Consider the following 576,716-nt stretch of genomic DNA (forward strand, 5'->3'; position numbering starts at 1 on the left):
AAGGGTTATAATTTCTGCTTTGAAACACGCTGGAGTTGACTGCAGGCCTGTTCGCAAAGAAACACTTTATCCCTGCCCTAGAGGACCTCCTTGCCGCCAGCCACAACATCCCTTTGGCGTCAACAGATCCGATGTTGAGGTCAAAGTAAGTGTGTAGTCCATGGGATAGGTGAGCAGTACATTGCACATCTACCAGGCCCCAGACGTTGAGGTGCTAGAGAAGCCTGCTACCTTCTGGCCACATTGCAGCACAACTGGAGCATTGTCAGAGATGCCTCAAGGTGAAATATATGTGGCTTCTACACTAGGGATCTTGGTAGCTGGAAGAAATAAATAATCAGTCCTGGATATGCCACCATGGGCTACAGAGAGGTGAGTATATTTGGCAGTTCCCAGGTGCCACACCCTCCAGGCATCAAAGAGGCCTAGAGATGCTGCCCATTCTACAAGGTGCGAAGGAAATTGTTGAGGTGTCACCCTCTCCTCTCTTGTGTCTGGACTGGGGTCCATTACGGCATTAAAATCACCACAGATAATAGTAGGACCTGGTGGTAGTTCCAGGATGATGTCCCAGGGTATGTCTCAGGGATGCCCAGACCAGATGTGTACACATTAGGGAGCATGTAGTGTTTACCCTCAAGGAGGCCCTTTATTCCGGACATGCATCTCCTCAGTGTCCACTGATAGGTGAGTGCCAGAAAAGGGGAAGGGTATAGTAACAACTAGAATCCACTGGTGTGACTGGCATGGTAAACTCTGTTGTACCCAAATTGGGCAAGAATCGCTTGCTCCGAGGAGACACATCTATTGAAGAAAAGGTAAAGTAAGGGAGTGGCGATTGACAAAATGAATCATCGCACTTCATTTATTATGGTCATATAGACCATTGATGTTCCAAGTCAGAATGTTAAACAGTGTCATTGGTCTATGGTGGCTATTCGAGGATAGTAATCAAAAGATCGTCTGGCAGAGTGAACTTCCTGGTCAGCAGTAGAGGGTAATGGAAAAGGCAGGCATGCGGCTCAATGGATATGATGGATCGGTGTACTGTGTGGGTGAAAGAAACAAACTATGCAATCAAACCCCTAGTAAACTCCTTAACCAGCCTGCACCCTATACTTCAACCTTGGAAATATCAGCCAAACTCCTTCATAGAACCAAACAACAAAAGACGTGGAGAGGTTGCATTCCCCCAATATGCATTATATAAGAGGAAAGAGAACAGTGCTGGTTTAGCATACATAGGTCAAAGGGCACTAGCAGAAAGGGTGCACTTCTAGTTACAGTATTAGCTTAAGGAAAGTCTCAGCTTAGGCCCAGGATCTGGACTCCATTATAGCCAGCGTCAGGAAGGGCAGAGATGTCTCGCTGGGGCTGGTTACCCCCCTGGCCACTTCATTATGGTGATCTATCTTTCCATAAAGAGAGCCCGGCTTGCCCATGACAGTCCCCTGCCATTCCCAGGAGAAACGTCATCCCCACCTGCCACTGCAGGCTACATCAACACCAGGCCTGCTAGTTTGTGAAACACCCAACCCCCAGAAGGGGACTGGATTGTGACACCTGAGTTCTTTGCATTCCACAGCCCACTCCCAGGCTGCATTTTTTGAGTCAAAGAAGAAGGAGTGGGATTTAAAGAGGACCTTTAGCTTGGATAGATGAGAATACAGGTAGCTTCAAATTATATGGCTCTATTCTATCTTGTTCCCCTAAGGGTAGCATATTTGTCCTTGTAGTTAAGGATATGGCCACATTGGGCCTGGGGGATGCCTCAGGCAGGGGCTGCTGCATCATGGCTCGGTAGGGGCGTTCTAGCACAAAGCACGCAGACAGGTGGTCAGACAGGAGCCAATATTTAATCCAATTTTCCACAAATTTTTCTAGCACTGACCCTTCCACCATTTCTGGAAAACCAATGAAGCAGAGATTATTTTTGCTAGCGTGGCCTTCTGTATCCTCTGTGCATTCCTCTAGGAGTTTGGTGGATGTAGACAGGTGGATGACAGTGGAGCTATCTCCTGAACAGTGTCCTTGAGCTCCAAGATACAACTCTCAGCCACTGAAACTCTGTCCACCACATTGTGCATGTCCTGGCACACTGAACAACATTAACCCCCACCTCACCGAACTTAGGGCCTGAATTTAGAGTTTGGCTGACTGGGTTACTCCATCACAAACATGATTGATATCTTGTCTGCCGTGTTACAATTCCCACAGGAAATAATGGAATTGTAATATGGTGGATGGCATATCAGTCACATTTGTGACAGGGTAACCCCATCCACCAAACTCTATATTAGGCCCTAGGTCTTGAGGGATACACAAAAGGGCCTGTGAAGCTTGTAGGACAGATTCTGTGCCAGTGGCATCTGGGGGTTCTGGAGCTGACAGGGGTCAGTGGCAGGCTTAGATGGTCTGCTGAAGACGTGGTGTATCTCTCCATTTTTGTTTGTGCTTGTGAGGATCAAGGACACTATTCATCCATGATGGGGTCTCATGCGCTTTCAAAGGCCTCCGAGTTGTGGCTGGATTGTAAGGGAGGTTGCAGCACACTTGCGCCACAAGTTCACGTGGGCAGCACGAGCAGTTGACCCACTCATATTGAAGAGGAGTTCCCCAGATTCACTCAGGAACATAGAGAAGCAGTAGGCATGGGGACCAGCCAAATTCATAGAGCAGCAGACCAAGCCTACTTTGTATATAGGCCCAAAAAGAGTCCAAAGGATGCCAGGGCCCCTCTGTACTCTCTAAACCAGGGAGGGACCCCAAAGATGCATTCCATAGCAGGCGCTGACTGGCCCCCATTCAGCCACAGTATTTCATACCACCCACTCATTCCACAGCAGCAGAGGATCCAGATAAAATGGTCTGCCACTGCCGCACAGAAGACCCAGCAGGCCCCACCCAGACAAGACTCCTTGTGTCCAGCAACGGGGAGCAGGGAAGGAAAACAAAAAGAAGGCAGGAGGGGGAAGGTCTGGCTCCCCAGTGCTGCAGGCTCAGCCAGTGTATGCTGCCGCCACCCTCTTGATGCCTGCAGTTGGGCTCATGGACCATGAGGTTCAGGGTAGTCCCACAACAGCAGCTGGCTGTGGAGGCACAAGAGACAGCCCAGTGGGGTTCCATGGGCCACACCTGGTCCAGTCTAGTAGAGGCTGCAGGCAAAATATGGCTCCCGGGTGCCAGAGACCTCCGAGTCAACCAGCAAGAGCTGCAGCTGCCATCTTGATCCTCATGGCTGGGCTCACAGGTCACAAAATTCGGGGAGTTCTGCAACAGAAGTTTGCATCAAGGTGCAAGTGGGAGCCCTGAAGATTCTGTGGGCACATCCGGACCAAGTATGTGAGGCCAGTAGCAGGATTTGCACCAATGCAGGAGTCTGAAGCCAGAGCTCTTCACAGAGCGTCTGCCATCGAAGTTCGTCAGGCCATGCCCCCAAAAGTTTTACCTTTTTTTGATAAAATATTTTTATTGTCTTTTCAAAGCAGAGCGCAAACATAAGGAACAAAACAGGCAGAGAAGAACAATCAGCTACAACCTCTTGACTTCCAATCAACATAAGATTAATCATTACAATCACAGGAGCCAAAAATAGTCCCAGCAAATACCTCATATCTTACAATGTCTCAGTGGGCAGCCGCGCACTGCATATACCAGTTCCTCCAATTTAGAACACCAGTCCATAGATCCATTGCCAAGCTTGTAAGTCCGGGGTGCCAGCCTAGCTCCAACTGTGGGTTATATCCCGCTTCACAAGCAACGTATTCAGTCAGACAAGATATGTTTCAGACCACCTCTTGTCCAAATCATCCAAAAATTCCTGGAGGGGAATCCGAGGTGAGCAGCTGACTGGTCTACCCAACACCTTGGATAGAACACCTGAGTCAGGACGAGTACTCATGCATGCTGGGCCTCAACCAGACTATGGGGGTCATTCCAACAGGCTGGCGGTGCTTCCCTGCCCATTCTGACCGCCGCGGTCAGAAAAGGGGGTCCGGCGGTTTCCCGCCGGATTTCCCCTGTCTGGGTTGAATCTCCGCCATGGAGATTCCGACCCCCTTCCCGCCACCCTGTTTCTGGCGGTTTTTACCGCCAGGAACAGGATGGCGGGAACGGGTGTCGTGGGGCCCCTGGGGGCTCCTGCACTGCCCATGCCACTGGCATGGGCAGTGCAGGGGCCCCCTAACAGGGCCCCAGCATGATTTTCACTGTCTGCATAGCAGACAGTGAAAATCACGACGGGTGCAACTGCACCCGTCGCACCCCTGCAACACCGCCAGCTCCATTCGGAGCCGGCTTCTATGTTGCAGGGCCTTTCCCGCTGGGCCGGTGGGCGCTCCTTTGGCAGGCGCCCGCCGGCCCAGCGGGAAAGCCAGAATGGCCTCCGCGGTCTTTTGACCGCAAAGCGGCCAAATGGCGGTGACCGCATGGCGGGCGGCTACCGCCGCCCGCCGCGGTCAGAATGACCGCCTATATTATGTGTCTGTTCTATCCACTCCACATCCATGGCATGTGGACGTTGGGAGCTTACCTGCATTCTATAGTCATAACGACATCAGGTATGTAGTGTGCAAAACATTCAATTGAATCATCCAGAGCCAGAAAAAAATGAGCAATTTAATTCTCTAAGGGTCATAAAGTCCACCCTCCATTTCCCATCTTCCAAGCCACTCACCCAGGATTCCCACCAAATGCGGAAGGCAACAAACAATTCCGGGGAGTTGATAACCAAGGAGCAGTAAATCTGGGGGACCCCGCCTTGCCGTAGAGGTAAAATTAGAACTTTAAGCTCCATGGGGCAAAATTCAGGGACCTTCCACAGAGAGGACTGTTGGAACGACAGAGCATGGCAGAGCTGTAGGAAGAGGAAAAAATTGGGAGTGGTGCAGTTGGAAGTCAGCTTGCAAGTTAGAGAAGGACCGTATATGTGAGCCATGATATATACGTCACCCAAATGGCAGATGCCAATCAGGTCCTATCTTCTGAACCTCCCAGGCCAGCCATGTGACAAAGCAATGTACCCCTCCAGAGGGTATTTTGGAGTGTAACCATGCCCCCCTCAGCCAGTCCACCATGTGACTGTTCGCCATACCCCAAAAACCACCCTGGTCAAGTCTGGCAGAGAGCAGGAGATTGGTGATCCATATAGACAATCCATGATCGCATCCCACAAGAGCGACAGTTCCATGCAATATTCCTGATCCTCCTGTCCACAGTGAAGGCAGTCGTTCAGGACTACCAGCTGTGAGACCAAGTAATGAAGCTGAAGGTCAGCTGCTGCCAGGCAAAGGCAAGGTAAACTGCACACATTTGACAAATGCCATGCGTGGAACCCAATGGGCCCACAGGAAGGAGTGCGTCAAGGCCTGAATGGAGCAAAACCAGGCTCTGGGGAAGTTATGGAGGACGTTTCGCAAAATGTACAGAAAACATGCAAGCAACATCTTTTTGAACAATGCAATCCTCCCCATGAAGTTAAGAGGCAATGATGCCACTGTTTGAGATCCTTGCACATATGATTCACCAAGGGTGTCAGGTTCAATGACCAGGCCAGATTGGGAAGCAGCTAAATGTAGACACTGAGATAGAGGAAGCTCAACTGAGGAAGAGTTATGAGGACCCGCCAGTCATGATCCTGCAAGGTGTCAGTCAGGGGGATCAACAGGGAGTTAGAATGGTAAATCAGTAAACCGGATGCTCGGCCATAGAGGTCGAGCATGTCCATCACTATAGGGCCTGATACCATAGAATCATTCAAGAAGATAAGCACATCGTCTGCATTCAGCGCAATACAGTCCTCTTTAGTACTGTCCCCCCACCAAAAGCCCAGTTGTCCTTTTTTAATGTTTGTGTATTGTTATTTTTAATGATTTTAAATTTTAATAATTTAATAATTGCATTGAATATCTTTTTTTCTGATCTTTAATACATGGTGTTTTCACATTATTTTAATTATTAGTTTATTTAATTGCATATGTTTAATCAACAAAAATATTTGTTGACATAATTGGGGCAGATTTACGACTGTGGTGGTGCAGGGCAGCACAGCATGTCATCTTGCTGCGCTGCCCTGTGTCACAGGTAAAGGGTAGGAATGTGATAAATTTGTCCAATACGGCACATTCCTGTTCTTTTTTCTAGCGCTTGAGCGGTTTTGGCAGCCTAGCGCCAACACAAACACCCTTGCACCGTGGTGCAAGGGTGCCTGCGTTGCATGCAGGATTGTTTTTTTGCAGGAAGAAACACCTTCCTGCACAAAAACAATCCTGAGAGGCTTTTTCCTCTTTCTATAGGTGCTGCAAAATGCGCACATATTGAAAAAGGAAAAAACGATGAGAAATAAAGATAATTCTCCTCCTTATGACACTCTTAGGGAGGTGTATCTTTTTGGTGCATTACTAGGTTTGGTAAATCTGGAAATGCATAAAAAACCATGAGAGTTGTGCTGGAACACTCACGCAATGTCCATGGAACGTGTCCCTTTGCGCAGAGTAATGCAATGCAGCGATTTCGCTGTCTTACATTACTTTTTAAAGTCTTCCCGATGCTCTTCTACACCATGCTCCACCTGGAACACCAACGCCGACGAAGATGATGACAGTGAGTACAAAACTGTACAGGGGCAACATTACGGAAGTGGACAGGCACCTCAGGGGGAAAGGGGTGGGTGGGCACCTCAGCTGAAGTCGGGAACTTGCCCACTGCTCCTGGGGGGTGCTCCATGACCATTTCCCAATGCTGGGGAGTGCAAGGTCACAGTTTCTGAGGTGGGAACTTGCCCACTCATTCTGGAGTGGGCTCCTTGTACAACAGTCCCTGGAGGGTGGCCTACATGACCTCTGCTGGAGGTGAGGACTGCTGTGTGTCAGCTGGCGGTGAGGGCTCCGTGACCACTGGTGATGAGGGCTGCTGTGTCTCAGCTGGGGAAGGTGCCTACTGGGCAGCCTCTGCTGAAAGTGAGGGCTGCATTGTTTCTGCTGGGGGAGGTGTCTCCTGGGCAACTTCTGCTGGAGGTGAGGGCTGCAATGTCTCAGCTGGGGGAGGTGTCTCCTGGGCAGCCTATGCTGGAGGTGAGGGATTCTGTGTCCCACCTGGAGGTGAGGGTTTCTTGCCTGCCAAGCAGTTCAAAGTGGACAAGGTGACAGGGTGGGAAACAAGGGGGACAATCAGGAGAGTCTCATTTCCTGGTAGTGGTCTTGGTCTTGGCAAGTGTCTCTGGCTTCCTTCTGGGTCGCAGGAACCGTTTGTGGGGTGGTTCACCTTCTGCAGGGGGAGAGGTGCTGGTGGCCTGTGGGTCCTGTGGCAAGGCCTCCTGCCCACTAGCTGCAGTGGAAGTGGAGAGCTGGTCAATAGACTAGCTAGTGGTAGGGGTCCGCTGGTGTGCTGTCCATTCCCTTATGATATTGGCCATGTCTACCAGCACCCCTTCTATAGAGATCATGGTGGTGTTGAGAGCCTGCAAGTCTTCCCTGATCGCCTGATGGTGTTCCTCCTGCAGCTGCTTGTTCTCCTGCATGTTGTTAAGGATCTGGCCCATTGTGTCTTGGGATTGTTGGTAGGCCCCCAGGACTATGGTGAGTGCCTCCTAGACAGTTGGTTCCCTGGGCCTGTCCTCCCCCTTGCGCATAGCAGTCCTCCCAGTGCCCCTATTGCCCTGTGTCTGTGTCCCCTGAATGGTGTGCCCACTGCCACTGATCCCAGGTCCCTGATTGTCTTGGGTATGAGGTGTGGACTGGGGTCCCTGTAAAGGTGGGCACACTGCTGATTGACGTGTCCTGGGAACAGAGGTGTGGGGATGCTGGGTGGGTGCTCTGGTGTTGGATACTGAAGGGGGAGGCTCTGTGGTTGACTGGGAGTGAGCTGGGGTGACCGACTGCCTAGTGGTCCCTAATGGGCAAGGTAGTTTATCCAGATCCTGAAGTCCAGAGTTACTTTCATCACCGGGGGCATCTTCTATCGGGGACTAGTTAGTCGTGGCGCCTCCTCTCCGCTGAGATTGGCTGGGGCACCTGTGGAGATGCAAGAGATGTATTATGCTTCATGTCTGTGACATATTGTACATCCCTAGCTTCCCCTCTATTGTTGCTGTTTTCTTGCCATATTTGTTTGTGTATGGTGATGTATTGTTGGATTGTAAGTTCTCCATGCTGTGCATGCTTTTGTGATGGGTGTCCATGCAGGGCTAGGAGGGCTGTCCATGCATTGGTATTGTATGCAGGGCTTGGCATTTGGGTTAGTCATATGTGTAGGTGCAGTGTGTGGGATGGAGGGGAGTGAGGGTGAAGGTGTGAGATGGCATGCAGGTATGGGGGTTGATAAGTAGTAAATGTTGACTCACCAGTGTCCAGTCCTCCAGCAACTCCAGTGAGTCCCTCAGGATGCAGTAATGCCACGACTTGATCCTCCCATGCTGCGGGCTGTGGGGAGGAGGTGGGGGTCCACCGCCAGTCCTCTGGCTGGAGAGCTGCTGCCTTGTTGCCACGGAATGTACCTTCCCCCGTAGGTCGTTCCATCTCCTCCTGATGTCGTCCCTTGTTCTTGGATGCTGTCCCACGGCGTTCACCCTGTCCACGATTCTCCGCCATAGCGCCATCTTCCTGGCGATAGATATTTGCTGTACCTGTGCTCCAAAAAGCTGTAGCTCTACCCTGACTATTTCTTCCACTATCACCCGCAACTCCTCCTCTGTGAAACGGGGGTGCCTTTGTGGGGACATGGGTCTTGTGTGGTGTGTGTAACTGTGTGTGGGTGTTGGGTACTGTGGTTGGGTGTATGAAGTGGGGTGCGTGAGGGATGTATGGGTGTATGTGGTGTGTGTGTCTAGTTGTCACAGTGGTCTTGGTGTCAGTCTGGTGGCAATAATTTGTATCCGTAAAGGGTTGTGGGTAATATGGGTGTGTGTTTTATAGTGCTGTGGGTGGGTGGATGTGGTGTGTGTATCAGTGTCAAGGGTGTGTATTTGGTATTGGCCAATGTTGTGTAGTTTAGTATTTGGGTGGCCATTCTGAGCACGCTGTTGTGTACTGCCAATGGTTTACTGTCATTGAATGTCTGCTGTAGTGATTTGTGGGTCATTATCAAATCATCAAATCATTAGCATTTATAAAGCGCGCTACTCACCCGTGCGGGTCTCAAGGCGCTAGGGACAAAGGGGGTGGTTATCGCTGCTCGAACAGCCAGGTCTTTAGGAGTCTCCGGAAAGCGGAGTGGTCCTGGGTGGTCCTGAGGCTGGTGGGGAGGGAGTTCCAGGTCTTGGCCGCCAGGAAGGAGAAAGATCTCCCACCCGCCGTGGATTACACATTATGTGGTAGGTGTTGTTCTGTTGGCATAACGGTATGGGTGTTGGTACTGCCACTTTAGCACTGACCTTTGGGCTGGCGGATTTGTGTATGTGGCAGTATTCTGTCGGATTGGTGTGTGTGTGTCATAATATGGAGAAAAGAGATCCGCCACTGCTGCGGTATGTTGGCGGCCTTCACCACGGTGGTAAGTGGAATATACCGCCAATGTCGTAATAAGGACCTCTATCTTTTTAAGGAAATATTATGTTCAATATTTCAAATTGTATATTCTACCTATGTAATTACCATATTTGGTCCATTATATTAAACAGTTTCTTTGGATATTCCATAATAAGTAAGTCTATATTTGTGTCCTGAACATTTTGTTGCCTATATTTAATATTGTTATATTTTTGTCTTCGATTTGATGTCACAGAAGCAGATTAACATCTCACTGCAATATAATAACAAGGTTGGAAAGGGAGCAATAACTATTGATGCTTCATTAACCCACCATCTTCAAGGTTACTATCAGTAGTGGGGCGCTGAAAGGGCGGGGCGGCACGCGGTGGAGGGAGGGAAGGGAATAATCATAAACATTTATTTAATTTTAAAAAAAACACGTACCTTTCCTCACCGCTTCTCTGACCCTCGTTGCTGCTGAAGGCACAGGCTCCCAGCCTGCCCTGCAGCCAATTGGCTGGGAGCACCCAGCCAGGGCGCTCACAGGCACTCTGTGAACCTGTGCAAGCTCTCTCAAGCCCGGCAACTGTGTTGCAGGCTTGAAAGAGCCTACTGCGCATGTGTGTTTGACCAGCCCGAGACGACTGGCCAAACACATGCGCAGTGAGGGGGAGTGCTCACTCCCCTTCACTGCTCTTCACTTCCATGGCCCAGCCCGCTTTACCAGAAAATAATCATAGACAAAGTTTATGATCGTTTTCTGGTAAAGGTTTTGCAGCTGCCGCTGCTGGCATGGGGGTGGCGCTCCTCCGCCCAAACAGAGGAGCCACCACTGGTTACTATATAATTCAAAGGGCAATTTTTTAAAGCAGCAGATTCAGGGGTATTAGAGAAGAAGGAGGAAAAAGGCAATAGTATTTCAAACGTTACATGGCTATGTACTGTTTGAACAGATATGTTTAAATTTTTTCCTAAACTGGGGAAGATCTTCATGGCATCTGGGATCTTTCCATAAAAGGTGTGCCAATGAGAGGGCTGTCCCAGAGAAAGTTTGGGATGAAGCCTGGTTAGAGTATAATCTCCTCATAGCAGACATATATTATCTATGTACCTGAAATGTATTAACCATCCTGGAAATGCTAACAGATATGAGAAATAAGCAGGTTTTAAGAAGAGCCTTCAGGATGATCGAGGCCACCTTAAATTGTATTCCTAATATGAATGGCAACGCTAAACTAGTACAACACACTATCGACATTGCAGGTTGAGAGCCTAAAAATCCCTTTTCAAATAACTCAATAAAATGAACTAAACAAGCATACAATATATTAGACAGCCTTCATAGCAAAAATCAGTTGTATCCACAATTTAACAGATCTCATAGGCAAGCACACAAACCAATGGAGCTCTTTCAGTAAGGGATGGTGCGATCAAACATTTTCTTTCCTGTCAAGAGTCTGACTGCAGAATGCATCATTGTTTTCAGAGGTGCCTGGGTGGTTCTTTGCAAACAATGAGGGTGACTTTACCATGGTAGACTAACTAGATTACTAAATGTTGCTCCACCATGCAAATGTGATTTGGTTTTAGACCCAATTTAAACCTTTTGAGAATCTGGATTGAGGGTTTTATAGCTTTTGAGCGAGTTTAGTATGTAGATTCGTGGATGAAGAGGATTCGTGGATGTAGATGAAGGGTGATCCAGAAGCCTAAGGAGAGGAGATTAGGATTTAACCATCGGATAAAATCGGATACCATTCTAAGGCACAGTTGGAATTGTGTTGCCAGTGATGTAATGTGATCTGCACCCAGTTTAATCGAATGGACCATACTGACTGCTCATAGTGGAGGCTGCAAAATGCAGACCATCATGCTTGACGTCTGATAAGAACTTGGCCTGCTTCTCCAAAATGAGCGACAGCTCAAAATATCTGAAGCATCCTGGACTAGAGCCCATAGCCCTCGAAACTAATGTTAGAGACAAACAGGGCTGAATAAGGAAGCGTTTCCATGTTCATCTAGAAATGTAGGGATGCCATGAACTGATTAAGTTTTGCCGCCACCTTTCTGTCCTCTAGAAATGTTGAAGTTGTATGCCCTACTATTACAGATGTGTAAACCTTACCAGCTCCGAAGCCCTCTAAAGGGGTCCTCCTGGAAAGATAGCTAAGGGTCTCGGTCTTGAGTATTTTACATTATTGCTAGAGTAAATTATCATAGAAAAAAAACAGCCTCAGTGCCAAGATAGGGCTAGTTAAACCTGCCATCGGAGGTCGAAGGTTGGACAGAAGCCCTGAACTCCAGGTTGTACCACTCTTGCCCAGTACCTGATCAAAACGCCTTGCCTGCTGCTCTTGCCACTGCCGCCTTGAAGCTTCTTTGTCCTCTCTTGTTCTTCTCTACCAATGTCCAATCGCCTAGCCGGAAGCAGCTGCTCCGTCTTACCCTGAATTAGTGACGTGTTCAAGAATGGACTACGTTCTTGTGTCACTGCCTGAAGATGAAGCGGCACAGATAGATAGATGTCTACTCCATTTCTCCTGTGGGAGGCTCACGCTTGCAGGTGCGCCCCCTATATGAGGAAGTCTAAATCCAGTTTAGCACACTCCTGACCTGCACACATCGTTTCATGTTGCAGAGGTTACGTAGTGTATCCATGGTATCTTAGACACGTTGTGAGGAGTTAAATATAACTTCCTCAGTTGACGAACCCACTCCTCGGCAGAATGGCTCAGTGAGTTACATCTTGTCTGTTGACTTTGTGGTAACCTGCCGGATTGAAAGATCGAATTCTGGTAAGACTGGCTCTGAATTCCACCGTACTGCGGTCAGTAAACAGAAAATCATTAAACTGGGTAATACTAATACGTGGTATTTACAGCGCATAGAAACTGCAAAGGTGCGGTATGAAGCGCTATATTATTAATCGTATTACTATTGTAGCTATAGGTCGAGGAAAAAGTAGGAAATGGGTAAAAAAAAAACCTACAGCAGCAAGCTGGGGTTACGTCAAAAGTCTACAAGAACCGCTTTTTCTGACAGCGGAAATCCAGTTTCAATTAAGGGTTTACTCTAAAAGGCTCCCTCGCTGTTTGTCGAAAGCTGCTGCATGAAATTTTATGGTAACCGGTTTATGAATAATATTAGACAGGCCTTTGCCAGGATTATTGCAGCCTCCCACAGGTTAGTTTATTTGTGGGGTGAACACTTTCCAAATCCTGTTAAGGTTTCTTGGACGCAGATTTGCAGACCGTGCCAATAAATTATGTAGAGACACTTGGGCATTTAGACTCCTATTTATATTCAATGTATTTCACGGGAGTAGCTCAGTTGCCCATGCTTTGACGGCAAGATGTCTGTTTCCTCTAGTCAACAGTTTAAAAGCCCCTGTGGGCAGTGGCGGATGGTGAAGTTTGAGAGTGGTGGGGCTGGGATTCCGCAGATTGGGGAAGGGGGGGCGAGTTCACGTTCGGTGGGCATGGAGTTATCTGGTAAGCCAGCCTCGATTCCCCATGTTTTTTTATGGGATAAAATGGTGTATTTCCAGCACATTCTTTTATGTTAATGAATTAAACATGTTTTTACTTCTACTCTCCCTGTGTTGCTTTGCTAGCTGTCCACATCAGTTATTTGCCATGAAAAAAATACTAAAACAATAGTGACCATTAACTACACCACATGCCCATCATAAATGAGTATTTACTTACCAAAAGCTCTCTCCTGTCCGCTTAAACACACGCACAGCAGCATAAACCAGGGTTCACATGTATCCGTCTTGCACTGGAAACGGGTAAACGCATTTACGTTTATCAATTTTACAGTCTATAGTGTGTAGACTTTGCTGTATCACCAGAAGGGTGCTCTCTAGGGTCCCAGTGTCATGAATCGGGTCATCTTTGTCTGCCTCAGCCTCAGGTGTACCTCTGGAGCATTTTTATTGGACTCGAAGGTGAGTCTGGCCTGTGACTTCTCAGCTTTACCCATGGGGTCATCGCTTAAGTTTGCCTGCTGTGATGTGCCAGGTACCTATGTGCTGTGATAGATCCCCCACGACAACCCACACAGAGGGGGAACAAGCTCCACAAGCCCTAGACAGCGTGACCAAGACAGTGCACCACCACGACCAACATCAAGGCTCCATTGAGTTCCATCCGGTGACACATGAGTGGGAGCAGCACTGTGTCTTCACTGCACAGAGATTGTGGATAGGGTCCCAAGCACTATCCAGCTTCTTCCTAATGGGCACTCGAGAGCAGCCTTAAGGACCAGCACTCGTTGAATTGCGCATTTCATCCACAGTCCAGGTGCCCAGCCGTAGCCTGTCCAATGACTGTCCAAGTCAGGCCTCCCAGCCAGGTCATCCAAAGCACAATGCTCTTGTTCATGGAGCTTGTTGGTAGCACTATGGCTTCAGACAAGGGGGAAGCCTCTTGCTGCTGCCAGACCAATGCGCAAGGGGCCCTCTCTCTCCGGGGAGACGCAAGGGAATGCGCCTGTTACCTCTCACACAGAGCTGCTCTGCGACCGCAAGGGGAATGCGCTAGCTGTTCCACGGCGCCACTTCTCCTCTTCGCAATCGCCGGTATCCTCCCCCTCTAGGACCGCACAAGTTCATCAGCAAAGCCTCTCCACCAGCGCGGGGTTCCCCGCTATGGCCTACCTGCAGGCTACTCGTTTCACAGCGGCCCTCGGGTCTTTTCAAACATGCTGCTGCAGTCACTGAGATGCCAGGTTTCCCCCTGCCATTTTGAATCTGAGAGCGCAGACCATCTGTTCCCCTCTCTCGAGCCTGTACGGGAGCTGCACCACCAGTAGCTGCCAATCATGCACTTAAAGCACACAGTTTGGTTTTTCCAGTGCTGAACACTCAAATTATCGAGTGAGAGCCGCAAGTGTGTAAAAACATCCATTACAGGAACAGGCAGCAGCTCTGATGGAGGCACGCGGGCTCAGGCTGCTCTGACATGGATCAGAAGCCCAGGGAGGAGGTCCTTTCCCACCTCGTCACAGGGTGAGTCCCACCCCACCCTGTGACGAGGTGGGAAGGTGGGGTGACGATACTCTCTCCACTACCTGACTGACGTGGAGGCTTAGCGCTTCAGGGCTTGGGTCTGAAGCGCCCAGGGCTGACTTTATTCCCACGTCCTCAGGGGGTGGAGTCTGGCCCTTGTGGAAGGTCTTTGCCGAGCTGATGACCTCACAGACCTCAGGGCTGAGAGATTGTGAGCCGGCAAAATACTCTCTAGACTCTGGGCCCGCCCACCAGGGGAGCGACTTGCAAATTTATAAAAAGCGGCAGTCTCGCAGAGAGAAGCCCCTCGTTTAAGTTTCTGTTTTTAAGGGTACATAACAGGTTAAAAAACGTAAATAAAGACAGATTTATTGCAATGTGCATTGCTTTCTTTTTCACCCTGGAAGTAAAGAGGGCGTAGCCTCTACGCCCTTACACAGAAACCGCCACTGCCTGTGGGGCTTCTCTACCTTTTACCGGGGCACAAGTCGGGGATACACGTGGGCACACAGTGTCCAACCTCTATTTTCACAGGGTGGACGCCGTCCACCCTGCAAGAAGTGGGCCCCACTTAAATATGCTGACCTTGTCCTGGTGTACTAATTTTCAGACACCAGAACTCATTCAGCAGCGCCTGCACGTTGTCTGCTTTGGTTTCGAGCAACAACATTCAGGCTGCAAAGGGGTCTTTCCAATTCAAGACTCCAGCTGGACCCTTAACAAAGGCCGAAGTTAGGGGCCATCAGGCCTCCTTGGGTTTCACTGTCCTGACTGGGAGGTATCTGAGCCTGGCACGTAGATGTAAATGGAAGGGAAACGAAGAGGCACAGCTTGGTGTTGTCACTTCAGAAATACTCGAGAGTCATGATTTTTAGGTTCTTCAATCCTGGTATATGAGATATGCCTGCACTGTAAGAATGTCAGATGAGTTGGTCTGTTCCAGGCTTTACACAATTAACAATTTAAATTCCACTTTTTTCAGTGCTACTCATCCCAGTGCGGGGTATAAACGAGCTTTACATCACACATACATAAAATACATTAACTACAAATGTGTAAATCAATGTAAAATGTGTTACATAAGGCAGTGAGGGTTACAAGGTGTAGGAGTCACGTGCCCTTCACAGCTCACAGTGCTATATTAGAAGAATTACAATTTATGACCTGCAAGCAACAAAAGGATCTCTCTGTTAGAAGCAGAAAGTCACTTACCTAGTTACATAAAATACAAATCTGTTAACTGCATGATGTGCTTTGCAGGAGACACATTAACTCTCTATGCTATGTTTATCCTCCAAAGTTATCTTACTATTATTATTGTTACTTGGGATTTACTGGGCACACAAAGATCTGTGCAGCAGGTGCCTTAGCTCCATGAGTTACTTTAAAATGTAGACTTTGCAATCAATTTTGCAGAATAGATTTAGTGCTATGTTTCTCCTTGTTGCAAACTTTTTTGTGGCAGGATTTTTAAAAGAAAAACATATAAATAATATAAATCCGCTCAAATGTACCCATGATAGACATGCAAAACGTGTGTGAAGGCTGAAGATGTGATGTCACTTCTTGTGATGTCAGTTCCTGTAAGGTCTTGGGTTGGGATGTTACTTGCTGTGAAGCTGTGTTGTCATGCTGTGATGTCATGCACCATGATGTAACTAATATACTGCCTAACATGCTTAGTCTCCCCACTTCTTCTTTTAGGACTTTTGCCCTGCCTTTCACCATTTAGGGAAGAAAGAATAGGTATAGTTGCTACTCAGTCATGGGCATCAACAGAATAGTCTTATGCAGCCCCTGGGGTTGGGTGGAGGGGGGTGAAATTAGCCTCCTTATGGCAAGTAATCAGCTAATATACTTGTACAGTGCTTTATCTAGTGTGAGCGGAATGTTCATGATCTCATAGTTGGAGGTTTATTGGTTTTAGTCAAATAGTATCTGATGCATGCTCATAGCACCTTTTATTGTTTCGAAATGTCCCACCCATGAGGTAAAGTGTTTCAAAGTCATATGTAGTCCTATTATTTTTAAATGAAATGGTATTTCTTTCCACAGTTTAAAACCATGCAAAATATAATTTACCTTCTTTCTTTACATAACTTTGTTGCACTAGACTAGGTTACTTTTGCAACGCTTGAACAGTTGAAAACATTTTCACATACCAATCAGTGAAATAAATGTTAAAACTCACCAATGAGTGTTCCCTCCGGGCTGCCTAGAAAGCATTTTTGCACAGGCCAGTCCGTGCAAATGTGAACCACACAGATGCAAATCCATGTAATAAGGGTCCAGCTGTGCACATGGTTAAAACCTGTCAGTATTGGGGCGGAGCCTGTAATTCATGTTACAAACTCTGTCCCAAAGAAATTAACTTGAAGGAGGAATTTGATAGTAAAACAGCTTTAGCTTACCTTCATGAGCACAAACATACTGTATTTTGAGATATCTCAGGAGGTTAAGGCACATAACGGAGAGCACAGTTTTGTAATGGAGTGAATATATAGTGAAAATAAGATAGTTCAGGTCAATAATGTACTTTCCGCGAAGATCCAAATCTGCAGGCCATGGGTTTGAATCGTCATGCTATAGGTTAGAGGGTTTTCATGAGGGTGCAGTGCACTGTGTGTGACCTGCAGGTCACAGGTTCATTTTCTGTATGATAGCTAAGAAGTTTAGCTTATTTATTACAGATATTCATTTAGCCAGCAGTTTGGCGCTCCCAACTGTGGTTAAAAAAAACACAACGATCACTTGATTAGAAAACTGCTAAAACCAACTCTATGCAACCTGCAAAGGCTTTGAATCCTTGCATGAGCCCTCAGCTCCATCATAGCCCAAGCCCCTGCATCCTTCTGAAGAGCATGATAGAGCACACACTGAATGTGAATGAGAGTTGCAGCACAACGTGGCTTTCTGTGTTCCAGTGTCCACTCACTGCACTGAGGTACAGTCATGAGGATTCACGGGAATCAGGTCAGAACCGGACCCTGGCATAAGAATAGTTACTCAGAAAGAATCCTGTCCAGAGCCTGCTTATGTCAGCATGGGTGGAGGCCAAACATGCTATGAAGCTAGACATGATCCTTAATTGTAGGACACAAAGACACAGTGTGGTCAAACGCCCAATCAATGGGAAGATAAAAACTAGAAGGGAAGGCTTGAAACCATGTCCATACAACCATTTATGAAGATAGTGAGATAGACTAGCAATTCTCAGGTTGAGAAACATTCAAAAACCCATTCCTGATCCAACTTCCAGAAAACATGTAATGAAGAACCTGCTAAAACAAAAGACAACATGAAAAGAGAACAAAAGAAGCAGCAGCAGACTAAAAAGAGTGATAATCTATACAAGGCCAGAGGCATTCAGTTTGGCAGATACACCAGCAGAATACATCACTACCCACTGCCCAGATATCCTCATGACAGGAAAGGCCCTTGTTCATGGCCCAAAGCTAACGTTTCCACTGAATACCATCAAACTAAAAAGAGTTCTAGTGAAATGGGCAATGTCTCTATTGTGGGCGGAAAGGTCATTTCGCCAAAGATTGTCCAATCAAAACAAAGAGCAAGCGAGGCCCAGTTCAGAAGGTTGCAGCCAATGCATCAGTCGAGTCGGAAAATCTAAACCACCCATGTTGCAGAGAAGGGTTGCTCTTGGGTGTCACCGTGGACCCTTCACAATCCAGACATCTCAAACTAGGAATAAGAGTTCAGGTTAAGAAAAATACCTATTTCAAGAAGGCGGTAGTCGATTCTGGGGCTACCGGGAACTTTGTTGATGCCCAATTGGTTCGTGCATGGGGGATCCCATCTATTGAAAAGAAGACCCCAGAAATCATCCAGGCAGTCGATGGAAAACTCTTGACTGGAGGTCCGGTAACTCTTCAGACTGTCCCCTTGTCGGTGATTTGTGAAAACAAACATCAAAGAAAGAAACATAAAGAGAAACTTATCCTTGATGTGATCCATCCTTCCCAGTATTGGATTATTCTTGGTTTGCCATGGTTAACTCATCACAATCCAGAGATTAATTGGGCAGAACGAAAGATCGTGTTCTCAACTGCACTATGTAAAGAATGATGTCTCCAAAGGACTCAAGAATCAGAAGTTCGCAACTCTTACATAGCTACTGCCGCAGAGAAAGAAGTTCAGTTGCCCAAACAGTATTCATCTTATGAAGATGTATTTGATGAGAAAGAAGCAGAAAACTTACCTCCTCATAGATCTTATGACTGTCAAATTGATTTAGTCCCAGGTGCGATACTTCCCAACTGTCATGTGTAAGCCCTGTCAGAACATGAAAATCAACATTTATGAAAATACTTGGATCAATTCTTAGAGAATGGTTTCATTCGCCCCTCTAAGTCTCCCGCAGATTCTCCTTTGTTTTTTGTTCCGAAGGTGAATGGAGAACTTCGAACTTGTATCGACTATAGGGGTTTGAACAAAATCACCATCAAGAACAAATATCCTTTGCCCCTAATTCCGGTCTTGCTGGAACAAGTAAAGAAAGCAAAAATCTACACGAAGCTGGACCTTTGAGGTGCTTACCATTTGGTCAGAATGAGAGAGAGTGATGAATGGAAAACAGCGTTCAAAACAAGATATGGCCTTTTTGAACTCCCCCGTCATGCCTTTTGGTCTGTGCAATGCTCCAGCAGCATTTCAATTGCTCTTAAATGACGTTCTTAGAGAGTACCTCGATATATTTGCCATAGTCTACATTGATGACATTTTGATCTACTCAGACAGTGAAAATGAACATGTTCAACATGTCAAGAAAATTCTGGCCCCCCTTCGTAAGCACCATTTATATTGCAAACTAACCAAGTGTGAGTTTCATGTTACCACAGTTGAGTTTTTACAGGTTATCCTTACCCCTCAAGGTATGGTGATGGCAGAAAGGAAGGTAAAAGCTGTATCTGATTGGCCCACCCCAAAGACTGTTCGTGATGTACAATGTTTCCTGGGGTTTGCAAATTTTTACCGGAGATTCATAAATCATTTCTCCCAGACAGTGGCTCCAATTACTAAGCTATTAAGAAAGAAAGAAAAATGTGTATGGTCCCCAGAAGCCGATCAAGCCTTTTCAACTTTGAAAGAAGCTTTCTCCACTGCCCCAGTCTTGACTCATCCAGATGCGGATCGACCTTTCATAGTGGAAGCTGATGCTTCAGATGGTGCGATAGGAGCAGTCGTGTCACAACAAAACAAAGACACTGGTCAGCTTCATCCTGTAGCTTACATGTCCCGGAAGTTGAACGAAGCTGAACAGAACTATGTCATTGCTGAAAAAGAGCTTCTGGCGATTTGTGACGCCTTTAAAGAATGGTGACATCATTTGTTGTGTGCAAAATATACTGTCACACTATACACTGATCATCGCAATCTTCAATTCATGAGTTCCGCCAGACTTTTGACTCCTCGGCAATCACGCTGGATGCTGTTTTTTGCCGAGTTTGATTTCGTGGTAACCTTCTGGCCTGGTAAAGAGTCTACCACGTTGCCTGCAGTTCAAACCTCCAGAGCTATCATTGCTCCTGACAAGGTCCTGCGTATCATAAAAAACGAAGATTTCTTTGAAGACATCCGCAATCCATTCACTGCAGAAAAATGGCAGACGTGGGCCCAAGCAGATCCCAAAAGATCAAGCAAGGACTACCCTTTCATGATGCTCATTTGTTCGTGCCCACTACCAAACTTTGTAAGATAGTGTTTCATTGGTTGCATGTTATACCTACGGCAGGTCACCCAGGTATTCCTAAAACTCTTGAATTAATCCAACGCTATTTCTGGTGACCTACCCTAACAAAAGATGTTAAAACAATGGTAAACAACTGTGAAGTCTGTGCTCGCACTAAAACAAGTCACTCAAAACCAAAAGGGTTGTTACACCCACTCCCAACCCAAAGTCGTCCGTGGGAGCACATTTCTTTAGACTTTAACACTGGTCTGGCAGTGGTTCAACAGCATTCAGTAATTCTGGTGGTAGTAGATAGTCTCACAAAATATGGACATTTCATTGCCTGTAAGAAATTGCCCACCTCTAGTGAACTGGCAACTATCTTACTGAATAGAGTGGTTCGTTATCATGGACTGCCAAAAGTGATCCTCTCCGATCGGGGTCGCAATTTGCCTCCAACTTCTGGAAGACATGGTGTAAAACACTCCAAGTGACATCTACACTATCTACTAGCCACCATCCTCAAACGGATGGTCAAACAGAGAGACTAAATCAGACTTTGAAGCAATACCTACGTGCTCACGCTGAAAAAGCACTTCATTCTTGGACATCAATGCTCTGGTTAGCTGAGTTAGCCTACAACAACTCCTTCCACTCTTCTACTGGCGTTACACCCTTCTTTGGTTTGTTTGGCTATCATCCTGACACCTTGCCCATCACAATTCCTCAAGAAAGTTCTCTTACTCCAGCTGTATCAGAAACCATTCGACATTTGCATCAAACCCAGAAATTGATTCAACAGCATTTAGAAAAAGCCAAACAAAAATACAAAAAGCATTACGACAAGAAACATTGTGAGGGACCGCAGTATCAACCAGGTGACAAAGTGTGGCTTTCCACAAAACATATAGACTTCAAGAAGAAGCACATGTTCAACCACAAATTCATAGGTCCTTACACTGTCCTTCAGCAAATCAATCCTGTGACCTATAAACTGCAATTGCCAAGATCATTATGTATTCATCCAGTGTTCCATACTTCCCTCTTAAAAAAGGCAGTCCAAAAGGTCCGCCCTCATCCAGCTCCTGTTCTAGTACAGGGGGTAGAAGAATACGAAGACAAGAAAGTGTTGGATTCTAAACTGAGAGGGCGTAACCTATGGTACTTAATCTCATGGAAAGGTTATGGTCCTGAAAGTAACTCATGGGTTTCCGCATCTGATGTTCATGCTCCAGTACTTGTGAGACGCTTTCATGGTCTCAATCCAGACAAACCGGGCCCTAGAGCGTGTCTGGGAGAGGGGAGTACTGTCAACACCAGGACAGTGCGCGCTCTACGGGCGACTAGAATGCAAAAACCCAACACTCTCAAGATAATGTAATGTATGCATTGTACTGATATCTTATTGTTTAACCTTTTGCATTGCAGAATTCAACCCTGAAGACTCATTCTTAAGGTGCTTATAAATACTGTGCATTTGCAATGTATTGCTGCAGGCTTTCAGAGTGAGTCAGGGTGTGGTCCCTTTCCAGGGCCTTCTAGAAGCTTTCCCTGTACATGCCTGGGTGTGGTTGTGGGCTGGGCCAAGACTCTATAAAAGGAAGCCAGCCCATCTCCACGTGCTCACTATTCAGAGGTCCCGGTGCAGAGCAGCAGCAACTTCCTGAGCTCCTGTTCCGGTGGCCTACTTTGATTTTCCAGGCCTCGCCCTTTCACTCGGCTGGGTGATTCTTGATCAGGGCGGTAAGACAGAGGTTGGGCTGGGCCCCCGACTCCGTATCAACGACGCTTGAATTCTTGGGCCTAATTCTTCTTGCTAACTAATTTGCTCTTGCTTGTGTGAATGTGTGTTTGGACTTTTCAAGACATTTGCATGCTGGCATCCGAATCGGCAAGACGCGCGATTCTTTCTTTGTGCTTAATTCATGATATTCATTGTGCACTACCATTTCTTGGCAGATACATGGTGGCCTTCGAATCGGCAAGACGTGCAATTCTTTCCTTGTGCTTAATTCATAATATTCATTGTGCGCTACCATTTCTTGGCAGTTACATGGTGGCCTTCGGATCGGCAAGACGTGCGATTCCTTTCCTAGTGATTTAACTCTTGATGTTCATTGTGCGCTACCATTTCCTTGGCAGTTTCATGGTGGCATTCGAATCTGCAAGATGCACAATTCTTTCCTTTTGCGTACTTCATGATATTCAATATGCGCTACCATTCTTTTGGCAGTTTTCATGGTGGCATTCGAATCGGCAAGACGCGCAATTCTTTCCTTGTGCGTACTTCATGATATTCAATGTGCGCTACCATTTCCTTGGCAGTTTCATGGTGGCATTCGAATCGGCAACACGCGCGATTCTTTCTTTGTGATTAATTAATGAGATTCATTGTACGCTACCATTCCTTGGCAGTTTTATGGTGGCGTTCGAGTCGGCAAGACGCGCGATTCGCTTCCTAATGATTTAACCTTTGATATTCATTGTGCGCTACCATTCCTTGGCAGTTACATGGTGGCATTCGAATCGGCAAGACGCGCAATTCCTTCCTTGTGTTTAATTAATGTTATTTACTGTGCGCTACCATTCTAAGGCATTTACTTGATAGTATTCGAGTTAACAAGTTGCGTGATTTATTCCTTGAAACTATGTTGTGTTATTCATGGTGCACAATCCTTCTATGGTGTTTAATACTCATATGAAAACCTGCAATGTGCGCAATTCACTTTCCAATGTTTTGAGAGAACACAAAAAAGACCAGAGTTCTAGATGTAATGCTGTGTGTTCCTGAGATGTATTCTTAAAATAAGATTTATATGATGGTTCAGAAATTACTCAGATTGTTTCCTGATTCTCATGCCAAAGAAAGTACTTGAATCTGAAAGTTTTATTTAACCCCTCTTGTTTTCTCCCACAGGTATTCAGTCATCTAAAAGCCTAGTCCTTATAAGATTTATTCTTAGGTTGTTCATGTATTCAGAATGACGATGCTTAGAGTCATAGCATAGTACTAATTTCATTAGAGAGTATTTTGATGTTTGTGTGTTTTAACCTTTTGCTTCCTACAGGTCTCCTTCCCAGCTGTTCCCTTCCTAATCCCCTTTTCCCCACTTGGACTCTCTTAGACTCTGTGAGAAATCTAATCAGAGTATTGGAGCTGTCTTGTGGTGGAAGTGTTGGGAACGTGCACAGACCCCGAGGATCTGGTGATTCTGACACAGTGTATAATTAATTTATGGTCAAATGTCCATCATGGAGTTACCCTGACAAAAGAGCAAAAGGAGAGGAATAAAATGTTGCTGAAGTCGCTATGTCTGTCTTGCCCATGGCTTTGCAGGAAAGAAATAAAAGTCAAAGAATCCATATTGTGTTTGACATGTACAATGAGGCATCTATTAAAAACAGCGAAAGGACAATCAGAGGGGAAGAACTCAGACACCAGTTACAGAGCATCTCACCTTCCCAGATTGTCAGGCAGTGGAGGAAATTCCTAAGCCATGTAAGGAATGAAACAACTCTCATTGCATTTCTTGTTAACGAATGGAGGAAACCAGACTATTTTGTTAAACTTGAGAATAAAACACTGTTCGCAAACTGTAAAGATAAATGCTACAAAATCACATCTGAACGGAGCCATGATGTGTCTGATCTCAACAATACACACAAAGAAGCAGATGGTCAGTTGTTGCTGCATGCTGCACATGCTGCTATTGAGGGTTTTGAGGCCGTAACGATAAGTTCAGATGGCACCAATGTGTTAATTATCTGTTTGGGAATCCATTACAGAATTGTGGATAAATTGTTTTTGAAATGTGGTACTAAAATACGCATGTGAGTCCTTGGCATTGGGAAAATAGCTTCAACTCTCGCTGAAAATGTTTGTTGAGCTATGATAGGTCTCCATATGTTTACCGGGCATGACATACTAAGCTCATTTCCAGGAAAAGGAAAAGGAAGTGCATTCAAAATCCTGTCTGCCAACAGACATACACAGGAAACATTTTCGCAGCTCAGAGACGAGTTGGATATCTCTGAAGAAGTAATGGACAAATTGGAGCAATTCTCTTACTTGCTGTTTGCACCAAAATCTTCGGTTCATCACGTGAATGGCTTGAGATATCACCTATTCTGTGCAAAGAAGGGTGAGATAAACAGTCATCAACTTCCACCTTGCAGGGACTGTCTGAAAACTATGCCAAACGTGCAAATTATCAAGTCGCAATAAGCAAGAGATGTCTTCTGCATGATCCACAGACACTTAGTCCAACTGGGAGAGGCTGGAAGTTGAAAAAGCATGAGGAAGCAGAACAACTGGTAGTGGACTGAATGGAGGGGCAGCCAGCACCTCAGGCTGTGTTAGATCGACTAGCTGGCAACTGCATTAGGAACTGCAAATTGACAACATGTGTCTGTTTAAATGGCCTCAAGTGCACTGACGTGTGCAGAATCCCCACCTGTGAAAATCAAACAGAACTAGAGAATGGTTACTCCTATTAAGGAGAAGAAGATAATGACAATGAATGTGATTGATAAAATTGCGTTTATATTCACTCATGACATACATTGCCTATGTAAGATGTGACAACTATTAATTGAAATTGTAAATGAAAATTATGCATATAATCTATATTAATAATATATGAGGAATACAGTGAAGTTTTATTGTTATTATATTAAGGGCTATATTGTTATCATTACAATTAATAATCATGATTATTTCTAAATTATATTGAATTTAACCGATCTGGTGGAATTAGATTTATTTTTCCACATATTATGCTGAATTTGTATGCTATTTATCAAAATTATGAAAATCATTATTTTTTCCAGCTATGGTTGCTAATCCAATAATATTAGACAAAAGACAAAGAGTGATCACTTGCTATCACACATTTTCCTTTTCCAGGCATCTGTACCTTGCAAAAAAATCATGTTTGAAGCCATCCCCCGGGTGGTACAAATGGCCTAAATTTGGGGTACTGGCTCATGGCCTAACTGTTTAGTTAGTTACAAATGTATCTCTAAAATAGAGAAAATGACCCAGTATTTGCATTAAATTAGGCAACTACTCTGAAGAAATATATTTGTTTTTCTCTACTAAGTTCTTCAAACGTACAACTGAATGCATATGAAAAGTTCAGAGGTCGACAGGCCAATGGGCACTGTGTAACTGTAATGTGAATCTCTTTAAAATAGTTTTGTTTTAAAATAACTGTAGGAGTAATCATAACAAATAAGCAGCTTTGGGGCATTGTCTCTAAAAAGCAGCATATTAGAATATCTCCAGCGTGGCCTCTTAAAATAGAACAAATCACATAAAAATGATGTTGTTGATAAAGAGCCTCTCTGCATGTCCAAGTAACACAACCTATATCCTCTTTTAGTAGATAAGCTAGAGAGTTACATGGTACAGTCCATTATACTATCGAAATTGCAGGTTGAGAGCAAAATAACCTATTTCCAGTAAAGTCAAAAAAATTAACAAGCACACAATCTGCAAGACACCATTGATGGTGAAAGTCAAATATGTCCACAGATGGACAGATCTTATAGGCAAGAAGCCATTTTCTCCAATATTGCCACCACAGATCCTCAAGACCATCATAAATCCATACCATATTTACATCTGATTCTTTTTCCAAATTGTATAAATGGCAAATGCTCACTGACTCACTAGGCTTAACCATGAATGGCTATATTCTTATAGCCCACTGCCGAGGACTATACCGGTTATAAAGCCTATAACCAGAGAGAGGGCCTTTAACAACATGTATGGCCTGAGGCAGAAGGACTATAAGGCTGTTAGAACAGTCTACTCAATGAGGGCAGAATATTCTAAATTAAAAAGGGAGAAACAGAAAGACAAACATTTGAAAGCTGGAGCTTAAGCCCTAAGCCTTTTTTCATTGTCTTCAATTGAGCTCCCAGCAGTCTAATGTCTGATTTCTAAAATAGCTTGTTGGCAGAATTGAAAATGCATAAACTAACATTTAAGGTTGGGACACATATGTGCATTCATGTGGGACTGTGCATTTAAATCAGAATATCTCACACATAGTTGACTACCAATCTTCCAAATATTCTGTTTCAATATAATTTCCAAAATGTTAATCGTTAGACACACTCTGAATCAATGTTAAGGTGTGCCATTGATGTAGTGTTGCTGCCGTGGTGCAGCACTTTTTGTGACACATAGGCAGCGCAGGCTGCCATGCAAAACTGCTTGGCATGGCTTTTCATGGCCCTGTAGATATGGAGTAAAGCAACGCAGTGCAAGTAGCTGCTTTGCCTTACTCTGCTTCAAAGAGGCACCACCTGGGTGTTGTGGTGGGTGTTCCCATGCAAGACCAATGGATTTTGATGCATTCCCAGATTTAAAAGGATTTGTAAACCTGGGAATGTGTCAAAAGCCTACGCCTCCCCAGGGGGAGGTGTAACGAGGAGAAAGAACTTTATTTCTTCTTGTTTTTTCCTCTTTCTGTGTGTGCTGCATTGTGCAGCACACATATAAGAAGGGAACCACCATGGTGCAAGGGTGCCTGCATTGCAGGAATGATTGTTTATGTGCAGGAAGGGACACCTTTCTGCACATTAACAATCATTAATGGCATTTTCCTCTTTCTATGTGTTCTGTAGAATGCAGCACACATAGAAAGAGGAAAAAACAGGGAGAAATTTTATTTCTCCACGTTGAGCCACTTTAACACCACCCCTGAGGTTGAGTAGGAATCTGATGCACTCCAAGACTAGTAAATCTGGGAATGCATCAGATTACTTTGGATTCCATGGGTATTGCCTGAGAACACCCACAGCAACACCAAGAGGATGCCCTATTCACGCAGTGGTATGCATAAAAGGGGTCATATTTACAAGACCATGAAAAGCCATGCAAGGTGGCTTTGCATTGCCTTGTAAATATGGGGTGGCACACTGCAAGACTGAGCATCAAAGAAACAATGCTCCGGTGGTGCAGTGTGCTGTTAGAGCCTCGTAAATGAGGCCCTCCATGTTTTTATGTTTTTGGCTGATACCCATAAAGTTGATGCTTTGCTACCCCAGTGCTGAACCTTTTTTTTAATACTATCAGTACTTCACACTTACACCTTCATACCTTTTTTCCATATAAAATATATTTGCCAAATTTGCATGCTTTTTTTCCAATACCCTAGGGATTCTAAAAGTACCCAGAGTTTACAGACTTCATAGCCAAAACATGGGTACATTTTGTTTTTTCGGGGAAAAAGTGCTGTGCCCGAAAGCATATGTTTATTTTTTTTAAATGGCATCAATGAAAGGTTTGCTGTGCTATTACCAAAATCCTCCCGACTTTCCGAAACAAGCAGAGCTGTATATAAAACATTTTCTGCATTTTTCTAAGAGTTAGTTCACTTTTCCTAATTTTTGTGGTTTTAACCACTGGCCCTCTATGGAAGAAATAGGTGTGAAACCCTTGAGTGATCCTTGAAAGCTAAATATGTCTGAAAGGTAGACACAATTCTGAATTTGTGTAGGTCCCTCAAGATTTTCTCACCAAAAAAATAATCTTTGGAATAAAAAAACTAATGAGAATAGCTAGAAAAATAGACATCGATGACAATGTTTTTCTCTTTGATTTAATGTCACAATAGCCAATTTACAAAACCAATATGCAGTTATGTCTGATAGGCCCTTCTGAGTGTGAGGATGCATAGGGTTTGTAGGTTCTCCACAAACATGCCATATACAGAGCCAACAACTGAGCTGCTGCTGATATTTTATTGTATAACCACCATACTGCAACTCCGATGGTAAAATATTATAAATAAAAAATGGATAGGAAGGAAGCCTATATAATTCTAAAATGTGCACAAGATACTAAGTTTAGGAACAGTGGTTATTTGTACAAGTCTGGATTTTGGGTTACCCATACTGTCTCGTGATTCAAAGGGCATTTTGCAAATTGTCGCTCTTGCACCCTGGCTTATATTTGGAAGCCAAAAACGCAGAGAGATAAAATTGGTCATACCATATATTTACTATCCTGCAATACCACACGTCTCAGGAAAAAATGATACCTCACTTGTGTGGTTGGACCTAGTGGCAGCAACACAATACAACCCAAAACATGATCTAGAGACATCACATTTCCCTCTGCAAAATTAAAGCTTTTCTACAATGTTGGTAGCTGTTGAATTTGAGCCCTAGCTCAACCGCCACCGAGGGAAACCTACAAAAATCAGACATTTTTGAGAACTAGACACCCAGGGGATCCCATTGCGACTTATATGGATCTCACAGTGTCCTCTTACCTACAATGCCCTACAATCCTCAAACAAAGCTAAAACACCAATTTTCCCCTTATTTCTGAAAGAGAAAGTTCTGGAAGGTGCAGGGTTCAAAACAAAATTCCTACTACCCACCATTCATAACATTTCTGAAACCTACACACCCAGTGAGTTCCAAGGTAGTGTGAGTTGCATGGCTCCCGCTATGTTTTCTTATCCAGAATGTCCCGTAAACTTCAAACTTTGGCTTAAATCATGCAATTTTCCTCACATTTCTGTGAAGGAATCCTCCACAATCTGTAAGGTTCTCCTAATAATTAGCACCAAGCAAGGCCAACATTTTCCTGATAAAATCACAACCCCACTTGTGTAGCTCAGTCTAATACCTGCAACAAATAAGGCTCCAAAACACAACATGGAAAAATCAACATTTCCTGTCAAAGAATGACCCTATCTGGTGATGATTTGGCTGTAGTATTTGGCCCGGGCCCGGCCACCACTCAGGGAAACCTACCAAACTTGGACATTTGTTAAAGCTAGATATGCATATACCCCCAGCCCCAAAAGAGGTTATTCTTTTTTCATTATTGACTTCCAAATGTAAGCCAGTATGCAAGAAAGATCCCATTTTGAAAATAGCCCTCTGACTCGCATGATAGTTTTGGTAACCCCAAATTCAAAGCTCTACAAATTGTCTAGGCCACATTTAAAAAAAATGCTTAGGTTTCCTTCATAGACATTTTTAATCATTATAGTTTACCTCATACATTGATGCATGGTCGTTACATAAGAAAAAATCTTTCTAAGCTGCAGTTCAGTTGTTTGCTCTAGGTATCATGGGACTCATTTGCTAGGCCCGTGGCACAGGTCAGCGCAGCAAGTGCCTTGCTGCACCACCCTGCGCTACCAGGAAAGGGCAGAAATGTGCTGTAGCTACAAGCAAATTTCTGTCCTCTCCCCCAGCTCTGAGGCACAAATTGCTGCCACGAGCCAATGCAGGCACTCTTGCATCATGGTGCAAGGGTGTCTGCATTGTGGGGATGATGGTTTTTGTGCAGGAAGGCACCTTCCTGCACAAAAAATCACAAGAGGTGTTTTACTCTTTCAATGTGTGCTGCATTCTGCATATTTCTCCCAGTTGAGTTACTCTAACGCCACCCCTGAGGTGAGGTAGGAATCTAACACATTCCTAGACTTGTAAATCTGGGAATGCGTCAGATTCCTTCATGTTACATGGGTGTTGCGTGGGAACACCCCAAGCAACACCCATGGAGCGCCCCTTTTACACAGTGTTAAGCATGAAAGGTGTCCATATTTACAAGGCCATGAAAAGCCACGCAAGGTGGCTTTGTGTGACCTTGTAAATATGAACTGGCACACTGTGCCACCGGAGCATCACAAAAATGACGCTCCAGTGATGCAGTGTGCTGCTAGGGCCTCGTAAATGAGGCCCCGTCTCTTTTAAGACAAGCATCAAACACTATATATTGCTGAGACCAGACGTATCTGATGGATGTAAACAAACATTGTTAGCTATTTCTATTTTTTCCTATTTTTTTTATTGTTTTTTATTTCAACTACCAACTTTTTTTGGAAAGCCATGAACTATTTACAAAACTTACCCTCTGCTGAACTTGGAATTTTAAATAGTTACCAAAATATGTAAATATGTACATTTCTAATTTCATCCAGGGCTACCCATTCTGTTTCCGCCAAAACTGAAAAAAAGATTGAAACCACAACAAATAGGAAAACATGACTACCACTAAGAAAAATATTGTAAAAATTGGCTTTTTTACAACTTTGTTTGTTCCTGAAAGCTAGGAAGTTTGTGATCTTAGCACTACAAACCTGTGATTGATGCCAATTTTAGAAAAAAAAATATACACTTTTTTGCACCGCTCTTTTTTCCCATTTTTTCTTAACCCAGAAATTAAGGTATATTTATATATATATTTTCTAGGACAATCTACAAACCCTTTGTCCATGTAAAATCCCCAGGATGTAAGGAATAAAGGAAACAAATTGGCATGGATACCTTTTGTGGGGAAAAAAAAACATATAAGTGTTCTCCATTCATCAAAAAAGAGCTTAGAAACTGGAATGCGTCAGTTAAGTTGTACTGAATTTACAAAAATAATAGTGCTACGTCAAACCCTGAACTAGTGGTAAGTGATCAAACACTCCACATCACCTACATATAAAAAATATATAGATTACATTCAGGTAAAGTTGCAGTATTTTTTCAAGACCTAACCAACATTTGCTGAAGTTTTTCAGTACTTTCGAGTCGTAGGGCTTGTATTCTACACACGCTGCAACTTGAAGTTCCAATTAGATATTTCTTTTTTCCATTATAAGCATCCATTAATGTATGTTTGATGTAGCACCGAAACATAAGATCTTGCCATTTTGTTGCCCTCTAAATAATAAGTACTTAAACTAGTCAACTCAATGACACTCATCTGATTAACCGCAGAGGGCCGAGGAGTTTTGGATGATCGTTTTAGAGGACACATGGCAGCACTTACACATATCTCCTTACGAGTATAAAGATCGATATTTCATTTATTTAACCCAATATGTTTAGTTGTCATATATCACTAATTGATACAGAGGCCTTATAGCACTAAAAACAAAATAAAACGATCCGCCACTTTGATTAATGTTCAATTGTTATACCTATTTATTACGGGTATGGTTGGTTTCAGTCATTCACTATATCTTCATTGCTTTGTGAAGGAGGGTGCATGTTCCGTCTTGTGTTGTGATATGAGTGCTGCGGGAGATTCCTACTGGTCTTTTGTAGATACACCGATTTTCCCTGTAACGGTAATCGAAGAAAGCAACACTCAGGGACTGAGGATCATTTTACAAACCAAAAAGCACAAACATAGAGTTATACTGTGGCAAATGGATCATTTAGTTTGGCCATACATTGAAGATTCAAATTCGTGTAGTTGCATTATAGTAACAGCCGTAATTTACATCGCCTTTATGGACAAATGCAATTGTGTTTGATATGCCTTACGATACCTAGCTGATTAATGTGTCACGCGCCCCCTCTATTGGTAACTAGAAGGAAGTAACACTGAAGAGAGAAACTGATGAAAACAGAGACCACAGGACAACTGGGAAGATGAAAGTATAAATCTGTTTTGGTGTAGTCACGTGCAGGTGCAAAAAATTCAAAATATGGAACCTGAACAACCGAAAAATAGTTTACAGCTAATAAAAACAAGGATTAATACCAGGGGCCCACCTAACATATATAGAATGGTGGGGAGCTATGTGTACAATTGTTGCCAGTCCTTAATGTACCTCTGCGACACTTCAGCACTACACACCTGGACAACTCCTTCCTCCCCAAACACGTTTAAATTTAAACAAATCCAGAACCACCAACACGCTGCATGTCAAAAGGGGGAAAATAATTGAGGGTACAAAGCACTGGTCACGAAATACTGGACGAAATTTGCATACTGTATTTTTGCGACCAGTGAGGTATTTTGGAAACCTATGCCCTAATAGGTCAGTTTCCAAATTTCCGATGCCTGGTATGCCACAAACCAACTCACCTCATGAGTATTAATGAGGTAGACTGCAATATGCAACCTGCTAGGAATCGCAAGCCACCACAGACACGGTGGCCTGCTGAGCTCACCGGAGCACCATGTCTGTGAATACTTGTAAATAAAGTAAACTTAAAAAAAAAAAAATTCAACCTGTTTTCCTTAAAATGTTGTATTCTTCTACACTGTATTCCGTTTTCCTTGAAGGAAAACAGTTTGCGTTTAAAAAAATGAAAAGTTAAAGTAACATTTTAGGCAGTGCAGTGCTGTCTACTTTTAAAAAAGTACTTTTTTCATTTTTCTCATAGGGTAATGGTTCCCTTGGCAGCGCCTTCTTGTTCGCGAATGAGTGATTGCTACATGTATGTAGTCCATAAAATACTAACGTTCTGCAACTGGATTTTGGTCTCAAAACAATAATAGACACCGTTCTGATTTTGGATTTGGAAGGAATGAGCTAAACATGCCCCGCCCATATACTGAATCAGTATTGGATCACGCACCCAAACTGTTTTTCGGTAATGTTTTACAGAATCACTGTTAGACCGGACATCCATAGGGTAGTCATCCCCCAGCTTTTTGGCTGCCTCCTTCGACTTTTCTGACACTGTTTTTGCTGGTTTTAGGACACTGCGCACTTTACCACTGCTATCCAGTGGTAAAGTGCATATGCTTTCCCTTAAACATGGTAACATTGGTTCACCCCCAATTGGCATATTTGATTTACTGATAAGTCCCTTGTAAAGTGCATTACATGGGACCAGGGCCTGTAAATTAAATGTTACTCATGAGCCTGCAGTACTGATTGTGCCACCCTCATAAGTAGCCCCTTAACCATGTCCCGGGCCTGCCATTGCAAGGCCTGTGTGTGCAGTTTCACTGCCATTTCGACTTGGCATTTAAAAGTACTTACAAAGACTAGAACTCCTCTTTTTCTACATATAACTCACCCCTAAGGTATGCCTTAGGTAACCCATGAGGCAGGGTGCTATGTAGGTAAAAGGCAGGACATGAACATATGTGTTTTATTTGTCCTGGTGGTGCAAAACTCCTAAATTCATTTTCCACTACTGTGAGGCCTGCTCCTTTCATAGATTAGCATTAGGACTGCCCTTACATACATTTTAAGTGGTAGATTCTGATCTGAAAGGGGCAACCAGGTCATAATTTAGTAGGGCCAGAATGGTAATAGAAAATCCTGCTTATTGGTGAAGTTCGGTTTTATATTACTAGTTTAGAAATGGCACTTTTAGAAAGTGAGCATTTCTCTGCATTTAAAACCATCTGTGCCTTACAGTCTGTCTCCAATCAACGTTTGGTCTGTGCTGGTTGACAGCTCCCTTGTGCATTTCACCCAGACAACCACAAACAGAGGACACTCAGTCACATCTACATTCATCTGCATACTGAATGGGTCTTCCTGGGGCTGGAAGGGAGGAGAGCCTGACACATTTCAAACGCCAGTGGCCTGCCCTCCCACAAAGGACTGATACCCCCCGCACCAGGACCCTGGCTGACAGGACTGGGCTGAAAGGGGACCTTGTGTACTTCAAAACCACTCTTTGAAGTCCCCCCCACTTCAAAGGCATTTTTGGGTATATAGACTGTGTCTCTGACCCCACCAAATCAGACACTTCTGGACCTGCACCTGAACTCTGTCAGAAGACCTGGCTGCCCAAAGGACTCTCTGGACTGCTTTGCTAAGAAGGACTGGTGCCCTGCTGTTGCCCTCCTGCCCTGCTGCCCTGCTGGCCTCTGACTGTGCTGGAAAGACTCTGCCTTTCCCGCAAAATTGCTCTTCAAGGGCTTGGATTGAGTTTGCCTCCTGTTCTGAAGTCCCAGGGACTGCAAAGACTCCAGCAACTCCTGAATGACTTCAGCGACACCAGCGACGCTGCAGCCCGCTCCCGCTCCGTGGTCCTCACTGCATACAAAGACCGTGGCCTGCAACGCAAGTCTGATGTTGCCGCGACTCCACTGACATCACTCAGGGTCATTGCAGCACTGCGCAATTGACACATCATGTCCTGACGGACCGAAACAGCGACCCCGCTGGGTCACAAGTGATCGACGCATTGCAGACACCGCTGCATCATCTCACCTTGCATCTGGACGGAACCGATGCCTCACCTCCACCTGCTTTACAGTGCGGATCCGACGCCTCTCTCCTTGGAAGCCGCAAGGGACTGACCAACTCCAGCGACGCCTCTTTCTGACTCCGTGCAATGTCCTTGTTCTTCGTTTCCAAAAGGTGCTGTACCTGCGGGTCCGTGTGACTCCGTGACTGGCACCGGTGTTGTCAGATTGTTGGGAACGACCCCGTCAAGACACAGTGATAGCCCCAGTTGGAACTATTGTATTTTCTTTAGTTTGATTTAATCTTTAGAAATTAATAACTTTGCTTGTCCTCAGTGGATTTTCATCATTTCAACAGTGTTTTATTCAGATAAATATTATCTATTTTTCTAAACCTGTGTGGTGTATTTTTGTGGTGTTTTCACTGTGTTACTGTATGATTTCATTGCACAAGTACTTTACTCATTGCCTTCAGAGTTAAGCTTGACTGTTCAGTGCCAAGCTACCTGAAGATGGGCACAGGATAATTTGGATTGTGTTGTGTCTTACCCTGACTAGGATTGTGGTCCCTACTTGGACAAGGGTGTATACCTCTGCCAACTACAGACCCCATTTCTAACAATCACAATTTGTGGTTTGTACATAGTAAAAGCCATTTTTGTGAATGCAAACAGCTTGATTCTGTGAATCAGCCTATTTGTTACCACAAATGACCCCATCTGTGTAATGTGCTCTCTAAACCCTCCGCACAGAGACCCTATCTTACCCCGAGAGAAAAACTTAACATTTGTCTTTCAAGACTCATCTGCACATTTATTCCTCAAACAAAGTTTAGTTTTAGTTAGCACAGATATTCGATAAAACCTATTACATAATTAAATCATTCACTCACATAACTTACAGGCTTTGAAAGTACCAGTCCCAGTAAAGATGTTTTTACTCATTCACTGCCTCCACAACAGTAACTGTCCCAGAGAACTGCTACATAAGGGCCTTCAGACAAACACAGGATTTGTAATCATACATACTGTAATGTGCTGCTATCAAGCTGGCAACCACATTGGGTCTGTAGGGATCATTAGGTTTCAAGTGCAGACAGCTTTTAGCTGTCTGCTGTTGAAAACCTATTGTGGACAATACTATACTTTACAGTGGATTAGATTGAGTCAGCACAGTGCGTACCATTGTGTGCGTCTCTTGTCAATCTCATTTGCTTGATTTTATTCAATGGCTTTACTCACTCTTGTGTTGACCCCTCCCCTGGAGCACAGCTTCTTTACCAGATTGAATGACCTCTATGGCTCCACACCAAGGAATTACTTTTTTTTGTTTTGTTTCCAACATCCCATTGGAGTGCAAGTGTTTTCTTTCTCTCTCCTCCTCACCAGGCCTAAGGGCCCTCTCATTAATAATGGAAAACAAAATATGCAGCTCAGGCATCACTATACCTGCATGTAAGAAATTGGGTTAGTGGTTGATTGGGGCTGAACCCTACTCAGGCACCAACCACAATCTTTGTGAGGTGAACAACAAAAGTCTCTAAATTACCCTGTGTTTAATCCTCCCGTAGTTTGGCACAAAATCACTCAGGATTAACTTAGACACACTGTTTTAGGTATGCATGTGTTAGAAATGGGGTCCCTAAGGGACCACCACTATAGTCAGGGTAAGTCAGATACACACTAAAAGATAACCCTCTGGTGGCTTGACACAGTAACACAATGAAAACTACAAAAAGGCTTCACACAGATTTAAGAAAATAGACAATAATTTTTAAATGAATCAAGACCAAAATGACAAAAATTCAGAAGTTTAAGTTGAAATATGAATTTTTAAAGAATAAAAAGAGTTCTGAAGCTTAGAAGTAAATAAAACTTCAGGGGTTAATTGAGGTCGCGCTGGACCAGAGCAAAGTTAACAGTTCAAGCCAACTGCAGTGGAGTGTGGGCCCGGTTACAGGAGCCACGTTGTCCCAGGGAACAGAGTACTTTGATCCTGGTCGCAAGCATGAGATGTGGGGATGATGCGTCAGTAGATGCATCGACCCGCAGTCGAGGAGATGTGTTGATTTTTCCCACACATTGATGGCGATGTGCTGTTTTTTGAAGATGAGAGTTGAAACCGTGATGCATTGATTCTGAAGCCAATGTGCCAGATTTCTCCACGCTGTTAAGGGGATGCGTTAATTGTCCTTCAGTGATAATGGCAATGTGGTGGTTTCAGTGATGCATCGATGCCAATGTACCAGGGGCTGCTTCCAGCAGGCAGGGGGATGTGTCGGTCGATGTAAATGTTCTGAAGGTGTTGCTCAGAATCCAAGTGTGATGTGCTGGGTTTACTCCCGCAACAGGATCGATGCGTCAGATTTTGCTTCCAGCAGGCAGGAGTTGCGTTGATTTCACTGGTGCAAGTATCTACGTCCACTTCCAGTAAGCCAGGCACAGGAGCAGGGGTAGAGACTTTGATATCCCTGAGTCTCTAGCAACAGCAGGCAAGCCAACAAGCACTAGGAGATCACTTTGTGGTGAAAGGCAGAAGCCAGCTCTCCCTCAGCAAGGTCAGGGAGCAGCAGGCAGCAGTGCAGCACAGCACAAAGCAGAACTTCCAAGTCAGCAGTCCAGCAGAGTGACAGTCCTTGATGCAGCACAGCAGTTCTTCTGTCTGATTTGGTGAGGTCAGAGACCCAGAACTTATACCCAAATGTGCTTTTGAAATGGGGCTGACTGCAAAGACGGGTCTTTGAAGTGCACAAGTATCCTTTCTTCCTCAGTCCTGACTCCAGACTGTCAGTAGGGGGTAATCAGCCTCGACACTGCTCATTCAGGTGTGCCACCACCTCCTGCCCTTCCTGCCCAGGAAGAGCCATTAGAATGCAGAAGAATGGAGATGAGCAGTCAGACACACATAACCTTCCTCTAATTGTGGCTGTTTAGTGGGAATGCACACGGGGTAGCTGCCACTCACCCCAGACATGCATTGGAGACATGCTGCAGGCACAGAGAGCTGTAAGAGCAGAGAAATGCCCACTTTCTAAAAGTGGCATTTCTAAAATAGTAATGTTAAATCCGACTTTACCAGTAAGGAGAATTTATCATTGCCATTCCGAAGATATAAAACATGACACAGCATCAGGAATTACAGCTTTAAAGTGTATTAAGGAATTTCCAATGTTAACCTATGAAAAGAGTAGGCCCCACAGTAGTGAAAAATGACTTTGGGAGTTTCTCACTGCCAGGACATGTAAAACATAAAAGTACATGTCTGACCTTTTAGTAACATAGCACCCTGCCCTATTGGCTACCTAGGGCCTGCCTTAGGGGTCGCTTGTATGTAATAAAAGTGGAGTTTGAGGTTTGACAAGGGGTTTTAAATGGCAAGTCAAAGTGGCAGTCAAACTGCACACACAGGCTCTGCAGTGACAGGCCTGAGACATGTTTAAAGGGCTAGTAGTAGCATTTAATTTACAAGCCCTGGGCACATATAGTGAACTTTATTTGGGACTTGTAAGTAAATTAAATATACCAATTGTGGATAAACCAATGTTACCACACTTTAAGGAGAGAGCACAAGCAAGTTAGCACTGATTAGCAGTGGTAAAGTGCACAGAGTCCAGAATACAACAAACAAGAGGTCAGAAAAGAAGAGGAGGAGGGGAAAAAGTTTGAGGGCGATCCTGGAGAAACCGCAAGGTCCAACAGAATGCAGCACAGAAACAGTAAGAAAGCAAAAACTCAACACATTAAACATCCCAAACTACTTCAGAAATATAGAGTAAAGCTTAAAAAATAACATGAGACCAAAATGACAAAAATCCAATCAGTAGAACTGGAGGTATGAAATTTTAAAGGTTTAAATAAAAAACAGTGCCAAAAAGCAGAAAGGGCTACCCGTGGGTACCTGGTCAAGCTAGACCAGGACAAAGTTAGGCTGAGTGCAATGGAATGTGGGCCAGAAACAGGGACCAGGTTAGTCCTGCTAAAAAATTACTTTCTCAAAAATTAGCACACAGAGTTCAAAACTTCAGGATTTCACAGGAGCTCAAATGATGCCACCGAAGGGTTCAGGACCTAGGAAGGCATCTCTTGGGGATCAGGTCCTTACTCCAGCAGAGGCCAGCACGGCTCAGATTCAGTTGTGGGTCCAGGCAGATCCAGTTGGGGCTAGTTGCAGTGGATCAGCTGGTCAATCGTAGGAAGGCCTATGGAGCTTGTTATGCCCCTGTAGCTCAGAACAGGAGGTCAGCCAACTGACCCTAGCAGTCACTCTGGTAGTCCTGGGTTCAAGGAGATGGTCTTTTCTCCTTCAAGGAGCAAGACAGGCATCAAGCAGCACGAAGGTCCTCTGAAGAACAAGACAGGCCTCAAGCAGCAGGGCAGTCTTCTGAGAAACAAGGCAGGCCTCAAGCAGCAGGACAGAGTACAAGGCAGTCCTTTTGAAGTCTTCCATGTGTCCAGGAGCATACTGATGAGTGGCTCTGAGGATCCACTATTTATACTTAGTGCCAGCTTTGAAGTGGAAGAAACGTCTGGACCCCCAGTCTACCTTCACCCCCACAGAGGGTTCTGAATTTTCCTTACTTCCTGCCCAGGTCTTAAGATGTCTGAGTGACAAAAGCCTGCTGTCAAGCCCTTTGTGAGTATGATGAGGTTCCTTTGAAATTGAGTAGGGCAGAGAACAGCAGTGCCCCTCCCATTCTGGCAGGATAGCCCTCATCAGTTATACCTTGGTCATGTTGTTCACTGTTTGGGCCAATAGGCATTCTTGATGGGCGAGCAATTAATAGGCCCAGGCAGCTGTAAACTCCTAGAAGGCATCAGAACATTTAGGGTTTGAAAATGCCAACTTTCTAAAAGTGCCATTTCCAAAATTGTAATCTAAAATACAACTTTACTATTAAAGATGATTTTAAAATACAATACGTTTGAGTCCAATAAGGACAATGCTCCCTGCTACCAATCAAAGGTTAAAACTTATTAACTGTAATAAGGTATTCTAAGGGAGAGGTAGGCTTCACAGTAGGGAAATAGAATTTAGGAGCTGCCCAACTTTTTAAGTACTATGCACCCTGGACTATGAGCTATTTAGTGCCTACGTTAGAGGTGGCTTATATGTATCAGGTCGAATTGGCAGTTTAACTGCACACAGGCAGCAATGGCAGACCTGAGGCATGTTTAAATGGCTATTTATGTGAGTGGCACAACAAGTGCTGCAGGCCCACTAGTAACATTTAATATACAGGCCCTGTTGACATGCTGTGCAACTTTACTACAGTCTTCTAGGTGAACTAAATGTTCCAATCAGGTGTGGGCCAACTGTTCCATCTTTTAAGGGTTGAGGACAAGCACTTTAGCACTAGTTAGCAACGGTAAAGTGCACAGAGTCCTAAAGCCAACAAAAATGAATTTCAGCAAAATAAGAGGAATGAAGGCAAAAACTTTGGGGGAAGACCAACCTAAGGCTCACAGGTCTAACACTGTACTTTTGAGACTTCAAATCCCGATTTGATTGAGTTTCAAGAAAAGATCTGTGGCAAAAACTCTGCTGTTGGAGAAATCCTTCAAATGTATTTAAGTGCATCCTACTATTTTGTACAAACACTTGGATGAGAATCAAAATTGGTGGTGGCAACTTTGTGTCACACAGAGGCCCATATTTATACTTTTTTTGTGCCACATTTGCGTCATTTTTTGACGCAAAAGTGGCGCAAACGAACAAAATAATTCAATTTTGTATGTTTGTGCCACTTTTGTGTCAAAAAGTGATGCAAATGTGGCGTAAAAAAGTATAAATATGGGCCAGAGTTTTCACCTCAAATGTCCTGAAGGAGGGCTGTGCAATGGCAACTCTGTTGTTGAGTTTGTGCATAAAAGACTTACTGGCCAAATTAGACGAAGTGAACACGCTTTCTCCAAAGGTAGGAGAGTGCCAAATATGTCTACTGTGTGCAGACGATGTCCTGCTAATTAGCAAAATGAAAACCATCCCACAGAAGCCACTCAAAATTTTGAATGACTACTCCAAAATTAACAAGTTAGAGATAAACCTAAATAAAATTAAAACTCTCATAATTGGTAAAAAAAGATCAAGAAAGTAAGAATCTGGAACTTAAATGGTCTCCAAGTCACAAAAGAAATGGGACACAAACATTTGAGCATTCTCATTGATAACCTAAGCACTTTTAAGCCCCACTAACCGCAAATTCATTCTAAAGCCAGAATTTTGGCACATTTCTTATTTTGTGCAAATCCATTTTGGGCCTGTTCTTCGTGCCCATGCTGAAAATAATCAGTGGCAAACTGTTACCCATGATTTCTTACTTCTGTGAACTCCTCTGTGATAGCGAAGTCAAACTTCTAGGCACAAATGTCCCTAACACATAACAAGAAATATGTAATCTTCCCAGAAATGCTTTGCAGGCACAAGTTCTGTTTTTTAAATATTTTTTAATGCGCAGAGATGATAAACAATATAAAGAGCACATAATACAAATAGCCTAAAAAATACCGAAACCCACATTGAGCTTTAAAATACTTCATCAGTGCAGCATATCTTGACAGTGAAGAGAAGCAACATAAAACAGAGCTTTTGACCCGATTCCAGGAAGCTCATAACATCAGACGTTTAGATCCTGTTTTCAAGCTCTGGATCCTAAGATCCCAGAAACAGTGGGTATGTGCAAAAATGCTTACAAGTGCTGGATAAAGCAATACTAAAGTGCTAGTGTGCTAGGAAAAGAAAAGTACTTCTCCTGTAGAACAAGTGTGAACAAGGAAAAAACAAGGATAGCATCATGTTGCACTGGGTAGTACCATTCCCCACCCTTCTAGTAAGCCAGACCATATATGCAATACCACCTGGACATTTTACAAAAAAATTGAATAGTGCTATGATGAATGAAATCTCTTTAAAGCCCGCTCATTTAGTATATGCCTCCTCATACCTTCTTGTTCTAGACATTTTTTCTAACCAGTCTCCATATGATGGAACCCATTCTCTACGCCCTGATTGGAGAATAAGCAAATGGGCCAGAGACAGTGCAATTGACATAAATATCTGTGGGGAATAGCCCACTTGATGGCCCTGTATCTGTCAAGCAAAACCAAATAGAACCAGCAATGGTTCCAACTTTATACCTGCTGCCAAAGTCCTGCCGAAGGCCAAAGAAAGAAATGCCAGAAGCGTGCCAGGTTTGGGCATGAGTGAAAAATATGAAGCCATGCACCAGCGCCCTCCTGCTTACAACGAAAACACCAAAACTCTAAAGAGAGAAATTTTCTATGGAGGGCCGCCAGGGTATAGTGTGCCATCCAGCAAGGTAAAATTACATTCTCTTAAAATTGTCTGCCCTTAAGGCTTTGTCGCCCAAGAAAGAGATCACTTGCCAATCATCCTCAGAAAACTGGCATTGCTGGGTCCATCAATCTTCTCTAAAACAGCAGTGAGGCATACCTGTGATCCTAGGTTACGTAACAGCTTATACCAGTTCCCTGTACCAGAAATGAGACCTAAAAAGCACCTGCATCACAGAATGTGTTCCAGGGTGTGGATCCAAAAGGTGGGATCGCAGAAAATCAACAATCTGCTGGTAGCTGAAACTGAATCGCTTACATGAATCGCCACATTGTGTGCAGATCTCCTGCCAAGTCATACATCTACCCTGCAGGAAAAACTGTCCTATTTCCTTAAACCTGACTGGTGCCAACATTTAATGAGTAATGAGGAGAGTTGTAAACCTGCATATCTAAACTCACAAAGGTTCAAGGGTGTAAAACCCGATAAGATTTTATTAGATCGATAAAATAATGACAACCAGGCATTCCAGCGCTTAATTAGCTTAATCTGTTTTATTTGGTAATTTTGACATCTTGATAAAAAAACAGAACCCGTGTACCGGCTTCACGCAACACAACGTCTAGAAGAAATGTATCAAACATTGCTCCCCCAGTCAATGTTCTGACCAGGATGTCTAAAAAAGGGCTGTCTCATAATGTGTCTGTTCATGAGGGAGAGCCAACCCACCCTGTGCAGTCACAAGCTGGAGCACTGAATACTTCCCCCTAGGTGTTTAATGGTTCCATACGAATTGTCTAAACATAGTTTCAAGGTGGCTAAAAAATCTCTTTCTTATTTTTTGGGAATATTTGAAAATAAAAGAGCCACCCTGCTTATCAACGTCAATGGGAGAAGTGTCTATTTATCCAAAAGACACTTTCTTTTATAAAACATCGGGAGAAACGTTAGTTGAAACAACTGAAAAAAGTTATTAGTCACATAGATCTCAAGATATCGAATTGGGGCTTGGGATAGCGCTTGTTGCTGTAATAGGGAGGAACACTACTAGCAGGGGTATGAAAACGAAGCAGTTCGGTTTTGTTTTAACAAATTTTTCAGCCCCCGATATCTTGAAACTGTGAGAATTCCTGCAACACTCTCTGTACATTCTCCATTTCAGGTTTCAAGTAAAGAATAACCTAATCGGCAAACATTTGGCAAACATTTTCAATTTGGACATACCTGGTATAGGGGCTTCAATAGCCAGATTAGCCCTGATACTAACTGCAAGGGGCTGTAAAAAAAGTAAACAAAATATTTGAAAGAGGGCTACTCCCTCCAGCTGAGAATTTACCATAACTTTGGTTTGGGCACCTTGATAAAGCTTACTGAGCATGTCAATAAATAATAGAGGAAAGCCAAATTTTTAAAGAGAAAAAAAGAGAGGATGCCAATTGACTAGATGAAAAGCTTTCTCAGCATTGACCATTATTGCTGTCACACTGTACTAGAAAGCCAGTGTTGGCAGCCTTCAGTTGACCGGCCACAAAACCTGCTTGATCTCTATGGGTTAGGGTTTGAGCAAGAGGAGTTGCACAGGTATCTCATATCTTTATAAATACCTTAAAATCTGTGTTGAGGAAGCTTATGGGACAGTATGACTTTACATCACAAGAATTTTTTCCTTTCTTTAAAAAGCTAACTATCATAGATTCCTTGAATGTATGGGATATCTCCCCCCTCTATCATGATTTAAAGAAGGCAGTCAAAAAAGGTCAAAGATCTTCGGCAAAAGTTTTATAAAATTCGGTAGGAAAGCCTTCACACATTCCCATTTGACATAGCAGATATAGCTTTCTGTACTTCCCTAAGGGAAATGGTGGTAATGAGTTTTTCAGCCTGAGAGGAGGTCATCTGTGGAAGGCAAATTGATTAAAAATAGTCTAATAGTTGCAGCTGCATAGTCTGATAGTTAGACTCATAGAGTGCCTTATAGTGCTGCAAAAATTGTTCAGAGACCTGAGTTTTACCAGTAACTATCTGACCCGTGATCAAGTTAGCTAGTTCTTACCTTACTTGACTTGACCAAGCCAGAAATCTACCTATTTGCTGACTCTCTTCACATAATCTTTGCTGGTATGGCCTTGAGCTCTCAATTTCCTCTGAAGTAAAAAAGTCCTGCAGCTTTTCCTTAGCCTTTGCAAGATTCTCACCTGTAGGGAGGTACCTACTAACTCCAGAATTGGCCTGTGAAGCCAAGTTGACAGCAGCTTGAAGCAAAGCAATTTGTTTTTTACAATTCTTACATTGCCAAGCCTGATGGGTGATAAAATGGCCCTTTGACGCAGCTTTAAAAGCCTCCCATACAGAGAAAATTGAGGCAGAAACACGATTTACCAAAAAGATGTCCCAAATAAGCTTCTGCATGTCGGCAAGCCACACCTCATTGGATAACAAAGACCGATCCAACTGCAACCTAGGCTTCTCTTTTCTTGCCGCCTCAATCTTAATCCTGATTAAAACCACTGAATGGTCAGAGAAAGAACAGGCCCAGATGTCAGAGTTATGCCTCTCAATACAGCAGGAGACCAAGAAAAAGTCAATTCAGAAAGCAGTGTGATACCGTTTTGAAAAACAAGTAAATAGCATAGTACTGGGATGATCGCACTTCCAAGGATCCACTAGGGCAAAATCTGCTTAAATATTTCTAGGAACATTTTTGTATTTGGCTTGTTTGAAGTATCCAACTCTAAGTCCTGAATAACGTTAAAGTTGCCCCCCAAAACCAGAGGCCAAGCAGCACACATAGTCACCTTGTAAATATGTAACAAAGCATCTGAGTCATCAGATACCATAGCATAATAATTAACCAGGTTCCATGAGCACCATTAACTTGAACCTTCAACAATAACCACCTGCCCTGGAGGTCTCGAATCACATCACAGACCTGTCAGTGATGCCCATTCCCCATAAGAATTGCCATCCCCTTAACACCAAACCTGTGGAAGAAAAACATGTTTTCCCAAATCTTTGCAGAATAAGAATTTTAGGGCTGTTAGTCTTCAGTCGAGGTTCCTGCAAAAATATGACATCTGGATGGAAAGCCCCTAACCAGCTTAATGCTTCCACATATTTCTATCTATTTGAAATACCATTTATATTACGAGAAACACATCTAATTTTCCATCCCCTTACAGATAACATCCTGCTTTTTAAGCGCGACCTTGCATTGATCTGTGTTCAATAGCAATAACACAGTCTTGTACTCATATCTGCTCTTTTTTATATTGCGTCCAATTAGGGAGACCCTCCCCATAAGTACATTTTCAAAAGCAACCCTGCACTGATCTGTTCTCAAGTAATGGGGACCTATACTCAAATAAGCTCTTTTTATATTGCATGTCCTCTGCCTCCCCAAAAATCCATCCATCCTCCCCAAAAGGGAGAGACACCCCAAATGTGAAACAACAAAAACACAAAAAAACAAAACCTCCCAGCAGGTGAAGAATCACCTGCATTAGCCCTCCTGCAATATAGCACCTTATGCTGGGTGCCATGAATTTGCACCCTATGGCGACCCTGATCCTCCCTCCCCTGTAACAAAACTAGAAATCCATTTTGCAGCATTTTTAAAAATCGAGTCAGCGAGCTGTAGTGAAAATAGGTTTGTTTGACCACTGACTTTGTGTTTTACCACTGTGCATATTAGTTGTTCAATGTTCACCAGTTGCAGATTACATTTTGTATTCAGTTTAGCTGCCTATTGGCTTTATCGTGGCGTTAGACATTCGAGTTGAGACATTGCAGATGAGCTGTGTTTTTCCACATGGTAAACTAAGCTTCTGTTTTTTGTATTTTCTCTTACCGAACACAATAGCATGATAAGGAAGCGAATATTTTGTGTTTTTCTTTAGTGCAGAAAAAAGTTTGGCCTTGAAAGGTGTGTCTCGGAACGATGGCCAGCTTTTGACACATTCCTATCAAGGTTTATCTAAACAAGCCAGAATTTCTGAATAATTCACATCTGAGAGTGAAGGGCCTTTCAGAAAGCTTTTTCCCATGATTATTTAACCTATAAAAGGTGTCCATGGGCAGCAGCGGGGGGAATTTCCGAGACTTCAGTCAGGATTGGACATCAAATGCCTGACACAGACACTTGTCCCGTGAGGGTGTAAAACTCTTTCTCGCAGTTGAACAGGGGTCATCAACTTGCTGGCATGAGAAAGGTGAAGAGTAGTGGCAGGCCCTACGGTGATGAATTTTGACTTTATTCTTTGCTTTGCAATTATGCTATAATATAATCACATAAATTTGCTGTGTACATTGCAGTTGAGAATCACTTTGATATATTTTCCTTTCATTGCTGTGACTATTTTTAAACGTGTGCCTCCAACCTACTAATCTCCTTTCTCAGGAACCTTGTGGTGAAGTAATAATAAATGTCTTCTTTAAACTAAGAAGTGCATTCCAGAGATTTTTGTCAGCTCGGTCATTAGTGAAAGTAAAACATTTTGACGTAGTTGTCAGTCTGAGGGTGAAATTGGAGATTGGAAGTGTACAATTTAAAAGTGTAAATTGTTTTTTTGCTTTTTTGTTTAGAGAAATAAAGGAAGCACCGCAAACTATGTTTGAAAATGCATGTGAAGTTAAACTGCCTTATGGTGCTGTGACAAACATGTTTTCTTGTTCATCGGGACTTTCTAAGTTTTGGGATGGGTGCTTGGATAAAACTAAAGTGTTTTCATATTTAGAAAAGGTGCTTTTTGAACGGAATGATGTCCCTTTTGTTCTTGACAGAAGGGTTTGGATACTTTTGTCTGCTTACAGAAAAATACATGAGAGATGTAAACAGTTAGAACATGAAAATAAGAATTTACGTGAGCAAATTAGTCAGAACAAATTATTGCAAGATAAAGCTGAAATTTACAAAGCTGTTACAGGAGAATCTGGCTTTTCACATTCCAGAAATGAGGAGGTTAAAAGAGGTGGGGGCCAGTGTGAGCCTCATGAGCAGAGCGTAGATCTCTGTGCGCAGAGCAGCCCACAGTTTTTGGCAGGAGTTGAAGTGCAATCTTTAAAAGATTACACTGAGCAAGAAGTTGACGATGATACCGGTATATTCAGACCACTTTTGCAGAGTACGATGTGTAAAATTAATTCAGACAAGACATAGGTACTGTGCAGTTTCTGAGAATTCAGTGGGATCCAGAACATAGACAGATGTTTTTACAGGTAAAAGAAAATATTTTGGAGTTTGCTACTATTTGCCCTAAGCAAGAGAGACAGAATTTCATGAAATTGTTTGATTTTTGGAAACAGTAAAGCCCTCATCTGAGCAAAATCTTAACGCTTTGGTACAAATTAACTAGGAAAAAACAGGAGTTTGAATGGAGTGAGGCGCAGCTGTGTGGTTTTGATTTGGCAAATTAAATAATTTAACAGACTTCAGATTTGTGCATAGTGCAAGAGGGAAACATTGATGTACATGTAAATGTTCAAGGACAATATGCAAACTGGAGTATGCGGCAGAAACAGGGGAGGACAAGGGCGCCCCTGGGGCTTTGGATTAGAAAACTATCTGACTTTGAGGAGCGCTAAACTCCTTTTGAAAAACAGCTTTTGACTTGTTATTGGGCTCTAGTGAATACTGAGCAAATCACACTAAATGATAATGTAATTCTGAAACCTGAACTACCAATCATGTAGTGGGTGATGAGTTCACCTAAATCTCACCGTATAGGACATGCATAAGAGGCTATTATCATATGCTGGATCTGGTACATATAAAACAGGGCTCGAGTAGGACCGGCAGGCACTCCAGGCCTACATGAACAAGTGTCACAAGTCCCTTCACAGGATGAGGAGAGGGTGCAGGGAGTACCACAAGTAAAAGAGTCACCAGTGAAATTGAGTGCACCATTTGAATTCTTGTCCCCTGAGGATAATAAGCGTGTTTGTTTTACTAATTATTCATTGAAATACTTGGGTACTAAAAGACAATGGAAAGCAGTGTAATACAATCCAGTTACTGAAAAGTCGTTGCCTACCACAGGAGAAGGAAAAAGTAGCCAATATTCAGAGTTGTACAATGTGTGTCAGACTTTAAAGCAAGAGCTGCCTGAGACGTGTCATTTTTACCCTGATTCTTGGTTCACTGCCAATGGATTAGCCTTTTGGCTTTCCACAAGGCTTGTACATAACTGGTTCATTCATTTAAAGGAGATGTGGAGCAAAGAGTTGTGGCAGGAAATTTGGGAAATGTTAGAACAGAGTAAAGTCATAGATGCTCATTGCCCTATTGACTCATTAGAATGCTGGTTCAATTCCCTTGCAGATGTTAAAGACAAAAGTTCAAAGACAGAAGTGTCAGCCCAGAATTCTGACTTGTGGGGATGGCCAAGTGGGCGCACCAGAAATGTGGACACCTGGGAGAAAAAGCCACTTACAGGTGGGCAGAGATTAGAGAGATGCACATTCCCCTAGATTTGATAAAAACTGTGATTTTGCAATGTCCTATTTGTCAGCACACACAACAGAGATCTGTCCCACAAACAGTCAAAGGTCAATTGGGGAGAGGAAAGTTACTAGGACAGATATGGCAAATTGATTACCTTGGGTCACTACCGATTAGTAGTGGGTGGCAATACACCTGTACCATAGTGGACACTTATTCTGGATTCTTGATTACTGTCCCTTGCAAACGTGCTACTCAGCACAATACTATCAGAACTCTGGACTTGTTAATGTTATACTATGGACTACCACTCCAGATCCAGAGCGACAATAGGTCACACTTCAAAGGTAAATTGGTACAGGACTACTGTTCTCAGTACAATATTGAGTGGATATATTATATTCCTTATTATCCACAGGCTGCAGGACTGATTGACAGAATGAATGGTTCACTAAAAGCTCAATTCCGAAAATTATCTGATGAAAATTTGAAAAACTGGAGAGTGTTTAAATGAAGCCCTCCAGATTCTGAACAATAGACTAATAACAAATGCTGAAACACCTTTGATGCAAATGTTAACTCCAGCTTTGTAAATACAACCACATGTGGCCAACAATACCATCACATACTGGGAGATAAAACCTGGAGCGTTAGCTCCTTACAGAGCCACACCTGAATCTGCAGGTCTTGACTTACATGCTTTACAAGCTTACAGACTAAAACCCCTAGACATAGCGTTGTGTGAAACAGGTGTTGAAATACAGATTTCCCCAGAGCATTTTGGATTGATTGCTTCCAGATCTGTGTTGGCCCTTAAAGGTATTTAGGTTTTAGGAGGAGTGATTGCTGCAGATTACCAAGGAGAAACCAAAGTTATTCTGATAAATAGTGGAGAATTTAATTTATTCATACAGATTGGAGACGGAATAGCCCAACTTGTCATAAGTGCAGTAAATGGAGGTTTGGAAAGGAAGGAGTCTGCCCCAGCCCTTCTGACAGAGCAACAAAAAGGAAGCTATGGTGCAGGAGATACAAATCACATGTTCTAAGGTGTGGGTTGAATCCCCAAATGGCCCTCCAGAACCTGCAGAAATTATAGCAAAGGGCCCCAACAATGCCCTGCTGATTGTAAAACAAGAAAAGGAAAAAGGAGAGCACATTTCAGATGACAAATGTTATTTGCAAGAAAAGTCATACTTGTTTCTTTTGCAGATCCTACTATGACTTGCCACTGACCATGAGTGTGCTGTGTGGTCTTCCTTCGGCCGTTTGCGTGTGGGGTCGGGGGAGGGATCACACCCCCAACCTGAACCTGATTGATAACCTTTGTGCAACACTCCTGCTGCTTTTAAAGTACAAAAACCTATGGATCCATTTCCCGCAACTTGAGTCTCCGGTTCAAGTTCTACATGGGATCAATACAGAGTACCATGGATGTTCCATCAACTTGTTTGATTACATTCTTCCACTGGAACTAACCCATGGCTTGTTCTCATTAAGCAACATTGCCAGTTAGCTGTCTGTTTTTCGTGTGGAAACCTGACTTTCACTTACATTCCAGCAAACCTTTCAGGTGGACCGTGTACCTTTTCATGATTAGAACTCATAATGTTTTCATCTAATTCCACACCTACTTGCTATTTTAGAGACATTATTCAATCAGTTATTATCCCAATTAGAATATATATACGCTTCAGTCTTTTCATTGTAGGTGTGTCTGATTTGAAAGGTTATGAGATCAATATGTTAATTCACTTCCATTGCTTTACAGTGATTGCTTTTATTATTACATTATGTTGCTGTATACAATGCAAACCTAATTTGCTAATACTGTTTTTGTTTTTTCTTTGAAATATGAGAAAAGTAAACAAAAGTAATTGGTCAGAGGGTGGAGATGTAGTGAAAATAAGTATGTTTGACCACTTACTTTGTGTTTCACCACTGTGCATATTAGTTGTTCAATGTTCACCAGGTGCAGATTACATTTTGTATTCAGTTTAGCTGCCTATTAGCTTTATCGTGGCGTTAGAAATTGCAGTTGAGACATTGCAGATGAGCTGTGTTTTTCCACATGGTAAACTAAGCTTGTGTTTTTCTTATTTTCTCTTACCGAACACACAGCATGATAAGGAAGCACATATTTTGTGTTTTTCTTTAGTGCAGAAAACATTTTGTCCTTGAAAGGCGTGTCTTGGAACAATGGCCAGCTTTCGACACATTCCTGTCAAGGTTTATCTAAACAAGCCGGAATGTTTTAATAATTCACATCTGAGAGGGAAAGGCATTCAGAAGGCTTTTTCCCATGATTATTTAACCTATAAAAAGTGTCCCTGGGCAGCAGCGAGGGGAATTTCCGATACTTCAGTCAGGATTGGACGTCAAATGCCTGACACAGACACTTGTCCCATGAGGGTGGAAAACTCTTTCTCGCAGTTGAACAGGGGTCATCAACTTGCTGGCATGAGAAAGATAAAGAGCAGTGGCAGGCCCTACGGTGATGAATTTTGACTTTATTCTTTGCTTTGCAATTATACTATAATATAATCACATATATTTGCTGTGTACATTGCAGTTGAGAATCACTTTGATATATTTTCCTTTCATTGCTGTGACTATTTTTAAACGTGTGCCTCCAACCTACTAATCTCCTTTCTCAGGAACCTCATGGTAGAGTAATAATAAATGTCTTCTTTAAACTAAAAAGTGCATTATAGAGATTTTTGTCAGCTCGGTCATTAGTGAAAGCAAAACACGAGCTCAATCAACGAATCCTCAATTTAACATGTTAACTTAGACACTTGGCTTTTTATAGAATTAGTGCAGAAACTCCTGAGTCTCCGCAACATTAGTGAATAAATGGAATTGTCCCTTGGACAAAACCTTCAATTTTGATTGCTGCATGATTGACGCTTGCAAACCCTGGGCCTTAAGTAGATGCATCAATTTCACAAACTCTTTCCTCCTGCGAGCAGCTGAAGCAGTCATATCAGAAAAAATGCAGGATTGGGGGATCTCAGGTGTAGACAATTGCTTGCACTTGATAGGCTCTGCCAGCACTCTTTCCTTGACCTGATAATCCATAAATTTGAATAAAACAATACTTGGAAACTTAGCACTAGGAGGGCGCTGTGCTGGTACACAATGGGCCCTAGTTATCGATAGATACCCTGATAAATCTGGAAGGGCCTGAGACCTGATGAAAGAATTGACCCACTCGCTGACCTTCACAGGCCTCTAGGACCCTCACAATCCATAAATTGGAGCACCAGGAGTGGTTTTCAAGCTCCTCACGGTTAGCCTAAATAAATAAGTTCCACTTCTTGAGCTGGGTGACATGCTTCTGAGTCAATGAGACTTGGACTTCCAGTTGCAACACTCTGGACTCTGCTTCCTTGAGCCTCTCCGGGAGCTGAGCCATTGCCTGTTCAATTTTGTCAAGCCTCGCATACAGAGCCGCTACCTCGACGGTCCCTGATCTTTTCAGGTATCACATAAAGCAAACTTTTAGTGTCCATTTGCATAGTTACTGCCTCGATGGAGGATGCTTGCTGCTGTGTTTCCTGCTGTTCCAATTGCTTAATAGGGGATGGACAAACTTGAGAGGTTGTAGCCTGGGGTCTTGAAGCTGCGTTTGTGATACAGAAGTGCTAAAGATAGAAACAAGTTCAGATGGGGCTGCCTGGAGAGTAGTAGGCTGTGATGATTCTGAGGCAGCAGGACCTGATTTACCTTTTATTAACAGAGAATAGTCTTTGCTTTTCCAGGCTTTGCCTCGAGAACCTGGCTAGCCCCATCAGATGATGCTGGTCCAGAGGTCGAGATAGAAGAAAGGCAGCAGGGTCTGTAGCAGCATTGAGAGAGTCAATTGAATCAAGCACTGTCTCTGCAACCGTGGAGACCTGGAATGGGCCCACTGGAGAACCCACCCCCAGCTGTGCAGCTCCAAACCCTAGCCCCACACACTGATGAGCCAACAACTGAAGGGTGTCCTCCGGACTTGAAGAATGAAAGGACACCCTGCTCTTCTTACAAGAGTGTGGACTATGATTTGCCCTTGCAACAAGCTGCCCTGCTTGTTTCTTTACCCTTTGTGTCAGTGCTGAGGAATCCAAGTTTCCTGCAGTGCTGGGCTTGAAATGTTTCTCCATTGTTTTCTTTTTTTTTTTTATGTTTCTTTTCTCCCAAGGCTTGCTTTCTTTTCTTTGTTTGTGCAGCAGAGAGGTTTGACGACATGGCACTGGACTAAATGACAACTAATACTGAATTGATGGAAGCAGTTAATGCTGCAAGCTGCTGGAGGCCCTCTAAGATGGCCAGACAAGATAAATATAGGGGTCAATGACTGAGGCAGCACCTTCCAGAACATTTGACCAAATTTATATCTATGCAGTCATCAGCAGTAGCTAGCCAGGGGAGGTCTGTTACTGCTTGCCAGAACTGCAACCTTACAGCACCTGCTGCTAGCCAGACAAACAATCCTAAAAAAAAGTGAACCAATGACCTCCCCTGAAAAGAAGGCTAGCTGAAGCAATCTCTGTAAAGGCAGAGACAAGCTCATGTATAATGTTTGAAAATGTTCTACCACATAGAAGGATATCCAGATAAAACAGCAGCAGCAAACAAAATCCACATCAAAACAAGATTTGCTCATGAAGAAAGCCTGTTGCTGCATGCACAGAATCTATGGTTGCTGTCTTTAATAGTAGAATAAGAGGAGACCACCTCCCAATGCTGCTTACTTGATTCAGCTGCCTACTTGCTAGAGTGATGCATCTGGTGCAGTCGCGGCCCACTATGAAGTTATAATGGCCGGCGTTTATTGTAACAGCACATACCTGTGGTTCATAAACATCACATATGTGGTCATACATATGTCACAGGTAAAACATCTCTTTTGTGCCTAACTTCTTGAGTCCAGTCCTTATAGTTAGTCTGCTTGTCAACCTTTAGTTTTCACACAGCCTCTTATTGTTATGAGCACTGAGGTCTCAGCGTGCGCCGGGGGCTAGGATTTCCTTGCAGCCAAGTCCTTGTGGGCAGCCTCTGACCTTGCCATGGCCACAAGTGCCATATCCATCCACTGCTGCCCCTTTCACAGGTTGTTGTTTGCATCTCCATGCCCCTGCAGTCAGGCATCCCAGGAGCTCTGCTGGAGTGACTCTTCCTCTTCGGCTACTGTGCTTAAAAGGGTGACTGAGTGTAGGAAGTTGGCTCTGTATGTACTATTTCAAAGTAAGAAATAGCATGCACAGAGTCCAAGGGTTCCCCTTAGAGGTAAGATAGTGGCAAAAAGAGATAATTCTAATGCTCTATTTTGTGGTAGTGTGGTCGAGCAGTAGGCTTATCAGAGGGCAGTGTTAAGCATTTGTTGTACAAACACAGGCAATAAATGAGGAACACACACACTCAAAGACAATTCCAGGCCAATAGGTTTTTCTATAGAAAAAATGCTTTTCTTAGTTTATTTTAAGAACCACAGGTTCAAGATTTACAAGTAATACTTCAAATGAAAGGTATTTCACTCAGGTATCTTAGGAGCTTTGAATCAACACAATATCATGTACAGTTTTAGCAAAAATAGCAATAAGCTATTTTAAAACTAGACACAGAGCAATTTTCAACAGTTCCTGGGGGACGTAAGTTTTGGTTAGTTTTGCAGGTAAGTAAAACACCTACATGGTTCAAAGTTGGGTCCAAGGTAGCCCACCGTTGGGGGTTCAGGACAACCCCAAAGTTACCACACCAGCAGCTCAGGGCCGGTCAGGTGCAGAGTGGTGCCCAAAACGCATAGGCTTCAATGGAGAAGGGGGTGCTCCGGTTCCAGTCTTCCAGCAGGTAAGTAACTGCGACTTCGGAGGGCAGACCAGGGGGGTTTTGTAGGGCACTGGGGGGGACACAAGTCAGCACAAAAAGTACACCCTCAGCGGCACAGGGGCGGTCGGGTGCAGAGTGCAAACAGGCGTCAGGTTTGCAATTGGTTTCAATGGGAGACCCAGGGGTCTCTTCAGCAAAGCAGGCAGGCAAGGGGGGGGCTCCTTGGGGTAGCCACCACCTGGGCAAGGGAGAGGGCCACCTGGGGGTCGCTTCTGCACTGGAGGTCGTATCCTTCCGGTCCTGGGGGCTGCGGGTGCAGTGTCTTTACCAGACATCGGGTTCTTTGAAGCAGGCAGTCGCTGTCAGGGGGTGCCTCTGGATTCCCTCTGCAGGCGTCGCTGTGGGGGCTCAGGGGAGTCAACTCTGGCTACTCTCAGGGTCGCAGTCACCAGGGAGTCCTCCCGGTAGTGTTGTTTCTCCGCAGGTCGAGCCGGGGGCGTCGGGTGCAGAGTGAAAAGTCTCACGCTTTCGGCGGGAAACGTGGAGTCTTTTAAAAGTTGTTTCTTTGTTGCAAGTTTCAGTCTTTGTGGAACAGGGCCGCTGTCCTCGGGAGTTCTTGGTCCTTTTAGATGCAGGTTAGTCCTCTGAGGCTTCAGAGGTCGCTGGACCCTGTGGGATGCGTCGCTGTTGCAGTTTTTCTCGAAGTGGGGAGACAGGCCGGTAGGGCTGGGGCCAAAGCAGTTGGTGTCTCCGTCTTCTCTGCAGGGCTTCTGGTCAGCAGTCCTTCTTCGTCTTCAGGTTGCAGGAATCTGTTTTCCTAGGCTCTGGGGGCCCCTAAATACTCAATTTAGGGGTGTGTTTAGGTCTGGGAGGTTAGTAGCCAATGGCTACTAGCCCTGAGGGTGGCTACACCCTCTTTGTGCCTCCTTCCTGAGGGGAGGAGGGCACATCCCTAATCCTACTGAGGGAATCCTCCATCTGCAAGATGGAGGATTTCTAAAAGTCAGAGTCACCTCAGCTCAGGACACCTTAGGGGTTGTCCTGACTGGCCAGTGACTCCTCCTTGTTTTTCTCATTATCTCCTCCGGCTTTGCTGCCAAAAGTGGGGCTGTGGCCGGAGGGGGCGGGCATCTCCACTAGCTGGGATGCCCTGTGGCGCTGTAACAAAGGGGGTGAGCCTTTGAGGCTCACCGCCAGGTGTTACAGTTCCTCCAGGCGGAGGTGAGAAGCACCTCCACCCAATACAGGCTTTGTTACTAGCCACAGAGTGACAAAGGCACTCTCCCCATGTGGCCAGCAACATGTCTGGTGTGTGGCAGGCTGGTAAAACTAGTCAGCCCACACTGGAAGTCGGGTATGTTTTCAGGGGGCATCTTTAAGATGTCCTCTGGGTGTATTTCACAATAAAATGTACACTGGCATCAGTGTGCATTTATTGTGCTGAGAAGTTTGATACCAAACTTCCCAGTTTTCAGTGTAGCCATTATGGTGCTGGGGAGTTCGTGTTTGACAGACTCCCAGACCATATACTCTTATGGCTACCATGCACTTACAATGTCTAAGGTTTTGCTTAGACACTGTAGGGGCATAGTGCTCATGCACCTATGCCCTCACCTATGGTATAGTGCACCCTGTCTTGGGGCTGTAAGGTCTGCTAGAGGGGTTTTTGACTCCAGTCCTAGGCAATTTGAAAGTAGAAGCAAGTTGTATAATTAGGATGTGATGGTAATGGTCAAAAGTTGCAATATAAAAGGTTCTTTTGTAGCCAAATATTTTGAAACATAACACTGCATTTAGAGTTTGGAAGGAAGTGAAATTCTTCCAGTTTTTAAATTGTTGACAAGATTAACAGTGTGGCAGAAGTATGCAGAACAGTCATTGAGTGCAAGAAACGCTAGCATGACTGCAAGCGCAGGACCAGGGAAAAGATAACCAGGAACAGGAACAGGAACAGGAAGGCAGCAATGCAGACTGGAGGTGGGAGTCCAGCACCGCGGGAGGCCCTGGACCACATGGAGGAGATGGTGGCAGCCGTCATCCCTGAGGAGATCGTCACATGGATTCAAGGACAGGACAGCGCAGACTACCACGAGACAATGCACATACAGGGTAAGTCGCATGGGGAATTAAAATGCGCTAATGTCAACTGTAAGCAGGGGGGGATACCGACGACAAAATGCATGGAAGTCATCATATACATGGAGTGGCATGGGTAAAGGGGTTTGGCATGGGGGCATGGCCTGCACAGAGAGAAACTGGGGCACACCAAAATACGACACCAACAACAGTCCCATGGGGGCATGCTGCCATGCCAACAATGGAGCAAAGGTAAAGCCACGCAAGGAGGGAAGGGCACAATGTCAAACAGACATCCCGGCACACGTCAGCCACTATACCCCCTACATTAACTAGGGCCCAATTAACAACCTCTAGTCATACCGGCAACTGGAATGTAACAGTGACACCAGTTGCCACTACCACCTACGCTCTGTGTGCAGCACAAGTAGCCAATGGCATTAATGTCCCCATGGATCATACACACCTAATTTAGAGGACTGAGGGTGACAACTCCAATAATCCCCTGAAACAAGACAAAGGCTCCAGTCCTGTCAAATGTCAATGCCCATAGTTGTCGCAAACATCAGCCAATGTCATCAACATTGGGAGCTACACAGCACTAAGGTCACACCCATGCTGCATATGTCAGGGTCCATCCTGTGCCTGGGTCACAATGTAACATCCCAAATGGCATGCTGCTCAGACAACAGCATTGAGGGGGAGGACACATGTAACAGGTCACTGAAATACACCTGCATAGTCAGAGGAGGAAATAGGACACTGCTGTGACTATCAGTGCAATCCAATGTACCACACATTCCCTAACATCAGCAGTACACATCACCAATGCCAACATCCATATCGTGCTATAACAATGCTATGCCTAGGATACGCTACATGTCAACTACATATAAGAGGATGTGAAAGATCAGAGACTGGGGCAGGTCCAGATTGTTAAGTGTGCTGCTAGTGCCATCAGAGCACCCACAGCCAGTGAAAGGTCTCACCATGAGAATGGATGTAGATGGAGGCCTGAGTAGGACAAGAAGGTGGCAATTCACTATTCATCCTAAAATTAGACTAGAGGAGATGATGCTGAGAAGTCCAATAACTTAATACTAAACATGTGACATGCAGGTGGGCTATAGGCCTGGGAGAATGCCCATCTGAAAGACTGGAGCAATGACCAGGAAACAAGATCACAATGTGAAATCATCACAAGGCAGGCATGTCACATCACTAATGCCACAACACACACACACACACTAATTGTACCCCATTTCATTTCAGAGGACAATGGATCTCCTGCGGATATGCCTGTCCCAGAATACCATGATGGCATGGATGACGAGCTGACAAACATTCCCCAGCAGACCATCCAAGATGTTCTTGGAACCCTCCAGACCCCACCTTCAGTCACAAGGAGGAGCACAGAACAAGCAACCACCACAGAGGATCCACCCACCACCCCAATTGTAAGACCTGCCAGCTCCAATACAGCTGAGGACTCAGACAACACAGGCACCAGCTTTGAGAGAACTGTAGTGGGAGTACAGCGGGAGCTGGCCAATGAGGTGCGGGTGGGGATGCAAACTATGGCAGCCAGCCTTGAGGGGGTGCGTTCGTGCATGATGTCATCTGCAGACCAGGCAGCAGCCATGCAAGCCCTAACATCCATCCTGCAAGGACTACAAGAAACTGTCAAGGAATTTACCACTGCAGTAAGGGAGTTGCCACAACACCTCGCACCCCAAACCTTCCACTGCATGCACGAATGCAATCATGACGCCCTCAGGGCCGACCTGGCTGCCTACCATCGTGATGTGGCTGCTATTCTTAAGAATCAGCAGATCCTCCTTGCAGCAGTACTGCCCTTAAGACCTTCACAGGTAGCAACGACCGGGATGTCTGACTCCACGTCTTCGAACACTGAGGTGTGTGTTGCCCCTTCACAACCACCACCACCAAGGACAAAGGAGGGAACACACACATCAGAAGAAGAAGACATGGAACAGATCACCTTCACACGGAAAAGTACCCGGAAGCACTAGTCCCTACCACTTGGCCAACTATTACCAAGGTCCAGCGCTTTGTAACATGCCAGTCTTACAACAACTGTACTCAATGACTGTTGTACTAACCACTGTATATCTTGTCAGCCTGCCCAGTGCTTGTCTCTCTCTTACTCATTGGCAAATCCTATCCCTCTGCACTGTCTGGCACATCACTCCAGCATGTCAAAAGCATTTCCCTTTACCCCTTGTGTAGGATCACAATGGAAGATGTCACCATAATGGACTCACAAACATGGACAATGTACATATAGCACTACAGCACTTTTCAATAAATAGCACTTACACAACAAATTTGTCTCTGTGTAATGTGACACATCAACTGTGCAGTAGATAACTGAAATGTGCCTCCTGTCAAATAACGTAGCTTGTCAATACAACTGTCCTGAAATTATGTAGTCAGATAAATCTGCATAGTGGCCAGGATTGTATCATACTCTGCCCTTCCTGAGGGTAATATCTGATGAAGTGAGAAACCATACACCATGATGCTGTGTTGGACAGTATAATGCTTCCTCAAGGGATATCTAAGTCATCAAATAGTGGCAGCAAAATGTTGTCACCATGCAATACTAACACATATAACACTGCCCACAAATCTAAGCAAACACTCCAAAAACTTCATGAATGAAGGTGTCTGAGTTTACATCCAAATAGGTAATCAGGCTGAACAGTGTCACAAATGATCTATGTGAGTCATGAACACGATACTACAAGAGTGCTTACGACAACTCATCTTATAAGGGTGTCCTTGAACATCACACTGCAGTCAGACCTAAAACTGTTCCCCCAATACCAAATCTGGAAGCACTGTTTGTGACTTAGAAAACATACTTATCAACAAAAACACGTTGGGATCCATATTAACTGTGATTGGTGGTTGCAATGAATGGTGGAATCTTTGCAAGGTAGCTCTGGGGTAGCTGCCAATCTTACAGCTCAGCTGGGATTTGTTTGTAGCATAGGACACAAATGTAATAGAACAAAATTCATGTACACTAATGCCAAGGCCATGATCAACAAGCATTTAACACATAGTGTAAAGGGTTCACTATATATTTATTAAATGGTAATCACAGAAGAGGAAACTGAGGGAAAAGTCTTACCTACCCTAATCTACCCTGACTACTCATTACCCACAACTGTCCCTAACTAACCTTACCTAAACTTACTTATCACATGTAACGAAACGTTCTAAACATCAGCCCCCCACCCCCTTATGAGACGAGACACATGGAGGACAGCAGATACTAACCTAAACACATACTATACTATCCTAAACAAATAGATATTTGTTTGTATTTTTTTGATATTTTCAAAGTTTTTTGTGGATTTATTTTTTAACACACAAGAACCCCAACATAGCCCAACACCTACCCACCCACACTCTTAATAAGTAAAAATAGAAAGATTCAGGACCCCCCACCCACTAACACTAACTAAACTAACAGCCTATACTAACTTAACACTAAGCCCCCTAGGCCCACTAAGTATGAGAACAAGGAAAGAGGAGGGAGGGAAGAGAATCATGTCCATATCCAAAAGTCTAGAGGTTGGCCCTCCGGAGGGTCCGCTTTATGGACCGCACACGCCTGTTCATTTGGTGAACATTCCGGCTCAGGTGACTAATTTTCCGTAGCACACGGTCCATTTTACGCTCCATTGCCTGGAAAGCTGCAGGGTCTACTGTAGCAGCTGGGGCAGTCTGGGTACCGGCGTAGGATGCTTGTGGGCGTGTAGAGCCAATGTGGGCTGCCCTGAAGGTGTTGCACTGCTGGGGCCTGGAGCAACTGCAGATGTTGGGACAACTGTCCCAGCTGTGGGTGGTGCCACCTGGGTGCTGGTGGTGGCTGTGGTGGGCAAAGTAGGGCCACCCTGTGGGAAAGCCCTCCATGCTCCGGAAGCCTGTTCATTCCGGGATCTTCGGGCCATCCTTCTGAACCCCGACTCTACCAGCATGATATGTTGGTACCTCATGGCCCGCCTCTGGAACTCACGGACATGGATGGGTGTCATGTTCGCAGCTGTGAAGACAAAGGCAAACAATTTACATTAGGGACTGCATTGTGTGAAATGGCACAAGAAGTAAATCAGGCAGTACATATACTGTACTTGTAACAGCTCATATCACCATACAGATCATTGAATGTCCCTAAGGAAGTACATGGCAGGCCAGCCTACAAAGGTCATATCACACATAGCACATCCAAAACCTACAAAATAGGTAACAACTGGCATTAACTTGCCATCTGAGTTCTGCCAGTTGTCAGCTAACAATCATGCTGCACATCCTCCGCCAATGTCTGGGCTACAGATGTCAGTGTACGGATGGAAATCTAAAGCCACATGGTCTGCAAGTTGTAATTGGACTTGCTAGTATAGTACTCATGTGCCATACCTGAGTGTGTATACTAGGTTCCGACCAAATATTCACTTATTCACATGTATGTGTAACATACTGGTAGCATCAGTCCTAGGTATCCTATTCACAAACCTATGCCTGTGTTTGAGGGGGGGGGTTGAGAAACAACAAATTCCAAACAACATGGACACCCAGGAGTGTATAGAATGCTCAACACGTGTTTGGCTCTACACACACACCACAGGTAAGGTCTATCAACAATTAGGAGTCAGCAAACCCTTGACCAATCCTAGCGCCACACATGTCAGGAAATGCAGACCTTGGTCCACATCATATACTTCCAGTAGGGCATGACTTACAACAGACACAGAGTTGCAAGAACTCCCATGATCATGATTTGCATGCACACCTAGGCCATTGCACTCAATTTCCACATACTTGTAGCACTACATGTGGAAGTACATGCTGCTAGGAATTTCAACCTACAGTTTAATAAGTACTTTGGTGAATAGGTAAGCAGAAGTCTTTTGGAAAGCGATTTGCAGTACCAATCTGGGAGAATATGGGTCTGACAGGCAGACTAAATCTGAGATGAGTTCCAGTGCGACTCTTGTTTATACAAGTGTTATCCACATGACTCACCCTAGTTCTCATTGCGGGGCCCACAGGAATGACCTACAATCGCTAGATAATACAATAGGATAAGCATTGGCCAACTCAAAATTTTTTAGAAACTGAAATCCCACTCATGGTACAAGACAAATGATTGGCCAGCGCATCACACCTTGCTTTGTGTTCAACACACAGGAGTCCATCACACATCACCAGCAAACACAACACATAACAGACATATCAACACTTACTGGAGTGGTCAGGTCCTCAAATGTAGCCACCTCTCCCACAGTGTAGGGTGCCAGTCCGCCTGTAAGGCATGGAAGGAAGAAATGTGCTCAGAATCTGTGCACTGACTAACAATTCCAAAGACAAAAACTAAGTGTAAGATTACATAAGTAAGTAAAGCCATTCAGACATGATGATACTGCATCCGATATAGTACGGCTAACATGTACATAGCATGGGTCTCCTGTGACACTTACACACATATCTGCACACATGCAGTGGCCCTAACTATCATGTGGTGGCAAACGTGCTCCTTCATTAGTGAGCAGAAATAATAATGGTGTGTAATCGTCTCATCATGTGCATCCAAGAGAGACATCCAAAGCCTGGTTACTTGAGGACTGCATTACCAGTCAAACAGCCTATGTGGCCATGACACATTTATGACACATAGGTACAATGTACAGAGGGCCAGGGACTTTTGTAAGCCCTCATGTTGTTACAGTTTTTTCATTTGATGTGGCCCAGCTATGGTGATTTGCACCTAACATAGAGATATGAACCCATGTGCATACCTTTGGACTGCAATCCCTAATTGGAATGTGGCACAACAAACTCCAAACACCAGTCTAAGATGTTAGCTGAGGGCACCTTACACCTTTTCCCAATGTTTTCAAATCCAGATCTGACATGTATCCAAAAAGATGAAGGACGACAATAATCCCTAACATCCATAGAACTTCCAAAAACGCTTTCCTTACACACTCACCAGACACACGAGACATATGTCTGGGCCACGTTGCTATCATCAATTGTCGTGAAGCCAGCACTAATTTTCTGCATCATGTAGTGTTTCTAAAGTCAGTCTAGCTATTGCGTCAACAAAGTTTGCCAATATTTTAGTACATCTATACTTCACTGGCAAATGTGACCTATATAGACATTATTGGCTCCTATTTTGTGTTACTGTCTGACACAAAGGTGGCACCAAATTACATTAAGCAAAAGTATCCTGTAAGTTTGCAGAGCACGTGCTTCCTGACAGCTAGCAACTGTGGTCCTTCACATAGTGCATCAGTGACCCTGTATGTTTCAGCATGCATTCCACACAGTCAGCAACTTAGCCAGCAGATATTGTACAAATCATCTGATGTTACTACAGAGCTTTTAAATGTGCACATTTACATGATTTGTACTCACCAATACGGCCACCAATCACTCGTCCCAGGTGGTCCAGCAGATCTTCCCCCCTTGTGATGAAGTCAGCCCAGCGGTGCTTCAGCTGGTGGTCATTCCTCTGGCTCCCATACACGCACTGCAAGTGATGCAGCACCTTTCCCCACCGGATTCTTCGCGCCTCAGTGTGATACTCTGTATCACCCTGCCCCCTGCCTCGATCATGAGTGGGAGGAAATGGCACACCAGCCATATAAACCCCCCCAGCTCCTCCTCACTCATCCTGCAAAGATGTGGCCTTCCCAACATCTCAGCACTGAAAAGGGGAATAGGGGATAAAGAAGAAGAAAGGAGAACAGGGGGAAAGTAGAAGTACAAAAAAAGAAGTAAACTTAACAATTAAAAGAGCCCAACTATCCCCCAACTAGCACTACCCACAACAGACTCCCACAAACAACAAATACACTACAATACCGGACAATTGTAAACAAAACACACTCAGACAGTATACAACAACAATATTTATTTCACAAAGTAACAAGTAAGATAGCACACTGGACACAAAAGCACAAAATCACTGGACAACACTCTGAACACAGCCACACAGTCTAGAAGATTCATAGACTGCAAAGTGAAAGTGAAAGTACACCCACTGTACATAATCTGTAAACAGGATATCCTATTACATCACTTCCTGCATAAAATGGCTGCCGTTTTTATCGTTATGCGTCATATTTTTTCACGCATACAGATTGTGCGTCATATTTTTCGACGCACAGGAGTGAAAATTAGGCCGCCTCCAAATAATAGTAAATATTCTTTACAATTATTTGGATGCGGCCTAATTTTCACTCCTGTGTGTCGAAAAATATGAAACACAATCTGTATTGGTGAAAAAAATATGACGCATAACGCTAAAAACGTCAAAATTTCAGTGCATGAACTGGTTTTGGGGATTTTTTCAATTTTAATGTTATGTTACATTTGGGACACAACTGAGATAGGCTGATTGCACCCACTTTGGTGTTGATGGTGTATGTTCACATGTGAGACATCATACTGCAGCAGACCATGACCCGCTACTTCCTTAACAGGATTTTGACGCTTGGCTGACGCACTAGATGGCCATATGTGTGGCCAACATATATATATTGCACAATTTGGGTATGTTTGGCATCAGGAGAGGATAGCAAGGTGACGTACATAAGTACAATACCTCAATGCCTATGGCTCAATGTGTGTGCAGTGGCTACTAATGTAGTTGTTGACCCAGTGTGTGTGCATCACAAGATGTATTATTGCAAATATGCTTGTATGAATGTGAAGTCAATGTGTCCAAACCTTAGATGCAAGTCATTGTGGAAATGAGAGAGGACATGTGTTAGTCATACATGTAGCAACACCTGTTGTGTGCACTTCCAAGATTTTGGATAACTTAGACACCACAAATGGAAAAGCATGCACCAGATAGATAGCAGATGCTTGTTCATGTCAATGGTCCACAATTTGGCCATCCCATGTCCTAGATTTTTGGTAACTGCTTCCTAGGCACTTGTTGGTGAAACCCACAGTGAGTCAGGCACATGCATAGACGAAGTGGGTACCATGTAATTGGCCCAGACAGCCAAAGGTGAACCACAAATGTATTATGACGCCACAGTTGAGGTCATATAACTGAGCCACAACTCTCCAGTGGCTGTGGTGGACCAGCAGACGAGGCAAAATGTGTACCACATATTTCCAGTGATCAATTGCACAGAAGTGTCTTGTTCATGTGTGTGGTCCAATGTTGATCCTGTATATTTTTAGGGGTGTATGTTGTCACAGTTACGTCTAGGTCTCATCATGAGTCAGTGGCAGCTATTCCTGTATCTACTGAGTATCCTTCGGAGATCAATGTGAGTAAAGTCAATGAGGACATGAGAACCTACATGAGGATGGTCCCACCCTGTCACTGAAGACGTGTAATGAGACTGTCAACAGGGCAACCTTGGTGTGCTGAGTGAGATAATGTCTCAGGTGTCATGTTCCGGCAGGTGTCATTACAAAATTTGTACACAGGTTGGCCTCTGAAATTCCCACTGCATCTGGGAACATCATAGCCTCTGTGCTGATTATTCTCACAGCTATTCACCACGCACCGCCCATTAATATGTTGTGAGCAATGTAATTCAGCGTGTGAACTCTCAGGGTCCTAACATCTGTGGACTTTTCATGGACATTATCAGAGGTTGCTGGTTCTGCTGGAGGCACCATACCCAATCCCTGCATATGGCCCTGGGACACTGTCACGCTTTGTCGTTCATGCATACATGAGACCCAGACAAGGGATGGGCCATGATTCTGGTATTCAAAGACAATTTAACAAATATGGTACAATTAAAAGGCAGATGATGCTGTACAATGTATTTGGGTATGCATTGATGAAGCACATGACAAAATACCCTCTGAGGAATGAGAGGTTTGGTAAAGCAAGTGTGGTACATATGTAGCCACAGGGAATCTTTAGGGTAACACACAGACAGGTGCCAGTCAGGCTGACAGGATGCAGGGTCAATCAGGATCCAGCAATTTCACAAGTTACATAATCAGTGGTCTGACTAAGACTGTTTGGAGGAGGAACAAGACAGTTGACATGTAAAACTGTGTATGTCCTGTGTTTTTGAAGGTGACACATGAACCCAAGGGCTGTGTTACACGGCTTCATTACTAGCAATGCATAACGGTGTATTTGACAAAATGGAAACTTCTATGCTGTTCCAGGCATCAGCAGGGGCAGTGCATGTTGAAATGGGTGGTGTGCATGGAGGTGATCACAGGTGTGGGCTGCATCAGTTTCTCACAAGTCCTGTAGGTGAGATTTGCATTCAAATGGCCAACAGTACCTTTCACACGGGAAGCAATCTACAGGTGATAACAGGGCTTAGAAACTACAAGCCAGTGTATTAATTGACTTGATGTCCATGCAGTCAGATTTACTATGATTATGGTATACCATAGGAAAGTGTGTAGCACACTGGATTAATATTATTTGTCAGTGTGTGTAGAGGAGGGAATATCGGGGTACACATATTACTCATCCAGGGACATCTTCAGACAGGTGGGTTGTGACCAGGTACATGGGTGTGTCAGGAGTTAGGAAATGGGCTGACATGTACATGGAATGTCATGTGCGCAATGCTTGTCATATGTGTGGCACTTGTGCTGTCTATGTTCTGCTTATATGGAACTCTAGTCACAGATAGTCCTTGCAAAGATTGGATGCAGTTGGACTTACTGCTGTTAAGGGTCTGGTCATACATTCCTGTTACTGATGCAATATCACATCAACTGCCTCATGTATGAGGCTTGTTTTCCCCTTATTGAGTGATAGTGTCTTAGTTGTGTGCCATATGCTGTGATGAACCATGTTTCCAACATGTATGTGTGAAATAGGTGTGGTCCTCTGCTATTGCCCTTCAAAGGTGAAATGTACAGGATATATGTCATTTACAGTGTGTGTGTATGTGACCGTTGTATGATACGCATCACAATTGCTCTGGGATTTTCTGTGTCATGATCGGTATATCAGCAATGCTCCATGAGGCAACACTCTATTCTGATAGTTAGAGATAAAGGTGAGCACAAATGATTAGCCAGACCATGTTATAGTGATTATTATCAGTGTTTATTTACATTAGTTAATAAAGTGGTGATGGTGATTATATTTAAAATAAATTGTTCACGATATGTTGGCACCTACGCAATCCAGCGGCCGTGTTTTGTTGTTCCCCCTCATGTTGCAGGCCACCATCCTCCTCTTCCTCCTCTTCAGGCATGTGTGGCTCTGGTTCCAGGAGGGGAATGTTCCTTCTTATGCAAATGTTGTGCAGGATGGCACATGTTAGAATGATCTTACAGACCATTTCAGTGGAATATAGGAGGCTACCACCAGTGATGTTGAGGCACCTGAATCTCGACTTGAGGATGCCGAAGGTCCTCTCGACTATGCTGCATGTTCTCCTATGTGCGTCATTGTAGGCACGCTCTGCTGCAGTACTTGGGTTGCCAATAGGTGTCATAATCCATGGCTGGATCCCATACCCCTGATCAGCTGAAAAAGAAAATGAATGGGATCATGTTGATGTAGCTTGCCCCATTAATATCACCTTGCATGGCAGTAGTTGTCTTGTGTTGTCTGTGACTCTTTTGTGTTATTGTGTTGCTTCATAGCCTTCTAGGATGTACTATCTGCATTGTGTTGTTTCCTTGGCTGAACAAGTGTTTGGCTGCTGACCGGTTGTCAGCAGTATGTTTTGGGATTTGCAGTACAGTGTGCCATCCCTAGCATTGTGACTTGTGATACAGGTGTCCCTGTGTCTTCAGTGGGGGTGAGATGATAGTTCCATACACATGTTAAATTTAACAGTGTTGTTAACACGTTCATATCAATGTACCCTGGATATCACATACCTTTAGACTTATGCAATGGATTAATGTAAACATAATTGAGACGCTTACAATTTGCAAGGTGACATTTAGGCAACACACTCCAAACGTTGTGATCATTGACGTCTTAACATTAGGCTGTACAGTAATTTCAGATGTGTGACAGGTTCAATGGTGACCTATGAAACATGGCTAGCGATGTCACAACCTCTTGTGTTGTGTGTCCTAGAGGGTTGCTGTGCAGTGTGTATATAAGTAGGTTTTTGTACTTACCAACAAGTAGGCCATTGCTATACCGTCCATCCTGGAAGTGTTGATTGATGGTGCTGTGACGGAAGATGAATGAGTCATGGACACTCCCAGGATATTTTGCAATGATGTTGGTGATCAGTCCTTGGTGATCGACAATGGCCTGCACATTGATGGAATGTGTGTGCTTCCTGATGCAGTAGAGGTGTTCAGTTGCAGCAGGTGGCACAAGACGTACATGTGTGCAGTCGATTGCACTAAGGACGTGTGGGAAGCCACTAATGAGGTAAAACCCCTGTTTTGTTTCCTGCTGCTTCTGCAGTATGTTAGGGAAGCAGATGTGGCGGGGTGTGAGTCCAATGACGGCATCCAGAACTTTGGGCAAAAAGGCAGTGAATGATGGCTGTGATATTCCAGCAACCAGTCAATTAATCAATCAATCATTATACTTGTAAAGCACAATACATACCCGCGAGGGTCTCAAGGCGCTGGGTGGGGGGTGGGGGGGTGCTGCTACTGCTCGAAGAGCCAGGTCTTGAGGTGTCTTCTGAAGGTGAGCAGGTCTTGGATCTTTCTTAGGTCTCAGTCGGGAGGGTGTTCCAGGTCTTGGCGGCGAGGTAGGAGAAGGATCTGCTGCCGGAGGATTTTCGTTGGATGCGGGGGACGGAGGCGAGGGCGAGGTTGGACGAGCGGAGCTGTTGGGTGGGGGTGTAGAAGCTGAGTCTGTCATTCAGGTAGGCTGGTCCGGTGTTGTGGAGTGCTTTGTGTGCGTGGGAGAGGAGCTTGAAGGTGATACTCTTGTCGACGGGGAGCCAGTGCAAGTCTCTCAGATGGGGGGTAATGTGGCTGCGGCGCGGTATGTTGAGGATAAGTCGGGCAGAGGCGTTTTGGATGCATTGGAGGCGTTGCAGGTGCTTGGACGGGATGCCTGCATAGAGTACGTTGCCGTAGTCGAGCCTGCTGCTGACGAGGGCCTGTGTTACTGTTTTTCTTGTTTCGGTTAGGATCCATTTGTAGATCCTGCAAAGCATGCAGAGGGTGTTGTAGCAGGAGGAGGAGATGGCATTGACCTGTTTTGACATGGAGAGGGATGAGTCGAGGATGAAGCCAAGGTTGCGTGCGTGGTCAGTTGGTGTCGGTGGGGTCCCCAGCGAGGTGGCCACCACGAGTCATCCCAGGCGGAGGGGGTGGGCCCAAGGATGAGGACCTCCGTCTTGTCCGAGTTCAGTTTCAGACGGCTGCTTCTCCTCCAGTCGGCGACAGCCTTCATGCCCTCGTGGAGGTTGGTTTTGGCGGTGTGTGGGTCCTTGGTGAGGGAGAGGATGAGTTGGGTGTCGTCGGTGTAGGAGATGATGTTGAGGTTGTGTTGGCGGGCCACTTGTGCGAGGGGGGCCATGTAGATATTGAACAGCGTCGGGCTGAGGGATGAACCCTGGGGTACGCTGCAGATGATGTTGGTGGCTTCGGATTGGAAGAGGGGGAGGCGGACTCTCTGGGTTCTGCCGGAGAGGAAGGATGTGGTCCAGTCGAGGGCTTTCTCTTGGATCCCTGCTTCGTAGAAGCGGATTTTCAGAGTGTGGTGGCAGACTGTGTCGAAGGCGGCTGACAGGTCTAGGAGGATGAGGGCTGATGTTTCTCCATTGTCGAGTTGGCTTCTGATGTCATCTGTGGCGGCGAGGAGGGCGACTCGGTGCTGTGGTTCCGTCTGAATCCGGACTGGGAGGGGTTGAGGATGTTGTTGTCTTCGAGGTAGCGGGTCAGTTGTGTGTTGATGATTTTCTCGATGACCTTCGCTGGGAATGGGAGCAGGGAGATGGGCCGGAACTTCTTGAGGTCCTTGGGGTCCGCCTTCGGTTTCTTGAGAAGGGCGTTGATTTTGGCGTGCTCCCAGCTTTCCGGGAATCTTGCTGTTTCGAAGCAGATGTTGATGACCTTCCTTAGGTGGGGTAGGATGGCTGTGTCTGCTTTGTTGTATATGTGGTGTGGGCATGGGTCTGACGGTGATCCTGAGTGGATGGAATTCATGGTCTTGCGTGTCTCATCGTCGTTGACGTTGGACCATGAGGTCAGGCGGTTGGTACGGGTGGAGTTCCTGGAGGAGGAGATTGGCGTGGTTGAGGTGGTTGAGGTGTTGAAGCTGTCGTGGATGTCAGCAATCTTTCGGTGGAAAGCGGTGGCTAGTGCGTTGCACAGTTCTTGGGAGGGTGGGATGTCGTTGACGGTGGCGCTGGGGTTGGAGAGTTCCTTCACGATGTTGAAGAGTTCTTTGCTGTCGTGAGCGTTGTTTTCCAGGCGGGTTTTGAAGGAGGATCTCTTGGCTAGCCTGAGGAGTTGGTGATGTCTGCGTGTGGCGTCCTTGGGTGCTGTGTGGCTGACGGGTGTGCGTTTGTGGAGCCATTTCTTCTTGAGGTTGCGGCAATTGCGCTTGGAGGTCGTTGGTGAACCAGGTGGCTTTCTTGCTGGTTTGGTTGTTGGTGGGCTGTTTTAGTGGTGCGAGGTGGTTGGCGCAGTCGTTGATCCATTGCCTGAGGTTGTGGGCGGCGATGTCAGGGTCGGTGGGGTCGGTGGGCGGTCTCTGGGCTAGGGCATAGGTCAGCTGATCTTCGGTGACTTTGCTCCAGCATCGACGGGGTGGTCGCTCGGTGTGGTGGTGTTTGTTTTGTTTCTTGAAGGTGAAGTGGATGCAGTGGTGGTCAGTCCAGTAGAGTTCGGTGGTGCGGTTGAAGGTGATGTGGTTGCTTGTGAAGAAGATGGGGTCTAGAGTGTGACCTGCGGCGTGGGTGGGTGCGTTGATAAGTTGTTTGAGACCGAGGTTGGCGAGGTTGGCGATCAGGGTGGTGGAGTTGACGTTATTGTTTTCGAGGTGGAAGTTTAGGTCCCCAAGGAGGATGTAATCCGTGGAGGCAAGTGCGTGGGTGCTGGCGAGGTCGGCGATGGCGTTGCCGAACAGTGCCCTGGGTCCGGGGGGTCTGTAGACAAGCGTTCCTCTGAGGGGAGTGTTGGGGTCAGTTGTTTGAAAAGAGCCACTTGCCAGCATGTGAAGTACGGCAAGCAGCTTGGTTTCTGTTGGGATGTTGCAGGGTGTCAGCCAGGTGGGTGCCAACTGTGGCTCAATGTTTCTCAGCAGCTGCTGAATGGCCTGCCAGTTCAACCTGTACCTCTGGATGATGTCATGTTCCCTGAGGCCATGAAGGGTTGTCCTGGTGCAGAATATTCTCTCCTGCCTTCTGCGCTGCCTTTGGGGTCCCTGCTGGTGTTGTGGGAGCTGCTGTTGTTGTTGCTGGGCTCTGCGTCTGCTTGCACGCTGGATGAGAAGCACCTCCATGTCTCCCTTTTGCTGCTCTGCTGCTCTACTGTTGCTTCTGTGTGTTCTGATTAAATACAGGTGTGTTTGCCCCATTTTAACACCTGCCCTGACCCAGGTGTTAATTTTTTACGCAAATCGGGCTGTGCGTCATTTTCCGGCTCCGCTTCCCGGCCGTGCGTCATTTTTGCCCGAAAGCATAAATACGACGCACAGCTGTTTAAGTCATTTTTTGGACAGGAACACCTACCTTGCATATGATTAACGCAAGGCAGGTTGCCACATCCAAAAAATGACGCACACATCGGAATTTTGACGTCCGCGGGCTCGGGCGTCAAAGTTTAAATATGGGCCAAGGTTTGCGCTGAATGTGCGTCAAAATTTCGGCGCAGACGGAGTATAAATATGCCCCTAAGTGGCACAAAAACAATCTAGAGATGCATTTTCCTCTTTCTATGTGTGCTAAAGAATGTTGCACACCTAGAAAGAAGAAACAAGGAGAAATAAAGATATTTCTTCTTGTTGCGCCTGTCTTGGGGAGGTGTACATTTTTGATGCATTCCCAGGTTTACAGATTCTTGTAAATCTGCCAATGCATCAAAAAGCTTTGGCGTTGCATGGGAACATGCACCGCAATGCCCATGAAATGCCTCCTTGACATAGTGTAAAATAATGCAGCAACTTGTGCTGCATTGCCTTACACTGTATCTACAAGGTCATGAAAAGCAATGCAAAGTGGCTTTGCGTGTCCTCATAGATATGGGTCTGCACTCTGCGCCACCAGTGCATCACAAAAAAGTCAGACACCAGCAGCACACAGGGCCTGTATATATGCCCCTAAATACAGAGTAAAATCTGCAGGTTGATTTTCCTCCACCCTAGTGATTGTATTGGGAAAATTCAGCTGGTGGATTCCGTGTTTTTTAAGTTTCTTCATGAAAATGGAGAATCTTCAGTTCTCTTTAAAGTCTAAGTGAAACTAATGGTTTCAACCAAAATGCTTTTCAAGCCAAATGTTTTCAACTATTTGCCCACTGCCAATGACTTACTGTGTTTATAAGGGTTGTGTTACCTCTTTAATGTTGAGTTGGGGGCTTGAATATCTTTGAGAAGATTCTTTTCATTCCTTTCCTAATGTTTGTAGGTGGTATTAAGGTATGGAAGTTTTAGGAAGAGCTAGTTTGAGTGACGATTGATGGCTGGGATGAACTTGTGGATAGACAATGCTGAGCAGTGCTACAAAAGAAGGGGATTCTGGGGGAGTGGCCAAGCAGACTAAGATGGTGGACGAATCTTAGGTGCACTCCGGGACCTCCTCCTACATCCTCTGTAATCCTGATGGCTGAGGGTCTCTTTCTACTTGCACCGGCAGCTGCTGCTCGGTTTTTGGGCCCCCTCACCTCCACCTATTTCTTTTATATCTTCACAGGGGGTGTTCTTAATTGCAGAGACAGAGATGCAATCCTCTGTGAAGCACCACAAGCAGGTGTTCAGACCCACGCCTCCAACCATATCATGATTCTCCTTGATTACACCAGGGCTATTCAACAGTGAATGTGATCCCATGATGAGGTCAAGCAGAGGCCTGGGAATGGGCAACGAAACTACCGATCCTTCTCATCAAGGAGCCCCCACAACAGAAGTGTGAAGACCACTGTAACTACCACCACAGCCCAGATTTCGTTGGAGGACAAGGTCCCACAGGGAGAGGCAGGATGCCCGCTGCCTGTCTAGCTCCCTGGGCATTGTCGGAATTCGCGTCTGCAGTAGAGACCAGCACTGGGTACCTTGTACTCCAGACTCGGACCACTAGACTGGATTCTCCTGCATGCCTGAAATCTGAACGTGCAGCACCCACTCGTGGACAACTGACTTTGACCCTGCCAGTGGCCTCATGCATGGTGCAATATATCTATAATTCTAGACCCTAAAGAGGCACACATCATCCTACATTGGAGGAGGACCCACATTAATGTTTTGCCTACGATTCTGTTATTGGTTTGTTTTCCCGGGGGTTTGAGGGGGACAGGTGCTTTAAGGGAAGAAGTATGGGCAGGGGGTGGGAGAGTGGGGTTGTTTTCATTTGGTTAATCTCTATCTCTGCTTTTGATCTTGATCATCTCGCTCAGAAGTACACCACACTAGGCACTGATTGTACTGGAAGTGGCAGCCTTTCCCCTTCCTCTTGGGGTCTGACTCAGCTCCTGGGACCCGCTGCCTCTGTTTTTGCTACGATTGTCCCTGATTCCATTGTCAACCTTTAAAGTCCTCCCCGGAACCAGCATTTTTGTACCAGCATCAAGCAGATGTACACGAACTGCAAGGTATATATTTATATCCTTAATGTTTTTTTCTTCGTCTTTCATTTTATTCTAAGGTTGCTAAAAGAGGTTCTTTTGAGAGTAATAAGCACTTGTCAGTAAGTGCTATGTAAACAGTTATCAGCATAATCACTCCTAAAGACAGATATGTCTGACATTCTTGCAGTGGATGCATTTTTTAGATAAAGATCTTGGAAAAGTAAAAAATTGCCTGCAAATCATAGTTTATCTTTTGAGCACTTGTGAACTTTGAGTATCATTGCTTTGTCTATGGTATTGGCATCAAGGTGTGGGGGTCCAGTTAACTCCCACGTAGGAGCAGACTAAAACAAAAAGAGGGCAGACAGCCTTTTAAATGAGGCATTTGTGTTGAACAAGCTAGAACTGAAAATAAAACATCGTCCTCGCTACCTGCAGGCTTCTGCCCTGAACACCAAGCAAGCTAAATGCAGGCATCACTGAATATGACGTGGTGCTGATGTGTACAGAATCTGATGGAATCCTCTCCTTTATTTTGATAACATTTTATTAGTTTTATTTTGCAAACACAACACATAAAAAAGACAGTTTCAGGTTTAGTACAAAAGTGATTATCATGTGAGTTAGGTGGCGTGCAAGTAGTGCAGCTGGGTTAGTCGCAGAAGAAGAGGAACTCCTGGGTGTTAATCACCAGTGCACGGTATATACATGAGATCACCACTTTGAAAGATGACCCTTAAGCACTTTAGCTTCAAGAGGTTTAAATTCGGATAGGGTGGTGGAATCCCACAGGTTGTAAGACAGGGCATGGCACGACTACAGGTATATGTGAAATTTGGAACGTGCTAAGGAGTAATGTTGTTGCAGGCGTTGAAAGGAGCAGAGATGCCTTCCTTGCCAGACATCTCCGAAGGTAGTAAGCCCAAATCTGTCCCATTCCTTAAAGCCCTCAAGCTGGGCCATGTGCACCAGCCAGCATCTTACCCACAGAGGAGTAAGTTGCGTAAGCATTTTGTCCCTGCCTTCAACTGTAAGGCCAAAGTTATGGAGTCAAAGTCATTTTTTGGACATGGAAACGTATTTTGCGTCAATGAAATGGAAAGTAGGCATTCCAGTGCAAAAAATGACTCTATGGCTTTAGCGCCATATTTTTCCTGTGCTAAAATCATGCACGAGGATGAGGGGTCAAATAATGGTGCAAAGCTTGCTTTGCACCATTATTTAACGCCTGGGTCAGGGCAGGCATTGGGGGACCTGTGGGCCTATTTCCATGGTGGAACACCATGGGATAAGCCAACAGGTGCCCTCCTCAGGCCCAAGGGACACCACCACCCACACCAGAGGGACAGCGGAGGATGGGGGGGCCCATCCCAAATAAGTATAGCTAAGTACAGGTAAGTATTCTTTTTTTTTTAAAGTGCCATTGAGGGCTTTGAAATGTGCCCCCTACATGGCACTGGGTGCAATGGCCATGCCCAGGGGACCCTGGTCCCCTGTGCTGGCCATTGGGGTGGTGGGCATGACTCCTGTCTTTTATAAGACAGGAGTCATGTGGTATTGGTGGTTTAGCGTCAGAAAATGACACTAGGCTGGTTAGAGTCTTTTTTTTTTTTTTTACTTTAACCTGCCTAACTAAATGTTTTGGTACAAAACCCCCTTCTTCCATGCCACCAGCCCAACCCCGCTAACGTCATTTTTTTTTTTTACACTAGCCTACCCTTTGCACCGGCTTGCACCATTCCATAGATATGGTGCCCGGCTGGTGCTCAGAAATGGTGCAAACCTGTGCTAAACTTTTTGGTGCAAAACTGTGGTAGTGCAGTTTTGCACCAAAAAGTGTAAATCAAGGCCTTCGTTTTGCACTGAATTTGTGTCAAAAAAATTACGAAAATTCGGCGCAAAACTAGTATAAATATGCCCCTAAGATTTTCTATGTTTATTGTGGCTTCAAACATGCTGCTGTGTGGTCTTTTCAAAACAGTTTGGAACAGATAAAAATGGAGGCACAGAGACAAGATAGGTGCCATTAGTGGGCCACAGAAACGAACAGACAGGTCTTTAGTCACAACTGAGTTTAGAGGGAAGGTTGGATAGAGTTCCTGTTCAGAGATCGTATGTGGGGCTGCTCTCATCAACGTGTCAAAGAGTTTTCATATGTTTCCACTCAAAGGAACCTGCCTCTGTGTTAGATGCACTTGATGTATTACTAGCGGATTGCCATTTTATGACTTAATTCAGTGTCATCCTAAGGAGTTCGGGGGACCCTGACAGGACATACTTTGCAGCTCCCTGGTCAGAACAACTTTGAATTTATAACCCATTATCAGATCATTTAAGTCTTGTGCCACCAAACAATATTGAATTATCCATTGAACTTTCGGAAATTGTGTCACTCCAAAACAGCTGATAGCTCTAGCTGCCCTTTGTAAAGAGGAACTGAGAGCCGTACGTGCTCTCTGTATCACGTTAACGTGCTCAACGTGTCCGGGAGGGGCACGGAGCACGAGGGTACAAATAAAGGACAGAACTGTGGTGACGCAGTTCCGAGTGTGGCTGCAACACGAAAGGGTCTGTGCGTGGTCTTTGCATGCAGCGCTGCGCCACGTGTCTACAATGGCGACGAGTGGGATCGAAGACATTGCGTTACATTTAACCGAATATCGTATGGTGATTGAGGTATAACACATACCTGAAACGTGGTGTGGTGTTGGCCCCGGAAAAAAACAAAACAAAGAAGACCACGTGGTGCGGTGTCGGCCGCTGGTGGTGCCCGGGCGCCTCGTGTGGAGTCCTACGTCGGCGAAGGTGGTGCGGTTTGGCTTCCCGATCGGGGAAGCCCAAGACGGTGAGCCCTGCCCCGCCCCGTCGGGCGTGTCCTCGCTGCCATCGGAGCAGCTGAAAATTGAAGCCCGGCCCCGGCCCCGCCTTTGTGTCGACTGCCACGTGGGGCAGTGATCGCTTAAAAAAGGAAAGAACGCTCTGCTCGCGGGAGCGAAGCAGCGCGTCTGTCACGTGGGGTCGGGAGGCCCTGAAAAACGCTCTGCTCGCTGGAGCGAGGCAGCGCGTCTGCCACGTGGGGCTGTAAGGCCTTGAAGAGCGCTCAGCTCGCTGGAGCGAGGCAGCGCGTCTGCCACGTGGGGCTGGAAGGCCGTAAAAAGCACTCCGCTTGCTGGAGGAGGCAGCGGATGTGCTGAAGAGAAAACTGTAAGCTGAGCGCCGCCCATAACAGCGTCTCAGCTATAACTGAGGTGAAACTGACACGCGAGCGGGAGCGTGTTGAATAAAAAAATAAATAAAAAAAAATAAAAATGAAGGTTTTTTTTTTTTTTTTTTGAACAACAAAGAAAAAAAAACAACAAACAAAACAACAAATTTAAACACAGTTAAGGAAAGAAAAGAAAAGAACATTATTGACTCAGGAAAGACACTATATTGAAGGGGTGTAAAAATGAGTGCACCACCGCCAGACAATGCAAACAATGCCAATCCCCTTCAACCACCTGGGAATCCCCGTCTGCCAGCTCCACTAAACAATAGCGTTCACTCCTCGATTACCTCTTTGCCACCGTTTAGCCAACTGATTGACCCGGCCACTGCTGCGCCAAGGTGGCGTCTATGGATTAATCGCCTAGAAAACTATTTTTGTGCAACCCGAGAAATGGATGGTGAAGTGCGCAGGTCGGTGATGCTGCTGATGGGGGGAGACGAGCTACAAGAGTTGTTTGATTCTTTGCCGGATACAGGTGACAGGTCGGACTTTGATGCAGCAGTGACTGCGTTGAATAGATATTTTGATCCTCAGCTTAACTCGGATTATGAAAGGTTCAAACTGAGACAGGCGCAACAGACTGAAGTAGAGTCTATGGATATGTTTTACGCCCGATTGAGGAAACTAGCGAGTTCGTGCACGGGACTGAACCAGCAAGAAGAAATCCGAGCGCAGATTATTCAAGGATGTCGGTCCAATGCCTTAAGAAAGCTTATCCTTCGGCAACAGGGCATGTCCCTTGACGATATTCTGATTTTAGCGAGGTCACATGAGTTATCGGCAGTGCGAGCTGATGCGATGGCGGCGGTGAGAGGACAGTCGTTGGCTGCTGTTTCTTCGACTCGTGCAGTTCAAGTCAAAGAGGAACAAGTAGAGGCTATCCAGACACGTCCGGCCACACCTCGCAAGATGAACCCCAGCAAACCCGGTGAGAGAGTCTGCGGGAGTTGTGGTTATGAACATCGACAGAATGCAGGGTGTCTGGCCAAAGGTCAGTCGTGCAATCGCTGTGGGAAAGCTAATCATTTTGCGAAGATGTGCAGATCCAGGAGGAACAAGCCAGGAGAACCGAAAGGAAGGGACACGAATGTCCGGGCTGTATCGAAAAGTGTGGAGGATGCAAGGGATCAAGCGATGGCGAGTGGTCCAGTTTGTGAAGAGGACGACGAAGAAGACATTTTTGTAATATCCTTTACGGGAGGAAAGCCGGGGAAAAGGAGACCCCCACCCATGAGTGAGGTACACGTCAATGGCACGCTGGTGTCTGTACTCATTGATACGGGAGCGTCTGTCAATGTCATGGATGAAACCCTCTTCAAAAAGCTGGTACCTGCCCCGCCACTTACCATGACAGCAACTAAAATATACAATTATGGGGGTAAAGATCCACTCCCCCTTAAAGGAACGGTAGAAGTGGCTGTGAGTAGTGGAAACAGATCGACAGAGGCAAAGTTTTATGTGGTAGCTGGAGATCGTGGCACGTTGCTAGGATGTCACACGGCCGAAGATTTGGAGTTGGTGTTCTTTGCGCGTCAAATATATGATAATCAAGTGGAACGCCTTCTCCAGGAGTTTCCGCAGCTGTTCGAAGGACTGGGTCGTTTGAAAGGAAGGTGCATCAAATTGCATATAGATCCCAATGTAGTCCCTGTGGCTTTGCGACATCGTCGAGTGCCGTTTCATCTTCGCCCGATTGTTGAGAAAGAGCTGCTGTCTTTGGAGGAACAAGGAGTCATTGAAAAAGTGGATGGGCTGACACCATGGGTGTCACCGTTAGTGATAGCGCCGAAACCCAAACAGCCGGGGGCGATCCGTCTGTGTGTAGACATGCGCTTGCCTAATAAGGCTATCAAGAGAGAGAGACATATAACCCCTACTATGGACGATATTATTGCCGATTTGAACGGAGCCCAATGGTTTTCCAAATTAGATCTTAATGCCGGTTACCATCAGCTAGAGCTAGAGCCGGAAAGTCGGAACATTACTACTTTCTCGACGCATGTAGGGCTGCGACGGTACAAACGATTAAGTTTTGGAGTGTCGTCAGCTGCCGAAGTGTTTCAGAATGCAATTCGAGAAACGCTGTCCGGATTACCAGGAGTAATTAACTTGAGTGATGACATTCTGATATACTCTAAAACTAGAGAAGAACACCATCGTCATCTGAGGGCGACCTTGAAAAGATTGGCTGGAGCAGGGCTAACACTTCATAAGAAGAAATGTGCTTTCTTTCAAAACTCGGTAGAGTTTTTTGGGTACGTGTTTTCTAAAGAAGGTTTGCAAGTGGATCCCAGGAAGGCTGAAGCTATCCGTCAAGCCCCTGTTCCGCTGAACCCAACAGAAGTTCGTAGCTTTCTGGGAATGGCTACTTATTGTGGAAGATTCATACCCCAACTTGCCACCATGTCTGAACCGCTTAGACAGCTCACGAAAGGGCAGCACCGGTGGGAATGGACTTCCAGTGCTCAGCAGGCCTTTATAGAGATAAAAAATGCCTTACTAGATAAAGCAACGATGGCATATTTTGACCCAAGTAGGAAAACGGAAGTGGTAGTTGACGCGAGCCCCGTTGGGCTTGGAGCCGTGCTCTTACAGGAACAGCGACATCAGGAGTGGATCCCTGTTGCATACGCCAGCCGGGCATTGTCGGCGGTGGAAACCCGATATGCTCAGATCGAGAGGGAGGCGCTAGCAATTCGATGGGCATGCCGCCATTTTCATCTGTATTTGTATGGACACGAGTTTACAGTAGTAACCGATCACAAGCCTCTGGTCCCGTTGTTTATGGGAAGTCCGCGTCTTGCACCTCCGAGAATAGAGCGGTGGACTGTTTTGCTTCAGCCGTATAGATTCACAGTGGTGTATCGGCCTGGTGCTAATAATCCGGCGGATTATCTGTCTCGACATCCGTCTCCTGATATTGTTGATGGTCACCAGAAAGAAGAAGAAGAGAATACGGAAGTTTTTGTGAGCATGGTGGTACAGTCGGCATGTCCAAATGCTCTCCTCGTGACTGACATTGTGAGTGCCACACGGGACGATATGCTGTTGAATAGCGTCAAAGAGGCCTTAGGTCGCAAACAATGGAAGTATTTTCTAGAGAAGACCCAGGTGTCATGCCCTGTGCAAAAGGTGGCCATGCAGAGCATCTGGAGGGTGCGAGATGAGCTGTCTACGGATGGTGATGGGTTAGTTCTAAGAGGACGGCGAATTGTGCTTCCACAGTGTCTCTGGTCAAGGGTCATCGATTTGGCTCATCAAGGACATCAAGGGGCTGCCAAAACAAAAGCGAGGTTACGAGCTAAGGTCTGGTTTCCAGGAATGGATACGCAGGTGGATGAGATGGTAGGGAAATGCCATTCGTGTGTCATCACGTCTATAGAACCTCCGACTTGCCCAGTAATAACTGAACCGGCCACTCTGAAACCGTGGGCTAAAGTAAGCAAGGACTTTGGGAGTTTCCCAGATGGAAGACTGACGGTAGTGTTAATCGACTCTTATACCAAATTCCCTGTGGTGGAGGTGGTGGCGTCGACGTCGTTTGAAAATATAAGACCCATTCTACAAAAGACTTTTGCTTTGTTTGGTCTGCCGGATGAAATCCGAACGGATAATGGTCCCCCTTTTCATGGACAAGAGTTTAAGTCATATCTCGATGGACTGGCGATTCGTCATCGTAAGATAATGCCTTATTGGCCTCAAGCCAATGGAGACGTAGAAAGGTTCATGCGAACTCTGAATAGGGCTCTTAGGATTGGAGTGGAGAAAAATGAGAACAGTGAACAATGTCTTTATCAATTTTTAAGTGCTTACCGTCAAACCCCTCATAGCACGACTGGTTGTGCTCCCTCATCGTTGATGTTCAAGGTGTCTCCGCGCGATTACATTCCCGCCTACCCTAAATGGAAACCTCCAGCATTGGATATAAAAGCTACTCAAAACAAGCGAAAAGCCACCAACCTAAGGGCGAGTAGCCAACGTCGATCAAAGTTTAGGGGTTTCCAAGAAGGAGATCGAGTGGTTGTGCGATGTCGCCGCGGAGGATGGAAGTTCCGAACGCCTTTTGAGCCTGAGGTGTGGGAGGTGATCGGCATAAAAGGATCCATGATAACAGCGGCGCGAGGGAGACAAAGAGTCACGAGAAATGTGTCACATTTTAAAAGGGCTGGTCTACGAGAGTTCACCAGCGAAAGTGAAGAGATGGAGGACACTTTTGAGGAGTCACCTACTCTGAGTGAAGAGAGGAAAAATGGCCTGGAGCCTGCTGGGATTGACCCGGTGGGACCTGGTTCGGTTCCGGAACATGGAAGTGTTAACACCAGAAAGGGAAGATATAACTTACGCCCTAATCCGGCGCCGAGTAGTCATCTAAAAGATTTCGTTTGGTGAACAGTTTGCTACAGCATAAATACCCTGCATGATGAACAGAATGGGGGTGGTTTAAAAAAAAAAAAATGTGTTAGTAGCGAGAACGAGTTAGTTTGAAAAGTGGCATTTAAAAGTGTGTAGCATTATTACGTTTATTGTTTATTTAAATTCCGGTGATTAAGCTTTCCCCATGTGGAGTAAAACATGGGGGAGATGTAAAGAGGAACTGAGAGCCGTACGGGCTCTCTGTATCACGTTAACGTGCTCAACGTGTCCGGGAGGGGCACGGAGCACGAGGGTACAAATAAAGGACGGAACTGTGGTGACGCAGTTCTGAGTGTGGCTGCAACACGAAAGGGTCTGTGCGTGGTCTTTGCATGCAGCGCTGCGCCACGTGTCTACACCCTTCACGAGACAGACATGAATAGAGAGGGTAGCACTACAGAGATGTAGAGATAGTTAAGGAGTGTTAAAGAGGCGGGTGAGGTAAGGCACGAGCGACAAAATCATAGAGACAGAAGACATGTTTTTAATTGCCACTAACTGCCTGAGAACACAAGGGTTAAGCATGCCAGGCCGAACAAACCGCCCATTTGGTCATACCTTGAAATATCTCTGACTTAGTTAATGGTCCTGTTGGGGGTTTAGTGGGGAAAAATTGAGGCGGGAGGAGGCACAGGTCAGTTTATAGAGGTAGTTTGAACCCTCACAAGCCAGTAGTTATCCTGTACTCCACTTGGGAGCCAGTAAATTAATTTTAGCAAAGGTTCACAGGTTTGCACTTCTGCGTATTATAACAATTTGTGTGTAACTGTGATAAGCTTATTGGAGTAATCCAAGTGCTCAATCATCAGAGATATGTGGAGCTCCACCCTGTGGTAAGTTTGTGACAAAGGGGAGTGACTTCTCAAAACATAAGCACTTGCAAGTGCATTCCCTTGAAAACTACATTTACTTGTGTGGAGAGAAAGCTAGATCATAATCAAAGGGTAGCCCAATGTTCCTACCTTTTTAAACAGCTCAGACCTTTACTTAGGGAATGCTGGCAGAAGATTTGTAGAATGTTTTTTCTGTGATCTCCAACACTAGTTTTAGTTCCTTTGAAACAGAGGAAACTTGAATTCAAAACGGAATGGTATGAAGGTTTTATTTCATGCTCAAGTGGTGCCCAAGTACACTTTGTAGCCAAAGGTGAATCTGTGTGTTGTCTGGGTATATCTGAAATGACAGCTAATTTTGTTCAGTTGCCTGTCTTTGAGTATGCAAGAATTTATGAAAAATGAAGGATGAAATAGTGGATCTATGGGGTCATACATAGGTGGTCTACTTCTTGGATGATTTGAAGGCACCTAAGCTAATTATCGACTGTATCATGAAGGTGCGCAGTCACTAAGAGCACAGATGTGTGATTTTTTTTTAATGTGACTGCACTTTCTAATGTGCATACATTAATCTCTTCTGAATTCCTTCAAGTTAGTGTCTGCACTGAAGGAAGCATAGGATGCACTGCAGACGCACTGTTTTAATGCCGTATTGTCAATAGTGCAAGCACTAACTCAGAAATTCTGAGTTAAATGTATGTGCCTTACAAGTTGTATTAATATGTAACAGATGCACAGCTTTGTCACGCCTGAGCACACACATTCATGATACAGCCCAGTTAACTAAGTTTCTTGTTAAATTTGTCGACTTCTAAAGGTTTAAGTGGGGTAAAAAAATTATCAAGTCTCTAAAAGGGAGGTGTCCTGCCTCCCCAACTCCCTAAACACACAATGCATCCATACACCTGTGTGTACTGCATTTTCTCTCTACCTTCTCCGCACACATTAGCGTAGAATTTCACTTGCAACTGGAGTATGTGACCATTCTCTGTACTCTGCAGAAGTGTCAAGGATTGACTAACTATGAATTCTGACCACCATTTCGACCCACAGACAAGCACTGTGAGAAGCCCACACTGCCTTCAGCCTCAACTCTAGAGCTCTCAAGCATGGTGTGTTATAACCCCTTGGGGGAAACGTATTCCAAAATATGCTGTATACAAGAACAATACGCTATATAAGGGATAAAGTACCCCCTGCCATACATTATAAGGATATGGCAAGTCAAGGTGGAGTTCGATGACCGTATAGAGTATGAGGCCAAAGACAAAGGGGGTGACCTCCACATACAGGCTGACACTAAGCATACAAATGACATTCTCAGAAACTCTCACCATAACACTCCAGCAGCTGAAGAGATTCAGAAGACGTACTGCCAGACTGTCTTGACAAGAAAGTATGGACCTGCTTGCCTTAAACCCAGGAAGATACAAGTGACTTCAAGGGTCAGTTAACTGACCTCCTGATTGAGCTACAAGGACACAACAAGCTTCCAGAGGTCTCCCCTGCTTTCCAGCTGATCAGACCCAAATGGATCTGACTTCATCCTCTCTGTTGGCCTCTGTGGGAGTGAGTCCTGACCCCCAAGTGTTATCTCCCAGGGCCTGGACCTTTGGCTGGAAACTGTGTCCACTCTTCCTCGTTCAACTTAAGGTTTCACTGAATCTGACACCAAGCAGCGCAGAATGACGCATGGCCTTGTAACACTGCAAAGCACAGATCCTGATTGTCTGCTTTAGTAAACCTGATGCGGGATGGCGAAGGGGCCTCGCATTGCAGCACCTCACAGCTGATGATCAACAGCTTCACTGGATCCGACGCAGCATGACGCAAGGAACTGAAGAACTGCATTGCAGCTCAGCACACAGGGACCCAATGTATCACAACACACCTCATATCGCAGCACCACAAGCCCCCACACCAAGGACAAATGGTGCAACTCCCAGCGGGCCAAACTTGGAACCTTATCTGACCGGTGCTTCATTGCTTCATGCCTGGACATTGAACTTTGTTCCAGTCTGGTGTGATCAGATACCTTAAGTTGGCACTATTTTTACCTTTAAAAATTAAGAAGTCATAACTCTGGTTCTACTGATTGGATTTTTGTAACTTTATTTATTTAAATATTATCTGTTTTTCTAAAATTGGTTTGGGATTATCCTTGTGTTAACGTTTTCACCTTCATACTGTATGAGTACTGCATAAACACTTTACACATTGCCTCTCATTTAAGCCTGACTGCTTTTACCCAAAAGCTACTAGAGGATTAAGCACAGGTTTATTTAGTGACTTTTGTGATTCACCCTGACAAGGATTGTGCTTATTACTCACCCCTCTCAAATAAAAACCCGATATCTTAATGATTTTACCATTCATGTGTATTAATAGGGTATCTAAAGAAATTCATATAAAAAGTAAATCATCCTTTCCATCTTGTTTCAATTACATTTTAGTATTCAAGGCTTTACATTTCTGCAGCAAATACATTTTGTGTGGTACATCGAATGGGGATGTTCACACTTTATTGTGAACATCCCCATTTAAATGGCTGACAGCAGTTAAACACTGCACCTCACGTGCAGCGATTTCCATAAAATGTAATTCCTTAGTGTCTGAAACCTTTTTGCTAAAATCTGACATCATGCAGCAAGTGATGAATTATATGGTGAGTCCTGCATATTTATAAAATGCAGGGGATGCACTATTGTGCTGTACCAGTAGCTCAGCGGATTCTGCGTATGGGTAATGTAAATCTGACCATCTTTTTTATAATGGATTACCTATACACTGCACGTATTGTTTTGATAGCGCTTCCATACCAGAAGTACCCCAAATCAAGAATTTAATCAATTGTATGCATTTGCAGTATGTCCAGCAGCTTTCCTGCTAAAACATGTAGGCCCATATTTATACTTTTTTAGTGCCGCATTTGCGCCGCTTTTTGACGCAAAAGTGGTGCAAACTTACAAAATACAATTGTATTTTGTACTTTTGCACCGCTTTTGCGTCAAAAACAGCGCAAATACGGCGCTAAAAAGTATAAATATGGGCCGTAGTTTCTAAAAAGACATAGGGGCATATTTACACTCTGTTTGCGCTGGATTTTGATGCAAACTCGGTGCAAACTTAACTCCATATTTATACTTTGGCGCTAGACCCATCCAGTGCCAAAGTTATGGAGTTTGAGTCATTTTTTGGACGTGAAAACCTACCTTGCACTAATGACATGCAAGGTAGGCGTTCCTGTGCAAAAAAATGACTCTAAGGCATGTGCGCCTTATTTATCCTCCTGCGTAATTTTTCCGCACAGGAGGAGGCGGGCCTTAGAAAAAAAACAGTCAGCAGGATTTGTACAATTTTTTTATGCCTGGGTCAGGGCAGGAGTTAAGGGACCTGTGGGCTAACTTAGGCCCCCCTACATGCCACTGTGCCCAATGGCCATGCCCAGGGGCCATTGGGCAGGGGGCATGACTCCTGTCTTTGCTAAGACAGGAGTCATTTCCATGGGGGTTGTGCATCAAAAAATGACGCTAGTCAGGTTAGTGTCATTTTTTTTAACTCTAACCTGACTTGCATCATTCTTTGACGCACAACCCCCAGTCTTCCCCACGCCTCTGCTGCCCGGTTAGAGTAATTTATTTTGACGCTAACCAGGCCGCAGCGCCGGCTACCGTCATTCCTTAAATATGACGCCCGGCTGGCATGTTGGAATAGCGGTAGCTAGCGTTAACCTTTTTGACGCAAACCTGCGCTGGCTCAGGTTTGCGTCAAAAAGTATAAATATAGGCCATATTTTGTTCTTAAGTTGCAAAATGTTACCCTTAACTCATTTCATATCTGCTTTGTACAACTGCACAAAACCTTTGCACATAGACGGTTGATTAACCAATGTAACAGGTATGGCAACTTAAAAAGGGTGAACTTTTAACCAGAGGACATCTGATCGAGGCCTGAGCAGCAAGCCTAAGTTACTGCAAAGGTAAAAAAAACTAATAATTTGATTCTCAAAACTAGATGTGCAAATTACCTCGTTTACAAATGCAAAAAAGGTTTTTTCGGGAACATTGGCTTTGCTCGGACCTATATGGAGCTACATAGGGGGTGCAGATGATCAGACGTAGAGTATTCACTCCTCAGAGGGTCTTACCATAGCAAGGGGCCGCACACACCCTAAAATGATATAATACAGTGGGGCAGGCCTCATAGGTTAAGTTCTTACACAGGCATGGGCTCAGAATGTAATATATATGAACCTTACTTATACTTGAAGAGGTGCAACGTTCAAATAGGAGTCTGGTAAGAAAAACACCTGGCTAGAAAAGAAGAGAAAAGGTTGAATTGGAGATGGAGGGGTCCATTACTTTACACAAATTTCTCGAGATTCACTTGCGGGTGGGTTATCCAACCTCTCCTATAGTGAGATCGTTGAAAACCATCCTAGGCTACTTTGCAATATAGATATGTATTAAAGTACCTAAAGGGACCTAACTTAAAAAGTGCACCTGGAGTACCCCAGTCGTGCTCCATTGATCCTAGAGCTGTGTCACAGAAGATTTAGAAAGAAAGAAAGGGCTGAAAAAAGAAAGATACATACATAAATGCAAGAAAGAAATGAGAGAAAAAGTAAATTAGAAAAATAAATAGATAAAGAAAAGAGGGAACAAAGAGATAAAGGAGAGAAATCAAAAGAGGGATTAAATAAATGGAGTAATGAGAGGAAGAAAGGAGAGGAAAAATGAAGGAAAGAACCAAAGAAAGAACTAAAGGAAGACTGAAAGACAGACAAAGGGAAGGAGATCATGAGGAAAAAAAGAATTAGAGAAAGAAAGATTTGTTTCAGAGGAGAGTTGGTTGCATGCACTTGTATTGTGAGCTTTCCAAGCTCCATGGAATAGAGTTTAGAAGGTAGACAGCGACATATTCTCAAATCAGTTGTCACGCAATTTTCATGTGGAATCTACACAGAGGCAAATTGCGTGCGACTAGCATCTTGACATCCACCTGTTGGGGATCCCTGTGCCGGGGGGCACATATAGGTGAGCTCAGGAGCCCCCTTTGAGCAAACTGTGGTACCTACAAACCCAGAAGGCTAATATATAACGGTGGATGGTGCACTACATGCGGAAATCCTGCTTCAGGTGAACACATGGTCTTCAAATCTGACTAGGGGTCAGGTGTGTACGGATGACTACACACTGGTTGACTGCCACACACATGACGGTGATACGGGGAAGAGATTTCAATTGTGTTTTAAGACAATGATAGATCCTACCTTACTCCATCTGATTTCCCAATGACCAAATTAGCTAAAGAATTTTGAACGGAGGTAAATTTGTTCGATGTTTTGGAGGTAATGATACACAAAAAATGACTACTCGTTCTATGGGAAACCATATAATTTAGACGGTATGGTGCTGAAATATCAAGTTTTAAAATTGTGCTGCGTAAACATCAATGACCAAATTATCGACAAGGTAAGTATAATATAAGTATGTTTAGGTTGACTATACTTAATACCACATCTATTTACCATGAATATAAATATTCCCATATTTAACAAAATAGACTTATGTGCACAATATTTTGGTTGTCATGTTTTTTGCTACGGTATTATTTCTGCAGGTGAAATTCTATGTACAACCGTTTTACATACAGGGTTATATATGTTTTTACTAGGAAGATTGTGAATATATTTACAGATGCTTAATACTTGTCCAAAAGTTGTGAGACCACAACCTATTGCTCGTAACAATGAAATGAGTACGACTTTATAGGTGATCCCATCCTGGGTCCTTCAGGCATCTGAATTGGCGAACCCAGGATTCGAGACATCTATAAGAGATGAAATACAACACTATTTTTCCTAAAAAGGGTAGCTCCAATGGAAAAATCCTTTTGAAATTAGAAGAATGTGAAGGTGTAAAACGGATCCATACTGTCATAACAGTACATGGGGTAATAAAAGCCAAAGAAGAAACACTAACATCTAGACTGAAAAGGGAACTCAGATTAATCGAACTACAGAGAAATGACGACTATTAAGGGTAGCTAGGTAACACCGTAAAAAGGAGGGATACAGTCACACACTGGAGAGCTTGGGGAACATGGGCTATAGAGAATATTTATTTAGAGCCCAAGATGGGGGTTTGCAAAAACTGATGCACGGGGTTCCAAGTCAGACATTTGTTGCCACACACTTGCAAGTAGAAATAAACAAAGACTTTGTGAAATATTTATCGTATTTACACATGGACTATACTGAAGTTTGACGGGCAATTCAGCCTGCTTATTGCGATCAGACCTAAGGGTTATTTTCATGGCCTTACAGCTATAGCTGACATTAGAAATGCAATAGCAAACCTGGCTAGCCTCCCAAATTCTATGACAAATGTAGATTTGCTTGCTTCTCATCTGGGTGAGTTTTTTGAGGAAGCTCAAATACAATTAGAGTTGCCAAGGTCAACTAAGGAGACAATCATAGTATCATTAGTGAAGCCACAATCGTGATTCCATTTATAAGAGGTCATGTAGACTAATATAGAATAAATACTATTGCTACTGTAATGTCACAGTAATCATCTATATGTGACAATCTTTACATTTTGTTATTTGAATCAATATTTGATTAATTCTAAAGTGGTGCACTGAAAGCCTAGGTTAATGTGCATTCACAGTAGATTACTAATTTTGAATGATGTGCTATAGCCCTAAAACTTCATCTATAACCAATTAATTCAATTCCAAGTGATTCTTCATGGTGTTAATTAACAGTTGCACTAAAACAATAATGATAGATTTCTGAAGAGAAATATTTAAAATATTTCTTGCAAAAGTTGAAAATGCAGTTCTGCATTCTACTTCCACAAATGAGTTATTTTATTTTAAAACTACTGTAACATGAGCACTGACAAAAATTATTAATGTTGAATTTATAATTCTGAATGTTGTATGTGCCTAAACGAACATGCCATTTGAATTCATTTTGCTCAGTCCGAGTGAGGCCTCCAAGGCCCTGTTCATAAAACATGCAGAACAATGTTTAATCATTCTTGTTAGCTTCAGGTTTCTTTCAGATTTCATTTCCGTGAAATGCTAGCTTGGAAATAGATGTCCTATTATTTTATCCATAGTGAGCTTGAGAAAATAACCTTGAGCTTAATACACTGAGGAACTGTACATTTGTTTCAACTCATACCACTGATATGGGTGCCTTTCTCAGCGGTAATGGGAATCTTTCCTGATTTTTCAATGTATTAAATCAACAAGCCTTACAATAATATAAAAGTGCACATCATAAAAGACTAAAAATTCATAGCCGCCCCATAGTCACAGTTTAAAACATAATAGCAGCAGTCTCTCTTTTCATAAAAAATCACATATCCCCAAACAATTAAATATAAATGATTGATTTAAGAACGACTACCCCCCCATCCACATCCTAGAAGAGGGGCATCTCTTTGTCAGTACGTATCCTCTACTCGTGGGAGGACCCGGAGGCAAAGTGCTTATGCTCACAGTGTTTTATATTGGCAGTAATAACTCACATAGCTACAGGGTCTTTTAAAGGGGAAGGAAGGGCCCTAGCGTTAGCAGGGGGCAGACCATTATTTCATTACACCGCTATCGCCTAGGGGCCTATTTGTAAAATTTTGAAAGTTTTAAAAAACAGCCACCCCTAGCTTGGCTGGCAATTCCCTTAGCCTGGGCCAAGTGGCCCATATATATGAGGTGACCATGTTATGTTCGCTCACAGTACCCGGCCTTGCACAAAGTGCAAGTGCAGTTTTCGTGGAATTTGCTCCACTAGCCTTAAAAAGAGGGAGAAGCCACCGTCGCCTTGCCTCATCAAATTTCTTACAGGCCAGGGTGAAATGAGTCACATTATCCACCTCCCCAGGGGTGCAGTCACAAAACTCCAAACCTTCCGTCAGCCTACGATTATGGACCAGGTAGCCTCTTAGGGACAACACTCCCAACCTGTATTTCATTTAGAGTCCACTTCAATTCTGGATACAGCATATCAAAGTACGCCTGGGAACCTGGGTCATAGACATTGTTAAAGTAGAAGTGCATGATTGAATCAGGCCTGAGTTCCTGGTGCACCCTCATCTTACCGAGTTCCCAGTATCGATCTTTTATCTGGCCCACCGTATCTTTGGTAACTCTACCCGGATCCACCCACAAGTCCTTCAACCGAAGGTTCTCTAGAGTCTTTTAAACATAAGCTCCCCAGGAACACACCCCAGAACCATCATACGAGATAACGTCCTCCAAAGTTTCTAAATACACCGCTGCCCTAGGGTTGCGCACTACTCTCACCCAGTATAATATTGGCCTTATAGCTGCGAGTTCTGAAATCAGTGTCCAATTTAGTTCTGCATAGAGAGCTTTCAGGGGGGTTCCTGGTCCCAACCCCAGTAAAATTCTCAGGAAGTTATTCTCGGCAACCTGCAGCACTCTAACATTCGTGAATCCCCAGAGTTCCGCTCCACAGAGTGCCGCAGCCACTGCTTTTCTACATATATCTCCAGGATGATACTAACACTACGGCCTCCAACCTTATGCTAGGGCCCGCATCAGGAAATGCCCCAAAATACGTGAACACGTCACATTTTTCCAATGAAAACGGATGTGTTTGTTGCAAAGTGCCTAGCTGTGGATTTTGGCCTCTAGCTCACCTGGCACCTAGGGAAGCCTACCACGCCTGTACATTTTTTTAAATTAGACATCTAGGGGAATCCAGGATGGAGTCATTTGTGGGGCTCTCACTGGGTTCTGTCACCCAGAAGCCTTTGCAAACCTCAACATTTGGCTAAAAAACACTTTTTCCCCACATTTCGGTGCTGCAAAGTTCTGAAATTTGAGGGGAGCCACAATAATCCTTCCACCCATCATTCCCCAAAGTCTCCCGATAAAAATGGTGCCTCACTTGTGTGGGTAGGCCTGGTGCCGGTGACAGGAAATGCCCAAAACCTACTGTGGTGATAATGATAACTGAGATGAGTGTACTAATTCGTCTTGGGATTTGGAACCTTTTAGGGAAACCTACCCCAGACATTTCTAAAACAAAATAGACACCCAGGGGAGTCCACTGAGTTGTGGCTTGTGTGAATTCCCCATAGTTTTTTTACCGAGAATACCCACAAAAGTGAAACCTTGAATAAAAACTGTATTTTTTCTTGCATTTAAGGGAAGTAAACTACAGGAATAATCATGGATCCACAAACATCTTACTACCTAGCATTCCCCATCTTGTCCCGACCGGTGTACCTGGGCCTACACAAGGGTCAATGGTAGCCCTGGCTACTGTTGACCCTGGTGTGATCCATTCCTGATGCAGGCACTAAGCACAGGGACACACGTGGGGTCGTGTTTTTATCAGGACAAATGGGGAAATACTGGGGGGTAGGAATTTTGTGGATCCCTGCACATTTCTGTAGTTTATGTGATGAAACTTTTCACACCATATTCTACATTCCTGCCTAATTTCATCTACATCTGTAAGCCACTCCATTCCACACCACTCCACTGTACTCTACTTCACTCTATGCTGTTCCCCTATATTCCAGTCCACTTTACTACACTCTATGTTATTCACTGTACCCCACTCCATGCTAATACACTGCATGCAACTCCACTCTATGCCACTCAGCTGTATGTTATTCCACTCCACCTCACTCCACTGTACACCAATGCAGTCTACGCCACCCCAGGGTACGCGGCTCCACTCTCCACCACTGCACTGAACACCCCGCCACTCTACGCTACTACAGTGTATTTCAGTCCACTCTATGACACCTTCCTGCACATAAACAATCATTCTCTGTAATGCAGGCACCCTTGCAATATGGGTGCAAGGGTGCCTCTGTTGACGCTAGGCAGCCAAATTTAGAGCCAGAGCTAGGGGAAACACAGGGATCCTCCATATTTTTGTAAATACAGCGCATCCCTGCATTTCTGAAGTGATGCAGTGCGGTGCTGCCAATGTTGGTGCCGCGCTGCGCCACTTTCTTGTAAATATGCCCCTCAGTTTTGTGGTCTGCGTGGTACATGTTCTGTGCAGCAGGCACATTATCCATCTGTGCTACTTTATGATGAGTAAAAACTGCCACTAGACAAGTTTGTTCTCTCACCAGGAGTAGCAATAATTACCAAACTTATCTTAGCATTTTTATTTATTGCCTGAAAACTGCTGGGCACACTAGGAAGTTCAGTGCTTTTGAACCCTGTAGGCGGGTGTCATGCACCTCGCCTACCGAGATTCAGCCTTGCGCCGGAGGAGTATTTCCTCACTCTCCATGACGCGTCTCCATGACGACGCGTGGGACCTGCACAGCCGAGGGCAACCGGACTTCCGGGTTGTCGGCTCGGAAACCGGGGAAGACGCGATAAAAACGGACGCCGCAGCAGAGAGGAGGGAGACGAGAGAAGAGGACGAGAGGACCGAAGAAGTGAAGAATGTGGAAACACCTGTAGCCGAACCAGGAAGGAAGGAGCAGCAGCCCCGCACTCACATCGGAGTGAGAGAAACCTCCAGAGAAGACGAAGAATCCTGCCACGACCCAGGAGGGTCATGGCTAAACAAGGTACGGGGTTTATTCAGGGAAACTTACACTAAAGGGGTAGGAGGGAGGAGAAAGGAGGGAAAAGGAACTGGGGAGGGTGGAAGGGGAACAGGGCAGTTTTGGTTGGGGAACTGGGGAAGTCACAGAGCACATCAACCGCCTGGCACTACCCTGTCACAGCCCCAATAATCGCCCAAGTTTTTGCGTTCTCTATATTTCTAATCCAAACCCCCTAATTACACCAACCCCTGTCGTTCTTTTCCTCACACCCCTCCCTTCTACTAATAAGATAATAAAGATAGTAACTTACCGTCCCACTTACCAAGACCTGTCCTATTGTTCTGTCGAGAGTCCACGTGCATCCAAGAAGAAGCCGTCAGCAGACCAACCCCTAAAAGAAGGACAGAAGGAAACATTGAGGACCTGCACAAACCATCGCACATATAAACCAGAGACTCCTCGTAGAAAAGACTAAGGAGAAGACCAGTTTCTAATAGTTTTTTTTAAAACATTTTTTTTTTCTTAATAATCAATAAAACCCTGGCTTCAGCCTTATAAACCCTTACAAAACTGGGTCTGAGCCTCTGTACTATCAAGCCCAATATCCACGCCCCACCACAGTGGTGTCAGAAGTGGGATTTTGGAGACCTGAGGAGGTTACATTTCCCCCCCTCCTCTCGGGGCTGTACAGAGGTGTTGCAAGCATGGAAGAGAAACCCACCCTCGAGGACATGATAAAGCAATTGGCAGAGGGTCAACGCCATCTCCAATTAGTCTGGGAGGCACAACAAAGGGAGGCCAAGGAAGACAGAGAGGCTCTTCAAGCCGCCTTGAAAAGTCAGGCCACTATAATGGCCAATAATCAGTTAGTTCATGAGACTCCTATGCAAAAACTGACCGATACGATTGCTGCCAGTAAGGTACGTCCTAATGTGCCAAGTTCGGTGTTACAGAAGTATCAGGAGGGGGAGGATCCCGACTTCTTTTTTACGAACTTTGAAAGGGTCGCCTCATCAGCTCAATGGCCTGAAAATCGATGGGGCCAATATATTGCTCCACTCTTAACCAGTACCCTCCAGTCCGCTTATCAGGCTGCCAATCCTGGAGGCACCACTCCCTACTCCGAAATTAAGAAGAGTATATTAGAACGAGTGGGACATGATACTGAGTATTATCGAGCAAAGTTCCGTAAAGTTAAATGGGGACCACATGAGGATCCGCGTACATTTTACTACCGCGTGAAAGATCTAGGACTGAAGTGGTTGGGACCTTTAGGGACCGAGCGTGAAGATGTCATCAAGGCCATTATTTTAGAACAATATCTAGACTCCCTGCCCATGAGCACCCGGAACTGGATCAGACAACACCCTAAGATCGACACCGAACTAGCAGTCGATTTGGCATGCGCCTATCACCGATCCGTGGATGTGAAAGGCCAAACTCCTCAACCCCTGAGCAAGCCACCTGCAACTCCTCCTCAATATACAACTAGACGAAACCCTGCGGAGCCAGGTTCCTCCTCTCGGGGTGCAGAGAGAAACCCCATGCAACAACCTCAATGTTTCAGTTGTGGGGAGTGGGGACATATAGCCAGAGTATGTCCCAAGAAACATGAGGGAGTAGAACCTATGGAGATAGGGGTTACTAGAGGGAGAGTCTTGTGCATAGGGGCAGGCGATACATCCTTTAAATATCCTCTACGAATTAATGGACAAATGGTCATGGCATTGATTGACTCCGGATGTAGTCAGTCAGTGATACGTCGTGATATAGTCAAGTCTGTAAAATCTAAGGCGGAACACTGGGTGACGATATGTTGCATCCATGGAGATCGAGCTCGGTATCCCCTTGAAGTGGTAGAAATAGAGTGGAACGCTAATCATGACTTTCTCGCCATGGGAATCATGGATAACTTGATCGAAGAATGTGTTCTTGGGACTGATTATCAACGGTTTAATGACATTCTAGACCAAACACGGAAACCCGACCCTATTGATGACTGGTGGGGAGCAGCACCATTTTGGGATACCCCTATTGCTAGTGTCCCCGAACGGAAAAAACTAACTAAGAGGGAGAAAAGTGTTGAAAAACAGAAACATGCTATTAATCAAAGACAGATGGAAGGGGAGAAAACAGTGGCCAATATAACCAGCGCCCCAATATCGTTTAGAGTAAGCCAACGCGAAGATCCCACCCTCGTCCACACGTGGAGAAATGCCAAAAGTGACTCTACCGGAGAGGTAGGCCCTCACTTTATAGTACATAAGGACTTATTATATAGAGTATCTAGGACCGTAAATGGGGAGAAACGACAACTAGTGGTCACTGAGCCCTACCGGACTCAGGTATTATTCCTAGCTCATAACCAGCCTGGAGGAGGCCATTGTGGCCGAGAAAAGACAGAGGAATACTTATTGAGATGTTTTTACTGGCCAGGAGTCTATGCCCAAATTCGAAGGTACTGTACACAATGCCCAAAATGCCAACTTGTAGACCCAGGAGTCACCAGAAGAGCTCCGTTATATCCACTACCAATTATAGATACCCCCTTCAAAAGAGTAGGCATGGACTTGGTCGGGCCTCTTTTACCTTCTACCAAGGGCCATACACATATCCTTGTGATAGTAGATTACGCCAGCAGATATCCGGAAGCCATTCCCCTTACCAGTACCACCACCAAAACAGTTGCACAAGCCATGATATCCTTTTTCTCGCGGGTTGGTTTTCCTGAAGAAATTCTTACCGATCAGGGGACACCATTCATTTCTGGGCTCATGAAACAGATTTGTAAAACCTTAGGAATTACCCAGATAAAGACATCGGTATATCATCCACAAACCGATGGTTTAGGGGAACGATATAACCGCACCATCAAGACCCTTTTGCGTAAACTAGTAAACGACTCGGGCAAAGATTGAGATCAGAAATTACCCCTAGTTCTGTATGCAATTAGAACGCATGAACAGTCTTCTACTGGGCATAGTCCGTTTGAAGTGGTATTCGGAAGACAACCTCGTAACTTGCTAGATATGGTGGCAGAGCTATGGGAGGAAGAGAATGATGAGGAGAGGCTCCTTCTAGACTATATTCATAACTTAAAGGCCCACCTCCAGACGGTCTGGGAGGACGTGAGACACCACTTAGAATTAGCTCAACAAAATCAAAAAGCTTCCTATGATCAGGGTACCAAACTGCGAGTTCTTCACCCCAATGATCAAGTACTGATCATGCGACCCACCTCTGAACATAAGCTGTTGGCAAAATGGCAGGGGCCATATCGTGTAATAAAAGCAGTTACCCCCGTTTCTTACCTGATTGAATTAAATAATAACCCTAAACGGACTCAGATCTACCATATCAATTTACTAAAGAAATGGGAGAACCCGGGGGACGAGCGTGATCGTCCTGCTATGGGATACATGGTAACCCCAACCAACTCACTAGGGTTGGAACTCTGTCCCACCCTACAGCCGGACAAACAAAAACGCCCTTATGTCAATGACTCCTTAGCTGATACAGAGAAAAGTCAACTATTTAAGTTGATTCAAAAACATTCCGATTTCTTTTCAGAACTACCTGGGCGCACGTCTTTAGTACAACATCATATTAGAACCCCTGAAGGACGAACCGTACGTCTACGTCCCTATCGAATTCCTGAAGCAAGAAAAATTCTGATAGAGGAAGAGATAACAAAGATGTTGTCCCTACAAGTCATTGAACCGTCCACAAGTCCGTGGTGTTCCCCTGTCGTTTTAGTCCCAAAACCAGATGGCTCGGTCCGGTTTTGTATAGATTTTAGGAAACTCAATGAGATATCCCTTTTTGATACTTATCCTATTCCCCGGGTAGATGAAGTACTAGAGAAGATTGGACATGCACGTTTCATGTCCACTATTGATCTAACGAAGGGATATTGACAGATTCCCTTAGCCCCATAAGACAAAGAAAAGACAGCGTTTACCACCCCATTGGGTTTATACCAATTTACCGTCCTTCCCTTTGGTCTTCACGGTGCTCCGGCTACATTCCAACGATTAATGGATCGACTTTTACGTCCCTTCCAAGAGTATACTGCTGCTTACCTTGATGACATTGTTATATTTAGTGCAACCTGGACAGAACATCTCCAACACTTAGACAAAGTGTTCGCTGCCTTAGCAAAAGCCGGACTCACCGCCAATCCCTCAAAGTGCACCCTAGGTCAAACCCAAATCGCATATCTAGGCTATGTCATTGGTATGGGAGTTCTACGTCCTCAGAAAGATAAAGTAGAGACCATTAGACAAATACCGCTCCCCAGAACAAAAAAAGAACTCCAATCCTTCCTGGGGTTGGTGGGGTATTATCGTAGGTTCATTCCGCAATATTCTACCATAACGGCCCCTCTCACAGACCTACCTAAGAAGCAATATCCTACCACCCTGCCTTCTTTTTCTCCCTCCCAGCTCAAGAGCTTCTCATTGCTTAAAAAGGCCCTCTCAACCGAACCCGTATTGCGATGTCCTGATTTTTCTAGACCTTTTCATCTTTTTACCGATGCTTCCAACGTCGGGTTTGGTGCCGTCCTAGCACAACCGGACGACCTGGGGTATGATCACCCCATTGTTTATGTCAGTCGCAAGCTACTGCTCCGAGAAACCCACTATCCCACTATCGAAAAGGAATGCCTTGCCATAAAGTGGGCAATTGAGTGTCTCCAGTATTATCTCTTGGGTCGCCCTTTCATACTATATACTGATCATGCCCCTCTAACTTGGTTGGCCTCCCATAAAGATACTAATTCCCGGGTGTTACACTGGTTCCTTGAACTCCAGCCCTTTACCTTTCAGGTTCGTCACATCCCTGGGTCCAGCCAGTGCCCCGCTGACTTTCTCTCCGTTGTCCGGATTCTACAGGCCTCTACCAGTCCCGTTCATGGGATGGGGTATGTAGGCGGGTGTCATGCACCTCGCCTACCGAGATTCAGCCTTGGCGCCGGAGGAGTATTTCCTCACTCTCCATGACGCGTCTCCATGACGATGCGTGGGACCCGCACAGCCGAGGGCAACCGGACCTCCGGGTTGTCGGCTCGGAAACCTGGGAAGACGCGATAAAAACGGACGCCGCAGCAGAGAGGAGGGAGACGAGAGAAGAGGACGAGAGGACCGAAGAAGTGAAGAACGTGGAAACACCTGTAGCCGAACCAGGAAGGAAGGAGCAGCAGCCCCGCACTCACATCGGAGTGAGAGAAACCTCCAGAGAAGACGAAGAATCCTGCCACGACCCAGGAGGGTCGTGGCTAAACAAGGTACGGGGTTTATTCAGGGAAACTTATACTAAAGGGGTAGGAGGGAGGAGAAAGGAGGGAAAAGGAACTGGGGAGGGTGGAAGGGGAACAGGGAAGTTTTGGTTGGGGAACTGGGGAAGTCACAGAGCACATCAACCGCCTGGCACTACCCTGTCACAGCCCCAATAATCGCCCAAGTTTTTGCGTTCTCTATATTTCTAATCCAAACCCCCTAATTACACCAACCCCTGTCGTTCTTTTCCTCACACCCCTCCCTTCTACTAATAAGATAATAAAGATAGTAACTTACCGTCCCACTTACCGAGACCTGTCCTATTGTTCTGTCGAGGATCCACGTGCATCCAAGAAGAAGCGGTCAGCAGACCAACCCCTAAAAGAAGGACAGAAGGAAACATTGAGGACCTGCACAAACCATCGCACATATAAACCAGAGACTCCTCGGAGAAAAGACTAAGGAGAAGACCAGTTTCTAATTGTTTTTTTTAAAAAACATTTTTCTTCTTAATAATCAATAAAACCCTGGCTTCGGCCTTATAAACCCTTACAAAACTGGGTCTGAGCCTCTGTACTATCAAGCCCAACATCCACACCCCACCACAAACCCATAAGTTATTTTTAAACACAGCGCACTGTACCAAAGTCAGTTCCAGGTCAGGCTGCACCAGTCGTACCTCCCTATAGCCGGCCCTGGTTGTAGGGGACCCTAAATCCAGATATCAAAATTAAGACCTGGGGGGTCACATTCCAGTAAAAAGGGAATGGTAACAGACTCTTCCCACTTTGTCTGAGTTCACGGGGTATGTTTATTGATACTTTGTAGGTTTGAGCCTGCGAGTGTTTGCGCTACCAAATGTGGCTCGCTTGCAAGACTCTGTTTTGTTCAGTAAGGAAGGGTTTGGAGCCCACCTATTGATTACCATTTCTTGGTTTGCATGGCACTCTTCTTTGCAGCCTCCTAATTCATCAAGGCACTCATGGCATCATTTCCGTTTCTCTGTGTGGAGCAGGGATCAAGCACTAATTAATTCAACTAAATTAGTGCCCGCCCGCTGCTCCCAATGTGATTGAGGTACTATTTGTTCCTAACTCCTACTGTCCCACAAACAGATGACTTGTGACTGCAAGAGAGGCACTTTTGTAGGAGTGGCGAGGGGGAAAGGGGAATTAATTAAAAAAGAAAAAGAAAAAAACCACTTACTTGCATACCCGCCACCACCACCACGCCGCTCCTCTTCTGCAGCTGCAGGCTCACAGCCTGCCCTGCAGTCAATCTGAACGCTGTTGACAGCAGCGTTCAGATTGGACGGACCGCCCACCCAGGGTGCTCCCAGGCAGACTGGGAGCCTATGCCTGCTCCCTCCAGCCCAGCATCACATTGCTGGGCTGGAGAGAGCAAAGTGCACATATGTGTTTGGCCGGCCCGAGATGGCCAGACAAACATACATGCGCACTGAGGGGGGAGTGCTGAGCACTCCCCCTTTGTCCCCATTATAGCCCGTGGCCCTGCCCCTACAGCTGTTGGCAGGAGAGCAATGCTCCTCCGTCATAGCAGAGGAGCCGTGCTTGTGTGACTGGCAAAAACGTGACCAACAGGACAAACAAAATTGCAAAGTTTTATTTTTTAAAGCTAACTTTCTTTTATTTTGCCAAGTCGTCTTTTCTCAGTTTCCACTTATGTTTTCTTTTGTTTTGCCCGTGGGTGGTGTTGTCAAAAGATGACAATTGTTCTAAGTATGAGAGACCTATTGCATTGCAAATGCTTGTTTTCAATGTAAGAGAACAACTCTAATAGTAATGGGCCTAAACCACTTTACAATTGTATAACGTCCCTGCCATTTGGCTAATAGTTCCTTATCAGCAGTAGGAAGAACCTTGCCACCAGGATGGAATTGTCTCATCTTAACGGCTATTAAAGACTTTTTCTCTAGCTTGCAATTTTTACTGGGTAATTCAATTCAGGAAACTACTTCAATCATAGAACGAGTCGTGGTTATACTGTTAGATTACGGACAGCTACTGCTCTGGCATAACATGAGGCACAGGTTTAAAGGATTAGAATATAAATATGCCCTCTAGAGGAGATGGTAAGCAGCGAATCCGGCTCTACATTGACTTTCTCATGGGATGTTCTGATGATTGGAAGAGGTTATAAAGGCACTTTTGGTGGATGGTGTGGGTTTTATGACTGACATTTGGGGCGCCTAATGCAAAGGTTTCTTATATCACGTTATAAGCTTGGGCAATAGAACTAATGGAAAAGGGTTTAGGTGTTCTCCCTTCCCAAATGGCTCCCACTAGCCTTGAGTGTGTGCCTAGTGTGGTACTCTATTTCTGAATGGGACAGGAATTAGTAAATGCTTGGTTGAGCCAAGGGGACCACCCAATATAATAATGCCTTTTCATTTGTAAACAGGGGCTAGTTTGTCAATAGCAATTAGGACATTTGGGAAGGCACGCTGCAAACTGGGGTCTTTGGCTTGGGCTTCAGGAAATCCCGGTGATGTTCTGAAGTTACTCCCTCAATGCTGTTGATACCTAGATTATCTAGGGATGAGCCCACATGGGCTTTCTCCTCCCTTCTTTCTGTGTTTTAACCTTTGTACCTTAGGTCGATTGATTGGCCATTCGTGGTTAGAATAAGAGGGTTCAATTCACTAGTCCTTCAGATTGTTCCCTTCATGCGACCCTCGTTTTGTTTATATGCAGTGACACAAATCCCTATTATCAGTCATTGACATAGGGTCTTTAGGGGGATAAGAGGACTCCTATGCTCGCTTCCTCTGCGTTCGACTCTGTAAGAAAGCAACGTTGGCCAAAGGGAAGAGCTCTTCATTACTTCTGTGCACACAGGTTGTTCACGCACATTTTCCTGTCTCACTAAAGTCGAATTCAATCATCTCTGGTAGGGATGGGACACTTTGAGGTGTTGTTTTACCCAACGCTGGGAATTATTAACGAGAGTATTCGAGTACTGTCTCAGTAAGAGTTAGATTCCTATTCCTTCGACAGACAGTGTTGAGGGCTGTAACTACTTGGTACTTGTCTTAAATACCTTAAAACAGTAGTTAGACTTTTCATTTGCGTCCATTAGTGTTAGGGAATTGCAGGGGGGAGGATTCTACTTCCGCTTGGTTGGATTTGTGTCTTGGAGGTTGCTTCAAGGTTACTCACTTATATGGGAGCGACGTCTTGTCCCCAATGGTCCAGAGAGCCGGAGCAAAGCAGCATTGTGTGCGACTCTTGAATTTGAATAAAAATCTGGGGCCAGATGTATCATGTAATGAAGTAATTGCTATTGGAATGTATGAAACTCCAGGAGTTTCATACTGCGATTCGCAAGGGTTCACAAATGGACCTACCTCATCAATATTCATGAGGTAGGTCGCAATTTGCAAGCCATTACGAATGGCTACAATCACTGGGATGATGGCCTGCTGGGCTCAGCAGACCACCATGTCTGTGATTGCTTTTCAATAAAGCAATCTTTTTTTTTTTTTAAATGCAGCCCATTTTCCTTAAAGGAAAACGGGATGCGTTTAAAAATGAAAAATGAAAAGTTTTCTTTTTTTCTTTTTTAAGAGTAGGCAGTAGTCCATGGGACCCCTGCCTGCTCTTAAAAAACGTTTTCGCATGCATTCCCAAAGGGGTTACCATCTACTTGAAGTAGGTGGTAACTTTGATTGTTTTGCGACCGCATTCACGGTCACAAAACAATCATACATACCTCTGCAATTCGATATTAGGAAGGGACGCCCTTGACACACCCCTTCCTAATATCGAATCGGTATGTAGTCGCAAATCCAATTTGTAATTCGGTAACAAGTTACCGAATCGCAAATTGGACTTCTTACATACCAAAACACATTTTTGCGATCTCCAACATCCCAAAAATGTTTGATACATCTGGCCCCTGGATCCTTCTACAGCATGAACTTTTGAAGCACCACAGAGGGAACCTTGGGGTGAATTCTGTTGGTAGTGAAAAAAATGGCATTCATTATTTATTGCAGGGTAAGGTTTACTGCGTTTAAAAGTAACCATAAAACCTATCTCCTCAGCAAATTAATATAAATGTACTGAGATGTCTGTATCCTACCAATAAAAGTCAAGGCATACTTAGGAAGTGTTAGCAGTGCAAAACGTAGCTGAGTCTTAGGAACTGAAAAATTCTACCTAAGTTTCCATCATCAGCTGGAGGACCCTCTAATGTGCATCATTGTACTGAAGAATGTATACATAATTCATATCAGTAATGAAGCCAGGAGGGTCTCAGATTCTCAATGGGGTCCTGGCACCCTTAGCTGTACATGGATGATAAGGTGTGTGGTGCAATTCGGTCTATCTGGGGGTTCTGTTCATGTTTGGGAGATGTGCTCCATATGTGGTGCGGTGAACTAGAGGCAGTGCATAATCATAATGCATTGTAGAATAAGAGACTAGAAGTGGCTGTTCATGCAGGTGCCTACCATATTTTGGGGGATTGGTCAGTGTTATGTGGTGATGCAGATGACAACGGCCACATTTTATAGCTACTTCCAAAACCTGAGGTGATTGTCACCTCCTCCAGTTCTTGCAGGGATCAAGTTACAGGTTTTAGCCATTTGTACAGAGAAACTGTTCTGCCAATTCCCGACTTTGAAAAAAGGATCACCACGACTTGGCCCAACCTAGAGTCCAGTGATCTTGTTTGATGGTAGGTCCAGGGTTTGTGCTGAAAGAAAGGCAGGTCTGATGCTGTGGGTTGCTCGCTCTGCGATGCACACAACTTCAAAGGTGATTCACCTGGTTACTATCAGCTGGTCTAGGAATCTGATGATGAGAAGCTGCCTGGAAGCTGAGTTGCAACTTTTGTGCAACTTGAGTAGAAGAAACAGAAGGGCTTTCGGGTATACTCCTTTGGCACAAGTGAACTTAGAAAGCACTGCGGCAATAGTGTTAAACATTTTGCCTAAAATCTAGCCAATAGAAAATATGTAACAGGCAGCAAAGGATGTACGATTCATTACAAGCCTGGTTTACTCACAATACAAGGGATAGATCTCGAGTTCACAGTCATTCCTATATTCCTTATTTCAGCTGAGTGAATTAGTGGTGGGCCAAGGTCTGGTGACCATTGTGTCATAGTGATGGTCCAAATGCTGCATGCCAATATCTAGTATTTTAGTCTGTTTAGCTTTAGACGATAGAGAGCATCCACTGGTCAATTGCTTTGAGGTATTTTCCAATGATATAAGTGTCAAGAATTGATGGATTTTCAAGCATTAGTGTAATTTGAAGTCCTAAGCATAGTTGAAGAAGCTCTGATTGCATAAGACTAGAGGGCAGATTTACTAACAACTTGCTGCACTGCGTCAAATGGAGAGGGTAGGAATGCACCACAATTACTAATGTATGGTGCATTCCTGCTCTCCCTCTGCACTGGTGTCCTTGTGGCTGCCATACTTCAATGCAGGTACCCTTGTGCCATGGTGCAAGGGTGCCTGCGCTACAGTCAAGATTTCTTTTGCGCAGGAAGGTGTCCCTCAGAGGCATTTTATTCTTTCTGTGTGTGCTGCAGAACGCACATGTAGAAGGAGGAAATAACAAGAAGGAATAAACAAATTTTGCCTTTCCTGGGAATGGGTACCATTTTGACAGACCCCTAGATTTACCAGTATTAGTAACTCTGGGAACACGCCAAAAGCCATGGGTGGTTCCGTGTAAACACCCGAGCTCCACCATGGATACCCTTCCCAGGACAGAGTAACGGATGGCAGTGAATTGCGTTATTCCAGATTTATTATGCCATGCAGAGCCATGCAAGGTGGCTCTGCGTTGCATAGTAAATGTCATTTAAGGGCTTGCGACGCCCTTGCGTAATGCAAGGGCAATGTAAGCCCTTGATAAATCATGCTCTAGATCTGGTGAAGGGCTAAAGTAAACGTTGAACAGGAGACCAGCGAGGGTCAAGCCTTGAGGGACAGAGGCCGTGTACAGGAATGGTGCAAAGGAGAAGCAAGTTTGTGATACGTCAATGAGGCAATCTAGTTCAGGGCTATTTCTTGAACTGTTGCATTGTTAAATCTCTGTATCAAGGTAAAGTATTTAAGGCCGTGGAATGATCTCGTAATAGGAGCACCAAAAATAAAGATAGTCAAATTTATTTTTGAGGTAAATCCCATGTGACGACCAGGGCTGCTTTCTCTTCATCACACAGTACTTCCAGGCCACCTTCTCATCATCTTCTGCATGAATGCATACAGCTTGATATGATTTCCTCCAACAGAACCATATATGAATGGCAGGATGGCATAAAGGCCTTCCTCTGCAGCAAAGTTTCTCAGTGGATGCATAAAAGCAACAGTTTTGCCCAGCAAATGTGAAGGACACTTTCCACAATCATAAACGCCTTTAGATTTTTTTGATACTTTAAGAGCCTTTTTGAACAACCATATCGTAAATATCAGTCAGTCAGTGATTGCGTTTCTCTCTGTGTGCCGGCATTGACCCAGATTCTCTCAGTATATTGCAATGTGTTGTTCCCCATTCCCAGGACAACCTGTATAGGTAGGAAAATGCCTCTCAGGATTGTTTTTGTGCAGGAAGGTAAGCCTTCCTGCACAAAAACAATCCTGCATGCAACTCAGGCACCCTTGCACCATGGGCCTGCATTGGTGCCAGGCAGCCCATTGTGGCGCCAGTGCAGGGGAAAGAACAGGAATGTCCCTATTGCCTTAAATACTGGCACATTCTTGCCCTTTCCCTGTGACGCAGCACAGTGATGCTGTGCCACAATTTCATAAATATGCCCCAAAATATCTAGAAAGTCCATGTTGACCAAGGGAGTGATTTTTTGGGGTGGTTTCTGCATTACAATTAAGAGACCCTCCTATCCAGCACATCAGCCACTGCAGCTGTGCTGCTCAACAATAAGCCCCATAGTTTGGGCGTCCATGCCTCTCCCATCCAGGAGACGGTTCGCTCTCCCAAGCACCGTTCTATGTCTTGATCCCAAATAAGGGAACCCAGGAGCACATCCACATCTCTTATGCCTCCCGTAGTTCAATAATCTAGGCAGTACCAGCATTTTGGCTATCACTCTCCTGCCCATCGGGGACAACAGCAATCCTATCAAAAAGGAAAGAGAGTGTCTTACACACATAAGCACTTTACCTATTTTTTCAGCAAATGGTCCAGCGTCGTCTTGATATATTTGTACCCCTAAATATTTAAGCGATTCCTGTTCCCACTTGAGAGCCATGCCCAACCTATTCTTGTCCTCCGAAGAGGAAGTGGGAGTTTGTCGGTGGGGAAACACACATGACTTCCCCAAGCTGATCTGTAAAGCTGAAATCAGGAAAAGTCCTGCAATGGATATGTCACTACAGGGACGTGTGTCAAGTAGTCTTTAGGAAATAAAAGTATGTCATCCTCATCTAATGAAATAATATGTCCCCTCTTGGTAGATAGATTCCTAGGTCTCTGGCCTTGGTGCACTAAAATGCCTCCAGATTCTCAATGGCCAGCGAGAATAGGACAGGGTACATCCAGCCTCGTACCCCTAAAAATGGGACAAGACTCTGAAACCACATGACTAGTTCACATGCACAATGAAAGACAACATATAAAGGACCTTGATCCACTTTAGTGCATATGAGCTGTACCCCATATGTTTCAGGACTGCAAAAAGGTAGACCTGCATTAGCACATGGCAGCAATTTGTGCGCCAGTGCAGGGGCAAAGGACAGAAATGTGCCTAATCTTGTAGATACGGCACATATCTGCCCGTTCCCAGTGGCGCAGGGCGACGCACAAAAGGCACTCGCTGCGCCATGGACCTTGTAAATATGGACCCCAGGGTCTTAACATTCGCCAGTTGAACTATGGCCTCTCTAATCTCTTCCGATGAAATAGGGTGATCCACGGGAGACACTTGATCATGTGCCAATCAATGCAAGGGTACAATATTCATATATGCAGATATCGTGGCCACAGCTTCCGCATGCGGCACCAAGTATAGAGAGCGGTAATTCTATTTGAAAGCCACCTTGATCTCTGACTGTGAGCACAGTGCCTCACTAGTACTTGAGCGTTTGGCACACAACGGCTTCTGCTCTGTTACGTCTAAGTAACCAAACCAATAGACATCCTGCCCAATCCTCGTCTTTGTGGTTTCTCTCCAAATGCTCTTTATAATATGTCGTACGTAACCTGTCTCACAGATCTGAATAAGTTTGTTTAGTTAGTATTAGGTCTTCCACTCGGGTGCACTCAGTCACCCCTGATTCGTTAATAAACACTGGTCTTTCAGCCTGCTCTTCCCCTTATTTATACTTATCTGTGCCCGTAGTTTCTTTTAAATGCAAGTCTCCTAATCACTGCCTTAAAGTAATCCTTTTCCAACACCTTGCACTCACTAGTCTCGAAATAGCAACCTGTATGTTAGGCCTCTGTCGCATGTAAGGCTGCATCATACAATACCTCTGGCTGCAAACACCTTTACAGCTTCCTTGGAGCATCCTGTGTGGATGGAGGGAGAATATAGATTCCAGCATGCGTAAAGGCAATACGTGATATTCACCCTTTTCGATTTTCAAAATGTCCATTCTGAGTGTCAACTGCTCTAATAGCAAATCCACACAATGTGCTTCTGCCCTGTGCGAGCTCAACAAAATGCATTCATGTTTTTCCAAATACTACAATGGTCACCAGGTCAGTTGTCAGTTGAGCTTGTTGAAAACCTAGTCAGGTTGTCAATACACTCAACCTCCTCAACTTAGGGCCATACATCTGACAATCGAACCTCTGAGAGTGTCTGTCTTCAATAGGGAAGCTGTGACTACTGTGCTTCACATAATTGTAAGGTGCTGACATAGTCCAGCGGGACCTTTTGCTGCAGGTAACCTCACACTAAAATTCAAACCCGCTGAATTTGGATTTTGAGGCATCCCATGGGGGGGAATCCAGATGAATTCTCACTACAGACCTGGATTGATTTATGGTGGCAGCATCTGTGAATCTGTACCCTGTGAGCACACTCTACAAAGAGGGCATACCAGGCAGACACCTCAGGTGAGTGTTACGCATTGCTTCGTGCTTTGTTGCTTTAAAGCGCCACTCACCATGTCCAGAGAGCAGACTTCAACTGCGTCGTGTGACTCTGGACACTTTGCCCTCAGATCACGAAAAAATACAAGAGATTGTGCAAAAATGGTTACATAGATTGGATAGTCTAGCTGCACGAATGAATGCGTACTTCTCATCCTATTTTTAAGGAGAAATAGAGAGATCTAATAATTATTTAGGTACAATGATTTTTAACCCAGTGCCTAGAAGATGAAAAAATTAACTGACACTAACAGCTAACCATGTATAAGGTGAGAATAGTGATTTGGGCACAAAGGCAGATACAGCAGCTTTGTCAAGTACACAGTATGATAACATTAATTTTCCACAAGCTAATGAGATGTCTCACAAGGGAGAACAAGAGAAGAATTGAGAATTGATTTACAATCAGTTAAAGGTGAGGTCACATGGTATAGAATGGGGTGTGGAAAGGGCTATAATCCAAGTGCCTCAGAAGATGGATATGTCCCACAGATGGATATACCTTTATATCTCTTGAGAGACTCCCACCATATAGCCCCAAAACCCACTTACATCCAGAGATTCATTCTAGTTCACAGACTATGGATGAAAAAGACCAAACATAAATAGGTTCAGAGGACATTAATGAGGCCCTACATGAGGTAGCAAAGGCACGCTCATCTAGTAATATGCTACACTTACAAAAGGCAAAAACAATAGCCTTTGCAAGCGACACAATGAATAATCCACTAAGAAGGCCTGAAATGCTCTTGGAAGACCCTTTAAGTGAACTCCATTTAACATCAAATCACAACTATGCTCCTAGATCTAAGGCTAAAAGGACTCATCTCCTGAGTGCCGGACACACTCACTCCCAGTACACGAACAAATTAGGCACATGCAAAGGCAAAATGGATAAGGACAAGGTTGACCAACTTCTGCCAAATCAAAAGAAAGACACATTTAATGGATTCACCATCATGCAACATGACATATGCAGCATATTAGATGAACAGAACTTAAACAGAGTTGAGGCAGGAGTATTATTAATGTAAGTCATAACCCCACACAAACAGAACATGCCAGGATTAACAACACTCCAAGTTACTGATACTAGATGTCCTGGTATGGCGAACAACTATAAACCGTCACATCCTATGTGGCATTCAAAAAGTGGTTTTGAAGTGCACAAGTTTCCCTTTCAGTACAGGTATGTCTGCCAGGGTCCCAGTTGGGTGTATGGCAGTCCATTGTGTGAGGGCAGGCCACTGGCCTTTGAAATGTAAGTGTGAGGTCCTCCACCCTTCCATCCCAGGAAGACCCATTCAGTATGCAGATGAGTGCAGGTGGGACTGAGTACCCTGTGTTTGTGGTGGTCTGGGTGAAATACACAAGGAAGCTGTTAACCAGCCCAGCCCAGACATTGAATGGAGACAGGGTGTAAGGCACAGATGGAAGTGCAAAGAAATGCTCACTTTCTAAAAGTGGCATTTCCAAAATAGAAATATAAAATCCAACCTCACCAATAAGCAGGAGTTTCTGTTACCATTCTGGCCATACTAACTATGACCTGGTTTCCCCTTTCTGATCAGAATCTACCACTCAAACAGTATATGAGGGTAGCCCTAATGCTAGCCTATGAAAGGAGCAGGCCTCACAGTAGTGGAAAACTAATTTAGGAGTTTTTCACTACCAGGACAAATAAAACACACATGTACATGTCCTGCTTTTTACCTACATATCACCCTCCACTATGGGTTACCTAGGGTCTACCTTAGGGGTGACTTATATGTAGAAAAAGGGGAGATTAAGATATGGCAAGTACTTTTAATTGCCAAGTGGAAGTGGCAGTGAAACTGCACACACAGACCTTGCAATGGCAGGCCTAAAGCATGGTTATGGGGCTACGTATGTGGGTGGCACAATCATCCTTTGGGTGGGAATCCAAGATACAGCTAAACAGACATTAAGGAGAGATGTATTTCCTGTAACAAGCGCACCTCTGAGAACTAGGAGATTGGAAATAGAGCAAATAAACTATTATTGGCAAGAGATTACACCAGAACACAAAGAAGCCCTTTAGTCAAGTTGATTGTTTTTGAGTTTGGACATTGCATCAGAGACTTTGAAAGTATTGTAAAAAGAGGAAGAGACTTGTTCAGCCTTATAGAAATGTATGCACAATGTGTCAATAAAAACTGACATTATGCAATGTATAACAGTTTATGCAAGTTCAATGTGTTAATGAAGCAACACTTTTGAAGCCAAGAATCCTAAAAAACAAGGACCCAGTATTTTGAAAAAATAGGAAGTCGTGAGGGGGTGTGGCTTTGGGCGTCAAGATGGCGGCCGCACTTTGAAAGTGCTCTGGACCCCTCCGTCAACCACCCAAAGCAATCGCCGATCTAGACGTGCATCCGTGCTACAACTTATCCATGTGTTCGCTCCGGCTGGTGCGGTAGCCGCGGCGCCCCAGTGGAGTCGTGGGGTTCGCCCGGCCGCGGCAGCTCACATGGCGGCGAGGGTTGGTTCAGGAAATGGAGGAGCGCGCCCTCGTTGGGTGCACTCATAAGATAAAGACACTGAGCAAGTGGCGTGTGCTCGGCTCGGCTGCCGTTGCACTTCCGTGGAGCCCCCTGGAGGGGGCCCCTGGCGGAGAAGGCCCCTGACGGATATCCGAGGGGCGGAGGCGGTGCCCAGCTGCCTCCGGGGTCTGCGGCGGAGCGCTCCCCTTGGCGGCTGCCCCGGGCCTCGGGGGCTCTCTCCGGCCGCCCTGGGCCCATTGGGGAACACCGTTCAACGGCCCCACGGGACGAGGTGCGCAGGCCTGGGCGGCGCGCTCCGCGGTGAGGGCTCCAGGCGGGTTGTGCTGGCCCGCCCGGAGAGGCGAACTGATTTGGAGAACTTGGCATGGTGTTGGAGGAGGGGGACGGCGGTCGGCCGCACCCAGTGATAGCGGCGGGGCACGTCTCGTTGCGAGGGCGCCCCCGGAAGAAACAACCCTCTTCTGGACGAGTGCCCAGGATCGGGCTGCTCAGGCTTGGAGACCCGGCGGACTGAGGCTTCCTCCACCGGAGCCGCCTCATGTGATGGATGCGAGATGCCAGACAGTGTCACGGAGACGATCGGCTGCCGAGGCGGTCCCCTTGTGACCGCCCGTGTGATTGCAGGACACAAGAAAATCTGAGGTGGGTGACAGCAAATTTGGCCTGCCCTTGTGCTGCAGAGTGAGTTGGGGCAACAGCCTGTGTCCATAAGAGTGATCGGAGGTTCGCTGATCCGGATCCCGGACCTTGGCTGGACTCAGAGACGGAAGGTCTGAACTCTCCCCCCAGGCCGGGTGATTAGCCTGGGAGTGCCTGGGTTTGCCTCTGGGGTCAGGCGTGGGGGCCTACGCATACCCCGACCTTGCCTTTGGAGGGGCAGGGGACTCTGCGGCTTGTTGGTCTTCTCTGGTGGCGGCGGAACTGTTGGCCTTATCGTCAGGGGAGTGGAGGGCCCCCGCCTGGCGCCCCTCCGTTCTGGCTGAATGAACATCTGCCCCCCTGGGCCCGATTGAGCCCCTGGTACCCAGTAGTGACAGAAACTAAAGACTTCAATTCCTTGGGCATCCTGAACGGTGTCGCCGACCCCTTGCGGGACCATGGGAAAAGACAAAGCATCAAAACACTCATCAGCTTCTCAGCCAAAGATCGACCAATTCACTGCGCCGGCGGCCTCTCAGGGTGGCAGGGATCCCCTATCGGGGGCCACGCCTCACCGGACAGAGTAAATGCCATTCTACAGGCAATTCAGACCTCGCAACTCGCTGTGGAGACTAAAATTGGTGAGGTGAAGGAAGACGTGGGCCTCATAAGACAGGATCTCAGAAACGCCGAGGGAAGCATTACCACCGTGAAGGCCCACGTTTCACAGACTGAAGACGACCTGGCTGACCTTAGATCCAAAGTAACCCAACTACTATCCAGCACTGGAGAGCTACACCGACGTGCCGAGGACGCCGAAAACCGCTCCCGGCGCAACAACCTCCGCTTCATTGGATTTCCAGAGGGTGCAGAGGAAAACAAAACACTCGATTTTCTGGAACAATGGATCAGGTCCTGGATGCCAGAGCACGCACTCTCGCCATAGTTCGCGATCGAGCGGGCTCATAGGGCCTTGGGCCCGCGGCCCCCTCCTAGTGGTCCCAGAAGACCCCTTATTGCACGTTTCCTCAATTTTAAAGACCGGGACAATATCCTGAGGGAAGCCAGACATGTTACTAACCTCTGCTGGAACAATGACAAGATCTTAATATTTCCTGACTACACCAGGGAGGTTCAGGCCCGACGTCGGTCATTTGAACAGGTCAAACAAAAGCTCCGGGCGATGCAACTCTCATATATGCTTCTTTTCCCGGCATGCCTAAAAGTCATCATGGCAGGCAAAACATTCTTCTTCGACATGCCGGAAGAGGCGTGGGACTGGCTGACGGACGAGGGCGTCGGGAGTCGGAGGGGTCCCCCGGGTGCGGGGGCCTCGTCCGGGGACGGTCCCGGACCCCGGCTGGCCCCCCGGAGGGCCGCATGGGCACCAGGTCCAGACGGGGAGGGAAGAGAGTGACCGATGACCCGCCAGGGCATGTTCCTGGTTTGGAAGCTGGCCCCCAATCGAGGGTGTCTGACGCGGAGACTCCGGGTCCCCGTTCCCCATTGCGGATGTCGGCTAGTGACAACCTGAGACAGTCTCCTATACTTGGATAGTACCCAATTGATGATCCATGGGGTTTCTGTGGATGGCGCTCGCTTTGCAGGATGCCGTCTGACCCGCGTTGAAATACTCACAGTTGTTAGCCACTGCTCCACCCGCTGGCCGGTTCGCCACACTTAACTTTCACTGTCTAATGGTCTAACAATCCGCCTGAATGGAGGGGTCCATCACTTCACTATAGTGACAGCCGATCTGGCTGCGTTACCTAGTTTGGGTAGTTGGGCGACAGATGCTTCCGGGGTTGAAGTATGGGGTAGGGGGAGTTGGGGGGTGTGAAGTTAATAGAGGGATTTAGAGAGGTTATCTTGTTAAGTTTCCTTTTCCTTATCACTGCTTTTGTTTTCATCACCATTCTTTGCCTGGGACAACTGATTTCGGACCCCTCAACGGGTTCCCAATATCATGACACGCTGAGACAATGGACAAGTGGCCTACACTAACTCAAGTACTGTTGTGGTACGTAAATGGTCTGCTAGATAAAATTAAGAGGTCCGCATTGTTTAGCACTCTCCGTAGATACGCCCCATCAGTGGTCCTATTGCAAGAAACTCACCTCCTTGGTACCCTCTGCCCTATGTTGGTGCGAGGGGGATATGACAAAGTTTACCACGCAGGTTTTGCACGCGGATCAAGGGGAGTGGCCATTCTTCTCCACCACTCACTGCCAATAGTTGTTGCCTCAGACGAGGTCCGATCCACAGGGGAGGTTTTTGACGGTGTCTGGGACGCTTCACGGATCACCGTGTAATTTTTTTTGCGCATATTCCCCCAACCGATTTCTTGCTAGTGCTCCGCCGTGCTCTGGTAGACCTCCCTCAAGGTGCCACTCTAGTGGGCGGAGACTTTAACTCAGTCTTAGACCCCTATTTAGACATCTCGGGGACAGTATCGGCCTCCCGAGCTGTAAGGGCAGCCAGCTTACATAGATGGGCGGATAGCCTCGGTATGTGTGAAGTGTGGAGAACCTGGCACCCAAGAACGAAGCAATACACGCACACCTCAGCGGCCCACCAATCACATGCTAGAATCTACCTTATATTTATGCCGGCCCAAGATGTACCTAACGTCACAGGCACAGAGATCTTGCCCCGGGGGGGTTCCGACCACTCACCAGTGCGAGTCAGACTGGGTGGCTTAGATCCGACCCGACGCCCGCTGTGGCACCTAAATGCTTGACACCTGCAAGAAGACGAATACACCCAAGATATCAGAGACCATCTTACCAAATATTTTGAACATAACTTGGGTTCGGTGCGATCCACAGGCACAATTTGGGCGGCTGGCAAGGCCACCCTTCGGGGTTACACCAAGCACCTTGTTCGTATCAGGGAACGCGCCCAGGACGATCAGCCCTAGAAGCCAAGGCACTACGACTTGAGCGCTAATGCTCAGGGGACATGTCTACCCCCATACTAAGACAACTCACTAGGACTAGAGAGGAGATTAAACACCTAACCCTTGAATCCGCAAAACACATCTGGAGAGCGAAGGCAGCCCGTATATACGGCTGGGGAGACAGGAACGGAAAGCTCCTGCACTGGCTGGCCACGCAACCCTTAGCCGACAGGGTCATTCCTGAAATCCTCGACGCATCGGGGACACTCATTAGATCCCCGTGTGATATCACACAGACCTTTGCATCCTATTATGCGTGGAACTTCAGACACTCGAGTTTTTGACGCCCTATACGGGGGCCGGATCCCCTGTGATACCCCAGATATCATAAGGGTAGTGCTGCTGGGCTGGCGCGCAGCCCAAAAAGTAACAGGCTGGTGGGGGCCCTCACCCGGCAGACTCCCCTGTGGCAGGGTACTCACCTACGAGAGGTCTCAACACTAGAGGGATTCCGAAAATGGGACAATATAGGGATATCTACCCTGGGGGACGTCTGGGGCGAGTCACAAATGTGGTCCTCTGCGGATTTCCAAGAAACTTACTCCTTACACAATACCCAATTCCACAAATACTTACAGCTCAGACACGCACTTCTGTACATGTCAAACCGGGAGATATCGTCACTGAAAGCAGTCCTATGGAGGCGAGGACCCTGATGGGTGATCTGGGCAAAAGAGGAATCTCCCAACTTTACTGCTCCTTACTCTCTAACACCCCCCCCCCCCCCACCCTTGGGGGTCTTCGCCGGAAGTGGGAGGGCTGGGTAGGCCCAATTGAAGAGGCAGATTGGATAGATGCATTGATGGCCCCTAAGACCCTATCAATGTCGTCCCGATTCCAAGTGCTTCAGACATTCTTCCTCCACACAGCCTACCTCTCGCCTGTAAGACTCTCTAGGGCTGGCCTGCGACAGACTTCCGCTTGTCCTCGATGTTCCAGCCCTGACGCTGACTTTTTCCACATGGTCTAGGCATGTCCCATTATATCGACGTACTGGAGGGCAACAGTGGGAGAAATCTTGCTGGTCCTACATTCAGAGGTGGAGGTTGCCCCCCTTCCCCTTCTCCTAGGGGCAATGGGGGAGATGGATATAAGGAGAGTGGACCGTACTTTTGTTGGAGTGGCATGTCTGGTGGCAAAGAGGGACATTATGACGGAATGGAAGGTGGGAGTGGCCCCCACATTATCTAAATGGAGGCAGGGTGTTGATTGGTGCGCACTATGTGAAAAACCCGTGTACGAGTCCAGGGGATGCCCAAACAAATATAACAAGATATGGGGGAAATGGGGATGCACGTAAAATGCCGGGCCGATGGTGGTGTGGGATCCTCTCCTGACAGGCTAACACGGTTGGGACAGCCTCCCGACGGGGGTCCCCCTGGCCCCCTCCACCTTGATTGACCAAAGCTCATAGGTCACGATAGAACTTCTTTTACCCAGCACCATGCAGTCGAACACTCCCATGCTTTTTATGTCCACATAAGATTTAATCCCAAAAGACTCAGGCCCTTGGTCACATTTCGGTTGTCCCAAAATCGTTCTATATTATTTCACTTTACCTTGTTTTATTTCACGTTATATCATTTAGTGTTAGGATATTTGTTTAAGTGACACTATCCTTTATTAAATGTACCATTTGTTATTCTTGTACTTGGAAATTCTCTGTTTCCCTCCCGTTTAAAAGCAATAAAAAATATCTTTATAAAAAAAAACAAATAGGAAGTTGTGATGCCCAACACCACATGCAGTCCAGGGTCCAGCAGTCCGATTCTACAGTCCATGAAGCAGAAGGTGGTATTTTCTATTTTTCACTTCCCAAAACCCCCTTCCACTTGAGGACTTGCGAGAGGGCAATATACTCTTCAACGCAGTTACGTTAGTCCTCAGCTGGATTCATCCCATCGGAACGCCTGGAATTCAGGTGAGTGGCTTGCACAGTATAATTGAACATGGGGGAGGAGGGTACTGTAGTTTATGGGCCACGACCCTTTAGGGGTCAAATGTAATTTTGCAGAAGATATTTCCACCAGCCTTATGTATATTTGAAAGTTACTACCTAGTATTAAATGTATTATGGGTAATAAATGTACTTATCCCTTTCTAAAGAAAAAGCACAGACTGGACAATCATGTATTGTGTATTATTTGTGTGCCATCAAATAGTGATTATAGCCCACACTAACTTTTTACTGCTCTGCTTCTGAGAAAATCAAAATCTGCAATGGGTGTTTGGTTCCCAGGGAACGGGTGAATGTGGACACATTACTTGTGCAAGCCACACAGCAAATAGCCCCTTTGCTAATGAAGACAAGTATGCTACTTTTAGTTTTGTTTCTCAAATGCTACTCCCTGTAGAACAATGCTACACAAGCTGTGAGCGGAGTGTTTCAATTGTGTATTGGATGCCAGTCAAGTTCCCCAGCATCATTGGAAACCAAAAAAATAATTATTAAGCCTTATCACACCCCACAGAAATTTCTAATATCAGGAAAGAAAGTTGCATCTAGGGAAGCACAACAATAGCCAAATGGGCAGCTGCTTAACAGAGCAGAGACACTGAGGGGCTTATTTACAAGCCCCTCTGCTCTGCCAGAACATCACTTTTAATGAAGGTCTGGCAGTGCACACTGCAGGGCCATAACTACAAGGTCATCTAAAGCCACCCTGCATCGCCTTTCATGGCCTTGTAGATATGGACTGAGGCACTGCAGCTCAAGTTGCTGCATTGCCTCACCATGTGTTAGGTAGGCGTGCCACGAGTATCACAGTGGGTGCTCCCATGTCACACCCATGAAGTTTGACACATTCCCAGATTTACAAGATTTCATAAACCTGGGAATGCGTTAAAAGCGTCTACCCAGGCGAGGTGTAAGGGAAGCGCGACAAGGGAAAATACCTTTCTTTCTCCTCATTTTTCCTTTTTCTATGTGTGCTGCATTCTGCAGCGTACATTGAAAGTGGAAAACGCCTCTCAGGATTGTTTTTGTGCAGTAAGATGCCCCTTCCTGCACAAAAACAATCATACCTGCAAGGCAGACACCCTTGCACCATGGTCCAAGGGTGCCTGCATTAGTGCATGGCAGCCCCTTTTGCGCCAACCCAGGGGAAAAGGACAGAAATGTGCTCTATTTCATAGATACAGTGCATTTCTTCCATTTTCTTTTGATGCAGGGCAGTGCAGCAAGAATCCTAGCGGTGCTGCCCTGCACCAAAACCTTGTGAATGAGGCCCTGAGTGTCTTTCAATCACTCCTTTGTATCCCGGCCTGACTAGTGTCTCTTTCCAGGGCACTAAGAAATGCATTGTGGGAGTCACTAACTTGTCTCATCCAGTTTTCAAAACGTCCGCAGGAAAAAAGCCCAGCCCATGTACACAACATATGTGAACACTCAGAGGACAACAAATATATTGGAGGTATAGGGATACATGTAATATACGCTTACATGGATGAGCAATAGCTTCTAGTCACTGGCAGTTTGAATAAAAAGCATGCAACCGATCTGCACAATATGCAGAATTGGCAGCACTCATTATGGCTTTAATGTATACTAAAGAGCAATTTCCAGAAACCACGACCACATAAACAGTGTAACGGACTCTGACTTTGTTTTTTGAAGCTGCACCATCTACTTCAATGACTGGGCCACACAAGGATTCCGTGGTTCAGACAGAGGACTAGACTAATCTGAAAATCTACGGATACAGCACCTGACAGTGCATCCCACTTTGACAGGACTAATGTGACAAAAATAAAAGCACATCACAAACAAGGAGAGTTAGCAGCAGAGAATACAAGGGTAGATGCCTTCACTGGAGAAGAAGCTAGGTGAGGCAGATTTACACCATTACACGAGCCCAATATAAATAGCATTCAACAAGAAAAGAAAAGTTCCAAATGTTAAGGGACCTGCAGAGCAAAGATACTGAAATTACAAATATTCTAGGGCAAGAACATACTGCACAGCACAATGAAGAAACAGATTCTCCTATGACTGGCGCCCAAGCACTCCATAGATTACTCAGGAAGAGTCAAAATGTGGTCACAAAAGCAGATCTATTCAGTAACGCATACCCTATAACACCCATTCAAATGTGGAAAATAATTTGACACATTTGTTATGGGAACTATAGTCACCGCAAGGGACAAAATGCTAAAGAACATGTTTCTTACCTTCTGTAACAACTTTTCTGGTAGAGACTTGGGGCCAGATGTATGACGCATTTTTCAAGTCGCAAACGGCGAATCAGGCCATTTGCGACTTAAAAAATGCAAGTTGGGATGTACAGACCCATTTTTGCGATTCGGTAATCTATTTACCGAATTGCAAAAAGGGTTTGCGAGTCGCAATTAGGAAGGGGTGTCCCCTTCCTAATTGCGAGTCGCAGTCCCATGTAGGATTGTTTTGTGACCGTGAATGCGGTCGCAAAACAATCGCAGTTCACACCAGTTTCAAAATGGTGCTAACCCATTCGCAAACGGGAATGGGTCCCCAGGGGACCCCTTCCCCTTTGTGAATGGTAGCGAAAATATTTTGTCAGAGCAGGCAGTAGACCCATGGACCACTGCCTGTTCTAAAAAAAACAATGAAAAGAAAACTTTTCATTTTTTTTTTTTAAATGCATCTCGTTTTTCTTTAAGGAAAATGGGCTGCATTAAAAAAAAAAACTGCTTTATTTAAAAGCAGTCACAGACATGGTGGTCTGCTGTCTCCAGCAGGCCACCATCCCTGTGAGTGTGGCCATTCCCAATGGGTTCGCAAATTGTGACCTACCTCATGAATATTCATTAGGTAGGTCATTTGCGATCCCATTGGGAATCACAAACAGTGTCATTGACACTGTTGTACATCAGGTTTTGCGACTCGCAAACTGCGAGTCACAAAACCTGAATTTCGTACATGTGGCCATTGGTTTAATTGCAGGTTCCTTATTTTAGCATATTCTACAGGCTACTGGATCCGGAAAATCCTATAGCAACACAAAAAGATGATGGATGGAATACTGAAAATTGTCAAACACTTAACTCAGTCACAGATCTGGGTAAAATCCATAGTTTTTTGCTCACCATGCCACCCCAGTTTGAACCTAGCCTATGTGAATCAGTCTTAACCCTGCTCCCCATGGGAACAGTCCGACCTGACCAAACAGGGGTCCTCCCTGGACAGAAAACATGCATCCTAGGACCGGTTTTGGGGTATCAACACTCATCAGCCAGGCCAGCTTAAATCCAGTGGTACAGTGAGCATGGGACCCACATCTGGGCATTACCCTTCCCACTTAGGGTGACTATAGCAACACAAAATGGGAAATCCTAAGCAGAACCTCTGAGCAGTGGTATATGGTGATAGCGGCTACATGTTGACATGGTCTGCACTGGATGTGACGTTTGTGGTGTCTACATAGGAACCACCCTGGCGTACTGACATCAATTTCTTTAGTGGCCTATTCCTCTCCCACAGAAGTGGAGGCAAATCAGAATGTTTATGATCAGTATGCTAATTTAGGAGGACCTTCCATAAAAGGAAGTACAGTTCACAGAGTGGGAAGGAAGGGAGGGTTAGCATGGAACCTGCAGTTAAAGTCTCTACCAGAAAAGGCACTACTGAAGGTAAGTAACTTGTTCTTCTGGAAGAGACTTCTAACCACAGACTCCCTAGCTTAGTGTAGATGCCAAAGCTATTACCTCCCCAGCAGAGGGGCTGTGAACGGACATAAACAAAAAGGTCCTGCAGGATGAGCGGGAAAAGTGCCCCTCTTGACGGACTGCACCATCCAGACACTAGTGTTTCATAAAGGTATGAAGCGGCATCCATGTGGAGTGCACCCTCAAACCTTCTGGAGGCTGCTTTGACGCTAATGCATAGCAGCTCTTAATGCAGAGTATGATCCATTGAGAGATGGTTCTCTGCACAGCTTTACCTTTTGTTGCTTCTGTAAATCCAATGAAAAGCTGAGTGTCCAGCCGGTGAACCTTGGTACGATCAATACAAAAACTAAGGGCACACTTTGGTTCCAAACAATGGAGTCTCTCCTGCACCTTAGAAGGGTGAGGTGGAGTTAAGAACACCGGAAGGGTGAATGCTTGACCAATGTGGAAGTGGTCACCACCTAGGAAGGTGGCACATGTTCTGAGATCCAGTTTGTCCTGAAAGAATGTAGGTGAATGGCGGTAAGCAGGAAAAGCCTAAAGCTCGCTCACCCTCTGGGCTGATGTTATGGCCACCCAGAAAGCCATTTTGACAGTCAGAACAGTAAGAGAGTAGTTATGCATGAGGTTAAACGGGGAGTCCATCAAAAAGGTGAGGACTGGATTCATGTCCCACTGGGGCATAATGAAGCAAATGATGTCTTGCAAACCTTTAAGAAACCTAGTCATAATGGGTGACTCAAACAGGGAAAACTGTCAATAAAACCTTTGACAGTGCTCAGAGCCAGCCCCTGCCGGGCCAAGGACAACAGGGACAGCAACAGCTCAGACAGATGGTAATGAAGCAGGTCAATGCCCTTGTCAGAACACCAAGCCACAAATTTGTCTCAATAGTAGGCGTATACAGACTTTGTTGAGGAATGCCTGGCTACCACAATAACATTCACAATCTTGGGATAAAGGTCAAAAGTGTTTAACTGCTGACGCTCAATATCCAGACATGAAGATGGGGCATGCACAGGTTGGGGTGGAGGACCCGACCTTGCTGCTGCAATAGAAAAACCTCCCAAATGAGCAGCTTGATCGGAGGATGGATGCTCAGACCCAGGAATTCTGGATACCAATGTCTCTGTGCCCAGTCTGAAGCCATTAGGATGACTTAGAACTAGTCGATCCTGCTCTTCTTGAAGAGCAGAGGCAGAGTGGTATCAGCGGGAAGGCATACAGGATTACCTATGTTCCACTCTAAGTGGAATGCATCTCCCAGCCAGAGGCCCTGTGGAACCTCGAACATGCAGAAGTGCTGCCACTTCATGCTCTTGGCAGTGGTGAATAGATCGACCCAAGGTTCTCCTCATTCTTGGAAGAGACAGGACCTCCCCTCTGGGTAGGGGTGCCTTTCATGGCAAGCAAGGCACAAAGGCTGAGTTTGTCTGCCCTGGCTTTTGGAGATCCTGCCAGGTGTTGTGCAACCAGAAAAATGTCCTGATGTTCCAGCCATTTCCAGAAGCGCAAGGCATCCTAGCACAGGGTCCACTACCCCATCACACCCTGCTTGTTGCAGTACCACATGGCAGTGGTGATGTCTGTGAACACCTAAACCAGCCCCCCTTTGATGAATGGTAGGAAGGCTTTCCATGCCTAGCGGATGGCCCACAACTCCAACATATTGATGTGGAGGTGGGTTTTCTCTAGAGACCAGAGTCCTGTGATCTTCACCGCATCCAGATTGCCACCTCACCCCAGAAGCAATGCATTGGTCAACACTGTCAATTCTGGGACTGGAAGGGAAAGGGTCTTTCACTGACCAGATCGTTGTTCAGTAGTCACCATTGCTGGTCTCTTGCAGCCTCCTCCGAAATCTGGACTCGGTCAAAGAGTTTCCCCTGATGTTGTGCCCACTGGGACTTCAGATCCCATTGCAGAGCCCGCATGTGCCATTTGGCATGGTTTACCAGCAGGGTGAAGCAGGCCATCTGACCTATCCTGGACTCTGCGTGGGAGGAAAGGTGCAAAACTGTACTGTACCCAGAACAGGTCCGATAAAAGGGAATGTTTGAGAAGGAGTTAGGTGTGACTTCAGAATGTTGACAGAGAGAGAGCTCCAATGAATGAAAAGGGTTTGCAGTGGTCTGGAATTAGGTGATGACTGCCTAGGATGATCCTGCCTTCAATAGCCAGTCATCGAGATATGGGAAGACTGGGATCCCCAATCTCCAGAGGTGAGAAGCAATGATCACCATCACTTTAGTAAGCACCTGAGGGGAGATGATGAGGCCAAATTTGAGCACGGCAAACTGAAAGTGCTCAGAGTCCACCGTAAACCACAGATAATGCTTATGGGCTAGTCGGATGGGAACAAGGAAATAAGCATCCTGCAGGTCCAACGATACCATCCAGTCTCTAGGGGAGACAGGATCTGGGCAAGGGTGAGCATCTTGAACCTGCCCTTCCCTAGAAAGACATTGAGAGGGCAAAGTTCCAGATTAGGACGGAGAACCCCATGCTTTTTAGCACCAGAAACTAGTGGAGATAACAACCACTGCCTACTTCTGGTGGTAGAGCTGGGATGATGAGTCAGTGAGGAATATGCAGTTAGATAGAGTCCCTAGCAGAAAAAGCATTAAAGAAGGTAAGTAACTTGTTCTTATGTTAGAGGCTTGTAACTATAGATTCCTCACCTTAGAATAGATACACAAGCAATACCTCTCTGGAGGTGGGTCTGTGTACAGGCCCAAACCAGGAAGTCCTGGAGGACTGAACAAGCCAAAAGCCAGTCTCAATGGACCTGACTGGCTAAGTAGTAGTGCTTTGTGAACACATGGAGCGATGCCCAAGTGGGAGCTTGGCAGATGTCTGGGGCCAGTACCCCACATGCTAATGTTGTAGTAGCACCCTTGGCTCTTGTGGAATGGGCCTGAAAGCCCTCAGGGGGCTGCTTTTCAGCTAGTGCGTAGCATATTTGGTGCAAAGTACAATCGAGAGATGGTAATTTCTGCACCACTGAGTCTTTTTCCACTCCAGCGAACCCAATGAAAAGCTGATCGTCTACCCAGTGGTATTTGGTGCGATCAATGTAAAAAGAGAGGGCTATGTTTGGTATGATCAATGTAAAAAGAGAGGGCAGTTTTGGATTTAAACAATAGCATCTCTCATCTTACTTGGAAAGATGAGATGGAGCAAAAACGTTTGCTAGCATGATGCTTTGGCCAAAGTGGAAAGTGAGTCACCAGTTTCATCAGAAAAGAGGCACAAGTCTGGAGGACCAGTTTATCCAGGTAAAAGCTGGTATATGGAGGTTCAACTGAAAGGGTCTGAAACTCACTGACTCTAGCTGGCCACCAGGAATACAGTCCTAAAGGGCAGTAGTCACGGCAGAAAACTATGAATGGGTTTGAATGGGAAACACATGAAAAACATCAGAACCAGATTTAGGTCCCTTTGGGGCTTAACAAAAGTGATATGAGGAAACAAGTGTTGGAAGCACTTAGAGAAACACATCACAAAAGGTGACTTGAACAGCCAGAATTTATCTGGTAAATGCAAGAAAGCCGCAATGATGGATAGGTAACCTTTCACTGTGCCCAAGGCACAACAACAGCACCTCCAACAAGGAGGCAGAAAAAGGATCAACATTACAGGAGGAGAACCAAGCCAAACATTTGTCTCAATGGCAGGTGTATAAAGTTTTTTTAGAGGGATGCCTGGCTGCTAGAACGAAATCACAAATCTCGGGAGGAAGGTCAAAAACATTACCAGTCACCATTCAATCTCCATGCATGATGGTTGAGCGTGCACAGGTTTGGGTGCAGCACCCTGCCCTGTTGAAACAGGAGAAACTCCAGAAGGAGCAGCCTGTTCAGAGGACAGATGCTCATGCTCAGGACTGTGGTATACCATGCTTACCTTGCCCAGTTTGGAGCCACCATGATGACTTGTGCCCAGTCATTCCTGATCTACCTGCGAACCTGGGGTAGGAGCAGTATCGACAGAAAGGTGTTCAAGTCTAAGCAGAACGTGTCTCCCAGTGAGGGCCACTTTGGAAACTCCAAAGTGCAGAAGAGCTGACATCCTTGGGTGTCGAATAGATCTAGCCAAGGTTCTCCCCATTCACGGAAGAGACCTTGCACCACCTCTGGATGTAGGTATCAGGTGTGAGCCACAAGGCATCAGCAGCAGTGTTTGCCTGCTCTGGCATTAAGTGATCCCACCAGGTACTGTACAACCAGGAAGGTATCCTGGCACTCCAGCAAAGTCAAGAGATCAGAGCCTATTGGCATAGGGTCCATGACCCCACTCCACCCTAATTCTTACAGTGCCCCACGGTGGTATGTTTTCAGCAAACACTTGAACCAGCATTCTCTTGATGGAAGGGAGGAAAGATATTAATTCCAAGCAGATAGGTCTCAGTTCCAAGACTAATGTGGAGCTGAGCTTCTGCTGAAAATCAAAGTCCTTTAATCGTCACCTCTCCCTGATGGCTGCCTCTACCCAGAAGTAATACATTGGTCAACAAAGTCCGCTTTGGGTGAAGCAAGGAGAGGGTTCTGCTGGTGACCCAATGGCAGTTCATCAACCACCACTGCAGATCTTTTGCAGTCTTCTACAAAATCTGGACTAGGTTTGATAGATTCTCCTGGTGCTTTGCCAACTGGGACTTCAGGTTCATTGCAGAGTCTGCGTATTCCATCAAGCGAACATCACCAGCAGGATGCAGGGAGTCATCAGACTCAGAAGCATCAAAATCAGTCTCACCAAAATCTAGGACTTAGGTTGTAAAATCGGAATCATAGTCCAAGTGTTCTGGTTCTCTACTCTGGAAGATAGAGGCGGAACTGCGCCATGTCCAGATTGGCTCTGATGTGATGTTATACTATATGTATTTGTAAGGTGCAGAATCACCTATGAGAGTTTCCTGATGATGACCAGGTGTGTGTGCCTAGCCCAACCTATGGTAGATTAGGTCATTGATAAGCCAGGTCTTCAGCTTCTTGTTGAATTCAAGAAGAAAGAAGGCTCTGATGTGGAGTGGGAGGTTGTTCTATGGATTAGGAACAATATAAGAGAACGCCTGTCCTCCTGATCTGGTTCTATATATGTAAGGGATGTGTGTGAGTTTCAGACCTGTGGAGCAGAGGTATCAAGATGGCTGGGGGAAGATATTACTGTTCAGGTAGGTGGATCCTAAGTTGTGCAGTGCCTTGAATTTGTGTTTGTGGAGTTTGAAATTAGCACATTTGTGTAACGAGAGCCAGTGAGGTGAGGTGTGGTATGATGTGAGTTGTGTGTGGGAGTTTAAGGATGAGTCTGGCTGCCCTTTCTGGATGTTTGTAGTCTTCTAGTGAGTTGCTTGGTGATCTTAGCATCAAGTGTGTTTCCATATTCCAACTTGCTGGTGAATAGGGTGTGACAGTTTTTTCAGTGCTGCTTGGGAGCCATTTGAAGATGTTTCTCTGCTGTTTCAGTTGTAGAAGAAGATTGCAATGATGGAGCTGACTTGTGTGTTCATGTCCAGTTTGCTGTTGATGATTATTCCAAGGTTCTTGGCATGGGTTCTGGGTATGGGTGTGGGTAAGAGTTCAGAAGGCCACCAACTGTAGCCCCATGGTGAGGTATTCTTGTTGAAGATCACAACTTCAGACTTGTTGGTGTTGAACTTGAGACAGCTGGCTTTCATCCAGTCAGCAACTTTGGTCATGCAAGCAGTGAATTTGTTTTCTTGTTTTGGGGGTGTTGTCTGGGAGGGAGAGTATGAGTTGTGTGTTGTCTGTGTAGGAGAGGATGTTGATGTTGTGGGCATGGATGATATTTGCCAGAAGGATCATGCATGTAGCTGCAGCTGGTGAAAGGGAGTAGCTGAGTCACGTGTGACTTCGGCATGTTGATAGTGAACTCCAGCAAATGCAGAAGGGCTGCCAAAATCTAGAGGTGGATGATGACTGCCTGGGGTGAGCCTCCTCTGCAGATGTACTGCAACCACTGCCATAATGTTTGTGAACACTCGAGGGGCAATGGTGAGTGTGAGGCTAAATGGGAGCACAGGGACCTCGAAATACTTGTGGCCATTGTGAACCAAAATTAACACCTTTAAACCTGCAGAATGGGAATGTGAAAATATGCTTTGTCAAGGTACAGCACTATCATCCAGTCTCCTGTGACCAGAGCAGCCAGAACCTAAGCCAGGGTGGGTAGCTTGAACTTCTCTTTCCTTAGAAACGCATTGAGTGGAGGAGGGGGTTCTAATATAGGGCAAAGGCCTCATTCCTCATTTCGGGCAACAAAAAGTAGTGGGAATAAAAACCACATGCTACTTCTGATCCTAGCACCCTCTCAATGGCTCCTTTGGCTAGAAGAGCCTGCATTTCCTGATCGAGCAAAGAGAGATGGTTTCTGTCAGTAGTTACTGGGATGGTGCTAAAGGTCGTGGGGTTTCCAGGAATGGAAAGGCTTAACTCTTCTGTACAATTTGGAGCACCCATTTGTCCCATTAGGGGTGGCAGATGTTACAGCTACAGCTTGCCATTGGGGTACCTGATATTGCGGATGCCCATAGAAGCCCTGATTGGGGCCAGGAAATGGGTGAAAGGACTGTTGCTGTGGCCCTAGGAAAGGCCCAAGGGTCTGGTGGTAACCTGGCTTTCTTTGAAGCACACAAGCGCCATGTGAGCTTTGTTGTTGAATGGGCAGGAGCCATCAAAAGGACAGGTCAATCAGAGATGATTGGACATCCCCTGAAAACCCAGAGGAGTGCCACCTTAGAGGCATGGCACTGCCTAGTGAGTCAGTAGTGTTCAGCCCCCCACAGAATGGTGAAGTTTGCTGTGTCCTAGCCATCAACCCGTGCCTGGTTCAGGATGGCTCATCCCTCTTTGGATAACCATGGTAGCAGCTGTACAACTCAATCCTACAAGGCATCAGAATATTGTCCCAAAAGGCACGTGTTTTTTGCCTACCACAATGCCAAGCTTGTGGAAACGAAGATCAGCTTCCAAAGATGAAGGAAACATGCTTAGGTTGACTTTGGCCATCGAGGCCTGTACCAGCAGACTCTCTAAGGAGGAATGCTGAGTGAGGATGGGTGGGTGTCCTGGGGTAGAATGATGTGAGCCGGCAACCATTCTGTAAAAAGCATTTGGCAGGGTTTGGGCGAGGCCTCCAGGAGAATTTCGGTAAGGGCCTCATTCAAGTGAAGGACTCTGCAGAGCTTGCCCCCAGGTGAAGTGCCTCCATCAAGACATTGGCCTTTGCTTCGACAAATGGCATCTGCAGGACAAGGACTGTCACTATTGCAAAAGATGCACCCTCCTCCATGGCCCCAAGGAGGAATCAAGCCAGAGTCTGGAGGGGTGTCCAGACCAATGACATCACCCAGCAACCTCATACCAGTTTTCCCCTGGTAGGAGTCCTTCTCAAAGGGGCCACACCTCTCTTCATTTCCCCTTCAGATAAAAATAGTCTGTGTAGGGGTGGCAAATCTGGGGGTGGACATGGGCCGGACATCGCCAGTGTCAACGCTGAACAGCATTTGACAGCCGTCATGGAGACGGAGATTGAGATTAGCTCTTCAATCAGAGCCAGTGTCAGAAGAATAAAGGATGGGAAGGGAGATGGCCCCTGTGAGGGTACCAGTCTTTATTACGGTGTGCATCTAGAGGGCCCAGCGGGTGCGGAGGGTAAATTTGCTGATGGTAATCCAGCATGGGCACCTCGTGTTGCCATGGGGACCGGAGGCACCCTAGAGGGGGCCATAGGCCAAAAGATGGACTGCATGGCATCGTAGAATTTGAGTTGGACTGGGGTCGCTCCAGCTCTGGAAAACTCAGAGAAGCGTGAAGTGGACCCAGCTGCAGGCTCTGTGGGTGGAGTGTGGGAGCTAAGTATAGAAGCATGGTGTTTGCTAGGGGAAACCGAAGCGCACTTCAACTTCTTCTTGGGTTCTGTAACTTACCTGACTTCTATGACGACAGTCCTCAGGAATGGCTCTGACAATGGGCCTGAGATCTACCTTGGGACCAAGATGGGCATGACGTTTTCTACCATGCTACCAGGAGCTTCAGCACCCTCTCACAAATCGCCTTCGGATTCATGGAGTTGTAGTTGGCGCAAGCCTTGGGGTCATTGCCCAACCCCAGGCAAATCAAGTGTGGGTCAGAGACAGACATATGTCTGCAACATTCCTCAAATAGTTTAAAACCCTCAAGTTTGTTGGGAGACATGTGCCTAGCATACTGGAGCAAGGCTCAAAAAGAACTTGACCAAGAGTAAAAAAAAAAAAGTGGACAAAAATGACCAAGGTAGCTCTCCAAATTCACGCTGTTGGTGAGGAAAGAAAGAAACTGAGGTCAGCACGCTGGGGTGAAACCTATATATGCATTGTGCATGTCACTTCTGGTGTGGATGACAAGGAAGCAAAGCTGCTCAACACCACCTACTGGCATGCAGAGATACCACTCAAGATTCTGTGGATCCTGTCTGATGCCTGTGGAGTATTCAAAGGTGAGGAATCTGTGATTAGAAGTCTCTATCAGGAGAACAAGTTACCTATATACAGTAATGCCTTTTCTGGTAGAGACAATTTTAAACTGCAGATTCCCTACCTTGGTAATGTCCCAAGGCACTAGACTGGATTGGAAAACTTTTGATAGCACTTCTGCCACATGTTAGTAGGTGGCATGGTGCGACACGCTGGATCTGCCCTACTCTGGATGTGACATCGGACCACAATATCTGCACCATCTCAGTGGGTTAATGTCAATTCTTTCAGATCTCTGTCCGCACCATCAGATAAGGAGCTCATAAAAATCAGAATGTGCCAGTGTGCAGCTATCTAGGTTGGAACTATCAGTTCATTTCATAGGACAGGAATGGGGAAGGGTCAGTGGAGAAAATGCTGTTCGAATTTTTACCAGAAAAGACATTACTATAGGTATGATTTTTCTTCTGATAGAGACTTCAAACCACAGATTTTTTACCTTGTGAATAGATATCAAAGGAGTACCTCCCCAGGGAGTGGGTCTGTGGAATATCTCAGACCAGGAAATCCTTCAGAACAGATCCAGAGTTCCTATCCCGCTGGACCTCGTTATTCAGGCAGGAGTGCTTCATGACCATGTGGAGGTATTCCCATGTAGCAGCCTGGCAAATATTCAGGACTGTCAAGCCTTCTGAGGGGCTGCATCCTGCCTAGCCCATAGCAGAATTTGATGCACAAAACAATCCATTGGGATATGATCCTCGTTTGTAAAGCTTTCACCTTTTTGCTCCAGAGAAGCCCATAAACAGTTGGTCAGCCAAACAATGAGCTCTGGTCTGATCGATGTAAAAATTAAGGACTCTTTTAGGGTCAAGACGGTGGAGCCACTCCTCCTCCTTAAAGAGGTGGTGGGAAAAATAGAAAGCCAGCAAGGTCATGGATTACCCTATGTCAGAGGGTGTGATAGCCTTTGGCAGGAGTGCCACTTTTGTCTGGAGAACCAACTTGTTAGGGAAGATGAGAAAATTGTGCATTGGTTCAAATGGAGTACACATCAGGTAGGTGAGAACCAAATTAAGGCCCCATGGCGGCATCAAAGTAGGTGTCTGCAGGAACATGTGGCTTATCCTTTTTAAGCATCACAACAGGTGATTTGAAAAGTGATAGCTGAATCTGGTTATCACAGAAAGGCAGAAAGATAATCTTTAACTGTAACCACAGCAAGGCCTTGCTTGGCCAGAGAAAGACCAAAAAAAGAATTTCGGACAATGTCGCAATTAAAGGTTGGATGACAAATGAGGAACACCAGAACACAAATTTCTCCAACTGACCTGCATATACAGTTTTGGTGAATAGATAGCTCGCTTCCAAAATAAGATTGAAAGACACCATTGGTTGCCATTTGCTCTCCACGCATGGAGGTGTTGGTTGTGCAGGTATGGTGCATGATCCGACCCTGCTGCTGCATCAGGAGAGCTTTCCAAGAGGGCAGCCAGATTGGAGGACTTGTGCTCTTGGTCAGAAGTTCCAGGTACCACACTCTCCACACATACTATAATGCCACTACGCTGACTTGGGCAAGGTCTTTCCCGGTCCTTTTCAGTTGTCTGGGCATGAGAGGCAGAGGCAGAAAGGCATACAGGAGTTCCAACCCCAAGCTAAAGAAAAAGGTGTCTCCCCACAAGGACTGCCTTTGGGAGCTCCAAAGCGCAGTCTACTAAGTCTAGGGCAGACAGAAAGTGAGCCAGGGCAAGAAGTTTAAGAAGAAGTTCAGAGGGCAAAGATCTAGGATGGGCCGAAGGCTTTCATCCTTCTTTGACATCACAAAATAATAGAAGTAACTACCAGTCACGATCTCTGATGCTGATATCCTCTGTATTGCTCCCTTGGCTAAAAGAGCCTGAACTTCTCCACGGAGTATGGACACGTGGTCCACCAGGAGGTGTTGTGGAGTGGGTGGGCATATCTGGGAGTTGCGACCATGTTCCACAATCTGAAGTACCTATTGGTCGGATGTAATGCTCCTCAACCCAGGGAGGTGGAAGATGACACGTCCCTTCACCAGGGGATTGGTGGTGCTGACAGTGAATTAAGTGGTTTTGCAGCAGCTGCGGGATAGGAATAGGTTGGAGTTTGGGCAGCACATTGCCCTTGAGGGTCTGAATGCTGTTGGCCTGATCCGCCTGCCTCTATCTTCAAAGGACTGAAAGACACTTTGTTAAAGTACATTCTGACATTGCCTCTGCTGACATCCCCTTCCGAAGCGCCGAAAGGGGGCAAATTGCTGGGAAAATGCCAAACCAACAGAGCAAGGCCTAGAGAGCATGTTGTGGTCGTGCCCTCTTTAAACCTCTCAAAGGTCAAGTTTGCCTTTGCCCCAAAGAGACAAGAGCTTTCAAAAGACATGTCCATGAAAGATTGCTGGACGTCATTGGAGAAGCCTGTAGAGTGAATCTAGATGGAGTATTTTACTGTGCCCTGGTCTCCTTGAATCAGATGTTGCACTGTTGGATGGATGTCCTCTGGAAAGCTGGTAAGATGCCTGACAGCCTGCACTACAACTCATGAGAGTACCTCCTCAGGAGGCAGTTGGTGGTGAGAGACCCGAGGACAAGGCATGTCTGGCAAAGGAGAACATACCTTGGCAAATGTCTCCATGTGTTGCAACTGTTTGATGCGATTGTCAGAAATGTGTTTGATTGGAGGAGACTAGATGGCACTTGCACCGCCAGCATCTCCAGAGTTGGGTGTTTTAAGAGGAAATCTGGATCCATGTGGCTAGTGTAAGCCAGCTAGTCACTTCCCTAATGACTGAGGGGGGGGGGGCTGGATCTTGGCTTTGCCCAGGTGCCCCAAGGGACATTCCTGATGGGCATTGATGGGTAGCAGAGGTTTTTCAGCAATTCGTGCTGGGTTCTAAACTTCAATCTGCATGGCTGTCTTGACCTCTGGGATATATAGGGTGAGGTCCAGTACTTCTGCTGCTCTCCTGATCATGGTGATGAAGAAGGTGGATTCGTCTTTTGTCATAGCAGGGTTGGGGGAGGAGTGCCCTATGTCTGGATAGGTGTCCAGACTTCTGGCATCCTATAATAAGGGGCATCATCATCACTATTACTGTAATACTGATAGCATGCTTCTAGGTCCGAATGGGACTGAGGGGTGGCGACTGTGACCTCAGGAGTGTCAGATGGGTCTCGTAGTCGAACAAAATGATAGGCTTTGTTTCTGGTACTGGTGATGCCAGTGCTGAAACTCAGACTGACAGTCTCAATTGTGCTGTCGTAGGAGTCTGAGGAGCTTAAATTGTGGAGGGAGCCAGCCTCAGATCAAGACTGAGTGGCATGGTTGATGTTTGGGAGCGATCTGCTGACTACTGACCAACTGGAGACCACCTCGGACCCTAGTGGTCCAAAAGCCCTCCAGAGGGATACAATTGGACCTTGTCCACAGCCACCCTAAGCTCATGGAGCTGTTGTGCCATCACTGATGCCCTGGGGGGCATCAGGAGCAGTTCCGGAGTCTAGGAATGACTCCGTGGCCTGGAGGTACCTGGGCCGTTGTGCGACTCCAAGCAGTGTGAGTGGCAGGGCGATGGAGACCCATGCTTGGAATTCTTTTGTTTCTTAGATTTTTTGGACTTACGTGAACTCTGCAATTTCGATGATGATTAGTTGCGGGACTGGCCTTGGAAGTGAGAGCATGTCATGCTCTTGACTTCATCCAGAACTGCATCTTCTTTGACTTCTTGCATAGTTCGACAAGTTTGACTTTGCTGTTGTGCAAGGCCTTGAGATTCATCTTCGTGCAGCAGTCACATGATGCAGTCATGTTGGGACCAAGGCGCCAGAGAAGGACCTCAGGGGTATCTGTCACTAACATCCAACTACGACAGTCCTGACATGACTTATACCTGTTGTTCTAGGGGGAGACATGTCTCTGCACACAAAATATAATTTGGGGAAACCCTGTCAGACTGATAGAATTTAAAGGAGCCCTGGATCCGCAGCAGTAGGTGCAAAAAGCAAGGAATAGATCTCAGCACAAGAAGGTGGCACAGATAAAGTAGTCCTGTCATCGAATCTGGGGCAGGGCAGATTCAACACAGAGTCATATGTCAGCTACTGATGCACGATGGAAATGCCATCAAAAATTTCAGATCCAGACTGGTGCTTGGGAAAATTCGCAAGGCGAGAAATCTGTGGTTAGAAGTCTCTATCAGAAAGCTGTGTTGTTTCGTGTATATCTAGCATACGCCATTGATATTTTCAAAGTTTATGCCAGCAGAACTCAGGGAATAGGACTGTTTACCATCTTTGTTTGGAGGAAAAAGGTTAATCTTTCAATCAGATATATTTGTGTAAGGGGATGAAAACTGTACTCACATTCGTTTTGTATGATGGGTAAGTGCAACAAATTTTAAGGATGCAATAGAAATGATAGAAGGCTCTACCTCTCCCATCAGTTACTGGTCCCATGCACACTCGCAGCAGTAAAGATTTTTTAGATGGCAGATGAGTTAGTACCCATGGCCACGGCAAAGTCTGGCAGATATGACCCATGATATGAAAAATATGTTGCTAATTATTGCAAGAAAGGATTTATACCAGTAACCTTCACAATCGCACAACTAACTGATATTAAACAAAATCTGTCTCTATTTGAAAAGAGCTATCTATACATTTGTTGTGTATTGCCTTGAACTAGTACCACTAGAGACTGAGGGCAAAGAAAAATGGCAATGCAAAGTAATGCTACTGTTACATCTGCAGGTGCCTTGCATGTTTGGCCAGTGATAAACATTATCAGTTTAATGGAGCAGGCATGCGCATATTTTGCTATTGGTAATCTATACGCACCTGTAGCATTCAGTTTTTCAATGTATAATATGCCTGATAAATATACATATGTACAAGCAATATGGAAAGAAGAGCTACATATATTGTTACATCAGACAACTGAACCTCAGAGTGAAACTGTGAGAGGGAAACAGGATGTGTATTGTGCTCAATACAGGTGGGGTAATTGACAATTCAATAGGTCTCGTAAAAGAAAACGAAACAATTTGGCACAAGCAGGAGGCGAAGCAGCAGACCGTCAGTTGTCTGCAAGCTACCGACTTTTGGATCAACAGCAAATAACTGTGAATGTTTTCCAGGAAACGTTAGACAACGCAAAAACAAATACAACAAAGCAAAGCCGGTATAGATCAAGCTCTCAGGCAGGGGAGAAGCAAAATGAAGAGAGACATGCATTACCTCGTGGCCCATCATCATATGGCAACTAAGGGTGAGTGCAAAGGTCAGGAGGATGGCTTTGGACAAGCTTGATGCCATTGTCAATGTCTCCCCCTTGCTGCAATGAATACATCACATGGACACACCGAAAAGGGCTGACTAAATACAGTTAGCTACTATTAATTCACCAGTGTATGCATCAGGAGACCGAATAATTGCAGCCACTATAACAGTCCCTGTATGAGAGGGTGAATCAGAGCAGGTCATGAGGGTCAGACAGTTCAACACATGGATGCCCAACTGCTCAACATTCCAGGGGATGGTCCCACAATGTAACGATTCAGACAGGCCACTCGAAGGAGACTCTCAATGAAATGCTGTAACCAAGTGAGGGCACATAGCTCTGTCCTGTACTTCACAAGGATATGACTGTATAGATGAACACATCCTCCAAGCATCCAAAATGCCAGAGCATTATCATAGTGAACATCACATTGTTCATACAAGGACATATAGCAGCAAAGGTCAGCTCAGATATAAAGGAAGGGAAAGAGAACATCACTTTATGCGAAGAGGGGACTGTGATAGTGATTAGAGAAGACAGTTTAATACAAGTCAATACAGATTAATACAGTATCGATGTTTTCAGAAGGGTACAAGAAATTCAAGAATTGTACACAGAGTGAAAACCAACAACTGTTACTGAAGGCATTCACAGAATATATGTTTGATCCAGTCAAAAAGGCTGTGGTACATTTATACAGTGAGACAAGTTACCAAAAATGTTATCATTTTGGGTCAAGCAAAATATATTTATGACAACACTGTAGGAAAGTACCCACTTTATCGCATGGTCACCCCCACTTTTTGCCTGCTGTCAATGTGTTTTAACTGTGCCCATTGGGATCCTGCTAACCAGGACCCCCATTACTGTGCTCTCTCCCTCTAAATTTGGTTGCTTATGACTTAGCACACTGGTGCCCCCATATAAGTCCATAGTATATGGTACTTAGGTACCAGGAGCATTGGGGCACCAGCTGTTCCCCATGGGCTGCAGCACTTATTGTGTCACCCATGGGAGTCAAAATAAAATGTGTCTGCAGGCTTGTCATTGCAGTCTGCGTGGAAAGGTGCATGTACCCTTCCACTACAGGTCACTGTCAGTCTCCACTATGGCAGGCCCTCCTAGCCCAGAGAGCAGGGTGCAAGTACCTGTGTGTGAGGTCAGAGCACCTACGAACTCCAGCTCCGTTTTCCTGGACTTTGTAAGTGCAGGAAAGCTAGTTTGCCTGTCTACTTGACACAGGTTACTACCTATGACCAGCTACATAATGGTATCTCCGAACCTGGGCATGTTTGGTATCAAACATGTCAGAATCATACAGTAATACTGTTGCCAATATTGGTTGTATGATTCCAGGCACTCTGGGGGCTCCTTAGAGGACCCCCAGCATTGCTCCTGCCACTCTTCTAGGGTTTTCCGGGGAGCCTGCGCTGCTGCCACCCTGCAGACAGGTTTCTGCCCCCCTGCTGTTTAGCTTGCTCAAGCAGGGGAAGGCAGAACAAAGGATTTCCTTTGGGAGAGGGAGGCAACACCCTCTCCTTTTGGAAATAGGTGTTACATGGCTTGGGAGGGGTAGCCTCTCCAAGCCCGTCTTGCATAAACTGGTTTGCACAGGGTCCAGGGACACCCCAGCACTTGCTCTGGCACACAATTGGACAATGGAGAGGAGAGTAACCACTCCTCTGTCCATCACCACCCCAAAGGGGGTGTCCAGAACTCCTCCAGGTGGCCACTTGATTCTGCCATCTTGAAACCAAGGTGGGCAGAGGCCCCTGGGAACATCTGAGTGGCCTGTTCAGGCAGGTGATGTCACAGCCCCCTCCTGATAGGTGGTCACCCTGCTAGGAGACCAATATCCCTTCCTGGGCTATTTAGGGTCTCCCTCCAGGGTGGGTCTTCAGCTTTGACGTGCAAGTTCCAGCAGGACTCCTCTGCATCATTTAATTCATCTTCTGGTCACTTGGAATGCAAGTGGACCATCCAGGAACCAACAATCTGCAACTCCAGCGATGACTTCTCTCTGCAACATTGTTCCTCCAGCTCCTTCCAGCCACTGCAACATTTCCCTTGCTGTGCATCCTCTGAGGGCAACAAGTCTTCAGCCTGCACAAGAAGCAAGAAGGAATTTCCCTTGGAGTGAAAAAGTCACTCCCCTGCATCCGCAGGCACCAACTGCAATGACGACCGGCTGCGTGGATCCTCTCTCCTATGGAACTGCGTGGATCCTGCATCACAGGTTGTGGTCAGGAGTGGTCCCATTGATCCTCACTACCAGCTGTCCAACTTGGGAGACCGTAAGCCCTTGCCTCTCCCTGCAGGACAGAACTCCTGTGCAGCTAACAAGGCTTGTTTGTCTCTCCTCCAAGGGATCTTCAGGCTCCCTGTAGCCCCGGCCAACAACGCTCTTCCCTGCAAAGCACAGTCTCCAGCCTGCTGCTCCAGCAACATGAGACTCCTCTCTAGATGTGCTAAGTGGGCCTCAACGTGAATCCCTTGCATCACTTCTGGAACTCCTCTTCTGCTCCTGTGCTGCACTGCTGACTTTCTTCATCCACCTTTGACCTGGTCCTGCATTCTCAGACGGTTGGGTAGTGGCTCCTGCCACAGCCGGACACTCCAACTCAAACTGGACTTGGTTCCCTTCTTTTGCAGATCCTCTTCCGTCAGGATCCACCTTTAGTTTCTTCCAGTCTGCCCTGAATCTTGCACAGTCCTGTTCCAAAGTTCTCCTGTGGTTTTGGGGAAAAACAGGTACTTACTTCTTCTCACCCTGGTCGCTGGGGGGCACCCTGAAACTTACCTTTTTTGGTTCCTAGTTCCTCCAGCTCCCCTCTACGGATTCCACTTCCTTTGGTGAGGGACTGACTTTCACATTCCACTTACTTAGTATATGGTTTGGTCTTCCCCTAAGACCTTAACTATTGTTCATTGTTTTACTGTTTGCTATTGCTTTCTATGCTTATCACGTACTTCTAATATGTATATAATAGTGTATCTACTCACCTGTTAGTGGAGTATTGCCCACACAATATGCTGGTATTTGTGTTACCATAATAAAGTACCTTTATTTTTGTAATACCGTGTAGTCCTTTCATGTGTGTAAGTGCTACGTGACTGTAGTTGTATTGTAATAAGCTTTGCATGACTCCTAGATAAGCCTTGGCGGCTTATCCACAGCTACCTCTAGAGATCCCTGGCTTCCTAGACACTGCCTATACCTCACTAGTAGGGGATACCTGGACCTGGTATAAGGTGATAACAACATAGGTGCTCACCACACACCAGGTCAGCTTCCTACAAATGTGAATCATGAGAAACTAGGTCTGATTGGCTTATAAAAGCCATAACATCCCCATACCTGTTAAGAACATTGAAAACTGTCAGTTTACGTTTTTTGTAGTAATATCTGTACTGTACTTTACTGTACTGTAGCACTGTGTCTTTTTATCTTTTTACCATGGGAATCATAATATGAAGCAGACACGAGAAATGTTAGAAAGAGCAGAATGTTGGGGTTGGGTGAGGAGCACCAGTCTACCCCCCTGGCAGGAGCCAAACATTTTATTAATTGTAGGTGGGTGCCCCAGTGCCCACCATTGAGAACCACAATGCAGAGCAGTTAGGGGCTGCGGGGGCATCCCCAAGGTCCTCACTGCTCCAGTCAGTGTCATACTGGCTGCTGGCAGGAGCAGGTATCATTCCTGAAATCAGCCAAGGGAGGTGGGACTGCGTGCTCCCACCCCACCACCCCCCACGCATAAATATAGCAGTGGGCCCTGGGAGTTGGAGCCCCCAGGACTGAAATTGGCTCAGGGTTGGGGGCTGCATGCCCGTCCCCTCGGGTTGGGTGCCATTGGGGGGGGGTTGCCCACAGGTGGCAAGAAACTCTAACTTATGCCAAAAGGTAAATATAACTTGCACCTTCGCCATCCACTGTTATTATAACACATCATTCATGACATCTTCTATGACATCATTGATAATATCACTGTAACATTTCCAATAAAATTATTGATGAGAAAACTGTGCATGAGTTATAGTTACCTTAGGGCACAAGTTATTGTTTCTTGAGGTAAGTATAACTGCTGAATTTCCATGGTTGTGTGTTTGTAAAATCTAAGCCTAACAATAATGTCCCTGTAACCTTTCTTCTTTTAGTCAATTTCTAAGGTTTTTTTCAATTCTATTTCCTAACTACAACATTCCTGAAACCCTTGGTTTTTGCAATTAATTTCTACGTTTTTTTTAATGGTACTTTCTACCTACAACTTCCCTGTAACCTTTGGTTTTTCAGTGAATATATATATCTATTACATACTGGTAGTCGCCAGAAGGTAGTTGTAATTAGGACCTAGTTTCCAGAGGAAAAACATTTTTGTTTTGCGAATAAATTTGGCGCAGTTTGAAGAATCTTTACAACATTTTCAAAACTAGTATGCCACTGACTTCAGCTGTTGTCTTGAAAGTTTCAGGGTGATTTGTCAAGCAGGGGTCAAGAAAAAAGGGGGGGGGAAGGGGTCCCAAAATTGGTTCTCCCCATGCATTTACCCATAGGCTCTTTAGACACAACTACAGCTCGAACTGCTGAACTCAATTACACTAAATTTGGTAGGAAGCTAGATCCTGGTGCACAGATCATGCTGTTTGTTATTTGGTGTAATCCCCTTTTCATAATGGCCCCAGGGGATGTGGTCACCGGGCCAAAATTGACCTAGGGAGGGGGACTGCGCGTCCCCTCTTCTTTTTATTCATTGGCCAGGCCCTGGGGGATGCGGTCCCAATGCCAAAATCAGCCCACAGAGGTTGGCCTCAAGGCCCCCCTTCCCTTCTAATAATTAGCCTGACATGGGGCATGGGGTCCTTGGGGCCTGAAATATGGCCAGGGCGGGAGGGCGGGAGGGCCCCCTCCCTCTTTCAATAATTAGCCAGGCCCTGGGGTATGGGTTCCCAAATTGGGCTCTGCAGCCAAACCCCACCATATATGGCCAAAGGCCAAGCGTGGCCCAGGGTTTGGTGTTTATTAAGGGTTGGCCACAGGACCAGGCCAACGGCCAACCTCCACTGTGCATGGCTAAAGGCCGTGCATGGTGCAGGCTTGGGTGCTTATAGAGTGTTGGCTGCATGGCATGCAGCCATTCGCTGCAGCCAAACCCCGCCTGGTGCCAACCTCCACCATGCACGGCTGAAGGCTGTACATAGCGGTGGTTGGATTAACGTAAAGTAATTAAATATTACTTATTATTAAAAAAAAACAACTAGAAATTCACTTGAAAACCAAAGGTTAAAGGGACTCTATAATTAGGTTCACATTTTATTCGCACACAACCATAGAAATTCTGCAGCTATAGTTATGCTTAATGCAAGTAATTATAACTCACAACCTTGCCATTCATTGCTAATTACCCCAGATATGATATCACTGATGACATCTCATATGACATCTTTGATAATATTACTATAACATTTGCAGTAAAAGTATTGCGGAGAAAACTGTGCATGGCAGGGGTGCGAGTTATAGTGGCTCTGCACTCCAGATGAAGAACATTGAGCTCCAGCTAGGAGTTCTTTAGTAAACATATGGTAAGCTCTCCTGGGATCATGGATCATCTTCCCAGGAGACTTACTATTTTTTAATGTTGCTGGAAGGTTGCTGCACTCCCTGAAGCCACACAATATTAAAATAAATGCTATGTGGTGCCCCTTCCCTTTCTACAGAAATCACCAAGTTCCAAAGAAAAATGTAAAAAGCGCTCACAGGACATTATGGAGGGTTCCTTCAAGAAGCAGTGAATAATAAATGAGTGACTTCTGACGCTCTTTTATTATTCATTTTTGTGTTTTATTTTGGATGTCTCAGTGCCCACCTGGCACACCCAGATACTTACATTTTGTTGAGGCCAGAGGTGGGAGCTCCCGGGCCCCTCCGCCCCCAACATCTCCACTGCCAGCACTCATCCTGGGCTCCAGCAGGAGCTGGCATTTTCATTTATTTTCATATTTTCCGGGGAGGTGGGTGAGCAGCCCCCTTTCCACAAATGTCTACAGGCCTCGCAGACCCCATCCCCAGGGCTTTATGTATTTTTAATGAGGGGGGGGCATATGGTCCTCCATTCCCTGAGCCTTTACAAGGGGGGGAGGGCGAGCACCACACCGCTTCCCAAGACTTTAAGGCCCCAGGAGCCCTATCCCCTGAGGCCTGATGTAGGTGCCTTGGTGGTCACATGGGGCACCCACAGTATACAATGTTGGGGGCTACGGGGTAAGCCCCAAGGCCCACCTGCTTGCTCCATCCCAGTGGCAGCAAGTTTTTTTCTCTGCTCCTGCTGGGAGGAAGCAATCTCTCTTTACCTGCCCGCCAGAGCACAGGCATAGGAAAAAAATGTGGGAGCAATTTTGCAGCTCCAGCTAGAAGATAAACAAGATTTCCCTGCCCACACTCTTGTGGAAGGAAATGGTGTTCCAGTCTGGGTTCTCTTGAACACAACAGAGAAGCTGACTCGTAGGAATGTGCTCCCTGGGGCCTTTCAAGCCTCCAGGAGTGGGCCTGGCATCCCCCTCCCCTACATGTAAAAATGACCGCCCGCGAGGCATGGGGTCCTCAGGGCCTGAATTAGGTTCTGGGAGGGGGATTGTGTGCCCTCATGCCTTTTATCAAATGTTATTAAAATTGGGTCATGGAGATGGGATCCCTGGGGCTTATAGAGGTTCGGGATGAGATGCTGCATGCCCCCTTCTCCTTTCAAATATGTATCAGCCCCAAAAGATGGTGCCCCTGGGGCCTGAAGAAGGCTCTGGAATGGGGTCTGCATGCCCCCCCCCCCCCCCCCTTTAGAAAATATTGCACCTTCCCCAATCACTGGCTACTTGAGGTTTTTATACTATTATTTTATTTTATTTTTTTAAAGAGGGGGAGCTCTATGGAAAATGACACATGCCCCCACCCTTCCTCCTTTCCCCTTTACAGATCACCCCGAAACTAGCCAGGTAGGAGCTGGGGTGGATGCAACTTTTTTTGTAAAGTTTGATTTGCCAAGTGGAACCAAAGTTATAAGGAAAGCCAAACATGTTTTTCCTGTGGAAACATGATCTTAACTATAACTACCCAGTGGTGACTGCCACTGGGATGGATCGATGTATATTTATCCCATGTGAACGGAAGTAGAATATAGACTCTTGCATGTGCAAGGGCAATATCTGATGTTCACCATTTTCTATTATTAATACAACTTTATGGTTTGTATGTCTATTTAGAGTGTGATATGCTGCAACCTGCAAATTCACACAATGTACCTCTGCTCAGTGCTAGCTCAACAAAATGCATTCTGGATTTTCCAAATACTACAACAGTCACCAGGTCAATTGTTAGCTGTGTCTGGTCAAAACCAAGACAGGTTGAATATACACTCATCCTCCTCAACTTGGGGGCATAAATCTGACAAGAGCATAGTCCCAGCTGGAGATATGCTCCTTACTGGTAACATCCCCTCTTATACACGAAAAGAGCATACAAAGAACAGATGTATAATACAATTCTGCCACTTTTGCAGATTTGTTGCATTTTCTAATAAGGGTTTCAGTGTCTCAACCATAAAAGCTTAGAAAGAGTTAGACTGATAAGGATTTTAGGGAGTGCTAGAGAGTTATCCTTAACATGCATATAAAGCTATTGTTTGTACACATCGGACAAGCTTTAACACTTGCATTCTGTAGCTGTAACACTCTCATTAAACCTGGTCTGGATACTTTGAACCTGTGAGGATGTTTGTCTTCATTCGGAAAGCTGCGTCTACTATGCTTCACATTATCGCAAGGCACTGTCAGACAGGCCAGTGAAACCTTCTTGCAGCAGTTACCATAATAATAATGCTGGATCTAGCTTTTGAACAATCACATACTGGAAATCCAGACGAGGTCATACAACAGACCAGGATTGATATCCTCCCGCACTGCAAGCACCATATTATAAATGTCCCTCCATAAGCCTTTGTATTCCCTATAATGTAACACCCATTGAGCAAGGAAGTTGAGGAACAGCATTTGTCTCACACTAGGAGCATACACACTGGTGAATGTAAAGGAGAACCAATTCAATGTTCATGACACAAGTGTATAAAGCCCATCTTGGTCTATACACACCTGCATCTTAACAAATGGTACACAGGGGTCCATCCATATCAAGGTACCTTTAGCAAATGAGGAGTAATCAGTACCCAGTATTTGACAACCCCAGCAATGTCACAGTATGTTTAAATCAGCATGCAAAAGAGAGTTTCTTGGAGAAATAAGATATGTAATTTCAGCGCTTTAGACCAGAAGTTATCCTATATCCTTTGGACAATACCACAATGCTTTCCCTGTTTCATACAGTTATACACTGAGCACTATTGCATTCATGCCACCCCCTCTGCACTCATTCAATTCCTTCTCCATATTCCAATTGTTAGAAATGGGGTCTCTAGTTGGCAGTCGGTTTGCACCCTGTCCAAGTAGGGACCCTCACTCTAGTCAGGATAAGGGAGATACCCGCTCAGGTCAAAGTAGGGACCCTCACTCTGGTCAGGATAAGGGAGATACCCGCTCAGATAACCCCTGCTCACCCCCTTGGTAGCTTGGCATGAGCAGTCAGGCTTATCTCAGAAGCACTGTGTAAAGCATTTGCACATAACACACAGTAATACAGTGAAAACACTACAGAAAGACACTACACCAGTTTTAGAAAAATAGCCAATATTTATCTGAGTAAAACAATACCAAAATGATAAAAATCCAACATACAGTGCTAAGGATATGAATTTTGTTAGATTTATCTTAAAAATGCAGTTCCTTGAAATCGAAAGCGTCACCTGGGGCTATCACGGCATTGTGATCAACAAAACAAACAGTTCAGGCCAGCCGCAGCGTTGTGGGCCAGCTACGGTGTCGGGAAGACCCGCAAAACAGTACTTTTGGAATTACAGGGCATCGTGATCCTCGCGGTGAGCTCCAGAGAGCGGCGTCAGGGTGTTGGTTCCGGAATCGGTGCAGGAGTCGTCGGGCCCTTGAAGTCACAAGCGTGCGGATCGAACTCTGGGCTGATGAAGTCAGGAGCGCTGGCCTGGATGGCGTTGGGGCTGCGGTGCGAAGCGGGACGATGTGAAGTGCGGTGCCCACAGGTCACGGTGCAGGAAGCGGCTCGGTGGCAGCGCCCAGCGGCGTCGGTGAGACCAGGGCTGCGGTGTGAAACAGGGTGGTGCTACATGCGGTGTCACAAGGTCACGGTGCAGACAGCAGCATTGTCATTGTGGAAGCGCTGTTGTCGGTAGGCCCAAGCCAGCGGAGCAGGACGGTACGGTGCGTCGTGACCCTCACAAGCAATGTCCACAGGCCACGGTGCAGGCAGGATGCCTGGTGACGACACTGGAGTCGATGATGCTGGTATCAGTGGACCGAGGTTGCGGTGTGAGATGGGACGGTGCATTGTGTACCTCAGAAGCAGTGTCCGCAGGCCACGATGCAGGCAGCGGCTCCGGTGTCAGCAGGAGCATCGTCGTCAGGAATTCCCAGGCACTGGTGTGAGCAGGTGCTGCCAGAGTGTGGGGCACACAGGTCGGGGTGCCAGCAGCAGCTCAGTGAAGTCGTCCGATGACAGCGTCGATGAGACCAGGGTCGCGGTGCAAAGCTGGGCAATGCGACTCTGAGTGGCGTTGGCAGGTCACGGTGCAGGCCAGCGGCGGCGTTGGTGGCGTCGCTGTGGTTTCTCCTCCCGAGCAGCACAAAACACACAGTTCCCAGTGCTGCAGGTCAAGGAAACTGAAGTCTTTGGTGTCCCTGAGACTTCTAAAATGAGGCAAGCTCTACTCAAAGCCCTTGGAGAACTTTCTCAAGCTGGACACACAGCAAAGTTCACCCTTTGCACTCTTTTCAGGCAGAAGCAGCAACTGCAGGTCAGTCCAGCAAAGCAGCATAGCAAAGGGACAGTACTCCTCCTCCAGTTCTTCTCTTTGGCAGAGGTTCCTGTTGATTCCAGGAAGATTCTAAAAGCCTGGGGTTTTGGGTCCTCTTCTTATACACCGTTTAACCTTTGAAGTTGCAAACTTCAAAGCAAAGTCTCAAGTGTTTGTGAGATCCTTCCTTGTTCAGGCCAGGCCCCAGCCACACACCAGGGGAGTGGAGACTCCATTGTGTGAGGGCAGGCACAGTCCTTTCAGGTGTGAACAACCACTCCTCCCTCCCCTCTAGCTCAGATGGCTCATCAGGATATGCAGGCTACACCACAGCCCCCTTTGTGCCACTGTCTAGAGAGAGGTGTGAAACATCCCAACTGTCCCAACTGTCAAACTGACCCAGACAGACAATCCACAAACAGGCAGAGTCACAGATTGGTTTAAGCAAGAAAATGTCTACTTTCTAAAAGTGGCATTTTCAAACAATTTAAAAAACAACTTCACCAAAAGATGTATTTTTAAATCGTGAGTTCAGGGACCCTAAACTCCACATTTTTATCTGCTCTGAAAGGGAATCAGCGCTTTAAGGATATTTAAAGGCAGCCCCCATGTTAACCTATGAGAGATATAGGCCTTGCACAGTGAAAACCGAATTTGGCAGTATTTCACTTACAACATATACAACACACTAGTGTATGTCCTACCTACATACACTGCACCCTGCCCATGGGGCTACCTAGGGCTCACCTTAGGGGTGCCTTGCATGTAGTAAAAGGGAAGGTCTAGGACTGGCAAGTGGGTACACTTGCCAAGTCGAATTGGCAGTTTAAAACTGCACACACAGACCCTGCAGAGGCAGGTCTACGCCATGTTTACAGGGCTACTAATGTGGGTGGCACAACCAGTGCTGCAGGCCCACTAGTTGCATTTGAGTTACCGGCCCTAGGCACCTCTGGTGCACTTTACTAGAGACTTATTAGTAAATCAAATATGCCAATCATGGATAAACCAATCCACAGTACACTTTATATGGGGAGCACATGCACTTTAGCACTGATTAGCAGTGGTAAAGTGTACAGACAATAAAGCATCAAAAACTGAGTCCAAAACCAGGAGGTCAGAAGGCAAAAAAGACAGGGGAGACATGCCAAAAAGCTGCCAGGTCTAACACAGTTCCCCCTCCAGCTGAGAGTAGGGGGAGCTACCCAGCCCCTGAAGAGCCCTCCTCACTAAGGCGGAAGAACTTGGACAGACCATCAGCATTGGCGTGCTCTGTGTCAGGGCGGTGTAACACCATAAAGTCCATCCCCTGTAGGTCAATGGACCACTTCAACAGTTTTGGGATCTCACCCCTCATCTGCATTAACCATCTGAGGGGCCTGTGGTCGGTCTCCACCCGGAAGTGAGACCCAAACAAATAGGGTCTTATCTTCTCCAGTGCCCAGACCACAGCAAAAGCTTCCCTTTCAATTGCACTCCACTTCTGTTCCCTGGGGAGTAGTCTCCTGCTAAGGAAGACTAGAGGCTGGTCTAGGCCCTCCTCGTTTAGCTATGAAAGTACTGCTCCCACACCATGCTCAGAAGCATCTTTCTGTACCAAAAACTCCTTGGAGAAGTCAGGGGCCAGCACGGGTGCCGTGTACATGGCCTCCTTCAGGGTGTCAAACACGATCTGGCACACCTCATTCCAGATCACCTGTCTGCTTCTTAGAAGTCAGCTCTGTCAAGGGGGCAACAATGGTGCCATATCCCTTGACAACCCTCCTATAGTACCCGGTGAGACCTAAGAAGGCTCTCACCTCTGTCTGAATCTTCGGGGTGCCCAAGCCCGCATGGCATCAATTTTGGGTTGTAGAGGTGCCACCCGGCCACTCCCTACCTGGTGTCCTAAGTACACCACCTACCACTGCCCTATCTGGCACTTACTGGCCTTGATAGTGAGGCCTGCGGCTTGCAGTGCCTTCAACACTTCCCACAGGTGGTGCAGCTGCTCCTCCCAACTGGAGCTGAAATCAGAAAGGTCGTCAAGGTAGGTGGCACTGACGTTTTCAAGCCCAGCCAGGACCTGATTACCAACCGCTGGAAGGTGGCAGGGGCGTGCTTCAACCCGAAGGGCACGACACGGCACTGGAGATGCCCCTCTGATGTTGCGAACGCTGACCTCTCCTTAGTCCCCTCGGTTAAGGCAATCTGCCAGTACCCAGACGTTAAATCAAACATGAAGAGGGAACTTGGCTGCCCTTAACCGATCTATGAGCTCATAAGCTCTGGGGATGGGTTAGGCGTCCGTTTTGGTGATGGCATTGAGCCCCCGCTAGCCCACAGAAAACTGAAGCTCTGGTGTGGCACCAGGCGCAGCAGGCTAGGGTACCAGAACCACTGGGCTGAACCAAGGCTGCTGGAGCGCTCAATCACCCCTAGCGCCAACATCTTGGAAAACTCCTCCTTGATGCTGGCCTTCACTCTGTCAGCCAACCTGTAAACTTTGTTTTTCACAGGCAGGCTGTCCACAATGTCCACATCATGCATGCATAGATAGGTGACACCTGGAGTGAGTGAGAACAGAGTGGAAAAGTACCCCAGTAACTGGTGACACTCTGCTGTTCAAGAGTCAGAGAAGGGGAGAGGACCACACCTTCTACTGACCCTTCCTGCTCCTTGGCAGACAGGAGGTCAGAGAGAGGTTCACTCTCCTCTTTTGTCCCATCATCTGTAGCCAGAAGCATAGTTAGCTCGGACCTCTAAAAGTGAGGTTTGAGGCAGTTCACATGTAGAACCCTCAAGGAGTTCCTAGGAGTCTGCAAGTCCACCAAGTAGATGACATCACTTTTGCGCTCCTTCACCTCAAATGGCCCTGATCACCTGTCCTGCAGAGCACAAGGCTCTACTGGGGGGCCATGGCCCACACTTTTTGGCCAAGTTGAAACTCAGCCAGAGTGGTATTCTGGACATACCAGCGTTTCATGTCCTCCGGGCTTGCCTCAAGGTTCTCTTGTGTGAGCTTCCTGAAGTGGGCGGTCTGGTTTCGGAAGGCCAGCATGTAATTAAATACATCCTGGGGTGTTTTCGTAGCAGCTTGCTCCCCGCCCTCTCTCACCAGACTAAGAGGTCTTCTGACCGGATGCCCATATAACAGTTCAAAGGGGCTAAAGCCAACCCCCTTCTGTGGTACTTCCCGGCAGGCAAAGAGAAGGCACGGTAAGAGGATGTCCCACATACGCCCAATGGAGTCTGACAAACCTCCAAATCATGCCTTTCAGGGTTCGTTTATATCTCTCAACCAACCTACTAATTTGGGGGTGGTGAATTTGTAGTTCACTCCACATTCCTTCCACATGGCTTTTATGTACATGGACATAAAGTTGGTAACCCGGTCAGATACCACCTCCTTGGGGAAAACCACTCGGATAAAGAGCCCCATCGGGGCCCTTGCCACAACAGGTGCTGTTACTGTCCTCAGCAGGATAGCTTCCCGGTACCGGGTGGCATGGTCCACCAAGACCAGAATTAACCTGTTGCCTAGGGATGTCTTGGGGTCCAGAAGCCCCACTATGTCAATGCCCACCTGCTCAAAAGGGGTGCTCACAAGAGGAAACGGCTGGAGGGGGGGCTTACATTTCCCTCCACTTTTGCCACTTGATTGGCAAGTCTGACAGGACCTGCAGAATGCATTAGAAGGTTTTCTCATCTGGGGCCAATGAAAGTGGGTGAGAAGCCTGTCAAAGGTCTTGCCTTGCCCCAAATGTCCTGCCAGAGGCACATCATGAGCCAAACCCAGTAGGAAGGCTCTGACACGCTGGAGTACCACCAGCACACAGCTGTCCCTGGTTCAGCAACCTTAGGCTTGCTATACAGGAGATCATTCTCCCAGTATATCAGGTGATCCTTGGGCTCAGCACCAGCTGTCTGGTCTTCGGTCTGCTGCCTAAGACCCATAAGAGTAGGGCACACCTTCTCCTTGGCACAGAACTCTTCCCTGGTAGGACCCACACTATTGCTGCCAACGGGTCAGGTAGGTCTCCCAGTTGAGCCACTTGTTCCACTGTAGGTGCCAGGGCTTCCCCCTCGAGGTCAGTCTCCTCCTGGACTGTAGGAGCATCTAGGGCGGGGGACCGAGTGGTCACGCATGCCCATTCTGGCAACCACAACATCCACAAGTGCGACCTGATCTCCACCTCCTTCCAGGCAGAAGTCTCCAGGTCGTTGCCCAGCAGACAGTCAACTGGCAAAGTGTGACTCACAGCTACCCTCAAGGAACCTGAGAGCCCCACCCCCCCAATTCAAAGGGAACCTACGCCACCTTAAATTGTCACTCTGAGTTTTCCACTGCAACTACTTGGTGGAATACACCAGGGACTATGTGCTCTTCAGACACCAGGTGACATCGGACCATGGTCACACTGGCTCCAATATCTCTGAGAGCTTCTACCCTCTGCCCATTGATGGCCACCCATTGCCTGTATTTCTTAGTGTTATCAGGCATTAGGATTCTCTGGACCATCTCACTGTCCCCTAGTGAGACAAGGGGCATCTCTGTGGGATCATCACACCCACCTGGGACCACCTCCTCCCCAAGGGCTACACTGGCCAACCCCTTGGTCTGGCCACCGATGGGTGGTGGTGTCCACTTGGGACATTTGGGATCTCCCTTCATGTGACCCTCCTGGTCACATGCAAAGCACTTACGGTGCCCTACCTCTGCAGGCTTTCCTGAAGAGGCCCATTGTTTCTTATCTCCTGGGGGTGGTATTTCTTACCCGAGTTACTAGATTGGGGCCCTTTGGAAGACTCCTTTTGTTTACCCTTGTCCCCCGCCCACTCTGTTGCTGGGAACCCTGCCCACCATTGGCAGAATCTCCCCGTATCGCTTTTTCTGGACTCTGGTACTCACCCAAGCTAGTAAAGTGTCCCTTCCCTCCTCTATGAACTGGTGCCACAATCCGCCCCCCCCAGTTCTTTTCAGGGACCCTATTCATATGGATGGATGCCTCATATCCCTGAAACCACCTCTGTCATCTCCCTTCTTGTACTCTCTCCCTACATTTTAGGAATGTGCACAATTCTGTCTGACTGCAATGATGAATTGCTGCCACCATCCTGGCTGAACCTGCTCATCACATCCAGCTCTTTCACTTTGGTCCAAAAGCATCTTTCCTTCCTCCATGGCTCGCTGCTCCCTCTGAGCCTCCATTTTTAATCTCTCCAACTCAATCTGGAACCTCCTGGCTTCTCTCCTGTCCTCCAGATCCTCTGGAGTCAGGCCTTTTGATCCACCACTGCTGTTTGGCATAGGGGGTACCTCCCCCCTGGCAGTTCCTGCACCCTCAGTACACCTTCCCTAGAATTTGTGTCAGCAGGCTCTCCATTTGGATCCTCAGACTGCCCTCTGGTGGCTACCCAGGCCATCAGTGCCTTTTGTAGCTCCTTCTTTTTGGTGAGGACTTTGACCTGAACTTTGAGGTTTTTACAAACTGCCTTCAGCTCTTTTACGGTATAGGTTTCCAACCTATCCGTCTCAAAAATCAAATTCTAGGATGCAATTGGAGATGCTCTGGATTGAGACATGATGTCGTTGGGGTTTATTTGAACTCAGGATAAAAAAAAAAGATCAAAGAGAAAAATTCAAAAACCAAAAAATCTGTATGTGGCACATAGTTGTCTGCGATATGGTAAAAGTGAACACCAATCCCTGTAAGTCAAGTGCAAGTCCTATCCTCACTGCTGACAACCAATGTTAGAAATGGGGTCTCTAGTTGGCAGTCGGTTTGCACCCTGTCCAAGTAGGGACCCTCACTCTAGTAAGGATAAGGGAGATACCCACTCAGAGAACTCCTGCTCACCCCCTAGGTAGCTTGGCACGAGCAGTCAGGCTTATTTCATAAGCAATGTGTAAGGAGTTTGCACATGTAGTGAAAACACTACAAAAGGACACCACACCAGTTTTAGAAAAATAGGCAATATTTATTGGTGTAAAACAAGACCAAAACAATTAAAAAAATCAAACATACAGTGCTAAGGATATGGATTTTGTAAGATTCATCTTAAAAATATATTTCCTTGAAGTCGATATCCCCAGGTGGAGCTATCACGGAGTCGTGATCAACAAAACCAACAGTTCAGGCCAGCCGTGACGTTCACAGGCCAGCAATGGTGTTGGGAAGGCCTGCAAAACAGTACCTTTCGAATGGCAGGGTGTCATGATCCTTGCAGTGAGCTCCGGAGGGTGGCATGGCTGGCGTTGCAGTGTCTGTTCCAGAGTCGGTGAAGAAGTCATCGGGCCCTTGAAGTCACACACGTGCGGATCGAACTCCGGGCTGATGAAGAAAGGAGCGCTGGCTTGGATGGCGTCGGGGCTGCGGTGCGAAGTGGGATGATGCGACTTGCAGTGCCCACAGATCATGGTGCAGGCAGCGGCTTGGTGTTGGCATCCAGGGCGTCGGTGAGACCAAGGCTGCGGTGTGAAGCAGGGCGGTGCGTCCAGGTGACAGTGCAGGCAGCAGTGTCATCATTGGAGAAGCTCTGTTGTTGGTAGGCCCAACCCGACGGGATGGTGCTTCGTGACCCTCGCGAGCGGTGTCCGCAGGCTGCGTGGTGACGACACTGGAGTCGATGATGCTGGTGTCGGTGAACCGGGGCTGCGGTGTGGGATGGGACAGCGCTTTGTGTACCTCATGAGTGTTGTCCACAGGCCACGGTGCACGCAGCGGCGCTGGTGTCCGCAAGAGTGTCATCGTCATCAGGGACGGGCAGGCTGCGGTGTGAGCAGGTAATGCCAGACTGCAGGGCCCACAGGTCACGGTGTGAGCAGCAGCTCAGTGAAGTCATCCGATGATGGTGTCGTTGAGACCAGGGTCACAGTGCGAAGTGGGGCAATGCGACTCCGTGCGGCGTTGGTGGGTCACATGGCAGGCCAGCGGCATCGTTGGCAGCGTCGCAGTGGTTTCTCCTCTTGAGCAGCACAAAACACACAATTACCAGTGCTGCAGGTTGTGAAAACTGAAGTCTTTGGTGCCCCTTACACTTCTAACAGGAAGAAAGCTCTACTCCAAGCCCTTGGAAAACTTTCTCAAGCAGGACAGACAGCAAGGTTCACCCTTTGCACTCTCTTTAGGCAGAAGCAGCAACTGCAGGCCAGTCCAGCAAAGCAACACAGCAAAGGAAGAGCACTTCTACTTCATCTCTTCTCCTTGGCAGAGGTTCCTCTTGATTCCAGAAAGATTCTAAAAGTCTGGGGTTTTGGGTGTTCTTCTTGTACACCTTTTTACCTTTGAAGTTGACAAACTTCAAAGCAAAGTCTCAAGTGTTTGTGAGATCCTTCCTTGTGCAGGCCAGGCCGCAGCCACACAGCAGAGGGTTAGAAACTGCACTGTGTGAGGGCAGGCACAGTCCTTTCAGGTGTGAACGACCACTACTCCCTCCCCTCTAGCTCAGATGGCTCATCAGAATATGGAGGTTACACCCCAGCTCCCTTTGTGTCACTGCCTAGAGAGAGGTGCAAAACAGCCCAACTGTCAAACTGACCCAGACAGACAATCCACAGGCAGTCACAGAATGGTTTAAGCAAGAAAATGCCTACTTTCTAAAAGTGGCATTTTCAAATAGATAATTTAAAAAACAACTTCACTAAAAGATGTATTTTTAAATCGTGAGTTCAGAGACCCTAAACTCCATATTTTTATCTGCTCTCAAAGGGAATATTTAAAGGCAGCCCAAATGTTAACTATGAGCGGAATAGGCCTTGCACAGTGAAAACCGAATTTGGCAGTATTTTACTGTTAGGACATATAAAACACTTTAGTATAAGTCCTACCGTAAACATACACTGCACCCTACCCATGGGGCTACCTAGGGCCCATCTTAGGGGTGCCTTACATGTAGTAAAAGGGAAGGTTTAGGTCCACACACACAGATACTGCAGAGGCAGGTCTACGCCATGTTTACAGGGCTACTAATATGGGTGGCACAACCAGTGCTGCAGGCCCACTAGTAGCATTTGAGTTACCGGCCCTGGGCACCTCTAGTGCACTTTTACTAGGGACTTAAGTAAATCAAAAATGCCAATCATGGATAAACCAAACCACAGTACACTTTATATGGGGAGCACTTGCACTTTAGCACTGATTAGCAGTGGTAAAGTGCGCAGAAACAATAAATCAGAAAAAACAGAGTCCAAAACCAGGAGGTCAGAAGACAAGAGAGACAGAGGACACGCCAAAAAGCTGCCAGGTCCGACACCAATGGAAAAGAAAAAGCACCCCCCAGGCAGCAAAACTTGTAGTCCTGTCTTACTACAAAGCAGGTAGTAAATAACCAGCTAAGGTCTCTCCATAGCTTGGATCCCAACATACTCATCATACCATTAACATTCAAACTAATAACTATCAACTGAATAAATATTCTGCCTCAGATGGAACAGCACAGCGTTGGCATGTTTGATTGAAGAGCTTGCACATACAAGAACCAACAATGTCCTGGGACCTTACTTGCATTTTACAGCCTTCACCACTGTAACATTCAGATCAGTCGCCTCTCTGGGTCAATCCCAGAACAAATCATATAAATAAACTGCTTTTGGGCTCACTCAAAAGATCTAGTGAGTCTTCTGCATTGGAGATAGATTCTGATATTTCAGTTCAGGGGCTAAATTCTAATCTGGAATCCAGAGATTGGCTATGCAATTCCACCTCCACCACCTTTTGTTCCTCATTTACCAGTTATTCAGATGGGCATAAGGCTTCTAGGTTCTTCATGATCATGTTCACACTCTATTGCCCTCCAACCTGTCTCACACAGCAGTCAAAGACTTAAACAGATGCACTTTGTTGAGACACCTATTGTTGATAAATGTTCTGACTGTGATGGCTGACAAAGTTGTTAGAAGAATCTTTTTGATGTTTGATAGGGAACAAGGGTTAGCGGGACAACTAGCCAGCCTGCTAGCTTTGACAAGATTGAGAAATTCAGGTAGTGATAGTTCATTGAAAGAGTAGAGAAGCTGTGTTAACCTTTGTATGGAGAGGTTTGTTGGAAATGGGGTAGTACTTTTTACAACTTGAGTATGAATACATCTACTTTAGTTGTGTAGTGAGTTGCAGGTTTGTGACAAGTTCTTGAGCAATGGGATGGGGTTTTCAGTGCATTTCTAAGTGTGAAATTCTGATTTTATAAAATTCTTTATCAGGGCATTTTTTTTATTGATTTTAATTTAATAGTAGTTTTTCTATTAATGACTTGTACAGCCTGTTATTTCTGTGTGGGCCTTTTTTTCTAGGAAGTGTGTTTTAAGCCAGGTCGATTGAAGCTTTGAGATTTGTTGTATCTTTTTTAGTTCTGCATTCATCCAAGGGGATTTTTTTCTATTATGTTTTGATGTCTTTGGTGGTAGTAATATACAATATAGGCTTTATTTAATCATCCATATAATTTTTTGCACCAAGTTTATTGGTTTCTAGTTCCTGAAAATTCCGAATTCCAAGGTTGATATGCAGTTGAGGGTATGCAGAGTTTAGCCACAGTGGATTGTGTCGTCTTGTGTTGGAAAGCAATCAGGCAGTGGTATGACCATGTCACTGGAGTAACCATTTGGAATGAGACTTTATAACATCTAAGGTGTGTCCTGCAATGTGTGTGGGTATGAGCTTTTGTAGTTTGAACGTGTCCCATCCAATCAGGATCATAATATGCAGTGAGCTTAAATAGGTTCTCCAAACCAAATTTTCAGGTCACCAAGAATGCATAGGTTTGAATATGTGGTAATTCGGTTTGAAACTGAGTCCAGAAAGGTGTCTGGGAACGGCCCACTGCTAGGTTGTGGTCTGCAAAGAAGAAGAAAGTTATAGGAAAAGAGTGGAGTAGGATTGCATCGGACTAAGAGGGCATCAGAACCTTGTAAGGAAACAGCCTTAGTTTTGGTGAGAGGGAATATGTTACTTACCCTCAAAGCATTTATTGGCAGTGTGTAGTGTCATAGATTCATAGGCTCACCTTACGCCTGCCATCTTGTGTTTGGCTTGGACATTTGCAACATGTTTATCTTAGAAGAAGACTTTCGAGTCACAAAATATGGTGACACCTCCTATAGTCTGTATATCGCAAGATCGTCTGCTCCTTTGCTAGATTGTTTTTTGGCTCATGAGGTGAGCTTAGGATAGGAGCAGTAGTGGGACTGTAAAGATGAACATGCAGGTAAGGTTTTGGCAAGAGTGTTTTAGTAGAGAGGTGTGTATGACAGTCATTAGCATACGGGGCGGAGGGTGGGTGCATATGAATCTAAAGCACTACACGCTACAAATAGATGTTTACAGGATACATAACATATTCCAGACACATATGCTTAGCATCAAATGTAAATTAGTGCCCTCCAAAAGCGGTGGCTAGCCAATGGTTGATGCAGATGTCTGAAAAAGTGTTTGTAATACAGCTTGACCCACTCTAACTTATTCGTTAGCTAAGACATTAACAGTAGTGTTTGGTGAATGTAAGGGCCAAATGTACAACGTGATTTTGCGGTTACAAATGGCGAAAATCGCCATTTGCGACCGGAAAATGGCCTTGTACAATGTACCATCCCTATTTTGCGAGTCGGTATGCAGATACTGACTCGCAAAATAGGGATTGTGACTCGCCATTAGGAAGGGGCGTCTCTTCCTAATTGCAACTTGCAGGGGGATGTATGATCATTTTGTGACCGTGAATGCGTTCACAAAACAATCACAGTCAACACGGACCACTGCCTACTCTGAAAAAATCATAAGAAAACTTTTCATTTTTTAAATGTATCCCATTTTCCTTTCAGAAGGGCCACCATCCTTTTGAGTGTGGCCATTACCAAATAGGTTGCAAATTGCGACCTGCTTCATGAATATTAATGAAGCAGGTCCCTTGCAACCAACTTGGGAATCACAAACAGTGTGGTTAACACTGTTGTAAATCTTGTTTTGCGACTTGCAATGTACGCTTTGCAAACAGATCGCAAATTGTGAGTCACATACAAAAGGTTGTACATTTCGCCCTAAGTTTCTTCTAGAATGAGCGATTGGAGTTCCCTTATTCATCTAAGAGATGGTATAGCCACCCAGAAAGTTACCTTCCATGTGGGGAATCGTAAGCCTAGTGAGAACTATATTAAGGTTCCAGAGTGGTGCTGGTGGGATGGAGAGGAATGCCCCTTTGTAATTGGTTCCATAAAGGCTTTAATTACAAGAACTTTAAACAAAGACGTGTTGTCTGTTTTGCATGTACGCAGTGAGTGCTGCTAAGGGCAGCCTAATTGAAGTATATGCAAGGGTTGCTTGTTGTAAATGGAGTAGGTAACAAACAAGGGCCCTTATTACGAGTCTGGCGGTCTTGATACCACCAGACTTGCAGTGGCGGTTTCCTCATTACGAGTCTGGCCGTCTTGATACCGCCAGACTCGCAGTGGCGGTCTCACCGCTGCAGAGCCACCAGTGAAGACCGCCGTATTACGAGTTGTGGGGTTTGGCTGAAGCCAAACCTCCACAACTCCACCTGGCCCGATGCTGCGGTTGCACTGCCGTGACCAGCGGCGACCTCCTCCAATCTGGTGGCAGGCCGTCTGGATTACGAGGTTGCACAGTGCCAGGCTTTCCGTGGTGGTCTCCCCGCCACGAAAAAAGCCTGGGAGTCACGAACCCAGTGACAGGAATCTACATTCCTGTCACCAGCACACACACATCCCCCCCACTCCTTCATTCATGCATGCATTCACATACACACCCATTCAACATACTCATACTTGCCCTCATACACACCCACTCACTTGCATTCATCCCTAGACAACCCCATACAAGCACACACACTCGCAGACATGCACGCATTCAGCACACTCTCCACCCTCCGCAAACACACACACACACGCACCCAAACACACCACAGACCCCCTGCCCTCCCCTTTCGGACACCTACTTACCTCTTCCGTCGAGGACGTCTGGGAGGGGATGGGTCCTGGCGTTCTTCCCTCTCTGCCACCACGTCAGCAGCACACCGCCGAGCCTTATTACGGCTTGTAATATGGAGGGCGGAGTCTTGCTGGCCTGGCGGTGCCGGCAAGGGAACAGCCTCTGCACCACCGACTGCCAGAACAAATGATGGCTGCTCTCCGCCTCAAAAATGCCGGTGAGCAGCCACCACTCGTAATATGGCGGTCGGTCAAATGGCGGGTTTGGCTTTGGCAGTCAATGGAATTGACCGCCAAAGTCACAATGAGGGCCAAGGTCTTGTGCTATGGGAGAAAGTGGCTGGATTTGTTTTGCCATGCAGTAGTGTACAAAACCTTTCTATTTGACTGCGTACTATGTTCGTGTGGTAGGCCTGCAAGCTTGTTTTACAATGGTCATACATTGTGAAAGATTAAGGTATTCAAATTCTAAGACTTCAGGAGCCGGATAGCTAGATTCAACTGCTTGGCTTTGGGGTGTCTGACACTTCTCAGCTCCTGAGCCAGAAGCCATGACTAAAGTGACAGCTTCTCATGTGGTACAACTGAGTTGCAGTAAGGTTGTGAACCATGCTTGTAGAGCCCATGTTTGGGCTATTGAGATTAGAGTGAAGGATGTTTCTGTAAAATTTTGAACCACATATGGAATGAGTGGGAGCGGAGGAAAAGTGTCTGACTAGTTGATCCAAAGGCATTGTCTTTGGATTGTGGGAGAAGAAACCTGGAGGCGAAGTTTGGCATTTTGCGTTCTGTTGCGTGGCAAAGGGGTCTATCTAGGGGGTTCTGTACTGCTGGACGTATGAGTGGACGAGTTGTGTCAGCTTCCCACTCGTGTACCTGCTGTTGCATTCTGCTGAGCATATCTGTGAAGTTCGTTTCCACCCCTGGTAAGTATTCTGCTAGGAGGTGGAGGCTGTGATGTATGGCTTAGTGCATATGTGCTCGACTATGCAGATAAGCTGAATGGAGTGTGTGCCCTCTTGTTTTTTAATGTAATGCAAGGTAGTCATGTTGTCGGTGCAGACTAGAAATACCTTGTGTTGACAATGTTGAAAAGCTTTGAGCGCTAATTGAATAGCAACACATTTAGGTGATTGATCTGAAGGTAATTCTGAGCTTTACACCACTGGCCATGCAGTGTGAGATCTTGCATGTGCCCCCCAACCGTATAGGGATGCAACTGTTGTAATGGTCACCTGTGGGACAGGGACTTTGAAGGGGAGACCCTGCAAGTTTGCTGTTATTCCACCACAGCAGAGATGGATTATGGAGATACAGGAAGCCATCATCCCTGAAAAGCTCATTACTGTCTCAGTTGTGACTTGACGATGTGGCTGAAAAGGAGGCAGTGCTAGCTGAAACTTTTGAACTCTTGCAAGACTGTGATAGGCTTCTGTTGTGATGGAGTCCAGGGCTGTGGCTAGGAATGGTTATACTTGCAAGGGTAAAGGTGGGATTTTGTTTTATTGAGTCTGAAACACAACTTGTGTAGAAGGCTGATTACCTTTTAAGTGTTCTGCAGACATTGCTGTTTGCTTGCACTCTTGATCAGACAATTGTCACTGTATGGGAACACGTGTGCCCTCCCTTCCTAGATGAGCTGCTATTATTGCGAGGCATTTTGTGAACACTCTTGGTGCAGGAGTTACTCTGAATGACAACACTTTCAACTGGTAATGTTGGCCACTTACTTGAAAACAGAGGTAGCATCGATGGGTTGATGCATTACAATACGGAAATAGGCGTCCTTGAGATTTATGGCTGTCATGAAGTATCCTTGCTGTAGCAATGGAATTACGTTTTGGAGCATTATCATGCAGTGCTCTGACAGGATGTAATTGTTGAGTAGCTTGAGGTCTAATATGGGCTTTGAAGTACAGTTTTTCTTTGGAATGAGAAAGTACACCCCGTGTCCTTGCTGTTGTGTTGGGACCACCTATGTGGCCTCTTTTTCAGGAAGGGCTTGAAACTCTTGTAGGATTGACAGATGTTCTGTTGACATCGTTTGTGTTCTAGGCAGGATTCTGGGAGGTGGAGATATGAGTTTGAGAAAATATCCATCTTTTATGACAGAAAGGATCCACTGATCTGATGTAATTTGTACCCATTCTGTGTGGTAGTCCTGTAGCCGTCCCCCTACTGGTGTTAGGTGCAGAGTGGGGAGGCGTAGAGATTCACTGGTGGAAATGGTCCCTTTGGAAGCGGACCCACGACCTCAACATCTATTATCTTTGTCTTGAGACTTATAGTATGTTCCTCTGGTGCACTGAGACTGATGGGAGCTCTGCGGTTTCTGAGCAGTGGCTATGTCTGTGGAGGTACTTGTCTTCAATGCTCCACTACACTGGTCTCTCTGAAAGGAACCACTTTAGTGGTAGGTCTGGAAGGCACCCATAGCCTTTGCAGTATCAGTGTATTTCTTGATTTTCTCTAAAGATTTATCTGCTTGTGGTCCAAAGAGATGTGCCCCATCGAATGGAACTTTAGTAGATGTTGCTGCACCTCAGGCTTAAAGCCAGAAACTCTAAGCCATATGTGGCATCGGATAATGATGCTGGTGTTAGCCTCCTTGTGTCTGCGGCATCTAAGGTACATTGGATGGCAGCATTAGATATTACCCTCCCTTTCTCTACCAGTTCTACCCCTTTCTGTTTGCATTGGTCAGGGAGTTGCTGAAGTAATTTCTGCATCGTGCCCTATTGTGCCTTGCTGTACCTAGATAGGAGTCCTACTGAATTTTCTATCCTGAGGTGGTTGGCTGCTTGTGCTGCAACCCCCTTTCCCATTGGATCATAGTTCTTACTCTGTCAGCGAGGGGGGGAGGGTATCACCAGTTTCCTGCAAATTGGCCAGTTTCCTGGCAGTATGTACTACCAGAGAATCAGGAGGAACATGCCCTTTGACATATGTTGGGTTGGATGGCGAGGGCTTATATTTCATGTCAACCCTTGGGGTTAGAATCCTTGATTTTATTGGTTGCTTAAAGATCTTAGCCGTGGACTTAACCATGCCCTTTAACATTAGCATGAATTTTACTGTACGCTGTGATCTAGATAGCGTTTCTACAAGGATATCATCCTCATCTTCTATTGTGTGCATATCTACCTTGTGGTAGTGTGCAGCCCTGCACAAACCTTCAAGGTAAGTTGTTGTGCCGTCTGGTGGGAAGGGTTCAGAGGGGTAAAGATCAGAGTCAGTATTATGTTGGGATTCTATATATCATAGTTATCCCATTCATCCTCAAAATTCTGAAGGTCACTTGAGGATCTTGAAAATACGGTGCTTCAAATGGGCCAGTATTATCCCCTGTGCTATGGCCCCCAAAAGACAGTGTGGGCGATCCCTACGGTGGAGCGTGAGGGGAGTGTTGTGGCGATGATGGATGAGTGGGGAGTGTAGCTGGTGTTGGCAGCAAAGGAATCACGGGTGGTGGAAGAGAGGATAGAGGTAACAGTGGAAAAGTAAGGGGAGGAGGTGGGAATTGAGGACACAGTATGGGGCTAGTACCCCTGTCTTTCTGTTTTTTCATGTGGTTTTCTGAGGCTCATGCCTCATGATCTTCTCAAATGTTTTCTTCCTCTTGGGGAGTGTGTCTGTGGGTGCTGGAGGTCCTCGAAATCTATGGCTGCCATGAAGGCTCCTTGTTATAGCAATGGTATTACTTTTGTAACTGCCCTTCAAGTGTCCACATTAATATATAGTCTTTTGTTTGGCATCATGTTTTTCCTACAGTTTGGTAAGTATATGCTCAACAGGTCTCTCCTTCAGCTCAATGGCAGTCTTGAGTTATTTTCAGCACTGAGGGTGGTTTTGGGGATAAAGGTTTGGGTGCCGAAGGTGTGCACTTTTTCCGTTCTGAATGTGTACATTTTGGCTCCAAGGGTCTTGTAGCCTGTTCTGGTGTAGAGGTTTGCTTTTAGGATGCCAGCACTGAGGCTGGCTTCAACTTTGAGATGACTGGTGCCTTTCGGTGCTTGTGAAGGGAGGAGGGACGGATGTCTGCTTCGCCTTAATCCTGGACACCTCCATGGCCCGAGTTAAGTGGGGTTCTGTGAGCAGTTGGTTCGGTCTTTTGTGTTGTGGCTTTCGTAGGTGTACTTACGTGCCCTTTCAAGGTTGAAAGATTGTAACCGGACTTGAACCCTTCTCTGATGCTGGCAAGTAGGATGGGGATGTCCATAGGAACGTCATGGACCTCTGCTTACCCCCCCGAAGTTCTCTTCGGTTTGGAGCACGAGTAGTTGGTCTCCGAAGAGGTCGGTGCATTTTTGGCTCTGTGTACATGCATGGTGGCATTGGCCCAGTGGTGCTCTTTCCGTTGGCGAAGTGTCTTTTTCTAACGTAATGCAGGCAAGCTTCACACGTCTCATTTTTCTGGCCTGGAATATTTAGCGTGGCACTTAGGCCAAAAGCTGAAGTGAGTCTTTTCCATCACTTTGTGTGCATAGAGTGGAAGAAAATGTGTTGGAAGGCAAAGTAGAACCTGATCCGAGCTCCAGTCCAGGCAGGCAGAACCAAAAAAGTGGACAAAACAAGTCGGTAGTTGTCTTTCGAGTGTTATCCATCGAAGGGGTACGAATCGGGCGTGGAGGGTCCGGAGCTTTTAGATAGTTGTCTGAACCCGATGGCGGAGAAAAACAATCTAACAAAGAAGCTGATGATCATGAGAAATACAGACTATAGGAGGAGTCACCATACCTTGTAACTCGAAAGACTTCTTAGAACAAAGTTGCAAACATCTGAGTTCAACACTAGGTGGCAGGAGTATGCTAAGCATATGCATCTAAGGGCAACACATGCTACAAATTTGTTTTTTTCCTTGCATATGGCTGCTAAGCTGCCTCCTTTTTGTTTATGTGATTTTGTGCAGCAATTTGATAGTTTGGTGGAACCTCTCATGAAATACTGGGGCCATGTCTTCCCTCAACTATGATTCAGTTATGATGAGTACACAAGATTCTGTCTCAATAAATTGTATAGTACTTTTCTTTTAATAAAGAACAAGCGTTTATTAATAAGCAGTGTAAAGAAGCTGTGTGGAGTGTGGGGGGGGGGGGTGATTTTGTGCTGCAGAAGAGTGAGTATTGTCTTTGGTGGTTGAAGGTGGTGTGCTGTTGATGACCGTGTTAGCAGTAACACGATGAAAACTGCATTGTTTTTGGGTGTCAATATCCTCATCCAAAAGGCTTACAGGGCATTTTGTAGGGTGTGAGTGGGGGGGAGACAGATTTAAACTGGCTGTGGTGTTGTTTTTGATTAGCAGGATTGTTGTGTAGTATACAAAGGAATATTAAGGACATGGTAATCCATACTCGACCACGACTGCCACCTAAAACAGATACCCAGACAACGTTGTGGGGCCTTCCCCCAGTTATAGGACATCACCCGTGTGGTAATTGCAGTGTCTGTACACTTACGAGACATCTCATGTCAATAAACCTAGATCCGATTGGTACATGGCATTTAAAGAAACATACCAACTGCAACACGAAGAACTGTGTCTACATGATTACTTGTCCATGTGATTTACGTTATATTGGCATGACATCTAGACCGGTCAAGAACCGGATTAATGAACACCGGAGTAACATCAGGTGTAATAGGATCACCACCAAGCTCAGTACACATTTTCTGACTGTTAAGCATTCTCCTGACGATCTGTGGTGGATGGTTCTTGAAGCACCGAAAATACGACCTAATGATACAGGACAACTCTTTAGGTTGGAACAGAGATGGGTGTTCAAATTAGGCACTAACATACGTGGCCTGAATGATGATATTCCTTGGACCTCCTTAGCATAAATATATTTACGTATGCTTATACTCTGGGTATGACCCATTGTTCAACATACGTGGCCTGAATGATGATATTCCTTGGACCTCCTTAGCATAAATATATTAACGTATGCTTATACTCTGGGTATGACCCAATGCTCAATCCTGACAACGGTGGTTGTATAATATCTTTGTAATATAGTAGTCCCACTAGGTATCAACATCCTAATTTGTCCCCCACAAATTATTTTTGGAATAACAGATCTGTGGAGACTTTGTAACACATTGATCTACTGCAAGTAATTTCTTTATAATTTTTCTTTATTTTTTCTTCTTTGGTTGCCCTTTCCTTCTGTTTGTGATGCTCTACAGAATATTTTGAATCATTTTGAACCATATACACACTATTGCACTTGAGGTTTACCTGTTTTCAAGTCTATTATTATATTACCCATTGACTTGTACTGGGTATTTACTCTTTAAAGATGGCCGACGATTTGTGGCCTTTGTTTATTTTGATAAAACCTCCGATTGCCTAAACACCGTTCTCTCTTTTGTTGACACACGTCACGTGCCGGGACCCGGATCGACTGCTGATTTCCGGGTCTCCGACACTTTTAAATGCTCCGGGTTCGTTTTGCCGCGTTTAAATGCGGTTTCACGTCCCCGGAGGGTAGGTCCAGAATCCGGACCGGCGGTGATTTATAGTAAGTGCCCCCCTGTTTTGGCATACATTTAATTTCTTGTTGTGGCACACTTTTAAATATACTAAGCACCGGGCGGCAATGTGATTATCTCTTTTTTGAACAGATGGACGCTCTGTGTCATGATCGAGCGCTCTATTAATACAGCAGCGACCATCCTTTACCTTTACTGTTTCTGCAAATTAGCATTCTTGTCAATACTGAACAGCACGTTTAGTATTGCGTCAGTAACCCTTTGAGGGTAATATTTCTCTTTTTCTTTTTGTCATCCGGTTTTCAATGACGCTATAACTAGATGTTGATTCTAAGACCGTGCATTTACCCATTTGTATGGCTATACTAACTATTCTAACGCTATAGTTAGCACAATTGACTATGTTTATTTAGCATTTATCTGCCCTGATACGCTTTTCTGACTGTTCTACCACTTTAATCATCTGCAGATCGGACAATGGGCCTTGCACTTCCTTTATACATATTGTCTGAGGAAATATATGTGCTAATATATTGATTATCAAATGAAGTTTTTGACTGATAAATTTTGCTGCAAAACGTTTTATTCGAAACCTACTAATGATCTATATTTACTATGTATAGCTGATAACCGAGTCCTTGGGACGTGCTTACCAAGGAGCCTAGTCCCGACTTGGGGGTGGTAAGCCCACACTTTTTGTCATCATATTTTACTTTTACTTTTCTTTTGTGATTTATTGCACAATGTTTGCATGATTACACCTATGACCACTTTTTGGGCAATGTTTTGGTGTTGTTTATCTTATTTTGTCTTCTAGGGCGACCTGACTGCGACTTAGCCTAGTATTCCTCAAATGTAAGTGACCGGCTAATGGAGTTTTGATTACAACACCATATTGGTTTAATTGGAGTAGAGCTTTATATATACAAAATTTTCTTTGGTCCTGATGAAGCGTCACTGGATCCGTGGGGACCACACGACGCGAAACATGTTGACCCTGTTTGAGGTAGATGCCTAGATGGTTATCCCTCCGAGTTTTTTGTTCATTAGAAGTAATTGAGCATTGCCACTCAAGATTTACTTCTCCCTGGTTTTTAATTTTGGCCTCATCTCTGACTATTGATTAAATTGATGATATATGTAGGGATGAGTAACCAATTTTACCCTTGTTTCTTCTTGTTCTCTCCTTCACGTACTGGTGCTTGAATGTAGGCATGCCCGTTTGATATGGTTAGGATTCACCAGTAACTAACATACGCACGGCTTAGTTCTCCTCTATACGGGGAGACCGTCAGGCATTGCACTGCCGGCTTGACGAGGAGCAATACCCAATGATGATACCAGCCATCCATTGAGATGCTTGAGGGCCCTTGCTCCTGATTTTTCAGATCCCCCTAGAGCTTCTTCTTTATGGAACAGTGTACTTTGGTTGTATTGTATACAAAGGAATGGCAGGTTATGAAGTGTGGTGAGGAGTGGCTTTCTTTTGCATATGTATATGGTGGAAAGGTGATGGTGAGAGGTGGTGGTGGAGCATGACGGTCTAGTTTTATGGCTTTAAATTCTGCAATGGATGAATAGAGAGGTGACCGAGTCATGCTACTGTGTATTTTTGGACTGAGTGGTTGGGGTCTGTTGCTTGGAAACTGTAAGATATAGATGGGTTTGAGTTTGCCTTACTTGTGTTGGCATTACATGTATAATGGAAGCGTGATGGTATTCTGGGAAGATGGGAATTTGGGAATGTCAGAGGTTTCACTGAGAAATGTTGTGTGGGTGCTTGGGCTTGTTTTGGTGTAGTATTACTGGCTGATATTGCAGTAGAGCCTTGAGATGTAGGATTTGAATTTGAATATTGGAGAGGAGGCGAAGGGTTGTTTTAGAGCAGTCTCAGGGATGTAGGAGAGGGGATAAAATGAGGGTAGGAGGGTTAGCTGCAGGGAGAATACAGTGAGAGGTAGGTTTATTGGTACAAAGGACTAATGAAAGAGTGTTGTCATGGACATTTGGTGGCAATAAGAGGAGGGTTGTATAGGGGAAGGATATGACAGAAGGTTGAGTAGAGGGTTGAGAGGGCCAGTATGGGTAATATTTGGAGTAGGCAAAGGGTAATAGAAGGATTTTGAGAGAAAAAGAAGATGGTGTGTGATTGAGAGTTGTATGGATAACTACAGTGTGGGGTTGTAGCATAATGGGGATATGTGTTTTGGATTTGGGTTAAGCACAGATTTGTGGTTTGTGTAGAGGTGAAGGGTCCCTTGTGTGGACGTAGGTGAAGAAGGGCATGTAGAAGTATTTTCTAGAGGTGGACAGTGCTTGGTGGGAGAGGGTTGGCTTGAGTAATCTTGTCTGTTGGTAGTAGTGTGTGTTTGTTGAGAGATTGTGTGCATGTTACTTGTAGTGGATGTTTTCTGGATAATATGCAGCGGTAGAAAAACAGGCAGCATTGCTGGTCCTAGAGCCTATCAGATCCCAACAGGAAAGTAGCCCTTATCCCCTCCACCTTTTGCCTTGACACCCGTGCTTTGACATTCTTGGAAGAAGGCACGTATAGGAACGTAGTGAGGCCACGCAAACCTTGCTAAAAGTCTTGGAAGCATCTGCAGGCCCAGCTTAGTTGTTGTCCATCAATCACATAATAAATGCACCATGGGCGAGCGGTGTTTCTAGACTTCTAATCCACAATTTGTGTCTGGGAAAGCAGGTAGGGAGAGGGGAATGAAGAGAGGATGGAGACAGGAAGACCAGGTCTTGTTACTGGCAGGCAGAATTGCACAAAACTCACAAACGTTCATAGTTAACAGAAGCAAAATATGTCGCAAAAACGTGATATCCCTTCTTTATCCTGTGGCTAAGACGACCTTTATCCTGTAACTAAGCGTACCTTAGGGGCCAATTGATTGTTATCAGAGTAGCATACAGATACTGGGCTGATACGTAGACTCAAAGTCTTTTTAGGGCCTGTGAGGGGAGACGCAAGGGGGGGGCGGAGAAAGGAGGGGCAAGGGGAATCAAATGGTTTAGAATCACACAGGGGTAAGTGAAGAAGAGAGTCAGCACAGAGTGGAAGACAAAAAATAAACAGAAGCTGCAAAGAGCGACAGCAAAGTAAACAAATGGTAGCTAAGTCAGTAAGTCATGGTTAGTTGGGGGGAGTGGGATCACAGAGGCGAGGGTAAGGAGAGGGGTTTGAGAGAGCGCATGGTATAAGGCACCCAAATATTGAGGCTTTAAAGAGGAAAAGCAGAGCAAAGAAAGCGGGAAATCAGAGCTAAGAAAGGAGGAGTACAGCCAGTAAGCGGTGGTGGGATGATGGGAAAGACTGCGGGATCACAAAGTGGTGAATGGAGAAGGAGAGGAGTGAGAGCACAGGCCACAAGGCAGATAAAAATTGAGGCTTTAAAGAGGGAAAGCAGAACAAAGAAAGGGGAGGCAGAGAATGGTAAAGAACAGTGACGGATAACCCAGGTAGGGTTAGTGGAGAGGAAGAGGAGCGAGAAAGCGCAGACTGGAAGACAGACATGCTGAAACGTTTTGCACAGCAAGAAAATGCCTCAAATTTCCGGTGTGGGGTATGGCTCTGAGCAAAACAACATGCAGCGCTTGATTCAGGGCTACAATTCATGCAATAAAAGACTTTTCTCTCACGAGTTGCAGTTAAGGGGAGTGCAAACAGTATATTGTGTAAAGGAGGGTTCCGAGTCCAACAGTGCTAAGATGCAGTGCCGAAACAAGATGAAAAAACTACCCCCCACGACATCACTCAATGTTTTATGATGTGATCTAGAATAATTAATTAAAAATGTCAAATTGCTTGACACAATAACCACTTCCCAATGAAAAACTTTCTACTTAATATCATGCGCAGAACTGCTTCATGGCAAATACAAAGTCTGTAGCAATTCGAACGAGACAACGGGGTGTTTGTAACGACAGCTCAATGCGTTTAATCTACAGAACTTCAGGTATTTGCAAATTCATGGCTAAAATGTCAAGGACACTCAGATGACAGCACAACATATGTGCAAGTATAAGCACATTTTACAAAGAAAACTGCAATTGTAAAGCCAATGTGAGGTAAATAAAAGAAACCCATATAGTGCACTGAAGAGGAAAGGAAGCTTTAACCGCATCCAGAGTCACAGAAATTAGAGAACAGATCATCACACTGAAAAACTACATACATGATGGAGGTGGTCAATAAACACATCGGTTTCTGCTGAAATATTCACACCAGCAACAGGTGTGTCCAAGTAAATGTGGAACATCTCAGAATAACACTAATTGCATAGGTACTGGTGGTTACACAATTCTGAGGCCCTTTGTAATGTAAACATAATAGAACACATTGTTTAACTGCATATGTACAATCAGCCCTGCATTTGTCTTCACATTAACAACCCTAACCTTTACAAAACTGTTCTGTGCAATATCTAAAATACAAATCAAATTTCTTTATTTAAAAATGATATTTTAGAGTATGACACAGCAAAGACTTTTCACATCTCTATAGGATGCAAATTGTTAATGTACATAGTTACAATTGCTTATGCCTCATGTTCGGAGTCATTTCAGAAGTGCACAAAGAATGCTAGGAAATGAATAACTTATGAAAGTGGAAAGAACAGGTAAGCAGAAGAAATTGCTGTATGAGCAAAGCTCTCCAGCTAATAATCTTACATATTTTACATGTGAAATTTAAATGGAAAGCGAAGGACAAGTTTATATGCTACCATATTTCCACTGTGTCAGCAAACAGCATTCATTACAATCTGTCTCCATTTTGGTTGCATGACAAACATGCACGGATCTATGTGAGGGTTAACTAAAATATTCTTAATACACTCCAGTTATTTTTGCTGCCAATTTAATTTTGCTAATAATATGTGTGCCTTTAACTTGATCCCAATATCAGTTTCAGCCAGCTAATGAAGCTATTTGTTAGGGTTGCAGGAATGACTCTCCTCCCACTCTTTAAACAGAAACAGGGTGGAGTTCAAATTACTTCCTTTACGCCCTAGCTTGCCAAGAACAAATTTTAAATATACTGAAATACTACTAGAAATAGTCTACGCAGGAGGTGAAGTGTGCAGTGTACACTATTTACAGGATTAGTGAAGGAAGAAAGTAGCATTATCCATAAACATCTTGCCAGTGACAATTTCCCCCTGGAGATCCTGTCCCTATATAAGCATATACAACAAGCCACAGAGCAAAATGATCACAGCAAAGCTTTAATAGTCTTTCTGGTATTATGGAAATACATCTGTATTGTTGCTTGCCATTTGTGGCAAAAAAAGATTTGACAAAATCATACGCAAAAAGTAAGCCTAATGTACTTTAAAATAATTATGTGTTTTTGACCTGCATACCGCAACTCATTTTTGCAATGTAAAAGTAGACCACACAATCCATGTCCCAGACTTTTGGTGACATATTTCACCCAAACACAACATCCAGATGTTCTGTTCTGTGACAAGCAAATATCACAATACTGACCAATTTGAATCAAATACATGAAAATAATCCATGAATGTAACTTAAGCTGAGCTATGCGTCCTTCAGAAGTTATAACCAGATTTGCACTTCAGTTGTATTACTTCAAATACTAATAAAAAAAATCAGTTATCTCATCTGTTGGGAATGATTACATGAGCAACATCATACAGTTCCTACTAAACAGCTTCAATTCAGATACACTGACACAAAAAAGATACACAACATGCATACACATCAAATTTACAAGAGACCCATTTTGTTCAAAGTATCAATGACATATATGAGACAGATGTCAAGAGGCCAATTACTGAACATTAATGACAATTTTTTCCTCAAAATAAAATTGAATGTTGGAAGTGATAAAAGATGTACAGATTTACCAATGTACTGTATGCAAAGGCCTGAGATTAACTCCTGAAGAATAGGTGCCAGTTAACAAAGTCTGAAAAATGTTACGGGTTACCCATACTTAATTGTCTGCAGGAAATGAATTGATAGGTACAATTCCAAGTCTTCAAACATCTGTCAGATACACAGTAATTTACCAAACATACGATACAAGAACAAGATGGCTCTCGCACATGAAAAGTTATTGTACTGAGCCAACCACTGGGGCTCATTGACTCCTTCTGCTCCCCCGAGCAAAGATTCTCACAAATCACACCCGCAGTTGAAAGCCTGTCTGAACTTCACAGTCTGATTCTGAAGGTGTTGAATGCTGCCCGGTGTTCCAGACTCTGTGCTCTCCTGCAATCCAATGAGTTGCCAGAATATGATGTCCATCATTGAAAAGGGAAAGATACTTTGTGTAATGAAAGCCACAAGCTTGGACATCCAGGGCACAACGAAATTGCTGCCCTATTTAGACATCACCCTATATAGCCTATAAAGGCACCGAACGTTTATTTTCCTACATCACTCTGCCCCTCAAGCATCCAGTGTGAGTCAAGAGGTACCCTGCCGTTTTTGTTGCTGACTTCGTATCACTTCCAACTGTTTTTTACATTGTTGATAGTATGTAGACAGGCTTTTGCTCTCATCCAAAAGCTTTTTATGCTCTTGCACTAGACGTGATGTGTTCTGTTGGTCTTTTTCATCCTGGTCCAGTTCTGCTATAAGTTCTTGCCTAAAAAATATAAAAAAAGCTTTACACAATATATAACCTGTAATGAACAACCATAAAACATCCTGATTTAACCCACGCCCGTATAATGTAGGTAGTAGATGCTAAATTATACTTTCTGACTGAATAAAGTATAGATATTTGTTGAAAAAGCAATACTGGCCACCGACAAATCTCAATTTTGTGCATTTCCTTGGTGCAAAACGGACAAAAATGATCTTTGTGGTGATTCTGGTAACCATACCCCTTGTTCTCCCTCCTGTAGTAGGTAGGAAATGTAAGCGTTCTTCTAGTAGGACCCCACATATGACCCGAGCCCTAATGTTGTACTGATAACCATCCTCACACAGCTTCTTAGATGTTTTCAGATAAGCAAAACTGAAACAACAAACTGGAATATACAGTACATGGATGAATGGGTAGATACTGTAAATAGGGATGAGCACAGCTAAGAATATCAAATTGTTCAGGAAAGTAATTTTTCTAAACTCTGCAATTCTGACCACATTCCTTTCAAACCAACTGGGAAACTTAATACCGCATATTCCAAAGAGACTTCAAGCTAATGACTCGTTCAAAACGTCTTGCAAGACAGCAACCTTTTCTGGATGAAGTTTTCAACCATTAATGCTTGCAAACAGTATTCCAAAGAGTCCAAATTACTGCCCTGTAAATGTCTGCAATGCATTTGTGACTCGGGAAAGCAGTCAATGTTGCCTTTGTTTTGGGGGAAAAATAAAGTTTCTGAAAACCCTCTGATTCTATCAATTAGTGGTATTTCGAGATATGAGGCACTATCTACCTGGCTATTGTGCCTATAGACACTTGATTGTGCAAAGGCCACCATACATTTTGATCAAATGATGAGAAACTTAGAAAGCAGTAGCTCTTTTTCAGGTACAAATTCAGACCTCTGTACACGTTCACACTGTGTAATGTTTGCCTTTTTGACTGTGGCTGGAACAAAGAAAGAGTTATTTCCAGACTTAAGTAAAATGCTACATCCTTTTAAAAGAAAGTGATCACCAGAAGGACAACTTTGTGCTTGTGAAAGATATTGCAAGTTTTCTTCCAGGAACAAGCAAATTATTTCTATTAATACATCTGGTGCCTTGTTGTCTCCAGCCTATATACAGCTATAATGCAAAGAAGTCCCGAAGGGCAACAGTGGTAGAACTAAATGTGTCGGTTTAACATTTCGGATAGGAGATATAGTAAACAAAGCTAGGGGTCCGGAGACTAGCGAAACACTAAATAAACATTCTATCCCTCCCCTCCACTAAAGTATATTCAGTTTCGTTTACACTAGAGACTAATGCCTTGACAAGGTCCTGACGGAAGGAATACTCTGTCACAAACGTGACAGATGTTCTGTTCGCTCTATCACAATCCCAATATGATATAATGGGATTGTAACACGGGGACGAGTTATCCGTCACATTTTTGACGGAGTAACCTCTTCAGCCAGAATCTAAATCAGCCCCTAAATTTGCAATGAGCTTTTCAGCTTGAAGGTGGTTAAAGATTCCATTTGCAGTTAAGATTTTTCTCAGATCTCTATTGAGCTGTAATCTACAACATAATAGTTTACTGATGCAGCCCATCTTTTGGTCCCTTGGCATAGCAATAGCTGTATACACAGCCAAGTCAGCAGCCTGCTATGCAGTGCCTTGTGGTTTTGGTTCATCCACATTACTGATCATGGAACTTTGCATCTCGATCAAATGTTTCCAGATGTATTTTCTGAACTGTGACATGAACGTCTTTTCTATGATGATGTTTCTAAGGCTTGCTGCCTGAAGGAGTCAAATACTCTAGCTTACAACTGTACGTTCTGATTTGGGCTTCTACCTGAAGGTTGGGCACGGAAGTGCTTACCCACACAGATAGTAATCTGAACTCTGTGGCATTGGAGGGTGTTTTTGTTTTGAACCTGTATGGGAAGTGTTCGCATATCATGCATGATGACCACCAAGGTGTAGTTATGTTACAGGAAGCAGTCGCTGGCAATGTAATGGGTGAGGGTATATGAGAGGGAGAGACATGCAAATTATAATATGGACTTACAAGCTTAGTCATATAGGATGCTATGTGACCATTCACAAAAAAGGGAGCGAAAACACAAAATGCCTAATAATCCACATATTAACACAGGTAAACGGATGCTAGATAGGCAAGAATGGGAACTGCTGACATTAGCAGAAGCTTGGCACCAAATATTTTGGCATTCATGTACTAAACACAGTTAACTGACTACCTCTGAATAAATACACCCCATGAAGAAGAAAGGATGTGAAAGAGCAATCAAGGGTGGTCAGCAAACCATGAAAAACCTTAAAATGCCCAATATAAGAAACTGGAGTATTATTTGGGATAGGTCTCTACGTGTCACAAGGAACAATCACAACCTTTGTCAGAGTGAACCCTCAAAGTCACTAAACTAACCTACGCTAAACCCTATCGTAGCAATCGCACAGACCAGAAAGCCTAAACTTAGGGCAATGTATAAAGTATTTACGCAGTACCAAAATAGTAATAAAAGGTGAAATGCAAAACAATAAAAATCGCAACCCAAATTAGAAAAATAGGAGTAAACAATTGACAAAATATAATAAGGGGGACTGGAAATATGCATTTTTTTATTTTTAAGTAGTAATAACACCAAGAAGCGATGGAGCGTGGGCTGGATACACAAGTCAATTTTATCCTGGTCATAGATTTTACCTTCTGACTTAGTCTTTTAAGTCACAAACCACCACAAGACTATACTTTTAAAGTCCCCATGAACGCCGGGGAGGCACTTAGGGACTCACAGGGTGTCAGGCAGAGACCAACACAGGTTCAGAGAAAATATGTGCAGTCCTTACAGGTTCTTCTCAACTCATAGACAGCAGGTATAGTCTGCTTCTCTTTTAGGAATATTCTGAATTAGGTGTTCTGGAGATGCCACATTTATGCCTGGCACAAGCTCTTGGATGGGAATGACTCCTAGGCATGCCCTAACCAATGGGGTAAAAGTTTAAGGGGCCAACGTAACTAACATTCAGCCTTATGAAGAAAGCGAAAGTCTTCTGCCACATTAAATTTGGGTTCTGAGGCTTGGGGATGTTTGTGTGGGGTGTACTACGAGAATCCTTATGTCCTGCTAAATTTAACACTAAAATCCATTTTGCAACAGTCCCTGTACCCACAATAAACCCAGAGATTGAAATGTAATAGAGTTTTTCAGCAACCAGACAGTGAACACACAAGAATTGTTTTAGCATCCTGTTTACCCTCCCTTTCAAGTGTGCCCCAATAGGTAAGCAAAGCAGATATGTCACGCAGGATTTAACATTCAAGTAGAAGTTGACACTGTAGTATAAAAGAATGATCATATACTACACTACATTTTCTGCCAGGTTCAGAGGAGTAATTACTGCTCATTCAGGTCGCCCTACTATTTGCACCAGAGAGGCACCTGGCATCGTTTTCACACCTATTCAAATGCTAAATATTGGCTGGCTGAAGTGGTAGAGCACAAGCAAAGTTAGCCTTCAGGAACTTCAGGCAGGGGAAGGTAACTTTCTAAAAGTTACTGTTCCTAATATTTATAAAAAATCCGACTTAACCTATGGTTTGATTTTTACAGCTAGGCTTGCCACAGTGAAAAAATGCTTTTTGGTGCTGCAGTTCTTTTTGAACACCATCCCTCAACCAGGGTATCACTACCATGCCCCCATCTGTATGTTTTTAAAATTATTTTCAGGAATTGAGGGCTGAGTCCCCTAGTCCTGTAACAGCAGCTGCAAAACTTCATTCACGTTGTGGCCATCAATCACAATGCACAAGTATTGCCGGGCTCCCACAGACTTGACCAATCAAAATGCTTTTTTTGATTTTTCCCCCACAACAGATAGCTATACATTTTGAAATTATTTTCATTTCAATGACTGAACAGAATTACACTGAATCACAAAACAGATGCTTTCTAGATAGATATCTGAAAATGTCACTTACCCAGTGTACATCTGTTCGTGGCATCAGTCGCTGAAGATTCACATGTTGTGCATAGCCCGCCATCTGGTGTTGGGTCGGAGTGTTACAAGTTGTTTTTCTTCGAAGAAGTCTTTCGAGTCACGGGACCGAGGGACTCCTCCTCTTTGTCTCCATTGCGCATGGGCGTCGACTCCATCTTCGATTGTTTTCCCCGCAGAGGGTGAGGTAGGAGTTGTTTGTTAGTAATAGTGCCCATGCAATGGAGTGAATAAGTATGTACCTATCTAAGATTTAATATATTTACAAATGTACAAAGTTGAAGCTAACTTCCAAACGGCTACAGGCTCCCGGGGAGGTGGGTGGGCACATGTGAATCTTCAGCGACTGATGCCACGAACAGATGTACACTGGGTAAGTGACATTTTCAGTTCGATGGCATCTGTCGCTGTAGATACACATGTTGTGCATAGACTAGTAAGCAGTTATCTCCCCAAAAGCGGTGGCTCAGCCTGTAGGAGTGGAAGTAGTCTGAAATAAGGTTCTTAGTACGGCTTGACCTACTGTGGCTTGTTGTGCTGATAGCACGTCTACACAGTAGTGCTTGGTAAATGTGTGAGGCGTAGACAATGTGGCTGCCTTACATATTTCGTGCATTGGAATATTCCCTAGGAAGGCCATGGTAGCGCCTTTCTTTCTGGTTGAGTGTGCCCTTGGTGTAATGGGCAGTTGTCTTTTTGCTTTAAGGTAGCAGATTTGGATGCAGTTAACTATCCATCTGGCTATACCCTGATTCGATATTGGGTTTCCTGCGTGAGGTTTTTGAAATGCAATAAACAGTTGTTTAGTTTTTCTGATGTTTTTAGTTCTGTCGATGTAGTACATTAGTGCTCTTTTGACGTCTAATGTATGTAGTGCCCTTTCAGCTATGGAATCTGGCTGTGGGAAGAACACTGGTAGCTCTACCGTTTGATTTAGGTGGAACGGTGAAATAACCTTTGGCAAAAATTTAGGATTGGTCCTTAGGACTACTTTATTTTTGTGTAGTTGGATAAAAGGTTCTTGTATTGTAAACGCCTGAATTTCACTTACTCTTCTTAGAGATGTGATAGCGATGAGAAATGCAACTTTCCATGTTAGGAATTGTATTTCGCAAGAGTTCATAGGTTCAAAGGGTGGACCCATGAGTCTTGTTAAGACGATGTTGAGGTTCCATGAAGGAACGGGTGGTGTCCTTGGTGGTATAATTCTTTTGAGGCCTTCCATAAACGCTTTAATGACAGGTATCCTAAATAGTGAAGTTGAATGGGTAATCTGCAGGTATGCAGATATTGCTGCTAGGTGTATTTTAATGGAAGAGAAGGCCAGGTTCGATTTTTGTAAGTGTAGTAAGTAACCCACTACATCTTTTGGAGATGCGTGTAATGGTTGAATTTGATTATGATGGCAGTAGCAAACAAACCTTTTCCATTAGCTTGCATAGCAGTGTCTAGTGGATGGTCTTCTGGCTTGCTTTATGACTTCCATACATTCTTGTGTGAGGTTTAAGTGTCTGAATTCTAGGATTTCAGGAGCCAGATTGCTAGATTCAGCGATGCTGGGTTTGGATGCCTGATCTGTTGTTTGTGTTGTGTTAACAGATCTGGCCTGTTGGGCAACTTGACGTGGGGTACTACTGATAGGTCTAGCAGTGTTGTGTACCATGGTTGCCTTGCCCACGTTGGTGCTATCAGTATGAGTTTGAGTTTGTTTTGACTCAATTTGTTTACTAGATATGGAAGGAAAGGGAGAGGGGGAAAAGCGTACGCAAATATCCCTGACCAGTTCATCCATAGGGCATTGCCTTGAGACTGCCTGTGTGGGTATCTGGACGCGAAGTTTTGGCATTTTGCGTTCTCTTTTGTTGCAAATAAGTCTATTTGAGGTGTTCCCCAACGTTTGAAGTAAGTGTTTAGAATTTGGGGGTGAATTTCCCACTCGTGGACCTGTTGGTGATCTCGAGAGAGATTGTCTGCAAGTTGATTCTGGATCCCTGGAATAAACTGTGCTATGAGGCGAATGTGGTTGTGAATTGCCCATCGCCATATTTTTTGTGCCAGCAGGCACAGCTGTGTCGAGTGTGTCCCCCCCTGTTTGTTTAGATAATACATTGTTGTCATGTTGTCCGTTTTGACAAGAATGTATTTGTGAGTTATGATTGGTTGAAATGCTTTTAATGCTTGGAAAACTGCTAGTAGTTCGAGGTGATTTATATGCAGCTTTCTTTGATGTACGTCCCATTGTCCTTGTATGCTGTGGTGATTGAGGTGTGCTCCCCACCCTGTCATGGAAGCATCTGTTGTTATCACGTATTGTGGCACTGGGTCTTGGAAAGGCCGCCCTTTGTTTAAATTTATGTTGTTCCACCATAGAAGCGAGAGGTATGTTAGGCGGTCTATCAACACCAGATCTAGAAGCTGACCCTGTGCTTGAGACCATTGTGATGCTAGGCACTGTTGTAAGGGCCGCATGTGCAACCTTGCGTGTGGGACAATGGCTATGCATGAGGACATCATGCCTAGTAGTTGTAATATCATCTTCGCCTGTATTTTTTGTGTTGGATACATGCGTTGTATAATCTTTTGGAAATTTTGAACCCTTTGTGGACTTGGAGTGGCTATTCCCTTTGTTGTATCTATTATGGCTCCTAGGTATTGTTGTACCTTGCACGGCAGAATGTGTGATTTCGCATAGTTGATGGTGAAACCGAGTTTGTAGATGGTTTGTATGACCTGATCTGTGTGGTGTGAGCACCTTGTCAGTGAGTCGGTCTTGATTAGCCAGTCGTCTAGATACGGGAATACGTGTATTTGCTGCCTTCTGATGTGTGCAGCCACTACTGCTAGGCACTTTGTGAAGACTCTTGGTGCAGTTGTTCAACCGAAGGGCAATACTTTGAATTGGTAATGTATTCCTTTGAATACGAACCTTAGGTATTTCCTGTGCGACGGATGTATTGGTATGTGGAAATACGCGTCTTTGAGATCTAAGGTTGCCATGTAATCTTGTTGCTTTAGCAATGGTAACACTTCCTGTAGCGTGACCATGTGAAAGTGTTCTGATTTGATGTATGTGTTTAGTGTTCTGAGGTCTAGGATTGGTCTCAGTGTTTTGTCCTTCTTTGGTATTAGAAAGTACAGTGAGTAAACCCCTGTATTTGTTTGTGTATCCGGTACCAGTTCTATTGCGTTCTTTTGCAGTAATGCTTGAACTTCTATTTCTAGGAGGTCCGAATGTTGTTTTGATATATTTTGTGCCTTTGGTGGTATGTTTGGAGGGATTTGTAGAAATTCTATGTAATAACCATGTTTGATAATTGCTAAGACCCAAGTGTCTGTTGTTATGTTTTCCCACTCTTGGTAATACTGACTTATTCTTCCCCCCACTGGTGTTGTGTGGAGGGGATGAGTGACGTGCGAGTCACTGTTTGTAGGTGTTTTGGGGCCTTGAAATTTTCCCCTGCTTCTAGGGAATTGTCCCCCTCTGTATTGGCCCCGAAAACCTCCCCTTTGGTACTGTCCCTGGTAGGTGGACGGTGTTGACTGTGAGGTACTGGGTTGTGTGGATTGACCCCGAAACCCCCCTCTAAAGGTTGTCTTGCGGAAGGTGTTGAAAGTGCCTCTGCTCTGCGGGGAGTAGAGTGTGCCCATGGCTTTTGCAGTGTCCGTGTCCTTTTTTAGCTTCTCAATTTCCGTGTCCACTTCAGGTCTGAACAATTGTTGCTCATTGAATGGCATATTGAGCACCGCCTGCTGTATCTCTGGTTTAAAACCAGATGTTCGTAGCCACGCGTGCCTTCGGATGGTTACTGCCGTGTTAACCGTTCTTGCTGCTGTGTCCGCTGCGTCCATAGAGGAGCGTATCTGGTTATTGGAGATGTTTTGGCCCTCCTCAACCACTTGTTTCGCCCTCTTTTGTAGTTCTGTGGGTAGATGCTCAATGAGGTGTTGCATCTCATCCCAGTGGGCTCTGTCATATCGCGCTAGGAGCGCTTGAGAGTTTGCGATGCGCCACTGGTTTGCAGCCTGTACTGCGACCCTTTTACCGGCTGCATCGAACTTTCGGCTCTCCTTATCTGGGGGTGGCGCATCGCCCGATGTGTGGGAGTTTGCTCTCTTGCGAGCCGCCCCTACCACAACCGAATCTGGTGGTAGTTGTGAGGTGATGAAAGCTGGGTCTGTGGGAGGTGCTTTATATTTTTTTTCCACCCTCGGTGTTATTGCCCTACTTTTGACAGGCTCTTTGAATATGTCCTTTGCGTGCCTTAGCATTCCTGGGAGCATAGGCAGGCTTTGGTAGGTGCTATGTGTGGAAGAGAGGGTGTTGAAGAGGAAGTCATCTTCGACAGGCTCCGAGTGTAGAGACACGTTGTGGAACTCTGCTGCTCTAGCCACCACTTGTGAATATGCTGTGCTGTCTTCTGGTGGTGAGGGCTTTGTAGGATACGCCTCAGGACTGTTGTCCGACACTGGGGCGTCGTATAAGTCCCAAGCATCTTGGTCCTGGTCACCTTGGCTTAAGGTGGTGTGAGCCGGTGAATGTGACGGAGTCTGTGCTGGTGAAATGGTAGCCACAGGTGGAGGAGAGGGTGGCGGAGTTACCTTCTTCACCAGTTTTGTTTGTGGTGTTTGTTCTTGTTGGAACTCCAGTCTCCTCTTCCTCCTAATAGGGGGAAGGGTGCTTATTTTCCCTGTTCCACTCTGTATAAAAATCCTTTTTTGAGTGTGGTCCACCTCGGTGGATTGTAATTCCTCTTCGAATCTATGCTTTCGCATCTGAGAGGACAGTGATTGTTCCTCTGAATAGGAACCGGTAGCTGGCTCGGTTGCGGGTCGTTTTGGCACCGAAACCATGTCCACGCTCTTTTTCGGCTCCGAGGCGACTTTCCTCTTTTTCGGAGCCGGCCCCTCTCGGCGTCGATCCTCCTCGGTGCCGCTGTCTCTGCGTCGAGCAGCTTCGGCTCCGCTATCTCGGCATCGATCTTTGCCGGCAGCACTATCTCGGTCCCGAGATGGCTGGGTGCCTGTGTCTCGACCCGAGTCGGACGATCTCGGCACTATTTCGGCCTTCTTCGGTGCCGATGGTCGGTCACCGAGTTTATGGGCTGAGCCATGGCCTGACGGCAGTGGCGTCCCCTGGGCCTTGTTAGTTTTCTTATGTGCTATCTTCGACGTCTTACTCACTGTTTCATGGTCGTCAAATTCGTCCGAGTCCGATTCATGGATCGAGAAGGCTTCTACTTCTTCTTGTTCCTCGAAACCTTGGTGTCCTGTCGGCGTGGACGCCATTTGCAGTCTTCTGGCTCGGCGGTCACGGAGCGTTTTTCGGGACCGGAACGCACGACAGGCCTCACAAGTTTCTTCCCTGTGCTCGGGCGACAGGCACAGGTTACAGACCGAATGTTGGTCTGTATATGGGTATTTGTTGTGGCATTTAGGACAGAAACGGAACGGGGTCCGTTCCATCAGTGTCGATGTCACACGCGGTCGGGCCGACCAGGCCCCGACGGGGGATCGAAAACTACCCCGAAGGGCAACGGAGATGTTATTGTATCGATGCGATGTCGATGCTATCTAACCCGATCCCGAACGCAACAATACAGACGTAATTTTCCGATTTTAAGCTAACTTTCCGTTCCGAAACCCGGAGCGAAAGGAACACGTCTGAACCCGATGGCGGAAAGAAAACAATCGAAGATGGAGTCGACGCCCATGCGCAATGGAGACAAAGAGGAGGAGTCCCTCGGTCCCGTGACTCGAAAGACTTCTTCGAAGAAAAACAACTTGTAACACTCTGACCCAACACCAGATGGCGGGCTATGCACAACATGTGTATCTACAGCGACAGATGCCATCGAACTATCTTTCTGCTAAATTTGGTGCAATTCTGTTCCTCTGTTTTGTTTCTGTATCACTGTCTAATTTTTAGGTTGAGCATGGCAGCGCGCAAGTGCTGCTTTTCCAAAGTGTTGGTATGTATCTGGGCTTTTAAACACGCCCACCTCACGCCCATCAGTACCACTCGTTTGTGGGTTTGCCCTTCAAAAATCCTATGATGACATTGGTAAATGGTTTAAGTCTGTTCCTCCTTGGGGAGGATTTGTTACCGCCTTGGCCATTGCCCCTGTTAGATGGATAATTGCACATTTGCTGATAATTTTGACTGCAAGCGAACTTCTCTTTCCTTTTGTGTCTCTCTTCACGCTGGTGCTAATGGCGGTCGTAGCGCTGTGAATCGGCTTGCTTATGTGAAGCTGTTTTACTTTTCATTTTCAATTTATGTGGCAAGAAAAGTCCGGTTAGGAGTTTACAATGCTAATAGCTGTAACTCGGGCAAATGCAAGACCCACTGCACGGCAAATGCTTGTTTCTATGGAAATTTCTTGGCGGGAAAAAAGTGTTTTGGGAGCTCCCTTTCTCCTCGGACCCTGATTGACAGAGTGGCCGAAAATGTTCCAGGAAGGAGTTGAGGTGGATTAACTTTTTTTTTTGGTTAAAGTGTCCACAATCAAACAGTGCCAACGTTATTAGCAATACAAAAACAAATGCTATTGCTATGAAAACTCTGACTCAAATATAGACCGTCTTTTAGGTTATTGGTACTAGGGAAGTAATATATAGAAATAGAAATAGGGAAAAGGATTACTCGTGAACAAGGGAGCGAGGACTCCCGAAACGCATTGGGTTTTTTCTGTTTGCAATAATAAAGAAACCAGTAAGTGGACATAGTGTGGCAGAGGCTTCTTTCAGTGAATTGGAAATTGTAAGTTTATTTTTAAGGGTTCAGTGACCCTCATCTTTGCTGCCTGTGCGAGTGCACCGATTCACGTGGCTTTAAGCTATTTGATATATATATATATATATATATATATATATATATATATATATATATATATATATATGGAAAATTTCACTTACCCAGTGTATATCGGTTTGTGGCATGTTCCGCTGCAGATTCACATGCTATGCTTAGGTCCTGACATCTAGTGTTGGGCTCGGAGTGTTACAAGTTGTTTTTCTTCGAAGAAGTCTTTTCGAGTCACGAGATCGAGGGACTCCTCCCCTTTTGGCTCCATTGCGCATGGGCGTCGACTCCATCTTAGATTGTTTTCCCCGCAGAGGGTGAGGTTGGAGTTGTGTATTATAGTAATAGTGCCCATGCAATGGAGTAAATATGTATGTACATAATATGGTTTAAAGTGATATATTTACAAATTTACAAATGTTCAAGATCAACTTCGAAACGGCTACAGGCTCCCGGGGAGGCGGGTAGGCGCATGTGAATCTGCAGCGCCTCATGCCACGAACAGATGTACACTGGGTAAGTGACATTTTCCGTTCGATGGCATGTGTAGCTGCAGATACACATGCTTTGCATAGACTATTAAGCAGTTATCTCCCCAAAAGCAGTGGCTCAGCCTGTAGGAGTTGAAGTTGTTTGAAATAAAGTTCGTAGTACTGCTTGTCCTACTGTGGCTTGTTGTGTTGTTAACACATCCACGCAGTAATGTTTGGTGAATGTATGAGGCTTAGACCATGTGGCTGCCTTACATATTTCAGTCATTGGAATGTTTCCTAGAAAGGCCATAGTAGCACCTTTCTTTCTAGTTGAATGTGCCTTTGGTGTTATAGGCAGTTCTCTTTTTGCTTTGAGATAACAGGTTTGAATACATTTAACTATCCATCTGGCAATGCCTTGTTTGGATAATGGATTCCCCGTATGAGGTTTTTGAAAAGCAACGAACAGTTGTTTTGTTTTTCGTATTTGTTTTGTTCTATCAATGTAGTAAATTAAAGCTCTTTTGATGTCTAATGTATGTAGTGCTCTTTCAGCTACAGAATCTGGTTCTGGAAAGAACACTGGTAGTTCTACTGTTTGATTTAAGTGAAACGGTGATATGACTTTTGGTAAGAACTTTGGGTTAGTTTGTAAAACTACTTTATGCTTGTGTATCTGAATAAAGGATTCTTGTATGGTAAATGCCTGTATTTCACTTACTCTTCTTAGAGATGTGATGGCAATGAGAAACGCTACTTTCCATGTTAAATATTGTATATCACATGAGTGCATGGGTTCAAAAGGTGGACCCATGAGTCGTGTTAAGACAATGTTAAGGTTCCACGAAGGAACTGGTGGCGTTCTTGGTGGAATAATTCTCTTTAGGCCCTCCATAAATGCGTTTATGACTGGGATCCTAAATAATGAAGTTGAGTGCGTAATTTGCAGATAAGCTGAAATTGCGGTAAAATGTATTTTAATGGATGAAAAAGCTAGCTTTGACTTTTGTAAATGCAGTAAGTAGCTTACGATGTCTTTAGCAGATGCGTGTAATGGTTGAATTTGATTATTATGGCAATAATAAACAAATCTTTTCCACTTATTTGCATAGCAATGTCTTGTGGTTGGTTTCCTTGCTTGTTTTATGACCTCCATACATTCCTGTGTAAAGTCTAGATGTCCGAATCCTAAGACTTCAGGAGCCAAATTGCTAGATTCAGTGATGCTGGATTTGGATGCCTGATCTGTTGTTTGTGTTGAGTTAACAGATCTGGTCTGTTTGGAAGCCTGATATGAGGCACTACTGAGAGGTCTAGTAGTGTTGTGTACCAAGGTTGTCTTGCCCAGGTTGGTGCTATTAGTATGAGTTTGAGTTTGTTTTGACTCAATTTGTTTACTAGATACGGAAGGAGTGGGAGAGGGGGAAAAGCGTATGCAAATATCGCTGACCAGCTCATCCATAACGCATTGCCCTGAGATTGATCTTGTGGGTACCTGGATGCGAAGTTTTGTCATTTTGCGTTTTCTTTTGTTGCAAATAGGTCTATTTGTGGTGTTCCCCCTTCTTTGGAAGTAAGTGTTTAGTATTTGGGGGTGAATCTCCCATTTGTGGATCTGTTGGTGATCCCGAGAGAGATTGTCTGCAAACTGATTCTGAATCCCTGGAATAAACTGTGCTATTAGGCGAATGTGGTTGTGAATCGCCCAATGCCATATTCTTTGTGCCAGGAGACACAACTGTGTCGAGTGTGTTCCTCCCTGTTTGTTCAGATAATACATCGTTGTCATGTTGTCTGTTTTGACAAGAATGTGTTTGTGGCTTATTATGGGTTGAAATGCCTTCAACGCTAGAAATACTGCCAGTAGTTCTAAGTGATTTATGTGAAACTGTCTTTGCTGAGTATCCCATTGTCCTTGGATGCTGTGTTGATTGAGGTGTGCTCCCCACCCTATCATGGAGACATCTGTGGTTATTATGTAATGAGGCACTGGGTCTTGGAAAGGCCGCCCTTGGTTTAAATTTATATTGTTCCACCATTGAAGCGAGGTGTATGTTTGGCGGTTTATCAACACTAGATCTATAAGTTGACCCTGGGCCTGTGACCATTGTGATGCTAGGCACTGTTGTAAGGGCCGCATGTGCAACCTTGCGTTTGGGACAATGGCTATGCATGAGGCCATCATGCCTAGTAGTTTCATCACCATCTTGACTTGTATCTTCTGTTTTGGATACATGGCCTGTATTACATTGTGAAATGACTGTACCCTTTGTGGACTTGGAGTGGCAATCCCTTTTGTTGTGCTGATTGTTGCTCCTAAGTATTGCTGTGTTTGACACGGCTGAAGGTGTCACTTTGTGTAGTTGAGTGAGAAACCTAGTTTGTGGAGGGTTTCTATGACATACTTTGTGTGTTGTGAACACCGTTCTTGCGTGTTGGTTTTGATTAACCAATCGTCTAGGTACGGGAACACATGTATTTGCTGCCTCCTGATATGTGCAGCCACTACTGCCAGGCATTTTGTAAAAACTCTTGGCGCAGTTGTTATCCCGAATGGCAACACTTTGAATTGGTAATGTACCCCTTGGAATACAAACCTTAAGTACTTTCTGTGTGAAGGATGTATTGGTATATAGAAGTATGCATCCTTTAAGTCTAGTGTTGTCATGTAGTCTTGTTGTTTGAGCAATGGGATTACATCTTGTAATGTCACCATGTGAAAGTGATCTGATTTTATGTAGGTATTTAATGTTCTGAGATCTAATATAGGTCTTAGAGTTTTGTCCTTTTTGGGTATGAGAAAGTACAGCGAGTAAACTCCTGTTCCTCTTTGATGAATTGGTACCAGTTCTATTGCATCTTTTTGTAACAACGCTTGGATTTCTAGTTCTAGAAGATCCATGTGTTGTTTTGACATATTGTGTGTTTTCAGTGGGATATTTGGAGGGAATTTGAGAAATTCTATGCAATAACCATGCTGGATAATTGCTAGGACCCAAGTGTCTGTTTTTATTTCCTCCCAATGTTTGTAGAACTTGGTTAGTCTCCCCCCCACAGGTGTTGTGTTGGGGATTTGTGACCTGGAAGTCACTGTTTGTTTTGAGGAGTTTTGGGACTTTGGAACTTCCCTCTACTCTTTTGGAATTGTCCCCCTCTATATTGTCCCCGAAAACTTCCCCGCTGATATTGGCTCTGATAAGTGGGCCTTGTTTGTGAGGTTGAGGGTTCTGTGCTTTGTCCTCGAAACCCCCCTCGAAACTGTGTTTTACGAAATGTGCCTCTGCTCTGTGGGGAGTAGAGTGCGCCCATGGCTTTGGCCGTATCAGTGTCTTTTTTAAGTTTTTCAATAGCAGTGTCGACCTCCGGCCCAAACAACTGCTGTCCGTTAAATGGCATATTCAGCACGGCTTGTTGTATTTCCGGCTTGAATCCTGATGTACGCAGCCATGCGTGTCTCCTTATGGTCACTGCTGTATTTACTGTCCTAGCAGCTGTATCCGCTGCATCCGTTGCAGAGCGTATTTGATTGTTGGAAATGCTCTGTCCTTCCTCCACCACCTGTTGTGCCCTTTTTTGGAACTCTTTGGGTAAGTGTTCAATGAAATGTTGCATTTCGTCCCAATGAGCCCTATCTATCATATCTCGCCAGCAATGCCTGTGAGTTGGCAATGCGCCATTGGTTGGCCGCTTGTGCTGCAACCATTTTCCCCGCAGCGTCGAACTTGCGACTCTCCTTGTCTGGAGGTGGTGCGTGAGTTCGCTCTCTTGCGAGCTGCTCCTACTACCACAGAGTCTGGTGTTAATTGCTGCGTTATGTATACAGGGTCTGTTGGCGGTGGCTTGTATTTCTTCTCCTCCCTTGGAGTTATAGCCCTGCCCTTCACAGGCTCCTGAAACACCTGTTTGGCGTGTTTTAGCATTCCAGGTAGCATAGGGAGACTTTGGTATTGGCTATGTGTGGAGGATAGTGTGTTGAATAAAAAGTCATCCTCAATAGGCTCTGCATGCAGGGTGACATTATGAAACGCCGCTGCTCTTGACACCACCTGTGTGTAGGCTGTACTGTCCTCAGGTGGCGACGGTCTCGAAGGATAACAGTCTGGGCTGTTATCTGATACTGTGGCATCATAAAGATCCCATGCGTCGGGATCATCCTTACTCATTCCAGTATGAGTTGGGGACTGCATCAGTGGTGGAGTAGCTACCGGTGATGTGAGCGTTGAGTGTGGTGGAGATGGTGGCGGTGTTACTTGTCTTGCCACCTTTGCCTGTGGCTGCTTGTCTTTTTCTTGAAAGGCAAGTCTTCTTTTCATCCTAATTGGGGGAAGAGTACTTATCTTCCCTGTGTCTTTTTGGATGTGGAGCCTTCTTTGAGTGTAGTCTGGCTCCATTGACTCTAGTTCTTGTCCGAACCTATGTCCTTGCATTTGTGAGGACAGTCCCTGTTTCTCTGTGTAGGAACCTGTTTTCGGTTCCGAGGCCGGATGTTCCGGAATGGAAACTTTTTTGGCTGTCTTTTTCGGCTCCGACGACACATTTTTTAATTTTTGGCGTTCCGGTCTCTCGGTGCCGAATCGTTTCGGTGCCGCCCTCTAGATGACGAACTTGCTCTGACCCGCTGTCTCAGGGTCGAGTCTGCTCTGTGCCGGTATCTCGACCGGAGTCGGATGTCTTCGACACATGCGTGCCCTTTTTCGGTGCCGATGATAGGTCACCTATTTTTTGGGTTAAGCCATGGCCTGCTGGCGGTGGCGTCCCCTGGGCTTTAGTGGTCTTTCCATGAGTTTTGTGTGTCGATGTCTTACTCACGGTTTTCGGCGTCTGTTCGGGATCGACCTCGTCAGAGTCCGAATCCTCAATGGAGAAGGTTTCTTCTTCCTCCTCCAAGTGTTTTTGTCCTGTCGGCGCCGACGCCATTTGTAGTCTTCTCGCTCTTCGGTCTCTTAATGTCTTCCTCGACCGAAACGCTCGACAGGCTTCACAAGTATCTTCTTTGTGTTCTGGAGACAAACACAAGTTACAGACCAGATGCTGATCTGTATAAGGATACTTGTTGTGACATTTGGGGCAGAAGCGGAATGGGGTCCGTTCCATTAGCCTTGAAGAGACACGTGGTCTGGCCGACCAGGCCCCGACGGGGGATCGAAAACCCCAAAGGGCCACCGGAGCTCTTCAAAATTCGGTGTCGATCTGTTATAACTAACCAGATACCGAATGCAAACAATACCGAAGATTTTTCCGAGATTCTAACTATCTTTCCGAACCGAAACGCGGAGCGAAAAGGAACACGTCCGAACCCGATGGCGGAAAAAAAACAATCTAAGATGGAGTCGACGCCCATGCGCAATGGAGCCGAAAGGGGAGGAGTCCCTCGATCTCGTGACTCGAAAAGACTTCTTCAAAGAAAAACAACTTGTAACACTCCGAGCCCAACACTAGATGGCGGGATGTGCAAAGCATGTGTATCTGCAGCTACACATGCCATCAAACATATATATATGGAAAATGTCACTTACCCAGTGTACATCTGTTTGTGGCATTAGTCGCTGCAGATTCACATGCTGTGCACATCCCGCCATCTGGTGTTGGGCTCGGAGTGTTACAAGTTGTTTTTCTTCGAGTCACGAGACCGAGGGACTCCTCCCATTTCGACTCCATTGCGCATGGGCGTCGACTCCATCTTAGATTGTTTTCCCCGCAGAGGGTGAGGTAGGAGTTGTGTATGCTAGTAATAGTGCCCATGCAATGGAGTGAATACGTATGTACATAATGAAGTTTAAAGTAATATATTTACAAATTTACAAATGTTCAAGATCAACTTCTAAACGGCTACAGGCTCCCGGGGAGGCGGGAGGGCGCATGTGAATCTGCAGCGACTAATGCCACGGACAGATGTACACTGGGTAAGTGACATTTTCCGTTCAATGGCATGTGTAGCTGCAGATACACATGCTATGCATAGACTAGTAAGCAGTTATCTCCCCAAAAGCAGTGGTTCAGCCTGTAGGAGTTGAAGTTGTTTGAAATAATGTTCGTAGTACAGCTTGACCTACTGTGGCTTGTTGTGCCGTTAACACATCTACACAGTAGTGTTTGGTAAATGTATGAGGCGTAGACCATGTTGCTGCCTTACATATTTCGTTCATTGGAATATTTCCTAGAAAGGCCATAGTAGCACCTTTTTTTTTTCTGGTTGAGTGTGCCTTTGGTGTAATAGGCAGCTCTCTCTTTGCTTTAAGATAGCAGGTTTGAATACACTTAACTATCCATCTAGCAATGCCTTGTTTAGAAATTGGATTCCCTGTATGAGGTTTTTGGAAAGCAATAAATAGTTGTTTTCTTTTTCGAATTAGTTTTGTTCTGTCAATGTAGTACATTAGTGCTCTTTTGATGTCTAATGTATGCAGTGCTCTTTCAGCTACAGAATCTGGCTGTGGGAAGAACACTGGTAATTCTACTGTTTGATTCAAGTGGAACGGTGAGATCACTTTTGGTAAAAATTTTGGATTTGTCCGTAGAACTACTTTATGCTTGTGTATTTGAATAAATGGTTCTTGTATGGTAAATGCTTGAATTTCACTCACTCTTCTTAGAGATGTGATGGCAATCAAAAATGAAACTTTCCATGTTAAATATTGCATTTCACAAGAGTGCATGGGCTCAAAAGGTGGACCCATGAGTCGCGTTAAGACAATGTGGAGGTTCCATGAAGGAACTGGTGGTGTTCGTGGTGGTATAATTCTCTTTAGGCCTTCCATAAATGCTTTTATGACTGGTATCCTAAATAATGAAGTTGAGTGCGTTATTTGCAGGTAGGCTGAAATTGCGGTAAGATGTATCTTTATTGAAGAGAAAGCTAGCTTTGACTTTTGCAATTGTAGTAAGTATCCTACTATATCTTTGGCAGATGCGTGTAAGGGTTGAATTTGATTATTATGGCAGTAATAAACAAATCTTTTCCACTTATTTGCATAGCAGTGTCTAGTGGTAGGTTTCCTAGCTTGTCTTATGACCTCCATACATTCTTGTGTGAGGTCTAAGTGTCCGAATTCTAGGATTTCAGGAGCCAAATTGCTAGATTCAGCGATGCTGGATTTGGATGTCTGATCTGTTGTTTGTGTTGTGTTAACAGATCTGGTCTGTTTGGTAGTTTGACATGAGGTACTACTGAGAGGTCTAGTAGTGTTGTGTACCAAGGTTGTCTTGCCCATGTCAGTGCTATTAGTATGAGTTTGAGTTTGTTTTGACTCAATTTGTTTACTAGATATGGAAGGAGTGGGAGAGGGGGAAAAGCGTAAGCAAATATCCCTGACCAGCTCATCCATAACGCATTGCCCTGAGACGGATCTTGTGGGTACCTGGATGCGAAGTTTTGGCATTTTGAGTTTTCCTTTGTTGCAAATAGATCTATTTGTGGTGTTCCCCACATTTGGAAGTAAGTGTTTAGTATTTGGGGGTGAATCTCCCATTCATGGATCTGTTGGTTATCCCGAGAGAGATTGTCTGCTAACTGGTTCTGAATTCCTGGAATAAATTGTGCTATTAGGCGAATGTGGTTGTGAATCGCCCAATGCCATATTTTCTGTGTTAGGAGACACGACTGTGTCAAGTGTGTGCCTCCCTGTTTGTTTAGGTAATACATTGTTGTCATGTTGTCTGTTTTGACAAGAATGTGTTTGTGGCTTATTATGGGTTGAAATGCTTTGAGCGCTAGAAATACCGCTAACAGTTCTAAGTGATTTATGTGAAACTGTTTTTGCTGTATGTCCCATTGTCCTTGGATGCCTTGTTGAGTGAGGTGTGCTCCCCACCCTATCATGGAAGCATCTGTTATTATGTATTGTGGCACTGGGTCTTGGAAAGGCCGCCCTTGGTTTAAATTTATACTGTTCCACCATTGAAGCGAGATGTATGTTTGGCGGTCTATCAACACCAGATCTACAAGCTGACCCTGTTCTTGTGACCATTGTGATGCTAGGCACTGTTGTAAGGGCCGCATGTGCAACCTTGCGTTTGGGACAATGGCTATGCATGAAGACATCATGCCTAGTAGTTTCATCACCAGTTTGACTTGTATCTTTTGTTTTGGATACATGGTCTGTATTACATTGTGAAATGTGTGAACTCTTTGTGGACTTGGAGTGGCAATCCCTTTTCCTGTGTTGATTGTTGCTCCTAAGTATTGCTGTGTTTGACACGGCAGAAGGTGTGACTTTGTGTAGTTGATTGAGAAACCTAGTTTGTGGAGGATTTCTATGACATATTTTGTGTGTTGTGAACACCGTCTTAGCGTGTTGGTTTTGATTAACCAATCGTCTAGGTACGGGAACACATGTATTTGCTGCCTTCTGATATGTGCAGCTACTACTGCTAGGCATTTTGTAAAAACTCTTGGTGCAGTTGTTATTCCGAATGGCAACAATATGAATTGGTAATGTATCCCTTGGAATACAAACCTTAGGTACTTTCTGTGTGAAGGATGTATTGGTATATGGAAATATGCATCCTTTAGGTCTAGTGTTGTCATGTAGTCTTGTTGTTTGAGCAGTGGGATTACATCTTGTAATGTAACCATGTGAAAGTGATCTGATTTGATGTAGGTATTTAATGTTCTGAGATCTAGTATAGGTCTCAGACTCTTGTCTTTTTTGGGTATCAGAAAGTACAGGGAGTAAACTCCTGTGTTTATTTGTTGTTTTGGTACTAACTCTATTGCTTCTTTCTGTAGCAATGCCTGAATTCTAGTCCTAGAAGATCTATATGTTGTTTAGACATATTGTGTGTTTTCGGTGGGATGTTTGGAGGGAATTTGAGAAATTCTATGCAATAACCATGCTGGATAATTGCTAAGACCCAAGTGTCTGTTGTTATTTCCTCCCAATGTTTGTAAAACTTGGTTAGTCTCCCCCCCACAGGTGTTATGTGTTGGGGATTTGTGACCTTGAAGTCACTGCTTGTTTGGTGGAGTTTTGGGACTTTGGAACTTTCCTCTATTCCTTTGAAATTGTCTCCCTCTATATTGTCCCCGAAAACCTCCCCGCTGATACTGGCTCTGGTAAGTGGGCTTTGTTTGTGAGGTTGTGGCTTCTGTGGTTTGCCCTCGAAACCCCCCACGAAATTGTGTCTTTCGAAATGTGCCTCTGCTCTGTGGGGAGTAGAGTGCGGCCATGTCTTTGGCCGTGTCAGTGACTTTCTTAAGTTTTTCGATCGCAGTGTCCACCTCCGGCCCAAACAACTGCTGTCCGTTGAATGGCATATTCAGCACAGCTTGCTGTATCTCTGGTTTAAATCCTGATGTACGCAGCCCCATGCATGTCTCCTTATTGTTACTGCTGTGTTGACAGTTCTAGCAGCTGTGTCTGCAGCATCCATTGCTGACCGTATCTGATTATTGGAGATACTCTGTCCTTCTTCTACTACTTGCTGCGCTCTTTTTTGGAACTCCTTGGGTAAATGTTCAATAAGGTGTTGTATCTCATCCCAATGGGCCCTATCATTTCTGGCTAGCAAAGCTTGCGAATTTGCAATACGCCACTGGTTTGCTGCCTGTGCCGCCACCCTTTTGCCTGCAGCATCGAATTTTCGACTTTCTTTATCTGGAGGTGGTGCATCTCCTGAAGTATGAGAGTTGGCTCTTTTGCGTGCTGCTCCCACTACAACAGAGTCTGGTGTTAGCTGTTGTGTAATGTACACTGGGTCTGTTGGTGGCGGTTTATATTTTTTATCTACTCTTGGAGTAATGGCTCTCCCTTTAACAGGCTCCTCAAACACTTGTTTGGAGTGTTTTAGCATTCCGGGTAGCATAGGAAGACTCTGATATTGGCTGTGTGTGGACGACAGTGTATTAAAAAGAAAGTCGTCTGCAATGGGCTCTGAATGAAGGCTGACATTATGAAATGCCGCTGCTCTTGACACCACCTGTGCGTAGCCTGTACTATCCTCTGGTGGCGATGGTTTAGCTGGATAGCATTCTGGACTATTATCTGACACTGGTGCATCATAAAGGTCCCATGCGTCAGGGTCATCTTGACTCATTCCTGTATGAGTTGGGGATTGCATCATTGGTGGAGTGGCTACCGGTGATAGTTGCGGAGAGTGATGTGGGGATGGTGGCGGTGTTACTTGTTTAGCCACCTTTGCGTGTGGCTGTTTGTCCTTGTCTTGGAAGGCAAGCTTGCGTTTCATTTTGACTGGAGGAAGAGTGCTGATCTTCCCTGTATCTTTTCGAATAAAGAGCCGTCTTTGTGTGTGATCTGGCTCTATTGTCTCTAATTCCTGTCCAAATCTATGTGTCTTCATTTGTGTGGACAGTCCTTGTTCCTCAGTGTAGGAACTTGTTTTCGGTTCCGAGGCCGGATATTTCGGTACCGAAACCTTTTCGGCTGCTTTTTTCGGCTCTGACGAAACCTTCTTTACTTTCGGCGTCGTGCTCTCTCGGTGCCAACCCGTTTCTGTGCCGCTGTCTCGGTGCCAAATCTTCTCTGAGCCACTATCTCGGGCCCGAGATTGCTGTGTGCCGGTATCTCGACCGGAGTCGGATGACTTCGACACCAGCTCGCCCTTTTTCGGTGCCGATGAACGGTCACCTATTTTTCGGGCTTAGCCATGGCCTGTTGGCGGTGGCGTCCCCTGGGCTTTAGCGCTTTTCTCGTGAGTTCTTGGTTTCGACGTCTTACTCACGGTTTTCGGCGTTTCCTCGGGCTCGATCTCCTCAGAGTCCGAATCCTGGGTGGAGAATGTTTCTTCCTCCTCCTCGAAACGCTGTTGTCCTGTCGGCGCCGACGCCATTTGCAGTCTTCTTGCTCTTCGGTCCCGGAGTGTCTTCCTGGACCGAAACGCTCGACAGGCCTCACAAGTATCCTCCTTGTGTTCTGGTGACAAACACAAGTTACAGACCAGATGTTGATCTGTATATGGATACTTGTTATGGCATTTTGGACAGAAGCGGAATGGGGTCCGTTCCATCAGCCTTAAAGAGACACGTGGCCGGGCCGACCAGGCCCCGACGGGGATGGAAAAAAACCCCGAAGGGCCACCGGAGCTCTTCTTAATTCGGTGTCGATCTGTTGTAACTAACCCGATACCAAACGCAAACAATACCGACGATTTTTCCGAAATTCTAACTAACTTTCCGACCCGAAACACGGAGCGAAAAGGAACACGTCCGAACCTGATGGCGGAAAAAAACAAATCTAAGATGGAGTCGACGCCCATGCGCAATGGAGTCGAAATGGGAGGAGTCCCTCGGTCTCGTGACTCGAAAAAAGACTTCTTCGAAGAAAAACAACTTGTAACACTCCGAGCCCAACACCAGATGGCGGGATGTGCACAGCATGTGTATCTGCAGCTACACATGCCATCGAACATATATATATATATGTACAAATGCTTGTTTTAACTTAAACGGCTACAGGCTCCCGGGGAGGCGGGAGGGCGCATGTGAATCTGCAGCAGAACATGCCACGAACAGATGTACACTGGTTAAGTGACATTTTCCGTTCAATGGCATGTGTAACTGCAGATACACATGCTATGCATAGACTACAAAGCAGTTTTCCTCCCATAAGCAGTGGTCAGCCTGTAGGAGTTGAAGTTGTTTGAAATAGTGTTCTTAGTACAGCCTGTCCTACTGTTGCTTGTTGTGTTGCTAACACATTTACACAGTAATGCTTGGTAAATGTATGGGGTGTTGACCAAGTGGCTGCTTTACAGATTTCTGTCATTGGTATATTTCCTAAAAAGGCCAATGTTGCTCCTTTTTTCTGGTGGAATGTGCTTTTGGTGTTACCTAAAAGCCAAAAGGCAGCAATTAGTAACACGTTTGGATGCATTTTACTATCCATCTAGCTAACCCTTGTTTTGAGATTGGATTACCAGTATTTGGCTTTTGGAACGCCACAAATAACTGTTTAGTTTTTCTAAATGATTTAGTCCTATCAATGTAATACATTATAGCTCCTTTAATGTCTAATGTATGTAGCGCTCTTTCTGCTACTGAGTGTTGCTGTGGGAAGAAGACTGGAAGTTCCACGGTTTGATTAATTTAAAACAGTGAAATCACCTTAGGTAGGAATTTTGGGTTTGTTCGAAGTACTACGTTATGTTTGTGTACTTGTATGAAGGGTTGCTCAATAGCGAAAGCTTGTATTTCACTAACTCTCCATAATGAAGTGACTGCAACGAGGAATGCAACTTTCCATGTTAGGTATTGAATATGACACGAATGCATAGGTTCAAATGGTGGACCCATGAGTCGTGTGAGTACAATATTTAGATTCCATGAAGGCGGCATTGGGGGTGTTCTTGGTGGTATGATACATTTTAGTCCTTCCATGAAGGCTTTGATAACAGGAACTCTGAATAGAGAGGTGTGTTGTATATTTTGCAAATACGCTGAAATTGCAGTGAGATGTATTTTGATGGATGAAAAGGCTAAATTTGCCTTTTGCAGATGAAGCAAGTAATCTACAATGTCTTGTAATGGTGCTGAAAGAGGGGCAATCTGTTTGGATTGACAGTAAAACACAAACCTTTTCCATTTGTTTGCATAACACTGACTGGTAGGGAGTTTTCTAGCTTGTTTAATTACTTCCATACATTCTGTTGGAAGATGTAGATATCCAAACTCTAAGACTTCAGGAGCCAAATCGCTAGATTGAGTATTGCTGGATCTGGATGCCTGATCAGTTATCTGTTTTGTGTTAACAGATCTGGTCTGTTGGGCAGTTTGATGTGTGGTACTACTGACAGGTCTAACAATGTCGTGTATCAGGATTGACGTGCCCATGTTGGTGCTAAAAGTATGCGTTTGTTTTGACGCAGTTTGTTGACAAGAAATGGAATGAGGGGGAGAGGGGGAAAAGCGTAAGCAAATTTCCCTGACCAGTTGATCCATAGAACATTGCCTTTGGATAGAGGGTGTGGGAACCTGGATGCGAAGCTTTGACATTTTGCGTTTTAGCTGGTGGCGAATAGGTCTATGTCTGGTGTTCCCCAGTGATGAAAGTATGTTTGAAGTACTTGGGGATGAATTTCCCACTCGTGTGTTTGTTGATGACCTCAGCTGAGAACATCTGCTAATTGGTTGTGTATCCCTGGAATGTATTGTGCTACACAGTGAATAATGTTGTGTAATACCCAATGTCAAATCTTTTGTGCTAGAAGGGACAATTGCGATGAGTGGGTCTCTCCTTGTTTGTTTAGGTAATACATTGTAGGCATGTTGTCTGTTTTGATCAGAATGTGTTTGTGAACTAAAAGAGGTTGAAAGGCTTTGAGTGCTAGGAATACGGCTAGCAATTCAATGTGATTTATGTGAAGTTGTTTGTGTTTGTTGTCCCATTGTCCTTGAATGTTGTGATTGTTGAGGTGTGCTCCCCATCCAATCATTGATGCATCTGTTGTAAGTGTGGTTTGAGGCACAGGGTCTTGAAATGACCACCCTTTGTTTAAATTTGTGGAATTCCACCACTGAAGCGATATGTGTGTTTGGCGGTCTATCAACACTAGATCTTGAAGCTGACCATGTGCTTGTGACCATTGTTTTGTAAGGCACTGTTGTAAGGGCCGCATGTTTAGTCGCTTTCAGGACAATGGCGATGCATGATGCCATCATGCCCAACAGTTCAATTGCAAATTTGACTGTGTACTGTTGGTTTCACTGAATTTGTGCTAATACATTGTAGAATGTTTGTACTCTTTGTGGACTTGCAAGTGCTGTTTGCGTATTTAGTGTGGCTTCTAAATACTGTTGAATTTGCGCTGGTTGCAAGTGAGATTTTTGGTAGTTTATTGAGAACCCTAGAGTATGTAGGGTTTGTATTACATAATGTGTATGGGTTTGACACTGTGTCTTGCTGTTGGATTTTATTAGTCAGTTGTCAAGATATGGAAAGACATGGATGTGTTGCCTTCTTAGGTAGGCTGCCACTACAGCAAGGCATACTGTAAATACTCTGGGAGCTGTTGTTATCCCGAAGGGTAACACTTTGAACTGGTAATATTTTCCATGTATTACAAACCTGAGATATTTTCTGTGCGCTGGATGGATGGGTGTGTGAAAATACGCATCCTTGAGGTGTAATGTCGCCATGAAATCTTGTTGTAGCAGTGGGACTACATCCTGTAGTATTACCATGTGAAAGTGTTCTGATAGGATGTAAAGAATTAGAGTTCCGAGATCTAGTATTGGTCTCAAGGTTCCATCTTTTGGGGGATTAAGGAAGTACAGGGAGTAAACCCCTGTTCCTATTTGATGTTGTGGTACAAGATCTATGGCTTGTTTGAGTAATAGTGACTGTACTTCTGTTTGCAACATGGAGATGTGTTGGGAGGAGAGTTTGTGTGGTTTTGGAGGTATATCTGGAGGAATTTGTGCGAATTCTATGCAGTAACCATTGTGGATAATGGATAATACCCAATTGTCTGTTGTAATGGGTAACCAATTTTTGTGGAACGTTTGCAGTCTTCCTCCGACAGGAGAAGTGTGATGAGGGAAGATGTGGAGCAATGTCACTGTTTTCTGTGTAAGGTTTGTTTTGTTGGCTGATATTTTCCCCTACCTCTAGGGAATTGGCCTTTGTAAGTTCCACTAAACCTACCTCGTTGGTACTGAGGCTGGTAAGATGGTTTTGATTGTGAGGTGTATGCCTCAGCTGTTTGGGCTCTAAAACCACCCCTGTATTGAGGCTTTTGTAATGAACCTCTGTACTGTGTAGTATACAGAGCACCCATGGCTTTAGCAGTGTCTGAGTCCTTTCTCATTTTTTCGATGGCCGTATCAACCTCAGGGCCAAATGAAAATGTCACTTACCCAGTGTACATCTGTTCGTGGCATCAGTCGCAGTAGATTCGCATGTTCTGCAATAGCTCGCCATCTGGTGTTGGGCCGGAGTGTTACAAGTTGTTTTTCTTCGAAGAAGTCTTTCGAGTCACGGGACCGAGTGACTCCTCCTTTTGTCTCCATTGCGCATGGGCGTCGACTCCATCCTCGATTGTTTTTCCCCGCAGAGGGTGAGGTAGGAGTTGAATTGTAGTAATAGTGCCCATGCAATGGAGTGACTAAGTATGCACTTATTTAAGGTTGAGATGATACATATATAAATAATTGAAGGTAACTTCCAAACTGCTACAGGCTCCCGGGGAGGCGGGTGGGCACATGCGAATCTACTGCGACTGATGCCACGAACAGATGTACACTGGGTAAGTGACATTTTCAGTTCGATGGCATCTGTCGCTGTAGATACGCATGTTCTGCAATAGACTAGTAAGCAGTTATTTCCCCAAAAGCGGTGGATCAGCCTGTAGGAGTGGAAGTAGTCTGAAATAATGTCCTTAATACAGCTTGACCTACTGTGGCTTGTTGTGCGGATAACACGTCTACACAGTAGTGCTTGGTGAATGTGTGAGGCGTAGACCATGTGGCTGCCTTACATATTTCTTGCATTGGGATGTTTCCTAGAAAGGCCATGGTAGCACCTTTCTTTCTGGTTGAGTGTGCCCTTGGTGTAATGGGCAGCTGTCGTTTAGCTTTAAGGTAGCAGATTTGGATGCATTTAACTATCCATCTGGCTATACCTTGTTTTGAAATTGGGTTTCCTGCATGAGGTTTTTGAAATGCAATAAAGAGTTGTTTAGTCTTTCTGATGTTCTTTGTTCTGTCAATGTAATACATTAATGCTCTTTTGACATCTAATGTATGTAGTGCCCTTTCAGCTACGGTATCTGGCTGTGGAAAGAACACCGGAAGTTCCACTGTTTGATTTAGATGGAAGGGTGAAATAACCTTTGGCAAAAATTTAGGATTGGTCCTTAGGACGACTTTATTTTTGTGTAGTTGTATAAAAGGTTCCTGTATAGTAAACGCCTGAATCTCGCTTACTCTTCTCAGGGAAGTAATGGCGATGAGAAATGCCACCTTCCAGGTTAGGAACTGTATGTCGCAGGAGTGCATGGGTTCAAAAGGTGGACCCATAAGTCTAGTTAGGACAACATTTAGGTTCCATGAAGGAACAGGTAGTGTTCTTGGTGGTATAATTCTCCTAAGGCCCTCCATGAATGCTTTAATGACTGGTATTTTATATAGGGAAGTTGAATAGGTAGTCTGCAGGTATGCAGATATTGCTGCAAGGTGAATCTTAATGGAAGAGAAAGCTAGGTTAGATTTTTGTAAGTGAAGCAAGTAACCCACTACATGTTCTGGAGTTGTGTGTAATGGTTGTATTTGATTAATATGGCAGTAGCAAACAAACCTCTTCCATTTACTTGCATAGCAGTGCCTGGTGGATGGCCTTCTTGCTTGTTTTATGACTTCCATACATTCTTGGGTAAGTTGTAAGTGCCCGAATTCTAGGATTTCAGGAGCCAGATTGCTAGATTCAGCGATGCTGGATCTGGGTGTCTGATCTTTTGGTTGTGCTGTGTCAACAGATCTGGCCTGTTGGGCAATTTGATGCAGGGTACCACTGATAGGTCTAGCAGCGTTGTGTACCAGGGTTGCCTTGCCCAAGTTGGTGCTATCAATATGAGTTTGAGTTTGCTTTGACTGAGTTTGTTTACCAGGTAAGGAAGGAGAGGGAGAGGAGGAAAAGCGTAAGCAAATATCCCTGACCAGTTCATCCATAGGGCATTGCCTTGGGATTGTTTGTGTGGGTATCTGGATGCGAAGTTTTGGCATTTTGCGTTCTCCCTTGTCGCAAACAAGTCTATCTGAGGTGTTCCCCAGAGTTTGAAATAAGTGTTCAGTATTTGGGGGTGAATTTCCCATTCGTGGACCTGTTGGTGATCTCGAGAGAGATTGTCTGCGAGTTGATTTTGTATCCCTGGTATAAACTGTGCAATTAGGCGAATTTGGTTGTGAATTGCCCAATGCCAAATTTTTTGTGCTAACATGCTTAACTGCGTGGAGTGCGTCCCTCCCTGCTTGTTTAGATAATACATTGTTGTCATGTTGTCTGTTTTGACGAGAATGTATTTGTGAACTATTATTGGTTGGAAAGCTTTTAGTGCTTGAAAAACTGCAAGAAGTTCTAGGTGATTGATATGCAGTTTTGTTTGATGTACGTTCCATTGTCCTTGTATGCTGTGTTGATCGAGGTGTGCTCCCCACCCTGTCATGGAAGCATCTGTTGTTATTACGTATTGTGGCACTGGGTCTTGAAAAGGCCGCCCCTTGTTTAAATTTATGTTGTTCCACCACAGAAGCGAGAGGTAAGTTTGGCGGTCTATTAACACCAGATCTAGAAGGTGACCCTGTGCTTGAGACCACTGTGATGCTAGGCATTGTTGTAAGGGCCTCATGTGCAGTCTTGCGTTTGGGACAATGGCTATGCATGATGACATCATGCCTAGGAGTTGTAATACCATCTTTGCTTGTATCTTTTGTGTTGGATACATGCGTTGTATGATGGTGTTGAAATTTTGAATTCTTTGTGGACTTGGAGTGGCTACTCCTTTTGATGTGTCTATTATGGCTCCCAGGTATTGTTGTACCTTGCGTGGCCGAATCTTGGATTTTGTGAAATTGACGGTGAACCCTAGTTTGAAGAGGGTTTGTATGATATGATTTGTGTGATTTGAGCACTCTATTAACGAATGGGCCTTGATTAGCCAGTCGTCTAGATATGGGAACACATGTATTTGCTGCCTTCTGATGTGTGCAGCGACTACCGCTAGACATTTGGTAAAGACTCTTGGTGCGGTTGTTAATCCGAAAGGCAGTACCTTGAATTGGTAATGTATTCCTTTGAATACAAACCTTAGGTATTTCCTGTGCGATGGGTGAATTGGTATATGGAAATAAGCATCCTTGAGGTCTAAAGTTGCCATGTAGTCGTGCAGCTTTAGCAATGGCAATACTTCTTGTAGTGTGACCATGTGGAAGTGGTCTGATTTGATGAAAGTGTTGACTACTCTGAGGTCTAGGATTGGTCTCAGTGTTTTGTCCTTCTTTGGTATCAGAAAGTACAGTGAGTAAACTCCTGTGTTTATTTGTGTGTTTGGCACTAATTCGATTGCATTCTTTTGCAATAGTGCCTGCACTTCTATCTCTAGGAGATTGGAATGGTGTGTTGTTAAATTTTGTGCTTTTGGTGGTATGTTTGGAGGGAACTGTAGAAATTCTATGCAGTAACCATGTTGGATAATTGCTAGAACCCAAGTGTCTGTAGTGATTTTCTCCCATGCTCTGTAATAATGACCTATTCGTCCCCCCACTGGTGTTGTGTGGAGGGGGTGAGTGACATGTGAGTCACTGTTTAGTAGTAGGGGTTTTGGGGCTTTGGAATCTTCCTCTATTTCTAGGGAATTGCCCTCCTCTATATTGTCCCCGAAAACCTCCTCTATACTGTCCTTGGTAACTGGACGGTGTGGCTTGTGAGGTGCTGGCTTGTGTGCTTTGACCCCGAAACCCCCCTCGAAAGGGCGTTTTACGGAATGAGCTGTAATTCCCTCTGCTCTGCGGGGAGTAGAGTGCGCCCATGGCTTTGGCAGTGTCCGTATCTTTTTTGAGTTTCTCAATCGCTGTGTCCACTTCTGGACCGAACAGTTCTTTTTCATTAAAAGGCATATTGAGAACTGCTTGTTGAATCTCTGGTTTAAATCCAGACGTTCGGAGCCATGCATGCCTTCTGATAGTTACAGATGTATTAATTGTCCGTGCAGCTGTATCTGCAGCGTCCATGGAGGAGCGGATCTGGTTGTTGGAGATGGCCTGTCCCTCCTCAACCACTTGTTTTGCCCTATTTTGGAAGTCTTTGGGCAGATGTTCAATGAGATGTTGCATCTCGTCCCAGTGGGCTCTGTCATAGCGCGCAAGTAGTGCCTGGGAGTTCGCGATGCGCCACTGGTTTGCAGCTTGTGCTGCGACTCTTTTACCAGCTGCATCAAACTTGCGGCTTTCTTTATCTGGGGGTGGTGCATCTCCAGATGTGTGAGAGTTGGCCCTTTTCCTAGCTGCTCCTACAACAACAGAGTCTGGTGGCAGCTGTGTTGTGATGAAAGCCGGGTCTGTAGGAGGCGGCTTATACTTTTTTTCCACCCTTGGTGTGATTGCCCTACTTTTGACCGGGTCCTTAAATATGTCTTTTGCGTGCCGGAGCATACCAGGGAGCATAGGCAGGCTTTGGTAGGAGCTGTGGGTGGAGGAGAGTGTGTTGAACAGGAAATCATCCTCGACCTGTTCTGAGTGGAGGCTTACGTTGTGAAATTGTGCTGCTCTAGCCACCACCTGAGAGTACGCGGTGCTGTCTTCTGGTGGAGATGGTTTTGTAGGGTATGCCTCTGGGCTGTTATCTGACACTGGGGCGTCGTATAGGTCCCATGCGTCCTGGTCTTGGTCACCCTGGCTCATGGTGGTGTGAGCTGGGGAGTGTGATGGCGTTTGTGCTGGTGAAACGTTAATCACGGGCGGAGGAGAGGGTGGTGGTGTAACTCTTTTCACCACTTTTGGTTGTGGTGCTTGTTCCGTCTGGAACTCCAACCTTCTCTTTCTCCTAATGGGGGGAAGGGTGCTTATTTTTCCTGTCCCCTGCTGAATGAAGATACGCTTTTGCGTATGGTCCGCATCAGTTGCTTGTAGCTCTTCCTCAAACCTATGCTTCTGCATTTGGGAGGTTAGCGAGTGCTCTTCTGTATAAGAGCCTGAAGCTGGGTCGCTTGCAGTTTGTTTCGGCGTCGAAACTGTGTCTGCGTGTTTTTTCGGCTCCGAGGTGACTTTTTTCCTTTTCGGGGCCGAAACCTCTCGGCGTCGATCTGTTTCGGTGCCGCTGTCTCGGCGTCGAGCCGTGTCCACACCGGCATCTCGGTGTCGAGGCTTGTCTCCAGCACTTTCTCGGTCCCGAGAAGGCTGCGTGCCGGTGTCTCGACCGGAGTCGGACGATCTCGGCACTGTTTGGGCCTTTTTCGGTGCCGACGGTCGGTCACCGATTTTATGGGTTGAGCCATGGCCTGGTGGCAGTGGCGTCCCCTGGGCCTTGTAAATGTTTCTTTGTGTGGTTTTCGACGTCTTACTCACGGTTTGTGTATCGTCGAATCCTTCGGAGTCTGAGTCTTGGATCGAGAAGGTACCTTCCTCTTCCTGTTCCTCGAACTCCCGTCGGGCTGTCGGTGCGGACGCCATTTGAAGTCTTTTGGCTCGACGGTCTCGGAGTGTTTTTCGGGACCGGAACGCACGACAGGCCTCGCAGGTGTCTTCGCTGTGCTCCGGTGACAGGCACAGGTTGCAGACCAAGTGTTGGTCTGTGTAGGGGTATTTATTGTGGCATTTGGGGCAGAAACGGAACGGGGTCCGTTCCATCGGCGTTCTTCAGCACGCGGTCGGGCCGACCAGGCCCCGACGGTGGATCGAAAAATTACCCCGAAGGGCACCGGAGCTCTTCGATCTTCGATGCGGTGTTGAATGTAAGTATGCCGATCCCGAACGCAACAATACCGACGAAAATCTTCCGAAATTAACTATTTTTTCTGTTCCGAAACTCGGAGCGACAGGAACACGTCCGAACCCGATGGCGGAAAAAAAAACAATCGAGGATGGAGTCGACGCCCATGCGCAATGGAGACAAAAGGAGGAGTCACTCGGTCCCGTGACTCGAAAGACTTCTTCGAAGAAAAACAACTTGTAACACTCCGGCCCAACACCAGATGGCGAGCTATTGCAGAACATGCGTATCTACAGCGACAGATGCCATCGAACAAGATGTTTCTCATTAAATGGCATGCTAAGAACAGCCTGCTGGATTTCTAGTTTAAACCCTGCCGACCGAAGCCATGCGTGTCTCCGAATGGTGACAGCAGTATTGAGTGTCCTAGCTGCTGTATCTGCTGAGTCTAGAGCTGACCTTATCTGGTTATTAGTAATAGCCTGCCCTTCTTCGACTATTTGCTGTGCTCTCTTTTGTTGGTCTTTTGGGAGATGCTGGATGATACCTTTCATCTCGTCCCAGTGGGCCCTATCATACTTAGCCAGTAGTGCTTGGGAGTTGGCTATTCTCCATTGATTAGCTGCTTGTGATGCCACTCTTTTACAAGCAGCATTGCATTTCCTGTTTTCCTTGGTGGTGGTGCATCACCAGATGACTGGGAGTTGGCCCTTTTCCTTGCCACACTGACAACTACGGAGGTAGCTGTTGGGTAATGAATCCCGGATCAGAGGGAGGCGGCTTATATTTTTTCTCCACTCTGGGAGTGATGACCCTGGCTTTAACTGGCTCTTGAAAAATTTGATGTGCATGTTTCAACATGTCTGGAAGGGTGGGAAGGGACTGCTAAGTAGTGTGAGTGGAGAATAATGTATTAAAGAGAAAATCATCCTCAAGAGGCTCGGTGTGCATGGCTACGTTATGGTATGACGCTGCCCTAGCTAAAACCTGAGTGTATGAAGTGCTATCTTCTCGTGGCGATGGTTTTGAAGGATAGCAGTCTGGGCTGTTATCAGAAATGGGATCATCGTAGAGATCCCATGGGTTGACATTGTCTTGTTGTGAATGTGCAGAGTGTACTGGAGACTGTGCAGGTTTAGGGGTAGTAGATGGAGATACAGTCAGGTGAGGAGAATGAGGAGGAGACTGATGAGGTGAGAATTGCGGAGGCAGAGTTTTTTGTTTGGGTCTTGGCACTTTAGCTGGTGACTGATCAGTGTCCAATTGTCCTTGAAAGGCTAACTTCCTCTTAGTTTTGAGAAGAGGTGCATTTAGGATCTTGCCAGTGTCTTTATGAATATGAATTCTGGCCTGCCTTTCATCAAATTCCTCCATTTGTGTGAGTTCTTCCGAAAATCTATGGCTTTCTTTAAGTTGTTTTGAAAGTCCATGCTCCTCTGTGTAGATGGGTCTTTTTGGCTCCGAAGCCGGTTTTCTCAGGATCGAAAGGCTTAGAGTGGAAGTTGGCCTCGGCTTCAACAGGGATTTTCGAGGCTTCGACTCAGAGCCTGTGCTCCGGCTCGAGTCCGAAGGCTTCGTGGCGTGGCCTTTCTCGGTGCCGAAGTTGTTGCTTGGTCACTGGAAGTCTTTTTGCGGGTGGAGCCATGGCCTTCCGGCAGTGGCGTTCCCGAGGCCTTGTGTTTGGGCTTGGATTGGACAGGGGCAGGCGTACTCACGTGCTGTCCTGCCGTGACCAGTCTGACCTCCTCGGACTCGTGCTCAGAGTCGGACCCTCAAACGGAGACTGCGGTGTGCATAATCTCCTCTTCCTCCATGTCGAGATGTTTGGTGCTTCTCAACGCCATTTCCAACCTTTGCGCTCTTCTGTCTCGTAGAGTCTTCTTCGAGCGGAAGGATCTGCAGGCCTTGCAAGTATCCTCTCGATGGTCTGGAGAAAGACAAAGGTTACAGACGAGATGATGGTCTGTATATGGGAACTTGGCGTGGCACCGAGTGCAGAAGATAAATGGGGTCCGGACCATGAGGCTTCGACAAGGCTTCGGTCGGCCCGAACAGGCCCGAGTTGGGCACGGGTGCCCCGAAGGGCGAGTAAAGAAGTTGGATCTGCCAGTACCGAAGTGTCGATGATAGATGATACGTGATCTAAATAATATCGACAAATTGGAGAGATTTCAGGACTTTTCCGACTCAAACTACCGGAGCAAAAAGAAACACGTCCGAACACGATGGTGGAAAGAAGACAATCTAAGATGGAGTCGATGCCCATGCACAATGGAGCCGAAGAGGAGGAGTCACTTGATCCTGTGACTCAAAAGCACTTCTTCGAAGAAAAACAACTTGTAACACTCCGAGCCCAACACTAGATGGCAGGACCTATGCACAGCATGTATATATCTGCAGCTACACATGCCATCGAAGACACACACACACATATATGTATATATACATACATATACAGAGACGGAGAGGAGGGAGAGAGAGATAAATTAAAGGTTTAAGTGATATTGAAAGGATATAACTAAACTTTAAAAACTGTTAATAGGAGATTTGTCAATTATAATTTAGTGAAATAAGTATAGATCACATCTTGTCATGCACTGCTTCTCACCTCCCATTTGACATCACTCATGACATGTTAAGTGACATCACTGATGACATCATCCACGATATTTCTAAACATTACTACAATTTCAAACTAAAGTGTCACTTTAACCTTTCTTTTCCCCTTTGAATCTGTGTTTTATCATATTCTAAGCGGAGTTTACACCCAAAACTCTCTGGCAACCTTCTGCCAACCCACTCTGCTTAAGCTATGCACAGCAGTAAGATTGCCGCATGGCCTGGTCTCTGGCTACGCCCTCCATCCATCCCTCGCATGTGGTTGGCCACAGGACTTGGCCTGTGGTCAGGCCTTCCACCCAACCTCCTGCTGCAGAAAGCTTTCTGCTATACATAGTGTGGGGGGATGGCTGAAGGGCATGACATCCGGCCAGGCTCTGCCCCAAACGCTTGCAGCATCCCACTCCATGCTGCACTCGACCGTTGCCCTTTAGGGCACTCAAGACCAGATCTTTAAAAGATGAGATTTCTGTATCATCTCAAATCTTATCTTTCAGCAACTCAGATCTGCTTATGTTGTGTGGACATAATTAAGGCAACCTGGAAACTCAGAGTTAAGTATTTTGCAGCCAAGAAGCATCCCAGTGTGCAGGGTAATAATTAGGATTGTATCATTAACCTATATATGATTTAGAATTACCATTAGAGGTAGAAGAGATGGAATATGGAGAAGATGATTAAGACTTACATTCTTTATTTGAGGAAAAGCTATGGTCTATTAAATGTGTGGAGTCATCCTGGAAACACACCTATTTGCTTTTAATTATTTCTTTGAAAGATCTGATACTGCAATGGTCACAATAATACTGCAATCTTATGTTACTTTGACGATTAGGTATTTTGCATGGGATGGGACAGTTTGACAAACATAGATAATATCTCAAACTGCATTAGTAACATAGATGATTCATTTTCATATGAAGTACAACTCTGGATGAATTCATTATACACTGAATGATAAGATGTGGAATTTAAATTGGCTTCTACTGTGATTGTTTCTAAAGCAGATAATTTGGTTTTAAAGAAGTTTGGTAAAGAAAACAGAAACCTGTCTGTAAAATTTCAGTGAGGGGACCTCAACTAGATCTGTATTACATGCATTTAGCTGTCATCACATACCTTTGACAATATTCTATACGTAGAATGTTCCAAACATCTCTGTACAAATAATCAGGATTATAGCAGTACTAAAGATGATATGGTGGAATATTTGTATCTACGATATATGGCATTATCAAGGTAAAGATGACATAGTTGAAAGTGAAGAATCTGCATGCTGACAATTCTCTTCCAACATACCTTGAACAACGATCTATGGGAAACAGATCATCATTAGACTGCTTACCAAATATTTTACTCAGGCTGTGAGCTTTAAATTGATTTTTCAGAAACTTTAATACATCCTGACCAGTGATCGGGTTAGGTAATTTACGTGACAAACCTTGTTATTTTTGTTTAAAGATGGGATCTACCGGCTTAGCTGTCGATGAGACTGCTATTTTGCCACAAGTTAACAGTTATGATTTAGATATCAAGGTTTTTTAAATGTGGAAACAACACTTTGATGCTAAACAAATGTTCTCAATTGAGTGTATAAAATGGCAGGAACATTGAAATAGACCACTCTGTGCATTTTTACAGAATTAAATGTACTACCATTGTGCATGATCAATATTGTTAAATTCATGATTTTACCTATTGCCATTTTTACCCTCTCCAGAGGTTAGTGTACAAATTGTTCTCTAACTCATTGATATTAGTATAAGTAATACACAATATGGACTAAGAAGGCAATGGTGCAGAGAACAGATCACTAATTTTCAACTAACGTGACATATTACAATTATAGAAATAATATTATTGTACAGATTTTTGTACCAGTTAACACTTTAATACACTCCTAATTGTGTGGTTACTTCTTCATGCTAACTGGGGAGTAACGTCTGTTATTGGAAAGCAAACCTGTGCAAATTGATTATGGACCAGCACGTGTATTTGTAATTGGCAATTATTTAAAGTGACATTTAAATGGCTAGGTTACCCAGACGAAGTCCATAGAGGGAACTGCAACTTTTCTGCTGGACTTTGTTCAATACCGTTTTTTTCTTTAAATATGGATTCAAAAAAATTAGAACTTTTAATAACCTGTTTCACCCTTGCTTCTTGAGGTGAATTATGTTGTTGTGGAATCAAGTGAATGTAACCATCAGGGAAATATTCTTAATTTCGCAATGGCAGTATATCAGTTTTTAATTTTAGCCGGGCAAATGTGCATTGGCTCGAAAGGAGATGTCACGAGGAACATTATCACAAAATTAAAATCCCACTATAGCAATGAACGACATGGAAGAAAACATGATGCAATCCTTTCATAAAGTGGTGACCTAAAAAACGAAGGCTGGTCAGAGAGGCACATGAAGGTAACAGTAGCCAAATAGACTTTGACTGGCAACTTCCAAGCCCTGTTGGTCAAGAGAGTGCACAAAATTCAGAACATTGAAAAGTTGGAACTGGAAAAGATCAACACATTCAGACTGTTATTATTCAACAAGCTTACTCCTCCATCAAGCAAAAATGGATTTTCGAGTGGGTTTCCTGGCAGCCAAGTGGCCACTTCTGAAGGTAAAGAGAGGTCTTCAAGTTGCTACTGTTCAATCATTCTGCATGCATGAAGCTCACCGATCCGAGGATTACGACAGAGAACCTGACCATCTTGCAGCAAGAGCAAGTGCACCCTGCTGGGCTAAGGAAGTAAAGTGTTGAGTTCCAAAAGATCGGTGTACCAAATCCAAGCTCAACCAGGTATTATTAGGATTGGCTGTGCTGGATTCACCCATACACACCACTAAGGTAATCTGTGATTGTAGGGGCTGAATGGTCAACTCATCAATAAATTGGAAGGGCACATTTACCAATGGAGTACGGAAAAGACTTTTGAACCTGTACCTGAGCTGAGACTCCCCTAATGGTGGAGCAACTGATTTTTCAAGCATCATGGGTCCTTACTCTCAATCTGGCATATGGCATCAAAAGAATGCTCTACGCCAGCCGCCTTAACAGGCATAAGACTTGCATACTGAATTTGGTGTCCAAGACAAACTCAATAGTAATAGTCCAAAGATCTCCAATCCTATCTCCAATCTCCAATCCTGAGGAGGAAAAGCCTTCATACAAGTTGTGCCTAGCACTACACCTATGGAATTAAGACTGCGCAAATCAGATGAGACTCAAGATGTGCAGAAATGTCTTGTGTCTGATTGCTAGATGTTCTGGGACTAGCATATGGGACCCACATTCACTACCAGGCATCCAAGTAAAGAATCATGGAGGCTCCCAACCAATTTAAGGAAACCACCACAACAGCCAAGCATGCTGTTGCTCAACTGTTTCTGAATTGCACCAGGTAGGATTCAGGTCGCTCACCTTAAGGCATTCTCCAGTAAATAGTATGTCCATTGAGTTGCTTAGACATCCCATGAGAAGCCTGTGGAGAGCATTCAGTTGTGGTTGTGCAAGGAAACAGCCATGTCCACAGACCAAGGCACTGAATCAGCAAAGTGCAAGCCACACTTTTTTGTGCATATGTGCTCAGGCCATCATTGACTATATCCAAAAAACAATTTTTCCTGTGATCAGGAAGACAGATATCAGTCATTTTCTCTACCGTTAGTTGCCAAGAAGGCATGTGACACTAGCCACACAAAAAACTACATTTTTGATCCAAAGAGTCAAACCTCTCAGACTCGAGGGGCCAGAGAAAAGGCATTCAAGTTCAGAACAGTGAGAAATGCTTGACTGTCTGATGTTGGGTGTGATAACAGAAAGTTTGGGTCCAAAGTGGCCAGTCTGCTTTGTCATTCATTCTACCTATGGACTGCTGGGGCGGAAAAGGGTTTCTCACATGCAGCCAAAATCAGTTCCAAAATGCTTTGCTGAAAGGATGCAGCAGCTCTGACACAACAAAAGATGGCTGCAAGATGTCAATAAAAATGCTGTACTTTGCCTCAATGGTAGGTAAAGACCACTCCTAGGCATCTGCAGCTTTCTATACAACTGAGGTGAGCAAACTGATTGCACCTGAGGGAGGCCCAGAGGGGTAATGCATACCCCCTTCGGGAGGAGAAGTACTGAGGCCACTAGCATGTAGGTCCATGAAAAAGACAGCATCAATATGGTAAGAGCGATGGAGGTGATCAGCCTCTGAGTGACGATCCTCTATGCAGTCATAGTCTTTGCACAGCACTGCTGGAGCGTCGGGGTTCCCAACAGAATATGTCCTTCATTTGGGAAAATCTCTGGGCCCTAGTGAGGTGCTTTGGTGAGTTCAGTCATGAAAAGAGGCAGAAACATTTTCTTTTGTTGCTGACAATGTGTGGTGACTTCAAGGGTGGAAGCAGTGTTGTAGTTGGATAAAAAGGCAGAATTGGGGTTGGCACTAGAACTAGCGGAGCTTGGCACCTTGGAAGGCATTTGCTCTTTCATGAAAAGCACCATGGCTGGAGCCTGAGGTGGTGCAGAGAAGGGGGTGCCAGATTCGCCAAACCATAGGAGTGGGCCAACCCTTGGGGATTGGCACAGAAGGTAAGGGACCATCCTGAATACAGCCACCATGGCCTTAATAAAAAGAACTTTACTTGGCTCGGTTAGTCAGACGGAGACGTTTAGAATTTGTAATTTGTAATTTATATATATATATATATATATATATATATATACACACACACCCAATATTTACCCAGTGCCTGTCACCTACACCAGGTTCAAAAAGGAAAAAAAAATATATATATTTTTGACATTCCGTGGAACAGCAGACCAGCTACAGCGCTCAGTGGGGGAACCCGAAGAGTTGCAGTGGATTTGCAGAACCAGGGGAGTGGCAAAAATAAATAAATGTGGATGGCTACCCTACTACACGCTGTGCACTGCAAAGGCCATGCGAGTCTGGGGCCTGCAAGCCTGGGGTGTGCCCTGAGGGGAGTTGGGCATACCCTGCACCTAACCCCACACCGTGCACGACACAAGACCATGAAAGGTGTGGTCACCATGGGGGTTGGGCGCAGGGCCTGAATGCAGGCCAGGCCCTGCGGCCAACCCCACACTGAGCCTGGCTGACGGACATCTTACTTTACGTTAATAAAAAAATCCCAGAGAAATTCACTGAAAAAAAACAAAGGAGAAAGTGATAGTTATAGTTAGGTGTTTAAGAAAAACCTAAGAAATTCACTGAATAAGCAAAGTTAAAGGTATTATAGTTATGTGAAAATGTCATTTAAAACATACCGTTTAAAACAAAACCACTTAAATTTGCCAGTTATAGTTATTTTAAGCAACTATAACTCGTGCCTTCAAGTAACTGCAACTCGCACCGATGCCACTGCTAATTACCCACTAGGAACATTACTCATGACATGTTCTATGATACCACTGATAACATGACTACAACATCTGAAAAGAGATCATTCAAGAAAACACAGTGCATATGGAGAGCACAAGTTATAGTTACTTTTAGGGCATGAGTTATAGGTAGTTGAAGTAACGATAACTGGTGAATTTCAGTGGTTTCGTTCATTTAAAACAATATATTTATCTATAACGTCATTTGTGTTTGTAGGTATATTTTATGTTTGAAGCTGAGTACCTTAAAGTTTATTCTCTTTCCTGCAGGGAGTCAATATAGGATCTTCATTGGGTATTCAATATGATTAAGCCTATTCATGCTAAGGTGGATTCTTTGAAAGCCTCTTGTACTCTTCATATCTTTGTAAGGATATTTATTTGGTTGTCATTTTTCTATATCTATTAGTTCCACTTGCCATGTATATCAGAATATCTGTGTGATGAACCCACTCATTCGGTGCAGGGTCGTACTCAGCACTCCGTGTTGCATAATGAAGTACTGCAAGAGGCTGACTACATGCAGGTATTTGTAATATAACCTTGCTGCTAAGGGAGGTCATAATACTAATATGAAAACAGTAGACCCACCTCAACACTAAAGGGAAGAAGGTTACACTCCCTGGCAAAAGTTGGGGTTGAAATCTTTGAAAATATAAATTTTCATGAACTGGTTAATTAGTTAGCTAGTTAGTAAAGCGCATACAAGTATTAACTAGTTAGTAGTTCGTAAAATGCATCCTGGTATTAATAGGAAGAGATATTAATTGGTGGTAGATTACGCTGGCACTGATAAGAAAAGAAGAGTGACTTAAAAGGGAAGAGTAAGGACACTAAAGGAGGGGAGGCTGGAAATAATGTCCAGGGGCAGGAATACCCTGGCACCAACAAATATGCCGAAAGAGGCCTAGCACTGAAAACACGTGAAAACTCTGACATGAATGGGATCGTGAAATATCTTGCCACTAATGAAGGGCAGTAAAACATGTTTAACCTTTCATTGCCAGGGTATCCAAGCATTTATGACATTTTTACTTCATAAGTGTAGTGAAAGGGTTCCTTCACAGAAATGTAGTCTTACTCATGCAAACAAGCTCACATAAGCAGCCATGTTAAAATGTTTTTTTTTTTTTAAATAACGTATTCAAAACACCATTTAAACATTGCCGGTTGTGTTTCTGAAAGCACTGGCAGCCAACTTCAAATGGTTTCCGAATTACGTTATTAGTAACAAATAATGGAAGACTTCATTTTAAGACGTTACCGGCAAAAAATGTCTGCATGGGCAATGTATTTGGCAACAAAGGCCCAGTAGCCGTGCAGCTAGAGGTGGTCAAACCTCGCAAAAGTAAAATGAAAAGATAAATAAAAAAACAAAAATAAATATTAAAATTATAAGTAGTTTAATAAAAAAATATTGTATAGCGAGGTAGTTAAATTTGTCTGAAAGGCCAGACCTAACAAAGGAAAAGGGGGCATGCGGAGAGACTCCATAGAAGGGAAAGGTGTGCACAGGAAACTCAAGCTCGCAGAACTATGGAGGACTGAGACAACAAGGCAGCAAATGACGTGAAACATCACCCGACAATGTAATATGACACCGGAAATAAACAAACACCACCATATACATCTTTAAAAGTATAGCAGCATAACTATACAATGCATCACAATTGTCAATAAAATAAACTTAATGAAAAACAGGGATATAACTATAAAAGCAAGGAGTTCAAATGTGTTTTCACTTACTTTCTCTGTAACAACAATGCAATTTCCGTCTGAACTTTCATATATTCCTGTGCCATTTTACAATGTTGTTCAAAAACTGCCATAGATTCTTTGGAGTTTGGACACGGTGCTAGAGGCTGAAAATAAATATAACATGTTAAAAACTAATCAACTGATATCTCAATATAAAACCTGCTAGAATGCGCCAGAAATACATGTAGTCCGCTTTGAGAAAATAGTAACTCTTTAAAAATAAGTGTCCTCCAAGCCGGGTAAAATCTTTGTGCTCTCATGCCAACATCTGACTCAGCCCTAAAAATCAACATTTAGTACTGCCACATTTCCGCTGTCCAAGGGAACATTATCAAAGCTCCCCTTAATTGGGATTATCTCATGTCATACTGCCAAAATTGACTGGTCCAAAGATGTTTATAGTTCACATCAGATGAAAGGCGATAACCCCTGACTACAGATTTCAGCGCCAAGATTTACAACAGGTTCATGTTAGGTAACTGCAGTAGTCCTGCTATAGAAATGTTGCACCAGCAATCCACACTAAAACCAACTGCGATTACTATTAATAATATAATGCAAAATCGAATATATAAATTTACACATTTCAGATGAAATAGGCTTCAGCTGAAGAAAGGAGCCTTAATGATGTAGAGAGGATTTACGTTTCATAGTTCATATATTTGCTTAATGAAAAGATTGCCAGCATCTCTAACAAAAGTACCATCATACAAGAGGCGGAGCTTGCTGAGATTCAAGATGGCCGCAAGTTAATGATACTCCTGAGGTCACCTGTGCTCCGGCTCGAGTCCCAAGGCTTCGGTGGCGTGGCCTTTCTTGGTGACGAAGTTGTTGCTTGGTCACCGGAGGTCTTTTTGCGGGTGGAGCCATGGCCTTCTGGCAGTGGCGTTCTAGAGGCCTTGTGTTTGGGCTTGGTTTGGACAGGGGCAGGAGTACTCACGTGCTGTTCTGCCGTGACCGGTCTGTCCTCCTCTGACTCTGCTCAGAATCGGACCCTCAGACGGCGACTGCAGTGTGCTTAATCTCCACTTCCTCCACGTCGAGACGTTCAGTGCTTTCTCAACGCCATTTCCAACCTTTGCGCTCTTCTGTCTCGTAGAGTCTTCTTCGAGCGGAAGGAACTGCAGGCCTCACAAGTATCCTCTTGATGGTCTGGAGATAGACAAAGATTACAGACGAGATGTTGGTCTGTATATGGAAACTTGGTGTGGCACCGAGGACAGAAGCGAAATGGGGACTGGTCCATGAGGCTTCCACACGGTTGGCCCGACTAGGCCCGAGCTGGGCGCGGGTGCCCCGAAGGGCGAGTAAAGAAGTTGGATCCAACGGTACCGAAGTGTCGATGAGAGATGATAAACGATCAAAACAATACAGACGAATTAGAGAGTCTTTATAACTTTGCCGACTCTAACTACCGGAGCAAAAAGAAAAACGTCTGAACCAGATGGCAGAAAGAAAACAATCTAACATGGAGTCGATGCCCATGCGCAATGGTGCCGAAGAGGAGGAGTCACTCGATCCTGTGACTCAAAAACACTTCTTCGAAGAAAAACTACTTGTAACACTCCGAGCCCAACACTAGATGGTGACCTTATGCAAAGCATGTGAATCTGCAGCACGACATGCCACGAACAGATGTACAATGGGTAAGTGACATTTTACATATATATATGGCAGTACTAAGCATAGCATGTGTATCTGCAGCTACACATGCCATCGAACATATAAATATATATATATAAATATATATATATATATATATATATATATATATATATATATATATGGAAAATGTCACTTACCCAGTGTACATCTGTTTGTGGCATGAGACGCTGCAGATTCACATGCTGTGCATTATCCTGCCATCTAGTGTTGGGCTCGGAGTGTTACAAGTTGTTTTTCTTCGAAGAAGTCTTTTCGAGTCACGAGACCGAGGGACTCCTCCCTTTCGGCTCCATTGTGCATGGGCGTCAACTCCATCTTAGATTGTTTTCCCCGCAGAGGGTGTGGTAGGAGTTGTGAATATACTAAATGTGCCCATGCAATGGAGTAAGTATGTATGTACATAATGTGTATTAAAAAAGTATTTATTTACAAATTTACAATTTTCATTCAACTTATAACGGCTACAGGCTCCTGGGGAGGTGGGAGGGCGCATGTGAATCTGCAGCGTCTCATGCCACGAACAGATGTACACTGGGTAAGTGACATTTTCCGTTCGATGGCATGTGTAGCTGCAGATACACATGCTGTGCATAGACTAATAAGCAGTAATCTCCCCAAAAAAGCGGTGGCTTAGCCTGTAGGATTTGAAGTTGTCTGAAATAATGTTCGTAATACACAGCCTGTCCTACTGTGGCTTGTTGTGTTGTTAACACATCTACACAGTAATGTTTTGTGAATGTATGAGGCGTAGACCATGTGGCTGCCTTACAAATTTCTGTAATAGGTATATTCCCTAGAAAAGCCATTGTGGCGCCTTTTTTCCTAGTGGAATGCGCTCTTGGTGTAATAGGTAGATCTCTTTTTGCTTTAATATAGCAAGTTTGAATACACTTTACTATCCATCTGGCAATGCCTTGCTTGGATATAGGATTTCCTGCATGAGGTTTTTGGAAGGCTACAAACAATTGTTTTGTTTTGCGAAACTGTTTTGTTCTGTCAATGTAATACATTAGTGCTCTTTTTATGTCTAATGTATGTAACGTTCTTTCGGCTACTGAGTCTGGTTGTGGAAAGAAGACTGGGAGTTCCACTGTTTGGTTTAGGTGGAATGGTGATATAACCTTTGGTAAGAATTTGGGATTTGTACGGAGAACCACTTTATATTTATGTATTTGTATAAAGGGTTCTTGTATAGTAAACGCTTGTATCTCACTTACTCTTCTAAGTGATGTGATAGCTATGAGAAAGGCTACCTTCCAAGTTAAGTATTGCATTTCACAAGAGTGCATGGGTTCAAATGGTGGTCCCACGAGTCGTGTTAATACAATATTAAGGTTCCACGAAGGTACTGGTGCTGTTCTCGGGGTGTAATTCTTTTTAATCCCTCCATAAATGCTTTGATGACTGGGATTCTAAAAAGTGATGTTGAATGTGTAATCTGCAGATAGGCAGATATTGCTGTGAGATGTATTTTAATAGAAGAGAATGCTAGTTTAGACTTTTGTAAGTGTAATAAGTAACTTACAATGTCTTTTGCGGAAGCATTTAGTGGTTGAATTTGATTATTGTGGCAGTAGTAAACAAATCTTTTCCATGTGTTTGCATAACAATGTCTTGTAGTAGGTTTCCTAGCTTGTTTAATGACCTCCATACATTCTTGTGTAAGGTCTAAGTGTCCAAATTCTAAGACTTCAGGAGCCAGATTGCTAGATTGAGCGATGCTGGATTCTGGTGTCTGATCGGTTGTTTGTGTTGAGTTAACAGATTTGGCCTGTTTGGTAATTTGACGCGAGGTACTACTGATAGGTCTAGCAGTGTTGTGTACCACGGTTGGCGAGCCCAGGTTGGTGCTATGAGTATTAGTTTGAGTCTGTTTTGACTCAGTTAGTTTACCAGATAAGGAATGAGTGGGAGAGGGGGAAAAGCGTAAGCAAATATCCCTGACCAACTGATCCACAACGCATTGCCCTTGGACTGAGGGTGTGGGTACCTGGACGCGAAGTTTTGGCATTTTGCGTTTTCTTTTGTTGCGAATAGGTCTATTTTTGGTGTTCCCCAGCTTAGAATGTAATCTTGTAGGATCTGGGGATGAATTTCCCATTCGTGTGTTTGTTGGTGATCTCGACTGAGATTGTCGGCCAACTGGTTTTGAATGCCTGGGATATATTGTGCTATTAGGCGAATGTGATTGTGAATCGCCCAATGCCAAATTTTCTGTGCTAAGAGACACAGTTGTGATGAGTGTGTCCCTCCTTGTTTGTTGAGGTAATACATTGTTGTCATGTTGTCGGTTTTGACAGGAATGTGTTTGTGGGCTATCAGTGGTTGAAATGCTTTTAATGCTAGAAACACTGCCAACAGTTCTAAATGATTTATGTGCAGTTGTTTTTGTTGATTGTTCCATTGTCCCTGTATACTGTGCTGGTTGAGGTGTGCTCCCCACCCCATCATGGAAGCATCTGTTGTGATCACGTATTGAGGCACTGGGTCTTGGAATGGCCGCCCTTGGTTTAAATTTATAGGTTTCCACCATTGAAGCGAGAAGTATCTCTGGCGGTCTACCAACACTAGATCTTGGAGTTGACCCTGTGCCTGTGTCCATTGCTTTGCTAGGCACTGTTGTAAGGGCCGCATGTGTAATCTTGCGTTTGGGACGATTGCTATGCATGAAGACATCATGCCTAGAAGTTTCATTACAAACCTCACTTGGTAGTGTTGGTTTGGCTGCATGTTTAATGATATATTTTGTAATGCTTGTACCCTTTGCGGACTTGGAGTGGCAATCGCTTTTTGTGTGTTGAGTGTTGCTCCCAAGTATTGTTGTATCTGTGATGGTTGTAGATGTGATTTTTGGTAATTTATAGAAAACCCTAGTTTGTGTAGAGTTTCTATAACGTATTGCATGTGAAGAAGACACTGTTGCTGAGTGCTGGTTTTTATTAACCAATCGTCTAAGTATGGGAATACGTGCATGTGCTGTCTCCTTATATGAGCGGCTACTACTGCAAGGCATTTTGTGAATACCCTTGGGGCTGTTGTTATCCTGAACGGTAACACCTTGAATTGATAATGCATGCCGTGTATTACAAACCTTAAGTATTTTCTTTCAGAAGGATGTATGGGTATGTGAAAATATGCATCCTTGAGATATAACGTTGACATGTAGTCCTGTTTTTTGAGCAAGGGAATCACGTCTTGGAGTGTTACCATGTGGAAGTAATCTGATTTGATGTTCAGATTCAGTGTTCTGAGGTCTAATATGGGTCTCAACGTTTTGTCCTTCTTTGGAATTAGGAAATATAGTGAGTAGACACCTGTTCCTTTTTGATGGTTGGGTACTAATTCTATTGCTTGTTTTTGTAACAATGCTTGGACTTTTAGTTGCAACAGGTCTAAGTGTTGTTTGGACATCTTGTGTGCTCTTGGGGGCACATCTGGTGGGAAATTTATGAATTCTATGCAATAACCATGTTGGATAATGGCTAGGACCCATGCGTCCGTAGTTATGTTTGTCCAGTTTTTGTAGTATGCAGTAAGTCTCCCCCCCACTGGTGTTGGGGGTTTGTGACGTTGAAGCCACTGTTTGCTTGGACTTGTTTGAGGGCTTTGGAATTTTCCCCTTGCTCTTGGGAATTGTCCACCCCTGTATGAGCCTCGAAACCCTCCTCTCTGGTACTGCCCCTGATAGGTGGGTCTGGTTTGTGAGGTGGAAGGCTCTGGTGTTTGGGTACGAAACCCCCCTCGAAATTGTGGCTTTCTAAAAGTGCTTCTGCTTTGTGGGGAGTAGAGCGCGCCCATGGCTTTGGCCGTGTCTGTGTCCTTCTTTAATTTCTCAATTGCAGTGTCCACCTCTGGCCCAAACAATTGTTCTTGGTTAAAAGGCATGTTTAACACAGCTTGCTGGATTTCGGGTTTGAACCCTGAGCTCTGTAACCATGCATGCCTGCGAATGGTTACCGCAGTGTTGACTGTCCGTGCTGCTGTGTCTGCCGAGTCCAATGCGGATCTTATCTGGTTGTTGGAAATTGCTTGTCCTTCTTCAACAACCTGTTGGGCACGTTTCTGGTGTTCTTTGGGCAAGTGCTGTATTATATGCTGCATCTCATCCCAGTGTGCCCTGTCGTAGCGAGCCAGTAGGGCCTGGGAGTTTGCGATCCACCATTGATTGGCTGCCTGTGCTGCCACCAGTTTGCCCGCTGCATCGAACTTCCTGCTCTCTTTGTCAGGTGGTGGTGCGTCTCCTGATGATTGGGAGTTTGCCCTCTTTCTTGATGCTCCCACGACCACTGAATCTGGTGTCAGTTGCTGTGTTATAAACACAAGGTCCGTTGGGGGAGGTTTGTATTTTTTCTCCACCCTAGGCGTGATAGCTCTGCCTTTCACTGGGTCCTGGAAGCCTTGTTTTGCATGCTTGAGCATGCCTGGGAGCATTGGCAGACTTTGGTAGGAACTGTGGGTGGATGCCAAGGTGTTAAATAGGAAGTCATCCTCTATTGGCTCTGAATGCATTGCTACATTGTGGAATGTAGCTGCCCTTGATAACACCTGCGTGTATGCAGTGCTGTCCTCTGGAGGTGACGGCCTTGCCGGGTAACAATCTGGACTGTTGTCGGAGACGGGTGCATCATATAAGTCCCATGCATCCGGGTCATCCTGCGTCATCCCCGTATGTGTCGGTGACTGCATTGGGGGTGTTGTTACCGGGGACAGCTGTGGTGAATGTAGTGGAGAAGGCTGTGGCGAAAACCTTGGTGGTGGTGTTTTGTCTCTAGCCACCTTTGCCTTTGGCTGCATTTCTGACTCTTGAAATGCCAGCTTTCTTTTGATTTTAATTGGAGGAAGAGTTTGAATTTTTCCAGTCTCTTTCTGGATATGCAGCCTCCTCTGGGTATGGTCTGGTTCCCCCATACTTATTTCCTGCTCAAATCTATGTACATGCATTTGGGCGGAAAGTCCTTGCTCTTCTGTGCAAGAGCCTAATTTCGGCTCCGAGGCTGCTTTTTTCGGTACCAAAGGTTTCGAAACAGTCTTTTTCGGTTCTGAGGTAACCTTTTTCACCTTGGGTGTGTCAAACTCTCGGTGCCGAGATGGTTCGGAGCCTGTATCTCGACCGGAGTCGGATGTCTTCGGCTGTTGTGTGGCCTTTTTCGGTGCCGATGGTTGGTCACCGTGTTTTCGATGGGTTAAGCCATGGCCTGTTGGCGGTGGCATCCCTTTGGCCGTTATGATCTCGGAGTGAGTCTTGGACGGGGCAGTTTTACTCACAGTTTTCTGCGTTGTCGTCGGTAGCTCACTTTCGGAGGCGTCCGAGTCCGTCCCTTGTATGGAGATTCTTTCCTCCTCCTCGACGTCGATCTGTTCTGTCGGTGTCGACGCCATTTGTAGTTTTCTGGCTCTTCGATCGCGTAGGGTCTTTTTTGATCGAAAAACCCGACAGGCCTCGCAAGTATCCTCCCTGTGTTCCGGTGATAGACACAGATTACAGACCAAGTGTTGGTCTGAATAAGGATACTTGCCGTGGTAATTCGGGCAGAAGCGGAAGGGGGTCCGGTCCATTAGTTTCGATGATGGACGCGGTCGGGCCGACCAGGCCCCGCTGAAGAGTGGAAGCCCCGAAGGGCCGCCGGAGCGCTTCTACTATCGGTGTCCATATACTAACACTAAACCGGTACTGAGCGCAAACAATACCGTCGAATTTTCGATGCTTAGCTAACTTTCCCGATTCGAAATACGGAGCGAAGAGGAACACGTCCGAACCTGATGGCGGAAAGTAAACAATCTAAAATGGAGTCGATGCCCATGCGCAATGGAGCCGAAAGGGAGGAGTCCCTCGGTCTCGTGACTCGAAAAGACTTCTTTGAAGAAAAACAACTTGTAACACTCCGAGCCCAACACTAGATGGCAGGATAATGCACAGCACGTGTATCTGCAGCTACACATGCCATCGAACATACATACATATATATATATATATATATATATATATATATACATACACACATATATATATATATATATATATATATACACATATACATATATATACATACTTACATATATGTATATATATATATAAAAAAAAATCTATAAATTACTGTAAATTATAATCCTTAAACCTACTGGGAATAGAAACATTTCATGAAGTTCTAGTTTTAATATCACAAGCAAGATTTTCATCAACATTGTTCATGTCATCTGTTGAAACTGAAAATTCAGAACTGCTCATTGAGCCCCTATTGGAGTTATCCTGAATGGTGTAATTTGTTAACTGAAGAGGAGATATCTTAGTACAAGGACTGAAATCATGAAACAAAGTCCCATCACCAATATCATTGTGCTGTGATATGAATTCATATTTCTTTGTGATTGTGATTTTATCCACTTATTCAGGCTACAACTTAATTAAACTCCTTTTACTCCACCATCCCTTGGACTCTCATAAAACAGCACTTTTGGATACCTTGCTTATCGTTACTAGCATAGAAAATTTAGATACACCTTTTTTATTTTTTACCCTGTGAGGCTTTTTAATAATGACCCAGTCTCCTACTTTAAAGTTAATATGTCTAATTGATGGTTCTCATTTAAATATGTTTCTACTGCTCCTTGTTTCATACTCACATCTCTTTTTAAATTATCATGACCATCCAAACATTTATACTCTTGAACCCAGTCCGGCTTCAACAACAATCTAGGTGACCTGTTGCATAATAATTTAAAAGGTGAAATTCCTGTCACACTGTGTGGTGTTGTTAAATAAATCCAAGTTTTTTTCTAAAAAAATCCTGCACATCCATTCTGGTGGACATAGCCGTTTGTACCTCCTCTTTAAGGAATTTGTTTACATGTTCAACCAACCCATCTGCAGGCGGTGAGTACAAAGCAACCTGTTTATGCACTATATTTTTACTCTCTATAAAACTTTTCATTTTCTGAGACTTAAAATGAGTGCCATTGTCTGTTATAAGTTCTTTTGGTGGGCCCTCTATGTTAAATATCTTTGTTAAAAATGCAATTACTGTGTCAGTGTCTGGTGAAGCAACAAAATCTAAATGATACCATTTAGAAAAGTATTCCACAACAACAATTAAATACTTTTTGGCATTAGGCAATAACTCAAATGGTCCTGCAAAATCCACAGAAACCTTTGACCAAGGTCCCTCCGGCAAAGGAACCATGTGGAAAGCAGTTTCAGATGTTTTCCAATGCTTGTCTGAAGATAAACAAATTGCACACTCATTTACCCACACATTCACATTCCTGTCCATGCCTGTCCACCAATAAAATTGTTTCAAATTCTGCACCACTGCAGCCACACCTAGATGTCCCTCATGATCAAAATCAAATACAATTTTACGTAAAGAAATAGGTGGAACCAGAAAATCATGTCTTAACAAACATCCATCAACAATTGACAATTCACTGGCTACTTGCGCATATGTTTTCACACAAGATTACAAAATCCTTTCCCTTGGCCAACCGTATTGTTTTTTATTTTTTACAAATTTGAATACAGATATTAAAGTCAAATCCTTCTCCATTGCTTCTAACCATTTTGCACAGTTCTTGCTGATGAAGCGGTCATCAGTAAGAGCAACTACACACTCTACATCATCCTTTATCATATCAGACTCCTCATAAAGCAAAGGTGCACGTGACAGATAGTCAGCTCTAGTATAATTTCCTTTCTTCTTTGTAACTTAGAAGGAATCCTTACCAACTGAGCCGAAGCCATACCCATACCATTGCCATCAACCATATGAATTAGTGGTTTATGGTCTGTACATATTTCAAATCTAGTGCCCCACAAAAACGTCCTAAATTTTTCAATGGCACATGTACAGGCTAATGCTTCTTGTTTAATAGTACTATAATTGGTTTCTGATTTAGATAGCGCACGAGATGCAAAAGCTATTGTTCTCTCTTTATTTTCAATCCACTGAGAAAGAATAGCTTACAACCCAAACTGGCAGGCATCCACACTCAGAATACAAATCTTCCCTACCGAAAATGTTGACAAAAGTGTTGCAGAATTTCTAAGTGTTTTAACTTTTTTAAATGCTTCAACAACAACTCCATCCCAAACAAATTTCTGCCCTTTCTTGAGCAAAGACCTTAAAGGTTGAACAATCATTGCATAACCTTGAATAAAACGGGATAGTATTCACAAAGTCCCAAAAATGAACGAAGATCATCTTTATTCTCTGGGCTTTTGAATCCAAAATTGCATTAACCAAAGATAACTTTGGTTTAATTCCTTTGTCAGAAATGCAATGACCCAAGTAATCATCTTCCTTGACCAAAATCTTGCATTTCTCTTTCCTTAGTGTGACACCTACTTCCTGAAATTTGCTTAAGACCCTTCCTAATATAAAGTTGTGTTCCTTAACAGTCTTAGCAAATATGAGCACATCATCTTGGAAGGCTTGAACTCCTAGAATTCCCATTAAAACTATAAATGAATCTCTGAAACACACTTCCTGCAGAAGCTAAACCAAACGGCATATGCAGAAACTTGTAAGCACCAAATGGTGTGATAAAAGTTGTCAGATCTGCACTTTCTGCAGCAAGTTGAGTTTGGTGATATGCAGATCTAAGATCTAGCAAAGAATAAACCTTGGATCCTCCAAGATTCGCTTAAAGATCTTGCACCTTTAGTAAGGGATGACAAACCACAACAATGTTTTTGTTAATCCACACAAACGGATTTCACCAGTTTTTTTTTTTTTTTAAACAATTACAACTGGACTAACCCATTCAGAGGATTCTGTAGGTTGTATTACCCCTGCAGAACACAATGTATCCAGAAGTGCTTTCAAATCCTCTCTAACAGCCATGGGTACAGACCTGACTTTGTGGGCTACTGGTATAGCAGACTGTTTTAATTTAATGAGATGTTCAAACCCAGAGAACTTAGCAATAGTTTCTGAAAAATGTTTGGGTATTTAGAAATGATACTATTGACAGAACATTCCTGATCTAAATCAACAGAAGAGATATAGGGCCTGATTACAACTTTGGAGGAGGTGTTAATCCGTCCCAAATGTGACGGATATACCACCAGCCGTATTACGAGTTCCATAGGATATAATGGACTCGTAATACGGCTGGTGGTATATCCGTCCCTTTACCGTCACTTTTGGGACGGATAAACACCTCCTCCAAAGTTGTAATCAGGCCCATAGTCTTCTCTAAGAATAGGATTTTCAGAACCTGAAACTAGTACAATACCAAGATTCGCCAAATCTTTCCAGCCAATTATGTTGCGACCTTTGCAAGCTACATAGATTTTTCGTTACCATAGATCTACCTAAATATTTAAGAGTATCATTGAAATACCTTAACATGTCAATGTCTTGCTCTCCAAAAGCTTTGGGGTTTATATCTGTCTGCAGCAAAAAAAAAAAAATCAAAAAATTTATCATAAAAGGCATTGACATAAATAATAGTAATGGAAGCCCAGGAGTCTGCCACTACATTCATGCAAATATTCCCAATGTGAGCTAAACACTAAGGTCCTTTTACATAAGTAGTAGTGTCTTCCACTGTACTAACAGTTAAAACAACTTTGAATAAGTCCTGTAATGGCTGTTCAGAACTGATCTCCATCGAACTAACTTTATTATTGCCTCTTTTGTTCCTAGAGACAGATTGAAAATGACCAATTTTATTGCATTTATTACATCCCTTGTAAATTGCTGGGCAAATGCCATTATTGGCTAAATGAGACCGTGAACCACATCTATAACATGCACTCACAACATTCTTCTGCATAGTTTTAGGTTTTTTTTTTTATTGTGACTGCTGAAATATTATTAGAGTTACTGCTCAAAACAATATTTAACACTCTTTGTACAGAACTTGAAGACTCTGAGGCAATAATATTACTTGAAATAATGGCACTCTCAATTAGTGGGATTTCCAGAACTTAATATTCTTTCTTGAATCTTTTTAGATGCATAACTGAAAACAAATTAGTCACAAATGTATGTATCCAGTGAATTTCCAAAATTACAAACTGCTGCTAGATTCCTCAATGCAGAGATTTACTCCTCAACTGTCTCATCCATAGACTGTTTGCATCTGAAAAAATTAAACTTTTCTAGTAGTACATTGGGCTGCTCTGAAACCTTCTTAGATATTCTAGCTACAGCTTCCGTGTAAACATTCCAGGAACCTTCAAAATCCATTGGAGCACTTGCTGCAGGTAAGTTGTCGAACGTTTGTTGCCCTTATTGACCCAGATGACTAAACAATATTGCCAATTTCCTTTGTGGTTAAAACTTTTTCCGGAAGGGACTACGTGTCACCTTCAAATGTAGACACCATCTATCGTCACAAAGTTTCAGTGGCTGAGTTTGCCTGCCGTAGGGTTCAGAAAACCTGCCAGGTGTTGTACAACCAGGAAGATTACCTAATTCTCCAACTGCTTTCAGAGGCACTGGGCCCCCAGGCACAGAGTCTGCAACTCAAGCTTGATGTATGGCAGCATTGCTTTAAACGTCAAGTGGATCACCCATAGATTTAACAGGTTGATGGAGTTGGGTCTCCACCAGATACCAGAGTCCAATGATTTCAACCTCTACCAGATGGCTGCCCTATCCCAAAAGCGAGGCATGAGTTGCTACAGTCAACTCTTGGAGGCAAAGGGAGAGCGGTCTGCCACTGACCAGATCACGGTCCAGTAATGACCATTGCAGATCTTTTGCAGTCTCCTTCAAAATCTGAATATGTCTGGAGAGATTCCCTTGGTGCTGTGGCCAGTAAGTCTTCAGGTTCCACTGCAGAATTATAACATTGCTGAATCTGAAAGGAGCAGGTTTTCAGTGCATGCGATTACTATCTGATGAAAGACTGATGGAAGCTGTGATATTTATCCTTCTAGGAATCCGGTTATTTTGAAGACGGATTTGTGAATCTGACTGTGGGCCTATATGGGGAGCCCCGTGTGATCAAAAGTTGAAGCTAGAGAACCAACCTTTCCGTGTTCTCTTTATGAGAGAACGCATCAATATTGTCATCTGATATGATTCGGATGGGAAAGACGAGAATCTAAAAGATCTGCGATATCAGTTACCTAACATCAAAGAGGAACTGCCCTGATGAAGGCGGCTTTACAAAACAGAGGTTTACCGCCAAAACGCGCGTAGGCTTAGTTCCTACAGTTGTTATAATGGAATATGAATTTTAGGGTCCAAGTAAATTTTTCTTTTTTGAATTCGGTGGTGACGCGATCTGGTTCTAAGTTAACATGTTAAAACTGTGAATACTAGTAAGGCTTTAAAATAATGTTGTAGAGAAAGTATATATCTAAATTGTATTGTATAGTATTTTGGACAACTTGGATTTTTTGCTCCTTTTTTCAATGTTATGTTTCTATTATTTTTCATTATTTGTTGTGTTTTTGTTTTGCATAACTCTTTGTCTCTGTCTATTCACTATATATAAATGTATGTGTCGTTCCCTGTGAATATGTAAATATTTTATATTTAATCTTGATCATCATGTTCTTTTGTTGTTGTACATACATATGTAATAAATATCATTTTGTGTATTTCAGTTATCTTGATTGTTGTTGTTGTTCTACAATTGTAGATAGCAGTGAATATTAGTTGTAGCTCAATCTCTCTTCTTGTACTCCACTGCAGAGCCCGCCACATAACATCTGCGGTGTCTCACTAGCAGAATACAGGAGACCATCAGGCCCAGCAGCCTCAAAGGCACTCCCACCTAAATCCAAGACTAAGGCTGAAATATCCAGATCATAGCCCAAATATCCTAGACTCTGCACCAGAGGATGGGGGTGAAATGTCACTGTGTCCAGGACTGCTCCAATGAAAGAGTGTTTGGGAAAGCGTCAAGAGTGATTTGTGAATTCCAACCAATGTAGAAGGTTCATCAAAGTACGAAGGTGGGTGAAAATCACCTGGAATGAGCTCACCTTCAGCAGACAGCTGCTGAGGCAGGGGGAAGACTGAGACCCAGGCCTCTGAAGGTGGGCACCAACCACACCATGACTTTTGTGAACACCTGACATGAGCTGGTGAGACTGAAAGGGAGTGCAGCAAATTGGAAATGCTCCAAGCCCACAGGTAATACCTGTGAGCCTGCAAGATGGGAATGTGAAAAGTAAGCATCTTACAGGTCCAGCGCAGTCTACAGGGCCCAGGGCAGACAGAACCTGGACAAGGGTGAGCATTTTGAACAGGTCCTTTCTCAGGAAGGCATTGAAAGAGCAAATATGTAGAAATAGGTGGAGGTCTACCACAACCTACTTCTGAGCTGGCACTCTCTCAATGGACCCTTTTGTCTAAAAGGCATGCACTTTTTGGCACAATAATGATAGCTGGTACTTTGAGAACCAATGCACGAAGGTGGCATGGGTGGTGGCGTTTTCAAAGAATGGAAGGGCGTAATCTCACCTGACCATCAGCAACACTCAAATGTAAGAGACAACTTGCTACCCTCCTGGTAAAATTGTTGGATCCTTCCCCCTACTGGATGGTGGTACACCTGGGAGGGTGTAGTAATGAGGTTTTGATAGAGTGGCAACAGGGCGGGCGGGGGATTGGCTGCCCGGTTTCCTTGCTGACCTCAAAGTCTGTGGGAACCTCGGCCTCAGCCAAGAAAACCCTGGGAAACTAACTGGCCCTTTGGGTATGGATGGTACTGGGCGCTTTGGAACCCTCTCCCGTAGCCACGGTATGGGCACAAGAAATGAGGTTGATGTGGGGAAACAGATAACTCGGGGAAGTAAGCTGTGACCCTGCTTTCTTTAAAGCACTCCAGTGCAGCATATGCCTCATCGCTGAATAGGTGAAGCCCATTGAAGGGCATGTCCATAAGGCTGGCTTGACCATCCCCTGAAAAGCCTTTTGACCATAGGCAAAAGTAGCACCTAAGAGCCACTGTGGGGTTTGTCGCTCTCCCAATGGAGTCTGTAGTACCTAAATGACACTTGATGGTGAACACAGTTGTCTCCCAGCTGTGCAGCATGGTTTACATGAGGATTGCCCTAGTTTCCTCTGGAACCATAGGTAGCACTTGTCATTGTGTCCCACAGAGCTTAAGAGTATCTGCCTAATAAGCAAACCATGTTCATGAAGCGCAATGTCAAATGTGTGGAGGAACGTCTTCTGGCCAAATGTTTTGAGCAATTAGATTCCCTATCCAGAAAGGATTCCCTTTTTTATTGAGGCCTGCCCTACTAAGCTCTTGTGGATTGTGTGTTGTGCAAGGAATGTGTGATCTCCAGGGGCAAGCCAATAGCTGCAAGTGATCTGACAGTTTACAGGACTACTGAAAAAGGTTTTGCCCACACCCCCAGCAGGACATTCATGAGGGCTTTATTGAAAAGGAATAGGGGAGTTGCAATGGAGTGCCCTGGCTGGAGTACTTCAGTTAAGACATCTGTGTTCATATCCACAGAGGGGAGCTAGATATCAAGGACTTCTGTTGCACACCCCTCATTACCGTGGAGAACAATGTACTCTCTTTGGTGGTTGGGCTGGATGGGGAGACTAACCCAGGGTCGGTGAGGTGTCATGTTCATTGGCGTCCCCCAGTTCGTCTACCAGCTATGTCATCAGCTGGTTAAAGAGCCCTATAGTGGGATCCTTCTTGAATAGACCAAAGGATAGTGGATCTGTTTCAAATGGCAGTTTCGGGTCTCTCGGCGCCAGTCTCGACCTTGGGTGGCGTCAACGTGGCACCAACTCTGAGTTGGAGAGGACAAAGTGTTCCCCAATGTTGTGAGGAGTCGAGGGACCAGGGCCCGATATAGGTAGCGTAGCCAGGGTGGGTCTCGGGACCGGAGCTGGTCGGGATCTGGGTGTAGGTCCAAGGGGTTCACACAGCACCTCTCTGCTCCGTGGGGCCAGACGGTGTGCCAGAGAGAATCAGTAGCCAAAGATGCGGGCCGAGGCTGCATGAAACTCCTGAACCTCTCCATCACTTGGCTCTGGCATCCAGGAAAATGAGGAGGCACAGAGGAGTCTGCACCAGGTCAGTGGTTAGAGTGCTGGAGCAGGCATAGATGGGCAGGGGCTGCTCTATGCTCCTTCTGTGGATTTAGAAGGTCCCAGTGAAGTTGAGTGCCGCATCAACAACCTTTTCTTTTTCTTGGACCTACTCACTGACAATTTTGAAGATTAGAGGTCGCAGGAATAGTGGAACCAACACCATCCCCAAGAGCATGACTGACGTAGAATCTAGCACGGTCATGCCCCAGGAAGCTTCAGCATCCTCTCCCGAATCGCGTTTGGCTGCATCAACTGGCAGTCCTGACAGGATCTGTAATTGTGACTGGACCCAAAGAACAAAAGACAAACCAAGTGATGGTAAGTCACAGTCTTCTGTCTGTGCCATTCTCAGCAAGGTTTAAAACCCGTTTCGCACACAGCATGTCCCTAGCGCACTGAAAACTTGTTTGAAAAAAGGGCTTGCCAAAGTCGAGAAAAAGTTGGTCAAAAAATGACAGAGGTAGCTCTCCGGATCTGGGGGATTTAGAGGGGACATGTCCCCTTGGGGGGTTTTGTAGGTCACATGTCCCTAGCATACTGAAAAATGATTTGTCGAAAAGTTAAGAAAAAGTTGATCAAAAAATGATCGAGTATCTGCAACTGTCAGAGCAGAAAGAAACAAATGGACGTCAGCTTGCTGGAGTGGCACCTATACAGGAACTGTGCACATCATGTCTGGGGTGGACGTCGACACGGAGCAGTCTGCGCCACCTACAGGCACACAAAGATACTGCTCAAGATGTTCCAGAATTAGTTCGACACCTGGGGAGTATTCGAAGGTAAGGAATATGCAGTTAGAAGTCTCTCACAGAATATTCACACATTAGTGTTTGGTAAATGTTTGGGTGTCGACCAGGTAGTCCTTTGGCATATGTCAGCTAGCGTAATAGCACCTAAAAAGGCCATGGCTATGCCTTTTTTTTTATAGATCAAATGGCATAAGGAGGGAGAGGTATGGTCTTTTTAGCTTTTTGACAGGAGGTCTGGGTGCGCTTGACCATCCACCTACCTATATCAGCCTTTGAGATGGGATGGCCCTTGTAGAGTTTTTCAAAGGCTACAAAGAGCTGGTCATACTGTCAGAAGGGCTTGTTTCTGTCAATATAGTACAACAGCCCGTTTAACGTCTAATGTATGAAGGGCTCTCTCCGCTACAGAGCCTGACTGTAGAAAGAAGACTGGGACTTCTAGGAGTGGGAGCCAAGATGAAAAAGGAATACCACTCTGGGGAGGACATTCTGTGAACATTACAACAAACCTGTCCCTGTGAACCTAAACAAAAGGCTCTTTTGGGGTAAATGTCTGTGGCTCACTGATTCATCTGAGCAAAATAATGGATGCATGGAAAGCCACTTTCCATGTGAGGAACTGTGAGGGCAGGAGTGCAAGGGTTAGAAAAGGGCACCCCTTAAGCCTGGTTAGTAGTACATGAAAGTTCCATACAAGAGAGGGGATACTCTGGGAAGAATGATTCTCTATCCTGAATAGGGAAGGTGGCCCCGTTTCACAAGCAGGCCACAATAGCAGCTAGAGGCAGCAATATAGAAGTGTAGGTCATGCCTGACTTCTATAGGTGCCAGAGGTAACAAATGATGTCCAGAACAGTAGGCTTCAGAGAGTACAGCTGCTTTGGGATGAATTAGTGGATATATGTTTTCCACTTTGCCGCATAACAGGTGTGCACAGTAAGTCTGCAGGCTTTTCAAAGGAAAGTCATGCACTTTTGCAGGAGATGAAGATAGCTAAAACCTAAGGTACAGATCACTAGGTTCAGCCGTCTGGCTGCCTGATCTGGCCGTGGTTTCATGTCAGAAGATCTAGCCTGCATAGGGGCTTCTCTTGAGGACTGATTGACATCGTGAGGAGCATCCAGTACTAAGGCTGCCTGGCCCAAGTGGGAGCCACCAGGATGAGTGCAAGGGATATTTTCTGCATCTTCTTTACCACGTACGGAAGGATTGCGAGGAGGAAAAGTTCATCCATAGTGCACTGCTCATAGGCTGATGATGTAGGTACCTGGAGGTGAAGTCTGGGCATATTGCATTGTTGGGGGTGGCGAACAGGTTTATCTGTGGTGTGCCCCAGCCCTGGAAGTAAGTGGGTAGGAATTGCGGGTAGTATTCCCACTCGTGGACTTGCTGATGTGACCTGCAAAGTTATCTACTCCCAGAAGGTGTGTGGGTGGCAGTCAGCCCAGTGTCTGATCTCTTGCGCTAGTCCTGACAGCGCGGGAGGGTATGCCATCTTGTTTCTGGAGGTACTACATGGCAGTCATGTTGTCTATCTTTATAAAGACTACCTTGCCCCAATGACCTCAAAGAAGGCTTTGAGAGGCTAGGCGTATAGCCAGTAACTAGAGGTAGTTAATGTGGTACCCGTGTTATTGAGGGGGCCACACCCCCTGTATTGTTGAGATGTGTCACTTAGCTTGTGAGAGAGGCGTCGGCTATAATGATCACCTGAAGGTCTGGGTCAGGGAAAGGCCAGCCCTACAACAGACTGTTGCTGTTCCACTACTGCAAAGAGCAAAGGGTGCTGGCCTTTAGCAATACAAGGTCTTCCTAGTGACCCTCGGCTTCTTACCACTGTACCAAGAGGCCTTCCTGCAATGGGTGCATGTGAAGCTTGACATATGGCACTATGATGATGCAGGAGGCCATAATTTCAAGGAGATGCGTTAAACTCCTGGCTGTAGGTTGAAGGTTTGGGCTAAAAAAAGAGGCAGAAGCTGTTGGAATGCCAACACTCTCTGTTGCATGGGGTAGGCTTAGTCTGTAACTGCATTTAGGTCGGACCACAGGAAGGGGTGGACCTATAGGGGTAAAGAGGTGGACCTATAGGGGTTTGTTATGGGACTTGGTGGCATTTATGGTGAATCCCAGGCCTTGGAGCAGGTGAACTGTGGTTTGAATGTGAGTTGGCCAGTGCCCTCTGCCTGTGCTCCTGAATAGCTAATTGCAAAGGCAGCGGTTGAAACCGGCATGCCATCCTGTCCCTAGATGAACGGTTACCACCACCAGGCACTTTGTCCACACCCTGGGAGCAGAGGTAACCCTGAAAAGAAGTACTGTTAATTGTTACCACAAAGTAAAGGCAGCGCTAGTGGGATGTTTGGATTAGTTTACGAAAGTAGGTGTCTTTGAGGTACAATGCCATCATGAGGTCACCTTGTTGGAGGAGAGGAATGGTGTCCTGCAGGGTTGTCAAGTGAAAAATGTCCTGACAGGATGCATTTGATGAGAAGCATAAGTTCAGGATGGGCTTGTGGGAACAGTCCTTCTTGAGAATAAGAAAGTAAAGAGGGTATAAAACCTTGTCCTAGTGTTGAGGGGGTCACATTCTTCCTCTAGTAGACAAAGTAGCTCTCTGCTCAGGATATGTGAGTGGGGTGGGATGTTAGGAGGGGTTGTGAGGAGCTCTACGCAAAGGCTTGGCAAACCATGGGTGAAAGCAACTGATATGAGGTGCTGATCTCCTACTAGGAAAGGTAAATGCACAGTTTCCTTCCTGAAAAATGACATGTTCTGGGGCGGGGGAGTGGGGAGGAGGTAACGGAGCTGCATTTACCTCTACCTTTGATTTGGCCACCTCTGCCCCATCTGCTGGTGAAAGGACTGTTGGTACCTCTGATATAGGTGTGGCTGATTGGAGGGGAGAGGAATAGGGAGTGGTGGGGAATGACACTGGTTCTTACCCTAGCCTGTCACCTCCAAAAGGATCCCTTAGCAGATGGAGTTTGCATGGCACCAGTGGATTTTGTCATCTCTGTGTTCTTCCTGTCCTTTCCAGCATATTGTCAACCTGGTGTTCCCCATTTAATGGGAGGTAAGGAGAAGCCGCCGAGCCTCCAGTTTGAAACCAGAGATGTGGAGTCAGGCACAGTATCAAAGGAGGATGCTAGTAATGATGTTGCAGGGGGCTGTGTCAGCTGCATTGACGGCATAATGGATTTTGGCACTAGAAATGGTTTTCCCTAGGACACTATTGGCTAGATTCCTCTGAGAGATATTTCAACAACCTTCTGCATCTCGTCCCACTGAGACTTGTCATACCAGAAGAGGAAACCAACTATTTGAGATATGACTGTGGTTAACCACCCCTATGGCCACTCAGTTGCCCACTGCAAATATCTATTTGCTCTCTTTATGAGACAGGAGGGCATGACCTATAGCCTGAACAGAAGTCCTTTGGACCAACTAGGAAATTGTGGTGGGGGGGAGAGGGGGTAGGTACATGGCCCTTGATAAAAACAGGGTCAATGGGAGAGGGTCTGCATTTTGTCTCCACCATGAGTGCTACTCCATCACCTTTATGGGTTGTTTAGTGGTCTCAGGGGTGGACTTAAGGACAATCTTGAGCATAGGTAGGTAGAAACTGCACAGTCTACTCGGATTTGGAGAGCATTTTGAGTGTGTGCATGTCCATCTTATCAGAAGCCATTGCCTGTTGGATGACGTCATGGTAGGGTGTGGTATTGTGGGGGTGGTGGTTGGAGAGGAGGTTGGGGTTGGCAGAGGTGAGATGAGCTGATGTGACTGTGCTCAAGACTTGTGTCAGCCGGGAGACTGACACTAGTCAACCCAAAGGCATTCTATAGTAGCGTTTCACTAAAATTCTCTCAGTGATGGAAAGAATGAAGAGGTGCATCAGCCTGGAGTTGAGCTCTCGTTGGAGTCTCTGTAGGATGAGCTGCTCCCTATTCTCGGCGCTGGCTTTGACTGTACTTTTGCTCTCAGCTTCGAATGGGAGCTAAACTGGTCGGTGGCTTTGAGGCTTCTCGATGGCAAAGCATGTTGATTGCCTTAGACGGTCCTTCTTCAGATGCGAAGCCTTCGCTTGATGCCAACCACAGCCCAAAAGCAACAGAAGCCCTGGAGGTGGTAGTGTTGTACTTGGCCCACTTTGAAACGCCACCTCTAAACTTTTTGCCCTCTCCCCTCATATTTACTCAATCAATTTTTGTTGTTTTCTAGGACCCAGTGCACTTCTCCACTACTAACCAAGGATAAAGTGCTGCTCACTACGTAAAACATGGTACAATTGACCTACATCTGATTGCCACATTTAATTTAATTATAAGTCTCTAGCAATCTTCACAAAAATATTTTCAAAACCAACAGGCCATCATAAAAACTAGAATTTCATTTCAAATTGCATTTTGGTATTTATCAAACCCAATTTGCGATTTGGTAACTTGTTACCGAATCGCAAATTGGATTTGCGACTACATACCAATTCAGTATTAGGAAGGGGTGTGTCAGGGGCATCTCTTCCTAATACCAAATCGTAAAGGTATGTATTATTGTTTTGAGAACGTGAATGTGGTTGCAAAACAATTGCAGTTACCACCAATTTCAAATTGGTAGTAACCCTTTCGCAAAGGGGAAGGGGCCCCAAAGGGAGCCTTTCCCCTTTGTGAATCCATGCAAAAACATTTTTTAAGAGCAGGCAGTGGGTCCCACGGACCGCTGCCTACTCTTAAAAAATGAAAAGAAAAAAGATTGCTTTATTGAAAAGCAATCGCAGACGTGGTGGTCTGCTGAGCACAGCAGGCAACAATCCCTGTGATTGTAGCCATTTGCAATGGGTTTCAAATTGCGACTTACATCATGAATATTAATGAGGTAGGTCCATTTGCGAGCCCTTGCAAATCACTATATAAAACGTCTGGACTTTCATACATTCCAATAGCGATTACTTAATTGCGATTCACAAAAGAAATGCGATTTGGAAGCCGCTATTGGAAAACTTGATACATCTGGCCCTAAATGAAAAATCACCACCATCATGGACTGAAAGATAAAAAAGTTCTGCAGTATCTTTTTTTTTTTTTTTTCAAAGCCTTTCTACCTAGTGTGCTCGGATAGCCTTCCACACAATGAAGTACATAATACTGTGGATCCATGGAGGGTCTAGGTCAGGAGCACCTTATGTTTACTTTGGTAAATACCCTTTTTAAGATCTTTCTCTGTGGACTCTGCAGTGAATGTAATCATCTGGTAGCAGGATTATCATGCATGTTCTTTCAGCACAACAAAGAGAATGTTTCTAGTAAATAAAATTTAAAAAAACATGCAAAGCAAAAAAAAAAATGTTTTAGGAAGGAGTATGTTACTTTATCCTGTGAGCATCTGTTTGTGGCATGTAGTGTAGATTCACATGTTTTGCATACTATACTCCTGCCATCTAGTGTTGGGTCTGGATGTGTGCAAGTTGCTTTTCTTCCAAGAAGTCTTTGGAGTCACAAGGTAAGTGGCTCCTCCTCTTGGTGATAATGCTGCTGGGCATCGATTCCATTGTTAGATTGTTTTCCCGTAGGCAGGTGAGAATGGAGTGTGAGTTAAGCATTAGTAAAGAGATGTCCACCCATATGAAATACTAAAAAAGAACTGCAACGGCCACAGGTGTCCAGGAAGGAGGGTGGGCACACATGAATCTACAGAACTACAAGTCAAGAACAGATGCTTACAGGGTAATTAACATATTCCATTCAAGGAATGTGTGGCTGTAGATACACATGCTTTGCATAGACTGTAAAGCGGTACCGTCCAAATTCGGTAGCTAACCTGTGGGTGTTGCAGTTGTTTGGAAGAATGTACGTAGCACTACCTGTCCTACATTAGCTTGTTGGCATACTAGAACACCCACACAATAATATTTAGTGAAAGTGCGTGTTGTAGACCATATAGCTGCCTTACAAATGTCAACTATTGGGAAATTTCCTAGGAAAACCGTAGAAGCCCCTATTTTATGAGTAGTGTGAGCTCTAGGGGGTGTAGATAAACTTCTTTTAGATTTGGCTTAACATGCCTGAATACATTTAATAAGCCATCCAGAAATGCCTGACATAGGTTTTCCTCTGTGAGGGGGTGAAAAAGCAAGAAAATGTTTTTACAGATATTTTTGGTTCTGTCAATGTAATACATTGGAGCTCTTAACATCTAGTGTATGAAGAACTCTTTCCGCAATGGGAGTCTTGCTGAAGAAAGAAAACAGGTAACTAAACTGATTGGTTAAGGTGGAAAGGTGAAACAACGTATAGGAGGAATTTTGGGTTGGTGCGAAGGACCACCCTATCCCTGTATAGCTGGAAGAAAGATATGGAAAATGTCACTTACCCAGTGTACATCTGTTCGTGGCATTAGTCGCTGCAGATTCACATGCTGTGCACATGGATGGAGAAGTTTTCTTCTTCCTCCTCGAAACGCCCTTGTCCTGTTGGCGCCGACGCCATCTGCAGGCTTCTTGCTCTTCGGTCTCTTAATGTCTTCCTCGACCGAAACGCTCGACAGGCTTCACAGGTATCCTCCTTGTGCTCTGGAGACAGACACAAGTTACAGACCAGATGTTGATCTGTATATGGATACTTGTTATGACATTTTGGGCAGAAGTGGAATGGGGTCCATTCCATCAGCCTTGAAGAGACACGTGGCCGGGCCGACCAGGCCCCGACGGGGGATCGAAAAAAAACCAAAGGGCCACCGGACCTCTTCAAAAGTCAGTGTCGATCTGTTTTAACTAACCCGATACCGAACGCAAACAATACTGATGATTTTTCCGAGATTCTAACTAACTTTCCGCCCCGAAACACGGAGCGAAAAGGAACACGTCCGAACCCAATGGCGGAAAAAAAAACAATCTAAGATGGAGTCGACACCCATGCGCAATGGAGTTGAAATGGGAGGAGTCCCTCGATCTCGTGACTCGAAAAGACTTCTTCGAAGAAAAACAACTTGTAACACTCCGAGCCCAACACCAGATGGCGGGAAGTGCACAGCATGTGTATCTGCAGCTACACATGCCATCGAACATATATATATTTAACTGCACAATTAATTAAAATCAATGCAATCTAAAAAAACTTGAGCACGTAGGAAAAATGACACCAATAAACAAGAATAAAAACATAAATAGGACATAAGCTAAAAATATAGTAAGATGAATGGCGTGTTAGAAGTGAATGTCTCGGGTGGAAAGCAGTAATGAACGGGATGTGTCCTCCCCAACCTCAGGGAATCCCCTTTACACTGCGGCTATTACTATTCTGGTGCAAGGAGGGACATTTATGGGCCAGCTTTCTCAGCCCTGACAAGTTAGTTATTTTGAGTAGCAAGAGTTTTACACATGAGCAGTCTCGGGTGGCTGCCTAGAGGGCAGCAGAGCAACTACGGCTTTCAGGAATTTCACAAAATGTGCAGATTCGCCTTTCAGGCACGCTTCTACCTTGCTTCAGACATTTAAAATGCGCCAAAGCAGTCAAACCCGAAACTTCCTAGGAGGGATCAGCTCCTCACAGATACAGAGAAGACGGGTCAGTGATTCCTCTCCCTTACAGTAAAGGAAATATTGCCCGTCAGTGTCAGCATGGTGTCTCCGACCGTACCAGTAGGCTTTCCGTGGGACTAAACCGAAGCGCAGGCACATTAACTGTTGTTTCACGGGTAAGTTTAGGGGCAGAGAATGGGGAGACGTGAGTGACCCTGGCTAGTAAAGTGTTGAAGCCAGACCGTTGTGCCGCAACTTCTTCACAGCTTGTGCATTGCACTCTGCCAATATTAGCCCTGCTAGTTTGAGCAACAATTTAGTCACCATGGGTACAGGCAACTAGCTTGTCAAGACTGCACATGCTGCTAGGGCCTCCAAAGCGTAGTTTAGAAACGTATGCCAATTTGTTGCTGGATTACTTATTAGTTCCTAAATAAGAGTTTGACAGCGTACACTCCTTCGCTTGCTTTGCTTTCAGCCTATAGACTAGGAACTTGGCTTTTAATAACCATTGCTGCAAGGCCAACCCACACTCCAGATGAATTTGGGTATGTGAAGTGCAATTTGGAAGCAGAAATACTCTTCGATAGCAAGGTTCTTCCAAGGTTAGTGCCTGGAGCTCACTGATACACCTAAGTGAAGTAATAGCAACCACAAATGTGACCTTAGAAGATGAAAAAATTGGAGGAGACAGATAATTAATTTTCATATGGTGGAACCATAAGTCTGGAGAGGACAATACTGAGATTTCACTTGAGTGCATGTGGAACTCTGGGTGGAATTACTCTTTTAAGGCCTTCCAGAAATGAATTATTAACTGGTACTTTGAACAAAGATGTGTTGCCTGTTTTGTAGATAAGCAGCCACTACAGCTAAATGCAATTGTACTGAAGTATAGGCAAGGCCAGAGAGCTGAAATAAAGACAATTATAAACAATGTTTTGCACAGTTGCACCAAATGAATCAATAAGTTTATTACGATAGTAAAAGACAAATCTTTTCCATTTTTCTGCATAACATGCTCTAGATGTAGGTCTAGGAGCTTCTTAAGAATGGTCATGTATTCAAGTGGGAGATTTAAGTAGCCAAGCCAAATTGCAAGGTTGAGCTTCTTTGGATTTAGATGCATGATTTCTCCATGGTACTGAGTGAGAAGGTCCAGGTTGAGGTGAAGCTTCTTGTGGTGCACTACGGACAGTTTGAGTAGTGTGGTGAACCATGGCTGATGAGCCCAAGTGGAAGCTACTAGAATGAGGGTGAGAGACATTTGCCTGAGCTTCTGAATCAGAAAGGGAAGAAGAGGGAGAGGCAGAAAATCATAGGCAAATATCCCTGACCAGTACATCCATACAGCATTGCCCTTGGATCTTGGGTGTGGGAACCTGAAGGCGAAGTATTGGCATTTTGCACTGTCTGGAGTTGTGAACAGGTCTATCTGTGGAAACCCCCACTTGTGGAAGTATATGTGGACGTCTCTGGGGTCGAGATGCCTTTTTGATGCATTCTACTGAGGTCGGCAAAGTCGCTGTCTGTCCCTGGGAGGGTGTTCCGCTAACAGGTGGATTTTGTGATGTACTGCCCAATGCCAAATAGACTAAGACAGGCGTGTTAACTGTAGAGTATGTAACCCTCCCTCACCCGTACCCCTGCCCGCTTCTGTAGATAATACATGGCTCTCCGTCTGGACTAAGACAACCTTGCCTATCAGGAGACTTGGGAATACTTTCAATGCCAGGTGAACATCTAGTAGCTCGAGGTAGCTGATGTGGAGATCCTGGTGTCTGCTGTCCCACAGACCCTGAACTGTGAGATCCGGTAGGTGAGCACCACATCCTGTGAGGGATGTGTCCGCTGTGAAAATGATCTGTAAAACAGGGTCCAGGAATGGCTGCCCCATTAAAAGATTTTAGGTGTTCCACCACTCAATTAGTGCCAATGTCTATCAACGCTAGATGTTGTAACTCACCCTCTAACTAACACCAATGACATGCTAGACATTCTTGTGGACACATGTGGCACTATGGCAATGCATAATGCCATCATACCCAAAAGGCGCATAACTGTTCTGACTGTTAGGTGTTGAATGGTTTGAAATTGTGGAAGCAGTGTCTGGAAATGTTGAATCCTTGCTGCATGGTGTAGGCTAATCCCACTTGTGTGCTGAGCATAGCCCCCAGATACGGCTGAACCTTTGAAGTTTTTAGATATGATTTTTGTATACTGATGCTAAACCCTAGTTGATGTAGCAGATCTTAGTGATCTGCACGTGTTGGTGACAAAGAGGAAGTGCACTGGCTTTGATAAGCCAATCGACCAGATACAGGAAGACATGAATGTTCTGTCTGTGTAGATGTGCTGCTACCACTGCTAAATACTTGGTGAACACCCTGGGTGCAGTAATGACTCTGAACCGGAACACTTTGAACTGATGGTGTTTGCCAACTATGACAAACCTGAGGTACTTGCAGTGTGCAGGCTGGATTGGGATGTGAAATTAGGCATCCTTTATGACTAGTGCTGACATAAAGTTGCCTTGTTGGAGGAGTGGGATCACATCTTGAAGGGTGACCATTTGCAAATGCTCTGACAGAATGAAATAATTTAAAGACCTGGAATCTAAAATGGCCTGCAGTGATCCGTACTTTTTGGGGATGAGAAATGTAGGGACTATACTCCTGATGCTTGATGTTTAAGAGGAGCAGGCTCTATAATTTCTTTGAGTAAGAGTTTGTACTTCCTGCTTGGGAAGGTTTTGATGTGTCTGTGAGATGGAATGTCTGGGGGTGTGGTGATGAGCTCCAGACAATAACCATGTTGGATAATGTCCAACATACACTGATAAGATGTACACACTGATGGATTGCCAGATAGGGAGAAAAAATATTAATCGACCCCCAACAGGTGTTAGATGGTGGGGGGATGGAGAAGGGAGTCACTGCTTAGTGGTGGATGGTGCACCATGTGTGGAAGAACCTTTGCCTCAGCCTTTGGAGTTGTTACCCCTGTACATGCCCCTGTAATAGCCCAGTCAAGGGGAAGTTTGACTTTGCTGTCTGTGTGAAGAGGAAGAGGCATCAGAAGCTACAGCTTTGGTGCCTAGCCTATAAAAGAAGTGGCAAAAGGAGCCACTGGGAGTGGGGGTTTGGAGTGCACCCATGGATTCGGCAACGTCCGTGTCCTTCTTCATTTTCTAAAGTGATTGGCCCACTTCTGGACTAAACAGGCATTCCTTGTCAAAATATTTAAAAGCGTTAGCTGCACTTCTTGCTAGAATCCAGAGATCCACAGCCAAGCATGTCTGCGCAGTAATACACTGGTATCTCCTCCGGGAGATACTGGAGGAGCTCTTCCATCTCATCCCAGTGGGCGCAATCGTACCTGGCTAACTGGCTTTGTGTATTGGCAATTCGCCAGTGATTAGCGGCCTGCACCGCTACACGTTTCCTTGATGCATCAATTAGTTTAGACTCTTTTTTAGGAGGTGAAGCGCCCGCTGTGGCTTGTGAATTGGCCCTCTTCCGGCCATTGGATGCAGCCAGTGAGTCAGGGGTAAGTTGCTCTTGCATGTAAACAGGGTCTGAGAGTGCGGCTTTGTATTTGTTATCGGCCTTGGGAGTGATGACAGGATCACAAAAAATATCATCTGTGTGATATAGCATCCCTTTTAGCATAGAGAGGTATTGGGAAGCAATATGTTTGCTAGATAAAGTGTCAAAGCTAAATCCTCTTCGACAGGGTCTTTATGTAGCGGGACCTGACCATACGTTGCAGCGCTACTAGTTCCTGGTAGGAAGTGGTATCATCAGGGGGTGATGCTTTGACAGGGTACAAATCTGGGTTGGTGTCCCCTGGGGGATCAACATCATAGTTAGACCAGGGATCTGTGGGTAGCGGTGCCTCATTAGGATCAAAGCCCCTCTACCATGCCCGCCTATGATAGAATGCGGGGATCCCTGCAGAGTATTGTCTGCAGGGATCGCCATGAGAATGAGGTGGAGAGAGGGAAGGTGGTGGAATGGAAGGTGGAGGAGGAGGTAGTGGAGAAGTAGGTAACAGAGGATGCAAAGGGGTAGTAGCCTTGTACTCCTCCTTCTTGTAATATGCACCAATAAGTTTACTGCTTCTTCAAAGGAAGGTTTGTACTTTGATGGAGGTGGCACCATCACCACAGTCTTGACTAAAATGTGGCCAGTAAGAGGATGTAGGTGCAGCTGCTTTTGACGTGGACCAAGCTGTTCCGACATAGACTGGAGGACTGGTTCAGAAGTCAGTTCCATTGTCAAAGGTTTTGGTGAAGAAAGTGATTTGGATTTCGGAGCCCAAGTGGTGGGAGCTGAAGCAGTTTGTGCCGGAGTGGTTGGAGCAAAACAGGAAGATGGTCGACTCGGTGTGGAAGTGGATGGCTTCTGCTTTGCTTTTGATGCTGAGCTTGAGGGTGGGGCATACGCAGTAGGTAGTTGGTGCCTACCATAGCCTCTTGGTAATGGTTGCACATAAGCGGTATGTTTGGTTGGGACCAAAAGTTCTTTGAGTGTCAGGACAAGGACTTTAGTACTCACAGTAAGTTGACCCTATAAAAAGGTCCTGCATCTGGAGATCGATCTCCAAGTCAGAGTCGAAGCCTCAGTCTTGAATGGAAAAAGCCTCTTCTTCGGCTGCATAGGCTACGTGGAGCTCTTCCTCCTCCTTCTCGACATCCTGTTAATAAAAGAAGCTGGTGTTTCTTCAAACTTCTTACGTTAAATCTCTTTGCGATGTGCCTTTTGGTCCTGTAAGGTTTTCTAAGATCGAAACGATCAGCAGTCCTCACAGTCTTCTTCCCTGTGATCATGAGACAAGCACAGGTTGCAAAACTGATGAAGGTACTTAGCGTGGCACCTCGGGCAGAAACAGAATTGAGTTTGTTCCATTAGCAGGACATTCCAAAGTCAGGCCGACGAGATGGAAAGGTAGGCCAGAATAGAGGCGAGGCCCGAAGGCCACATCATGAGCATGTTGATCTAACGGGTGATAGTTTTCTATATCTTCGAAATGCTAAGATGGGAACGGGATCGATAACAATACAGACGAGGGAAAGGGTGGATTATAAACCAAAAGGCAACCGAAACGGTCTTGAACCAGAGCATAGTAATACACATCCGAACCCAAAGGCGGTAAGAAAACAATCTAACAATGAAGTCGAGGCCCATGTGCATTATCACCAAGAGGAGTCGCTTAAGATTTCTTCAAAGAAAAACAACTTGCGCCCATCCAGACCCAACACTAGACGGCAGTAGTGTTTGGTGAATGTGTGAGGCGTAGACCAAGTGGCTGCCTTACATATTTCCTGCATTGGGATGTTTCCTAAAAAGGCCATTGAAGCACCTTTTTTCCTTGTTGAATGTGCCCTGGGAGTAATGGGCAGTTGTCTTTTTGCTTTAAGGTAACAGATTTGGATGCATTTAACTATCCATCTGGCTATACCTTGTTTTGATATTGGGTTACCTGCATGAGGTTTTTGGAATGCAATAAATAGCTGCTTAGTTTTTCTGATGTTTTTTGTTCTGTCAATGTAGTACATTAATGCTCTTTTGACATCTAATGTATGTAGTGCTCTTTCAGCCACAGAATCTGGCTGTGGGAAAAAAACTGGTAGTTCTACCGTTTGATTTAGATGGAATGGTGAAATAACTTTTGGTAAAAATTTTGGATTAGGTCGTAGGACGACCTTATTTCTATGTATTTGTATAAAAGGCTCTTGTGTTTTGAACGCTTGAATTTCACTTACTCTTCTTAGAGATGTAATGGCGATGAGAAAGGCAACTTTCCAGGTTAGGAATTGTATTCCGCAAGAGTGCATGGGTTCGAAAGGTGGGCCCATGAGTCTTGTTAGAACCACGTTTAGGTTCCATGAAGGAACAGGTGGTGTTCTTGGTGGTATAATTCTTTTAAGCCCTTCTATGAATGCTTTGATAACTGGTATCCTATACAAGGAAGTTGAATAGGTAGTTTGCAGGTATGCAGATATTGCTGCAAGGTGTATTTTAATAGAAGAGAAGGCTAGCTTTGCTTTTTGTAAATGGAGCAAGTAATTTACTATATGTTTTGGAGTTGCGTCTAGTGGTTGTATCTGATTATGATGGCAGTACCAAACAAATCTTTTCCACTTACTTGCGTAGCAGTGTCTAGTGGATGGCCTTCTGGCCTGCTTTATGACTTCCATACACTCTTGGCTAAGTTGTAAGTGTCCGAATTCTAGGATTTCAGGAGCCAGATTGCTAGATTCAGCGATGCTGGGTCCGGGTGTCTGATCTGTTGGTTGTGTTGCGTTAACAGATCTGGTTTGTTGGGCAGTTTGATGTGTGGTACTACAGACAGATCTAGCAGTGTTGTGTACCAGGGTTGTCTTGCCCACGTTGGTGCTATTAAAATGAGTGTGAGTTTGTTTTGACTCAATTTGTTTACTAGGTAAGGAAGGAGAGGGAGAGGAGGAAAAGCGTAAGCAAATATTCCTGACCAGTTCATCCATAGGGCATTGCCTTGGGATTGCTTGTGTGGGTATCTGGACGCGAAGCTTTGGCATTTTGCGTTCTCTTTTGTTGCAAATAAGTCTATTTGTGGTGTTCCCCAGAGTGTGAAGTAGGTGTTCAGAATCTGTGGGTGGATTTCCCATTCGTGGACTTGCTGGTGATCTCGAGAGAGATTGTCTGCCAGCTGATTCTGGATCCCCGGAATAAACTGTGCTATTAGACCAATTTGATGGTGGATTGCCCACTTCCATATTTTTTGAGCTAACAAGCTTAACTGCGTTGAATGTGTTCCTCCTTGTTTGTTTAGATAATACATCGTTGTCATGTTGTCTGTTTTGACAAGGATGTATTTGTGGGTTATGATTGGTTGGAAAGCTTTTAGTGCTTGAAAAACTGCTAATAATTCTAGATGATTTATATGCAGTTTTGTTTGATGCATGTTCCATTGTCCTCTTATGTTGTGTTGATTGAGATGTGCTCCCCACCCTGTCATGGAAGCATCTGTTGTTATTACGTACTGTGGCACTGGGTCTTGGAAAGGCCGCCCTATGTTTAAATTTATACTGTTCCACCATAGAAGCGAGAGGTAAGTTTGGCGGTCTAGCAACACCAGATCTAAAAGGTGACCCTGTGCTTGAGACCACTGTGAGGCTAGGCACTGTTGTAAGGGCCTCATGTGCAGTCTTGCGTTTGGGACAATGGCTATGCATGAGGACATCATGCCTAGGAGCTGTAGTATTGTTCTTGCTTGTATTGTTTGGTTTGGAGACATGTGTTGAATGACTCTGTTGAAATTTTGGATCCTTTGTGGAGTTGGCGTTGCTACTCCTTTTGTCGTGTCTATTATGGCTCCTAGATATTGCTGTACTTTGCTTGGCAGAATGTTTGATTTTGCAAAGTTGACGGTGAACCCTAGTTTGTAGAGGGTTTGTATGACTTGATTTGTGTGGTTTGAGCATTGTGTGAGCGAACTGGTTTTGATTAGCCAGTCGTCTAGATACGGGAACACATGTATTTGCTGCCTTCTGATGTGTGCAGCGACTACTGCTAGGCATTTTGTGAATACTCTGGGAGCGGTTGTTAAACCAAATGGCAATACTTTGAATTGGTAATGTATTCCTTTGAATACAAACCTTAGATATTTCCTGTGTGATTGATGTATTGGTATATGGAAATATGCGTCTTTGAGGTCTAGGGTTGTCATGTAGTTGTGTTTTTTGAGCAATGGTAACACTTCTTGTAGTGTGACCATGTGAAAGTGGTCTGATTTGATGAATGTGTTTACTACTCTGAGGTCTAGAATTGGTCTCAGTGTTTCGTCCTTTTTTGGTATCAAGAAGTACAGTGAATAAACTCCTGTGTTTATTTGTGTGCTTGGTACTAATTCTATTGCATTTTTTTGCAGTAGTGCTTGAACTTCTATCTCTAGAAGCTGTGAATGGTATTTTGATAAATTTTGTGATTTTGGTGGTATGTCTGGAGGGAATTGCAGGAATTCTATGCAATAACCATGTTGGATAATTGCTAGGACCCATGTGTCTGTAGTTATTTTGTCCCATGCTTCGTAATATTGACGTATCCTCCCCCCCACTGGTGTTGTGTGGGAGGGGTGAGTGACGTGTGAGTCACTGCTTGTTGGTAGTGGTTTTGGGGCTTTGAAATCTTCCTCTATTCCTAGGGAATTGCCCCCCTCTATACTGGCCCCGAAAACCTCCCCTGTACTGTCCCTGGTAGGTGGGCGGTGCAGACTGTGAGGTGCTAGCTTGTGTGGCCTGACCCCGAAACCCTCCTCTAAAAGGTGTTTTGCGGAAGGTGTTATAAGATCCTCTGCTCTGCGGGGAGTAGAGTGCGCCCATGGCCTTGGCAGTGTCAGTGTCCTTCTTGAGCTTTTCTATGGCTGTGTCGACCTCCGGACCGAACAGAAGTTTTTCGTTTACTGGCATGTTAAGCACTGCCTGCTGAATTTCTGGCTTGAATCCAGACGTTCTGAGCCATGCGTGCCTACGGATGGTAACCGACGTATTAATGGTCCTTGCGGCCGTGTCTGCTGCATCCATGGAGGAGCGTATTTGATTGTTTGAAATGTTTTGACCCTCCTCAACAACCTGTTTTGCTCTTTTTTGCAGATCTTTTGGGAGATGTTCAATGAGATGCTGCATCTCATCCCAGTGGGCTCTGTCGTATCGCGCTAGCAGCGCTTGTGAATTTGCGATGCGCCACTGGTTTGCTGCTTGGACAGCAACCCTCTTCCCGGCTGCATCGAACTTCCTGCTTTCTTTATCTGGGGGAGGTGCATCCCCAGAAGTGTGTGAATTTGCCCGTTTTCTGGCAGCCCCTACCACCACAGAATCTGGTGGCAGCTGAGAGGTGATGAATACAGGGTCCGTAGGAGGCGCCTTATACTTTTTGTCCACCCTAGGCGTCACTGCCCTACTTTTAACTGGCTCCTTGAAAATGTCCTTTGCATGGCGTAGCATGCCTGGGAGCATCGGCAGGCTTTGGTAGGAGCTGTGGGTTGAAGAGAGGGTGTTAAATAAAAAATCATCCTCTACTTGTTCCGAGTGTAGTTCCACATTATGGAATAGTGCTGCCCTAGCCACCACTTGTGAGTAGGCTGTGCTGTCTTCCGGTGGTGATGGCCTAGTTGGGTATGTGTCTGGGCTGTTATCAGACACTGGTGCGTCGTACAAGTCCCACGCATCCTGATCTTGGTCATCGTGGCTCATGGCGGTGTGAGCTGGCGAATGTGACGGGGTGTAAGTTGGCGAAGCCGGAGTTACAGGTGGAGGCGAGGGAGGAGGTGTTACCTTTTGTGCTGTTTGTTGCTGAGGAGTAAACTGAAGCGTTCTCTTTCGTTTGACAGGTGGAAGGGTACTGATCTTCCCAGTCCCCTGCTGAATAAAGATACGCTTTTGCGTGTGATCCACGTCAGTGGATTGCAGTTCTTGTTCAAATCTATGTTTCTTCATTTGTGAAGACATAGAATGCTCTTCAGTATAGGAGCCTGAAACAGGGTCTGATGTCGCTTTTTTCGGCTCCGAAAACCCTGTTGATTGTTTTTTCGGCTCCGAGGTAACCTTCCTCTTTTTCTGTGCCGAAAATTCTTGGCCTCTATGGTCTTCGGCGCCACTGTCTCGGCGTCGATCCGTGTCGACACCGAACTCTCGGTGTCGATGCTTCTGTTTAGCACTCTCTCGGTCCCGAGGAGGCTGCGTGCCGGTGTCTCGACCGAAGTCGGACGATCTCGACACTGAATGGGCCTTTTTCGGTGCCGATTGTTGGTCACCGAGAATTTGGGTGGAGCCATGGCCGGTTGGCAGTGGCGTCCCCTGGGCCTTCTTTCCTTTTTTAAGTTCTGATCTCGACGTCTTACTCACAGTTTTTGTAGAGTCTAGCTCGTCGGAGTCTGAATCCTGGATGGAAAAGGATTCCTCCTGTTCCTCTTCTGTCTCGAACTGTCAACGCTCCTTTGGCGTGGACGCCATCTGCAGTCTTCTCGCTCGACGGTCGCGCAGAGTTTTTCGGGACCGGAACGCCCGACAGGCCTCACAGGATTCTTCGCTGTGCTCGGGTGACAGGCACAGGTTACAGACCGAGTGTAGGTCCGTATAAGGATATTTGTTGTGGCATTCGGGGCAGAATCGAAACGGGGTCCGTTCCATCGGCGTTGTTCTCCACGCGGTCGGGCCGACTAGGCCCCGACGGGGTGCCGAAATCTACCCCGAAGGGTACCGAAGCGCTTCGATGTTAAACGCGTCGTCGTATGTGTCTATCTCGAACCGGATCGCAACGATACCGTCGAAAATCTTCCGTTTTCAGCTATCTTTCCGTTCCGAAACCCGGAGCGACAGGAACACGTCCGAACCCGATGGCGGAAAGAAAACAATCGAAGATGGAGTCGACGCCCATGCGCAATGAGCACAGAAGGAGGAGTCACTCGGTCCCGTGACTCGAAAACATTTCTTCGAAGAAAAACAACTTGTAACACTCCGACCCAACACCAGATGGCGAGCTCATGCATACCATGTGTATCTACAGCGACAGATGCCATCGAACATAAGATTACCAGTTTTTTGTTTTCACTGCTTTTTACAGAGAACTACAGACAGAAAATATGTTGTCCTCTCTGCCTTCATTTTTACATTTGGAAAAATACAGAAAATAGGCTTTCTTCGGGATAATTCTTACCATTATCAATCATGTATGCTAGGATAACAGCTGTGCAGGGGAGTTAAAAACAGAAACAAAATCCTAATGAAGAATAACTAATTACAGCAGTACAGCTGTTGAAGCTATTCTACAATGCAAATGATTTCAGATAACTGTATTGTACTGTAAATGGCTAAAGCTTCGACAGTCAAACATGAGTAAACATTTGTAGGTTAAGTAAACATGGAAATATACCAAATGCAGCTTCAATTTATACACTCAGCACAAAATAAATATCAATGAATACAGATAAAATTAGCAAAACATATGCATGGATAAATCAGTAGCAGCTCCATAAGGGTGGAGGGGCCATGACCCCGCAAAGAGTGTCTGGCAGGCTAAGCAGAGGTCAGTCTAACAGACCCTTTCAGGTCAGGAATCCAGGAGCTAGACATGTGCTTAGTGTTCAGGCTTCTAGCTGCCTGAGCTAAACTTTGCTAGACGGAGGATGTCACAGCTCCTGGGGGTGTGACTTCCTTCGCTCAGCAAAGGTCCTCGAGCCCCTCCACCCTTAAGATGAGGAGGAGCATCAGAGTTAGCCTCGTACCTGGGAGCTTCTGTTTTAAGCCCTGAAGTGCTCAGGGCCGAGTGATTATCACTGACACCTCATCACAGTGTAAGTGAGGTAAGCAGGCTCTCTGACACCATCCTACTTCGTGATGAGGTAGCGACTGCTGCCTCCCTTCAAGGCAGCAGTCGCAATTCTCCTTTTCATCTCCAAGGCTTCCCTTCCCACAGGTAAAGGCTGCATTTCTATTAACTGTTTGGTGCACGCTTGTATGTATGAAGGTATGTGTATTTGTGAGTGAGTGCTGTAAATGGGAGTGTGTGCGTCTGCATGTGAACGTATGGGCAAGTGTGCGCGTGTGTGGGAGGTCAAGGGGGTGCACCCCCCTCTAAGTTGTACTTACCTGTCTCCCCTGGAAAAACACACATACAGAAATGTAAAAAATATAACTACCATAATACTGGGTGCCCTATTTATAAAATGAAATTTTTATATCACTCAGAAATTAAATCAAGAAAAGCGTGTAGTCAAGTTTTACCTGCAGCTGGTGATCAAGAGTAAGATAAGCCATTGGGATGGAGTTATCAGACCCATTAGTATCTGGAATTAAAAGGTTCACAGTGAGGCAGTCATTTAATTAGAGGTGCAACAGCTATCAAACACATTATACAATAAAATACTTTGTTAACTGTCATGGCTAATGCAATATATGTTGTGATATGTTACCAGCACATTTACTCAGTAATCAACAATTTTTTGAGCTGTTGCAGTTAATGTAAAAATTAAACTATATTAAAAATGGTTTCCAATTTTCTTATTACAGCGTAGCTGTGATTTTAATGAATCAGCTTTCACTACCAAGCACTTCTGTGAAAGATCCCCCTCATAGGTACTGTCAATCTTTGGATACAAATCCTGAACAATAAAAAAAACTTCAACTGTTGTAGGTTACTGAGAAATCATACCCTAACCCTCTCAACACATATTCTCACCTACCCACATTTGGCAATAACGACAGTGCATATTGTCTGGTTTTCTCGTGCACCATTCATATTTTGGACTTAACGGTTAAACTATTCATATAGACTGATCATTCTGGGATCACGTTTAGCCTAAAAACTGAATGCAACCACACATTAAAGAAACCCCTCCATCTAAAAATCTCCTTAATTGTTGATGATGCAGCCCTTCATCACTTAAAGAAATCGAGATCCTCAGAGAAAATGGTTAACACATGATTCAACTCAGAACTAGTAGATATGAAAAGGCAGGATAGAAAACTGGAAAGTGTGTAAAAGTGAGAAGAACATCATACAAAAATTCATATACAAATAAAGAAAATTGTGCGACTAGACTAAATCAGCTGTCCTAACAAACAAGGAATGTTATGATTTTCAGAAGTGACTAAGCTACAGACGGTAAAGAAAGCACCTGTTGTTTCTAACCATGCAAAAACAAGATGTCCTTCGAGGATAACATTTTGAAGACTTGGATAGAGATTTGCAGCTTTAAACCCAGAACAAGTGAGCAGATTGGCCAGCAGACAAAGTATTAAACATGCTATATGAGCCCTGTAAGGCAAAACACTAAAAGACAACTTTTCTACATTTGGACTAGAGCGAACAAATATAAAAAATGCCTTCCTAGCACTCCAAAACATGACATTAACGGCTTTAGAAGAAAACCACTGGTTTAGACTGGGATGAGGGAGAGGAACCACAACTGCAATGGAGAGGGTCAACATCTGTGATGAACCACTATCCTACCTAGATGTGAGTTGATTAGAAATACTGATCCTCCTTGGTCTGTGCACAGCATATGACTATGTATCGCAAAATGTTATTAGAGCATCTACATTAATGGATTAAGATCTATCCATTGATGTCACTCTTTCTTCTGAAATTTAAGACAGCAAATCAAAGGTGATTTCTACTTGTCTGTGAAAATCATGCATGTGGTACACAGGGATCGTGCCTTCTATTTTATTCAAGACGCATGAGACCACTGGCCCATTTGATTTTATAATACCAATTACAGTTCAGTATGTACAAGAATAATATCATACTGCAGCGAAGAGTCACAAGTGTTACTAAGAAAACACGACTGACTGCCAAGAATTCCTAAAAGGATGAAAGTGAGTTCTCTTCTCCTCAAAGTGACACAACCTGAAATCCCCAGCTGGTGACAGTGTTCTCTTCAATTTGAGTGTTCATTTGCCAAAGCTCTGAATAGATTAGAACAATAACGTAAAACCCAGTTCTGTGAGGTTGTGGCACTCCCTGCTCTAATAAAAGAAAACTGGTACATATGTACAGTACAGACAAGTGGATTCGCCTTACATGTCTTTGTGTCTACAGACTTTACACAACTCAGTCTTTCCTCTGCTCTCAAAAGTAAAAAACAGTCAGGGAAATATAGACAACAGTAGAGTAACTACAATAACTTGCTGAATAACTTACTTGCCTTTGGTAACCCTCATCGGTTAGAAACTCCATCCACTGCAGATTCCTTACCATAGAATATTATTCAGGAGTCAGACTGGATCTGGAAAATCTTTAGCAGTACCCCTGCATGCAGGTAGGTGACGTCACATGGCTGTGCGTTGGAGTTGTAGGCATTGTCCGTGCCAGATGTGATGTGCACGACGCCTATATAGGCACCACTCCAGAGTGCTGACATCAGTTTTGTTTAATGAATTTCTGTGCCAGAAGCACGGAGCAACAACCGAAAGCTGACTGACTAGTGTGCACATACTTAGGGCCTAAAAGGATCTTTTTAGGTAGACTAAACAGTTTGCAGAAAGGGAGAAAAGGTGGGTCGGTAAGGAATCTGTGGCTAGACAGTCTTTACCAGGCAAGGCATTATCGAAGGTAATTAACTTGCTTATCTAATAGAAACTTCAAGCTGCAGATTCCTTACTTTAGCATAGATACCAATGCAATACCTCCCCAGAGACTTAGACCAAAAGGCCCTGGAGGACGGGAAGAGCTAAGTGCCCATTAAAACGTATTTCACTGTCAAGGCAGTAGCGTTTGGTAAATGTGCACAAGGATGCCGACATAACATCCTGACAGATATCCAGGACAGGAACTCTACAAGCAAATGTAGTAGGCACAGCTCGGGCCCGGATGGAATGCGCCTGCATACTTTCATGGGGTTGCTTCCAGGCTAATACATAGCAGATCTTAATGCACAGTACAATCCATCTGGAGATGGTACATGTCTGCACTGTTTTCCCCTACTTTGTTCCAGTGAAGAGTACCAAGAGTTGATTATCCACATTATGTTCTTTAGTAAGGTTGATGTAAAACGACAGCGCCCTTTTAGGGTCCAGGTGGTGGTCTCTCTCTTATTCCTTTGAGGGGTGTGGTGGAACAAAGTAAGTCGGCAGCATGATGTATTGGCCGCTGTGAAAGGGGATCACAACCTTTGGCAGAAAAGAGACAATGGTTCGGAGAACTAGATATGTGGTCAAAAGCACGTGTATGAAGGTTGAACAGAAAGTGCCTCCAGTTCACGACTCTCCAGACCGCTGTGATGGCCACTAAGAAGAATGTCTTGAATGTCAAAAGTCGGAGGTAACTGTTAGGAATTGGACATGGGTTCAAAGGGAAAATACATCAAAAAGGTTAAAACCAAATTAGGATCCCACTGGGGGGATAATGAAAGTTTTAGGAGGAAACATATGCTTAAGACCTTCCAGAAAACATGTAACTTAAACAGGTAGGGTTGTTATGGCAACCACAAAAATTCAGTGATGGCTGAAAAATACCCCCTTAACTGTGCCTAGAGCAAGGCTTGCCAGACTAAGGGCAAAAGAGGCAACAGAAAGTGGGTTAATGTGTTTCCCAGCACTCCTAGCTGTTGCTGTTCTATCTCCACGTATGAAAGTGGAGCATGCACAGGGTTGGGTACTGGATGTTGCTCTATTGCTTCACCAGTAGATCCTCCCAAAATGGCAGCCTGACCGGAAGACAGATGGTCATGCTCATGAGTTCTGGATACCATACTCTTCTCGCTCCAATCCAGAGCCACCAGGAGGACTTGGCTCAGTGGTTCAGTACTTTTTCAGAACTCAGGGAAGGAGAAGTATCTGTGAGAAGGCGTACAGGAGTCTCATATTCCAGTCTAGGCAGAATGAGTCTTTGTGCAACAGTCACTTTGGAAAGTCCAATGTGCAGAAAGCTCTGACACTGCACGTTCTCTGAGGTGAGATCTAGCCAAAGTTCTCCCCATTCCTGAAAGATACGTTGAGCCTCCACCGGATGCAGATGTCACTCGTAGTCCGCAAGGCATCAACCATTGACTTTGTCCACACTGGCATTTAGAGAGCCTACCAGGTGCTGCACAACAAGAAATATGTCCTGCCACTCCAGCCATATCCAGAGGCAGACAGCCTCCTGTCACAGAATACGCAACCCCACTCCACCCTGCTTGTTGCAGTGTCACACGGCGGTAGGGTTGTCTGAACACCTGGAGAAGCTTAGACCAACTTTCCATTGATGGAAGGTAGGCAAGCTTTCAATGCCAAGCAAATTACACTCCGCTTCCAAAGGCTGATACAAAGCTGAGTCTCTGCTGCAGACAGGCCCCTGAGCTACATCTTTCCCAGATGGTTGCCCGTTCCCAGAAGAAATGCATCGGTTACCACTGCCAGCTCTGGGTGGGGAAGGGGGAGGGGTCTGCCAGTGTCCCCACTGTGGTTTGTTAACCACCACTTCAGATCTTTCATAGTCTTCTTTGAAATCTGTACAAGGTCAGGGAGATTCTCATGGTATTGCACCCACTGGGAGTCCACCACAGAGCCTACGTATGCCTTCTGTGTACTTCACATGAGGATGCAGGAGGCCAACAAACCCAGCAGTGTCAGAGTCAGTCTCACCAAAATCAAGGACTGATGTTGAAACATCTGGCTCATAGCCTGATTGTCCTGAACTCTACGCTCCGGAAGGGAGGTGCGGAACTGTGCTGTGTCCAGAATGTCCCCGATCAAAGGAAGCATCTCAGAAGGAGTCAGGTTCGACTTCGGCACATTGACAGTGAACCCCTGTGAATGCAGGAGGTCCACCGTGTCTGGGTGTGGGTAATGATTGTACGAGGTGAGCCTGCCTTCTTCAACAGCCAGTCGTCGAGATAGGGGAAGACTGGTACCCCCGACCTTTGCAGATGTGCAGCAACCAACTCCATTATCATCGTCAACACCAGAGAGGCACTGGTGAGGCTCTTAGCCCACACTGAATCGCAGGTGGGCCTGCAGGATGGGAATATGAAAAATAAGCATCTTGCAGGGCCAACACTACCATCAAGTCTTCAGAGCAGACAGAACTTGAGTAACCGTTAGCCTCTTTAATTTCTCAAAGCGGCATTGAGGGGGTGTAGATGTAGAATAGGGTGGAGGCTTCCGTCATCCTTTGGCACCAGAAATTATTGGGAATAGCAACTACAACCTACTTATGATACTGGCACCTGGCTCCTTTAGCCAAAAGAGCCTGCACTTCCTGGTGCAATAAAGGGAGGTGATCCTCCATCAGCCAATCCGGGGACGATGGCAGAGATTTTAAGAATGGAATGGTATAACCTCCAACAAAATACCTGTGTTGCAAGGGCATGATAAATGATTTTGGAGGCTGTGGCTGCCAGCGGCGGGATGGACGGGGCAGATCTCTAGCCTTAGTGCCCACAGGACTTGTTGGAGCAGCAACTGCTACCTCTAAAATGTTGGGAAACTTGTGGTCTTCGTGGTTCTGCTAGAAAGGACTTAGCAGATAGCCCCAACAATAGACACGGAAAGGTACAAAAAAGGCAGGGTGAGGTTCACTTCTGGCCATGGCTAGCCCAAACAACCGGTTGGTGACGTTACTCTCCTTAAAGCACTCAAGCTCTGAATCAACTTTGTTGTCGAAAAGACAAATGCCACGAGAAATGCCTCGACATCCTTCGAAAAACCAGATGACCAGCCAGGCATGGCAGCTGAGTGCCACTGATGAAGCAATAGTCCCTCTCCAGTGAGTCTGCTGGGTCCAGTCTACAAACCTTGATGCATCCCTGCCATCTGCAAAGCCCTGTTTCAGGATGGTTTGTGCCTCCTCCGAGACCAAAGGGAGCACTTGTGCAACAGAGAGCTGCACAGTGTGGCTATATTGGCCAAGAGGCACACGGTGTTCAACAACTGCAGTGCACGGCTGGCAGAAGAGAAAATCCCTCTTCCCAAAGGGATCTAGCTCTTGTATTCCCTGTCCGGTGTGGTGGAAGGGAACTTGGACGCTGAGGCCTGCACTACCAGGCTCTCAGAGTTTGAGTGTTGGGAGAGGAAAGGCTGGTGGTGACATGTGATTGTGCAGTGCACAGAGGTGCCCATGCAGTGCCTGGCCCAGGCCCCAGGCAGGGGAGGCTTCACTGAAGGGTAGCAGCGGTTGTCTGTGGGATATCCAGAGCTGAAGCACTTCTGCCAAAACATTAGTCGACTTCCATGGAGGACAGGTGGAGGTAGAGGACCTCTGCCGGCCTCCTCCCTACCACAGCAAAGAAGGCCCCTCTTCCTTGGTTGCGACACTTGGAGAAGAAACCAGACCAGTACCTGGTGAGGTGTCCAGGCCACTTGCATCCGCTAGTTCCTCATACCAGTTGTCATCCAATTGGGACCAAAGGGTCTTCGACATATGGATCTGCCTACTCACCACATGGTATGACACTGGTTCTGCTCCGTATTGAAGACTGGAAGGACTATGAGCTCAGCGCCACCGGCAACAGGAACACCACCACATGACCAAACCCTGGCAAAGGTCATCGATTTGTGACCAGTCAGGCTGCATCCACAAACAAATCTAGAGGGCCTAACTGGCACCAAGGGTGAAGCCTACTCAGTGTACTTTCAAGACCCATGGGGTCCGAAGGTGCTCTATTGGGGTACCCAAGACCAAATATGAGGTGCATAGCCTCATAAAATTGCGTAAGTAGTGGGGTGGTTCGCTCCGGTTCTGGGAAATTTAGGGAAGCACAGGCTCAGGCTCTGCGGGCGGAGTATGGGAGTGGGACCTTGACTTGCGGTATCATTGCCACACCCTGTCCAATGGCTTGGACCGGTGCAGTGAAGTCAAAGAGTTCTTGAACCTCTGATATTTTTAAGTTTGTGGGACTTGCCCGATGATAATTTGAACCTCGATGATGACTAACAGGAACAAATGTGAGATTGGGACCTTCCAAGCGACGGGGACCTGGAGCAGAGTGGAGTCGTCCGGTGATGGTCCACCAGAAAATTCATCTACTGCTTCTGAATCGCCTTTGGATTCATGGTGCAGCAGTCTGGGCATTTCATGGAGTCGTGGTCTGGCTCCAGGCACCACAGATAAACCAGATGTGGGTCCATCACAGACATCTGCCTGTGACAGACAGCAGAGAGTTTAAGTCTTACTGGCTTTTTAAGAGACAGGACTAGCAAACTGGGAGCAAAATGCTCTAAAAAGAGCAACAAAAAGTTGAAAAAGTGGTAACAAAACTTAACTGGGGTAGCTCTTCTGGATCTGCAGTGATGGTGCTGAAAGAAAAAAACTGATGTCAGCGCCCTGTGGTGGCACCTATGAAAAACTGGTGAGTTAAGCCTTAGAAGCATGCTTCAATGTCCGACTAAATCAATTGGAGGATGGTACTGACTTTATTCTGTCATAAGAGACATGGCAGTGCAGCTGATATTGTTACCTGGTATGAATTAACAACTAAATATCTGTGTCTGAGCTTTCAGTAAGATTCCAAATTTGGGTACTCTAATGTTTGCCCAGTCAAAGTGGCAGGTGCCAGACAGAAGGACACACTGTAGCTAGTTTGCAGTGATAAGTCTGCAACTTTGTTTCAATGTTTTCAGAAAAAGCATCTGAGTCTCAGAAAAACAATGCAAAAAAGTCTTGTTGCACTGAAAACAAGCCTAAAAATAATAACGTTTCACCAAAATAAAAACATAAAAAAACTGATGAATTTAGGATGTCGACAAGGCTCTGTGGCCAGCTCCATGTGGCTACGAAGGGTCAGGTGGTTGGAAAGAAGTTCAACTGGAGAGCCGTTAAGTGCCTCTAATATTTTAAGTATTTTGCATGGGGACAGATGTAGCAGTACATCAGCACCAATCATGGCTCCCATCGCTCCTCTATAGTGTTAAACTCTGTCCATACCTTGCAAGGTGCGCCGTGGTGAAGATACTCCAAGCAGCAGGTGTGCTCAAAGGCCATGTGGTACCCACTAAACTTAATGATTCAACAGGTTTTAACTGGGAATTAGGCAACATAGTACAACCAATTTGTTGCAGAACCCTTTGGGATAGAAGGATGGTTTAAAGGGCTTGTGAATGAGGATGGCGTGTAGTGGCCATTAGGAGAAAATCCCAATGGCAGTGTTGAAGAGTTTAAGGCCTTCCTTTATGATTGGAATAGAGCAAATATACTTGAGATTTGAATGTTTGATACAGGACTGCATGCTACACAATAGATGCAGACACGAAAGTATCTGTAGTTCAACATTCTAGGTGGTGATCTTCAGTTGTCTTGGTGACTCTGGAATGCAAGAACCTCATAGCTCCTGGGCATCTGAATGCGTTGAAGGTGATCATCATGCAGATCTTGATCAGATGAAACTTCAAATCCATAGTGAGGAAGACTTACTACCTGAGGGTCAGTAAGGTGGTCAATATTTATACCACTTTAAAGACATACCTGGAAAGCCTGGTCAGCTTCAATTAAAAAATAAATCAAAATCTACTAATGAGAAACTACATCTTGGCTTTTGTCACTGTCTGGATGGGCTTTCACATGTTAGACAAATCAGGTCTGCTCAATGGTGGTTAGTGTATCTAAACATGATTTGTACAGCTAGAAAGATCAGATTACATGAAGGCATCAAATGACTGAAAATGGCTTTTTCCCCAGGGAGAGGGGGTTGGGATTCATGTGGATGGCAAAATATTACATGATCTGCAACTGATTATTTCTGTATTTTTATAAGGGGTATTGTGAATCTCCTACTTGTTCAAACAGGCTTCTTCTATCCTTAAATATGACCATATGTGTTGTCTATGTGAAATTCTTGTTGTGGGATAAAGAGCTGGGAAATTAAAAGGGTGGCAAAATACTGTCCTCCACGTGGACTGCAGGGACTTTATGAGTCATGTACATTAGGCGTTGAAAGGAATAGCACACCAGCCAGGGTTAACACCACAAACAGCAAGTTGTGGCCCTCTATGGTGGGTGATGTTGTAAGGCAGGGGCCTTTATCAAAGCCAGTGTAGGGAGGTGCCTTATGGCGCTACCACAAATGTCCACAAGAGGACACCAGACTGCTACCTACACTGATCCAAAGAGCCTTGCCCTGGAGCAGACACTAGAAAAAACTAAAGGTTGATATTTAGCAAAGCAATCTCTCAAGGAAAGCAAATGAGAATTACTAATTCTTCATTCTGTGTGGCACCAGCTTATCCTTGTATGACAAACCCTTGTATGACAAACTTCTCAACCTCCAGTAACAACCTACTGGAACTAATCACATGAAATACTTTTGTGTGTGAAGCCCCTCAACTCTGTGTGAAGGGAGAGTGGGTACAAGTGTTGACTTCTCACTGAGCTAGCTGACCAACATCAACTTTTAATAGGGTCTTCTGAAATTAACAAGTTTGAGACACTGAACAAATGTGACTTGCTTGACGGGAAGAGAATAATGAACAGCAAGAATAATTCATAGCAAGCCAAAAAAACTGTATGAAGCATGACACTGAAATATGCAGTCTGTGTCAGCAGAAAAGAAGTTGAAGCTGTACCACTTTGTGGGGGACTTTATTGGTAGCTCGGAGCTTGAGGGCACCTCAAAGTGGATTGGTTTACTCCCCACAACTGTTTAGAATACTTTAACGTGCTCTGACGAATGACAAGCAAATTACAGTAGTGAGTATTAATCAGAATTTAATGTTGGAAAAATACCTTTCTCAAGCCAAGTGTAGTAACTGCTACACGCTTGCAGGGAGATTATGCAGCAGCAGTAAAAAATGTACTTGTAAAAAAAAAATTATACAAGTGGATCAAGAAACGTTTTACCTGATGATTCATCTGGAGCCCACGGAAGGCTGCGAGGTGGCTTGTCAGAGGTTGGTCCTGGGGTAGTTATCATTCTTACACTAGGACTAGATGACCTACTGCTATTTCGGCTTTCCTGCATAAACAATGAAAAAAGAACCAATTATGAATAGATTATATGCTTATGTCTAACTTTCTTTACTTTTACATGTTATTTTCATTCAATTTATATACAGTACAGATGCACAGTAATTTCTGTAAATCACATCAGTATCTTGCTTAGGAAGGTATAATTTTATTTTTAATGTATTAAACTGTTTTAAAATACCACAAACTACAACCTTAGTACAACTTAAGATACAAAACATTTTGCTGTTCAGCAGCACAGAAACCAAGCTTCAAACTCTGAAATGCTTAAAGATACACAAAAAGCCCAAAGAACAAAACAAACAAAAACACGCCAATCCCAGAGATACAACTTAAAATGATTATACCCTGTCATTGCTGAGCTTCATAGACCATGAAGCAGACAGCAACGATAGGGAAAGCGTATAGCACATCAACACAGTGCCCTAATCAAATCAAAGCCCTCATAGAAGTACTTGCATCTACTTCTGTTTGTTTATTTTTTCCAGTATTTGGAGCACAAGTCTGACATTTTTGAGACCCACCAGCCTCCATACTTGTAGATGTACAGGAGTACAATTCTTCTTTGATACTTAGTTTTTCAGATTTCCCACCAGGCGGACAATCCACATGTGTAAGTGTGGCAGAAATGTACATTTGTACATGAAGATTTTCTACCAGCCTCTTTCAATTTCTGGCAACTCTAAAGCCGAAAAGAGCAAAATTAATTCCTGCAATAAAGGGTATACACTTTCAGGAAAAGGTAAATTTACACCTTTTTTGAACTTCGAAAATTGTAAATACAGGCAAAAAAAGAAAGAACGAACTGTGCAGACCAAATGGGAGCGGTTACAAGATTTTGTAGCCAAGTCTGAGCAGAGTTCAGAGTTGGGTGTAGACTCCATCGACAGCATTATACACAGTGCCTCAGGTCCACAATGGGTAAGTGAGACTTCTTCATGCTTGACTCAGGCACTTAGATATAAGAGAAGCAGCACAGATGCTTTCACTGCTGCTTCTATAATACTGCGCAGTTTTAAGATTATGTTCCCTCATTTGCATGTTGGCATAACCTCATGCAAATTAGGGAATCCATTGCCTCACATCCACACAATATTATATATGAGGGTGGCAGAGGCAAAGACAATTCATCTGGTTCTCTGACTACCCGACAGAAGTGGCACACAGTCAGTAGTAACCTTACACACCCCCTCCCTTCCCCAATGTAAACCTTTTACACGCTCCTTGATCCGCTGAGGGTGCCCCTAGTAAGAGGTGTTGAAGGGGAACTTCTGGGGACAATCGGCAAAGCTACGTAACTCTACAAGAAGGTTGTCAAGTCCACCATACAAGATTCTGCCACAAATGTCTAGTCCCTAGCAGGAAATCTCCCAGCATTTCAAGATTTGATCTTGGTATTTGATAGCCTCTCCTGAAACACTAACAGAATGCTCATGCCCTCAGACCAATCAATCACAGAAATCCACTTGTGTCTGCAAGCACGGCCTAAAAAAGGAAAGGAACCATTTCTTTTAACCAGTAACACCTTTCTAGCACCCCTCAACAAGTTGTCCATTACCACTACTATGAAATTAATATTGTTAGTTGGTGTAAAAAAAATGATTTTTAAAATTCTTATAAAATCCGTTTTATCTAGCAACCAGGTGGAAATCTGTGGTATGGCCAACACCCCTTCTTAGGAGGCTCATTTTAAAGGACAAACAGAAGATTAGATTTATACCTGCTTGAACTGTATCCTTAACTTTACTAAGCTCAAACACCAGCACCTTACTAAAAACTCATGCCACTGAAAGGTGACAAGAAAGTTAGGTACATTCGACTCGCTATGATTGTACTGAATAAGAAAGGGATATAGGAGAACACACTAAAGTATACAAAAAGTGATGGATGGAATGCTTGAATTAATCGCAGCCACTGGTAATTACTCGGGCCCCATACCAATCCACACTGTACACCATGCCATCTCAGTGTAGACCCAGCTATATGCAAATCAGTCTTGACCCTGCTCCAATGGGAACAGTCAAGCCTGAGTTGCCAAGCCAGGTCTTCCCTTAATCCAAACAAAAGCAACCCAGGACTGGTTTTGCCCTGGTTGTGGGCTCATCAGCCAGGTATAGATAGGTAGGGGATATAGGAGGAACACTGCAAAAATATCCAAAAAGAACCTAGAGTATTTGGGTAAGGTTCTTAATTACTCATTTGTTGAAAGCAAGAGAAGAGAAGTAGATTCTGATGTAAAATGTTCACCAGAAAAAAGTTAACTGTCAATGTCGTTTACCATGCTATCTGCCTTCATGCACCATCAACTAACACAGTTTTTCCCATATGACAGGCCAACAGGTTTTAGTTTGACACAATACACAAATTGAGATCAAGATGTCCCTGAATATCATTACAGACCAATACAGGAAGGACAACACAGAACTAGTTAAGCACTTTGGAGATTGAACTGATCTAAGTTGAACAGGATAAATGAGAGAATGAAAATATTGCTGGTGTTTGCACATGTATCAAAAAAAGCACGTCTGATAAAAAGCAGAGAGAGTATCACATCTTGATTTACACTGAACCATATCTAATTAAGAGATACTTCACAGGAATATGCAGAGTAACCTGGAAAGAGTTCAGATCCTACAGCACCCTGAAGGATACATGCATTTGCTTAGTTGTGCATGGCGGGTAACCAGGTCAAGGTTAACTAAAACCAGCATTCATAAAGACATAACGGCTCCATCTGTCTAGGTGAAATCTGGGTATCTGTGATGGTCAGCTCCCTCAGCCCAAGTGGAGTCTGTGCATTTATGTTTAAGTCTGCTCTTCCTCGATGAATGACTACCAAAAGGCCAGCAACCTCTCCCATAGTCTGACCAAGAAAAAAACATGTGGGAAAAAATTATAATACCAGTATTTAGCCTCTTACACCATCATTTTGTTTTGCTCCTGACAAAAAAAAGCTACTTACCCTTGGTAACACTCTTTATGGAGGATAGGCTATTTAATCACAGATACCTCATCCTATGAATATCCCTATCTAAAAGCACTCCTGTTTTTCTCCGGTAGGTGATGCTGTGTGACTCCGCATTGATCTTGAAGTGACAAGCAGAGCCGCATGTACGTGCCACCCACACGCCCTGACATCAGTTTCTTTTCATAAGCTTGTTTGTGCACTCAGAAAGTATCAACAAATAGGAAGAACAAGTGTGCAAATACCTAAAATTGGCACTTTTTAAGATGGAAAGAGACCATTCCACAGAACAGGGAAGGTGGTGAGAATTCTGTGTTTCGAAAGAGAAACCACCAGAAAGATGGATACTTATGACTGTATATTCCTCACCTTGGGAACAGATACCAACCTCTTTCAAAGTGGTGGGTCAGTGGAATGGCTCAGAGGAAAATGTCCTGCATGGCTGAATGAGCAACATGCCCATCTAGGCATACCTGTCAGAAGAAGTAGCGGTTCGTGAACATGTGCACTGATGCCCACTTAGCCGACAGACAAATATCTAAGGAAGGCACTCCATGTGCCAAATCAGTGGTAGGAGCCTTTGCCCTGGTAAAATAGGCCCTCACACTTTCTGGAGGCTGCTCCTTAGCAAATGCATACCAGATCTTAATACAGAGGGCTATCTATCGTCAGATGGTCAGTTTTTGCACCGCCCCTCCTTCTTTACTTCAGTCAACCCCACAAAGAGCTTATCGTCCTACAGATGTCCCTTGATAAAATCGATGTAAAAGCTCAGAGCTCTTCTAAGGTCCAAGCAATGTAGCCTCAATTCAACTTTAAAGGGAGGTGGAGCAAAGAAGGCCAGAAGAGTAAAGTCTTGTCCGACGTGAAAAGGCATCCCACCTTTGGTAGGCAAGCATAATCCAATTCTTCTGGAAAAAAGTCAGTAGATGGAGGCTAGATAGAAAGGTACAAAAGCGGACTTACTCTGCATGCAGAACTTATCACAACCAGAAAGACCATTTTTTAAAGGTAAGGAGGTGCACTAGTTCAAAAGGGGGACATATTAAAAAAGCGAGAAACAGATTCAAGCACCACTGTGGAATCACAACGGACTTAAGTAGAAAAACATGTTGTAAACATATCACAACTGGTGATTTGCAACAAGGATGGCTCGTCTGTTGAACGTAAAAAGACCTAAAGGGCAGACACACAACATTTAACAGTGTCCACATTGAGTCCTTACTGGGCCAAAAGAAAAACAAACAATACATCCGTCAGTTTATCCTGCAATTGGTACGTCTGGTGGGTACTGCACCAAGCTGCAAACTTATCTCAGTGCCCAACATAAGTCCCTGATAAATGGCACCAGTGGCTCCCAAGGAATGGGAGTTAAAGTTACATTACAAAGCTCAATAACACAGATACCTGTTTATGGTGTACTTATCCACGCAACTTTAATCTGGTTCTAATGAATTTCTATAATATAATGACATCTTCTGGCCCAAGGATAATCAAAAGTATTATATCTTGTTTGAGCTTATTGGCGACTTCTCCAACAATTCCTTCAGCTTAGGCAAAACCCACAGCTTCCTAGTGGGTGGAAATTTTAATACTAAGCTCAGAAGCAGCTTAATGACAATTAGTTAAAACTCCTTTGTATTTAATGATAGTAGAGAGGAGAGTCATGCTCAGGACAATAGGGGAAATAGTTTATGCATTTATTTAGTGGGCCAAAAGCTATGTAAAGCCCTAAAGGTTTAGGGACCCCTTAAACACTCTATTCCAACATTTGCAGGACGGGATGTAGATCTGTAATTGATCACATGTTTTTATCAAGAAAGCTGAGACACTACATTCTAGAAAGGGATACAAGCCCAAGTATATATAACGATCATAACACCCAAATACTATTACCATAGACACCCCAGAGGGTAAAACACCTAGTAGCACAAGAATTACCAAAAAGGAAAGCGGTCAGAAATCTGTGGAACTTAAACATATTGAGTCTAATTCAGAACTCTTAAACCAATATCTCTCAATGAAAGAGTCCGCTGGAGGCAACAGAGACCTTCACTAACCCCTAGTTTTACAGCTGAGAACTGCTTTTAAAGCCCTTTGGAAGTACCTGTCATGACTCAAAAGGTTGGTTTGATAAACTATGCAGAGCAGCTAACAAATATTTATGTAGGACACCGAAAGGCTAGCCCAGAAACAGGAAAGAGATCAAGTACATAACTATTTAATAAGCAATCTCTGGAAAAAAGGAGAAAAGTTTTCCAGGTACAGGCCTGGAAAAGATGGTTTCTCTCACATAAGAAAATGAGTTACTTACCTGTAACTGTAGTTCTCCAGTATTTGTATCCTTCATAGATTCACATGCTTGAATCATTCCCTGTTATCTATCTATCTAAGGCTATAATGGGAATGGAAAAGTCAGTTTAACAGCCTACCTATGACCTTTTTAACAAAGGATCAAACTTGAACTACAACCAATCAGATGGCAGTGGTTTCTAGAACACTCCCAACAGAGACTGATTTCCTCAGATTCTCGAGCTTAAATGTTATCTTAATAACTCTTATGAGTGAGGGGAGTCTCTAAGGGGAGGAGGGTGGGTCACATATGAATCTATGAAAGATACCAATACTTGAGAACTACAGTTACAGGTAAGCAACTCATTTTCTTCTCCAGTATTGGATCTTTCAAAGATTCACATGCTTGAATCAAAATAACAAGAATTAAAGTAAAGAAGAATATTGATACCATTGTAAAACACATTTAACAGACGGTGGGGAAAAAAGAAAGAGGCTCACCTTATTTAAACAGATGTCGTATCACTGCCTGTCCCACAGCTGCATCAGGTTTATGAGTCTCATCCAGGCAATAATGCTTCGTGAATGTGTGCCTGCTGGATCATGTTGCTGCTCAGCAGATATGCTGGATCAGTACTCCAGCAAAGAGAGCCATAGATGTGGCAACATCTCTGGTGGAGTGGGCTCACACTTTGCCCTGCAATGGTTTTCCAGCTTGTGAATGGCAAAACTGTATAATGGAAGCAATCCATCTGGTGATAATCTGTTTGGTTACTGGGAGACGTTTCCTGATACCGCCATATGCCAGACACATTTGGTCTGCTTTCCATACGTGATGGGTCCTGTGTAAATACAACTTGAGGCATTGTTTGGCATGCAGAGATTTTTCTGCTGGTTTCTGAGGATCTGGGAAAAAAAAGTCCTGAAACCCACTGGTTTGTTTAAGTGGAAGTCTGATGGTTCTTTCGGAATAAACTTAGGGTTGGTTCAAAGAATAACACTGTTTGTCGTAATTTGAAGAAAAGTCTCTTTGAGGGTAAAAGCTTGGATGTCACTTACTCTTTTAGCCAAAGTGAGAGCCAGTAAAAGCTCTGTTTTCCAAGTGAGGTATTTCAGATCTGGTTTATGAATTGGCTCAAATGAGTTGTCCCAGAACTACATTGAGATGTCACGAAGGTGAAGGCTTTCGTACAGGTGGAAAAACCCTGAAGATGCCCTTTAGGAATTGCTTAATAATCAGACTAGACCATAGGGAAGGTGCATTATTGGTGTCTAAATATTGGAATTGATGCCAGGTGTACTTTTCACCGGGTGTAGCAAAAATGGTAGGATTTGTTCTGACAGTGATGTGATAGGGGTGGATGTCAGAGTTCACGCACCAAAGGCAGAAGTGTTTCCATTTAAATCTATAGTTTGTTTGTTGTGTCCGCTCTTGCCTTGGCAAGTATTTATATGCAATCTGACGGAATGTCTAATGAGGAGAATTCTTGAACTCAGGATCCAGGCTGATATGTGTAGTGATGTTGGGTCTGGGTACTGTGTCTGGCCCTGGTTCATTGTCAGCAAGTCTGGTGTTGTTTTGAGCTGTGCATGGGATTGTTCCAAGAAGAGTAGGAGTTCGGTGAACCAGAGTTGTCTGGGCCACCTGGGGGTTAGGAGGAGAAGTCGTCAAGGTTCCCTCTTCAGTTTGTTGATTACCTTTTGACTCAATGGGATCCGGGGAAAGATGAAGGCATATATTCCTGACCACTGCATTGAAAATGCATTCCCCCACAACTCCTTTCGGCGATGCCAACTTGAGAAGAATGGGCATTTCTTTTTCTCCTTCGTTGCAAACAGATCCAGGTTTGGTTTGGCCGACCGGTGGAATAGTTCACCCAGAACCTGTTGATTCAGTTCCCATTTGTGGAGGCAAATTGTGGTCCTGCTTAATGAGTCTGCAAGGAGACTGGATACTCCTGGTACATGTTCTCCTTTGAATGATATGCGATGTACAAGCGCCCAGTTCCAGATGTCCTGTGCTTGAGAAGAGTGTGCTGTTGAGTGTATTTCTCCTTATTTGTTGTGACAGAACATACTGGTGGTATTGTATGTTTGTATGAGGACTGATGAGTGTGTTATCTTGGGAAGAAAAACTTTTAGTGCTAAGGCGACAGCCTTGAGATCCAGTTGGTTGATGTGAAGCTTCATTTCTTCTGGGTTCCACTTGCCACTGATCTGTAAGTTTTGAAGGTGGCCACCCCAACCCTCTAGTGAAGCATCTGTTGTTATGATAAAGCTGGGAATTCTTTGTAGATTTCGAAGCCCTTTGGATAGATTTGAACGTTGTGTCCACCAATACACGGCTGTTCTCATTGTTGGTCTCATCTGAATGAGATCTTTGATGGAACTGTAAGACCTGGCATCCTTGGCGTGGTCTCCTCTGTCTGTTTTGCCTCTGCTTCCCATGTTTGACTGTGTTCTGGATTCTTGCGTTTGTTGTTTTGGTACTCTGGGCACTTTACCTCTGCTGACCAGTGCTAAAGTGAAAATGCTCCCTGTGTAAAATGTATGCATATTTGGCTTTTCCATGATTGGCACATTTGATTTTCTAGTAAGTTCCTAGTAAAGAGCACCAGAGGTGCCCAGGGCCTGTAAATCAAATGCTACTAGTGGGCCTGCAGCACTGGTTGTGCAACTCTCACATGAGTAGCGTTGCAAACATGTCTCAGGCCTGCCACTGCATTATCTGTTTGTGCAGTCTTGCACTGCCAATTCGACTTGGCAAGTGTGCCCACTTACCAAGCCTAAACCTTCCCATTTCGTACACGTAAGGCACCCCTAGGGTAGGACCTAGGTAGCCCCATGGGGAGAGTGCAGTGTATGTTAAAGGTGGGATGTGTACTGATGTGATTTACATGTCCTAACATTGAAATACTGCCAAATTTGGTTTTTACTGTTGTAAGGCCTATCTCTCTCATAGGTCAACATGGGGGTTGAGTTTAAATAACTTTAACGTGCAGTTTCCCTTTGGGAGCAGATGGAAATACGGAGGTTGGTGTCTCTGAACTCACAATTTAAAAATACATTGGTTCGTAAAGTGGGTTTTTAAATTGTCAGTTTGAAAATGGCACTTTTGGAAAGTGGGCATTTTCTTGCTTTAACCATTCTGTGACTCTGCCTGTTTGTGGATTCCCTGTCTGGATCAGACTGACAGTTGGGCTGTTTGTGAATCTCCTCTAAACAGTAAGACAAAGGGAGCTGGGGTATAGCCTGCATATCCTGATGAGCCATCAGGGCTGGAATAGAGGGAGGACTGGTCACTTACACCTGATTGGGCTGTGCCTGCACTCACGCAATGCAGTCTCCATCCCCCTGGTATGTGTCTGGGGCTTGATAAGGCAGGATTCTGTAAACAGAGACTTTCCTTTGAATTTTGCCTACTTCAAAAGGCAGAAATGGGTAAAAGTAGTGGACCCAAAACCAAGATTCCAGATTATTTCTGGAATCAAGAGGAACCTCTGCCAAGGAGAAGAGCTGGAGGAGGAGTACTGCCCTTTTGCCTGTGACTCTGCTTTGCTGGGTTGGCCTGCAATTGCTGCTTCTGCCTCAAAGAGGACAAAGACTGGACTTTGTTCTTCATTCCTGCTTGAGAAGAATCTTGAACAAGGGCTTGAATAGAGCTCGCCTCCTCTTTTGAAGTCTCGGGCCCATCAAAGACTTCCTATGCTAACACCTGGGCTCTCTGCTGAGACTCCTTCCCTCCCAATTGGTGCCCCATCCAGGCCCTTAAAAGGTGAGGTTGGTAGAACAAAGACTGAAATCCACACACAGAACACAGCGCAGGGAAAGTTTTGACACTCTACCTGCATCATGGGTGGGAGACTGACATCGCGGCTAGAGAAACAACGCAACACCCGCTTGTGGCTACTAACGATGCAAACTCCATGAAGCGCAGTTTCCCAACACCGTGCGGCCGGATTTCTCATGCATTTCTGGCCGTCAAAGTCATTGGGAACCTGCACGGACCCAAGGTGACCCTGTCCAGAAATCGACGCATCGCTCTCTTGCGAGGGAGAAAAACGACACATCGACGACCAGACTGGAGAAGAAAACGACACATGGCCTCACTTACTAGTAAGGAATTAACGCATCGCTGCCAATTCCAACGCATGCTCGCCCGTGCGGCTTGATTTTTTACGCAAACCAGGTACTTTGTGTGAAATCAACATTTCCATTGTTTTCTATGAGTAAGACTCTTATTCTTTTGAAAATTCATATCTTGACTCGTGCATATTGGATGGTCTTGCTTGATTTAAATATATATTATCTATTTTTCTAAACTGGTGTGGTGTCCATTTTGTAGTGTTTTCATTGTATTACTGTTTGTGTTGGTACAAATACTTTACACATTGCCTTTGAGGTAAGCCTGACTGCTTGTGCCAAGCTACTAAGTGGGTGAGCAGGAGTTATCTGGAGGGAGTGCCTTCATTGCCCTGACTAGAGTGAGGGTCCCTGCTTGGACAGAGGTAAACGGACTACCAAGCAGAGACCCCATTTCTGACAGGAACCTTGTGTTTGGGGCCATTGTTTGCTGAGTTTTGTTTTTTACCATGTCCAGAACAGCCTCCAAGAATGTTAGACTTGTTGTTGGTTTTAATTGAGACTTCTGGTAACGTTTGTTAGACCCAGTTTGTTGCATAATGAGAGGCAGTTGGCTGCAGCTGCTGTTTGATAAGATGTAGAAGCTTTTATAAGCCAATCATCCAAGTATGGGAGAACTTGGATTTCTTGTTGTCTGAGATGAGCTGCTACTGAGGCCAGCATCTTGGTGAAAATTCTGGGGGCTGATTTCAGTCCTAATAGTAGTACCCTTAATTGAAAATGGATAACAGCTACCGGGAAGCAGAGGAATTTGCAATGTTTTGGGTGTATTGGCATTTGCAAGTATGCGTCCTGAAGATTGAGTGACGTCATATGATCTTTGTTGTTCAAGAGTTGCAGTACGTCCTGAAGCGTCACCATGCAAAGACTGTTCCTTAAGAAATGTGTTCAGTCTTTGAAGGTCGAGAATAGGACGCCAAACTCCTGAGAGTTTCTTGATGTGAAAGGAGCGGGAATAGAATCCTATTACCGTTAGGGCCTTCAGAACTATTTATATCGCCCCTTTTCATCATATTGGAGAACTCCTTTTGAAGTTGTTTAAACGAGGGGGTGGTGGTCCTGATGGTGGGTTGTTTGGAAGTTTTTGGAGAAATTCCAGGGAATGTCCTCTGGAGAGGACATCTAGAACCCACCTGTCTGATGTTAGTGTGGACCACTGATGGGAATGGTGTATTATTCGCCCTCCAATCTGGGATGTTAGGGAGGGTGAGGTAGTCTGTATCACAATCTGGTCATTGTTCCTCAGGCAAGAAAGTTTCCTCTGTTAGAGTGTTTATATGCAGACATTGGCAGGTGCCTGTATGGCTGCTGTTGATCATACTGTGGACCATATTGTGCCTCACCTGACGGATACGGTCTGTAGGGTTGGTAATCAACTCTAAAGAAGTAATTTCCTCTTCCTCTAGCTCCTCAAAAGGGTTGGTTTTGAAACTGGAGTGTGCCTATGGATTTTGCCGTATACGGGTCAGTCTTTATAGAATGTAGGGCATCATCCACATGTTTGCCAAACAATGATTCCCCATCAAATTGCATGTCCAGTATCTTAGTCTGGATTTCTGGGCGGAAGGAGGTGGACTTAAACCATCCCTTTCTGTGGAGAACCGCAGCACCTGCAAACTGCCTGAAGCCAGTAGATGACACATCAATGGCACATTCTATAATTTCCTTTGATGCACGCTCTCTGTCCTGGAGGATCTTCTGTGCGTCAAGCTTTCCATCCTCTAGTAACAAGTCTACGTATGGGGACATATCCAACCACATCTGACAATCATAATGGACCAATACAGCTAGTGAGTTTTCCGCTCTTATTGTAGTAGCCGCCGTGGTGGAGAACCTCTTGCCAATGTTATCAAGGTGACAGCTATCCTTGTCCAGAGGAGATGAATACGTGTGGAGGGGTTCTCACGAAGAAAGTGGCAAGTCCGCTGGATCATGAAGAAGCATTGTTGAGAGTACCAACAACAGTGAGACAAGTCTCAGGGCCGGAAGAAAAATAAAGAGGAACTGTAACCAGATCTGAGCTCATTGAGGACGGTTCAGTCACTCCTGTGAGAGATGAGGGTGGCGACCTCCAGCAGAGTATCAGAGAACCTATCTCAAATGAGGCAGCAGGAGCGCCTAGTCAGAGGTGGGCTTTCCCAGAAGCAGACGATTCAGAGAAACAAGCAGAGCAATTGCCAGACCCAGAAGGGGAAGGAGATGAGATGGATCAAAGTCAAACTGATCTGATTCCTCCTGAACCGGTTGAAGGTCTGTCAAGAGAAAACAACAGAGAAAGGAAAGGGTTCAAGTTCAATCTTGAAGAGAATACTGACAGAAGGTTCACTGAAAGGAGCTAAGTGGCCGAAATCGCAAGTGGAGAAAAGGAAAGAGGTGGTTATCCAACCAACAATAGAGGAAGAAGTAGATACTACAAGAAAAGAGGAATTCAGTGAAGGAGAGTTTATGTCTTTTTGTTTTGATAGAGAAGTTCCAAGTCAATATTTTGAAGTGACGTGAAGAAGGTAATGAACCGAACTGTTGAAACAATCTGAGAGAAATTTTTTGATAAAGAGACTGTTGAAAGAAACCAGAAAAGACATTGATAACCTCAGTTTGACTTTTTGAAAACCTGATTTTGACAAAGCTGTTAACTGATCTTGACAAAGACAAAGGGTTCCTGGAAGTGAAACTGAACAGCTGAAAGAAGAGTTGTCTATTTTTGATTTTTGCTGCAAGTTTTTCTAAATTCCTTCTGATTCTTTACAGATCATGGATGACTTAATTTAGCAGGTTAGAGATGCTATGCGCTATAAATATATGAGCATTGGTTTGGCATTTATGTGTGGGATATTGTTTGTGGTGTTGATTGTGGGTATGTCTGTTCTTGATGCGAAAGGAGCCAACCATACTTCTGCTTTTGAGACAACTACTGCACTAACGGCATTAGAGAAGTTTAAGATAGATGAGAAATATTTGCATGGTTATACTAATGCGCAGGGAGAACTTTCTTCTATTGTTTTCTATTGTTTTGTATGTATGCAGATTCCTTCATCAGTCAAGGAAGGAGTCACCTATCATAGTTTGCCCTTAACATATTGAATAAGTTGTAGTCTGTTACTTCTATTCTAATCATGATGTTGTGTTTTCGATAGTTCCTATAATTAGATATTTGAGTAAAATAGCTAAGGATAATGACATAGTATTAGTTAGAGGATTCTTTGAACCTACATTGACATTTCGCACGGCCTATGCGCATAAGAATAACCTGACATGCTTGATTACAACTTTAGAGAAGAGCTTCTTAGATCATACTGATAACAGAAGAAAGGCGTTACCTGAGAAATCAGAAAAAGGCTTAGAGAAAAGGACTTACAATAATGATTATGCTTATAGTGCGATTAAAACGCAAGGGAAATTGGCTCTAGATGCACTACATGTAGGGAAGCTTTGTATATATAGGCCTAAACCACGCACTGACACTATTTGTGGGTATGAGTGAATGCAGGCATGTGTTTTTCTTTCAGAGTAAATGGACATTATGTTGAATGGGCAGGACCCTGCGATTCCAGGGATATACTATATTTGTGGACTTAATGCTTATTACCGTCTTCCAAGAGGATAGTATGAGGATAGTATGGGACATGTTTTTGAGGATAGTTTTCCCAAAGATTTACCAGATGGAGGATTTGAAAAAGTTTCCGAAAGTGAATGAATTACATTTTAAGAGACAGAGGAGGGAGCCCTCTTCTGCAATAGTGGGAGATATATTTGGTGCAGTGGTTCTCCTTTAGTGGGAGTCATCCTGAATTTGATTAAAATTCGAAAGTTATCTACTATTGTGGATAACAGGCTGACAATTATTTCAGGGGCTATACTTCTGATAGATAATGAATTAGCGGCGGATAGAGCTATGACTCTTCAAAATCGTCTTGCTTTAGACATTCTTTTAGCGAAGGATGGCGGAGTCTGTAGAATGATTAACTCTAGGCATTGTTGTTCATATTTACCTGATAGTAGTGAAGAGATAAGAGACTTACTAATCTGATTAATGCAAGTGCTGATTTGAAAGAATTGAAAGAACCAGGTGTTTGGGAAAAAGTTGGCAAAGGTTTTGCTTCATGGGAAATTGGCTCAGCAACATTTGGAATGGGGTTTTATTGAAAATATTACAGGGAATATTAATTGTCATGGTTTGTCTAATTGGGATGTGGGGATTATGTAAATTATGCAAAAAAGATCAAATGGAAAAGGTCTAAGAATCATCAGAGGGAAGAAAAGAAAAGGGAAAAATTTTACAGGGAAAATTCAAGGGGTAGACAAAATTTTAAAGAAATTGAATTGTAAAAGTTTGTGGGTGGAAATTAGTGTGATGACACATTTAGTCATCAGAGGAGGGATTGCTAGAGCAGGTGTTTTAACTAGAAATTATTAATGAGTTTATGTAATTTGAATAATGATTTATGTAAAAAAATGAATAACTTAGGAAAACAAATAATGCACGCATTTGAAAATTTGACCTCGAAGAATGGCCACCAGTATTCATGAAATGTACTAACTGATGAATAATACTTATGAAATATTGAAAACGTATTAGACTAATGTAGTAATATGTCATATTATTGGTTATGAGGATACTCGAGTTTTATTTATTGCAGGCCTTAATTTAGCGAGTGTCTTGGCCTAGTCTTGCCAGGCCTCATGCTGAAGCTGTATTTCTTACAGTTTAATAAAAATGCTGACAGAGTAAATTAAACTGTGAAATGTCCATTGTCTTGTTAAAAGTGCTAAACAAAAGCTTTCCGTGAGAACCGACTAACGGGAGATGATGTGCCAGCTAGTGTAACAATTTATGTGTAATGTGTGTGAGATGTACTTTCCCAGGATGAGAACAATGAAAACACTGACTGGAGCTGAAGATGCAACAATATTGTTACCTGACGAGCCGGACGATGAGAACATCGTAAAGTAAAACAATCAACTTCATGAGAAGAGTAAAATATTAGAATTCATAGATTTGGTATAGAAATATTATTGGCTAGAGTATAAATGTACGATTAACCGACCAATAGGGAATTAGGGGATAGTTAAGGTGACTTTGATATAACAACGCAACAGAGGAGAATTATTGAGAGATACAGATTTTGCAAGAAGGAGAGACTTTAGGAGAGATTGGAGATCCATTTTGTCATTGGGCTCATACTCTCTGACTGAGAGCCTGATGCTTTGCTGATCGATTGATAACCTGAGGACAAAGACTGATTCTGCCTGCTGACCCATACTGTGATAGGTAGATATAGCGATATGTGACTGTTATGCATTTTATGCCTTTTCTTTCTAGATACCAACTGCGCTGTTTTGAGAGATCCATAGCTAGATGTTTTCCTAAATTTGTGTTCTAAGTTGTTTGCATGAAGCCCTACATGCTGATGCTAATCTGACATTAGTTAAGGGCCCTCACAATTGACTGACTAATTACAGGGACTAACGATGGATGAGTTATCTTGATGAAGTCTACGTATGTTATAACTTTGTCGCAACTGACTCTGCTATTGATTTGTACTGTAGCTGTAGAATTTGTCGTGATTCAAGCTTTGATTAGATTGCGTTTCTTCCGTCGATTCGGACAACCAGTGCTGTTTTTGTATGTGTTACATTTGATTTTGAGATTAATCTACGTGACTTTAGGATTGTTAATATAAGGGAAATAAACCTATTAAACGTTATTAAAGATGTGGCTATTGGTGCGTGATATTTACTGACTCCATTGATTATTGATTACTAATGATTATTGTGCATTGTTTATTGGTTCATGTACAGGAGCTATAGTAAGAAATTCTAAATATGAGTCAAAAGGTTCAACGACCTATCCGCGTCCCCTTGTAAGTTTACTTATTAAGGTCTGACGCGCTATCAATGGTGATAAGATCACTTCAAAATTATTTATTGCCCACCAGTTAGTATAAATGATGGCACTGAGAATATTTTCCCGTCATATCCTCCATCTATAGCGTTTCGAGATTGCATGAAGTAATGTTGGCAATCGTAAAATCCCCTCAGACAAAGCCCCTGGCCCTGATGGGGTCCAAATGGACCTATATAAAACTACAGTGGACTTGTGGGTACCTCTACTCACAAACATTACAAAGTCAGGCTTCCCAAGTCAGTCATGGAATTCATCCACTGAAGTCCAGTTCTTTAAAAAGAGCAATCTCAAATTTCTCACCGTTACCGCCCAGTCTCTTTGTTGGATTTGATGCTTAAAGTAACAAATAGAGCTTGATAGAATATTTTGCTCTTTATTTCAAGTCAGTAATCTATCCGAAGTCCAGCATGGATTCAGGACGTGCTGCTGCAGCTTCAGGTAAGGTTTAAACTTACATCTCTATGTAAACAGACTGATGTTTTGGGTGCTTCTACTTACGCAAGGCGTGGACAGAGAACTGGTGAAATTTCTCCATGCTCTACATTACAATCTATTTGCTTCGCTCAGATTTGGAGAGAAAAAAGAATGCATCAGCTTTTTCGATTTAGCACATGGTGTGTGACAGGGGTGCGACACAACACCGATTTTGGTTGTTGCTGTATGTTAGCAATCTTGGGTTAGGCTTATTGAGAAGTGTAGAAGAACAGGCCCATACCAGTCTTATCAAATGCTGATGGCACCGTCGTTTTGTCCCGTAACCCAAATGACTGAGAAAAGCTTACAGACGCATTGATACATTTCAGGGAACAACTGAACTTTGTAACTAATCTTTCAAGAACTTTTACAATGGCTTGTAATTTCAAAAACCAAAGGTTTCCCTGGTTGTTTTATTAAATATGTTATAGAGAGTACACATTAATTTCCTTATCTGCGGGTGACCTCTTACTTTGTAAGCTCTTGGACCCCATGCATATCTATTGGGAAATAACGATCTGCACAATCTGTGGGATTGCTATTTAACCTGGTAGTAAATATTGGCTATAAACTAATTATACCATTTATGGAAATATATATAAACAAGAAATGTGTTTCCGTCTTGACATATGGTTCCAGCATTTGGGGCTACAGGAATGTGAGTAGTTTACAGGTGACAAAAAAATGTGTGAGTTGGTGCCTCGCGGGTGTACCTCTTAGTAGTTCACATCAAGTTATACATGAACAGCTTAGCCTAAGTTAATTGCATGATCAAATAAAATTGTCACCCTTGTCCTAATGGTGTTCCATTTGGTGTAATAACCATGCTTCCCTCAATCAAGATATAATACAAGACCAAGGCTGGCTTTAGCGCAGGTGGCGCTCGGTGCAGCAATCTTTTTTGGCAACCCCCACCCCATGACCGCCTCCTCTGATTCCCTCACTACCACCTGGCAAAAGTGCCCCTCATCTGTCAATAGCCCCTCTCACAAACATTTCATTTGGTTTAAAGCTCTTAAAAAGGCTGGCTTTAATAACCCCATAGCTATCTACATAAAACATAGTTATGTGTTTACAGGAGGCATATTAACTCTCTGCACTACTTTATACTGAGCCCAAACTGCCACTGGACAAAACTTCGATCTCTCTCTGGCAAGAACATTAATCACAAGCGTTGTATTGGCATTTTAATTGCTTCCTGAAGGCTGGACACACAAGGAAATTTTCTTCAGGTGCCTTTAAATTGCACATTTCGTAAGTTATTGATAAACACAGGGCCCCCGAGGTCAGCACCCCCCCATGCAGGTCAGCACCCGGTGCGGCCACACCGCCTTAAAGCACGGCCCTACACAGGACTGTTTATCATGTGACTGTGGCCTTAAGATTCCATTTTTTTTTATGCAGCCTTACTATAATCATTTGGGCACCTGGGCGCCACAGCAATTGATAGAGCAAGGGAAGCCCCGTTCAAGATTACAGTATCCTGTTCCCTGCCCACATAGTTTGCACCAAGATATTTAGGATGGTTCCTGGTGAATGAGGTCACATGAGCAACTAGTACCTTAACACCATAGCAATCAGAGGGGCAAGGAGTACCCCATTAAGAGAGTATGTTTTTCTGTTCCCTGCACGCATGTTCGGGCCACACAAGCATGAGAGGGGCTGTGACGAAGATGACCCCGCCATTCCCTAAATCACACTGCATCGGCATTTAACAGCTTCTTTCAAAGCATCAAGAAAACATTAACTTAAACCTAATAAAAGAAGATACCAGATGATCCTAGTACCTAAAGGCCCCGTTGGAATCACAGCTCGGCCCATGATCAATATAGATGACAACAGAAGTTTTTTCATTGGGTAACTCAATCTTCCAGTCTTTCATATGCTGTTAATGCCAGAAATTGCAGCATTTTCTGCATTATTCCCTTCTCTCAACAGTGTGTGACTACAAGGGTCATCGCCCATGTCCCAGATTAGAGGCCACTAACCCATTATAAAAGGGTAAGGATGCCTTAGTAAGCTCACTTTAGCATGCTGTGACCCGAAGTGATAATGGGCAGGGTCACAATGCACACTATATACCTTTTAGAAATGTGTTTTGGTACATGCCCAGTCTAAATAAAATAGGGACGCATGTTTTTTACTTCAACACCAATTGACACACTGATGTTTGCAGTGGATTGCAGTGTTCTTCTCACCTTTCATGGTCATTATATAATTCCCTCTCAGATAACAACATAATTTATTTTCATGTTTTCTGACTTGTGATCTATCCCTAATAGGGTCTCAGATGATCACTGCCACTCAGGTAGGACTTGTGAGTTCTTCTTATTTGTTTCCACCCCTAAAGTAGGTTAGGTGAGAATCAGTTAAGACAGATAAGGATCCATAGCCATGATAAATGCCCCAAACCAATGCAGGCTCCATGTGCAGGCAGAAACATGTTACCTGTTTTACTGACGAGCTGATCCATTACACTCATGCTTACTACTTTTGTTTTTAACCATACCAGTGGACACCTCTATTAAAAAGGTAACATTACCAGTAGTCCACTAGGTATTTTTACTGACCTGGATCCCAGCATTATCCAAAAAACGTTATCTAAGAACTCCCTCTGGTATGCCCGAACCGAGAGGTTTAGTCTGCCCTGGTGGCATTGTCCTACTGGGGTTGGAAAAGGAGAATTTCCTGGTATTCCTATCAATATAATACTGTCTGTGGAACTGGTAATAGTGTTTGGGTCAAATCTCAAGTGAGCGTACACGCCACATCTTTTGAGTGTAATAGTTATTTCTTGGGATGATGTGTAGAGGGATTTGTACCTCTCACCTCTCTCTGTGTTTAACGGGTTGGTTTCAGGAACCAATGCAATATCAGGGGAGAAGTCGCACCCACTGGCACCCTGTAAGCCCATATACCAATTGTCTTTATCGTAGGATGAGGCATTTATAGGATGAGGCAAACTCGTTCCCGTCCCCACCACTATTTTCTCAAAGTTGCTGGATCTGGTAGGAGGCCAAGGAAAAAAGCTGATGTAGTGCTTGTGCTTGGTTGCACTGCGGTGGAATTGTGTTTTGAGTCTGAAGAATTCAGTATTAGTTGGACCTCATCAAAATCTGAACAAGACCTCGTTCGAGATGAAGCCGGCTCGGAGACGGATACCATGATGGGCTGTGGTTCCTCTTTTGGCAGTGGTACAACAAAATAGAGGGGCTGTTGAGGACTTACGCACCAGACATTAATTTGGCTCCGAAACCGCTCCAGAACGTAAAGCAGGTCCAAGGGCCTCAGAAGGCGACAAGGGCAAACCTGCCAGCAGTATCCCGAACTGAGGTCCCTGTGGAGCCTTGGGGCCCGGAAGCATGCCCAAGATGCACGGCATAGCCGCTTGAGAGGCTTAGATTTGTAGCGACGTCACAGATGAACTCAGGAATTCAGGGTGCACTGGGCACAAAGATGGAATCAGTTCCTAAGTGGAAAGGAAATGTGACTAGGCACAGAGATGCCCTTGCACCTTATCTGAAGAATAAGGTGGAAAGATGGGGACGAGTCCTGCTTGGACGTCTTGTGCTTCTTCTTGGTCTTACCCGATAACTTTGACGATGAAGAAGATATGCTGTGGGACAATGCTCGATTTTGTTTTAGAACTGGAATGGCATGGGGCTATTGGTGCTTCTCTACGTAAAGCTTTGCATTTTTAGATAGCTTTTGAGTTCATCTGGGCAAAGTAGTTGCAGGTCTTGGAGTCAGTGCAAGTGTACATAATGCCCGGTGTAGAAGAAAAGACAAAGAGACTACGCACTTCTGATCTGCTTTCTCACACAGGAAACTGGACAGAAGGGCAACCCCTCAGAAGAAATCCCCAATTGGATAGAAGCCTATCAAACTGATTGAGAAAAGAGGATGGATGGCAAAAGAAAAGCACCTCTTCTATAAATGTGTGAAAATCCGCTTAGTAACACGAAATTAAGGAAAAATATGCAAAATTATGCGAAATGCAAATCGGCCATTTTGAGCTATATTTTAGCGTGAAATTTATCCTCATCTCAATTTTTGGCATTTAAACAAGAGAACAACAAAGAATTGCTGCTTGTGGTCCGTTGCTTCTATGTCTGAACTATCACGAATTGTGCTAATTGCTGCAAATGTTAACCTTAAATGGCACATAACTAGGCAAAATAGCTTAATTTTGGGATTCTCAGGTAACCAGCGTAAATGAAATTCCAAAAATTACATTTAAGTTTCATCATGGTATACTTTGCTCTCGACCATCAAAGTGAAGGGAACGGGAAAAAATATATATATAAAACACAGCAGGGCACAAGCTGAAAGTTAAGCCTGGGTATGAATCAATGACTGGCTTCTAATTTCATCGAATTTTATGCAGGGCACTTTTTTTTCATTATATTTGACCTAAGGTACAAATATATTTTTCAAATGTATAAAAGGAGACTGAGCAAGCCTGTAGACTGACCTGAGGAGAAAGAGTACCTTTCTTCCAAAGCTTTCTTTTTGATGCATGCTAAATATTTCAGCTCTTTCCCCGAGCTAGGCATAAGAGCTCTTCCACGGTGGAGTGTAGACATGCAGTATTTACCAGTCAATGGCCAGGAGTCCACTTTGGCTCCACACGCCTGCCTCTGTGCCGCTGACCCTGCCGTTTGCTGCTAGAAGGACGTTCGAGGCCCTCCAACCCCTGCAGGCACCCGCCTGCGCCTCATCCCTGGTGCCCAGTGGTAGGCGTATCTAGTGTACTCAGCACTTTGTATTTCGCATAGTATTTCATTTTTTGTATATCGTTTTTCATTTCATGACTGTATCTGTGCCCTTTTTCAATTCCACTTCGTTTTGCCCTCTGTGTTTCCTACCCGTTTTTCCATCCGGCTCTTGCCGGTTCTCCCAATCCCCGCCGCTGCGTCCCCTGCGGCCCCATCCCCCTCCCGCCCCCATTGGTCTTTCCCTCCTGCCTCCTAGTTGCTCCTCCCTCCCACCTCCCCTTCATAAGGGCGGCCACTGTGCGGCAGCGCGCTGCGGGTGCGCCGCTGGTGCGCCAGAGGCGCCCCAGAGGCAAGCACTACTCCTCCACAGAACTCCATGCCCTCAACTCAGGCCAGCACCCTGCCTGCGCCCAGGCCAACCCCAAGCACACACATGGACCATTCACATGCCACTCATGCCATTTTTCCTGCACTCACACTAACACCAACACCACAAACAGGCACCACAATAACACCAACCACCTTAACTGCATCCTCCTTAACACCCACTCCGTCCACAAGCACGCCATCGAGCTTTGGGACCTGCTCACAACATACTCCCCTGACATCGCCTTCCTCACGGAAACATGGATGAACCCCCTCATCAGAACCCGACATAGCCATAGCTTCCCAGAAGGTTACAAAATCACCCGTAGAGAACGCATAAACAAACCAGGAGGAGGTATCGCCATAATACACAAAAACACCATCAAATCTCCACCCACACCAAAGATACCCTAGACAACGCAGAACATCTACACTTTCTAATACACATCAACGCCAACACCACCCTTAGAGGAACCCTCATTTACAGAGCACCAGGACCCCGCCCCCCATTTTGTGACGCCATCGCAGATACCATCAGCTCCCACGCCCTTACCTCCACAAACTACATACTCCTTGGTGACCTCAACTTTCACTTGGAAACCTCAAACAATGGCTAACAACCTGCGCAGACTCACTCGCCCCATTAAAAAGAAATAACACCTGCACCGTCAAGACCACCCCCTGGTTCACCACAGAACTCCAAGCTTCCAAACGAGAATGCCGTAAAATTGAAAAAGCCTGGCGCCAAGAACCCTCAATGAGCAATTTCTCCGCCCTCAAAACAGCCATGCGCAAACACCATCAACTCATCCGGACCACCAAACGGTCCTTCTTCAAAGAACGCATAGGCAACAACACACAACAGCAAAGAACTCTTTGCCATCGTCAAAGAACTCACCAAACCCAAATCCAGCATCATCGACCCTCCACACTCCCAAAACCTCTGCAACTCCCTCTCCAACTACTTTCACCTCAAAATCGCAGACATACACAACAGCTTCACAGCATCAGCACCCACCATCACCACCACCACCGACACAACCAACAACACACCTGGACCCCAATCAACAACGAGAAAAATCGACACCACCAGGAACTCCATCCACTCAGGCTCCCCCACAGACCCCTGCCCCCACCACATTTTCAACAAGGCCAGCCAAATCATCGTTCCTCAGCTTCACTCTGTCATCAACAGTTCCTTCGACACCGCAAACTTCCCAGGAGTTTGGAAGCACGCCGAAGTCAACGCGGTCCTCAAAAAACCCAAAGCAGACCCGGAAGACATCACAAACTACCGTCCCATCTCTCTTCTCCCCTTCCCCGCAAAGGTCGCTGAGAAGATAGTCAATGCCCAACTGTCTCACTTCTTAGAAGAAAACAACATACTCGATGCCTCCCAGTCTGGATTCCGCAAGAACCACAGCACTGAGACCGCCCTCATTGCCTGCACAGACGACATCAGGACCAGGGTGGACAAGGGCGAGACCGTTGCCCTCATCCTCCTAGACCCCTCTGCTGCATTCAACACTGTATGCCACCAGACCCTTTGCGCACGCCTTTTTGATGCCAGAATTCGACACAAGGCCCTGGACTGGCTCACCTCCTTCCTCGCCGAAAGAACCCAATGAGTTCACCTCCCTCCCTTCCGGTCTCCAGCCACCAAGATCATCTGCGGGGTCCCCCAAGGATCCTCCCTCAGCCCCACCCTCTTCAACATCTACATGGCCCCTCTCGCCAACATCCTCCCCCCCCACTGAATCACCATCATCTCTTACGCAGACAACACCCAGTTCATCATCTCCCTCACCAGGAACCCAGCCCCCGCCAAGATAAACCTGCACGCCGGACTCCTCGACATCGCCAAATGGATGACAGCAAGCCACCTCAAACTTAACTCAAACAAAACAGAAATCATCATCTTCAGACCCAACAAGACAGCATGGGACGACTCCTGGTGGCCCACCACCCTCGGACCACCCCCAACACCCACCACCCACACATGCAACCTTGGCATCGTTCTAGACTCATCTCTCTCCATGGCCCAGCAAATCAACACCATATCGTCCTCCTGCTTCAACACCCTTCGCATGCTACGCAAGACTTTCAAATGGATTCCTTTAGAAACAAGAAGAACGGTCACCCATGCCCTCATCAGCAGCAGACTGGACTACCGCAATGCCATGTACGCAGGGACCAAAGCCAAGCTTCAAAGAAAACTTCAGCGAATTCAAAACGCAGCCGCACGTCTCATCCTCAACCTCCCTCGCCACAAACACATATCCACCAACCTCAGATCCCTACACTGGCTGCCCATCAGCAACGGATCATCTTCAAAGTTCTCATCCACGCTCACAAAGCCCTCCACGACACTGGACCGGCCTACCTCAACGAACAAGTAAACTTCCACATACCAACTCGACAGCTCCGCTCCGCTGACCTCGCCCTCGCTACAGTCCCCCGCATCCAACGCACCACTTCCGGTGGCAGATCCTTCTCCCACCTCGCCGCCAAGACCTGGAACTCCCTCCCCATCAACCTGCGCAAGACCCAGGACCCCCTAACTTTCAGAAAGCACCTCAAGACATGGCTTTTTGATCAGTAACCGGCAAACCCCCTTTGCCCCCCCCCCCTCACAGCGCCTTGAGACCCTAACGGGTGAGTAGTGCGCTTAAGAAAATTTTTGATTGATTGATTGATTGGATGTGACTCAGTACAAAAAGAAGACAAATGCGAGTCAAAGGGAACTCAAAACAATCGGACGTTTGGTATTGGGCACAAGAGGAATGCGTAAAGCTATAGAAACAGACTGCTTTGAAGGAAACATAACAGATTATTTTGAAAACGACATGGTCCCTGAAGCGCGGCAGGTGTAAGTTATATAGCGCTTCATACCACACTTGTGCTGTTTCTAAGAACTGAAAGCAGCAGTTGTTTTTAGTAATCAAATTATTGGCCCAATCAAGTTCTGTGTTGTGCACTATCTTGCCCTGATTCTGACCACTTCAGAGTGCTCAAGCACAAGGGTTATTCACCTCCCCCCCATGGGAGAGGCAGCACATGTAGGCTTAGAAGGGCACCATACTCAAGATTCTAGTTATTTAGCTGTCTAGCCTCTGAAGCATGAAAAAGTCTATTTAGAAGCAACATTATTTCAGCCTGCACCAAGAAAAAGCTTTAAGGGTGGTAATAACTGGGAGGAAATCTAGAGAATGATAAACTTCCCTAAAGTTATGGCTGCAAGGTGCACCACTGGCATTATAAAGCTCAAACAAAAACAAAGTTACCTCACGGTCGGTCATTTACAGTTTACAACATAGTTAGAATCCAGAAAAGAATATCACAGTTTGCTGTAGCACACTACGCATACTAGAAGTTGTTTAAGAAGTCTGGGAGATTTTAGTGCAAGTATGTAAGTGGAATCTGGAGTATTTAAACATTGAGTCCCTATGTATCTTGTGCCTCCACAATGTGATAGGAGTGATACGCAGCTGTGCTACTGTGAAGAAGAGATGAGGCAGGCTCGCCAGCTGCTTATAGCTAGAATTCATACTGGCTAAGTGGCCGCAGCTATTAATGGCCGATACCGACCACTCGGACGGACTTCTAAAGAAAGAATTCTGCAATTTGTTTCTTCAGCGCACTCTTCCCAAAAAATGACCTCACCTCATGTTGCTTAGCCCTGGCATATGTTCCTTGTGGCTGTTAAACGGTGCTAGCAACTGGGCGACAAAGTGATATTGCTTTTCTCCACAAAGGTGCGATATGCAGGCAGATCTGCATTGACTACAGACACGTCTGAATAAAATATGCTGCTACAGCTCACAATGTTGAGCTGCTGTCTCCCAACACTCTTCTGTGGGACGTCTTGTTGCGTTCACTGTGACTAAGGCTAATGAACCTTCGTTCGAAAGAGACACTAGTTCATACTTCAGAGCTTCTGCACTGCTCAAAACACTCAATGAGAGTGCTTGGACAATTTTCAATACAGCAAACAGAGCCACACTACGAACTTCACATCTAGATCTTGCAAGAGGTCAGTCAAGGTGTATTTGCCAAATAAAGATTATTCTGAGCTTTAAAAGTACTTGGAAATTGCAAACTGTTGTGGAGAGAGACCAATGCTCACTCAATGACAGGCTGTAGAAATCATTCCTCTATACTCAAAACATTTATCGCCAAGTAATTTCACCCATTGGACTTATTTTTAGAAAGTGTATAACACTTATTGGGTCGAAAAATGTAAAATTCAGACATGAAGCATTCTTCATAAGCTAGCAAAAGATGTCACTCTGCGATACAGCCTGCATAGATGCATATATTATATGCTGACAATTAGCACAATCAACACTCGTAAGGATACAATAGAAAAACTGATTAGTTTACGTTTTTTTGTGTATATATTACCGCTATTTCACTGGGATATTATCTTTTGTTTCAACTTTTTAGTTTGGTACACATCAAAAGCCTCTTGTGTACAGTTTTAGTTGAAATTATAATAACAAGTACATCATGAGTAAAACAGTCTCTAACAGTAATAAAAATGGGCCAATGGGAAATATTGTCAGTGAGGGAAATTGCCTAGTGCAGTAAAAAGTATAACTGCCCTATAGACACTAGAAAATACAAAATGTGTGAGGTATCTGGGTCATAAGACATTTTTAATTTACTTATCCCAGGTATTTCTCTTGAAAGAGCGCCTCTGTGGAATATGTGGTAGGTCTGTTTCACTATCTACTGAATCCTGTCTTAACATCTTAGCTTAATGCAGCACTTAAGAAAACCAATTTTTCTGGATGTAAAATATAGTTAATGCTTACCACTGTTTGTTATAAGTCTCAGGAAGCTCACAATTTGTGATCAAAGGCATTTTCTAGAAATCGCCATTCAATGAAGCATTTGCCTATCTCCCCATAAACTGGTCTTTGGTAATTTCACTTAAGAATAAAGATTCCTTAGGCTGCAGATTGGAGAACATACCAGTCAATCTGAAACATTGTTTGCATGAATAAGAAAGCTAAACATTTGTTTTTACTGTTTAAGATATATCCCTACAGCATTACTTAATACTTGTTATTTACCAATTTGGAATGTTATATCCCCTGCCATATATAGAACAGAAAGGGACTTATTGTTCTTCAATAACACACTATGATCATTGTTTCTTGGTGTCTCTTACTGTTATGGGTATTTTTGAAGTTCACATCACCAGAACTTTTTGAGGTCTTGCTGGAACATGGTGGTAAATCTTCAATTTTACTTTCGCTTCATTTTGTATGTGTTTATATAAGCAACAGTAGCACAGCTCTGTTATAACCACTATGACCTGGATTCATTTTATGGAGATACATGTATGGTGTGCAAAAATGTGGCGGGAGGCATCTTAATAGTGCTTGGATTTGAACTGATTACCTTGGCTGGAGAGGCAATATATCACTCAGTGCTAAACTATCCTAGATAACTGGGCACAATCCAAGTTTTGAGAATGACTGAATAAATTGAATTTTATAAAGTGCCTGAAACCCAACATTTGGGTGTCTTGGTGCTAGGGGAAGGGGTAAGGTTAGTGATTAAGACTGAACAGATTCACCTTCAAGCGTTTACACGCTTTCAACAGGTCCAGGTTGGATCTGATGGGCACAGGCAGGTTGTTCAGGCATTCTACATTAGCAAACTGTAGGAAATCTGTCTTTTCTGCAGGTCACACCAGATTTTGTGTTTTTTGCTGGTCCCTGTATTTTTGCAGTTTTTTTAAATATGTACATTTTAACCATGCTAGCCAGTGGTGAAGTGCCAGTTCTCCCCTGTTAAACAAGGTTCAAGTGGCACATTTCTAATTAGTAAATGTAACTTGCCCTTAAGTATGTAGAAAAAAGGATTCTAGAGGCTGTAACCTAATGTGTCATCAATTTCAGTGGCAAAGCAAACAAGGACTGGGCCTACACTGTGTAACTTGACAGCAGCAGTGTAAAAAACATGCAATTCACGTCGTCAACAAACCCCTGCAGGTCAAAGCTTCCCTTTTAAATATTAATGTCACCTCTATGAAGGCCTTACAGCCCACAAAGCAGGCAGAAATGTTGTGTCTTTAATATCAACATGCCCTTACAGTTCTCAGCACCCAAAAGCTATTTTTCACTGTGGCAGGCTTGGTTGTCCTATGTAAAAAAAACAAATTATAGATCAACACCCTAATACTGTATCATGGGACTAACTTTGATAATACATAAACAACTATTTTCAACAGCTGTTTTCTTAATAAATATTAAGGAATATTAACTTTCATAAAGTCACCTTCTCCCTGTCTGAGGTTCCTGGAGGTTAATTTGCATTTGCTCTCCAACTTGTCCCAGCTGAAAATTAGCATTTGAATAGGTGTGATTGTGGCTACATAATAGATCACTGTGACTGGGAAGTCAACCTCAATGAATAGAAATGACTCCTTTGAGAACAGAAAAGCTTGTGGGGACTGTGAGCATTATTTTTGACACCAAGTGCCAAATCCTGCTAGAGAGTCACATCCTACTTCACTGGTCTGCTGGGTTTACACATAACATTGGGGGCACACTTGAAATGAAGGAAACAGGATGCCAAGACAATTCTTGTGCATCCACTGTTAGGTTGCTAGAAAACCCTGTTTTTGTCCTGTCAGACATCTGTCTCTGGGTTTATGGTGGGTAAAGTAGCTGCTTCAAATTGGTATTTAGTGTTAGATGCAGAAGGACACTAGGATTACCGCAGTATACTCCCCATACCTTCAGTCCTCAAAGCCCATTTTTAGCATTACCAAACACTTTTGCCATCATGAAAATGCCTCAAGTGGGTAATGTTGGGCCAGTGAACTCAAACCCCATTGGTTAGGGCATACCCAAGAGTCCCACCCATATGTCAAGAGCAAATGTGTCACTTTTGGGCACTCACTTCAGACACTGTTGGACCTGAGGAAGAACTGAAGAGGACTGGACCTGATGTCTGTGACCTGTGAGGAACCCTGAAGGACTGGATACACTCCCTCTTGTAGCCGGGAACACGCCATGGACTCCAAGGGTCAGAAGTTGACCTCTCGTTCAAGCTAGAGGGATGCAACAAGCTACAAAAGCTTTTTCCTGCAACTGCCAAATTGACCAATGGAAAAGGGACGTGGACTGAACCTTGGCTGATGGCCTCTGCCAGACACCCTGCGGGTCTCTAAGTGACTCGTTTGAGGTCCAGGAGGCTTTAGAAGTATACACCTGTGGTGAATTGAGACTTAAAGGACTAAGTCAGAAGGTAAAATCTTTGATCAGGCTGAAAGTGGTTGTGGTATTCGAAACGAGCTCCATCGCGGTCAGCCTCAAATTGCACCTAGGTTCCAGTCTACCACAAACACTGACTACTATCACACGGTTTTGCTTCTTGCAGCTATTCCTACTTAAAATGTAAACACTTCTATGTATAGTTCCCCTCTTGGGTTTTGGTAATTTTGTTTATTATTTTTTAATCTATTTTTATAATTTGGCTTGGGAGGTTATTGCTTTGCTTTCTGACTTTATTACATTTTTGGTACTGCAAAAGTACTTTACACAATGACTTAAGTTAAGCTGGTCTGTTCTGTGCCAACATATCTGACAGAGGGTCTAGTTAATTTAGTGACTTTTGGAGTTCACCCGAAAAAGGTTGAGATTGTTACTTGAGGTGGGTAGTCACCCTTCACAAGTAATAATACATTGTCTTACACAAACGTAGAGGCTTTACTGCCCGAGAGCGATTTACTGATTCTGGCTACTGATTCTGGTGAAAACAGGAATTGCTAGATAAGAGGGATCTAGGGTGTGTGTATTCCTTAAAGTGGAATAGAAGGTATTGTGGGAGTGGTACTGAAGCACTTTGAGACAGAGGGCTATAAAAGTGGCCTGCTTGCAGACAGAAAGCAAATGGAGAGTTTAGAGGAGACGAGAAATTCGGGAGGACCTACTAAAATTGAAGCTTGCAATTTAAGAGGCACAGTGGCATGCTTTGGATCATAGTTTAAGGTTTATACAAAACAACTCAAAGAAGCCCAGCAAACAGCGAGTTGCAGTAATCAAGTCAAATGTGAAATAGTGACTGGACCCTGGTTTGTTTGGAAGTCCAAGAAAGGCAAGGGTTGACGTTCCTGATCATTTTTAAAAGAAAAAAAATGACCCTACCCAATGCTTATGACTGGTGGCTTTCTTGTCACTTTCATTTGCTTCTTTCTCAGTGGCTTCCCTTACCCTTCTTGGGTTTGTCCCTCCCCTAGAGCATAACCTCTTAAGCATCCTTTTTATCTGACTTGTATTCTTCCATCGCTCATATTCAGGGAACTACTTTTTTTCCTTTTTCACTCTTCACTCCATAAGTGTGCATTTGTTTTCTGACCCTCCCTACTGTGTACTCTCAGTTTCCTGCCATCTATCTGCTTATCTGTAAAACTACAACACTAGGTACATTTTTAATGGTGTGGGACTAAAGAGGATACTTTAAGTGTTTGCCCTTTGTTTTATCTCAGGCATTCCGCATATTGCAAGAAGGCACAGTCTCTTGCAGACAAAGGCTTTTATGATGCTGGGAAGGGGCCGGTTGCTGTACTCATTCAGCTGGAATTTGAGGCAGATGGTGTACTTAGCACAACTGAAAAGGAGCCCTCTCTTTTCATGGATGCCCATAAATCCGCTTGCTGGGCTACTGCAAAGGAACAAATGATTGGATTGTATTTCAGTTCTAAGACAGTAAAAAGTAAATTAGCCTTGGGAGAATTTTCCTTTACATCCAGACACTTCCTTTTTAGTTATAAATCATGTTCAGAGTTTCCTGGGTGAAATGTATTCGAAAAATAAAGCAGGACGTTTATAAAGATTGAAAATATTAAATTCAGTGTGCAGTCTTGACATAATTTATGATATACGTTTACCTTTCTTCCAGTATTCGGAAATGTTATTTATTTAAGCTTTATACACAGGCACTGGCCTTGTCAATAGCTTGGCACTTGCATTCTTAAGCCGAGGCCTATTGGCTTTGTCAATGATTGTTTAACATTTGATGGAGTACCTAATGAGGAAGATGAAGGTGGTATACTAGTCAAATTTGAAGTGTGCATGGAAAACTGAAATGGTAGCTATAGGAAGCGAGAGTCAGAGCATAAAGAGACCCGTCACCGGCTAAGTGCCTCAAGCAAATATTTTATGGTCTTATGTCCAACAAACTTCAATTAAAAAGGAAAACAAAAAAAATATTTTCAGGACGTTTTCTGCATCAACAAGTGGCCTGCATGCATCTCCAAAGAGGCGTCACATTCGCTAACAAATGGGGGATAACTGTACGAGGAACAAGCATGAGCTCAAGAGGGCATTTCAATCATCGCATGTTTACCAAGACAGATGATATTGTGCATGTACAATATACCGAAGATATTTCAATAATTGTCAGCAGTGTGCATTATTTCTGCTAAGAGTACCATTTCAGTAAAAATGTGGTGTTACTGTTGCTACTCTTTCATTGACAGGTGTCCAACTAAAGCTGCATTTGAAACAAGCATGGCGTGTATCAATAGTTACAAGTGTCTTTTTTCAACTTACATTACATGATAACACAGTTCTGTTATAATACTATTACTTTAAACACGAGTAAAGCATTTGAAAACACGAGCAAAGTATTTGAACACAAGGAACTAGCAACCCCTCTGTAGGACGCAGTGCATGAATCTGGCAAGCACAAACAAACAGCTTTGCAGATGCACTTTAAAGTACGGGTGGCAAACTGAATGTAACATCGTGCAATGGTGTACAGTAGATTTTAAATGACAGAGAAAGCTCCTTACCGGACCGGACTCTGTGCCAGCTACACTGAGATCTTGGATGGACCTGCGCCTCTGCTGTCCGTTGCCTGCTGGACAGAAGATAAAATAAGGAATTGTCTTTAGAAACCAAATAAGAGGGTGCGACTGCTGCACTGGGAGCTTGGAATTTGTACAAATCCATAGACAGCGGGAGGGAGGGAGGGAAAGGGAGCAGACAGCTGCAGAGTTTTAACTCAGAAAACGCCGAGCTGTCATCAGAAGAAGTCCCCTAATACAATGACCACTCCTACCACATGAATAGCTGCCCTCGCCTCCGCCATCTTCGGTCACATGTGTTTCAACAGGCTCTGCGCCTGGGGGCTGGGACTGATGACGGCATCTATTTCCAGGGACTTACGTGATGTGGTCTCTAGAGCGAGATTGCTGACATAAGTCTGAGCTCGTTGTAACCTGTGGAGCGAGTACAGTACTGCCTTAACGGAGGACCCCTTCTTGGCTGTCCTCATAAAGCCAGCTTTAGGACAATGGCAACATTTGTCTTTCAACCTCCTCTGTCTAAAACTGACGTCAAACTACGCTTTTTGCTGTAAACCAGGATTAAAATAGAGGTGTTGTTCTCAATCTACTCAATATTAGCACCACATGGTCAAGTTCCTTAAACTAAAATGTACCTATCAGTAAAACGTTATGGTACAACGTCTCCCACCACTTGCCAGTAGTGCCCCAAAGCGGACAGCGTTGCAACCTGCTGCTCCGACGGAGAAAGCAACGCTGCCTGCTAGCTTGCACCGAACCCAGAGCACCGCCCAAACTGAGAGGGGGACGTGAGGCGGGCATGTTCGCCCCAGCAGTTTTTTTATGAATATGCTTGTTTATGTTGTCTTCTGAGTTGGGAGATCAGCTGTCCAAAAGGAAGCACCGAAATGCTGCGAGTAACAGCTGAGACAATGCCCCGCATTCCTGGTCCCTGATGGCGGCATTACGTAAGTCCTCGACTAGCAGGTCGCAGTTAGAGCGTGCACTATAACAGTTGCAGCTCCACGCTCCCAGATCACTCACCACTCAACTTGTTAGGCAATGCTTTCTTGGCGTGCCTCTGGTGGGTTTTTTTAAACTGCTTTCCAAATCCTATTTTAATTAATTCTCATTCACCCCTTCCAAGTCGCGTTCTGCCTGGCTTTCGAGCTTATGGAAAGGCCTTTTTCTGTTTTTCTATCCTACCTGCTCACTGAGTAATAAGCCAGCCATGCAATGGCTGCTTTGAATAGGGCCTGACAACGGTTTTACAGAACTCCAGACAGCACAAAGACCCCACCAGCTAATCCCTGAGAAGCAACGTGGTCATTAAGAGCCAGGCCACATATTAATATATGACAGTTTACTGAGTGCAAAATGTACTTCCTGGTGGATAAATGGCACATATTTTCAAGACTCAAGTGGAGATTATTACCATTAGTCGAGGCGAAGAAAAAATAACTTTTGGATTCGACGTGGTTACATTATTTTCTTTACTGTGAGCTTCAAAGTCTGTGACTCACCGAAAAATATCAAACGCGCACGTGACGCTACTGGCACCTCACAGCCTGTGAACATGACTGGAATACTCCATTCAGGGATCACATGTGAGAATTTAAACAGCATTGCACACAGGGGGGCGAAACATTAGACAAATGTAGCTACAACATGAAAACGGGGGATTATGTTTTTGCAGAAAATAAAGGCAATAGGAATTTCAGATAACTTGGAACACCTGAAGCCAGCTGTAAAGGTAACATCCAGGCAGCATGCTGAAAATCAAGCTGTAAGCGATACACAATTTTCACTTAGCAAACACACTGCAAATGGCAACATGTTCAGATAAAGAGATTCCCAGCGATTGTCTAGAAAAACTTTCTGCTTCAGTGTCAGAAGTACAAAGTACATTGCAGGGCACAAAGCAATCAATATGGCCACTTAGACGGGATAAAAATGCGGTTCCAAGTGAGGCATTAACAACCATGTTTGGTCATAGCGTTCAGCATTCATCTCGAAGAGTTTTTGCTTCGTTGCCTACTTACTGGCTTTGAAGCCGGAAATAAACTGCTTTATTTATGGCAGCGTCACTTTTAAGAAGCCAAGTTAAATAACAAGCCCAAAATAAATTGCTAATACCGTAATTTTAAAGATGCTGATTAAGTAATTGACAGATATATCCTGACTTTGGCACTGCTGGACCAGAAAGCATTGGGGTTTCAAAAGATACAGTTGAACGATGTCCTAACAAAAGCATTTTAATCAGCGAGACTAAATCTAAGGATGTCAATATTTCTACTGGTTAGCATACCACTCATTTTTAGATATCAGTTACTTAGAAAGCCAAGGGAGTAGCCAAGAATGTAAAATACCCACCACTTTGAACCAAAGCTCTGATGGCACCAAGCAAGTTAGAACGAACCTCTCCCTAGAAGACCACCCTAGACTCTTTCATCCAATCATTTATGCATTCATCCTTTCACCCTTCCATTCATTTGCTGATATCCACCACTTCACCTTTACATTCTATCATCCATTAATTTTTTCATCCAGTCAATCTTTTCACCATGCCATCCATTGAGCATTTCACCCATCCATTAATCTATCTATGCATGCATCCACACATCCATCCACCCATGCATCCATCATGACTTACCCATCCATCAATAAATAAACTTCCATCCATCAATTGCTTTTTTGTCCATCCATTTATTCACCTGTCCTCTCATTTCCATTTACTCAGCCATCCTTTCACCCAAACATCCATCCATCCATCGATCCCTCTCAGATTTTCATTTACTCTGCCATCCACCCATCCATCCATCCATTTTCCATTTACATCTTCCTGCACCCAGGCCTTTATTGTTTCTCTGGGAGCAGTTTTAATACCACATTAAAGCCAATTATTGGCTGGGGAGCTGCTGGAGAGCTAATTACACATTCGCTTAAGGAGCTTCATACAGGAAAAGGTAACTTTCTAAATGTTACTTTTCCTAAGTATTTATTAAAAATCAGACTTCACCAATTAATTAGAACTTTAATATGAAAAAAATCTTCAAAAAACTATTTTAGCCAGTTCTGGTCAAAAGTGTCAGATTAAAGTTGATCTTCTGTACTTTGAGTTTCCAGCTGGTTCCTAGAAAATGGAAGTTTGGGGAACCCGGACAATGATGACTTGGTTGAGGCGAAGATGACACCAAGGATGGTGGCCATTTTCTTCAGACTTCATCTCATTCAATTTCAATATCTTTACAGGTATCATTACAACCCCACACAACTCTAAAAGATGGGGAAAGTAAGAGACCCATACTTCCAGAGAATGAAATCCTCCCTAGGTACATACTTTAACATAGTCTGGAACTGCACACTAGTGATGGAGTAATGGCGTAAATCAGGGACATATTGGGAAATGTGATGGAAAGAACAATAACCTTAGATCTCAAAATGCAAATGATTCTTCTCACATAATGAGACATCTGGATGGCCCACGTCATACCAGTACATTCATCGCCACTGGCCTACTAATCGCCAAAAGAGGTTTAGTCCGCCACTGGTGAGGAGAAAACAATACTGCACTAGATGAATGGACCAGGAAAGTGGACTTCTGTGCCAAAACAGAAGAATTAGTTTGCACAGCAAGAGGTGTGCAAAGAAAACATACCAACATATTACGTCAAAGGTGGAGCTTTTCACAAGAGGAGATATGAATGGCCCTGAGCCTGTACTAAGGGTCTGTCTTTTTATTGCTTTATTGTATATACATATTGTAGACTGTTTCTCTACTGCAGTATGTAATAGTGGACACACTACCTATACATGAACCCTACCTTTTGCTTCTGCTTTGTTCCTGATTAATACTAAAAGTAATAAAGAGTTTATTGACAAAAATCTAATGCAATGGTGAAGTTAGATTTTTTTATAAATATAAAGGAAAATAACTTTTAGAAAATTACCTTTTCACTACCTGAAGTCCCTGGAGGCTAATATTTGTCATCTCTCCAACTTCCCCCAACCAGTGATCCACATTTGAATTGGTGTGGCTGAGATGAGAAATTCTTCAGGGGAGCTACACAATAGGTCAACTGTGATTGACAGGTTAACCTGAATGGGCAGAGATGACACAGCTGAACCTCACAGAATGTGCCGGTTTGGGGCTATGTGCATCCCTTTTGAGTGTCAAATCCCGGTGAAAAGGTAAAGTTGGGGTTTACATATAACACTCGGCACACTTCAAGCGAAGAAAATAGAATGGCAAGACAATTTCTGTGCATTCACTATCTGGTTGCTGGAAACCCTGCTTTTGTTCTGCCAGACTTCTGTCACTGTGTTTATCGGAGGTACAGTGGCCGACTCAAACTGGATTTTAGTGTTACATGTGGGGGGACACAAGTATTATCAAATTACAATCCCCTTACACCCTTAGCCCTCAGAGCCTAAGGTGAGTGTGGTCAAAGACTTTCACCCATCTTGATAATGCCCAAACTGGGTAGGGACAGCCCAGGGAACTTTTAGCCCAATGGTTAGCGTGTGGCAAACATAAATGCTGCATCTCCAGGCACCTACTTCAGCACACTGTTGGATCGAACGAAGAACAGAAGCAGCTGTGACCTGAGAAGAGCCCAATAGGACTGGACTTGCTCCCTCCTGTACCTCGGACAAAGAAATGGACACCAAGGGTCATAAGGCTGACCGCCTGCTCAAGGTACAGGAATACAGCATGCTACAAGCGGCCTTTTCTGCAGCAGCTCAGCTCACCAGTGACAGATGGATGTGGACTGGACCTTTCTGTTGGCCTCTTTCTGACATCGGTCAGTCTCAAATTGCCTCCAATAAGTGTTATCCTGTTGTGGATTGCGACTTATAGGACTAGGTCAGAAAGTAAAATCTTTGACCAGGTCGAACCCGGTTGGTGTATCAGACCTTCCCTCCACTGCGGACTCCCTCAAATTGTGCCTAGAGACCAGTCTACCACAACCAGTGATTATCATTGGCCCTTTGTGCTTCTTAGCACTAATGGGATTTTTATTGTTTATCCTTTTGAGTTTATTACTATTTTGGTTCAGCACAAATGTGTTATACACTGCCTTAGGTTAAGCCTATCTGCTGTATGTCATACCTACCAAGGCGTTGAGCTCAGGGTAATTTAGTGATTTTAAAGGTTTGTTCGGCCAAGGGCTGTGATTATTCCTTGTGATATATCCCCAAATAAGAATCAACATTATTACAAATGTTTTAGGCAGAAAATTTTGGTAATTAATATTATTTGGTATTTTTATAGGGTACATTAACCGATTAGAAGGTCATTGCAAAGTTTTGCAGGTGTGTCATATGGAACAAAGGCCACACTGCACCATCCTCCAATCTGTACCTCGTATCATGGAATGTGGTTTTCTGTGATGTCATGCTTGGGCTTAAGGTTACGCAATGTTTTTTTCAATGATGTAATCATTATGTTAATTGGCGGTTTCCAAATCTGAACACACTCTACTTCTTTTTCCATCAAAGAATGTTGGCAAATACAGACTTTTGGAACATCTCTTAGAAGATCTATACAAAATGCCATATTGAAACCATGACAAACGAAAATCCACATTCTATTATATGGCCAAAGCTGTACTTGAGCCCCCCTTTAATTTGAATAGCAGAGATTACAATAGTAAAATCAGAAATTCCAAAAAAGGACATATCAGTCACTTCTGTTAAAAAACAAAAAGCCAATTAACTCTGCATGGGGCATTTTTATGGATAGATGTTTAAGTGAAAAGAAGATACAGTAATAGAAACTGAAGCAAAAAGCTTATCTTGTGAATGTGATACATCGCCTTGATTTAGGAGTGATAGCGCAATGCAATTCTATGGTACCTGTTATGATGATTGCAGGGACATCCAGAATGTTGCCATATGAAGCGGTTTTACGATGGCCTGGTTTAGGCTTGGTATAGGCTGAAAAAATACACAGACACAGGACACATGCAAACTACTACAAATGGTTTGAAAGCACATCGATATAAGCAGTGTAAGTTATCACTAACATATGCACACTAATGACAAAAGGGAGACATGCAAAACCATTCCATGCAAACTCAATATTACATCCATGCACATAAGGGTGACAACTGTTAGTACGTCTAATCAATACAACATCTAACAATGCAAAACAAGGAGCAAATTAGTCTTTTAGGTGCGTTACTGTATCGGTAAACTGCATGAAGAGGAGGCAAACGCACAAAACAACAATAACATGTATAAGAAAAATCTAATTTCTTTCAGAGATTTGGTTTGCTATTAATGGAAAGTGCCGTTAAATTTAATGAATGTGACAACTGGCGAGCTTGGGATTCGTTATGGAAAATAAGTTCTGTTGCTTCATGCAACGTAAGGCAAAAAGGTCCTCATTCACAAAGTTTTTTTCCGGGAGTAGTTGTGTCTTACTCCCATCTTAGCTGTAAATTACTCCTGAATATCCAGCCCAGATTCACAAAGTATTTTCAGAGGCGGTTGTGCCTTTTTCCAGAATTAGGCAAGACTTACTCATGATTTCCAAGATTAAGCTTAAGCTCATGGACAGGATTTGAAAAGTTTTTCATACATGAGCAAGCATGCTCTATGCCAGGCCATTACGAGAGAGTAAACCCAAGCCTGGAATAAGTGAACAACTCAAGGAAAGGCTTTGTGGATCATGCATGTACATCCACGAGTAATTCAAACCTAAGAAAGGCGTAAGAAACATCTACACACTAAAACCTTTGAGAACAAGGCCCAAATGTTATTTTGAGAACAATGCCAAGCTTCTTGACTAGATTTTTTTTTTTACAGTCATGCATCCTCCAGGAAAAATCACATGGCTGATAATCATGTATTGTAAAACCAAAAGGTTGTACAGCCATCAACAATTGCAACACAGTAACTTGTACTGAAGAGAGAACTTCGTGGCAACCCCATAGCCACGGTCAGCAATTACAATTAAGGAATTTAAACCAAAAGCAATTTCAACTGCACGCATCTAATTTCCAATCTGTCCTATTTCACTGAAGCAGCAAATATTAAGACAACCTAATAATGTTACATTCCAAAAATGAAGAGCACATTCTGACATACAACTTCAGACATAGTTCAACTTCCTAAACTGGTCTCGACTTAGTTAACACCTAGTTACAATCATATATAATGAAGACACTAGGTGAGGATGCAACAAGGTCGATTTGAGAAAAAATCCAATACAGGTGGAATTCGTGACTTACATTTTCGTGTCGTTAGGCAGCACAAGTCATGCTTATAAGATCCTTTCAGTGCCAGTATGCAGGAAGGAAGTAAATTTCAATAAAATAAGTAGATTTGAGCCTCTCAAGTCGCATTTCTTTTCAAAACAATATATTCATTTAATAAACACTCTTCGACAGGGATACCTTTATCAAGGACTAGAATAAACATGCATCTCAACACTGTATGCCCCGAAAACACATATACTGCATACATGGATTGAAGCCTTATTGAGACTGGTTGTGTATGATCATCCCCAACGCGCTTTGAGCTAAACATGCTGACACACTTTTAGACCCTTGTCAAGACTGACACTTAAAGCTGCCAATAGCTGAAGACTAAATTTCCTCATGGCATTTCAGAAAACAACATTAAGGACAGGGATGAAGTTCAGTCTCATCTAGTAAACTCGAAATACAGATGGAAAAAAACGTGAGGTGGTTAGGGAAGGCATACAAAATGTCGTGTTGTAGGCTCCCCTTTTCTTCATTCTTAAACTCTCCACAAGAACATGTAATGCATGGCCAAAGACGTGGCCCTACCTGCCTTTCCTCAACACACAGCCCCTCTAAGTAGGTCTCATTTGATTGCAAACATAGACTCACAGGGTAAAGTTAATTTTATTATGTGTTCACTCTTAGACCATTTAATTCTCCAATTCCCAGCTACTTGATTGACTGTCACCTAGCAGTAGGACCAGAAATACCTTCTAAAAGCTTCAGTTTAGAGTTTTGCATTCTGGCATGGTGCATACATCACAAAATGCATGTCAACTTTATCCCACTCCTATATTCTGGGTCCCACTCCTATATCCTGGGTCCCTCCTAATCCCAAACTGGGAGGAAACGTCTCCTAATTTAGGTGAAAATTAATCAATGATGATGTACTGGTGCATCATCCTTCGCAGTATGATGCCTGGTAAAAAGTGTCGTAGGGCTAAGAAACACAAATTACATTAATTTGATTAATGTATCTTCCAGATGTTATGGTAATAGGTAAATATTTTTCATAAAAGCAGCCCTTGGCTCACTAAACTTGTGCTTGAGAGCAGATAGGACTATGTTGAGATGCCATCACAGAGTATGCTGTCTGGCTTGGTATAAAATACGTCACCAGGCATTTAGATGAAGCCTGATTACTAAGTTGGCACAAAACAGGTCACTGTTTATGAAAACAAAGGTAGATACTAAGGCCCAACTATGAAATGGAAATCACAGATTTTGTACTGAGACAAGATGGCTGATTTCCTGCTAGCTATCAGAACTTCTACATTGTCAGAGATGCGTCCTTGATGAGCTCTAGCTAGCTCCTCAAGAACCAGACGCTGAAGTTTAGGGTGGGGGTGCCCACTCATATTGACAGACACCAAGTCCTGCCTCAGTGATAGTCAAATGGTAAAGGATATACAGGACACCACATAATCAGACCAGTTTGGGCAACAAAATCAATGTGGAGTAGTAGCTGTCCTTGATGGTAGTAGTCTCTCAGGGATTTTCATCTCGTGTCCACCCAAGAAGAAAAACTGTTGCAACTCTTGTTTGGATACGCTATGAAAGAATCTACATTGTTTTGTCCCGATGCTTCAAAAAGTGTGTTGTGTGAACTGAGTGGAGCCAACTTTTTAGGCTCTCTGATCACAAATGCAAAGCCTTTGCAACATGGAAACCTAAGAGATCTATTTCTAAGGTTCAACGCTAGCTGGAAGAACTGTGAAAAATGGGCTTATCTTTTTTTCTGATGGAGGTAAGGGCTATGTGATTTTCAGTGTTCTCATCCCCCACCTCACTTGGCTCTGAGCACAGAGTGGAATGTTCATAAATACCTTCACTTAAGGTGCATTCAGATGAATAAGATCTGTCCCACGTGTCATTAAAGAACACGACTCAGCAACGTCCCCATCTCAGTTTGGCATGAAAGAACCTCCACTATACAGGACAGCTGCAGTGTGAAGCCTCTGGACCCCGACGGCTGTCATGGTGCAGCACTTCACATACAGATATACGGTATCCCTGATGCGGAAAAACCTTCTAGGGCCATCAGCTGGGAAGTGCTCTTGTAGATGGTTTCAGAGAATTCTAATTCACAGAGGACCCAAGATTACAAAGGGTCCGAGCAGTAGGGCTACTTTTTTGGAAGCCAAGAAACTGGAGGACACCAATACTAAGCAAGTATCCAGATAAGGGTAGAAGTAATTTTTAATGAGGCCTAAGGACCGTGTTCTTAACTGTCAGAACAGGGGTTCCCAACAGTGGAGCTGACAAACTTCCTGAGAGTATTATATGTTGGGTTACGAAAGTATATCAAAGTTAAATTAAAGGAATGTACACTTAGATAGTGTAATAATATTCCCTTTAAATAAGAGTAAGTGAGTCTCTGTTAAATTCACATTCTCAATTTCCTGGTGTTATGTATTTACTTGTTGAAGAGATGTACTGTTCTTATCTTAGGTACATATCTTTGGATGCACTGTATTTGTATTGAATGATCCACTTGCAAAAGGAACTCTTGGGACTCTCATATGCTACTTAAATCCTTATTTCTTATATTTCATTATGAAGACATATTGTCTGCCAGCCAGACAGCTTCATTCTTATACATAAGGGACTTTCTTGGGGCAATTCAGCAAAAACAGGTCAAACGTATATTACAAGTCAGGATCCTTGTACGTCAATGTGAAAATATATGTTTCTTTCAGCTCTGCATAGTACCAGCTTATCCAATGCAAATCCAACATTTATCGTGCAACACATAATCATGGTAGACCAAAAAATATGTATTGATTTATTTTAGTACAGCATTTTAACAATTAATCAAAAAGCTTACTAGCAGGTTAATGTGAAAATCTAGGGTTCTTTCAGTTCTGAATACAAATAGTTCAGCATGTTACCTGCAGAAATGATCCTGGTGCATATTCCATGGCATACTGTCTACTGAAGTCAAACGCAATTTGTAGCCTCAACTGTCTGTGGAGTAGTGGACTTGAATCTCACTGACAATTTGTGCTTGGACTAGGAGGTAGAGGAAGTGGCGCGCTGAAATACTGGACAGCCCTAATTAGTTGAAACGCGGCCTGGGGTGTCACCAATACTGACTGTATTGAGTTCAGATTTGGCAGTGACAATATTATTATTATACTGCTGCGGCTCCTTATCCGTTGAGGAATCAAATTCTTAGATTCTATAACAGAAAAATTTAGACATACTTGTCAGCACATGTAAAGGCTGTTGTTCATGGTCCTGGAACGTATCAGTTAGGTCTCTGGATACCAGCTATTTTAGCTTGGTCTCTTTTTTGCTGAGATTTGCTGCTTTGTCACTTCTTTGCTGAGATTCTACAAATGCAAGCATAACTCGCCATGACTTCATTTGCACCAATTTATCTAATTGAAAGGACCACAGACTGATATGGAAAAAGTTACTGACATTTAACAATGGTTTTGAAGATTGAGAATATGCTAGATTCACAGGCTAAGCATCATGCTATCGTCCATGAATGGGCTCAGAAAAACAACTTTTAACGACAATATAGGATAACTATCATAACTCATAGCTAGGGCGAACAAAGGCCCACCATGTCCCACAGCAAATTAAAAATGTGACCTCTTTTGGGGGTGTGGCCTGACCGGTGAACAAGGCAAGTGTCCCCTGCAGCGCACCAAGACTGCTGGGCGGCTGCGTGGCATCCGAGGCACTGTGGTAGGGGAGGAGAGAGCCTGTGGCCTACCGTGCGGATTGTGGTGAGAAGCCTGCTGACAGGGGGCTCAGTCAGGGCTCCCCATGTGTCTTCTCCGCTCGCTTACTTTAGCAAGCTTGGAGCACCAGACTCACCTGCACTGGGGGCAACTGTGGTATGCAGTCCTGGTTGGAGCTGGCTCAGGCCGGTGCCGCAGTGAACATGCCTAGGGCCCAAGCTCTGTTGGCCCCGACTGGGCAATGCCGGGTATACAATCCCTAGTTTTTGTTGCCTTTGGGGCACCGCTGGAGGATTGCGGCTGCAAGATTCCCACCCCTAGGCCAACTGGGAATTGACTGATGGGCTGTGGAGGCCAACTGCAAGTCTGACGGAGCTGGCTTGGGCACAAGCAATGGCGGGCGCCAAGTGGCTGAGTTGAGGAGCGGAGTGCTATGGTAAGCCGCTGGTGGCCTGTGGACGGGAGGGAAGGTAACTTTCAGTGGACTGGGTGAGACTGAAATGCTCCGTCACCCCAGCTACCTCACCTGAGGGACTGTGCATTGCGGCATTATTGGAGTAATGCAATAGGGCTATCATTTGTGCAACAAGACTTTCCATCTGCGAGACAATACCCGCAAATGCTACAAAGCATCCTGAGTGGGGTATCAGCCTGACTGGGAATGGTTGTAAGGAGGAGGACTCCCACCTCAACGTGACTCAGGTGTCCAGGGGGACCAGCAGGCATGGTCTGGGAAATGGTTTTGGCCGGTACAGCATGGATACGGGTAGTACCCCGACTCAGTACCACAAAGCAAGGTTATTCTGTGGTCCTCCCCTGAAGTGTGACTGACCGGCCTGCGACGTATCCACCAGCTTTGAGGCCCTATTGAAGATGCATTTTTCCCCTGTATATTATCTCAACCCCAACGAATGGCCGCAATGCCAGAAATAGCCGACGTGGGACTCTTACAGGGGGCCTCGCTAAGAGTGGGCGTGTCTGTTGTGGAAGTGGCCAGGCTAGGCCCTGGTGCACCTTTCGGCAGAACAGCTACTAGTATCTTGCAGCGAGTAATCCTGCTCAACTTTGAGACACCCAATTCCCTCACTGGGGGTATTTGACCAAGATACATCGGCTGCCGACTGCTCGTATTGCCCCTTACACTCACCTATGGAAGGTCTGGCAGGTCGAGTGCGTAATCAGGTACCGATGAGAAACCTCAGGAGCACGGAGGCGCACCTGACCAACATGACGAAAGAAAAGACACTCCCTGCTGCCAAGCAGAGTACGATGGACAAATATGCCCAGATCGGCGGTTTGGCCCCAGCTCCGGATGCCCCAGACAAGGCTGCGCTCTTGGCAGTCATAACACAGTCACACAATATGCTTAATGCCAAGGATGGAGCGGTAGGCTCAGACGTTACTTCACCAAGGTCTCAGAAAAGCGGTTGAGTGGATCACAGAGGCTGAGATGCAGGTATCCGGAGTTGATAGATATGTCGGGGACACATTACCCTCCAGTAAATAGATACGTTTATCCAGAATCCATGGATCATTATTGCTACTTGATTACTTCTTACTTCCCAACACATACGTCCATAGGCTAACAGATTTTGACATCTTGGCTAGGGGATTGTCTGATCATTCCCCGATAGCTCTCAGACTCTGCGTGGGGCCCGGAAGACTAGCCTTTAATTGGGGCCTCTCACCGGGGCATCCCCAGAATCCTTCATATCACACGACCCTTTGAAGAGTAACTTATTCTCAATACGGACACAGTGGCTTCCATGGTGGTGCTGTGGGAGGCCTTTAAACAAACGTTGCATTGAGTAGATGTCAGCTATTGCACCGGAGAGCGCCAATGTAGCGGTCAGGCCCTCGTAGACCTTGAATTGCAGATGCGTTCTCTAGAGGAACATGGACGACTGTCCGAAAGATGCGCGGCCGCAGTTAGGATGGGCAAAACAGCAGCATCAACAGCTGCCTAGGGAGGAGGCCAAGCAGGCAGTGCAGAGTCTAATATATCAATGGGGGCTAGGGGGACTGAAATCAAGCAAAATGCTACATCGGTTGTGCCAAATCGCTCACTTCACCACTTTGATTCTTATAATTCGTGATGAGCAGGGCCAGCTGTTGGTGGACCCTCAAGAGGTGGCACAGAGCTTTGCTGCATACTTCAGGAGGTGTACGCTCAAAGGGAGACACTGACTCAGGAATAAATAGTCGAATTTGTAGATACCTTGCCTCTCCAGACCCTTTCAGACACTGCTCGGACTTAGCTAGATGAAGTGATTTCAGAGGAGGAGCTCTCTTCAGCCCTATCAAGACTGCAAACAGCAAGGGCTCTGGGCCCTAATAGATTCCCATGTGAATTATTTAAAGAATTCATGCCCCAATTTGGGAAAAACTTCTTAGGGGGTGATCCATTTTGCACTCTAGGGTGAACTGCTTCCACTGGGCTGGCAGCAGGTGGAGCTTGTGGTCTTCCCTAAGTTGGGCCGCCCACCAGAAGAACACTCATTCTATTACCTGATTGTCCTCCCGAGTATGGGGGTGAAACTCCTGGCGAAAACTTTGGTCAATAGGATAATGCAGTATATACTGGATCTAGTCTACCCCGCACAGACGGACTTTATGCCAACCTGGGCCACATACCATAACATTAGGCATGTTTATAATGCCTTAGCCCTACAAATCGCCTGGGAAGGTCACGGCTGTGCTCCTGGTAGATGTAGATAAGGCATTTGATTCAGTCAACTGGGATTAATTATTTGCTCTTCTCAGGAAGTTGAATTGATTCCTCTCCTATGTTCAGTTATTGTATCCCAACTTATCAGCAACAGGGTGTCTTACCGGACCCATTCCCGATCCATTGAGGGACGAGGCAGGGGTACCCTCTATCCGCACTGTTATTTGCACTGGACCTGGAACCTTTGGCCGTATGGGTCAGAATGGATGCCCAGGTGAGGGGTTTCGAGTGGAGTGTGGGGTTGGCCGATAGAATCGTCCTATATGCGGACAATGTCCTATTCTTCCTTACCAACCCAAAGATCTCAAGGCAACGAATCATGCAGATGATGCATACTTTTGGCAAAACCTCAGGTCTCTATACAAATGCCTCGAAATTCACAGTATTTCCTGTAAATGGCTATGCAGGGACTGTGAGATGGACATAGGGCACGACACTGGCCACAGGTGGTTTAAAATATTTACAAGTATATGTGACCCCAGAAGCGACCTTGTGGGCTCAGAACTTGCCATCAGCATTAACCCACGTAAAAGAAGAAGTAAGGGTCTGGTCCCACCTGCCACTGTCACTGACTAGCAGATCGCCAATCTTCAGATGGTCTCCCTGCCCAGTTTGTTGGGTCAGTTACAGAGCTACCTTTTTGCTATTCCCCAAACTGGTTTTGTTAGATTAATGGGGTTCAAGGTGGGTCCCTACTGGGGAGGGAGGGAGGGAAGGGGAAGGGGGTAGTTTGGGTGTGGGGGAGGGTTGGTAAGGCACTACTTGCATTGCCCTCAGAACCTGTTTTCAATCCACGTATTTTGGTGGCATCACCACAGCTGACCTATCCTCATGCTATTCAGCCTCCCACCTTTTGATTATCGACTGGTGGTATGGCCTTCAGGGCGACACAGCATATGGGGTTGACAAGTGGGCTATGGGCGCAACCAACCAACTTGACTATATGAATGATGGGAGAGTGGCAGGATTTCTTCCACCAGCAACACAAGTAGTCCTAAATGTATGGAAACGTTCCTTGAGGCAGATGGGATTGTGGGACAAACTGACTGAGCAGACACCACTATGGCAGAGTAGCATGCTGAAACAGGTGGCCCAACTGGAAGCATTTCAGATATGGGATACTATTGGGATCTCCACCTTAGGAGATGTGATGCAGGGCACAGTCCTAATATCATTCCAAGATATGCAAACAGAATATCAACTGCATTGCACTCAATTCCATTGGAACTTACAATTACTCCACACTCTCACTCCATACATTAATAACATCACGGATCTTCAAGAATTCAGTCCACTGGAAGGCAAGCTTCTCCTGGAGGACCTTGGAACCCATAAAATAATGGAAATATACCAGACACTCATTACAAATAGCTCAAACACATTATCTGCCCTTAGAGTGGCATGGGAGGCAGACTGACATGCTAGACAATGATGACTGGACCTCGACTTTGAGGTTGCACTGGAAAGCAGTCACTTTGGCCTGTCCCCGATTGATAAAACAAACACTTTCTCAAGGCTCATTACACAAGACACCATCTATGGCACATGGTTGTGATTACTTTCCCGACATGCCTCCGCTGCAGGGCGCAGGAGGGTACCTTCATTCATACAGTGTGGAGCTGAACCTCCCTGTCTGGGAGAAGTCATCTTGTGGACGATACCACTTGACTCAAAATTGATCCTCCTTCATAGTACAGACAGCATGGGGGTGTACAGATAAATGGCTGCTCCTATTTTGGGGTCTAACACTTGCTAAAAGGGACCTAGCTAGGCATGGAAGGCAGAAGCCCCCCTTCCATCGCGATGTGGAAACGAGGTATGGATCATTGCATGGGGTAAGAGGTTGTGGAATATCAGGTGAGGGGAGGTCCCCAGAAGCAATTAAAAAATCTGGTAGAAGTGGAGAGACTACAGCGGAATTGTTTTGGAACCTGCTTGCTCTGCAGCTCATGCCTTGAGGAAGAAATTTGGGGGTATGGATCTGAAAGACAGGGGAATGGCACACATGACTAAAAAATAACTTGTTGTAGGAAGTGTGGATTGTCGTTCTGTGATGGGGAGATATGAATGGGGTTGAAAGTGCAGGCTACTGGTTTCTGCTCATGGGTATGCTAATTCCATTATCCGGTGTGTATTTACGGGCCTGCATGGCCTTTTTGCTAAAACCCAATAAAATGTTATTGAAAAAAATGTGGCCTCTATGTGGGAGGACAAAGCCCTATTATTCAGGGATACCATATGACCACTGAAGATTATGACTGAAAATAAGGCTGAATTCACATCTCACCAAGCACTGGCAAATCCAATCCGCCTGGGTTATAGGAGCTAACACATGTAGAGTCAGCACATTCAAAGCACATTAGAGTGAAACACACAGGACGGAACCTGCAAGAGGGGACAGAAGGCCATTTTTGTAAAGTAGTCCCTCATGCTGCACCATGCAAGAACTCAAGAAGAGGTGGAAAGATACACCCAAGCAACCAATAGCATTATGATGTGAGATAAAATACTCCACTGGGCTGAGTCAAGGGGAGACTGCCAAAGTCTCAAGCCAAGGGCTGAAAGAAGCAGATCAATCAAAGCCAGTGCCTAAAAGGGGTGGACCAAAAGCCAATCATATAGTATACTATAATTATTTGGCAAGTACAAATCAAAAATTTGCTAGTCTAACGAAGAGCCAAATCTTAACACGGGAAAGACATCAGATGTACGAAATCTGCAAGAGTCTGGCACTGTAGCTCACATGAGCCAGTAGCCCAGGAAGGGATTGATGTTAATTGCCTCTGGACCTCACGCAAACAGATGACACAGTTATAACTCTGTAAAACATTTATGAGATGGTGCTCATCAATCCAGAGGGCCGACATTCTAGTGGTAGCATAATTATTCAGCAGTTAAGAGCTGCTGTTTCCAATGTAGGCCGAATATTTAAATCCCATTTGTCAAGTCTAATGATCCAAACTAATTCCCTAGACAGAGGGAAGGTAGCATTTCGGTCACGGGCACCATTGCTTCTACCGGTCAAGAGTCGATGGAAGAGGTGAAGACCCAAGATAGTCTGTAGGCCTCGTGTTCATCTGTCCGTAGCTAAGAATCAGGAACAATACTCAAGTTTGATCTTGGCATCTGGTAGACTTTCTCTATAACCAATCTCTATCAGTTTGTCACTTGTTATCAGAAAGTCACAGTAGATCAGATGGTAATGAAAAAATGTTCTGTTGAACAATGTGTCAAGGATACATGCTTGGACAACTAACCTAAACCATAACATTTGAGCAATTACAGCCTAAAGCATCACTCAGTCATAACATATCTGATAGAAACCCACACCTGCCATTTTCAGAAACGCCCTGACAGTAGGTTTCAATAACACCTCTTCAACTTCTTGATGTTTGTTGTATTATAAGACAGATTAGCAGTTTTGTTGTTTACTTCTATTGTGCTTTTAAGTTGTCATGAGAAAGAACCAACAGCTACACTAGCTGTCAAGGACGCTGTTTCAGCTACTCCTTCCCCTGCCCACAAAAAAGGATGCTGTTTTAGCTACTCCTTCCCCTGCCCCACCAAACAATCTCCAACTTCTGGCTCTATTACACTGGAGGCACTGAAATTCACTTAACTGTACACATGTCTTACTGCAACTGCCACCACCAAATCAAATTAAGGGATGGGGCGGAGAAACTGTGACAACTTTTGGAGCTTTGTTTTTTATTTTCAATCAGTTCCTAGGAGGACAAGTCAAACTGAAGAAATGGTCTTGAAAAGGGAAGGGCCATGCCTTTTACGATGTGTGTAATACGCCAAACATGAAGCTTCTCTGATTTCTTCAGCAAAGGTAACCAAAACCTTAATGATCTTCACTGCATTAGAGAGCTTTATAAAATAGAATCTTCTGAGGTCAATAACCTTGGAGGTGCAGAGATGGGAACATTCTTATTGGCAACAGCTTTGTGCCTTGGAACTGCCTCAACTGAGGGTACTGAGTATGGGGTTTCTACTAAATATGACTACACCAAATAATTCTCACCCTAGCAATGATATTCCTCTATCGTAAGGTTCCTGGAAAGGGTCCAATTATTAATCTTCCAGCTAATGGCCAGAGAACTCTTCTATGCAAGGGTAACGGTTGGGGACTGGCAGATCTAGTGCTATGGATTGCCATTACCATGAAAGTGGAATTAATGTACTATTTTGATAAAACAGGTACAAGAGATACAGAGGTCGTTGGTGTGACATCGTTGTCAAAACAGACAATCAGTTATGTTTCTTGGCCTTTGCCACAGTAGGAGTGAGAACCAAAAACTACTAATTGAAAAAGGGAGCTTGAAAAGATAAAAAGGTATCATAGAATAGCACAAGTTTAAGTTAGATTCTGCTTTTAGATTAAAACTAAGCAAATTAAATTTTGAACATGACCTACTTTTCAAAAAGGTGGGGAGAAGCCTTTGCCCCAGAACACTATCTGTGAACAACCATGCAAAGTCATGAATGTACTGATGAAGACACATCATTCTAATGTATATTGTTAGTATGAGCCTGACTCGCATTTAACAATTTGTTTTCATGGGAACTAGATAACCTGAGTTAATACTGATCTCTGAGAATGGGGAAGAGTCAACATCTGAAATAGGATGGACAGTTACAGTGCTGGAGCTGAAGAGACCAAAAGTGTAAGAGCTCAGCATATATTTTATATTTAGCTTTTCTACCAAGTGAATGATCAAAGCTATTTTTGGCACCTAAGACTAGCGTGGGAAAACAGCACACTGATTAACAAAACGTAAATAAAGTACTTTCACTGCTTATGTATAAACACAAATGAGATCAGTTGGCAACGTGTTTCTAGAAACTAGCATAGCCATTTACATAGTTATTAGAAATAATATTTCATGTAGCCTGAAAAATCCACTCATTATTCATTCATTATTCCTACTGTACCTGCAGAGGCAGCAATTCTTGCTTCTATTTCTGACATATCTGCACTCATCCTCTTGCTTTCTGTTGGAACAAGAGTGGATGGTGGGCGTCCTCGAACATCAGGCAAACTCTCCACACTCCCACCACGAGATGGAGGTAAACTCAAACGGCCAGACTCACCCTAAAATATTAAAAAACACAATTGTTGAAATCCAAAAAAGATAACAAGTTAATATTGGTATCTAAGCTTATATTAACATAAGATTTAGTTGTGTTCCTGGATAGTGGATTATAGTGAATGTCTCCTGGGTAAATTTGGACCACTGAAGCAGATTGCATTTATCTGAATTATCCGATCATTTAGTGATAGGATTCAGAAAGTATATATAGTTTGTTTGCAATAGTTCTATTTGATGTCAACCTTATTATAGTCTGGAATAGCTTCCTACAACATCCACCCACAACACAAAATACACTTGTCTCATCTGCAGGGTGACATTACATTAGCATGAATATAGAAAGCACTGCTAGTTCAATAGATTTTTCTCTTCCCTAACCCCAGGTGCTGGCTGGCAGATGCCTCTGCATATTAATGGCTGTCCTGGCATCTAATACAGCCAGGCATCTGGCACTGCTGATGGCATGGGCAGTGCATGCCTGTGAGCAGGAAACAGTCCACAATCAACAATGGCAAATCATATAAAGGGTCTCAGTGAGTTCCTACAAATCCTCATGTGTGGAGGCAATACGACAAGTCTCACAGCTTGGTATTTTAAAGAGGGGATCATCCACTGTTTAGGGTTGGCCTGCATTTGAGAGGAATTAGCACCAAATAGCACAATAAAACACAAACTCAGTAAGCATAGAAAAAAATGGTGCTGCATGGCAAGTGTATGCTTGTAAAATAAAATAAAATTGAAACAGGAGTGAACAGCCATATAGCAGTGGGATAGTAGTACATAATCTTCACGTTCCAACATGGCCACCATAATTATAAGCAATGCGTTGTCAGTCCTGGGACAGCAAAATAATGATCAACTATAGACAATACCATTTAAAAATGGTTTAGATGCAGTGGCCAAGCAGGATGCAGCACCACGCAAATTAAATGAGCAGCAAGCAAACAGTTCAGTAACACTAATAGGAGCTGCACTACACTCTAAATGTAAAAAAAAAAAAAAAAGGGAGGATAGAAATGAAAGGGGACATATCACTCTAGCCAATAAACCACTAGAGCAGTACCGTTGATCATCGCTTTGTCACTCTAATAAACTTAGGTCTGCTATATTAAGCATAAACCTTCCAGTAAGGCAAAAATCTGACAGTCATAAAACTATAACTAGTACAAAATTACAGTTGGAAAAACATTATCCAGCCTTTCAAGGGATCTCAATAAGAATTCTAAAAGTGCAAATCTTCCACTTGCAGAGTTTGCTAGAGTGATTAACCAACACCCTTTGCCTATGATGGCAATCTGTGAGTCTCAGTAACAAAATATCTGCCTACAGCCTTCAACATACTGCAATAACAATCCACCCTTAAACGTATTGGTTTGAACTTATAATTTTCATAGATGATTCGGGCCTAACGTCTTTGATGAAACCTATCATAATAAACAACTCTTACCACCTATGGCATCTTATTTAATGATTCCCAATGAACTAATTAGGACTATAGTTTCTATCACTGTATCCAGCTCAGGCCTGATGTACTGAGAATAGGTCTTCTAACAAGCTAATCATCAGGCATAGACTTAAAATTACAAATTATGCATATATTTGGTATTTCTAAGTGCAGACCTAGCCCAAGGGCAGCAGAAAGTTCTACATGGTCAAAGACGAGAACACAGTCAACAAGTAATACAAAAATGTACAAAATTACAGTTGGCAAAATAATATACAAACCATACTGAGCGAGCCAAATAAGGTTTCTCATAGAATAAATCTTCTAGTCACAGTTTGTAGGGGGAAAACTAACACCAAACCCCTTGCCTAACAACGTTATCTGAGGCAATCCAGATAAAATACCAGTGTGTAGGCGTAAACAGTGTAAAAAACTATCCACACAAAACCCTCTTGGGCTCAACATATTGGAGGCACAACAGCAGTAGTATAGGCCCTGACTAGATGTCCCTGTGGAGTCAACAGAAAGAGTACAGAACCGCAAGGCTTTACTAGTTGGCATCTAGTAATTTCCTTGAGGGGCAGCAACCTCTTTTTTCACTTTGAGGCAAGGTCAGGCTCCATGGAGCATTTTGGATGTTTTTTAATGCTTTGTCAGTATGCAGTCAGTATCACACAGAGAATTATTTATTTTATTCTGCATGGGTTTATCACCACCACTGATTTTAACTTGCATTCCCCTGCTCTGCAGGTTAGGGAGAGACAATTGTCACTCAGCCCACGACCAACTTTTGTTTTACATGAATAAATGGTCTCTCCCAAACAAATATATATTTTTGTCCATTTGGGTCTTCTGCAGTGGGAGAGCAGGGCACTGCGAAGGCTTTTTTTTATAGTTTTCTTTCAGCCTCCCCAGGCTTACCAACAAGACAGTTAGTTTGCAAAGCAAAATGTGTTGTATCATGCCAAGAATCACAAACTGGTTCATGAACCAAGTTCCAGTTTGGACACCCATGCGGGTGTCTTGGGTGTCCCTGTGGCTATTCACAGTCTAGATGTGCCTCACGTTGCAATTCTAACCTTAAACACAGCCCGGCAGAGAGGAAAGGAACCCAGTCTAAAGGCGTTGTGATTTACAGAAGGCAACGAAGTCGAACATATCTATCTCTCCAAGCCGCAGCAGATAAACATTAATTGAGAAGCTGCCATTATCTCAGGAAAAAGGATTCATTCAGAGATTGTTGTTAATCAATCAATGTGAAACTATCAGATAAAAGTGAACTACTCAGCCTAATGCTTAACTAAAGTAGCCTGCATCGCTAGGTTTCTTGACCGTGCTAAACAACTGGAATGACCAGCTTTTTAGCTGAGACAAGAAACGCACGCAAATAAAAGTTCGATTTTCAGAAATGGCTGGACATGTAGAAGCTGTGTGTATATATGGATACTTTTTAAAAGCAGCCCGTTCTCGGTTTGCCTCACTCCCATGAATTTATCCCTGAACTTGCAGATTAGAATAGTGAAACTTATGAACATGTGAGCAACTCTGGAAACATCTGGAGTTAGGAATATGTGTGTGTGTTCTTAGATCTTGGAGAGGTCAACATGTAAGCTCATGCTGGCAGAAACCCTGCACTTTTTCCTGTTATACACAGTATCTATTAAATATATTTTCAGACTCATCCAAAAGTTGACGATGGCGTTTCAGGGAATGTACCAAAACAAGAAAGCTACTTGTAAGCTCATACCTAAATAGAAAGTTCATCATATGCCAACTTTCAACTCTGTTGTTGCTGTAGGATAGTATGCACAATACAGAACTAACTTTATGTTAAGTAAAAGGTATGTTTAGAGAAAACACAAACATTTTGGATGGAAAGTCTTATTTCTTACCGGCTTGGACGGAGGCTTGATTTGCGCCAGTTTTGACTCCAACCGTTTCATCGTATCATTCTTACTTGCTGGAAAATCACCTAGTTCATTACTAGGATCACTTTTGTTACTGTCAAAAAAGGAGCCTATAATAGAATGTAAGATTGTTTTTTAGACACACATTTTAAAAGGTTAAGTGGTTATTACGTTTGACCACAATAAAACAGAATGACTTAACTAACTAGCCCACACACATTTATACACACATAGTACATATTCACTTAAAACACAAAGTGAAATGATTTTTTTATGGTTACAAATTAAAACAAAAAAAGGGGCAATTTATAGCATTGACCGAAATCCATAGCTAAAAAAAGCCACGCAAATCAGAACATGCACACCAAATGTAATGGTCATAACCCTCAACTTACTCTAAATGCAATGGTGATGACTTAATCTTCAATGTCACAGGTCCAAATACAAATGCTGTAAATAATTTTCCATAGGAAACTATATATCACATTACCCATAACACAATGAAAGACAAATATAAATGTAGTATTATTTATTGGTTTGAGTATGTGTTATTTAATCGCACTGTACTTTTTTACTGGTACACAAATTATGAGGTCATGCATATTGCATTTGCTGTTTGAGTTATGGCTTAGATGGACTGTGGTCATAACCATAACGTGTGCTATCACAAGGCAACGCCATACTGGTTTTTTTTCTAATTTCTAACTCTACTTTAGATCACAGTCTGAACTACTTCTATAATTGCAGTGCAAATGCAAAAGAGTGTGTGTGTTTTGCTCCACAGAGTACTGATTCACAGCACTAAGTAGCACAAGTTGTGCAAGGTGCCTGATAATTGTGATCGGGTTCTGAAAGTAAGCTTCAATGGCTACTGGGTCCACCCTGTGCCACATTCCTGTCTCACCAGGTATTTCTCTGAGAGCATCAAACTGTGATACATCTCCAATGGTCCATACAGCAGAGTAGCAGCACCATTCAACTGACAAAGATAACTCCCTTGATAATATGTTATGCAGGCTTTTTTGTCCAGCATCATCTGCAGCGCTAAAGCTACTGGGAAGCGTTAAGGTAGGAAGTATCCCTCTGTCACATGGATCGGTCCTTTCCTTTTTATGCCTAAGAAGAATATTCAGCTTCTTTTTTGGCATGTTATTTCTTTGTTTTTACCTATTAAAACCTCTTGTTGTTCACTGTATACTTTCATTAAGGGTCGCATTAATGATCTGTGGCTTAAAGTTCCTTCGTTTGGAGAGTAGCACCTTCACTGGACCCCTTTATGGCCAAGGTACAAGATCAGGCACTAAATTTTGAAACCGTCCACTCACAACTAAAACTGTGGTTAGATGTGGTCCTTGTAGTGAATAAACTGTTATTTTGCTACTACTCATGTTAGGTACTCAACATTTCTAACAATCTCTTTCACTGCAAAGCAATTACTTTACAACCTTAGGTAATCTTTCACCAGATTCGCAATGTCAGCCATCCAGGTGACAGTCTCCCTTCATCCAGCCAAGTGCGATGATTCTTACCTCTCAAATGAGACAGTTTTAGCACTTTAAAGAAAAATGTACAAAAAAAGCCCCCTCAATTTAAATTTAATTTATCCAGCAGTGCAGGGGATCCTCAGCATATCCTCTAAAGGCTGCTCAATTTTACTTTTTCATGACACAAGGTCTTAGTTCCGATGTCTGATGATGGCAGCTTTAATAGTTTACTTGAAGATGCGACTAACTGAGAGAGCTGCGAGTTGACAAACCTAAAATGGATGATAGGAGAACAAGCTCCCTGACCCAATGGGATTTCTTTGTTTTTTTTTAATTTTGGCTTACAAATGATCCGCGAAACCAGGTTCACAGACCATTCTTAAATCATCAAGGTTCCAGATGTCTCTATACTGATTAATAGCTCAATTCAATTTGACAGCAACAAAAACACCTTCCTGATGAGCATTTCTCCAAACTTCTGAACTGATTTACAGCAAACTAAGCAAAGGTACTTCCTTTTGAAAACTCCTATTTTCATGCCAAGCGTGGTGTAGTTCCATTTAGCATTTGCTCTTTATCAGAGAGCAAAGAATCTTATGGAAAGTCAAATGTGAAAGGTCACTTTTTTGACCTACATTGCTTCTGCCCCAAATGTTGACCTATGTATATGAAGCCTACCAAAATATAATACATTTTTCGAAAGTTGTGTAGATTCATTCAACGGTGCCCCAAAAGGTGTTAAAAAAAAAAGCCTTTCCAATACACTGTATGACATGACCTAACCATAACCGGAAAGGTGTTGCTACCTCGGAATACATAATTATATATATGAATTTCAGCAGCTGACCATCAAACAGGCTATATGGTTGGAAGTTAAGATAGCTGCAATAATGCATTGAGGACCTGCAGCCATTGAATTGAATATTTAAAATAACCAGAACCAAGTATGGATTAGAATCTCAAATCAGTAAGTTATACTTGAGATAAGCTCTTTTGTTTACAAATATCTCCTTTATTACAGACCTGAAGGCGACTTGATAGACCTACATGTGGGATAATATAACTGCCATCTACGTGGATGTTTTGCTCCACTGTTATATGATCAAAAAGAGGCACAGTTGTATAACTTTAATGCACTACCAGAGGCTGGTCCATCTATGGAAAAACAAATGAATGTAAAACTGGTTAATTTGTGTGATATGATATGATAACGATCAGATAAATGAATATGAGAACCTTTAAAGCAATGCTGGGATTGTGATGTTTAAGTCTTGTAATTACCTAAGAAAGTAATTCATAGATCACAATAACCATTCAACACCAACTGATACTAGGTAGAACAATAGGTTTAGAACTGTACACTAAGGTTTTAAAACATGTTTTATTTCATAAAATTACACTGTTTATTTCAATCTCAATAAACAATATATTAAATGGAGAAATGAAAGAAGACTGCTTAGGATTCCAAGCAATTCTAGAAAAAAAAGAGCCTTAACCTGTGTTTCATGAGGCTCTTGTAGGGGAGTGATGTGAGACAAGGGAAGGGAGGGAAGGAGGCAGAGACAGGCAGACAGAGAGAAGGGGAGAGAGGAGCAGAGAGAGAGTGTTTCAGCCCATTAGTAACAAGCATTTGTAATGTAGGTCTCACATTTGCTTGAGTTGGAGCTATTGGTGTTGTAAATTCATAACTGGACTTTTCTTACCAAATAAGCTGGTAAACCCTGCCTCATGATTTAGTATTTTACGGCCACATTATTCCAGTGGCCCTGCATATAACTAAAGCACTTCCATGTACCTTCTGACTATCTGCAGCAAAAAATTAAAATGTTGCCATTTAGCATCCTAGTTTAAATCTGCCATGCTACTTCGTAAAAGTTCCAACAGAATGATAATCTTCCAGCAATTATTTCTGAACATAAAGGGAATGATACTTTGTGTATTTGATATCAAAGACTAAAGCAGCAGCCAGGTTCCAGTACGATGTTAAAAGAAGGATGAAAAAAACATCAAAAGATAAAAACAAATTGTTTCATAGTAGGCTGTGGGATGCTGGTGGAAAGAACATCTTGACAGTTGGGTGCACGTTCTTTGGGAATCTCCTCACCCGAGGTGTCATAACCTGAAGAGATGTTGCAGGCAGCAGCTTGCATCTGCCTGGAATGTGGACATTAGCAGGCCTGTCACTAAGTTTACTTAACACTCATTTGTCTCAGTCTGTTTCAGAGTAGAAATGCAGCCACTGAAAGCGTACTCTGGCTCTGACATCAGCAGTTTGCAGAGATAAAGACTGTACTTGGGAGATTTCTATTTAAGTCAGCACACAAACTCACATGCCATTTCCTCATTTGACCTAGAAAGACAAAGGAAGGTCTGTTTTTTTTATTCACAACTATTTTCCACAAACTGTAGTGTCTTTAAGATCACGTGTTCAGAATCACATGGATTTATATCAGTCGCTATATCTATTAATACACCAAATTGCGAGTCTTTTACTTGATTAATCTACTTTAAAAGTGCAACCTGAGAGTGTGTGCAGTTTTGTGTAAGCATCTGTGGTGGTGAAGTGACATAGGACGCTCATGCGTGCGAAGTCCTATTTCCCTAACGTTAAACAATAACAAGTTTGAACAAGTAAATAAATAAAAAATGGAGGAGGTCAACATAGATCGTGCGTGCCATGCTGTACCAATGAAAGGAACAGGAATGTCTCATGAGTTCAGAGAAATGTGGTAGAACAGGGAGAAGGTGTGGCACAACCACCAGAGCTACCGACTTTGGAACTAAGGACCAGAGTTCGAGTCAAGGCGTTGGCTCAACATCACTTAATATTACAATGCCTACAAAAAATGAATATGTCCTTCTGTAATATAGCTGGTATTTATATGAAGCCTCCAATACCTTCTGGTGGAGTTTGTGTGCGTCTTTCACTTGACAAGTCTTCTTTAAAAATGTGACCTGCGAGTGTGTGAGCAGTTTTGTGCAAGCATCTGTTGTGGTCAAGTGACACAGGACGCTCACACATGTGAAGTCATGTTTCCCTACCATTAAACAGTAACAGGTTTGAACACATAATTAAATAAAAAATGGAGGAGGTAAACAAAGCGCTGCACACCACGCTGTCTCAACGATAGGAACTGGAATGCTTCATGCGCTCCATAGAAATGTTTTAGAACAGGGAGAAAGTGTGGCACAAGGAGTCGAGCTGCCGACTTTGTAAGTGAGGAATGGGTTTGAGTCACAGCATCGGCTTAACATCACTTAATCTTGCTGTGCCTATAAAAATGAATATGTCCTTGTGTAATGTAGCTGGTATTTATGTAAAGCCTCCAATGCCTTCAGGTGGAGTTTGGAATACTAAGGAAACAAGTAATTAAATAAACACACAGGCAGGCACACTCGGTAAACAGAGTCCAAACCAGGGAAGGGTGGGAGACAGGCAGCTGAGAGACAGCAGCGAAAGATGGCGCAGAGCGAGGAAGAACAAATGTGACCAAGATAACAGCCTTATTTACAGCCATGTTTACAGCGAAGCTAAGCTGAGAGTAAAAATGCTCTGCAAATGAAAAGGGAAGCTTCACTGAACAGGAGCAGGAAACGAAGAGAAAAAAAGTCCCCCAAAGAACATATGAACACGACACAGCGTAATTATACAGTAGTTGGTCCCTGTTCCCAAAGAGGAAAAATGCGGGACAAATAGGCATCACTGACCACTAGCAAGACAGGATTTATAAATGACAGATATGAACAAATGAAATGGCTTTATGCCCACAGTACAAGTATACTTAAAAGTATACAAGAGACCGTACGCATACACTCAACCTAAAAATGTAGGTACTCAGAGGTAAGAGTTATGTCTCCATTGTGATATATTACAATGTATTTGGACTGACAAATTCTTGATCCCAAACCAACAAAAATCCTTAATAAAGGTCCGGACGTGGAAAGAGCACAAAGCTCCCTCTCCCTTCTGACTCCCTCTATGGCAGAAAAAACAGAGACAAGCTTCATAATAAAAAAGAGCCCATGGGTGCAAGGGTTTATACGCAAGCCTTAACAAAAGATCAGGTTGCAATAAGAATGCTGTTCCAAACTTCAGAGAAGGCAAATAAGATGTGCATATTTCTATTGAAAAACAGTTTCTGGTAAATAAAATGTTTTTAATAAGACATTCTATGAATCGGAAAAGTCAATATTTCTGTAGAGAGCAAAACAACAAAACCCTAGCCATGTGATATTTTTGTGTGCCTTGTGATATCATCTCAAAGTCACCGACATAACTTTGGATATACAACATTTGTCTCAAGGTGTCAGTCTATTAAATTCAGGTATGTTACAGAGGAGTCCGGAACCTTTATCACCTTTCAGAAAGAAGCATACTGCATAGGATAGGTTAAGGTTTCTGTTGCTCAATCAATGATAAAATCCTGAAAATAAGGACTGTCATGATAATGCTTTAACATTTCGAAGCCAAACGGTGTTACATAGCCCTTCTCCCAAATATATTAAGGCCTTGTGAATCAATGAGAGAGAACAAACAATGATATCCTGTGCCCAAGTTGTAAACAGAAGAGAGGCATATACAGCTTTCCAAACATACTAAACAGGTTAGAACAACACATGAGATAATAAGTTCATGTTTTTGTGAAAAGCTATTTTTTTCATTGCTTTTAGCCCCCTAATATAGCATTGCATAATAAAAACAAAATCAGTACGTCTTTTTCTTTACATATTATACCTGTACTGGTGGCAGAATTGCTTTGGCCTTCATCTGAATACTGACATGGATACTGCAGAGGGTCATCAGCTCCAGGAAAATACTAAAAAGGGAACAAACAAAATTAAAAGAAAACACTGAAGAACCTTTATTTTTGCTTCAAAAGAAATTTCTTTTACTGCTTGATCCTCTCCTCTCCTCTTCTAAAAGGGGAGTTCATTTGTTCTGAGTCCTGATAAATCATACTGCACTGATTAACCAAACTAGCTGTGCAAAATTCCCACTTTGTACTTTTCTAAAAATCTCAATGTGGATTCTGAGAAAGAGGGCTGGCAAGTTTTACTATAGGCAAAGAATATTTGCAAATGGAGCAATGTTGCCAGTATAGTGAAATGTTTGCACATTCAAGTTTTGTAATAAGCATTGGTTTAAGGGCATTCCAGATGGATCTATCATATTCAAAGTTACTTTTGACAAGGCAGACGTAAGAACATTTACATTTATACATACAGAATTATGTACCTAATTATGATCCTGAATGTAGACAGTTTGCACAAGTAAGTTCTCTGATATCTTAAACTTCCATAGATTTTGATCTTCAGGAATACTCCTGGAATTGAGAATGCCTAAATAAAGTTGGACTTTTACTTCAAAATTAAGAACAGCACAGTGGGAACAGATTTCTGAATCCTCTCAGTATCTCTGTGAACCAGGCACATTGTGAAATTGTACCACTAAAGAGATTCTGGTCATGTCATCATTAAAATTAAAAACAGACCTAAAAAATATAAACTGACCTTGATACAAATTGCTGGCCTGGTCTATAGTCAAATACCAGAGCAGACTGCTGCCATTCAATTTCCAATACACAAACCATATTCCACGCTCAAAGTTACATGGTCAGCACTGACTTCTAAAAGAGTGCTACACTTCTATTCCGGAACTTTGCTGTTATTGCACCTGACAGTGTTCTTATGGGACAGGTGTGGTAAGATGCCATATTCAAATTATGTTTGATTGATTCACTCATGCCTTACTTTCCTCACCTTTGCAATCCTCAGGATGTACCATGTCTTAAACAAATACAGGCCTGAGCTAAGGACACTGAGTGGTCATCTGACTGATTTCAGTATTGCTTTTCATATTCATGTAATATTGCTGGCAGCTCATTTATTTCATTAACTGACTGAACATTTCATCATAAGCCATGGTAAACCCTATCAGTGAACATTAAATCTATAATAACACAAATTTCATGCTATGTCCAGCTATCAGACTATGCAGGCGACCCAGGCAGCTGCTGAGATCCATAAAAATATGGTATTTTCCTGAAGTTAATCCAATCCACATAGAAAGATCCAAACAAGCATAAACCACCTTATTCAATACATGAATGTCTTCAGTTGTCAAGTTTGTTAGGTTAGGGAGATTAATGCCCACAATCTGTAAAACAGTACTGATGACATACTATCTAGCCACTAAATTGGGTAGCAGAAGGAGACAAAAGTTAAAGACAGAGAAAGAACTAGAAACCCTTAAGAATACATTTACAATACTTTGCTGTAGATGATGGGTGATGCTACCTTCAACAATGAACACAGAATTACAACTATCAATAATTAAATGCCTGATGAGAAACGATATATGTTCTATACTAATTTGGTCCACCGCAAGCCTACACATATCAAACTAACAGGATTATATGGATGACTTCTAGAAGAATCACTTGCTCAGGGTTAAGGACATGGGGAAATATAACCATATGATTAGGACAGAGAAAAATAACATTATTCTAATGAAATCACCAATGTTAAAGCTATACCCTAAGGACTCAAAAAATTAGTGCTCTTTGCAAGGTTATAATGCTTTCCCTACCCTTTGTGAATAATCTGCATTTATCTATGAAAAATGAGTAAAATGTGTGATGCTTTCACAGCCAATGGGTTGGCGTACTACATGGATATACTTACATTTAACACTTCAGGTGTTGAAAGGTTTCCTCTACCACAGTTAATTGAATGATTACTTTTACGGCTACAGGTTCTTCCTTATATATGTGCCCCTGCAAACACATAGAGCAAGGAAAATAATCTATTCCCTCTCCGTTATTGGTAATAGCATCTCATGAGAGGTGCTGTTTGTTTGGTATAAAAAGTGGCAAAGTGAATTTCAGGCTAATATTTGAGTAACTTACTAAAATTAGAAAGTGCTCCCATCCACCAACTGCAATCATTTGTTAAAACACCTGGCCTTCTTGATAATTTTCAGGTGGGTTTAAGCCCAAAAGTAAGACAGAAGTAGTGGTGATGTGTTAAGTGGCTGATCATAGGAAGAATGCACATGGTGGGTGTGTTGTAGCTCCAATCTATTTAAATATTTCAGCAGTGTTCTACACAATTGACCATTGGCTCCTGTTCCATAGCCTGGCAAATGTTTCCATTTACGTAGGTGCCATTTAGTGGGTTCAATCTTTATAGTGTATAGCATGAACGTTAAAGTTATATCATATTATATGAAAATATAAAGAAGTCAAAAAAAGAGAGAGGCAGCAGAACAGCATCGCTGTTGATGAAGATTTGTGAGGTAGATACAGAGTGGTTCCCATATCTCTCTGAGGTGAGATGCAAGGGGCCGCAAAGTATTGTATCAGCATATCAACGGCAAGTGGTTAAATCTCTCAGCCACTGAGCATATATAGAGATTCCCTTGCCTCTCGAATTTATAACAACTCTCTTCTTAACCCATTCGCTTTGTTAAGATGTAGGTTTTCCTGCCAGAGTGAAACATGCTGCTCTCCTGTACCCTTTTATGTGGCCACCTTCCATGGTAATGGGAGCAATAAAGGCCATCAGAAGGAGGTTGATACCCATCACAACTGAGCCATTGAAAACAGGTCTTTAGTTAATTTAACACTGGCCGTGGGACTCGATGTTAAATGAAAACATACTACTTTGCAAGGGAAAGCTATAAAAAGTCATATATGGATAGTTCATGGGGAGGGAAGGTGCTAAAATCATTTAGTATCATTTGCCTAGGTTAATTTTTAACATATTATTTACCTGCCTGCTACTGTTTTTTTTTTTTTTTTTTAAACCAAAGCAACGCACTAACTGAACACTGACATTATCAAGTGTAATCCATTGTGCACCACTGAAACTCTGCCTTCAAAACTCTCAAAACTTGTGGATCATGCCTTGAATGCACACTCTTGCTAATATGTGACAGTTAAATGTCTTACAAAATAAGTTGTACTGTTCTTCAGAGTCCCAGTACTGTAGCCCTGAGACACAGTAAAATAAACCAACTCACAATGGACACTGCCAAATAACTCTGGCTGCCCCAGGAACCCAAGAAAATGCCTCTGAGTACCTTTAGTGGTAATGCCAATCACCCCGAACATCTTACTATTGCCACCAAAGCTATTCTTGATCATGGTATTTTTTCAGGAGAAAAATGGTCATCAGATTTTCCTTTTCTTTAATCGGATGTGCAATAGAGGAGTGAATATCATTTCAGATTCCTCAGGAATACAAATTATTTCTGTAAATACCTTCAAAAGTGAAATATGCGAAGACAATGTCACTGGGTGATGTTAAGGTGTCTTTGAGGAGACAACAGTTGTGACTTACACTGACAACAGCACTTTCTTTTTCTGGCTTATTTTGTGTTCTGGTGTCAATAATGCAGTCATTGACCATGACTTAATAGGTGGAAAACCAGTCACTGACACTTACATAGGAGACAATTGATAATGGTGTCAACATGAGTTTGGTCGGCAAGGTGGTTGCTTATAAGACTTTAGCTGTAAGCAGTGAAGGTGCCCTTGAGTTTATCACTGGAAAGAGTTATAGGCTTAGAAGCTCCTGTTGCAAATTATATGTGAAATGGTGATGTCTTTGTCAAGCCTAGGGTCATCTGTGACATTTCTGGTGGCATGGTTTCTGAGCAGCCATGTGCTGCATAGCACCAAGACATTCGGAGAATAACAAAAAAGGAGGCAGGCATCTGGCACCACTTTCACCCTATTAGTCCACTTTTCAGACCTTTCAATGTGTTCGGTTTGTGATTGTGGGTCTTTTAATGGAAAAGGGTCACAATTAACCAACCTTCACCAGTAAATTCTTTCTGCCGAAAGACCACAAGTCTCTTTTAATTTCAGGTCACTTAAGTGTATTTTGTTTAATCCACATCAATGCAGGGTCCATGTAAGGATGTTTTTCTCCTTATCTGAAGTTGCCTGAATGTCTAGTTTTGAAGAATTTTTTTTACACATTTACTGTTGTAATTCCAATGGAATAATGATCTGCGCTGGACTTGCAAACAAAATACAAACTCTGACCTTTGCTTAAAATGGCGACACATCTGCAAAAAGTCTACTTTTTTATAGTAACTGCAACTGTACATAAAGAGTGGGAGGGGTTGATGCTGCTGGTGCTGTTGTACCAATTTTCTTGAGCAATGTTCAATTGAGTAAAAAGGTGTTAACATTTTATTCACCCCCAAATCCCTCCCCCAACCATCAGCTTGCCCCTGCCACCCCACACAGAACCCTCGCTGGACCTGAAAAGATGTTGCATCAAGTGCATAAATAACAGCTGAAAGTAACAAGTTTGATTTTTTTCATGTAAACAAATGTTTCTGGATAAATGGTACAAATTAGGTCTGAAATAGGGTTCAAATAAAGTAAATGTTTTCATTCCTGGTCCTGGAAGGCAACTTTCCATTTAGACACTGATCATAAGTAGGTTGGATTAATACAATGCACTTTTTGTTGGTCTTTCTTTCTACTTGATAAGTAAACTTCAACGGATACAGAACACCACTTTCAGGCTTGTGCGGAACCTACCTAAATGGGTCAGCATTTTCACATATCTACAATCTCTCCACTGGCTTCAAATACAAATATGTTGCCTATTCAAAGCCCTGTATCAAACTATATTACTTTAAAATGTATAAGCTATAACCCCTCTAGAATGCTTAGTTCTTCCAAGGCCAATTTCCTGTCTGACCTGAAGGCCTGTAGAGCACATCTGAGAGGTCACTCACAACCTATAGGGCTTCCTTTTGAACCACTACACTTAAGGGACCTACAATTCTTGTCTTGGATGGTGTCCGTCCTAATCGCAATCACTTCCCTCACCCTTAATAGTGAGCTTCATACCATTATGGTACATGTCCCATTCATTCAAGTTCATAAAGACAGGGTAGTCCTTCGCATCAATTCCAAGTTACTTCCAAAGCTGTGTCACCTCTTCAAATGAACCACAACACTAAGCTACTTGTTTTTTTACCTCACAGCAAGAATCAATGGCAGAATCAGTTCTCCACACTCATGTATAAAACTGATTGAACTAAGCCTTCAAGGAACTCTAATCAACATTTCTTGCCTTCGCAAAATGCCACAAGAGGCAAGAAATCTTTAAAGTTGGCATTACCAGATGGATAGTTAACTGCATACAAATCTGGTATGCTAAAGTCAAGCATATGCTCCCGTTGTCCCCAATAGTTCACTCAATCTACAAACAAGGGACCACCCTATGTGTAAATGCCTTAGAGCATTAACAAACGTTTGTTGACCAAGCTTCATTAAGAACATTCTTTAAAACAATTGCTTTATAGTCTATACAGAACATGTTTATCTACAGCCCACACGCTACAAAAGAAAAAAAAATCCTTACCCTAAAACCATTTGTTTGCAGCAAGCAGTGCTGCGGATCTGCATGCACCCATTCTCCTCCCCGGAAGCCAATGATAATCGGAGATGTTAAGGGCTCTACAGCCTTTGCTATGTACAGTATACTCTGTCTTCAACACTGCGCTCCACTTAACCTACTTGCCTGTTGAGAGGAAAACAGTCTGAAGTGGAGGCCGTGTGCAGGTGCAGTGTGGAGCAAGGGAGAAGTCACAACAGTTCTCGTAACTTGAAATCGTTCAAAAACCATTCCAAAATGCTCAGGTCCAATACTAGATGGCAAGAGTATGCAGAGCATGTGTATCTACTTACACATGCTACAAATATTTTGTTATTAATTTTCCCTCCTCTTTAAGAGAGTTGATATCTACACAGTAGTGTCTTGTGAAAGTGTTCTCCAAGGACCATGTAGCTGCTTTGCAGAGGTCTCGCAAAGAAACACTGGCTATTACTTCCTAGTGGGATGAGCTTTACGTCTAATGTGGTTTCAGTACCTGATTCACAGAGGTCAACTGTTTGCGCTAGCCATCTTGGTTAATGCTGTGTCTAATGGTTGTGTTGAGCGAGGACTGTGAAACAAACTAACTGTGCAGACAAATGCCTTGAGTCTGCTGTATGTTACTGCTGTCCTTAAGTCTTAAGTTTGTAGTGTCCTTTCCATAGAGCTGTTAGGGCTTTGAAAGAAAGACAGCATCATTATGGTTTGCATGATGTGGAGTGGAGGCACTACCATATTTAGAAACTTTGGCTGAGTTTGCATACAAATTTTGCTTTTGTACATTGTTAAGTATTCTTCCTGCACAGTATGTATAGGAAACATTGTTTTCAATGTGAGATTCTTAAGGGAAGCTTTGTATATAGGTTCAAAGCGTAGTTTCTCAAGTCTGCTAGCACTAGATTCAAGTTACAATGTGATGCTGTAACAGTCCCCGAGAAGAAAAGTCTTAACTCCTGCCATGAATATTTTAATGTGTGGGATATCAAAAAACTGGTTAGTGACACACCCCTTGATGTAGCCTGCAAGTCCAGATGAAAGATGCACTGAAACCTAAGAACTATGGGAATGAGCGACAATGGAAGGGGGAGTAAAATAAAACATCACATACCAGATTATTGATAGGGCGCTCCCAAGAGTGTTATCTGCTGCTGCAAATAGGTCCACCAAATGGGTTTCCCCACAGTAGAAATATTTTGTCTATGAGATTTTGCTTTTGTTCCTATTTGTGGAAAAGAAGTATTTGTTCAGCTCATCTGGAACCTTGTCCTTCACCCATGTAGCTTATGTGCTATCAACTGCATGTTTTAACGATTGCTCCCTTGAAGATGGACTGTGCTAGATCTGCCCTCAGGAAGATGTTTCTCATCTCTTTTGTAGGGGGAAGGTTTTTCTCAATTCAATGTGAAACCCAATTATTGGAGTTACCACCTTCTTTCTGTATGTCCGTTTTGCACTGACTGGAGTTGCTTGCCTTTACCAGAAAATTGTCTTGGTTAGGATACACAGGCATAGACAGTCTTCTGTGCTATGCTGCTACCATTGCCCAGATTGTAGTAAACACTCTTGAGACAGACTTTATGCAGAAGGGCAACACCCTGAACTGACGGTGCACCTCCCTAATGAAATGTGGAAGTAGGCATCCTTCTAATATATGATTGCCAGATAATCCTTATCTTCTAACAAAGGTATAACCTCTGCAGTGATGTCATCTCAAACCTTTGAGTTCTGATGAACTTGTTGACAAAAGAGATCCAGTAGTGGCTGCAGTATCAAGTCTACTTTTGGGACCCAAAAAACTGAGTAGACCCCCAGTGTTAATTTCCGCTAGAGGTACTCTCTCTATTGCCTTCTTTCGTAGCAGTTCTTGTACTTTTAATAGGAGCAACTGTTTGTGATTCTTTTTGGATCCTTGTTGTTTTGGTGGAATTTTAGGTGGGGTTTTCAGAACTGGTGCTGTATTATGTTTAGCACCCACTTGTCTGATGTAATGGACTTTTATGTGCTTTGAAAGTATGTTATTCTCCGCCCTACAGGTCGTTATGTGTGTTGGAGGATCAGTGACTCACTTTAAAAACTGGGAGTCTGCTCCTCTAGGGGTGCTGCCTCTGCTTTTTCTTCTGCAAGAAAAGAGCTTTGGGTTGCAAAGTAGGCTTCTACTGGGACATTTGTTGGAGACATCCGTATTCCTTGTCCCTGTGTTTGTGGGGTATAAGATGCTCTTCCTTGACCTCTCCTGTCTGATCTTCCACTTCTCTTGATGGAGTTCTGAAAACTGACAGGGCCCTCGTAGCCTTTGCTGTTTCCCCGATTGGCCTAACTACAGATCAAAAGGCGGCTGCCTGTACGGACCATATCTATTATATTTGCCAGTAACACTAGCTTAAAGCTGGAGCTACAAAGCCATACATTAATCCTTTGCACAGTACCCGTTACTAATTAGCTGCAAGCTGTATCTGAAGAATCTAAAGTGGACTTTAAACACAAACTGGTGATACTCGTTCCCTCTTCTATAAGCACTTTTGCCCACCTTGGTTAGTTTTTTGAGAGGTGGGATATAAAGTCTTCCATGTCCTCCCACTTCTGATGGACATACCTATTTAGGAGAGCACTGGAACTGACAATATGCCATTGGGTAACTTCTGCACTTATCTTCCTATCCAGCATGTGCAGTCTCTAACCAAACCATATCATATCATTTCTTATAGTCAGTGCCTAAATAGGGGTCCCATGAATGTTGGTGACATGGCTTTTACTAGCTGTGCATACTATCAGTGAGTCAATCTCTATATGAGATAGTATGCATTTAGGGCCTTGTGAGGATGCTTTATATTTATCTTGAATTTGAAGAGCAATAGCCCTGGAGAATACTAGTTTACTGAAAACCTCCCTTTCCGGCTGCAGGATACTAGGGAGCATATCTAGGGATAGGCTGATCCTGTATGGGGGGCTCAGATTCTCTAAGAGAAAGCAGCATCTTACTTTTCCACCTTCACTGCAACTCAAAAGTCTCTACTACTCCTTTTGCTACCCATGACACAGAGATGCCATCTGGACGTGAAGGTTTGGAAGGCTATGTGTCAAATAAATCTTGAGGGGAGTCTGCTTCTCTGTCTTCCCATAGTGTTCTTACCTTCATTTGCCTCAAAACAAACTTTCTCTCTGACCTGGTTTGTACAAGCGTTTCTTCCACATCCACGTGGGTACATACTTTGTCTTCCTGTGGTGTCTGGGAGCAACTAGGCTTCTCTTTCATGAACTTCTATTTTGTCTCTAAAAGACTTTAACTTCAGCATTTTAAGGAGCAACTAGCAAGCCTTGTCCCTCGACGAATCTGATGTCTTTTGGTTTTTCTCACACTGCAAGCTAAGGTTTTTTTTTATGCAAAGAATCTCTGCCAAAATTTACTCAAGGTCTCTGCTTTTCTGAAGTTCTTTCCGAGAGTTACTAATACTTCAAAATGGTGTCAATGGCCCAAATTTTTATCAACTGTCATGCTCCAATCATGTTGAAGGCCCACCTCCCAAAATAATCCCTGAAAAGCTCGAGCCAGCGTTAAGTACTGAGATCAGATGTCCCTAGAGTCCTCTTGATGAACCTTCAGCAATTTTATCAAGAGCTCCTGCAGTGCACAACTGAACTCAAAGGAAGAAATAAAGAATCTAAAATGGTGGTCATGTAATGGGGTGCTATGTGATCATGGTCAACACCCAAAGTAAAAAAAAGAAAAAAGTATTGTACCCCAACACTTCTGGACCCACCCACTAGACAGCGTAATTATAAATAGCATGTATACCTACAAAAGAGATTTAATGACGCAAAAGCACAGATTGCAGGAGATGGGCAGGCAGTCCATCTCTTCTTAAAAGTGTAGAGTCTTTGCCCTGCCTTTCAGCCTTTCCTTTATGTAGTCATTGCTTTGGACAGGTCACAGGTGTACCCACAAGAGCCTGCTTAACCCAGGCTCTATAAGCAACAAAAGGTCTCGATCTCTGCTTTCAACAGTTTCAAGCCAGATTCTGGACTTCGCTTCACAATGAATTAGAGGAGTGGGGGTGGGAAGCCAGAGAAACCATGCAATTAGTCATACAGGGAGAATGCAGGCAGCAATCCAGATTACCACTAAACCCTAGAAAGTATCCTACAACCCTGGAGGCTATGTACCTGAAGTTAGGAGACCCCAACACTGGTAGCCTAATCACCAGTACCCAAGAACACTGCTGCACAGTCCACATACAACTAGGGAGCATGGGTGGCCTAGTTATGACATTCAAGACAGATTTACCAAGGAAAGCCAGTATTCACTTGCACAGGGATGGCCAGGAGACTAGAGACATAGGTCTTTCACATAAAAACCGAACCAGGAACTAGGGAACACCATTGTGCACTTTACTTCCAGTGCCTCATCTAAGGGATCTGCATTTTGCAGCTTACTTCCAGTGTCTCCTCTAAGTTTGAAGGAACTTGGTTTATACAGTATCCGGGAACATGCTGTTCATTTTAATGTGGTTACACCCTCGGTAAAACTTAAACTGTACTGTATGCGGTTGCAGAGTTACACAAAGATAACATAACATAACATGACATAAATCCCTCATCACTGGTCTCAAGTAAGGCAAATTAGCGTTTTGCATCAAAAGTAGAGAAAAGGAGACAAAGGTTTTAGTCATCATCTGTTGGAAACCAGGAATGAGAAGCATAAGGGAAAACATCTGCTGGAGGTAGGGACATGAAATTAAGAGGCTCTCCATCCCCATAATCACAGAACAAAGTCATCATTTTGGGTTGTGCAACAAAGTACCAGTGCTATTAAATGCAGTCACATTACTTGCTCACATATATACCTACCCGCATTAGGTGTGTCATTATTTTCACTATTTCCTCCATTGATGGCCGCTGAGATGGATCTTTTGACCAGCAACGTGTCATTAAGCTCTCAATGGGTTTAGGTAAATTTTTGATCAATGGCGGTCGAGTACCTACAATTAAAACACAAAGGACAAGAGAAGAGATGTGTACTTTGTACAGAAAGGATTAGGTTACTTACACTGTAAGCATAGGTTTGTGGCATGCACTGCTGTAGTTTTACATGTTCTGCATACGCCTGCCTTCTCGTATTGGGTACAGAGTGGTGCAAGTTGTTTTTCTTCACTGAAGTGTTTTGAGTCACAAGATTGAGTGACTCCTCCTCTCTGTGATATCGTGCATGGGCATAGACTCCTTTGTTAGATTGTTTTCTTGCAGGCGGGTGAGAAAGGAGTAGAAGGAAGTAAAATGTAGGGAAAAAGATGCCCATGCAATGTTTAAATACATAAGTACAAATATATACAAAGATAAAGTAACTGCAACAGCCACAGGCGTCCGAGGAGAAGGGAGAGCGCATATGACTCTACAGCACTACATGCCACAAAAAGATGCCTACAGAGTAAGTAACATAATCTGGCATGAGTGGCTGTAGATACACGCGCTCTGCTTAGACTGCCAAGCAGTCTCTCCATAAAGCGGTGGCTAGCCTGTAGGAGTTGTAGTTGACTGTCAAAGTGTATGTAACACTGCCTGACCTATGTTAGCTTGTTGGCATGCTAGAACATCTGCACATTATTGTTCTGTGAATGTGTGTGGTGTAGACCAGATACTTGCCTTACAAATGTCAGCTATGGGAAAGCTACTGAAGAAAGTCATAGTAAGCACTCTTCTTTCTAGTAGAGTGAGCTCTGGGAGAAACAGGTAAAAGTCTATTGGCCTTAATATAGCAAGTCTGTATACAATTGACTATCCATCTTGCTATGCCTGATTTGGATATTGGGTTGCCTTTGTGAGGTGGAGAATCAACCTACAAAGATCTGTTTGGTTGTTCTTAAACTCTTTAGTTCTGTCAATGTAGAACGAGTGCTCTTAACATTTAGAATGAAAAAAGGCTCTTTCCACAACAGAGCCTGATTGCAGAAAGAAGACAGGTAGTTCAATGGACTGGCTAAGGTGAAACTGAGAAACCACTTTAGGGAGAAATTTGGAATGAGCGCCAATAACTACTTTATTCCTATGAATTTGGAAGAAAGGCTCTTCCAAGGTTAGGACAGTGAGAGGTAGAAAAGCGTAGACAAATATCCCTAACCAGCTCATCCATAGAGTGTTGCCCTTAGATAGAGGGTATGGATATCTGAAGATTAAGGTTGGGAATTTTGTGTTTCCTGCTGTGGCAAAAAGATCTGTGTGTGGAGTCCCACACCTTTCGAAGTATGAGTGAACGACTTGTGGGTGGAGCTCCCACTCATGGACTTGTTGCTACATCCTGCTGAGCAGACTTGCAAAATCGTTGTCTGTCCCGGGCAGGTACTCTGACAACAGGTGAACGTGGTGGTGAAGGGCCCACTTCCACACGGTCTGAGAGAGTTGCGAGGACCAGGTGTCCCCCCTGTTTCTGTAAATAATACTTAGCTGTCATGTTGTCCGTGCAGAATAAGACAACCTTGTGAGACAGGTGAGGAGGGAAGGCTTCCAGTGTTAGGAATACAGCCTGAATCGCCAGGTAGTTGCTGTGCAGGGACTGGTGTTTGGGATCACAGAGACTTTGCACTGTCAGGTCTTGAAGGTGAGCACCCCAACCCATCCGTAATGCATCTGTGGTCAATGTGACTTGAGGGACAATGCCTAGAAAAAACAACACCCTTTCAGAAGGGTGCTGGTGCTCCGCTATTGCAGAGAACTGTGAGTCTGGCGGTCTAACAACACTAGATCTTCCAGGTGACCCTATGACTGAGACAACTGGCAAGACAGACATTGCCGAAGGAGACGCAAGTGAAGTCTGGCATGGGGAACTATGGTGATGCATGAGGCCATCAAGCCCAACAGGGGCATAATGTTCCTGACTGTGTAGGAATATTTGTCCTGAAACAAGGGAGAAGGGTCTGGAAATGCTGGAAACGAGCTGGGTTGGAAGATTCCAAGCCTAATTTCACATTCAGAATGGCCCCCAAGTAAGGTTGAACATAGAGGTGCTGAAGATGAGATTTGGGTATGTTGAGAGGTAAGCCAAAATTGTGAAGATCCACTGTCAATTGAGTGTGGTGGTGTTGGCACTGGTGTAAGGTGAGGTAGTGGTAAGACGTGAACACTCTGCATTCTCAGTTGTGATGTGATTACTGCCAAGCATTTTGTTAATACCCTGGGAGCGGTATTGACTCCAGAGAGAAGGACCGTGAACTGGTAATGTTTGCCTGCAATGTCGAATCTTAAGTAATTTCGATGTGCAGAGTGAATTGGATTGTAAAAATACACATCCTTTAGATCTAGAGCTGTCAAAGTCGCCTTATTGTAGAAGCGGGATGACATCCTCAAGGGTGAACATGTGGAACTGATCTGAAAGGATGTATTCGTTCACAGGCCTAAGGGTCATTATTGATCTGAGAGAGCTGTCCTTTTTGGGAATCAAGAAGTATAGGGAATATACTCCTCAACCTTGATGGTGCAGGGAAGCATTGCCCCTTTGAGAAGAAGGGCCTAGACCTCTTGTTTGAGAAAGGTTAAGTGTGCCTGAGATAGCCTGTCAGGGCAAGGGAGAATATTGTGAGGCGTGGTGATGAGCTCCAGACAGTAACCATGTTGGATAATGGCATGGACCCATTTGGCCCATGGTAATGGTGTACCAAGTGGTGTAGAACTGTTGGGAGTCTTCCCCGGCAGGTGTGGGATGATCGGGGGAGAGGGGATGAGGTGGAGGTAGTCACTGCTTGGCAGTGGAAGAGGAAGTGCATGTGGCAGTGCTTTTTCCCCTCCCTTTGTTGTTGAGCCCCCTGTAAGAACCTCTATAATAGGCTCTGGTGTAGGTGGACTGAGGGTGTCTAGGGTGTGTGGTTGACGTGCCTGTCGTTGAAGACTTATATGATTCCCCAAACCCATGGCGACAAAAAGAGCCCCTTTGTTTATTAGTCTGAAGAGCACCCGTGGCCTTGGCAGTGTCTGTGTCCTTTTAAGCTTTTCTAAAGTCGTGTCTACCTGGGGACTGAAGAGGTGTGCTTTTTCAAAGGGCATGTTGAGGACTGCCTATTGGACCTCAGGTTTAAAACCCGACTAACGTAGCCAAGCAAGCCGTCTTAAAAGGACGCTGGTGTACATTCCGTGAGCTGCAGTGTCAGCGCATTAAGGGCGCACCAGATTGAGCTGCTGGACATGGTCTGATCCTCAGAAACAATGTGTTGTCCCTTCTTAAAGTGCTTCTCGGGAAGGATCTGTAATAGCTCCCCCATCTTACCCCAATGGTCGTACCAGCCAAAAAGGGCTTGAGAGTTGGCTATGCACCAGTGGCTTGTGCCACAACCCTTTTTCCGGCGGCATGGATTCTCTTCTTCTCCTTTTCGGGTACAGAAGAATCCCCAGTGACATGACTATTGCATTTTTACGGACTGTTGCTGATGCGATGGAGCCCAGTGCTACCTGTGCCCTGATGTAGAGCGTGTCTGAGGGGGCCGCCTTGTACTTTGTGTCCACCCATGGCGTGATTATCCTGGAGCGGACAGGCTCCTTAAAGATGTCTTCTGCATGTGGAAGCATGCCAGGGAGCATGGGGAGGTACTGTGTCTCCCTGTGCATGGTGGCAGGAGTGTCGAGCAGGAAATCCTGCTCAATGGAATCTTTGTGCAGCTCCACGTTCTGAAACGCAGCTGCTCTGGCGACTACCTGTTGGTAAGAGGTAGTGTCTTATGGTGGTGAGGGGCATGCTGGGTAGAGGTCAGGGTCATTAGAAGAATAGGTTCAGGATTGTAGGTATCCCAAGGGTAGGTATTATCTTGAGACCCCCTAAACCCACAGAATGCGATTGTGGGGAACTCTGAGGAGTGTAATCCCCTTGTATAAGTGATGTCGGCGATTGTGGAGGGGTAGTGGGACGGATGTGGAGGCAAAGCAGGAGGAGAAAGAGGTGTGGGAAAAGGCTTGCGTGGTCAGAAATGTCCAAAGATTCTTGAAAGGAGAGTTTCCTTTTAGGGAGTACAGGACAAGAAGGAGTGGCAATGATCCTATGCCCTCTTGGATCTGGAGCTTGCGTTGTCGGGCATCCATTTTCTCCTGAGCATGTTCCTCTCTGAAGATTGATTTCCAGAGTGTCTTCCAGCATCTTCTGAGCCATTTCCAGCTGACAAGCTTGTTGATCACCAAGGGTCTTTTTAAAGCAGAGAGCTTTGCAGGTGTCACAGTCGCCCTCCCAAGGGTCTGGAGACACAGATTGCACACAAGGTGTTGGTCCGTGTATGGGAACTTGGTGTGGCACAGAAGACAGAAGCGGAATGGAGGCCATTCCATCAGAGAGCCATCCCCGTCGATGCCAGAGCCACACAGAAGGAGGCCCGAGTCAGGCACTGGCACCCCAAAGGGCGGTCAGTGGGTGCCCAAAATCGACAGAATGGATAGAGGGCCAAGATGAAAGAAGCACAAGTGATAACAATACCGTCGGAATGAGAAAGGAAAGATTGGAAAAACTGAACTGAAGTGACTTGACAGACGGAGCGGAGGCACACACGTCCAAACCCGACGGAGTAGCGAAAACAATCTAACAAAGAAGTCGATGCCTGTGCACAATATAACAGAAAGAGGAGTAATTCAATCTTGTGACTCGAAACACTTCTTTGAACAAAAACAACTTGCACCACTCTGAACTCAACACTAGATTTCATGAGTATGCACAGCATGTGTATCTACAGCCACACATGCCAGAAAACGGTTAGTTTCATCTGACATTTGAAATATAAGTAGGGAGTCACAAAAAACAATCTTCACTTAGAATACCTAATGACTAATGTACTTTTCAAGTCATAGGATCTCAGTGAAATATATTACTAAAATATATAGTGTTCTCTAAACCAATCTAGCCCTGCGCTTATTCGTGTACTTACCCTTTCAACTTGAAAATGGATACCACAAAAACTGCTATTGTTCTTTAATGTCCAGTAAAAGCCAACTTGCTTCAAAAGTCCTGACATGGAACACTCAAGCTATCTTGGAATGTTGGAGATAGTCATAAATCCCTTACAATGAAACACTCGGAAAATCAGGCCCCAATCTGCACAAGCCAAATCCATTGATAAACAACGGATCTTTGGTAATGCTTTTTGTTGGGTATTCTAACTGCACATTTCTCACCCTGTGAATATCCCCAGGCGCCAGACTGAATCTGAAGATTTTTATAGCACAGTCCCAGAGGGTGGCGAACTGTGGCTCTGTGTCAACCTTGTCCCACCCCGGAAGTGGCAGTCTCGCAAATAAGCACCACCCTGCATGCTGAGCAGGGACAGTTCCCTTCTTGACACAGTCTGGGCCCTCAGACACAGAGCCCAACAATCATTCAGATGTACCAAAGTGCACATCTCTAATTTAGGACCATCCTAGATGGAGGATGAGAGCATTCCACAGAACAAGGAGGTGGGAGGACAGTGTGGAATCTGTTGTTAGAAGGTAAATAACTTGTTCTTATGATGGATACCTCTAAATGTGTAGCTGTTCATAATACTGAGGACTATCCATCTTAAGTCCTTTACTGCACTGCTTTGCCTTCCTTTGCCCCTGAGAACCTCACAAAAAACTGCTAGTTCACCCAGTGGTCTTTGTGGTGACTGATGTAAAAACTCAATGCTCCTTTGAGGTACAACCAATGAAGTCTCTCCTCCTCTTTCCAGGGCTTGAAGTGCAGCAAAGAATAATTATGGATTGTCGGACATGAAAAAGTGCCACAACCTTATGCGAAAAGGCAGCTCTAGTCTTCAGCCCCAGTTTGCCCAGAACAAAGGTGGTGTGGGGCAATGGGAATGACAATTCCTGGAGCAGTTGATGTACTGCAACGAGGAAAACAGTTTCTGAGTTGGAAGACATAATGAGCAGCTGTATATGGGCTCAAAGGGGATGCACTTGAGAAAAGTGAGGACAAATCTGCATCCTACTGTGGCATCAGAAAAGGTTTTGGAATGAACACACGAGTTAAGCTTTTAGGAAATCTCATCACAAAAGATGATTTAAACGAAAACAACTTATCTGGTAAATGCAAAAAGATCCAAAGGGCCAACAAATAAACTTTAACAGTGCCACCTTACTTAATGGGTCAAAGACAAAAAATAAACAGTAGTAAATACAACAGTTTGTCCTGTTACGCGTCTGTATTTTGGTGGCAACAACAGGCCACAAACTCGTCCCAATCTAAACATAAGGAGGTGCTGATTGAACAGGCCCTGGTGCAGGACAAAAAATCCTCCAAAAGCACCAGTCTGATGAGAGGATAGATGCTTAGACCCACGGGTTCCGGGTGCAACACTCTCCTGTTCCAATCCAGAGCCACTAAGATGACTTCAGGCAAGTCTTCCATAACCTTCAGAACTTGAAGCAGAGGTGCAAGCTAAACAGGAGGCCCGTGCGCCGCTCTGGACGAAAGGAGTCTCTGAAAGACTGCCTTTTTGGGAACTGCAGCAAGCAAAAGAGCGGACATTGCAAGTTCTCAGCAGTGGCAAAAAGTTGGAGCCAAGGTTCTCCCCATTTATTGAAGCCGTCCTGTGTCATCTCCAGGTGTGACTGCCATTCATGGTCTGCCAGTTGTCACCCACTAAGTTCATCCTCTCTGGTTTTATTGGTGCAAGACCAGGGAAGTGTCCTAACGAGTAGGCCAGTTCCAGAGGCACAGGGTCTCCTAGCACACAACTCCAGACCTCAACAGCTCTGTTTTAGCACTCCATGGCAGTGTTGCTGTCTGTGAGAACCTGAGCAAGCCTCCCTTCAATGGATGGTGGGAAGGCTTTCAGCGCCAAGTGAGTAACTGATAACGCAAGCAGACTGATGTGGAGTCACGTTTCCATTGCAGACCAGAGTCCTCTGATCTGCACCTCTCTTAGATGACATACCCAACCTAGTTTTGATGTCTCTGTCACCACAGTCAGGTCGGGTGGGGAGAAGGACATGTCACTGGTCTAACTGCAGTCGAGAAGCCACCACTGTCGCCTCCTCTGAAACCTGGATACATTTCTGACTGGGTCTCTTAAAGCTGGACCTGTTAAGAATTCAAATACCACTGCAGGTATAGTGAATCCTAGTTTGTTTTATTGGGATAACAGGAGTTAGCTTATCCTTTGGCTTGCAGACTCGTACCCCTGAAACCTAGTGACTTTTAACCTACTTAGCTTGCTGTGTCTTAGCCTATATAATTCTTTTAAGATGGCTGCCTTGTTTATAGTTAGGCCACTTGTTATGCTTTGCATTACCAGTGCCACCGCGTTAAGGTGTCAAGATCAAGTGGCAAAGACAAACAAACATTAGGTGTTCACTCTTAGGGACTTTTCCTCTCTATGCTTTCGAGGGAATTGTTTATATTAATTGCCGCCCCAAGCATGCCCGTTATCTATTGTTTGGGAACATACCTACGTCAGGGGTCCAGGTAGATCTGTATAAATACATCACACTTTAGACAGAAAATCAGAGGGATTCCGACCAGAGGGCATTGCCACCATCGCGGATATCGATGCTGCATGTTTTCTTGACGCTGACCCAGTCTTCGTGTCCCTACGGAGTCTGAGATAGAGACCTCATTCCAAGGTAACAAGGGTTGGGGGCTCCTCTCATGGACATGGCATTGGCAGATTAGGTTTAACATACACAGCTCTCCTTTAGGTAGGAGGTTAGGCCTATTATGATAGGGTATTAGGACATATTACACACCTTATGTCTTATGTTATTGCAAGATGGTGGGGGTCTTTATAATAATGAATCTTGCCTTTACAATTCTGTTTCTTGCACTGTTCATTATCCTAATCATTGCAGCCCATGCAACATATCGCAGATTGCAGTTGTGTTAAATAAAAACCATCGAAACTTTACTGCATCTTCGTTATTGCCTGTGTTTGAATGAGACCTGATGTATCTGTGGGTAACACCTGATCAAGCTGTAGGTTGTTCGAGCTCGAACTCATAAAAGGACTTTACTCCCCATTTGGTGTTCCGTTTCTCTAAACAAGTATGGCTAACGCCATAAAAATTCCTGCGAATGCTAGACATGCATTAACACAACACTTAATAGCGCATGGCCTTACAGATGAGGGCGGGGATGTTACACTTATAATAGAAGCTAATGATGCATACCAAATAGAAACATTTTACTGTTGGGTAACCTTTCCTGAGGTAGACCAAAGAACACATATATTTCACACATACAAAATTGCAAACGTACCTCAACGGTACCAAGCATACCAATATCATGAATATTGCTCACATACCAAGAGCATCAGAACTGGTTTGAAGGCGCCATACCACATATATTACAAAGAGTGAGACTAGGTCCTTTAAGTAATGATGGACCAACGTGGCCTATGTTTGCCACATACAGACCTCACCCAGGAATACCAAATATGGCAATAGCAGAGCTGTGAAATTTATATAATGAATTAGTGACATTATACAGACGTCTAGTTCAGTTCGTAATGCGAACTTTGAAAACAACACCAGCACGTCCAGCTCCACCAGCACCTGGTGGATACCAATTGGCTACTAGGATTAATCCAAAAACAGTGCATACTATCATGGGTAAAGTACCACAGAACGAGAGAAAATACTGCTCTAGATAGCCCAGAAAACAAATCAGCTGGAAGCTGTGTTTCCCCATGCGGGACCACAGGAAAAACAAACATAGACATAGACTCCTCACTATGTGCTTGCCCTTTGGGATGGTTCCCTCGGTGGATGACTGCGCCACATGGGGTACAGTCTTCGCTGCTATATATACTACCACACATGGTACCCCGACACTTGCCAATTTACCAGGAGTATTAAAACAAATCCAGAATGAGCACGGGGCTGCACCAGCCTTAGATTTGTGGATGAAGTTAATGCGTAACTTGATGCAGTTTCCTCAATAATTAACTCAGTAATATTAAAGGGGAAGCGGTTGCACTGGCTATACGCCAGCGTCTCTGAAAAACTCCACAATTGGCACAGGAGGGACAGCTACTGAAAATAATTTCCGACAGCTATACTAGTATAGGGCGGGATAGTTTAGGAGCCAAGCCAAAGAAATTAGAATTACAAAGTACCACCCTTAAGGAAGGTACGAAGCAGGCACAAGAATTTAAAGATAGACGAAATATGAGAGCTGATTCTCCATACCCGGAGAACTCCAAAAGGAGATACAATATTAGAAATAGGGAGAATATCAAAACTCCTGAAAGATATATTGATTCACGTCCTTCTTGTTCCTTTCAGGACGCACCGGATAGACGCAGCGAGAGAGGGGGCCATCCTGATCAATGGCCTGAATACGTGAAACAAAAGAAGGACTCGCCGCAGTCTACAATTAAAAAAGAAGAAAAGACTCCTCAGCAAAAGCCACAGTTTAAAAAGAAAAAAGTGGCAGCACTGTCAGCTAAAAATGCCAGTACACTTGAGAACACTGTTGAGGAACAAGACGTGGGCAGTGACACTGTTAGACAGCGCAGCAGAGGCCACGATATGTCGCCAGAGTCTGAAAGATCATCTGGATGCGACAGCAACTAGTGATTTTATTACAGTTGAGACTGCGGACGGCCGCGTTCTCGCACCCGACAGGGTTTATGATTTAAAAATTCAAATAGAGGGAGACGTGGAGATTGGTGTAATAGTCTGCGATGAACTTACTAGTGATATCCTATTGGCTGAAAGAGACTGGCCACCTGAGCACTTCCGTACGCTCCCACATGGGGAAGATGTCATTTTGCCTTCTTTCTCTAATCTTGTCCCAGAAGCAGAAAAACAAGCCTATACTGTTGAATAGGCTTTAGCGCAGGCACCTGCGCTATACCACAATCATGTAGGGTGGGACAAGGACTCTCCTTGTCATATCATTCCTACTAGGTCTACACCCCAACCTCAGCCACAATATCCTGTTAAACATGAAGCAAAAGCTCCGGTGAGGGAGACCCTCACCCAGCTCGAGTACCAGGGAGTAACTGAGCCCTGTACATCTGCAATGAATAACCTGTTATTCCCCATTACAAAGCCAGACCATTCCTACAAAAACGTCATTGATTACAGACATTTAAATAGTCATACACGTACATATGCTATACAAAAATCACATAGCACGGCACTAATAAATAATATAGTGCCTAAAAAATATAAAACAACGTTAGATATTTCGAATTGATTTTTCTGCCAGAATTTAGCACATGAAAGTCGGGATCTGAGTGCATTCTCATTTGGCTCACAGGAACGCTTTTGTCGTTTACCCAAAGGCTATAAAAACAGCCCAGGGCAGTTTTCAGCCCGTGTGACATCAATATTACATGATATTGATCCAGAGGCGTTATCCTACGTGGATGACATATCTCACAGACGACGAGCTCAACATTCATCTTCTAGGGGGCGATCGGATCATTTTGGGATTTGCAGACCTCGGTTACAAATTCAACTTTAAGAAAAGAAAGATTGCCTTTCTCAGTGTATTATTTCTGGGATACGAGCTATCGAACGAGGGGAAGAGCCTGACCCCACACTTTCTAGAGAAATATGGACAATTGCACCCTCCTAACACTCTCAAGAAACTACAGTCACTACTAGGTTTCTTCAACTTTGGCAGAACATATATTCCAGACAATGCACAGCGTATCAAGCCACTTTATGACTTGGTACAGCCAAACTTTTCTAGCAGACACTGGACAGTTGAACATACACGCAACCTTAGAGAATTGCAAGAGGACACGCTAGAAGCTAAACACTTGCACACACGTGACAATAAAACCAATCTGGTCATCAGAATAATTGCTGGTGCCATTGGATTTACTTATGTCACCTTAAATGAAGGCGACACAGTACCCATTGCATATAAATTACATTTATACTCAAATGCAGAACATTGTTTTGCACCTACAGAAAAGATTCTGACTGCAGTTCAGATGGCTGTCATTAAGGAGAGGCCACTTGCCCAAGGGAAACGCATTATTGTCGTTACCCGGGAGCCGGCCTTAGAGGCTGTCACCAAAGCAAGCGTTCCCAACGCTAAAGCATTACATCCACGTTGGATACAGTGGGCAACGTCTCTGACCGCCACTGAAGTTGATTATATCTTTGATCCAAAACTTCAGACACAAGAGCTTCTCCAGTACGAACAAGAGTACCCCGCTCTTCTAAATGTCCTGCCTCTATTCTTTTCATATCAGTGTACAGAATGTTGCCTATGCAACGATTCCTGGGGTTGGAGATCAAGAGATCCCCAATGAAGACCAGAGATTAGATCTAGTAAAAGCAGCCCATGAGGGTGTCACTTCTGCACATGCTGGTGTTTCGGCCACAATAACACTGTTACAGAAACGCTTCCGGTGGCCTGGTCTATGCCGGCGGACAAAGAAATATGTCCTTTGTTGTGACATTTGCCAACAAATAAAGCGCTCCAATATCAAACGCCCACCACAGACATCCCTCTTAGTGTCCAGCAGGCCACTACAATGTGTGTACCTGGATCATTGTGGTCCACTTCAACCTGATGGTGCATACAAATACATCTTAGTCGCAGTAGATTCTTGTTCTAGATTCCTGTGGGTAGGGCCGCAGAGGTCAGCTGAAGCTCGAACGGTTATAAAAGACTTGCTGATCTTTATCGGTACATATGTGGTTGCAGCATTCCATTCAGACCAGGGCCCTGCATTTACCTCTAAGGCATTCAGGGACATCATGGGGACGATGGGTGTTGAACTCCATTACTCCTCATCATACCATCCCGAGGGAAATTTGGTCGTGGAGAGGTGGAACCCTGATCTAAAGCAGTCCTTAACAGCTCGGGTATTAGGTTCAGGGTGCAGTTGGCTTCATCACCTATATGGGGTCCAGAGAGCACTGAATAATCTGCCAAGACAGTCCTTGGGGGTGGGGGTGGGGGTGGGGGGAAACAAACTCCTTATGAGGTTCTCTTTGGGATACCTATGTATGTCCCAAATCTTGATGGCTCTGGTTTGGTGGCAGCAGAAACACCATTTGACATAAATGAACATCTCACTGCCTTACAGGAGCTTGATGATAAATCATCTACCAGTGCTGACACCTTAGGAATAAGGGATTTAGCAAAAACTTTAACTGGCTGGATTCCTAAAGTTGGGGATCTGGTTCGTAAGAAGATCGCGGTGAAGAAGGAATTCGGTCCATCATACAGAGCACCTGTCCCGGTCTTGGGAATTCAAGGTAACAGAACTGTCATCTTACCACCACTGTCTGGTTCCAGAACGAACAGATTCATTTCCACTGATGACATCAAACTACACCATGTGGCCGATCCTTCACAGTAGACCAAGAGGTCCCTTGGGTAGTTCCCGATCCCCTCGCACTACCCAACAGGACATACCTCTACATAGTAGGATGAACAACACTACTACGGACTATGCAACAATGTCCAATGCTGTTACAGACACCTCCTCGACCATGGGGAGGGTGGAAAACAAACTCTTGCTAGTTCCAGTTACCACTTCAATGACAACACCGGTCCAAGATTTGGCAGTTTTTTATACAAACACTTCACAGACTGATGACACCGTCTACCAAGAGCCTCCACGTGAAGTGGACCAATGTGCAAGTAATGCACCGGCTCCAGTATTTGCAGAGACTGCCTAGGGCTATTTCGTAGACATTGATGACTTTTCCTCAGATTCATCCACTATTGTGATTGACAATGTTTCGAAAACACGGAAGCTGTATCAATGGCTTACAAAGAACTATGTAAACTACCCATGGAACTATTTATGGTTCTGTTTGACACTGTCAGCATTACTTTTGTGGGTTGATTTTGTGACTGTTTTCTTCTTGTTCATAAATGGTGACTACATTCCTGAACGCTCCTCTGTAGAGCCTGTGGATGAGGTCTTAATTCCATATCATTCCTCCCATAAAGTCCGAAGAGACTTGTCCCGTGTGAATATTACAGCAAAACCGATTTCTGATGGGATTGTATGGGACAATGTTCCCTTTGATATATACGGGCCTACTGAGGTTATCCAAATTCCATATGTGTTCAAAATATCTATAACAGATGTGATTACACCTGATGTTGTATCTGATGATTGGAATGTCCAACAGTTGATTCCATGCTACCTGAAATGAAGGACTATTCCGTATTTGAAAGTGATGATGTATATGAACATACAATGAATTGTGTGGAAATGTTCTGTTACAACAATTGGGGACATTACTACCTACACCATGCCACTAGACACAGGCCAGTGTTAAACTATGCACAGTGGGACTATGTTCAACACCACCAGTGGGGAGTCCAAAACACTATACAGATAAATTTACATATTTCACTGGGCATGACACGAAAAATGCGGAGTCATATTACTTCAAATTGCCTCCTTCACAAATTAGGAAAATTTTGCTAACTAACACGAAACTGATTTATTCAGATCCCTTTGTTTCCCGGCTCGCAGTTGAAGGTTACGAATACTGGAAAAGCACTATTGACTTAAAAAGTGTATGAGGAACAGAAGATTGGCAGATACAGGGTAAAGAAGCTTTGTTTAGAGCATACCTGATTCCTATGCAAATGATCTTTTTAACCTCTTGACTGCTGGGCCTATGCCCCTCCCACCCCCTCCCCAGTGCTGAGCCCTTTTTTGGCTATTTGGAGTAGTTTGCGCTTAGGACTTCATAACTTTTTGTCCACATAAGCTATCCACGCCAAATTTGCGTCCATTTTTTTCCAACATCCTAGGGATTCTAATGGTACCCAGAGTTTGTGGTTTCCCCTGGAGGAGACCAAGAAATTAGCCAAAATACAGTGAAAATTTCGTTTTTTTTAAAAAGAATTGGAAAAAAGGGCTGCCGAAGAAGGCTTGTGGTTTTTTCCCTGAAAATGCCATCAACAAAGGGTTTCTGGTGGTGAAATCACCATCTTTCCACCTTTCAGGAACGGGCAGACTTGAATCAGAAAACCACATTTTTCAACACAAATTTTGCATTTTACTGGGACATACCCCATTTTTACTATCTTTGGTGCTTTCAGCCTCCTTCCGGTTAGTGACAGGAATGGGTGTGAAACCAATGCTGGATCCCGGAAAGCTAAACATGTCTGAAAACTAGACAAAATTCTGAATTCAGCAAGGGGTCATTTGTGTAAATCCTACAAGGTTTTACTACAGAAAATAACAGCTGAAATAAAAAAATATTGAAACTGAGCTGAAAACAACAGCCATTTTTCTTTATGTTTTACTCTGTAACTTTTTCCTGCGATGTCAGATTTCTGAAAGCAATATACCGTTTTGTCTGCTGGACTCTTCTGGTTGCGGGGATATAAAGGGCTTGTAGGTTCATCGAAAACCCTAGGTACCCAGAGCCAATAAATGAGCTGCACCCTGCAGTTGGTTTTCATTCTATACTGGGTATACAGCAATTCATTTGCTGAAATATGAAGAGTGAAAAATAGGTATCAAGAAAACCTTTGCATTTCCAAAATGGGCTCCAGATAAGGTTTTGAGGAGCAGTGGTTATTTGCACATCTCTGAATTCCAGGGTGCCCATACTAACATGTGAATTGCAGGGCATTTCTCAAATAGACGTCTTTTTTACACACTCTCTTATATTTGGAAGGAAAAAAATGTAGAGAAAGATAAGGGGCAATAACACTTGTTTTGCTATTCTATGTTCCCCCAAGTCTCCCGATAAAAATGATACCTCACTTGTATGGGTAGGCCTAGCGCCCGCGACAGGAAATGCCCCAAAACACAACGTGGACACATCACATTTTTTAGACAGAAAACAGAGCTGTTTTTTGCAAAGTGCCTAGCTGTGGATTTTGGCCTCTAGCTCAGCTGGCACCTAGGGAAACCTACCAAACCTGTGCATTTTTGAAAACTAGAGACCTAGGGGAATCCAAGATGGGGTGACTTGTGGGGCTCTGACCAGGTTCTGTTACCCAGAACCCTTTGCAAACCTCAAAATGTGGCTAAAATAACACGTTTTCCTCACATTTCAGTGACGGAAAGTTCTGAAATCTGAGAGGAGCCACAAATTTCCTTCCACCCAGCGTTCCCCCAAATCTCCTGATAAAAATGATACCTCACTTGTGTGGGTAGGCTTAGCGCCCGCGACAGGAAATGCCCCAAAACACAACGTGGACACATCACATTTTTTCATAGAAAACAGTGCCTACCTGTGGATTTTAGCCTCTAGCTCAGCCGGCACCTGAGGAAACCTAGCAAACCTGTGCATTTTTAAAAAGTAGAGACCTAGGAGAATCCAAGATGGGGTGACTTGTGGGGCTCTGACCAGGTTCCGTTACCCAAAACCCTTTGCAAACCTCAAAATGTGGCTAAAATAACACGTTTTCCTCACATTTCAGTGACAGAAAGTTCTGGAATCTGAGAGGAGCCACAAATTTCCTTCCACCCAGCATTCGCCCAAGTCTCCCGATAAAAACGGTACCTCACTTGTGTGGGTAGGCCTGGTGCCCGCTACAGGAATAGATCACACAACGGTCAATGTTGGTCCTTACATGAGGCAGCTGTTGACCCTGGGGTGATCCATTCCTGACGCAGGCACTAGGTGTAGGTACTCAAGTGGGGTAGTGTTTTTATCAGGACAGGTGAGGAGTCACTGGGTGGTAGGAATTTTGTGGATCCCAGCATATTCCTGTAGTTTGTGTGACAGAAATGCGAGAAAAATAGAGTTTTTATTCAACATTTCAGCTTAGCAGGGTATTCAGGGTAAGAAAACTTTGGGGAATCCACACAAGTCACACCTCTGTGGACTCCCCCGAATGTCTAGTGTCCAGAAATGTTTGGGTTTAGTATGTTTCTCTATATGGCCGCCGAACCCAGGACCAAAAACACAGGTGCCTGCCTTACAAAACCAGTTTGTTTTGCCATAGATAATTTTGATGTCTCCACAATACGATTTGGGCGGTGGAATTTGGGGCTGAACTAAATTGGGGAGCTCCCAAGAAAGCACTCTCTCTCTCTCTCTCTCTCTGCTTGCCGCCGCATTCACCTGCTCTCTGGGTTGGGCTAACCCACTATTGCCCAGTTGCACAGACTGCTTGCGAAGGGACAGCAGGACTGTCCTCATCACCTCCCTCATAATGTACTGGAAGAGGAGTTATCGAATGGGACATCCCTATAAGGATGAAGAATTATCTGTACATCTGCACTGATTAGTTGAAATTTTTGCATTTGCTTCTCTGCTAATAGGATTTTGTAGATTTAACATTAGTTATTTCATTGTATGTATTTTGATCAGTTTGATGTGACATCATTAATTAACTTTTCCTCATTTCTATTTCTTAACAGGAGATCACATTTAATTTAAAAAGCAAAAGAGCTATTATATAATTTCAATTCAAGAACTTCACGTTAAGCATGGTTTTGAGACTACTCTACTGTTTATATGAGGTATGATAAGCTAAGTGAGGTCTTTTTGAATCAATGTATTGATGACAATATGAAGTACTACTTGTAGAAATTGTGTAAAGAATCATGTTAAAATTGTGTTAAAATTATACATAAAGTCAACTGTTAGATGTATATGGGAAGCTATATTAGATATAAAATATGTATAAATGGATTACAGTTATAAGGAGAAATAATTGAACAAAGTTGATTTTTATGTTTAAATAGTGTTAAGGTTAATGATATCAGTAGTACACTTAAAGATGGCAGCCATTATTTTGTGCAGGAAATTGAGTCCGAGGGAAATGGGGGCGGTAAACAACTCTGTGAACAAGGGAGCTCTGCCTCCTGAAACGCGTTAGAGGGTCTTTTTTGCCTTTTTGTTTTTTCTGCCACATTAAAATTAAATTTACCTTTAGTGACACGAGTGGCTGCAACTTTCTCTTCTGTTTGGAAGCGATTTGGTTTGGATATATATATATATATATATATATATATATATATATATACACACATATATCTATATATATCTATAGATCTATCTATAGATATATCATGTACATAGATAAATCAACTTTGTAACGTCAGCGCGCCTCGCTGCACGCTGACGTCACACAGGGGCGGGTGGGGGGCGGGGAGGAGAGACGGAAGCTTCCGTGTCTCCCTGGGATGTAAACAAAAAAGAAAAAAAAAATCCTCGGGTGCATCGCCACTGGTCGTGAACCGCACCAGGGAGGTAGTGCGGGCGTCGGCCAGTGGCCGACACCCGCAGGGAAGGGGTTAAATGACACGATCCAAAAGACATCCTGTCTGGGGTTAGCAAAAATTCAAGACATGAACACGCCCAGTATCCCCACACTGGCAAAGTTTAATGATTGGCAATATTTCCTTAACATCACCGAGGAAACGCTAGATGCAATGGTTAAGGCTGGTATCTATAATTCTTCACTTTCCAGTCCCGACGGGTGGTTAATATGGCCAACTGACATCAATAGGTGTGAAGCACGTTTTTTGAACTCTTCAGGGTTTTTTTTCAATTAACAGGCCAGACCCTCGCTTTGTATCGGGTCAACACACAGGTATAATTACAACATACAGTGTGGGTAAACTGTGCTAACAATGGGTACAGACTAACCCGTTGGCGCAGTTAAAAAAACATCTTAACACTCTTTCTGAAGATGTAGACTTGCAGAATTTTCTGCCAGGTCCTAGGAAACAGCGCTCTAAAAGGTTCCTATATGCTATGTATAATGAGATCTGGAAACTTTCACAGGTAGAAGCTGCTGCACGTTTAAGGCAATTAGATAAGGAAAACATAGAGAAGGCTTTAGCAGTTGTCGACAACGGCATGAACACTCTGTCCAACAGTATTTATTCACTATCAATCATTGTGTCGTCTGCTATTGATATTACTCAGACAGACTTGTCCCGGTTATATCATGGACAAACACCACTACGTTCCAACATGCAGCTAGGTTGGACATTACAGACATTGAAAAATGGCCGCATTCCATGGAGGTATAGTAACGGTAGTGTTTTGCTCACTGCTTTTAACCTTTTTGTGGAAAAACAGACAATGCCTAAAAGGGAAGCTAGTTTCACCATGCTTCACATTGAGAAGTTAGATAAGTTGCCCTTCACATTAGCAGAGAGTCCTTCAACTATTTGGCTCTTAATTGGCATAATTAACTTGCCCATTTCAACCTTTCGTTTCTCAAGCTGCTTGAAACATCTTGCAGTGGGCAGGTTCGAGCAACTAGGCGATAGTTATATTAACGAAGAGTGGGAGCTGTCCTATGATTATAAATGTTTGAACGGCGAAACAGAGTTTTTTCTGAGCGGAAGCGAATGTGAGACTACTGTTAGTCATTCAATGATATGTAAGCAGGTGTCCCTTCACGGCTTTTGCAGTGCGGGGGGTCGCGAACTTGGCCTGTTTTCTGAAGGGTACTCCCGTCCCTTTGATTCGACCGATATTTCATGTACTTTCCAATGGAAGTTATGTGGTACTGAGCAATCAAAGTTGTTGCGGCATGCGACCAGGAATTGCCTACGCAATCTCGGTCTCGAAGGTCGTTATGTGTTGCGGACATGTTTTATTCCCTCCCACAGAAGAGATAAAAGTATCTGACATGTGGCCCCCCCCGCATAGATACTATTAATGTAAATTATGACAAGCTGAGCAGACTAAAGGCGCTATTGTTTCAAAAACAAGTCGCGTTGACATCCGGCAGAGAGACATATGCTCTCCAGATAGCGAGATCATCAAGCAATCCCTATTAGGTACCAACTTCCCCAAGCACTTTGGAGAACTGGGATCCAGAATATTCAATGCTTCTAGCACTACTGGGATTGTCCATTTCTTTAAGGCTTTCGAGTCTGGTTTCGTGTCCATCTTCCAGACTGTTTTCGGAGTCATCCCATCAGCCATCCATTCGCTCTTTTCAAGCGTGTTTGGTGGTTTTCCGATTATTTTGGCATTTATTGGAGGACTGCTACTGCTATTTCTTCTGATTCGCAGTGGTTGTTTCTTTCCAGCTACGCAGAGCAATGGAGCTAGTTTTTATTCTTTAAGCCTTTTAGACCAGAGCAATTTTAGCGTTTGGATTCATTTTCCTTCGTCATATCCGTTACAGCAATGGGGAGGGTGTAGTGAATCCTAGTTTGTTTTAATGGAATAACAGGAGTTAGCTTAGCCTTTGGCTTGCAGACTCGTGCCCCTGTCACTTAGTGACTTTTAACCTCCTTAGCTTGCTCAGTCTTAGCCCATTTAATTATTTAATTATTTTAAGATGGCTGCCTTGTTTATAGTTAGGCCACTTGTTATGCTTTGCATTATCAGTGCCACTGTGTTAAGGCGTCAAGATCAAGTGGCAAAGACAAACAAACATTAGGTGTTCATACTTAGGGACTTTCCCTCTCTATGCTTTCGAGGGAATTGTTTATATTAACCGCTTCTGTGCCTTGGACGAGGTGACCTCGTCCAAGGCTACAGTTCCCCTGGGCCTTGGACGAGGTCACCTCGTCCAAGGCACAAGGGAACTTGGGGGAGCGCTAGCGTGCCCCCCCCGTGCACCCCTCTCCCCCCCCCCCCCCAAGGCGGGGATGGAATTTGAAGACCTTCCCCTTCCACCCCCGACCCCCCCCCCGCCCTCCCCTGTGACGTCAGCGTGCGAGTGCGCGCTGATTTGTTACAGGGGCCTCCCCCATCGCGCTGGAAGCTCTGCTTCCAGCGCGATTGAAAGAGAAATGCAAAGCATTTCTCTTTCAATCACTGGGGGAGGCCCGGAGGGGCTTCAAAGGGAAGGAAATGTATTTCCTTCCCTTTGAAGTTTCTCCCAGGGTTTCAAAAGCTTGAAACCCCACTAGACGCCAGGGATTTTTTTTTTTTTGTGAAATTCACATAAGGGAGCGACCCCTTGGGCAAGGGTCTCTCCCAGGGGGGGCATTTTTTCGGGAAGGCCTTTTCTGCCCCCCCTGGGGGCAGATCGGCCTATTATTAGGCCGATCTGGCCCCAGGGGGGACAGAAACCTCTAGGCACCAGGGACCATTTTTTTTTTTTTTTAATGTTTTATTTTAGTTTTTTAGGTGGGGAGCGACCCCTTAGGCAAGGGTCGTTCCCCTTGGGGTAAAATTATATTTAGGCCATTTCTGCCCCCCTTGGGGGCAGATTGGCCTATTTTGATGAGGCCAATCTACCCCCAAGGGGGCAGAAACCACTAGACACCAGGGAGTTTTTTCTTTGCGTGAATTTCACGCAAGGGGAGCGACCCCTTAGGCAAGGGTCGCTCCCTGGGGGGGCAAATTTATTTTAGGCCCTTTTTGGCCCCCCCATGGGGGCAGAAACCCCCAGGCGCCAGGGGATTTTTTTTTTTTGGTTTGTTTGTTTTTTTTACAGATGGGGAGCGACCCATCAGTCAAGGGTCGCTCCCCTGGGGGGCAAATAGTATTTAGGCCATTTCTGCCCCCCTTGGGGGCAGATTGGTCGATTTTAGGTCAATCTGCCCCCAAGGGGACAGAAACCACTAGGCACCGGGGATTTGTTTTTTGGCGCCAGTGTCACGCAGGGGGAGCGACCCCGTAGGCAAGGGTCGCTCCCGGAGGGAGGGGAGGGTTGGGGGGGCAAATTTATTTTAGGCCATTGGGGGGCAGATCGGCCTATTATTAGGCCGATGGCCTAAAATAATGCCCCCAGGGGGGGGGCAGAAACCTCTAGGCGCCAGGGCACATTTTTTTTTTGTTTGTTTGTTTGTTTGTTTTTTTAGAGATGGGGAGCAACCCATCAGGCAAGGGTCGCTCCCCTGGGGGGGCAAATTGTATTTAGGCCATTTCTGCCCCCCTTGGGGGCAGATTGGTCGATTTTAGGTCAATCTGCCCCCAAGGGGACAGAAACCACTAGGCACCGGGGATTTTTTTTTTTTTTATGCCAATGTCACACAGGGGGAGCAACCCCGTAAGCAAGGGTCGCTCCGGGAGGGGGCGGGGGGAGGGTTGGGGGTTGCAGATTTATTTTAGGCCATTTCCAAAATGGGATGTGTCCATGTTGCGTTTTGGGGCATTTCCTGTCGCGGGCGCTAGGCCTACCCACACAAGTGAGGTATCATTTTTATCGGGAGACATGGGGGAACATAGATTAGCAAAACAAGTGTTATTGCCCCTTGTCTTTCTCTACATTTTTTCCTTCCAAATATAGGGGAGTGTGTAAAAAAGACATCTATTTGAGAAATGCCCTGTAATTCACATGCTAGTATGGTCACCCCGGAATTCAGTGATGTGCAAATAACCACTGCTCCTCAACACCTTATCTTGTGCCCTTTTTGGAAATACAAAGGTTTTCTTGATAGCAATTTTTTACTCTTTATATTTCAGCAAATTAATTGCTGTATACCCGGTATAGAATGAAAACGCACTGCAGGGTGCAGCTCATTTATTGGCTCTGGGTTCCGCGGGTTCTTGATGAAACTACAAGCCCTATATATCCCCGCAACCAGAGGAGTCCAGCAGACGTAACGGTATATTGCTTTCGATAATCTGACATTGCAGGGAAAAGTTACAGAGTAAAACGTAGAGAAAAATTGATGTTTTTTTTCACCTCAATTTCAATATTTTTCTTTTTCAGTTGGTATTTTCTGTAGGAAACCCTTGTAGGATCTACACAAATGACCCCTCGCTGAATTCAGAATTTTGTCTACTTTTCAGAAATGTTTAGGTTTCTGGGATCCAGCATTGGTTTCATGCCCATTTCTGTCACTGACTGGAAGGAGGCTGAAAGCACAAAAAATTGCAAAAATGGGGTATGTCCCAGTAAAATGCCAAAATTGTGTTGAAAAATGGGGTTTTCGGATTCAAGTCTGCCTGTTCCTGAAAGCTGGGAAGCTGCTGAGTTTAGCACCGCAAACCCTTTGTTGATGCCATTTTCAGGGGAAAAACCACAAGACTTCTTCTGCAGCCACTTTTTCCATTTTTTTTTAAAAAAAACACGAAATTTTCACTGTATTTTGGCTAATTTCTTGGCCTCCTTCAGGGGAACCCACAAAGTCTGGGTACCTCTAGAATCCCTAGGATGTTGGGAAAAAAAGGACGCAAATTTGGCTTGGTTAGCTTATGTGGACAAAAGGTTATGAGGGCCTAAGCGCGAACTGCCCCAAATAGGCAAAAAAAGGCCTGGCACAGGAGGGGGAAAAGGCCTGGCAGCGAAGGGGTTAATTGCTGCCCCAAGCATGCCTGTTACCTATTGTTTGGGAACATACCGATGTCAGGGATCCAAGTAGATCTGTATAAATACATCACACTTTAGACTCATAATCAGAGGGATTCTGACCAGAGTACATCACCACCATCGCTGATATCGTAGCTGCACGTCGTCTTGACGCTGACCCAGTCTTCGTGTCCCTATGGAGTCTGAGATAGAGACCTCATTACAAGTTAACAAGGGTTGGGGGCTCCTCTCATGGACATGGCATTGGCAGATTAGGTTTAACATACCCAGCTCTCTTTTAGGTAGGAGGTAAGGCCTATTATGATAGGGTATCAGGACATATTACACACCTTATGTCTTTTCATGTTATTGCAAGATGGTGAGGGTCTTTGTAATAATGACTCGTCTTTACAATTCTGTTTCTTGCACTGTTCATTATCCTAATCATTGCAGCCCATCCAACATATCGCAGATTGCAGTTGTGTTAAATAAAAACCATCAAAACTTTACTGCATCTTTGTTATTGCCTGTGTTTGAATGAAACATGATGTATCTGTGAGAAAGGGGTAATCTCCATTTAACCACGACACTCCCTGAGATGTCATACTCTTAAGTCCATGAGTAAAGGCTGCCACAAATCACCTTTTAATGTTTGGGTTTTTGGTGAGGTGCTGCTAGTGAGCAGGAAGGGTTGGGACGACAGCTGCAATTTGTTGTAGGATAGGCATAGTCGTCTACAAACATAAGTACTGTCATCCTTAAACCAGCAGTCTTGCCTAGAGGAAGAGTCCAAACTACGACACAGGAGCCCTTATATGTCATCTAGCATGGAAGATGAGCAGAAGGCAAGAACCCAATAGGCCAGACTCAGGGCCACTCTCACTGAGACCCAGGGCAGATGCTGAAACATTGAGAACATAGCTTAAATGTCTTGTCCTAGTCTAGAAGAAAGGCCGGAAAATGCATGTATCCAGAATGGCTCAGATAAACAGCAGTCTCTGTGATGGAGTTAGGTGTAATGTTAAAAGGTTTGCTGTTGCCTGGAGGTGGCCCATGAAGGAATATGGAGAGCACATCTTAAGTCAGTCACTGAGGTAGGGGAAGACTGGTATGTCAACCTCGAAGATATAATGCAACCAAAACCATCACTTTCATGAATACTTGAATGGCACAGGTGATGCTGAATTGAAGGAGAGAAACTAAAAATGCCCCTGTCGCACAGTAAACGGCAAGTAGCATCTGTGGGCCTGCAGGACAGAAGCAGGGAAATAGGCATCCTACAGATCCACCGCTGTCATCCAGTCTCAAGGATCCAGGGCATCTACAACCAAGCCCATTGTAAGCATCTTAAATTTGTCTTTTCACAGGAACATATTGAGCAGTAAAAGATTGAAAACAGGATGAAGGATTCCATCCTCTTTCAACACTAGGAAATAACAGGAGCAACATCCAGTACCCATTTTCGACATCAGCACTCTATCTCTGGCACCTTTCTCCAAAACAGCCTGTACCTTTCTGTAGAAAAATGGGCAGGTGCTCCTCCAAAAGATGCTCTGATGTGGGTGCAAGATGCAGTGAGTTGGGAAGGAATGGCAGGGCGTAGCCCGATTGAACGATCTACAGAACCCATCTGTTGGATGTTATATTATGCCACCCCAGAAGGAATTAACTGACCTGTCTCGGAGGATGGAAGGAGGTGTTGCTGAACCCAGAATCAGGGGTAGTGTTCAGTCAACTGGCCTTCTGTAGGTCCAAGGAGAAATTGTTGTCACTGTGTTGCGCGGGGGTGGGGCCGGAGGTAATTCACCCCCATCTTCTCAAATGTTACCAAAAAGTGGTTGACTTTGGTCAGAGTCTGATCCAAAGAAAAAGTAGTTGGAGTGCTGGTGGGCAGCTCCTAGGTAGAGGTAATGTTTTATCAGAGTCAGAACAAACTGGGATCAGGCACATGGAACGTGTCCCAGGATGCAACCTCAGTTGAGACTAATTTGGTTAGGAGTCATACACAGGAATAGGAAAAAGCACCCTCCTCTGGTGTGAAGGTGGCAGCAACCTGCGTGGATTTTCGTGCTGGTTTTTAAGGCAGCTCAGGAGTCGAAGCTGACCCTGAAACAGGCTCAGGGGGCACAGACGCCACTGAAGATGGATCCACCAATAGTAATCCAATCTGAGACCTCTACGGATCTATTGAGCCCAAAGACACCTCATAGGGAGCAGGAGGATGTCAAAGATTTGCAACCTGGCTTCTCTAAAAGCCTCAACCTGCTGCTACGTTGCCGATGGCCACAGAAATTTTGGGTGCATTGGAATTAGCTGCAGTATTGGCTCCTCGGGTAACCGGGAACGAGACTGGTGACAAACTTAACATCCATGCTGCTTCTCAGGAAGAGTGGCAAGACTGGGACGAATCCCACTTGCCATTCTTGTGCTTCCTCCTTCACTGTGATGTACGTGGACTGTGACTACAACCAGTTGCGGGAACGGGTCCACATCATCAACTTCACATGTGAACCAAATTGGCACGACTTCTTCCAGTGCTCTGCAGCATACAGCTTGGCTTTGTATTCCTGGATTTCTTTTAGATGCATAAGGGCACACTCATAGGGATCTGTCACAGACAACTGTTTCCCTACAAGGTTTAAACCATGTAGTTTTAGGATGGAACATGTTCTCCTGCACACTGGAAAAGAAGAATTTAAAAGAAAAACCTCAATGATAGGAAAATATTGGGACCTACCTCTGGATCCGTATATGAAGGTGTGGGAAAAAAAAAAAAGGAACTGACCTCAGGGTACATGAGTTGCACTTTTACAGCACACTGACAGTCACTTCTGGGGTACTACGAGCTCAACACAGAGCTGCACTGCATCACCTACCAGTGCATGATGGCTATGCTCTACAAATCTTCTGCCACCACCCCGGAGCTTGGGTTTATTTACAAGGTGAGGAATTAGCAGTTAGACGTATCAATCAGAAAAAGAATGCTGAATAAGACAGGCAAGTTTACTAAAATTATTAAGGTGAAGCAATATCACAGTGATCCTTTGTCAAGACCTGCTGAGATAGCTGGAGGCCAACAACATTGTAAGTGCTTAATAAGGGATAAAACTCAGAATCAGGTTTAAAAATTATGGAGTGAAAGTGTGCAGGGATACCTAGAACGAAGATGCATGTCTCTTCTGCAACACTATAAATTGTGGAAAGAGCATATGAAGATATGTCTATGTTTCTTCTGTTATCTGGAAAGCAGTATATCAGGTGTTACAATGGAGGAAACCTAAATAGCATTCCCTGCGCAAAAGAGGAACAGATCGAGTTGCATATGGCTGGGTCCAAACTGAGAAACTGAAGTGGCAAAAGAATGATGGATTGGAATGGTACCCGCGCTATTGCCAGTAGTTAGATTTAATGCATGCCTTCCTCCCAAATCCTTTGGTGTCTTTGACAAAAATGACATAGGCACTGGTCCCAGTATGGTCCTAATACACCTTTAGGTTTGGCTTGACAGCGTAGCTGTCTGCAAGAAATATTGTTATGAATTCATTAAAATACACAGAGAGGGGGGATTTGGTGCCACACACATAAATATTACTATCACACCTCATGCTACTGGCTATTTGGTGTATCATCTCGCCTTTCAGAAAATTATTTCACTGGAATGCATGAGGGATTATTTATGAAAAATTCACACAATTATCTCGCTGTTTGCCACATTCAAATCTTTTGTCGCTCTACCCATTCTATACAGAAAGCAATGCTTTTTACTTCTTTGTTACAAGCACCGGCAAAGCCAATAGGGCAGGCTTCAATGTAATACATTGCATTTGTGCATGTAGACTGTGTTTGTGAATTTCTGAGTTTACATGTGCTGGCACACTAAAGCTAGATCTAGTGGCTTTATCAATGGTTGTTGTTATAAGGACCTGGTTGCCTGGGCCTCTTTCCTCCTTAAGGTGTTCCAAGTGGATTTGGCACAAAGCATCCAACAGTTGAAAGGCAGCAATAATTATACTTTTACACAAAAAAAGTGTCAACAGAAACCCTAGTAATTGCTAACCGATTTTGTTAAAAGATTCAATATTTACACTCCTGGGTACAGCATTTATTAATCATTATCCCTGGTACCCAACAGGTTCAGGCAGTAAACCAATACAGTTGACACTCTACCTACTTTTACATCAATCTTAAAGCAGTATTAGATTCCAATAACAAACCTTGATATGGAATGCTACACAAAAATTGTAGACGACTCAAAGAATTGCCAATGTCCATCAGCACCTTCATGCCCCTACAGTTGCCCAGGTGTTTTTTGGAAACAGAGGTAAAATGACCGATGCCTGGTCTATAAACAAAGGAGTTTGCCATAGCTGTGTTCTGGGGAAAACGTTAATTAACCTATATATTAACGACCCAGAGGGAAGCCTTTGAGAATAAAAGCAGATGTCACAAAATGGGTGGGTGGACAGCCAATTCTGGTTTTGATGTTTGCAGACAAAGCATTTTGTCTCTGTCGCGCAGGTAAAGTGAGAGAGATTTGCTGAAGGAATTTATATAGTAGTGTAGAAAAAAAGAAATTAGAGATGAATGTTACCAAACTGAAAATTGTAGTAATAAGACCAAGAAAATGTTTAACTTACTTAAAGTTGATGGTCCTCTCTTGGAATGTGTAGAACCATTTGATTGTCAGGTGTTGAGAAATTAAGTCATCGTATCAAGAGATCTCCAAACAGAAAAACCTGGAAAGAATCCAAACCAGAACAGCCATGCAATTCTGAGATTTATTGGGAATTTGGTGTTTGTGGTATCAGACAGGCGCTAAAGGTTCATAAGGAGAATGTATTCATTTCTGTTTTCTATGGCTCAGGAGTCGTTGATGATCTTCTTGTAAAACTTTAGAAATAGACAGCAAAAGGCGTTTTAAATGTTTTTTGAACTCTATTTCCAGTGCCTTCTTTTTAAGATTGAAGCAACTCCGTACAAATGGTATTGGAGAACATTCAATCAATAGCATGATTTTAATGTGATTGCCGACTTGGTTAGAACTAAAAGTACTATATAGAATGGCACACGTAAGCTGGATGAAGAAATTGTTGAAAATTCTGTTGCAGAGTTACATAAAGATAATGTTACATGAAATAAATCGCCTCATCCTTTGGACTGAGTACTGCAATTCAAAAAGTGTAGCAAAGAGACTGTTTCGGCGGCACGCTGGAAATGGGATGATGCAAGATACAAGGAAAAAGCTGTGTTTAGCACAATAGCAACTACCTACTCTGGACCTAACACAACAGGCAGGAATAGAAAATGCATTATTGTGCTGTGTTCTTCATTTTGCGAAACTCTACTGCGGAAATACAGGATGGAGAAGCCACAAGTGGCCTCACATGAGGAATATGGGTGAAAGACACTTCAAAGGTCCGATTGAGGCGCTGGCCACTTTCATGTTATGCTGGCTTATATCACAACAAAAAAAGAATTAAACGCTACTGAGAGATGTGAAAGTAGGAAATGCGAGGTCAGCACTAGTGGCTACTCGACTGGGCCATGGTTTTACTTTATCTTTGTATATTAAATTACATATAGAAACATTTAGAATAAGAGTAAACATTTTAAATTGACAACACCCACAGTGACAACCTATCTGTTGACTTCTGGAATTACTTCACTGTAATTCATTTTTTGACACTTTTTAAAGACAACATTTTTGTTTTACACCTTCTGTTTGTATGCACTCTTATTTTAATATATTATTTTACTGCTTACAATGTAATCAATTTAGATTTACAAAATAAAGATAAATCTTTTTTGATTGCACATAATCACCTAATTTAGTCGGCAATAAGTCTGTGAGTTACTTAGTTTCTCCTGACACATGTTGTGATCTTCGTTAAGAGTTTACATTTTGGAAATACCAACTCAGCCTTAATCCTGAAGGCATTGATATATTGAATTTTATTACATTGTGCAATAGTAATGACTGCGGTTTACAGCATTTAAAATGACAACCATGAGAAAAAAAGAAGCTAAATAGAGGTTATGAATCTAAATGTTCTTTCACTTGTAAAAAAAACTGGAAAATTATTCCATGTACATTATGAAAACACCAAATGATTGCAACGTAAACTAAATGAAAATGCCACGTCATATTAAAGAATGACGAGAGAATAGCAAGAGGAAGTAATGTGTTAACAAGTTTATTCACAGTGAAATAATGTTAGCCACCCACCATTGTGCACGGCCCACATGATACGAAAAGCAGGACCACCAATCTCATCAAAGGGCTTTCTTCGGGTTATCACCTCCCAAAGGATAATTCCCCAGCTAAACACGTCACATTTTTCACTGTAGTTGCTGCCTAAATTAAAACAGAAAAAGCAACAAAATGATTACTAAAAACATATCGAGAAGCTTGGATACGAAACCTTGAAATAAAAGTCTGAAATCAAAACCCAACTGATTAAAACTGCACTAAAAGTGAACTTACTATAAATATGTTTCATCACAAAGGACCTTATGTACAACACGAGCTGCTGCTGCAGCAAACCCTCCAGTTCCCTAAATCCCATGGTCTGTGACTACAAAAAGGTCTCTAACAATGTAGAATAACCCTCAGGAGTTGAAAGAACCTTTCTGACTCATTAAAGGGCGTTTGTGTCCCTTTCCGAATCACATATAGGCAGAGAGACAAAAGTGGTGCCCCCCCCCAACTCCAATTTATGAGTCAGGAATGTATGTTTCAATGGAAAGTGACTGCAATTGCCGTTGCTAACCACTTTCACTCAATGACCCAAGTTGTAGTAATAACGGATTTGCAAAAAGGAAGCTCTTCCAGCGTGATAATGTCCAATTTGGAATTGTTTTGTGTGTACTTGGGTGGTAAAGGGGTTTGGGGAACCAAACAGGCTAGTGCCAGCTACCCTTGATGTCTTCCCAAACAGGGATTTTTTTTAAGCAGCGTATGTTCCTTTAATGGACAAGGGTTGCTTATATATATATATATATATATATATATCTATATCACCTCGGAACCAGAGATCTCCCCTGTGCTTCACCAGCTTCTACAACACAGCGATCAAACTAAAACAATATCCAATCTATATAGAATCCTCAACAAGACCCCTGTTACACAGACAGGGAAAACATGGGATAGATGGAACGCAGTACTCCCCACCCCGATCCCACTGGAAGACTGGCCTAAGGCCCTATCCCACATCAGAGGTGTGTCAAGGAATCCCAGATTTAGATATACCCAATTCAATTACACGCATCAAACATATCTTTCCCCAGCCAGAATAAAGCGCATGTTCCCTGATGCAGCATCAATGTGCCCCAGATGCAGATTGCCGTCAGCATCCTTTTTCCACATGGTATGGGATTGCCCGAATATACAAACGGGCTGGGCGGAGGTGGTAGAGGAGGTATCTGGGCTTACGGGACTGGCACTGGTAGCAGACCCCGGGTCCTGCCTGTTGGGACTTAGGAAGAGACCCAAAAAACAAAGACATTTAAATAAATTTATAGACCTGGCCTTTTTAATGTATAAAAGGTTAATAGCAATGCATTGGAAAGCCTCTATGGCTCCCGATCTGAAATCCTGGCACTCTCTAATAACACGCTGGGCGCGTACTGAATATCAGGTACTAAAAAGAATGGTGCGTGAAGGGCGGCAACACACAGGTTGCTCTACATGGGAGGATATGGTAACAAAGCTGGAGGCCAAAAACGATGAAAAGCCTCCTTAAATTGGGGCGCGCGTATTCGCAACAACCACAGCATAAATTCACCTGCACCCCTCATCACGGGAACAGAATTCATAAGACACCCAGACAACACAGTGCACATGCATCACACCCGCCCATCTCTCTAGCAATAAATGCCCACTAAGACTATGTCACCACAGTGGTGGCGCGGCGCGGCGCGGGGAGCAGAAAACCAGGGGAGCCACTCGCATACACTAACCTAGTTGATGCCCCTTCCCTCAGACACTCAGGGAACCCATGCACGTAAAGCAAGGTCCACACTGGTCTCAAACGAATGCCTATATAAAATAAACAGTGAAGGATAAACCTAGGGAGGGTGCAGCCAGGAATGATATTGCAAGACCAGAAGCGTTCCGTGAAGTGCATAGAGGGGTTGTGTGTATTTGTTTCAAGACTTAGATAATTAATCATCGTTTTGGTTTATCCTGTGGTTGCAAACTGAACAATTTGTATCATATTTCGAAATATAAAACCAATAAATATATTTAAAAAATATATATATATATATATATATATATATATATATATATATATATATATATATATATTTATTTCAAGTTTTCTGTTTGGAAATGCAGGTGGCAGCAGACTGAGGTCTGCTGTCACTTGCAGGACTCTATTCATGCATTCACAGCCAATTATAGAAGGCCACATATTTCAACCAGCCTTTTTAATATTCATTGAATAGGTCACCGCCCGTAATTGGAAAATATGCACTTGGACCTTTTAGTACATAAACTGTATCCTCTTTAAAATCAGTTGATGTGCAAGTAGCACACCCTGGTTTGAAAAGGGGTATAATACATGAGGCACAAAATACTGTTCTTCCGAAAAGAGATCAATTTGTACAGACTTCCCCTGAAGTCAGGTGGTATGTGGTCAAAACACTACATAACGAGAACGAATGTTCTGAAATTACAAAACCTTATTTCCAAGGGCACCATGTACTTCGTATGTTTTGTCATTGTGTACCTTTCATACATATTATGTTTCGGCAGCAGCAGGTCTGTGTATGCCCCAGATATATTTACATGCCTCTTTTCCATGCTCTTTTTGGGCGCTAAATATTATCTCTAACACAAAGAGAGAGTAAGAGGAGAAAAACCCAACTACCACACAACCTCCACCTATGAAGCCACACGCACAAAAGGCATAGCAGTAAACGCAATGCTATAGAGGTTCAACAGGACCCTGTTAACCCTGATGAAGGCCTATGACCCCCTTGGGTACAAACATAGGGCACAAACATAGCTGGTCACTCTGGCAGTCTAAATAGTGGGTTTTGATAAGGGATAGGAAAAACATACTAATGCATACCCAGATAGTTCTTTCAAATAAAGCAGTTAAAAACAGTTTCCCTACTCTGGAATGCGATTTGGAGCAGCTGCAAAGCTTAACGTGCAACAACTGATTAGATGTATAATTCTAATGCCCATAGAAACATTTATAATGAAACCTGCTCTGTACAACACTTTTACTGCTATAAAACATCAAAGGCACATATTCTTATAAAACAAGCAACTAAGGCAAGAGGCTTTCGTATAGTCAAATAAGCGTCACTAAAACATACAACATACAACAGTCGTTCCTGATCTTCTTGAGAACTCTGGGTAGGAGTGGTATCAGTGGAAAGACGTAAAGTAGGCCGGAGTTCCAAACAAGAAGAAAAGGATCTCAAGGCGAAAACCACCTTTGACACTACAGGGCGCAAAACTGCTGGCAATGCACGTTCTCGTCCGCAGCAAAAAGATCTAAACCAAAGAGACCTTGCACCACCTCTGGGTGGAGATGCCATGTGTGATCCACTAGGCATCGACGGCTGAGTTTGTCTGCCCTAGCGTTCAGAGAGCCAGCCAGGTTTTGACCCATTGGGGAAACGCCCCGATGTTCTAGCCATGTCCAGAGGCGCAAGGCCTTTTGACAAACGGTCCACGACCCCACCACTCCCTGTTTGATGCAGTATCAGATGGCAGTGGTGGTGTTTGTGAACCCCGGCAGTAGCCTTCCCTTGTTAAAAGGATGAAAGCTTTCAATGCAAACTGGATTGCCCGGGACACTTGCAAGTTGATGTGAAGCCTGGACTCTGCCAGAGACCAGAGTCCTCTGATCTTCACCTCTTCCAGAGAGCCACCCCAGCTCAGGAGTGACACATCTGTCACTGCAGTCAGCTCTGGTTGGGGAAGAGAAAGGTGTCTGCCACTGACCGAATCGAAGTTCGTTAGCCACCACTGCAGGTCTTATGCAGTTCCCTGTGAGATCTGGACCAGGTTGAAAAGATTACCGATGCCCTGCCCACTGGAACTTTAGGTCCCACTGCACAGCCTCATATGCCAATGGACATGTGTCACAAGAAGGATGTAGGAGGCCATGAGGCTCAACAGTCTTAGAGTCAGTCTCATCGGAATCTAGGGTAGAGGCTGAAACATTAGAATCAAAGCCTGAATATCTTGGCTAGGATAGGCCCAAGGACCCAATGAAAGGTAGCGTCTGAGAAGACAACATGTGTCATGTTGATAGCGAACCCAAGCAAATGCAGGAGAGCAGTCGTAGTATGGAGGTGATAGATGACTGCCTAAGGCAAGCCTGCCTACAACAGCCGATCATCGAGGTAGGGGAAGAATGGAATCCCTGACCTCCGCAGATGCACTGTATCCACTGCTAACACTTATGTAAATACCCGAGGGGCGATGATGCGGCCAAAGGGGTGCATAGCAAACTGAAAATGGTCTTGGCCCACTGCGAACTGCAGATAGAGCCTGTGGGAAAGCTTGACTGGGCTGAGGACCTAAGCATTTTGAAGTTCTCCTTTTTCAGAACGAAGTTGATAAGGTGCAAGTCCAGAACAGGACAAAGGCTTTTCTGGGCTCCAAAAAGTAGCAGGAATAGCAACCACAACCTACTTCTGAAAACTTCTTGACAGATGGTCCTCCGTCAGATAGTCGTAAATGAGTCGCGTGGTTGGAGGGGAGTTCAGAACAGGATAGAGTAGCCCTTCTGGACTATTTGCAAAACCCATTTGTCAGATGTTTTCTACTTTGAGTCCCTGCTCTGGCGCGAAACTGCATAAAGAAAAGGGGAGTGACCACTCTCCACTCCATCACCACCCCAGGGGTGGTGCCCAGAGCCCCTCCAGGTGGCCACTTGATTCTGCCAACTTGAAACCAAGATGGGCAGCGGCCCCTGGGAGCATTTGACTTGTCATTGTAGGCAGAGGACATCAGTGACCCCCCTCAGTTAGGTGGCCACCTTGCAAAGTGACCAAGCCCCTTCTGGGGCTATTTAGGGACTCCTTTACAGGTGGGTTACCAGATTCGGCATCAAAGGCTTCACCAGTACTCCTCTCCAATGACCGCTTTTGCTCCTGGCCACCGGAACCGCTGCTGAGCTTCATAGGAACTGAACAAGACTGCAACACTGAGACAACCTGTGCTTGCACCATTGTTTCTCCGGCTCCTGTCAGCAACTTGCAACATTTCAATGGCTGTGTATCCTCTGGGGTCAGCAAGACTTCAGCTGCACCAAAGAAGCAGGAAGGAATGTCCCTTTGAATCAAGGAGTCACTCCCCTCATCTGAAGGTACCTAAAGCAATGACACCCGGCTCATGAGATCTGCTGTCCTCTGAACCTGCGATGATTCTCCAATACAGGTGGTGTTTCTGAGGGGTCCTCTGTGTCCTCTCTGCCTTCTGTGCAACTTGGGATATGTTGAGCCCTTTCCTCTTTCTCCAGGACGGAATCACTGCGCACTGCGACTGTTGCAGCAACCAAAGCTTGCTGACCCCTGCTCTGAGGGATCTTCGGGCTCCAGGTACCCTCAGCCCCCAGCACTCTACCTCTGCAAGGACAGTCTCTTCTGCTGGCTCTCCTGTCTTCTTAGGGTCAGCCCGAACTCCCCTCCAAGTGCATTTGCTTGTGCTTGTTGGTGGCCCTCCTGACCTCTGACCCGTCTGCAATCCAGCAACCGTTGAGGGACAGCTCCTAGGCGACTAAAGGGACTCCTCCGCAGCTCCTGGACTCAGCAGCTGGCCGTCATCCACCACCATCAACCTGGATTTTCATCCACAAAAGGGTAGGCATTGCCTCCTGCCACACCAGGACACTTTTGCGTGGAATGGACTCTCTAGCCTTCTTTTACAGGTACTCTTCAACCAGAATCCACCATTAGGTTCCACCAGCCTGGTCCTGTCCTTGCAATATTCCAATTCCACGTCCCCATGTTAACCAACTGTACGACCAGGTAACTTACCTTCGCTCTCTGGTAGCAGGGCGACTTCTAGATACTTACCTCTTGAGGTTCCATACTCTTCCAATCCTTGGCTCACTGCTCCATATCCTCTGGTGGGGGGACCCATTCTCACATTCTACTATTTTAGTACATGGTTTCATTCCCCCCCCTCTTTATAGGGCCCTTGCTAATTCTAGTGTATGTCAATCCCTAGTACTTATCTGTGAATAGTTTGTGTGTACTTACCTCCAGAAAGCGGGGATTGCCTATAGTATTCTAGTTCAGTGTTCCTATCATAAAGTGTCTTTATTTTTGCAAAACTGTGTGGTTTCTTTCAGGTGTGATAAGTTACCGTGTGACTGCTGTGGTATTGCAAGTGCTTCACACCCCTCCTAGGTAAGTCCTGGCTGCTCATCACAGCTACCATTAGAGAGATCTGGCTTTCTTAACACTGCAACACTTAAAAATAATGGTTGCCTGGACTTGGTAAAAGGTGCCAACCCCATGGGTGTTCACCACACACCAGACCAGCTTCCTAAATTGGTGGTGCAACAGTGGGATGAGACAATTGCAATTGCTTTACCACTTTGTCACCAGTGACTTTCCACAGGAAAGGCCACTACTAGTCTTTAGGACACACTACAATTAGTAGTAGGGATTTTTATACTTCTAGTTAAGGTAAGCTGGGGGTATAGCATAGCCATTTCTTTAAACTTTTAGAAAGTCTAACCCCTTAGAGTAGGTAGGTACACCCACACTACTCTAGGTAACATGTCTACAGCAGGAGACACAGCTCAGACCTCAGAATCTCAGTATGAGGGCTGCACCTTTCAGGAATTGAGGAAGATGTGTGCTTCTAAGAAGCTGAAGATAGAGAGAAATCCCAACAAGTCTCTACTTCTGGGATTGCTCCTCCAGGCTGATAACCAGAGCACAGCAGGCCAGGAAGAGCAAGAGGTAGAGACTGACCCTCCAGTGTTAGGGTAGACCTAGATCCTACTGGTTGGGAAGAAACTAGGGACCAAACCAGTCCTGTAGGGAACACTCATGGCAGTGAAAGGTTGAAAGCCCATGCAGCAATGTAGGTCTTATCGTTGCACTTACAAGAGCACAGACCAAGAGACAGGAACAGCAAGGAGCACTGGAACCTGGAAAATGGTCCAGGAGACTACTAAAAAGACAGGAAGGCAGGATAAGAAAGTACCGCCTGTCCCGGTTCAGGGGAGAGGAATCTGCCCCCAGGGTGGAACCTACACCAGAGGAGCTGGAAGCTGATACATCTGAGCTCTTAGGTGCAGGGAGATCCACCAGGGAAGAACTCAGCCTGGGACAGCAGACCTGTCCTTCTCTAGAAAGCCTGAGACCGCAAGCTGCTGCTCAGGAAGCAGGGGTTATCAGTGCAACCTATAGGGTCTTCTGGGACAATGGCCTTCCTTATTCTGAGGCAAGGGACCACAAGCCTGGTGCAACCAGGAGGCTGGTCATTCCTCAAACGTTTAGGGAGTTCTTATTGACCTCAGCACATGATATGCCCCTGGCAGGCCATTTGAGGCAAAGCAAGACTTGGGACAGACTTCTCTCTCACTTTCACTGGCCTCATTTGTCAGAGGACACCAAGTAGTTTTGTCGCTGCTATGTTACCTGCCAAGAAAGTGACAAGATAGGTGTCACTCCCCTACAATTCCACTACCAGTGGTTGGGGTATCCTTTGAGAATGTGAGGATAGACAGTGTTGGCCCCTCAGACCCTCCAACTGCACCTGGGAACATATTCATACTGGTGGTGGTAGACCATGCTACTAGGTACCCAGAAGCAATTCCCCTTATGACCACTACAGCCCCTGCAGTGGCCAAGGTACTCCTGGGAATGTTCTCCTGGGTGGGTTGTCCTAAGGAGGTGATGTTGACATAGGTACAAACTTCATGTCTGCATACCTGAAAGCTATATGTAAGGTGTGCGATGTCACATACAAGTTTACCACCCCTTACCATCCACAAACAAATGGTTTAGTTGAAAGATTCAACAAAACCCTAAAAGGCTGGTCTAATGTTTCAAATTGCCACTTATTCAGTTTATGCTAGCAATAGTTAATATGTTAAACTGAACTATTCTTGAAACCCCCTGTGTATCATGAATATTAAAATGTGTATAATGGACTGCACATGGTATTCGTTTTAGTACCTCTATGAGCTTTGGGCTACTTATTCGTCCCTTCTATATGTGAAAATATACTTTTCTGTACTTGAGTCTTCTATAGGTGCCAAATTCCCAAACTAAGGTGGCAGTCAGTGATGGTAGCTAGTGTGACGAAAAAAATGAAAAAACAGGACCCTAAATAAGTGGCTTGTTATCGCCACCTTTTTGCCCTTATTACACATTTAGGATCACTTTAAGGTTTAGGTTTATCAGCATCTGGAGTGGGTGAATGGAGTACGTGGTTTGATGGTGTGAGTACAAAAAATGGTCCCTTAATGTGACCTTTCTCAGCTCTGACTCCATATAACCAACTTGATAATTAACACTCTCAGAGTTGTAATTCAAACTAGTAGCCTTCTGGTGATCAACACCAGAAAATCTATGTAAATGATGATGAAAAACCCTACTACCCTATCCCACTTAGGCTTTCAAGAGTAAATATAGAGAAAGGAAAAGTTAATTACATTTAATCCCAGTTGTAATCCACGGGAGTCTTCATTTAAGTCATAAGCACTGTACAGTACGGTCTACGCATGGGATTCTGGATCACTTTCCATTACAAACACATAGGCAAATACTTATCTTTAGAAAGCCAATTTCTGAAAATAATTAATACTTTTAGTAACTTATCTGCAGATCATATGTCAAACTGAAAGAAGAGTGGCCAGGGCACACCAATAGCATGAATCCTGATCCTGATAATGTTCAAGAATAAATAGAAAGTTAGTTCTTGGAAGATGATGTGTAGATATTTATTATAAGTGCAGGTAGAAAGTAGAAATCTCAATCAAAATACTGCGTTGTACAAAATGAGCATGTGTCCAGAGCAGCCAGATGGTGATAAATGGTCAAAGTTACAACAGGATGTTCGAATGTAACAATAAGTCCATACAGCAGTATGTTATTTCTGGTGGATATTTTATCTAACCACAGACTCCTCACCTTGTAAATATCCCAAGGTGCCAGACTGAATCCAGAAAATTCAAAGCAGTGCTCCTGCATGCCAGTAGGTGGCAGTGTGCGACTCCACATAAATGCCATTGCACTCTGCAAGTAATGAACTGAGCAGTGTATAAGCACCACCCATGTGCGCTGACGTCCGTTTCTTTCTTTAATCCATCCACGCCCTCGGATGCGGAGCTCACTAACCAACTGAATAACCAGCGCACAAATTCCTCATTTGGCATCTTTTCGATGGAAGAGACCATATACCACAGAGCGAGGAGACAGGAAGGAGGTGAGGAATCTGCAGTTAAAGGATTCATTACAAAGCACATTATGAAGGTAAGTTTTTGTTCTTCAGATGGATACTTCTAATCGCAGAATCCTCAAATTGTGAAGAAATACTAAAGCAGTATCTCCCAAGGTGGTGAGTCTGTGAAATGGCTCAAGCTAAAAAAATCCTGCAGGAACCAGTGAGCAAAATGTCAGTCTTGATAGACCAAACTGTTGAGGCAATAGTGCTTTGTGAAAAAGTGCACTGATGAAATAGCTGCCTGACAAATATCTAGGACAGGCACTCTGTGTGCCACCCGCAGCCTTGGCCCTGGTGCGAGGAGCACACACGCCTTCTGAATGCCAGATGTTGATGCAGAGAATGATCAATCGATTGATGTTTAGTTTCTGTACCACTTTGCTCTTTTTATGACCCGGAGGACAGATGCTCAGGCCCAAAGTTTAAGGTACCAGCACCAACAAGATAAATTGGTTTACCCAACAGGATTAATTGGTCTACCCTGTGAAACGTGCCTCCAGCAAAAGAACATTAACCATGTGGTGGGTCTGGAATGTAATTTTACAAAAATATCTAAGGAGTTGAATCTGGGACTCTGCGCACTGTGGCAACTGAACGGTACAACTAAGTTTAACTTTGACAAAGCAATCTATGTTTTAAAGTGCCTTTGCTCATTATTGTACATTGGTATGATGACACGTAAAATGTGTGCCAGGGTTAATGAGAACAGAAGCACCATCTGGTGCAAAAAGCACAATACCAAGTTGACAACACATTATCTGGAAAAAGGTCATACTTAGTATGATACTGAGTGGTATATTATTGAGAAACTGAAACTACTACACCCTGATATGATGGTGGCACTGTTAGCATATGAATAACGTTGGATGTATAGGCTGAAGACAAGTGCACAGGGTCTGAGTAATGAAATCACTTGGGCGCCGTTAAACAAATGTGTGACAATCTGGGGTTTCCTGCAAAAACTTTGACTGGAATTCTTACAGTTGCATATTGATGTTACCCTGGTGTTTTTTTGTTGTTAATTGGGTATTTCCATATTCCTATCCTGCGATCCCGATGAAAGTACTTGCGGTTTGTAGTGGGTTCTACTCACTACCAATTTTCAGTACTTTCCTTCGGATTGACATGAAGTCTTTGTGAAGGTTATGGCAGTGGTAACGGCCTACCTCAGCAAGTCCGATGTCCCCATTTTCCCCATACCTGAATGACCGTCTCATCAAAGCCAGCTGGCTGGAGATGGTGTTGCATCACCTGCAGTTGTGACAGTACCTCTGCTCTTTAACCTGGACTTTGGATACCCACCCTGCAGGTTCAGTGACACTGTCTGATGTCCAAGCTCCAACACCAGCTCCAACACCAGTAAGACTTGAGACAGAGTCAGCATCTTGAACGTATCCTTTTTGAGGAACATGGTTCCTAAGGGCTAGAATGAGACGCAGATCACCGTCCTTTTTGGGCACTAGGTAGGAACATATGTAGCATCCTTTGCCGATTTCCTTGTCTGGCACCTACTCCACTGCTCCTTTCAGAAGGAGAGCTGCCATCTACTTCTGTAGGATAGTCAATCGATCTGGAGATGGGGAGGAAGGAGGAGGTGGGACAGGGTGAAAAATCTGAAGAAAGGGACATGTTTACCCTTTTTCTTCGATTCATAGGTCCCACTGGTCCAAAGTAATGACCTTCCAGGCCAGAAGAAAATAAGACATCTTTCACCTACAGGCTTTGAGTGCTGTTGGAGAAACAAACTAGGCCTGATTTTCTGAAGGCACAGGGGAGAAGGTGGCGGAGTAAGGCTTCAATGCGAATCCATGGCCCCATTCCCTGGAGCAAATTCTATATTGGCAGATGAAGGTGTCAGGCTGCTGCTGCAGTGTCTGGAATGAAAGGAGGAGTCTCTATGGTGATAAGCTCTAAGTCCTCGGAAGGCGGCAGAAGCTGAAACCAGTCTTTACAAGTCTTAAATCTCCACAGCATATAATTTGCCTTATCTCTGAAGCGGTGAACACTGTCAAAGGAAAGATCTAATAGATTAGACGTCACAGGAGAAGTTCGATGGCCATAGCCAGGTATGGAAGCATATGGAAATAGAAGTCCCCATAGCATGGACGTTGGAATCAGCTGAGTCGAGCCCGGATTTAATGATGTGACAAGAAGCATTCTGACCATCAGCGATATTTCCTGAAAATGCTCCTTGATGGCGCAAAAATGTGAGGCGGCCATGCCCCCTAAAGCATGAGTATAATGAGGAAGAAGGAAGTTAGCGTTCAAGGATTTTAGTGCCATACTCCCTACAGAGAAAGCTTTCTCACCCCAATGCTTCAGTCTCTTAGACTCTCAGTCTGAAGGCACAGTAGAGAAAGCCGCACCCAACTAAGTACTGGAGCAAGAAACTTGAATAACAAGGCTATCTGCCCATGGGTGCATGGAGAGGAACGACAGGTCAGAGTGGTAGCGGCGGGCCACAAGCCTGTATACTGCCAGCACAGATGAGAACTTGTCCCAAGCAGCCAGGACAAATTACAGTAAGGCCTCAGTGAAGGCAGCAAGGGTTTTGGTGTTGCTGGGGATAGCACTCAGTAAGGACCTTGGTTTTCCTCTGCAGTGAAGAGAGCTGCAAATCCAGGGCTTCCGCAGCCTTTATATTTAGGGGCCCAGTCAGGAACTCTGAGGAGTTCTGGTGAGGTATCCTGGCCACTTGCCAATGACAGGCCCTGAAATGGGTCCAGGTCATCATAAAGTAGGTACTCAACAGGGTCAGAGTCTGTGCCAAAAATCTGAAGGAGGTGTATTCTATAAGCCTCCTCTTTAGCAAATGATGGGCTTCCCTCCAGGAATGTACTTTTGGCTCAATGTCGGTTTGTGGCACTGGTAGCTCCGTATCTGACGGTGGTGAAGGAGGTGGTAGTGGAGGAGGCAGCTGAGATAGCACTGTCCAGTGAGTCGATTGCGGCACCAAGAAGAGGAGCACTGGGTCAAAGCAGGGAAGCATTGGTTTTGAGTCCACCGGTTGACAGGGGAAGAACATCAGAAGCCGTGGTGGAGCCAATGAGCCTGCAGGGATGCCACAGGTTGTTAATGCCTTAGCAAAAATACTATACATTGCGTTGAGGAACACCACTGGACCAAACCCAGGAAGTCAAGGAATTGTGGTGCCGGAGGAGGAGGTACGGACAGAGTCGAGGGCGGACAGGCCTTTTTGCAGGTCGATTTGGAGCCAGGCTTGAAGGAGAAACAAGACTGCGTGGAGAAGCCTCAGGTGGAATTTCAACTAACTCCGGCTCCGAGGATGAATGCACTGTGGGAGTCAGAAAATGTCTGGGCGACTTACCTCATGAGTAATTTTTTGACTTGTGGTGTTTCCTCTGATTGGTGGATGAGGAAGTTGGGGAGCAGGAACAATGTTGGGAAGACTTCCAAGTCAGCAGTCATCTTTCGCCCTAGCCATAAAGAGTCTGGATTCCTGCTCCTTGATGGCCTTGGGGTTCATAATGACGCATGAGAAGCAGGCCCTGTAGTCATGGTCAGTTCCAGGACACCACAAACAAATTGAGTAGGTGTCTGTGATAGCATCTGTCCCTCGCAATCCTGATAGGGTTTAAAATCCGATTTTTTGGAAGAAAACATTGTGGGACTAGTATTTTGTACATTTTTTGTGAGAGGAATTCCATCAGAGACTGAAGATCTGGATCAGCGTCGAAAGCACATAAAAAGGAAACTGACATCAATCAAAGTCGGAGGCTTTGCTGGATGTCACTTCTGGCGTCGAATGAGCTCAGAGCCCTCTACCGGGGTCATTGTGTCTTTGAATTTTACAGTATCCAATCTGACGCCTGGGGCTTGTTCTACAGGTGAGGAATGTACAGGTAGAAGTACCCACCATAACAGAGCCTTTGGAGAGTTATATTCAAATCCTTAGTAAACATTTGTTTCTGTTTCGTGCCTCAAGTTGTGGTGCTTTAACAACATCAGCAGAGAACCAGTTTCACAATAATTCCCTCAGTTGTAGGAAGATAAAAGTAACGTGGCACTACTACCCTGATTTTTTATTATAATGGACCGTTGCTACTGTGTTTAAAAAAAAACTGTAGAGTAGTATCATTCATGTAAAAAGCAGGTTAAAAAAAAGAAATCAATGCAACTGAAATTTGAGAAAAGTGCAGAAAGTAACTGCTCTGTGTAATGTTAAAGAGCCATCCCTTGGGAGAGTGCATAATACCCACTTGTGCCTCCATCTAACAGGGAGAGCTGTGGAACTACAACTTTTGTGTGTCTTCTCTCATACCCCATTCCTCATTTCCCATCTTTGCAGTAAGTAATGAGCAGTTGTGAATGTGAGTAGCACTCTTGCTGAAGAAAGATGCATTCCATGTTGTTCCTGCAGCAACATTCGGATATTAAGGTTAGTGGTAAATGGAGACAGAAAAGGTGGCAGTGACCACAGAGTTGACCATCAGAACGGCATATCGAAAGTTAATTCAATGAAGTCATACTATTGTCGCCCCAGGATTACCAGTCATGCAAGTGTCCCTTAAAAGGTAGGCAGCTTAATCTTTTACACAGATGAATGGCCAATGCAAGCACTCTTGTGAGATTACAGGAAGGAAATAGAGTTATTTAGTAGAATACGAAATGATAAGGTACATATTGCAGACAGAGCAGGGTAGTGACACAATCAACCATCACCTGCACTGTAATGCAATAAATTAAAATGTAAAGTCAGGTGATAGCTAGACCTGAAACCGCATTCAATGCTCATCAACATTCTCTGCATTCGTGCACTAGATGGACTGGAAATCACCAGAGAAACAAGTCAAGTCTTCGTACCTCATCTATTACCTGGTGTATTGATCACACTTTCTGCAACGTCTACTCTCACAGGTCATAGGCCCAAATGCATCTGACCCTAATTTCACTGCTTACTTCAGAACCCAACATTTCAATTTCCATTGACCACCGTGTGAAGAAATGTAAATACTGCAATTACAGTTATATATTGTTTCCATTACCTTCAAAAACCTCAGGGGCCATCCAGGCAGCACTTCCTTTGTTGTTGGTCATGTGAGTCTGGATATCACACGCTGTACCAAAATCACAGATCTTCAGCACAGTCCCTCCAGCAACCAAAAGCAAGCTGTGAAAAAAATATATCTGATGAGAACAACTATGCAAAAACCACCAATATAAAGTATTACAAATTTAAGAGATTTTTAATTTAAGTCTATCACATAGGCAGATAAAACTATTACTTTAAAGTTCAAAGAGCAATGTGCAGGAACAGCAATGCCTTTGGCAAATCGGCAGCAATTAATACATTTTCATATAGAACGTAGAAAGATAATGGGCAATTGAGGGGAAAACAAGTGTGTGTCTAAGCTTGGCTCTTTCAGTATAATCAATATTATTTATCCTCTAGTGTGGTAGTCAAGATCCAAAAAAACGTAGCTACACATCAGAGTCTGTTAAGATGGAAAGTCTGATTTCAAATTATGATCAATTAAATATAAATTAAGCATTTGCTTTAACAAGTACCTTTATATGATCCAGCGAATATTAACTGAGGTTACACTGCTATTAGAGATATGACAGTGGGGGCAGGGGAGAGGCTGACCGATCAACCTGTGATGTTAGGAAGGCCTTTCTTGCTTACTTACAAGGGCATGATGAAGGGACTGAAGGGAAGTGGTAACTGTCAGGTAGGTTTACACAGAATAATGAAACTAGGAGTGGCACAAACCCAGAAGGGACTATGAGGGAATCAAGGAAAGATATCTTGTTCTTAAATAAAGTTAATAGTCTGGGCAAATGCTTACTTACTGGCCCTTAAGTAGCAATCATTATATATACATAAAAAACTAATTTGGGCCAAGTGCATGTGTCTGAGATGTTTCTTTATGCTATGAATAAAATGATCAGGCCACCAGGTCAGGATATGCCCAATGAGTTTGAAGAGGTTGCTTTTAAAGTCATTTGGGTAAAAATTTGTAGTAGCAGTATATATTTACAAATAACCCATACACGTTTACACCTGTATGTAGCTTTCACAAAGAGCTAATTAATACCTACTTTGGTGGCTTGAGGTCCCTGTGGATTAAAGCCTTTGGTTTCATGCTGTGAAGGTACTGCACTCCTTGTGAGCATTGTAAACACCAGCTCATCGCATGAGCAGCATTGTAATGTGGCAATGGCTCAGCACCATGCAGAACTGCAAAACAAGACACAAGCTAAAACAAATACACTTAGAACATACACTGATTTTGTTTCATTATCTTCATCCTTTACATAAAGGATTAGTTAGCTAGCATACAATCCAGGTCATACACAGTCAGGTCTTACAGAAATCTGATAGTTTAGTTTTCTTTAAAGTTTTACAAAAGGGAAAAAAGCTGTGTTTCACTATGTTTGATATTATCACTAAAATACTTTCTAAACTGTTTCTTATTAAACATTTCATAAAACATTTCATCAAAAGAAGTAGTGCAACATTTTTTACAGTTACATTCACTTTTTATGTGGCTCAGCAAACTAGAACGGGTCTTAGAACATTTAAGATTAACATCACAGACAGGAAAATGGACAGGAGACGAAGCTGACACCATAATCATTTTGGGGGAGGCTAAGTTCACAGCTTCTTTTGAATTTTTAAGCAAGCAAATTTTGTTCTCAGTAACGGGAGGATAGATGTTAAGAAAAATAAAAAAAATGGCCAAAAAACAGATCTAGATTTTAAAACAAAATGTTTTTATCATTTCTGATACAAACTTTCTTGAACTCGAGTTAAACAAATGAGCGAATCACAGAGCAGGAAAATTAGCCACATCTATGCCAGATTTTCAACTGCTAGCCACATAAATGAATACCACTTAGATCCATTGTGTATGCAATTCCACAACTAAAGAAGATGATATTATCTTTTGAATAAATGATGCACACTCTTTAAAAGGATGTACTCTGTAGCTAACTGAGACCAACTCTTTTCTTTTCAAATATAAGGTTAAATCTAGCAAGGTCACTGCAAGACTCTGGAAAATCCAACCAAATGAAAATGTCTGGTACTGCACTATGAAATATATTTAGAGATTGTGAAAGAATGTGTTGCTAGAGACAATAAGTAAAAATAAATTTGTGGCTAAAGACATAGTAATAACACATCTGCATATCATATCACAATGTCATAACTAGTTTGATTTTTTATGCAATAGTCTGGCTGTGTAAAGAAACAAAGCCTTCAGCAATGTAAATCCCACTGGAAAAGTACTCTTTTTAATAGTAGCCCAGTTATGCTGAAAAGGGAATCGCCTGCCGTTGATCAAAGCCTTGGGATACTCCTTCCCTTTCTTGTTGAGCTGGGAAAGAACTGCCCCAACTCCCTTCCCTGCAGCATATGTCTGTACCACGATAGGCTGATGTGATCACGGCGTAAGGTGGATGCTGGAAGGAGAAGGTGACCCCAGACACATCTATTTTTCTGGACATGGTGCCTGTTCTGTGGGGATGCTCTTAAGGGCAAATGAAGGGGACAGCACCTTCCAAACCAGACATTCAATTGGTGACAAACATGGTGTCTTACGTTTCCTTTTTTTTTTTTTTTTTTTTTTTTACGGTGAGAAGTATCTTTGAAAGTCTACAATTTGCCTGCAAAAATGTTCATAACCCTTAAAATCCTGCATGAAAAATTGGTCTTCCTTCAACTTATGTTTTTTAAAATCACCCTCTGCTTCTTTCTGCCTTTTGCTTCCCTCTGTACGCAACTCACTCTAAAAAATCTCATGCCGGTCTTAAAGGTCTGGAAATAATAACAATATCTATTAATTCCAGCTAAAAACTGTGTCTCACCTAGCCACCCTTAATGATCACATCTATGTTGAAAATGACCACAGAATGCATGACATGTGCATGCAAAACGAAGCCCAACAACCAGTTGACTGACCACTAATTTGGCTCCTGAGTAGCGTGCTACTCATCGCAAAGTGCTTCGTTGCCTCATCAGGGGTAGCAAGCGCTATACAAATACAATTTATTATATTATTATCAACAGCTTTTGGGCCAGCTGAAGAAATTGGCCTTCAAGAAAAGGAATATGTACATACTTGATATTCTTATTCTGCACTTTAGGAACTTTTTATTGAAGTCATGAGCAGTAGGATATTTCCACATGCACTTGGGGATCCCTTAAACCATTTATGAAACAAACAATAACTCTAAAAGGTTTATCAAATGCTACATTTTCGGAATTTACGGTTTACACGTTTTCTTATCTATTTAGAGTGAAATAGTGCATTAAACAATGTTATATTGCAGATTAATCACCAGTCCTTCTGCCTAGGGAAAAGGAAAAAAGGATGCAGGAAAGTAGGAAAATCAGGGAGCTAAACTGAATCCACAGAGAAGCCGAAAACCAACTGTTACTTTGAGGAGCAACATTCCTGCCCTACTATGCCTTATACTTGCAGTAGATACACAGGCTTAATTCACTGACAGACCTATATAAAGCTCCGCTATGGGAATTTTTACCATTCAAAGAGTAAAGTCTAGGAAGAGGAAGGGGTGTTCATGACTTCAATGGAAACTCCAGCAATATAGAACAAAGATTAGAAGTAACTTTTTTCTTCTAAGTGGGAGCTTCAGTAATAATCAAATAGTAGAATAGTAAGCATATCCCTATCAAAAAGTAGCTGCAATACAAAGGATGGCATGACTGAAAGTAGAAGATAATTATCCAAACAAATTTTCAGAACTGACAGACAAACTAGGATTGTGCTGCAGCATCTGAATTTAAACAATAGTACTTAGTGAAATTATGAACAGATCTTACTGGAGACACTTGACAATTGTCACTAAAAGGCATATTGTTCACCCAGCCAGCAGTAGCTGCTTTGCCTCTGGAAGAATTATTTTGGCATATATGGCAACACAGCTACCTGGCAAATAATACTTTTAATTAGGGCACCCTGTTCATTTGACTAGCCTTTCTGAACTCTTTTGTCCCTTTCTAGGTAAAATCTCATGACCCTCCCAACATTTGCAAAATAGGAAATGGTCTGATGTATGTGAAAAAAGAAAATCGGAAACAACGTAATGAAGAAATAAGGTCTGTGCACTTATCCCTACTCTTAGGGGAAAACAGTTTAGGGCTCAAGAGCTGAAAAGGCCTCCAGTTTACCGGCTCCACAGACCAATGTAATGGCAACGTTTAAAGAGAACTGCTGCAATGAAGCCTTATGTATACGTTCAAGAGGAGGAGCTATCAATTCAGACAACAACAAATTAACCAGTAAAGAAAGGAGACCTTTTCCAAATTGGGTAGTAAACATATTTCTACTCCTCTAAGAAATCCCTTATGACAGGGGCTGTAAAACGAAATGTCTGAAATGGACTTCCGTATGCTGTAATTACTGTCTTGTGTACCTACTTGGAAGAAAAATGCAGCCATGATTTCGCCAGGTGAAAGAGTTAAGACAGCACTGCCCCATCTAGGGAGGAGATGGATTCAGTTTGCTGCTGTAGATGCCATGTGCAAAAAATTTTTATTTGAAAATGTATACCATTGTAGTGGTCTGTCTTATAGCTTCTTTCAAAAGTTCAGTGGAGACTCAAGGCAAGTTTAAAGACTCTTGTTGCAAGTATTGAGGAAATATGCCTACAAATTCCACAATGTCAGATTGGAATGGAATACTTTTATCTGGACAGAAGATTTAGACTGCATGGAAGTCTGTTCTGTGTATTTGTTTTGTATTTTTTTTACATCTACAGCAGATTATTGTACCACCACTGGCTGAGATGGTCTGCAAAAATACAGCCCTGGATTACTTAACTCACATTAATGTTAGAGTGTCAGAGGAACTGAAAAAAAAGCATACAGACATTTCTCAATCATCAAAAGCGCATTGCCCTCTGATGCTGACTACTGGAATCTGGGTGCAAAGTTTGGGCATTTTGGATGCACTATATGATCTATTTCAGAAAACTTCCACTAGCGAAAGATATCTTTAAGATTTTTTTAATATGTTTTGCTGAGCCCATCTCACCAAGAGTTCTCTAACCCCAGGTTATGGACTGCCTTTATAGAGAGACTTTTGAAGGAACTCTGCTCTATATGACCTGAGCTCTGAATAAGCATGTTCTGGACCTTGAGCCCCCTTTTTGTTTAAGTAGTACAGGGTGGTGATATTGTTGGTACATATGAGAATATTGCCTGTTGGGAGAAACAGTTGCCAGTCCTATGTGGAAAACCATAAGGTCTAAAAGACAGATTTGACATTAAGGACATCTCACTACTCAAAGACCTCGTACCATGAGAGCATCCAGGTGGACCCCACATCCATCTCATCAAAGATGTATCACTATTATAATCTGAATAGAAGGTCTCAATTATAAAGAACACCCTTCAAGAGGTTGCACCAACGAGTCCACCATGGAAAGGATAGTTTTGCTGCTTGAATTTGCTTGTAAAAGCTTGGATCTTTCATTAGAATTAGGAAGCACCTTGAGTAAGTAACCTTGCTTTTTGAAGGAGGGATCTTTTCTATGGCTCGTTTATGAAGGACAATTGTGTGTTTGGTTTCTTTGTGCAATTTTAGGCACACACACAAGTAGTGGTGATTTGAAATGAAGAGCTTATTCACCCTACAAAACATCTGAACACCATTTGTCTTTACTTATGCTTTGCCATTCCTCAAGATAATTTGAGAGCTTCCTACCACTGAACTGCCTCATTATGGGATGGAAGGCCTGAAACTTCCCTGAACAAAATGATTATTATTGAGCTCCTCTGCTACTAGAATCTGCTAGGAAGGTATAGTGGGATTTGCTCCAGTTGATTCTAATACTACCACTGAAGGGTTTAAATACTGTTGGTGTGTTTTCAGTGTTTTTCTTAATTCTCAGTTTTTTCCTCACCACGAGAGGGCCACAAATCTACCCCAAAGAAATGAAGGTTCATGTATGTTCTTCTTCATATGTGTTCCTTTAAGATAGCCAGAAAGGAGGGACAAAAACAAGTTATTAAAATGTAGGTAAAGCTAGTGCAACTTCCAATTGCTTGAATACTTGGAATGTGATAGCCTATTACACCAGAGTCAGTCCAGTTTCCAACCCCGACACAGTAGTGAGACAGCTCTTCTGGAAGAAACAGAAATTGCTGTGGACCAAGGTAAGACAGCTGCTCTTATACTTCTAGATCTGTTGGCAGAGTTTAATTCTGTGTCCCATACCATTCTTTTGCAGTGGTTGGCTAAGATGGGCGTGGGTTGCCTTGCCCTTAATTGGATCTTTCTGGAAGACAGATTAGATTTTGAGGCAGTAAACAGCTTCACTTTGGAGTCCTGCAGGGCTTCTTCTCAAGCCCAACACTGTTTAACAATTACATTCCCCGCTTAGCCTTGCCGATTCCATTCTTCAGCTTTAAGGTTGTATCCTATGCGGATGCAACACAGCTGATTCTTACCAGACTCAGTACCGGCCATTATGCTGGAAACCTTCAAAAACTGACTGTCTTATGTTCTGGATTCGATGTGAAAGAGCTATCTCCAATGCAACAGGGAAAAAAGAAAATAAGTTACTTACCTGTAACTGCAGTTCTCAAGTATTGGCATATTTCATAGATTCACATGCTTGAATCATTGCCCAGCATCACAGTGGGAATCCTATGGTACCATTATAAAGCAGTATAAATATCACTATCATAGGCTAAAATGGCAATGAAAAAGTCAGTTTAATAGCTATCTGTCCTTTTTTTTTTTTTTTTTTTTTTAAGACAAAAATTGAACTGTAACCATTAAGGTGACAGCACCCTCTAGAACACTCCCAACAGAGGCTGAGTCCCACAGATTTTCAAGCACAAGTAGAACTAAATCCCAAGCTACAAGGGGAGCCTCTCCAGAGAGCACATGCGAATCTGTGAAATATATCAATACTGGAGAACTGTCGTTACAGGCAAGTAACTTATTTTCTTCTCCAGTATTGGATCTTTCATAGATTCACATGCCTGAATCAGATTAGTAAGCAGTTACTGTATTTGCATTTCTTATAGTATTACTGCAAATAGTGGATGGCGGTAGAAAGGAAAATGTTACTTACCAGGAGTTAGTCTGTTTGTGGCATGTAGTGCTTTAGATTCACATGCTGTGCATAAGCTCGCCATCTAGTGTTGGGCTCGGAGTGGTACAACTTGTTTTTCTTCTAAGAAGCTTTTCGAGTCACAGGATCGAGTGACTCGTCCTCTCGGTAATACTGCGCATGGGCATCAAGTCCCTTGTTATATTGTTTCTCTGCAGGCAGGAGAGTGCAGCAGTGAAATAGAGAGTAGAATAGAAAATATGTCCATGCAGTGTATCTACATACGTACCATATTTACATATTAATAAATTGCAACATCCACACGCGTCCGGGGAGGAGGGAGGGTGAATGCGAATCTACGGCATTACATGTCACAAACAGATGTCTACTGGTAAGTAACATTTTCCATTTGATAGCATGTGTGGCTGTAGATACACATGCTGTGCACAAACTGTAAAGCAGTCCCTCCATGAAGTGGTGGCTAGTGTGCAGGAGTTGCAATTGTTTTCAAGAGTGTTTTGAGTACCAGTTGTCCAACATTTGCTTGCTGGTGTGCAAATAAATATACACAATAATGTTTTGTAAAGGTATGTGGTTTAGACCACGTGGCTGCTTTACAAATATATGCTATAGGTATGTTACCTAAAAATGCCATAGATGCACCTTTTTTCCTAGGGGAGTGTGCTCTAGGTGTTACGGGTGATTGTCGTTTGGCTTTATTTTAGCAAGTTTGAAAACACTTGACTATCCATCTAGCTATACTTGCTTTAGATATAGGATCTCCATTATGGGGCATGGAGAAAGCCACAAAAAGTTGTTTTGTTTACTTAAAGTCTTTGGCTCTAACTATATAATACATAAGGGCTCTTTTATCATCAAGAGTGTGTAGAGTCCTTCCTGATATAAGAATCAGGTTGGGGAAAAAAAACTGGCAATTCTATTGACTGACTGATATCAAATTGTGAAATTTTGGATTAGTTCTTAAAACAATGTTTTCCTTATGAAGTTGGAAGAAAGATTCTTCCAAAGTTAAAGCCTGGAACTCACTAACACGCATTAGGGAAGTGATAGCGACTAGAATAGCTAATTTACATGAGAAGAATTGTAAAGAACAGAAGTGAAGTGACTCCAAATGGGGAGCAATAAGCCTTGTGAGGACAATGTTAAGATTCTAGCATGGGGCTGGAGGAATCTTTGGTGGAATGATTCTTGAAAGTCCTTCCATAAAAGCTTTGATAACTGGAATTCTAAAGAAGTAAATATGCTGTCTGTTTTGAGGATACGCAGCTATGGCTGCCAAACGTACACAAATGGATGTGTAAGCAAGATTTGTTTTTTGTAAATGTAGTAAATAACAATCTCCTGTACTGTTTGCTTAGGAGGGTCATTGTTTTGTGTTTGGCAACAGTAAACAAAAAAATTCCATTTTGCTGCGTAATATTGTCTAGTTGTAGGTTTCTGTGCTTCTTTAAGAATATTCACCCATTCCTGTGGTAGCTGTAAATACACAAACTGTATAACCTCAAGAGTGATATTGCTAGGTTGAGCGATTTGGGAAATGGATGTCTTATATGACTCTGATTTTGTGTTGGAAGGTGAGTTCGGGAGCTTCTGATGTGGTACTACTGAGAAATACAAAAGTGTTGTGAACCATCGTTGACGTGCCCATGTAGGAGCTACCAGGATCCCAATGGGGGAAGACTGTTTGAGCTTCCGAACCAGAAAAGGAATGTCTGGGAGAGGGGGGGAAAGTGTAAGCAAATATCCCTGATCAACTCATCCGTAGTGCATTGCCTTTGGACTGAGGGTGCGGATACCCCGAGGTAAAGTTTTAACATTTTGTGTTTTGAGGTGTGGCAAATAGGTCTATATGAGGTGCTCGTCACTTTTGAAAGTATTGGTGGAGGACTTGTGGGTGGACTTCCAATTTGTGGACAGCTTGTTGCTTCCTACTGAGCAGATGTGCAAAGTGATTGCCTGTCCCTGGGAGATATTGTGCCACTAGGTGAATGTGATGATGAATTGCCCATTTCCATATTGCTTGCAATATGGGATAGTTGATGAGATTGTCTCTACCTCTGTTTTTGAAGATAGTACTTGGCACTCATGTTGTTGATATATTAACACTACTTTGTGTTGGAATCGTGGAAGGAACGCAATCATTGCTAGGAAGACTGCTTGCAGTTCCAGGCGACTGAGGTGCAGGGACTGTTGAGTGGTGTCCCATAGCCCATGGACTGTGAGGTTGTGGCAATGACCTCCCCAACCGGTATTTGAGGTATCTGTCGTGAGAGTGATCTGAGGCACATGGTCTAAAAAGGGCCACCTTTTCCTAAGGTTTGTGGAGTTCCACCAATGCAGACAGCCATAAATCCGGCAGTCCAACAACACTATATTTTCCATTTTAACCTGTGCTCGAGACCATTGACAAGAGAGGCACTGTTGAAGGGGACGCATATGAAGTCAGGCATGAAGTACGATGGCAATGAAAAATGCCATCATCCCTAACAATCGTATAACAGTCCTTTCTGTGTATGTATTGTTTTCTGTTAATGTAGCAATCATTGTTTGAAGGGCTTGAATTTGGGCTGAGCTGGGAAACCCCAATCCTAACTGTGTATTGAGAATCGCTCCTAGATAGTGCTGTATCTGGAGAGGGTAAGGACATGACTTGAGGTACTTGATAATGAACCCTAGAGAGTGTAGGAGAATAATTGTGAGTTGTGTGTGGCGTTCACACTGTGTGAATGAAAGGGCTTTGAAGAGCCAATCGTCCAGGTAAGAGAAGACATGAATTTGTTGTCTTCTGAGATGTGCTGTGACAACAGCAAGACATTTTGGGAATACTTTGGGAACGGTTGTGGTTCTGAATGGTAATACCTTGAATTGGTAATGTTTTCCTGCAATTTTGAACTGTAGGTAATTGCAGTGTGCCGAATAAATGGGAATGTGAAAGTTAGCGTCCATTAGGTCAAACACTGTCATAAAATTGCCTTGTTGAAGAAGGGGAATTACATTGTGAAGAGTGACTACATGGAAGTGTTCTGAGAGGATGTTGTGTTTTAAGGGGGGTCTGAGATGTAATATTGGTATAAGAGAGCAATCTTTGTTGGTATTAGGAAATATAGGGAGTAAACTCCTGTATCCTGGTGTTTTAATGGTACTGGTTCTATAGCCCCATTGGGAAGAAGAGAGTGTACTTTTTCTTTGAGAAGAGCAAGATGTTCTTGTGAGAGTCTGTAAATACGAGGGGTTATATTTGGTGGATTGGAAGGGAGCTCTAAACAGTAGCCATTTTGGATAACTGAAAGTACCCATTGATCTGTGGTAGTTTGAGACCATCGTGGGTAAAAATGTTGTAACTTTCCCCCTACAGGAGCAGTGTGAGTTGGTAGGTTTGAGAGGAAGTCATTGTTTGGTGGTGGATGAGGAGCCTCTAGATGTAGATGGCTTTCCTCTTCCTTTGCTATTGTTCCCTCTGTAGGAACCTCTAAAATAGCCTCTGGTGTATTGAGAGGTGGGCTTTGAGTGGAAGACTGTTTATTAAATGATGACCGAAAGACGCTTGAAAATCCTGTGCGAAATAAAGTACCTCTGTGTGTAATGGCTTGGAGTGCCCCCATAGCTTTGCCAGTTTGATTATCTTTATTTAGCTTTTCAAGTGTGGTATCCAATTGTGAGCCAAACAAATGTTCTTTATCAAAGAGCATGCTCAATACTGCCTGCTGTACCTCTGGTTTAAAGCCTGAACAATTTGAGTCAAGCATGTCCCCTAATGAGGACGCTGGTGTTAATACTGCACACTGCTGTATCAGCAGCATCAAGCGCACATATAATTGAATTATTTGATATTGATTGTACCTCAGCTACAAATTCTACACTCTTTTTACAATGTTCCTCAGTGAGATATTGTAGGAGCTCTTCCATGGAATCCCAGAGAGGTCTGTTATATCGGGATAGTAACTCCTGGGCGTTAGCAATCCACCAGTGATAGGCTGCCCAAGATGCCACTCTCTTACCTGCTGCATCTACGTTTTTGCTTTCTTTATCAGGAGGAGGTGTGCCTTTTGTTAATTGGCTATTAGCCATCTTGCAAGCAGTAGAGGTAACAATAGAGTCTGAAGGGATTTGTGCTTTTATAAATGAAGGGTCAGTGGATGCAGCCTTATATTTCTTTTCGACCCTGGGAGTAACAACTCTTGATTTAATTGGCTCTTTAAAGATTTGTTCTGCATGCCTAAGCATGCCTGGGAGCGTTGGAAGAAACGGACTCTCCTTGTGTGTTGTGCCAAGGGTGTTGAATAGAAAATCCTCTTCTATTGGATCTGTGCACACGTGGTCATTATGAATTGCTGCTGCCCTATCTATGACCTATTGATATGAGGTGGAATCCTCACGTGGTGAAGGCCTAGCTGGGTAGAGATCCAAATCATTAGGTGTAATAGGATCCGTATCATATGTGTCTGTATCATCTAATGTATCTCCCAAATCATGAGCCCCACTAGGTGGCGAATTAGGTGGCATGAATCCTAAAGGAAGGGGAGATGATGTTGGAGGAGAATGACTTGGAGAAGTAGGTGGAGGTTGAGGAGATGGCTGTGTGAGAAAAGGTGTCTTTTCTTTTGTATTCTTTTTTGGAGGCAGAGAGGAGTCAAGTGCCTCTTGAAAAGTCAATTCCCTCTTTAAAGGGGGAGGAGGTGATGTTATCATCTTTCCTGCTCCCTCCTGAATCTGAAGTCAGCGCTGATGAGCATCCAAAACGTCTAGAATTTGTTCCACCGGTGCGGGGGTGGTTAGAGACTGTCCGGAAAACAAAGAGGTATTTTTATAGGATTTTTGGTTCCGAAATGTTGTGTATGGGATATTTTCGGTGCCGAAACTGTGAATGGTTTTTATTCTTCTTCAGTGCTGAAATGGTTAGGACAGAAGTGGTCGGTACTGAAGAACCATGTGTTTTCGGTCGCATCGGAGCCAAAGTAGAGGTGCCCGAGGTCGATGCTTAAGATTTATCTTTGACTTTTTTCAGTGCTGAGCTGGAAGGCGGGGTATCCAAATGAGGTTCTCAGATCAGACCATAGCTGGAAGGCAGTGGTGGACCAGTGACCTCTTTTGTTGCAGTTTTGGCCAAGGATGAGGCAGTCTTTTTACTCACAGTTTGCGCCGACTAACTCTCGAAGTCAGACTGTACATTAAAGTCAGAGTCTTCAATGGAGAAGGCCAGTTCTTGCTCCAGCTCCTCCCGTGCATTCTCATCGCCGAAGAGGTTTGGTGTGTCATCTGAAGTGCAAGATGTTATTTCCATCCGACGAGCTCTTCGATCTCAAAGTGTCTTTTTTTTATTTTTTTTCTTTAATCGAAAGGAACGGCACACTTAGCAGGTCTGTTCGTTGCGGTCAGGGGAGAGTCACAAATTACACACCTGGTGATGGTTGGTGTGTGGATATTTTGAGTGGCATCTAGGGCAAAACCAAAATGGTTCGTTCCACTAGGGCTGCATAGTTAATGCCACATGGAGGAGGTAGGCCCAAAGAGTGCACGGGAGGGCCATGTCTGCCCCGAAGGGCTGAAAATCGATTTCTTGGTGTTAGCTGGAACCAAAAATGGCCCTCCCGGAATGGAAGAATATACGATCGACACAATACCGACAGTGATACAAGGACACAGAAAATACTGTATTGGACTGTATTGAGTCGAGAACTCTCAGCGAGAGGCACACACGTCCGAACTCAACAGCAGAGATAAACTAACAATCTAACAAAGGACTCAATGCTCATGCACAGTATTATCGAGAGGAGGGGTCACTCGATCCCAAGACATGAAAAGCTTCTTCGAGGAAAATAAGCTGTACACTACAAACCCAACACTAGATGGTGACCTTATGCACAGTATGTGTATCTACAGCCACACATGCCAAACATACTTATGTGTATATACACACACATCATACATAAAAAATTAGCTTGAATGCATAAACACATGAAACTAAAAGAGGCTCCCCTTAATGAAATAAGTGGTGTAGTAAAACCTGTCCAACTGCTGCATTGCTGCGCTATGTCGATTTCAGGTAATAATGCTGCTTGAATTATATGCACACCTTTCCAAGCTGCAGAGAAACAAAGGCAATTCCGCAAACAAAGTAGTTGAGGTGGAAACTGCGCTAGCTGAGTGCACCCTACTTTTCTCTGTGAGGGGCTTGCTAGATTTTGAGTGGCATAACTGGATTGCAGCTGAAATTCATTGAGCAATGGTTGCCGTTGTGACTGGAGCACCCTTACAAGTGTGTCCATCCGAGTCCAACCGTTGGTCAGTTTTCATGAGTTGTTTAGTGCGCTGTAGGTAGAATTTTAGATATCAATTGATACTTAGCCTAAGAATAGACCTCTCAGTTGGTGATGCTGAATTCGGGAATAAAGTTCGAAATATAAGTTCATTGAGGCAAAATCCAAAGGAACCTTTGGAATAAATCTTTGGTTTGGTTCAGAGAAGTACTAAATTACCTGTGAGGCGCAAGTAAGTTCTTGTGTTGTTGAGAAAACCTTTATCTCCTCTACCCTAAATGAGTGCTAGTAATTAGGCAGCTTTCCATGTGAGATGTGCTCTGTGAATGGGTTCGAATGAACTCTTCATGAGTTGAAATAGAACTATGTTTAGGTGCCAGTCCGGTGAAAGAGCCCTTACTGGAGGCAATAACTGAATAATGACTTTATGAACTGTTTGATGATTCTGCAAGAACAGAAAGGGAGAAAAAGTGATGAGCAATGATATCTTGATATTGCAAGCAGTACATTAACTGATGCATGTACCAACCATGACTGAGCTAGTGCCAGGAGATAAGGTAGTTATTTGCAAGATTACTCTAGTACAGGATGTAGGCTTGAGTTCTGGCACCATAGGCAGAAACATTTTCATTAACGTTTACATGTCTTTATCATGGCTTCTGCCTTGATGATACCTGCAATCCTGAATATTGAGATCTTTGAATTCATAGAATTTAGGAGCTGTGCGTATAATACGACAGGTCGGGTCAGGATGAAGGAACTGGCATTAGTTCATCATCAAATGTTTACAGAATGTTGGTAGGCGAAGGTGGTTATATTCTTATAGTAAGGGAAGCTCCGTGAACCAATGCAGGTGGGCCACCTAGAGGCTAACAGGATGAGACTACACCGCTCTGCTTTCCTCTTAGTGAGAACCTTTGGTATTAAAGTTACTGGGGAAAAAGGTAAGCATAGATTCGGGCCATCTGTCGATAGGCATTCCCCCATGATACTGGATTTGGATGCCAACTTGCATAGAGCTGGCATTCGCGGTTTTCAATTGTTGCAAAGGGATGCAGAGCCTATTTGCCCCAGAACAAGAAGATAAAACTTAGTGCTGAGTGATCAAACTCCCATTCGTGGAGGCCGTTTCCAGTATTGCTTAGCATGTCTGCTATGAGTTTTCTAGTCCAGGGAACATGCTAAGCCTGAAGAGTTATTCTGTGTGTTCTTAGCCGGCTCCAGATTTCCTGATCTTCCTTGAACAGTGTCAGTGATCTTGTGTTGCTTTGTTTATTCACGTAATGCATGATGGTGGTATTGTACTTATAAACTAACACCAAAGACTCTGCTATCATTGGTAGGAACGTTTGGAGACTTAGTAGATGGCTTGAAGCTCTAGTATGCTGTTCTGCAGCAGAAACCACTTTCCTTGAATTTGCAGGTTCTGTAAATGACTGCCCCAGCTTTCCAGGGAAGCATGTGAAGTCTGGGACCATCAGACTAGAGCTTCCATCAGACCTGCGTGAAATTCACCATGCCTTCGATCGCCACTTCTCTGTTTTCGTGTTTATGAGGAAAAACGGAGAATAGAAACCAGTTCCTTGCTGAGAATGGGGGTCTTTCTCTATGGAACCATTGGTTAGCATAGCTAGAACTTCTTTCCAAAGGAGATGGAGATGAGGTGGGAGCCCTCATTTTCTGGAATAGTTAGCAGAATCTGGGCGAACTGTAACATCTGTCTATACGTGATGAGATACAGGACTTATTTGTTTGACGCCATTTTGCGCCATGAAAGACGACATTTTTGGAATTGTTTCTCCCTAGGACTGCATAAATAGCACCAGAACATTGTCACTGTAGGTAAGCTATCCTAATAGCTACTGAGAGGGTTGATAAGTCTGATACCTTTGGTGTCCTCCTTGATATTGAAAAGTCTCTTTCGTGGGTCCCTCTAAAGAGATTTAGAAATTGTAATGTGCCAAAAAACCTTGCGGTGTCAGGGTCAGTCTTGACTGCTTGCAAGGCATTGTCGAAGTGCTCGCCAAATACAGCGTCGGCAGTGTAAGGTACAAATATTAGATATATTTGCATCTCAGATTATAACTGTTGTGGCCTTGTACCAAACTTTGCGTCCAAGGACCAGTGATCCTGCCAGTTGTGAGAATACTATTGAAGCTATATCTATAGCTCAATCTATATTGTCTGATTAGGACATTTCACCCACCGTAGGTTCTTAGTTTTTCTTCCTGTCCTTTCTTTTCTCTCTTCAGGCAGACAATTTATCTATGTGGCCATGTCTGACCACACCTGGTGGTTATATGTGCCCCGTATTGCCCTTGAACTGGCAGCTTGTACAGTAGCATTGGACATAGATGAGAACGTGTCCTTGCTGGTTAGGCAGGATTATGAGTGACAGGATTTTCCAGGTTGTTTCAACAATTGGAATAGGTCTTCTAGCTTTTCTGTTTAAAATCCTAAAGAAAAAACAAACAGATTGCCTGTTTGCTTTTGAAAGATGGAAGTTTTTGGTCGCTCGCTCCCAAATGGTATGGAAACCACCCAAATTCATCTGGGGAGGGGGGAGTTCACCAGTTCTGGGTGTAACCTGTCCTATAGGTCTAGAAGTACAGCTACATGGACCTGACCCATGCTCTGGGGTTGGAGGCGGAGTGGTGTAATTGTTCAACATATTGCCACTCCATATATTGCTGCCTTTTGTAGACATGCTCATGTTTGTCCCCTTAGTTCATGACATTAAGATATCTTAGATTGTGTTTTGTTCTTGTTAACGATTACGTATTTTCATCTTCGTTTGTATTGTCATTGAGTTCGACGAGGCAGACATACATGGCTAGGTTCACGTGGACAATGTAAGCTGGTGCTCTCCCATGCTGTGATTAAAGCTATATTGAAAAGGCAGTTAACATTTCTCTCCATGACAAGTGATTTGGCAAAATAGAACAGCACACCTGTGGTCGAGGCAGTGGCACTATCCTATGACAAATATCCACAGCCCCTGATGCCACAGCCATTTCCATAGAGTGCAACTGGGAAAGCTTGCCTGGCACACATTATGGCAGTGAGGCTGTTGGCTCTCCATACTAAGGGAATGAATCCAATAATAAACTGCTGGCTTTGTGGCTACCAATCCGAATCTTTTAAACATCTTCTATGCTGCTGTACAGCACTGCTAAATGCATGCTGCACCTTTTTAAAAACCCTATTTTTAACTCATGGAATAAGAACTTGCAATGAAGCAAGGAACTTAGTGTTTACTCTGAAGAAACCATCTGATCTGGCCAAATTTGAAAAGTACATTCATCAACTACAACAACTTTTGAAAGAATGCACCCAGACTGGCTAGACCCATCAACCTGGTAAATTAGATTGTGGAACAGAATACTAACCAGAATACTGAACTATTTCATTTAAGCTTTATCTGGAGCGCACCCTTCTTGAACTCTAAAATATGACAGGAAGGCGGTGCTTGCTCTGCCTGTTCCTGGTAGATTGTTGATGATTGGTACTATAATCATTCAGAGGTCTTTATCACTTCTTTCATGCTTGTAGGGGATTTTCCTTTTTTTAAATAATGTTTGTGATGTTTAATATGAGGAAGAACTTGCTGCACTGTTTTGCGCTTGAATGCATGTATTATCGTTTATGTATGATTATTTGCCATGATGGCCTACTTTGATGAAGCAAGAAAAAGGTAACCTCTTGTAAGGATTTTAATTAATCATACACTATAACTTTTCCACTACTACTACGTCAACAATGTTTGTCATCGATGAGGCCTTCGTTGTAGAGGATGCAGTCCTAGACGAGGCTGTCGTAGAGGATGCAGTCCTAGACGAGGCCATCATAGAGGATGCAGTCCTAGACGAGGTAGTCCTAGAGGGAAAAAAAAGCAAAAAGAACAAAATGATAGAAGGCTGAAACAATGCAAATATTCACCCCAGGTCACAAAGATCTGGGTTTAATCCATAATTTTTTTGCCCACCACACACCCCACTTTGGACCCAGACATAGGCAAATCAGCCTTGACTTTGTTCCCATGGGAATAGTCCAGCCCGAACTGCCAAGCCAGGTCCTTCCTGGACCGGAAACAAGCATCCTGGGAGCGGGTCAAGGCTGATCCGTGACTGGGGGTGAACGTTTGATAATGTTCAGCATTCCGTTCATCATCTTTTTGTGTTGCAGTCGTAGAGGATGAAGTAATAGACAAGGCCGTCATAAACAATGCAGAAGTAGACATGGTCGTTGTAGACAAAGCTTCATAGGCGACTGTTGTAGATGAGGCTGTCGTAGACGACCGCTGTAGATGATTACCATAGACGACCGTCGTCTATGACCACCATAGATGACCGTCGTCAACAACCACCGTCCACAACAGTCATAGATGAGGCCGTTGCAGATGAGGCTATCCGTAGACGAGGCTATCCGTAGACGAGGCCCTTCGCAGATGAGGGCTGTCGTAGACGACAAGGACATTGTGGACAAGGCTATCGTAGACGTGGCCCTCATAGGTGAGGCAATAATAGTCAACATAGTTGTGGTTGTCGACAAGGTTATCATAATTGTTGTTAATGATGATGATTTTGCCTTCAGTTTTTAGATGCTTCATTGTCAGGTTATGAGGATCCCTCTGATGTAGGGTCAAGGCTGAAGAGGGAGTAAGAGTCTGTATTTTCCAATTTTCTCTCCCTGTGAGAAGTCCCTTATGAAGACTTCCATTTTGCCTTTTTATGGCTTTTTTGCATGCCTTCTGGGGATCACTGGCATCTCCCTTTGACCTCTCCTGTGAGGTGAAGGAATCTTCACTCTCCTCATCATATGTGACAGATTTAGGATTTTGTAGTCCAAATAATAGCCTCATCTCTCAGAACTTGAGAGTTTGAGAAAAAGGTTAGACATATTTTGTAGTCCTTTACCTTGTTTTCTGCCACTCTGACTTATTAGTGCCAGGGTTAGAGAAATGAAATATAATCTTGGATGACCTACAATGAAGTAATACCTGAAGAACCGAGCAGAGCTCAGGGAGACTCCCTTCACACGACGTGTGGTAGAAAACCTGAGGGACTCAGCCTCTGTTAGAAGTGATCTTGAGCGTGCTGTTGCCTGATTGGTTATAGTTTGGTCTTTTTTTTGTGTTTTTTTTGTTGAAAGGACATTGATAGGCTATTTAACTTTTTTCATTGCCATTATAGCCTACGATAGTGATATATATACACATACTCCTTTACTATGGTACCTTGGGACTCCCACTTTGACGATGGGGAGCGATTCCAGCATGTGAATCTATGAAAGACACAATACTGGAGAAACTCAAATCTTCCTCTATGACAAGAACTGCTGGCTAGATGTGCTACTGCTCCCACCACTGTAAGTCACAGAGACAAGAAATCAGGGAGCAAAGTTTGATCAAAAGTCAATCTTCTGTCCGCAAGTTCTGTTTGTGGTGTTAACATGCATTGCCTTGCTGTGCTCACTCACAAATAATTAGCTCTCCATCCATAACCGACAAGAAAAACGCTGGTCCATGCTATGCTATGCTTCCAGGCTGGACTACACTAATCTTAGCCTACCAGACAAACTGATTAGCTGGTTGCGAGAGGTCCAAAATGTGGAGGCACGTCTTTTTCTGCTATTCCCAAAACAGGCCTCCATATTGCATCATTTTAAGCCATTGCACTAGCTGTCAATCAAAAAAACAAATTCAGTTTAAGATCCTTTTCTTGGTCAATTAAGTTATTTACAAGTCTGGACCTAAATATTTCCTGTCTGCTTTGGGCACTATAAGCAAACCTGGCTTGGCAGGTCGGGCTGGACTGATCCCGTGGGGCACAGGGTCAAGACTGATTTGCATATGGCTGGATCCAAACTGGGGTGGTGTGGTGAGCAAAAAACAATGGATTAAACCCAGATCTTTGTGACTGGAGGTGGATGTTTGCATTGTTCAGCATTCCGTCCATCATCTATTCTTTTTTAGAAATTCATTCATTCATTCTTTTCAATATTCAACTTGACTACAGCCTTCTTAGTGGGACATGCAGAATGTGGCATATGCACAATAAGATTTTAAAGGTCTGCAGGGCCCAGGCACACCTAATCAGATTCAGAGGTTGAGGAAGCAATACATGAGAGACTTCCTTCTGGGTGGTGGTGCATCTTCTGTAAAACAACTGATTCCTAAAAGAACTGATTAACTGTCTGCGTACTTACCTCGTATTTTTCACCTTTCTCTGGACTCTAGGTTTTTGCTGCCTTTAGAACACTAAGCAGTAGTAAAGTGCCTGTGCTCCCCTTTTTATAATTGTAATTGTAATCTTCCTAATTGGTATCATTAACTTGCCTTTAACTGCCTGGTATACAGTATAAAATGTTCCCAGGGCCTAAATGTTAAATGCCACTAGTGGGTTGCAGCAACTGTTGTGCCATCTACTATTCTGGAAGTGTAAAAATGTCTTTAAGCCTGCCACTGTAGCCGGACTGTAGCCGTGTAAAACTGCGATTCAACCTGTCAAAATAAAACCTGTTGACATATCAGACCCCCCCGTTTTAAATATCATTAAGTCACCCCTATGTAGGTGTTGGAAAATGGGTTATTGGTAAAGGCAGGTAGGTACCTACACTTAGCAATAGGCCACTAACCTCCACTTAGGTCCAGTTAGGTCTCAGCAAATTAAACCCAGCTCAACCCTTGGTAGCTTGGCAACGAGCGACAAGGCTTAACTTAGGAGACAGAGTGTAAAGCATTCAAATATCACAAAACAGTAATTAAATAAAACACAGGAAACAGTTTAAAAATCCAAAACCAATTTATAAAAATAGATTATATTTTTATCTTTAAAATGGCACAAAAACGAATGAAATCGGATAAGGGGAAACGGAGATATGAATTTTTAAAGAATTATTGTTTTCTAGCGCCTAGAAACAAAAAGCGCCAATCTGGTCATCTGGTCTCACCTCGACCGGGGCAAAGTCAAAGTTTAAGGCCGATGTGATGGAGCCCGGCTCGGCTACAGCCCGCGGGAGGCCTCGGTCAAAAGTTTACCTTCGCAGTTAGTCGTTTTTCTGAAGATTTTATTCAGCGGGACGAACCTGACAGTCCAATCTGACCTCCTGGAACTCTTCTCCGGATACGCGTCGCGGAAGCCCTCGGTGGAGGTTTTTACCTTCGGACTTAATCATTTTTTTCAAGGTGAAAATCCTTCGACCGGGGAAAACCTGGATCTTGATCCGACGTCCTGGGAGCCCTCCTCGGATACGCTGGCTGGGTTTGTCTGCTCTGGCATTCAGGGAAACTGACAGATGTTGAACCACCAGGGGTATGCCATGATGTTCCAGCCATGTCCACAGGCACAGAACCTCCTGACAAAGGGTCCACGACCCCAACTCACCCTGCTCGTTGCAGTACCACATGGCAGTGGTGTTGTTCATGAACACCTGCACCACTTTCCCTTTGAGAGATACAAGGAATACTGGCAATGCTAGCCTGATCAACCTAAGCTCCAAAAGGTTGATATGGAGCTCGGACTCTGCAGGAGATCAGATGTCTCTGATCTCCGCCTCTCCCATGTGGCCACCCCATCCCAGGCGTGAAGCATCTGTCACTATGGTCAGATCTGGTTGAGGAAGGGAGAAGGATCCACCTTTGACCCAATCACGGTTCGAAAGCCACCATTGCAGAGCTTGCGCAGTATCCTCCGAGATCTGGACCATATCGGAGAGATTCCTCTGATGCTGAGCACACTGGAACTTCAGGTCCCACTACAGAGGCTGCATATGGCATGTGCCACCAGCAGGACGCAGGAGGTCATGAGGCCCAGCAGCCTCAGGGTCATTCTCACCGAAATCCAGGTGAGAGGCTGAAACATCGGTATCACAGCCTGAATATCCTGGACTCGCCCCTCTGGAGAATAGGCCTGCAACTGCACTGTGTCTAGCGCAGCTCCGATGAAAGGGAGCATCTGAGAGGGAGGCAGGTGAGACTTTGCCACGTTTATAGTGAACCCTCGCGAATGCAGGTCTGCCGTACTCTGGAGGTGGGAGACGACAGCCTAGGGCTAGCCCACCTTCAACAGCCAATCGTCGAGGTAGGGAAAAGACTGAAACCCCCAACCTGCACAGAGGAGCTGCGACCACCGCCATCACTTTGTTGACGACACCAGGGACGCTGGTAAGGCCAAAGGGGAACACAGTAAAATTGAAAATGCCTGTGACCTACTACGAACCGCAAATAATGTCTGCGGGCAGGAAGGATGGGAATATGGAGCATTTTGAACTTCTCCTTCCTGAGACCCTTTTCCTCTTTGGGTACCAGAAATTTGTGGGAATAACTACCACAACCTACTATTGGCATTGGGATCTTCTCTATGGCTCCCTTGGCTAAGAGAGCCATAACCTCCTTGCAGAGAAGTGCCAGGTGATCCTCTGTCATCCGATCCTAGGACAGTGTTACGGATGGAGGGGTAGTCTCGATGGTATGCCAGTGGGGCAAGTGATGGTGAATCCTGCCGTCGACTAGTCCCTGGTGGAGAAGCATCAGGAAGGTTTGGAGGCAAGGGTGGACTGGCTAGACCACTGGATCCCTGATCCATGCGGATGCTGGATCCCATGTCCACAGCCACACAGAGACTGAGCAGCATGCGCTGCACGGTGGCTGCCAGGGAACGGTTGTGGCTGGGCACCCCTGCCGTAGACACAAAAGGGGGATAAAACAGACTGGCAGGGGGGAGTGGAAGCAACAAGGCCAATGGACTGAGCCGTAACTCAGGCCTCCTTAAAGCGCTTGAGTGCAGAGTCTGCTTTATCTCCGAAGAGACGGATGCCATCAAAAGGCATGTCCACCAGAGTGGACTGGACATCCATTGAAAAGCCAGATGTCCTTAACCAGGCGTAGCCCCTCAAGGCCACTGTTGAAGCAACCAATCTGCCCACATGCGATCGTAAACTTAGCTGCGTCTCTCCCATCAGCAACCCCTTGAGAGAGAATGGCCCGGACTTCCTCCGTGACCTATGGCAGCACCTGCGCAACCGTGTCCCATTAGGTATGGGTATAGCAGCTCAAAAGGCATGCATGTTTACAGACTGCCATGCCAGGCTGGAGGTAGAAAACAGCTTCTTCCCCAGGTGAGCCAGCCTCTATCTGGGGGAGCAGAAGGGAATGCCCCAGGGGATGCTGAGGCTTCGATGACCAAGCCAGGTCATTAGGGGCTGGCCTATGGCGGCAGGCTATTGTCCTATTGACAGGAGCTCCTGTGCTGGGTTTGGACCAGGTCTCCAGCAGGACATCAGTGAGGGCTTTGTTAAAGGGTAAATAGGGGTTTTGACTTGGATGCCCCACGCTGAAGCACCTCAGTCAGGAGGTTAGTCCCGACAGCCGCAAAGGCAGCTCGAGGCCCAAGACTTCAGCCGCACTCTGCACCACCATAGAGTAAGACGCCCCTCCTCCATAGCCACAGTGGGGGGGGAGAAAGCATACCAGTGTCAGGGGAGGTATCTAGACTGCTGGCTTCACCCAGTTCCTGAGCCTAGTCCATATAGTCTTCAAGCTGGTATTCTAAAGGGTCCAGTGACCCCTCCATACTCTAGAATAACGGTCAGGACTTGACCTAGGGACAAAGGTCCCCGCCAAAGTTGGAATCGGCCTGAAGCAATGCACCTCTGGCTCAGAGTCAGAGTCTGCAATAAGTATAGGAACGGTGCTGGCAGAGGTGGCATAAGGAGCATTGATGCCAGACCCATCCTCAGGGAAGGTCAAAGTGATACAACCGATGCCGGTTGAGATCCCGAAGAGAATCCCTGGATGCCAAGGCTGAAGCCGCCAACGGGAAACCCAATGGGGCCCCTGCCAACCTTGCAGGACATGAAGGCTCTCCAACAGGGATGGACTGCCCAAAGGTGAGGTGCATGGGCTCGCACAATTCTTACAATTGGGCAGGGGGGATTCCAGCTCTCGAAAACTTGGGGAGGCATGGAGCTGACCCAGAAGTAGGCTGCAAAGATGAAGGCATAGAGCGCAGACGCTTCATCTCCCGTGCCAAGTCGTCTGACCGACGGGGTGAAGCTGAAGAGTACCTGTGATTCTTCGACTTGTTAGTACCCAAACGACCCGTCAATTTCGAATGGGATGAGGACGAGTGGTGATGGATCCGCGAACAATCTTGGAACCGTCCTCTAAACCAAGACTGGAAGCGATGCGGAGCCAGACTCCGGGCTGCGAGTAGCTTTATGGACCGCACCCTCAAAGTCTTCTGGGTCATTGGTAATATAGTCGGAGCATGATTACGGTTCATGGTCGCGCTCCAAACACCAAAGGCACACGAGGTGCAGATCCAACAAAGACATCATACGGTGACAGTAGTCGCAGGGCTTAAAGCCGGTCTTATGTGATGACATCCTTGACGCATCTAGAAGAGTAAAAAAAAAAAAAAAAAAACTTCAACAAAAAGTCAAAGGACCAGTCTTCGAATCTGCGTATAGGCTGGCGCGGAAAGAAAAGAACTGACATCACCGCACCGGGGTGGCACTTAGATATGACCCGCGACGTCATATCCAGTGGCCACGATGCCAAAAATTAAGTGGATTTGACCGACACCACTTGAAGGCAAGCAGGGCTACTGCTCAAAGAAAACTCTCCAGATCCAGACTGACGACTGGGGGAATTTCTAAGGTAGGAATCTACAACTAGAAGTCTCTATCAGATGAAATGACCACTGTTACAAACCTTTGTGAATAGTGGAATTGATTGAGATTATGATGACTGCATATATGAAGAACTGGGAAAGCTACTGGAATACTTAATAGAAAGGTTTTGAGTGGTTCCAATTGAAATGGTGCAATTGTTTTGAGCTTATGTGAGTACTGGAACTGACTAAGACTGTAATGGCTGTGCATATATGAAGAACTGGAAAGCCATTGGAATACTTATCAGCGAAGGATTTTAAGTGCCCAGAGGAAGTTCATATGTGGTGAACGAAATGTGTTGGCAGTCTCCTTTTTACATTTTGAAGGGAATAAAGAACAATTTGGGAAACTAATTTATTTTACAACTCATCTGTGCACCACCGTCTGTACTGATTAAACATTGGACTTTGGGTTACACCTTGGGAGTGGCAGGTGCTTAAATTGGGTGGCACAATTCCAACATTTATGGGACAAGGATGGGCTGTGGTTAAATGAATAGCTCACTGATCCAACATGGTTAAGAATGTTCACATTTGGGGAACGTCAACCCCTCTCTTCAAAGACTAACCCTCAGTCAAGTCCCTGATTCAAAAACCTCAAATCATGAGCAAACAGTGGATTGACCTACAGTCAAGGAATGAACAGATATCTTGCACCTTAACTGCAACAATCTCTTCAAAATACCCCCCCCAAGACCCCAACCAGAAGTTTAACCCCAGACTAATCAACTATTCAAACTGGAATTGGGCCCTTGTTCCCACACTCACTACTCAATTTTTTGGTACACGATATTCAGTAGACCTTCATCGTCACTTAATAAACTCTATGCTCTACACTTGAAGGAAATGGACTAGTAGCTGCACAGACTTACGTGTGTTCTTTATAAAATAAAGTTTCAATTAAAACAAGGATACCATACTGGAAGGAATTCACTGAAGTAGTTCACAAGAACACCCGTCTTATGAGGCCATTGATAGGATTCTTGCAGGCAATATAATTTAATCTTCCAACTAGTAGAAGTCGGGGTCCCGCTTGTTTATATTATTCGCATTATAGGCGACAAATTGCCGTAGGAAATGCGTAAATGTGCAATGTTCTATGGCATCCTTTATGGTTTACTTGTTACCCATATTCTTTACAAGATGCTGGAATAAAAATACTATCTTAAACCACGAGTTGGACTAATGCCTCAGACATTTTTCTCATAAAACTTAGGAACATTACATGGCCATAGAACATTGCACATTTACGCATTTCCTACGGCAATTTGTCGCCTATAAAACGAATAATGTAAACAAGTGGGACCTCGACTTCTACTAGCTGGATTATTTCTTATTTGGGGGACTAGGGTCCAATCCCTCGGTTTGAGCTCCCACTACCACTCAATCAGACTATTGAACAGGCATTTCATAGAGGAAGTAAAAACTGGACCTTTACTTGTCTCAATATAATTAAATCTACCTTCTCAAACTAGACCACAAAGTTTTTTTTTCTCCAAAAGGAATATACAGTCAGTCTGACACTATCATACGGTTGACAAGGGAAAATCTCTGCTCCTACCCAATTTTGGAAAGAGATCCCTTTAATCCTGGCTCTTGAGAGGGTTCCATTTCATACACAATGGCTATTGAATTCTTCATCTCCAAAAAAAACCCTTGGCATTCAGAATATTAAGAAATATCACAAAGCAAGTTAACCAAATTAAGATAAAAAACAGCTCTTTAAAAATAGATATTCAAACTTGTCTCTTTTTTGGGCAATAAATAAATTCTGCTGGCATACTCACCATTATACAAAGAACCTCCCTCTGCATATTCCATGACCAGACATACCTTATCAAAAAAAAAGGAAAAGGAAAAGAAAAAAAGAACGGTCATATTCTAAACTGGACTAGAACAATATAGGAGCTTTTAACCAGATTTGTTTACAGCGGGCAACTGGCTGAACAACAAAAAGCCAATCATAGGAGTTTAACACTACCAGGACCCCATGAGGACAGTCAGTTCCACGAATTTACAGACACATCAATACATGTTCAGAATTCCATTAAATTGCTAACATTCGTCAGAATCAGGAACAAAGGGCTCCAAACTATCAAACACTTCTACAAAATATTCAAGAAACTCTACAAAGGAGAAATGTTCAGTCATTTGCGTAATACAGTAACTTTGGGCAGTGACCAAAAAATGCACGTGCCTGTTATGTGGTCTCTTTTGTATCCGAATGGACTAACTGCCTGTGATAAACCATCTGAACTACACCTAAATAAAGAAAATTTGGTTTCTTAAATGCTTTTGGAGTTCAGCATGAGTTGCTTGTCTCCTTTATAATTTCCAAAAAGCATAATAAAATACAGCGTTGATAATTGAAGCATGGTACATAGTGATATTATAATTATAAAAAGACTGAACTGCATTCACGTCTTTGCAGAAACTGATGCAGAATATTTTCCGCAACACCAAACATGGAAAAACATAAGAGAATCACTGCTTAACATTTGAACCTAAGAGCAAAAAAAAAAAATTCGCCGTAAAATTACGGAGTACTTCAATTCACATCTGCTCTTGGTGAGCTGTATTCCTGCCTCCAATCGCCAACTTGGGGGGCTGTACGAGATGTGGAAAGGCAGGTAAGTGAGATGAAACAGTGTCAAATATGGAAATTCGAATAGAAAAAAGCTCCAAAAAAAGGTTAACATTTACATGTCAAGCGTAGCCAGCCTAGGTTCAGGCAAGTCAAATGTCATTTTAACATGCACAGTTCAGTCTTTATTTCTGACATAGATCTTGAACTTAAACCGTTCATGTTCCTCAAATTCTTTCTTGAAGAGATTCTGGCATCTCAGTTGCAGAAAAGTGTAAAAAAGCAACAGCAAAACATGCCAGTAGGTTAAGCTAGTTATCAATTAAATGTTATAAAATGCAATAATCTAAATTGTGGCCTATAAAACCTATTCTGAAGTTCAAATAATTAGGGAATACAACAAATAATCTTCACTTTGACGATACAGGAGTGGAAAGTATTCACACAAAGCCGAAGATGATGGTCAGAACTTCAGGTTGATAGAACAGCAGAGTGATAAGCTAGATTTGATAGAAGTTGACAAAATGTTGTACCGATAGTGAACATTTGACAGCACGAAATGTGATATTCCTTGGTGTGTAGGGTTTCTGATTAACATTTGCATCTTTATGGATATGTTCCAATCCCCTTGTTGAAGCTGGGGTAAGATTTGGTGCCAACATTCATAATGTTTCACTCCGGAAATATTTTACATGTTATAGATAAAATAGATTAATTAAATATTTGAATTGCTCTTTGGACCTCCTGTTTCACAACAAAGTAACAATATTAAATTCTTCCCTTTTAGGATAATGGAACAGGCACTACTATGTTTCTATAGTTACAGACAAAACATTTCTGCAGCTTTTGGAGATGGTACTTTCAAGACTTTCTGGTGGAATCATTGATAAGAAAAGGGAGTCTCAACCTTTAAGCCACTTAGTACAATATTCAGCATCAATCGATCCTTTACAATTCTCTCCCGTTTCAGGAACTGTATGTGATGCTACCTGCCACAGTGGAAGAGTGAAAAAGAGGAAGCGGGGGAAGTGTATGCTAGTGACTAAGCAGTAAGCTTTCCAGCAGCAGAAATGTGAAGATCGCCTTTACCTTATTTCCTATGATGTTACTGGTTTTAGGGAGGCTGCTGACAAAACGGGGCTGCATTTTATGATAGTACTTTTGCTCTCCTTTATCGATCTTTATTAGTACCTACGCATGATGTCACCTTTTGTAGCCCAACTGCATTTAGTTTTACAGCTTTTGCTCATATTTCATGATGTTCGTCATCCACTTGTGCTCTATAAAGCACTTATCCATAGAAGAGCGGATTTGCAATTTTAAGTTGCACATTGCTTGTATAGAGGTAAAAAGCAGCCTTCCAAATAAAAAGACACTGTGTTTAACTCTGGGCTGGCAAATCTGACAATTTGGCAGCTGAGTACGCAAGCGTTACTATTCTCTATTTGTTCAAGTTATTACAATTGATGAGAATATTTTAGAAAGTCAGCTACTGCACAATTACCGACTGGAAATGATGCAACTCTCCTAAAGTATCGCCTAAAAAGTCTGCTCCCAGAGATCGCCATCATAAGGGCCCTCCAAGATGAGGAACGAGGCATTCTCATGGAATTGGATGATGTGCCATATAAATCTCTCAATAGCATTTGTAAGTTTACTCTTCTCATGAAGGTGGATTCTTGATGCTCACCATTTCCAAACAGCAGACAGGATTACAGAGTTTGGTGAAGGGTACATTAAAATATATGTGTTTCTGGATCTGGAACCTCCTTGAGTGTTTTAATGCAAAGATGTGTTGATGCACAGCTTGAAAATGTGTGCATTGCCTTTGGGGAAAAAAAAAAGACCAAGAACAAGTTGCAACAGAATTTTAGACAGTGTGTGATGGTGCAATATCTTGGAAGATTATGGATTATTTAGCCTGTAGTGGTGAAAAGGGAATAGTTATCTTATTGCGCTTTGGCCTAAAGCATATTAAATGGCTCTTGTGTCATCAACAGGTAAAAATGAAATTATGGGTAGGTTACCAAAGTAGTTTGTGGATATGTTTGGCAGCTAAAAGGAGTATCTATCTTCAATTATTGCGCCTTGGGTTAGAAGACTGCTCACAGGCCAGAGAAAGTGCCCTGCATGGAGAATCAGAGCATTTTGGTGTAGGATTTTGTGGAGATTGGGAACTCTGTGGACATTGAGGAGTTTCACAGTGGCATCACTTGCATGGTGATCTGTAGCACAGCGAGTTGAGTGCCCAGGTGGAGTTACTGAAAAGCATGACATATCATGCTGAGAGGGAGTCTTGTATGTACTTGGAGAGGGTGTTCGCAGATGTGTAGCAGGCATGTCTGATAATGATGTGTCCTGCAAGTTGCATTTAATTGGTTGAGGTGACAGTTCCATACAGTAAGGATGTATGAATTTTAGTCTGGAGAAAGCTAGATTTTCAAACACAAAAATTTAACAAAGTCAATGATGCCGACATATCCGATTTGGGTGTCAATAGAGATCTCAACATTCATGATGTTTCAGATGTTTACGAGATCGTTGACATGAAGGATTTCAGCTTTGAAGTGGTTTGCTGGCTAGGCTGCAGACAGCAAAGCAAGTCATGATACCTAGCACTTTAATGTTGATTGTTAAAGCAGATTTACATACATCTGTCTGCAGCAATCTTTTGTGTGGTTAGACATCGCCAAGGTGGAGGAAGAAGCACTTGAGAAAATATGAACTGGACTGCTTTAATAAAGGGGATATAATCCATCTCAAAGATATCCTGTTTGTGAGAGTTTCATTTTGTTATGTGCTGCACCTGAGGTTCTAAATAACATGCTTAGAGGAGGTAGAGAAGGTAAACCCGACTTGTGCCTCTCTGAATTAGTACCTGTTGAAATTGTCACTCACTGATTTAAATGGTAGCTTAGGAATTAACCTGGCATCACAAGACTTCTAAAACTTCTAAACTAAGGGCCATCTCTTCTAGCCCTTAAGGCTGTTTCCAAGAAAGGACATTCAGCCCCTTTAATGTTCTTTTCAGCATCAGATAACAGAGGTAATGCGTCTCTTCCTTGTAGATTATCCATAACTTGCTGTCCGTTTTGTGTTTTAACCCCATCCCTTTTCTTTATGAACCATGTCTTGTTCTTATGACCAGGTAGGGGCTTAAGGACAACAAAGAAACATTCTAAAATAGTAGTGCAGGTGTTCATATCACTTAATAAAGGAGTAAGTCTACATACAGCAGGGGCACTGTTCTGGGTCATTCCTCAGTTTAGAAACCAATGAGAGGCTAGCTTCCACCATGCAATGAAATATCTGGGCCATAGCAAAGAAGCTGTTAAAAAGCCTTTTTCTGCAGTTTTATATAGCACAAACCCGGCCAAAGTGCATTGGAACTCTTTATGTGAGCACCAGATACATTACAGAATGTCTGATTTTATTTTTATTTTTTAGGCATGGGAAAATTAAGAGATTTTCCCAGAATCACATGATGTTGAGCAGTCCCCATAACTAGAACGTTCCTCAATATAAGCAGTGATTAACAGAGCTCAGCTTTAGCAGATTCCCTATGCATAGAATGGGTGCTTGACTTCTTCATAACATGCAGTTTCAAATCTGGCAAGAAGAGTGTTAATGTTGAATAAATCAGATATGTCCTGTACGAGCTAAACAGAAAGTCTTTGCCAATGCCCTTATTTTTTTAACAAAATCAAAGTTAAAAATAGTTGATTTTGCAATACAAGCTATCCCCATGTAACGACTGGTGTTGGCAACACCAAGTTAATACACTAATTGTGAAATAAAACATTCACCTCAAACTTTAAATCGCAATGACCATCCTGAGCAGCCTTATACTGGCTTCAATTCTCAGCTCCTCACATACGGTACAGCCACCATTTGTGTGTTGAATGCTCACTGTACAAGTACTTTGAATGTCAGTGCCATGTTGTGGGTTTCACTCAACAGCAGAACTTTATACGAGAGTGGTCAATAGACCGCACTCTCTCCAACACATTATTCTGTTATTTAATGACACTGGTCTAGAAGTAGCCTAGCAGCAGTCAGATGTTTGACAGATTCTAGTGCCTATTACAAAGTACCTAATTTAGCACTATCTCATATGGAATAATGCCGTTTCATTCCACAGTTTTGCATCCTTAAATTGTATGACATGTCAAAAAGCTTCCCTCAAATTCCTAAACCCCTTCATGACCCAAACTTAAATTGTCCAGCTATTGCCTCTCCTTTTCGTTTGAATAACACTCTCCTTACTTTCCATCCTTTTAATGCCTCCTTTCTCAGAGCACAGTCTACTCTAAACTGTACGCACGTTTACCTTAATCTCCATTACTGTATTTCTCCAAAATACCCACACCTCATTTCATAAATCACAACCTTTCCTTATTTAAAACCATAACCATACAATATAGCAATACCTAATCTCCTTTAGCAAATCTGTTCATACCACCAATCATTTGCATGAACTCGCATAGCCCTCACTAATGATCACATCGAACTGTATTCATTTAATCTACCTCAAAGAACTAATTTAAGAAATCAACAATAACTAATAACCACTAACCTTTGGTTTCCGGAGCAATGCGCGGCCCAAAGTAACTCAACACCTCCTTAAGGGTAGTATGTGCTATATAAATGCAATTGCAATACAAAATTGTGGGAAACGTCAACAGTGTGGTAAAGATGTAGATCTGCTAATGCTCACATGGGACACCCATTTTCTTGCTTGAAACATTCCCAGCAAAGATCAAAAAATGGTCATGCCCCCAAGCCAGCGATGGTCACTCAAAATAAAGAAAACGGACACAATTTGGCTGTCTGCTGTATAGAGTTTCAAAGATAAGGAACATTTTTCTGCTAATGGACTTAGCCATTACTGTAAAACAATAAGGACTAATATACATTGTGGAAACAGCAATGTGCATTGTTTTTCATGTTGTTATACATTAATATGTACTGTCCTACTTCTTTGTCAAATGCCTGTTTTCATAATACGATAATGCTGGCTTTTCTAATCAGTTAATGACCAAACAAATGTTCAGGGTAGCAAATAATGTAGCTTAAACTCTGTGCAATGAATATGGTTAATTTAGGAAACCCACTATCTCAAATAGTACTTTGTTCTAAAACATATTTTTCCAACTTTGGAGCTAAAAAAAGACAATTACATCTCTTGAACACTGTTATGTACTGTTCATTCATAACAGCAATATTTTCAGATCAATTGTATGCATTATACTTTCATCATTGTTTAACTAATCTCCCAGCTGTTGGCAGCCAAATGTCAGAACTCTTTTCCGAGGATCATGAGGCATGCAGGTGCTACTGGGCCCAACCGTGGGGGTCGAAGTCTTTGAGTTCTAATGTCCCGTGGTCCAAGTTACTAAGGTTTCTGAGCAACTGACTCAAGTACCCCTGCAGCGCTCGACGGTCAGGGTTGCGTGGTCTGAGCAGTTCAAGGCTGCTATTGTTAAAGAGGAGTGGATACAGGATAGTGAATACCGGCTCACACCTCAACATGAGCGGAGCAGCAGCAATAAAAATTGCTCAGCCAAACACTCACTTTTATGGCAAAATAAGTTATTTATTTCTAAAGATATCCACATAAAGGCAAAATATGACAGTCACAAACAACTACACAGCCCTCCCCTGAGGTCCAGGATCTAGTATTTCCTTAGCAGGTTCCAATCCCACTCACGTCTCATATTAACTTTTAGGCAACAGTGTTTCAGAGCTATAACACTAAATTAGCAGGCCCAAAAGCAGTTTTGTTTGTTCAGCTCCTGATGGAAAGGTAGCTACAACCATCCTGTCTTGGGTCCCTCGCGTACGTGCACAGATGTTCCCACAGCGTCCTCACTTCTCCAGTGGGAGGGGAGGAATAAGTCAAAGACCTTTGTGTGCCTGGTGAGCACCTCCAATATTTCTGGGTCACCGGCCCTCACTTTCCACATGCTCCAGCCTGATCAGCATGACAAAGTTCTCCACTGCGGACCCTCCTGGCTTACAGGGTCACTGCCTTACTACTACCCACAGGCTCCAGCCAGATTGACGCAGCACGATGCACAGCTGATTTCACGGTGGCCCTGGCATACAGGGGTCGCTGACTCTGTCCTGAACATGGGTAACAGCCTGAACGGTGTGTCGCATAGGCTCTCATTCTAATGAGACTACTGGATTGGAGCGGCAGAATCGCCTGAGGTGTGGGGCCTGAGTCTAACCCACTACAGGTGTCAACTGTTGGCCTAATCCAGATTTTACTCCGGCTAACTAACAGTGCCTCATCTCTACCCAAGACGCATGACAATTGACTCCTCAGAGAAATCGTGGTCACTCAGGTCGCATCCGTTTCTCTCATTTACATTAGTCTCACATAAACAAGGACAATAAGCGGCAGTATATGTTTCAATAAGGTTTTAATGAAGCAATTGCATTGTATATAATAAAGCATGTACTGCAATAACTAGGACGATAAAGCAGGACAGGATTAGAATTGTGAAAAGGAGAGTGAAGCATAAAAATAACGCTACCATGTTGTCATTAGAATCATTAAACTAATTCCTACCTAGGCTATATTGGAACACAGCATGTTAAGCTCTAGTTCTGCCCTTCAGGTTCCCCTGGGAAGACATCATCCCCCATACCTGAGCAAGAGGCCTGTAGCCTACAGAAGCAGCTGTAGTGAAGTTCTCAGCATACAGTTGTGGTCATCTGGCTGGAATCTCCCTCAAACGTACATGGGTCAAAGTAATGTTTTTATAATAAAACAGCCGATTTTCTGAGAAGATTTCCTACGTAAGGATGTGTATGTTTCTATGAACACTAGAGACAAAGCGTTACCACATTTACTGGCAACCTACCTTACTGCAGTCTTGAGAAAAGCACAGAGTGACAGAAATGTCTTGTTTAAGAACGGAGTGCTGACCTAGACAAAGAACAGCTAGATAGAGAAAAATAAAACAAGACCGCAAACGTGGCTATTGTTAAAATAATAAACAAAACTGAATAAAATATATCTAGGTTAAAGTGCACAGCGGCTGGCCTAGTGTGCTAACATAACGTGCACAGAGCTATAACTAAAATGGCTACACAACAGGTGCAGCAGCTGTTTCGTTACACCTCGCACAAAGAGTCCACTCGTCAAAGCTCCCCACCACCACTTGCGCCTTCCAGTGCTCTCCTCTTCCTCACACAGTACACTGGTCTTGGCAAGCAGGCAAGTGATGATGTTCCAGGCTCCTGGGTAGGTTGTCTTGGATTCCCTGGGTAATGTCCCTTCAGCCAGCAGGGAGAGTATCAGGCCTTGGCCTCCAGTCCTGGTCACAGGGAGACGTCTTGCAGAGCTTTCCCTCCTGGCTGCTTGGCAGATGACCATTTTGAGGGTCTTAAACTCCCCTTCATATAGTCTATTTACTGGCACCACGTGATTTATGGCCTGAGTCTTTGACGTTTTAGGTTGGGGCTTAGCTTCCTTTGACGTTTCAAGTCCTCTGCTCCCTCATCCTCTTGAAAAGCAGTCTGTCCCAGCATAAGTGTCTCCAAAGCTGACAGTTCCACAACACATGTCATGGAAGTTAATAGAGTTCACATCTGAATGTCAGCCACAGTGACATGTGCATCAAAAGGTGAGCCCAAGGTCCCCAGCCCTACTCTTTAGGATTTTCTTATCAACTCAATCTCCTTTCTGAGATGTACCCAGGCCCTTTCCTTGTGACCTTTCATTGAATCAAAAGCACCCTTTGAAGTGTTTAAGGTAGGCCTGATCCTGCCCAGTGTGTGTCCCAACCCACTTACAGTAATAAAGCAATGAAAGCGAGGAAAGGAATAAAAACAGAGGTTTGCTACCCCATTGTTTGAGAATGCAGCAATTTTCTTGGGATTACTGGCCCCTAAATCAGTCAATTACTGATGCAGTTTTACTACGCAAATAAACTAAGTAGTTCACCTTCTTCCCATTTGCATACAGACTTAAATGTGTATGAATGACACGCATAACTCTCCAAGCTCACATATGTCATCTTAACAGAACTCTATAATGCTTTTATAGTAATGACGTGGGTGCAGACTAAATCTTCATAAAACGGCATCCTCCATACTTGCTTCTGTTGTTGTCAGTGAATTACATCAGAGCTTAATTTCGTGCTATGGGAATCTGCTCAGTAGAGAAGCTGCATTCTCAGCCTTATGCAGTTTCTGCATGGCACACGCTCACTTCAAGCAATCACATCAGTACCTAGGTTGCAGCTGGAAACTAGATGACTGAAGAGGTATGGGTACAGAGGAGAGATACTCTGTAGTACATCACCCCTGTCTGAAGCAGGCATTGTTTTCACTCTTTCGATTGCTAGTGTTTCCAGCTCTGAAGCTTTATCAAGTGTCTTCTCTTTGTGCCATTTCTTGCTCCTTGACTTCCCTTCATAAGTTCTCATCCAGTTGGAATTTCAAGCCAGAAACTATCCATCTTCTCTGACCCTCTAAGGCTCCATTTCTGGCTCTAACCTTCTAGGCACTAGACCACTGCTATCTTTGGATGCAGGAGTTTGAATGGTTTTGTTGGCCACTCAGCAGCATGGATGAGCAGACTACAGTTATTGCTGAGGTCACTTTATCCCTTCGCCTGCTTCCTGTTTAGTGGTGGAAAATGGTTTCTGAAGAGAATTTTACTTTCCTGCTTGTCTGTATGTGAATTATTCATTTGCCCTTTTTCTAGGGGCAGAGACCTGTTTTTGTCTCCTCTTTCGAACCTGAATTTTCCAAGGAAGCAAGCGTGAACAGTCAAGGCTTACTTTTTCAGTTAAGTACAGGTTTTACTCAAAATACATGTGTACACATGTGTATTGTTTCAAAATTAAGTACAAGTATATAGCCCACCACAACGTTTATTTTGAAGGACATAGTTCCAATGTTTACTTATTGTACTCCGTTCAGATACATAAATCATACAAACAACTCATGACAGATTGTATTGGTAGGAGGAACCACAATGCTTGAAAACTGTTGATGCCAGACAGGGGTCGCTTCTTTCTTTTTAACCACATGACTCTAGTGTACCTACTACAGTTATGGTGCTGCTCACATCGAAGGTGGGGAGGTGGGGGGGGGGGGGGAAATCAGTGGTATACAGACATGCTAAGGCAGAAGGGCCTGTAAGATGGAGTCAGCATTGTTCTTGGGGCAGAGCAGGTGACAGCTGTAGTGATAGCTACAGAAGCACATGGGCAACCAGACTGGGATCAATGTCGCCTGCTGTGTAAACATAGGTACAGCACTGAGTCGAAAAACACAGTGCCCCTTTCGCATTAATCAGTTACAGCAGATCATAGGTCGAGCTGGCACCAGTCCCAGGCCTAGGGATTTATCAGTCTCAGTTTGATAACTCCAAATGACCATGAACTGGGCTGCTGCAATTGATCTCCTTATATTCAGGCTGAAAAATCAGTATTCTCTTTAACCCTCAGATATATGCCCTGTGGGCTCAGGGCATACATTATTTGCCTCTGGTTCAAGATTTCTTCCAAGTAAAAAGTGAATACAGGACTAAGCAAAAAGGAGTCAGCGGATATCCAAAATTGGGGCAGTTGGGCTCTAACCGACTGACCACCAAAATAAAAAAAATGACCCAAATATTTGGGGTAGTGAGAGTTAACCTTTGAAAACTGCTTTTGCATCAGGTGTGCCACTGCATCATGGCACCCATTTACGACTGAAATTGTCAGTCTCTGGTTGTAAGTTGGGAGCCAGATAACATATCTCTAATCAAAGGTGGATGCTCGGTCTTGGCTTCCCATGCACAATAGAAGTCACGGGGTAGGGTGCAGAAATCCGGCCCATTTATGTGTGTATGAGTGGAGACTTCAACATGTCCTTAACCAGTCTTAGTTCAGGTGTTACTCCACCCATGCAACAGGCTTGCACTCGGTTTGACCAGTGAAGGTGAAGCCAAACATCAGTCATGCCATGGCCTGGTCATGGGGATGCAAACAACGAATCATAAAAGCAGCTCAATTTTGTGTGTATTTTATGTCACCCACACAGAGCTTAGCATGCTGCCGATGAGCAACATCCAAAAACAAGCAGTGTGAAATTAATCTCCTGCAGAAGAAAACATACAGACTCAAGCCTGTCAGAATAAAAAAATGAAGAGCAACCCATCAGGCCAGTTCCCAGTGAGCTTTGAGCCCTATACTAACCTTATTAAGTGTTATATGCAGAAGGCTAGATTGTCTTGGAGACCTGCTGCAAGGGATGTGAAAAGTGAAATGGTTAAACAGCAAGAATATGAAGAGGAAAAGAATGGTTGGTGTTTAAGGAGTAACGATATACTGTTTTCAACAGTGAAATTCAAAGAGAAAGAACAGGGGCGAACAGCAAAAGCAAAAAACTGCTATTTTAAAGTGCCACTTTCCATAAACTGAGGGGCTGATTTAGAGTTTGGCAGAGGGTTTGCTCAGTCACAACGGTAACGGATAGCTCATGCGCAAAACTCTAAATCAGGCTCGGAGTCTATTGGAACCAAAAGGCAGCGTCTTTACATGTCCAAAATGGCAGGAATGATTTAATCTGGACTAGTCGTGTCGGGCTGGTTGCACGATTCATGAAGTTGGCATACAGATTCACAATGTCGCGCGCCTAATACAGTGAAACCAAACTGTAAATCGAATTTCTTCATGAGATTTATGACAAAGCAGGCAGCCACCTTTGAATAATATACAACTGACACTGTAAAATCAATGTATAATTGAATATAATTATTTTAAAAAGTATACAGGAAAGGGTTTTCAATTTATTTTGCCTTGTATGCCATTTATCAATAGGACTAACCTTAGTTTACAATATTTTTCACTTAAAGACTTAAAAAGGTGTAAAACACATTTGATAGATGAAAAATAGATATACATTGTGCCAGGCAAATCTGTCAAAATACATACTAGTTAGTTCCTCATACATATTTATTACAACAAAAAAAAAAACACGTTTCAAAGAAACAGTGTTCCAAACGGGTATTCTGCTTAGATATTTTCGAATAACCTGCGTTTCTGTTTCAGTGGAACGTCTATCCATTTTCAAGGAGGGAGAGGACCGAATAAGCCTGAAATTATGTTCCCGGATTTTATCAGATGTCAGCCTAATATTTACTAACTGTCCACTGACCCAACCACATGCAAGGAGAGTGCCAATGTGTAAATAAGCATTCTTTTACTGCAACCTCTTATTTGGTATCAATGTTTAAGCTTAAACTACGCGGATTTAACTGCAAATGTTCACATCTTCAGATAATTGCATCAGTAAAATTCAGTAACTACTGCACTTTGAATAGTCCTCTAAAACCACATTGAAAAATTATAATTCTGAATAAAAGTCAAAGTGAACCGTGCCCATTGTACTCAGGGCACCCGGTCAGTGGAACCATGAGGATACTGTCTTACCTGGCCTTACGGATGTGCTTTGACTAGTAAGAACGGAATGACTAGATGAACAACAGAACGACATAGAAAAACAAACTACAGCCTTGAAAAATATAGCCAAAACTTCAAAAATTGTAGAAATACCCTTTCCCCCCAAAATGTTTAATAAGTGCCATCTTAATGGAAACCTGAAATTCACAACAATTACTTTCTATGTAAACTGGGCAAACGCGTTTTCACAAATCTGGCCAAACATCTATTACAGAAGGCATATTTTGCAATAAATACAAAATGTAACAGCTACACAACGTTTAAGGTCTTCAGGCTTTTGAGAGAAAAAATGAACTTACTGGATTCAGGCAGGCTCCGTATAGTTTTACAATGTTGGGATGGTTCACACGAGATAACTGTCGAAGCTGCAATAAACAAGCATAAAATGCATTTGGCAGAATAAAAGACTATTCCATGTTGGATTTTATAATCATACCAACCTTTCCCGCTACATCCCTTAAATTCACTTTCAGCATGCAACACAAAGTGATCCAAAAATATAAAATTATATCTATGAAAAAATGGCACTTCAATAACCCATAGAAACAAGTTTTATACACTGACTGTTTTTTTACGCTAAGGCTCATAGAATATTTTTGTATGACATGTTTTATTATTGAGTGTTTAAAAAAGATACAATTATAGAATCGAATGCTTGTTACACACACCGAAAATTTAGTAAAGTAAGGAATATGAGGTAAACAAGACGCGATCAGTTGCAGTTTGCCAACATAGGAAACCTTTACCTAACTGTGTCTTGCAGAATATCAATAGCCATTTATCAATAAAAAAAAAAAATTAAAAAAAGAAAAAAGGGGGTGAGAGGACCAGAAAAAGTCATAGGATTGCGTTCCCAGGGATCACACCCACATATGCAAAAATATTTTTTTTTAGTGGCTAATTGTACCAACACAAGCACTTTGCCAAGGGGAATCACAATGCCATAGCCATATCAACGTGTATTCTGATTTCACTGCATGTCTGCTTGTGAAAAAGAGAGAGCCAAGCCTATTCTGTTTTAGCGAATGATGACAACCTACATAAATCCAGTTCCATTTCCCACACAAGAGAAGTGTACTTCGTGGGTTTCAATCTGTGTTTAACACCCCTATGAACAAAGGTATTCTGGCAGCATCAGCTCCATGGTGACCCAAGGTCTCATGCAAATTACCCTCAATTCGGAGTGAGCTAGACTCCATAGCCTGTTGATCCTTCAGCCATCCTACAAAATGCAAAGCAAGTAGACACCACCCAAACACAGCAATGCGAAACGAAAGAAGTGTTGCACATAAAGGTGTTACACCAAGTTAAAAGCTTGTTGAAGAAGCCTTCCCTTACCCGCAAGAGAAGTGTTCTGATCTTGTCTGGGGGTAAGTTTCATGAACAGTAGTGTGTGACCATTACATTCAATACAAATCTCTTAAAGAAAGTGATCAAGCTCTGAGACAGACTAGTATTTTTCCTGAAGATTTATGACCACTTGGAGCAAACTGTTTACGTTCTTAAAGATACACTCGATACGAACGTTAATGGTAATGAGAAGGCCTGGTATTGTGTTTAAATTCTAGTATAGCCCAGAGGGAGTTTATGAGAAATGAAGAATGACGGCATACTTTACCTCATGGGACCACACACAGTATTTTGTTTTTGGTTTTGGGGTGAGACGAACCATATCCGCTTCAGTTTTGAAAAGGTGCAGTGTTTCTGACAGAATTTGGTCAGTCAGTGTCCTTAGTGCCAAAGCATAAACAACCATAGATAACATTCTCTACTTTCTTCTAGAGCCATAATGCAGGTATAAATAGGAATCTCAGAATAGGCATCTGGGAGTGACCCAAAAAGGCAGACGCTGGGAGTCTGTAATGCCTTCCTGAGAGAACTGTGTGCCACGTGTTTCTCAAATGGAGGTTATGCATACACTACCGTGTGAAGTAAGGCTGACAATTCATTTGGAGAGTGTGTTCAAATATAGAGGGTCTCAATAATGTGGCTATCCCATGTGCTGTTACTATTTTGCACAAGCAAGCAGAGACTTGTAAAATTAAAATAAATTGATAAAGTGCATCTCAGATTATTAGAGATATCCTTGAAGAACACTTAGCATTATAACGGGAAACATTTTCCTTCTTTTTTGTCACTGAGTGAACATGTGGCGCTTGTAAGAGGACTCAGATTCACCAACAATGAGAAATATACGTTTAACTTGAGTGACAAGCAAAGTTTGTCTCGACCCAACCTGTGGAGCTATACCAATCAAAGGCACCAACATTTTGTTTGAAAGCATACCTTGACCACGAAGAGAGTTGGACTCTGATGAAAGGGATCTGGCACACAGTATGTTGAACTTCCTGGATCATTTGGCTGAAGAGGCCTGATCAGCCCCAGAGATATCAGTGTCGGCTGTATTTCCCCGGAAGAATCACCACATAGCACTAGTGTGATAACCGTTCAGATGTAACTAGGCAGCATGGTACTAAAGGCTCAGAAGGAATCTCAACTGTGTGCTTTTCCACTAAAAACTTGTTAATCCTTGCATATAGTGCCACCCTGGCACTCTTTCATTATTTACAAGGGACAGAATAATGGTAAGATTTTGGATTACATATGTAGGACTCTTGACAGGGGTGAGTGTGCTGCTTGAATATGGCCGATGCTATTTTAGCGTCCTTCAGCAGCAGGAGTGAAGGACAGTGCCTTGTCATTTCTTGACAAAGCTACAGAGGACACTGCTATCCCCATTTTAGCTCCTAGCTAATGTCCCTCTTGCTAAATTCCTCAAAGCTCATTCAAAACCCTCACATTTTTTTTTATTTTATTTTTTAAATACAAGGATCTCTGCCAAAATGATTAGATCATATGGCTTCTTCTGCTATTGCTACGCTGATGACAACCATATCACCACCCAGTTGAATGTTGCAAAAGCTGGCAAGCAAATTCACCTCGACAATGGTTGCATATCAGTTGCCCACTCAGTAAGTAACAACTTTATACATTTTTATTAAAAAATTTAAGATCGGGGTCCATATGTTGAGTGCCACCACAATATGGCCCAACACCTGGTGGCTGACCAAGATGGGCTACTTCTCCCAATCGAGTCAATTTGGTATGCAACTTGGGCATAGTGTTGGACAGTGAACTAATACTGCAACCTCAAACGGACATTTACTATTTTTGTGTTTTTTAAATTCTAGGACCTATTCTTTCTTTATTACCATTAAACTGTTGAAAGACTGATCCAAGCTGTCCTCATGCTTGGAATACATACCTTTTCTATGTTTGTATCTTCCAAAATTTCGGATGCAGATGATTCAAAATTCAGTTGCCTGGCTCATTTTGGATTTACCAACAGAGATCAGATTATTCAGCACTGTGTAGGTCTCCACATCTGCCAGTGATGAAAGCAAGTATTTTCAAATGTCTCTCCATTTGTCATAGGATGAATCATAATCACTACCCCGTCTTCCTCAGTGTCGTCTTCATAGCTATGTCTCACAGTCAGTCTAACTACCTAATGTTCGGTAAACACCTCAAGATCTGGATTTTAACTCGGACGTCTACATCTCAAGCGTATCAGCAGAAGGCTTATTAATTTTTTTCAATTCACCACTAGTTTACCCTTCAGGGTGCAGTTTCCATAAATAAATCTAGTTCATCATCATCAACACTCAGTTGAAATTTAAAATTTCAACAATTTCACTTAAAAGTTTAGCCTACTATCTTGACAAAATAACTGTACTAAAAATGCTGCATCAATGCATCTTTGGTTATTTGAGAAGCCTACATTTTTTACAAATATTTAGCTTCTACAAACATTTAAAAGCTAATCAACAAAGCTTTTGCCCGGATCCTAAATTATATAAATGTGGATTGTTATTTTAGCATAGGACACCCTAAACATTCAGAGAGAGACCTTACCTGACAAGGTTAAAAAAACAAATAAAAAAATTAAAAAAACATGTTTGTACTGCGGATATTTGGAGCTCAAAAGCAGTCAAATAAACAGTTATGGCTTTGGTTGACTGCACCTGGAACAGTCCTTTAAGTCACATTTCACTTCACCAGGCAATCTCTTATTATTTAAAGGGACCCTGCTGCCAGTGTTTTCATGTGCAAGGCCAGCAAAAGGCATGTTGTCGCGTTTATAAATGGATGTGCCAGGATGCTACTGTTTAAGCAGTCACTCATCCCTCTGTCCAAAGCTTGAACTCATGCATCTATTCATTCATAAAGTGAGTTTTTCATGAATTTATCCTTCACTCGTCAATAATACCACACACACAAAATCACCAAATAACGAAGAGGAATTTAAGTTTTCAAAGAGTGAGCACACACTTGATAATGTGTGACTGCTAGCCCGTGAGGGGCTTTAAAATGTCCTCTGTATTTAGGCTACTTTGTTTTTCTGGCAAAAGAGCTTTAAGAGCTTCCTTTGCGTTTTTGTTGTGGTCATGGTTGAAGACACACTGTGGAAGAATAGATGAGTCTTAATCTTGAAACGATGCTGCAGCAACTGTTCCAGATCAAAGTCTTTCTCCTTTGCTAGTGAACCTTGATCATCTACCTTCCATAGCGAGGCTTTCCAAGCATTGAGAAGTTGGAGGAGTTAAGACCAAGGTTGCCCATTTAATATTTTGAATCCTCTTCTGTGGCCACTAGCATGCTAACCTCCTCCACCAAACCACTGCATGGTTTACTGCCCCCGCAACCCCAAATCTTGAGGCCAACTGGTTGTGTTTAGTGGTATCACCAAGCACATGTGAACAGTCTAAGCCTCCTACCCCCAAACTCCACAGAGCTCAAAGACACTTGTCATTTACTCCCAATACTATGGCTCCAGGTTCACATGAACAGTCCTGCAGTAGGGTCTCTTGCTGGCTAATGCTGGTTCCATTGTATCAATCACATACCCATTCCACCTCCCCTGCATGTAAGCACACACTGTGCACACATGGATAAACTTCATGCACTGGGCATGTTTGTGGTGGAATGAGTTTGACAGTAGCAGCTGGTTCTGCACCAGGAAGGATAACTATACTGTGGAGGCACCAAAGACCACCCTTACTTGTGTACTAGATAAACTAGCACAGGACAGCACAAACTCCACATACAACCGTCATTGCCTACAGAGGTAGAATGGCGACACTGGGAGAAGCCCTGTAATGGTCAAAACAACACATAACACAACCACTGGTGGGGCAGAGACAGGTAGTATACACACTAAGACAGAACTTTGTTTCTTTCTGCAACACTTACTGCCTACCAGCCGACTTCATGTGTTGCTGTGCCATTAATTCTAGATATGGAAGTCATCTAAGGTGTGGGGAGTCCACAGAAAGTCATGCATCATTGCACAACCCTGCTGCTGGCACATAAGGCATGATATGCTATCCCCTTTTCTTCAGCGGGTACTGGCACTACAGCTGCTGAAGCTTGTGGTTACACAGCAGGGGTGCCCTCGGGAAATGGACAGTAGCACAAGTGGTTTCTGCGGAGGCACTGGTCAATAACAATGCATCTGTATTGTAGTTCATATAGAAACAGGTGTGGGAGTGAACAGTTTTAATTCTAGTGTCCTGAGATCACATTACTAGTTGGTGCAGATTGGACACCAACTCTTCCCCTTTAGCAGTTGACCCTCAGGGTAGTGAGGAGCAGTCTAAGGATTACTCAGGGAGGGTATTTTGGGTTGAAATTCAGAACTCTGGCATAGCACACAATAACATTTAATTAATCAATGTCCAGCTAGTACTTTTATTTTTTAAAAGAAAGGGTATTTTAACGAACACCCAACTAAACAAACATAAAAATACAAATTTACGCACTGAAAACTTCGACAACTCAAGCCTCTCCTAAGCTAGAAATTTGGCAAGGCCTCAATGTAAAAAAAATATATAAAACAAAATAAAAATGAAAAGTAATTTCCTGTGATGTTTATCAAAGAGTTCATAATGTAAAAACCTGTTGTATTCCTCAGGCACTTAATGTAAAACTCTTTCCTATTATATTTTAAAGTGTTTCCAAAATGAAACTTCTTCCAACTGCAGCTCTTATGCAATTAGACCATGTAAAGCACCTTCCTGTTTTATTTGGCACAGGCTATGTGTTAGCAACGTCTCAGTCAAATGATGCTATTGGGCATATCGGCTGATGAAACTAAGTGTGTGTAATTGTTTAGGGACACTGGGCTGACAGGTACTTGGCAGGACATTGCCAGATTCTGGGGCAGTGGAGACCTGCCAACGCTGAACAAGTGCCAATGAAACATGACCTGGTGCATGACGGCAAAAGGCATGTATATGAGGAGAGGGGCAGTATTAAAAAAGTTTTTTTTTTTAAATATAGGGAGCTTGGAAGAAATTTCATAGTCCGATGTGACAGCCATCTCGAAAAACGACCTAGATAAAAGCATGCAAATGGTTACAACTTAGATAAGATTGTTGAACTCCAGAGAGATCCCTCCTCGGGGCAATTATTTTGTATCATTTTTAAAATAGAAGTCCTGAAAGGGAGGGGTTGGGGCTGGCAATACATGCGCTCCCAGGGCTGCTGATAATGTACGATCAATTTAGAGTACCCATTTTCGGTTGGGTCCACGTCTTAATAAAAAATAAACGTGTTACCCCATCCCCCTCACCAGACTCCACCAAAAAATACCGCCTTTCAGTTATCAGCGATGGAACACAACAGCTTCCCAATAAAATGAACCTAAATAAAATAATCAACAAAGAGTTGGAGTCAAAGTCCTTTTAGACGGCTTTTATCTTTTTTTGCATTTAGGTGAGCTTTATGCAGATACAGCAGGCTCAAGTCAAATCTGAAAACGCATACTTTTTCATACTATTCCCTACATTCAAAGCAATGTGCAGAGAAAACATTACAAATTTAACCAAAAATCGAACGAGTTCACCGAGAAGCTGGGTCATAAATAGACCATCCTGCTCCTTTTACCCAGGTATGTTAAACCGTTTCAAAGGATAGTACGTTCATTTTTGCATGAACATTGATATTATTAGATTTAAAATCAGTTTGGAATTCAACCGGAGCACCTTTTCTCTCACCTACTTAACAGGCAGCAGTGGCTAGCAAAAGGCCTCCCATCATAAGGATCTAAAATTTATTAGCGAGTATTTTTAACAACAATATTGATTAAAGGCAATAGCATGCCTGAACATTATACATTTGTTATGACCTATCTTCTCGCTTCACTTTTCCAACTAACACCAATACTCACAAATACCCCTTCCTAAACTCCTCCCTCCTCTAACCTTCCTGTCTCACCCCACACATCAGTTTACTACTATGATCTCCCAAATAACCCAACTAAATTCTCCCTCATTCACCTCTCCTTTAACTGATCCCAAAGCCCATTTTACTACAATGAGCTCCCAATTAACATTTTTGGGTTCTTCCCCTCCTCTATGCCTCAATGTCTCTATTCAGTCCATCTAACAGACTCAAGTCCTCCGCTCAAATTAAATTATACCTCCCTATACTAAAACTTTACTAATATTCTCCTATATTAATCCACCACTAATCCTTTTGGGTTCCGGAGTAGTGTGCTACTCGACGAAAAGTGCTTCAACGCCTCATCAGGAGTAGTAAGGGCTATGTAAATACAAGTACAATTACATACACCTTTCCCAAGTGCAATCAGAGACCTCACAGTACCTCAACAATGAAGGCTTTCCTTTCAGATTCACTTTCTATTTGTTTGATGGCCACATCCTTCCCTCGCCATTTTGCCTTGCAGACTACTCCAAATGCGCCTCTTCCAACAACCTAGGAAAATGTCAAGAAAGAATTATTGCAGTTTAACATTCCCTTTAGAGGATAAGCATAACTGGTTACTGAGAAACATGAAAAAACACAGGAATTTTATCTAACTAAGCCTCACCTTGATCACCTGCATAACAATATAAAGGAGCATTAAACGATTATTATTCATAGCAAATGATCTAAGCCACACACAAAATAGTTGCATTGAAACTTCAAATGGGGGTTCAATAGAAACACAAAATTACTAAGTGGATTGTTAAAGCCAAAAAACGGTCGGTTTGCATAATGTGTACCTTGCTTCCCAATCCCTACATTTTTTTTCCTTCAGCAAGACACTCCAAATAGTTTTTTTTTTTTTTTTTAAGGAGGGGAACAAAACCTAAACAATACTTTTGATATTTCATAAGTGTGTTGGGCTGATAACGAGAAGTGCAACTCACACACAACACTTTAATTAAGGCAGTATTTTATTAAGGAAATTTAAATTTGCATTAAACTAAAAGGGAAAAGATGTGCACATCTAAGATAGCAGGAACAGGTCAAACGAGGAAAGGTTTAGGTAATCGTGTAGCTAAAAACAGCAACAGAAAGTAAACGAAGCAACTAGCAAAAATGAAAGTATGAAAACCAACATATAACTTCTGTTTTTTATGTGCCATGTTCTGTTGGTGCTGTCAAAATTACGTTTTTATAGGGGTGTCACCCTACACACTATGAAGAATGCACAAAAAAAAAAAAAAAAAAAAAAAAAAGGACAGCACGCATCAGACAACCTTACATTCTTTGCTTAGTGACACAATCCCTTTCCAGCACTGAAAAGCTATTCAGGGGTGAGAAATTCCTATAGCCCGACTCCCAGGACATATTGTTTGGGGACAAGGACAACAAGTTTTCATGTTTCTTTTGTCCTTTGGACAAGCAGGCCTAACCCTTTGAAGCACTAACCCTGCTAGTTTACAGTATCACATTATGTATCAGTGAAGGGCAGCGTCTCCAGTTAAGGTAATATTTGTGTCTATATGTGAATGCTGCTCAAACTTGTATTTATGGTTCAATAATGCAAGCCTTTGTTATTAGGGCGCGTGCTATAAGGAACTGTTGTAAGATCGGACTGCATTGCTGACAGTGGCCTGAGCATAAAGATGTGTACACGTTTGCAAAGTTTAACAATATGAGGCTATGTATAATGTTCCCAGAAGGCTCTCTGATTAGATGCAAATATTTGCAGGAGCTTGAAAACAAGATTGATGAGACTTTGCTTTCAAATTAAATGTTCACAATAAAATGCAACTAGGAAAACATGTTTTGCTAAACTGCTGTGAGAGTTTAGGTACCGTTTCTTTTTTGAAGCATCATTTACAAAAATGTGTTGAAGCATGCTAGTATTCCCGAAAGATATTCACAGTGGAAAATCAGTGCAACCAGTTCCAACAAGATAATGGCAAACATGAAAATAAACAATCATTGGCAAAGTCAATAGATCTCTCCTTGTTGGTCAGCCTTTTGGTTTTCTCAATGCGTGTCTTGTTCTGACAATGTTGCCAGGCCCTCACCATTATAATAAACATTAGCAAAAAGCAGGAATATTTGTTGGTCTAAAAATGCAAACATTGCCACAATAGTGTCTGGCATTGAACAAAACTATTTTGTTTGCCAAACAGCTCCTTGTGGAGGAGTAGAATGCTATCACTCAGAGTGAAGCTTGTCTATAAAGAGAGACAATTTTAATAACGACAAAATGTCTTGGGTAACAAGACATAATTAGGGGTCAAATTCTTAAATAAATTCACAAAAGTGCCCCTATGATATATGCCCTTGCATTAGTGCAGATTGACAGCTTTCATGAATTCCCAATAATTTTCAAAAGTAGAGCAGGAAATCATACTTCTAGAAAATATTTGTGAGCTGCATTTTAGCATGAGCTAATGTGCATATGTAGATTTGCTCATGTGAAAATCTGTTGGGCGTTTACAAGTTCACTGCATGGAAAATGAATAGAGAAGAGCTAGTGAAAACCTCTTAAACAGGCAAAGTTAGTAGGTTTCCAGACTCCAAGGTGTATTCCAACCTTGGAACTGTTGCTTAATGCTAACACCAGCCCCAGTATGTAAATCCGTGAAAAAGTGGCTAAATGCGGGAATTCCTGGAATTCACACCCTACTACAGTATGAGCCCTGGCGTAACCAGAGAGGCTATTATCTGAGCTCTTATATAATGAGATTGCTGCCATTAATTATCGCTGCACTATGTGGTACCAAAGGGACACGCAGATTTTTTTTTTTAATGGAACAAGTAGATTTATGAAGGAATCAGATCCATGGACAAGTAGATATTTTATTAAATTCAACATCCCTGTATACTCACAAGGTTATCCAAGGCATCAAAACACCTTCCCTCAACTAAAGCTTCTGCGGGACTAGCAATGGCTCCATTAAGGAATGGGGGTTGCAAGGAGGAGGATCAAAGTTAAATGTACTCAAAATGAGATTGTGTCACTCTTATACCTCTTCATTTCAAATCAATGTTGAAGCACAGCTACAAGTGCTATGAAACACACTTCAAGCAGTCCTCCAAATCTTACAGAGGACACCAAGACTCTTCCGACATAGGCCACTCTATACACCCATACTATACTAACAACGCACAACTATGACACTAGACACTTATTCTGAGATGCAGGTATATGCAATATGTGACCATTTCTTATACCTTGTCACATCACTGCAAGCTTAAGTGCAAGTACAAATTTACAGCAACATGACTAGAGCACCCTTCTGAACTTCACACACAACACCAAAACTCTGCCCAGGGAATCCTCACCCTAAGCACACACTATCAACCACAGACTACAGATGACGTAGCCTTACTATTCTAAACCCAAGCACTTCAAAACCTTGTCAGGACAATGAAGCACTATGCAAATACTATCATACAATAACAGGAACTATGAGTACCTTCAGGACCAGATTCCAGAAAGATATTTTGACTTAAACTTAACTTACTTAATGCATTCAGTGGAAGTGAAGACTACATGGAAATACCGGAGTGTAACATGAGTACTCTGCCCTGAGTTTGATGTACTTCTTGAGAAGCACCCTGCATATCAAGGAAAAGTCCAACTTTATTCATGGACTAGGACCTTTGGGTACTTTCAAGCATAGCCTCAATAGCATGGTGTGGCTACTTTAAGAAGCTCAATTATACAGTGGACCATTTTGAAATTAGCAAGCTTTCATCATAGCATTCAGAACCCAAGAGAGAAGACCGAGGTAAGGGCAAATATGTTATACAAATGTGTCCTACAACAGTACTGACCCAATATTGATATTAGCCACTAGGAGCTATAGCCCTTGTATAAGAATAATTGGGTCCTTGTTTGTGCTATGCACTGCTTATTTATTCTACTTCAATGATTTGATCAGATTATTTCTTCCCATAGGAACAGTAAAAAAGGAAAAAAACTGCTCCTAGAAAGTGGAGGTGAATAGTTTTAGGCATATACCAATATCCCAATTCTGATAATTCCATGTTTAACTAATGAGCTGACTCTAAAGGGAGCACAAAGTTGACTCTCTGTGCAGGTATTGACATATGCATTTTCCCTACAAGCTTTTTTAGTGCTTGCAGGCAAAACAGATAAGTCATGGAAGAAGACAATGAAAGAAATGACTTAAAGAGCTTCCATGTAATTCCCCTTTGGAGCTTTGAGCTGTACTGAGAGCTATATGATTGCAGACTTGGGGATGCAAGGGTATCCTGAGTTGGGCTGGGACAAACATAGTCAACTTTATGGGTGATGAGCTTTCACCATCCTCTAGACTACACCCTCACATACGAAAGGTGCTTGTCCAGCTGGGACAGAAACAGAGAGAGGGATTATCTGGAAAGGAGGGTATCAGAGGATAAAGATTGCCAACAGCAAGCAGAGAATTCAGGATCACAACCTCCTGCTCAGGCGTGACTGCTAAATCCTTGGCAAACGAGGACAGGTGGCATTCAGATGGCATATGTGACTATGTGGTGAATGCACAAGTGGTGGTCATCAAAGAAACTGAACGTGACTCACAACAGGTAATCAAGTTTAAGTGAGACTCGCAGTAAAGACAGAGACAGGACTCGTTTCTAAGTGATGTAATATTACAGGCAGACCTGACAGCATAGGTAATCTTTTTCTGAAGGCACTCTGAATATATGTTTTTTGCTCTCAACCAACAGCAGGATCCTAAGCACATCAGTGAGGTGCCACCCACTGTGTTAGCTAGGTGCAAAACAACAACTGCCAGAGGAATCAATCAATCAGTAGATTTGAAGTGTGCTACCTGTCACTAGTTCAGGTATCCAGGCACTGGTATAGTCCAGTTGATTAGCAGAACAACCAGGTTTTCAGGGACTTTCAGTACTCTGGAAGAGATGGGGAGGTCTGCAGATGAAAGGGTAGCTCGATCCATTTTTTTGCTGCTAGGCAGGAGAAAGAACAACCTCTGCATCTGCTACATCAAATGCAGGAGGTAAGAGTTAGAGAAAGGGACGTGGAGCAGATGCATTTGGTGGGCTGATAGAAGTCAAGGTGGTGGTTCAAGAAGACTGGTCCGCAGTTGTGTAGGGCCTGGTATGCATGGGTCAGGAGCTTGAACTGGCATCTTTTCTGTATAGGGAGCCAGTGGAGTTCTGAGGTAGGGAGTGATGTGGGTTCCTCTAGGCAGATCCAGGATGAGTCTAGCTGCAGCGTTCTCTATGGTCGGTAGTCTTCAGAGGAGGTGAGTTGCGATCCCTGCGTAGAGAGCATTGCTGTAGTCCAACTGGCTGGAGATGAGAGCGTGGTTGATGGTGCATGTGGAGTTCTCTGATAGCCATTTGAATATCTGACGAAGCAGGCAGAGGATGAAGAAGCAGGAGGAGGAAAAAGAGTTAATATGAGTCATCATGGTTAGCTTGTTGACCAGATGATGCCTATGTTCTTAGCATGGTCAGTGGAGGTAGGAGTAGGTCCAAGTTCTGAGGGCCACCATGATGCATCCCATGGGGAGCTTTTGTTTCTGAAAATCAGTACCTCTGTTTTGTCTGTTGTTGGACCTGGTCTTTTTTGCAGGGTCATCCCCAAACTTGTTCCTTACTTCCTTCAACTTTTTCTGACCAGTTTTATTTGGCTTTAGGACTCTGAGCACTTTACCACTGCTATCCAGTGCTAAAGTGCATATGCTATCTGTGTAAATTGTATTGGTAACTGGCTTTTCAATGAGTGTCATATTTGATCTACTAGTAAGCCCCTAGTAAAGTGCACTAGAGGTGCCCAGGGCCTGTAAATCAAATGATACTAGTGGGCCTGCAGCACTGGTTGTGCCACCCACATTAGTAGCCCTGTAAACATGGCTCGGGCCTGCCACTGCAGTGTCTGTGTGTGTGTACTTTTAAACTGCCAGTTTGACCTGGCAAGTGTACCCACTTACCAGGACCCAAACCTTCCCTTTTTATACATGTAAGGCACCCCTAAGGTAGGCCCTAGATAGCTTCATGGGCAGGGTGAAAGTGTAAGTTAAAGGTGGGGCATGTAATGATGTGTTTTACATGTCCTAACCGTCAAATACTGCCAAAATAAGTGTTCACTGTTACAAGGCCTATCCCTCTCATAGGTTAACATGGAGGCAGCCTTTAAATATCTTTTAAGGGCAGTTTCCCTTGAGGAGCAGATAGAAATGTGGAGTTTGGGGTCTCTGAAATCACAATTTAAAAATACATCTTTTGGTAAAGTTGGTTTTTAAAATTGTCAGCTTGAAAATGCCAGTTTTAAAAAGTGGGCATTTTCTTGCTTAAACCATTTTGTAACTACCTGCTTGTGTATTCCTTTTCTGGGTCGGACTGACAGTTGGGCTGTTTGGGAATCCCCTGTAGACAGTGACACAAAGGGAGCTAGGGTGTAGCCTGCATATTCTGATGGGCCATCTGGGCTAGAGTGGTGGGAGGAGTGGTCACTTTCAACTGAATGGACTGTGCCTGCCCTTACACAATGCAGTCTCCAGCCCCCTGGTGTGATTCTGCAGCCAGTCCTGTGCAAGGCAGGATCTTGTGAACAACAGAGACTTTCCTTTGACATTTGCCTACTTCAAAAGGCAGAAAGGGGTATAAGTAGTGGACCCAAAACCCCAGATTTTTAGATTACATCTGGAACCAAGAGGAACCTCTGCCAAGGAGAAGAGCCAAAGGAGTACTGCCCCTTTGCCTGTCAATGTGCTTTGTGGAAATAAAAAATAATAATAATAATAATAATAATGATAATCTATGCATCACCTGCATCAAACTTCCACTTGCGGCTGCTGAAAACGACGCAAACCCCCCGCAGCGCGGTTTTCCCTCACTGTATGGCCGCATTTCTCAAGAACCATCGCTGGGCATCAAAGTCAACATGAACCTTCACGGATCCAAGTTACCCCTTCTGGAAAGCGATGCATCGTTGTCTTGCCGGAGAGAAAAACGCCAACTCGACCGGAGAAGAAACGACTCACTGGCTCACTTTCGAGTAAAGAATCAATGCATCGCTGACTTTTCCGAGGCACGCTCACCCGTGCGGCTTTTCTTTCGACACAAACCAGGTACTCTGTGTAATAACAACGTTTCCATTGTTTTCTATGGAGCAAGAATCTATTCTTTTTAAAATTCATAACTTTACTTGTGTAAGTTGGATTTTTGTTGTTTTGGTCTTTTTTGATTTAGATAAATGTTGCCTATTTTTCTAAACTGGTGTGGTGTCCATTTTGTAGTGTTTTCACTGCATTACTGTGTGTTTGGTAAAAATACTTTACACATTGCCTTTGAGATAAGCCTGACTGTTTGACTACCAAGGGGGTGAGCAGGGGTTATCTAAAGTGTGTATCTTCATTGCCGTGACTACAGTGAGGGTCCCTGCTCAGACAGAGTGCAAACTGATTGCCAGCTAGAGACCCCATTTCTAACATCACTGCTGTGCTTTAGGCAGTTGTCCTTCATCCAGCTGGCGACGTCCGTCATGCAGTTGTGGAAGTTGGTCTTGGTGTTGGTGGTGTCATTGGGGAGGGAGACGATAAGAAGTGTGTCACAGATGTGTTTCAAGCTGGACAGATCAATGCTTGGCATCTCCTAGTTAAGTCATGAAAGGTGTAACACAATGTAGCTTGCCAAGTGAGATGGATCACACACCTGCACCATTTCTGTATTTTTATTTTGATGTGCACCTATAACAGACGTAGTTTGAGAAAGTCAGATGTATTTTTGCCCTGGGTATGTCTTGCACACAGACTTGCAACAAGAAACTTCATCTAGTCTTGTGTACCTTCTGGTCCTGACCTTTCCTTCAGTAGGATTCCATCACTCACAACACACAAGGAGGGATGATTTTAAAATTACACACTGGCTAGTATAGTGTAATTAACACAGGTGCAAGAGCAACTGAAGTCTATTTGTTAGTGGAACCTAATCCAAATGTACACTTGCAACCATGTGATTTCTTCTACTTGACTGTATCAACAACCAACTGTATAAGATGCCACAATGCAGTTAACATGATTAAGCCACACAGTGACGCACAGTTGTAGCCTTAGGTTTCAAAGTATGGGTTGTCAAATCATAATATTAGCATCTAGTTACTATAAATCCAATCATTTGAAAACATTCCAGTTGACCGAAAACATGACTCATGGGAATTAAATCATGCAGATACACAGATTCCCTCACCGACACTTTGAAAAATACCAGCTGCTCCACATGCATAAAACTTTTCCTGTAGCTCAGTACAAGTTCTGTCATGTGGTATTTTCCAAAATGGAAAGTAACAAGGGCAGGGCTTTTACTGAAGCTTATGTATTTGTTTTAAAATTAAGTAAAGGCTTACCATGTGAATATTGGTAAATAAATTAAACAATAAAGCTAGTCCCTGTGTAACAGCCTTCCCTCCTTACACACATATCCTTTTATGTCTAATTATACAACATTTTTAATGTGTGCTCTTGTGTAGACGAGTTGCTGACACAGGGATTGCACCTATCAGTAGACCTCTTCAAGGCTCTAGAATTTCATTTGGCCACCCCCACACAAAACATGGCTGTCACACCCCAAGTGTCACTGTATCACATGAAACATGTCTTTCACACTAACAAGAGTATATGTCTTCTGCAATTTCATTTTTAGATGTCTGTTTGGTCATGGTCCACTGCAAACTAAGATAGTGTTTCCTTTGAAAGGTTTGACACTATGCTATACTTTTAGACATGCACTAGGTTTATGAGGTTCATTTAGATTTATTATATATAAATGTTTTTCAAGTGCAGACCATAAAAATATGGCATATATTTGGCCTCATGCACCAGTACTGGGAAACCTTACCTCTTAACCCAATCCCAGGTATCCTCACTGTGACCCAAATGTGCAGCAGCTGTAGCGCAGGCTACCAAGAGGTCCTACTGAAGCCTTTTTCCAGAATTTAAATTTCTTTGCAGAAATGTGATCCTAACTGCAACACATGGTTTAAATTTCACTGTTGCAATTTCAGATGAAGGTGCACAACTCACCTTGTCATTTCACAGCCTATTTCTCATCTAACTAAAACAGATATCTAAAATACTACTTATCTGTTTTTAGTTTTAAATGTAACCATTCAAACTTTTCTAAATAATTACCAGCTCCAATTTAGACAGACCAGATAGCAGATCCTTTCCAAGTCAAGTGCACATTCTTTACCTTACCTTTTAGGTATTGCATTTACGTTTCCACACATTAAGTTATATTCATTGCTTTTAAGACTGTGGAATGTATCTTGAATTTAGGACATGTACTTTTAAGTTTCATATGTCCTGGTAGTGAAAAGATCTTAAATTTGTTTTTCACTATTTCAAGGTCTATCTCCCCACTAGGATAACACTGGAAATGCCTTACTACATTTCATGAGCTTAATTTCCAAATGGGAAGAGATATCTGATTCATGTTTGATGTCTCTGGAAGTACAATTTAAAATTCTAACATATAGTGAAGTTGGATTTTAAATTACAATTCTGAAAATGACACTTTGAGAAAGGTGGCATTTTCTTTTCTTAGCCATTTGGTGCTCGCTGCATCTCACTGGTCACATGACTGGGTGTAGTTGGCAGTTGGACTTTGTGTATTACTCTTCGGCAGCCACACAAAATGGAGCTTAGGTGTGACTTGATGGGCCACCCCGAGAAACAAGGGAGGGAGAAGCTGAACACAGTCTCACTTACACCTGAATAGGCTATATGCTGTCCACACACAAAGGGCTTAACAACCCTGTATTGTCAGCTTGGAGGCAGGGAATCCCTGCACTTCAAAGCCACTGTCAAGAATTTTCTCCTACTTTCTAGAACCAGGGCATAAAAGATGGACCTCAGACACCACTACTTTATTACACTTCTCTATCTGTGGATACTCTGCCAAGAAGAAGCACTGCTGTGCTTCTGGTTTGTTGTGTTGACCTCCTGCGCTCTTTCCTGGGCGAGAAGGACTGGACTTACATCTCCTGAACCCAGAACAACTCCAAATGCTAGCTGGCTGGCCTCCTGATCTGAAGCCTCAGGGACATAACAGGCTTCAGACAACCTTGAGTTTGCACCTGGACTCTGGCATCTGTGAGTCTTCCTTGTCAAGTGGCACCACCTCAGTCCTGGACCAATGGAAGTGGGCCTAAGGTGTACTGTCAGCCTGTGGATACAGAGGAACTGACGCATCTCCTCAGCTGTACAGTGCTAACCCAAGCAGAATTGGCGCATCGCCACAGATGAAAGGATTAGACCCGTCATAGAGACTTGCATTGCCACTGCAACCAACATTGCCTTCGTAACCACGATGCGCGATGCTTCCCCGGTGTAGGCTCGTATATCTCTCATTGATGGCAGTCACAACGATGACACCGGACTCTGCATCACAACTCTTCTGAACCAACGTACTGCCCCAATTGTGCATTGCATTCCTGTAATTGGACTTCACATTTGAAGACCTATCAATGGAATCGTTGACACAGCAGGACCTCGCACTGCAGCCTCACCACATTTCAGAACTGAGCCATTGTCTCAACTGCACAATGCATCTTCGATTCAGATCCATGCAACGCTCTGCAAACCAGGACTGAAGGTACTTTTGTTCAGTGAGCTTAAGGGAGTCCCTGCAGCCAGCTTATGCTTCATCACAGCCTGCCTGACCATGTAACTGTGTCCTGGTGTGGCACAACCAGATGGCCACAGTTTGCACTTTACACCTTTTGGTGCTATTTTTACCTTTCTTTTTTTATTTTATTTTTATGCAAGAGTTCCCCCAGTCAAGGTGGGTTGCCCACAGAGGCACTGACCCATGATGCTAAATTCAAAGCCAAAAGAGGGAGACACAATACTCACAGTGTCGCAATATGATCAAGTGTTTGCAATGCAATAGGTCTCGCATTTGTGAGAGTTAGAACTATTGGCGTTGTAAATGATAATGTCTTTTACCTATGTGTTTTGGTTTGGAGTGTAGTGGATATATGCCAGGTGCCAAAGCAACCCCCCCAGGCCTGTCGCTGCAGCAGAGGGGACACAACAAGGCTGCCATCTTGGGAGTGTTTTTGCCTCATTCCTACAGACTGGCTGTGCTACCACAGATGCAACCCTTTCTAGTGTGTTTACCTAAAGTTTTATAGCACCAAAAAAAGCCACAAAGAGGCACCTTTGAGGCATTTAACCTGGAGAATGAGGGGGGTCAAAAGAGTTTGGCACAAAGAGAAGGGGGCAGCCATATTTGTCTGTGTGTTAAACACTTAAAGGAATTATTCTCCTACTTTGGAAATAGCAGCCTAACTTTTAAAGACACTGTTGTATACAAAGAGAATAACAGAAGAGGCATCTTAACTGAGCAGAAGGCTTCAAATGTGTGCAGATTAGTGAAACTGAGCTTCGGTGGTAGATGGGCAGACAGGATAGGTTCCAGAGGTGCAACATCTGTGACCCTGGGTCAGTGTTTAAACTGGAAATACAGAAGGGCTGGTACGCTGTATTCATTTAAAGCACTGCCTTGGGTTAACAGTCTTATGACAGCCCTCGGCTCAGGACTGGACTCTATAGAACAAATACATGTACCTGAATCTCCTGGGCCTTGACTGTGCTTTTTCAGTGCATACCATTTATGTACTGGCTGATGGTTTTGAAGTCAGAATTATCTCTGCTGGGGTGGCTACTCAAAAATCTGAATCCCTTGGCCTTGTCACCTGGACCACTCCGAGTAGAGAGGGAAGCCTGGGTTTCGATGATAGAGTGTTTTTTCACCTAGACCAGTGGTGCCCAGAGAGGCTCCTATAGGGCTTGTTCATTGGCATTTTTTCAGGCTATGAAAAGGATATATGTTTTTTGGGGAATCCAAGACAGGACCAGAATCATGTCAGAGTTTCTTGGTACCAACATAAATAAATTACGTAAAAATAACTTATATGGAACTAATTTACACAGTGGTTACCCTGCAGGCCTGGCATGGATCCTGGCTGTTTGTTGTCTTGTACAAAAAAAAAAGACTTCAGGCACAACAAAACATTTGGGTTACATAAGTACAAGCAGTGGCTGTTTCTGTTGGCCACAGTTTGTGAAACAACATTTCTCCTGTTTGAAACATCTCCTGCCCATGGAGTCTTTACTGTTACTGTCTAGGACTGACTGAGATGTAGTCCTTGGGGTATGTACCCATATAAACAAACACACCTACCTATATTCCTATAGACACTGGGAGGCGTGGTGAGGCACTGAGAGGAACACCAGTAGAAAGTGAGAAAAGGACCACCATGATAGGTCAAAAATATATTTTCTTAACATTGATTTTCCATGTACTTGGTAACCACAGCAATCAGAAATAATGCACAGAGTTTACATCAATTGATCCATGGGAACTTAGTGGAGTGGTTACATGTAGTCTGGGGTTGGAAGAGAGGAAAGCAGGTTAAACATTACTTGACTGTGAAAGACGATTCATGGATCATTATACACAAGAGTCCATAGGACGATGGGGAAGTGCTCTGCGCCTGTGACAGGGTCTGTGGGCGGTATTCGAGGGAGTGCACTTCAAACAGGAAGCAGTGCTTCCGGAAGTGCCATCTGCAAGTTCGCAGTAGCGGTGACAGGACTGCCATCAAAGCCATGACACCAGTGAATTCTGAAAGGAGGAAGTAATGGAGGTTGCTCTACTTTTGTGCCCAATGATACGCTGCTCCTCTCACTGTGGCACCCTTGTGTTAGCTTCTTTACGCTACATGGTTAGGAAAATGACTGCCTCTACTAACTGAACTCTATTTGAAGAGGACCAATTTACATTCAAAAGGCTAGATGTTTTATGCTATCAAGCTTGAGGCAGTGAAGTGTTTGGGTCTGGAGTCATGACTCCTTTTCCACCATTTTGGAAACAATACCTTTTGCCATTTTTTTTGCCTAGAACTAACCTATGTGCTTCGTTGGTGAGCATCCAAAAGTTATCAAGCGCCCATGCTATTGCCTAGTATTGAGCTCTACTCAAGTCAGTTGGTTAATACACCCACTGCAAAGGTCTTGACAGAACGAGAATGTAACAGATTACAATCCTGGCATAGCTTTTTCACCTCTTCCAGGTCGATGCAAATGAATTACAGCGATTTTCTTAAGAATGGCACCCGCTTTGCAGTGCTATAAAATGGCAGAACCTGTATTACCAAGCGCTATATATAAAAAAAATAGTTATTCCCAGACTGCTCCAATTCACATCAGACAAGGAACCCTAGGGTGGAGGACGTGGCATAAAGGCCAGAGCTGCCGACTTTGGAACTGGGGAACGCAGTTTGAGTCCGGCGCCGGCTCAACATCCTGTGATTCTACGCAAATCACCTAATCTCTCCTTGCTACCAAAAATGAATGTGTTTTTGTGTAATGTAACCGGTGCTCACATAAAACATTGTATTATCTTTGTACTGAATGCGTGCTATATAAAACTGCAAAATAAAAAAATAGAAAAACTACCTTTGTGTCGAGTTTACGCTACATGAAACTGCAAAAAAAAAAAAAAAAAAAGACGACGACTCTGCAGACCTTGCAAAGGAACAGCAAGTTCCCCGAAAACACAAAAGAGGAGGAAACAACATACTGCCATGAGCGCGAGGCAAAAGAAAACAAGGGGGTAAGAAGCAAGCGTCCACAGTGGCACAGGAGCTAACAGATTAAATGAGATCCTGTCATAAATAAGGCAAAATAATACTCAGTTATACCAAAGAAGCTAGCCACCTTAAAACAGCTGTCTAGCAAGGCAATGACCACAGTAACTTTGCCCTAAATTGACAAACTGTACAGACAGTGATCATAGTTGACATCATCAACAATTAGGTCCAGAAGCCTTCCTAAGGAGTCCGTAGCAACTAATGTCTGGGTCATAACTGTATGCTCAAAAAAGTGGCATAGAAGAAAGCCTGAATATTCATTTTTTTAAGTTAACTGCTGTTGAGGTTCTCCAAATTAAACGCAAACCTACGATCTCATTGTCAAACAAGTAATTTCAGGCATGCACCAACTGAAACTGTAAGTGTGAAATGCTCACATGTGCCACCTATCCTGTTGAGTTTAAGGGAGGACAGTTTAGCTGTCTCAAAGTAGACAACATAAAGGGTAGGGGCTTGGGGTGATGCATTAATTTTACAGCCATTCACTTATGGCACTGAGGGTATGGGAAACCACTTTCTGCTGGGTCATGAACAACAGAAGACCTCACATTAAACGTGTATTAGCTCCAGCAAGATCACATGACTGCAGCTTGCACACAGTCATGGCACACAGGATCTACTTTCGGCTCCTACTACACCCAATGTAGTGTTCATTGTGAATGGTCAGATTTTCTTTGATTTGGGGTTCTTAATTATCATGGAAGAACAAAATCTACTAACAGCATCAGAATTTACCAATATGCCATTGATACACCATTCTCTTTCAAATCTCCTCTGCTTCAGACATCCAGTGCCTCAAACACTGCCAGCACCTCATCCTGAACTGGATGTCCAGCACTTTCCTAAAGCTCAATCCAACCAACAATAAACAAGATGCAGTGCAAAACTGGCTCATTGACATAATCTTTCACAGACTTGAACCCCAACTTTTACTGAATGCCAAACTGAATTCATCATGTACAAGAACTTCACCCTCATGGAACATATTGCTTAAAAAGACATAATGGAAGATATCAGCTTCCTCTTTTAAAGAAAGTGAAACAGTTTCTTCCAAAAAGTGACTCTAGAATTGCTTTTCAAGTTTTTAGACACTCATATCTGAATGGTGGTAACACCCTGCACCACGCCCCCCCCCCCGAATTTACACAGGCACTCCTCTGAAAGGCATGTTATATGCAACAGCATGTAACAACAAGGACTGAGAAAATACGATCGCTCTCATACTGATGGAAATACACTTGCCCCCACTGCAGACCCATACCATCTTCTGAACCACCTGCATCATTTACAAGACCATCACGACAAGCACCTCAGATCATCTTGCAGACAAATTCTGATGGTTATTGGCACACCCACAGCCAGGGAGAAAGGAAAGGGTTTTTCCTTTCCCCCAGTGCCTGTTTTCAGTGGATTCCTGCTCCACGAACAGGAATCCCCACTAGGCACCAGGGATTTCCTTGTTGTGTTAGTTTTGGGGGGGTGACCTCTTGGGCAAGGGTCGCTCCCATTGGGGGGCATTCTTATCCTTTTTCGGCCCCCCCTGGGGGCAGATCGGCTGATTTTTCAGCCCATCTGCCCCCAGGGGGTGCCGAAAAACCACTGGACACCAGGGATATATTATTTTGCTTATATTTTGGGAGCGACTCCTTGGGCAAGGGTCGCTCCCATTGGGGGATGATTTTTTCAGTATTTTGGCCCCCCCCCCCCCCCGGGGGCAGATCGTCCAATTTTTCGGCCGATCTGCCCCCAGGGGGGCGAAATCCACTAGACACCAGGGAAAATATGTTGGGCATGCATTTTAGGGAGCAACCCCTTGGGCAAGGGTCGCTCCCATTGGGAGCTAAAAAAATGTCTTATGTCGGCCCCCCCTTGGCCGATCTGCCTCCGGGGGGGGGGGCAAAAACCACTAGACACCAGGGAAATTATTTTCTTTGTTTTAGGGCAGCGACCTCTTAGGCAAGGGTCGCTGCCCCGGGGGCAATAATTTTTTTATATGTTTCGGCACCCCCTGGGGCTAGATAGGCCATGTTTCAGGCCGATCTGGCCCCCGGGGGGGGGGGGGGTCAAAACTCACTAGGCGCCAGGGATTGTCAGGTGTGTGTTTTGTGTATTTGGGGGCAAATTTCGTATTGGCCATCTCTGCCCCCCCCCCTGGGGGCACATGGGCCTATTTTTGTAGGCCCATCTGCCCCCAAGGAGGGCAGAAACCACCAATACAGCAGGGATTTTTATTTTTTGTTCCCCTTTTTTTTGTTTAGTGCTGGGGGTGCCCCCCGTTTGCCCCATTTGGCAGGGGTCGCCCACTAAAGTGGGCACAGAGCTGTTGGCCATTTCTGCCCTCTTTGGGGGCAGATCAGCCAATTTTTTTTACACCCATCTGCAGAATCCACTTAGGCACCAGGGATCCTGTATGTGTGTTTTGTGTGTGTGGGGGGGGGGGGTGGGGGTGGCGCGGCGGCACCTTTGGCAAGGCTCGGCCCCCCAAAGGGGGCATGCTAGTGATGGCCATTTCTGCCCACGTTGGAGGCAGATCAGCCTATTTTCTTTAGGCCCATCTGCCTTAGGCACCAGGGACAATTTCTAAGTTCTTGGTGGTGGGGTGTTTGTCAACTGGCGAACTATTTGTAATTATAACAGTTTATTTCTTCTTTTTGTTCTAGTTCAAAGCTTTTGCTTCCTTTGCTGTGGATCCTTGCGGTTTTGGCAGTAGTTGTCCTGCGGTTTGCACAGTTGCATGTTTTAGGTAAGTGAAAGCAATTTACTCCAAAGGAGTATTGTTGACATGCATGAACAACATGTTTGTATGTGGTGTACTAAATGCAGTATTGTGTGTGAAATTGTCCTTAGATTTGAGTACAATATTTGTGTTGTCATATGTCTAATTTTCTTTTTTCATTTTAGTGGGATATCATTGGTAATTGCTGTGTCTGTGCAGAGTAGTTGCTGGTGAGTAGCTTTTTCAGGCCAGTGAGTGGTATAGTTTTTTTAGTACATAACTCTTTGTGATAAAGCTACACTTTGTTTATTACTTATTTTAGTGCTAGTTGTTGCTGGCAATCCATTTGTTGTTAGTGAGGATCATGGCTAGCCGCAGAGTGACCATTCAGCAGGTTGTTGGCATGCTCTTTGAGTCGTCTTCAGACCAGGATTACGAGACTGACTCTGCATCTGAGTCAGAGGAGGAAGTGAGACATTCCGGCAGTGAGTTTTCTGTCCGAGAGTAATCTTCTGATGAGGAAGCTACTCTCAGTGCAGATGAAGGGCCTGTTGTAGAGGAGGACATTGATGTGCCAAGAGTGCAGCAGCCTGGGGCTGAAGGGTTTCCCATTAGAAGACCTGACACCTGGATTGCCCCAAACATGGAGCAGCCACAGTTACCTGCATTTACTGTTCTCCCAGGGTGTAGAGTCAATACAGAAAACTTTTTGCCTGTCCATTTCTTTCACTTGTTTATGGACGATGTATTTTTGGAAGAGCTTGTGGAGCAGATTAATTTGTATGCAGAGCAATATTTGAGGGACAACGCTGCCAGACTTAGGCCTCAGTCTAGAGCTACTCAGTGGGTTCCCACATATCTGGAATAGATGAAAAAGTGTTTAGGTTTGACTTTTTTGATGGGGTTGATCAGGAAGCCATCACAGGCTTCTTATTGGTCTACTAGTCCCTTGATGGCAACGGCTATATTTCCTGCAACTATGACACATAATCGCTATTTGCTTCTTCTTCGTATGCTGCATTTTGTAGACAATGCTCTAGCCTTGCCACGAGATCACCCTGTGACCGTCTTTTTAAGATTAGGCCTGTCCTTGATCATTTTATAGATCGGTTTTCAGAGGTCTATGTTCCAGGCAAAGAAGTGTGGGTGAGTCTTTGGTCCTTTTCAAGGGGCGTTTAGTTTTTAAGCAGTACATTCCTAGTAAGAGGGCACGGTATGGGATTAAACTGTACATGCTGTCAGAAAGCAGTACAGGATATATGTATAATTTTCGGGTCTACACTGGTAGGGATTCCAGTATTGACCCTCCTGGTTCTCCGGCCACTTTTGGAGTTAGCGAAAAAATTGTGTGGGAACTTGGTAGACGACTGTTTAACAAAGTCACCATTTGTACGTAGATAATTTCTACACTGGAGTGCAGTTGTTCAATGAGTTGTTTAGAGTGGACACTGTTGCTTGTGGCACAATCCGTTCTAACCGGAAAGGCTATCCAAGGGAGCTTGTCGGTAAAAAAAAAAAAACTTGAGGGGACAGTGCAGTGCCTTGCGGAATAATGAGCTGCTAGCACTGAAATTTTCAGACAGGAGGGATGTGTACATGCTATCTACCATTCATGATGAGAGTACTTCCCCTGTGACTGTTTGGGGTCAGGTTGCGGAAGTGCGCAAACCTGCATGCATTTTGGACTACATTAGGCACATGGGTGGTGTTGATAGAGTAGATCAGAGGTTGGAAACTTACACTGCTCTTCGTAAGTCTTACATGTGGTATAAAAAGTTGGCCCTACATTTATTTCATTTGTTAACTTTTGATGCTTTTATTGTGTTCATGGATTGTTCACCTGAGTCAAGGATGACATTTGTTAAATTTCAGGAGTCAGTGATAGAGAGCCTTATTGTGGTGGAAGGGGAAACAGTTCCTAGAGTAGAAGTGGTGGAGGAAATGGCTAGATTGAAAGATTGCCACTTTCCAGATCACATTCCTCCTACTCCCGAAAAAGACTTGCCCACAAAGAAATGTAGAGTATGTGCCCGGAGATCAATCCGGAGGGAGAGCCAGATGTACTGCCCGAATGCCCTTCAAAGCCTGGGCTGTGTGTGCCCGGCTATTTTAGAAGTTACCACACAAGGAAAATCTTTTGGGAAATACCGTGAGCGTAAACTGCCTATTTTATATTTTCATATGTTCAGTTTCACGGTTGGCATTACTGTCATGTATTTAGTTAGAGCTTTTGTAGTTTTGTACTTATTGTATAATTAGTTAGTGGTTTCTTTGTTGTTTATAAACAAACAAACAAAAAAAGTAATGGCGGTGTGCGTGGGGTGGCGCTTGGCTGGCGGTGTGGGTGGGGTGGGCGCTTGGCTGGCGGTGTGGGTGGGGTGGGCGCTTGGCTGGCGGTGTGGGTGGGGTGGGCGCTTGGCTGGCGGTATGGGTGGGGTGGGCGCTTGGCTAGCGGTGCCACCCAAACACCAGTCCACACACTCATCAGCTGGTGTGATTGCTGTATCAGGCATGTGGGCGTATGAAAGTGATGGGCCCGTGACTGGCGCTGTCTGTCGATGCGAGTGTTGTAATGTGCTGGGCCCGTGGCTGGCGGCGTGAATGGTCTTGTGCATGTCCTGTATGAAAGGTGTGTGAATGGACTGTAAAGCGGTTGGTGCCTTGCCATGGCTTTACAGCTCACGAGCAGTGAGTCTTTGGTTCAGTTTTTTGGCTTTTCAGTTATTACCAGTGCATTTCACTTTTGTGAAATCTCTTGTTAATAAAATTTGATCTACTGAACCATCACTCACCCTCGTGCCAAATCCAACCGGTATGTGTGGTACAAATGACAAAACCTGCGCCGCTGTTATCAGGCGTCGCAGCACATTTGAGACACGCTAGGTGTCTCAGGTGGTACCCCGATGATGAAGCATGCCACCAACTTGGTTGGTGGGTGAGGGGTCTTTTTCACATAACCTAAGTGCGTTTCTTTTCACAATTTTAGTGTTTGGCACATCACAGACGTATGTGGACATATCAAAATGATATATTACAAAACTACCTGTGTTTGGGGGGGAGGGGGCACCTATGTTTTTGGTCCTGGGTGCGGCCTTCATCTAGGGAAACCGAACCCAGACATTTTTTTAAACTAGACACCCCAAGGAGTCCAGGGAGGTGTGGCTTGCGTGGATCCCCCAACATTTTCTTACCCAGACTCCTCTGCAAACCTCAAAATTTGCTTAAAAAAGCATATTTTCCTGACTTTCGTTTGTACGTTCACCGCTCCAGCACAAAATTCCTACTCCCCAGCGTTCCCTTCAGTCTCCCAAGTAAAATGACACCTCACTTGTGTGGGTCCCCAAAGCAGAGTCAGCCTGAAGATGTATAAAAGAAGAATATGTCCTTATCAACTCGCTGTGCTATCCCCTCTATCTCTACAAGTTTTTGGCCTTATTCTGTTGCAGGCACTGGCCCATCCACACAAGTGAGGTATCATTTTTATCGGGAGACTTGGGGGAACGCTGGGTGGAAGGAAATTTGTGGCTCCTCTCCGATTCCAGAACTTTCTGCCACAGAAATGTGAGGAACATATGTTTTTTTGGGCAAATTTTGAGGTTTGCAAAGGATTCTGGGTAACAGAACCTGGTCAGAGCCCCACAAGTCACCTCATCTTGGATTCCCCTAGGTCTCTAGTTTTCAAAAATGCACAGGTTTGGTAGGTTTCCCTAGGTGCCGGCTGAGCTAGAGGCCAAAATCTACAGGTAAGCACTTTGCAAAAAAACACCTCTGTTTTCTGTCAAAAAATGGGATGTGTCCACGTTGTGTTTTGGGGCATTTCCTGTCGTGGGCGCTGGGCCTACCCACACAAGTGAGGTATCATTTTTATCGGGAGACTTGGGGGAACATAGAATAGCCAAACAAGTGTTATTGCCCCTTGTCTTTCTCTACATTTTTTCCTTCCAAATATAAGAGTGTGTGAAAAAAGACGTCTATTTGAGAAATGCCCTGTAATTCACATGCTAGTATGGGCACCCCGGAATTCAGAGATGTGCAAGTAACCACTGCTCCTCAACACCTTATCTTGTACCCATTTTGGAAATACAAAGGTTTTCTAGATAGCTATTTTTCACTCTTTATATTTCAGCAAATGAATTGCTGTATACCCGGTATAGAATGAAAACCCACTGCAGGGTGCAGCTCATTTATTTGCTCTGGGTACCTAGGGTTCTTGATGAACCTACAAGCCATATATATCCCCGCAGCCAGAAGAGTCTAGCAGACGTAATGGTATATTGCTTTAAAAAATCTGACATTGCAGGAAAAAGTTACAGAGTAAAACGTAGAGAAAAATGCTGTTTTTTCCACCTCAATTTCAATATATTTTTTTTTTCAGTTGTTATTTTCTGTAGGAAACCCTTGTAGGATCTACACAAATTACCCCTTGCTGAATTCAGAATTTTGTCTACTTTTCAGAAATGTTTAGGTTTCTGGGATCCAGCATTGGTTTCACGCCCATTTAGTCACTGACTGGAAGGAGGCTGAAAGCACAAAAAAAATGTAAAAATGGGGCATGTCCCAGTAAAATGCCAAAATTGTGTTTTCTGATTCAAGTATGCCTGTTCCCGATAGCTGGGAAGCTGGTGATTTTAGCACCGCAAACCCTTTGTTGATGCCATTTTCAGGGAAAAAAACCACAAGCCTTCTTCTGCAGCCCCTTTTTCCCATTTTTTTTTTTAAAAAAACGAAATTTTCACTGTATTTTGGCTAATTTATTGGCCTCCTTCAGGGAAGCCCACAAAGTCTGGGTACCTCTAGAATCCCTAGGATGTTGGAAAAAAAGGACGCAAATTTGGCGTGGGTAGCTTATGTGGACAAAAAGTTATGAGGGCCCAAGCAAGAACTATTCCAAATAGGCAAAAAAAAAAAGGCCTGGTACAGGAGGGGGGAAAAGGCCTGGCAGCGAAGGGGTTAAACACCACCACATCACAATGCTTCAATGGTCCATTAACTAGAAACCTCTATTATTACTTCTTGACTTTATGCTGGTCTGTGAATCTGTGCAGTGAATCGCTGACTTCTCGCTAGGTTTGTGCTATGGAAATCCCACATACACTAATGGCCTTACCCACATAGCCAGTAATTGAAGGTGGAAATTACACACTAGCAAATTTGAGATAGAGTTACGTTTGCAAATTAGTGGGTGTGAAATGTTCAGCTAATTATGAGGGAATGGGAAAAGGCATGCAAATAGAGCACATACAGCTATTATGGCTCACTTGCACTATTAGCTCATGTGATTCACTTAAAGTTTCCTCACCCTCAAATAGTGGGAGTGAACATCTGTTGCTTGCGCACACAGCACTTTGGGTACTAACAGTAGTTTCTACCCAAAATGGGAAAACGGGTGTTTCATATTCAGGGACTATGAGATGAAAAGACTGTGGGTATCCAGTTTGCAGCCCAGTCCTAAAATGTAATTGAAAACCAGAATGAATTACAGATCTGCCCCATGCTAGTCTGGTATGCAGAACAAAATGAACATACGTTTCTTACATATATGCAAGAAATTAACTGCAGCCACGTTACATCCAAATGAGAGAACATAAATAAAACTCATCACGTGGCAACAGAAGGGCTTAACCAAAGATACCTCTCTGGCACTAGATAAAACTAAATTATCAGCAAATAAAAATTAAAGTTTAAATGTCTTTCCTAAACGTCATCATTGTAAAGAGTGTGTCATTCCAAGCACAGCACATTCCATAGCACAACAACTCTGTCTGATGCAACAGTGTGGAGATGCGGCACGGGGATAACGTGTGTTTCTGCGGTAGAGTGAGAAAAAGGTCAGGCCATAAGGCACAAGGAGTAGGTGCACCATTAATGGTCAAAATAAGTTGGCGATGGACGCGGTACTTTATCTATGTACTGTGAGCGAAATGAAATGCTATCTTGGGGCACGGTGTGTGGACAGGCAGTTAGATGAGTGGCAGATCTGGCTAGAGATGGACCGCTAGGTGCTCGTATATATATGCCACGACAAGATAGTAACACATCATCGTGGAGTAGCTGGCGGTTAACAAACAGTACACAGCACGAAGTCAAGAAACACTCTACGATCATTTGTTAGTGCTCAGGTGATGCAAATGGCCAAAATATAAGGAGTGCCTACAGTAAGCTTAAACTACCCAGGGCCATTCTAGTATGCAGTATGATGGGAGCGCTCGGTGGCTGTCGAACAGCAAGAAAGGCCTGCATGTGTGTGTACCACAGAAGGAATCCTTGGCAGATGAGGGACAGCGCTCGGCGCCTGTACCCTTGCAACATTACAGTTCAACCTCAGCTCCAAGTTATAACCTAGAGTGCCCAGTAATAGGCATAAGGAATTCCAGATTCTACTGGCAACCTCAGCCAACAGGGACAGAGAAAGAGATATTCAAAAACATAAATGACCATTTTTGTGTATTTTCATTAGCACACTGTTTAATAAACTGGAGCATCAATACCCAAAACAACATAGTTATACTACTTTCCAAAACAGTAGGCCACATGACTGGAGGCACCAAGCAGAATAACATGTAAACGATTCATCCACCCTGAAGACCTGGATTAAGGCTTTGAGAATACAATTAATGCACAAGATTGCGAGTAGCATCCAGATCTATTAAGAGGAAAACCTGCCAAACGTAACAAAGCTTCGGGCGTGGCCAACTATAAACTAAGTTAATTCCCATGCAGAAATAACGTAATCTTGGAAAGCAACACCTACGTAACACTACTGAGAATCTATACACCACACGCACTTTTGGAGCCCTATGCTGTCAGACTCAAAAGACACCAAAGAAGTGTTTTCCTAGAAATGGGCACATGCAAATAGAAAAATAACCTAAAGAAATACACAAATGCATGGCCATTTCAAATTCAACTCTCGTTTGTTTATATTTCACTCAGTGATCACATTAACAGAAAAATCCATCAATTGTTTGCAGCAATGCAGGTAAAAAAAGGAAAATGTAATCGAACTGACTTCAACAATAGAGAACGCCGACAAAGCTACTGCTAAAAGCTCATAAATTGGGTCCCTATGAACATTGTTGGACCGGCGGAGCCTCATAACAGTAAGTTGTCCCCTTCAGCAGTGTTTGTGTAGCAGGTGGCGCTGTCAGGAGCACTGGGTTTCCTGCTGTGTCCCATGACATAAGGCGTCAATCCTGCACCTCTGGAAAACACGACCAGTGCCATTCTGCGGGTCACTGATACAGGGGCGGGGGTTCTGGTGATGTGGCAGATCTGGGACCGACCGACAACCCAAAGCCTGGCGCATCCCTCAAACAGTAAAGCGCTCACCTCTTCAACCTCAATCTCCTTGTAGTCGATCTCCTCGAAGTTGAGCACAGGGGTAGTCTCTATCATGTCAGCAGCGGGGGAGGGGGCAAACATGCCAGCGCTCTCCACGGGGTGCGGGCCAAGGTCTCACCGCATGGTCACCGGTCGCCAGGCTTGGCCAGACCCCGGACTGCGAGGCCTAGGCGCCCGGCGCTGGGCCCGCAGCTTGAAGGAAACGGGGGAGCAGCCGGTGCTGCAGGAGAGTACGGGGCTCTCACCCCGTACATGCGCGCAGCAGAGCCAGCCCTAACCAATGGGAGACCTACAAACCGTGACACAGGCACGCTGCGTGCTGTCGGCGCGTGGTGACGTAGAATATCCGGCTGAAGAGGGCTAGGGGTTGCATTAGCTGTCAGTGTTTGGTGCCTGTCAGAGGTGTTCGTAGGTGGACCACAATCTCAGATGTGTTTGATTTAGGGTGACCCCCCAATCCGTAAATGTCACGGACTGCCCGTAATTTAGCCCTGCCGTCCCTTGTCTGTGATAAAAGGCTTAACGGATAGCATTAGTCCTTCATGTTAGCCTTTCACATAAAGAACAACGGACGGTAGGGCGAAATTAGGGGCAGATCAGTTTCCCCAGCTGGAGTGTAAGGGAGGAAGTCTCCTGTGCTCTGAGGTAGGGAGGGGCAGGCAAATAAGAAAAGGCCTTATTGCCAGGGTGTCTCCTTCCCTAAAGAAATGAAATGTGCATAAGTGGTAAATCTGCAAAGGGGCTTGAAAACTTGCATTGACTTTAATCAAAGGAGTCACTTGAAGCTTTCTGATGGCAAGTATATTTTCTTTTAGAGAGTTACTGTAATGGCGTTCCAAGGTGAGCTGTGGAGTGTGTGGTTTTAAAGGAGGGTTATAAAAAATGTTAGTACTAGGTATAAATTGTATATTACTAAAATCTGTATTTAAAAAGCACTTTTTTTTTTTAACTGACATGTATTTACGCATTTTGTAGCAGCCTATATTATGATATAATTGTATTTATATAGTGCTTACTACCCCTGACAAGGTGTCAAATGAATGGTTAAAATAAGGACTTAAACATTCACAGTTCTTTCAGGGACCTCAGTAACCTCTTAGTACTAACAAACATTGGCAAAGCCAATAGGTCTCGTCTACGCAAGAGTTATTGGCTGTGGCAGTGTGTTTTAGCCATGTGATACACCAGAGTGGTTGCTGTTCATGGCTAAAAGTTAGTGGCATAGTGGTGTGAAGTGGAGTAGGGTGGCATAGGAGAAATGGCATAGTGGTGCAGAGTACAGTACAGTGGGGTACAGTGCGGTTGTTTAGAGTGCATTGGTGTAGAATGCAGTGGTTTAGAGTGCAGTGACATGGAGTGGCGTGGGGCAGAGTAGAGTGGCATATAGTGCAGTGGAATAGAGTGGCATTCAATAGAGTGGCAGAGAGTGCAGTAGTGTAGAGTGGTGCCGTGGCATAGAGTGCCAAGTAGACTCGCTTGTAGCGTGCAGTGGTGTAGAGTGGAGTAGTGTAGAGTGGAGTATAGTGCTATAGAGTGCAGTTTCATAGAGTGGAGTGATGCAGAGTAGAGTGGCACAGAGTGCAGTGGCGTAGAATGGAGTAGTACAGAGTAGATTGGTGTACAGTACAGTGGCGGAGAGTGCAATGTTGCAGAGCAGAGTGTCAGTGCAGTGGAGTAGAGTGGCACAGAGAGCAGTGGGCTACAGTACAATGGTGCAGAGTAGAGGGCAGTGGCATATAGTGCAATTGTTTAGAGTATATTGGCGCAGAGTGCAGTGGCATGGGGTAGAGTAGCATAGAGTGCAGTGGAATAGAGTGGCTTACAATAGAGTGGCAGAGAGTGCAGTCATGCAGAGTGGTGCAGTGTCATAGAGTGCAGAGTAGACTCACTTGGCATAGAGTGGTGCAGAGTGGAGTATTTTAGAGTGGTGCAGTGCAGAGTAGAGTGTAGTGCCTAGAGTGCAGTGATGCACAGTACAGTGGCATAGAGTGCAGTAGTATAGAATGCAGTAGAACAGAGTAGAGTGGTGTAGAGTGCAGTGTTGCAGAGTAGTGTGTCGGTGCAGTGGTGTAGAGAGGTACATAGAACAGTGGCATAGAGTACAGTGGTGCGGAGTAAAGGGCAGTAGCATACAGTGCAGTTGTTTAGAGTGCACTGGCGTAGAGTGCAGTGGCATAGAGTGACATAGGGCAGAGTAGAGTGGCATAGAGTGCATTGGTGCAGAATGTAGTAATACAGAGTAGAGTGGTGTAGAGTATAGTGGCAGCCCGTGCAGTGGCAGAGAGTGCATTGAACTAGAATGCAGTGGTCAGAGTGGCGTAGAGTGCAGTGGCGTAGAATAGATTGTTTCAGAGTAGAGTGCAGTTGCATAGAGTGGAGAGGTGCAGGGTAGAGTGCAGCGACATAGAATGCAGTGGCACAGAGTGCAGTGGCGTAAAGTAGATTGTTTCACAGTAGAGTGAAGTGGCTTAGAGTGGAGAGGTGCAGGGTAGAGTGGAGTTGTGTAGAGTGGCATAGAGTGTGATAGCACAGAGTAATATAGTGCCGTGGTATAAAGTGCGGGGGTGCAGAGTAGATTAGAGTGACATACAGTGTATTGATGTAGAGTGCATGGGCTTAGAGTTGAGTGTTACAGAGTGAAGTGCACTTACATAGAGTGTATTAGCTTAGAGTGCAGTGGTGTACAGTGCAGTGTTGCAGAGTGGCATAGAGTGGAGTTGTGTGGACTACATTGGTGTTGCCTTGACTGGAGTGGTATAGCGTGCAGAGGGGCAGAGTGCAGTGGTGTAGAGAGGCGTAAAGTTCATTGGCATAGAGGTGAGTGGTACAAAGTAGAGTAGAGAGGCATAGTGTGAAGTAGCATAGAGTGCTGTGGCATAATATGGAGTAGTTCAGAATGGAGAAGTGTGCAGTGGAGTGGCATGGAGTGGTGTAAAGTGGAGTGATACAGAGTAGGGTTCAGTGGTGTGGATTAGTGCAGAGCAGAGGGGAGTGGAGTATGCATGGTGTGGTAACATACTGCCATTACAGACAACACATTTTTGATTGAAATGACCATTACATTTGCACAGACATACAGTTTTTAAATCAAACTATACTGTGCACAGATGATGATGTGTGGAAATGGCCTCACCTAATGCAATGATTTGTTTTAATCATATAAAGGTATTTGTTTACAGCACAGTTCAGAATTAACAAAAATGTGCTTCATTTGTACTCCTAATTCTGATATATTCTGAAGTTTATTTAAATGTTGTCATGTGATAGAAAAAAACTATTTCGTAACCCCAGTATCCAGCAAGATTTTCACATAAATCCTCTCACTTTGAAGTCAGAGAAAGAAAAGTAAACACTTAGGCCCTAATTATGACTTCGGCGGTCTAAAACCTAGACCCCCTGAAGTCGCCAGGGATGGCAGTCATCCATCCGCCATATTGTGACTTCTGGCGGTTCTATGCCAGAATTTGGGCGGAGAGGCGCCAGCAGGGATACTGGCGCTCGGCGGTGCAGTGGCGGCTGCTCCTCTTGCACCACCACGTCATCACAACACCGCCACGCTTATTACGAGTTAGTAATAGGCGTGGCGGTGTTGTGGCGACGGGACAGTGCCGGCGGAACAGGCCCCAAAGATCCCGTCCCCTCCCGGATGTCCACCGTGTAAAGGTAAGTGGCCGTCTGATAGGGGAAGAGGGGTGATGAGTGGTGTGTGTGTGCATAGGGGTGTGCATTTTTGTGATTGGAGGGGGGTGGAATTTGTGTGCGTGTATTTGTGTGATTGTGAGTATGTGAGTGCGTGAATGGATGCGGGGATGGTATGTGCAAGTGTATGTCTGTCTGTATGAGTGCCCGAATGCGTGATTGCATGTGTGTGTGCATTTTTTGGATGGAGTGGGGTGGTTCCTAGGGGCTGACTGGGGACTGTGGCTGTGTGTGGTGGGCTGGGGGGAATCGCATACTGGCGACAGGAATGTAGATTTCTTTTGCCAGTATCCTTTCCGCCAGGGATTTCCTGGAGGTGTTGCCGCCGGGGAATCCCTGGTGGAAAGGAGGCTCCTAGTACCATTGTCAGTCTATGGTGGACCGCCCTGGCCGTACAGGCGGTGAACTAGCTGCTTTGCAGCCTGTCCACCGCCGTGGTCATTATCTGGCAGTCCAGCACTGACACTCCATCGGCGGTGTTACCGCCACCGCCAGCGTGGCAGTGCTGGACCACCAATGTTGTAATGAGGGCCTAAGTTCCCACCAAAGACAGAGCCTGACATTTCACTTTGTTCTTTGAATGCACAGCAAATGTGATGAGATAAGAAAAAGATTTGCAGGCCTGTTTACAGAAAGGGAGCACTCAGAAGGATACTGTAAATAAGGTTTGGGCAAGGGAAGGGACGAACTCAAGCTGCATAGCCTAAAACAAATAAAGCCTGCAAATTGAAAGAAACAAAATGTGAGTTACAAACCACAAGGCCAATGGCAAGCAACGGGCAGAATGCATTCCCAAGGAAGCTCTATGAATGTACTTAAAGTGACAGCCATAGGATACTTTGTGCGGAAAGTCTAGTATTTTAGTCCAGTCCGTATCTTGAAGAAGTTTGGCCACATCAATCACTCAGGTAGTGTGACGAGAAGACCTGGAGTGGTTTCCATGTTGCAGGAAAGTCTGTACACCCATTCTGTCAGTTTTCTACCAGTTCCTATGGTGTAGAGCTTCTGACACACCTCTTGTAGGGTTAGTGCTAGGTGGCAGACATGAAATAGGGCATTTAATTAATATTTAAGGTGGTTGTAAGTAAGGAGTTGACCGGGGTGAAGATGGTAGTCTGCCACAAGGGTTTGGAAATGTAGTAGCTCGGTGTCCAGAAACGAATCCCCCAAGACACCTGCAGCATGCCACTGATGGAGTTGCTTTGAGCACAGCCGTCCTGTGCGAGTGGGAAGGCTTAGCAAAGATAGTGCAGGAGCACAGGGTTTCTTTGTGTCAGTGAATTTACAGGTTCTAGCAAGGCGAGAGAAAGCTGTGCATGATAACCCCAGATGGTGATCCGTAGAATTGTCAGTAGGAAACAATAAGCAGTGTATTAAGACTTCCTTAAAAGTCTTTACTGATAACCCCCATCTCATGCAGAAGGGAGACAGAAAGCCAGTTGGCCACCCATTGGACCTGTGAAGCTGAATAATAGCATTCTAAGTCCAGAAGACCTAATCCACCCACAGTCATGGGTAGCTTTACAGTGGAAAGAGCTACCCGACGGCCCCGCACGATCAAATCAGATGTGTGGCATGTCTGAAGAAGGAATGAAGGATGAGCAGGAGAAGGCTTGCAAAATAATACTATCATTTGGGTAGCACACTATCTTCACTAGTGCCACATGGCCCACTACAGAAAGCAGAAGAGAAAACCAAAAAGCAAACTGGATTTGAAGGGACCGTGACGCTCTGCTGAGATTTCCATCCTGCAAATCAGTGGGAGAATGGTAGATATTAATCACTAGGTATCAAAAGGTAACTGGTTCCCAGTTCAATCTGAGATCTAATTGTATATAAAGGAGAAAACCGTGCCATATGATAAAGAAACACTAATTACATTTTAACATATTTACCTTTTTTTGGTGCAATTTACATCCCAAATATTTTGAAGATTCTATATGTACTTGACACTTAGGTATAACCCAGATCACTAGTTTGGCTTGTGCTTAATTTCAAAACCATTTAAAGACAAGGACAAATCGAACAATTGCTTTACACAACCTTCCAAGGGGTCTGGCCCCTGCTCACCCTTCACAAGCACGAACAGCGGACTATTGCACCAGAAGAGTTTGCTAAGGTGGATGGGTGTTGCTTATTCAACCACTTGAGAGTGCCTCTTCTGTTTCTCTCCTGTGTGTAGAGACAACTCCCCAGGTACCCAATACCTTCCAATAGTATTGGTGGACCCAGCTTGTCTGATTTTAGGAATTGTCCCACCTTGTTCTTATCAGTTCTTAGCAACAACCCCTTGAATCACTTGCAGTGGATCTCTCATTTGATCTCAATTTCATCCTTCTCTTTTATTATCTTTGATTGGTAGTCCAGGCTCCCATTTCTAAGATAAATGTAGAGTCCCAGACATACACTCTAGTGCTGTGAGACTACAGACAAGTTGTGGGTACCTCACATCCTGACATTAGGTGTAAGACTGTCGCCTACACCATCTGTCCCGCCTCATAAAATTTGTTTTAGGTTGAAAGTCCATGGGCGGTTGGGGTAAGCCAGATATTTTTGTTCAATTTGTTTAAAGTAACATAAAGTTAATTACCTTAATGTTTCCCAAACCATTTGCCAGGGGTTTTAAAATGTTCAGAAACATAATTAAAATTTTGCTGTTTCTTTCTCTTCAAGAAAGATTGGGTAGATTTGGGTAGGGGTGATGGCCTTGACACAGTGCTGAAGGGCATTAATTTACTACCGAACAAGGACGTAATGTGACACCTGAATGTAGCATACCGGGAGGCAATCACAAAATTACCACAGTGAATAAATAGTGCTATGTTAAAAAAGAGTAAATAAATGCACTGACAACATAGTGAGGCATGGCCTCTCTTGGGTGTATCTGTAAAACCGATGTTTGTTCTTGAATTTTTGTCCTGAATTTTGACCCTTTGTCCTGAATTTTTTACAATCCTGTCCAGAATTTGCCCCAATGCCAGGTGGTCACCCTAGTTTGGCTACAATAGTTTAAAGCGATACCCACGTTCACTTCGTTGTCTGGTGCGACTTAAAAACGTGTAATTTGTTCAAACACACTGTTGCATATTGTGCAGATTTAGCAATCTAAGTTTAACTCAGTTTGTTATGTGAGATGTGCATATTTTGAGTGGACTCTGTATACTGCTGAATGAAAAAAGGTTGGACACCGTGCAGGGCACTTCAGGTGCCCAAGTGGTAGCTCAAATCCTCCGCTCTTACTTGCCCTTTGAGTGGCAAAAAAGCAGGACAGTTGGCGTTCCACAATAACACATTGTGGGAGGCGGAACAGACAACTGAAAAGTGGGGCAGCCCTGGACTAAACAGGAAGGTTGGCATCTGTACAACTGTTCGACGACTTCTCAGTCATAGTGCAGACAAGTGCTAAAGTCCACTTCAGACTAAAGGATTGATGGCAAAAAGAGAAATCTAGAATTCTACCACCCTCCGAAAAACATATTCCAATAATTACCAACCAACGTTCATTCTACCCATCTCGATGAAGCAGCTCGTGATTGAATCACCCACAGCTAATTCACCGGAAGGTAAAAATCCAGAGAAGCCATGCCTTTCCCTATGAAACACCACTGAGATCTTAGAGAGATCTTAGTATAGTTAGTGTGGTTTAGAACTTTCTCAAAAGTGATGTAGGCAAGATTTTGGTGTTGTTCCTCATGTCACAGAAGTCATCTACATGTGACAGTTTATGCATTATGGTTAAAAATGCCAATGATTTGTAGAAAGATGTACTGAGAAGTCAATTTAGGTGTGTATTCATTTAGACTAATGTTAGAAAACCTGGTGGTATCGATGTAAAGCTAAATGTTTCAAGTGTTAAACTGATATGTTGTAATTTAGACTCTAGATTAGTAGTATGTATTGAAACAATATTGAATTTCTAATGGTTAATGATTTAAATATGTGTGCAAAAATAGAGAAATTTAGTTTTACGTTATATTGCCAAGGGACTTAGTTGATCAGTTGACTTGCGCTCAAGTTGGTCCCCAGGACACCCCCTCCAACCTCAGTGCGATTGCTAATAGGATGAGTGAGGAGGTCCTGGAGGTGTGCAAAGAAGACACAGAGGAAGAGGACGCCGTGAGAAACCATCGGGAGAAGGCAAGGGAGGAAGAAGAGAAGACAGAAGGTTTCCACCAACATCGCAAGGCGCTCTGCCACATTCCTGGAGGAACGTGACTTTCCCAGGTGCACATTCCAGGAGGTGGTCCAGTCGATCCAGGAACCTAAAGGAAAGGAATAAAGAAAGGATAATCAAATCTTTAGTGTGAAGCAGCACCCCTGCTACCTAATACTTTTGTTATGTAAAAATCATAAAAGGAGAGAAAAATACATGGGCAACAGTCTGGTTTTATCACATACTGACACTCATGTAACCATTACTAAGCTGAACTCCTCCCAAGGCCCTGTCGTAGTGGTGTTAGTATTGGGATTATTGGTTAGGTAGTGACAGGGTCATGGACGGAGGAACCGGTAACCATGGACGACATGACTAAGCAACTTGCCGAGGGGCAATGGCACTTGCAACTGGTGATTGAAGGTCAGGCGAAAGCAGCTCAGCAAGACAGGGAGAACCTACAAACAGCTCTAATACCCAAGCCACATTCCTGGCAAATAATCAGTTAGTACACGAAATGGCCATACAGAAGTTGACCGAAACCATTGCTAGTACAAAGGTACGCCCGAGTTCGATACTTCAAAAATACCAAGTGGGCGAAGACCCAGATTCATTCTTTACGAACTTTGAACTTTACCACCTCAGCCACCTGGCCTCCAGAAAATTGGAGTCAATATGTGGATCCCCTTTTGACAGTAGAACTCTAAATGCCCTATCAGGCAGCCTGTCCTGGAGGTACGACACCATATGCAGAAGTGAAGAAAGCCAACCTAGAATGGTTATGTTATGACAGTGAACACTAGCAGACTAAATTCAGGAAAGAGAAATGGAATAGCCAAGACAACCCTAGGGTGTTATTCTATCTGATCCAATGCTTAGGTATACAATGGCTGAAACCTACCAAATCAGCCAAAGAAGGAGTGGTTGACAAGGTACTACTAGAACAGTTCTTAGAAACTCTCCCCATTCCTACCAGGACTTGGATCAGACAACACCCATACAGCACAGTAACCATGGCAATTGACCTGGCCCGCACGTTCCACAGGTCACCTGACTTCAAAATGTCCCACCCTCAAGGTCCTACTTTGCCTGTACCTAACATGAAAAATTCTCCCCCACCAAAACCTGCACCAAAAATTCAGTAGGAAGTATGTTATGCACTGCAACTCCCAGGGAAGGAGTTTGGACAAGGACCCTAATGTATTCAATGTGCCCATTGGGGTCACATTGTGCGCAATTGTCCCCAAAAGGCCCAATCTCCTGAACCAATGGAGGTGGACTTGTCACGTGGGATAGTTTTGTGGGTGGGAGGTAATCCACCTAGGTACAAAAAACAAATATGGGTCAATGCAAAATCCACCCTGGTGCTGGTAGACTTAGGGTGTAGGCACTCTGTGATCAGTGCAGAAAAAGTGTTACCCCGAGAGTGGAAGAGAGCAGAAACCATATTAATAACCTGTGTACAGGGGACAGTAAAACCTACCTGATAGCCATGGTATCAGTCAACTGGCGGGGAGAGGGAGAACTCATACGGGTGGGGGGTATTCCCCAACCCGTGGAAGACATTATCATAGCAACAGAGTTCTCTTTGTTGTTGGATACTGTAGGTCAGCAGGATCCCAACCTGGCCTGGCTAAAGGAGACACAGTTTCAAGCAGAAACTTTAAACGGGTGTAAGGGGAAGAAACATCTAAGGTGAAAAACGTGAGCATAATAGACTGTCCTGGCGGGTGAATCTAATTCTACTCCTGTTTCACCCGCAGCAGCCACTGTGTAAGCAGAACCATGTAGCATCCGTGCCACCCAGAGAGAGGACCCCACCTTGCAGCAGGCTTGGGCCAGTGCAGTAACAGAAGAGTGTGGTCCGGTATGACCTTTCTTCATTATAAAAAAGGTCTGCTGTATCAGAAAGTAAAGAAAGGAGAGGAGGTAGTCACACAACTCATAGTACCCCTCCCTTTCAGGCAACAGGTCTTGCATTTGGCACGAAGACGGGGGGCACTACGGTAGAGAGAACACAGACAAATTCCTACTGAGGCCTTTCTACTGGCCTGAGGTGTCCTCAGGGATACAGATACACAGGTTTTGTAGCACCTGTACCCGGTGCCAACTCATCAGTCGTCCTCATACAACCAAGACTCCTTTGACACACCTACCTATGATAGACTTCCCTCCTCTTGGGTGGACATGAATTTGGTTGGACCCCTCACGACTTCTGTTCGGGGTACCAATACATACTGGCTCTGGTGGATTATGCCACCCAATATCCCAAAATGATACCCCTGTCCAGCATGACCACTAAAGCGGTTGCCCGGGCCATGATCAAGTTCTTTTCCCAAGTTGATTTCTCCAAGGAACTCACAGACAAGTGCACCTCTTTTCTGTCATGACTCATGACATAGATTTTTTGGGAATAAAACACATCAGTACCTCCGTCTATCATCCCCAACCTGACAGCCTGGTAGAACAATACAACAAAACAATCAAGACTGTGTTGAAGAAACTGATATCCAAGTGAGGAAGGGATTGAGACAGGAAACTGCCTCTGGTTCTGTATGCCATCCACACTCACACACAATCCTCCACAGGTCATAGTCCATTCAAGTTGGCCTTTGGCAGACAACCCAGGACCGTTCTTGACATGGTGGCAGAGCAGTGGGAAGCAGAGGAAGATGAGGGTCGAGGAATACTTGAGTACACTTGTAGTCTAAAAGAGAGGATACATGCACTTTGTGGTACAATCACAACACTGAGTTAAGAAAGTTGCAAGTGGGGGAAATGGCATTGGCTCTTCTCTCCTCTTCTGACAACAAACTACTTGTCAAGTGGTAAGGTCCATACACAGTAATAGCCCAGATCACTCTAGTAACCTACTGTATAGCTGGTCACTGAGCTTCTGAAAAGGGACAAATATGCCACATATACCTCCTCAAAAGATGGGAAGAGGGGAAAGGAGATTAGGGGAGGTTCCATCCAACTGTTTTAGTAACTGACACACAACCCCTGGGAATAGCCTTTCCTCCACAAGAAAGCCCTATGTCTAAAGAAGGAATCAAATGGGGAGCTGAACTAAGACAACAAATCCGAGACTTAGTAAACCAGAATCAAGACTTTTATACTGTATACCAGGAAAAACAACTTTAGCACAACATCCATACCTAGAAAGGCCGGGTGATACACCTACGACCTTATGGGATCGCTGAAGTCAGCTGACAGGTCGTAGAGAAGGAAGTAGCTAGCATGCTAGAGGGAGGGATACTAGAACCCTCCAACACTCCCTGGTGCTCCCCAGTCGTACTTGTGCCAAAACCCAATACACTATACGGTTCTGAATAGGCCTTCGCCAATTGAACAGCATCTCTAAGTTCCACACATACCCAATGCCCCAGGTGGATGAGCTCATCAAGAGCTTGGGGAATGCCAGGTACCTTACCACCTTAGCCCTCATAAAGGGGTACTAACAGATGCCTCTCTCTCAACAAGCCATTGTAAAAAACACTTTTTCCACCCCTTCGGTCTGTACCATTTTAAAATACTGCCTTTTGAACTGCATGAAGCACCAGCCACCTTTCAAAGACTAATAGATGCATTGTTACGGCCTCATCAGGAGCATGCAACTGCTTACCTCAACAACATAGTCGTATAGAGCTCAACTTGGGAACAAAATCTGGAAAATGTAGAGGACTCTCAGAAATGCCAGCCTCACAGCAAATCCAGAGAAGTGTAGCCTTGCCAACAGTTCCATTAAGTATTTGGGATATGACATACAGGAGGGAAGGATAAGCCCGCAAGAAGACAAGGTGAGGCCTATCTGGGACTTGCCACACCCCACAAACTAGAAGGGAATTAAATACTTCTTTGAACTGGTAGGGTACTACAGAGGGTTTATACCGAAGTTCTCCGAGAAGGGCGCCCTCTTAACAGACCTACTAAAGAATACTCAGCCAAACAAAATCACAGAATGGACATCGCTCCACCAGAACAGTTTTGACTGGCTTAAGAAAGCTTTGTATAACAATCTGGTTCTTTCGTGTCCCGATTTCAGGAAAAGATTTATACTCCTAACGGATGCCGCAGATCAAGGTCTAGGGGCAATGTCATCTCAGTTTGACTTCTCATGTCATCTCCACCCTGTAGCTTACATTAGCAGAAAGCTTCTGCCCCGTGAGACCCACTACCCTACTATAGGAAAGAAGTGCGTGTCGATCAAGAGGGTGGTAGAAACCTCAAATACTATCTGTTAGGGAGACCATTCACCTTGCAGACTGACCACGCTCTGCTGACTTGGCTAGCATGATATAAGGATACTAATGCCCGAATACTCTGCTGGTTCATAGCCCTTCAACCTTTTGCCTTCCTGATTCTTCATTTGTCTGGCCTTGTCAGATCACAGCCGATTTCCACTGTCGTTCACCGTGTCTATATGGCCCAATCAGCCCAGCCTGATTGGGAGGCACTGCAGCAAAGCAGCTAAGGAGAAACCAGGAAGTGAGTGTGACACCACTGACAAAAAGGGAAGTATCATCGATGGGTGCCCCGGGAGCACAGTTTATCAGTTGACTGGAGCTACAGTTGGTTCCAAGAATACACCCTTCAACCTCATTGCAACCACTCATTTAGGAGTGAGCATGTACTAGAGGCATGCAAGTAGACAATGGAGGAAGAGGACTCTGTGAGGACAGAGCCAAGAGGAACCATTGGGAGAAGGTGAGGAAGGAAGAAGAGAGGACGGTGAGAGTGCAGCGCCAGGAGGCCACCGACACTGCGAGGCACCCTGCCACATTCCTGGATCAACATGGCTTACCCAGGCACACATTCCAGGAGGTGGTCCAGGCGATCCAGGAAACTAAAGGAAAACATAAATAAAGGATAATCAAACCTTTGGTGTGGAGCAACTCCATTGCTACCTAATACTTTTGTTACGTTCAAAAAATAAAAAGAAGAGAAAAGTACGTGGGCAACAGTCTGGTTTTATCACATGCTGACTCCCATATAACCATTAGTAAGCTGAACCCCTCCCAAGGGCCTGTCACATGAGGCATATTAGGCCTTATTTTTCATGACTGTGCAGAGAATGCTGATTCATTTCTTTGCCATGAGTTTTCTTTCAGATTTTGTTCCCATGAGAAGGCTAGCTTTGATAATAGATCCCCATTGTTATAAACATAGAAGTGCAACAACGTTTGTTATAAACATAGAAGTGCAACAACGTCCTTAAATGTAGAACTTGCTGAACTGTATACTGACATCGGGAAACGCCCTGAACCACGACTCCGTAACAACGAAGTTCTGGACAATGAAAGCGGATCAACGCTTTCGTTAACCACAACTTTGTTGTTTGTGCCTTAACCACGCATGTGCTGAACCACGCACATGTGTGGTTAAGGCAAAGAAGAAGGGAGTCGGCTGAGGAGGACGACACGATGAGTCAGGTAAGTGGGGCTGTTTTAGGGGCTGGGGGGTCGGGGTATTTTTAGTTTTAGGGGCGGGGGTTGGGGTTTTAGTTTTAGGGGCGGGGTGGGGGATTGGGTATTTTTAGTTTTGGGGGGTCAGGGTGGTTTAGGGGAGGGGGGCCGGGTTATTTTTTGTTTTAGGGGCGGGGGAAGGGGGGTCGGGGTATTTTTAGTTTTAGGGGCAGGGGTGGGGGGTCAAGGTATTTTTAGTTTTAGGGGAGGGGTGGTTTAGGGGCAGGGAGGGAAGGGAGGGTATTTTTAATTTTAGGGGCGGGGTGGGAGGTCGAGGTATTTTTAGTTTTAAGGGAGTGGGCGTCGGGCGGTTTAGGTTTAGGAGCGGGGAGGGAAGGAACGGGTATTTTTAGTTTTAGGGGTGGGGTGGGGGGTCGCAGTATTTTTTGTTTTAGGGGTGGGGGGTCGGGCGGTTTAGGTTTGGGGGAGGGGTATTTTTAGTTTTTTGGGGCGAGGGTGGGGGGTCGGGCGGTTTAGGTTTGGGGCGAGGGGTATTTTTAGTTTTAGGGGTGGGGTGGGGGGTCGGGTATTTTTAGTATTTGGGGGTGGGGGCTCAGGGTGTTTATGTTTTTAGGGGTGGGGTGGGGGATTGGGGTGGTTTAGGTTTTAGGGGTGGGGGTTGGGGTGGTTTTAGGGGCGGGGTGAGGGGTTGCAGTAATTTTAGGGGTGGGGGCTGGGGTAGTTTTCGGTTTTACAAGTGGGTTAGGGGGTCGGGTAATTTTAGGAGGGTTGGGGGGGGTTTTAGGTTTTAGGGGTGGGTGGGGGACTCAGGGTAGTTTTAGGGGCAGGGGTGTTGGGGTGGTTTTAGGTTTTAGGGGTGGGGGTTGGGGTAGTTTAGGTTTTAGGGATGAGTGGGGGTTGAGGTTGTTTTAGGGGTGGGTGTTGGGGTGTTTTTAGGGGTGGGTTGGGGAGTCGGGTAATTTTAGGGGCAGGGTGGGGGGGCTGGGTGGGATTAGGTTTTAGTGGCGGGGAGGGGGCTCGGGGTAGTTTTAGGGGCGGGATGGTTTTAGGGGTGGGGGTTGGGGTTGTTTTAAGTTTTAGGGGCAGGATGGGGTCGTGGTAATTTTTGGGACGAGGTGGGGGTTGGGGTAGTCTTAGAGGCAAGTGTGGGGGGTTGGCGTGGTTTTAGGGGAGGGGGTGGGGGGTAGCGGTAATTTTTAGGGGTGGGGGTGGGGGGGCCAGGGGGCGCATGCTGGAACCATGCATGCCTATCACAGATTCCTTTACCAGGAATGCCTTTGCAACAAAAAATCGTTGTTAAGGCATCCGTGGTAAAGGCATTAGTGGTAACAAGGCGGTCATTGTTCTGACCTCGTTGTTCAGGCATGCGTTGTTCTGACATACATTCACTGACATTATATGTAATTGTTTGAAACTCTTGTGGAGCTACATGGATGGAAGATGTTCTTATGACAGACGTGGATAATATTGAACTGTTGCAGTTTGGAGTCATATGATTGATTTCTATTGGATGATGCCCCTTCAACGTAACATGGACTGTTAACTTTGGCAAATCAGAATGCCGTATGAACTTTAATATACTGATGACCAGTTGGACTTTGATAAAAAATTCCCCAGAGATCCTACCAGACTCTTGAAGATGATATGCTGAGCCCCCTTTCCTGAATCCTGAATGCGGAGTCCCTTGGAGAGGTATCTTCCTCTTTGCTTTTGCCCTTTTGAAATGCCTTATTGAGACTTAGAGATTACCTGCCTTAACCCTTGCAGAAGACTCTTGATAGAACTTCTGACATGCAGACGCTTTCCCATCTTATGTAATTTTTGCTCACGTTAGTTAGCAGCTTGTTGCCTGAGATTACCTTTTTCCAAATTCTTTTTGTTCTTTTTGTCTTTTGCCCCACACATGTATTACCCTGATCTGTAAGTTGTAGGGTTTCCCAGTTCCCAGCTAAATTATGACTCTGCTGATTTGAAATTAATTTGATGTTTGCCAATCCTGAGCAATGACTAATTTCTGTAACTCAAATAATATTTTTAATGTTTTGTATTATTCTTGAAGATTTCATGTTATTATTGTTAGTCCGCCTGAACTTATTTCGTAGTCCTTGGGCATCCTTTGGTGATTTTGTATCTTTATAACATTGTCTTGCAAATTGTCTACCTGAGTTTGAGTTTGCAATAAATCCCTTAACTTTAGCCCTGACTGGAGTTTTTCTTCCATGGCCACATTGGCCATCGTGTGTAACTTAATTGGGTTGGTATTGAAATTGTATTAGTGGTTCCACCACACACTATGCAGGGTCCAAAGATCCATTAACCTCAGAGATGCACATGCTCCAGCAGATCTGGTAGCAGAGGAATGGTTTAGTCCCAAAAATTGTTCGCCCTAAAATTTGTCCTGTGGTCCATTCCAAAGACTGATGAAGTACTAGCATTGTGCCTATAAGTGAGGTTGTGTGAGTATTAATAGAGTTTTGTGCTTGCAATGCTTTGGCCCAAAGATTGCGGTAAAGTGTGATATCGAGAAGTGTTTTCCGGAGTAGTGGTACACAAAGTGATTGTTGCGCCCGTTCCCCAAAATGTCTGTGTTTGTTGTTGATAGGTATGTTGTGGCCTAAGACCTCAGGATAACGCACAAGTGTAGAAAACACTACGTTCATTTATTGTTTGCAGTGAGGTACTTGTCATGAGATGTCGTTGACAGCGCCAGTAGTTTTCCCTGAGTAAGTATGAGCTGTGGTTGGTATTTAGTGAATTCGGAGTGCACATGGAGGACCTGTATCAACTGGAGTGGGGAATGCTGGTCAGGTTTCACTCATGTAACTGTGAAAGCTACAGCCTGAAAGTATATCTCCGTACAACTTCGACGTGTTTGAAAATCCTATCCTGTAGTACACAGACAGGTTGTTGGTTTTTGCTCACAATATTTTGCATTGTGTTTGCGAGCGATTGTGTGAGAGACAATTGTGAAGCAATTGCATTGCTGAAAGAAGTGAGTGTGAAGTCATTTTGTACCCCACTGGTATAACTCAGTTGGTGTGAAGCCGTGCTGGTATTAGTGGACAGTGTCACATTGCCATTGGTTGAGAAAATTGAGAGAAAATGAATATGGGTTTGAAGTTACTTGTGGATTTGATTGAAAATGATTGTGATTAATTACATTTGACCAAAAATGAAAGGCATTAAAGAGTGCGTTAAGAGGAGATGTGTTCATTCCAGTTAGAGAGTGTATAGAGACCACACCCGAAGGAACTCCAGGTTATTATATGTCGCCTGTCAAAGGATTTCATGCATGTGTGTGGCTTGAACAGTGGTGCAAGATTACTGACAAAGAAGGTGCATTAACATTTCCCTTTTACAGAATATTTAATTTTAGAATTTCAGACAATTTGAGGCGATTCATGTATGTGATGCAGGTACCTCCAAGACCCGCACAATTTGAAGGCCTTAGTATTTGGGAAATCAAAGCAGGAGAAAAAATTACAAATACGAAAACAGGATGCAGAAAGCAATTAAGACACTTGCAGAAGCTAGATGGGATACAGAACAGAAAATATGGAGATCGCACACACTTGAGGGAGTCAGAATGTTTCCAGCTATTTCAAAGGAAGAAGATGAAAGCACTAAACCTAAGACTAGAAAGAAGACAGGAAGGGTAGAACAGGCAACAAAGACAGTAACGTATGAGAGTGATCAAGATGAAGAGTTTATAAATCAGATCCTGATGAATCGTCCACTTCTGTATCTCTCAGTAAAGGTAGGAGCATGAAGTGAAGTAGCACAAAATGTAACTCTGAATGTGCCACTGCTCCAGTTGCACAGACCCTGAATCAGATAGTACCAGGTACACCTGCAAATTCAGTGATAAAAGTTCTCATAGAAAATCAACCAGTTCAGACCTCTAATGCAATCTGGCCTGTGCCAAGTCCACTTGTAAACCGGGTTGTGCCAAATCCTAATGTGAGTGAAACAGTGTAGTCATCTTATGTGAATCCGCCTGTACTAATATTTTTCCAACTCAACATGTGCCAATGTTTAGTCCAGTTCAGTCAATGCTAAATGTTACCCCGAGTCAAACAGGGCAAGGTTTCAGTACTGTTTTAACAGGACAGAGTGCAGGGATGAAGGTTTCTCTAAATCAGACCAATCTTATGGGTCCAGATGCATTAATGATGCCAGTGATTAACTCTTCCTGATACACCAGTTACATCCACTGGGGTATCACCAATTGGTATGCAGTGTAGGAAAGTAGCCTCTTTCTAGCTTGGTTTCCCCTACTTTGGCCTGTTTGTCAGCGTGTTTGACTGTGTACTGGGATCCTGCTAATCAGGACCCCAGTAGTTATGCTCTCTCCCTTAAATTATGGTTGTTGCATACTGGTAACCCAATATTTCACGCACAATTGGCATACTGGTGCAACCCTATAAGTCCCTAGTATATGGTACTCAGGTACCCAGGGCATTGGGATTCGAGGTGATCCCTATGGGCTACAGCATTTCTTTTACCACCCATAGGGAGCCCATGCAAAGGCTTCTGCAGGACTGCCATTGCAGTCTATGTGATTTACACTGCACCAGGTCACTTATGTCACCCCTGTAGCAGGCCCTCCAACCCTGAGGACAGGGTGCAGAGTACCTATGTTTGAGGGCACCCCTGCACTAGCAGAGGTGCCCCCAAGACCTCCAGGACCATTTTCCCAGACTTTGTGAGTGCGGGGTTGCCATTTTACGTGTGTACTGGACAAAGGTCACTACCTATGTCCAGCTACATAATGGTAACTCCAGACATAGGCATGTTTGGTGTCAAACATGTTGGAATCATACCCCCAGGCTTTTGCAAGCAATGGTTGTATGATTCCATGCACTCTGGGGGCTCCTTAGAGGTCCCCCAGTATTGCCATTCCAGCCTTCTGAGGTTTTCCAGGTGGCCCCAGCTGCAGCCACCTCTCAGACAGGTGTCTGCCCTCCTGTTGCTTGAGCAGCTCAAGCCCAAGAAGGCAGAACAAGGGATTTCCTTTGGGAGAGGGGTGTTACACCCTCTCCCTTTGGAAAAAGGTGTTACAGGCTTGGGAGAAGTAGCCTCCCCAACCAACTGGAAATGGTTTGAAGGGCACATTTGGTGCCCTCCTTGCAAAATCTAGTCTACACCGGTTTAGGGACCCCCAGTCCCTGCTCTGGGGTGAACCTAGACAAAGGAAAGTGGAGTGGCCACTCCCCTGTCCATCACCACCCCAGGGGTGGTGCTCAGAGCTCCTCCAGAGGGTCCCTGGGTTTTGACATCTTAGATTCCAAGTTGGCAGGAAACTCTGGGAGCAGCTGAGTGGCCTATGCCAGGAGATAACGTCAGAGCCCTTTCCTGATAGGTGCTTACCTTTCTAGGTGACCAATCCCCCTTTCAGGGCTTTTTAGGGTCTCTCCTTTGGGTGGTTCTTCAGATTCGGATTGCAAGACTCCAGCAGGAATACTCTGCAACCTGTACTTCACCTTCTCACCAAAGAAACTGCATCTGAACCCTCCAGGAATTCTACAAACTGCAACAAAGAAGCAAAGGCGACTTCTGCAGCATTGTATCTTCAGCTCCTGCCAGCAACTGCCGCTGTTTCCAAGTCGTGCATCCTCAGAGGACAGCCTGTCTTCAGCCTGTACCAGAAGAGCGAAGGAATCTCCCTTGGAGTGAAGGAGTCACTCCCCCGCTTCAGCAGGCACCTCACTGTATCGTCGACCAGCGGTGTGGGTCCCCTCTCCTGGCGAGTTGCGTGGATCCTGCATCACGGGTGGTGGACTGAAGGGGCCCAGACAGTCCTGACGTCCTACTGTCCAACATTGGTGGAGGTAAGAGCTTGCCTCCCCACGCAAGACAGTATCCCCGTGCACGGCATGTTTTGCAGGTGCCAAGGCTTGTTGGCATCCTTCCACAAAGTTCTTTGTGCACCGTGCAGCTCTGGCCCCCAGCACTCTATTCTGCAACCCGCATCTTCCTGAGTGCTTCTCCAGTGGCGTGGGATCCTTTGTTGTATTGCTGCATGGGCCTCCTTTTGCACCTTCTTTGTCCCTGTGCTGTGGGACTCCTGTGCAAGCTGCCTGGCCTTCTGTGGACTCTCTGAGTTGCTGAGCGCCCCCTCTAATTCCCCTTCCTGGTTAGAGACCACCAGGTCCCTCCTGGTCCTGGGCAGCGCCATTTTCCGCTAACCGCGAGGTTTGCGTGTGCCAAGGCTTGTTGGGGGACTCCAACGACACAAACCAGACTGGAATCCTCCATCCAGTGTGGGACTTCATGTGCACCAACCAGGAACCCACATCTATCTTCTTGGATGCAGTACTAACTGTTGTTCTTCACCGGTGGTTCCTCTTTTGCACCTTCATCCGGATTAGCAAGGGCTCCTGTTCGCCCTGGACTCTTCTGTGCCTCTTGGACTTGGTGCCCTTCTTCCACAGGTCTTCAGGACCAAGAATCCACTGTGTTTTTGTGTGTTCTGGGAAAGTTCTGGTACTTTACGCCTACTTTCCTGGGATCTGGAGTGGCTTCTAGTACTTACCTTTGGTGTTTTCTAGTGCTCCCAGCGACCCTCTACACATTACACTTGCCTAGGTGGGAAACCGACATTCGCATTCTACTTTCTTAGTATATTGTTTGTGTTCCCCCAGGCCCATTTCTAACTATTGTGATTTTCACTATTTGCACTGTTTTCTAACAGTTTTTACACCTGTTTTTGCATACTAGTGTATATAATTTGTGTATTACTTACCTCCTAAGGGAGTATAGTCTCTATGATATTTTTGGCATTTGTGTCACCAAAATAGTACCTTTATTTTTGTAACATTGAGTGTTTTCTTTCATGCGTGTGAGTACTGTGTGACTACAGTGATATTGCATTAGCTTTGCTTGTATCCTAGATAAGCCTTGACTGTTTAGCTACCTCTAGAGAGCCTGGCTCCTAGACACTGCCTACATTTCACTAATAAGGGATAACTGGACCTCGTATGAGGTGTAAGTACCATAGGTATCCACTACAAACCAGGCCAGCCTTCTACATGCAGCGATCAGTGTAGTCAAACAATTCGTAGGTGGAAAGAACACTTTCTCTTGTTAGACCCCTGACCCGTACTCAAATTGCAGATCCTATCCCAATGTTAAATCAGACAGGTTTTACTCCTGATGCAAGGTTTCTTCAGGGAGCCTCACCCTATTTCATGCCCAGACCTGAGCAGACCCTGAATGTACATTGCAGCCCTGCTCAAGGAGCAGATCCCTTCAACACTTCGGAGAAAATGTCAAACTTTAAGTACTGGTAAGAGCAGAAGTACCACAAAATAATAACATAAGTTTGCAAGGTTTCACTGCACAACAATTTGAGTCCTCAAGTTGCAATAGGTGTGGCGAATTGCAATGCCAGAACAGAAGAGACACCAGAGAAAGACAGATCAGTGAATGTGCCCAGACTAAAGTTGGAATTGAATGAAATAATTTTGGGATCATTAGACACAGCCCAACTGGAAACCTACACATAAGATGAACTATGTTTTGGGTACAAAAATGTTACCCAAAATGCAGGACAGACTTATGGAAAACTAGTTGAAGTGGCCAAGAAATACGATGTGGATTTAGAAAAATCAAAACCCCTAAAGAAAAGTTACAGATGAGAGTGTAGCAGAAAAGACATAGGGGGTCATTACAACCCTGGTGGACGGTGTTAAAGCGGCGGTAAGACCGCAAACAGGCCAGCGGACAAAAAAAGGGAATTATGACCCTGGCGGAAACCGCCAACAAAGACATCCACTTTAACACACCGCCCGCCACGGTGGTACACACAAGCAGCGCGGCGGTCACCGCCAACAGACAGGCGGGAGACAATGTACCGCCCATAGTATCAGAACACACCAATCCGCCACCTTTTCCGGGGCGGATTCACCGCGGATAAAAACACGGCGGAAACAGCTTTTGCTATGGGAAAATGCTCACCTGAACACACTCCACGAGGAACGACGACTCCATGGAGCCGGAACTCCATATACTACCTGCCCTTGTCTTTCTGCTCCTCTACGACCAACAGCGACGTAGGAGCCGAAGATACCAGTGAGTACTGCACCTACGACACGGGGGAGGCAAAAGTTAGGGGGACACCCACCAAACACCCCCACCCCCACCCTCGCATATCACAACATACACACCAATGCAGTCAAAAATATCACATGAACAACCTACAATCCCCCCGGAAGAATGCAAAGACAAAGCGAATTGCTGTCAAACATTGTAATGTGCCAATATACATGTCATACAAAAATATACTGATATATATCTCGAAATCTGTCATAATTATATATACAATACAAGAAGTAGTGCAGATATGTACACAACAATGTCCTTGCACCAACAGTCTAAAAATGCATGGGCGAGGCCCACAATAGATACCTGACCAAAATCCGAGAGAACACTGCCGGGGCATCAGATAGAAACACTACAGGCACCTCAGGGGGAAGGGAAGGGGGGCACCTCAGCCACATGAATGCGAAGCCAGATCCACAACGGGGCTCCATGCCCATTGATGTATCCTGGGGAGTGCAAACCCACAGTCTCTCAAGTCTCTACAGTGGGTGGCTTGCCCACTGTGCCATCCTGGGGAGTGCAAAGCCACAGTCTCTCAAGTCTCTACAGTGGGTGGGTTGCCCACTGTGCCATCCTGGGGAGTGCAAAGCCACAGTCTCTCAAGTAGATGCCGTTCTCTACTGGTACTGGGTGGGACTGGTGCCCAGACTGGATGAGTCTCCCCGTGAAAGTTCCTGTCTTGTCACTGTCCCAGCTGCACATGGGATAAGGATGCCTGATGTGGCGGCCTATTCATACCTACACGATCTGTGCCCTGTTCAGCGGTGCTTTGCCATGGCGGTCTGTGCCCTGTTCAGCGGTGCTTTGACATGGCGGTGTGCTTTGACATGGCAGTCTGTGCCCTGTTCAGCGGTGCTTTGACATGGCGGTCTGTGCCCTGTTCAGCGGTGCTTTGACATGGCGGTCTGTGCCCTGTTCAGCGGTGCTTTGACATGGCGGTCTGTGCCCTGTTCAGCGGTGCTTTGCCATGGCGGTTCAGGACTGTTCATCAGTGCTTTGACATGGCGGTCTGTGCCCTGTTCAGCGGTGCTTTGACATGGCGGTCTGTGCCCTGTTCAGCGGTGCTTTGACATGGCGGTCTGTGCCCTGTTCAGCGGTGCTTTGCCATGGCGGTTCAGGACTGTTCATCAGTGCTTTGACATGGTGGTCTGTGCCCTGTTCAGCGGTGCTTTGACATGGCGGTCTGTGCCCTGTTCAGCGGTGCTTTGACATGGCAGTTCAGGACTGTTCATCATTGCTTTGACATGGCGGTTCTGATACTGACATTGGTGTGTGGCATGACGATCTCCACACTGGACATTGGTGTGTGGCATGACGATCTCCACACTGGACATTGGTGTGTGGCATGACGATCTCCACACTGGACATTGGTGTGTGGCATGACGTTCCATCATTGCCCAGCGGGGCTGTGGCATCCTGGCCCCTCCTGGACTGTGACTCCGGCGGTGGTCTCCTGTCCAGTGACGATACTTGGGCCCTCCTGGACTGTGACTCCGGCGGTGGTCTCCTGACCAGTGACGATACTTGGGTCCTCCTGGGCTGTGACTCTGGCGGTGGTCTCCTGACCAGTCTTGGGCCCTCCTGGGCTGTGACTCTGGCGGTGGTCTCCTGACCAGTGACGATACTTGGGCCCTCCTGGGCTGTGACTCCGGCGGTGGTCTCCTGACCAGTAACGATACTTGGGCCCTCCTGGGCTGTGACTCCGGCGGTGGTCTCCTGACCAGTAACGACGGTGCTGGCGGTTGTGTCTGGACCGCCGGAAATGATGGCGCACTTCTCCGCCGTGACACTCATAACAGGCTGGGGAGACTTCCTCGGGACCTTCCCCACCTTTTTTGGAGTTACAGCTGACTCACCAATCGCCTTCGATCCCATTTCAGTTGTAGCCCCACTAGGAGTCTTGACACGGTCCCGTCGTCCACTCTCCAATTTGAGAGCCTTTACAGGGGGTGGGCTGCCAGTGCCTTGGCTCCGGGTCCTACTGCCTGCCCTGGTGGACGGTGCACTCCAAAAACCTGGAACACGCACCACTGGTACTGGAGGCTTTTTGGCTTAGGCGCTACGACGGGACTGATGAATTGGAGGGGGGGGTGGGGGCAAAAAGATCAATTTGACATAGGGACAGTTTCTGACGGACACTGGGATGGGTAGTTGGAGGGGGTCTGGGAGTGGAGGAAGAGGAGGTGGTTGTAGGAGGTGTCACTTTAGGTGTTTTGGGTGCAGGTGCAGGTACTGGAGGCTGTCGTGAGGTGGATGGATGTTGGGTGAGTGATTGCCGGCGTTTGGGTACTTTCGGAGGGGGCGTCACAGACACACTGGGAGAGGACACAGGGGATGTGTAAATGGCAGTGGGGGTGGTGAGTGCAGGTGAGCGGCTTGTGGTGCTGGGTGTCCTGGTGCAAGTCCTAGTGCCTGTAGATGTGGTGCATGCAGGTGTGTTGTAGACGAGACTGGGAGGGAGGAGGGAGAAGAGGAGGAGGGGGACACAGTGGAGACAGTGGATGTTGCTGTGTCTGTATGGGTGGGATGCTTGTGTGAGTGCCTGTGGTGTGTGTGGTGCCTATGTTTGCTTGAGCTACTTTTGGGTGTTGACTTGTGTGCATGCTGGTCTGTAGGTGTGCTTGGGATGGGCTGGGGTACAGGGGATTGGGTCTGGGTGGAGGAAGTTGGAGGGGGAGGCTGGACACAGGGACAATGGCTGCCATCAGTGCTGAGGCCAGAGATTGCAGGGTTCGCTGAAGGACAGCCTGACCAGAATGAATGCCCTCCAGGAATGCATTACCGTGTTGCAACTCTCGTTCTACACCCTGGATGGCATTCACAATGGTAGACTGCCCAACAGTGAGTGACCTGAGGAGGTCAATGGCCTCCTCACTGAGGGCAGCAGGGGTGACAGGGGCTGGGCCTGAGGTGCCTGGGGCGAAGGTGATGCCCACCCTCCTGGGTGAGCGGGCACGGGGCGAACACTGAGGGGCTGCTGGGAGGGCGGTGCTGGTAGGGGAGGTGGCGGCTGTACCTGTAGAAGTGGGGCGCACAGATGGTGCCGCCACCACAGGGGAGCTCACATCGGCGGATGAGTCAGTGTCGCCGGTTGGTGATCCTGTGGCCGACGTGAAGCTCCCCTCGCCCTCAGTCCCACTGGTGCATTCAGAGTCTGTGGTGTGGCCCTCCATGGCCATGTGGGATGCAGCTCCCTCGTGCTCCGGTGCCACTGTACCTCCGCCTGATGATGCTGATGTACAAAAGGACAGGGAGAGCAGGAAAAGGGGGGGAGACAGAAGAAAGAGAGTTTTAGTGCATGGCATACCGCTACCGTTGGCGGACAAGACAGACGCAGCAGCCACATGCATTACGCTGTGCTTCTGCCCTCTGCACATGCAATTTCTGGGATATGGCCTACATGGCAATGGTAGAAATCTGCGCACATGGATGGCAAAGGGGCAACTATACATCAACTTGCCACTGTTCAGAGCTGGGGTAGAGTGCCACATGGCCTACATTACGGAGGGGCCTTGCCTACCTAACTCGCCCTGGCCTAGGGACACCCACTGCCCACCTCCCCCACCCAGACACCTCCACTGCACGCAAAATCCACAGAATGAGGTTGTACTCACCCCCTTGTGTCTGCTGTGATGTCCTTAAGCGCCTATCCAACTCCGGGTAGGCCACCGCCAGGATCCGGAACATCAGGGGGGTCATGATGCGACGGGCACCCCTCCCACGTTGGGAGACCATCCCCAGCTGAGCCTCCGCCGTCTTCTTGCTGCAGCGGCGAATGTCCTCCCATCTCTTACGGCAGTGGGTGCCCCGTCTCTGGTGGGCCCCCAGGGTCTGGACTTCCTTGGCGATGGCACTCCAAATGTCCCTCTTCTGGTGGGCGCTGACCTACATGACATGCACAAGGAAAGAGGAACAGTCATTACCTACTGCACCGTCAATGTGAGTGGCCCCCTCCCTACTCTGGCCATGTGGCCCATTCATTCCCATGCATTTATGTTCTATGAACTCTGCACCCTTCTCTCTTCCAACCAGCCCTGTCCACCCAGGCATAGCCCATCCAACGTGCTCCCTGTGTACTGACCTGTTGGTCTGGAGGACCGTAGAGTAGCATGTACTGGGGGAGGACCCCATCCACAAGTTTCTCCAATTCCTGTGCAGTGAAGGCAGGGGCCCTTTCCCCAGACGCAGCAGCCATCGTCGCTTCCAGACCGAGGTCACAGCAGCACTAGCAGTGTAGGTCCTCTCCTGTCGAAGGTCAGGTATCTAGTGATTGAAGAGATAGAAAATGGCGGTGACGTCCGCGGCGGGGCGCATCATCCCCGCCGGCGCACCTGTTCATTGGCTCCTGGGACCCATAGGGTCCAATGTTAACCAATGCAGCATTGCGCCGCGCTCTACGACCGCCTACCGCGACGGTGTCCAACGCCAGCGCAGTTACCCCACAATTCCATTGTCCCATTTTAGAGGTCAGGCATCCGCCATTTCAGGGGCCCACATGGCTTCATTTACTACTGCGTCACACATAGGTAGGCCTATAATCAACACACATACAGGAAGGGGTTTTGTGAGTGGTGTAGTCTTGTGTGTAACTGTGGGTACATACCTGGAGGAATAGTGACTGGTTCTTCGCTATTGTCCTTCTTAGGCACCGTCAGCTGGGACATATGAGAAGATGGCGGAATCCTCCGGTGTACCGACCGCTGGTGGACCTGTTGACAATGGAAGAAAGACATTTGATTGTGACCTATCGGTTTGACCGTGCCACAATCCAGGAACTATGTACCCAGTTGGAGCCAGACCTGATGTCACCAATCCGCCATCCGACTGGAATCCCCCCTAACGTGCAGGTGCTGTCAGTGCTCCATTTCCTTGCAAGTGGGTCATTTCAGACTACTGTGGCCATGGCATCAGGGATGTCCCAGCCTATGTTTTCCAACGTTTTGTCCAGAGTGTTGTCTGCCCTGCTGAAACACTTAAGGAGATACATCATTTTCCCTGAGGTGGAGGATTTGCCTACAGTTAAAGGTGACTTCTATGCCCTTGGACATATCCCCAACGTCATAGGTGCTATTGATGGGACCCATGTAGCTCTGGTCCCCCCCCAGAGGAGTGAACAGGTGTACAGGAACAGGAAGAGTTATCAGTCGATAAATGTCCAGATGGTCTGTTTGGCAGACCAGTACATCTCGCAGGTAAATGCTATGTTCCCTGGCTCTGTGCATGACGCCTACATCCTGCGGAATAGCAGCATCCCTGATATGATGGGTCAACTCCAGAGGCACCGTGTATAGCTATTGGGGGACTCTGGTTACCCCAACCTTTCGTGGCTATTGACCCCAGTGAGGAATCCCAGGACCAGGGCAGAGGAACGGTACAATGAGGCCCATGGGCAGACTAGGAGGGTGATCGAACACACCTTCGGCCTCCTGAAGGCCAGGTTCAGGTGCCTCCATATGACAGGTGGGTCCCTATTCTACTCACCGAAGAAGGTGTGTGACATCATCATCGCCTGCTCCATGCTCCATAATTTGGCATTGCGACGCCAGGTGCCTTTTCTGCAGGAGGATGATCCAGATGACGGTGTTGTAGCAGCTGTGGAGCCTGTGGACAGTGATGAGGATGAAGCTGAGGAAGACGAAAACGACAACAGGGAGTCAGTCATACAGCAATATTTCCAGTAAGACACAGGTGAGTAAATTTTCAGGTTTAACATTACATTAACTTTCACACGTCTACCTCTATCCTGTACCTACATTTCACTCACTATTTGTTAATTGAGTTGTCCCCTTCCATTTCAGTTTCACAAATGTGGTAACCTACATGTCAACAGCTTGCACCCTTGAAAGGCTTGTGATGTGTGACATTGGTATGTTGGCCTTCCAATGGGTAACCCTTTTTGACACTGTAATTGACAATACAAAGTTCAAAATCATAGACTGACTCCAGTTTTATTAGTGTTTCAAGGGTGTTTATTTAAGTGCCGAAAAATGAAGGGGGGTTGTGAAATCGGGACGGGTTATGGTGGAAGAATGTCCATGGCAGAGTCCAGTCTATTAGTCTCACAGGTACATTGCCCATCTGGCCATTGGAAGTGGAGCTGGGGCAGTTCCAATCTGGACAGGATGACAAAGTGGGACAGTGGGGGGACAATCAGGGTAGTCTTATTTCCTGGCGGGGGTCTTGGCATCTTGCTCTGTCCTGTTCCTGGATCTCAGGGACCGCTTTCGTGGTGGTTGTCAGTCTGCAGGGGGTGGGGTGCTGGTATGGTGGTCCTGTGGCTGGGCGTCCTGTCCACTAGCGCCGGCGGTGGTGGTGGGCATTTCATCGTCGTGGCTAGTGTCAGGGGCCCCTTGGAGTGCCACGGTGTCCCTCAACGTCTTTTGAATGTCCTTCAGCACCCCTACAATGGTGCCCAGGGCGGAGGCGATGGTCCTGAGCTCCTCCCTGAACCCCAAATACTGCTCCTCCTGCAGACGCAGGGTCTCCTGCAACTTGTCCAGGACCGTTGCCATCGTCTCCTGGGAGTGGTGGTATGCTCCCATGATGGAGGAGAGGGCCTCGTTGAGAGTAGGTTCCCTTGGCCTGTCTTCCCTCTGTCGCACAGCAGCCCTCCCAGTTCCCCTGTGTTCCAGTGCCTCCGTCCCCTGGACCGTGTGCCCACTACCACTGCCCCCAGATCCCTGTTGTTGTTGGGGTGGTGGGTTAGCCTGGGTGCCCTGTAGTGGTGGACACACCGCTGATTGACCTGTCCTGGGTAGGGAGGTATGGGCCCACTGGGTGGGTGCTGTGCTGGTGTTACCAGAGGGTGGTAGTTCGGTGTTGGGCTGTGGCTGGGCAAGGGGAACCGACTGTCCTGAGGCCCACGATGGTCCGGGCTGGTCATCAAGATCCAGTAGGGCAGAGCTGCTGTCGTCACTGTGGGCCTCTTCTGGGGGTGGAGTGGTGTTGTCTGGACCCTCTGGTGTGGTGACGTTCCTTCGGGTTCCTGCGGGGGTATAAGTACATGATTATTGCATGTGTGTGTTTCATGGTGTGCAATGGTTGGGTGTGCATGTACCCCAGTGCAGGCATTCCTGTGTGGGGGCTTGTGTGCTGATGGTTGGGGGGTGTTCTGGGTATGTGCAGTGGGCATGCTTTAGTGATGGGTATCCATGCTTAGTTGTGTCATGCAGGTCTTGGGGTTGGGATGGGTGGTTGGTGTTATGGGTACATTAGTGAGGAGTTTGGGTGATAGGGGAGGGTGTGAGGGTGGGGGGGTGTGATTGCATGCAGGTAAGGTGGGGGATATGAAAGTTAAGATTTGTCTTACCAGTGTCCGTTCCTCCAACAACTCCTGCGAGGCCCTCAGGATGCAAGATGGTCAAGACTTTCTCCTCCCATGTTGATAGTTGTGGGGGAGGAGGTGGGGGTCCGCCGCCAGTCCGCTGTACCGCGATGTGGTGCCTGCATACTGTGGAACGCACCTTCCCCCGTAGGTCGTTCCACCTCTTCCTGATGTCCTCCCTATTTCTGGGTGCTGTCCCACTGCGTTGACCCTGTCCACTGTTCTTTGCCATAGCTCCATCTTCCTGGCTATGGATGTGTGCTGTACCTGTGAGCCAAATAGCTGTGGCTCTACCCGTAGGATTTCCTCCACCATGACCCTGAGCTCCTCCTCAGAGAAGCGGGGGTGTCTTTGGCGTGACATGGGGTGGTGTGGGTGAGGTGTGGGGTGGTGTATGTGTTGATGAGAGTGGTGAGTGTAGTAGTATGTGGTGTTTTGTGCGTGGATGTTGTGTGGGTGATGGTGTAGTGTGCCTCTGTGTGATGGGGTTCTCTATTCTGTGCTGTCTCTGTATGGCGTTCTCTCTAATTGTGGGTCATAGGGGTTTGTGGGTGATGTGGGTGTGTGTTTTATATTGTGTTGGATGTGTGGGAGTGTTGTTTGTATGTGTATCAGGTGTGTGTATTTTGAATTGTCCAATGTGGCGGTGTTTTGGAGCTGTGTGTGTATTTTGAGCGCGGCGGTGTGTACCGCCAATGGAATACCGCGGTTGAAAGACCGCCGCGTGGATTCGTGGGTCGTAATGGCATGGGCGTGTTTCTATTGGCGAGGAGGATTTGTTTCTGCGTGTTTATCGCTGACCTTTGGTGTGGCGGTGTTGTGTGGGTGTCTGAGTTTCGGCGGATTCCGTGATGTGTGTCATAATAGCTGTGGCGGTCTCCCGCGGCCGCGGCGGTGTGTTGGCGGTCTTCTGCACGGCGGTAAGCGCCTTTTACCGCCAATGTTGTAATGACCCCCATAGTTCACATGAGATCTCCTACAATAAAAAAGCAAATTAAGGAAGGAACATTCAGAAATAGGGAGCCATATATAAGTGTGAAGACAGAAGGGTGAAAAAAGAGATCAGAAGAAAGCAAAGCCTAATATGCTTCCAAATCTAGCGAGGACAATGTGAAAACGATGCCCAGGAGAGAAATACCAGGTGGAGGTTATGTCCATGCACCCTGGAGTAGGAGTGGTATACTGTAATTCACAAATGATTACGCAAGATTAAGAGAAAAGCCTGTGGAATGGTACAAGCAAACAAAGAGATATATGAAACTTTCAAAATGCCTGTGGGAAGATCTGAATACATTGTTTGACGTTTTGGTTCCAACAGATTTGTGCACTGAATGCAAAGTGAATGTTGATTGGCTTGATAGTGAACCTTAAAGAAATCCAGTAATGGGTGCGCCATCTGAAGAGGTGATAAAAAAGTATTACAAGGTGATTGAATTTTTGAAGAATAAAGTGTCCCCAGAGGAAACTGATTGGCAAAAGATTGAAAAGACAGCACAGGAGTCGGAGGAGTCAATTCATGCTTACTACAAGAGACTGTTGCAGGCTTTCAAACAGCATAGTGGTACTGAGACTATAGAAGCTAAAGATATCGGTCATTTTGTGTTCAGATTTGTGCAAGGATTGCAGCCAGACATAAGTGAAATGATTCAGCAGCACCTGCTTTGTTCGCAGAATAAAACAAGTGATGAGATCCTGCAACACACAAAGTATTGCAGTGATGAACTAGAGTTGAAGCAGGAAAAGGTAAAAGAAGAGGTGATGCAATTGAAAGCTGCACCAAAAGCTAATCAGTGTCCAAAATGATGGTGAACACTAGAGGAATGCAAAGAGTACCAGAGTAGGTGACAAATGTTGTCCAGCCTAGAGGTGTTCAGGTAGCTCAAAGTGGAAGTGTTCCTGATGTTCAGGCTTTGAAGAGAAGAAATCTGGGTCACGCGTGCAGAAATTTTGGTCATTGGTGAAGGGAGTATCCATATAATAGTATACATAATCAAGTGCAGAATGTTGGTGTTGCGCAGGTGCAAGGCAATAATCAAATTTGAGTTGAAAGTCCCTGAATGCAATATGTAAATGCTTCCCCGAGGCAGTAGATGCAGGTACCGCAAGCCCCAATGACTCAGCAGCAAATGATTGTTCCCCAACAGAATTTGAACCAGATTGCAAATCTGATGTGAACCAGATAGTATGACAGTTTCCCCAAATGGACCTGATTAATGAAGAATTTTTAGAATTGTTTTCAAGCTGATAATTCTGATGATGAGGATTGGATTTTAAGTGCACCCTTAGAAGTAGATCAGTGTGGTCCTTATGTAAATGGCAACATTATGGGTCATGATGTGTCATCCCTAGTTGATACAGGAGCTACATGTTCCACTATCAGAATAGCAGAAGTGCCAAATTTGCCCCTTTCAGGAATGAGAGTCTTGCTCGTAAAAGTCACAAATAATCAATTGACCAACCCTGTCACAGGATATGTCCCAGGTTCATTTGAAGATGAGCACCAATTTGTGGTCTGTGATTCAAGCCCTGTAGCCTTGCGTGGATGTGATCTACTGTGTAAGCTACACTGTTCTATTAGCTGCACACCCACAAGAATAGCTATTCAGACAAATGTGGAAGATGTGCCCTACACATTTGTAGAGCAATACCAGAGTGTCACATTGTACACAGTGCTGACATGTAATGAATTACCTGAAGACTTAAAAGACACACTAACCCTGAGGTTTTGGATTTTTCAGGAAAAGAGATAGGACTCATCAAAGGAGTTGAACCTATTAAAATAACAGTGAAGTCAAATGCAGTGTATTCAGAAAAAAACATATAATACAGGGGTGCGGAATTCCTGTAGCCCAGTGCCCAGGACAAATTGTTTGGTGTCAAGGACAACAAGTTTTTTTGTATATTCTGCCCTTGGGACAAGTAGGCCCAAGCCCCTGCAGCAGAAACCCTTTGGCTGCCAATTTACTGTATCACATTATGGAGAAGGAAAGGGAATTGGTTACAGTTGATGCAATATTTGTTTCCATGTTAATGCTGTTCAAACTTGTATTTCTGGTTCAATAATACAAAGCCTTTAATATTAAGTTGAGTTATTTAAATAAGTGTTGTAAGATCAGACCGCACTGCTGACAGTGGTTCCAGTAAAAAACGTATACATACGTTTATAAAGATAACAATATGGGGCCAAGTATAATGCTTCAAGAATGCTCTCCGCATAGATGGAAATATTTTCAGAAGCTTAAAAGCAAGATTAATGATTCTTTGCTTTCAAAATACAATGTTCACAAAAATTGCAACTCAGAAAAACAATGTTTTGCTAAATTACTGTGAAATTTTAGGTATCATTTCTTTGAAGCATCATTAGTAAAATGCGTTGATGCATGCTAGTATTTCCCAAAAATATTCATAATGGAAAAGCATTGAGTAACCCGTTTCAACAAGATTATGGAAAGCATGAAAATAAACAAGCATTGGCAAGACCAATAGGTCTGACAATGGTGGTCAGTCTTTTGTTTTTGTCAATGCGTGTCTTGTTTTGACATTCTCTTTGTAAAACTTCCTTATTGTGGGTCCTCTTCATTGTAACAAACAAATGTTGGCAAAATTCTAAAATAAATGTTGGTCTCAAAAAGCACACATTACCACAGTAGTTTCCGGCACTGAACAAACTACTTTGTGTGCTGATATCCTCCTGGTGAAATAGAAGATTACTATCACTCACAGTGAAGCCAGCCGACAGATGGCTAGAGAGAGAGAATTTTAACACCAGACCTAGTTAGGGGCCCAATTATTAAAGAAAGTCACAAAAAGTGCACCCAGGGTATGTGTCTCTACATTAGTGCAAATTTACATATTTCATGAATTCACAAGAATTTACAGAGGAGACCAGGAAATCGTATTTCTAGAAAATATTTGTGAGCTGTATTTTAGCACAAGAAAATATGCATGTGTAGATATGTGCATGCAAAAATCAGTAGAGCGTTTACAGGTTTACTGCAGGAAAGTGCTTCTTTTGGCATGGTTAACCCCCACCTTTTGCCTGGTATTGATGCTCACTTGACTGAGTTTGTGCTGAGATCCTGCTAACCAGGCCCCAGCGTCATTGTTTCTACAATTAGCACACCTCTGACACACAGCTAAGTCCCTTGTAAAACATCCCAGTGGTACCAAGGGCTATATGACCAGGGAGAGTCCCTAAGACCTGCAGCATGTATTGTGCCACCCTAATGGACCTCTCACCAAACACATGCACACTGCCATTGCTGGTTGTGTGTGTTGGTGGGGAGAAAAAGGCGAAGTCGACATGGCACCCCTTCCAGGGTACCATGCCCACAAACCACCTCCTGTGGCATAGGTAAGTTACCCCTCTAGCAGGCCTTACAGCCCTATGGCACGGTGCCCTATACCACAGGTGAGGGCATAGCTGCATGAGCAGTATACCCCTAGAGTGTCTAAGTCCTTTTTTAGACATTGTCAGTGGCCATCTTAAGTATGTGGGCTGGGTGTTTGTCATTACGAACTCCACAGCTCCATGATGGCTTCACTAAAAACTGAGAAGTTTGGCATCAAACATCTCAGCACAATAAACCTACACTAATGTCAGTGTTGGAATTAGTGTAAAATGCACCCAGAGAGCATATTAGAGATGCCCCCTGTATTTTACCCAACCCTTTAGTGTAAGGTTGCCCAGTCGGTGCTAGCCTGTCACTAATAGACAAGTTTCTGACCTCATGAGGTGAAAGCCTATGTGCTCTCTGAGGTCAGAAGCAAAGCCTGCTCTGGGTGGAGGTGCTTCACACCTCCCCCCGCAGGACCTGTAACACTTGGGGTGAGCCTCAAAGGCTCATGCTTCCTCTTACAGTGCCCCAGGGCACCCCAGCTAGTGGAGATGCCCACCCCTCCCAGACCAAGCCTCACTTTTGGTGGCAGGTCCGGCAGGAAGATTAGGAAAAACAAGGAGGAGTGGCCACTTCAGCTGGGAGCACCCATAAGGTGTGCGGACCTGAAGTGACCCCCTCTTTGCAGAATCTTCCCTCATGGTTTGGGGGAGAGGGACCAATAGGGGTAGGAATGTGCCCCCTCTCCAAAGGGAGTGGGCACAGGAAGGGTGTAGCCACCCTCAGGGACAGTAGCCATTGGCTACTGCCCACTGACCCATGTAAGGCCCCTAAATCTAGTATTTAGGGTCTCCCCTGAACCTTACTCACCAGATTACTGGTGACCTCAAGAAAAAAGAATGACTGCCAAGCTGACCCCAGTAGTGAAGACTCCAGGCGACAACTGGCTTGACCCCAGTCCTACCTGCTTGTCTGCAGCTTCAAAGACCCTTGCTTCAAGAAGGCAACGCATCCTGCAGGACCAGCAACCTCTACAAACCCTCAGAGGACTGCCTGCCCAGCAGAGGACCAAGAACTCCCAAGGTCAGCGGCCCTGGCCAGAAGAAACCTCCAGAACTGCCCAGATGCGCGAGCCCTGTCTACTCTGCACCCGACGCCTATGGCCCGAGTCCTCAGACACAGAGAAGGTCCTCAGGTGATTCCGACCTTGAGTCCACCCTGGATTTACCCCCTCCTGACCAACACAATGATGCCGGCAGCCTGAATCCAAAGGACCACCTCCCCCCGACCACGACGGGATCTGACGAAGATACCCGATGCCCAAGGAGACCCCTGCACCCGCAGCCTCCTGGCCTTGGGGAATCTGACCTGATGGTCCTGCAATGTCCAGCGAGCACTTCCCCTACCTGTCCAGCCTTTGGTTTCCTGGAACTGACCCCCTGGACCCAGCCTGCAGCATCTTTTGTGACTCCTGGGGTCGCCCTATTGGAAAGCATTAGGCACCCAGCTCTGTGTTTGCATTCTGCACTCAGCCCCCCTGTGCCGCTGATGGCGTGTGTTTGGTGTGAACCTGGGCCCCCACGCCCAGTGCTGACCTAAACCCCCAGTCCTGTATCCTGGAACCAATGCTACTTACCTGCAATCTGCATTCTACCAAGCACCCCCAGTCCTCATAGGATTCCATTGTAAACCCGATGCCAACTTTGACCTCTGCACCCAGCCGGCCCAGTGTTGCTGGTGGTGCACGTTTTGGGTCAACCTAAAGTCTGACCTGTGGACCTCATAACCCCCGAAGACTGGAATGAGTCATGTACTTTCCTGTTAACAGTTCTAACACTTCCCCCACCCCAGGACTATGTTGTCTCCTATGAAAAATTGCACTGTACCTGTAAACTGATTTACCTGCAAAAAGCAAACAAAGTACATTTGATACATATACTTAATACCTATTGATAACTGCACTTATCTGCAACAAAGACCTTCTGGTTCTAGAAATAAAGTAACAATATATATTTTTGCTATATAAAACAATTGGCTTGGAGTTAGTCATTGAGTGTGTGCCTCATTTCTTGACTGTGTGTGTACAACAAATGCTTTGCACTACCCTCTAAGAAGCCTGACTGCTCGACCACACTACCACAAAAGAGAGCATTAGTATTATCTGCTTTAGGCTCTGTTAAGCCTCTGTACACAATATACCTCACTTTGGTATAGTATACACAGAGCCAGCTTCCTACATGAATTATCTCTTCAATCACTTTTTCCCAACCCAGGAAGAGGTTTTACCTCTGCCCTTGTCTGGAGTAAACTTCCAACCTTTCTCAATATGGGAAAAGATTACAGAAAAGCAGGTGAAAATCTTTAAAACATGCAACTTAGTAGGTTTGCACAGACTCAAAAAGGCATTCCAGCTCTGGAACTATTACTTACCGCTACCTCCATCCCCAGTATGTAGATCTGCCGAAGGTTGGCCAAATAAAGGAATTGCTAATTTTCAAGCCCTACCATGGTGTTATCCCTGGCATAATCAGTGGCTATTATCAGAGCTCTTATATAATGAGATTGCCGCCATAATTTGTCGCCGCACTACATGGCACAAGTATATTTTTTAATAGAACTAGTAGATTTATGAAGCAACCTGTCCCATGGACAAGTAGACATTTCAAAAACTCCACACCCCTGATAATATGTCACTAGAGAGAATTGCTGGAATTACACCTTTAATAAACTGTCTGATTGAACAATAAATCCTGAAAGCGATAATGGAAAATCCATGTAACTCATCCATTCTAGGATTACAGAAGCCCAATGGAAAGTAGCTCATAGACCAAGACATGAGAAAAGTGAACAAGATTGTCATTCCATGTTGTTCCGTGGTACCAAATCCTACAGTGATTTTATGTCGAATTCCCTGTGAAGGAAAAAGGTTTAGCGTGATTAATCTTTGCCAAGCGTTCAATTCTATACCATTGCATGAGAAAAACAAATTCCTCTTCACGTTCCAATTTGGCACTGTTGAGGGTACTGAGTCACCATCTGTTTTTATCCAGATCTTGAAGAAGAACCTGGAGTCCCTTAAAATGCCCTATCATTCACTTTCAGTGCACTATATAGATGACCTGTCTGTTGCATCCCACAAAGTCTAGCATGCAGAAGAGAAACAATTGCTCTCTTGAATCATTTAGGAGAAAATGGTCATAAGGTTTCCCCTGCAAAATTACAGTATTTAAAGAAATAATTTCTGTACTTATGTCACCATTTTGAGAAAGGAATATGAAAAATGTCACAAGAGAGAATCTCAACAATCATGAAAATGAATCCCCCTGCCACAGAGAAAGTGGTCTGGATGTTTCTGGGAATGATTGGCTACTGTCGCCAGTGGATTCCAAACTTTTCCCTTTTGGCCAATGTTTTACAGAGACTGTCACACATGTCTGGTCCAGTACCATTGGATGACATCTGCATATGTGCCTTCACAGAGCTGAGAGAAAGCTTATGCTGAGCCCCAACTCTGGCAATGCCTGGATATAACAAATGTTTTTCTTTATTTTACTGTGACAGGGATGGATGTGCTTTCTCAATTGTGACACAGTTGCATGGAAATGCGAACAGTCCTGTGGCTTATTTTTCTGCTACACTTGATCCTGTGGCATCAACGTCGCCTGGTTGTTTAAAGGCAGTTGCTGCTTTGAACGTCAGCATCGAACAGTGCGAAAGCATCGTGATAGGTCATCCCCTGAATGTTTTCATCCCCCACTCAGTGGAAAGTCCACTAACCAGGACAACAACCTAGTACCTGACAACATTGCATCATCTCACATAAATATTAAACGATGTACTGTTTTAAACTCTGTTACGTTATTGCCAAATTCTATTGAAAATGCAAGTGATTGTGAGGATGAGGTTGATCATGACTATCTCAATGTGACTAAATTGTGCACCAAACCAAGACCTGACATTCAAGATGTCCCCTTAAATGAAAATGACTATGTCATGTTCGTTGATGGCTCCTGTTTAAGAAATTAAAATGGTGCCCAGAGAGCAGGTTATGCGCTTTGCACAGTCTCGGGTATGATAGAAGCCACCAGGCTTCGTAGAGTCTTTTCTGCCCAAGTACCTGAATTGGTCGCTCTTACCAGATCATGCTGTGTTTCTGAACATTTTAAAGTGACAAATGTTATTGATAGTATGGTTTTGTGTTGTTCATGATTTCGGACTGCTGTGGTCCTAGAGAGGGTTCATGACCTCCTTTGGATCCCCTACCCAGAACGGTGGTAAGATTTGGTTCTGTTGAATGCATTATAGTTTCCTGTCAAAATAGCCATTGTAAAGTGTATGGCTCACAAAAGTGTACTAATTATGTAACCTTAGGAAATAATTGTGCAGATGAGGTTACCAGATACTGTGCTCTCAGTTGTACCTCCTTCAGTGAATAATGGAACACTGATACAAATAATGAGACAAGTGACAATGTCCTATTAACTGCTGTTATTACATGGGAGCAAATAAACAAATTGCAGGAAGGAGTGGCAGAAGAAGAGCATCAAACCTGGACAGGGCACAATGTGTTGAGAGAAATTAAGATGATGTTTGGGTTTCAAATGATTGAAGAGCAGTGGTGCCAAGTAGCTTGCTGTCCCCTATGGCGAGCCTTTACCATGGACAGGCACACGTAGGTAGAGATGCAATGATCAGAACATTTTCACACACATTGTTTAACCCTAGATTCAGAGTGATTGTAAAGCTGTGTCCCACAGATGTGTCACGTGCCAACAGATGAACGTAGGGAAACACACAGTTGTTCCACTGAGTCACACTGGTAGGTCAGGAGGTGGTTCAACTTAATGCATCTGGATTTCATTGGGCTGCCTGTGTGCAATGGACTGAGATATGTCTTTATCATCATATGCATTTTCTCACTGGGTTGAAGCATACCCCACTAAGAGAAAGGATAGTGTCAAAGTAGCAAAGCTGTTACTTAGAGAGTTAATACCCCGGTTTGGATTCCCGACTTCTCTAGTCTAATGAGGTCCTAAAAATGTTGTGTGCGGCATTATAACTTGAGCAAAGATTGAATTGCAGTTATCGACCTGAAACTTCAAGATTTGTAGAACAGATTAATGGAACCTTGAAAATCAGATTGGCGAAAGTATGTGCATCCACCTCATTGACATGGCCAGACATTTTGCCTCTTGTCTTGATTATTATACGAAGTACACACAATAGAAAGACTGGGTTGTCCCCTCATCAAGTTATCATGGGGACAGCCATGAGATTTCTGACAGTGTCTGCAATTGCGCTTGTTAACATTAGGGATGACTTGGTGCTGGATTATTGCAAAGGACTGGCTGACATGTTTTGTTCTTTGTCTCATCAGGTTGGAGAAGCTACTGCAACTCTGCAGCAGAAGCTTTGTCATGACCTATGTCCAGACGACCGGGTCATTATCAAGAAACACTTAAGGAAAACATGTTTGGAACCGCGTTGGAGAGGCTCTCACCAGGTGGTTTTGGTAACCACTACAACTGTGAAGTGTGCCGGTCTCCCCAACAGGGTGCACACAAGCCACACTCGCAAAGTTCCAGGTCGCTTGAATGAAACAGCACCTGTTCCAGAAGGGTCTGTTACAATGAGTGAGAAAGGATCATGCTAGTCAAGCTGTTGGGACTGGACAAGTGGACGCTACAGTATGGTCTGATGGGTTGTGAGCAAGTCGACAATAGTATATTGAACTGAAGGGACATTACTCGAAAGGAGCGACTTTTTTTAAAATTCAAGTCATCATTTCAGCAGCCCTCACGAAGGCAATGGAATCCGGGCCAGTCAGCTAGGTTTCAGCCTATCACCGGAACATAAACAAAGTAAGTTGTTATGACATTTGGTGCTGCGTATGGCCAGATGTGGGTCCTGGGCTCACTGTGCCACTGGAACCAAGCTATTACTATCTGTAGAGCCCTAACTAGGGTGAAACCAGTCCTTGGTTACTTGTGTTCTGGTTCAGGGAGGACCTGGCCTGGCAGTTCAGGATGGTCTATTCCAACGAGGAGCAGGGTCAAGACTGATTTGCATATGGCTGGGTCCAAACATAGGTGGGCATGGTGAGCAAAAAACAATGGATTGGGATGCAGCCTAAGCGATTGCCAATGGCTGAAATTAATTCAAACATTCCATCCATAATCTTGTTTTTGTATTTGCTGCCCTAAGTGCGCAGGGTATGCCCAGACGTGTGTCCCTGTCCCAGGCTCATTTTGCCACTGGAATCAAGCTGTACCTCGCTGAAGAACCCTAACTGGTGGAAAAGAGTTTTAGGTTGCTTGTATTGTGGTTCAGGGAGGACCTGGCATGGAAATTCAGGCTGTACTGTTCCCATGAGGATCAAGGTCAAGACTGATTTGGGTGTGGCTGGGTCCAAACTGAAGTGTCATGATGGGCAAAAAAACAATGGATTGGGATGAGGTCCCAGGCAGTTGCCAGTGGCTGAAATTAACTTAAGCATTCCATCCATCACCTTGTTGTTTTGGCATTAACTTTTTTAAAGTGGCATTATCAAAATTGTAATAAAAAATACAGACTTTACCATTAAATAAGGTATTTCACTACAACTCTAAAGACACCAAACACGGCACAGCCACCAACTCCAATTGGAAATTGTAGCTTATTAAATGTAATAAGGTATTTCTAATGTTCTCTTATGGGATAAATAGGCCTTATAATAGTGAACAATGAGTTTAAGTGTTTTCTACTACCAGGGCATGTTAAACTTAAACGTACATGTTTAACATTTTAACTACAATGCACCCTGCCCTTTTAGGGTGCAATAAAAGGGGAGTTTAAGGATTGGCAGTTTGAAAACTGCATTCAGGCTGCAGTGGCAGACCTGGGGCATGTTTTGAAGTGCTGCTTAGGTGGCTGTCAGAGTGCTGCAGGACCACTTGTAGCCTTTAATTTACAGGCCCTGGGTATATGGTGTACCACTCTACACTGTAAATTAAATATGCCAGTTGGGCATGAGCTAATGTAACCATGTTTTAGGGGCATGAGCATAAGCACTTTAACACTTGTTACCATTGGTAAAGTGCACAGAGTCCTAAGGTCAACAAAATTAAGTTCAGCAAAATGGAGGAGGAGAGGCAGAACGTTTAGGGGAAGACCACCCTAAGGCTGACAGGTCTAACACATGCCTCCCCAGCAGAACATGGGGAGAACTACCTAACCCCTTGGGAGTTTTCTTCACTAAGGAAGAAGAACCTGGATAGACCATCAGTATTGGCGTGGTCTGTCCCAGGATAAGGTTCCACCGTAAAGTCCAGTCCCTGTGGGGAAATAGACCGCTTCAACAACTTTGGATTCTCAACCCTCATTTGAATTAACCACCTGAGGGGCCTGTGGTCTGTCTGAACCCAGAAGTGAGTACCATACAAGTATGGTCTGAGCGTCATCAGCGCCCAGACTACAGCAAAGGCTTCTCTCTCAATAGCACTTCACCTCTGTTCCCTGGGGAGTAGCCTCATAGAGATGAATGCTACAGGCTGATCTTAACCCTCCTCATTTAGCTGTGGTTGGATTGCCCCCATACCATGCTCCAAGGCATCGGTTTGGACAATAAACTCCTGGGAAAAGTCAGGGTCTTGAGAACAGGGACTGTGCACATGGCTAGTCTTTGGAAATGAAAGGCTTTCTGACAGGCCTGTGTCCAGATCACTTTTTTCGGGATGCTTCCTGGAAGTCAGCTCATTCAAGGGGTCAATAGTGATGCCATAACCCTTCACAGTCTTCCAATAGTACCCAGTGAGGCCTTCATTTCTGTTTGAGTTTTTGGGGCCTCTCTTGCCAGGATAGTTTCTCTTTTTGGCCTCTAAGTTTTGCACCATACCCTGCCCTTCAGGTGTCCTAAAGTACACCAAAAACCCCTGCCCTATCTGGCACTTACTGGCCTTGATAGTCAGGGCCTGAAGCATGTCCTGCAGTTGAAATAGGTGCTTCTGTCAGGTGCTGCTAAAGACAGGTATTTCATCTAAATATGCATTAAAGCATTAAAGGCCTTCATCCCAGCTACGGAGGTTAGGAATTCCTATAGCCCAACTCTCAGGACATATAGTATCACATTATAGATCAGGGGAGGGCTCTGCCTGCAGTTAAGGGGTGTTTTTACCCATGTGTTAATGCTGTTTGAACTTGTAATTATGGTTCATTGATGTAAAGCCTTTATTGTTAGGGTGAGCGCTCTAAGGATATATTGTAAGCTTGAACCACATTGCTTACATTGGTCCCAGTATTAAAATGTGTACACATATTTGCAAAGTTTAATGATGTAAAGCTACATATAATACTCTCAGAATTCTCTCTGAATAGAAGCAAATAACTGCAGAAGCTTGAAAGCAAGATTGATGAGTTGTTGCTTTCAAATTAACATGTCACAAAAAATGCAACTTGGAAAAAAAAGTTTAGCTAAACTACTGCAACATTTTTGGTACCATTTCTTTGAAGCATCAGCTGCTAAAATGTATTCCCTATAAATATTCAAATGGAAAACGAGTTTCAACAAGCTTATGGAATAAATGAAAATAAATAATCATTGGCAAAGCCAAAAGGTCTGACACTGTTATTGGTTTTGTCATTGTGTGTCTTGCTTTGACATGGTGTTTGTAAAACATTATTGTTGTGGGAGCTGCCAGGCCAGCACAATTATAACACCATTGTCAAAAAGCAATAATATTGTTTTGGTCCCAAAAACACACACATTGCCATAGTAGCACTGAACAAAACTACTTTGTTTGCTGATATGCTTCTTGTGAAAGAGCAGAATGCTGTCACTCACAGTGCGGCCAGTCGATAGAAAGAGACAGAATTTTAGTGAAATCAAAAGGTCTTGGTTAACTCAAGACCTAATCAGGGGCCCAATTCTTAAATAAATAAAAGTTTCGAAGTGAACCCATGGGATATGCCATAGCATTAATGCACATTCTGAGCTTTAATGAATTAACACTAATTTACATAAGTAGGAAAGAAAATCGTACTCCAAGAAAGTATTTGTGAACTGCATTTTAGCACAAGCAAACATGTATGTGTAGATTTCGCTCATGGGAAAGTCTGTTGAACTTTTACAAGTTCACTTTCCGTGCAACCACTTTTTTCTCAAACGTGCAAGAAGTTTTTTTTCTGCCATTGTCAGGAGTACATTTCCAGCCTTTCTCAGTATGGGAAAAGATTAGAAAAGAGTTGGTGAAAACCCCTAGAACATGCAAGTTAGTAGGTTTGCACAGACTTCAAAGCACATTCCAACCCTGAAATTATTGTTTAACGCAACCTCCAGCCCCAGTATGTAGATCTGTGGAAAGGTGGCAAAATACAGGAATTGATAGAATTCAAACCCTACTCACGCAACCAGAGAGGCTATTATCAGAGCTCTTATATAATGAGATTGCTGCCATAATTTATTTCAGCACTATGTGATGCCACAGTGACAATGGGATTTTTCTTATAGGACAAGCAGATATATGAAGCAACCTGTCCCATGGAAAAGTAGATATTTTATTAAATTCCACACCTCTGCAGCTAAGACCTGGTTCACCAGCTTCTGGAAGGTGCCAGGGGCATTCCTGAGTCCAAAGGGCATCACTTTAAACTGAAAGTGGCCCTCTGGGTTAAAGAAGGGTGACCCCTCTTTAGCCTCCTCGGTGAGGGCAATCTGCCAGGTCCCTGAAGTCAAATCAAAAGTGCTCATTTACTTGGCAGTCCCTAACCTATCAATAATCTCATCAGTTCAGGGGATGGGGTATACACCAATCTTGGTGACTGAGTTGCATCCCCTGTAGTCAACACAGAACCTGAGTTCTGGGGCGGTGCCTGATTGGGCCACATTTCGTACCTATAACACTGGGTTGGACCAGGGACTACTGGAGGGCGCAATGACCCCTAACTCTAGCATCTTAGAGACTTCGGCTTTCATGCTGGCCCTCACTTTGTCAGACATTCTATACATTTTATCTTGACAGACTGTCCCCAGTGTCTATATCATGGGTACACAAATGTTTTAGCCCAAGAGAAGGGAAAATAGGTAGGCAAAGTGTTGCAGTTACTGGCAGCAGTTACTCAGCCGCTCTGGTGTCAGGGTAGAGGAGAGGTTGCCACCCTTCACTGACCCATTCTTCTCTTTAGATGACAGGAGATCAGGTTCAGGTTCACTCTTCTCCTGCTCCCCATCATCTGTCACCTACAGCATGGTCGTGACCTCAGACCTCTTATAGTAGGGTTTGAGGCAGTTGAGATGGAGTACCCCTAAGGGTTTTCTGGGGATCTTGAGAACCACCAGATTGGTGGACCCCCCCTTCCTATCTACCATAGGGCCTAGTCCAGTAGTTCTGGAGAGCCCTGAGCTCCATCACCCACACTTTTTGCCCAGATTGGAATTCCACCACGGTAGTCGCTTAGTCATACCATTGTTTCATTACCTCCTGGCTAGCCTCCAGGTTCTCAGAAGCCTTCTTCCAGAACTTGGCCATCTGGTTCCTGAGGGCTAATATATAACCAAATACATCCTGGAGTGGTTTCCTGAGAGCTTGATCAGACTGAGAGGTCCCCTTACGGGATGGCCATACAGAAGTTCAAATGAGCTAAAGCTCATTCCCTTCTGTGGCACTTCTTGGTAAGCAAAAAACAGATATGGTAAGAGGATGACTCACTTTCTCCTCATGGGCTCAGGTAGGCACATGATCATACATTTAAGTGTCTTGTTAAACCCTTCAACAAGCCCGTTGGTTTGTAAATGGTACGGTGTAGATAACTTGTAGGTAACCCCCAAACTACTTCCACAATGACTTCATGTGTAAAAACATGAAGCTGGTCCCCCTGTCTGATACCTCTTCCTTGGGGAAACCCACTCCGGTAAAAATCCCTATCGGGGCCCTAGGCACTACAGTTGCAGTGAGAGTCCTCAGAGGGATGTACTCTGGGTGCCTAGTGGCATGGTCGACCAAGACTAGGAAAAACCTATTGCCTAGGGCTGTCTTGGGGTGCCAGACCTCTCAATGGGCATAACAGTCAGGGGGAGCTTTTAGCTTTTTCCCAGTCTTCCCACTAGCCTGTCAAGTAAAACAAGTCTTACAGAATGCATCAAAAACTGTATACATCTGGTGCTAGTAACAGTTTGTGAAAAGCTTGATAAAGGTGTTGTCCTGCCCCAGCTGTCCTGCCAGGGGTATCTCACAAGCCAGCCCCAGTAGGGAGGTCCTTGTATGTTGAGGAACTACCAAATGCACAAGTTGCCCCAAGCTCAAGAGTCTTAGGCTCACTAGACACATCATTCTCCCAATAAATGAGGTGATCTCCGGAGGCGCCAAAACTGCCTGGGCTTCAGCTTGCTGCCTCAGGCCCTCAATTGTTAGTCACTCCTTCTGTGCCTTGCAGAACTTCTCCTTGGTGGATCCTCCGTCTACCTACCATCCAGTAAGTTCAGGCAGGGTACCAAGGGAGGCATTGTCCTCCCCTGTAGACTCCAGGGTGACCTCTGCTGGCACCCCATCTGCATATTCTGGGGGACATTCAAAGGATGGTTTCCCACACCTCTCGTCCTTCCCTTTCCTGGCAGATGTCTAGGCCATTGATTCAGACTCTAGACCTTCTTGACTCACCTCCTGGAAACCATGGACCTGGTGGTCACACAGATCCACTCTGGCAACCCTAACTTTTCCAGGTGGGATGTGAGCTCCACATTCTTCCAGAAAGTGTGCTCCAAGTAATTCTCCAACAGACAGTCCACTGGCATAGCAGGGCTCACAGCAACTTTCAGAAGACCTGAAACCCCCTTCCATTCGAAGGGAACAGAGCCACAAGGAAGTGTCTGCTATCACACCTGGTGAAATGTATTTGATATCACCTGCTCTGAGGACACAAGAAAACACCTGACAGAAGTCATACTAGTTCCTTGGTCCCTGAGACCCTCCCCCTTTTGCCTATTAATGGTGACCCACCGCCTATACTTGAAAGTATTTGAAGGCATGTGGGCTTTCGGTACCATCTCTATAGCACCCTGGGGCAATAAGGTAATCTCACCAGTCACCCCTATTCTAACCGGGACCATCTCCTCCCCAAGCGATATGCTGGCCATTCCCTATGATTGCGCACCACTAGGGGGTGGTGCCATCTTAGTTCCCACTTGGTGCACGTGCCATCTCCCTTGATATGCCCATACTGGTAGCACTCATAGCACTTGGGAACAAACTGTCCAATATTCTTAAGTATGAAGCTTTTCTTCTGGTGGCCAGATTGGGATTGGGACCTTTTCCCCTGTTAACTGCTTTGGGGGCTTTAAGACAACTCCTTGGTTTTATTTTCCTCTGCACCCGCATTCTTCTGTTGGGAACACTGACTACCCTTTTGGGAGTCTACCCCAATCCCCCGGAAACCTTCCTAGACACTCTGGTGCTGACCCTGAGATCTGCCTTCTCGGCAAGCTTCCTGGGCTCAGTAAGCCTGCTATCCACTACGTGTTGGTGCAGCTCTGTAGAACAGCTATTGAGCATGTGCTCCCTCAGAATTACGTCATACAGCCCAGAAAAAATGACCCACTTTGCTTCCCCCTCACACAGCCTGTTAGTGCTTTGCTGGCATAATCTAATTAATCCCCCGAGGAATGGTTTGGGAGCTTGTGGCTGTCCTTGAACCTCTGGCGGTACGTCTCAGGGTTCAGCCCAAACTTAGCAACAAGTATTACCTTCATGGGGGCATACCTAATCTGATCCTCTGCCTCTAGTGTGAGAAGTGTATCCCTCCCCACCGTGGGCATGTGCTTCTATAGGCTACACCCAGCATTCGTCTGGTACCTTGTGTACCCTGAGTGTATTTCATGTGCAGCCAATCAATTGCCTTTATCATTTCTGACCACATATGAACCAGCTCCTGAGGTATGCAGGCTCTCTCCTCTCCAGCAGACACTGTTGGTATACTGCCACCATCACTATTATCTCCTGAAGGTTGCCTTGCCTTTAGCTCTAGCTCCTCCAGGCTCTTTTCACGCTCCAACAGTAACTTTTTCACAGCTAAGTCCCACTCAGGCTCGACCCTATTCTCCTCAGCTGTGGCTTTTTAGCTGTGGCATTTTCTCTGGCTAAGCCCCTCTCTGCCTCAGCCTTCTACTTCTCCAGTTTTAATTTGGTTGGCTCCAGCTTGAGCTTTCTTTCCTCGCCCTGTCCTCCATCTGCTTTTGTGGGAGGCCTCTGAAAGACACACTGCTACCTGTCCCATCCCAGGCATCCCAATTCCTCTCTGAGGGCGTGGGGGTCCTTCCGTAGCTCACAGTTACTCTTTGAGTCCTGGTCCTTATCCTCACACAAATCTAGGACCCCCTCCTCTCACGGTCACCTTCCACTGTTGCTGCTTGCAGCCTCTTGACTTCCTCATAGGCCTGGAAGGCTACCTGTCGATCCATGTTGGAAACCTTCATTCTCACATTCATCTCCCCCACCTTGGAGAGCCTTTGTAGCCCAGGCTTAGTGAAGTTGTCAACACTGTTCAGCTCCAAGGTAGTAGAGGAGGATATGGTTACTTAAATTTAGAAAAAGAAAAAAATCTTGAGTTGGTATCAAATTATTTACTTGGGATTAAGTGTTACACAATTAACGGGATGGTACTGCAGAAATACAAGTCCTGACCCATACTTCTGAACACTAATGTTAGAAATGTGGTTGTTGGTTGACTAGGGTGTGAGCTCTGGTCAAGCAACAGCCACAGTCCCTTTCAGGGTAAACCACAAAAAGTCACTAAATTAACCTGTATTTAACCCTGTGTAGCTTGTTACAAAAAGCAATCAGGCTTAATTTAGGGACAAAGTGTGAAGTATTTATGCAGCACACAAACCGTAATGAAGTGAAAACACAACACAAGAAAAATCCCAAACTAATTTAAAAAAATAGAGTAAAGGTAGTAATTTCTTTGACACCAACAAGGCAAAAATCCAATCATAGAACCAGAGTTATGAATTTTTAAAAGATGGTAATGAAAATAGAACCAAAAAGCACAAATCACCAACTGTGGATATCTGGTAATGCTGGTCCGGGTCAACATCACAAGTTTAGGCTGACTCCGATTGAGCGCAGGTCAGCTACAGTCACCAGGTTAAGCCAGCTGAAGTTTTACCTTCTTAAATCTGTACCAAGGCCTTTGCGCAGGGGAGGGACTGTGAGAGTCAGGGCGAGTGACGCGGGAGGCTCCTGGAGTAGCGCAAATTGCAGGCCAGGTGTCGCTGATGGGCGTTGTTAGAGCTTCATGTTGGCGGAGCTGTAGTGCAAAGGGTTGGGCTGAAAGAGCTTTGCATTAAATCGCTTTGGAGGCGTCGAGGTCTCAGTGTGATTGAGCCCGTTAACGGTCAGGAAGAGCCCAAAAGCTTGATTACAGCTCCCCGAGCAACATTAAATGGTATAAGACCTCTGGGTTAATACTCAGTGGTCAGGAAGCCATTTCAGTTGGGCCTAGGTGCTGGTGCAGTATGTTAAGGGGGCCTCTTATATTCCTGAGGCTCAGATCAGGAAGCCAAAAGACTAGCCCTTGAAGTCATTCTGGTAGCCCTGGGTTCAAGTTGAAGTTGTAGGTCCAGTTCTTCTACCCCAGGCAAGGAGACAACAGGGCGGAAAGGCAGCAGTTCAGCAAGGTAGCAGCAGTCAGCAGAATGGCAGTGCAGCAGCACAACAGACCCTCTTCTTGGCAGAGTATCCACAGGTCCAGAAGTGTACTGAAGAGTTGGTGTCTGAGGTCCTACTTTATTACCCTAGTGCCCTGATCCTGGAAGGTGGGAGAAGCTTCTAGACAGTGGCTTTGAAGTACATGCAGGGGTATGGAATTTAATAAAATATCTACTTGTCCATGGGACAGGTTGCTTCTTAAATCTACTTGTCCTGTAAACAAATCTACTTGTCTCTTTGGTGCCATGTAGTGTGGTGACAAATTATGGCAGCATCTCATTATTTAAGAGCTCTGATAATAGCCTGTCTGATTATGCCAGGGCTACTGTTATAGTAGGGCTTGAATACTTGCAATTTCTATCCCTACTATAGCAATTTCCTTATTTTGCTTCCTTTCTGCAGATCTACATTCTGGGGCTGGAGAAAGCAGTAAGCAATAGTTCCAGGGCTGGAATGCCTTTGACTCTGCAAACCTACTAGCTTGCATGTTTTAAAGATTTTCGCCAGCTCTTCTCTAATCTTTTCCCATAATGGAAAAGGTTGGACATTTTCTCCTGACAATGGCAGAAGTAGAAGTTCTTCTAGGGTTGGGAAAAAAGTGGTTGGAGGGAACGTGAACTTGTAAGCGCTCCTTGGATTTTCACATGAGCAAATCTACACATGCATATTTGCTCGTGCTAAAATACACTTCACAAATATTTTCTAGGAGTATGATTTCTTGTTCTACTTCTGTAAGTTCTTGTCCGTTCATGAAAACCACAAATTCAAAGACATACACCATGGGTGCATGTTGAAAGCTGGCCTGGTTTGTAGTGGGTACTCTGGGTACATACACCTTACACCAGGTCCAGTTATCCCTTATTAGTGAAATGTAGTAGTGTTCTAGCAGCTTAGGCTGATAGAGGTAGCTATAGCAGAGCAGCTTAGGCTGAACTAGGAGACATGCAAAGCTCCTGCAATACCACTTATTGTCACAAAGTACTTATACACAAGTAAAGACAATACTCAGTGTTACCAAAAATAAAGGTAGTTTATTTGGGTGACACAGTACCAAAAATATCTTAGAGGCAATACTGCTTCTGGAGGTAAGTATTATACACAATATATGCACTGGACGCCAAAATCAGGTAAGTAATTAGACATAGGAAAGTGCAAACAATAGGAAATGCTATAGAATGCATGGGAGAAAATAGGTCTAGGGGCAACACAAACCACATACTAAGAAAGGGGAATGTGAATCATGAATTCTCCCCTAGACAAATGCAGTGTGTGAAGAATCACTGGGAGAGTAAGACTACAGTGAAGGTAAGAACATTACCCCACCCCAGAGCCCAGAAAAGCAGGAGTAAAGTACTGCAAGTTTCCTTAGGACTAACCAAGTCTGCAAACAACAAATGGTGGATTCCTGGACTTGAAGACGTGCAAAGGAAGAAGACCAAGTCCAGAAGTCAAAAGAAGTTCCAGGAAGGACAGGAGCCCCTGCCAACCCAGAAGAGGGTGTAAAAGAAGAGTCATTGGTTGGACGAAGACTGCAGAAATGCACCCAAGGAAGATGTCAGCGGGTTCCTACACGATGCACTGGATGTCCCACGTCATGGAGTTGGATGCAGGAGAGTTTTGGCACTGGATTCCTCCAACAAGCCTTGGTTCCGGCAAAGTCACGTTTTGCATCAAGTAGGCGCTATCTGGACCCAAGAGGGACCTGGAGGCCTCAACTCTGTGTGAGGAGGAAGAGGGGTCTCTCAGCACTTCAGAGAGCCCTCAGAGCACCAGATAGCACCCACTGGAGTCTCAGGACACGGGGACAAAGGTGCAAAATGCAGTTGGTGCAGCACTACAAAGGAAGGTCCCACACCGCCGGAGAACAACTGAGCGAGTTGAGCGTCGCAGGATGGAGAGCTGGGGATCTGGGCCAGGCTGTGCATGAAGGAATTTTGCAAATAGTACACAGAGGCCTCAGGAGGTGAAGAAGACGCAGTGCACAGGGGTACTGTTGTTCTGGGGGAAAACAAGGTCTTACCTCCTCCAAATTGGGACAGCAGGACCTCAGGACAGTCTATGTTGATGGGGTCCACCCTCTGTGTTCCAAGGAGCATGCTCGTCGCCAGGAGAGGAGTCCAAGAGAACCGGTCATCGACTTAGAAGGAGCCTTCTTCAGCAGGGGAGTGACTCAGTCACCCCACGGGAGATTTCTTTGGTCCTTCTGGTGCAGGGTGAAGACAGGGAGTCCTCAGAACGTGCACACCATAGACACTGTTGCAGTTTCTGGCTGGAGCTGAAGTTGCAGAGGAAAAGTATCCCTTCTGGATACTTTGTTGCTGTTACAGCGGTTCCTGGAGCAGGCTGCAGTTGATCCGAGGTCAGAGGATGAAGTAGTAGTTGCAGAGGATTCCTGCTGGAAACTTGCAAGTAGAATCTGAAGAGAACCCACAAGAGAGACTCTAAATAGCCCTGAGAGGGGGATTGGTTACCTTATCAGGTATGGCCCTATCAGGCGGGGTCTCTGACGTCACCTGCTGTCACTGGCCACTCAGAGTCCTCCGGAGTACCCCCACACCTTGGAAAGCAAGATGGCTGAGCTCTGGGACACACTGGAGGAGCTCTGGGCACCACCCCTCCTAGGGTGGTGATGGACAGTGGAGTGGTCACTCCCCTTTCCTTTGTCCAGTTTCGTACCAGAGCAGGGACAAGGGGTCCCTGAAAAGGTGTAGACTGGTGTATGCAGGGAGGGCACCATCTGTGACCTTCAAAGCATTTCCAGAGGATGGGGGAGGCTACCCCTCCCCAGCCTGTAACACCTATTTCCAAAGGGAGAGGGTGTAACACCCTGCTCCCAAAGGAAATGCTTTGTTCTGCCTTCCTGGGACTGAGCTGCTCAGACCCCAGGAGGGTAGAACCCTGTCTATGAGGTGGCAGCAGCTGTAGCTGGATTGCAAGCTTCAGAGAGCTGGTTTGGCAGTACTGGGGGCCTCTGGTGGAGCCCCCAAGATGCATGGAATTGGCTCCCCAATACCAGATTTGGAAAGGAGGGACAATTCCATGATCTTAAATGGCCATAATCGGAGTTACCATTGTGAAGCTACATATAGGTATTGTCCTATATGTAGTGCACATGTGTAATGTCGTCCTCGCACTCACAAAGTTCCGGGAATTGGCACTGAACAATGTGGGGGCACCTTTGCTATGGCAAGGGTGCCCTCACACTTAGTAACTTTGCACCTAACCTTCATTAAATGAAGGTTAGACATAAGGTCACTTCTAAGTTACTTAAGTGCAGTGAAAATGGCTGTGAAATAATGTGTTCACTATTTCATGCAGGCTGCAATGGAAGGCCTGTGGAAGGGTTTGTCTGAGCTCCTTATGGGTGGCAAGAAAATGCTGCAGTTCATAAGGATCCCCTGGAACCCCAATGCCCTGGGTACCTAGGTACCATATACTAGGGACTTAAAAGGGGCGGTCCAGTGTGCCAATTGAAATTGGTAAATTAAGTCACTAATCTACAATGACAAATTTAACAGCAGAGAGCGCATAAGCACTGAGGTTCTGGTTAGCAGGGCCTCAGTGACACAGTTAAGCACTTCTGACAACACACACATTAGGCCATAAACTATGAGCACTGGGGTCCTGGCTAGCAGGGTCCCAGGGAGACAGGCAAAACACACTGACATAGGTTTTTATCTATGAGCACTAGGGTCCTGGCTAGCAGGATCCCAGTGACACAGTAAAAACACACTGACACTCACTCACAAACAGGCCCAAAGTGAGGGTAACCATGCTAGAAAGAGGCTACTTTCTCACAGTGCACTTTTGTGACTTTCTTTAAGCATTGGGTCCCTAATTAGGTCTGGCATTAACAAAGACACTTTGCTTTATTAAACTTCTATTTCTCTCTCTATCTATTGTCTGGCTTTGTAGGAGGTGTCACTTTAGCTGTTTTGGGTGCAGGTGCAGGTACTGGAGGCTGTCGTGAGGTGGATGGATGTTAGGTGAGTGATTGCCGGCGTTTGGGTACTTTGGGAGGGGGCGTTACAGACACACTGGGAGAGGACACAGGGGATGTGTAAATGGCAGTGGAGGTGGTGAGTGCAGGTGAGCGGCTTGTGGTGCTGGGTGTCCTGGTGCGAGTCCTAGTGCCTGTAGATGTGGTGCATGCAGGTGTGTGTGTAGACGAGACTGGGAGGGAGGATGGAGAAGAAGAGGAGGGGGACACAGTGGAGACAGTGGATGTTGCTGTATCCGTATTTGTGTGATGCTTGTGTGAGTGCCTGTGGTGTGTGTGGTGCCTATCTTTGCTTGAGCTACTTGTGTGTGTTGACTTGTGTGCATGCTGGTCTGTAGGTGTGCTTGGGATGGGCTGGGGTACAGGGGATTGAGTCTGGGTGGAGGAAGTTGGAGGGGGGAGGCTAGACACAGGGACAATGGCTGCCATCAGTGCTGAGGCCAGAGATTACAGGGTTCGCTGAAGGACAGCCTGACCAGAATGAATGCCCTCCAGGAATGCATTACCGTGTTGCAACTCTCGTTCTACACCCTGGATGGCATTCACAATGGTAGACTGCCCAACAGTGAGTGACCTGAGGAGGTCAATGGCCTCCTCACTGAGGGCAGCAGGGGTGACTGGGGCAGGGCCTGAGGTGCCTGGGGCGAAGGTGATGCCCACCCTCCTGGGTGAGCGGGCACGGAGCGAACGCTGAGGGGCTGCTGGGAGGGCGGTGCTGGTAGGGGAGGTGGCGGCTTTACCTGTAGAAGTGGGGGGCACAGATGGTGCCGCCACCACAAGGGAGCTCCCATCGTCGGACGAGTCTGTGTCGCTGTTTGCTGATCCTGTGGCCGACGTGAAGCTCCCCTCGCCCTCCGTCCCACTGGTGCATTCAGAGTCTGTGGTGTGGCCCTCCATGGCCATGTGGGATGCAGCTCCCTCGTGCTCCGGTGCCACTGTACCTCCACCTGATGATGCTGATGTACAAAAGGACAGGGAGAGCAGATAAAGGGGTGGAGACAGAAGTAAGAGAGTTTTAGTGCATGGCATACCGCTACCGTTGGCGGACAAGACAGATGCAGCAGCCCCATGCATTACGCCGTGCTCCTGCCCTCTGCACATGCAATTTCTGGGATATGGCCTACATGGCAATGGTGGACATCTGCGCACATGGATGCCACAGGGGCAACTATACCTCAACTTGGCACTCTTCTGAGGTGGGATAGAGTGCCACATGGCCTACATTATGGAGGGGCCTTGCCTACCGAATTCGCCCTTGCCTAGGGACTCCCACAGCCCACCTCCCCCACCCAGACCCCTCCACTGCACGCTAAGTCCGCAGAATGAGGTTGTACTCACCCCCATGTGTCTGCTGTGATGTCCTCAAGCGCCCATCCAACTCCGGGTAGGCCACCGCCAGGATCCGGAACATCAGGGGGGTCATGGTGCGACAGGCACCCCTCCCACGTTGGGAGGCCATCCCCAGCTGAGCCTCGGCCGTCTTCTTGCTGCAGCAGCGAATGTCCTCCCATCTCTTACGGCAGTGGGTGCCCCGTCTCTGGTGGGCCCACAGGGTCCGGACCTCCTTGGCGATGGCACGCCAAATGTCCCTCTTCTGGTGGGCGCTGATCTACATGACATGCACAAGGGAAGAGGAACAGTCATTACCAACTGCACCATCAATGTGAGTGGCCACCTCCCTACTCTGACCATGTGGCCCATTTATTCCCATTCTTTACTGTAGTATGAACTCTGCCCCCTTCACTCTTCCCCCCAGCCCTGTCCACCCAGGCCTAGCCAATACAACGTGCTCCCTGTGTACTAACCTGTTGGTCTGGAGGACCGTAGAGTAGCATGTACTGGGGGAGGACCCCATCCACAAGTTTCTCCAACTCCTGTGCAGTGAAGGCAGGGGCCCTTTCCCCAGACGCAGCAGCCAGCGTCGCTTCCAGACCGAGGTCACAGCAGCACTAGCAGTGTATGTCCTCTCCGGTCGAAGGTCAGGTATCTAGTGATTGAACGCATCATCACCGCCAGCGCACCTGTTCATTGGCTCCTGGGACCCATAGGGTCCAATGTTAACCAATGCAGCAGTGCGCCGCGGTCTACAACCACCTACCGCGACGGTGTGCAACGCCAGCGCTGTTAACCCACAATCCCATTGTCCCAGTTTAGAGGTCAGGCAGCCGCCATTTCAGGGGCCCACATGGATTCTTTTTCAACTGCGTCACACATACCGAGGCCTACACTCAACACACATACAGCAAGGGTTCATTGTCTGGTGTAGTCTTGTGTGTGACTGTGGATACATACCTGGAGGAATATTGACTGGTTATTCGCTGTTGTCCTTCGTAGGCACCGTCAGCTGAGACATGTGAGGAGATGGCGGAATCCTCCGGTGCACCGACCGCTGGTGGACCTGTTGACAATGGAAGAGAGACATTTAATTGTCACCTACAGGTTTGACCGTGCCACAATCCAGGAACTATGTACCCAGTTGGAGCCAGACCTGATGTCACCAATCCGCCATCCGACTGGAATCCCCCCTGACGTGCAGGTGCTGTCAGTGCTCCATTTCCTTGCAAGTGGGTCTTTTCAGACAACAGTGGCCATGGCATCAGGGATGTCCCAGCCTATGTTTTCCAACGTGTTGTCCAGAGTGTTGGCTGCCCTGCTGAAACACGTAAGGAGATACATCATTTTTCCAGAGGTGGAGGATTTGCCTACAGTGAAAGGTGACTTCTATGCCCTTGGACATATCCCGAACGTCATAGGTGCCATTGATGGGACCCATGTAGCTCTGGTCCCCCTGCAGGAGTGAACAGGTGTACAGGAACCGGAAGAGTTATCATTCGATGAATGTCCAGATGGTCTGTTTGGCAGACCAGTACATCTCGCAGGTAAATGCTATGTTCCCTGGCTCTGTGCATGACGCCTATATCCTACGGAATAGCAGCATCCCTGATATGATGGGTCAACTCCAGAGGCACCGTGTATGGCTATTGGGGGACTCTGGTTACCCCAACCTTTCCTGGCTATTGACCCCAGTGAGGAATCCCAGGACCAGGGCAGAGGAACGCTACAATGATGCCCATGGGCGGACTAGGAGGGTTATCGAACGCACCTTCGGCCTTCTTAAGGCCAGGTTCAGGTGCCTCCATATGACAGGTGGGTCCCTATTCTACTCACCGAAGAAGGTGTGCAACATCATCATCGCCTGCTCCATGCTCCATAATTTAGCATTGCGACGCCAGGTGCCTTTTCTGCAGGAGGATGATCCAGATGACGGTGTTGTTGCAGCTGTGGAGTCTGTGGAGCCTGTGGACAGTGATGAGGATGAAACTGAGGAAGAAGAAAACAACAACAGGGAGTCAGTCATACAGCAATATTTCCAGTGAAACTCAGGTGAGTACATTTTCCGGTGTAACATTACATTAACTTTCACAAGTCTACCTCTATCGTGTACCGACATTTCACTCACTATTTGTCCATTTCAGTTTCACAAATGTGGTAACCTACGTGTCAACTGCTTGCATCCTTGAAGGGCTTGTGATGTGTGACATTGGTATGTTAGCCTTCCAATGGGTAACCCATTATGACACTCTCATTGATAATAGAAAAATACAAATCATAGACTGACTCCAGTTTTTTTTAGTGTTTCAAGTGTGTTTATTTAAGTGCTAAAAATGAAGGGGGGTTGTAAAATGGTGAGGGGTGATGGTGGAGGAATGTCCATGGCAGAGTCCAGTCTATTAGTCTCACAGGTACATTGCACATCTTGCCCGGAGCTGGGGCAGTTCCGATTTGGACAGGGTAACAAAGTGGGACAGTGGGGGGACAATCAGGGTGGTCTTATTTACTGGCGGGGGTCTTGCCATCTTGCTCTGTCCTGTTCCTGGATCTCAAGTCCCGCTTGCGTGGTGGTTGTCCGTCTGCAGGGTATGGGGTGCTGGTGTGGTGGTCCTGTGGCGGGGCGTCCTGTCCACTAGCGCCAGCGGAGGTGGTAGGCAGTTCATCGTCGTGGCTAGTGTCAGGGGCCCCTTGGAGTGCCACGGTGTCCCTCAAGGTCTTTTGAATGTCCGTCAGCACCCCTACGATGGTGCCCAGGGCGGAGCCGATGGTCCTGAGCTCCTCCCTGAACCCCAAATACTGCTCCTCCTGCAGACGCAGGGTCTCCTGCAACTTGTCCAGGACCGTGGCCATCGTCTCCTGGGAGTGGTGGTATGCTCCCATGATGGAGGAGAGGGCCTCGTGGAGAGTTGGTTCCCTTGGCCTGTCCTCCCTCTGTCGCACAGCAGCCCTGCCAGTTCCCCTGTGTTCCTGTGCCTCCGTCCCCTGGACCATGTGCCCACTACCACTGCCCCCAGGTCCCTGTTGTTGTTGGGGTGGTGGGTTAGCCTGGGTGCCCTGTAGTGGTGGACACACCGCTGATTGACCTGTCCTGGGTAGGGAGGTTTGGGCCCACTGGGTGGGTGCGGTGCTGGTGTTACCAGAGGGTGGAAGGTCAGTGTTAGGCTGTGCCTGTGCGAGGGGAACTGACTGTCCTGAGGCCCATGATGGTCCGGGCTGGTCATCAAGATCCAGTAGGGCAGAGCTGCTGTCGTCACTGTGGGCCTCTTCTGGGGGTGGAGTGGTGTTGTCTGGACCCTCTGGTGTGGTGACGTTCCTTCGGGTTCCTGCGGGGGTATAAGTACATGATTATTGCATGTGTGTGTGTAATGGTGTGCAATGGTTGGGTGTGCGTGAACCCCAGTGCAGGCATTCCTGTGTGTGGGGTTGTGTGCTGATGGTTGGGGGGTGTTCTGGGTATGTGCAGTGGGCATGCTTTAGTGATGAGTGTCCATGGTTAGTTGTGTCATGCAGGTCTTGGGGTTGGGATGTGTAGTTGGTGTTCTTAGTACATTAGTGAGGAGTTTGGGTGATAGGGGAGGGTGTGAGGGTGGGGGCGTGTGATAGCATGCAGGTAGGGTGGGGTATGTGATAGTTAAGATTTGCCTCACCAGTGTCCGTTCCTCCGACGACTCCTCCGAGGCCCTCAGGATGCAAGATGGTCACGACTTGCTCCTCCCATGTTGTTAGTTGAGGGGGAGGAGGTGGGGGTCCGCCGCCAGTCCGCTGTACCGCGATGTGGTGCCTGGATACCGTTGAACGCACCTTCCCCCGTAGGTCATTCCACCTCTTCCTGATGTCCTCCCTATTTCTTGGGTGCTGTCCCACTGCGTTGACCCTGTCCACTATTCTTTGCCATAGCTCCATCTTCCTTGCAATTGATGTGTGCTGTACCTGTGAGCCAAATAGCTGTGGCTCTACACGTAGGATTTCCTCCACCATGACCCTGAGCTCCTCCTCGGAGAAGCGAGGGTGTCTTTGGCGTGACATGGGGTGGTGTGTGTGATGTGTGGGGTGGTGTATGTGGTGATGAGTGTGGTGAGTGTAGTGGTATGTGGTGTTTTGTGCTTGGATGTTGTGTGGGTGATGGTGTTGTGTGCCTCTGTGTGATGGGGTTGTCTATTCTGTGCTGTCTCTCTGGCCTTCTCTCAGAATTGCTGGTTGTAGGGGTTTGTGGGTGATGTGGGTGTGTGTTTTATATTGTGTTGGGTGTGTGGGAGTGGTGTGTGTGTGTTTCCGGTGTGTGTATTTCGAAATGTCCAATGTGGCGGGGTTTTGTATATGTGTGTGTATTTTGAGCGCGGCGGTGTGTACCGCCAATGGAATACCGTGGTTGAAAGACCGCCGCGTGGATTCATGGGTCGTAATAGCATGGGCGTGTTTCTGTTGGCGTGGAGGTGGAGGATGTGTTTCCGCAAGTTTATCGCTGACCTTTGGTGTGGCGGTATTGTGTGAGTGTCTCAATTTCGGCGGATTCCGTGATGTGTGTCATAATAGCTGTGGTGGTCTACCTCCGCGGCGGCGCTGTATTGGCGGTCTTCTGCACGGCGGTAAGCGCCTTATACCGCCAGGGTTGTAATGACCCCCTATGTCTTTAATAGGTTAAGTAGGTTTAATAAGGTCCATTTCTTGATCTTTAGGAGGCAAATGTTTCAAGGAGTGGTGCAAGGGATAATGGGATTTTGCCAGATAGGAGAAACAGAATTTGAGATGCCTGCTACAAAGGTATGGGGTTGATTTCAGACAACTCCGATGTGATAGATGGGTTAAGTGGGGAATACAAAATAATTTTGCAAAGGTTTTAAAGTGGTAGGTCTTCAGAACTCTCTTTTCAAGAAGTCCTAGTGATTGTTGGAGGTAGAACATAACTGCCTTATTAGGAAAAACAATGGTGGCACTGCGGGCTGGTGGTGGTGTAATGTTTACTTACTGTTTCTCCTTCTTAGCAAAATATGATTGCCCTTTGCACAAGGTCTTCAAACATTTGCCTTCTGCTACATCTTTCTAGAATATCTACATTTTTTACATGAAAGGAAAACATATTTAAATTTATAGCTTCAGGAAAAGAACATTGAGAGTGGATGTCAGGAATGTGAGGAATTGTCTGGCTAATATAACCCGGAGAGATTACGCAAGCCTTGATGTGTGAACATAGACCACACAAAGAAAGAGGCAGGGTATATTACACATTTCAGATACACTTGCATGTAACAGAAAAATCGGTGGTAAGTGGGCTGGAAGCAGTGAAAAATCAAACAGTGGTAGTTAAGTTCATGCTCAGGAACTGCACAATTAAACCTTTAGTGTATTCACTTCTGGGTTAGACAATCTTTGCAAAGGAAGTATTTAAGTGAGTCTAGTATGCAGAAGCTGCCTGTCAACTTTCTGATGTGGTTTTTATTTTGGTAGTTTCACACTGTATTCTAACCTTTCTTGTCTTTTCTGTTTTCAGATTCACTTGTATTGGTGACAGGGTTCTTGTTATGTTTTTTTGGCTCTCCTGACATCTTGGGGTTTCATGCCTGTATCCTGGTCGGTGCAGGGCTCAATACAGAGCAATCCACCACGGAGTTTAATAAGAAAAGTTGAATAATCCTCTGTAGTTACTCATCTGCTAATTGTATGTTTATTTGTTTTTGCTTTTTTTGTCCTCATATCACCACCCAGCCTATGTAGTCTGAGGCTGAACCACCTCTACTCTGATGCCTGGTGCAACCATTTGCTGAATGTCTCTCTGCCCTACATAGTGACCTAAGAGAGACAGAACCAACCTCATTCTCAGCAAGGAGGTATGGTGTAATCATCAGACACTCAGCATTTAGCTCCCCAAGCCAGAGAGGGGCACCATCTTTTTTCAATTGGGGTCAGTTTACAGGATGTCTCTAATCAGCAGACATAATTAACAGATATAAGCCATCCCTCTACATTTGGGCAGTCTGTGGCACCCACGTTCTATAATTTTCTCTCCTTGCTAATAAGATCAGGAAAGATATCAGTGAGGCTTGTTTCTTATGAAGCTAAGGATAGAGACAGCTATCCAATCCAAATAATATCAAGGCACAGCTTACCCTGTGCTTATCATCCTCACCCTCCTCTCCACACTTCTTGCATCCCTGCTGCCCGTGAGTAAATTTAGCAAGCCTGGCTGGCAACCAATAAGCCAGTGCAGCCTTAACTTTTGAGTACAGTAAGCTTAAAGATACTCACCATAGTTGCTCATTGATTATTCCTGGTAAATCCTTTTTCTAGTGTTGATACAGAGGTCCCATTTTTCCTTATAGAGCAGCAATGATTGTCCAGTACCAGCAGCGGATTTTCTTCTTGGGTTGTTGCTTAGCACTCATCTGAGTAAAGAAGGCCTCTAGGTATGGACATCTGCTTCCTCTACATTTTGTGATGTCCACCAGGAATTCAATTGCAGATATTTTAATTTGGAGACTCTCCTTTTTGCCATGTAAGAAAACTCCTGCCATAAGCTCAGAGTGTCTTCTCATCTGAAATCTTCCCAGGTAAGACAATTTCCCCCTTGAAGAGGATAGCTCAGTTTATCCTTAAGTCAGTCGAGTGTGCCTGGGGGTTATAAATTGGTGCAGCATCTGCGTAATAATGAATGTCCAGGGCTTTCCTCAAGTATACCCAGACATTTAAAGTGTCCAAAAGCACCTTCAACCTGACCTGCTTGAAACAGTTTGGATCCCCAGATTTAAAAGGAAAATTGTTAGGACCTATGTGCTGCAACATGGTTCTGAATAGGCAACCACTTTACGAGTTACCCAGTTCGTAAGCCAGGGGCTTAGAATTCTTGTATTGGAAGGCGTAATAGTAAACTATAAAGTCTGGGAGAGCCAATCCTTCTTGCCTCATCTCACCTCTCATATATCCCAATCAGGAGATTGACCCATCTTCTAAGGAGTGACTCTATCTCGCTAGCTACCCTAGGTAAATCTGCTGATGGCAGTTCCTCTAGAGACTTTGTGATTGTGATTGTAACACCTAGATACCTAATTGTGGGGTTGACCTGGTTTTGGGCAATTGAATCCCCTTTTTTCTTGGCTCATGACATCACTTTCTTTCACTTATTAACTAGACACGTTAACAGTTTTCTGAAGTTCTCAGCATGCTCTTCTAATCTCGGAATCGCAAGTTCTGAGTTTGCTGTGTATAGGATTATATTGTTGGAAGATAATGCTAATTTGGTTGATAACCCTGCAACTTCAAACAGAATAATAGCAAATCTTGACAGATCTGTAGGACAAAGGGGTCAATATACTGTATAGATAAAAGAGGATAGTAGAAAAGGGGCACCCCTGCCTTCTAGCCCTGGATGTTTGAAAAGGGGCTGTAAATTCCCCATTCACCAAGATCTTACCCATTGGGGCCTTATATACGTTTTCTATGGTGCTAATAATGTTGTTACTGATCCCAAAATGATGTAGTACCTCCCAAGGGTACACTCAATTGACTCTGTTATATGTTTTAATTGCGGTGTCAATCGTTGCAATTGTCAGAGAGAGGTTGAAAGCGTCTGCCATATCAATTGTGCCTATTGACCAATGTGTCCGTTCATATAGTTGTCTCTCAGGGGCAAACCCCTTCTGATCTGGATTGATTAAAGCTTGAATGACTTCTGAAAGCTTTTTGGCTAGAATTCCAGAGAAGAGTTTATAATCACAGTTAAGGAAAGATACAGGCCTATAGGAATCCCCTGACTTGGCATCCTTGCATTGGTGTGAGAATCATTACCACTGTAGCTTCATACCATGAAGGCTGGATGGCATTCTCAGTTACATAAATCTTATCAAACAAATAATTACAGATGGGAATCATCACCTTTATCATTTTTCTGTAAAATTCACCTAGTATTCTGTCTGGACCGAATGCCTTTCCATTTTCTAAGTACTTTACTTGAACTATTGTCTCCTCCTCCTTTCTCAGCTCCAAAACCAGTTGTCTGCTGTTCCATAAGACGTGGGACATTATTATTTTCCGGACAGTCTCTTTCAGCCCAGTTTCCAGGTAGATCTTAAAAAGAACACTAACTCCTTCCTCAATGAGGATTTGGGCTCAGACCCCTGCCTTTCATCCTCCTGTAGTTCTGTTTCCTTCTGAGTAATCCCCCTCATTGACTCCCTCTAGAAGTTGCAATCTTTCTTGACCTGCATGTACAAAATCTTTGCCATAATGCCCCTAATATAAGGCCTTATATGCTTCCCATATCACTACAGTGCTAGTCGTGCCCTCATTGTGCTTAAAGTATTCTGTTGTTTGTTTAGTCAAAGCTACAATGACTTCTTAATCTGAAAAGAAGTCCCTTTTCAGGGTCGATCTAGTTGGGGTCCTCACAGATGTTAGCTCCCAAATCAGCTGTATTACTGACTGATCAGATAAGCCTGCAGGAACATGCATTGTTGTCTGAACTGTGTGGGTTAACTGCTGATCTAAGAGAAAATAGTCAATGTATGGATGGTGACCATACTTTTTGCTGTAAAAAGTCAAGACCCTCTCCTTCCCCTTACCTCTCCTTCATATTTCTAGTAGTGTAAGATCTCTCATCATATCCTTTAAAGAAGACCTGGGTTTGCTCATAACTCCATAGGGGGACCTAGAAGTCCTATCGCTTTCTCTATTCAAAACTACAATAAAGTCTCCCCCCACCAAATAAAGTGGTAGACATTCAGCCAAGCCTAGCTGTAAGCGACCCAAAAACAAAGGATCGCCGCAATTTGTGCCATAATATCCTGCATGGGTTAGGTCATTACCCCTAATCTGCAAGACAGCAACTAACCACCTCCCCGAATTGTCAGTTTTATGATTTACCCCCTTGTTCTTTTTTAAAAGGATCACTACCCCTTTTGTGCTTCCTCTTTGTTCCTTGCAGATAACTTATTGTACCCATGAACATTTCTTTAAGATCCATCTACATTCCTGTGCAGCCATGTGTTTCCTGTAGGATAATAATATGGGCTAGGATAATAATATGGGCTTCTATGACTTTTAGAAATTCTAATACCCTTCTTTGTTTGTTTACATCTCTCAGGCCTTTCAAATTCCATTTCACTGCCTTAACTGCACACCCCATTTTAAGATCACTTAAGATCACTTAGTCCCTGGCAACATTCCTTCTCATACATTAAGACCCATCTTGGGTGAGACTTGAGGACATTTTTTTTTTCCACCAGCTCCCCACCTCTGTGCCCCACCCTGATGAACCTCCCCAAATCATATGGCACCAGCTTCTCACCTTCAGGGCTAATCCCTCGGAATGACGTAAAAAAAAAAACCTGTTTCTGCATGCCGTTCCCCTGAACCTGTTGCTTCCCAGTTAAGAAAATCAGTGAGTGGTACTACAAAAATGAGAGAAGGATAGAACTGGCGAGATCCAATGTAATCCTCAAAATGCAAATGCCTTGACTATTTTATTTTAAAGCCATGCATACTATATTTACCCAAAAATGGGGAGACAAAGGAGAAGAAAAAAAAATGGGGGAACATAGGACCTCTTTACGTCACCAGCCCAGAAATCTAGCGGCTCTTCTTATGCTTCTCTAGAGCTAATTGATGCTGTCTGGATCTTGTCTATTAAGTCTTCAGCTTCCTCTCTCCTTCTTAGGAGCAGTATCTTAATTCTCCACATTACCTTTAGGATAGAAGAAAACTTAAATTGTCCAGTGACCCTGAACCTCTCAGTGTTCCCATCTTCTTCCTGAGTTCCCACTGTTTCTCTGCAGTTGTACTGTCAACATCAGATCTGACCTGATAAGTAAAGGATCTGTGTTGCAATGACCCTGCTTTCAGAACAGTGGTAAGAATTTTCTTCTTAATCGCATATGTCTGAAAATTGCTAAGGATCTTCCTATTCTCCTTACGATTAGGATTGCTTTTAAACCGGTCCCTGTGAACGCTCTGGATTTCTTGATCTAAGTCCACTTCATACTGGCCTTTTAATATGTGTTCCCTTAAGAGTTTAATTCAAAATCCTTTCAGGTCTGATCCTTCCACATCTTCAGAACCTTTTAGAATACATATATTGTTCCACCAGGAGTGGATTTCCAACCTCTTCATGTCGTCCTTCAGCTGTGCCGCCTCTATCTCCTTCTGGTTTTGTCCAGAGACCTCAAGTTTTTTAATTATTTCTTGTCTCAGTACCACAAAGAAGCCTTCAAATTGTTTAATGTTCAGTACTGCCTCCTTGCTTATCTGCATTTGTGTTGGTTGCTCCTCAGCCAGTATCTCGGAACTGATTTTGGGCACAGAAACAGGTGTGGCAGGTATGCATTGAGTGTCAAGATCTACCACAGGAACACACTCCTTATCCTGATCCAGTGGCTGAAATGCATTCTTCACTGGAATTGAACATACTATGTCATCTAGTTACAGTGAAGCCCGCCACTCTCTACCGATGCTAGAACTGTGGCCCAAGAGAAGCTAAGTTGGAACTTGTAGTTTTAGCCTCCATAGCTTTGAACAAGGAAGTTTAAGAAGGAGTGGGCTTTCTGAGGTGTGCGTTATAGCCACAGTCCCAAACAGTCTGTCTTTCTCTTCCACCGAACTTATTAAGTAATCTTTGCGGTTAATTGTATATTTACTTGTAGCCAAGACTCACTTGTCTGGTGAGTCTGCCAATCGCCATGCTGATCCAAGTGAGCAGACCTAAAACAAAAAAAAACAGTGATATAACATGATCCTAGGTGTTCGGAATTACAGTGTGAAGGACGCATGAAATTCTGATGTGCATCGTTGGTACCTGTCTTTCTCTGCAGTTCTTCTTCAGTGGAGAGGGCGCTGGACCATGGAGTTGGACTCATAACTTCTGCCAGAATCATTTACAAGGTATCTGCCATATTTCAGTCTCTGGTGTCCCTTCTTCTTTTCCTGGGGTTACTCTCTAATGAATTTTTCTTTCCTCTGCTTGATAGTTCGAGGCCACAACAGCCTGAGAATGAAGGACACCACCTACAACAACTTCCCAACCAAAGTCAGCGGAGCCACTGCAGTCCCAAACTCATAACAAGGGACGGGCCATTACCTTTTCTTCCTGAGGCAAAGGAAGCAGAAGTCAGCAAAAACACCAGCTAGAGAGCATGGTGCTTCAAGTAGGACTCAAACACCGGAGAGTTTGATTTTTGTTTCAAAAGAATTTCCCCTTGCCTCTCAGTACTCCGGAGCAATAACGGATGAAAGACAGTACATGGATATGAATGCACTTCCAAGAGTTCTGGTATACTGGCATCCCTAGTGCTACGGAAAACAACAGAATCGCAGAAAAATGGTTCACGTAATGGGTACAATGGCCGTAATGACTGTAACTTAGATACTAATTTCAGTAATGTTGCACTTTCTACCACTTCTCAGACAGGGGACATACACAATATCCCTACCAGTTTGCATAACTCTCAGGCTGATAATAATTCTATAATCTTGTCTGAGCAACACCTCTAATAATGAATGCTGCACTTCCCCACCGACCGAGTGGTCTCTTTCAGCAACAGCACACCGCAAGATAAATAAGATAAACTTGATGTAGCCTCCCTAGCAGACTACCAAGCTGATTGATCCACAAGACAGTGTAATAGGCCTGGGGTGTATCCCCTGCAACAGGTTCAAACATGTTAGGCCGTCTATACCATACAGCATGGTATCATAGATAGTTGATCAACAAGTCTTTTTTCTCCCTGTCTTATATCCCTGATCTGAGGTGTTAAGCAGATTTGGAGTCTGAAATCACTATAGACAACCTCATTTATCATGCAGCATCATGGGGTGAGCCCACAGAGAAACTCCCAGCAGAGTATACGTATCAAAGCGGGAGGAGCAGTTGGAGTTCAGAAGGCCTGCATGGGATAGCACATATCATCTCTTTCCCCACCACAGAATGACTAATGCTGCAGACTACCTAAGCTGTGAAGCTATCTTGCAAAAATTGCATGTCCTCCCAGGTAACAAATTAATGGAGCTCTCATTAGTGGCACTATATGCACTAATATGTACACGTTGAGAGAAATAACAGAATTAGACAGCTGCCCTTTGCCTGGCTACTCCAAAAACTCAGTCTGCAGTGGATAAGATTTCTAAGCAAATTACACTTATTGGTATAAGAATCACTGACATTGAAGAACATAAAAATAAACTGGAAGATGTAACCACAGTAATACCAGTGTTGTAATTTAGTAGCGATTAGATTAAGTATTAGCAGAAGACATCTTGTATTTAGCAACTATTGTGAACATTTCGCGGAATCCATTTGTATTCATGGCAGCCATTTTCTCTGCCACATGCTGCCATGTGCTCGCCATGTGCTCTGTCCTACCTTCCTGTTCACTAATCTTGAAAATCTGTCTAGTAACAAGTTATATTTAGCATCTCCCACTTTGCACATGTCAGTAAGGTCTGCAGCTGTTAGTAATTAGTAACCGACAGTAATGTGTCTACTAGTCCTTGAAAACTGTTGGCCCCTCCTACCTGTCGACTGTGCATTTCCATATGACCTTATATGTATATAAGTCTTGCTTCTATAATTGTACCACCTTCTTTTTAACCCCTACGTGGGTATAAAAGGACCATGCTCTCTTAGTTCAGTGTGCTACTTCAAACATTGCGGAAGGGTGTTGTTTGAACTGTAGTACCACCTCATGGGGTTTAATAAACTTTGTCTTTTATTTCAGTTTCTGTGCCAACTTCTTCCTATATGGTCTGAGGACTTTGTGCAGAGAAGGGCGTACCCCTTGTACTAGTAGGCCTTGCTGAGGCTTACTTCGACACCAGACCAAGGTGATACACAGCAGAAGCAATCACAGGGAATGATGGACGACAAGCTAGAGGACATGGAGAACCGGATACGATGCAATAACTTGTGAGTGTTGGCTTCGAGGACCTTGCTTATGGCGTGATTATTGCGCAATCTTTTCAGAAAGACATACAGGAATAGGATATTGACTGTGAAGAGCAACAGACACACCTCTTAACCTTTAACAAATTTAGGGCAATCAAGTGAACTCATTCTGCAGGGCAAGTCTTATTTCTATATGCAGTTTTTTTGCCAATTACTCTTTGAGGCTACCTGCCCAATAACCCTGGTAGGGTACTGTCCACAGATATTTTATATACCCAAATTTCAGTCATCGTATAGTTGATTATCAGTGGCATTTACGCCAGATGATACCAAGATTCCAAACCTTGGGTGCACAAGACTATGTCGGCTAAAAAGTATTTGTTGGACGGCTAAAGATTACTTAAACCTACATGTTCCTGTGAAGAACATGCAAATGCCTTGCTTGATCTATGGACAGATGGGTCTTTCAGACAGTTATCAATCAATAACAGTGTACTTACTCCTAAGCTATGTTATGTTCTGCTTTTGCTTACTGTTAAAGTCTAATAATCTCAAAGGCAAGGATTCTTTCCACTATTTTTCCTTTGTTACTTTTCTCTTCTTTATTTATAGCACTGTGGTCTCTCTTCAGAGCTGGCTTAGCTAACAGTCACAGCTGATGTGCTTAGTGGTTTTGGTTCAAGATGTTATGTTTATTCATCCCCACATAAATCGTGTACCAGAACAGATGTGTCCCTGATATCTCAGAGCTTTACTTCTCACAAACAACTCGGATACACCCATGGGGGCTTTCTAACTACAACCCACTCATTCTAAATATTGCAGGGAAGTATTTTACTTTATTCTCGATTCATCAGCTTTGGCCCTTCAATAGAAGTTTCACCAATTCAAACTGTCAATTGTATATGTCCCTGGGTATAGAAGAATACAACACTAACAATAAGGTCTCTGTTCCCCCACCCCCTGTGTAGAATGGGATTGTATGAAAGATGTTCTAGGAGGGTAATCTCTTAAAATTACAATTTCTAGAGATAGAAATGATGGCTCTCGCACAGACCACTTGAGCCTTCTTTAAAAAGACTAGAAGGTGCAAATGTACTTTCCTTGCCAAGACATTTTGATCCGCTAACTCTGAAGACTTTTATTCAATCAGTTAACTGCTACTACAATTAGGAATAAAAACAGTTGCAGGATGAGGCAGTGCACCAAACTCAGTAAAATTGGTTTAGGCATTTTGACAAAAGTGAAAATATGAGTAGCATTCTAGATATAAAATAAATGAACATACAGTGAAGAATCACAGCAGCCATTAGTGATACGTAGGGTAATATTGTTCATGAGAAAAAATCACTAATCTCTACATTTCTGGAATATTTGATGCAAGTGGTCCACCCTCTCGCAGGTGCATATCTACATTAAAGAATCTAGTATCCATGGTATTACTTCTTCACAGTGCCAAATAATGAAAGCAAACATCACTGAGCATTAGCTAAGCAAAACAATTATGGGCTTCCCCTCGGAATTGCCTGTAGTCCCAATTCTATTCCTGTAGAATTCTACAAGATCTTTGTAAGAAAATTGTTTTTTTTTTTTGGGTTGAGTGACTTCCCACCACACGGACTACTAACACTTTCTGACAGGTGAGCCCTCAAAGTCACTAAAGTATCCTGAACTCAATTCTGTGGTAGTTGTGACATAGTTTAGACAGGCTTAACTTAGGGCAATTCGTAAAATAGTTATGCAGCACCTCAACAGTAATAAAAAAACACAAAGCAATACAAATTCCAGACTGATACAGAAAAACTGAGAAAAATGTTTAAAAAAGGACACCAAAATAAAAAAAATCTAATAAGAGGGAAACAGAGATGTGATTTTTCAAAGTTTTATGTAGAAATAGTTCCAAAAAGCAGAAAGTTCCAATGATAATTTATGTGAGTGGCAGAACAAGACCTACCTGGGATTTGAGGCAGACCTCCATGGAGCTGTAGCCGAATACAAGTGGATTGGTGTGGAAGTCAAAAAGTTTGAAAAGTTTCTAAATCCCAATGCAGAAAGGGATGTTGTCACTTTTTTGGGATGAAACCCTTCCCTGAGCAGGCTGCAGCTTAAATTGTAGCTGCCACTCTGGAACCAAAGGCTCCAGCAAGTTGATCCTGCTGAAACTTTTGAGATTTCTTGCTGATAATTTTTTAAGTCCCAACACAGAATGATACGCCGTCATTTTTTCGGTGGTTCTGTGCGTCTTGACTCGGACGAAGCTGAAATTCAATCTGATGCTGTGGAACTGCTGGTCAGGTACTATTACCAGTGAGTCTCCCTGAAGCTCTTAAGGAACTGTATCAAACGTTTTCAAACTATCCTCTCGCATCCAATCACAAAAATACACTTCTAAGGCCACGACAAGACTTAAGGGAGGCACTTCAAGACTTTCAGGGTGCCAGGCATGGTCCAGCAAAAATAACCAGTTCAGTTCCAGTTGCCACTGGTCAGCTGGGTACTTCAAGAAAAGGGCCTCTTGCACCTTGTTGTGTCCCTGTAGCCACAGAGGAGATCAGCCATCTGGCTCTTGAAGTCCACTTCTTTGCCCTAGATACAAGGGGGAGTAGGTTCAGTACTTCAGGGCACCTCTCAGGTAGGTCATAGACAGCAGGCCAAAAATGTGTTTTAAGGATGGTGCCTGAGGGTGCCACATTTATGCTAGTTACAGAGTTTTGTACCTACCTGACAGTGGAAACAAAGGCTGGGCCCTTCCCATTGTCACCTACATTTGCTTTTTAAGGGCAAACCCCTTTGAAGTTAATCAAGTTCCTGGATCCCCTATAACTGGTTTTCTTGCCAGGGAAAGAAAACGTCTCCCCATGCCATTGTCTCTGCTCTTGGGAGCAGTTTTCACTCCCCATTCAGGCCAAGCACAAGCTGGGCAGTTGCTGGAGAGCTAATGCAAATTAGCCCTCAACAGAGACAGGTAGTATAAAGGTATTTCTAAAAGTTCAATTTCTGGTACATTTAATAAACACCTGACATCACTATGAGATGGCATGTTTATTAAGTCTTAACATATGTCTTTGAATGGAGTCCCTAGGTGTTACAGGTCAGAAATTATAGATGGAACTATATAATCTATAATTTCACTTGTCCTGTATGTCAGTTACAGCCTGACCAATGACAATGTCGCTTTTAAACTGGTCACTGGAAGAACATGCCATTTTCAATGTCACACATGTTCTACTCCTAAATATTATGCACTGGTAGAGATCAAGTGTGCTTAGGGGTGACTATTTTAAACCAGGTTTTACTATCTGACAAAAGTGTGACTTTTACAGGTCTGTGCAGCAGGGTTTCAAACTCCTGCCTGTTTGAAGCAAACCCACATTCCTCAAAAAAGACAAGAACCCATTGATTGCTGGACATACTGCCCCACTTCATTAATCAATTCAGCCTCAAAGATGTACCCTAAAATTATGGAAAATTGTATTTATCTCTGGAGTGAACTGTGGGTAGATCTGATACAATATGGCTTTGTACCCCAAAGGGATATCAACATTCATACTGATCTGGCTGCTGCTGTGTGTTATAGAATCAATTTAAGGCTGTCCTGTATGATGACTTTGTTGGATGCCACAAAGACATTCAAGAGGGTCTCCTGGCCATTTTTTTAGTAAGTCCTGATTGGTATTGGTTTTGGTCCCATAATAATCAACCGGATCAAAGCACTATATGTAAAACTGATAGCAAAAGTAATCTGCCTGTATATTCTGTCACATAATTTCATTATATTGAGAGGTACTTGCAGGGCTTCCCTCTCTCAACGCAGCCTTTTGACTGTGTAGTACTCTATATAAAACATCTCAGCAGTTTCCTTACATTTCCCCACTGTTCCTAAATAAAGCTTCCTGCAAAATCACAGCTTTTGCCGGTGACATTGGGGTGTTTAATTCATTCCTTCAGTTGCACTTCCTTTTACTAAAAATGAAACCGAATGCTTTTGGGGAAGTCTTCTGTTAGGTAGCCAAGTACAGAAGCCCAAATAAATAAAGGCTATTGGTGGAATACCATTAACCTTGGGATTAGTGAGATTAGAATCTGACCCCTTAGGTAGTGTCATAGAAACAGTTACAGTATGACATTAGTGCCACCTCATATTTTTCAGTCATCTTATAAACCTCCTCATTGAGACTTTTTTGAGAGCCCTGAAACACACAAACAACCCTTATTTGTGTTTAGCACTTAGGGCCAGATGTACGAACCGGTTTGCATGGCATCGGCAAACTGCGAAACACCCTTAACCAACCTACCTAAGGCAGGCCTAGGAACACACACCTGCTCAACACCAAGATACTCCCCTAGGTTATAGAGCGCTTTACAAATACACATACCATAACCATCTGAAACCAGTACCCTCTTCCCAGTGCTTTAACCCATTTGCTGCTAGGCATTTCCCTCCCCAGTGCTAAGGAAACATCTGAAACCAGTACCCTATTCCCAGTGCTTTAACCCATTTGCTGCTTGGCCTTTCCCTCCCTAGTGCTAAGTCTTTTTGTTGGCTATTTGGGGTAGTTTGCGCTTAGGCCTCTATAACTTTTTGTCCACATAAGCCATCCATGACAAATTTGCATCCTTTTTTTCCAACAGTCTGCGGATTCTGAAGGCACTCAGGGTTTGTAGATTCCTCTGGAGGGGACCAAGAAAATAGACAAAATATAGCTACAATTTGAGTTTTCTAGGTAAAATCAGAAATAAGTGCTCTGGATTCAAGTGTGTGTTTATTTCATAAAAATGGCATAAACAGACGGTTTGCTGAATTAAAGTCACCATCTTCACAGCTTTCAGGAACATGCAGAGCTGAATCAAAAACCTATTTTATTTCAACAGTTTTGGCATTTTCACAGAGGTAGCCTATTTTTCTCATTTTTCTCAACTTACTTGCTGTTTGTGGTGGAAGCCAGTGTAAAACCCATGGGTGATTAGGGAAAGCTATAGATTTCTGAAAAGTAGACAAAGTCCAAACTCAGCAAGGATTCATATGTGTAGAACCTTCAAGGTTTTCCCAAAGAACCTAACTGTTGAAATAGAGAAATACTGAAAATGAGTAGGAAAAAACAGCCATTTGTGACAACATTTTCACCTGTAACTTTTTGTCACAGTGGCCGATTTACAAAAGCAATATACCATTACATCCGCTAGGCCCTTCTAGTTGCGGTGATATATAGGGTTTGCAGGTTTTCCAGGAACCCAAGGTACCCAGAGCCAACAACTGAGCGGCACCATACAATGTTTTTTTCATTTTGTACTGTGTATAGACCAATTCATATGGTGAAATATGTAGAGTGAAAAATGGGTATCAAGGAAATTTATGTTTCTGATGGATACAACTACCTGTGGATTCCTCACCTAAAGAATTTTCCCCATGCGCCAGCCCTCATCGGAAATTTTCTTCTAGCTCTCCACTTCGATGATGACATCACAATTGCCCGACTCCCACGCAACGCCGTATGACGTCATCCAGGCAATAAGAGGTCCTCGTCGACGTGCAGACGTCAGTTCCCTTTTTTCCTTGCCTTCGAGTAATGGTTTTTTATTTGAGGCTACCAGGGAGCTAGAGTTTCACTTCGGTGTAACAATGTCGCAGCCAAGGAAGTCGGGTTTTAAACCCTGTAAGCAGTGCGGAGGTCGGATGTCGGTCACGGACCTACTTGACAATTGCTTGTGGTGTCTTAGTTCTGACCACGAAGTCGGGGCGTGTGGTTCATGTCAACGCATGAATCCAAAGGCCCTGAAAGAATGGGAAGCCAAGTTGTTTCGTCCAAGAAGAAGAAGGAGAAGCATCATCACAGAGAATCTTCTTCTAAATCCTCGAGGTCTCATCTGCGGCGTCGGGACTCTCGGTGCCGTGATCCATTCGCTGGGACCACTCCCATTCAAGATCACCACCAGCTCGACGTCGACCGACGTGAGAGGTCAGCCCAACTGTTACGCCTCCGACGACTCCAGCTTCACTGGCGTCTCCACTGTCAGTGTATGAAGTTGCTCTGCATCAGGAGCCGAGGGCTTCTCCAGAGCAGGTGGAGATGCCTGAGCCGACGCCGGCTTCGCCTCAAGCACCGGCTCCTCAAAGTTGTCTGGCTTTCCCGGAGCTGGGCACGGATCCGGCAGGATTCCTTAATGCTATGTTTAATATCTGTGCCACCATGGCGCCTGGAGGTGTGCATGCGGGCCGTCAGGTCTTTTGGCCTTCGACATGGGTGTTCCGGCTTCTTACAGGCCGACGCCCTTCATGCCCTTTCTTCCTTCGGGAAGTACCGCTTCGGCGATTATCCCTCCCGGCGCTGATGGATTTGCCACGGATCCAATCTACCTTAAAGATGTCTGTGGTGCCGAGGGGAGTGTGGAAGAAGCCGGTGACTTTGACTGCCGTGAACAGGTCAGTGGCGAGACGATATCGAGTGGCCCCAGGTGATCCGGCGTTTTTGTCCAAGCACCCGACTCCGGAGAGTTTGGTTGTACAAGCTTTGTGTTCCTCTCGTTCTGCCCCTGGATCATTTCCAGGAGTTCCCGCTGACAGGGAGTCGAAGAGAATGGACCAGTCAGCTAAAAAGGCCTTCTCGTCATGTAGCATGGCTTTGAAATCCACTAATGCTACTTGCATTTTAGGACGATACATTTATGCCCTTACGGATGAGGCTAAGGGGCACCCTGGATTGTCTAATGAGGTGCAGAACCTTTTGTTGGACGATCAGGCGGCAGCGACCCAGGTGATTCAATCTGGGCTGGCCACCTCGGACTCGGTGGCCAGGGCTATGGGCACGTCCATAGCGACGAGGCGGCATGCCTCGCTGTGATCGTCAGGGTTCTCCCCTGATGTTCAGACCACACTGCTTGACCTGCCATTTGATGGAGACAAACTTTTTGGATTGAAAGCCAACTCTGCCTTGGAGCGGTTTAAGGAGAGTAGAGCCACGGCAAGATCCTTGGGACTGCAAGCAGCCACCTCCTCTTCTTTAAGGTCATTCAGGAGGTTTAGAGGATTTGGTTGTGGCGCTTCCTTTCGTGGCAGACTCCATGCGGCAGGACAGCAATCTTCAGGAGCTCTCCATCATAGATCCTTCAGGGGCAGAGGTAGAGTACGCACTAGAGGGGCCGCCCAGCAGCACTCTGCCTCTTCCTCTTCCTCCGGAGGGGTGCAGCAGGGAAAGCAACCTTAGTTCTCCATCACTCCCTGTTCACACATCTCCTGTAGGGGGGAGACTGTCTCACTTTCTTCGCATGTGGGAGTCAATAACATCAGACTCCTGGGTCACCGATATTGGGGGGAAAGGTTATGCTCTTCCCTTTCGGGAGTTTCCTCCTCCCATCCCTCCCCGCCCATCCTTCTGTTCGGAAGACCATCTCCTGTTACTGCAACAGGAGGTGCTATCCCTTTTGTCGAAAGGCACAGTGGAGTTGGTCCCAGAGCAGGAGAGGGGTCAGTGCTGCTATTCAAGGTACTTCCTGATCCCCAAAAAGAATGGTCGGTTGAGGCTGGAGGATTTTGAATTGGTTCCTCAAGCAGGAAAAGTTCAAGATACTGACCCTGTCACAGGTTCTTTTGGTGCTGAACGAAGGAGATTGGATGGTGTCCATCGACTTGCAGGATGCTTACTTCCATATTCCGATCCTCAAGTCGCACAGGAAGTATCTCCGGTTTGTGGTGGGTTCGCAACACTATCAGTTTGCGGTCCTTCCGTTTGGTCTTACTTCAGCACCTCAAGTCTTCACAAAGGTGATGGCGGTGGTTGCAGCAGAGCTCAGAAGAAAGGGGATAGCAGTATTTCCTTATGTGGACGATTGGTTGATCAAAGCCAAGTCTCCGGAGCTCTTGCGGCATCACTTGCAATCGCCAACTCAGTTGTTGTTCGATCTGGGCTTTTCGGTGAACGTGCCCAAATCTCACCTAGAGCCCTCTCAACGCCTCCTCTTCATAGGACGCAACATTGAATCGGGCCTTTCCTCCGCCGCAGCGGATTCAGGACATTTAGGTGTTGATTCCAATGTTTCAGAATGGAGCGGTCGTTCTAGTCCTCAAGGTCCTTCGTCTGCTCGGTCTGTTCGCTTCTTGCATTCTGCTGGTCACTCTTGTACGCTGTCACATGAGGGCCCTTCAGTGGTGCGCCCACAGGCAGTGGTTTCAACACAAAGGAGATCTCGAGGGGAAACAACCTGAACAACTACGTTGGAACTACTATTTGCCTTAACAACGAATCCTGAAGAACTACTAGGTCCTAACAACGAAGTTCAGAACAACTACTGCCTTAACAACGATTTTGCCTTAACAACTAATGCCAGAACAACGAATTTTAAGGTAAGTGCATTTTTCTAATAACGAATTTTAAGGTAAGTTTTGTGTTTTGTTATTTATTTGTTTAGGGTTTAATTATTATATGTTTAATTTTATATACATGTATATTTCATATTTGTATTATTGTATATGTTGTGTTTATTTGTGTTTGTGTTTGTATATATTTATTTATATATGTGTAAATATATTATTTTTATGTATATATGTCTTTAGATATATCTTTTTATATGTATATTTTTATACATTTATCTATATGGGTAGTGATACTGAAGTTTTTTAAACTGTTTTGATTGTGTCTAGTGTTTTTGGAGTTATGTAGCGCAATTATGAATTTGAATGTTTGAGTATTTTTTATTTTAATTTTGTTAGGTATTAGGTAATAATGTATATACTTGGGTATTTTTTTAAAGTTATTTAAATTATTATGTGGATTTAGGGGTGGTATATGTGGGATGTAGGGGTTATGAGTAGGGTTGGGTATTATTACTCAGATATTCAAATTTGTATTTGAGTATTTTTGATATGGCGTGGCATGCTGTGGGTTTAGGGACGGGATATGTGGGATGTAGGGGTTATGGGTGGGGAAGTGTATTAGTAATTGGGTATTAATTTATATACTTGGGTATTTTTGTTTTTTGTGAACTCTGGGTGGGACAGTGTATTAATACTTGGGTACTTTATTAGGACTTTGAGTATATTTTTTAAATATTTTTTTAAGGATATGCTGTGGATTAAGGGATGGAATGTATGGGTTGTGGGCGTTATGGGTGGGGAAGTGTATTAATACTCCGGTAGTAATTTAAATACTTGTATTTATTTTTATGTTGTAATTTATGTTGTGGGTTTAGGGGCGGGATATATGGGATGTAGGGGTTATGGGTGGGGAAGTGTATTAGTAATTGGGTATTAATTTTTATACTTGGGTATTTCTTTTCTGTGAAATCTGGGTGGGGCAGTGTATTAATACTTGGGTATTTTATTAGGACTTTGAGTATATTTTATATATTTTTTTAAGGATATGTTGTGGATTAAGGGATGGAATGTATGGTTTGTGTATGTTATGGGTGGGGAAGTGTATTAATACTTAGGTATTAATTTATACACTTGTTTTTTGAAATTTTTTGAATTTATGTTGTGGATTTAGGGGTGGGATATCTGGCATTTAGGGGTTATGGGTGGGGGGGTGTATTAATACTCAGGTATTAATTTATAATATGGGATAATTTTTTATTTGTAATTTCTATAATTTATGTGGGTAAGGGGTGGGATATATGGGATGCAGTTTTTTATGGGTGGTGAATTGTATTAGTATTTAGGTATTAATTTATGCTGTTGGTTAATTTTTAATTAGTTTTTTGGAAAATTAATTGTGGGACAAGGGTTGGGATAGATGAGATGGAGGGGTTATGGGTGGGATAGTTTATCAATAGTTAGGTATTATTGTAAATAATGTGGTACATTTTTATTAAATATTCACAAATATTGTATGGGGTAAGGTATGGGATAAATTGGTTGTAAGGGTTCTGGCTTGGAAAGTTTAGTAATACTGAGGTATTAATTTGTAGAATTGGGATTTTTTAAAACTTTTTTGGAAAACTTGCTGTGGACTTAGGTGTGGGATATATGGGATACAGGGGTTATGGGTGGTTAAGTGTATTAATACTGAAGTATTAATTGATATAGTTGAGTAATTTTGTATATATTTTTTATTATATGCTGTAGGATTAGGGGTGGGATATATGGGATGTAGGGGTTATGGGTGGGGAAGTGTATCAGTACTTTGGGTATTAGTTGGTATACTTGGGTAATTTTATTTTTATTTTTTCAAAAATAAGCTGTGGGATAATAGATGGGATATATGGGATGTAGGTGTTATGGGTGGTAAGTATATTAATACTCGGGCATTTTTTATACACTTGGGTAATTTTACAATTATTTAAAAAAAAAAATTGTGGGATAAGGGATGGGATAGATTGAATGGAGGGGTCATGGGTGGTGAAGTGTTTTAGTACTTGGGTAATAATTTGTAGATTTGGGTTATTTTGTAATTTAAAAAAAACAAGTTGTGGTATAATGGATGGGATATTTGGGATCTAGGGGTTATGGGTGGGAAGTATATTACTACTCAGGTATTATTTAATGTATTTGGGTATTTTTTTATTTTTTTTATTAAAAGTATGAGTAGAATTAGGGGTGGGGTATAGGGGATGTAGGGGTAATGGGTGGGGAAGTGTTTTTATAATCAGGTATTTTTTTATATCTTTGGGTATTTTTTATATTGGTGTAAAACATTTTTTTAGGGATGGAATTTTGTTTATTGGTCGATAATGATTTGGGAATGTATTGATACTGTATTTTTTTTAGTACAGGTGATTTTATTTTATTTGTAATTTTGTTTTAGGTTTTTTATTGTTTTAGTATTTTTTGTTGTTAAAGATGTATATATTTTTTTGTTTGAAAATAGTTATGTTTAAAAATGTATATTTGAATATTTAATATAATAGTATTTGGTAGAGTAGAATTTGGATTATAAACATGTAAAAGTTTATTTTTAATTTGTTTTTGTCATTTTTAAAATTTGATAAAATATTTTTTTACATTTATTTTGAAAGTGTGAATATTTTTTCCTGGTGTGATAAAATTAATATGTTTTTTTAATTACTTTTTTTGGATGTATAATTTTATATATATATTAAATTGTATTAATATTATTTTATTTACATTTATTATTTAATTAACATTTTTTAGAAAATACATAGATATTTGACTTTTTCTAAAAAAAAATTAGGTGTTAGAATTTTTTTCATTCACAATAATAACATTTTTTATGCAAATTTAATTTTTAAATAATTAAAACACCATTTATTTTTTTTAATAATTTTTATTTTCAACATAATAAAGTTTAAAAAATGCAAAAAAAATAATTACATGTATTATTTAATATTTACAGATTTTTTGAAATTTTTTACAATTTTGTTTACATTTATTTAACTATTTTTTTAGGTATTTTCTTCTTTTCCCTATTATAGTCTATGAGTGAAATAGTCCGTTTTCTATTTTTAGTGCTCTTCCATGTTTACTTTGTTTGACGTCTTCTGTTTTCAGTCGGAGGAGTGTCGCAGTTAAAATAGGACGGAAGCGGAGACCTCGTTCAGGTAAGTGGGATTATACTTTTTTTACAGTATGTTTTAGGGTATTTTTATTACAGAAATAGTTGTCGGAGGTAGGTATAAGGTAGGTAGTAGATTTTCGATGTTTGGAATGTTTTTTATGTTTAATTTTTTGTTTTCATACAGTTTTGTATATGATAGTGGTATCATAAAAAAAAATGTTTAGCAGTGTTTTATGTTTACAATGATTGTACTGCTCTTCTAATAGTTGCGAACAATTGTCTTTTTGCTTGTGATAATTTTGTTTTAGGGATTAATAAGGAAGGCAATTGTTCGGTTTATGAAAAAAATATTTGGTTCATTGTAACAGCCTTCGTAATTATTTTTTTCTTTTGTATTAGTAGTGTTCTTTATTTCGTTTTCATGTCTTTTTGTTGATTGTTCATATTTTATTTAATGATTTTGCTTTGGTAAGTATCTGATGATTTTTTAAGGTTTAAAATGTTTATGCTGTGTTTTTAATATTTGTTTTTTTTTCTAATTTCTGGTTTGGTAAAGTCTTATATTTTATTTTTTTAATAGTTTTTATCGTATATAGAGTTGGTTTTTTTATCATCCATTTTCTATCACCAATTCTTTTTTTATTTGGATGATTAATGTTTATTTATTTACTTTCTGTGGTATGAGATGCTTCTTCTATATTAATGAAGAAGATTTCTTCAGCAACACGTGTTTGGATAAAGACATGAAAACTTCAAAGGTAGGAACAATTTTGGTTGGATAAATGTAGTGTGAAAATAATTTCAAAAATGCCAATTTAATTGGTGGTCTATTTTTTTAAAACTGGCAAGTAATGTTTTAGTAGGTTAGTGGTTGTTAGTAATGTAGAATATATGCTAGACTGTCGAGGTAGTCTGATGTTGTTATTGTATCAAATTGTTGTATTTTTGCCAAAATTCTTTCTGTCATTTCTTTGCTTTTTTTTACTTGTGCGTGGGTTCAGGCTACCTGACAGTGACTCCTTTTTCAAAATTTCCATGAAATGATACAGGTTTGGGTGGGGTTTACCTATTGCTTTATTTAAGGAGTAATGCCATCCCACTATGGCATTATTAGTCTTTGCACCACCTTCTAAGAAGGTCTGGTAGCAGTTCCACCATTCTATTGGAAATCCTGGCTTTCGTCTGCGACCAGATCTGTTTAGGTGTCCAATCCAGGTTTCTTCAAAGTAATTTAGTAAGGGTGCCAATTTGTCTTCATTTACTGTATAATAGAGTCTGTTATTGTTGTGTAATACTCATCTACTTTTGCAGGTGGTACAAAGCATAGTGCTGTGAGTTTTTTTAATTCAAATTGTAGTATGCAGTCTGAGAAATATTCTCTAGTTAGGGATGATTTTTGTATTCTACGCCAATATGCTTGTGAAAAGTGGAAAAAGCATCCTTGAATTTGGGTTTGTGGACATATTTTCAGTATTGTGTTTATCATTGATAATTCGAAATCTAGTATCACTTTTCCAGGTGTTTTATTTAGTGTTTTGTTTTTGATTGTTGATAAAAATTCAGTGTAAGTAGAGGAATGTTTATCAGGCAATAATGCATACACTAGGGGGACTGTAGTGTTATTTTTTGTGGCATGTATAGTGTAAATTTGAGTGAATGGATGGGGTGTAGATTTAAATGTTCAATCCATCATCCAAATTTCACTATTTTGTAGGATTAGTAAGTTGCGTGTTGTGCTAAATATTACAATTCTTTTTTTAGGGTTTTCGTTGTCGTGCATGAGGAATGTTTCTTTGGAGAAGGTAATTTTTAGTTCTGGGGGATGTTAATGTCTTCATAGGATTGTGGTGTTATATGTTGGGGATTATTTGCCAGTTTTTCTCGTTGAAACATTCGCCTAAGGCTTGGTATAGAAGGCATGCTACCTGCAATCTGTACGGGAATATTTTGTACTACCTCCCTTATAGCCTGTCCGCAGGAGTCATTGGAAGAGTGTGCAATATGTTTTATTTTTTGTATGTTTTCTCTAATCTCAATTTCCATTGCAGAGGCAAAGTGGTTGTGATCTGTTGTCTTAACAACGGTGTCTTCTAGAGCAACAGCTCTGCCTCTGCAATGTGAAGAGTAGAATTGTACACACCTCCAATGACTCCTGAGGTTGACAACCTTGTCTCTGCAATAAAGATAACCTTCATACTTTAGTAGCTGGTGTCCGGTTCTTGAGGTCACATAACTTGCTTCTCCTTGCGATGCCATTTGTGAAATATCTATAAATAATATAAAAAAAATAGATTATAAGAACCTTTTAGTTTTTAATTTTAAATCCGTGGTGGAATTACTTTATAAAATAGTAAGTTAGTTAATGTATACTGTGTGCTCTTTGTAAGTGTTTGGTGTAGGTGGCATGCTAAGTTTTACATTTGGTGATTGTGTGTTATCTGTTGAGGTAAATCATTTTTGCTTTTAGATTTGTAAACGTGGGTCTACTGTGTGACTAGTGTTTGTTCTGAGATAAGTACTTGGTGGAGTTGTTATAGTATATTTTTTGATAGTCACTGTCCAGCACCTAAGTATGCAGTGAAGTTGGTGTAGTTATTTTGGAATGTAAGTTGGAATAGTAATTTTAGTGCTATTTACTGTCCAGCACCTGCTGTGAGGTAAGTATTTGGTGGAGTTGTAATAGTAAATTATTTTTGTAGTCACTGTCCAGCACATACCCTAATGTAAGTATGTGGGGAATTTGCAATGATTAATTTGTAGTGTACTTAATGTGCATAATCTCTTTTGAGGTAAGTAGTTGGTGGAGTTGGAATAATAATTTTAGTTCTATATAGTGTCCAGGACCTGCTTTGAGTTTAGTATTTGGTGGAGTTGTAATAGTACATTTTTTTAGAGTAATTATCCTGCACATACTGTCACGTAATGATGTGGGGTATTTGCAATGGTTAATGTGCTGAATGAATATTGTGCTGAATGAATATTTCCTATTTGGCCTGAGGTAAGTAGTTGGTGTAGTTGCAATAGTAATTTTAGTTCTATTTAGTGTGAAGCATGTGCTCTGAGGTAAGTATTTGGTGGATTTGCAATAGTAATTTTAGTTCTGTTTACTGTCCAGTACCTACTTTGAGGTAAGTGTTTGGTGGAGTTGTAATAGTTAATTTTTTATATAATGAGTATGCTGCATGTACCCTCACATTAGTATGTGGGGAATTTGTAGTGGTTATATTGTAATGTGCAGAATATTTGCTATCTGCTCTGAGGTAAGTAGTTGGTGGAATTGGTATAATTATTATAATTCTATTTAGTGTCCAGCAGTTGCATCGATGTATGTACTTGGTGGAGTTGTAATAGTTCATTTGTTTTTAAGTTACTTTCCTGTACGTATCTTCATGTAAGTCTGTGGGGAATTTGCAATGGTTTAATTAGATTTTAATAGTAGTTTTGGTTCTATTTAGAGTGCAACATTTGTGCTTATGTAAGTAGTTTCTGGAGTTGTAACAGTTAAATTATTGTATATTCAATGTGTAGTAGCTGTTATTACATAAGTATCTATAGTAGTTGTATTATTAATTTTGAGTGTATGTCTTGCGCAGTTTCTGTTTTAAGGTGAGTATTTGGCTAGAGGTTTAATAGTATATCTTAGCTTTTATGTAGAGTCTACATGTAGTTTGTGATATTTAAGGAGAAATAGAGCATCTTTTCTACTACTTTGTTGAATAGTGGTTAGTAAGCATGCTTTATGTGAGCAAGTGTTGGAAGAGTTAGTGGTAAAGCTAAGTTTGTGAAAAAGTTTTGGGTAAGCCAGTTGGTTTTCTATTTTTAGGTGTATTGTAGATAGTGCATGTGCTGTGTGTTAGGGATAATTTATTTAGTGTTTGTGGATTTAAAGTGTTACATTAATTACTATTACTGGCCGTCAAAGTCACTCCTTATTTTTTGTTTCCTGATGCAGTAGTTTGTAGTGACCACATTTCTTTTCTTGTATGTTCTAATGTTGTAGAGCATTTGTGAAGTGCTTGTGTGGGATAATTTTTTTTTATTGTGGTACTCTATAGAATGCATGTTTTATAGGTTTGTTCTCTGTGTTTGGCTGTTTTCAATCATTCTCTCAGAATTTTGTGCAGTAAATTTGTTTATTTCGTTTTAAATTATTTTTAACTGCATCTTGGCACTATGGGGGTCATTCTGACCTCGGCGGTAAAAGGCCCTTACCACCGGTCAGAAGTCCGCCATTCTACCTCCGCGGCCGCGGTAAACCGCCACGGTCATTCTGACCACCAACTGTGAAACCGCCAAAAACCCAAAATCCAAGGAAGGCCGCCTCATCAGCGGGCCGCGGAAAACTGGAGATGACCAAACCTCCACCGTCACACCAACACAAACACGCCCATGCCATTCTGACCCACGAATCCACGCGGCGGTCTTTCAACCGCGGTATTCCATTGGCGGTACACACCGCCTCGCTCAAAATACACACACAGCTCCAAAACACAGCCACATTGGACAATTTGAAATACACGCACCTGACACACATACAAACAACACTCCCACACATCCAATCAACTATAAAACACACACCCACATCACCCACAAACCCCCACTAGTTGGAAATCGGAGAGAAGGCGATAGAGATAGAGATAGAGAGAGCGAGCACAGCAATCGGAAACCCCAACACACACAGGAACCCAACTTCATCACCCACACCACATTTACGCACACATCACCACATATCACCATGCACATCACCACAAACACCACCCCACACCTCATCCACACCACCCCATGGCACCCCAAAGACACCCCAGGTTCTCGGACCAAGAACTCAGGGTCATGGTGGAGGAAATTATAAGGGTTGAGCCCCAGCTCTTCGGCACACAGGTGCAGCACACCACTATAGCAAGGAAGGCTGAGCTATGGCAAAGGATCGTAGACAGGGTCAACGCTGTGGGACAGCATCCCAGAAATCGGGAAGATATCAGAAAGCGATGGAACGACCTACGGGGGAAGGTGCGCTCGATGGTGTCGCGACACAACATCGCTGTGTAGAAGACTGGCGGCGGACCCCCACCCACTCCACCCCAATTCACGGCATGGGAGCAAGAGGTAGTAAACATCCTGCATCCTGATGGCCTCGCTGGAGTACACGGAGGAATGGACTCTGGTAAGTCGAATCTCAACTACTTCACCCCCCCCCAACCACCAGCATGCCAACCCCCCCCCTCACCCCCAATCACAACCCCCCAGCACACAACCTCCCTGCCAATGTCTCACCAGCACAACCCACCCTAAACAACACCAACTCCTGAATGCCAACACAAACCATAGACAGCCAACACCAAAGCATGACCATTGCACATACCCATACACCCCCCCCCAACCACCCTCACAACACTTCCCACAAGGGAATGCCAGCACTGGGGGACAAGGGCACTCATAATGCACGCCATGGCACACACAGAAACAATAACCATACTCCTTTACACCTGCAGGGCCCGAACGCCAACACACCGCCACGGAGGGTACAGATTTGTCCATCCCACCCCCAGAACAGGCCCCCAGCGAGGACAGCAGCTCTGTCGACCTAGAACCTGATGACCAGCCCGGACCATCGGGGACCTCTGGACAGTCGGTTCCCCACACACAGACACAGGCCACAGCAGACCCAACCCCCTCTGGGAACACCAGCGGGCCCATGCCTCTGTCTCGCGGACGCGTCAATCAGCGGTGTGTCCGCCACTACAGGGCACCCAGGCTGACCCAACACCCCAACAACAACAGGGACCTGGGGGCAGTGGTAGTGGGCACACCGTCCAGGGGACAGAGGCCCGGGGAAACAGGGCAACTGGGAGGGCTGCTGTGCGACAGGGGGGGGAGGACAGGCCCAGGGAACCCACTCTCCAAGAGGCCCTCACCACCATCATGGGAGCATACCATCACTCCCAGGAGACGATGGCGACGGTACTGGCCAGTTTCACCGAGATCCAGGCACAGCAGGAGGAACGGTACATGGGGTTCAGCAATGAACTCAGGAACATCGGTACCGCTATGGGGACCATAGTCCAGGCCCTCAACCGGATAGAAACCACATTGCGGGACCATGTGGCACCACAAAGGACCCCTGTCACTAGCCAGGAACAGCCTACCACCTCCGCCGGCGCTAGTGGTCAGGAGGCCCCCACAGAACAACGGCCCACCAGAACCCCACCTCCTGCTGAAGAACAACCACCCCGCAAGAGGAACCTGAGATCTCACCGGAAGACAGAGTAGGATGCCAAGACCCCCGCCAGCATAAGATACCCCCTGATGTCATCCCACTGTCCCACAGTGTCACCCTGTCCAACCTTGAACTGCCCCTGCTCCATCCTTCCACAGGCATATGGAAAATGCACCTGTGAAACTGAGAACTGGGCTCTGCCATGGACATAACTCCACCCTCACCCATCACCGTTTTAATATCATGTACCAATATGTAGCACTAAAAATAAATCACTCATTGCACTGAAATCATTCAGGAGTCAGCCTGTATTATTTACAAATGTATAACACATTACTGATCAATAATGTTCTGTTATTTTTGTGATGACAACATACCGATGTCAATAAGCATTAGTCCATGGGCTAACCAAGCAGAAGTCACGCAGTGGGTCATACAGCACTGAAAAGGGAAGGGAAAATCAAACATCAGTATAAAAGAACTGGGGGGAAATACACAAAGTAAAGATGCAGGGGGCTTTCAGTAAATGTTAAATGGCGTGGGTGATTCTTACCTGTGTGCTACTGAAAATACTGTTGGATAACTCTGTCCCTGTTGTCTGGGTCGTCCTCTTCGTCTTCCTCCTCTTCACTCTCCGCAGGCTCCACAGCTGCTTCAACACCACCATCTGGACCATCCTCCTGCAGGAAAGGCACCTGACGTCGCAATGCCAGATTGTGAAGCATACAGCAGGCCACGATGATCTGGCACACCTTCTTTGGTGAGTACATCAGTGATCCCCCTGTCATATGCAGGCACCTAAACCTGGCCTTCAGGAGGCCAAAGGTTCTTTCTATGATCCTCCTAGTTCGCCCATGGGCCTCATTGTACCGTTCCTCTGCCCTGGTCCGGGGATTCCTCACTGGGGTCAATAGCCAAGGCAGGTTGGGGTAACCAGAGTCACCAATTAGCCACACACGTTGTCTCTGTAGCTGTTCCATCACATAAGGGATGCTGCTATTACGCATCACATACGCGTCATGCACTGACCCAGGGAACTTGGCATTCACATGGGAGATGTACTGGTCAGCCAAACAGACCACCTGGACGTTCATAGAATGGTAACTTTTCCTGTTTCTGTACACCTGCTCATCGTCTTTTGGGGGTACTAAAGCCACAAGGGTCCCATCAATGGCACCAATTATGTTGGGGATATGTCCAAGGGCATAAAAATCACCCTTCACAGTGGCCAAATCAACCTCCTCAGGGAATACAATGTAGCTCCGCATGTGTTTCGTCAGGGCAGACAACACTCTAGACAACATTTTTGAAAACATAGGCTGAGACATTCCAGATGACATGGCCACTGTTGTCTGGAATGAGCCACTTGCCAAAAAATGGAGGACTGACAGAACCTGCACTAGAGGGGGAATTCCTGTGGGTTGGCGGATGGGGGACATCAGGGCTGGCTCCAGCTGGGCACACAGTTCATGTATAGTGGCTCGGTCAAGGCGGTATCGTAGTATGATATGGCGTTCTTCCATTGTCGACAGGTCCACCAGCGGTCGGTACACGTGAGGATTCATCCTTCTCCTCGCAAGTCCCAGCGGACGGTGCCTAGGAAGGACAACATGGAGCACAGAGTCAAGCAAATCACAGGTACGTTCACCACAGCATGCATAGCACACGATTATCTATGTATTGAAAGGCGTGTATGTGTGGCAATGCAAGACCTAGGCCTGTGTGACGCAGTACAAATTATGCCATGTGGGCCCTTGAAATGGCAGCTGCCTGACCTGTGAAGTGGGACAATGGGATGTGAGGTCAATGCGCTGGCGTGGCACACCGTGGCGGTAGGCGGTCGAAGACCGCTATACGAAGCCGCATTGGTTAACATTGAAGCCTATGGGTTTCAGGAGCCAATGACGAGGTGCGCCGGCGGTCGCGGTACACACCGTGGCGGTATGCACCGCCGCGGGCGTAACCGCCATTTTCTATCTGCTTAATCACTCGAGACCTGATCATCCACAGGAGAGGACCTATACTGCAAGTGCTACTGTGACCTCGGTCTGGAAGAGACAATGGCTGCTGCGACTGGGGAAAGGGCCCCTGCCTTCACGTCTGAAGAGTTGGAGAAACTAGTGGATGGGGTCCTCCCCCAGTATGCGTTACTCTACGGTCCTCCAGACCAACAGGTAAGTACACTGGGTGCACATGGAATGGGCTATGCCTGTGTTGAGTGGGGTGGATGTAAGATGGTGGGGTGGGGAGCGAATGAGGAGTGCAACGCACAACAGATGAGAGCATGTGCCACATGGCAAATTTGGGGAGGGGGGGCAATCACATCTAACATGCAGATAAATGATGAATTTTCCTTTCCCACCCTGTACATGTCAAATAGGTCAGCGCCCATCAGAAAGTCGACATTTGGCATGCCATCGCCAAGGAAGTCCGGGCCCTGGGGGTCCACGTCAGACGGGGCACCCACTGCCGCAAGAGGTGGGAGGACATCCGCCGCAGGACCAGGAAGACCGCCGAGTCACTGCTGGGGATGGCCTCCCAACCTAGGAGGGGTGCCAGTCGTACCCTGACCCCCCTGATGTCCCGGATCCTGGCGGTGGCCTACCCTGATTTGGATGGGCGCTTGAGGACATCACAGCAGACACAAGGGGGTGAGTATCAGCACATTCTGCTATCTTAATGCGCATTGGAGGCGTCTGGGTGGGGGAGGAGGGTTGTGGGTGACATTAGGCCAGGGCGTTTTCTGTAGTGTAGTCCTCTTCTTTAGGCATGGCCCTGTGCCCCCGCCCCCCACCTCTGTAGGGTGCCAAGTACAGCTATCCATGGTCCTGCATCATCCATGTGTGTATTTGTTGTGCATAGACCTGTAGGCCTGGTCACAAGTACTGAGTAGTATACCCCGATTGCGCAGCGTAGTGCATGAGGCTCCTGTGTCTGTCCTCTCCGCCAACGGTGTTGACATTGCATGCACTCAACCTGTTTTATTATTTCTCCCCCCACCCTTTTTCTTCATCTTCTCGTGCATGTGTGCATTAGCATCATCAGGCGGAGGAGAATTGGCATCGGAGCACGAGGAAGCTGCAAGTCACAAGGCCCCGGTGGGCCCAGGAACAGACACCGAGGGCACCAGTGATCCGGAGGGCGAGGGGAGCACCACAACGGGGACCGGTGGTGACACCAGCGACACCGACACGTCCTCGGATGGGAGCTCCCTAGCGGTGGCGGCAACATCCGGGCCCCCCGCCTCTACAGGTACAGCCGCCACCCAGCGCACCAGCCCCGCCCTCCCAGCAGCCCCTCAGCCTACGCTCCGTGCCCGCTCGCCCAGGAAGGCGGGCGTCTCCTTCGCCCCAGGCACCTCAGCCCCTGCCTCTGTCACCCCTGCTGCCTTCAGTGAGGAGGTCATTGACCTCCTTCAGACCATCATTGTTGGGCAGACTACCCTTTTGAATGCCATCCAGGGGGTAGAAAGGGAGGTGCATCGGAGCAATGCCTACCTGGAGGGCATTCATTCGGGTCAGGCTGCCCATCAACGATCGTTCAATGCTCTGGCCTCAGCACTGACGGCAGCCATTGTCCCTGTTTCCAGCCTCCCTCTTCTGACTGCCTCCACCCTGTCTCTGTCTCCTGTTCCTCAGCCTATCCCATCCACACCATCAGACCAGCCTGCACACACCTCAACACCCAAGGGCAGCTCATCCAGACACAAGCACCACAGAACCCACAAGCATTCACGCAAGCAACACCCAGATGCAGACATTCCAACAGTCACTACCACCTCTGTGTCCCCCTCCTCCTCGTCTCCCTCCTCCCTCCCTGTGACGTCTACACTCACACCTGCATGCACACCACCATCAGCCAGTGCTTCCATCACCAGCACACCCTCCAGTACAGTCCGCACACGTGCAGTCACCACCCCCACTACCATTTACACGTCCCCTGTGTCCTCTCCCACTGTGTCTGTCACCCCCTCTTCCAAGACACACAAATGCAGGCAGACACCCACCCAACAGCCATCCACCTCACGACAGCCTCCATCACAAGCACCTGCACCCAAAGACAGCACACCTGACTCTCCTACAACCACATCCTCTTCCTCCACTCCCATCACCACTTCTCCTACCCTTTACCTTGGTCCTAAAAAACTTTTCCTCGCTAATCTTAACCTCTTTCCCTCCCCTGACCCACCCCCTCCATCTGCAAAGAGTCCCAAGAGCACCTCAGCCACCACCAGCCCAGCTTCGAGTGTCACTGTGGTGCATGGGTTCTGGAGTCCACCCTTTGCCAGCAGTGATACATCGGTCAGCAGCAACGGGACAGCCAGCCCCCCCCCCAGGCAAGAGGACCAGGAAACTAAAGGGCCGCTGTGAGAGGACTGACACGGCTGCCCCCAAGGAGCAAAGTTCGCCCACTTCACCAGCCACAACATCTAGGGGAGGCAAGGGCCCGAGAGCCCCATCTAAGGAGCGAAAGGGCAGCAGGGCGGAGAAGTCAGCCAGCAGGAGCGCGGAGCAGGAGGGGCCCACAAGCCCCATCCCGGGTGTTAGGGAGGACACCAAAGGGCCCAGGACTCCGTCACCGAAGGGTCCAGCAACAGCACGGTCGGAGGGCGACTGAGCAGGGAGTCCAGGCCAGGTCTGGCTCCCTTGACTTACTGGACGAGCACCGCTGAAGAGGGCCCCGCCGTGCAGAAGAGCACTGCTGAAGAGGGCCCCGCCGTGCAGAAGAGCACCGCTGAAGAGGGCCCCGCCGTGCAGAAGAGCACCGCTGAACAGGGCCCGCCGTGCAGAAGATCACCGCTGAAGAGGGCCCCGCCGTGCAGAAGAGCACCGCTGAAGAGGGCCCGCCTTGCAGAAGAGCACCGCTGAACAGGGCCCCGCCGTGCAGAAGAGCACCGCTGAAGAGGGCCCCGCCGTGCAGAAGAGCACCGCTGAACAGGGCCCCGCCGTGCAGAAGAGCACCGCCGAAGAGGGCCCCGCCGTGCAGAAGAGCACCGCTGAAGAGGGCCCCGCCGTGCAGAAGAGCACCGCTGAACAGGGCCCCGCCGTGCAGAAGAGCACCGCTGAACAGGGCCCTTCATGTCAAGCACCGCTCCGCTGGGCCCTTCCTGTCAAGCACCGCTCCGCTGGGCCCTTCCTGTCAAGCACTGCTCCGCTGGGCCCTTCCTGTCAAGCACTGCTCCGCTGGGCCCCGCCGTCTCAAGCACCGCTCCGCTGGGCCCCGCTGTCTCAAGCACCGCTCCGCAGGGCCCTTCCTGTCAAGCACCGCTCCGCTGGGCACCACCGTCTCAAGCACCGCTCCGCTGGGCCCCGCCGTCTCAAGCACCGCTCCGCTGGGCCCTTCCTGTCAAGCACTGCTCCGCTGGGCCCCGCCGTCTCAGGCACCGCTCCGCTGGGCCCTTCCTGTCAAGCGCCGCTCTGCTGGGCCCTTCCTGTCAAGCACCGCTCCGCTGGGCACCCCCGTCTCAAGCACCGCTCCGCTGGGCCCTTCCTGTCAAGCACCGCGTCGCTGGGCCCCGCCGTCTCAGGCACCACTCCGCTGGGCCCTTCCTGTCAAGCACCGTTCCGCTGGGCACCGCCGTCTCAAGCACCGCTCCGCTGGGCCCTTCCTGCATGCACTGTGAACGGTTCACTGTGCCCACCATGCCTCCTCCTTGACCAGTGGAGACTGTAATCCACCTGATGGACTGTGGCTTTGCACTCCCCAGGATGGAACAGTGGGCAACCCACCTACTGTATAGACTTGAGAGACTGTGGCTTTGCACTCCCCAGGATGGAACAGTGGGCAACCCACCTACTGTAGAGACTTGAGAGACTGTGGCTTTGCACTCCCCAGGATGGCACAGTAGGCATGGTGGCCCCTTCGTGGATCTGGCGTCGTGGACTCATGTGGCTGTGGTGCCCCCCCCTTCCCTTCCCCCTGAGGTGCCTGTAGTTTTTTCATCAGATGCCCCTGCAGTGTTCTCTCCAAAGGACTCAGGTCTCCTGTGTGGGCTTTGCCCTTGTGTTGTTACACTTTGGCCCACGGACACTTCGATTTTCTTTTGATGTGCAGGACTAATTGCCTCGGTTATCCATTGCACTGTATATAGAATTATTTTGATATTGATTTTTTGGCTAGTTGACCAATACTTTTCAGAGCCTATTTTGTACATAAATTTTTATTCACAATTTAATTATGTCTTTGCATTTTTCAGGGGGGTTTGGGTGGTGTCACTGTGACTTGTTGCTCTGCATTGGTGTGTACATAGTTTGGGGGGGTGGGGGTCGCATATGTGTGTGCCGTAAGCTTTCCTCCTCCCCCCTCCCGTGTGTCGTAGGTGCAGTACTCACCGTTGTTGTCTGCGCCGGCGTTCGTACTCGTGGTAGATGAGCAGGTAGACGAGAGCAGGTAGGATGTGTAATTCGGGTTCCATGCTGTCCTCCTTCCTCGTGGAGTGCGTAGAGGTGAGCGTTTTCCCGTTCGTAGTCTGTTTCCGCCGTGTTTTTATTGGCGGGGCTCCCGCCCCGGAAAAGGTGGCGGATTGGTGAGTTATGATACTGTGGGCGGTACATTGTCTGCCGCCTGTCTGTTGGCGGTGACCGCCGCGCTGTTTGTCTGTACCGCTGTGGCGGGCGGAGTGTTAATGTGGCGGGCTGTGTTGGCGGTTCCCGCCAGGGTCAGAATTCCATTTTTTGGACCGCCAGCCTGTTGGCGGGTTGGCCGCCGCTTTATCACCGACCGCCAGGGTTAGAATCACCCCCTATATGTACTGTGCTTTTTTAAGTATTTGTAATTTTACTGACTTTATGTGTGTTTGGTGTGAAGTTAAGGGGTATTTGAACATGAATGTTTGTTTAGTTTTATTTAATTAGAAATACAGCTTGTATGTTATAATCAAAATGTTATACTTACTTTAAAAAAAATTTTTTGGGGCTGAGCTTATTTGTTTTTTAATTGATTTTTTTTTCAATTTCTTTACATCTCCTGGTGTTTTTTTTGTTCCTTGGAGTCTGAAAGAAATAATAAAGAGTGTATTATTTAGTTTATTATTTTGCATTATTAATGATTTACTTTACTTAATTTAGAAGTCATTTTTTTAGTAGCCTTGAATTTTGAGGTGAGCAATGTTTGGTTTTTGATTAAATTTACTAGGTGAATTCATTTTGTTAAACTTATTTGTAGTTGAAATATTTTATACATATATTTTATTTCTATTATAATTAATTTTAGTAGTCTTATGATATTCATTAGTTAACAGTTTTTTTAATACAATTGGTAATGGTTTAGTGAAATGATTTTTGAATTATGGTAATCGTTTCCCTTTGATGCCACAGGTGTTGTGTTTATTTTTTGGTCACTTTTCTGAAATTTATGCCTGTAATGCAAAAGTGAAAAACTAGATTAATTATTTATTTTTTAGCTGTGTTATAGGTTTGTATATGCCTTTATATTTATTTTAAGGATATTTTACCTTGTAATCTCAGTAGACGGCGGTGTTGGATAAATTATAGATTAATTTCTTTCCGTAGTGATATGCACGTCCTCTCTGTAAGCTGTTCGGTGTAATAATGAGTACAAAATGGAGGTCGTTGGTATTTATATGTGTTTTTGTAAGTAATGTTATAATTGTAAATGGAATATGTTTTGGACGTGTTTTTTTATTCTGAATTCGTTTGTGATATTAGATATATATAATTTTCAAGTATATTTATCGTATAGTTTGTATTTTTTTTCTATGTTAGTCATCGTTTGTTTAGTAGAGGAATTACTTCCTGGGTGATGTAAAAACTGTTGTAGGACTATCGTTTTATACAGTGTTTTTTTCTTTAGTGTTGTGCCCTTTTTATATTTGTTTTAAAATGAGTTATTTTAAATTACAACAGTGTTTATATGTTTTTGATTTTTGCTGATGTTTTCTTTGTTTTATGTAGGAAAAATATTGTTGTTTTCGATTTCGCTGGTTTTTTCACATAGTACTGTTTTGGTTCCAATATTTTATATATAAGTCGTTGTTGTTTAGGTGTGATGCAGAATAATCGTATTTTTTGTTGTTTAGAGTTCGTTGTAAAAAGATTAGTTGTTTAGGCGTTTTCGGTGTTGGCTAGTATTTGTATGGGTATTCGTTGTTTGGGTAGTCGTTTGTTTGGGTAGTAGTTATTTGGGGAGTCGTTGTTTAGGTAGTCGTTGTTTGGGTAGTCGGTGTTTGGGTTGTAGTTATTTGGGGAGCTGTTGTTTGGGTAGTCGTTGTTTGGGTAGTATTTATTTGGGGAGTCGTTGTTTAGGTAGTCGTTGTTTACGTAGTCGTTGTTTAGGCAGTAGTGGTTCAGTGGAATATTCGTGCTTTAGTGGTTCCAGTATTCGTTATATAGGTGGTCGTTGTTTAGGAATAATTTAGTTTATGCTTTTTTTTTCGTTGTTTAGACTTCGTTGTAAAAAAAATAGTTTTTTAGGTATTTTCGGTGTTGGGCAGTCGTTGTTTAGGTAGTCGTTGTTTAGGTAGTAGTGGTTCAGTGGCATATTCGATCTCGAGGATTCGATCAGGATCTCCAGAGACGCTGCAGCGGATCTTCAGTGGTGGGCTGCGGTCGGCAACCTGGCACAAGGAAGGCCGTTCTCGCTACCTCCGCCGGTGGCCACAGTTGTAACGGATGGAACAGGGGTTTCACATCAATCTGTTGGAACTGCGGGCGATACGTCTGGCTCTCAAGGCCTTCCTCCCTTCCCTTCACGGTCAGTCAGTTCAGGTCCTGACGGACAATACTACTGCGATGTGATATATAAACAAGCAGGGAGGAGTGGGTCGTATCTCCTCTGCAGAGAAGCTGTTCGGCTCTGGTCCTGGCTTTAGGACCATCGGATTTGCTTGGTATCAAATCATTTGGCCGGAGTTCTGAACGTGCGTGTGGACAGTCTCAGTCGGCTCATTTTGACCAATCTCAAATGGCGTCTTTATCTGGATCTGGCCCTTTACATCTTCCAGAGGTGGGGATATCCACAGGTAGATCTGTTTGCCACTCGGGAGAACGCGCACTGCCCGTTGTTTTGCAGCCTCCAGTATCCGATGCAAGGAGCTTTGGGGGACGCGTTTCAGATGTCCTGGAAGGGTCAGTTGCTTTACTCGTTTCCTCCCATACCCTTGATTCCTCGGATTTTGAGGAAGATCTGCCAAGATCGGGCCCAAGTCATCTTAATAGCCCCGGATTGGCCAAGAAGGGTATGGTACTCAGATCTTCTCCAACGCTCTCTGTGCCCTCCGCTCCGTCTTCCATACAGGGCAGACCTCCTCTCGCAGTTGCAGGGACAGGTTCTACACTCCCACCTCCAGAGCCTGCCCCTTCATGCCTAGAGATTGAACGGGGCAATCTGAGTTCCTTTTCTCTCCCGCCGGAAGTGGTGGAAGTTATTTTATCTGCCAGGCGACACTCCACCAAATCCATCTATGCAAGCAGGTGGGCCAGATTTGTGACTTGGTGTGGAGAGAACCAAATTGATCCCTTGAGGGCCCATCTATCTGACATATTGTTATTTGCTCTATCCTTGGCACAGAAGGGTTGTGCAGTTGCCACAGTTAAGGGTTATTTATCAGTGCTGTCGGCTTTTCTGTGCCTTCCAGATCAACCATCCTTGTTTAAATCACCCATTGTATTGAGGTTCTTTAAGGGTCTCACTAATAAGTTTCCGCCCACTCCGTTTGTTATGTCCCAGTGGGATCTTAATTGGTATTGACCTTTCCTATGGGATCGCCATTTGAGCCAATGCACTCTTGTCCATTGAGACTTTTGGTTTTGAAGACTGTTTTTCTGGTGGCCATAACATCGGCTAGAAGAGTGAGTGAGCTCCCAGCTCTCAGCGTGGAACCCCCATATATTTCTTTTTACAGGGACAAAGTGGTGTTAAGGACCAAGGCGGCTTTCCTTCTGAAGGTTGTTACACCTTTTCATTTGGGACAGTCCATTACTCTCTCTTCTTTCTATCCTCCACCTCATCCATCTAAGGAGGAAGAGAGGCTTCACCGGTTGGATCCGCGAAGAGTGTTGAGCTTCTTCGTCGACAGGACGAGGGAGTTCAGACAAGACAATCAGCTCTTCGTTGGTTACGTGGGGAAGAGGAGAGGCAAAGCTGTCCACAAGAGAACGCTGTCCAGGTGGGTCATTCTTTGCATCAAGTTATGTTATTCTTTAGCAAAGAAAGAACCTCCTGTTGGGCTCTGAGCCCATTCCACCAGGGCTAAGGCTGCTTCATCGGCCTTGGCTAGAGGTGTTCCTGTGGTGGACATCTGCAAAGCTGCAACTTGGGCATCCCTCCACACTTTTGGCAAGCATTATTGTTTGGACTCTGAGGTTAGGAGGGATGGCCATTTTGCACGCTCAGTGCTGCAGGATTTCTTGGTTTGACCATTCAGGCACCCACCTCTGGAGGCGGTACTGCTTTGGGACTCTATTCTTTAGGTAAGGAATCCACAGGTAGTTGTACCCATCAGAAGAACAAGTTACTTACCTTCGGTAACGCCTTTTCTGGTGGATACACTAGCTACCTGTGGATTCTTCACGGTCCCACCAGCCTTCCCGTTGCCTGACTGGTATTACCACGAATTCCATCGGTGAGTGCCCGTATATTGTACATATGTATATGAGGATGCAATGTTTATATATATATATATATATATATATATATATATATATATATAAGGAAACGTGTGGATATGTATATATATATATTTATACACATATTTTGTGTTGTTTATTTCTATTGATTACGTTTCATATTATTGAAATAAAAGTTGGTATATAAGTTTGTTTGATTTACCCATATCACATCTGTAATGTCAAAGATCTGTTCCCCTCAAAGGCACATAAAAAATGGTGATAACTGACGTCTGCACGTTGACGAGGACCTCTTATTGCCTGGATGATGTCATACAGCGTCGCGTGGGAGTCAGGCAATTGTAACATCATCGTCGACGTGCAGAGGGCTGGAGCGTGGGGTAAATTCTTTAGGTGAGGAGTCCAGAGGTAGCTAGTGTATCCACCAGAAAAGGCGTTACCGAAGGTAAGTAACTTGTTCATTTCTGAAATGGGCAAAAGATATGGAGTTTAAAAGTAATGGTTATTTGTTTGTCTCTGAATTTGTGGATACCTGTACCAGCATGTGAATTAGAGAGTATTTTTCAAAATGTCTTCTTTCTTACACTTGCTTGCCTTTGGAAATCCAGTTGGTAATAATAAATATCCTACTATTCTTTGCTCCCACATCTCATCTCACTTGTAAGGGTAGGCTAGACACCTAAGGGAATCCATGATGGGGTGATTTACATGGCTCTCACGATGTGTTTTTTTGCCCAGATTTGCTGTTAGTGTCCGTGACAGGGAACAGACCTAAACACAAAATGGATATATCACATTTTTCCACTGAAAACTGACCTGTTTTTTTTTTGCAAAGTGTGTAGCTTTGGATTTTGGGCCCTAGATCACCCTGCACCTAGGAAAACCTAGTAAACTTGTACATTTTTTAAAACTAGACACCTAGGGGAATCCAGGGTGACTTGTGTGGACCTCATTAGGTTTTTGTAACCCACAATTCCCTGCAAACCTCAAAGCTTGCATGAAATTACATTTTCCTTACATTTCTATCGATCTGTTGCTGCCACTAGGCTCAACTACAGAAGCGGCACAGCATTTTTATTGGCAGACGTAGGGCAATGCTGGGTGGTGGGAATTTTATGGATTCATGCAGATTCTGGAACTTTCCATCCCTACAATGAAAAAAGTAATCCCTGGTGTCTAGTGGGCTTTCTGCCCCCCTGGGGTGGCTGATGGAGGTAGGCAGAAAGACTGTTGCCCCACTTTATATGGAGTGGGGCATGGCCAGGCCCATTCCTTTGCTGGGCAACCCTCACCCCTACAATTTATTAAAAGAGCAATCCCTGGTTTCTAGTGGGCTTTCTGGCCACCCTGGGGCAATGGGGTATTTTCTCCCACCTTCTCCCAAGGGGGGCAAAAACACTGTAATATAACCATTTTCAGCGGGGAGCACAAGTCCTTGCCCCAGGGACCTCCCTCCTTCTCCCTGGTGTCTAGTTGGCAGATCTCTGCTTGGGGATTGCCGCTTCTTGAGGATTGCCTTCCTGCGGCAATCCCCAAGTAGGGATCCACTAGGGAAATGTACCATTGGAATGGAGAGATTCTCCTCTTTCCAACAATACCTATCCATTGTTCTTCAGTGCTCAGGGGGCCGGGATATGCCCTTGAGCACTGAAGCAGTGAGAGTGAAGTGAGCCTATCAGCTAATTTTACTTTCACTTTCTCTTAAATTAGGTCGGCGTGCCATGTGTGCCGTTCGTCATTGTGCATCAAAGGAATTTCCTAACTTGGGCGCAAGGACAACCTGGAGCCATCCTCACCACACAAGGAATGGTGTGGAGGACAGCTTGGAGCTGTCCTCCACACTGATCGGGTTAAATAGGATAAAAAAGTTGCAGGGCCTTATAAGTTGTAGACTTAGAAGAACATTAGTTGTTCAGTTAAAATGAAGCAATACTTTAGGCCCTGAAACACAAATGGTAAACAACAGTAGCCACCTGTGACTTGATTTCTGTGTCACGAAAGGGACTTCTGGTGACATTGTATTGTAGCACTAGAATGCGACAGGCAGGAAGATAGTTTTTTTTTCTTCAGCCAGAAAATAACATAATTATAGGTTCCCTTAGGGCCTCAGGTCAGTGTCCATTTTTTGCTTTACCAGGGCACCCCCTGCCCTGGCTCCCATTTAGTAGTGCCTCTTCCCCTCATTTCAGTTTTGTTGGACCTGTTTAAAACCGTCAAGATCTTCACCAAATTAGACCTCAAAGGAATGACAGATGAGAGGAAAATTGTTTTAATTACTGGCATGGACACTATGAATACTTGGTTAAGGCTTTTTAGTTGTGTAATGCTCCTTTGGCATTTCAGTATTTTCAAAATTAGATTTTTTTTAGATCTGTTGAATAACTTTCCAGTATTGTATCTACATGACATTTAACTTTTTTCAACTCTCTACAACAACATTAAAAGCATGTATGAGTAGTCTTATTCTCTCTATGCTGAGCTTGAAATATGTATAGATTATTCAGATTTCTGTAGAGGGTGTTCATATGGCTACCACAAAGGTGAAAACCATTCCTGATTGTCCGAGACCCTATATCGTCAAAGAAATGCAAAGATTCATTGGATATGCTAATTTTTATTGCCGCTTCATTTAAGACTTTTCCTCCTTGGGAGGTTCCTTAACCCAGCTTACAAAGGAAAAGTGGACATATGTATGGGCTGAAGAGCAATATCATGAGTTTCAAACACTGAAAGCAGCATTCACATCTCCACCTATCCTTTGGAATCCTGATGTACAGTTATCCTTCATTGTAGAAACAGATACCTTGTCATATGCTTTTGGGCCGTGCTTTCTCAACCAAATCCTGAAACCAAAGCTCTTCACCCCACCAGGTCCTATTTTAGAACATTATCAAACACCAAAAAAAACCTCACACCATGTATGACCTGGACCTGCTTGCCATACCCAATGCGTTTGCTCAATCGCACTGAACTGACCAAAAAACCTAATATACCTTACATCAGCGAGGTGTGCCAACGGCTGGAAAGCTTGTCAGTTTCTGTGTTTCTCCTGTTTTTATTATAAGATTACTCATATACCAGGAATATACAAATAACACCTTATGATTGATCCTGTCCGGTAGATGTGAGTATTGGGAGTTTGACTCCTACTAATATCTTTGCTGTTTCTACCGCTTTAGATCTTAGCAATTAGACCTTTCCTAAAGGGAGACCCCGCAAATTCACGCAGTGAAGGTTCTTTGCTGTTCCTTAGGAATACTTTATAAGAACTAGGGAAGACTCTTCAGAGGCAGGTTCTGAGTTGCTGTTAGTCTGCATGTTCAGGACTCCCTGAGCAACAGGCGATGAAAGACTTAGGCCCTCATTATGACATTGGTGGTAAATCCTACTTACCGCCATGCTGACTGCTGCCAACATACCGCCGCCGTCACGGATATCCGTTCACCATATTATGACACCCACCCACCAATCCTTCACTATACAGCCACACACACAAGTCCGCCACACCAAAGGTCAGTGATAAACTGGCGGTATCAAAACCCACACCATTACACCAACAAAACAACGCCCACCACATTATGGCCCACGAATCACAACAGCAGACATTCAACCACGGTAAACCATTGGCGGTACATACCGTCGCGCTCAAAATACACACACTGAAACAAAACAACACTACAATGGACAGTTCAAACAAACCACACCTGACACCCATACACATACCACACACCCACACCACTATAAAACACACACCCACATTACCCACAACCCTTTACAAATACAAACCATTGGCACCAGAGAGGACACCAAGACCACTCACACAACCAGAGCCACATACCACCATTACCTATACACCCCCCACGCACCCCACATCACACACCCCAACACACCCTCACCCACACCACTCACACTACACCCACGACACCACAACGACACCCCAGATTCTCTGAGGAGGAGCTAAAGGTCATGATGGAGGAAATCATCTGGGTAGAGCCACAGCTATTTGGATCACAGGTGCAGCAGATATCCATTCCTAGGAAGATGGAGCGATGGCGGAGGATCGTGGACAGGGTCAACGCCGTGTGACAGCACCCAAGAACAAGGGATGACATCAGGAAGAGGTGGAACGACCTACGGGGGAAGGTGCGTTCCATTGCAGCAAGACACCAGCTCACAGTACAGAGGACTGGCGGTGGACCCCCCCTCCTCCCCCACAACTAACAACATGGGAGGAGCAAGTCTTGGCAATCATGCATCCTGAGGGCCTGGCAGGTGTAGCAGGAGTACTGGACTTTGGTAAGTCAACTCTATACTACTATCACCCCCCTACCTGCATGCCATCTCATAACCCCAACCTCACCCTCACTCCCATCACTCGACAACCTCCAACACACCCCACCGTCACAACCCACTCATCCCAATGCCACGCCCAGCATGCACCACCAATGCATGGACACCACTCACTGCCCTGCATGGACACCAATCACTAAACCATGCACACTGGAGAATCACCTAGCCCACCACATAACAACTCACACAAGGAAAAGCTGCCGGGGCAATAACAACCATATAGGGCAACCCACCAATGCACAATATGTCACACACAGAAATAATAACACTGCATATACATCCCCACAGGTATCACAGACAATGTCATCAGAGAAGAGGTGCCAGCAACATCCAGTCCCCCCACAGAAGAGGCCCACAGTGATCACAGCGACTCTGCTCGCCTGGATCTGGATGACCAACCTGGCCCATCAGGGACCTCCGGACAGTCGGTTACCCAGGCCCAGTCACCCACCACCACAGGGCCTCCCCCTCGGGATACAACACCACAGCACCCACCCAGCGTGAAATGGCATCCGTCTGTCCTGTATGGAGGGACAGGAAGTGAGGTAATTCTGCTGACTTTGTGCACAGTTGCGGGAGGCGGTCGGGAACCGCCTTGCAAATCTCATTGGTTATTATTGGGCCCTGCGGGGCACAGTGGCCAGTGGTGATATACGCCGGCGGTGATGGTATGCACCGCTGCGGACGTCACCACCATTTTCTGTCTGTTCACTCACTTGCTACCTGACCTTCAACAGGAGAGGACCTAGACTGCATGTGCTGCTGTGACCTGTGTCTGGAACCTACCATGACCCATGTGAATGGGGAAAGAGCACCTGCCTCCACCTCGGCGGAGTTGGAGCGACTGGTGGATGGGGTCCTACACCAGTACGGACAGCTGTATGCGCCTTCGGACCAACAGGTGAGTACACTGTGAGCACAATGCATGGGGCATGAATGCATGGAGTGGTGTGTGTGAAGGCCTCATGTAGGGGGGGTTGGAGGATGGGCCATGGGCAGCGTGCAGCATGTATGAGATGGGGATGGGGGATGGGGATGGGAAGGCTATGGTGGGCCATGAGTGTAACAGGCAGGACAGTCTAACTAATAACTTTCCCTATGTATATTTCCTCTGCAGGTCAGTGCTCATCAAAAGAAGGGTGAATGGTGTGCCATCGTCAAGGACGTGCGGACCCTGGAGGCCTACGGCAGGTGGAGCACCCACTGTCGGAAAGAGTGGGAGGACCTGAGACGCTGGCCATGGAAGACGGCGGAGGCCCAGCTGGGGATAGCCTTCCAATGAGGAAGGGGTGCCCGTCGAACCCTGACCCCGCCTGATGGCCCGCATACCGCCGGTGGCCTATCCGGAGCTGGATCGGCAATTGGGGGCATCACAGCAGCAACAAAGGGGTGAGTACAGTGCCCATCATTACTACTTACATCTGTAGGGTGGTATCCAGGTGGGGGATGTGTGCCTGTGGGTGCCCCTAGGCCAAGGCTGACATTGTAGTGTAGGTCCCATGTTTGGCAGGGTTCTGATGTGATATTCCCCCAACCTAGATAGTAGGCATCCACTACTGGGCAGGGGTGTGTGGGTCCCAGGTATGCTGCAGTGGGCGGTATGTGCCCCTCCCCATGCCCTGGTGACTAGCATTGTTACTGGTAGTGCCATGCATTGTGCGTAGGGCTCTTCCCTGTGTGTGAGGGTGCTGTGTACACCAACGGTAGTGTTGGTGCAGGTATTGACTAACTGTATCCTTTGTCTCTCTCCCCCCTTTCTTGTTTTGTCATCCTGTTCTTATGTGCATAAGTATCATCTGGCGGAGGAGCAGAGGCATCGGCGAAGGAGGGAGCTGCATCCCACAGGACCCAGGAGGCAGAGTCCACCAACGGTGAGGGCACCAGTGGGACGGAGAGCCAGGGAAGCACCATGGCAGAGACTGGAGGGGACAGTTCGGACACGGATACCTCCTCCAATCAAAGCTACCTGGTGGTGGCAGACACCTCTGTGCCCACCCCGTCTACAGTTACAGCTGCCAGCCCCATACCAGCACCGCCCTCCCAGCAGCCCTTCAGCGAGTAGCCCCTGCCCGCTCACCCTGGAGGGTGGGCATCTCCTTTGCACCAGGCAACTCAAGCCCTGCCCCAGTTAGCACTGCTGCCCTGAGGAAGGAGGCTATTGACCTCCTACGATCCATCTCTGTTGGGCAGCCAACCATTGTGAATGACATATAGGGGCTGGCAGCCCAAATGGAACAGTCCAATGCATTTCTGGAGGGCATTCACACTGACTTGGCGACCCAACTGAAATCAAGCCAGGCTCTGGCCTCCTCTCTGATGGCAGCCATTGTCCCTGTTTCCACCCTCCCCCCTCCAATTTCCTCTACCCAATCCCATTCCCCTCAACCCCAACCTATCCCAAGCACACAGGCAGACGAGCATGCACACAAGACAACACACAAGAGTGGCACAGGCAAACACAGGCACCACACATCATCCCACAGGCACTCACACAAACCCCATCCAGATGCAGACATACTAACATCCACTGCCTCCACTGTGTCCCCCTCCTTCTCCTCTTCCACCTCCCTACCAGTTGCGTCTACACTAAAACCTGCATGCACTACATCCTCAACCACAACCCCATCACCAGCACACCTATCAGAACACACACCTCACTGGCAGCCACCACCCAAACAGCCATGCACATGTCCCCTGTGTCCTCTCCCACTGTGTCTGTGACCCCTCCTCCCAAAATACACAACCGCAAGCACTCAGACACTCAGACACCCAACAGCCATCCACCTCACAACAGCATCCAGCCCATGCACCTGCACCCAAACACAGCAGACAGACAGACACCTCCTACAACCACTCCCAGACCTTCTCCCTCTTCCTCTTCCTGCCCCAATGTCCCCAAAGAAGCTTTTCCTCTCCACCATTGACCTCTTCCCTTCCCCTTCCCCCCGTCCTTCACCTCTGGCCAGGGTGGCTAAAACCCAGGCAAGCACCTCAGCCACCCAGTCCATGGGCCCAGTAGCGTCCACAGCAACTCGTGGTGGGAAGGGATCCCGGGCACCAGACATCCACACGGAAAGAGAGCCCGTCCCAAGTGCTGCCAGGAAGGTCAAGGTGTCACCCCCAGCTGCTACCATGAAGGTAAAGGTGCCACCCTCCGCTGCTGCCAAGAGGAGCAAAAAGCCATCCCCAGCTCCTGCCAAGAGGAGCAAGGAGCCATCCCCAGGTGCTCCCAGGAAGGGCAAGGGGCCTGCACCCGCAGGCAGAAAGGACAAGGGGCCTGGTGCTGGGACTCAGTCGGAGCCCCCACTACCAACCATGGTGGCGAAGCCATCCGAGGCTGCAGGGGCTGGGTAGGAGCTTCCTCCCACAACCACCACCACCACCAGCAGCAGCAGCACCACCACCAGTGGTGGGCAGCCATCCGAGGCTGCAGGGAATGAGCAGGAGCTTCCCCCCCACAACCACCACCAACAGCAGCAGCACCAGCACCACCACCAGCAGTGGGCAGCCCTCCGAGGCTGCAGGGGATGGGCAGGAGCTTCCCCCCACAACCACCAGCAGCAGCACCCACACCACCACCAGCAGTGGGCAGCCATCTGAGACTGCAGGGGATGGGCAGGAGCTTCCCCCCACCACCAGCGGCAAAATCACCATCACCACCACTGAGCAGCCATGTAGTCCTGCGTCCATGGGCTGTTGTGCGGACTGCCCCTGCAAATTCTGTGGGATTGACACCCAGCTGAAAGACTGTGACCTTGCACTCCCCAAGACCTGCATCACAGGGCAGGATGCCCCCTCCAGTCCCAGTGGAGAAGCCATCCGGCCATCCACTCACCCCTTCCTCCCCAGGATGAAGAGCACTGGGCATGTTGTCCCCTCCAGATCCAGTGGGCAAGTCACCCACTTGAGAGACTGTGGCCTTGCACTCCCCACGATAGCGCACTGGGCATGTTGCCCCCTCCAGACCCAGTGGGCAAGTCACCCACTTGAGAGACTGTGGCCTTGCACTCCCCAGGACAGCGCACAGGGCATGTTGCCCCTCCAGTTCCAGTGGGCAAGTCACCCACTTGAGAGACTGTGGCCTTGCACTCCCAAGGATAGCGCACAGGGCATGTTGCCCCTCCAGATCCAGTGGGCAAGTCACCCACTTGAGAGACTTTAGCCTTGCACTCCCCAGGACAGCACACAGGACATGTTGCCCTTTCCCCCTCCAGGGCCAGTTGTGTTGTTCCATCTGACGGCTGAGGTGCCCCTCGTTCCCTGTCCCCCTGAGGTGCCTGCCTATTTTCCAACTGATGCCACTGTAGTGTTCTCTCCGTGTTGTTGCAGGAGTCAGGTGGGGCCTTGGACTTTGTGATGTGGCCCTGTAGCCCACGAACATTGAGGATTGGGCAGTGTCCCTTGATTTGTAAATATGCATATACTTTTAGATTGGATGCACGTATTACTACTTTATTTATCTTAATACATTAACTATTATCTATTTGTGTTGTCCTTGCATTTTTCCAGAGGGGTACGGGGTGTATATGTTATGTTAGTGCATCTGCTTGTGTGTATGGTGTTGGGGTTGGGAGTGTTGCGTGTGTGTGTCACTCTCTTTTTCCTCCCCCCTCCCCTGTGTGCTAGGTGGCTGTACTCACCGTGGTCATCTTCGCCGTCTTTGGTGTTCGTGGTGGAGCACGACGTAGAACAGCATTGGGAATATAAGCAGTTCAGGCTCCATGGCGGTGTGCTTATTCCCTGAGTCTCCACAGGTGAGTCGTTTCCCTTCTGTGCAGTGTTTCTGCCAAGCTTTTGATGTTGTTGGTACCACCCCGGAAAAGGTGGTGGATTGGCATGTCTTAATACAGTGGGTGGAATATTGACTTCCGCCTGGCTGTAGGTGGCTACCGCTGTTGTGGTGCCTGTTGATTCCACCCTGGCGGTCGGTGCGTTAAAGTGGCTGTCTGTCTGAGCTCTTTCTGCCATGGTCATAATTTGGCGGTATTTACCGCCAGCCTGTTGGCGGTATTACCGCCACTTTATCACCAACCGCCAGGGTTGTAATGAGGGCCTTAGTGGGCCATTATTTTTGGCGGCCTGAGTTTTCCCAGCCTACAAAGAAATTGTCATAGTGTGTTATCTGTGGTCATAGTATTTATTTCTTTAAAGAGAAAATGCAAGAAACCGATATTTGAATGAACATCAAAAAGAAATTGCTTGCAGTGTATATGATCAATGATTGACAGGAGAATATTGCTGTGATGGTGTTGCTTACAACTGAGGGACATACTAACTACGCCTCTCATTTCCCACATAGTTAAGATTCCATGAGGTAAAATACTAAGTAAGGTGCCTCTATTCTAACTTCAAAAGTTAAACAAGGGGCTGCATTATGTCCCACTATGGACTCTGGGCTGGAGATCAAGTCTCGCTCCGTGGAGCAGACCCTAGTGCCGCTTGTATCACAGTGAACAAGCACTACATGCGTCGGAACTGGGATCTTTAGCAGCGCAGCGATTTAAGGGCCCCTGGAGGTCGTTAGCGGAGCCCGGATCCACAGGAAATCGCTAGATAAATGCTGGCACTTACGGCGCGACCTCCTTCAACCGGCATGTTCCCGTGAAACGCAGCAGGTGAGCCGAGGCGACCCTGCGGGCAAAATGTGTTAGTCCCACGCGGCACCGGGACCTCCTCTTCATTTGTTTCGCAGGAATGATATTTGTTTTGAAAGTACCGCAGTTGGAAGTGTGCGCCGTCTGCGGTCACAATGCAGCTTTAGTAACTCACAGAAACCATTAGCAGTTTCACTTCTTAACTCTTACGTGAAGAGTAAGGTTTTGGCTCTTCTGTGACCTGCTGCACGGAGATGGTTCACAGAGAAATGCATAGTGATGTAAGAGGCAGCCAGCCGCCCACTCCATCATTTTGGTTGGTGTTGTTTGATTAGAACACATTTTTACCAAGTTAATAACGTTACGGTTGAAAAGCGCGAGCGCCACAACTCTAATCAACTCGAGGTTTCGATGGTACACCTATGCACAAAGATGTAAAACAAAACTTTCTCGTTTGAGGTATAAAGGAGAGTCAAAGATTGCACCGGCAGGCGGCCATCTTACCACTGCAGAGGCAACCGAGAGGCAGTACCGGACACTGAAGAGGGACTAGTGTTAGGGCACCGGCAGGCGGCCATTTTACTAGTATAGAAGTAACCGAGGGGCAGCAGTTGTCACTGAAGAGGGAATAGTGTGTGAGCACCGGCAGGCGGCCATCTTACCACTGCAGAGGCAACCGAGAGGCAGCACCGGACACTGAAGAGGGACAAGTGTCAGGGCACTGGCAAGCAGCCATCTTACCACTACAGCTGCATTGGCAGCAGCCCCGACATTCTGGACACAGGGCATTTGAGCCCCTTTGAGTTGGCCAGTTGACCAGGGGGTCCTGGTGGTTTGCAGGGCGCCAGGCCCCATTGTGTTATTGTGGTGCTAGGAAATGTATTTCTTGTAGTTTGATTTTCAGACCCTGTTCTGGCTACCTCTAAATTGTGTTTTATGATTTTGAGGTTGTCTTGCATACTTTGGGTTATGCTAGTGAAATTATGTTCCTCCCTGTGCTTTTTGCCCATAATGTTGGTGATACTTAGGAGGTAAGTGTCTAATATTAGACTGTTGAGATTTTGGGTGTACAATGCGTTTGATACCTATTGTGATGCTGTGCTTTATGTGGTTTTTATCTCAGGATGATAAGTACAGTGATTTTCCTCTTACACCACTCCATCTCCAGTCCTATCTTGTTGAATCAGCCCTGTTCTGAAGTAACAACCTATCCCTAATCGCCCCACTTTCCTGTCTCCACAATAACTCAGGTTCCTTCACCCGACGTCTGGATTATGTGCCCCCTTCTTGCCTTCATACTTCTCCTCACCACCACCGTCCTAGTAACACCCTTCCCTTATCCCCACCACCCTCCTCCGCCACAATCTCCCAACATGGCCACCGTTCGAATTAAGTCTGGAATTAATTGCTACAAAATCATCTACCCTTCTAACCTGACTAAAGCTGCAGCAAAACGTTTCAAGCATAACACCATTGAATGTTTCCCCGATTCCCTCTTTGTCGATCAGTTTTACAATGGTCGGTATGGGGGGCTCAAAAACGATCTAATTTTTTTCACGCTTGACATACCCTCTTGGTCTACCAGCTTTTACAATTCCTTTAACGTCACCTCCTCCTCCTCTATCCCTCATGGGAAACAGCTAAAAATGTCCCCCTCTGCGGGTTTTAATGGCTCCCTCACTATCTCACTCTATAACAACTGTACTGTTATGATCCAAGCCAAAGACACCTGTCTCTCTCTCTTTGACCGCCTCTTCCCTTCCCTACTCCCCTCCCCTGTGACCGGGCTATCCCTTGACTCTCCATCTAGCTCCACCAATTACTCCCTTTCTCCTCCCTTGACCCCCCCACTCTCCAATAGGCTGCACCCTGGGGTGGCACAGGTCGACCCTCTTCTCTCCCCTCGGACCTCCCCTCCCATTCTTCCCCCCTCACAGTATGCCCCTCCCCTCTTCACTTCAGCCTTACCTCTAGCTAACACGCTCCTCGTCTATTCTGCACCGTCCCGGCACTCCATTCTCATCTCCTCCCCCCTATCCCTTCCGGCCACCCCCCTCACTAGAGCACCTCTCCTCCAGCCATCTCCCCTTGTCTATGTTCCCTACGTTCCCCTTGTTCCCTCCTCCTCTCTGCTTTTCCGCCCACTCCTCCCCTCACTATGTACCCCGATTTCCCCACAAATACATTCCATCTCTCTCCCTCCCCACTCTCCTCCAGCAATGCTGTGCTACCCCCTTTCCTCCCCTGGTATCCCCTTCCCTCCCTCGGACCGAGCAGAATCACTTCCTTTCTTCAACTTCCCTTTCTCCCAATCCCCCCCACTCTGCCTGATACCCGCTCCCTCACAGCCAAGGGCCGCTGTGAGAGGACTGACACGGCTGCCCCCAAGGAGCAAAGTTCGCCCACTTCACCAGCCACAACATCTAGGGGAGGCAAGGGCCCGAGAGCCCCATCTAAGGAGCGAAAGGGCAGCAGGGCGGAGAAGTCAGCCAGCAGGAGCGCGGAGCAGGAGGGGCCCACAAGCCCCATCCCGGGTGTTAGAGAGGACACCAAAGGGCCCAGGACTCCGTCACAGAAGGGTCCAGCAACAGCACGGTCGGAGGGCGACTGAGCAGGGAGTCCAGGCCAGGTCTGGCTCCCTTGACTTACTGGACGAGCACCGCTGAAGAGGGCCCCGCCGTGCAGGAGAGCACTGCTGAAGAGGGCCCCGCCGTGCAGAAGAGCACCGCTGAAGAGGGCCCCGCCGTGCAGAAGAGCACCGCTGAACAGGGCCCCGCCGTGCAGAAGATCACCGCTGAAGAGGGCCCCGCCGTGCAGAAGAGCACCGCTGAAGAGGGCCCGCCTTGCAGAAGAGCACCGCTGAACAGGGCCCCGCCGTGCAGAAGAGCACTGCTGAAGAGGGCCCCGCCGTGCAGAAGAGCACCGCTGAAGAGGGCCCCGCCGTGCAGAAGAGCACCGCTGAAGAGGGCCCCGCCGTGCAGAAGAGCACCGCTGAACAGGGCCCCGCCGTGCAGAAGAGCACCGCTGAAGAGGGCCCCGCCGTGCAGAAGAGCACCGCTGAAGAGGGCCCCGCCGTGCAGAAGAGCACCGGTGAACAGGGCACCCCCGTGCAGAAGAGCACCGCTGAACAGGGCCCTTCATGTCAAGCACCGCTCCGCTGGGCCCTTCCTGTCAAGCACCGCTCCGCTGGGCCCTTCCTGTCAAGCACTGCTCCGCTGGGCCCTTCCTGTCAAGCACTGCTCCGCTGGGCCCCGCCGTCTCAAGAACCGCTCCGCTGGGCCCCGCCGTCTCAGGCACCGCTCCGCTGGGCCCCGCCGTCTCAGGCACCGCTCCGCTGGGCCCCGCTGTCTCAAGCACTGCTCCGCTGGGCCCTTCCTGTCAAGCACCGCTCCGCTGGGCACCACCGCCTCAAGCACCGCTCCGCTGGGCCCCGCCGTCTCAAGCACCGCTCCTCTGGGCCCTTCCTGTCAAGCACTGCTCTGCTGGGCCCCGCCGTCTCAGGCACCGCTCCGCTGGGCCCTTCCTGTCAAGCACCGCTCTGCTGGGCCCTTCCTGTCAAGCACCGCTCCGCTGGGCACCCCCGTCTCAAGCACCGCTCCGCTGTGCCCTTCCTGTCAAGCACCGCTCCGCTGGGCCCCGCCGTCTCAGGCACCACTCCGCTGGGCCCTTCCTGTCAAGCACCGCTCCGCTGGGCACCGCCGTCTCAAGCACCGCTCCGCTGGGCCCTTCCTGCATGCACTGTGAACGGTTCACTGTGCCCACCATGCCTCCTCCTTGACCAGTGGAGACTGTAATCCACCTGATGGACTGTGGCTTTGCACTCCCCAGGATGGAACAGTGGGCAACCCACCTACTGTATAGACTTGAGAGACTGTGGCTTTGCACTCCCCAGGATGGAACAGTGGGCAACCCACCTACTGTAGAGACTTGAGAGACTGTGGCTTTGCACTCCCCAGGATGGCACAGTAGGCATGGTGGCCCCTTCGTGGATCTGGCGTCGTGGACTCATGTGGCTGTGGTGCCCCCCCCTTCCCTTCCCCCTGAGGTGCCTGTAGTTTTTTCATCAGATGCCCCTGCAGTGTTCTCTCCAAAGGACTCAGGTCTCCTGTGTGGGCTTTGCCCTTGTGTTGTTACACTTTGGCCCACGGACACTTCGATTTTCTTTTGATGTGCAGGACTAATTGCCTCGGTTATCCATTGCACTGTATATAGAATTATTTTGATATTGATTTTTTGGCTAGTTGACCAATACTTTTCAGAGCCTATTTTGTACATACATTTTTATTCACAATTTAATTATGTCTTTGCATTTTTCAGGGGGGTTTGGGTGGTGTCACTGTGACTTGTTGCTCTGCATTGGTGTGTACATAGTTTGGGGGGGTGGGGGTCGCATATGTGTGTGCCGTAAGCTTTCCTCCTCCCCCCTCCCGTGTGTCGTAGGTGCAGTACTCACCGTTGTTGTCTGCGCCGGCGTTCGTACTCGTGGTAGATGAGCAGGTAGACGAGAGCAGGTAGGATGTGTAATTCGGGTTCCATGCTGTCCTCCTTCCTCGTGGAGTGCGTAGAGGTGAGCGTTTTCCCGTTCGTAGTCTGTTTCCGCCGTGTTTTTATCGGCGGGGCTCCCGCCCCGGAAAAGGTGGCGGATTGGTGAGTTATGATACTGTGGGCGGTACATTGTCTGCCGCCTGTCTGTTGGCGGTGACCGCCGCGCTGTTTGTCTATACCGCTGTGGCGGGCGGAGTGTTAATGTGGCGGGCTGTGTTGGCGGTTCCCGCCAGGGTCAGAATTCCATTTTTTGGACCGCCAGCCTGTTGGCGGGTTGGCCGCCGCTTTATCACCGACCGCCAGGGTTAGAATCACCCCCTATATGTACTGTGCTTTTTTAAGTATTTGTAATTTTACTGACTTTATGTGTGTTTGGTGTGAAGTTAAGGGGTATTTGAACATGAATGTTTGTTTAGTTTTATTTAATTAGAAAAACTGCTTGTATGTTATAATCAAAATGTTATACTTACTTTTAAAAATTTTTTTTGGGGCTGAGCTTATTTGTTTTTTAATTGATTTTTTTTTCAATTTCTTTACATCTCCTGGTGTTTTTTTTGTTCCTTGGAGTCTGAAAGAAATAATAAAGAGTGTATTATTTAGTTTATTATTTTGCATTATTAATGATTTACTTTACTTAATTTAGAAGTCATTTTTTTAGTAGCCTTGAATTTTGAGGTGAGTAATGTTTGGTTTTTGATTAAATTTACTAGGTGAATTCATTTTGTTAAACTTATTTGTAGTTGAAATATTTTATACATATATTTTATTTCTATTATAATTAATTTTAGTAGTCTTATGATATTCATTAGTTAACAGTTTTTTTAATACAATTGGTAATGGTTTAGTGAAATGATTTTTGAATTATGGTAATCGTTTCCCTTTGATGCCACAGGTGTTGTGTTTATTTTTTGGTCACTTTTCTGAAATTTATGCCTGTAATGCAAAAGTGAAAAACTAGATTAATTATTTATTTTTTAGCTGTGTTATAGGTTTGTATATGCCTTTATATTTATTTTAAGGATATTTTACCTTGTAATCTCAGTAGACGGCGGTGTTGGATAAATTATAGATTAATTTCTTTCCGTAGTGATATGCACGTCCTCTCTGTAAGCTGTTCGGTGTAATAATGAGTACAAAATGGAGGTCGTTGGTATTTATATGTGTTTTTGTAAGTAATGTTATAATTGTAAATGGAATATGTTTTGGACGTGTTTTTTTATTCTGAATTCGTTTGTGATATTAGATATATATAATTTTCAAGTATATTTATCGTATAGTTTGTATTTTTTTTCTATGTTAGTCATCGTTTGTTTAGTAGAGGAAGTACTTCCTGGGTGATGTAAAAACTGTTGTAGGACTATCGTTTTATACAGTGTTTTTTTCTTTAGTGTTGTGCCCTTTTTATATTTGTTTTAAAATGAGTTATTTTAAATTACAACAGTGTTTATATGTTTTTGATTTTTGCTGATGTTTTCTTTGTTTTATGTAGGAAAAATATTGTTGTTTTCGATTTCGCTGGTTTTTTCACATAGTACTGTATTGGTTCCAATATTTTATATATAAGTCGTTGTTGTTTAGGTGTGATGCAGAATAATCGTATTTTTTGTTGTTTAGAGTTCGTTGTAAAAAGATTAGTTGTTTAGGCGTTTTCGGTGTTGGCTAGTATTTGTTTGGGTATTCGTTGTTTGGGTAGTCGTTTGTTTGGGTAGTAGTTATTTGGGGAGTCGTTGTTTAGGTAGTCGTTGTTTGGGTAGTCGGTGTTTGGGTTGTAGTTATTTGGGGAGCTGTTGTTTGGGTAGTCGTTGTTTGGGTAGTATTTATTTGGGGAGTCGTTGTTTAGGTAGTCGTTGTTTACGTAGTCGTTGTTTAGGCAGTAGTGGTTCAGTGGAATATTCGTGCTTTAGTGGTTCCAGTATTCATTATATAGGTGGTCGTTGTTTAGGAATAATTTAGTTTATGCTTTTTTTTTCGTTGTTTAGACTTCGTTGTAAAAAAAATTGTTTTTTAGGTATTTTCGGTGTTGGGCAGTCGTTGTTTAGGTAGTCGTTGTTTAGGTAGTAGTGGTTCAGTGGCATATTCGATCTCGAGGATTCGATCAGGATCTCCAGAGACGCTGCAGCGGATCTTCAGTGGTGGGCTGCGGTCGGCAACCTGGCACAAGGAAGGCCGTTCTCGCTACCTCCGCCGGTGGCCACAGTTGTAACGGATGGAACAGAGGTTTCACATCAATCTGTTGGAACTGCGGGCGATACGTCTGGCTCTCAAGGCCTTCCTCCCTTCCCTTCACGGTCAGTCAGTTCAGGTCCTGACGGACAATACTACTGCGATGTGATATATAAACAAGCAGGGAGGAGTGGGTCGTATCTTCTCTGCAGAGAAGCTGTTCGGCTCTGGTCCTGGCTTTAGGACCATCGGATTTGCTTGGTATCAAATCATTTGGCCGGAGTTCTGAACGTGCGTGTGGACAGTCTCAGTCGGCTCATTTTGACCAATCTCGAGTGGCGTCTTTATCTGGATCTGGCCCTTTACATCTTCCAGAGGTGGGGATATCCACAGGTAGATCTGTTTGCCACTCGGGAGAACGCGCACTGCCCGTTGTTTTGCAGCCTCCAGTATCCGATGCAAGGAGCTTTGGGGGACGCGTTTCAGATGTCCTGGAAGGGTCAGTTGCTTTACTCGTTTCCTCCCATACCCTTGATTCCTCGGGTTTTGAGGAAGATCTGCCAAGATCGGGCCCAAGTCATCTTAATAGCCCCGGATTGGCCAAGAAGGGTATGGTACTCAGATCTTCTCCAACTCTCTCTGTGCCCTCCGCTCCGTCTTCCATACAGGGCAGACCTCCTCTCGCAGTTGCAGGGACAGGTTCTACACTCCCACCTCCAGAGCCTGCCCCTTCATGCCTAGAGATTGAACGGGGCAATCTGAGTTCCTTTTCTCTCCCGCCGGAAGTGGTGGAAGTTATTTTATCTGCCAGGCGACACTCCACCAAATCCATCTATGCAAGCAGGTGGGCCAGATTTGTGACTTGGTGTGGAGAGAACCAAATTGATCCCTTGAGGGCCCATCTATCTGACATATTGTTATTTGCTCTATCCTTGGCACAGAAGGGTTGTGCAGTTGCCACAGTTAAGGGTTATTTATCAGTGCTGTCGGCTTTTCTGTGCCTTCCAGATCAACCATCCTTGTTTAAATCACCCATTGTATTGAGGTTCTTTAAGGGTCTCACTAATAAGTTTCCGCCCACTCCGTTTGTTATGTCCCAGTGGGATCTTAATTGGTATTGACCTTTCCTATGGGATCGCCATTTGAGCCAATGCACTCTTGTCCATTGAGACTTTTGGTTTTGAAGACTGTTTTTCTGGTGGCCATAACATCGGCTAGAAGAGTGAGTGAGCTCCCAGCTCTCAGCGTGGAACCCCCATATATTTCTTTTTACAGGGACAAAGTGGTGTTAAGGACCAAGGCGGCTTTCCTTCTGAAGCTTGTTACACCTTTTCATTTGGGACAGTCCATTACTCTCTCTTCTTTCTATCCTCCACCTCATCCATCTAAGGAGGAAGAGAGGCTTCACCGGTTGGATCCGCGAAGAGTGTTGAGCTTCTTCGTCGACAGGATGAGGGAGTTCAGACAAGACAATCAGCTCTTCGTTGGTTACGTGGGGAAGAGGAGAGGCAAAGCTGTCCACAAGAGAACGCTGTCCAGGTGGGTCATTCTTTGCATCAAGTTATGTTATTCTTTAGCAAAGAAAGAACCTCCTGTTGGGCTCTGAGCCCATTCCACCAGGGCTAAGGCTGCTTCATCGGCCTTGGCTAGAGGTGTTCCTGTGGTGGACATCTGCAAAGCTGCAACTTGGGCATCCCTCCACACTTTTGGCAAGCATTATTGTTTGGACTCTGAGGTTAGGAGGGATGGCCATTTTGCACGCTCAGTGCTGCAGGATTTCTTGGTTTGACCATTCAGGCACCCACCTCTGGAGGCGGTACTGCTTTGGGACTCTATTCTTTAGGTAAGGAATCCACAGGTAGTTGTACCCATCAGAAGAACAAGTTACTTACCTTCGGTAACGCCTTTTCTGGTGGATACACTAGCTACCTGTGGATTCTTCACGGTCCCACCAGCCTTCCCGTTGCCTGACTGGTATTACCACGAATTCCTTTGGTGAGTGCCCGTATATTGTACATATGTATATGATGATGCAATGTTTATATATATATATATATATATATATATATATATATATATAAGGAAACGTGTGGATATGTATATATATATATTTATACACATATTTTGTGTTGTTTATTTCTATTGATTACGTTTCATATTATTGAAATAAAAGTTGGTATATAAGTTTGTTTGATTTACCCATATCACATCTGTAATGTCAAAGATCTGTTCCCCTCAAAGGCACATAAAAAATGGTGATAACTGACGTCTGCACGTTGACGAGGACCTCTTATTGCCTGGATGATGTCATACAGCGTCGCGTGGGAGTCAGGCAATTGTAACATCATCGTCGACGTGCAGAGGGCTGGAGCGTGGGGTAAATTCTTTAGGTGAGGAGTCCAGAGGTAGCTAGTGTATCCACCAGAAAAGGCGTTACCGAAGGTAAGTAACTTGTTCATTTCTGAAATGGGCACAAGATATGGAGTTTAAAAGTAATGGTTATTTGTTTGTCTCTGAATTTGTGGATACCTGTACCAGCATGTGAATTAGAGAGTATTTTTCAAAATGTCTTCTTTCTTACACTTGCTTGCCTTTGGAAATCACAAATGCAATGAAATCCAGTTGGTAATAATAAATATCCTACTATTCTTTGCTCCCACATCTCATCTCACTTGTAAGGGTAGGCTAGACACCTAAGGGAATCCATGATGGTGTGATTTACATGGCTCTCACGATGTGTTTTTTTGCCCAGATTTGCTGTTAGTGTCCGTGACAGGGAACAGACCTAAACACAAAATGGATATATCACATTTTTCCACTGAAAACTGACCTGTTTTTTTTTTGCAAAGTGTGTAGCTTTGGATTTTGGGCCCTAGATCACCCTGCACCTAGGAAAACCTAGTAAACTTGTACATTTTTTAAAACTAGACACCTAGGGGAATCCAGGGTGACTTGTGTGGACCTCATTAGGTTTTTGTAACCCACAATTCCCTGCAAACCTCAAAGCTTGCATGAAATTAAATTTTCCTTACATTTCTATCGATCTGTTGCTGCCACTAGGCTCAACTACAGAAGCGGCACAGCATTTTTATTGGCAGACGTAGGGCAATGCTGGGTGGTGGGAATTTTATGGATTCATGCAGATTCTGGAACTTTCCATCCCTACAATGAAAAAAGTAATCGCTGGTGTCTAGTGGGCTTTCTGCCCCCCTGGGGTGGCTGATGGAGGTAGGCAGAAAGACTGTTGCCCCACTTTATATGGAGTGGGGCATGGCCAGGCCCATTCCTTTGCTGGGCAACCCTCACCCCTACAATTTATGAAAAGAGCAATCCCTGGTTTCTAGTAGGCTTTCTGGCCACCCTGGGGCAATGGGGTATTTTCTCCCACCTTCTCCCAAGGGGGGCAAAAACACTGTAATATAACCATTTTCAGCGGGGAGCACAAGTCCTTGCCCCAGGGACCTCCCTCCTTCTCCCTGGTGTCTAGTTGGCAGATCTCTGCTTGGGGATTGCCGCTTCTTGAGGATTGCCTTCCTGCGGCAATCCCCAAGTAGGGATCCACTAGGGAAATGTACCATTGGAATGGAGAGATTCTCCTCTTTCCAACAATACCTATCCATTGTGCTTCAGTGCTCAGGGGGCCGGGATATGCCCTTGAGCACTGAAGCAGTGAGAGTGAAGTGAGCCTATCAGCTAATTTTACTTTCACTTTCTCTTAAATTAGGTCGGCGTGCCATGTGTGCCGTTCGTCATTGTGCATCAAAGGAATTTCCTACCTTGGGCGCAAGGACAACCTGGAGCCATCCTCACCACACAAGGAATGGGGTGGAGCACAGCTTGGAGCTGTCCTCCACACTGATCGGGTTAAATAGGATAAAAAAGTTGCAGGGCCTTATAAGTTGTAGACTTAGAAGAACATTATTTGTTCAGTTAAAATGAAGCAATACTTTAGGCCCTGAAACACAAATGGTAAACAACAGTAGCCACCTGTGACTTGATTTCTGTGTCACGAAAGGGACTTCTGGTGACATTGTATTGTAGCACTAGAATGCGACAGGCAGGAAGATAGTTTTTTTTTCTTCAGCCAGAAAATGACATAATTATAAGTTCCCTTAGGGCCTCAGGTCAGTGTCCATTTTTTGCTTTATCAGGGCACCCCCTGCCCTGGCTCCCATTTAGCAGTGCCTCTTCCCCTCATTTCAGTTTTGTTGGACCTGTTTAAAACCGTCAAGATCTTCACCAAATTAGACCTCAAAGGAATGACAGATGAGAGGAAAATTGTTTTAATTACTGGCATGGACACTATGAATACTTGGTTAAGGCTTTTTAGTTGTGTAATGCTCCTTTGGCATTTCAGTATTTTCAAAATTAGATTTTTTTTAGATCTGTTGAATAACTTTCCAGTATTGTATCTACATGACATTTAACTTTTTTCAACTCTCTACAACAACATTAAAAGCATGTATGAGAAGTCTTATTCTCTCTATGCTGAGCTTGAAATATGTATAGATTATTCAGATTTCTGTAGAGGGTGTTCATATGGCTACCACAAAGGTGAAAACCATTCCTGATTGTCCGAGACCCTATATCGTCAAAGAAATGCAAAGATTCATTGGATATGCTAATTTTTATTGCCGCTTCATTTAAGACTTTTCCTCCTTGGGAGGTTCCTTAACCCAGCTTACAAAGGAAAAGTGGACATATGTATGGGCTGAAGAGCAATATCATGAGTTTCAAACACTGAAAGCAGCATTCACATCTCCACCTATCCTTTGGAATCCTGATGTACAGTTATCCTTCATTGTAGAAACAGATACCTTGTCATATGCTTTTGGGCCGTGCTTTCTCAACCAAATCCTGAAACCAAAGCTCTTCACCCCACCAGGTCCTATTTTAGAACATTATCAAACACCAAAAAAAACCTCACACCATGTATGACCTGGACCTGCTTGCCATACCCAATGCGTTTGCTCAATCGCACTGAACTGACCAAAAAACCTAATATACCTTACATCAGCGAGGTGTGCCAACGGCTGGAAAGCTTGTCAGTTTCTGTGTTTCTCCTGTTTTTATTATAAGATTACTCATATACCAGGAATATACAAATAACACCTTATGATTGATGCTGTCCGGTAGATGTGAGTATTGGGAGTTTGACTCCTACTAATATCTTTGCTGTTTCTACCGCTTTGGATCTTAGCAATTAGACCTTTCCTAAAGGGAGACCCCGCAAATTCACGCAGTGAAGGTTCTTTGCTGTTCCTTAGGAATACTTTATAAGAACTAGGGAAGACTCTTCAGAGGCAGGTTCTGAGTTGCTGTTAGTCTGCATGTTCAGGACTCCCTGAGCAACAGGCGATGAAAGACTTAGGCCCTCATTATGACATTGGCGGTCAATCCTACTTACCGCCATGCTGACTGCTGCCAACATACCGCCGCCGTCACGGATATCCGTTCACCATATTATGACACCCACCCACCAATCCTTCACTATACAGCCACACACACAAGTCCGCCACACCAAAGGTCAGTGATAAACTGGCGGTATCAAAACCCACACCATTACACCAACAAAACAACGCCCACCACATTATGGCCCACGAATCACAACAGCAGACATTCAACCACGGTAAACCATTGGCGGTACATACCGTCGCGCTCAAAATACACACACTGAAACAAAACAACACTACAATGGACAGTTCAAACAAACCACACCTGACACCCATACACATACCACACACCCACACCACTATAAAACACACACCCACATTACCCACAACCCTTTACAAATACAAACCATTGGCACCAGAGAGGACACCAAGACCACTCACACAACCAGAGCCACATACCCCCATTACCTATACACCCCCCACGCACCCCACATCACACACCCCAACACACCCTCACCCACACCACTCACACTACACCCACGGCACCACAACGACACCCCAGATTCTCTGAGGAGGAGCTAAAGGTCATGATGGAGGAAATCATCTGGGTAGAGCCACAGCTATTTGGATCACAGGTGCAGCAGATATCCATTCCTAGGAAGATGGAGCGATGGCGGAGGATCGTGGACAGGGTCAACGCCGTGTGACAGCACCCAAGAACAAGGGATGACATCAGGAAGAGGTGGAACGACCTACGGGGGAAGGTGCATTCCATTGCAGCAAGACACCAGCTCACAGTACAGAGGACTGGCGGTGGACCCCCCCTCCTCCCCCACAACTAACAACATGGGAGGAGCAAGTCTTGGCAATCATGCATCCTGAGGGCCTGGCAGGTGTAGCAGGAGTACTGGACTTTGGTAAGTCAACTCTATACTACTATCACCCCCCTACCTGCATGCCATCTCATAACCCCAACCTCACCCTCACTCCCATCACTCGACAACCTCCAACACACCCCACCGTCACAACCCACTCATCCCAATGCCACGCCCAGCATGCACCACCAATGCATGGACACCACTCACTGCCCTGCATGGACACCAATCACTAAACCATGCACACTGGAGAATCACCTAGCCCACCACATAACAACTCACACAAGGAAAAGCTGCCGGGGCAATAACAACCATAGAGGGCAACCCACCAATGCACAATATGTCACACACAGAAATAATAACACTGCATATACATCCCCACAGGTATCACAGACAATGTCATCAGAGAAGAGGTGCCAGCAACATCCAGTCCCCCCACAGAAGAGGCCCACAGTGATCACAGCGACTCTGCTCGCCTGGATCTGGATGACCAACCTGGCCCATCAGGGACCTCCGGACAGTCGGTTACCCAGGCCCAGTCACCCACCACCACAGAGCCTCCCCCTCGGGATACAACACCACAGCACCCACCCAGCGTGAAATGGCATCCGTCTGTCCTGTATGGAGGGACAGGAAGTGAGGTAATTCTGCTGACTTTGTGCACAGTTGCGGGAGGCGGTCGGGAACCGCCTTGCAAATCTCATTGGTTATTATTGGGCCCTGTGGGGCACAGTGGCAAATGGTGATATACGCCAGCGGTGATGGTATGCACCGCCGCGGACGTCACCACCATTTTCTGTCTGTTCACTCACTTGCTACCTGACCTTCAATAGGAGAGGACCTAGACTGCATGTGCTGCTGTGACCTGTGTCTGGAACCTACCATGACCCATGTGAATGGGGAAAGAGCACCTGCCTCCACCTCGGCGGAGTTGGAGCGACTGGTGGATGGGGTCCTACACCAGTACGGACAGCTGTATGCGCCTTCGGACCAACAGGTGAGTACACTGTGAGCACAATGCATGGGGCATGAATGCATGGAGTGGTGTGTGTGAAGGCCTCATGTAGGGGGGGTTGGAGGATGGGCCATGGGCAGCGTGCAGCATGTATGAGATGGGGATGGGGGATGGGGATGGGAGGGCTATGGTGGGCCATGAGTGTAACAGGCAGGACAGTCTAACTAATAACTTTCCCTATGTATATTTCCTCTGCAGGTCAGTGCCCATCAAAAGAAGGGTGAATGGTGTGCCATCGCCAAGGACGTGCGGACCCTGGAGGCCTACGGCAGGTGGAGCACCCACTGTCGGAAAGAGTGGGAGGACCTGAGACGCTGGCCATGGAAGACGGCGGAGGCCCAGCTGGGGATAGCCTTCCAATGAGGAAGGGGTGCCCGTCGAACCCTGACCCCCCCTGATGGCCCGCATACCGCCGGTGGCCTATCCGGAGCTGGATCGGCAATTGGGGGCATCACAGCAGCAACAAAGGGGTTAGTACAGTGCCCATCATTACTACTTACATCTGTAGGGTGGTATCCAGGTGGGGGATGTGTGCCTGTGGGTGCCCCTAGGCCAAGGCTGACATTGTAGTGTAGGTCCCATGTTTGGCAGGGTTCTGATGTGATATTCCCCCAACCTAGATAGTAGGCATCCACTACTGGGCAGGGGTGTGTGGGTCCCAGGTATGCTGCAGTGGGCGGTATGTGCCCCTCCCCATGCCCTGGTGACTAGCATTGTTACTGGTAGTGCCATGCATTGTGCGTAGGGCTCTTCCCTGTGTGTGAGGGTGCTGTGTACACCAACGGTAGTGTTGGTGCAGGTATTGACTAACTGTATCCTTTGTCTCTCTCCCCCCTTTCTTGTTTTGTCATCCTGTTCTTATGTGCATAAGTATCATCTGGCGGAGGAGCAGAGGCATCGGCGAAGGAGGGAGCTGCATCCCACAGGACCCAGGAGGCAGAGTCCACCAACGGTGAGGGCACCAGTGGGACGGAGAGCCAGGGAAGCACCATGGCAGAGACTGGAGGGGACAGTTCGGACACGGATACCTCCTCCAATCAAAGCTACCTGGTGGTGGCAGACACCTCTGTGCCCACCCCGTCTACAGGTACAGCTGCCAGCCCCATACCAGCACCGCCCTCCCAGCAGCCCTTCAGCGAGTAGCCCCTGCCCGCTCACCCTGGAGGGTGGGCATCTCCTTTGCACCAGGCACCTCAAGCCCTGCCCCAGTTAGCACTGCTGCCCTGAGGAAGGAGGCTATTGACCTCCTACGATCCATCTCTGTTGGGCAGCCAACCATTGTGAATGACATCTAGGGGCTGGCAGCCCAAATGGAACAGTCCAATGCATTTCTGGAGGGCATTCACACTGACTTGGCGACCCAACTGAAATCAATCCAGGCTCTGGCCTCCTCTCTGATGGCAGCCATTGTCCCTGTTTCCACCCTCCCCCCTCCAATTTCCTCTACCCAATCCCATTCCCCTCAACCCCAACCTATCCCAAGCACACAGGCAGACGAGCATGCACACAAGACAACACACAAGAGTGGCACAGGCAAACACAGGCACCACACATCATCCCACAGGCACTCACACAAACCCCATCCAGATGCAGACATACTAACATCCACTGCCTCCACTGTGTCCCCCTCCTCCTCCTCTTCCACCTCCCTACCAGTTGCGTCTACACTAAAACCTGCATGCACTACATCCTCAACCACTACCCCATCACCAGCACACCTATCAGAACACACACCTCACTGGCAGCCACCACCCAAACAGCCATGCACATGTCCCCTGTGTCCTCTCCCACTGTGTCTGTGACCCCTCCTCCCAAAATACACAACCGCAAGCACTCAGACACTCAGACACCCAACAGCCATCCACCTCACAACCACATCCAGCCCATGCACCTGCACCCAAACACAGCAGACAGACAGACACTTCCTACAACCACTCCCAGACCTTCTCCCTCTTCCTCTTCCTGCCCCAATGTCCCCAAAGAAGCTTTTCCTCTCCACCATTGACCTCTTCCCTTCCCCTTCCCCCCGTCCTTCACCTCTGGCCAGGGTGGCTAAAACCCAGGCAAGCACCTCAGCCACCCAGTCCATGGGCCCAGTAGCATCCACAGCAACTCGTGGTGGGAAGGGATCCCGGGCACCAGACATCCACACGGAAAGAGAGCCCGTCCCAAGTGCTGCCAGGAAGGTCAAGGTGTCACCCCCAGCTGCTACCATGAAGGTAAAGGTGCCACCCTCCGCTGCTGCCAAGAGGAGCAAAAAGCCATCCCCAGCTCCTGCCAAGAGGAGCAAGGAGCCATCCCCAGGTGCTCCCAGGAAGGGCAAGGGGCCTGCACCCGCAGGCAGAAAGGACAAGGGGCCTGGTGCTGGGACTCAGTCGGAGCCCCCACTACCAACCATGGTGGCAAAGCCATCCGAGGCTGCAGGGGCTGGGTAGGAGCTTCCTCCCACAACCACCACCACCACCAGCAGCAGCAGCACCACCACCAGTGGTGGGCAGCCATCCGAGGCTGCAGGGAATGAGCAGGAGCTTCCCCCCCACAACCACCACCAACAGCAGCAGCACCAGCACCACCACCAGCAGTGGGCAGCCCTCCGAGGCTGCAGGGGATGGGCAGGAGCTTCCCCCCACAACCATCAGCAGCAGCACCCACACCACCACCAGCAGTGGGCAGCCATCTGAGACTGCAGGGGATGAGCAGGAGCTTCCCCCCACCACCAGCGGCAAAATCACCATCACCACCACTGAGCAGCCATGTAGTCCTGCGTCCATGGGCTGTTGTGCGGACTGCCCCTGCAAATCCTGTGGGATTGACACCCAGCTGAAAGACTGTGACCTTGCACTCCCCAAGACCTGCATCACAGGGCACGATGCCCCCTCCAGTCCCAGTGGAGAAGCCATCCGGCCATCCACTCACCCCTTCCTCCCCAGGATGAAGAGCACTGGGCATGTTGTCCCCTCCAGATCCAGTGGGCAAGTCACCCACTTGAGAGACTGTGGCCTTGCACTCCCCACGATAGCGCACTGGGCATGTTGCCCCCTCCAGACCCAGTGGGCAAGTCACCCACTTGAGAGACTGTGGCCTTGCACTCCCCAGGACAGCGCACAGGGCATGTTGCCCCCTCCAGTTCCAGTGGGCAAGTCACCCACTTGAGAGACTGTGGCCTTGCACTCCCAAGGATAGCGCACAGGGCATGTTGCCCCTCCAGATCCAGTGGGCAAGTCACCCACTTGAGAGACTTTGGCCTTGCACTCCCCAGGACAGCACACAGGACATGTTGCCCTTTCCCCCTCCAGGGCCAGTTTTGTTGTTCCATCTGACGGCTGAGGTGCCCCTCGTTCCCTGTCCCCCTGAGGTGCCTGCCTATTTTCCAACTGATGCCACTGTAGTGTTCTCTCCGTGTTGTTGCAGGAGTCAGGTGGGGCCTTGGACTTTGTGATGTGGCCCTGTAGCCCACGAACATTGAGGATTGGGCAGTGTCCCTTGATTTGTAAATATGCATATACTTTTAGATTGGATGCACGTATTACTACTTTATTTATCTTAATACATTAACTATTATCTATTTGTGTTGTCCTTGCATTTTTCCAGAGGGGTACGGGGTGTATATGTTATGTTAGTGCATCTGCTTGTGTGTATGGTGTTGGGGTTGGGAGTGTTGCGTGTGTGTGTCACTCTCTTTTTCCTCCCCCCTCCCCTGTGTGCTAGGTGGCTGTACTCACCGTGGTCATCTTCGCCGTCTTTGGTGTTCGTGGTGGAGCACGACGTAGAACAGCATTGGGAATATAAGCAGTTCAGGCTCCATGGCTGTGTGCTTATTCCCTGAGTCTCCACAGGTGAGTCGTTTCCCTTCTGTGCAGTGTTTCTGCCAAGCTTTTGATGTTGTTGGTACCACCCCGGAAAAGGTGGTGGATTGGCATGTCTTAATACGGTGGGTGGAATATTGACTTCCGCCTGGCTGTAGGTGGCTACCGCTGTTGTGGTGCCTGTTGATTCCGCCCTGGCGGTCGGTGCGTTAAAGTGGCTGTCTGTCTGAGCTCTTTCTGCCATGGTCATAATTTGGCGGTATTTACCGCCAGCCTGTTGGCGGTATTACCGCCACTTTATCACCAACCGCCAGGGTTGTAATGAGGGCCTTAGTGGGCCATTATTTTTGGCGGCCTGAGTTTTCCCAGCCTACAAAGAAATTGTCATAGTGTGTTATCTGTGGTCATAGTATTTATTTCTTTAAAGAGAAAATGCAAGAAACCGATATTTGAATGAACATCAAAAAGAAATTGCTTGCAGTGTATATGATCAATGATTGACAGGAGAATATTGCTGTGATGGTGTTGCTTACAACTGAGGGACATACTAACTACGCCTCTCATTTCCCACATAGTTAAGATTCCATGAGGTAAAATACTAAGTAAGGTGCCTCTATTCTAACTTCAAAAGTTAAACAAGGGGCTGCATTATGTCCCACTATGGACTCTGGGCTGGAGATCAAGACTCGCTCCGTGGAGCAGACCCTAGTGCCGCTTGTATCACAGTGAACAAGCACTACATGCGTCGGAACTGGGATCTTTAGCAGCGCAGCGATTTAAGGGCCCCTGGAGGTCGTTAGCGGAGCCCGGATCCACAGGAAATCGCTAGATAAATGCTGGCACTTACGGCGCGACCTCCTTCAACCGGCATGTTCCCGTGAAACGCAGCAGGTGAGCCGAGGCGACCCTGCGGGCAAAATGTGTTAGTCCCACGCGGCACCGGGACCTCCTCTTCATTTGTTTCGCAGGAATGATATTTGTTTTGAAAGTACCGCAGTTGGAAGTGTGCGCCGTCTGCGGTCACAATGCAGCTTTAGTAACTCACAGAAACCATTAGCAGTTTCACTTCTTAACTCTTACGTGAAGAGTAAGGTTTTGGCTCTTCTGTGACCTGCTGCACGGAGATGGTTCACAGAGAAATGCAGAGTGATGTAAGAGGCAGCCAGCCGCCCACTCCATCATTTTGGTTGGTGTCGTTTGATTAGAACACATTTTTACCAAGTTAATAACGTTACGGTTGAAAAGCGCGAGCGCCACAAATCTAATCAACTCGAGGTTTCGATGGTACACCTATGCACAAAGATGTAAAACAAAACTTTCTCGTTTGAGGTATAAAGGAGAGTCAAAGATTGCACCGGCAGGCGGCCATCTTACCACTGCAGAGGCAACCGAGAGGCAGTACCGGACACTGAAGAGGGACTAGTGTTAGGGCACCGGCAAGCGGCCATTTTACTAGTATAGAAGTAACCGAGGGGCAGCAGTTGTCACTGAAGAGGGAATAGTGTGTGAGCACCGGCAGGCGGCCATCTTACCACTGCAGAGGCAACCGAGAGGCAGCACCGGACACTGAAGAGGGACAAGTGTCAGGGCACAGGGCACCACTACAGCTGCATTGGCAGCAGCCCCGACATTCTGGACACAGGGCATTTGAGCCCCTTTGAGTTGGCCAGTTGACCAGGGGGTCCTGGTGGTTTGCAGGGCGCCAGGCCCCATTGTGTTATTGTGGTGCTAGGAAATGTATTTCTTGTAGTTTGATTTTCAGACCCTGTTCTGGCTACCTCTAAATTGTGTTTTATGATTTTGAGGTTGTCTTGCATACTTTGGGTTATGCTAGTGAAATTATGTTCCTCCCTGTGCTTTTTGCCCATAATGTTGGTGATACTTAGGAGGTAAGTGTCTAATATTAGACTGTTGAGATTTTGGGTGTACAATGCGTTTGATACCTATTGTGATGCTGTGCTTTATGTGGTTTTTATCTCAGGATGATAAGTACAGTGATCTTCCTCTTACACCACTCCATCTCCAGTCCTATCTTGTTGAATCAGCCCTGTTCTGAAGTAACAACCTATCCCTAATCGCCCCACTTTCCTGTCTCCACAATAACTCAGGTTCCTTCACCCGACGTCTGGATTATGTGCCCCCTTCTTGCCTTCATACTTCTCCTCACCACCACCGTCCTAGTAACACCCTTCCCTTATCCCTACCACCCTCCTCCGCCACAATCTCCCAACATGGCCACCGTTCGAATTAAGTCTGGAATTAATTGCTACAAAATCATCTACCCTTCTAACCTGACTAAAGCTGCAGCAAAACGTTTCAAGCATAACACCATTGAATGTTTCCCCGATTCCCTCTTTGTCGATCAGTTTTACAATGGTCGGTATGGGGGGCTCAAAAACGATCTAATTTTTTTCACGCTTGACATACCCTCTTGGTCTACCAGCTTTTACAATTCCTTTAACGTCACCTCCTCCTCCTCTATCCCTCATGGGAAACAGCTAAAAATGTCCCCCTCTGCGGGTTTTAACGGCTCCCTCACTATCTCACTCTATAACAACGGTACTGTTATGATCCAAGCCAAAGACACCTGTCTCTCTCTCTTTGACCGCCTCTTCCCTTCCCTACTCCCCTCCCCTGTGACCGGGCTATCCCTTGACTCTCCATCTAGCTCCACCAATTACTCCCTTTCTCCTCCCTTGACCCCCCCACTCTCCAATAGGCTGCACCCTGGGGTGGCACAGGTCGACCCTCTTCTCTCCCCTCGGACCTCCCCTCCCATTCTTCCCCCCTCACAGTATGCCCCTCCCCTCTTCACTTCAGCCTTACCTCTAGCTAACACGTTCCTCGTCTATTCTGCACCGTCCCGGCACTCCATTCTCATCTCCTCCCCCCTATCCCTTCCGGCCACCCCCCTCACTAGAGCACCTCTCCTCCAGCCATCTCCCCTTGTCTATGTTCCCTACGTTCCCCTTGTTCCCTCCTCCTCTCTGCTTTTCCGCCCACTCCTCCCCTCACTATGTACCCCGATTTCCCCACAAATACATTCCATCTCTCTCCCTCCCCACTCTCCTCCAGCAATGCTGTGCTACCCCCTTTCCTCCCCTGGTATCCCCTTCCCTCCCTCGGACCGAGCAGAATCACTTCCTTTCTTCAACTTCCCTTTCTCCCAATCCCCCCCACTCTGCCTGATACCCGCTCCCTCACAGCCAAGGGCCGCTGTGAGAGGACTGACACGGCTGCCCCCAAGGAGCAAAGTTCGCCCACTTCACCAGCCACAACATCTAGGGGAGGCAAGGGCCCGAGAGCCCCATCTAATGAGCGAAAGGGCAGCAGGGCGGAGAAGTCAGCCAGCAGGAGCGCGGAGCAGGAGGGGCCCACAAGCCCCATCCCGGGTGTTAGGGAGGACACCAAAGGGCCCAGGACTCCGTCACCGAAGGGTCCAGCAACAGCACGGTCGGAGGGCGACTGAGCAGGGAGTCCAGGCCAGGTCTGGCTCCCTTGACTTACTGGACGAGCACCGCTGAAGAGGGCCCCGCCGTGCAGGAGAGCACTGCTGAAGAGGGCCCCGCTGTGCAGAAGAGCACCGCTGAAGAGGGCCCCGCCGTGCAGAAGAGCACCGCTGAACAGGGCCCCGCCGTGCAGAAGATCACCGCTGAAGAGGGCCCCGCCGTGCAGAAGAGCACCGCTGAAGAGGGCCCGCCTTGCAGAAGAGCACCGCTGAACAGGGCCCCGCCGTGCAGAAGAGCACCGCTGAAGAGGGCCCCGCCGTGCAGAAGAGCACCGCTGAAGAGGGCCCCGCCGTGCAGAAGAGCACCGCTGAAGAAGGCCCCGCCGTGCAGAAGAGCACCGCTGAACAGGGCCCCGCCGTGCAGAAGAGCACCGCTGAAGAGGGCCCCGCCGTGCAGAAGAGCACCGCTGAAGAGGGCCCCGCTGTGCAGAAGAGCACCGCTGAACAGGGCACCCCCGTGCAGAAGAGCACCGCTGAACAGGGCCCTTCATGTCAAGCACCGCTCCGCTGGGCCCTTCCTGTCAAGCACCGCTCCGCTGGGCCCTTCCTGTCAAGCACTGCTCCGCTGGGCCCTTCCTGTCAAGCACTGCTCCGCTGGGCCCCGGCGTCTCAAGCACCGCTCCGCTGGGCCCCGCTGTCTCAGGCACCGCTCCGCTGGGCCCCGCCGTCTCAGGCACCGCTCCGCTGGGCCCCGCTGTCTCAAGCACCGCTCCGCTGGGCCCTTCCTGTCAAGCACCGCTCCGCTGGGCACCACCGTCTCAAGCACCGCTCCGCTGGGCCCCGCCGTCTCAAGCACCGCTCCGCTGGGCCCTTCCTGTCAAGCACTGCTCCGCTGGGCCCCGCCGTCTCAGGCACTGCTCCGCTGGGCCCTTCCTGTCAAGCACCGCTCTGCTGGGCCCTTCCTGTCAAGCACCGCTCCGCTGGGCACCCCCGTCTCAAGCACCGCTCTGCTGGGCCCTTCCTGTCAAGCACCGCTCCGCTGGGCCCCGCCGTCTCAGGCACCACTCCGCTGGGCCCTTCCTGTCAAGCACCGCTCCGCTGGGCACCGCCGTCTCAAGCACCGCTCCGCTGGGCCCTTCCTGCATGCACTGTGAACGGTTCACTGTGCCCACCATGCCTCCTCCTTGACCAGTGGAGACTGTAATCCACCTGATGGACTGTGGCTTTGCACTCCCCAGGATGGAACAGTGGGCAACCCACCTACTGTATAGACTTGAGAGACTGTGGCTTTGCACTCCCCAGGATGGAACAGTGGGCAACCCACCTACTGTAGAGACTTGAGAGACTGTGGCTTTGCACTCCCCAGGATGGCACAGTAGGCATGGTGGCCCCTTCGTGGATCTGGCGTCGTGGACTCATGTGGCTGTGGTGCCCCCCCCTTCCCCCTGAGGTGCCTGTAGTTTTTTCATCAGATGCCCCTGCAGTGTTCTCTCCAAAGGACTCAGGTCTCCTGTGTGGGCTTTGCCCTTGTGTTGTTACACTTTGGCCCACGGACACTTCGATTTTCTTTTGATGTGCAGGACTAATTGCCTCGGTTATCCATTGCACTGTATATAGAATTATTTTGATATTGATTTTTTGGCTAGTTGACCAATACTTTTCAGAGCCTATTTTGTACATAAATTTTTATTCACAATTTAATTATGTCTTTGCATTTTTCAGGGGGGTTTGGGTGGTGTCACTGTGACTTGTTGCTCTGCATTGGTGTGTACATAGTTTGGGGGGGTAGGGGTCGCATATGTGTGTGCCGTAAGCTTTCCTCCTCCCCCTCCCGTGTGTCATAGGTGAAGTACTCACCGTTGTTGTCTGCGCCGGCGTTCGTACTCGTGGTAGATGAGCAGGTAGACGAGAGCAGGTAGGATGTGTAATTCGGGTTCCATGCTGTCCTCCTTCCTCGTGGAGTGCGTAGAGGTGAGCGTTTTCCCGTTCGTAGTCTGTTTCCGCCGTGTTTTTATCGGCGGGGCTCCCGCCCCGGAAAAGGTGGCGGATTGGTGAGTTATGATACTGTGGGCGGTACATTGTCTGCCGCCTGTCTGTTGGCGGTGACCGCCGCGCTGTTTGTCTGTACCGCTGTGGCGGGCGGAGTGTTAATGTGGCGGGCTGTGTTGGCGGTTCCCGCCAGGGTCAGAATTCCATTTTTTGGACCGCCAGCCTGTTGGCGGGTTGGCCGCCGCTTTATCACCGACCGCCAGGGTTAGAATCACCCCCTATATGTACTGTGCTTTTTTAAGTATTTGTAATTTTACTGACTTTATGTGTGTTTGGTGTGAAGTTAAGGGGTATTTGAACATGAATGTTTGTTTAGTTTTATTTAATTAGAAAAACTGCTTGTATGTTATAATCAAAATGTTATACTTACTTTAAAAAAAATGTTTTGGGGCTGAGCTTATTTGTTTTTTAATTGATTTTTTTTTCAATTTCTTTACATCTCCTGGTGTTTTTTTTGTTCCTTGGAGTCTGAAAGAAATAATAAAGAGTGTATTATTTAGTTTATTATTTTGCATTATTAATGATTTACTTTACTTAATTTAGAAGTCATTTTTTTAGTAGCCTTGAATTTTGAGGTGAGTAATGTTTGGTTTTTGATTAAATTTACTAGGTGAATTCATTTTGTTAAACTTATTTGTAGTTGAAATATTTTATACATATATTTTATTTCTATTATAATTAATTTTAGTAGTCTTATGATATTCATTAGTTAACAGTTTTTTTAATACAATTGGTAATGGTTTAGTGAAATGATTTTTGAATTATGGTAATCGTTTCCCTTTGATGCCACAGGTGTTGTGTTTATTTTTTGGTCACTTTTCTGAAATTTATGCCTGTAATGCAAAAGTGAAAAACTAGATTATTTATTTATTTTTTAGCTGTGTTATAGGTTTGTATATGCCTTTATATTTATTTTAAGGATATTTTACCTTGTAATCTCAGTAGACGGCGGTGTTGGATAAATTATAGATTAATTTCTTTCCGTAGTGATATGCACGTCCTCTCTGTAAGCTGTTCGGTGTAATAATGAGTACAAAATGGAGGTCGTTGGTATTTATATGTGTTTTTGTAAGTAATGTTATAATTGTAAATGGAATATGTTTTGGACGTGTTTTTTTATTCTGAATTCGTTTGTGATATTAGATATATATAATTTTCAAGTATATTTATCGTATAGTTTGTATTTTTTTTCTATGTTAGTCATCGTTTGTTTAGTAGAGGAAGTACTTCCTGGGTGATGTAAAAACTGTTGTAGGACTATCGTTTTATACAGTGTTTTTTTCTTTAGTGTTGTGCCCTTTTTATATTTGTTTTAAAATGAGTTATTTTAAATTACAACAGTGTTTACATGTTTTTGATTTTTGCTGATGTTTTCTTTGTTTTATGTAGGAAAAATATTGTTGTTTTCGATTTCGCTGGTTTTTTCACATAGTACTGTATTGGTTCCAATATTTTATATATAAGTCGTTGTTGTTTAGGTGTGATGCAGAATAATCGTATTTTTTGTTGTTTAGAGTTCGTTGTAAAAAGATTAGTTGTTTAGGCGTTTTCGGTGTTGGCTAGTATTTGTTTGGGTATTCGTTGTTTGGGTAGTCGTTTGTTTGGGTAGTAGTTATTTGGGGAGTCGTTGTTTAGGTAGTCGTTGTTTGGGTAGTCGGTGTTTGGGTTGTAGTTATTTGGGGAGCTGTTGTTTGGGTAGTCGTTGTTTGGGTAGTATTTATTTGGGGAGTCGTTGTTTAGGTAGTCGTTGTTTACGTAGTCGTTGTTTAGGCAGTAGTGGTTCAGTGGAATATTCGTGCTTTAGTGGTTCCAGTATTCGTTATATAGGTGGTCGTTGTTTAGGAATAATTTAGTTTATGCTTTTTTTTTCGTTGTTTAGACTTCGTTGTAAAAAAAATTGTTTTTTAGGTATTTTCGGTGTTGGGCAGTCGTTGTTTAGGTAGTCGTTGTTTAGGTAGTAGTGGTTCAGTGGCATATTCGATCTCGAGGATTCGATCAGGATCTCCAGAGACGCTGCAGCGGATCTTCAGTGGTGGGCTGCGGTCGGCAACCTGGCACAAGGAAGGCCGTTCTCGCTACCTCCGCCGGTGGCCACAGTTGTAACGGATGGAACAGAGGTTTCACATCAATCTGTTGGAACTGCGGGCGATACGTCTGGCTCTCAAGGCCTTCCTCCCTTCCCTTCACGGTCAGTCAGTTCAGGTCCTGACGGACAATACTACTGCGATGTGATATATAAACAAGCAGGGAGGAGTGGGTCGTATCTTCTCTGCAGAGAAGCTGTTCGGCTCTGGTCCTGGCTTTAGGACCATCGGATTTGCTTGGTATCAAATCATTTGGCCGGAGTTCTGAACGTGCGTGTGGACAGTCTCAGTCGGCTCATTTTGACCAATCTCGAGTGGCGTCTTTATCTGGATCTGGCCCTTTACATCTTCCAGAGGTGGGGATATCCACAGGTAGATCTGTTTGCCACTCGGGAGAACGCGCACTGCCCGTTGTTTTGCAGCCTCCAGTATCCGATGCAAGGAGCTTTGGGGGACGCGTTTCAGATGTCCTGGAAGGGTCAGTTGCTTTACTCGTTTCCTCCCATACCCTTGATTCCTCGGGTTTTGAGGAAGATCTGCCAAGATCGGGCCCAAGTCATCTTAATAGCCCCGGATTGGCCAAGAAGGGTATGGTACTCAGATCTTCTCCAACTCTCTCTGTGCCCTCCGCTCCGTCTTCCATACAGGGCAGACCTCCTCTCGCAGTTGCAGGGACAGGTTCTACACTCCCACCTCCAGAGCCTGCCCCTTCATGCCTAGAGATTGAACGGGGCAATCTGAGTTCCTTTTCTCTCCCGCCGGAAGTGGTGGAAGTTATTTTATCTGCCAGGCGACACTCCACCAAATCCATCTATGCAAGCAGGTGGGCCAGATTTGTGACTTGGTGTGGAGAGAACCAAATTGATCCCTTGAGGGCCCATCTATCTGACATATTGTTATTTGCTCTATCCTTGGCACAGAAGGGTTGTGCAGTTGCCACAGTTAAGGGTTATTTATCAGTGCTGTCGGCTTTTCTGTGCCTTCCAGATCAACCATCCTTGTTTAAATCACCCATTGTATTGAGGTTCTTTAAGGGTCTCACTAATAAGTTTCCGCCCACTCCGTTTGTTATGTCCCAGTGGGATCTTAATTGGTATTGACCTTTCCTATGGGATCGCCATTTGAGCCAATGCACTCTTGTCCATTGAGACTTTTGGTTTTGAAGACTGTTTTTCTGGTGGCCATAACATCGGCTAGAAGAGTGAGTGAGCTCCCAGCTCTCAGCGTGGAACCCCCATATATTTCTTTTTACAGGGACAAAGTGGTGTTAAGGACCAAGGCGGCTTTCCTTCTGAAGCTTGTTACACCTTTTCATTTGGGACAGTCCATTACTCTCTCTTCTTTCTATCCTCCACCTCATCCATCTAAGGAGGAAGAGAGGCTTCACCGGTTGGATCCGCGAAGAGTGTTGAGCTTCTTCGTCGACAGGACGAGGGAGTTCAGACAAGACAATCAGCTCTTCGTTGGTTACGTGGGGAAGAGGAGAGGCAAAGCTGTCCACAAGAGAAAGCTGTCCAGGTGGGTCATTCTTTGCATCAAGTTATGTTATTCTTTAGCAAAGAAAGAACCTCCTGTTGGGCTCTGAGCCCATTCCACCAGGGCTAAGGCTGCTTCATCGGCCTTGGCTAGAGGTGTTCCTGTGGTGGACATCTGCAAAGCTGCAACTTGGGCATCCCTCCACACTTTTGGCAAGCATTATTGTTTGGACTCTGAGGTTAGGAGGGATGGCCATTTTGCACGCTCAGTGCTGCAGGATTTCTTGGTTTGACCATTCAGGCACCCACCTCTGGAGGCGGTACTGCTTTGGGACTCTATTCTTTAGGTAAGGAATCCACAGGTAGTTGTACCCATCAGAAGAACAAGTTACTTACCTTCGGTAACGCCTTTTCTGGTGGATACACTAGCTACCTGTGGATTCTTCACGGTCCCACCAGCCTTCCCGTTGCCTGACTGGTATTACCACGAATTCCTTCGGTGAGTGCCCGTATATTGTACATATGTATATGATGATGCAATGTTTATATATATATATATATATATATAAGGAAACGTGTGGATATGTATATATATATATTTATACACATATTTTGTGTTGTTTATTTCTATTGATTACGTTTCATATTATTGAAATAAAAGTTGGTATATAAGTTTGTTTGATTTACCCATATCACATCTGTAATGTCAAAGATCTGTTCCCCTCAAAGGCACATAAAAAATGGTGATAACTGACGTCTGCACGTTGACGAGGACCTCTTATTGCCTGGATGATGTCATACAGCGTCGCGTGGGAGTCAGGCAATTGTAACATCATCGTCGACGTGCAGAGGGCTGGAGCGTGGGGTAAATTCTTTAGGTGAGGAGTCCAGAGGTAGCTAGTGTATCCACCAGAAAAGGCGTTACCGAAGGTAAGTAACTTGTTCATTTCTGAAATGGGCACAAGATATGGAGTTTAAAAGTAATGGTTATTTGTTTGTCTCTGAATTTGTGGATACCTGTACCAGCATGTGAATTAGAGAGTATTTTTCAAAATGTCTTCTTTCTTACACTTGCTTGCCTTTGGAAAGCACAAATGCAATGAAATCCAGTTGGTAATAATAAATATCCTACTATTCTTTGCTCCCACATCTCATCTCACTTGTAAGGGTAGGCTAGACACCTAAGGGAATCCATGATGGGGTGATTTACATGGCTCTCACGATGTGTTTTTTTGCCCAGATTTGCTGTTAGTGTCCGTGACAGGGAACAGACCTAAACACAAAATGGATATATCACATTTTTCCACTGAAAACTGACCTGTTTTTTTTTTGCAAAGTGTGTAGCTTTGGATTTTGGGCCCTAGATCACCCTGCACCTAGGAAAACCTAGTAAACTTGTACATTTTTTAAAACTAGACACCTAGGGGAATCCAGGGTGACTTGTGTGGACCTCATTAGGTTTTTGTAACCCAAAATGCTGGGTGGTGGGAATTTTATGGATTCATGCAGATTCTGGAACTTTCCATCCCTACAATGAAAAAAGTAATCCCTGGTGTCTAGTGGGCTTTCTGCCCCCCTGGGGTGGCTGATGGAGGTAGGCAGAAAGACTGTTGCCCCACTTTATATGGAGTGGGGCATGGCCAGGCCCATTCCTTTGCTGGGCAACCCTCACCCCTACAATTTATTAAAAGAGCAATCCCTGGTTTCTAGTGGGCTTTCTGGCCACCCTGGGGCAATAGGGTATTTGCTCCCACCTTCTCCCAAGGGGGGCAAAAACACTGTAATATAACCATTTTCAGCGGGGAGCACAAGTCCTTGCCCCAGGGACCTCCCTCCTTCTCCCTGGTGTCTAGTTGGCAGATCTCTGCTTGGGGATTGCCGCTTCTTGAGGATTGCCTTCCTGCGGCAATCCCCAAGTAGGGATCCACTAGGGAAATGTACCATTGGAATGGAGAGATTCTCCTTTTTCCAACAATACCTATCCATTGTGCTTCAGTGCTCAGGGGGCCGGGATATGCCCTTGAGCACTGAAGCAGTGAGAGTGAAGTGAGCCTATCAGCTAATTTTACTTTCACTTTCTCTTAAATTAGGTCGGCGTGCCATGTGTGCCGTTCGTCATTGTGCATCAAAGGAATTTCCTACCTTGGGCGCAAGGACAACCTGGAGCCATCCTCACCACACAAGGAATGGGGTGGAGAACAGCTTGGAGCTGTCCTCCACACTGATCGGGTTAAATAGGATAAAAAAGTTGCAGGGCCTTATAAGTTGTAGACTTAGAAGAACATTAGTTGTTCAGTTAAAATGAAGCAATACTTTAGGCCCTGAAACACAAATGGTAAACAGCAGTAGCCACCTGTGACTTGATTTCTGTGTCACGAAAGGGACTTCTGGTGACATTGTATTGTAGCACTAGAATGCGACAGGCAGGAAGATAGTTTTTTTTTCTTCAGCCAGAAAATGACTCAATTATAGGTTCCCTTAGGGCCTCAGGTCAGTGTCCATTTTTTGCTTTACCAGGGCACCCCCTGCCCTGGCTCCCATTTAGCAGTGCCTCTTCCCCTCATTTCAGTTTTGTTGGACCTGTTTAAAACCGTCAAGATCTTCACCAAATTAGACCTCAAAGGAATGACAGATGAGAGGAAAATTGTTTTAATTACTGGCATGGACACTATGAATACTTGGTTAAGGCTTTTTAGTTGTGTAATGCTCCTTTGGCATTTCAGTATTTTCAAAATTAGATTTTTTTTAGATCTGTTGAATAACTTTCCAGTATTGTATCTACATGACATTTAACTTTTTTCAACTCTCTACAACAACATTAAAAGCATGTATGAGAAGTCTTATTCTCTCTATGCTGAGCTTGAAATATGTATAGATTATTCAGATTTCTGTAGAGGGTGTTCATATGGCTACCACAAAGGTGAAAACCATTCCTGATTGTCCGAGACCCTATATCGTCAAAGAAATGCAAAGATTCATTGGATATGCTAATTTTTATTGCCGCTTCATTTAAGACTTTTCCTCCTTGGGAGGTTCCTTAACCCAGCTTACAAAGGAAAAGTGGACATATGTATGGGCTGAAGAGCAATATCATGAGTTTCAAACACTGAAAGCAGCATTCACATCTCCACCTATCCTTTGGAATCCTGATGTACAGTTATCCTTCATTGTAGAAACAGATACCTTGTCATATGCTTTTGGGCCGTGCTTTCTCAACCAAATCCTGAAACCAAAGCTCTTCACCCCACCAGGTCCTATTTTAGAACATTATCAAACACCAAAAAAAACCTCACACCATGTATGACCTGGACCTGCTTGCCATACCCAATGCGTTTGCTCAATCGCACTGAACTGACCAAAAAACCTAATATACCTTACATCAGCGAGGTGTGCCAACGGCTGGAAAGCTTGTCAGTTTCTGTGTTTCTCCTGTTTTTATTATAAGATTACTCATTTACCAGGAATATACAAATAACACCTTATGATTGATCCTGTCCGGTAGATGTGAGTATTGGGAGTTTGACTCCTACTAATATCTTTGCTGTTTCTACCGCTTTGGATCTTAGCAATTAGACCTTTCCTAAAGGGAGACCCCGCAAATTCACGCAGTGAAGGTTCTTTGCTGTTCCTTAGGAATACTTTATAAGAACTAGGGAAGACTCTTCAGAGGCAGGTTCTGAGTTGCTGTTAGTCTGCATGTTCAGGACTCCCTGAGCAACAGGCGATGAAAGACTTAGGCCCTCATTATGACATTGGCGGTAAATCCTACTTACCGCCATGCTGACTGCTGCCAACATACCGCCGCCGTCACGGATATCCGTTCACCATATTATGACACCCACCCACCAATCCTTCACTATACAGCCACACACACAAGTCCGCCACACCAAAGGTCAGTGATAAACTGGCGGTATCAAAACCCACACCATTACACCAACAAAACAACGCCCACCACATTATGGCCCACGAATAACAACAGCAGACATTCAACCACGGTAAACCATTGGCGGTACATACCGTCGCGCTCAAAATACACACACTGAAACAAAACAACACTACAATGGACAGTTCAAACAAACCACACCTGACACCCATACACATACCACACACCCACACCACTATAAAACACACACCCACATTACCCACAACCCTTTACAAATACAAACCATTGGCACCAGAGAGGACACCAAGACCACTCACACAACCAGAGCCACATACCACCATTACCTATACACCCCCCACGCACCCCACATCACACACCCCAACACACCCTCACCCACACCACTCACACTACACCCACGGCACCACAACGACACCCCAGATTCTCTGAGGAGGAGCTAAAGGTCATGATGGAGGAAATCATCTGGGTAGAGCCACAGCTATTTGGATCACAGGTGCAGCAGATATCCATTCCTAGGAAGATGGAGCGATGGCGGAGGATCGTGGACAGGGTCAACGCCGTGTGACAGCACCCAAGAACAAGGGATGACATCAGGAAGAGGTGGGACGACCTACGGGGGAAGGTGCGTTCCATTGCAGCAAGACACCAGCTCACAGTACAGAGGACTGGCGGTGGACCCCCCCTCCTCCCCCACAACTAACAACATGGGAGGAGCAAGTCTTGGCAATCATGCATCCTGAGGGCCTGGCAGGTGTAGCAGGAGTACTGGACTTTGGTAAGTCAACTCTATACTACTATCACCCCCCTACCTGCATGCCATCTCATAACCCCAACCTCACCCTCACTCCCATCACTCGACAACCTCCAACACACCCCACCGTCACAACCCACTCATCCCAATGCCACGCCCAGCATGCACCACCAATGCATGGACACCACTCACTGCCCTGCATGGACACCAATCACTAAACCATGCACACTGGAGAATCACCTAGCCCACCACATAACAACTCACACAAGGAAAAGCTGCCAGGGCAATAACAACCATAGAGGGCAACCCACCAATGCACAATATGTCACACACAGAAATAATAACACTGCATATACATCCCCACAGGTATCACAGACAATGTCATCAGAGAAGAGGTGCCAGCAACATCCAGTCCCCCCACAGAAGAGGCCCACAGTGATCACAGCGACTCTGCTCGCCTGGATCTGGATGACCAACCTGGCCCATCAGGGACCTCCGGACTGTCGGTTACCCAGGCCCAGTCACCCACCACCACAGAGCCTCCCCCTCGGGATACAACACCACAGCACCCACCCAGCGTGAAATGGCATCCGTCTGTCCTGTATGGAGGGACAGGAAGTGAGGTAATTCTGCTGACTTTGTGCACAGTTGCGGGAGGCGGTCGGGAACCGCCTTGCAAATCTCATTGGTTATTATTGGGCCCTGTGGGGCACAGTGGCCAGTGGTGATATACGCCGGCGGTGATGGTATGCACCGCCGCGGACGTCACCACCATTTTCTGTCTGTTCACTCACTTGCTACCTGACCTTCAACAGGAGAGGACCTAGACTGCATGTGCTGCTGTGACCTGTGTCTGGAACCTACCATGACCCATGTGAATGGGGAAAGAGCACCTGCCTCCACCTCGGCGGAGTTGGAGCGACTGGTGGATGGGGTCCTACACCAGTACGGACAGCTGTATGCGCCTTCGGACCAACAGGTGAGTACACTGTGAGCACAATGCATGGGGCATGAATGCATGGAGTGGTGTGTGTGAAGGCCTCATGTAGGGGGGGTTGGAGGATGGGCCATGGGCAGCGTGCAGCATGTATGAGATGGGGATGGGGGATGGGGATGGGAGGGCTATGGTGGGCCATGAGTGTAACAGGCAGGACAGTCTAACTAATAACTTTCCCTATGTATATTTCCTCTGCAGGTCAGTGCCCATCAAAAGAAGGGTGAATGGTGTGCCATCGCCAAGGACGTGCGGACCCTGGAGGCCTACGGCAGGTGGAGCACCCACTGTCGGAAACAGTGGGAGGACCTGAGACGCTGGCCATGGAAGACGGCGGAGGCCCAGCTGGGGATAGCCTTCCAATGAGGAAGGGGTGCCCGTCGAACCCTGACCCACCCTGATGGCCCGCATACCGCCGGTGGCCTATCCGGAGCTGGATCGGCAATTGGGGGCATCACAGCAGCAACAAAGGGGTGAGTACAGTGCCCATCATTACTACTTACATCTGTAGGGTGGTATCCAGGTGGGGGATGTGTGCCTGTGGGTGCCCCTAGGCCAAGGCTGACATTGTAGTGTAGGTCCCATGTTTGGCAGGGTTCTGATGTGATATTCCCCCAACCTAGATAGTAGGCATCCACTACTGGGCAGGGGTGTGTGGGTCCCAGGTATGCTGCAGTGGGCGGTATGTGCCCCTCCCCATGCCCTGGTGACTAGCATTGTTACTGGTAGTGCCATGCATTGTGCGTAGGGCTCTTCCCTGTGTGTGAGGGTGCTGTGTACACCAACGGTAGTGTTGGTGCAGGTATTGACTAACTGTATCCTTTGTCTCTCTCCCCCCTTTCTTGTTTTGTCATCCTGTTCTTATGTGCATAAGTATCATCTGGCGGAGGAGCAGAGGCATCGGCGAAGGAGGGAGCTGCATCCCACAGGACCCAGGAGGCAGAGTCCACCAACGGTGAGGGCACCAGTGGGACGGAGAGCCAGGGAAGCACCATGGCAGAGACTGGAGGGGACAGTTCGGACACGGATACCTCCTCCAATCAAAGCTACCTGGTGGTGGCAGACACCTCTGTGCCCACCCCGTCTACAGGTACAGCTGCCAGCCCCATACCAGCACCGCCCTCCCAGCAGCCCTTCAGCGAGTAGCCCCTGCCCGCTCACCCTGGAGGGTGGGCATCTCCTTTGCACCAGGCACCTCAAGCCCTTCCCCAGTTAGCACTGCTGCCCTGAGGAAGGAGGCTATTGACCTCCTACGATCCATCTCTGTTGGGCAGCCAACCATTGTGAATGTGTCAAAGCCCAGCTCACCTGCGTTCTTGTTCAGTTCTGATGGAGGTTGAAGACAATCCGACCCCACCCTGAAACTGCTTGTTCCAGCACACTAGTTTTTAACACAGTGCACTAAGAACAGAAGCTCAAGGGTAGGGGGGAAGTGGATAAAATAAAAAAGAGAGACAACACCGTTCTTGCGTTTCCACTGTTGAAGTGCTGCACAAATCTGCGGCCCTTTCTGACTTCTGTAGAAACTGGTGCCTAATGAAACATAAACAAAGAACAGATAAGTGCAACCTATTCCTAAATGGGTTCCTGACTATCCCTTTATTTATTAGAAATTCTCTTCTAAAAGTACCTCTTGGATCCTGGTCTCGAGTTTCCAGGTTTGGAATGTGTTACTGCTCTGGGATGTGCTTTCTATTACTGTAAAGCTTCTAAAACATTAAACAAATACCGTTATCAGAATTACCAATATCAAACATTCATCTTAATATAACTAAAGCCTAAATTCCCAATAGCAGACTCACTTTTCCCATATCTCCAGAATCTTTTGGAAAATAAATACTGTACTTTTACATCAAAATACAGCATGTAATTTGTGCAAGTCCTTGATTTACTGTTTGCCTTGCTGTTAATGGTTTCCACTGTTCGATTCTTAAAAGTTCCATAAAAAAAAACAATGTTTGTTTCACAAAGCTCCGCAAGGTATTCTTGCAACAAAGAGCCTGAATCACAATGTTCGTGGAAGGTATCTTGCTTCAAACCGTCCACACACGAATCCAGAAATTGTTGTCAAAGTTCCTTCAGGTAATAAAAAGTTTTGCACTTACTTGTTGCTGGCAAGAGATACTGATCAGTCTAACCTTGTCTTCTTTCTCTTTTGCAGGTTGTTTGTAGGAGAGAGGCTGAGGCAAGGAGGAACCGGAAACCAGAAGAAGGAAGAGCCAGCAGCTGCGCCCATTGAAGCCAATGAAAGTCTGTAGAGAGCAGAAGTGCCAGCGCCGAGGGATCTGTTCTCAGGTAAGCGGGAGGTAGACGAGCACAAGCACTGGGTGAGGCTCGGGGCTGCCTTTTATAGACAGGGCTGGGTGTGGTTCGAAGAGCTGGGTGTGGTTTGAAGGGCTGGGTGTGGTCCTCACATGCTGCACATGTTCTTGAAAGGTGAGCAGAGCTGGGTGTGGTTTGAAGGGCTGGGTGTGGTCCTCACATGCTGCACATGTTCTTGAAAGGTGTGCAGAGTTTCAGTTATTATGCAAATGAGTTGAATTAACACATGGCCTAGGGAGGAGTGTTTTAAAGAAGCCTTGGTAAAAGCAAGGCCCAATGTGTAAACAAAACAGCACATTGAACAACATACACAGAAGCCTAAGGGGGGGGAAGGTGAGATAACAAGAAAGGGTTTGAATAGTAAGTTTAAAAGGGAGCTATTACAGAACCCACTAGTGCAGTGAGAGGGGACATGCTCTTTGCTGTGCACAAACCCTAACAGTTGCCCCCCTCAAAGGCCCTCCTACAGGACGGGGTTTTCCTGGGTTTTTTAAATAAAACCGTCTAATCAGCTGTGGGGCATGTACATATGATGCTGGTTCCCATGAATTCTCAGATTCATCATATCCTTTCCATTCTACTAAATAAAACAGACGTCCACTAATTCTTTTTGAGTCTTTTATGCTTTTCACTTCATATTCTAGATTTCCCTTAATTGGTATGGGTGGAGGTGGTGGTTCAGGTCGGGTTTTTGGGTTGTACGGCTTAAGCAAGGACACATGGAATGTAGTATGTACTGGATATTCTTTTGGTAAATCTAATTTTACTGTTACCGGGTTTACTATGGCAGTTATACTAAAGGGTCCAATGAAACGTGGTTGCAGCTTTCGGGATCCCTCTATGTTTAGGTTCTTTGTGGAGAGCCATACCTTGTCACCAATTTTATACATTGGGGCCTCAGATCTGTGTTTGTCTGCTTGTCTTTTCATGCTTTCCTTGTACTTTAATAAATGTTTCCTGGCTTTGTCTTGTATGTCACCTAACCTCGTTAGTCTATCCGTTACTGTAGGCAACAGGGACTCTTCTAACAAAATGGGTATAGCTCTTGGATGATACCCCTGCAAGAAATAGAATGGTGAGCAAAGTAGAGCTGAATGCTCAGTATTATTATAAACAAACTCCGCTACAGGGAGAGCTTCCAACCATTCACTAGAATAATCAGCCAATAAACAACGTAGCGTTTGAAGTAAGGTTTGGTTCAGTCGTTCAGTCTGTCCATCTGTCTCTGGGTGGAAAGCAGTGGATAATGCCACATCTATTTTCAGTTTTTCACATAATTTTTTCCAAAATCTAGAGTTGAACTGGCTCCCTCGATCTGACACCACTTTGCTTGGCAAACCATGTAAACGCACAATTTCCCTTATAAAAATATCGGCAAATTCTGCCGCCGTGGGTAATTTCCGTAATGGTACAAAATGTGCCATTTTAGATAAAAAATCTACTATATCCAACACTGTTGTGAAGGATTTTACAGGTGGTAAGCCTACAATAAAGTCTACGCTCACAGTGTGCCAAGGTTGCTTGGGTGTTGGCATTGGTATTAACAAGCCGTCAGGGGCCTTATGAGAAGATTTATGTCTTGCACAAATTGGACAGGTAGTGACAAATTGCTTAATGTCCTTTCTTATAGTGTCCCACCAAAAGTGTTTTTGCACATTTTCCAGGGTTTTTACCCAACCAGGATGACCTGCCAACTGTGAGGCGTGATGCCAAATTATCACCTGTGTTTGTAATTCAGAGGTGGGCACTAACAGCATGTTGTCGTGATACAATAAACCTTGTTGTATTGTGTTATGAGAATCCTTTAACCAATCCTGAGGTGCTATTTGCATGTGTGCATTATATAGATCTGTGATGAAATCCTTCTGTTGTACTGGTGCCAAAAACTTTTGGGGAGGAATAATGGGTTCTCCTATTTTATCTTGTTTCATGTCTGAGGTATGTCCGCATCTAGATAACACATCAGATTGAATTTGTTGTGCACCTGGTCTATAGGTTATAACAAAGTCAAATGTGCTAAAAGAATTTAACCAGCGCATCTGACGTGGTGTTAGTGCTTTAAGTGATCCAAAAAACTGTAGGTTCTTATGGTCAGAAAAGATTGTAACTGGGTACTTGGCTCCCATTAAATGATGCCTCCATTCTGAAAAGGCTACTTTGATAGCTAGTAGTTCCCTTTCAGCCACAGTGTAATTTTGTTCAGCTGGTAATAACTTTTTGGAATAGAAGGCTATAGGATGTAACTGGCCATCTACTATATCTCGTTGAGAGAGAACTCCTCCTAAAGCTACTTGTGAAGCATCCGCTTCAACAAAAAAGGGCAAGTCAGGATCAGGATGTTTCAGAATTGGGGCTGAAGTGAACTTTTGTTTTAGGAGTATCTATCAGATCAAAGCTAATCACCTCTGTGTGCCCGTTCTGACAGACCATAACAAGTGGACTTGTTTGTTTTGTGATTAATCCAGAGGTCAATTCTGACCCATCCACTGCACATACTGCTTCTGGACAAGGCTTTAGGCACATAGGAAGTCCTAAGTTTTCAGCTAACTTATTATCCACAAAATCTCCTGTCGCGCCTGAGTCCAGTAGGACAGGGAGAGAATGCCTCACTTGGGTAGTAACAATTAAAACGACCTGAATTATGAAATGTCTAGGTATGTGCGGTACCATGAAGGCTGCAGCATTAGAGGTTTGATTAAGATGTTTTCTCGAACAAGTAACCTCTCCCCTTGTCGAGCTTAATCGTTTCCCGATTCAGTTGAGGAGGTGGAGGAAACAGCACCCTTTTGTGGAGTTTTAGGCTTTACTGGACATTCTCTGGCAAAGTGACCTGCCCTGCCACAATATAAACATAATTGAAGTTTTCTCCTTCTTTCTTTTTCCTAGTCTATGTTCTAATTTCACAACTAAATCTACAAAGTCCGAATAGTCTTCTGGCAAATCAACGATATGAGCCAGCGCGTCTTTTAACTCGTCTCTCAAACCTTTATAAAAAAGGGAGACACGCTTTCCTTCTGGCCACTGTGTCTCGGTGAGTAAACGATTAAAACTAGTGAGATAGGTCAATAAATCCTTGTTACCTTGTTTAAGATTTAAAAGCTCATTATCACTTGCCTGCATGAAAGTGTGTTTTGCAAAAAGGCTGGTCATGGTACGTTTAAATTGATTCCAATTATGGAGGATGGGATCATCTCTATCCACGAAAGGAATTGACCAATTGGCTGCTGTGCCACCCAAATAAGACAAGACGAATGCCACTTTCGTAGCATCAGTAGGGAACTGTTGTGGCTTACAAACGAAGTGTAATTGACATTGATGGATAAAAACATGGAATTTGTTACTATCTCCATGAAAACGTTCAGGTGCTGCTAAGGGCACAGCATTA

At 44.8% G+C, this 576,716-nt stretch overlaps 1 protein-coding gene across 4 annotated transcripts; it reads right to left on the reverse strand.

Moving 5' to 3' along the window:
- Positions 1-163,654: 163,654 nt before the first annotated feature.
- Positions 163,655-434,687, reverse strand: MAP3K7 (mitogen-activated protein kinase kinase kinase 7). 4 transcript variants are annotated; one of them, XM_069235505.1, is made up of 17 exons: positions 434,394-434,687; positions 411,067-411,177; positions 403,698-403,763; positions 391,134-391,179; positions 366,405-366,543; positions 365,348-365,472; positions 351,132-351,260; positions 322,693-322,823; positions 312,179-312,260; positions 305,945-306,069; positions 302,451-302,610; positions 289,696-289,776; positions 283,843-283,907; positions 253,040-253,154; positions 243,508-243,569; positions 207,781-207,896; positions 163,655-166,358 (listed from the first exon to the last, which is right to left on the reverse strand). In XM_069235505.1, exons 1-17 carry the CDS (start codon positions 434,484-434,486, stop codon positions 166,178-166,180), a joined length of 1,827 nt encoding a protein of 608 aa, XP_069091606.1. In that variant the 5' UTR covers positions 434,487-434,687; the 3' UTR covers positions 163,655-166,177. The 4 variants fall into 4 exon arrangements, with proteins under 4 accessions (XP_069091606.1, XP_069091605.1, XP_069091608.1 ...); XM_069235504.1 differs by having other exon boundaries at positions 283,843-283,910; XM_069235507.1 differs by lacking the exon at positions 289,696-289,776.
- Between the last annotated feature and the right edge of the window lie 142,029 nt (positions 434,688-576,716).

The sequence above is a fragment of the Pleurodeles waltl genome, chromosome 5 (assembly GCF_031143425.1).
Source record: "Pleurodeles waltl isolate 20211129_DDA chromosome 5, aPleWal1.hap1.20221129, whole genome shotgun sequence".
NCBI lineage: Eukaryota > Metazoa > Chordata > Amphibia > Caudata > Salamandridae > Pleurodeles > Pleurodeles waltl.

What these genes read in the sequence shown, in the direction of transcription:
- MAP3K7 (XM_069235504.1), bottom strand. Translation starts at nt 434,486, where the DNA reads ATGTTTGCCCCCTCCCCCGCTGCTGACATGATAGAGACTACCCCTGTG. An exon ending in AGGGACCTCAAGCCACCAAA is followed by an intron (nt 365,473 to 366,404) that starts GTAGGTATTAAT and finishes TTTTTTTCACAG; the next exon opens with CTTGCTTTTGGTTGCTGGAG. An exon ending in TCAAGCCTCCGTCCAAGCCG is followed by an intron (nt 302,611 to 305,944) that starts GTAAGAAATAAG and finishes TTAATATTTTAG; the next exon opens with GGTGAGTCTGGCCGTTTGAG.